This window comes from Pyrgilauda ruficollis, unplaced genomic scaffold (assembly GCF_017590135.1).
Source record: "Pyrgilauda ruficollis isolate IOZ18807 unplaced genomic scaffold, ASM1759013v1 scaffold37, whole genome shotgun sequence".
NCBI classification, from domain to species: domain Eukaryota; kingdom Metazoa; phylum Chordata; class Aves; order Passeriformes; family Passeridae; genus Pyrgilauda; species Pyrgilauda ruficollis.
Genome location: NW_024525156.1, coordinates 656,998 through 1,233,713, shown reverse-complemented (window position 1 = coordinate 1,233,713; position 576,716 = coordinate 656,998). Strand labels below are relative to the sequence as shown.

Genomic DNA, 576,716 nt, shown 5'->3' with positions numbered 1-576,716 from the left:
AGGGAGAAAGAGATGGAGGAAAGAAAAGAAGCATGGAAGAAAAGAGAAAAGAAAAAGTAAATGAAGTAAATGATACTATACATCACAGAGTTTCTCAGAAGCTTTCAGTTCAGAGTAGTCAGAGGTTCATTTAAAAATTATTACTGAAAACTGAAGAAAAGAGAAATGGCTCTGAAGAGCTGTTCCCATATGCAGGGGTAAAATGATGCTTGATAGTGTAATTTGTAAGTAGAACTGGTTTTAAACAGGAAATTGAGCTTGGTACTTTACTTGAAACCTAAATTAGGTACTACAGCATCACACAGATATAAACCTTCCTTACTTTTCTAAATATTTGCATCTTTACTTTGCAAGACAAGACAAAAGAGCAAACACCTTGTCTTGAAAGCAGTAACACCAACTCTGACTTTCAGGTGTCTTAGTTATTAGAATAAATTCTGCATTACTGAAGCAGGTTTAACACAGTTAGGAATGTCTGGATGCTTGGAGATTGCAAGACAAAGTCAAAGGTTTTAATCCAATGAACTTAATGCTTCACTACATTCTCAGTGTGGTGGGTCTAGTGTTGATTAAATGCCAGCGCACTCACTAAAATATACGTACTGATTTCTTGCTGTGAGATAGAATTAGAAGTAAAGTAAATAGGCTCAAAACTTAAAAAGGGTACACAGAAAAGTTTATTAACAGTAAAATAAAGAATAAGAACCATAATAAAATTTTAGAACACTTCTCCTCCCACTACTTTTTCTTTCCCACTACCAATGTGGAGAAACAATTCAGTCAGTTTATCACCTCTAGAACAGTCTTTCTTTAGTTCACTAAGGGAGAGGAGTTCCTCTTGACATTTTATGGAGACTTTTCCACAAGAAAACAGTTCTCTCATGGCTTTCCATTTCCATGAATAGCAGCCATCCAGGAATCTGCAATTGTGAAGTCCTTCTTTTCACAGCCTTCCCGCAGCTGTGTTTATGGGCCATGGCAACTTATGGGGTACTATTTTAAGGATGAGCTCTTCAAGAGCAAAGGTTCTCTTTATCTATTTTTGAGATCATCTTCATCTCTGGGAATAGAACTTTTCTTCGTCTTTCACTGGGGGCAAAAGGTCTTTATCACTCCTCTCTCTCTCTGTTCAAACTTCTCATGGGATCACAGCTACTTCAACATCTGCTTCTTTTAGCATAGATGACTTTGCTCATATCTACAAATTTGAACACTTCATCTCTGCATACTTTCAATGAGTTACAGGGAAAAAGAGTCTGATGTATCAATTGTATATTTTCTATAGCTTTACAAGATGATTTCAGACCAAGATTAAGGTATCTCCTCATTCTCTTCCCATCTGGGACTTGACTCCTTCTTTACTGACCTTTACTTCTATGAATAAATGAATATAATGTCCTTATGTCCATTTGCATGCCGCTGACCCCCTTGGTGGGGATCAAAGAGATTCTACTCTATTACAGCTTAAACTAAGACACTGAAGTACATATGCTGCCCAGATTGCACATAACACTTCTCACTACTAAATGAGTAAGAACTACAAAGTAAATTCAGTAACAACATTAACTCGATCTATACAAAAGCTGGTGGAGGAACAGAAGGCAAACAATTTCTACATTTCAGGTTCCCATTTCCAAGTTTTACACATGCGTTTAAAACCATACTGGTGCACTGACTTTGAATTTCTCAGCTATGCTGAAAGTTTCTTCTTTTTGAAATTTTTCAATGAAAAAATGTTTGTTTTAAAAATGAGGGGTTTTCTTACATATTCCACAATTATATCTCAGTTTTATCACAATCATGCAGAAAGATCAAACATTGAGAGCATTGGGCACATAAGCAACATGCTAACAATTAATTCAATATTTCTGATTTAAAAGCCAATTTTTTGATTTTTTAAAAGCAACATTTTCTTGAAATAGTAAGATTCACAGGCAATGTGGGCACCCAGTATGGCTTTGTGGAGAAACATCTTCTCACTATTATCTCTTCCTACCTACATGAAACAGAGAATACTGAGCTTTGCCTCTAATGTTTGCAATGTCTCCAATTCAGGAGCTGTGTATTAAAATTTCAATTTTAATACAGAGCCTTTCCATTCCTTTCATTTCCATTTCCTTTAATATTTCAAACTCAGAATTAAATGCAGCCCAGTACTAATATCACCTTTTTAGGCAGGACTACAAAAGTTAAGGTGAATAAGGCTAAAGATGTTAAATTGCAACCATCACAACATACTTCTAGAAATTCTGTACCTGCACCATCACAGCAATTTTAAAGGACAAGACACAGTTTTCTTTAAGACAGCAAATCACAAGAAAAGTCAACATCATGTCAGAGTAGAAAGAAGGAGAATTTAAGTCCTCTGAGTCAATGCCATGGTTTCACAAATTCTAAAGCTTTTTCTGAGAACAAATTTGCAACTAGTGCCAGTCCGAACAAAGTATACCTTATTTCAGAAAACCAAAGGCTTGTTATGAAAAGCAGGCTGCTCAAATATGAAAGCCTGAAATTCTGAGGGCCTAACAATGGGTACTATATTTACCATACAAAATAGGTTTTTTGCATACACAAAATATGCACACATCCATATGCATCTGGATGGGCAGGACATTTTGCAAAAAAAAAAAAAAAAAAAAAAGGAAAAAAAACAACCCCCAAAAAAAAAACTGCTTGCAAATATCTAAATGCTATCCTGAAAGATAAAACATACAGAGAGTAATCATGCCAAAACAATTTTCACAGACTCTTCTGAGTTGGAAGGGGCTCATCACAAGGATCATTGAGTGCAACTCAAGTGAATGTCCTACACAGGGATTGAACTCACAACCCTGGTGTTATTAGCACCATGCCCCAACCAACTAAGGTAATCTTAAATTCATTTGCTAGACAAGACCTATACAGTCATATATTCACAAATCAACAGTAAGACAGTCATTACATACTTCAACCAAAAAACGAAGTACACAGCAATTACTGCTAATGAATTTTGCTAATGAAATTACCTTATTAATAGTAAATGCATTTTACTTTGAAAACTTTTGTGACAATTTTAGGCATATTATCTGCTAGTGAAATATTATTTCCCTGAGGCTTTACTTTTCTATACACTTCTGTTTTTCTTTTGTTTCCTTCGGTTTTTATTTTACCTCTGAAAAGGCATGAGCTCTATGCAAAACTGAGTTTCATCATTTTGCTTAAACCATGCAAATACTGAGAAACCTATTTCCATTTAGAGAGAGCAGCCAAACACTATTGTATAATAATTCATTTCACATAGCTGGAGAGAAGGGACTTAATGCTAAATTCTGTTCAGTGATTGTCCTGTTGATCCACCTACATGGCATCAAGGTGTCTACTTTGAAGCCTTCAGCTAAAAACCACTTTCAAGAACTATCTCATTCATTACAACTGCAAGTAAAATTAGACCCTGAAATAAGTGTCCTACAGTTCAGCTATTAATACAACCAATTAAAACATCAATATTAACTGCAGTAACAGTAATGAAGTACCATATTCTTCATGTGTTTCTCACTAGGTGCTTATTTTTTCAGAAAAGCCTCCTGTCCCCTCAGAAAGTCTCTGTCACCCTGTAGCTACATTTATTGCCAATTAATTGGTAATTGGGTTGAAGAAATACTGCTTATGACTCACATACATAGAATATAGTAATCCAAAACTAAAACACAATTGGAAAAGTTTTAATTGCTCAATGTCCATTTTAATTAGGCTAAATCTTAGAAAATAAGGTGGATGCTCGACCAATAGATCCTTCTTGACCAATAGATTTCTCAGGAAATACTCTAGTTTCTTTTAGTCCTTTTTAAACAATAGTATTCCTGTGATTTATATTTCTCCTCTAAGAACACCTACTCTCTATTCAGCATTAAAAATATCTGTCACCTTGAAAACTAGCATCCAGCTTTTTGAGTAATCTCCAGTGAAAGTTTTTTTTTTTTTTTTGCTAACCCACAAGAAGTCACCTGCATGGATTTGTAGGCTTCTAGAAATAAGGATATGAAAATGAAAGAGTCTGTGTACTCAAAAAAGAAAAATTAAACTTCTGTATCTTCCTCAGTGGCAGATCTAGAGGCTGTAAACTGATGCCGTTCTTAAAGCTTACACCTATAGTTTCACAGCTCCATCAGCTCCTCTTGTATATATTCCAAAGTGGCCATATCTGTTGATTTGGAATTCCACATGTAGCAAGAGAATGAGCTATCTTAAAGAACCAAAGGGGTTACTGATGACATCTGCCTTCAAGGTGGCTGGTGTTGGCAACTTGGAATTACCTCTTGGACACAAATCTACAAAAGGAATATGTAGAAGTCTCCAGGATCTTTTGAAATGCTAAATACATAAATAGCAAAGCCAGGATGAACCAAAATTTCTACCTTTTGGCTGGAATCCATCCTGTCTGCCCAATGAATTAAACCTATGATTTCCGAATGGACAAGAAATAAGATCAACTCCCCATCTTTGTAGAAATGTTTTGCACTTTACAAATCTTTTGCTTAATGTTGTTTCTTCTTAAGAAGGAATATGAGGTGTCATCTAATTTCTTTTTCTTTTTTATTTTTCATGCAAGAAAGCATGAAAGCCAGAAAAATGTTCAAGCTACTGCATGCATTTTGCATGTAGGTACCCAATCTACATTTTGACATGTAAATAACATAATAAATTCAGAGAACGAATGCACCTTAATTTTTCTAGATACCTTACTCTAGTCGATGAAACACCTCTACTGAAGTCCTCCAAAGAAGAGTGTGGAAATCATTTACATTTTCAGAACACTGCATGTAACAGAAAAAAAGAATAAGCATTTCTCTTGTGAATTGGTTTGCAAATTCCAGATGAGTTCTGTTGCTTAATAATAAAATATTTCTCATCAAATAAAAAAAAAAAAAAAAGCTTTTAAATGCATGTCTTGATTGAACAATTCAAGATGCACTGGGTAAAAGTAAAAAACAATTATGATGACTATGATCAGGGATATCAAAATCACTGAATCATTGAGGTTAGAAAGTTACCTCCCAAAATTATATAGTCCTAACCTCCTGCTCAATGGGAGACAGCTTGGGTACATTGTCCAGAGCTTTATCCAACTGACTCCTGAGTATGTCCAAGATGGAGATTCCACAACCTCTCTGCACAACCTGTCAACTCTGCTGGACTCCCCTCACAGCAGCACAGTGTTCTCTTCTGTTCAGGTGAAACTTTGTATACGTGCATTTTTGCCCATTGCCTCTTGTCCCGTCACTGGCATTGATGAAATGAGACTGCCTCCATCTTCGTTCCCTCCCATCAGGTATTCATACATGCTAAATTCCCCCTGAGCCTTCTCAGGCTGAAGAGATGGGAAGGATCACCTCCCCTGACCTGCTTCTGGCCTTCTTTGCTACAAGGGAGCATTATGGGTTCAGCTCCTTGTCCATTAGGACTCAGAAACAACACATCAACACAGTCCCCATTCCCGGTCCCTCTGCATCACTGAGATGGAGGAGGTAGAGAAAATCAAGAATGAATCTTAGCCCAGCAGAAGGGAGAGGTGAGGTGAAGGTGTTTTATTTCTCATTACCCTTCTCTAATTTGATTGGCAATAAATTAAACTAATCTGCCCAAGCCCAGTCTGTTTTGCTCATGGTGTTAACAGGTGATTGATCTCTCCTGGTCCTTGTCTCAACCCATGGATCTTTGATTATATTTTCTCTCTCCTGTCCAGCTGAAGAAGGGAGAGAGAAAGCAACTTTGGTAGGCACCTGGCATCCAGCCAGGGAATCCCACCACACCTACTTAAAAGTGTAAATGGAAATCTTAACTTATTAATGTCTATATTTCCACAAATACAGATACGTTCTGCAGTACTACACAAGGGTTGCTTTAATGGGTTGCTCTCTCAAAAATATATGTCCTGAAAAAAATCATCAAGAATGTGCCTATCTTCATCCACAAATGGATATAACTCAGATCTTCCCATAATGCAATGAACATTCTTTTCCTAAATAATGAATATGAATATTCCCATGTTTTATACATTCATGACTACTGAGAAGTACAGTGGTCCCTCTGGAATGAGGAAGATTGACATTTTTCCACTGAATGAAATAACATGTTCATATTGCAGTGTTTCATCTCTGTCCCATAGGAACCTGGCACTTCTTAGTGGTCAGTTTGCATTGATTTGATGGAGATTAGAGGTTATGTACTGGATCCTTGCATCTAAATATTCTTAGAACCATTAAAATTAATTATTTATCCCTCTAGTGGCAGAAATTTTCTCCACCCTATAAAAATAAAGCCTTGTTCATGTTATGAAAAGTGACATATTTCTCTAAAACATATGCTCTTTATTTCTGGATCTTCCATAACCTCCTGTAACATAAGCACTTAAATATGGAGTATAAAAAAAAAAAGTTTAGAATTTCTAGGTAATCCATTTAATCAATGCCAAAACTAACCTGCACTTACATGTTAGGAAAAACAACCAAAATCATTCTTCTGTGAATCTACAGTTTCATGTTGTATTTTACTACTTAGAAGTAGACAAAGTTACATGAAGTGAGTACTAAGTTTGACTATATATACTTATTTAATATTGGAAGAGTTTTCATTATTATATCATGTACACGACTTTCACAAGTCAACAATATTTCAAAAAAGATCACAAAGTGGAAGTAAAGCCTTAAGAGAACTGTTATACTTGAATTGAAGAAATTAAGATGTTGAAAACTAAAGTGCTAGAAACATATAATTAGTGTCAAAATGTGTGCACATTTTTTTAACCTCATTAAGAGCAAAAAAACATTCTAGTTGTTGTTTTTCTGTTAATGAATAATTTGAAAGGAAATGGCCTATGAAGGAACTATTTGTGCTAGAAACTGAGTAAAGTCTAACTTAAGTTCATGGGTAATACTTGTGTAATTTTTTTATCTCCAACCTCAACAAAAACTAGCTAAAGGTAATTAAACAACTCTAAATTAAAGCCAACTCAGAGAAGGTTTTGACTCATACCTCTTTGCTGCTGAAAAGATATTTGAAACAGTATTTTCTTTCTCTATCTCTCTGGTAGTTTCATACAACTGAGTTTAGGGAAGTAGATGACAGAGAGAGACAGAAAGCACCTGCTCCTGAATAGATATCTGTGGAAATTAATAGCTATACTGAAAAATAAATGCTCTTTTTAAAATCTGAGGAAATGCTGTATTCTCCATCAGGCTAACATTTCTGCATCACACTTTTTTGTGCAGTATTCATAATCCCAGGAATAGATCAGAGGGGATTTTCAAAATCCAGAACATAAAAATTAAAAAAAAAAGAAAACTGAATCCTCAGAAGCAGTTTCTCTTATATCATACTGAAAGCTTACATGAAAATATGTAAGGCCATTAAAAAGATCTAGAGAATATAAGTAAGTTTTACAAATAAACCAGAGAATTTCTCTAAACAAGCAAGGAAGTACAAATCTCAATAATAATTACAGGAAGATATTGAATGCCAAGCAATATCACACAATGCTACACAATTAAGATGAAGAGCATCCTCACATCTGTTGAAAGAAATTTGCTTACTTACTAAATGTCATGTAGATTTTGCATATTTTTAGAATAAATACATAATTATGTACTATTTTTAAACAAAATACTGAATTTTTGACTATTTACTCCAATTGTTCTCTCTCAATCCTCCTTCCTCAGCCTTCGCTTCACAACCAAAAGAGAAGTGTCAAAAATTCCATGATTTCCTCTGATACTAATTTTCTTAATTTGTGTTCTGCTTAGTTGAACTTTGTGATATATGAAGCAGAACAATATTATGGCCTAAATGGCACTTGGTTTAGAACCACCTGGATTTCTCACCATAATAATTCTCCCCCTGAAATCTAGACTCCATAAAGTAAACCTGAAGTGACAATATTGAACATTATACCAAGAAATGTTATCCAAAGAATCTGTTCCAATGCTGTAATTGAGAAGCCAGTACAGCTTCACCAAGGGCAAGTCCTGCCTGACCAGTCCAGTGGCTTTCTGTAACAGTAACTACATCCATGGACTAGTGAACAGGGACAGCTGTCATTTACCTGAACTTCTATAACGCATTTGACATGGTCCCTCACAACATCTCTCTCCCTAAACTGAAGAGAAATGTGTTTGATGGATGGACTTTTAGATGGAGAAGAAAGTGGCTGGACAGTCATGTCCAGAAGGTAGTGGTCAATGGCTCAGAGTCCCATGGATAAGGACTCTTATCCAAGAGTCCTTATCCATGGATAAGGGTGACAAATGGTGTCCTTCAGGGGTCTGTATTGAGACCAATATTATTTAATCTCTTCATGATGTAGACATGATGATCTCTTCAAAGATGTAGACAAAGGGATTAAGTGCACCTCCAGAAAATCTGCAGATGACAGGAAGCTGAAGGGTATGGTTGTCACTCCTGTAGGATGGCATGCTATCCAGAGGGAATTGGACAAACTCAAAAAGTGAGCCAATAGGTATCTCATATGGTCTAACCAGACCAAGTTCAAGGTGCTGCACCTGGGTCAGAGCAATCCCCAGTATCAACACAGGCTGGGGGATGAACAGACAAAGAGCAGCCCAGAAGGCCTTGGGGGTGCTGGTGGTTGAGAGGCTGGACATGATCCAGCCATGGGCACTCACAACCCAGAAACCAAACATGTCCTGGGCTGCATCCAAAGCAGCAGGGCCAGGGAGGGGATTCTGTCCTTGTGCTCTGCTCTGGTGAGACCCCAACTGGAGTGCTGCATCCAGCTCTGGGGGCCCCAGCACAGGAAGGACATGGTTTTGTTTGAGCAAGCCCAGAGGAGACCACCAAGTGGGAGGGATGAAGCACCTGTCCTATGAGGAAAGGCTGAGAGAATTGGGTTCAGCCTGGAGAAGTGAAGGCGACCTAATTAGGTGACCTAATTGCAGCCTTCTGCTACCTAAAGAGATCCTAAAAGAAAGATCAAGAGGGACTGCTTACAAAGGCATGTAGTGACAGGACAAGGGGGACTGGTTTCAGTATGGAAAACAGTAGGTTTAGATCAGTTATCAGGAAAAAATTCTTTAGTCTGAGAGTGGTGAGACACTGGAACAGGTTGCCTGGAGAAGTTGTGGGTGCCTCATGCCTGGAAGTGCAGGATAGTGGCTGTCTACCATTGTTCATTGTCTCGGGGTCCATGGTGAGCATTTTTGCATGTGAATTACCCTCTCTTTTGTACACTTTTATTATTAATATTGTGGCTGTTACTGTCCCTTTCCTTATCTCATGGCTGTTTCCAGTGAAGTGTTCTTCTCTCAACCTGTAATCTTCACCATTTGTGCCTCCAATTCTCAAGTCCATTCCCCTGCAGTGGGAGGGAGAAAGGGAAGGCAGGGGTGAGGTGGTGTGAGATCAGTGTGTGGTTTGGGACACTCAGCAGGAGCACTGGATTTAGGGGTACCATTCCTAAACCACAACATGAAGATGGTATTTATTTGGTACATTAAAGTGCAGATCAGATAGACTTACATGGGAGATGTTCAACAACTGCCTGGAATTAAGCCAAAACCTTTAGTATCATACAATGAAGTGGGCACATAAGGAGACAGAAAAAATCTTGAGGCTGGAGGCAGAATACGAGTCACTCTCTTAAGTTACCTAACTGAACCAACTAAGTTAGGTAACTTAGTTACCTAGTATGGGAAACTACGTGAGGTGACCTAAGAAATTGGTGGACATAAATGGATAACATCAAGAAGCTTACATTCTCCTGAAAGCACATTAAGAGATAGATGGCTTCCACAGATGGTTGAAGGGGAAGATGTGCAAGGAATGCCTAAAATTTAGTTGCTAATTGAGAGAAAAGTAGGAGATCTTTTGGGAGACAGATCAGCATCTTTTCCAAGATCATCAGTGCCCAAATAACCCCATTAATAATGCCAGTGTTATGAGCTGAGTGAGAATACATGTGTGCATGTGTGTGTTCCATGAGCACACATGAAAATGAATTAGTTGAAGAGAAGATTCAGAAGAGGCCAGTAGATGTGTTCATGTTTTGTGGGGATGTCCCCAAATGTGATTTCTGCCTGTCTGTGTTAATCTCTGTACAAAAATTTGTTTGTATTGATTTGGGTGTGAACTGGAAGCACATTGTCTGCCTTACAGGATCTGGAAACTGCAGACAGAAAGGGGAGGAATTCCTTCAGGTCCTGAAGCCAAGGTATTTGGCTACTCTTAGCAATTTATATGGAAATTTGAGAGTGACAGAAAGAAAATTGTTTTCTGAGAAAGAAAAGAAGAATGTCAATAATAAACAGATGCTTGAAGTTCTTGGTTTATCAAATGACCTTTCCAATCGGTTATTGCCTGCTCTTATGATGCCACTTTCACAAAAAGGTACTGCTCACCAGTAAGTGATTTATGTCAATATAAAGTCAAAATTATCATCTTTTATGACACATTTTATTGGTACACATACTTGAATAAAGTTCTATTTTTTTTTCCTGCAATACTTTTATGAGCAGATTCATGCTGTTACATTACTTCGGGAAAACTTAATTTGCAAAAGCATCTGCAGTCATATTTTGGCAAGTGCATCCCCAATGCCTTCCACTTGGACAGCACAGATCTGACAAAAGCAAAAGGCAAGAATCTGATGAAATCTATTTGTCACTAAACCAAATAACCTCCCTTATATATAATAGAAAAGATTTATTAGTACTGAGCCCATAACTGCACATTGCTGGAAGCAAACATAATGTTTTCTAAAAATAAATGCATCACATTGATAACACTCCCTGATAATCCATTTCTTTTATCCAAAAGGACTTTCATTTCCAGAGGCATTGGGCTTTGTAATATTTAAGATCTGGGCAATCACACCTTTTGAAAACTGACACACTTCTCTTCAGAAGTATCTCAAAGAGCCTAAATTGGACAGTCAATCTTTTCCAGGGATTAGAAAATTACAGGATGATAAGAAAGGGAAATGTCAACACACTTTGCTTTTTTGGCTCCAGATATCAAGTTACAAAGTGTAAGCTGAGTCCTTATGCTTTCAAGTGCTCAGTAAACTAAATTATCTAACAACATTTTCTCAACTATTGGTGGAACAGTTATAAATGTTCAGAGACATTTTGTCATATAACCACAGTGTTGTTCTGGTCCTTAAGAAATAGCGAGTTTCAGTATGTTCGCATATTAGGTATCCACCCCTATGTTCTGTTTTCCCTTCTCACCATCCCTTTGCCCAACTTCCAAAACAAACTGGTTAAAACAAATAACACATTTAAACAAATAATTCTGGTCTACTACAAAAGGAGAAAAAATATCCTCAAAACTCAAAAAGTTACCAAGTAGAGAAAACTTACTCTGTTCTTTTTGAGATGGCAAAATTCCATCAGATGTGTTTAAACACTTAAGAGGTAAATTAGTGAATTTAAAGAGTGAATACACACACATTTTCTGCTTGTCTACACAGAGGATACCTGGAATACAGAAAAAAACATTGCTCAAACAGTCTAAATCAGCATGACAGAGTACTGGCCCTCAGGAGAGCTACCTGGAAGAAGTATTTCTGCACTCCTCTGAATAATGTCTCAGGAGAAAAATGTGATCAAATACAGTCAGGTACAGTTATTTACAAGGATGCCTTGAATGCTTTTTAAAGGGTTTGTAGATGCAGCTGTGGCACTGGGAAGAGTACTTTAAAAAAAAAGTCTTACAAGTAGTTAGAGAACACAAGTTGAACTTAGGAACAGAGGGCTAATAAATTCAAATATATAAAAATTAATATTACCTAAGGAGCAGTCCAGTTTAGTTCAGAATCATCACTAAAATGGCAGTGATGGTACCAGAACAGGTTGCCAAGAGAAGCACTGGATGCCCTATCCCTGGAAGTGTTCAAGGCCAAGTTGGAAAGGGCCCTGAGTAACTTACTCTAGTGGGTGGCACCTCTGCCTATGAAAGGGGGGTTGGAGCTAAATGATCATTAATGTCCCTTCCAACCCAAGCTATTCTATGAGTCTATGATTTTTCCACCATCAAAACAATTTTATTTCTTGAGGAAGGAGAAAAAGAACAAATAAACATAGGAAGAAAAACAAGAAACCAAACAAACTGTCACACACAAAGAAAAGCAAGGTGGATGCATTTTTGTCTCGAAATTTTAGGAAACAAGTATACATTACTGAAAACATCACAAAATTCTAAAGAAAACATTCAGAGAAGGCTGCAGTTTCTGTGTTTGCCAGGCACTGATTGAACTTTAAAGTTTGTTATTTAAAATGCACCCTAAAAAGCATTCAACTTCGACAGCTAAATTTAAAATGCTCAATGCAAGGCATACCAAAGAGAACAAGTCCTGTCCTTGGGCTGTGCAGAATGAAAAATTCTCCCAGAATTTCTGTTCACTTCTCCTAGATGATCATGAATCATCCTGGCATGAGAGTTTCTTTCTGAACTGAGCTTACAACTGCACGTGCTGCGGTAGCAGTGATGTTCCGCAGCCCTGTTGCATATCAGGGCAGGGCACTGAGGCAGCCACTGGGACTCAGTTGAGCTGGGAGAGCAAATGACACCTTCTGTAAACGCTCTGATGTGAATTTTATCTTTGGTTCCCAGCTTCACCCTATTCTGAACTGTGGCCTGCTTTAGAGCAGGGGGTAACGCTTACATCTGTTTGGAACAACTACATCCTGCAGAGAAAAAGGAGAAATCTTTCTTTTGTCACATTCTCTCATCATTGTAAGAGTTCACTTACTGCCACTGACAAGGGGATACAATTTATTTGCTGTGCCTGTCACAGGGGTAATTGGAGCAGTGCCATACCTGCAGACAATTATTACCTTGAGAAGAGTTTTTCCAAAACTATACTGATACCAATACTGCAAGGTGATAGAGAACAGTGCTTCTCACAGACAACTCCACAACAAGCTTTCCCCAAAGAAAGGCAGAAATTTCTTCTTCCTCTCCACCATAATGACCATTGCTCTCTCTAGCATGAGCTCAGTTATTCCTTATGGCCCCCAGCTCTCAGATACAAACAAAATTAATAAGGGAAAACAGATTTACTCTCCCTTTCTAGGAGCAGAGTTACCAATCCAAGTGATTTTTGATGTTTTAGAAGACTGTTCAAGATAGAAAACTATATGATGTTAAAACAGGATTCACAATCATGTCTATGGGTTGAAATATTTAAGGCAAGTAGAGATCATTGAAAACAGGGAAAGAAGAAGCTGTCTGAAACCTACAATGTCCAACACACTCACAGATTAAATACTCTATATATATTTAATGATGGACTAATGCAAAGATACAAAGATGTTCAGATTGTAGTTGAAATATGTTACAGCATTTCTAAATAAACTATCATGAAATTTCTGGGTTACACTGGAGTGTTTAACTGAGACATTTGGCAGCTCTGGTACAATACAAGCAGCTGCTGGATTTTTGCCTTTTTTTTTTTTTTTTTAATCCATGGATACAAATTAATAGAGAAGCACTGAATGGAAAAAAAACATTGCCTGGATGCATTGCCAGAAATACATTTTATAAGTAAACAGCCACTTTCCCTTAAGATTGTTCGGTACCTGTTCTTGCAGAAGACAGCTAGGTTACAGCTGTTTGGAAGAGTCAATGCAAACCATCCAACAAAGCTGTGGACCTTGGAAGAGAGCTTTTGTTCCAAGCAACAAAATATTACCTGGCATTTTTATTGTGTAATTCACAGAGATGTTGTCTGTTGTTATTTAGGAGCAATGTAGTAGCAAGTTGTGTAAAAACAACACTTGAAAATCCCAAAAGTCTTATGAATTTTTAGAATGAATGTTTGTTCATTCTCATTAGTAAGATAGTATAGCATTCCTCTTTTCTGCAAGAGACCAAATGACAACATAAGAACAAAAATAGCACAGAGAATCACAAAAAAATATCCCCAACATTAACTAAACCAGAGCATAATACTGATTCATGCATGTTATGTTGGAGCTATCTACCAATAACTGTACACACTGAAATCAAGGTATAGCTGCTAGAAAGACTATCTGTACCATGACATTTCACTGAGTGAAATGATTGAATTCATCCCAATCTGTCTTCACAAAACACAGAAACAGTGATCTGTTGTAAAATGTCATACAAGCCAGTCCTTTAAAGCACCTTCGCAGCTAAACTATACAGAAGATATAGAGTACACCCTACCAAAAACTCAGAAATACACACAAAAGATAATAATTTACCTGGCTTAAGGGGGTACAACCTTGACAGGAAACAACAAACAAACAAAACTCCCAACTTTAAATTCAGATGTTGCATATTCAATGACAAGTACATCTCAAAGGACCAGTGACTCAAGACAATGCTTCTAATTAACCCTCAAGTGTCGAACAGACTTAAGGTAAATCTTTTAGGTTAAAGTCCTAAGACACAAACTGTTCTTTCTAGTGAGAAAACAGGACAAGATTTATTCTTTGGAGGTGGTAGAGCAGAGTAATGAGATAGTGAAGAGCCAGACAACTATTTCATACCACATTCAGAAGGCAAGAAATATATCCGAGCTTTTCACAGAGCTGCCTTTCTTAAATACTGCATTTTCCTCCTACAAAAGTCAAAGAAATAATGGCACATAATAACGCAGAAAACAGGAAGAAAAAAAGGAAGATTTTTGTTTAAGTAATTTTGCCTATTGACTGGAACATCTCCAACGGTTATACCTATGAATACAACTGAGTCTGAAAAAAGGTAAAATTCACAAACACTATCTACAAGTTATTTTCATTCTTTCTCTGGTTTACCCACATAGCTCTATTTGTAAGTGTTGATTTTTCCCAAAAGGGTAGTAAGATCACCATTGGAATAACAGGTAAACCATTATTGCTGCCTCTAATCTCAAATTTGAAACATACATTTGACTATTTTTAAAGCCTCACTTAGTAAAATTCTGATTTTTATTTTTCATGTTCATTTGCTTTCTCTGAAAAACTGATCAGCCATACATGACTTCATTTTCCTAAGACCACAGGGCAGGTACTTAGGCAGGACTGTAAATCACAACTGCAACGATGTACTTTCACAACACTCCTTCCCCCTTGGCCACTTCCCAGCATACAGCCATTCAGGGTGAATTTAAGAGTGTTATATACCAAAAAAACTGCTTTCAGACTCATCAACTTGATCATCCTTGTAAAAAAAAAAAAAAATGTACATAAGGGGTCACAAATTAGGAGAAGCTGAAAACCACAGTTCCACATGTTACAAAACACTTAGCTACAGAGTTGGCAGTTAAATATAAATTTTCTTAGATTGGCTTATTATTCCACCTCTCCTTCCTGGATCAATCTATTATTTCAATGAAGATTTTTGAATTTGGGTTTGTTAAGTGTTCATGCATCATTTTGCAGACAAATTAGCATAAATGGAAGGCAGAACCAATATATTGCAGCAATAAGTAAGGAAACTCGAGATAGTCTTTTTAACTCCTGAAGAATGAGCTTAGCTCTTCTTTTCCTCCACAATCAAGTTACAATATGATCTGCTTCAAAAGAAAAACAATAGGACATCAGAGGATTTCTTATGCTTGATCATAATCAAACTAATAAATATATTCTAGTTTAATAATTCAGGAATGGCTCTGTCCAAGCATATTCACACACTAGAAATTATCTTTTATTTCTCAAAATCTTTCCCACCAACCTGACATATTTAACACAACAATAATCATTGCTACTCGGATTTCATATTTGAAAAATTGATCTCTCAGCAAGATATAGGTACACAAAAAAGAGAAGAATAATGAGTTATTGATCGCATGAAACAGGACCAACAATTTGAGCAGTAATGCTGAATTTGGGGAATGAGAACTCAGAAACTGAGAATACACAGAAACAAGTTCAAAGAAAAAAATAATGTTGAGATAAGTGGGATAAGTGGTATTACATTTTTATTGCTTATCATTTCATTAAAAAAAAAGAACAAAAAAACCCCCAGCACAATCAATCAAGTATCCATTTTATGACATTTAGACACAATAGAATGAAACAGTAAAGGATTTTTTCTTTCTGATGGAAAATGTGCCCATCTGATGGAAAACATCTCCCACTGAAAATTTACTTCTTTCTTCACTTGCAATTTTAAGTGACAAATAGTTTAGAGGACCAGTTAAACTTCACCATTAGTCTATTTATTTTTAACCCCTTTGTCCAAATCCCTTCCAAGGACAACAAGAACTGCTATTATTGATTCACTTAAGGGCTTCTGAAAAGTACCAGATGACATTGCTGTTGCAATGGTGGTACACCCAGAGTTCATATAACCACTAAAGAAGTGGTAATGCTCTGTCCAAAAAATAAACTGATAGAACTGGACAACATTATCCATAACCTTCCCTGGACTTTCCCTTGTAAGAAGGCTGGCTAAGACTGCAATTGTTGATGCCTTTTGAGTTAACCAGGAAGACTAATGGAATCAATATATCACAGACATGTGGCAAAGACAGCATAAGTATTCATGAAGCAGAAAACAAATTAATAAGAAAAGATTAGTTCACACTTAAAATTCTAGAAGACTATAACCACTATTTGCTTAATTCCCTTTAAGAAGAATAGCCTACACTACCACAGGCAATCTTTAAAGACCATGTTTGCTTACAGATTAGTTCAATTCCTCTTGTAGAGGAATTTTCCACCATGTTCCTAGCATATATGAAAAAAAATAGTATTTATACCAAAGATTGACAAGGGCATCCATGACATTCAGTTCTAATATAGCAGCATTTGCAGCAACTCAGGCTGCTGAGTAAGAAATTCATTTATTTATATCACATCTAATTCATAAACATTCCTCACTTCATTTACTCATGCTGTTTCTTTTCTTTACCTGGAAAAAAATGCTGAAATTTTAAGTAAATGTGTTTTGCCATGCTTCAGCAGTTACCTCTGTCAGCAAGCATAAATCCTCCTACTACACACCAGAATTGGATAGTCCAGAAACAAGGTTTCTCAAGCAGAAAAGTGACATTTCCAGGCTAAGCCTTCAAAACTTTTACTACACAAGTTATAAAGTTATGAAAGTAGAATTTTAACTTTTGGAGTGCTAGGGGAAAACTTACTGCATTAGGGAAAGAAGATAGAATAGGAAAGGATGGGATAAACTAGTCAAGTAATGCCTGTGAGCTCTGCCCATCTCTACAGCCAGCTGGACTTTCAAGATGCTGCCAAACAACTTCAAGCAGAAGGGACAGTAGCAACGTCACCACCTCTTTTCAGCCATACCAACCTGCTTTGGGAGACAGAGCACAGTGCTCACATTGTTCTAAGCCAAAACTCAGTTCTGCCTCTTGTGCCCAAAAAAAAAAGGAAGAAATGTCATCACAATCTTTCTACAGACCTCAGATCCATCTCTCAAGCAAATGTAATGGCCAGGTTTACAATTTTCCAGACTTGAACCTGAAGAACATGCACATATGTGTATGCCACAATCTTACACCTTATTTTTCATATTCACAGTGGATGGGATTTGCCACCTTCTTTCCCTTCCCAGACACTATCAAACACATCAAAAGCTACTTCTGCATCTTGGAATGAACCCAACCAGAAGGTACTCACACACTTGCATAAAAATCTGATTATAGCATGGGGATTTTGTGGGACTTTTTCTTTCCCTACACAGGTGACATACTCTCAGGCTCCCAAAAGCTGAAAGAAGAGGTTAGTACAGATGGGGGCAAAAGCAAGAAAAACAATCATCATCTGGTTTTAATACAATGCCTGTTGTATGTTTTTAGTGCAGTTATTCTGAAGACACAAAGTTCAGCAGATCAAAGATTAAGGGTTTTCTAATAAAAAAAAATTGCAGGCTGCCCACTGAACATCTTCCAGAACTAGCAGTAGCAGTAGCTAGAACACTTTATATTTAACCTGCTATTTGTAAATGGGTAGTTACTAACCACATTCTATAACTAATTGCATCCTACCACATTCAGAAGAAGAAGTCTTTAAAAACAAAAAATGCATCTACAGAAGTCTCTTTTAAAACATAAAATGATCTTTAAATCATTAGCTTTCTAGCCACTAGGGAATGTGTACAGACTGCAAAGTAAACTACCTTGACATAAGTAATAGTACCACTTTCTGAAGGTAATACAACATCATAACATAGTTCCCACAGTCATCCAATATAACTTTCCATAAAAATGTCAGCAGAAAATATACAGCTGTTCTGCCAATGAAACTGATGTGAAGGGCAGTAAGAAAACAGGTACATTATTGCATGTATGCTCTGGTCTAGACTCTGTTAAGTCCACACCTAAAAATTCTGCTCTATTTTCATGCATATGCTGCATCTACATATACTGGGATATGCTACATCCACTGTATTAGAATAAAGGGTGAATTAAAAAAAAATAATACTTTGGCTAGACCTTATCACTTGCTCTCTTGAAAGGAATTTTCATGTGAGAAGAAGGTGAAACCCTCAAGGATGCATTGGATCCTGTTGGGATCCTGCTTGGCTTTGCTGGACAGAAGTCCATGGGAAACAGTATTTAAAGCACTGGCAGTGCAAATCAGTCTCACTCATTAAAAGAATTTGCCTCTGTCATGGTTTAACCCCTGTGGGCAGCAAAACACCACCCTTGCTAATTCCCTCACTATGGTATGACAGAGAATCAGAAAGATAAAAATGCAGGAAGACATGGGCTGAGATAAAGACAGTTTAAAAGGTACAAAAGAACCATGCACGCAAGTAAAGCAAAGCAAATCATTTGTTCATCACTTCTCAAGGTCAGGCAGCTGTCCAGCCAGTCCCCAAAGGGCAGGGCTCCATCACATTTAGCAGCAATTTGGGAATACAAACACCATCACTCCCCTAATTAGTTACCCCCCTCCTCCTAATTTTCCAGTCTTCCTTCTTCCCCTTGTGCCCCCTGGTAACATTATACAACATTGGTCACTTGGGGTCTGCTGTCCTGGTTGTGTCCTCTCAGCTTCTTCTGTACTCCCAGCCTCCTCCACTGCTGGTGGAACAGTCTGGGAAACAGTGAAGACTGTGTAAGCACATCCAAAACATAGCAACATACAAACTGCTCTGAAGAAAATTAACTTTATCCCAGTCACAACCAATGGAGCCACATTGCTTAAATAGTCTGAGACAACTAAGTATCAGAAAGATAGATAAGGAAAGAATTTTTTATATATATATACAAGAGTGAAAGATCAGTCAAGCTTAGCCAAAACATAGATCATCCTGTCAAAACATTCAGAGCAGTGGCAAAGATACCACTCAGTTCAGCGGAGTTCACTCACTCTTTCAGAGGTAAAGGCAGCACACATAGCTTACAACTCTTAAGAAAAAGATGTCTGAAACAGACCTGCTCATGAAAGCATTTCTCTAGTCATTAATTTTGTCTTGGTCTGAATATTTATCTGGTACAACCCACTAAATATTCCTCAGAGAGGATACATTTATCAGCACATGTCTGAGTACAAACAAACTGAAAAGTTAAGTGCAGATTATTGAAGCAGACTAAGTCTCCTTCGAAGATAAAGATATTTTGATGAAAATGGAAAAAATTTCCTAAGATGCTACAGATTTTATCACTTCCACAGCATTCATTGAGACGCAATCCCACTTGTGACTATTGAACTGATTGATGACCACTTTCCAGGTATGATCTTGGTCCCTCTAGCCCACAGGCCTGTGTTGCCATGTCAGTCTCTTCACAAGATCACCACAGTGATGATGTAAAGCAGGATATACTGGTGTTGCAATGCTGCAATTGAAAAGGTTACTGTAGAAAGAGCTTTTAAAATTCATTTTAGAAGTTGGCATAGTTTCCTGGGACATCAAACTAGGATACCTGAACTTTAAAGGCTTTGTGGGTAAAAAGGGTTGGTAGGCAAGTAGAAGATTAGGATTTATAACAAAATGGTAATTGTTGCTTTAAGGAAGGTTTTTAAATACCCCTTGGGTTACAGCAGAAACCTCTGTACTGGAACTTCTGAAACTTCTTCAGGAAAAGAGAAAACTTTGTACAACACAGTGGGAGGATTTGTTTGGGGGTTTTATGTTTAAGGATTTGGAACACTGGGATCGTGCCCCTCACAGGAAACATACAAGAAGAAAGAAAGCAAAGATTAAAAAGAGCATTATACTACTCAACACAACCACACCCATACTGAATGTTGCAGATGCAGTAGAGCCCAGAGTTTGTGTCTGCATGAAGAATCAATGAGGAGGAACTGCTAATTTAATTTAATAAATAAAAACCCACAAGCAGAAAAGAAACCTTCAAAGCAGTCTCCAGAAACTGAATGCCCTACTGCATGATGAGATGAGAAGAAAAGGCTCATTGCAATCCAGGTTAATGGTTAATTAAAGAAGCCACCTGCACAGTGAAGCAAAAAAGTCCTTCCAGCATACTTGAAATTCCTATCAGAAATAAGTAGACATTACTGCTCTCTTCAAGGGAGTCAAGTGGCAAGAAACATCTTCAGTCAAAAACACCGAAGCATTCTCCTGTTAAAGACAAGGCCAATTTGCTGGCTGTTACTTGGTAACAACTGGGGAGAAATATGAAGCAACAGCGAAGAGAGAACCAAAAGAAAAGGGAAAAGAAGAGAGCCTAAAACCTTGGTCTTCAAAAAGCGTAGGGTTGAGTGTTTTTCAGTTAACTAAACTATCAAGTCAGACTCCTCACTTGTAGTAAAGCTCACAAATCCATTCAGTTGCTTTAGTCCCACTTGAATTCTTCCCAAGTTCATTAAATTCAGATATTCTTGTTTAAAAAAAATAAATTCAAAGCACAGGGCTGCTATTAACTTGCTTAGAAAAAAGGAACAACTAGTAACAGTGAGACTCCCTAAAACCAGAAGTACCAAATAAAAACACAAGGTTTAGTTTCAAATTTAATGTAAATGGAATAGTCCAGGATTGTACAGAAATGAATCAATATCATCTTAGTGGAGAGTGAGTAGAAGACAGTACAGCAAAAAGAAGTGCAAAAATAGTACCCCCTGCCACTAAGTACACCAAATATGAAATCCATTTCAATGAGTGTGTGAAAGATGTCAAAACATTATATGTAGTGTTGTTTATTTGGGCTTTGCCTGACTTTTTTTTCCAGCTTCAGTTTTGAGACACTGACACTTGTTGTACTTCTCAGAGCTTATTGAAAGATTCTTCTGTTACTGAGTTTTTCTTCCCTGTGAAAATATTTTTAGAATGATCTTAACCTTTTTACAGCAACCGCCACAGATGATGATAGTAAAGTGCTGCAGGCAACATAACTACACACGTACAAACTCAAAACATTAAGTATTTTCAATGTAAGAAGATCTCAAGAGTGTTTAGCTGTCAAAATCCTAAGGTTATGAAATATTTCTTAACTTCAGTTTCTGATTAAAATAAAAGTTTGACAGAACTTCTGAAATCCTAACCTATAGAATATAAACACATTCCTCTTGTGAGAATTTAGTTCACTTTCCAGTATTAAATAATGTAATGTCATTCAGATAGATATTCAGATATGACTTAGAACATTTTATTTTTTACCTGTTCTAAATAAATTTTGTTGTCTCCAGATTAGCAGCATCATAGTTTTCCATTTCCTATGCAGTGCTATATAACAAAGTCATCTATCTCTCTGTGTTTTTACCTGATTTGAATTTTGAGTCTTCTCTTTAAGTATCTTTATCTTCTTGTCCTTCATGTCACCCTCAGGGATCCCTCTACCACCTTTATTACTTCTCTGTAGAGTTTCACAATCATCCTGTATTACTCAAGATGCAGTTCAACATGTATTAAAAGTGTCACATTCCCACCTTCCACCTATGCGAATACATTGGTGTTCCTAAAATAAGTCTAAGTGCTCTAGATAAGCCCACTACATCTGCTTTGGAATTAAGAGAATTTATTGAGTTGGAAAAGGCAATTTGCTTAGGAATGTTCTTCTGGCAAAGGGATGCTGGTGAACCTCTTACTCTTATCACTGTTACACTACCACATACAGACATATCAGCTTCACATCCTGAACATCAGGTTACTCCCCACTCTCCTTACTCCCCGGTGTCTCCTTTCTCATAAAATTATGGTCTTTCATGAGAATTGTCACTAATATCCAGAAAAGTCCTGAGGAAACAGAGCAACCTTCCACCCCAGAAAAACCCATTGGAATGCAGAGCTCTGGGTTTCCAGCACCAGCCTTAATTAGGTTGGTAATGCTTTTGATCACCAGTGGAACTCCACTGAACTGTTAGAGTAGTTTTTCATTCAGAGCCTTCATTCTCCACATCCACTGAATTCTGAAATACTTCTAATGAATTTCCACTTAACTTGCATGTTAATTATTCACAACTACAGCAATTTGAAGGGCTATAACTCTAAGCACAAGAGTCTAATGACTATAAGTCAGGTTTTTTTACCAGCTACTGCCCTAGAGCAAAGGCAGGAATGTCAGTTAGAGGATTTTAGTGCCTGCTGGAACCCTAGGGTCTTGTGCTTGTTCAGGTCTGTGAATTATCCTGAAAACAAAGTGAGAGGTTCTCATATTAGAGAAATAGTAGCAACACATTTGACAGAAGACAAGACATTTCTAGTTCAACACTCCCAACACAATAAATGCTTTTGACGGTTTAAGAATACAACAAACTCTGAACATTCACAAGAGCAGCTTCAACTGCCCATTCTGTCAGCAATAACAAACTCCAAGACCCACAGTGCAGCTCGTACTTTTTATCTCAACTTGAATAAATGTTGTTCACTTTTTTATAATCCAGAGCAATCCAGCTAATCATTTCACTGAATAGTGTCAGATTACTGTGATTTTACATTGATGGCAATTTTCTACTTTGGAAATTTGGATCTAGGATGAACTGAGCTAAAAATTAGAAGAGTTAATATTTTCTGGAATATTATCTGGAATATGCACTGTGTGATCTGACAGCTGCATTGGGAGAGGGGATCCCTCTCTCTAGAATCATAACACGGGGTTAGGAAGTGCAGCTCTTCAAGTGACTGCAGATCACAAACCTAACAGTTATCTGCTCATCTGCTTCTTCATGACCCTTTACAGCAGTAAGAACAAATATCTGGAAGTGAAGAAAATTCTAAAAGCCTCATATAAGCCAATTCCAATTAAGGAAAAGTGATTTGAAGAAAACACTTGGTTCCACTTCTTACTGTACCAAAAATGCCAAGCATTGACCTAGGGACACTGGAAAATCACAATTTGTTTGTCCTGGAGAAAAGACAAAAAATTATTTCTACAAATAATTTTAGAGTAAGACAGAAAGAAAAGATTAGAAAAACAAAAGCAACAACAAAAAAGAAAAAATATGTAACCATGAAGAAAACACACATAGCTGAAGCACATTATTATTCTGCCCTGAAACAGTCTCATGTATGAAAGATTCTTCATAATGAAAGATTCTCTATGAGCTGTGCAGAGAGGAGGTACATACCTCAATTTAATAATCTAAATAGTAGATATATAAGCATGAACTAGATGCTGATTCTTCACTTTAAAATATATGGTTCAAACTACATTCCAAGTGATTTCTCAGTAAAACATCTTTTGAGACAAACAACTAAAACTATTAGCAAGAGAGAAGAGGGTTTGTGTAAAGGAATATAGTGGGACTAGGATTTTTCCTCATTTCACACACATCTCAAGAAAGAAAAAGAACAAAAGTTTTGTAAAGGAATATGCTTTGATCATTTGTTCCCAAATAAAAATCTCATAGAAACATACAACAGTTTGAGCTGGAAGGGATCTTAAACATCATCTAGACCAGTGTATTACAGGTCTTTTACTGTGCTTTAAGATGCCTAAAGAGAAACATGCTAAAATACCAGTGGAGATCATATTAATTTTTTATTATTTGCTGCCTTAGTATGGATACAAAAACAACTTGGACGTTTCTGAGGGTTCATATTATCCTGCACTGTGCTCTTAGGCTCACTGAATGCATTCACATTACTATGACAGCACTTCCTTAACTCTTTATGAGGAGACATCATAAAAAATTCAGTATTTCTAATATATTAAACAAGACACCACACACATGCATTCATAACAGATTCACTGGGAAGAAGAGACCACCATAAAGTTACTTCAAGTCTGCAGAAAAAACAAGTTGCAGAGTTGAATGTGAATTCCTACAGCAACACTAAGTATTCAGTTCCAATGCATATTTCAGCATGTTTTCAATAATTTTTCCTAAAATAACACTCCCATAGAAGTGCTCTTGTTGAATGACACAGAACTGTTTAAAGAAGCTTTTTTAATATTATTAGACGTGTAGTACTTAACAGTCCATTCCCATTTTATGTTATTAGACATGTAGTACTTAGCAATCCATTCCCATTTTGAAATAACAGTCTGCATTTGTTGCAGAGAAAATTTTCAGACATTTACATCTGTGTGTATTTTCAGGTATGGTTCATTACATGCAAGGGAAAAAAAATAAATTTGAGGACATTTCAGCTTTTAATTATGATTTTATAACCACAATAAAATAACACCTGTTTCACCAAACTAGAGAGACTACTAAAAAAATCAAGGTGAATTCTCTCACCATAATGGGACATAAGAAGTGTGTTTTCCTAGTTAGTTTAGACTTGTGTCAAACACAGCTGCCTGCACTATCCATAATCATAGTTTCAGCTATGATTTCAGTTGGGTGATATGCTGCTCTTGCTGCACAGAGCAAAGATATCCAAAGCAGAGGAATCCCCATCATTATTAACCTGACAGCAGAGATATTTTTCTTCATTTAAAAATATGGGGTGAGAGTGATAGAAACCTAAGAGACTTACTTGAATTTACTCCTACACAAATACAAAAGAAGGATCCTTGTTTGTCCTTCACACTCCTGCAGATGTCTGAGCACCAGAAGAAATGGAGGTTATGTAATGCCACAAGAAGAAATGTTCAAAAAACGTGTTCAGACCTACCCTTCATTCTCAAAATTCACTCCAGATCTGCCTCAAGTTGGTGATGTGAATCACCTCCATTAGGGAAAACAGTGAACAACAAAATAGGTTATTTCTACAGAGCAGGAAGCCCATCAAGGGAACAAGTGATGTTCCAGCTGTACAAAGACATCAGACCGCATATCAGGGAACTTGTGTGTTTTATTGTACAGTTGTACAATAAAACACGCCTTTCCAACCATCCAGGAGCCCCTCTGGCAGCCACACCTGTACCACCTGAGCTAGGATCAAGGCCCCTTTGTAGTTACATACCCCACACTCACATAATCTGACCAGGTTTCCCCACTGGCATTGCCCCTGATTTCCCATAGTAGTCTCGTCATCATTTTGATCCTTAAAATAATTCAATCATGGTGCAATAAAAAAAATAAATGTTCCCAAAGCTAACGTCTCGTTCCTATCCCAGCATCCAACAGTGCCCTCAGTAATTTCTCCCACTCTGCAGCCATACAGGGCACAAAGTGCAGCTGTCAGACAAGGTCTCTTGCTATGTGCAGCAGAGTTTCCAACTTTGCCCTTTCATTTTGCTCCTGATCTGAAAATTTCTGTAAGGAGACAACCAAATATTGTGAATGTTTTTGTAAAAAATCAACTAGAACTTGTGAATGTTTTTGTAAAATGGCATTCAGATTTTGTAGAAATTTGTCTCTCTCATTTTGCACTTTATCTAAACATTTTCATAAAGAGTCATAAATCTTTTTATTTATTCAGGCTGCATCAGCACAACACATAAGACACACTTCACTTAGGAAGACAAGTATGAGGCAAGTATTGTCCTCAAAGTGAAAGGGTTCAAGGCTTAGCATATCCTCTTCCTGCATGTTCCAGATCCAACCTATCTCCCATTCAGGGATGGAGAAAGCTGAGCCCATCCCAGCTAAAAATATCTAAGGGGCTGTTCAGTCCCTTTCAGTGTCCTGTCCACGGCACCAGTTTACTGTCACAGCTCCCACAACAAACTCCTCATAACTGCTGGCTCACAAGTCACAGTACACCAGTTCAAAGTTGTGATTCCTGACAGTCACAGCCATCACACTGATTTGAACAGGCTGACATACCCCAAATTTCAGCAGGATTAATCAGTATATCCCATTACTTTTTTTTTTTTATTTCTACTCTCTTGCTCCTTTTCCACTCTATTTAAGTCAGAGTAGTAAATAAATATGCTTAAATGTGTCCCATAGGCAAATAATGGACATAAAATGTATGTCAACACCACACAGAAGACAATGTTTTTCCATTGAACTTGTGTGGTTTTCAAGCTTTCAGTAAAATGGACACCTCTAGTAAGTCTCCGTCTTCACAGCCCCAGTCAGCTACTTCTTAAATTAGAAACAGATCATAGAATTCCTTGACAAGGATATAATTATATTAGAATTTTATACAAGTACAAGAAGAGAGTTGACATAATCACAAAAAAAAAAAAAAAACAATCAATTAACAGCAACATAATTGTGGAGAAATCACAGGTGGCTCTGAAATTCCTTGGAAATGACCAGTAAAAACTGGACAAGAATCAGGATTGTATTGTAGACACTTGCTGTGTTCTTTTATTCTTTGTAATGACAGTTGCCCTGTTCTTTTATTCTTAGCTTGTTTATTCCTCCCAGCCATTTATCAGAGATGAGGTAGGAATGCACAATGACTTGGTTTGACTAAGTACATATGCTCCTGTGGTGTAGTTTTTTTCAAGGCTTGGCATGGAAAAATCTTATTTCCTCATAATTGGCTGGTTCCAATAACTCAAACCTTTGTAATGGCTAATAATTAGACTTCCACATATCAGCATCAGCTCTTGGATAGTAAAGATATTAGCCCATAAAATCTGATATTCTAAAATAAATAGTGGCACTGCAATTCAGAGTTTAAAAAGCGCTGTTTTCTATTGCTTTAAGAGTACAGGTTATATTCTCAAGTAATCCAATAAATAAGTGCCTGAGAGAAAGGTTTTTTTCCCCTAAGACACTACCCCAAATGTTCCTGCCCACTTCATCTCAAATTAATGGAATTAAACTTGCACATCACTTCTCCAAACATACACCTGGCAGTTTCTGTTTTTCCTTCAGCTCTAATGATCACTGAAACTGATAACACGATCAGCTGTGGTTCACACGTTTTCTGCAGTAGTGTTTTGCTCAGTCTAAGCCCATTAGTAAGACACATCCCTAGCTTGTTTGCAAGTGAAAGTCACTCCAGACATATGATATTATGACTCTCTAATCCCTTCTGGGAACATAGCCTTTCTTTGACTTTATGCCTCTGAAATATAGCACCTACAACCAATATATTTGCACTGCTGTTGGAATCATAGAGACCTTTATGAACTCACCTGTGATAAATCTGTCCATCATTCCTAGCTACCCAATCAAGCAGGGCTGCTGGCAATACCTACTGTTGTGAGCTTTCTCGGGTTTCTGCTAAGCCTGAAAACACTGCCCTGTGGTTTGTCATTCCTGTCATTGCTATGAGGCCTCAAACTATCCTTGGACTGCTTGATCTTGAGGCAATATAGAGACAGAGATATAAACTGTACAGATATAGACATACTCCATCTAACTCAGACTGCAAAAACGTACCATTTTAAAGAAAATTACTCTTTAGGAAACTATGCTTTTCACATACATCAGAAATTAAAATGTACATGGACAACTAGGTTTATGTTCTAATTGTTCTCTAGTCTATCTTCACTGTTACCCCAAACAGCTTAAGAGCATTGGTTTGTTTGCATATCCCTTCCAAAATACAGACAAAACCAGTCAGGCCAGTTCAAAGCTCATTTCTGTGCACCTGATCAGATACCTCTAACCAAACGCAAGCACTCACCACAAAGAAATTTAACTACTTCAAAAATATCCTTTTTATTATTCAGTTTACTTTCAAAACATCCTTTAAAACTCATTCCCACCGAGTCTACTCCTACACTTTTGTGTTTAGAATTTCAATAGCCTGCAAGTTTCTCATCCTTGGAGAAGCGGAAAGACTAAAGCAAAAGCCAGGTGTTCTGAGGTGTGTTGGAAGACCATGGGAGCAAAGCTCAGTTTCAACAGGAAGATGCAGAGGGCAGGGGGGCAGCAGGAGAGGAACCCAGCTTCACAAGGAGCTGTCTGTTCTATGGAATGTGGGAAGAGGACCTGGAGACAACCCCCTGAGCCTGACCAGAGTCCTCTGAGGGAGCAGCACAGGGAACATGGGAGCAATGGATGCATGGGCAGCACCGCAGGCAGCCAGCTGTCCCAAGAACACCCTGCTGCCAGATACACTTGGCTATGGCCAAGGTTAGTAAATCTACAGTATCCCATAATTTAAATAAGGATAAGATCCTTTGGAAGGCAGGAAGGACAAGGATACTTCCCAGTCACAGCACTTAAATGCTAGCTTGCACTACAGAAGAGATGTTTCTTATAATGACATATATACATGGAAACCTGACTTTCAAGTTTGCTCAACAACATTGAAATTAAATAGAACTTTTTTTTTTTCTGTGGTAGAACAAACCAACATTTCCCAGATGGCTGAATAACAGACTTAGGAAAAAATCTGGGTTTCCTGTCATACAGCAAGAAGTATTTTTGGTCCTTTGCCTACGAAACTCAGAAGTGAGAAAAGCCAATAAATTATTTGTCCCTCTCTACCACACAGAGCTCAGGAAGTTTCTCTATCCACAGCAGGAAATACAAAATATGAGGTGGTTATCTACTATGTAATTCATCAGCCACATAAAATTTATGAGCCATGACAGTCCAGAAATACACTCTCACCACTCTGCAAGTCCATTTTCAAATGACTCGGTCTATATTACTCACAGTCTACACTTAGCTATGTTAAAACATTAAAAAAACCCCAAACTAAAAATGCAAAAATCGAGACTTTTTTTTTCTGTACACCAAGGAAAAAGTAAAGAACTATGGCAAAGACCTTGCTTAGAGTCACTCAGTGCTCAAGCTCTGTCATTCAAGCAGGAGTAATGTCCTAGAGGCAGAAATGTGGCATGTAGTTTGCAGATCTTTTTCCTCACATCTAATCAAGGTCAGTTGAAAATCTTGATACATGGAGTTGTCCACAGCTACCCACAAAATCAGATTTTTTTTGTCCGATTCAGTAATTTTTTATTTATATGCAATATTTAACTTGTTCTTCAGAAAAATCTTAACCAATAACCTTATTGAGAAGCACCATGAAATCTTGACTGCTGAGGAGAGCTTCAGGGAGCAGAAATCGATGAAAATTTTGGAATATTAATCTTGAGACAGAACCTCCACCTGTTTGACTAGGCAAGATGGAAATGTAGTGGAAGAAGGGACTTGCTAAAACCAGAACCCCAAAAATCTGTGTCAAGATGGTTTCCTGCCCATTTTTATGCTATTTTGCCATTACTGTCAAAACCATGTTTCATAAGGCCAAAACCTGTAGAAAACCAGACTTTATTCTTGTCACAAGGTAGCAGTTTGGTCTCATTTAAATGTTCATATTATTTCAGTTCAAGCATCACAAGAGCAAAGTAGAGCCTGAGGAAAGAATGATAATCTGCACTTATTCTACTGCTTTGGCTTGAAAAACTTGAAAAAACCCTCCACACATTGTTACTAAGAACACGAGAGAGGATGGGAGAAAATAAGGCTGAGAGAAACACAAGAGTGAAGGACTTGGTATTATAGTTCAATATATGGTGTTTTATTCTGTACAAAAATAAGGGCTGAAAAGATTAAGAAGAAATACAGGAAAGACCCTAGATTTGTTTTACTTTGAACCCCAAAGTTAAGTCTCCATGAATTTAAAAACTGAAGATTAAACTGAAAAGCAAGACCAGATGCATTCTCTTAAAAGCTGAGCACTACGTGTTACTTAAATAATAAATACATTTTACTCATAATTTATGCACATGCTGCTTCACTCCTGACATATGTGTGGGAATTCACATAAGCAGATGGAAAAAGGAGTTCAATTTCTTTCCTCAATATTCTGTATTGTAACATTTATCTGTAAATTAAAATCTGTTTATAACATTGTCACCAGTGACATATTGTGCTAACTACTGATAAATTACATGATTGCACAGAGAAGTGAAGGATGCAGAAATTAAACTGATCACTCTTTCATATTAAACACCTGACTTATTCATTGTATCTCCAGGGTACTATTGGATAACAATAACTTCATTCCAACTTTGTCTATTTCTTCCACTATTACTCTTTATTTGATATAAATATTTAACACAACTAAAGTAGGAAGAACCTGTCTCAGAACTGAAATAAAATTTAAAGCAGAGGAAGTTTGGAAACTGAAGCAAAATAGAAGAAAACATAGAAATGTAAAAGACTTGTTGGAAAGTTACCTCACATGTAAGCAGAGCCGATCCTTCTTAATGAAACTAGTCATTTTAAGTCCAAATGAGTCTCTAAATAAAGAATGTCTTCCATAAACAACAGGGAAAAAATTAAGCTACACTAGAGCTTTGAAAAGTACACAACTATTTTTAAAAACCTGGAAGCTGTGGGTTTTAAAACAAGAAGGTAGAAAAACTTCCTAATATTGAGTGGCCACTAAATGACCTTCCAGATTTCTGTTGAAATAGATTCTCTAAGATTCATTCCTGCTCTCCTTACACTCCCCAGCAGACCTTTGAGAACATTTTGGCAGTACATTTTCTAGAAAACAGAATCAGTGGTGTCCCAGCAGTTACCAACACAATACGTGAGCAAGCTGCAGTAACAATTAGTCCTCTGATCTCCTCCAGCTTTCTGAAAAGAATACATGAATTCTTTTTAGGACAAGCTGAGCGAGTCCAGAAATGCAACATTTTCTAGACAGACACACCACCCGCCCTCAATCATTGGAGAACAGCTTTAGACAGGTGACCTGCATGGTAGAAATAACCTGTTCTACAAGTCCTGTTTGGTGCTTAGCACCAAAAGCACATTTTTCATCCATGCAGCAGGCACTAGATGCAGAGGAGAGGCTTGGTCTGTTTGACCCTTACAGTTTGCTTTGCAAGGCAAATTGCCCAAGCATATGGTGCACAGGTGCAGATAAAGAGGACATAGGGAAAGACATCCCAGGTTTATAACTAACTGGAGTGGAAAGGGACTGCCTTCACAGTGAATCAGACAGAAAATGCACAGGAAGATCACAGAAAGATGAAACTACAAGAAATTAAATGGTTGTCAATGGATTTGAGTTACGCCCAAGTTACCTCTTCCCCTGGATACAACAATAGAACATACCAAGTACAACTGAAAACTACTAGGAAAAGGATTTAAGCAAAAAAAAAAAAAAAAAAAAAAAAAAAAAGAAAAAGAAAAAGTAAAATCACTTAATACAGTATCTTCTCTGGTCTTATTCACGGCAAAGGCATTCCATTGTCCAAAAATTATAATTGCATAAAGAAAAAAAAAAAAAAAAAAAAAAAAAGAAAAAGAAAAAGAAAAAGAAAAATCACTTAATACACAGTATCTTCTCTGGTCTTGTTCACGGCAAAGGCATTCCATTGTCTAAAAATTATAATTGCATAAAGAAACTCTTATCTCAAGCCCTAACTTGCACACACATAGTTTAAATTCTAGAATTAATATGGATGTATGAAAAGTTGTGCCCTTAATAAATGTGGATTTATTGTTGCTGCACACACACAAAATAATAGCACTAGACTTTTGAAGTGAAAGAAAATACTGAAATGAGACTATAAAAATAATGACATTAGCTGAAACGAACATGAAATGTCATTGATTGCATTTCCCTGTGCAATTCTTGTGCAAAATAATGTGCTAATTCATTACCACAGAGTAATGTCCAATATTCACATTAAATACATGATTATGCATTCATTCATGTAGAACCAACATAAAAAGCACCATGTTATACAGTCAGAGTTGGCAAAGTTTTGCATCTCCACAGATCTTTCCTCAGGTCATTAGTCTTTTACCATTAATTCAAAAATTGCTATATAATCAGAAATACAAGAACATGTATATAGTTCTGTAGAAGAAATAAATCTTCATTATGCAGCTTGTATTAATAAATATCTGTCATTGGGGGAAAAAGGAAATGTTAATCAAAAGATGTTACAGACTAATCAAGATGTCCTTGGCTGACTTATACAGCAGTATTTCATATAATGACGACCATGACAAAGTTTGTGTTCCAAAAAATTTTATGTCATGTTAACCTTCCCACCAGCACCAAGGTTAGTGCTAATCACTCCATCAAAGCCACTCACATTAAAAAGCTAAAACCTAAAAAAGGATGCTAATGAACTCAACAAAATGCCAGCAGTTAATACATAGACTTTTTAGCTGATTTTGTTACTTAGGTACTGCACAACACGTGTCTCAGTGTCACAGCAGCACCACAGGATGCTGCAGTCTGTACATGACACAACTGATTCACCTCTGAAACATCCCATGTGAAGCAAACTGTGGTAAACCACAAGAAAATTTCCATTCCTTCAAAACAGCAACAGTCTAGAGTGTCATAGGACACTAAATGAATGAAGGTAAATTATCTAATCTCTATTTACTCTTTAAGTGTCTATTCCCTAGTTCAACAGTTTCCAATACTTTTTTCATATATGCCTGTTGAGAATAAAGTAAAATAAATTTTAGCATGCACTCCCAACACATGCATAGTTTCTTGTTTAAAAAAATATGTACATGTACTACTCTTTTATTACATTATGCACATTTTAAAACAAACAAAAAAGTAAATTAAAATGAGTATTCAATAACCAATAATTTAATTACAATTTTACTTATTAACAGCATAAAAACCCCCTTTTTGCTTTCCCCTAAAAATAAAACTAATTTTTTCAATTTTTTTAGGGAGAGGTATGTGATTGAATATGGTCCATTATTTTTGCCAATTTGGTTCAACATTTTGTGATGCAGCAATTCAAAAGTCTGGTTCAAAGTTCAGTTGATTTCTATAATGACAATTTTTTTTTTTCCCAAGTTGTCAGATCTGATAAGGACATCATTGCTTTCACCTCATAATGCAGCTGACAGCCTCATCTATAACTAGAAATGTCATCTCTTCCATTTCCTTCTTGTTCACCTCTTCTCACATTATTAGCCTTACATTTGATCAACAAGCTCCTTTTCAGATACCTTTTTAAGATACTTGTCTATTTTATGAGGATTAGTTTAGCTAAAAGTAGATCATATAGTGATTAAATCCACTTAACCAGACACATATAAACTGTAACACATCACAAAATATTTCAAGGGAATGAACAAGTGACAGCACCATTGTCAATCTCTACATTTTGGAGCAGCCACTCTTCCCTGAGTAGACCTTGTGACCTTGATGTGGTCATCTGACATGTGGACCAAGTCAGAGCACCAGTGTCAAGCTGTATATTAAGTATTAGTAGAGTTATTTTTGGTTTGTTTTTTTTTAAGCTAAAATGTATGCATAAAGGTAGGCTCCAGTATTTTCTCCCACACCCCACCTTGCACATGCCTCACTTAGCAGACCACTGATCTGTCTCCCTCAAAACAAGATGCCATGTTCTATTTTTTTTAATATTTGAATAATAACATACCACCTAATATAACTACCTACTGTACCTGCTTGATGGGGATTGTAACTGCAAATTTATCTTTTTTTTCATTATTATTTTTTTTTCCTCACCATCACTATTTGGGAAAAGAAATCCAAGTTATTAAATAGGTAGGATTGTCCAAGTCATCCTTAGAAATATGTGTTTAATTCAAGTTCAAAGGACAACACTGCAATCCCAGTTAAATAATGCATATTTTCAGTCTCCAAAATGATTATGTTCTCTTTCAGTACCTGTTATGATCTAAGAAGTGAGAGATGTCTCTGCCCAAATTAAGGTGCAAACAATACCATATAACAAAGTCAGCAATACAGATTTATTTAATATTAAATGTGAGAGAGAGATATTAGATGGATAGATGGATGGAGCAGGAAGGGCAGAGAGAGAGATGAAGCAGGTGGCGGCCACCACCTGTGGATCCAGCAGCATTCCACTCACCCTTTTTCACCATGGAATTCTCAGCGGTGGTGGGGTCCCGAGACCGTTCCAAACTTATGTATTTATACATTTTTGTAAACAAAGGAATTATTGCTCATCAGCTGCACAGCTCTCTTATTCCATTGGTAAAATTATTTCCTTGCTTCTCGTGCTAATTAGTCCACAGTGTTTCTCTTCTTTTGAGTCAGTGGATTTCTTGGGTCAGTGGGTTGTGACTTGGTGGTCAGAGCTTCCCTCTGCTGAAATTAACTTTTACCAAGTAGGAGCTGCTTTCTGCACAGTTGCTGAGCTGACTTTCCTTGTGCCCCATAAATTCCACATTCTTTGTGTCCATTACATGTGATACATTCTTGTCTCCTGAGTTTGTTCATGTCTCCTAGGTCTGAGATAGGATAAAGATGGTATTAGGGTCTAGGTGTTATCTCAGGTTTCTGTCAGAGTGACTTGATTTACAGTCCAAGTTCTGGGTTCCCAGAGAGACATATTTGCAGCAAAGGGTCAGGGCAGAGACAGAGTATTCTGTGGTTGCAGATGCCATCTGTCCCATAACTTGGTGTGATCTTTCTTTGGACCTGTGGCATGACTGCGGGCAGTTGCTGCTTTACAGTGTGCTGCACTGGGAATTTTTGTTTGGATGCATCACTTAGAATGTGCTAACTAGATCTCGCCTCTGCCAGGCCTGGAGCTGATGCCATCCTATTGCTCCCTGCTGTGCTTATCTCATGGAAAAGTCCTTCTGCGGCTTTTAAAAGTGTTTGGAACAGGCAATTGTGCTTTTAAGTCCTCACAGTAACTCAAGTCACACAGGTCACCTGTTCCATAGAATAATGAGTAAGGTCTCAGAATTACAACTGCCTATATCTTCCAAACATCATTAAACAGAATACATCCTAACAGCAGAAACATATAGCCATCAGGCCCAAGAAGTGAGAAACTTGCTTGCTCAGTTAGTAAATAGAACTACTTTTTAATGGAACCCAAAATCCTCTCATTACAAGCAATAACTGAAAATTTAACAGCCATACCCTTGAAAAACATTCACAGAACAGAATAAAAAGGAAAAATGTCTAGACAGAAGCTTTTGATATTATCATTCATGGTCCACAGAGGCTGTCACCAAGATCCCTTTTTAGTAGTCTCTAATATTCACTGCTTTGTTCATTAGTATCTCTTGAGGTCTTTTCATAAGTTTTGTTCAGCAACATCACAGATTTCCTGTCCCTTGTGCTGCTGAACTCAAACTTTGCTCTACATAGACAATCTCCAAGCAAAATATGCTACTTCAGTATACAAATGAGTGAGACAATTTTCTTTTAATGTTTTATATTATCATGTGATCACTCCATCCTCACTTTTCATGACAGTAGAATAAAACTAGTGATGATCTGAGATTTATATATGCCACCACTTATAATCTTTTATTTCCAACTTCCAAAGAGGTGTTGTGGAAGTAGGAAATACATAATTTACATAAAGTCCTATGTATCTATTGAATATGCAAACTTTCTCCCTGACAAGAGAACCATGTTGGGTGCAAAAGTGCTCCATTTATATTACTGATAAAATTATTATATACAGGGCCATAGATTCTGAATATCAGAAAAGAGTAATCATCTCTTGGTTTTGGGGCAATCCACACATTTTTTACACCATCATTCTTTCAACAGTAAATGATACAAAATGCAAGTCATAAGATACATTTGATTGTTTCCAGTGTGGCTGGTTAGCATAAATAAAGATGGATGAAGCACAGAAAGAATTAAAACTGGTTTCTCCAGTTTTTCTTAAAAGCAGGAGGTCTAAGTTACAGCAAAGAGGTAGCTTCCTAAAAGCAGCGAACAATCAATTTGCAAATCCCATCTACCTACCAAGTCTGGTTTGAGGATAACAGTGATGTTTCTGCTGCAGCCAAAAGGCTCTAGGACTGCTCACAGAGTTACAAGAACAGGATAAAAAGTAGCTCCCAACCTGGAAGACAATTCCTCTCCTGCCTTTAACTTCTCTTTTGTAATCAACATTCCATGAAACATCCCTGAACCAACATCACTTTCCAGAGCCAAACAGTGCCTTGGAGAGATACTCCTACAGAGCTGCCACAGACCCAACCACAAAGTGCTCTTTGCTCATAGAGGTTTGTTCAAAAAGGCTTTTCCAAAGTGTTTTTGTACTCTCTATATATAGCTTATAAATAATCACTTTTAGAAATTGACCATTATACAAATGGCCAAGAATTAGTCATGATGAACAACTAACCAAGGATGCAATCACAAAAGAAAAGCTCCCTACTTTAGCAATCCTTGCTTTATGAAACAATAGGCAAAGTTCTAGGAATACCAGCCAGATGTTGGGGCTGGGGGAATGGGGAGGCTACAGGCATGAAGAGATCCCTCCTCACAAAATTTAAGCTACATAATATTATTATCCTTAAGTCTTAGACATTTAACCAGATTCTTGATGTTCAATTTGATAACTCAGGTTAGGCAGAGAGCACAGGAAAAACAATCCTATTAAATGTCACAAAAGCAAACTACAAATTCATTTATTCAGACATGTAAAGTACTCTTATAATTTCATAGCTAAATTGTTAGCCATTTGCAGACTAGTCAATTTAAAGCTATCACACATGTACATTACATATCTCTTAAGAGTATTAGAGTTAGAAAGAACTCGTGTCAAACTTTCAACTCAGCCCAGAACATAAAAATTCAGGAGTATAGTATGCAAGAGCACCATCTAAGTTAAACATTAACAAGTGCTGGGGATTCACATAAAATAACTGTCACAGCTTTGCAGAATATAAACTCACATGCATTTTTTTTCTGCTGTCACTAATGCATGTGATGCTGTTAAAATTAACTTCTGAATTTAACATTCTTACATTCATTTATTATTCATCTACACTGAACTCCACATTCCAGACATGCAGCAGGACTCTGAATTAACTAACATGAGGCAAATTCACTCTGCAAGACAAATTACCCTTTAAGTTAGAATCTGAGCCTTAGCTTTCAGACCATTTCTCCCAGTCTTTACAGAGTTTCTGTTCTCTTCCTACAATACCTGAAAACCGTCTTTGACCAGAATACAAAGGTTGTGTCAGGTTGGCATTGAAGACTGAACTTTTACTTTGTGCAGCAAAAGCTGTAAACTGTACAGGTACTTTGGCAACACACTGAGTGAATTGCTCTCTGCTTGCCTGAGCACTCTGCTATTTCAGTGCAAAGGAAAGCAAGTGATCTTCAGCATGGACTGAGAGGAGACAGCTACAAATCAATTCTTTGAAAATATACAGAAATCATCCGTAGTAGTTTAACAAAAACGTGATCTAGTTTACCAACCTATGACTCAGTGACAGCAAATCTGAAGCTTAACCAAATCAAATCTGTTTTCCTCAGTGCATTCTGTAGAATTAGCCATATCTATGTTCCTTTAATGCAAGAAATAGTCAGTACAGTTCATTATCAGACCAGGAAGAGTCAGTAAGCTCTACAGACTCTGGTCTCTGACATTTGAACAAGGCAACCTCTCAAGCTTTTAAACATCAGACACTCATTTTTGTTCTTCCAAGTGAATGCCCCAACTATTAGGCTACCAAATCAGCCTCACCATCAGCATCTTGAAGAGCTATGCATCCCAAACCATTATGATCCTTCTTTTCCAGTTCCAACTAGCCAGGCCACTCTACAGAGCAAGAGGAATACCTTCCTATCCAGACATACTTTGGTTTTGATAGGAAAGGGCTTCTATCATTTCTTCTTTTATCCACTGGGTCCATTCACAAAGTAATTATTATTCCTGGTGTCAGATCTATCTGGTAAGCCCCATTACCCTGCCCCCACAGGGGTTTCTCGGTGTAAGGGTTATTATTTAACTGAGGAAAGGAAAAAAGGAATCATTATTTCAGTTATAACATTTCCAGAGCGATTTTGAATGAACAGTATCTTCACAAAGTATTTGGGAAATAACTTTCTTAATTTTTAAGAAGAAAGGCAAGGAATTCTCTGTCCCTATTCTATTTTTCCCTCAAAATACCACTGAGTATGCTATAGAAATCACTGTTAGCAGACCACATCCTCTCACCTCTGCAGCCATCACATGTTCTATCGCCTCTAGCCAAGAACAGACTTTCCTACTACAAAGACAACTGTCAAGAAATGGCAACACAGAGAGTTACAGTAAAATGGATTCTGTATCAAGCCAGCTGAAAGGACTTCCAAAAGAGAGGTCAAAAAAAGGACATTCTCTAATGAAATTCCTTTATTAACAAACATAAAATCCCCCAACAATTACTTGATTACACTTATTCCATTTCCAGATATGTTAGTTTGGAGTCTTTGTAACAGCAAGAAGTTATTTGCTTTCTACATCAAATAATCTTTTAACCTTCATTTATCAACATCTTCCTCATGATTGACAACATTACCGTCCTGGCTTCTCCCAAGTAAGGTCATAGACAGCTCTTCCAGCCAGGCTTGATTCTGAACTCACCTCAGAGCTCCATCCAAAAGAACCTCTACTTTCAATACATTCAGCATAAATACACTACCTGCCCTGTCGCAGTCACAACAGCCACCACCACCCATACACTTTTACTCTAAACTAATCTAATCCCACATGTGCAAGCATCAAGACAGAGAGAATTTAGTGTTACACAGAGAGGAGCTCTCACCCTCTGGAAGAGCCAGCAGGCTGCATATTCCCATGCCTGCAGCTGCACAACACAGCAGAGATACAAACACTGAAGCAGTCTGATGATTTAGTTGTACCTTCTCCTTCAGCAAACCCATCCCTCAATCTCCACGGAAGACAAGTATAGTGTGTAAAGATGGCACCTGCTCACTGTGCAGACTTCACTTTCCACAAACATTTAGAATCATCTTTGCTGAATTGACTCATTGAAGAGTTTGATACTTCCAAACACTGCAAAGCCAACACAGCCACAGGAAAGGAAAGCATGGCTTGCTTGTTTGAATATATAAAGTCTGACACATTAGCACATTGCCTTGGTTTCACCTGCTGAGCCAAACTTCTCTCCATAAGCCCCAATCCCACTGAAGACAATTAAGTCCATCAGCGCAGACGCGCACTCATGATCACAGGTGTAACAGGGCACAATTAGAAAAGAGGTCGTTCCAGCCTGCCAGGCTTTCCCATGTGTGAACAGTTAACAGCTGCCCTTCACAGGGCGTCTTTTACAGAAAGAGACCACTGAGGTATTTTTAAGGCCTTAGTTGAAGCTCTAGCTCAAATAAATTATATTAAAATAAAAATTTCTTCTGTCTCCTCTGCACCCGCACAGGACATAATGTAGGTCATGGGAACTGAAGTCATCCACCTTGGTGCCCCACAATGAAAACCATAAGCCATTAGCACATTTTAACAACCCCCTAGCTGCATCCAAGATAGCCTTTCAGCAGTAATTTAAACCTGATAAGTACTTACAGCAGCTACTTAAGTAATAAGTCCCAGTTCAGGAATACAATGTGCATCCTTTTTGATCTCTTTCTTTGCTGAGGGCTCTAGGCAGCTAATTCTTTAAAATGTGAAAGGATAGCACACAGAATAAATAGATATCATGGATAAAGCCACTTATATCACACAGGTTTGGTTTTCATTTGTATAATCAGGGCTGTATAGGTGAGAGATACAGGATAGCCACATAACTTTGCCAGTGGAAATTTCTGGTGTTGGTAATGGTTCATAAATTAATGCACCAGTTTGACCTCGGGGTCCCAAAGGGAGTACTTGGGATGACTGATTCACACATTTCCTTTCTCTGTTTTAAAACTGAGCATGCTTTGTCTAAAATAAAACACAATAAATAAGGAAAGCATATTCTATTTTTTACTGCTGCCACTGCAAAGTTTCACTTTAAACCACTTTCTGTTTCTTGAAGTTCAGTCTAGTGCTTCGTCCATTAGCTAATGATTCCTGTCTAGAAATATTACTACTCTAGCTCATATTTATTGAAAAAGTACTCCCCTAGAACAGAAGATGCATATAAAGATGTACACAAACTCTGTATAATAAAGGCTGCTGTGAAGGAAGGGATGGAGGAAAGGAGGGTCACAATTTAAAAACTACTCTTTTATGAGCTTCCTACCAAGCCTTGTTTCTACCACCATCTGTGGATTCTGAAGCACTTAAAAGCATTATAATACTCTAACACTTAGGCTGGGGAAAACAAACAACATGCTGGCCTTATAAGAAAATGCACATTTACCAGGGTTTATGTTAAGAAAACAGTGAAGGAACTACACATTAATTGTGTCACCCTACTAATGGCTCAACTTATGCAATAATGACTAAACTCCATGATGAGATGGTTGTGTTGTCAAGGGTGTAATAAATTGTTTCAAAATCAGAAAAAAAGAAGGGATTACAAAATACACTAAAGGTGTCTGAGGGGAATGCTTTGTGACAGATACATGGCTGACACTAAGGTGCAATTGACCATCATCTTAATTATCCCTGGTAGCAATCAGGTGAAAGCCTAAGCTTCCTTAGGAAAGAATGGTTTACCCTTTCCCAAGATGCTCTCCAAGAGCAAAACTCAAATCTCCACTGGATTATGGTTTTGTCCACACATAGCATGGTATTTGGATGAGCTACTTTGGCTATTTTTTTCCAACAGGCTGTGTTCTCACAAAGAGAGAGCCCTAAGGAAATGCTGAATTGACAAGGATATCCACCAGTTTGTTGTGCCTTCAAGGACAGCCCTTGCTAGGACAACTGTGGCTTCTAGTACAATTGACAGATGCTAAATCCTCCCAAGAAAAGCTAAAGGACCTCAAATCCCCTCAAAGACCCACAGAACTGCTTGCCATTTTAAAGTGTTTTAGTCAGACTCTAATCTCTGGGCTGCTTCAGTCAGCAACAGAATCCCTATCCAGACTGCATAACCAAAACAGTCTGAAAATTATGAAGATCTGAGAGAATAGAAACCTAGAAAGAAAAAATGTCAGACACCTATATTCACAAGACTGCTTCCAAAATAGAGAACATTTTGCAATACAGGAAAAGAGGGATTTCACTCTCCCTGTGCTCCATCAGGCAAGGTTTCCCAAATGAAGCCTACTTTTTCATAAAGTTGATCATTTTGCACCTCTAGTTTAAGAATCCCTGGAAGATACGTTCTTAAGTTTTGAGCCCTTTCTCCCCTCCTGCAATCTGATGTTTCTGGTGTCATGTATCTGGGGCCAAAAACTCATGGCAATGGATCTTCCATTTAGGCTTTTTGGAATGAAGCAGTTACTGCCATTCCTGTGAGGGAAACAACTCTAAGTCACTGTAGAAGAAGAGCAAAACACACATAAATACACACACTGAAAAGGAAGGTTAAAGTCTTTCTAAAGGAGCTTGCATTAGAAGACCAGAAGCCAAATGCAGCATTTATGTCATCACTTCCTTAAGTAACTCCAGCAACTGATGGATTGTCTGTGATATTACTTTGAAACAGCTTTCTAAAGTTTCTCCTCACACCATTTTGCCCATATGTCCTTTTGTGATTTATAAATATGTGTGTGACAGAAGACATGATTACATTATGATTTCAGGTACTCACTGTACTGTATTCAGGTTAGGAGCAGGCCACCATCTGACAAGACAGACACTCTAAACTACTAACATTCTGCCTTTGACAAATTTATCCCTATCTCCCCTGCTAAAAGCTCAAAATCCTTTTTGAATTAATATTGAAGCAGGCTTACTGTGAAAGAAGTACAAGTTCCAGCCACCACTAATGACAGTGACAGTTTCAGATAGATTCAGAGATTCCAAACGCATAATTAAGAGTAGGTGCAAAGAAAATAATGACTTAGAACAGGGCAAACTGATTACAATCATCTACTTCACTACAAAAGAAACAAAAAAACATGAGGTTGTTTCCCCTGTAAAATGACAGCTTTTGTTCTGCCTATAATGTGCTTTTCTGCACTAGGCTGACAAAAAGTCTTTTCTCAGGTTTATATCTCCATTATTTCTCATTATTTCTTCTTAATATCAAAACAGTGCTGCAGTATCTCATACAATAGTGCATGCAAACTGCTACCTATTAGGGTTAGAAAGTATCTTGGGGTCTTCATCTGTGGCGATACAGTGGGAGATTGTTACTGGCACCACTACCATCTGCAGCAGTCCACAAAAAATCCCCATAACATCTGTAAACATAGGATAAGCATAAAAGTTTCCATGCCTGGGCCTATATTCTCATCAAGATCAATAATGCACTGTGACCTCATTTTAATTTTAAAATTAAAATGCATTTCTTATAACCCTGCAGTAAACGTAAGTAAAGTAAAATAAACAAATAAAATATATTTATTCTTCATGTTTTTCTCTTCCATTTTAAACTGATTGGCACTGCCTGCTTTAATGTTCTTTCAGAGCACCAACATACACCATCACCTTTAGCTCTCTCATTTCCCTGACTAATATTTCCTCCAGCCTCTGTGCTGAATTCCCTTCTGTTAGCCTACACATTTTTTATAGTTATACAGGACTCTTGCAAAATTTTATTTTAATTGACAGATTTTGGCATATTTACCATCCAGAAGCTGCAAGTTTGGTTTCCCAGAAAGACAAGTGTCCATTTTTTCTTAGTTTTGTTTCGTTTTTCCATCCTTTTATTTTTTCCACTTTTAATCTGTGAAATATAGACTTGACAAACACTCTCAAAATTCTCTGCCTTTTAGGATTTCAACCTTCTTATGGGGCAGGAGAATGACAGATTTTATGAGCTTGCTCAGAAACTACCATCACAGCAGTCCCAAGAATCTTACCCCTCCCTGTTGGTCTTCACCTTGTTATTTACTTCCTTTCTGCAAAGACACATTCTGAGTAGTCAGAACATCTCTGGTTAATTTTCCAATCAAAAGTCTCTAATAATAATATCCAGCAAGAAAGCCTCCATGGAATCACTGCCATGGCTCAGCAGAGAACAGAGCTCAAAGCAACATTTGTTGTGTCAGATATCCACTCAGGCAGTCAGCTGTGAAGCCACTGCAGTAGCAGGCTGGCTTCTGTGGGCTGCACTCCCTGCTATCCCTTCTTTTTAATTGCTCCATTTTAATCATTTCAGCTCAGCCCCAGTAGTTATCCAGAAGATTCCGACAGCAAACGAAAATCTCCAAAGTAAGATTCAAAAAACAATACCTCAGCACCATCTGTGGCAGAAACTTGTCTGCAAGAGACACCCCAGCAAAAATTACTGATGGGAGGGGGTGTTAAGGTAGCCACAAGGGTGTGTCTAACACAGAAAGCCACTACAGTTCAGATGTAGTGGAGCTGCTGTTGCTGTCTTTGCAGTATGTATGTGGAATGGTATCCTCAGTACCAGAAAGGACAGCTGTAATACAGCTTGAAGTCTGTTTGATACCCTTTACAAACTTCAATCTGCAGCTCATATGTAATAGAAGTTACATTATTTTCTCAAGCTGCATGCAAATCAAGCAAGTGTTGAGAAAGGCATATTAATCCGAGTGCTGCATACATGAGGAACCCTTCCGTTTAGCACTGATGATTCAAACTCTAAAAGGCACAAGGATGAGGAGTGTGCAGGAATGGTTTTGAGTTGCGTTTACAATCCTTGTCTTCAGTCAGCTACATGTGGCATTTCTTCATCTGTTTAAGGATACAGTCTCTGCTTTGGTTATTGCCATGACACTTGAAGCAACTGAACTTCTCAGGAAAAAAAGATAATAGGATTAAAGGTCTATACCAACAGCAGCAAAAACTGCAGTAGGCCTAAAATCCATTGCATTTTCAGTCCTTGGAGAGTCCCTATAGAACAGCATAATTTCTTTTCACTAAGCAAATCAGAATTTGACTAAGGTTGAGATCACAGCAAGTCCCCTTCTAGACAACCTACTCAACTGAAAAAAGGGGGAGATGCTAAAGCATACAACTTTACTTGGACACTAATTCAGCATAAATACATGAGTTTTAAGACACAGAATCATAATCTTAGGATGGTTTTGTTTGGAAGGGAACTTAGAGCAACACCTTTTGCACTAGACCAGGTTGTGCAGCACCCCTGGCCTTGAACATTTTGAGGGATGGGGCAGCAACAACTTCTCTGTAACCCCATCATAGAAGGCCACCAAATTTGTCAGACACCATTTGCTTAGTGAAACCATGATAGCTGTCACCAATCATCCTGATTTTCCATGTCCCTCAGCACAGTATCCAGGAGGATCTGCTCCATGATCTGTCCAGGCCCCAGGGTGAAACTAACTGGCCTGTAGCTCCCTTTTTAAAAATTAGGATTGTATCTCCTTTCCTAGTCAGGGGGAACTTCACTGAGCTGCCACGACTTCTCAAATATGGTTCATAGTGGCTTAGCCACTTTTTTCACCACTTTCCTCAGGATCCATGAATTTATTTCAACAGGTGCCTTGTGCACCTTCAGGTTCCTTAGGCGTCTCAAACCAAGGTTTTTTTCCTACGTGAGCTGGATCATTCTCCCTGTCCCTGCCTTTGCCTTTGGAAAGTAGCAGCAGAGTGTGGCTGGAGCACTTGCCACTGAAGACTGGTAAAAAAGTCATGGAGTACTTCAGCCTTCTCCATGTCCTGGGCAACCAAGTCACGCATTTCCTTTTAGAGACGGCCAACATTTTCTCTAGTCTTCATTTTATCACTATAAAAGCTTGTTGCCCTTGATGTCCCTGACCAGATATAATTTTATCAGTACTTTAGGTTAACTAACCTGATCCCTGGCTGCTCAGCCAATTTCTGTGTAGGCAGCCCTTGTAGGCTTCCTTTTTGAGATGGAGCTGCTTCAAGAGCTCCTTGTTCCTCCTGGCATTTTTGCCTGACTTCCTCTTTGTCAGAATGCATTGCTCAGGAGCTTTGAGAATATTTGATGCCTTTAAGTCACTGAACTATGTCCAATTTAATACAACTTTCTCTCTAAGGGAACCAGTAAACTGTGCAGCTGGTGTGTTGCCATAAATATTCATGAATTGCTAAGAAAGTTAATAGGATCAATAAGAGTGCAGCCTAAAAGACTACATCACTCTTGGTAAGTAAGGATCCAATTTTGTTGACAACCAAGTCAAGACAGCAGTTTGTCATTGCCTCCCAAAGAGTCAGGGTGGGGAATGAAATTGCACAGGACTACTCTGCAGCCTGTGTTGCGGTCTGCAAGGAGCACTCAGCTTGGGAACGACTTAGGAGTCACCACCAACAAATAGGCTTAATGAGAAAAAGTATCTAGCCATCTAAAAACTATAACAAAAATAATTTTTATGAAACTGCAGAAGGAAAACACAAGTATAGATTTGAGGAAAAGATTCATGTTCCCCCAATCCTTTTATTGCTGGCTGTTTCCTTTTCATTCCACAAGATCTTTGAACTGAAATGGCTGCATGCACAGTTCTCTACATAGTGCTTTACCTTCTGTCCCTCAGACTGCACCACTCCCGACCAAAGGCTCCCAAAGCTTCCCTTGTCATTCCCTCAGTTTCTGACATATCACGGGAATGTTCTCTGGACTATGGAAGAGACTCCTCCAGCTGTAGTGTCCAAGGACACCCCATTGGGCTCACCATCCCTCCAGTGATGAGCTGGCCAATGTTTGCTGCCAGTAGAGCAATGCCCCTATCCAGAGCCCTGCTATAGAACAGCCCATTCCATGGACCACGGAATATTCTCCAGATATTTGAGTTTGGCTCTTCTCAGTCCCAGTGGGGTACACTGGGGCAGGGGGTGGCTTTGTGCTGCCTTGTGCCCCTTGCAGTCAGCTGCAGATGTTTTTTTGGCTGATCAAACCCACTTCAGAACCTCCACCAGTCAGAGAGGCCAGCTAAGACACATGGACAGGAGCATGAGGAGAGACGGACCATGTGCTGGGGCCAGGGCAGCCCTGAGGGGCCACAGCCCAAACACAGTGGGCCTAGGGAAATCCCTTTCCTAATAGTCAGTCTAAACTTTCCCTGGCACAACTTGAAGCTGTTTCTTCTTGTCCAATTTCTTGTTAGTTGGGATAAGAGATCTACATTCCCCCTGGATGCAACCAAAGTGACACTGCTGGGATAGAGATGATTTTTAAGAAAGCATTGATCTGCATAACTTGGGGGATGGTCCCCTCACAAAAGCTGCCCTGCAGAAGCAAGATAACCTTGTCATCAATGATGGCTGAATCCTCTTGTTCCTCCAAAGGAGATATCCCTTTGCAGTGATAAAGTGTGGAATTTGTAATGCATGTGTAATGAAAATGCTGTAGTGTTCTAGGCTGAGAGTCTTGCACAGAGAAGGCCATAAAGTAATGCAAACCAGTATTATTATGTAGTCTAGTGTGTAAGAATAAAAGGTAATGGATAAAAATAAAAATAAAATAATGGATATTTATTCAAACTGTTATGACTTTGCAGGTTCTGTGTTTTTTAAGTAAGGTACATGAGGTAGTGGAGGTGGAATAGAGTAAGGAGCAAGAAGCAGCTGATAGAAACCATTATGCACTGATTCCAGCCTCCAGCACCACTTGTTGGCTCACAGAGAGAATTGAGAAGGAACTGAACATAACTCACTGTAAAAACAAGAGGAATTGAGAATAGAAAGGGAGGAGGAGAGGTACTGGACTGAAACAGAGCCTGGGGAAGTGGGAAGAAAGATGTTTCAATAAATATTTAATTGTTTATCTTCTTGGTTTTTTCAGTATCCAAATCAGTAAATTGAAGTTTGTTAATTGGCATTAAATTAAGTGAAACTCTTGAAATAAAGACTATCTCATCCACAGCAATGGTGTTCATCCCTCTGCACAATTCCTGCAATTCTGGGCTACAGGAAAAAGTGGAGCAAGAACTTCCTCCCCTCTCCAGATTTCAAGGAGTTAGCTCTGTTTCTCTTGTTTTCCTTTCAGCTGTCAGGACTGGAATGGTGCACTTCTAAACACAATTTCAGTTTTGTTTTGTAGGATTCCATTTTTGGGTTTGAATTGAATGGTCAAAGAGAAAAACAACCATATAAACAATTTTTTGTGCAGCTCTGGTGTAAAGGGCATGTTTTTCATTTCTGTAGAAACCCAGCTATATTTTTCAGTCTAAAGTTATAACACTAAATTTTCTCTTTGCACTTTCATTCAGATTGTTTCTGATGTTGGTTTTAGTACAGTTGAAGGAAGGTTGGTTTACTTGATATGTCAAAAACTCACAAGAGCAAGAACAATTGAAAGAGGGGCATCCAAACAGAATAAGTCTCTCAGAGAAGTGTTAAAAAAGTGGGGGGGCAAGAACACTGCTTATATAAAACAATGAGACCATAACATTGAGAGAGCACCACAATCAAAAGTACTGAAGGAACATAAGAACATAATAGGGAAATCAGTTATAAAAACATTTTCTGTTACAAAGAATTTGACTGCTGTAGTTAGAAACAGAAGATAACAACTGATATACTGAAAAACATACAGTCTTTGGGTTTAGGAAGATAAGTAAACCTTCTTGTGATAGCAAAAATCTGGTTAAAGTGTAAGAGACTCTCCCTCTTCTATTGATTTGATGCATCAAAGATAAACCAATCAGAGAGAGTCAAACCTCCCTTGCTTAGACTAATGGAAAGATTCTGGTCACCAGCAAGGATTCAGGCCTGAAACATTTCAGCAGGATGTAATAGAAAGCATTCAGGCACAACCAAATGAAGAATTGTGACCTCATACTCTGAACTATTCTGAAGACAGACCTTGAATAGTCTGTTCCAGCACTGGAAAGCTGAGTAGCTGGGCTTCCACTGCAAATAACCTGGGTAGGTTTAACTGGGTAGGGGCAGCAGCTTGAGAGGAATTCCTTGAGAGGAAGGAATCAGAAGCTTGCCTCTTTGCCAAGACTTGGTTGCTGAAACAGATTGGCCCCTTGGCTCCATTTGCCAGCACTGACAGAGATAGTGAAATGATTTTTCTGTCCTTCCTTAGGCAAGCTCCCAGTAAAATTGGTGAAGATTCATATCTTTAAAAATCTACTCTTTTCATGCCCTTTCTATGAGGCATATGAATATTATCTTGCTAATGGGTTTTGAATGCATCTCAGTAGGATATTAAATGTGGATTTGCATGGACAACTTTATTGGTTTTGAAATGACAGTTAATCTCAAGTAACCTCTCAGAATTCAGTTTAAGGGTCTGTGTGCATGTACATGGATCCCAGCAGCATCTTGGATTAGTCTCATCTGATAGTACTTTTAATTCTTTTAGGCCTTTTTTTTGCTTTCCTTTTCGATTGTCTTGTTTTGCTTATTGAAACAAATGCATACCGTTTCCCTCCTAAATATTTTTGTTTCTTGTATGTGCAGTAAAAAGGTCACTTTTCCCATTTCCTCTTCCCTGGTCCAGCACCAAAGAGATGTACCTAGACAGGAGATGTACATAATCTTCTAGCTCTAATACCAGTGGGAAAAGGGGGTCTCAAAACCCTCTGGCCAACATCCACTGATTTTAAGTGACGCCAGGGTGAACAGTCTTCTGACTGACAAGCTGTTCCACTTGCCATGATACAGTACTTTCATAAGGTTTTCAGTGGACAGAGAGAAAGAGAATTTTTGAATAATAGAGGCCAAGAGCTAAAATTCAATTATTATTTCTATGTGGTCTTGTTGGTAAGAAAACAGCAGGTCTTTGAAGGGCTCATAAAATCGCAGCTAACTCCTCAAAAGCCAATAGTTGCTTCCAGAACTCCAGGCTATGTGTCCATTCCCAAGCAGAATAAGCATTTTTTTTCTCTTAGGTGGTCCTCTAATTGTGTTAGAATTGATGTCACTCATAACTGAAGTCAATCTGGAAAAAACATAGAACTTTCCAGCAATGGGATGATTTGGAGTGACAACATAAAGCTCAGTTCTGTGACCTGCATACGGGTAGTTTGAGAGCAAAGAAAATATTTTTTTTTCCAGTTACCTTTCATTCAAGGCTGGCCATGGCCCTTTAATATTTTTGCTCCACTAGCCGTCCATAAAAGCAGACTTACTGCAATTTGTAATTAAAATCCCCCTCATTTAGAGAGTTTTCACAGCATTTCAAGATTCATGGATTTCATGTGCCAAGGTCAAGTCCAGAAAATGGGTGGACTGTGGAGGTTTTGTCCACAGTAACATCACAAATTTATACATTTCTAAATTTGGCATACTAAGACGGGATTAATTTCATTTTTTTGAACAAGCACTTAAGTATACTTGAAGTATGGATCTGTACAACAGAAACTTACCCACACCAACACAAGATTTAATGTAGCAGGAACCTCGTTTTGCGGTGTTGGATAGGGAAAATAGGTGCAGAGAGGAGAGGAAATACATTCAAAAAAAAAGCCTTGCAATGTTTGTTGGAGAGAAGAGGTGCAACTGCAAATGGAGCCTACAAAAACATTTAAAAAAAAAAAAAGAAAAAAAAGGAAGAAAAGGAAAGGAAAGAAAAGGTGCGGAGAGAAAGTTTGAAAACTACGGTAGAGAACTTCACAACAGACAACAGGTATATCTTGATGTTCTGAAGGCAAGTCCATCAAAAAGAATTTCTCAGTCTTTCTCCACATCACAGTAGAGCAGGAGTGACACCTCCCCCGGATTCTGATGGGGAACCACTGTAGGTCATTGTAATAAAATATATTATTTAATCCCATTCATAAACTGATTGAAGTCTCTCTAAAGGTTGTTGGTCCTTGTTTACACCATTCTCACTAAAAAATTATTCCAGAATGAACTATCCTTTAAAAATTGCTTTCACAGCTGGTTTACACCTCTTTCTCTTGTACCAAGATCACCTTTCTGACTATTTCACAGTTTACTCTTTCTACTGCTTGTTCTCCACTGAATGTATTGAGAGTATACTCATGTCTTCTTAACCTCCTGTTAGCCAGTGATTTCATGATTTTAAGCCTTGCCTGTAACTAAGAGTGTCCACTCTTCTGACTAGCATTTTATCTCTTCTCTAGCTTGTTTGGAATATATCTTTCCCAAGTGCAGTAACAAAATCAACACACATTACATCCCAAGGGTCACAGATGTCCTATATGTTACCAGTGGAAAAACATGTCTGGGTACATTTAAAATTGCATTCCAGAATCCGAATGATTTAATGAGCACAGACATGGCTTCTATTTAACGAATGCCTGCTGTATGGCAGAAATTCTTGTTTGTGACCTTGTATTATATCCCCTTTTTATGACTCTAAGTTCTTCTGGGTCATTTTAGCTCTTCTCTGTTTTAATCTCCTCTGTTTTGACAGTAACTTACAGCTTCATTTCAATTCATTAAGTATATATAATGCATATGCTACTTACTTTGAATGGAGAGCTGTCCCAGAATTAATCCTTGAAGATCTTCTTTATGGCTCAGGGATAGATTATATCTTGGAAATGTAATATGATAATTCACATAATGCAAAGCACAGTCAATAATACTTCGAATGCCCTCGCAGGGGGAGGGGGAAGGAGGGAAGGCTGACCTTTTGAATATTATATTTAATATGTACCACTTGTAGGTAGTTAATACACACCATATTGCCCATAAACCTACAATAAAGGTTGTCTAGTCTGATTATTGCAGAGACAAACTCACATGTTAGAAACTCGCCCTACAAGCCTCATACTGCATGCTACCAGTTAGACATCAGGGAAACAGGACACAGCTACAGAGCTCCCAGGTACCTTCTGCTTCCTAGGCAGGTGTGGTCTGGTTTGCTTTCTAGTCTACAATCCATGTAGCCATTTTCCCCATCTTGTTGAAACAAATAAGCTTGTAGTACAACCCCACTGGATTTCTCCATCTTTGCTAAGCTGCAGAATTCAGCAACATGCTCATGCAGAGGCACACAATAGCTGCACACCTGCAGCTTTAGTTAAAGTTTCAACTCCCTGTGTGAAATGTTGAATGCTTTCTTCAGTTTGTTTTGGTAAATTGGTGTAATCTAAATAGACTGAAAAATATATTGACTAAGGTTAAAAGGAAAAAGTAGCATATGTTCCTAACTGTGCCTTTATATTAGTCAAAGATTCTTCTTTGTTAGTTGAGAAAATGCCCTTTGTTGTTGAGCTGCTACAGTAAGAAGCAGATGGCTGTTTAAATCCCAGAATTCCCACCAGAAAATGTGAACAGATGTCTGTAAGCAGAAATAGAAAAAAAAAAATGCTTTCTGTAAGTCCATACACTGGGAACAGAGCTATTTATGAGATTTTACAAAAATCTGTCTGCTTCCAGAAGCCAATAAAACATTTTGTCTCCTTTTACCTTTTTCACTTCTTCCCCCTCACTTTAGAAGTGCACACCTGTGACATGGATGGGGCTTTGATAAAGCAGCCAAACTTTTATGAGTGGAGGAATAGTCTTAGTAACACACCTGGAGACTTTATGTGTCTGTCATCCTCAAAATGATAGCTTATTTTTCAGATTTGTTGACGTTACAGGCACCAGATCTGTCATGTACACAAGAGCTGTACTACAGAGCAAGATCCAAGGCAAAACAGACCAAATTTCAGAAGGCCTAGCCATTAAAAAAGTGCAGAGATGTAGGAGGCTGTGGTTGAATGTTCAGCAGAGATTTTGCTAACACAGCCTAAATCCTGTGTCTCTTTCAAACATTCATTTACCTTCCTTGTTTTTCAGAGTTTTGTATCCATTATACTAAAAAGGAAGACTGCTTACTCTTAATGGCAGCATTTCACCTCTAACAGCACATAAAATTTAATGCACGAACATGCAGTAAAAGATTGACAGCTGCCCATAGGCACCATTTATTGTCATGGATGCATAACAGAAGTTCAGAGTTTTGAGAGGGGGGAAAAAACCAAATGCAAAGTACAGACTTTATAATATGATGCCCCTTGGAGGTTACAGAATATAAAACCAGCTAAAGCTCAGTTCTTGTGCCCTTAAGCATTCCTCTCTGATTTTCTCCTACAGCTGACTTTCAGCCCTTAGAACAAAAGGAGCCACATCTGAGATTTCTCATGAAGTTGCTGAGAAATAAAGTATCTTTATGACAGTTTAAGCAACATGGGGAAAACAGTCCTATATTCACATATGGAACAATGGGTTTCCAGCCTTCAGCATGTGCTCTTGAGGTTACTATCAACTCACTGCTCAGTAGTGGTCAGAAAAGTAAATCAATGATAAGAATTACTAAGAAAGGACTAAATAACGAAATGGATGCTATAATTGTCAAATTGTGCATGATTGTGGGTGAACACCATATGCAATGCTGACCTTCCTTTTCCCTTCAGAGGGGGTTTGAAGAAGGTTTCAAAATATGCAATGGATTCTAAAAGAAAAAACAAACAAACAAACAAATCAAAATAAATTAAGATATGGCATATGTCTGTAAAATCTGTGTATAATGATAGGAATAGATAGATAGGAATCAATTGCTCCCTTCTCTTGCCAATGTGAGGGCTGCAGACCTTCAATAAAGTTACCATCTGCATAATTTAAACTATTCAGAAGGGCCTGATTCTCCACGTAGCAGGTAGTGAAGATATAGAATGCACTATGGTATGTGATAAATTGAAATGCTGCACCAAACATGACAAAATGACTGGGTAAGTTCATGGGTAAATCCACTGAGATTGTACAAATGCATAGAGATCCTGTGCTAAAAATGCTGGACTAGACCAGACTAGAAGAGACTGTTTCACTTGGAAGTGACCCAAAGTGATCATGTAATCCAACTGCCTAACCAGCTGAGGGCTGACCAGAAGTCAAAGCATATAATTAAGGGCATTGTCAGAATGTTTCCTAGACACTTACAGGCTTGGGATATCAATCACCTCTCTAAGAAGCCTTTTCCACTGTTAGATCTCCTGGCTGGTAATGTTTCATAACGCCCAAGCTAAGTCTTTCTCGGCACATCTTTGAATCGTTCCCATGCATCCTCCCCTGGAATACAAGGAGAGGAGTTCAGCATCTCCATCTCCACTTCCCCTCCTCAGATTGCTGCAGAGATCAATGAGGTTGCCCATCAGACTCCTTTCTCCAAACCAAACAAGACCAAAGGTGTTCCACATAGGACATTCCTTTCACCACCATTTTTTTTGCCCTCCTCTGGATGCATTCATGGACTTTCACATCCTTCCTAAATAATGGGGTCTAGAAAGGGACCAGCAGCAGGCTCAGCTTGAGAGAGCAGTGTGTGTGCCCTGGCAGCTCAGAGAACAATCCCCAGCCTGGGCTGCACCAAACACAGCATGACCACCAAAAGATGTGATCACCCTGCTGTGTTCAGTGTTGCTGCTTCTAAAACCCTTGAAGGCTGAGTTTGTTCTGCTCTTGTTCTCTGGCATTTTAGCACTGCCAGAGGAAGGATGCTGGACCAAACAAATCTTTGGTCTAGCTCAGGCTGGATCTCTGCTATGCTGTGCAGAGGTCCCCACAGCCTAGGCAGACATCTAATGCTAGACAGATGGACTGTACAAAAGATTAAGAGTTTCTGTTCTTCCATGCAGTGAGGAGCTACAGACATCTCCCTAATGTTGTAGAAAAGAAAAGATAATAGAACAATGGTAAATATCAAAGGTGTATGTAAATCATACAACATTTGCTAGGGAAATTCCGAAGATTATTGGGTTCCAAATGTATCCTATTGGGACTAATAAATATAGCTTTTAGATACACACATTTCATGTAGCATGCAGGAGAACTTTAGACAGCAACTGCATGCTTTCAGAGATAAAAAAAGAAACAGATGTGAAAACAGAATTTTTTCCAAAAGCACAGCTAGAAACAGCTACAGATTAGATGAGTATTCTTGACAATTTTAATAAAACTGGAGAAAATGTTGCAAAAAGAACAGGTATCAAGTTAAATCATGTTTCAAAGCTACTAAATTTCAAATAAAAAACATGCACCAAAGCACCTCTTCTTAGTTAATACTAAGCTAACATATTATCATGTTTGGCAAAGCTGATAATCTGAGCAGAAACCATTGTCATTGGCAAACCCTCAAAATATAATAATTTCAAGAATTTTAGCTTTGTGCTCTTGGTATCAGTCTTAGTTTGTGATGAAAAGCTGAAGTTGTGAACCACACAGATTAAGAGGTTTTTTTTCTGTATGATTAAATGAAGAAAATGAATTTATAAATCCATGCCACTGGTAATGAATCCACTATTCAGCTTAGAGCTATGAATTTCAGTGGGGTATCCTTTTTAAACAAATTTTTACCATATGCACCCACAGTTCCAGAGTAGCTCTATTCCTGGAAAAAAAAAACAAAAAAACAAAAAAACCTAGGAGGTACAGTCAAATGTCATGTTAATTCTGATTAGTTCATAATAAAATTTTCTATGCAACTCACCTGGCCTACTGGGGTTTTTTCAACTATAAACCTTTCTAGGTTTTGATTAAGAAGTACTTATTTAATACTTATTTTTGCAGAAACTATGTTCTTCATTTCTTGCCAGGGAAAAGAATGAAATCCCTAAAATGAAGGGGGTTTTTTGCACCTTTCCACGGCATTTTCCCCCAGGAATCTTTCAGTACTTAGAGACAGTTAGCTGCAGCAGCATTTACTTGGCATAGACCCATAATTTCTTTTACTCCACAATCAACAGACACCAGGATAATATTTAAAGGGATGCACTAATTTCAAGCAGACTTAGCATTTAATGCTTCTTCATGCAATTTCTTTGTAAAGCAAATTAACCACATGGAAAAGTATATACTGGATCTGTGAGTGGGAGGGAATTTCCCAGGCTTTCTAATACTGAAACTGTTTGAAATAACCAACAGCATCGTTTACTAAATTGATACTACTTTCTAAGGAGCTTCTGGGAGCTATCACATGTCTTTGTCAAAGGATCTAAAAGGCATTTACAGGAGTATAAGTAGTTCTTTATTACTAATTAGCCATGTGGTTGGCTTTGAGATCTTTCAGGAAGAGCTATTGCTTTCAGAATGCGGGTTAATGCGCAGAACCCAAATCTTCAGGGTTCACTGCAAGCCAGACATTCACTACGAAGAGATGTCATAGTAGGAACGTATATCAAGCTGTGGAAATCATAAAAGGGAACAAAAACAGGCAGTAATTTCAGCAAATCTAGCACTTGTGTTAAGCAGATGCTCTACAAAGTGTTCAGTTTTAATACTTCTGTAAAACTGAAACCAATAAAATCACAGCTATGTTGGTCCATAATCTGACCCTTGTTTCCATGGGGTCATGGGTAGAACTGCTATTTAGAACCCCAGAATTAAGATTTCTGTCTTTTCCATAAATGGTGAAACAGGTCTTCTGTAGCCACTCAATGAGCACTGGGTAAGAAAATAGAAAAAAATAAGCTGTTCACATCAATGAAATTTTATTTTTTAAATTTGAACAAACAAACAAAAATTTAACACCATGATGCTTGAAGGAACTATCCTGTTTATTCAACAACGTAGCATTGTTCAGCTTCATACAAAGTCCAAAATATCTGGGTATTTGCTTTCTGTGGAACCCAAAATAAAAAGTTCAATTATTCTTAGTCAGATTTTTACAGAATTAGTATAAAGCAGAGTATTTCCATTGAATTTGTGTCTAAATTCCATTAGACAAAGCATCCAAGCTAGTTGAAGGCTCATACTGCTTCCAGAGTTACAGATCAGAAAGACAGCTTGAAACATGAAGCACCGCTCCTTCAAATTTCTATTCCTTCCCCTGCCCTGACAATTAATTAAATGCAATTTACTCCTCTACACCCTCCTCCCACTCAATTCTCCCCATCCCCAAATCTTTTCTCCCCAGCCTTTATTTTCACTTGAATGAAAACAGGAGACTTTTCCTCCAGAGTATACCTGACAGGAGTCATACAAGGCAGCAGTTTGTTTCACAAACACAGATGCTGGGCACCAACACATGCCAAATACTACTTTGCCTACATGGAAAAATGACATGTACACCATGTGCACTTGCAGGAATTGAGACAGTATTGTGACCTTCCTTTCTTTCTGAAGACGCAGAAATTAGGCAAAGAAGATGGGGTTTTTTTGAGACAGAAAATAATGGAAGATGGGGTCCTGAGTACTTAGAAAGGCATGAGAGGAGTTTCCTTAGCTACTCCACCTTCCTGAAAAGAGGTACACAGAGAGTAAAATAGAAGAAGTCAACTGTTTCAAGAACTCCTATATTATTTTCAGAATGCAGTGTTTGTTGTTACAGATGCCTAAAAAAAAAAAAAAACAAATCTGTATGAAATGTATTTTTACTCTTAGCTTATGACCCATCTACATGTATCTCGAGATATTTTATGCTGGTAGGGGCAGTAATTTCTTCATCCATCAAACTGCTTCTTTAACCCACCATGAGGAATTCTAACTTCAGCCTCCCAGAAGTGAGTCCCTCTGGGTCACACATTCAGTATTTCCCACAAGAGCAAAGTTGCAAGTCATACTCGTGGGTAAAGTTAAAGAATGTGGCAGGGGACAAAATTTTTCAAAGAAAAAATATAAAATATTTCAAAATTTAGACTTGATTAGTTTTGTTTGGCTTTCTTGTTACCTTTTTTGTTTTTGGTCAGGATGTTGTTTTCTTTTTTCTTTTTTTTTTTTTTTTCCTCATTTTAACCATTGTGAGAGATTTTATTGTAGGAAACTTAGTGCTTAGGGACCAGGTTATTTTAAAAGAGCAACTATAACATGCAATATCTAGTCCCATTTCTCCTTTTTTTCATAATACAGTGTCCATCACGTACAGAAATTCACATCACTTAAGAAACTGGGCCACTGGCACTAAGTGTTTAATTTCTGCCACTGCTGTAATTTCCTGATGCCTGTCTTCCTGAACTGCTAGTTGGTTTACCATCTGCTTCCATGTGTGCAAATCTGCATCTCACTGACAATCTTATACAGGTTTGTCAAACTGCCCAGAGTTCTGTGGGTATCACCTGAACACAATATTAAACAGGCTGTCAAAAGAGCATTAAATATACAACATATACCTAGTATATAAGAGAATTTTTAAGCAGGCTTTTGCTTAGGTCCCTATTGCATAGACCAAGTCAGACTTTAAACAACAGAATTCAAGACTTCCCTTTTGTGTCTAAGACTGGAATGAAGAAACAATGTAAAAAAAAATTTGAAATAACATTTTAATTTTTCTTTAGATGAAATTACAGGTATGATCCCAGCCTTCAGCAGTATAATTTCTGTATAAACAAAGAGCTGTTTCACAGAGGTTGTGATGATATAATGCCCAAGCAATTTTTTACAACATAACTCTGAAGACCTGGGCAAAACAGAATTGAAACATAAAGCTGTCCCACAGCTGATTGTCAAAGGAGTTCTATGAAGCTATTCTATATGGCTTTAGACCAGCCATTAGGGTGCTCTAGAGTTTGCTCATGCCCATTTTGATTTGCATTTGAATTTAAAATTAGAGATAATAGTTTGAAATAAAAGAAGTAGTTCTCTGCATCCTACATGAGTCAGTCACATTCACACCCCTGGGCCAAGGCTGGAGATGGTAATAACGAGTCAGGTGCATGGGCAGTAACTGTCTGTGTAGGGATGGAATATTTAAGTTTCTTCTTGCTTCAGAAAGAGTCTTATTTAAAGTACATTTGGGGCACACTGGGATTCAGGAAGTAATGTAAAGTGTACCTACAGCTACAGCAAGCAATAAAACAAGGTGAATCAGGGCTGTCCTGGATGGATAATCATAAATGTTGTATTTCATAGTGGCTTTCTGACTACTTCAGATCCATATGCAGAAAAATACTGAGTCATCTAAAAATTAAACTTTGTCTTTGAGTCATAGTAAGTGCTCAGTTTATTCTCTTAGATGATGCTCTGCCAGGTATCTGCCACTTGCTACATCTTTGGTGCTTTAAAAGTATTTTCCATTTAGGCAATATGTTTTACATATTGAATGAAATGCATGAATGACAGGAAAAAAATAAGGGACACTAAAAAGCTCATGATAGGTTTTGCTCATGAAGGAATAAAATGTAACATTAATAAATGTTAGGCAAAGAAGTGGAAAGAGAATATGGAGTGATCTGCCCATATATTCTGGCTCATGCTTTTTTTTTTTTTTTTTGCTTTGAAATCACTCCAGTAACCAGAAGTTCCTAAGCATTAGATACACAATAAATATTACATTTGGTACTTCTTTAGCTTTACCATTATTTTTTATCCCAATCCTGCACAGCACTACAGCACATACATCACCACTTCAAACTCCTGTGCCAGAAATCAAAGTATAAACTGGCTATACTTTGCTGCTGTAGTGTGTTAATATTCTGGTTGCTAAGGCAATGCACTTACCGAGTTAACTCTTGACGAGTAGTTTGCCTGAATAACATGACAATGTGAGTCAGTGCAGAGCTCTGTACAGTGACAGCTAGATAACTCCTGATTTTTCAAGTTGAGTCCTTTAAAATTAGCATAGACATCCCCAACCTACACTGCATTTTGCAGTACACCTTATAGATATGCTTAATCTTCTATAGTGCCACCAAAATAAAACAGCTAAAAAAATCCCCTACACTCCAGAAAACAGAATTTCTTGCTGATTTTTTTTTTCCTCCCCCAAAATGACAGCAATATTATAACATTGTGGACTCTGCTTTAAAGGGAGAGGAAAACAAACATGGACACTTCTCTGTGGTCGCTGGGTATCTATGCATAACTGAATGATGTTAAAGCCTCAGTAAATAACACACAAATTTTGGATGCTTGAATCAGAATAAAGATGAAGGAACAGGAGACAGCCTTTTGGGGAAAACAAGCTGTTTGTCTCCTCCTGCCCCCATCTATCTGCACTTGTATCTTTACTCAGTCAGAAAACATTTCAGTGAACATCCCATCCTTGCAATTTGGAAAAAGCATTTAGTGATGCTATCATCTTCCTACTTTGTACTTCTAGCCACCTACAAGTGACATTGTGTTTCTGTAATAGGCCATTATGCTGTCTGCTTGAAAGCATCTGTTTGATACAACTCCTTGCAAAAGTTCTAGAACTCACATTTACTTCTATCTTTCTAAAATGTATTTCAGATGTTTAATGCTTTTTCTCTTTCTTTTTTTCCTTCTTTTTTCTTTTAATGATGCTACTTTCAAATGAAAGCAGCTCTCTACCTGTGACTTCAGATCTGCTCTCCCATATTATGGTTCACCCTTTATAACAGTCAGGAAGGCTGTGATTAAGTAATTTTTTTTAACACTCTCCACTCTCCCTGCATAACCACAAAAATGTTCAGATTTAGGAAGAAAATCCATCCATCTGTCACTATCCCCAGAGATATCTGGTTAATTCCTACTGAATGAAGGGGAGAAATTGCTAGGGGTCTGCTTTGAGAGCTGACAGCCTTTCAAGAACAGCTAGTAACCAGGTTCAACCATCCAGTAAGGACCAGTACAACCAGAAAAAAGCTGGAAGAGAGCAGTTCAGTACTGTCCTTAATTTGTAAACAGTTACAGTTTTTAGAAATAAGTTTTCTTATTCAATTATTTGTTGTTCTTAAAAATCAAAAGTGAAATCAACACTTCTGGGCATAACAGTTGCATACCCATGTTGAAAGCAGAGAGATCTTTCATTTTATAACCTTGTTTCATAGGCATTCTGCTTGGAGATTGCCTGAACATCACCCAGAGGAGCCGTGATGCAGACTGGGAACTGCAGACCACTCCAAGCATGTGACAGACAGCAGTTATCAAGGTGAACAGTTATAGATGCAAATGAGCTCTAATACTGAAAGATGTGAACAGCCAAAGTTCTGAGCTATCTGCATAAACAGAAGTCACTCTGTGCCAGTACTAGGTGACATTGATGATCACTGTGCATCAGTAACTAAAAAGTTGAGGGAAAATGGGGTTGTTTATTACTCTTCTGCCCCTCCTCATTCTAACATTCAACCTATAGGTGATTTTTCAAGGCAGAGCTATCCAAAACCTTCTTTTGTGTGTAGTGAGGAGTCTACTGAGCAAGAAACTACTCCCAACTTTTCCCTGCTGGTCTAAGACCTTACAAATATCACACAAACAGCATCTGTATAACATACTTGCATAGCCTTTTAACTCATGTACTTAGATCAAGGAACTCCTGGAAGACATGAATATCCCTTCCCTCCAGCCAGCACACTCCTGGTCTCCTGAAGGAAAAGAGAGAAGAAGAAATGTCAGGCAGATGTTCCTCACCCCTAGAAGAACTTCACACTGTGAAAACAGCCATGAGAAGTAGAATACCTTTGTTTCTCCATAAGATAAGGCCTTTCTAGATAGATTATGATGCTAGGGTCAAGTCAGCATCTTTATGCCCAGGTTGCAGGTTAAGTGATCTTTCTTTGGAAGTTTTCTATTTCTTGACAATCACCATTTCCAACAGTGAGTTGGTTTCATAATAATATCTCTTTGTGGCAGTCACCCCACACAGCTCCCCAAAATCCACACAGACCAAGCATGAAGCACGTCCATTTGCCTTGCCACTGCTGATAGTCTCTGCCCCAGGCAGACCTACTTTTCCAATGCTAATGCCAGCCCTATAATTGTACCTTTTTTTTCTTTTTTTTTAACTCCTTTAAATACTCTATCCCTTGAATATTTCTTAGGAAGGGATTCCAGAACTCTAAGACCCCTTGAAAGAAAAGGAAGAAATCCAGGGTCACTTTCCTGAGCTGCAGTGGTGGATTTCTGTCTCTGCCCAGCACTGTGCAGTATTTATTTCATCTTCTGGCTTTCTTATTCTTTGCTCTAAAGTAACAAGAGTTTCTTGATTGGCAAGAGCACTGATCAAACCAGTAATAATCTGCTTACATGCTTCATCAATGAAACAGAGCTAGGCTACAGCGGGCTTGTACTGCACATCATCACCATACCCACTGGGAATTAGGATGATTATAGCAGTGACCAAGGCCATGGGAAGGATTTTGTCCTGATCACACTTTTCCTGCTGACACATTATCTGAAGCAGCTATTTCCTTAGTCAGGTTGATGAAACTCTCTTTAGTTTGTGTTTTCTCATTTACAATGACAACTGCTATAAAAAAAGATAACCTCTCTGACCTCAGCCATTATCTCTCACTGTGATTTTTCATCACTGAATCTGATAATTGAAACTACAGAGTCAGAAGAGCAGCATTCTACATAGTTTAGTTCCTAATCATGTGAAACTTGAATCCCAGTGAGAAATTTATGTGTAACACTAATTATGACTGACATTCCCGGTTAGGGTGGGAGATAAAAAATCACATCACAGTGTAGCTGGAATGGTCTTGCAACCTCTCTACAGCTGGCTTAATGTTTCTATACAAATACCTTGACCTTTAGAAAAGAGAGAGTAGAGGAAAAGCAGGAGATGTTTTTAGCATTAAATGATTCCCATTTGTAACTCTATGAATGGCACATTTGGTCCAATTTCTAGTCTCTGGCATTTCTAAACTGCGATGTTACAAATAGGCAGCAGGCTATAAACTTTCTCCTTAGAGGGAAGGCAGGCAGTCAAGTCAGTACTCTAGCCAGCAGGTCTGTGATGCTGCTGTGTCAGAAATTCTGCACCCACAGACCAGTGCAAAGGCATAAAGGTGGTGGAAAATTTGGACTCATGGATTTGCTAAATTGGGGTTCTCATCAAGCTCAAATGAAATTTTTTGTTTATATTGGTTTTGCCATACTGTTTTTAATAAGAGCAGGAAATAACAAATTCAGACTTTTCAGCATCTGATAGTGAAGATGCTTACTTATAGTGAGCCTTGATAAAATTTGCATTCTAGTTCCCATTTGGCACCTTACAGCATACAAAAGCTACTATGCCTTTATCATAAAGTTTGGGAGTGGAAGAGATACAAGACTGTCTCACCCAGCAACCAGGAGGGTGCAAAAGAACCAGCCTGTGGATGGACAGCTTTAGTACTTTAGTGATGCTTGGCAGGCACGCACTGTATACCAAGGGTTGCTTTCTGAAATGTTCACATTTGTCACTGCTCCTAGCAGCATCCATTGTTCTCAAGACAACTGTGGAATCTCCCCTTTTATCCCCCCTGCCTTGGCACCAGTCATAAGCAGGATCTGAATTCAGTCTTACATTCACAATAAATTACTTACTGGCAGTTAGGGTGAAATCTGGGAAGTTCAGCAGATTTACAATTCTGTTAGACAGCGACACAAACATTTTCAGACTTTCAACATTTACAGGAGTGGATGATATTGTGCATTAGGTTCCTCTATCTGTGAAGAGAGTTTGTAATCTTGAAATTGCAAGGTGTGCAGACATACGCTTTAATTAGATTGCTGAACATTTAATCTGAGGAATCATGACAGCAGCAGGAGTATACATTTCTGTATATAACCTAAGGTATGCACCGTGCACCACCATGTGTGTCTGTCCTCAGTGCTAAGAATTAATGGCAAAGCAAATGAGTTCAGTCTGGTATACATGGAAACAGGCAGAGCAACAGAGAACGGGGGTGATGGGGGAACAGATATCACGTCGAGGGGCCCATACATGACATCTCCTCTCAAAAACCATTGTTAATGCAGGGGTGCAAACAATGCAGCTGAGTTGTGGGAAGATAGGTTGTGTGATGGAAGGGTGTTCTGGTTTCGGCCACAACAAAGGGTAATACCCATGCATGACAAGATTTGCTATGCCTCTGGCATCAGCTTGAATTTTTAGCTCTAGTGTTGTAAGGTAAAACCACAATCTCTCTGCTGTATGATCTGAAAAACAGGTAGCAAACAGTCATCTGCAAGGGAGCAGTATGAAACTTGTATCCGTAGCTGATGCTCAGAGGGGAAAGGAGTTATTAAATCAATGGCCAGAGAGAAAAAGAGACCTTAGATTAATGATCTCAATTTAGTGACCTTCCTGGGAAACAGAACACTCATTTACATCCTGAAGAGCAATCAGGAATTTTTTTCAGAAATTATTATAATGGCTTCAAAATTGTTTTAATTGGGAAAACTGATTGCATCACCTCTGCATCACTTCTACTAATTGAAGAGCCCCAGAGACAGAAAAGATACAGTCTCCCTCTCTGGTCTGTGTGTGTACCATTAGTCCCAGGTAATGCAAGATCCTGGAGCACAGTGGGATGGCCACTGCTGAGCACATATACCTGACTCCAGGCCTGGAGGGGTTCCTACAAGATGCCCAGACAGAAAGCTTAGAGCACATAACACAGGAGTGCTGATACAGTTGGTAACTCTCCCAGCCATGGTCAAGAGCCTGGAGTAAAATCTCAGGGGGCAAGCGGTGAAGGGAAACATGGCATAGCCCAGACTGCGGGCAGTGTCAGCGCTCCCTGCCCTTCCTGCACACCATGGTGGCCAGCAAGCCAAGTTCAATAAAAGTAACCTACAGCAGCGATTTGTCAGGCGGCAGCAAGAGGCTGAAGTCATTATTCTCACAGGAGGTGAAGTCCCCAATAACAGCATATGGCCCAGTGGGGCTGCAGACATCTGACTCCATCTGCTGCCCAGTGAGCCTGCCCAGTGTCTGCGTTGTAGGAGAGGCTTTAGGCAGTTGCTTGTCTTCCTTGTCAGATGGAGAATAAATGCCTACAACACACCACCGTCTGTGGCACTGTGTGTTTTTTAAGTTATTGTTGTTAGTTCTAAGTTCCCACATAGTTATATTCTGTTAGCTTGAAAAATGGTTTAGTCCTTGGTTCCCCCTATGTAACTCCCTCATGATGGTAGCTTCCAAGTTGTTTACCCCCTACTTTTCCCGCCACTGGCTTGCCCTTCAAAGTGAGTGATCCCTTGCTCCTCCCCTTATTTCCTTATATGGTTATGTCAATCCCCAAAGTGCTGCCTACTGTTACTGTCCATCATTGTAACCACCCCCCCCCCCATTTTTTCGGGAAACTTCTATATCAATCATCCCCTACACCCACTGTGATTTGTCCCAGAGGCTTCCTCCCTACCCTGTGTAATCTTTATTGGTTCTGTTGTTTCTTATAGTCCTCCCCTTGCTTTTATCTATTGGTAAAATTCCCTCACGTCTCCACCCACCTACACCCACTCCCTTTATAGGAGCTAGCCAGACTCCTTGTCCCTGCTCCTGCTGAGGCACTTGACTCCGGTCCTGTTGGGGAATAAAGCTTCCTTGGCTCGCATACAAATGTTCACTTTGTCACTCCTTTATTTTGGATCCTAGTGACTCACACCTGCCTGTGTCACCCACGCCGCAGACAACGCCACTACCCAGGTGTTCTGGGAAAGAGGGCCTGGGAATGGCCCGTCTTGTGACCCCCTCCGGTCACACCAGGAGCAACTGGCCGGCGCATCCCAGCTCTAGTGACCACAGTGTGGAGTCGCAGCCGTCCAAACATGGATACTGATGGATGCTATCTCGAGTGCAGCACCCCAGCTGATATTTTAAGAGCAGCTCTAGTGTTTCTCTGTTGTGCTGGGAAGGATAGCTCCATTTTTATATTCTGTTGGCCTGGGCACTGCAGGCAAGAACAACGAGCTGGCAGATACCTGCAAAATGCCTCTTCTCAGTATACTGTCTTTCCCCAGCGCCACACTATGTTCACAGCAGTAGCAACTGGAAACTAAGCTAGAGTTTGTTTGGTTCCTTCCTGACCTCGCTTTTCTGCCTTAAACATGTGAAATCTGGTCCCTGTTCCTTTGAGACTGCTGGAAGCTCCCAGGAATGAGTGATTGCTAGTCCTAGACAAATGCACATAATGTCTAAAGACAAACTACTCCTAGCAAAATATAAAGTGGAAATATTTACTGGTTATAAGAAAAATTGTTTTTTTAGATCCTGGGATGAGCACGTTTTCTGTGCACAAATTGGCATTAGCACTCCCAGCTGAAGTACTACACATGTAGTATATATTTAAAACATACTGAAATGCATGAAAAAGTAGTGTTTAAAAAATAATCACCAAGGACAGTTGAATCATGTGTGGTCTACAGAAAAGGCAGGAGAAGGAAGGAAAGAGCTGAAATTTGGTCTAAGCAGAAAACCCAGCAAAAACTACATGAAAACTTTTCAACAGCTCCCATCAGCCCAGGGTCCATGGTTCTTTAAGGAAAAGGGTCATCTTTCTTTGATCGCTTTAACTCCAAAGTACTCCTTGGCTGCTCAGTTTTTGCTAAGGGAATTAGATTTTCTGAATTCCTTCTTCTTTTCCCACTGTGGGGGAAGTTTAAACACTGTAAAGTCTTGCCCAGAGCTTTTTATATGACCAAGACAGTCTCATAAACCTGCTTGAACTTAGGCCCAGCTAAGAGTTTAAATTCAATATAGAATTATTTGGAATTTGTTTTAGAAAAAAGGAAGCAAGGCTTTCAGAGGAAGCCTTCTTCATTGCAGAAGCTCACTTTTTAAGAAAACTAAAAGAAGTATATGTATACATGGGTAAAATCACTCTCTATCCCCCCTAGGCACAGATATGTAATAGATTTGTTTTAAAAAAGTTCAGAGTGCACTGTTCCTGATACCTTTATCAAAGAGCAAAATAAAAACGAAGAAGTAATTCCACAGTTATTCCAATGGGGAAGGAAGAGGTGGAGGGAACAGAGAGATTGTCACTGAACAAGTGACAACCAGCAGGCACCCATCTATTCGGCTGAAGTAGATTGGTGCGCCAGAAGCACCACTAGAACATTTCACATTGTAGTGCCTCTTTTTGCCTTTTACTTCAGATTATTTTGCTCAAAACTGGCATGAGTTTCTTTCCTGGGACTAGTGGTCCCAGAAAACTTTAAACCATCTGACTGGCATAAGCTATCTCCACAAAACAGAAAATAAACACCTGAAAGACTCTGAATACTCACTCCTTTGGAAATCTGCTTGCTTCAGAACATTGTTTGTCCTGTTCACACCCTCTTCTATAGGGAAAACTTGGACATACTGGAATTTATGCCTGCAGGGACAATGCTCAGACCAAAGGTCTTTATGTTAGGATGAAGTACTATGTGCACTTGGCATATGTGGGGAACAATATCTGCAACAGGTGGCAGAAAAATGCCTCCTTGGAAGACAAGACAGAAGGCACTGATTGTTTTCAGCGTAAAGATAAAAATACAGACGTTTGCATGGTGTTACACATCACTAGTCAACTCTGCCATATCATTAGTCCTTCCACTGACTTCAGAGCAGAACAAATATCTTTCATGGAGAAGCATACTTTCATTAGTGCCATAGTGGGCAGGACTAATCCCTCCTCCCCCCCTCCCATCCTGTCATTCCCATTCCCCACTGAACAGGAAACTAAATCCCAAATCAGCTTTTCCTTCTTCTTGCACAGGTGCTCAAGAATAGCTGTTTAGGAAGCAGTGGGAGAGAGCAGACTTTGAAAACATAGAAGAACCCTACTGTGAGCATCTTTCTTGATGAATCCAGGGCTGTATTTACAACAAGGAAATTAAAATAATCCTGCAAAATAAAATGCTCCTTTTCAGTATCTCATCTCTTGGTCACATGTGGAACTTAAATAACTCTGCATGTGCTATAGTGTAATTACCAACTCCGTTACACTTAGTGCACAGCTTCTGCACTTGGTTTAAAGACTTACTTCAAGGATAAAGCCTACAGCATTCCAAACCTGATGACCCAAAAAGCAAGCACTGAGCAAAACAGTAATTTGTTATCTCCATGCATCCATACATGAGGCCACTTTAAATTATTTTACTAAGTTTGACAGACAGCAAGATTGGCTCCTGAGTCATATTTTCCCTTTTCCTTCTCACTTTAGCCCATTAGGAAATCCATTTTTCTTCTCAGCCAATACAGGGCAGGAAGCGGAAATGAAACGTGAAAGCAACAGTTTTGTACTTCTTCAAAAGCATTGGGAAGAGTGGGGTCTGGGATGCAGGAAAACAGGTAGCTTGTTTAGGCTGTCCAAAGCAACAAAACATCAATCTTCCCCATCTGTACTTACAAATACAGCATTTAACAAATGAAACAACATCCTGGTACTTTTGGCCTGACCTGGCAATTACTAAAAGCCCGTATTTCTTTCATTTAAATTCTACCTTTTAGAGGCAGGCTAGCTCAGTTCCAGTGGCACCACCTCTGCTTCTACAGAATGCTGAAGATTGTTTTGTAGGAAATACTTACTGGATTGAAATTACACCCCCAAGTCGTAAGAAAACAGGAGAACTAGAGACTGGAAACAACAAGGAAAGGAAAAAGGTTTTATTTGAAAAAGACAGGCAACATAACCTACCTTGTACACACACCTAAGGTTTGATAGCAGATCTCCCTGAAACTGTATTTGGATGTGTTTTAGACTTCAAATTACAGCTTTAGCGACTTCCTTTGTATAGCTATAACAGCCTCTAAGACAGTACTTAAATATTAATGAAAGAAAGAGCTATTCCAGCACTTAGGCTTCCCACATGAATGCTCACAGCGAGGTTTCCTAGACAGATTTCTACAGAATTTAGCCGACCTCTACCTCTGACCAAGAATCGATTTGATACAGAAAGGACCATTGGTAATCAGATCCCAAGCAGAAAGTAATTCAACAGGAAATGTGTTTGCACATTAGATCAGGAACAAGGGGACTTGCGGCCATATGAAAGAATCAGTATTTGCACTGGAGACAGGCTAGTTCAGACAAAATATTTAGTTGCTTTTTTGCTTGAACCTAAGAAAAAACTTTAAAAGTCAAGTTCAGAAAAAATAATTTAGCTTATATTAATGTTTCTCTTTTTCCTCTTAATTTCTTCAAATACAGGCACTATAAATGTATTTTACCAAATGTGCCACAAGTTTTACTCACAGATAGATCAGTTAAAGTTTTATCATCTGTTGGTATTTTTTGCTGACAATTGGCTCAATATAGTAATTGAACATAGACAGAAATTTACTGAACTTATTTATTTCATTTTTCCCAAATACAGTAAGTTGTCATGATATAACTGGGGGCCACAGGGATGTGAGGCCATGTGAGAGATAAGTGAAGGAAGATTACAGTTAAAGGCTTATTGCTTTAAGTACAATACTCTTTTTCTTAAAAGATTTAGGAGATTTTCAGGCTTTAGCAGCTAGCAGAATGATCTACGCAAGGGAATATTTCTATCATTTACCAACATTTCTAAGTATTAGGGCAAGGAAATACTATTAATACTTTATTTAGCTCTTGAAAGACTTGATTTTAGTAATAAAATACATACTAACACATGAATGATACGTCTTTAATGCACATCATAATGTAGTTTGCTATTAAAAGTTTGATTTTCTTTTTTTCCCACCCTCCAGGTTAAAAAACCAAAAGGAACATAGAAGAAAACCAATAATGGTGCTTGTCTCTACTGAGAAAAGTATAATAAAGTTACATTCTCCTTTATATATCAAGATTTTAGACAGGACTGGAAGTGCTCCAGGCCAGCTCTGACAGATCTAGTAAACACTATTTCAGACTTCATACAAAAACAGAAACCAGAATAATATATTCTTAAATAATGCAAAAGAATGCAGACACAATGGACTGACATGAACATTGAAGGAATAATTCATTTGTTTAGTGCTGACTATCAGATAATTTCAACTGCTTGGGGTAATAGTTTTGAAGGTGGTGAGGTGGTACTTTATAGCAAGCTTACCTTTTTGTTGTTTTCCTCCTGTTCTTCTACTGCAAAAATACCCTATACAATTGTTCATAACTGCTCTGCAGCAGGAATAAGTAGTACATATCCAAGTTTCCATAGGTGGCTCAAGTATCTAACTCAAATCAATAGCTGACAGTATTTTTGTAGAAGGCCCCATGTGGGAGAACCTTCCCCATCTCCATTTACTTTGGGCAGTGCTTTACAAGAAAACAGTTCAGGAAAACAGGTCATCCTCTGCTAATAGCCACTCCATGGTGAAAAATGCAGCAACAAACCAAATAGCAGTGGATGAAGAAATAAGAACCAGAGAATATCAGTTTTCATGGCTTGTCTTCTGCTACCTCATTCCTGCTCAGAATAGGGCAGACATCTCGTTCTTCTACAGCTATCTAACTTAGTGGAGGTTGGTGCAAATTTAACCATAGACTTCATGTTAATTCATACCATACCATATTCATAATTCATATGCAATTATAATAAAACATGAATTATAGCATACAGATTAATATATTATGTGCTATATATTATAATAATTCAGACAATAACCATATATTTCCTCTTAGTTTCATATTAATTCAAATCTGAATATTTTTATCTGAGATTTTTAATTAAAAATACTATACTGAGAACCCAGATACCCACATATGTTTAGGTACTTAATTCTTCTTGAAAGTGGTGTGGGATTTAAGCATTTTCATATTTCAGGGGCTCTTGAAAATAGTCATTATCTAATGAAACCCTACAGACTTCAGGGAAGACAAATATAAAGAAAGCAAATATTCAGGAGTCCTTCCAGTAGGAGATAGATAGAGCTTCTGTAGGCATCAGGCATGGCAAAAGATTGTTAGTCTGGATAATAATTGTATAATATCTAAAATACCACATTTGGCCAAAATCTATAAACTAAGAAGTTGTTCTTTTCTCCCAACAGCATCCCACTTTTCACTGCTGTTCAGAGCATCTACAATAGCTCTGTTCTCCATATTTATTATGGGTTTATTGTCCTAGGTCATCTGGCAGGGACATAGCACACAGAAATTCCCTCTTTTGCAGCAGTGACCTACTGAAGAGTTATTGTCAAAGAATCATAAAGGCATTTAATTTCATACACACTTCTTCAGAGCAGAGTGGTGACAAAGGACCCAGAGGATGGAACCTGTGGGTGATACCAGTGTCAGCTCTTTCCACCAATGCACACCAGTTCCCTGAGCCAAGCATTTCCAAGATTAGTTGTAATCACAGCAGTAGCCAGGGCACATACCTAAAGCCAGAGAAAAGCTCAATTATTTTCCAGAATTCATCTAATTGCATAGCAAATAAGTTTCACAGGGTGATATTTCAAAATGATTATGCCTACAGTGAGACTTAATTCCCACTGCACACCAAGCAGCTTTAAGACTCTGACAAGGAAACCTAAGAGAAGCCTAATTTTTAGCCACATGGATCAGCAGTTCTTCACAACAGGAGCAGAGCGGCCAGTCGGTGAAGAAAGACTTCTTTTACCCAAATTACCAGAGGATTCAGAGCCCAAACGTGTTCAATGTTTGCAGCTGAGCATCAGCTACCACAGCAGCATTGGTTCCTGGGATTTCTACACCCTCTGAGGATCCAGTACCAAGAAGGAAATACAGAACAGGTAGCCCACTGCCTCTCAGGTATATGAGAGCCTCTGCTTTCAGGGTTGGAGACTGCACCTTGACTCTAGTGCAAACCCAGGAGGTGCCAGAAAAAGTATTGCAGTGGTAATATAGAGGGGAAAAAAAAATCTATGCAGAGTTTGAATGCCCAAGTTTTTGGGAAAGGGAAAAGGGGGTTTTCCCAATATAGCCTTCTGCAGTAGACTAGCAGGGGAAGGCAACTAAGCCTGAGTTTTTTGCCTCAGGAGAGATAACAAAGGGCAGTTTCAATCATGCCTAGGTGCTTTTGCTACCTATTCACAAGCAGCACTCCTTATATCAGCCTGAGCAGGTAAGACTTGTGCTACAATTCTTAGTACTTATCTGAATGATCTAAGTATGTAAGTAAATTATGATTTTCACGCTTTTGTACACAAAATTAATATGAGAAGATTCCAAGCTTATTTTCTTATAAATATCCCATTTCCTACAAATCAGTTCTCTTTCAGGTAATTTGGAAACTTTAAGCATTTTCTGGCAAAGGAGAAAATTTAATCTAGATCTTTCTGTATTCTACGTCAGTGGTCTAGCTGCTGGTTTCCAGTCTGGTCCTGATCCACTGAAGCGCTTCATATTAGGTGATTTCTTGTGCTACCTTTACTCTGCTTCTGTTCCTACCCTCAAACCTGGAAACCCTTAAGCAGATACAGCTAATTTTATTCATATTACACAACAAAAAGTCTAACTCAGTATCAGAACGCCTCTAGCAGAGGACAGCAGAGTGAGAGACAAGAATTACCCTGAAGTCAGGCAAATTAAAGTGCTATCTCCATTGTACAGGCTAAGCAGCAGAGGGGGAGATTAGGCAAGTTGCCAGAGGTCGCAGGAAAAACCATCTGTGATAGCGTGAGGAGCTGAGACGCCTTGAACCCTTTTCAAAGCTGCAGATCATCACTTTCCTTTAGCCTGTAAGTAAAAGTTACTTCTGTGAGCCTGGAAGGCAAGTTGTTTCTCAGGTGTTATCAACTTTGAGAATAGTTTTGTTCATCTGCCTAGTGACATTTCCCACTGCTGCTGCATGCAAGGTCTCACACTGCAGCAGGGGAGAAGAGATTGCTGCTCACAAAGCTAGGAAATATGAAACCTTAAGGAATCACCAGAGGAGCTGAAAGGCAGACAGAGCATCCTAAACAAATTCAACTCATCCCTTAATCAATTGAATTGCTTTCCAGCTGATTGAGCCCTGTAGGCTTTCAAATCCCAGAATACAGACCAAGTATTAAAAACTACCTTTTGGTCTGCATTTGTAACTGTAGGATTCAAGGTCAATTCCAAATAGGAGATCTTCACACAAATCTTTATGATGACAAAAGAAAAAAAGAAAAGAAAAAGCCAGGAAGAAAATTAACCTCAGATGAAAGCTAGTAATAATCTTGACTCCTGACTCCTGATGCTCTCCACAGCAAAAGAGGGTTATTATTCCCTCCCTTCCCCTTAAAAGAGCAAATCCAGGCAAAAGCAAAAATATAAGAAATGGGTTTTTCTGAGACGACACTGCCACCTATTGTCACTACTATATTTTCTCACTTTTTAATTGAGCCTTTTACAGTCTATCAAATATCTGGTCAAAACCAAACCTTTCCCCTTCCTCCTCAATCAAAAACTGCTTGAATTAACCTCAGCTTTCATCTTCTCATCATCACCCCCCAGATATATCTTCAGAAACAACTCAGAATTTTGTCACTGGCCTTCCTGGCTACAACAAACAAGACAGAGAGGAAGGTCGTTTCTCAGTCCATGTCTTGCAACTTAGACTACTCTTCTTTTTCATTTGTTGACTCCTGTCCTTTCCAATTTCTAGCTTGCACAGTGAAAAAAATAACTGTTTGCTCTTACAATCCAATTCAAATATTTTTGCTAATATCTTTGTACATAATCACACATTTTTTTGTTCAGATCACAACTTTTAGGATAGGCCCAGAAAATACCCACGGGCACCAAATAGGCCCATGTAGACCCGCTTTCAGTAAAACTGTACATCATTGCACTCCCGAAGACTGGCTTCCTTAGAAAATCTAACAAGAAGGCTCATGCAGCCAACACCCTTCATATTTCTGCTCTGAAAATATTTGTGCATTAACTTAAATTTACACATGAGTAATTCCTAATTGAAAGGAAAATATTAGTATTGCTATCTGTAAGCTATGCCGTAGCTATTGCTGTGTGGAACCATTTCTTGCTTTCTTCAGTTCTTTTGGCACCTGGGTAATACTACATGGAATGGTGCTTAGAGATGGCAAAATAATCACAAATAAATTTAGATTAAAATGGAAGCATTGAGCTTAATATAACTGCTGCTGCAAAAAAAGAAGAAACGAGTATCAAATCCCAGCACTAAGCTAGAATTTTCCTTCTCAAAGTTAAGGTGTTCCTTGCCAAAATGCTAGAAAACTTTCAGAGTCATTTTAACCTGTGCAAAAACAGCAAAAGCAATCAGAATATGTTTGTCTTTTGAGGTATTTTCAAGTACCCCTGGGGAAGGATACCAGTGATGAGCAGGACTGTAATCCCTTTCTCAGGGCACCCCAGTGGGTTCCTGGTGACCTTCAGGGTCACAAACTGGGGTCAGAGCTCATCAGATGCTTCAGGTTTATCTGGAGGAAGAAAACCCAGGTGCTTCTTCCTTCTGTTACTCTTCTAGAATTAAGATGACTTGATTTAATTTTTTCTTGATCCATTCTTGGTTGCTTACAACCAAGGTGATGATTACCTCTCTGGCTGGATCCAGCCTCATCTTTTCCTTACAGGTGCTGAAAACATCTCCTCTTCCACCTTCAGTCCTTTACGACACAAGGTTTCTAGGTGTTATCCTTCCCCACCCATTAAAAAATAGGTTTTGGTTTTGATTCCTTCTGGAACTTTAATTCTTTCAGAAGAATATTAACAATTTTCCTCACAGCAAATTTGCTAGAAGCATTATTAGAAGAGCAGTTTTGAAGGGTGTGATCATTTCTTACAAGTTGCTTTTCAAATGTGTTTTATGTAAAAAAAAGTTCAGAGCCACAGGAAGTTCTTCACAAGAGGGAATCATTCAAGCACGAAAACTCATTTGAAAAATAATTACTTCAAGTTTAGCCAGTCCCATATATTTGCCAGAAGCTGTTAAATCCTCCAAGTTAACAAAATAATACATAAACAAATAAATCAGGAGGGAGAGGGAGCAATAAAAATAGAAGTATTTTAACAAAGATCCAATAGCAGAGTGTGGTAGGGAGCTGTTTCTGCACAATTGAATATAATGATATTGTAATATGGGACCTAGGGAACATTTTCCCCAGGTTCTGTGAGCAGTAGTGGCTTTAACTGTACTCTAAAGAAGAAAACACCAGATCAACAAGATATACAGCACACTGTTGCTCTGTGTATACATATTCTTTGGCAGGCGAAAATAATTTGGCTTCAAGTCTCAGCTTTTTCTGGATTCTTGCAAGAGAAAAAGTTATTGTAATTTAGAAAACTCTTGTGGCAGATTTCAGGCTGAATCTCGGTGGTTATAGGCAACATTTTTTGCATGCAAGAAAAAGCATTTGTACAAGCAGAATGCACCATATGGTTGAATTGTAAAGTCTTTATAAACACAAGCCCCTTGGAGCTCTTTTTCTTTGTTATATTCACTTCTGTTTATTTCTTTTTCCTATAATTCTGAATTCACACCCTTTGATGTGGCTGAGCTATCAGGGCTAGGAATCACACACACAGCCCTGGCAAATAAACAGGACCATGTAGGATGGAAGGACACAGGGCTGTGACAGGACCTAGAATGACTAGATGGCTGTGCCCATCACTGAACATCACCTGAAGCAAGCCACAGTCAAGGACACGGGCACTTCTCTGTACCTGGCAATAACTAAAACACAAAGGACATGGATTTTCATTGTATTTTTCTCTTAACCTTTCTTCAGTGCTTTTTGTCCCTTTTTGTATTGTTTGTTCAGGATTTGGCATAATTCCCTCCCAGACATCACCAATAATTCCTAATTATTCCCTCCATTTACGTAGGTTTTTCTAGCTTTTCCTACCAGAAGATCAAATTCCCTGCTGTTGTCCTTTTAAGTGTGAGTCCACTGAACAAAGTAACTATATACCTATATCTCCAAGTAAATCCATTATCTTCTAACAGGGTAACTAGTATTAAGCACAGCCTTATGTTATTGACTAGGCAGGAGTTTTTTTGTGGAGCATTGACTTCCAAGATCTCATTTCATAATTTTTTTTTCAGTCCCACCAGGATGATGGGAGCTGGCAATAGTACGTGCATAATCTGTGCTACAGATAACATGGAGGACTGATATTTGCTGCCTCTTATTGCCTTTATCTCAGTTTTAGGATTTTCTAATCTCTGAACTCGGGTATCCCCATGAAAAACTGAGTGAAAATAAATCTGATTAATCATAGTGTCACACAATACTCTTTTAATATTTAATAATGCCCTCTTGTGGAGATTCTAATACTAGATTTTCTTACTTTAAGGCTTAGTCAAAATCAGATGTTCTCACAGGGATGGGTCTTTTTTCCCTAGAGACCCATTTAAAATTCCCTGAAGCAGCACTGCCTGGCTTTCTCTCACACACTCCAGGGAACACCTGGTACCTCAGATAATGTAAAAGAGAAGAGATAGGGACACCACTGCTGATGAGTTGTGGGTTTGGGAAGGCCATGTAGCATAAAGGTGTAGTATTCCCCATCTGTGGTACATGGACCTGAGTGGTTTAGGCTACCCAAGCCTGCCTTGCAAGGCTTCAAACTGTGCCTTTTCGGATAAAAGCAGCAGAAAGGTCTGCTGGGATTGCAGCCTACCTCACACTCATGACCTTTCTATGAGTAAACTGGAATTTAGGACAAGTATACAACCATATCACAGTCAGATATAAGTGAAATATCCTTATCACGAATTTAGGTTTTCTCTCTAAGGTCCCATGGAATAAAAGGCTCCCCTCTTCTTTTCCACCAGCAGTGTAAGAGGTACAGCTATAATACTACAATCAGCTGTTTAGATTTGAATATTTTATCTTAGATTTTCACAGTTTGCATTTTGAATTTGCAACCTTGAATATTACCCAACATAATGCAAGAATGTATATATACAAAAAATCATCATTGTGCTAAAATTGAAAGTACAGGAAGAGGAAATCAGTAAGTATTTCAATCTTCCACTGCAATTCTACCTTTACTGCAAAGTGGGTATTTTCACATTTGAAAACCACTATTAAGGGAACAGAAATGCAAGCTGCTACAGTTTTTATTTGCTGAATATTTTGTATTTGCTGAAAATCCACTGTTACAGTTTCAAAGCTTTTTTTCCAGAATGAGTGATGGAGTTATTTTCCTACTCTTTTCTTTGAGAAATATGACATCACCTCTTCAGATCTTTCATTTAGAACCTAAAAATTTTCATTCTGTCCCTTAAGTAATTGAACTTGTCAAATGTGTTTCCACTCTTGATGGCCATATTAACTATGACTGACTTATTTTGATTAAACTGCTTGTGCCTAATAAAATTAAGAAATAGATGACATTTTTAGAAAAAATCCATATGTCAGAAGTTGGTTATACTTCCATTTTAGTTTTCCATTTGAGTTTTCAACTTTTTTTGCTCAATTTGGAAAAGTAAATCCCTAATCAAAAAAACACTGATGTCTTCAGTGTCCTCTTGACTTATTCACAACACCTAGCTCACAAGGTGATTTTAATTGCAGTGCTTTTCTCAGACTGGATTTTGTTTGTTTGTTTTTTATTGCTTTGGTTTTTTGTTTAGCCAGAAGCCAGCAGAAATATTGGCAGGGAAGGGAAGTATTATTTTCTTTTTAAATCCTGCATAGAGTATTTAATAAAAATGGAAACTTGTACAAAGTGTGTCTCAGACTAGTAGATCACAGCAAGTATTTTTACAAACATCATTTAATCTCAAAGCTGCAATTTGTCTCTGAAATTGAGTACTACTGAGTATTTTTGCATCATACCCTGCTTTCCAATTTATTTATTTTTCCTTTGACTACAGCAGCAAAGAGGTTGTTTTGCTGTAAAAGTAGTATCTGATTCCATTCAGCACTAAAAATACAGGCCAGTTCCTCTGTCCTTGTACCCTGACAATAAAATTACCACTGGTCTTTAAATGACATTCTGTCAAACTCAGGTTGGTGGTAACTAAAACAAAATTCTTAGAGGAATTCCCAAGGCCACCAAGGTTTTTCAGGGTTAGCATGGTAGTTTCCTTGTACTGTTCTGTGTAAATCCTTAACAATATGCTGTCAGCATCTGAAAGCCATGGTTCCAGCCCAGTGCATATTTACTATAGAAGTGCCTTTTATTGCTTTTTATTCCTCGTATTCAAAGCCAGAGATATGATGGTTACAAGGCATCAGTGAAAAGATGCCAGAGCTGCCACTACCATCTGCCTTTCTCCTTTTCCTTTGCAGAATCCTTGTCCTCCTGAGTTCTTTAAAGATCACCTTCCATCTGCAGATTACTTAATGGCTGCATGACTATACTGCTAAAGTGCAAAATATGTTTGACATGTTTCCAAATTAATTTGTAAATATTTTTAAAGCAAGCTTTAAAGCTTGGATCTGTAATAGGCTTCAATTTCTTCTGATTTCAAGTGTGTGGAAATATGGGATGGTAGCTTGTCCACATACAGAGAAAAACAACTATGAAATCTGTTTAGAAGCTCAGACCCCATCTAGTTACTTAGGAATAAAGGAGTTTCCATCCATTTCAGTGACGAATACTAACAGTATATTTTCAAATACACTTTTTAAATTGACAGTTTAAATCAGAACGTAAGTTTAAAAGTCTTAAGGAATCGTAAAAGACTATTAAGGACCCCTTGAAGTAAACACAATTGGAATATATATTTGACATTCATAATGTATTTTCACATATATTTCTGGATATATCCCACAAAAAGTTAACAATATATTTTCCTACCAAATAATATATTGACTTTATAAATTCATTTACTCATTTTAAATAGTCATTCATTTCCTTATGTTGTTTTAAAGACAAATAAGAGTCACCTTGATATGGTTTATTTTTTTCACATTTTCAGTTTCAGTCCTGTGGATTTGCCCCTTACACTACATAAATAATAATACTGCATTCACTTCAGTTATGGCTATGGCGTTATTTACCTCTTTTTCAGCTTCAAACTTGGTGCTGCAGGTGGCACTCTACACCTAGTAAAGAAATCAGTCACCTCCAACACAGTAAGGCCTCACTGGTTCCCTTTCTTCCAAGCACAGTAGCTGCATAAAGCTTGTGTTTGATCCATTAACTAGAAAATAATGATCCTTATCTGAAAAGAAGTTATCCTCTTGCATGCACTGCTACTCCGTGCATTTTACTAATGTGAAGTAACACAAATGAAAATCAGCCCTTGGTGTTGGACACCTCTTTTCTCCAGGTTAAGAAAACTGTATCTTCAATACTTAGGACTTGAACCTTGGAAGGCACCTTAAATCTTTAATATATTCTTCCCTATGTTTGGAAGGCAGAGGCACAAGCAGTTAGAATGAGGCTCCTTGGGAGGTCTGTCATGGGTAGACAGACTATTGCATTGTATGACTGTTACCTCAGGGTGCAAGAACTTCCCCTTACCCCCTCTGCCATGTTTCCCATGTTTGCTGAGCTCCAGAAAGACCATACGTTTCCTCTTTCCCCCCCATTTTGTGTCTATTTTAGCTTTTATATTGTAATCACTTGATTTGAGACGCTGTCATGCATATCTGGAAATAGCCTTACATCAGTGGGACCGCATTTCCCACTGACATCTTGGCATTATTATGAAACCAAGCATGAAAAAAGCTTATCAGTAACAACAAAACTGGGAAAGAAGATGTTTCCATAGATTTGCTTTTTTGCTGTTCTCAAAGATTAATACTTGATTCATAATTGAGTTCCTCTGAAGGTCTAAGTTACCATTCTACAGGTAAAACGAAATCTGAGAAAATCAAAATCAAGGTAAAAGAGATGTCATTCATATAACCTGTGATTCAGAATGCAGCTGGATGTTCAAATGTCACATGGAAAATAAGCACAAGGCCTACAGGATGCACAGCTACCTGATGACACAAACACAGATGCTGAATAAGAACATTGGTTAAGAATTAAGAAGCTTATCAGCTACACCTAAAGGCATGAAGTCCCTTTTCCCTTTCTGAAAGAGGCACATTTCCATGAAAAAAAGCTATACAACTAACAATGCCTAATAGCAAATATGTTATAGGGAAAGAATGTGAAGGGTTTTGCTGCTACTAATTTGATATGATGAAAACATTATCAAACAGGTAACCTGATTTGGACAGTACAAAAAAATTTAAAATGCAAGGGAGCTGATGTCTCTGAATTTACAGAAAAAGCAATGGGCCCAAAAGTGGCAGTGTGGAAGAATTTCCTAGATTAAACATACAGTCTCTGCATTACAACTTAAAAGAATAGCATCAGGTAACATTTTTTCAGTTGATTTTCAGGAAAAAGAAAAGCCATCAGCATAACTTAGCTTTCTTTCATAACCAGTATTTTACTCTGGGGAAGCCCAGAACCTTACCAGTGCCCCAAAGGTCCTAATAAGCAATAATTACCCCATCGTTCCTTAATGATTGCTAAGGCCGAAGACAAAGACAGATATTGGAAGAAACTCATGGGTCTTCTCCCAGTGTAAACTCCCCCCTGTCCTCATTTCACCATCCCCAAACTGTGTTCCCCCTTGAAGATATTGCAAAGCCACCTGAACATGGCCTATGCTCCTGAGCAAGGGGGTTTGACAAGATGACTGCCAAAGGTCCCTTTCAATCTCAGCTGTTCTATGGGTTTGTGAAACCATCAGTCAGGCAGACTGATTTCCACCCCATTTCTGCTTCACTCACAAAGAGAGCGAATGAAATCCTGTAACAATCTCTAGCACAACATGAGCTAAGATGGCTGGGTCACCTCCCCTCAACAGTCAGAGTCTTGCCTACGACAATAATATCCACATACCCACACCACAAGCTCCATTCTTTGTTCATTTCAGTTTCTACCACCAAAATATTCCAGCCCCTTCCCACATTCCTGTAGCCTGCTTGCCCAATTTCACCAGGCTCATACTCTTCTCATAAATAATGCCAGAAGAATTTTTGAGGGCCAGAAAGGACACATTTCCAGACATTTGCTATCAAAGGTAGCCCGGTTTAGCTTTCTAAGAAAACACATCTGCCAAACCAGGCCATTTTTATATGGAGCCTTTTCCCACTGCTGATCACATCAATCCAGTAACAAACTTCCTTGAGCACCCACAGTCTTTGCAAATCTATCTAGTTTTTCCAGGTTTCCCTGCTAAAGTCATATCACCCAGACCTTTTCCATCACCTGCCCAGATCACACACCCCAAATCCTTAGGTATAAGCAGCCAGAGTATTACATACGAGAGGTTTTTTTACTTTAACATATTTCAGCAGAAACTCTGTTGCCTCAGCAGCCGGCAGGGCAGAAGATTTGACCAGCACCTCCTTTTACAGCAAGCCTTCTTTCAATTCCTGGTCCTTCCAAATTGCTGCTGGTTTTCCTGAGGTGGTCTTGGACCTGACATTTTATTTCATCTCCTAGTGTTCAGTGGGGTCCTGATGAAGCCTGTAGGTCTCCTGTTCCCTGACTGTCCCTGCTCAAGGGCTGTGTTTCGTGGGTGAGACTCTTGTCTGTATTGTGGTCATCCTCATTTCCCAGCTTGTTTTTTCTCATAGAGTGCCCTTGCTCTTACTGTTGGTTGATACATCCCATTCTACATCAGAGTATCCCAGAGTAGTTTGGGTTGAAAGGAACCTTAAAGATCACCTAGTCCCAAACTACCTGTCATGGGCAGGGACACATTCCACTGGACCAGGTTGTTCCAAGCCCCACCCAAACTGGTCTTGAACACTTCCAGGGATGAGGCATCCAGAACTTCTCTAGGCAGCATGTGCTTGTGGCTCACAGTCATCTGAAAAAAGAATTTATTCTTAACAGCTAATTGAAATCTTCCCTCTTTCAGTTTAAAACCTTTCTCCCTTGTTATATCACTATGTGCCTGTGTAAAAAGTCCCTCTCCTTTTTTTATAAGTCTTCTTTAAGTACTGGAAAGCTGCTGTCATGCCTTTTTTTCACCATCTGACTTGCATGTGGGATTGTGGGTACAGGGATTTTCTGAGAGAGTTTGCCTCATGTACAGGACAGAGACAGAAAGGAATTATGGAAGCTGGCATTCTGGGAGGGATCTTCCGTGCATGAGTTAGTCCATGGTAGGTCAGCCTAGATGTGAGGCAAGTTCTCTGATAGCCTCTTCTCCCAAAATCATCAGGACATGTACTCTGAGGCTCGTGGTTGGCTCCCATCCTACAAGCACTGTGCGGGATGTGTTCTGCACCCCTTCACTGTGGGTGTTGAGGAGATTCTTCCAGCCCTGTGCTCAAAGAGACTTTCTGAAAGGCCCACTCCCCAGAGAGCAGCATAATGCTAATTACTCCTCCTCTGCAAGACTGGGATTTACATGACTGTGGAAGAGCCAAAGGCCAGACATCTGCCACTGCTTTTTCACATAACACAAGGAAATGAAGAGGTTTGCCTGTGGAAAGGCAGGGGATAAAATGTTAGGTGCAAACTGCAAATACCATGAGATATCCCACTTGGCTCGCAGCAGGGCTGTGGGAGGCTGCAGCTAAGAACATAAATGTGCAGTGCATGGGGCAGGAACTGGCTTATCATTTGATCATAACACTTATTTCTGGAAGATGTCAGTCAGAGAAAATGTTACAATGTTTTTTTTTTTTAATATATTACTGTAATTGGAAAATGTTGAGATGTGGAGTTGCTTGCTCCCACCCATGAAGAACAAAGATTTAAGAATAAAAAGGGGGGAGACTTAAAAGACAAGAAAAGCATAAGAATGTAAAAACTGAGCTTACATCAATATTTTAAAGTACGGAAAAAGGTAGTAAAGCAAATACTAGTTTTCTTCATTACATTCCTGGTGGTTTATGACTGTTAAGCTTAAGTTAATTAACATACCTAAGCAAAGATGTAATGTAAATACATTGTTAGAACTTTAGGTAACACATAGAAATCACAAACAAGAAAGTTGCTAATGTTTTTGTAACTAAGTTTATTTTACCCAAGACATTTACATATTTATTACAACCTTATACTCTGAGATCAGAGAATTCTCACATGTCTACTGACCAGCTACAAATGACATGAAATAAGTAATTTTCTGTCAGTGGCAATCTGGAACACTAAATTTATTAGTTAATGTTAGTGCCAGCATTTTAGTACCCTCTACCCCAAGTAATTAATTACAATGCTAACTTGACATAATAGCACAATTGCAAATGCTAGTCTGGATATTCCACACATTTTTCTTTCAGTATTCAAATTCTTGTGGCTTTTCTTCTGAATGTTCTGGAACAAACATTTGTGGCATGTCTAGACCAGCACTTAGTGTTGAATTCAGCTAACTCAAGTTAATTAGTAATCAATTAACTGGAGGTATAATAGGACCAAAACCTCTATTCTGAGGATATTGCAATCCATCTGACAAGTCCCGCAGCCTGACACTGCGTGATCTTCATCATTTCAATTTAAGTATAAGGTTCACTGAAAAATATTTACATATGAAAGTTGGTAGCTAAGAAGCAGTCCAGCAGCCTTCTGCGAGTGCAGAGTGTCTCTGAGGAGCAACTTTCTGCAGTTGCAGTGATCTCCAGGCTATGAAAGGGGAGCGTGGCAGAGATGTACGTGGGGCACAGCTGTAGGGGAGCGCATGGGATGGGATGTAGTGCTTGATGCTGGAAGTGATTCTTGGTGTCCTGACTGGAGGCTGTGATTCCCTGGCTGCGTGGGTATGGGAGCATCCGGCATGCTCGGCAGACACGGGAAAACATCACCCCGTCAGGTGGTTGCTGTTGGGGGCAGCTAGCCATAAACAAGGTTCAAAGATCTCGCTGGAAATAGATCTCAGTACTTGTGCTGCCAGTCTTTGTTTAATCAAGACCAGCTGAAAGCATTCTCCAGAACTGGAGGTCTCTGAGCAAGACCCCCAGCAGAGCAGCACATCCATTACCGTAACTGCACTGGTGTTTCCTTTTGTAACGCTGTATTCCTTTCTGGTGTTTTGTCACACGTTCTTCAGTGGGTCCTCTGGCATTCAGGACAAACAGTATTATTTTTCAACTGAGAAGTGACTGTACTGCAGTGGTATTTTTGTTTGTGCTTACAAAATATGCTGAAACACCAGATTCTTGTTTTCTCTCTTTGAAAATGAGGTGAGCTAATCCTATTGACAAGATCTGCGTGATGATCTTGTGAAAATTGATAATCCAAGGGCTGTATTTCCTTTAAGGGTAGTGGCACTGCTTACATAATATACACAGAAATGTACACAAATACAAGACCTCTGCAGACCCAGCACTATAAAATGATTTTTTTTTCAGGATTGTCAGTGGTCATTTCAGCAGAAGTGGAATAAATAGGCTGGTCAGAGTCTCCTCAATAACACTACAGCTGTATATACAGATCTGTCTACTTATGCTGCTGCAATTATCTTGTTTAAAAACCAAATGGTCACATGAAAGCATTTATGTGCATAATAATTCCATCTTTAGGGTTTAGAGACAACCTGATTTATTTTAATCACGAAAGTCTGCTCTCCAGTCACTTTTTCAGCTCCCTAACCAAACCAATGTTTACCAGGAAAGACAAAGAGATAGATCCAGGACTATAGAAACTCCATGTTTCCACTTTTGAGCTATGTACCGCGGTTACATTTGTATTGTTTGGTATCATAAACATGATCCAGCCACAAAAAGAAGTGTGTACAGCTCATTTTGCATTAGCTCTTTAGTGGCAAGCTTCAGCCAGGCATCATCCTTAGCGTTAAGTGGTAACACGGTGGTTCCTCACACTTCAGCTATTCGCCAAATCTCATTATATTATTTGCTAATTTGTTCAGCTTTGCCTTTCTCTCTGCAAGGAGAGAGCTGCAGTTGTCTTCCTGCTAATTTCCTGACCCACAGGATCCTTGAACTGCTTTTAGAATAACTGCTAGAGGTGCAATAGCAGTTTGTAATAGCTAAGGTTGTCAAGCCTGAGGTTAAGCTCAGAGAACTATATTTAGGCACATCAACAGGTGGCCTGATGCACAGAAGTGCTGAGCCTGCAAGCTCCTTCTCAGCTACTTAAATACTGAAATCCACAGACAGACCAGCTGAGAGAGGTCAGGACTCCTGAACATCCAGACATGCACTAAGTGCCTGAGTGTGTTCACAGGAACACAGTGCAGAGTGCTTCCTTTTAACTTGGCTTAGTGTATATATTGAGCTAGTAACAGTTTTATCGAGGTAATCATTATTTTCTTCATTGTTCCAGAAATGCTGATGCCTGACATTTGCCATCACAAGCATTGATTTAGGTTGGTGGCCAGATCCTACTGTTAATACCCAAGGGGCACTAGCTTATTTCACCTTTCCTTTAGAAAATAAATGAATAGTAAAATTCAGTGTTGGCTTCTTATCAGGCAGTGTTTAATGGCCAAAAGATAAATGATACCTTAGTTTCCCTTTATGCAAAATAATTACTGCCCTGTAGGGATGGCTTACAGCTCACTGCTCAGTTTCCTGGTTAATTATGATGTGTGAGCATCTTTCTGCTTACAGCGAGCTGAACACAAGTCTTTGGAACAATGTCACAGAATAAAATTTTCTCCAGACACACAAATTCTGATGATTAAAACCAATAATCTTTATCTTTTCAAAACCTTCCTATAGATGTGATAAAATACTCCATTTAAACTACTGTTACCACAGACACTTCTGCATGAAATATTTCCTTGTAACCAAAATGGTGTATTTTAATAACATAAATATTCTTCAGAGAAACAATAATCAAGATTCTCACAGAACTCCTGACTGTTTGAATGAATCTGATTTTAGTCTGTAATTGATTTCTTGTGAATGTTATTTTTAAAAATTCTTCTTGATACGCAATACAGCTGTTGAAAGTTTAGTGATCTTTTGGCATGTGTCAATTTAAGCCACTATACCTTGCAGACAGTTTGTAACTCCTAGACAAAAGTTAAATACTACATTATCCAAAGTTCTTAGATGTGGCCATTGCTTGGATCAGAAACTCCCTTGTTTGGTCTAGAGGTAGATCCGAATGGGGATCAATCCAGAGCAAAACGGTGCTGCCCAGATTCTGAAATCAAATGAACAACAGACTTTGCCTGTAGTGAATAATTAAACAAATGAGCCTTATGTTCCTGCCTGTGTTGATTTTGGCTTATTAATTGTGTGTGTGATCCCGTGACTCATATTTCACTGCAAAGAGTAACCCCCTCACTGGCAGTGTGTAGGGCTGCCTCCTGCTTTGTTCTCCACCACTGAGCAAACACACCATTCCTACTGTATTTAGTTTAACACCCCTATACAAGCAGGCTCAGGATTAGACCTTCTGTTTATAAGGCTAGGTTTAAAACAAGTTTGTTTTCTCTACTTAATCCAGATTAATAAGAGATTTGCATTCTATGTCATTCTTCATTAGCTATAAAGCCAATTAGGATATACTGCTTGCTGGATGACTGTACAATGCTACAACAACACTCTCTGTTCTTGAGCTCAGCTGTGAGTAAATTCTTTTTAATTAATTGCCATGGATCTTCTAATTGTTTTAATATGATGCCTCTGCTTTGTCATCCTTCTGAATTCACTTGACAGATTGGCTCTTGGCTTTCAGAGTCATTAGCTGCATTTAATCTACCTTGCTTTACTTTTAGAAACAGCAGATAGAGCAGATAGGGCAAGTGGAAAAACTTATCAATTACAAATCATAATTTCCAGTTTCAGAGGAAAAAAATTATTTCCATATGCTGGTATTTTTCTTGATGTTGCATCACTTTTACATGAATATTTTAGCTTTTGTTCTTTGCTTTGCTTGCACTTTATAACAAGGTAACTCTCCGCAGAATTTTGGAAGATCCTTTTTTTTGGTGGGCACTGAACTCTGCTGTCATGGAATCTGACTGCAGATCTCGTCTGAACATGGAGAAGAGATTACACCCTAAAAAAGGAAGACAAATCTATTACCTTTTCAACACCACAAAATAATTTTCAAGTTTGATTTGTTCTTTTTCGGGAGAAAGGTGACCAAATCAAGGAAAAGTATTCCAAACTGCTTTGGACTATTAAAACCCAAAATATCGACTACCTATTAAATTGAATATCACAGAAAAAAACCCAAAAACAGTGGTTAATGTTGCAGGTATGAGAGTCAGTCTCAAAATCAAGAAGGAAACAAACTATGTATTATTAGGAGGTTATAACTTTTTACCCCACAGATCTTTTGCAGTACTGTTCTTCATGGGTTTTGACTGTTGTTTCCATTTTTGCTATATAGCCAGTTTAGATGAGAACTGAAAGACAGGAAAGATGTCTGTGATAGCTCAACAAATTTTTTAATCAAAGAAAATCAGTATTAAGCAAATACCAAGATTCAGTGTCAGGAGCAAAAAAGAATGTCACTGTCCTGAATTCCAGAGTCCATGATCTGTCACTTGGCTGACCCAGTACTTTTTTCCAATCCAACATTCATAATAAATTCCTATTATATCTGTGTGTTGTGGATGTACTTCTTCATCTGGGTATATCCAAGGATGGCTCTATTGCAGCAGCGTGAGGTACTGAGAGTGCAGAGGTTGGGGTAGTTGTTTTGGCTAATGCAGTGCTGAAAATTAGCTGCTTCATGCTGACTGACAGACTGAGCCCATCAACCTAATTCCTGTATCCCACTAGGAATCAGGACTCTCACCACCTTTATTGAAGTCCTGGCTGAATGTCATAGCAGCTTTCCTATCCTCTCCAACAGGAAAGCTGTCTGTGATCCTCCTCAGCCATCTGTGCTTCATTCACAATCTTACATGTGGTTTATTCTAGGCGCAGCCTCATTAGCTTTCAGTATTTGGGTGCTTGAAGGGAGAGGTAGGGCAAGGTCATTTTCTCAATCTTGATTACAGGGGTTTGTAGGAGGTGCCCAGGCTGCTGTGCTTGAACACAGTGGCCTTAAGCAAAAATTCCATTCACTACTCCTTATCTCAGCAGAGATCTACAGGTTATTTGCACTATTCAGTAGTTAAGGGGAAAAAATCCTACAAACTAAAGAAAGTAAACCTCAAAGCTTTTCATACAGATAACATTGAGAAGTACCTTTCTACAGTAAAAAGAGTAACAAGAGGAAAGGGCATTGCTGATGCAAATGAGTTTCCAGAGGACATTTTCAATACTACTAATAAAATATTTTGTAAAATGAATGTCCCACAATAAAATAAGAAAATGCCCTCTGTTCACCTAAATCATTGTGCATCGTTTCTGCTCCTTGCCTCAGATGCTGGCAGATATGGGGTGAGGACTAGACCACCAGGATTACACATTGTGTGTTTGATTTGGTGGTGCTTTCTGAAGATGGAAAGGGGGAAAGGGTGTCACATTAAAATATAGGGTGTAGTGCCTTCTAATTCAACAGTTCAAGCAAGCAGGATATGCTGGTACCCAGAGCTTTAAGGATAGCACAAACTAAAGAAAATAAGTAGTTCCTGCAAGGAGTTCCTTTCTCTTGATTAAAAATACTGATAAAAAACAAATGATATTTTCAAAAAGTGAAATATTTGCCTGTGCATATAAAGTGCTCCAGGAGATTTTGCTATCACTCTTTTTTTTTAGGGGATGAATTTTGGCATCCTACAGACTTTTGACTGATCCTACAAAATTTGCCTCTGTGTTCTATTCAGCCTGACTTATCCACCAGGATAAAAAAACTTCTCACATGACTAGAATAATTCCAAGTTTTGGGCTCAGAGCACATCAAGAGCTTTCTAACATCTAGTCCCTGCCCAAGCCACATGCCCAACATGCAGACTGAGGGGTGGAGAGTCTGTTGGAGAAGAGCCTGGTGGTTGTGACTGCCTGGCACTGCCAGTGCTTCCAAGGAAACAGTTAGAGAGGTGTAATTGTTCTCCCTCTTAACCAAATAGAGTTCAAGGAGATAGACAAGCAATCTCTGTGCAGGTTTGTTGGACTTTTCCTTAGCAGAAATCCAAAAGACTGATTTGAAAAGTAATATCCAAAAAGGCAAACTCCTTAGCTGGCTAGTGTCAAGTGGCACAGGTCTGAGGATTAGCCAGCAGAACAGGTTAAATAAATAGGAATCCCTTCATGTTTTTTCAGGGAAAGGAAAATGGACATTTACTGAGTTGCAAATCACAACCTCAGAAAAGAGCCGAGGTAGAAGACATTTTAGAGTAGCAAACCAAAAAACAGCTCGCTGGCCCAGAGGCATCAGGCTTCTTGTGCCATTCAGCTCTCAAGCCGGAGACTCTAAATAAGAGTCCTAGTAGGGAATTATTTTGCAAGACTTCAACAAAGCCCACGTTCAAAATGGCCACCTGCAACTCAAGAAGGATGTTTAATTGCTCCCATAAGTAAGGGGCATGCAGGAGTTCTCTGTTTGCCTATGCATACAAATATTTATAACCAAATTTACAAGGAGATTGATGTACACAAGAGAGATGAGGTAAGACGAATCATTAGAACAAATTATTCAGAAAACTTAAAATATGCAATGTGTTTCTGCTGTACATTGGAAGAAGCAGTCTGTGTCTGGTACAAAGTCTTACTAGATTCTATAGTAACTGTGCCCATTCCAGGAAAATAGCATTGCTTTACTCTGAAAACAGAGATGAAACTCCTGCTCTACATACACCAGGGGCTGGAAAGATAAAAATTTAATAAATAAAACTATTTGGATGCATAAAGAATGGGATAGAAACTAATACAGAAAACATTACAATGGCTTTATGAAGATAGTTCTTTTTACTCTTACAATTCTCTGTCCAATTTTCAATTTTCCACTCCCCAAAATACAAGCCAAACATACAGCATGCTCAGAGACAGACTACAGAATAGCACAGGAATGTAAAATTTTCATTTGAAGAGAGGTAAAAAACATTAGGCATGTTTGTTTTACAAAGGAATTTAATTAAAAAAAAGTGAAAAAACTATTTAAAACAATGAATGCTGTAAAAGGAAAAGTATTAATATCTATGCAGCTGTCTAATAATGTAAGCTTTAAAGAAAATTGAAAATAGAGGAATTCCAAAATGATGAAGTGGAAGGATTAAAAAAAAAAAAAATCCATATTCAGCTTGTGGAACTTCTTAATGTGAAACTGCAATGAGGTCAAATATATGCCTGCATTCAAGAAAGGCGGGATTGGTTACATTTATGGGAACATATGAACCTAGAAAAGTGTCTGAAAGATGATTATTTGAAACCAAAACTGTTGTGGAATATACAAAGTCATGTGCCAAACAGTGTTTATCATTAAAAAGTACGTATAAACTATCTTGCAATTTCTTAATATGAAGTGTCCTGCTCCTCATCCTGCAGGAGGTGATATTGGTCACCAAGTCTAATATTCTCCTGCTTTAACTGTCCCCAGAAATTTGTTTGTGATCTTGTGTTTACAAAATCAGTCACAAGTAATTTTGCATTGAGGATGTTTGTATCAGCATAGGACTCTTTACGTCAAAATAAATAATGCTAGATTATCTACAGTCACTTCACTTGTTTATAAAAGTTGATATGAACACTCCCCTGTGTTTTCATCAAACCAAATATTTATTTTTGGTCCAGTCGTGGAATACACTTGTATGTGTACGCACTGACTAGGGAAAATATATTTTAAGTAGTATTTTAATTAGCAGCTAACTAACTTAAGGTGCAAGTGTTCAGCTATGAAGACAACTTGTAAAGCTGCAGAAGCTCATTTTGTTGACAAAAGGACTGATAAATTGTCAAGCACACCAAGTATTTGTGGGTTTTTTTCCATAAACACTTTCCCCTGTAAAATCTGTTTATTTTAACCTTCCCAGTTTCTAGATCAATTTTCATCAAAAGAACATCCACAATACAAAGTGGAAACTCAAAATGTAAAATGTGCAAAGTTTAGTTTATACAAGTCACCAAGGCAAAACAGCATTACTTTATAAGATAAAAGTAATGTGATAACAATTAATCACTGGATAAATGCTGTTGGTAACACACAAATTAAAGCAAATTTCGCATGCTCAGATTTCAAACCAAAATGTACTGGTTTTACTCAAGGAGATGCTATTTTTATCTTAGAGAATACTTTTAAAAATGAACTGGGTCTTGACAGTTTTTCAGTTGTGCTCGGTTATGGTCATGTGCCAGCAAATAGCCACTGCATTCCTGGCTGCTGTCTGTTAAATGTCTGCACTGCTTTTGTCTGGTGCTTGTTTCCATTGAGATGAAAATGCAAAAATGGCCACCACAGCTACAGCATGCCTGTAAGCAGGTTGCTTTATCCCTGTTTCCTTCTTCTTCTTAGTCATGCAATGATAGAGGCTTTCTGTACAAATGTGGATGAAACACGAGCTTTTCTCCTTTGGAAAAAAAAAGAATTAAAGGAGCAGTAACACAAATTACACATGAAAATATAATTCGTTTGCTAAGTAATATAATCTATGACAGTGTCTTCCCATTTTCCAAGAAGGACTGACTAACTGAGTTTTATGGTAAGATCTTATGGGTTTTTTTCAGTTCAGGCGTTCTTTTATAATGGAGAAAAAGGACTGTGCTTTATTCTTTATCCTGCTGAAAAGAATTTGCCATACTAGGACGGACAACTGGCCCTTTATAGTCTCACCTTGCTTCTGGAAATAGCCTTTTCCCCATATCCTCTCTCAAGGCAAAGCTCAGAAACCTTTGTCACCACTCTGGTGTTCTCCTTTAGTATACAGCATGCATCACAGAATGAGAAGAGAGATTAAGTGAGGCAAGCTCTATTGACCCCCTTCCCCAAAGTGAACTTTCCAAAGTGGATCAAATGGCTTTTCCATTCAAAAGCCAGATGTGTGAGTATATAGGCTAGTATATTTCCAGTAAAATCAAAGTGGGGAACCCAGAGCAGAAATAGAAAATGCTTGTAGCCAATTCCTCTTGCAATGCACTGGCAGAGTTAAGTCAGAGCTGGCTTCCAGTTCTCTTTTCAGGCATTTTATTAATTTTCAAAGTGGCAGCAAACTCTGTGCCTTCCCCTCTGCCTCCTAGCAGGTTTTCTTTCCAGTCCTTCTGTGCCCAAATCAGCAACCTCTCCATCTGAGCATTGTCTACAGGCCCTGTAGGTCCCTCCTGGGACTCTCACTCTCCACCTTGCCATATTGTTTAAGCTGTGCAACTTCCTCCCCTTCATCCTAGTTAGCCAATTCCCAGAAGGAGCAACATTAATGTCACCTGGAAGAATCTACACAGCCTCTGATTTTTTTAAAGAGTAATGAAAAATGGTCAGAAAATCTATAAAAGACCTAACTAGGTGACTAAATGAGTACTTTGATTTGAAGAATGTGTTTTTTTCTGATTTTGATTGTCAGCTCTAGAGAGTCAATCACCATTTCAAAAACCCATGTGTGATTACAGCCCTGCAACATTACAAATGTTAAAAGACCCCACAAGCAGAAGTAGCTCTTAACTGATGCTTGTTTTTCCTCATTGTTTCACACTTATGTCCTTATACACCTTAGACATGTTTGTGACCTCACTTATATCCATGGGACTTGAGAGCTTGAACAATTACAGTTATGTGGAATTTGATAAAGCATGGATGGTCCTTGGCTGGAGGTTTGATGTACAGTTATTAAGAGTAAACAGTAGTGAGAATTTTCTTTGGAATCTAAAAAACATTTCTGCACATGGATATACAGGCTTACACAGGTGCTGAATAAAGTATTTTCAGAACAAATCTTACTTTACAACTCCATAAGATATACATGTTCTTTATGAGAAAGAATCATGGCTGCGTGACAGAGAAGATTGTTTTCTGCAAGATCACTACCTCACTTGTTGAGTCACTTAAAGTGAATTAATCCAAAGGCTTGGACTCAGGTAAGGGTATTAAGCCCCACAATAAAGTCATGATTAAGCCCCATAAATTCTGCCATGGTAAAATTCCAGTGCATAGTTAAAATCACTCCCAGTAACTTTTTCAGAGTCTCACTGCATGTGTTTTCTCCTCCTCTGTGCAGGCGAGTCACTCTCAGCTGGGCTTTTCAAAGCATAATGTTTCTAGAAGTTTTGAAAACTGGTTTTAGGCAGCACAGAACTGAAGAGCCAACAGCAGTGGTTAGTTTTGACTTCATCCCCATTTTGTCTGGTAACACTCCAACCGTCAAAGGGGGGCAAAATGACCTTCTCTCTGCAGAGGAGTGACATGGAAATAAATTAATAAATAGATTGCAAAGCAATTGTCTATTTTAGTATGGAGTGCTGGAGCAAATCTGTTGTGGAAATTAGTTCTGTCATCAGAACAGGGTTTAAGTAGCGTGCAATGGATATGGCAGGAGGCCTTGAGCATCAAACGGTGAAGGTGAAGTAAAACACCTCCATGCATGAATCAACCCCCTGGTCATCATGCTGATAAAGGCAGGAGTCCTTTAGGAGACTAAACACGTGCTTGTGTAACCAAAGACTGCATTAAATGGCACTGAGAAGTGTGCACATCATAGAAACCTTGCTTTTTAGCCCTTTCAGCAATGATTACATCTTTAATACCTGGCTGCCTTAAGTGAAGACCTTGCACAGAAAGTGATCTGCAGGATCACCACCAGAACATCTAACAGATTATCTCTTGGGGTGGTATGATCCATGGATCCAGGGCTTGGTTTTTACAGATCTGTGCATTATCTTTGAATATTGAATGACTTTGGAATTGTGATCCTTGAGCTTCATCACCAGACTGCAGTATTAGCCAGTGTTAATAGCATACAGTATTACTTTACATAAAGTATTAGCCAGCCATCACACAAAAATAATTTTCAGTACTACTCAACAGAATTGGAATGTGTGATTCTGCAGTTCAAGCTTGATGAAAACCTCTGACAAACTTTGGGACTATTACAAGTCCTTAGCTACCAAAGAAAAAGTTTTTGTTACTATGGGCTTCTCTGTGGATGTTTTCTGTGAACCAGTCATATGACACCCAGTTTGGATTCCATTGCAATCAGTAAAAAAAAAATTAAAAATCAATCATATTAGTATTGTATCCTTGACCTGCAGCAGTTTCCCCATCTGCAGGTTGGCAATAAGCAGGCAACATTTAATGGTAGCTGAGCGCTTTGAGATCCTTGGATGGTGAAGGTCAAAATCCACAGTATTTTTTTTTTTGGTCCTGTGACAGACTGGATTTCACTTACACACTATTATTTTGAGAAGTATGTTAGGTTATTTGGCTGTCCATGCTGACAATGACAATAAATAACTCTCCACACCTCACTGAGAGAACGAAGCGCTATTTACAGATTATAGTGTGGATAAGGCAGGAATACTGTTCCCATCACTACACTAGAGGATCTGTCAGCACTTCCATTACCATACTTAAATTCCAGTGGTTTGCAATCCCATTTTGATTACCATTACCAAATAGACTGCTATTTTTCAGCTTTATTAATGTTAAGTGAATAAATCATGGGAGTTAAAATTGCTTTTGTTCTCCCATAACTAAAATTGGCTTTAAGTTCAAACAATGAAATTTGGAATGTAATTCAATTTGTCCAAAAGAAAAAAGAAAGAGATAATGTCAAAGGACTGGCCACTTCATATACTTAGAATTCAATCTCATCATCATGCATCTAGATCTGTACTGACATGATGATTTACCAGAAAAAATAATACTCCTGTGGAGCTCTTCCAATTGCTCTGATACCTCGTATCATTTTTTTAAAACTGCTTAAATACACATTTACATTGTGTCTGGGTGGTCTTTGGGTTAAAAAATATGCTTTCAATAACTTTCCTTCAAATACATATTTTTATTTTAATAAAAAAGAGGAAATTAAACACAAAAAAACCGATGTTATTTTAACATTGAGGTTTCAACAATAATGAAATTCAAATTTAAGATTGACACACCATCTTAACTCATTCAACAATGTATTCCTAAGAAATGCCAATAATGGGATGAGTTATGATGAATAAACCAGTCCTAAATAAAACCTCTTAAGTTATTTTTCATTCCTGATAAGTATGTGCACATGAAGGATTTTCCCCTCATGATTATGTGGGAAAAAAAAAAAACCAAACCCAAAAAAACTTGTGAGCTTGAAACTGAACTTTACTTGAGAGTGTGCAAGCTTTGTTTTCATGCAAAGGGTGTGCAAGATGCCCCTTGGGGACCCCAAGGTCAGCAGGTAACGCAGCCCATGTCAGGTGCCTCCTCCAGGAATGGGACTGGCTAGCCCATGATATCACTGAAGGCACAAGGAATGCAGCCTGACCTTTGCTGACGATTCCTCGGAGCTCCTGAGAGCTGATTTTGTTCAGCATGACTGAAGTAAATGCGCTCTCTCTCTGGAAAGGCCTTACCTTCCGTGATGGGGAATGGGATAAGGCCACCACTAGTGCTGTTCTTGTCATGTCTTGTCTTTCCAGATGCAATGCCCACAGTGCCTCATGCTACAGACTTCCAACAGGTCATATCTGACTGCTTGTTTGCATCTGACTGTGTGCTAAGGTCTTTTTTAAAAGCATCTCATTTGAAAGGTGTAGTGGGACAGTGAGAAGCAAAGTCAGGCTGCTTGCCTTGGTTTAGCTGCTGCATTGAATAAATTAAACCTGGAGAGAGAAGAGAGAGGAGAGAGGGCACTTTCCTGCAGTCTGCAAAAGCAGGCAGTGTGTGAGGAAAGGACTTTTCAAAGGTACAGCTTTGCAGCAGAAGCTTAAACTGGTGACTGGAAGATGAGGGAGCAAACTATGTACAGCCCTGGCTCAGACTGATGAGAAGAGACTACAGATTCAGAAAGCCTTTGAAAAATATGTAGAAAGGTGGGAAAACATTCAAATGTAGAATATAGGTGTATATCTCTCCCTCTACACTCACACTTAATGACCTTGTAATGTTATTCTGTTTTATCCAGCAGATTTTTTTACTTTCTACCTGTATAAATTTAATTAAATTTCAAGTAAAACCCAGATTTTGAAATCTATAGGATTATGGTGGTTTGGGGGTGTTTACAATTAAGAAATAATTGTAAAAAAGCTCTGGCTAACTTAGAATGCTTTCATGGTTGTAATTTGCCTTCCTTCCTGGTCATAAAATGTAAGGCCACTGGCTTTTATTTGAAAATCCAGTTGAAGAGCATAACATACAAGGTCTAATTCTTCCTTATGGGATTTAGAGTCTGTGGCTAGATGTTGAGCTTCAGAGTTATTCCATCTCTGTTAGCGCCAAGGATTGCAGCCATCCTTTGTTTTCATTTTCCAGTACTGGACAAAAGAGAAGCTGATGCTGTCACACAGATTCTATTCAAAATCTTGGCTTCCATGATTTATTTAAAATTGCCCTCCAAGTATTAACGCCTCTGCAATGAGGCAAGTGCCAGATTTTAATTTACAAAAAACTCAGGGTTAATCCAATGAATAGCAAGAATAGCAATCTTATGCCACCTCATATTAACCACTGATTAGCAGCAAATATAGAAATTTGCTTTACAAAAATGGTAGTTGAATGGCAATTTAATAAATTATGACTTAGAAAACCAAAACACCCTGTTTAACCTTCACTTCACATGGTGACAAAAATATATAACATAAATAAGCAGAAATATACAGCAGTACTGTTTTCTCTAGAAACTTACTTCCTGTTGCTAGAGGAGATGTGAAAACAGATTTCTTTGCAAAATAGGAATTTTAAATTAATTAGATGCAAAAATCGCAACCACATACAACTTCTCTTTTCTGGAAATATGCATAACTGCTGGCAAAACTGAACCATGACAAGTTAGTCCCAAGAATAACAGAAACAGAAGGACAGACCAAGTGTGGACAGAAATCCCCTTTTGTCTCAGTTCTGACAAATACTCCCAAGCCAGTAATCATTCTGGGAGGAAACTGTTGCTTCATGCAAACACTATGATCCAGAGGTCATACTTTCTTGCCTAAGACACATTTCTGTGGTAAATCCCCCAGTTCTCGCAGTGCTTCAGGTCTTGCCCCACAGAAGGCAAGAAGGATGAAAAGTCATAAACCATGGTTTTAAAGGATGTGGCATTCCCTTGGGCGCATACTCAGCCTGTGCAAATGCAGCCATTCCCACAGGTGACACCCTTCGTTCTCTGTATTTCACCTGTGAATTATTTCATGGCTCTTTTCCTGCACCCCATGCCCCCAAGAGTGAAGGCTAGGGTGTGCATCCTGAATCCCCGGCCACGAGGTTGCAGAGTGCAGATTCCCCTCCAAGAGCGAAGAGCACAGTGCTCTGCCCTGTGCCCACCCAGAGGCTTGGCACTTTGTCCCCATTTTCCCCTGAAAGAAAGAAAGAGCAGGCCTAAGGCAAGAGAGAGCCAAGATGCCAAGACAGGCAGTCCCCTGTCCGGGATGGGAAGCCTGCCCAGGCCCTATGCTCCGGGAAGTCAGACGAACCCCGGGTATGCATAATCCTAATGGCAGAAAGAGTTTTGTACAAATACAGAAAAACGATCTTGTGTCAAATACCCACATTTCAGGTCAGTTTCTAAAGAATACCCACTTGACAGGTCAGTTTCTAAAACTTTACAGGTCAGTTTCTAAAACTTTTTTTTTTTAATAAAAAAGCGGTTTTTTTTTTTTTTTTTTTTTTTTCCAGCTTTTATTTGGAACGGGGTAAATATTACACTGAAGATTCCGGACATCTGGCATGTTTGTGACAGCAACACCGAGCTCAGTACACGCGCCCTGCTGCCGGGAGCCAAGGGTGATGCGGCGGGCGCGGCCGGCGGGCCCGCTGGCCCCCGTCCTTCTCACCCTCTCGGTGCGTGCCTCCGTGCCGCGGGCCCGGCCGGCGGAGGCGGGGGATATCCCGGGAAGCGTTCTCCCTTCCCGCTGGCGCGGGGAGTTCTCCTGGGCTCGGGGGAGGCGGGGCGGCGGCGCGCGGCCGCGCGGGGGCGCTGCGGGCCCTGCGCGCGGCCTGGGGGTTGCGCGTGCCGGCCACGGCATTCCCGCTGCCCGCTCGGCGCGCAGCGGCCGGGAATGGGGGAGCTGCTGCCGCCGTCGCCGCTGCTGCTGCTGCTGCCGCTCTGCCCGCGCCCCGCGGCTCCGGCGCCGCCTCCTCCTTGCTCGGCCTGAAGCGCGGTCGCACTCGCGGATCCCGGCGGGGAAGGGGCCATGGGCCGCCTCCCCGAGGCGCGGTGGCTGTGAGGCGGCCGGCGCTCGCTCGGGGAGCCGGGGGCAGAGGCTGCCGGCGGCCGGCCAGGCTGCGCCGGGGAGGGGAGTGCCGCTCGCCGGCAGCACCTCGGTGCCGGCGACTTGGGGGTGCCGCTGCCCGCCCGCCCGGCCGCGGCGGTGGATGGATGCGCCATGGCCACGCTGGTGTGCCGGGTGCAGCTGCTGGATGACACCGACCCCTTCAACAGCACCAACTTCCCCGAGCCCACCCGGCCGCCGCTGTACACCTTCCGGGAGGACATCCCGCTCGCCACCCAGCTGGCCGGGGTGCACCGCCTCCTCCGCGCCCCGCAGAAGGTACCGGGGAGGGCAGGGGCGTGTGGGTGGGGGGGCACCGGGCGAAGGGCAGCGGCCTCTCCGCAAGCGCCCGGCAGCGCGGAGCAGAGGCGGGCGGGCGGCCCCGGCCCCTGCGGGGCGGCAGCCAGGGCTCCGCGCCCGGGGCTGCCCCGCCGGCTCCCGTGCCTCCGCCGGCGCTGTTTCTCGCCCCGGCAGTATCGGCATCTCTGTAAGTCCTGGGGAGAGGCCCCGGGGAACGGCGGAGGGGTTCCCTCTGCTGCTCTCCTGCGTTCCCAAACGCTCTCAAGGGCAGCTACCCCCTCTGCTTTAGGTGTGGCTGCCCCATTCTTTCCCTAGGAGAAGAAAAACCTCATCAAACCAGAGGCCAAGTTGGGTATCAGGTACTCGGTGCCTGTCCTTCGCTAGCGTTGTCTGGGTATCTGGGGATACTGCGGGATAAGGTGCTGTGTCGGGCCAGCCGGGCACGGTCGCGCCGGCAGGACCCGGGCTTTGCCTGGTGAGGTTTAATGAGCCAGGCAGTTCCAGCCGGGGCTTTGTAAAAATAGCAGCGTCTGCTGCCCTTGAAACAATCGGTGCTACTAGTCCCTCTTGCGAAGAACTGCAGCATGGCCCTTGTCAAGTCTTACCTATCTCTTCTTGCATGCTTTCTCTAATACATGTGCTGGCATTTGTAGCTCTGCCCTTGAAATCAGGCACCCGAGCATTATCCTTGAATTTTTAGTTTTCAAAGCAATGCCATTGATTGACATAATAATAATGTCCTTTCATTATTATCTTGTATCTGCACATTAGTTCTGCAGAGTGCACTGAAGAAGAAAGGAAAAAATGCCCACTTTTTTTCTACAAAGTAGAAGTTGTAAAACTTTTATTTGCTCTGTGATGAAGTGGGAGGAAAATACTCTCTTAACATCACTTGTTGTATTATGCTCATGGGAGCCTGTGGAAAGGTGACAAAGGGCTGTGTGTCCCCTTAGATTTAAGGATATCCAAAACCCCATAAAAGCATTTCAGAGAAAAGCTCATGGAGCAGACAGAAGTTTTGCATTTGTAGAACGGTTTCCTTGCATAATAGTTGCCAAGGATACAGCATCCACTGAACAGAGCTCTGCCTAAAGCACAAAAACTCTGGAAGCTCTTGGTGCGCTGGGTCAATTCTGTTTTCATGTGCTCAGTCGTCCCCAATTCAGAGAGTGGTCCCATTGTTTTCATGGGAGGCTTTTTTTTTTTTTTTTTTTTTTTTTTTTGGAGTTAGAGCTAATTAAAAGAAAGGCAAGATGGATTCTGACGCCTAATGAAGTAAATAAAGAGATAGTTTAAAATCTGGATTTAGAGTTAATTCGACTTCATTTTCAGAGACATTTCACTTTGTTATGTTTTGCTTTGGTTTGAATACTTCCCTGGGAATTTTTTATAACTTTTCATAGTAACACCACCACCAACTTGGTTTAGTGTCTTAGGAGCCAGCCAAAATCCATGGCCACTTGTATATGCTTCACTCCTGCCCAGTCTTTCTGTGTGCAGCATTTCTCAAGTTTAATTAATGTTTGGAAAGTGGACTTACATACTTGGGGTGGGAGATGGCCTGTGTCCCTAGAGGTGTGCTCTAAACCCGGCTATTGAAAGATCGCTGCTCTGCTAGAGGCAAGTTCTGGCCCAGTGAGTTGTTCATCTGAGGTTCTGGCTCTTCCAAATACTTTGTTTCCGTTGTGAGGGTGTAGGCAAGCTCATTGAAATCTGCTTACATGGTTACAGTTACCTTTGTGTTTGCAGAGCTGCCTGTTTCTGCCTTAATTATGTCTCTTGGCTATCTCTTGGCTTCTACAAGGTAAAAAAAAAGGGTTGGTTGATTAGACTTGTTTACCTTTATTCATCATAATGAAAGCATAGTTCCGTGTTTGCACTTGCAGTTAGAGCAGCATTTCTGTGTTCGGCATTACATCTTTGTACCTGTAATTCTGTAAAATAAACTGATTTGTGTTGCTTTCTTCTGTGGCTTTTTTTTTTTTTTTTTTTGCTTGTTTTGCTTTGTTTTTTTTTTTTTTTTTTTTTTTTTTGGGAGGTGGGCATATTCTTTCTGGAGCCTTTCCTCAAGACCATATTCAGTGGTCAACAGAAGATCACAACATTATTTGGCTAAGAAGAATTTTGCTCCATTTCACCCAGAGATCAGGGCAAATTCTGATCCCAGAGGAATGCAGCTGTCAAAGCAGAGCATAGGTTAAAATTCAGGTGTCGGTTTACATTGAGGCATCCAAGGTTTGATTGATTAATTACTTTGAAAATTAGTGAGCTAATGGATTGAGGGTCCATTTAGTATCATCACGGTGGCTAGAGCAGTATCTCTTGAAACAGACCTAGGAGTTTCTACCTCAAATGGTGTCCGTGCCCATGGCAGGAGTGTTGAAACTTTAAGGTCTCTTTCAACCCAAGCCTTTCTATGATGATGATAATGAAATGCATAGGAACACCAATGTTTAAATAATTTATGAAGTTTTATAAACTGGTGGTGTTTTTGCCAGCAGGTTTGAATGATCAGTGCTAGGCTTTTTTCCAGTAAGTTTTAAGTTGCCTTCTCTTGATTTGGGCAAACATTCACTTACTCTCTGAACAGAGTGGCCAGCTTGTTGCCTTCGCACCAGTGGATGATTTGCACATCTTTTAGATGATGTACCGCTGTGGGATGTACTTGATAGGATGAAGTCAATGTCAGGAATCCAGCTCACTTCAATGGGGTCAGATTTCGCCACTGCTGTCTTGAAATTAGTAATGATGACAGTGTAGTGACGGTGGTATTTTTGTAGTTAGTAAAACAACTTGTATACTGCAAGTCATTGTAAGTTAAACATTATAAACAATTATTAAGAAAACCATTTAAAAAGTAAACAAAAAATGCTTTGACATTTGGACCTGTCATAGTATGTCATTAGTAGCTTTTTTGTAACCAGCAGATGTTCTAGTTTGATTCCAAAGAGCAGGATTTCTTCACTCCAGTTCTTTGAAAGTACAACTCAGTTTTGCATGTTGGTTTTACAGCTTCTTTTCTTTAATCTCACACTTTTACTTGAGTTTGGATGCAAGTCTAGATCTATACACAGTCTTCTGAGCAGCAATGCTTTTAGGTCCTTATGCAGGTTCACTGGGACGTTAAGAAACTGAGTTCTGAGAATAATGTTTGGGATGGTCTTTGCTACCCTGAATAACATGCAGCACCTGAGCAGGTTGATAGGGAAAACTGGTAAGAGTCTCTGCGATCTTTCTTTCACTTGTATTTGGGTGCCTAATTGTATCCTCCTGCCTGTTTTTTCCCCTGCTTCTCTGTGTGCACATACTTTTCTCTACATCCATATCTCTGGATACAGCAGCTTGTTGTTCATTGGGTTGTGCTCAGTTCTGTCTGGCATTCACACTGAGCCTCATGGGGCAGGGCACTGACATCAGGAATGCTTGTTTCAGCTATCCCCCATGGTTACGAGTGATTTGGTCCTAGATGATAACACACCATCCTAGTTGATGATACAATGAAGCACTGCAAATTCTGTTACAGTATTTTTAGCCACATTTACAAATTCTTGCTTAGTAACTATGCCACGTTGCAGAGTTTTGTGGTTTGCCTGTATTGATTTGGCTGCCTAAGGTGCCATTTTGAATTTGGCTTTTATTGTTCATGAGGATTTTAGGTCACTCTTACTGTCTGTTGTATGAAATAGAATTGGATCTAGTTTGGACTCTGACTTCAGATGTCCCTTTTGCCCATTTCTGTGAACCTTGGGAAAATTCAGAATTGGGTCTAAATTTGTGGCTCAGGCCCTATGCCAATAACGCTCTTTGAATCTAATTCAGTACATTGGGTTTGTTGGTTTTGAATTGCTTTGAGTTACTTGATACTTATAACTTGCTGACATAGGGTCGCTCAGGAGAGTAGCTATATATACATGGCTCATGTCAAGTGGTGTGCTTTTTTTAGAGATCTTCTTCATTATAACCTATTCACATAATTACAGCATGCTGAGTATGTTGCCGTAGTCTGTTTTCACATGCCACAGTAGTGTTCAGTGTTGGGGCAGCTCTTTAAGAAATATATCTTTACAATTATATAGGACATCACACTGCCTAATTTATCAAGAAAACTTAATTGAAATACTTTGTGTAACAATGGAAAGCAACAAAAAATCCTTCCATGCATTTGGGGTACTGGTGGAGGTGGCGTAAAGGAGAGTTATAGTGCCATAAGGATAATTGTTTTGATCTCCTGTTCCCTCTGAGAAAACTGGAGACAACTTCTGTGTTTAATTGCCTTCCAAGAATTTGTAATTAGGAACAGTGTCATTCAGAAAACAGTGGTATAAGCAAATAAATGCAGAGCTCTAGAGGGATTTGGGAGTTTCATTCATAAAGAAACCATCCACGTTTCCGTCTTCAGCTGCTGTGATTTAGCCCTACATTTAAGCCAGGGCTCACTCTGAGGCATGGTGTGATGTAAACTGATAGCAGGAATAGTTCCACTGGTTGTGTCCTGGCATGGAGCTCAGCTCTGGCATTGAACTCAGTGCCAGGCTATACCCTGGCAGCAGCCTCAGGTTTTCTGAGAGCAGTAAGTCTACCAGCTGGCTCCTCTTCCATGGGTTTCTTTGGCATTAAGTAATAATGCATTGGTCCACAGACACTAAGCAGAAAAAGAAGAAAGTATGGTTTGAATCCTGATCCTGATGTAGGTACTGGTAAAGAGCAGCTGTTCTCTGAAGAGAGCATTTTTGGGTTAGTCATTATGTTGTTAATGGGAGCTGAAGAATAGAAGATGGAAACTGGAATATTGTCATGTTCCCAGGGAAAATGAACCCACACCTAAGGGAAGCTGGTTGGTATCTTCTGCAAGTGTTGCTGCTGAGGACTGGGAAATATTATAGTTGAGGGCTGTCAAGACCCATAGGTCTTTCATATTCTGCCTGAAGCAGGTGGACATCAGCCTTTTTTCATCCTTCGAGAGAAGAGGGGATTTAACACAAAGGTTTTTTTTCCAGAAGGTTTCCAAAGTATTCTGACTCTAGTCAAGTATTTCTGAAGCTGACAAATTCCTGTGCTTCAGGAGATTGACCCTGTAGCAGACGTGTGTTCTTGAATTTTATAGGGAATTATTTATGAGGGCAGAGCAGGGTAGGATACTGCTCTGTCTCCTGACTTGACAGCACAAGCTGCATCAGAGTCCTGTGTGAAGCACACTTTTCTGGGGGAGTATAAACACCTGCCCTAAAGCACAACTGTGAAAAGCTTCTCAGTCTCCACCAGCTGACTGTCTTCTGCATGTGGGCCTTCAAAGGAGAAGAAATAGCTGTAGAACAGATACAAAGTAATTGTCAAATGCCTGGCTTTACCTCTGGCAGTTTAAGGTAAGATGACTTTGAAGTTCTTGCAAGGTTCTTCTGACAAGTTACGGTTTGGACAAGTTGCAGTTCAGTTCAGTTGTTTGATCCAGGCTTAAAAGCTGTGTTGTAAAATCCCAGAGATTCAGTTCCTGACTTTGACACCTCTCTTGCAGGTCACTGAGTTTGGCTGATCATAGCTCAAGAGCCTTTGTAGAGCTCCATGTCTGGAATGATAGGACCGAGTGTACTGGTAGTTCTCAGGATTGAACTAAATTTTTAGATCACAGATTGGTCAGATGCAGCCTCTGGAAACTTGCATCACCCTGTGTTTCCTGGAGGTTCTTAGTCAAAGAAAGGAGATTATTAAAAAGAAGTCTGACCTTGATGTTATCCTACCACAAGTCTCATACTTGCAGTTCCAAATTTTGATAGTTGCACTTAAAACTGGTTTGTAGATACCTCATTTTATCCAAATTCTTCTTGTGTAAAGATTACTAGTGGATTACCTCATTTTATCCAAATTCTTCTTGTGTAAAGATTACTAGTGGATTAACTGAGCAAGAAACTAAGATGACTGCAGTTCATATCTATGTTGGTAAAGGAATAGTCAGTGATGTAGGACTTGGCATATTGCAATTTCCTCTTTTTTCCTGTGTTCTAAATAAGAGCAGAAGTTCTCACAATGTTTTAGAAGAGTTTTCACTTCCTGATGCATCCACCTAGCCATCCTACCTTGCCAGTAATTAGGGTCTAAATGAGAATCCCTTTTGTTTCTGTCTGATCTCACTCACTGGGTTGGGATGATGAGCCTTACAACCTTTGTGCAAATGTATGCAAGGCAGCCAGGCTGTAAATCACCCATCCATCACACTGTCACTGGTGACAACCCTACTTGGTTATATAGTTCATTTCTCTGGCTGGAATTCAGCCAGGACAGGTTGGTACCTCTACTCTTTCAAAGGGTGTTTTATTTTTTTGAGTGACACAAAGTGGTCTGGGCTGGGGCTATACAGCTCCTTGGGTAAAGGCTGCTTCAGTAGGCTGAACCCATGTGCTAAGATATTACTTCATTACCAGCTCAGAGGAAAGAGTGCCAGCTACTTACACCTCTGTCATCACTTTCCACACAACCTGGATTGCGTTATATTAATATTAACTTTATATTGTATTGAAGTTATTAATAAGACACAAGGAATGTTGTTACATATTTTTAGCAGTGGAACAAGTTGGGACAATAGTAGCAGTGAGCTCTCTAGTAGGCCCAGCTACCTAGAAACTTCTGCAACTGTCTGGCATATGAAACTATTGAAGACTTGGAAGTTCACTGTCCGCATCATCAGCTTAACACATATATACCACAAAAATGCATTGCAGTTTCCAATTTCCAAGTTAAAACTAAGTAATTCTGTCATTCCCAGCATTTTAAGGATGCTTTAAAAGAAAAAAAAACCCAAACGTTTTGACCTTTTCCTTTGCTTTCAGTATGACTACTTGACTTCAGTAGTCATACTTCTCAACTGACCCTCTATCTGTTTTGTGAGGAGGATATTTATTTATTTTATTCCACAGAATCCTGGAAAATTGTTAATTTTGGTCCTGCATGCCTAGTTGCTATTGTTAAATGTGGGCAGTACATTATTATTAATCTTTTGGTCATATTGGTCATCATTTAACATGGTAGTGATTGTTAGGCTGAACAGAAAGGATTGGGGTGACTGGAAAAGCAGCTTGGTCTTCTTTTAGTTGTAGTTCTAGAGGTGTTTATATGACAAAATATATATACTTGAAAAAATGAAACAGTGTTGTCTTTTACTGTGTTTACTAACAAATAAACTCTTGTGTTTACTAACAATTAAACTCTTAGTATCAGAATGATACGAAGACGCTGCATAAATAAACAAGTTGTAATACAAAGTAAAGCCAAATATGTGTGATTACATGAAGTAGTGGAGGGTTGTGTATGGCTTGAAGCTTTAAGTTCATCAGCCACAAAAGTAGTAAGCTGTATCTTGTGCAGTTGTATTGCTTTAACTCTAGTGATACAGATAAAGCAATGCACTCTTCCTCTTGTACACAGCATGCATGATTATATTGGAATAAAATGCACTTACACATAGCTTGTATTGCCCTATTTAGGAAAGAAAGTAGTTTACTTTCATCTTGGTTTCTGTGTTGTGTTCTCTTCTAGAAGCTACAGACTATGCCAGTTAAAAGGATAATTTTAAGTAAAATTGTTGGTTAAAAAATAAAAATGAGGGGCATTTCAGTGCTGTTCCTTGAAGCTAGTTGCTTCAGGTTTGCTAATGAGCTCTTCAACCTTTGTAAATGAAATTGAGAAAATCAGTATTTTCTTTAGAATTGTAAATATACTATTGCAGCCACAAGTAGCAGCATTGGAGGTAAAGTAGATACACCAACTGCTGGTGAGGTGCCTGCGGGTTTTGTGTTTAGGTTTTTTTTGGATGGCTTTGTTATTGACAAGGAGAAGATGAAGTCCCTGGACTCTCTCTGGTGGGCTTTCTCTGCATGTTCAATGTGAACCACCTGGCATGATTTGGGGGCTGGCAAAGAAGGCACTCGTAGCTCTCACAGATGTGCTAGCCAGGTTGCTTATCTGAGTGTCACATGCCAGGTAAAGCTAGTTGCAAAAGCACATTGTGTCTACTTTCTTGCTTCATTACTGCAAGGCTTGCAAGGAAAGAACATAATAGTGGAGTGTGCAATCAGGAAACCAACAGGACTCTCATCTGTGCTAGTGAAATGCCAAAAGGGGTCTTGTGCCTGTTTTTTCTCAGTGTGGAATTAAGGTTTTGAGTTTGCTCCAAGTGCCAGTGATAAACCCATTCTAGCTAGGGGGTAGACATTAATAGACTTGTAGTACTTGGAAAGGCTTGGCATTTTATGGGTAGTGAAGAAATCAGAAAAAACCACATATCTGCACTCTGTTTATTCCCTTACTGCAGCAGCTGGCCCTGGAGCATGACCTTTGACTCCACACACAAAGGGTTGTTATTTTCCACATCAGCTCTAGCATTGTGAGGGACTTGGCTTGTGAAAATCTTGAGTCCTCTGCCCTCTTTAAAGGAGGTCTTGGTGTCCCTGTTATGGAAGACCCTTCTAGGTTTGCTAGGCAGAGAATTAAGGATACCTGTTTCAGATTCCTAAAATTCTAAGATTTTTCTATGCTGCCCTGTCTCACAGGCAGGCAGGACCTCATTGTCTGACTATTGTCAATAAAAAGTAAGTGAATTTGCAGGATTTTCTTTGTGTTTTCGTTTGGGTTTACTTATTTTTGTTAAAGTTGGTCACCTTCAAAAAGGTGTAGGGACTGGGAAGCTTTATAGTGGTGAGTGCCAAGGAGATGCAAATTCATGTATGTCTCGTTATGAAACTGTGCCGGTCCTAAGGCTTTCGGAATTTCAGAAGTCCCCCTCATGAGGCACATTTCATCGGCATCTTTATAGGAAATTGTAATGTGATTTTGAAAGTAGGTGTTTTGTAAACAAAATGTGTTACTGAGGAAGAAAAGGTGCTGCTAAATTACAGTGTTTGTGCTTTTCAGTCTCTACATGTGTTATTTTAGTTTTTTCATCATTCTTTTTCAAGTCCTCTAACATGATACTAGTTGATTTGAGCTTCGGTTATAAATACAAGCAACCTGTAATCCCAGTGACTACAAGTAAGGCAGGCAGGCTTCATTCACAGGTGGAAGAGCAGTGTATTTTATTTCAGACAGACATGACCGATTTATCCTGTATGAGCATTCTAAATGATTAATGCATTGCAATGATCATTGCTGGTCACAGCTGAAGGACTCTCATCTTACTGTGAATTTTTTTGTTCTGATTTGATTATAATACATGAGGTGTTTTTGTCTGTGACTACACAAGGCAGAAAGAAATGCAGCCCTTCTGGGTTTAGTAGCCACAGTTGTGTTTGCCTGGGACCTGAGCACTCCTGTAGTGTCTCATATACAGCCTTCACTTTATACTGTAGTATTGCTCATTATTTTACTTGTTATGTCCCCTTATTTTTGCACAGAAATGAGCTTGAATAACTGCAATTAATGCACTTAGATTTGTTATACTTGCCTTGTAGACAGTAATGTGTTCTTGTTTAGATGCTGATTTCAATTTTTGCTTTTTTTTAGCTTACTTAAAAAGTCAATTTGTCTGCAGTATTGTTTCAGCTACTGTATGGTGGTATTACTGGAAGCTACTCTGCCTTATGTGTGCATTATGTTATGCTTCTTCTAGACTGAGCCTTGTCTGGGAAGAAAAATGACTCATTTTTCTGACAAAGCTGAGACTTGTGGGGGAAAGTGGTGGAAGAAAATCCTCATCTTTTAGAAGTTAAAGAAGTGTAGTTTCTGAGGCTTAAGATGGGTGTCTCAGTTCAGATGCTGCTGAATTATGCTTTTAGGTTTTTTTTGTCTTCTTAATGTTTTGGGGTTTTTTTGTTTAGTTTTGAAATGTGGATGAAAAAGCCACCAGTTATCAGTGTGAGTTTATGTTAAGCCTAGGGTGTGCCCATATCTTTGAGTTTCTGAATTTATTGTTTAGAGACTCTGAATCTGGATTTTGGTGCCTTCATTTTATCTTGCTAAAGAAAAGTGATCAGCACTCAAAAATGTGCCCTTTGGAGAAATGACCACCTGTAGTAATTTTGAAATCTGGGAGCTTGTTATAATGGAGAGAATTATCTCAAGATACAGAATTCTTTCTTTGCTAATTAGATGTGCCCATAATTTATATGTGTTTAGCTTGAAAGTCCTCAGAATAGGTATGTGTTCCTTTTATTATTTTTCTCTCTTTCATCAAGGTGTTTGAAGGAAGTGTTTCCTAATGGTCATTTGTGTAAAGATTAAGAGGACTAGGATACTGTTTGGGCTACTTTTCAGAGGCTATATCAAAAGAAATTATTGGTCCTGGGAAACTGGTAATGGAACACAGCCGTAAGCTTCCTCACATCATTGATTAGTATTCAGCCATAGTTTTAGTGTACAGAAGTCTTTACTGTGTGATGAATCATTTAACTATGTCCTAGAGAATAAGTGATTGCATTGTGGTGTCACCTGGTTTTGTTTTGATAGTTTCAAAGCATTAAGTCCTGTAGGTCCTAAGTCTGATCCTGTCAGTTACACAGCAAGGTTCATTTAAAAAAAAATTTTTAAAAATATATAGATATATATATATATATATAGTTGGATGGGAAAAGCCCAAAAATGTGACTCCTGAAGATTAAAAGCACAGCAAGAGTGCAACATTTTAAATTAAGAGTTAGCACTTGAATGTGTAAAAATATATTGGTCTGAAAAATCTTCATTTTTCTTTTCGGTGTTATGAAAGACAGCTATTTAAAAGCATCCTTGCAAATGTTGCAACTGCTACCTCAGCACAAGAGTTCAGGAGAGCCAGAATAAAGATGGAGTTGGCAGCGCTCTCAGGCAGGATTGAAGGAGGCTGCTCAGAGTTGGCAAAGCTACGAGCATCTGAATGTAGGTAGAAGGATATTGATTTTCAAGACTGCCAAAATGTTGTCTGTCTTTCATAAGCGGTAAATCATATTGAAAGGAATTGGGGTAAAACTGCCATTTGTTTTAATGTTTTCCTTTGTGGTCTGTTAACAAAGATGGGTGGGATGGGAGCGTGGGCTCTGCCAGTAAAGACATCAGCAATCACGGAGCAGCTGCCTGCCTGGTGCTGCTGCTCCCTACATTGACTCCAGTTTGCCACCACATTCTCTCAACATGTTTCAACATGTAATTGCATTGGCCTGTATACAGCAATGTGGCTGTCTTGGACTTCAATCCTTGCCATTGTAAGAGTGCTGATTGAATTGCAGACTAAAAATAGGCTGTACTCAGACATGCTGTGTGCTATCAGTTGCACTCTGCTTTGGCAGTCTGTTGGTAACATGACATAATTAAAAGTTGACAAAGGCCATAGGCAGAATGCTCTCCCATGATTTCTAGGATTTAATGCTTGAAGAAGGTATTTTCTTAACTTGATGAATTTGGCTCACGTGGTTATAGCTCAAATAAATGACCTACTGTATTATTCTTTAATAGTTCTGGTAGGTTGTTGAAAGAATGTCCTTGTCTTAAACCCATTCTTTAGATTGATGTTGCTTCTGTGGGAAAGCCACTGGTAATAGACCATAGCATTTGGAAATCATTACAGTTAGGTGTGATTTGAGTGACAAAAAGGAGATTAGAAATATTTTTCAGTGCACTGTAAGTTGAACTATATTTACTTCCTTTATGTTACTACGGTTTGTCACTGATATTCCAACAAATATTTCACAAAGATACATGCAGCTGAGAAGAGGGAAATAGCTTACTATCTTATGAGTAGTCATCAGCTAGTGTTATTTTAAGAAGTTTCAAGGGAGATTGATTAAAATTATGCTTTCATATTCTTCATCCACCAAATTAGATTTCTTGAAATAAAAACGAGTAATCTAAATCTGAGATAATTAAGCACCAATTCATAAATTATGGTTTGAAGAAATACTCAAAAAGAAAAAAAACCCAGCCTTTTTCCTCACTGAATTCTTCTGAAGGACCAACCATGGGATGAAGGCTGATGGGTACTCAATCTCTGTGTTTAATTGTTAAAATCAGGGAAGGGAAAGTAAGCTACAAATAATTACTGTAGAAAGATTACTTCCTTGGACATTTGTGTGTGTATGTAAATGCAGTCAAAGTAATATTAATCCTACCTTTGTTTTCTCACGTTGATTATTTGTCCATTTCTTCAAAATAAATCAAGACTGCAGTGTGTTCTGTAGGTGAGTCATAGGAGGTTATTATTGAAGCCATGCCCCTGTGGTGCTTTTTAACCAGCTGGATGTTTGACAGTTTAAATAAAGTGACTGATTTCCATGTATTTCCATGTGGCTACTAATAAGTTGTATGGTTCAAATTATTTCTGAAGGCAGATTTTTGAGATAACCAAAGACTGATGGAGTAGGGTGAGGGTACATGATAAGAAAGAAAAGAAAGTCTATAAAGCTTTCCTGGCCAAGAAACAAGAATACAACCATGAGCAGGTTGCTAGCCAAATTTGGTATCTCTTGTAGAGTGCACTTTGTCACTTGTAACTTGAATAGGTGTTATGTCAAGATATTTTGAAGGAGAATCTGTTCTAGCAAACCAAACCCCTTGATTATTTTTGGATATCTCTGTTAAATATGGATGGGATTTGTTGTGAGAAGTTCTAATTAGCTGCTTGGGCAAGTCTGAGTGATTTGGCTTGAATGTTCTTACCATAGCCTGTAACAGCATAGTTGTGTGAACTTGTGCCTGTCCTACCAGGGAATTTGGCTGATGTTTGCTGTTGCAGTGGAACCTGTGTTGGCTTGACTATAAAACTGTCACCACTGGGCAATGACCTGAGTGGTGCTCATATTAGTGTCTGCCTTTATGAGCTACTAATGGAAATGGAAAACCCTATTTACTTAATCAGAAGCTAATTACTGTGTTTAGTTTGTTAGTCTTGTGGAGAAGGGAGGTGAGTGCAAATCCCCGACCACAGAATGTTTATACAAACACATGGAGGTGTTTGGGCAATTACAAAGGCCTGTGTAGCAAAGCAGGCTATGTGGTTTGTGCCAAGTCTCATTCTTCCTATCCATCCCCTTTCTGTTTTTCAGTATTGCAGTCTGTGCTATATCAGAAGGTACAAGCTCAGCTTAATTCTGGTGTAGGTTTGTGGCTTGCTGCGAGTCCGCCTTCTCAAGGAGACAGATTTTGGTGATTGATGATAACTACTTTGTTCCTCTTCATGGGTGACACCATGGTGATGGGCATTTGGTTCATAGGACAGCTGTCTTGAGTAACCAGGGCTTGCTCCTTTCATGCACTACAGGTGAAAGAGGAAGGAAAGTCTGTTCTTTTTTAAGAAAAGGGTTATTTAAAAGCCAGAAATAGCATTGTAATTGCTTGATTCTCAGAAGCAATTTCTGGAGGGCCGTCTGTGAAAGGGGTGTGGCTGTAACCTCTAGTGCTAACAAAAGGATAAGCAAGTAAGGAAATTTCATTTGAACTATGCAGTACAACCTAATATTCAAAGCCTTGTTGTACTCCCCATATTCCTGATTTACATTTGGGAAATGCTTACTGTTTGTTGCAGACGTGCTTGCAGTGGGTCACATAAAGATGACTTGTTAATTTTTTGAGGACACTGAGTGAAGAGCTTCTGTTTGAAGTGGAGAAGAGATGAAGCTTTGAAGCACATCAGTATAGAAAGGCAGAACTGGTAGAGCTGCTGTGCTAGACCAAAAGGAAGAACCAAACCAAAAGCCTTGTAATGTAGAGAAAGTCTACCTCACCCCTGGATGCACATGTATGTTTGTGGTATAATGAGGAATGCAAAACAGATTTTCTTTCCTGTATCAAGTCTTATAAAATAGCCATTTCATCTTCCCAGAGAAACAAAAGGTTTTGAAGCATGGGTCATTGTCTCTCTGAGTGCAGGAGTGACTGGGGTGGTAGAGGAGAGCAGTGCCTGGGATTCCAGGAGAAGCATTTCAGCTGAATGGCTCCTAATGGCAAAATTGGCATGACATTTGAATAGCAACATTGCTGTTACAGAGTTAATGCAGATTACAGAGTTAATGTTTTGTTTATGCAGTTTTCCTTTGAGTGTTATATTGCAACCTTAGCATAATCTTCTAAAGTACAAAATAAAGTACTAAACTGATAAGCAATCTTTTATTGCACATTGTTTTGTTCTGGTTCAGGAGAAAAAAGGTTTGTACATAATCTGTTGTTTTATGGTTTGGAGGAAGGGGAATTATTTTGTTGTCTTTAAAGTCTTTCAAACTTTTTAAAGTGAAAATAAGCTGAAGAAATATATTTATTGCCAGGGAAAAATATATGAAGTCTATCCAACTTCCCTGAACTAACTGTTATACCTCAGCCAGCCCCTCAGAAAACTTTTAGAACTCATTTCACTTATGAGTTGGTATCTAGTTGTTTTATTTGTCCAGAGGAAAAATTATATTTATATCATGGTCTCATCAGTGTCAGAGCAGCAGGTGTCTAAAGTTGCTGTGAGGAAAACTGGCTTTTTACTGTGTATTGGGTGAAACATGTTTACGCCATGGTTTTAATATGCTAGTCCAATGTACTAGAAATGCCCAGTTAGTGCAATAAAACTGTATCTAGATGGACTGTTTTGTCTCAAATGTAAACCTCATGTGTTTAAAAGTAGTTGAATGCTTGTTGGAAAAAGTTTTTGGGATGAAAAGTTTAGCAGAATTTGTCAGGATAGTCATGTCCGTACCTGCTTAAGCAGTTGATTTTTGAACAGGGCTCTTACCAACATTCAGTTTCCTTTTCCCAAAGGAATCTGTATCCCTTTCTCATCTCTAAGGAGAGGGCTGTCACTGTTAAATGTGGATCATTACACAGTTGTATTAAAAATAGAAATCCAGCATACAAGACAGTGGTGATGTTTGACAATATGACCCATGGTGCAATCTGCAATCATGCTAGTTTTGGCATGTTGAATCCTATCATTCACACAGGAAAGGTGTCAATGAGACTTCCCTTTGGGATGTACTTCTTTTAATGGGCTTAAGAGTCTTCTATCATGTTTCCTGTGAGAATGTTACTGATATTTGAAATTATTATAATGAGTAAGAACTCTGTTTAAAAATTAGTATATATTTTTGCTATTAATTCGAGTAATTTAAACTGAAGAAAGAAGGAACATATAAATGGGAATTTAAATAAAAAATATCATATTAAATTAAACTTTGGATTTGAGAACAAGTTTTTTTGAGCTACCTTCTGTTTTAGGAGACACAGAAAATGAATGATGGGAAGATACTTGTTTACAAAATACTTGCTGTTGAAGGAATGCACCATGTTGGCATATGTGGAAAGACTCTCCAGACATGTAAGGTGCTCTCTGCACAAACGTATTTTAATGAATTTTAATCTTACTTAACAGATTGTAGCAGGACAGTTGTCAAAGGTGAGGATATTTTCTTTATGCTCTTGATGACACAGTGCTGGCTAGAACTTTGACTCCAGGTCTTGCACTAAGTACTTCTGGTATTTTCCTGTGTGTGTCTCCACAGTGCAGTGGTGTATGAGCCATTTTCCTACTTGCTTAGTAATCTCCACTGAGGTTTTCTAGATATGGGTCAGAGAAGACATTTTTCTTAAACATTTGAATCATCTTGAATTGGATGTGGTGGAGTAGTGGGCCATGAGTATGGCCTTAATATGCAGCTCAGCTGGATTCTCAAATGTTATTTTTCCAAGAGCTCTTTGTAGTGAAAAAATGGCTTAAACAGTAAGTTTCTGTGCACTATCCTTGTGTAAATTACAGTAATTGTTTTACTAGCCAAACTCCAGGTACTTTTTTGAAATATATTGTAGATGTCATTTGGCTACTGAATGAACATTTAGTGCTGGTATGCATTCCTTATTCTACTTTTTTTTTGTGATTATATACTTTTGTTGTCTGTTACCCCTTTGTTAGTGTTTTTCATCATGCTGTCAAATTATTCAGTATTTATAATATAAGAATAAGCAGCTTCTGGTTTGTACTTGTCTATTGAGTCAGATAGTTCTTCTGCTTCTTCTTTTTCCTGGAAAAATTAAATACCCTTATTTGCTATTACAATCATTGTTTTGTCACAAGCCATCATTTAGGCTTATAATAACAGTCATCCAAAAACTGCTATAGGCTTTGCATGAAATCTGTTGATTTTTTTATATTTTTTGCATTTTGCAAACCAATTAATTGCTACCAAGGAATACAGAAGTATGTGAAGCTGGACATGTTTAAGGGTAACTGAGCAGAGTGGTTTGTCAACCAAAAACCCTCCCAGCAGAAAATCAACCATAGCTAGTAATGATCTTGGATTCCTTTCTCTTCACATCCTGTTGAGATTTCAGCAACCACTATGTCTAATCAGGACAAAGCAGGGTCAGCTTGTCATCATGACACCGTTGTTTAGCAATCAGAGCTGATCTTTCTGGAGTAGAAATTGCTGAATGACTTGATTACACTCTTTGAAAGATGATCATAGTGTACCTGAAAGGTCTGTGACCTGGGAAAATAATCTCTTGAATGTTTTATGTGAAATATACCACTGTTCTCAAATTAACTTGTGTCACCTGAAGCTAAATTTGAACCAAGGCTGTAGTGGAAGGGAAGCATGGGTACCTGGGTTAGCCTTTGGCATGTTATGCATTTATATACTGAGGTTCTCTTACATGCATTTCTGCAGTGGGACCCTCTGTACTGTGGAAGCCTTGTTGTTGTTTTATGGAACCAGTTTTCTGGTTTGGTGTCTCATGAAGCTCTGTTTCTGTCACCTGTGCTTGAATGATTGCCTTTGCTTAGCAGGGAACCTTACTACCTTCACAGCTCACAGGGCCATTAAGCGATACAAGTATGAAAAAGTTACTGCATATGCTCAACAGATTAAATTTTTAATCCACTGTTTGTCAAAGCTAATGAGGGGAGCCTGATGCTGGGATTGAGATATCCAACAGAAGCTTAAATTGCAAAGTTTCACTTGCAGGATTTCTGTGTATCATGTATTTGCAACATTCTTGGCTTTTGTTTTCAATGATGGACATTGAGTTGTGATTCCCCTCCAGCATAAGGACAAAGTTGCCACTTACATAATAATTGCAGAGTATAGTAAAAATTGACTGCAGATCTATACCCTATGCTGTTTACATGCCCCCACCTCGATTACTTAATAAGTGGTTTCTAAAGGAGGACTATTTATTCACTAGTAATCAATATTTTCATATGGTTCTGGAAGGGCAGTCAGGACAAATGAATTGTGTTTATTAACTTTTCTGTTGGTTCATAGGGCTTGCAGTTACTCATCAGTGTAATTTCTTGTTATAAATGTAATGCAATTTCGTATCATAAACACTGTGTCCAGTTGGAAAAGGAGAGAAAACAAGAGAAATCTCCTTGATTTAATCTCTTACTAGAAGGGTTTTGTGCCCCAATGAATCAAGATTTAAAAATTTTTGCTAGTGCAGCTCAAGATACAGCTTTGTACATTAGGTCTTATAAAAAAATGTAAATCAGTTAAATATGATCTTCTCTCTGTGTGTTCAGGAAAACAGGTAACTGAGACAAGAAAAGACTGCCTTCAGAGCTCTAGCTCTGAAGATACTCTAAGCAAATCCTCGTAAGCTGTGTTGCCAGAGCTTTCTGCTTTGCTCTGAGAGTCAGGAGGTATTGAAGCTGATTCCATGGAGATTTATGGAAGAGCTGTGCTTATGGTGTGAATGAGAAGTTGGTGTATAACCACGAAAATGATAGAAACCCTACTCCTGTTCCACTGAGGAGAACATTTTTTTTGTTTGCTCCCAAAAAATCAGGACCTTCACCTCCTCCTGCTTGATATGTCTCAATATACTTTTGTGGCATTTAAGAAATCTGAGTGCAAAATCTGTCTGCTCCTACAGGTGGCCATGTAGAGTCTCATATCTTCTCTGGAATTGTGCCTGTATATCTATGAGGAGTAGGAGGTGCTGCTGCCAGAAAAATCCAACAAGAGTGCATTAAATAAACCTGCAAACCTGGTCTTGTATAGCGCTTCCCAAGAAGACAGCTGACATATTTCCTGTTTAAAAAAAAGCATGCGCTATTAATTTTTCTTTCCAGCATTGCTTGTTTAGAATTCTTGTGCCACTGTCTCAGGAAAAAAAGACAAAGCTGCCAAGAGAAGTAGGGTTCTTTTCTTAGATGGTGAGCCTTTCCTCAGGTCTGAAATAGAAGTAGGAACTCTGAGGCCTGAATGTCAGAGCACTCTGTGATAGATCATGTTAACATGACAAAAAAATTTGGGAGGGAAGATGGCTGATAACTGGGGTGCAGAGACAATGTTAGCAAAGATGGGGAGAAATGGCAGCAGTTGCTGCCTCCAAGACGTCCAAAAGTTACCTATCAATGAGGAAAAGCAGAATGAGATAGGAATTTTGGCTACTGAAATAACATGATCATCAAGGGTTCTGCATCTTAGTACCTAAAAGATAGGTCTACACATCATTAAAGCTACAAGACTGTCCAAAGTTTACAGAAATGAAAACCAGCCCTCATTTCAACCTAATTCATGTAATTATAAATAGAGATGATGTATTTTTTAATCAGATTCTTTCTGTCAAATTTTGCTTGCCATAGTATTCCAAACAAGGATACAAATGTGCAAAACACTTCTAAGAGGAAAGTACTAGGAAGGTTTAGTTGCTGCTCACTCTTTCAATTAATCCCAAATCCATCTGGTGCAATCTCCACCTATAGCCTGTGGATACACTTATAATAATCTTACAACTTGTTGGAAAGAACATATTCATGCCTGTGTTGAAAAAAAAAAAATAAGTTTTGACTTTTAGATATCTGAGACATCTGGAAGGGCCATGAATTTCCTGATGGAAAACCTTCTCAGTGAAACATCTGGGGCTTATTTCTCTGTCTAAAACCAAATAACCTGAAAACTGTTTGAAGCATGTATTTAAACATAATAACTACCAGGATGTTTGCTCTACCAGTGAAGAGCAATGAAATGCTTCAGAAAATAAGGACTCAAAAAGCCCAATCTGAAATGCCTCTGCTGCAGAAATTAAAGTATCATTTTCAAAATAAAGGAAGAGTAGGAAGGTCTTGGGCTCACAGTTGCTTTTTGCACTGAGCTGACACTTAGTGAAAATGTTTTCTGATTTTTTTTTGGTTGATTTTTTTGTGGGCTTTTTTTTTGGTTTATTTGTTTGTTTTTTTTTTATGGAGGGAAAACCTATATTTCTAATTTCTTACTTTGAGCCTTCTTCATGCATGACAAAAAGGTTCATTCCTCTCCTGTTTTAGGATGACTGAGTTATCTGTTCCTTGCCTGGCCAAGCTGAGCAACCATAGCTGTTGTTTTCTTTTTAATTGGGCTTCACAATGGCTTTCGGATCATCAGAAACTTCCTGCTACTTAGGTTGTCAGCATTTTTCCAATGTTGTGGATCTTAGTTTGTTGGCTTGTACTTTGTTTGGTTTTTTTCCTTTGGATCACTGCCACAATGGGCTTGAATGTTGCCTCATGCCTTTGCCTTTTTTTCTTTTTTTTTAAATATTTTTAAATTTATTTATTTATTTTTTGCTCTGGAAGTAAAAAGTCATCCAGAAGTACTGCAGGCAGGAAAAGAGTATGCATGGCCACAGGAATGCTCCTGGGTGCCCAGGGTTTCCATGGCCGTGTACCAATCAACTACAACAGCAAAGCACCTGTGGAGAATTTCAAAACTGTCTCCTCTTTCACAGACTGCCTTTTGAATGCACCCCCAGTATTCAGTCCTTGTTTTGCCCCTTGTAAATAGAGAAGGACTAATGTTTCAAGAGGGGACTGTGTGTGCACTGAAAAAATAATGGGTAAACTGTGTGGGTCGTAGAGTCCAGAGAGTGGTGGTGAATGGAGTTACAAACCAGTCGGCGGCCAGTTACTAGTGGAGTTCCCCAGGGCTCATGTTTAATATCTTTATTGATGATAAATGGTCATCAATAAATAAATAATAATAAATGAGTGGTCATGTGTACCCTAAGTAAGTTCAAAGACAACACCAAGTTGGGCAGGATTGTTGATCTGCTGGAGGCTAGGAAGGCTTTGTAGAGGGATCTGGACCAGCTGTATCGAGGGGCCCGGGCCATCTGCATGAGATTCAGCAAAGGCAAGTGTCAGGTCCTGCCCTTGAGTCACAACAACCCCAGGCAGCACTACAGGCTGGGGACAGAGTGACTAGAAAATTGTCCACTGGAAAAGGACCTGTGGATGCTGGTTGACAGCAGTTGGACTTGAGCCATTGTGTGCCCAGGTGGCCAAGAATGCCCATGGCACCTGGCTTGTATCAGTAACAGTGTGGCCAGCAGGACCAGAGCAGTGATTGTCCCTCTGTACTAGGCTCTGGAGGAGCCACATTGACCTTCTATGTTCAATTTTGGGTCCCTCACTGCAAAAAAGACATTGAGGTGCTGGAAGGTGTCCAGAGAAGGGCAGTGGAGCTAGTGAAGGATCTGGAGCACGAGCCTCATGAGGAGCAGCTGAAGGAGCTGGTGCTGTTTAGCCTGGAGGAAATGAGGCTCAGGGGAGACCTTATCACTCTGTACAGCTCCCAGAAAGGGGGCTATAGGGAGGTGGGAATCAGTCTCTTCTCCCAGCTAACTGGACAAGAGTATATTGGCCACAAGTTGCATTAGGGAGGTTTAGATTGGATATTAAAAAAAAAAATTCTTTATGGAAAGGGTGGTCAGACACTGGAACAGGGTGCCCAGGGAAGTGGTAGAGTCATGATTCCTGCAGGTGTTTAAAAGATGTATAAATGTGGCATTTGGGGACATGGTTTAGGGGTCCATTTGGCAGTGCTACAGTTAATGGTTAGCTTGGTTATCTTAAAGGTCTTTTGCAACCTAAATTATTTTATGATTCTATGAAAGCCACAAAAAAGGATTGGGTCTTCTTGCTTATTGAAAGAACCAGTTTCTTATTTCACTTACAAGCTCTTGGAGAAGATGACATCATCTCTGCAAAGCTGATAAAGTTACACTGGTGTATACATTGTGAGTGTAGAATGGCACCAAAGGCTCTGATGCTTTGCAAAGTGCAGTTGTTTACATGTTAATTTTTAAAATTATATAGGGGTTTTGCCTCTGTGATTTTACTGTGTAGTCTAAGAGGGCAGCTTAACCAAGCCATGCTTCTCTTCCCACTGTAAAAATTGCTTTCAAATTAATTGGCAAACAAAAGCACCATAAATAAAACAGAGCTTTGTGCTTCGTATTTCAGAGTTTTGATTGTAGCTAGCTCCCACTAGAGAGTGTGAGCTATGTGAGACATTTGCCTGTAGTGAATGAAACTGGAAGGATGAATAGCAACAGCTCTAAGGTAAAGTTCTGTTATGTTATTGCGGTATAATAGTGGTTAAACTCACTGTAATAATAAATTAGTTCTTGTTGTAATTCATAGTAAAATCAATTCTGAAGAGAGACACTAATGGCTATTTTTTTTTCTTGAATGTGTTGTTTACTTGTTTTTGTGTTTTATCGCTGTGCTACTGTTTTTTTTAAGTCAGTGAAAGGTATGGTGATTATTGAGGGAATATATGACGTGAGAGACAGGTATGTATTCCTACTAGTTGCTCGAAATGAGTGCTTTTTTATCGGAGGGGAGAGTTTGCTATTTTACTTAAGCCATATCCTTCATAATGAGGTTAAAGCAGCTTTATGGAAGGGAAACCTATTTTATTTATCATTACTAGTTAACATGATGCTTTTTTTTTTAGTGTAAGGTAGTATAGAATTAATTCTCATGTCAGAAGTAAGCCTATACTTTTGTTTTGAGACTTTCGGGTCTCAAAACAAGTACCAAAAGGCCATGTTTGGAAAGAGGGGATGAGCTTGAGATGAATGCCTTGATCTAAGGCTTGGGAGAACATTTGCTCTTTCTGGATGTGCCAGAAGCTTGCTGTGTGACTGTGGGTTAACCATCTTAGGGTTGCCTCTGCTGTGGGAAGTGTGATTCTTCCCACTGTTTTAAATTTGCTCCTAGCTTTGTTCCAAACTTCAAGCATTGGGCATGTTTCTCCATGTGAAAACATTAAAAGTCTTTTCAACTTTTGAAGGTGTCTACATGCAGCTGAGTTCCCTTCATAAACCACATCCACATTCCCATTTAACTAAAAATCGTAAATCAGTGTATTTAGTATGCTTATTGAGGATTTTTTTTTATTTATCTCCTTTTTTTTTTTTCCCCTTTTATTTATTTATTTATTTATTTATTTAAAGAGAAGTCCTGCCTCACAAAGTTAGGGAGTCCCTAGATTTTGTAAGGTGCAAGTATGGTGTTCTTGCACCTTCCAGGAAATATTAGACCGGGTAATCCAAATGGCCTCAGGGCTTATTATGTATATAATAGGGTATTCCAAGTTACTTTGTTACAGGAAGCAGCAAGGAGCATCTACGCTCTCAACCACATGGGTATGAAGGCTTATCTGTGGTACAAAATATCACATAAATTAATTTGGTTATGGAGAACTGTGTGTGGTCGTGCCCAGCTCGTATGAGTGCATCCCTAAGGATCAGATCTGCACAATTGCCCCGGACATCTGTGAAATAATTTTGACAGTTTAATTTTCAAAATTGCATCTTCCCCTTCCTTGCTTGTTCTCAGCTCTCTAAAGGAGAGTTCTTCCATGATGCATGGGTTTGTTTGCAAATCTGCATCAGACACTTCCATACAGCTGTTCCAGGGGTATTTTGACAGCTTGATGCCCAATTGCATTGCAAGGAAACCCAACCATTTGTTGTGAGGTAGATTGTCAAAATGATCTGTGTTACAAATTGCGACAGCTGGGCAGGGGCTGGAGTGCACACATGAGACTTGTTTGCTCTGAAGCTGACAAAGTTCCAGCTTGCCTGATGATGACACAGTTACATAAAGGTGCCATGTACATATGTAGGTGTTGTACGGGTCTGCGACCATTTCCAGTATCTTTTTTGCAGGCAAATACACTTCAAATCAATTAGATAGACTTCCATAAGGCCAGTCAAGTACTGCAGAAAGCCATGTGCAGTCTTAGTGGGTTTGACCCATTTCACTTATCAGAACTGTTCTTTATGCTTTATTTTGGTCATTCAGCTTTGGTTCTTTGGGGTTTTTTTTTAATGTTGGCAGCAAGCACTGAAAACAAGGGCTCCAGGTGGGTTGTTTTATAGGAACTTCTTTGCTTATAGCAAAATACAGGTACTTGGTTATTCTTTTGTGCATTAAAGAAAGTGATAACTGATGTCATTGATCTAGAGTAGCTCATGCCAGGTGGTTCAGAGGATTGCTGAGGTGATGCAGGCATGTTCCACAGCAGAATAGGAGATCACAGCATGTAGGGGGGTTTCTTGTGATGGGGAAATCCCAGGGAAGTGCCAAGACCTGCCAGGAGCTGGCCACTTGTATGAGACATGGTGGGATGGATCCTATGACTAGAATGGATGGATACAGGCTCCTTAGGAAGGACAGGGAGAGGGGACACAAGGAGGGGATGTTGTCCAGTAGTCAATTACCAGCTGGAGTGCATGGAGCTCTTTCTAGGGGTGAGTGAAGACACAACACAGAATTCAAGGGTCAAGATTAAAGGGAAGACATAGTAGTGGGTACAGATGTCTGGTACAAGCTGCCTAAGCAGGGAGACCAAGTAGGTGAGGCCCTCTGTAGACAGATAGGAGAAGACTCATGTTCAGTCTCTTGTCCTCAAAGGGGTATTTGACCATCCCATTATCTGTTGGAGGGACAACACAGGGGGGCAGAAGCACTCCAGAAGGTTTTTGGAATATGTTGATGATAACTTCTTTCTCCAAGTGATGGAGGAGTCATTGAGGAGGAGTGCTATGACGAAATTTATTCTAACCAAGAAGGAGGGGCTGGTGGGGAATGTGAAGCTCAAGGGCAGCTGCAGCTGCAGTGGCCAGGAACTGGTAGAGTTCAAGATCCTTGGGGCAGCCAGGTGGGTGCACATCAAGCTCTCTGCCCTAGACTTCAGAAGAGCAGTCTGGACTCTTCAAGGAGCTGCTTGTTAGATTACCATGGAATGAAGCCTTGGAGAAAAGGGGAGCTGGTTAATATTGAAGGTTCACCTTCTTCAATCTCAGGAGTGAAGCATCCCCATAAAAAGGACGTCAGTCAAAACCACCAGGAGGTCTTAGTGGATGAACAAGAAATATCTGGACAAATTCAAACTCAAAAAAGAAGCATACAGAAGGTGAAAGCAAGGACGGTAGACTGGGAGGAATACAAGGAAATCGTCCAAGCAGCCAGGAATTGGGTTAGAAAAACTAAAGCCCTGACAGAATTAAAACTGGCTGGGAATGTCAAGGGCAGCAAAAGTTTCAGCCGGTATGTCAGTGATGAAAGAAAGATTAGGGAAATGTTTGCCTTCTACAGAAGGAGACATGAGACCTGGAGACCCAAAATATGGAAAAGACTGAGGTACTCAATGACTTTTTTACTTTGGTCTTAAATGACAAATGCTTGATCCATGCCACCCAGGGTGCAGAAGGCAAAGGCAGGTACTGCGAGAATGAAGAGCTGCCTATTGTAGGAGATCAGGTTTAAGACCATCTAAAGAACCAGAAAGTGCACAAATCCATGGGACCTGATGAGATACATTCATGAGTCCTGATGGAACTGGTGATAATGTTGCTAAACCGCTGTCCATTGTATCTGAGAAGCTGTGGCATTCTGGTGAAGGTTCACTGTTTGAAAAAGGGAAACATAACCCAGGGAACTACATATCGGTCAGTCTTACCTTGGTGCCCAGCAAGATCATGGAGCACATCTTCCTGGAAATTATGCAGAGGCACATGAGGGCATTGGTGACAGCCAACATGGCTTCACTAAGGGCAAATAGTGCCTGACAAATTTGGTAGCCTTCTGTGATGGGGTCTGGTGTTTGTGAGTGAGGGAAGAGCATCTGCCATCACCTACCCATAACTGTGCAAAGCATTCAACAAAGTAACATACAAAGTCCTATTCTCTAAACTGGAGAGACATGGCTTTCAAGAACAGACCACTTAGTGGATGAGAAATTGTCTGGGTGGTGTTGCTCAAAGAGTTGCAATCAATGATTCTGTGCCCAAGTGGAGACCAGTGGTGAGTGATGTTCCTCAGATGTTGGTAATGGGACCAGCACTGTTCAGCATCTTTGTTGGTGGCATTAACAATGAGATCGAATGCACCCTCAGCAAGTTCACTGATGACACCCAGCGGTGTCATGTGGAGGGAAGGGATGCCACAGAGAGACACTGCTGCCATGAGACCTCACTTGGAGTACTGTGTTCAGCTCTGGGCCCACTGGCATAAGAAAGGCATGGATGTGTTGGAGAGAATCCAGAGGAGGTCCACAAAGATGCTTAGAGGGCTGGAGCATCTTTCCTTTGTAGACAGGCTATGATAGTTGGGGTTGTTCAGGCTGGGGAAGAGAGGCCTGCAGGGAGACCATATAGCACCTTCCAGTACTTATATGGGCTGTAAGAGACCTGGACAGGGACTTTCTCCAAGGTCCTGTAGTGATAGGACAAGGCAGAATGGCTTTAAACTGAGTAAGTTTAGATTGGATATTAGAAGAAATTCTTTACAGTGAAGGTGGTGAGGCAGTGGCATAGGTTGCCCAGAGAAGCTGTGGATATGCCATCCCTGGAAGTGTTTAAGGCCATGTTGGATGTGGGTTTGGGCAGCCTTGTGCAGTGGAAGGTGTCCCTGCCCATGGCAGGGGGGTGGAACTAGATGATGTTTAAGATCCTATTCAGTGCAAACCATCCTATGAATCTGTAACATATAGTGAGTACCACCCTAGTGAACCAATTTGAATAAGAGATGTTGGATGGCTGATGTGTTATGTGTAAAACATAGGTGTTTTATTTGCTCTTAAGTATAAAAAAATTAATCTTCCTATTCCTAAAAGTATTTAACTATATTTGATGTCTAAGCTTTACTCTAATTATGAGCTTTATTGACACATTATGTAATGTTTTGAATGTTCACTTTTAAACAGTTTTTCATTTCCATCAGGCTAAAAGCATAATTAACTTTCTTTTTGTTGGTATTCTTGAGTACCATGATCCTCACTTGCTATTTCTCCAAGCTATTCCAGTCTTTTTTTTCCTCTAAGGGCATCAGCTAGTCCTCCGTGGTATTTTTTAGAGTCTGTCCACTTTAAAGGAAAACAGATCAGGAATTTATTATTCAAGCCTTTTTTTTTTTTTTTTTACTTATTTTCCTGATGAACTTCAAAATAGGGTGATCAGAGTGTAAGCAAGGAATGAGTATTGTTGAGATATGGCTGGTAGTGTTGCATTCATTCTTTCCCCACAAATCTATTATTTTACTTGTAACTGCATTGAACAGTGTGGTTTTTCGTTTTAGTGTTATTCAGATGTTATCCTCATGAATTCAGAGGGTTTTTTTTTTGTTTGTCTGTTCTAGTCCAGACAACTGTTTTAAAGCTGAGTGGTGAAATTTCTTGGCAGCTAATCAAACAAGGAAGAAATGACTGATTAAAAAAAAAAAAAAAAAGAAGCAGAAGTGCCAAATAAATCCTGCTTAAGGGTAGAAAATGTGACTTGAGATCCTTTGTGCTTTTCTACAATCTTGAACGGAGAGTCTGCAGGATACATGTATTTTCCCCACTTTTCGGTGTTCTTATATTGAGTTTCATTCTCATAAACTTTTATCTTGCTCTTTTAATGACATCCCCATTGATGTTTGGTTTAGAAACCGCAAAGCCTTTAAGAGGCAGTCTAAGTATTAGGAAGAGTTGATGATGGTACTCATTATAATATTGTTAGTAGAGCAGATCTTTCATTTAGACCTCCAAGGTTCAGGCTATGTCTGAAAAATGATTCTGTTGACAAATGTATGATGTTCTCTTTGGTAGTGTTGCCATACTTTATTTTCTTTTGTATTTCATGCAAACCCTGTGTGTGAATATGTTTAGTGCATTTTCTTCTATCTAAACCTATAGGTTTGTGCTAGTTTTTTATTATTGTTGGGTTTTTTAGCTTTTAGACACTTTTTTTGATCAGAAGCTTCTGAGTCAAAGTTTGATTACAAGACACTTTCTCCTGGGATTCTTATATCTTTTACTGGCTCAGTCTCTGACTCTCATTAACTCCCCATCTCTTTTGGCCCTCAAAGATTTGTGAATTTTACTAGAACTGCTCTTGTTCCAGAACTGTTCCCTACTCCTCTTTCTCTGAAGCTGTCTTCTTTCCCCCAGGACCTTCCTGCTCTAGGTTTTCAAATGGCCTGGTATCTTGCCCTTACCTTTCTCATTTTTCCTTAGTTTTGATTTTTCATAGAGAAGTGCTCATGGATACAAATAACCTCTTCTATCAAAAGATTATTGCAAGTACATTTTATTGCAGGACTGACATTTCAGCTGCACCATTTTTAAAAGCCTGCTGATGTGGGTCATATGGGTCATATAGATGGAAATTCCATCTACATCTACTATATGGTGTTATTTCTTCTTTTTTTTTTTTTTTGTGGTATATTGTCTAGTAGGTATTCAGCCAGTTATGGCAATGAAACCACCACAGCCGAAGATGGGTAATTGCTTACTCTGTGCATTCTTGCTTATCTGTAAATTGTGTGGGTGGTTCTGAAGTAGTATTTTAGTACTTAGTATTTAGTTTTGTGATAGAATAGTGAGCTACCTGCAGTGTCCCAAATGCAGTGAGAATAGCAATGGTATAATCCTTGCGTGCAAGATGGAGGATATCAAGAGAAAGCTTTTACTCAGGGTTATGTATTAAGAATAAGAGGCTGAAATTTATACATTCATTCTCCTACATGACTACAAAAAACCTTTTTCAAACATGAAATACTTCAGTTTTCAGTTTAATAAGAGATGCACAAAAGACAGGTGAAATTATCATGAAGTAGTTATCATTTTTGCCTTCCTGGACTACTACTTACTTTTAAACTAATGATTTCTGAGATTTTAACTCAGTACTTTTCCTACACACAGATACACAAACTCTGAACAAAAGATTCCTTGGATGATAAACTTCATTGAACCTAATTCTTTCTCTCCTCTTCCTCCTCTCACTTTTCTTGACCTATCTCCTTCTTTGAGATTATTTCCATTTCCTTGGATACCTTCACAGTAATTCCAGCCAAATGTCAATGAGAGCTTGTCAGCTGTAGGCATCCCCTGTGTATCAGCCAAAAAGCTGTATGTACTTTCAAATAAAGAATCTTGGTTTTATGGCCTCTCTCCTTTCCGTTATGTCCTTAATCATGAAGATTAGGAGAGCTAGCTCTTCGTCTTAGTTAGGAAAAGCTGAACACAGATGAGGAAAGTTATTTGAAAAATCTAGATGCTAAAAAATTTGAATAGATGCAGAGGTTAAATTATTCTCATGCTATGGGTTTGTTATGTTTACTGTGAGAGAAATGTGGGTTTTTTTTGAGTTAAAGAGACGTAGCTTTTTAGTCTAAATTTGACTTTGCTGAATTATGTTCCGTTTGGTTTGTGTGTCATCTCAAATTTAAGTAACTTAAAATGGTAGAATTAGGTGTGTTAGTTCCCGATTCCATATGCTATTATCAGGGTTTTTTTTATGCAGAAATGCAATTATTTTACATTTTTCATTTACTTTTTTTTAGTTAACAGTAAACATTGCACTAAACACTAAATGAATTTGGCTATCTTGTTTCATGGCTATTGGCATTTTGAGCAATCATACACTTTCTAACAATGCCTATATGGCTGCTGTTAGAAGCTGTAGTGTCACACTTGGATGCAGATACTGTAATAAATTCTGAATTGGTCCCTGGGGAACACTGTGCTAAACGGAATCACAAAGCAAAAGGTCTGAGAGTCGGTGACAAAGCTGCCCAAGAATAGCAACAGGTAGGCATGCACTCATTACGTGTTTGCTGTGGTGTTGTCTGTATTTGAGACCTCTGAAATAGCAGTTCCAGAATTTTGAACTCTGAACTTCCTTTTGTTATTCTTAAGTCAAACCCATAATATTAATATAACAGCTTTCTGTTTTTGTTTTCAATGTCTTTGTTATTTCAGCAGAATATTTTTATTGGCAGTGTATTTTTCCAGTGGCTCTTGAGGATCTAATGTGGCATTTATGTTTCACTTCATGCCCTGTATTACCTGACCCCAGGAGTATTTTGTGGCGTCTACCAGACCAGAGATAAAAGCTTCTGTTTCAGACTAGGAGTGCAGGCTATGTTCAAAATACCACCATTTCCATATCAGAGTAGCAGTTCCTTTTAAAGTGATTGTGCTCCTGTGTCCCTATGCCCAGTTGTGCAAACCTTTGGATTATCCTTTGTGTGAAGGTATGGTTCGGTCAATGTGACTGCACATAAACTCTGCAAAGTGAGCGTAGTTGATGAAGTATTTTGACAATGGCCATTACTGTGCTAAAAATAAATCACATGAGCATTAGCATTAATAACTACTCCTACAAGATATGCTAATCACTCCTAAAGGACTGAAAAATTTGGGACACTTATGCATATGCTGGATTACTTCTTATAATGTAAAGTTTAAGATCTAGGAAGTTATTAGGGGTTTTTCCATCAACCTCTAAATGAGTATGGAAGAGTTTGGTGGAGTTCAGCAGCCTCCTGACTTGTGAGCATGGATGACTGAATGTGGCATAGTTGCCATCACCAAAAATGACCTTCTGTATAGCCCCTGTGCCTGACCTTACTTTTAAAACTCTGACCTCACAGAATTATTGGTTTAGTTGGAATTTTAAAGGATAGGTTTTTTGGTTTGTTTTTAGAAGATACTTTGAGTTACAAAATTAGCTTTAAAAAGGAGAAGGGTATGGGGGAAAGAGTATAGCTTTGTTTCAAGTAATTGCAGTGAAGCTGCTTGGCACACAGGGCTTTTAGATCAAGATAGTGATGGTGTGTGGGGTTGCTGTCATAGTTGAAAATGAGAGTAGTTTTGAGTGCCCACTGTTAATTTTGGGCACTAACATGTGGCTTACCTACAGATTATTTGCTTTCCTTTTATCTCATGAATGTCAAGCTTTTTACTCAAGAGAGGTTGGGTGGCATCAGTCCTGGCCTAGGTGCTTTGTTCTTTTCTCCATCTTATTGCCCAAAGTGATGATGACGTGACACAGACCAGGTAGCACCTACTCACATGAGAAGGGAGACACAAGAAAGCAGCTGGTTGTAACTGAAGCCAGATAAATAATTCTTGCATTTGCTGTGATCTATGGGATGCAACTAGACCATTCCTATTTTTTCTTAATCTGTGACAATTAACAGTGACAGCAACCATGTTATGTTTTAAAGTGCCACCAAAGGACCACTGTGTGCAGGTACAGAAAACCTGAATCTGCTAATCTGCAATAAAATTTGGAAAACATTAAAATATGGCACATTCTGAACACAGCATGGTCGTTCTCATGTGAAGCTTGGTCTTGGATGGCACAGTATTAAATATTCATTTCTGCCAATCAATTTGTATTACTTTGATTAGAAGTAGGGAATACCTCTGTGCTGGTGAGTAGGAAGAGCTGCTTTATCTGCTTTTTTTCTGAGGAGTAATTGGTTTTATTAAAGAAGAGAGGATATAGGAATGCAAAGGGAATACGGAGTCTTGATGGCCCTGGTAACAGGATTCCCATTATGCTGGAAACAGCTGAACCAGAAGGGAGAGTGTTTAAGAACTGCATAGCTTGAGTGTGTGAATGTGTCAGACTCGTGATGTGTAAAGCCAAACAAGGCTTTAGATTTAGAAAGGGAAAACTGAGCGTAAAGAAACTTTGCTTTTCATCAACCCTACACTGCAGAACATGCTGTAGGTGAATAAGGAGCGCACCACCACTAATAAGAGCAATTGTAACCCAATCATGAAAGATGAGCTAAGACATTTGAGTAAGATAAGGATTTTCAGAGGCTGTGCCAAAGGCTAGAATTGAAGAGGGATTTTTATTTCCACAGTTTGATACTGGATTACTCTAATCTCTCCCTCTCTTGTTCCCTTTCTCTGTAAATTTTGGAAACAACCAAATGAGCAAAGTAATCTCTCCAGTGTGTCTAGCTCAAATTACTGGAAATCTGGTGAGAGCTGGCTGTGATTCCAGTGAGTGACTGCAAAGTTGAGTGGTTTTGGCGATTTGTACTAACACCAGTAAACAAGAGTACCCTCATATCATACTGTAGGGCTCTTTGTCCTATGAATGGAATCCTTGATCAATGTTTGAACTGCATTTTTGAGGCGTGCCTACTTTTATTTAAATAGAAGGTAATGTAAAGAGAATACTTGGCTAAATCTTGGAACCCACTGGCTGCCAACTTGGTAACACTTTGTTCGCATTTATTATCAATCTGTTTGGGTTAGAAGGGATATTAAAGATCATTTAGTTCCAACCTCTTGCCAGAGGCAGCGATGCCACCCACTAGATCAGATTGCTTAAGGCCATCCAACCTGGCCTTGAACATTTTGATTGATGGCGCATCTACAGCTTCTCTAGGAAACCTGTTAGAGTGCCTCACTACTCATGAATAAAGAATTTCTTTCTAATATCTAATTTAAATATTTTCTCATGGTTAGAACCGTTCCCCCTTGTCCTTTTACTATCTACTCATAAAAAAAGCTGCTTTTCTTTTTAGTTATAAGCACTCTTTAAGTACTGTGAGGCCTCAGGGAGGTCTCCCTGAAGCTTCCTCTTCTCCAGGCTGAACAAGTCCAGCTGCCTCAGCCTTTCTTCACAGGAGAGGTGCTCCTTCTGGCCATCTTCATGGTCTTCCTCTGGAGCCCTTTGATAGGTCCACATCTTAGGCTGAGTACTACAGAACTGGATGTAGTACTCCAGCTGGAGTCTCAGGCACAGTGGAGAATCACTTCAATCTACTGGTCATGCCGTTTAGAGAGATTTGTTCAAAAGATGTTCTTCTGAATAGATTCTCAGGGCAGGGAGTTGGGGGTGAGAAAAGAGCATTTCTCATGATTGTTTGTTGAAAAAGTACAACTCTGTGGTCTTTGAATAAACAGGGAAGAGGAGAAGGGCTTGTGGGTCTGCTGTGCCTTTTTCAAATGGGTGCATCTGCCATTTCCCTGCCTTAACCTCTGCCAACCTACTGCTGCCATGGGACAGAGACATTAAAACCAAGGAACGTCCTCTTGGATGTACACTTGTGCCAATCAAAGCCTTCTGAAGGAAAACAGATTTGTGTGAGTTTCTTTTGGCATAGTAAAGTATGTGCTGACTTTGTACTGAATTATGTGCCCAGTGGGCTTCTTGAGTGAGGAGACTGATGTGTACACGGAGCCTTGCAAGGGTGTGTGAGGAGGAGCACGCCACAGTCCTCAATCTGTGTGTGGACATAGGAATTGCTCTGTTCTCTTCTCATACCCCTCGTGCTTGGTTTCTTGGTATTTCTCTTGGATTGTAGGAAGCTAAAGGCAGTAGATGAAAACAATGACTGAATGCACATTTATATATTATTTAATTTACTTTAATTTCCATTACTTAACTAGTGAAAGTGGCAGCAGTCATTTATCAGCACCAGGTAACTGGCTGATTCAACAACTTTTCTTGCTGCTCTACTTTTTTTCCCCTGCTATTCTTTGCTCCTTTTGGTGATGTACTTCAACTTTGAAATTAAAAAAAAAAAAAAAAAAGAGCTTTCCTGTTGCACAGCAATAGCAATAAGGACTTCCTTTTGAAGAAAAATGGCTGTTACCTCTTCCTGTGGGTCAGTGCTTGAAATGAGAAAAAAAAAATAGTCATCATTGGTATACTACTATTGATCTATTTTGAGTTTTCTTAAGCTTGATATACTTGTAATATGAACTATTTTGGCCCCACACAATGAGGAACTAGCCACTACTAGCCAGATATGGTTACCTGAGACAGAAGATGACAAACTGATCTTCTGCCCTATGTTCTTGACTTACTGGTAGCCCATAAGGAACACTTACATGAGTGGATTGCTCCAGCCTGTATGTGTTCAATTTTGCAAATGGGTGTGTTGCTGCTGAGGGCTCTCCATGTGCTGGTGAGGTGGGGGCGACCCTTGATTTAGGGCCTGGATCAAGCTCTGCAGCTCTGGCCTTGTTATGCTTGTTCCTGCTAATAATTGAAGCCAGGATGCCCCTATCCTTTTGCGGGGTACAGTTTCACTCCGTAATGGGGGAAATGGCAAAATATGAAGGAGTATGAAGCTCTGCTTTTAAATATTCTCATATTTTAACCTTTTAATCAAATGCTTTTGCATAATGAATTGTGCTCAACTAAGTGAAACTTTAACCAGTGTAGGTATAAATATATAACAATCTAAATTCTGTTTGTAATCTTATGATCTTTTTATGTACTTCCTCTTCACCTGTTTTAGATGCGTCTCTCAAATTCAGGCAATTGTTACTTTTTTTTTTTTAACTGTAGGGAAAACAATCTAAAATACATGCATAATTTATATCCATTTTTATATATGCAACTGTTTGGATGGTGGTGTTTAGGTTTGTGTGCATGGTGCTTTCATGGTTTTCCATTTGTGCCAGTTTTGGTTGCAGCATAGGTACTGTAGTGTGTGTGGTGTGGATCAGTTACCACTGTGTGGACACCAGATACTATCTGAAAAAGTTCAAACTTCTCTCTGTTCTTCTTCTAAAACTTTTATTACAGAAAGGGTGGTTTGATTTAGTTGCTCTACTTACATGTCAGGCTGTTGTACACAAGCATCTGATTGTCTCACTGTTTCTATGTTTCTGGTCAGTTATGGAAAATCAGTGAGTAGCTAGTGAGGTCAGTGCTGCTTAAGTAGCCTTTTCCAGGTTCTCCTCTTGTTCAAAAAGACAGCTATAAATCAGTGAATCAGCACCTAAGCAACTGCTACTTCTTGATACGGGTCTTGTCATGACAGAGTACAGATCTTACCATTTCAGGATGAAACTGAAGATGATAATTAGTACATCAGTTACATTTTTAATGAGGATGACCAGCGTACAGACAGTCTTAATTTCTTTGATTCCTTCCTGTAAACCCAGTGCGCAGGTCTGACTATCCACAGCTGGTGAGTCTGACTAAAGCACTTATTTTTTTGACTGTTTTTCTTTTGCATGTGTTTTTGTTTCCTCACTTGTGTGAATGAGACTACTCCTAGGTAGTCCCACTCTTTGTTGAGATTTCAAAAATTTCCATACGGATTCAAAAATATACCATGGATGTTTTCCAAAGAAACTGTTCATTTGCAAAGATGAGGATGTAATTGAAATGAACACATAGTTTTTTTTATGGCTTTTTGATACCATTTGATGCTTATACTAAAATCAAAAACCTTGAAATCTTGCAGAAGATTGATTATTGAGTAACCCTGTGTTTGACTCACAGAAGTAGCATTACTTTTGTCCCATTTGATGGTGCTTATTTCTGTTTATGGTTCCATGATACTGATAGTATTCTTTTAATGTGATTATAGGAAAGTTTGGAAAAGACTACAGGATGAGTTCTATTTAAACTTGTATCAACCTTTTGGGTCTTCTTGGCAGTACAGTAAAGTGTCATGCAAAAAATGATGAACAATTTGGAGGGATGGGTTAGAGACTTTTAGAACAAATGGTTTTGTAAGATTTTGAAAAGGTCTTGGAGAATTTCACCTTTTGGCAGTAGTATAAATTAATTATGCAGTTTAATAACAAAATGAGGACCAGAATTTTGAGACTAGTAAGGAATGTTTAAAGAAAATTATGAATAAAAAGGCTAAATTAAATGATTTCTCAAAAGCTGAATAGAAGTCTCATTCATGGTGATGTAAAACAGCTCAGTTAAATATTCTTTAAAAGATTGTTTGTAGGAATTCTGCCTATTGATTTTCCTAAAAGAAGATGTTTTTTAATAAGGATTTCAATGTGAATTATGCTCAGTGGGAGAAGCATGTAATCAATGAGCTAGATGGGGCTATTTGTGACAGTCTGTAGAGACAGGAGAAGTGATGTATAGCAGATAAACATGGAATTAATGTTGGGCAGAAGGAAGGGATCAACGCCCTGAATTGTTATTAATAAGCACTAATGAGAGAACATCAGCCATCCTTTGTGTTGAAAAATGCAGTCAATTTACTAATTAAAAATAATTCATGAAGTGGCTTCTCTTTTTGTATTCTGCCTGTAATATATGTGTACAAGTGAAGCTGGAGGCAGAGTAGCAAAGTAATCCTATATAAGGAAGATTTTAAGAGTTCATTGCCTTAATACTTACCTTAACTTCTAAAGTTAGTGTTGTTTTGATCACTTCCATCTTTGTGTGTACACATGAAAGAGAATAAAAAACACCCAACTTTTTGGCAAGACTCAGAATTAAGTAAGGGAAATAAAAGATATTGCCATTTCTCTCATTACCGTAACTCCTGCTAACAAATACAGCATGCAATGTACAGTGCCTTAAAGCCTGAATGAATACCATGTTCAGCTGAAACTATGAAAATGAGATGAACATAGGTACAATGTACTATTCTTACTTATTTTGTCAATGAAAGACTTCCTGTTCCCATAGTGCTTTTTGTACACTAAAGTCACAAGATATTAGTAAGGCACAACTTCTTTTCTCTAATTATGCAGTATAAATGGAAATTGTGGGCAAATCTCCTAATCTCCATAGAGACAGCACAACATTTATCTAATTAGTAGTTTGCCTTTTGGCATTGCTTTGAATAAATTAGCATTTCATTACATACCCTGAACTACTTGGAAAAAGTTTCCCAGAGTAGTATTTAGTCTTTCTTTTCTGAAGAGTGTATTTTGAATTAGCATAGGTTAATAATCTCCTTTGTAACTGGAAAGAGACAGAGTAGCACTGCTATTGTATTTTTAATATTAGATGGTTGCACTTGCAGGTTCTTTGCTTTCTTTAATCCCTAGGAATCAGAGTAAAATCTTATGTCACCTTATTTAATGGCTTACTCCTTCACCAGGGAAAAATCCAAAAAAGAAAAGCAATAAAAAAAAAAATGGAAAAAGTTTGAAATACAACTTGACCTCCTCTATCTTTTCTCCTGAGGTTGAACTTTTCTTTCAAATTGCAAAAGTCGCACTCTATCACTAATTGTAAATGAGCTTTTCTATAGTATTTCCAATGCAGCTAATCCAGAATACACTATTTGTCTTCCTTTCTTGTATCTAAATCAGTGCCAGGAAAGAGAGTGACTAAGTTTAGGTATTGACTGCCAGATAAGGCGAGTGGCTGCTTATTATGCTTTTCCTGATCAGGTACTGAGAATCAAAGCTTGGATGGGAAATTAAAAGAGGTAATTCATCAAGGATAGACTTTAATTGATTTTCTTTCTAAGTATTAAAAAGAGCAGAAAGAAAAATCTACGGAAGTGATAAAGGGTAGTAATTTCCTTTCCTTGAGTCACTGGCTGTTTCAGACCCCTGCTTACTCATTCAGAGAGTCATTGGCTGCCACCTGTGGCAGAAGATGGGCATTAAGTATGGTGTTAAATATTTAACTCTTCTCAAAGTGGCCTTTGCAGCAGGGATGTATAGTTACACCACCATTGCCATGGTTGCCTTTTGATAGACGGAGGCATGCAATGAATCTGTGAGTTTGTTTTTGCTAAATCCATAGGTATGAAACCATCTTCATTTTGGGTTCGTTGATTGTCTTGGTTTGGTGTCTGCTAGGGAAGGTTCATATTCTCCATTCTCCCTTGAAATGGAGAATATGAACCCCCTCCCTCCGAATTATTATAATTTTGGAAATTAAGGGGCTCTCAGGCAAAAAGATATGGGAATAGGAATAACAGTTCTTTACTGGTGTGTATAATAAGCAAACAACAACAACTACAGCATTAACAACAAACAGAACCAGAAAACCCAGTCCCAGCCTTTCGGCTGCAGCACTTTCCCCTCTGGTGCAGTTACAGCTTTAAACAAGATTTGGAGGGGTGAGGGGATAAAATCACGATTGCTGAAGACAGACCTGGAGGCAGCATGCCACCGTTTGAGAGACAGTCTGCTAATGAGGTCCTTTGGTCTGCTGTCTTGTTAGTGGTAGGGGGTAGAGATCCATGCAGCAGCAAGGATTATTGATGTGCTAGAAACTGCAGAAGCACTTGGGAATGCTCATGCAGGAATTGGAGCTTCTTCCCATGAAAAGGCAGTGGGATTTATCACCCAAATGAAGTGCATCTACACATACGCATGCAGCATGGGCAACCAGCAGGAGGAAGTGGAACCCATTGTGCCATGACACAGGGGGTTGGAAGTAGGTGATTAAGGTTCCTTCCAACCCAAACCATTCTATGATTCTGTGACTAGAGGAAATGGCCTCAAGTTACACCTGTAGAGGTTTAAATTGGATATTAGAAAAAATTTCTTCACTGAAAGAGTGACCAGGTGTTGGAACAGGCTCTCCAGTGAAGTGGTGGAATTGCCATCCCTGCAGTGTTCAAAAGACATGTGGCTGTGGCATGGAGGAACATGCTTTGGTGGTTAACATGTGCTGGGTTAACAGTGAGACTCAATGATCATAGAGGTCTTCTCCAGCCTTAATGGCTCTCTGTTCTGTTTGGCTGCCAGACTGGATTTTGTATCTAGCAGTACAACACATCTGGAGCTTACAGTATTTGTGATCTTGGAAGCAGTTACAAAAGGACCCCCAGTGCAGTGCTGGACATGACGGTCCCAGCAGCGCATTCACCTGGACTCACAGATGTCCATTTCTGTACTTCTGGGCTGGATTCTCTGAGCAGATGGTCACTTAACCCTAGTGCTGAGGCAGGACAGCCCTGCCCCTTGGTAAATGTTGTCCTGTTCTCCTGCCCTGGGAAGGTTTTTTTCCTCATTATTTGTTATTTGACACTGAGTTATGTCATGGTGAGAAAGGAGCTCATGTTCCTTTCTAGCTCTTCTCCCAGCTTCTTTAGTTTTCCCTCTTGATCAGTAACTATTTTGTGTTCCTGGTCAAAGAGTTAGCCAGAGTTTTGGGATGATTGATCCTAGGTCTTCTATTGTGATGAGCACCATGCAAATAAAACCCCAGAAAATTTATTTTCTAGCTTTGGTCAAATATGGCTCTTTTTAACAGCTGGAACAATTAATGGAAAACTTGAAGATGAGGAAAAACAGAAAAGAAATAAAGACAGTTTATTAATCCCTCCCTCATAAGCCCAATTGTGGGCAGATTTTTGCTTTCAGGTCTGGTCCTTGATTACCTCAGTACCTTTGTAGGAAGCTGGCACAGGTTTCCAGTCCACCTCCAGCCAGTGCCTAGGAATGTTGTTCCTGTACCCTCTGAGGCTGGTTAGTGCCTGGCCCTAAAAGCAAAATGCCAGAAAAATCTGTGACTTGGTTGACTGTACTCACCCTTACTGTAAGACTCCAGCTCTTGGCTGCCACACTTTGCGTTGTCTCTTGGATATATCTCTTCTCACAGGGGTCATTCAGTGGCTCACAAAACAGCTCTTTCTTCCTTCTGTCTTCATCCAGGAGCTCAGAAACTCTACTTACAACTGTATTGTAAGAACAGAGAACAGTAATTTATATCCTAGACATACATTGAAATGAACTTTTCTTTCTGTATTACATTTTAAAGTCTCTGTGCTAAAGCCCTCTAATCTTCTTCTGTATGTTCTAATAAATTTTACTGTGTTTGTTAGTTGTGTTGATATTGTTGTTAGCAATCATGGTCTGGGGAACTTGGGTTTGGTATTGAGTAAATCACCAAAGAATTCTTCTTACCTGCTCCCACATATTGTTTGTTTTAGGGAGATCTTGTATGGGGATGTGGTAAATGGGAGGGCAATGTTAGAGGTCTGTTAGAGAGAAAGACTGCTGTAATATAATGGTCTGAATTTTGTTCTACAGCTTGATGACTGCACCCTGCAATTGTCTCATAATGGTACCTATCTGGATCTAGAATCCACCCTAGCAGAGCAAAGAGATGAACTAGAAGGCTTCCAGGAGGATGCTGGGTAAGTAAAGGTTTACTAAATTTTTATAAATAAGCATGTGGTTAACTTCATTTGTTCAGGTCAGCATAGGAAGAGAAAAGATAAAAATCTTTCCCTTGTATGCCTGTATGTCTGTCCCTTTGTATGATTAAGAATTTTATGACTTCTCTCTCTACATTCACTCTTACAGTTTCTCTAAAACATGGCATACCTTAAATAAATATATGAATATTAATATCTTGATTAGCCTAGTAAGATTTTATAGTTTTTTAAAACTTGATCAATGAGGGTGGTTTGTTTGGAGAACTCTGAGAACTTTCTTATGATATTAGTCATGTAGAGGATTATACTGGGATGGTGTTCCTGAAGTTAGAAACTCAATTTATTTTGCCTTGATAAGTTAAGTCCTCCATTTATGTAAGAAAATACCTGTATTGGTTTCTTTTTTTACTCCTGGGATTGATTGAGCCGGTCCAAGGGATGGGAATGCATGGGTTTGTTGTTTTTAATATTCTCCTCTCTTGCTTTTTTCTCTTATTTAGTTATTGCTTGCACACATGCATTGCTATGACACAGTTTCCTTAATCATCTCTTTGAGAACTGAAAGTGAAAGCAGAAGTTAGCATCAGTGTGTGTTTGTGTAAATGCACATAGGAGATTTGGTTTTTTTGAAGAATTTTCCTTTTCTGGATCTTTCAGGTGATTGTCTTACTTAAGATGTAGAATGAACAGAAAGTCTAGATCTATTTTTGTCTTTCTGGTTACTATATTGGACTGGATAGTTGTGATTATTTTATGGGTGTGTTTAATTGAATTTTAAATTGGTCAGAGTTTGTTAACAGTAGGAGATACAGCCCTTTTACTTATACTTCTTCTCCACTTCTGGTAGCTGATTTGCCTTTGATGAATATGCCTTATAAATCTGAACTGTGCCTCTGAAGATTATTTTTTGTGGAGAAGAATTTTAAATAACATTTTCCAGATATTCATGTGTGTGCATTTGTGTATGTCTTATTTACACATACCAGTTTGGGGCATGTTTTATAACCATTACAATATAAAAAACTGTTCTGTTAGAAACCATTTAGAAGAGAGTCTGTTGAAAGACAGAGTAGCCAATACAAGCTGAACTGAGCCTCCTTTCCTATGCAATAGGAGTGTTGAGAAATTGATATAGTCTTCAGTTTTGTGCATAGGTGATAAAAGTCACTGCAAAGAACAGCAAGTTCATATTTCCAACTAACTTTATAATGAGCTGAATGCAAGTAATTGAAAGGATTTTCTTTGGTCACATTTTTTCCCTTCCATTGGTGTCTCTGTGTCAATTCTGATAATTTTAACTTCACTACTTTTAACACTCCACAGTAGTAATTTGGCACTGCCAAACCATCTGGCAAGTGAGAGACCACATGGTGCTTTTCCTGCCAGACTTTGCTCTTGAAATGGCAAGCTACTGTCCACCTTGTTTTATTTTTATGCTTCTTTTTGGCATGTAAAATCAATTATATGATTTGTTCCTGAAACATAATTATAATTTTCTCTGTGGTGGCTATTCCAGGGGCAAAAAAACCTAACAAAACAAAAAACATGGAACTGCTGCTTGAAATTTTGTACTGGTGAGGATTCAGATGGATTTCTGCATTTCATTTTTTGTACATGTTTTGTGAGAGAAGAAAAGATAAGCAAGAACCATCAGAGCTTTGGGAAGTATGTGGGATAAGCTTCTCGTAGGACTTAACCTTGTTACTTCACGGTAAATGCAGTCTATGTGGTGTTATTCAGAAAAACGGAATATTCTAGACATAATGTAGCAAATGCAGTCAGTAATGTCTTCCTTTGTCCTGTATTTCTAGCAGATTAAACTCCATTTTTGGGCCTTGCAGTTCTGAGACCAGAACACTGAGCTGGAGTGCTCCTTAGCTGGACCTTCTGGCTGCAGACCTTGGGAGCTTAACAGCAGCTTGCTGTCTGGGAGGGAATGGCTGCAGAAACCATTTAGTCTCTCTCTTTTTCTGTCTGGGTCATTTCAAGGTCCTGCTCTTAATCTTCAAAGCTTTTAATTTTCTGAGATTAGGCTACCTCATGTCCTGCCTTTCTGCCATGCCAAAGCTGCTGTGCTCATCAGGGTCACTGAAGCTTGGTGAACTCTGAGTGAAGGCTTTAGTAGCTGGATATTCATGGAATTTTTAAAATTTTAGAACCTTAGCTGTGGAAACTCCTACTCAAAGTGGCCAGAATGTCCTGTAATCTGGCTGTTTACAGTATGTTTTTGCCAAAAGTTCCTGTTCATCCAGGGAAAAACGATGAAGATTTTCTTTTTAAACACTGTTGAAAGGAGACTTATAAATAAAAGAAAACAAGCAGAAAGCAAAGTCTTAAAAATTTTGATTGGTTTGAGAGGTTCTAGGTATTTACTTTCTCTGTGAGAGACTGGATTGGCATAGTGGAAACATGAAGGATTTTTCTTCAAAAGGAAAGAAGAGGATGGTGGCAGTTGCTGGAGATTTGAAATGTCTATCTGTAAATAGCCTGTATAAGAAACATCTGCACTTATGCAATTTCAAATGAATGCTGTTCTGTTACTGAATATAGTGAAAAGAGGCTTTTGGTAGTTGCTGTCCACTCCAGCAGAACAGAAATTTCTATCTAGTGAAGGAGAAAAGCCAACACACGTGGCCTTCTACTGCAGAGGGCTTACTAAAACATGGGTGGGGGTTGGATGGCTTTCTAGTCTCCACAACTTTACCTGCTGCCATTTGCACCCTTGAGAATTGCTTTGGGATTCAGGAGAATTAGACTGGGGGGGCTGGTTTTGGAAGAGACAGGATGAACATTTGGCCATGTAATGAGGCTGGCCCTGCAGAAGGTGTTGCAACCAGCAAAAGGGTCATTAGGAGCATGTAGGAAAACAACCTTTCTTTTCGAGTCCGGATTGTGTCCATGGTTCACTTGCTTGTTGGGTTCCTCAGCTATTTGGCTTTTTTCTCTTGCTTCCAACACAGGTTACTTGGTGGATGCTTCATTGTGTAGGGTAGTGCACAATGGAGGTTGTTTAGGCAGGCTGGCTGCTTTAAGGTGTTGGTGACAGATAAAGCTCCTTTCTTTGGCTTTCTTGAGGTTTTACAGAGAAAGCAATAATTGTCAAGAAGCTGATGTGTTTAAATTACCATATAATTGCTCAAGCTCTGTGGATGTGTTTTAACAGGCCCTCATGGTAGCCCACAAGGTAACACTGTCCTAAAATGCAGAGCAAGAGTTTCTTCAGGCAGTATACTATGAGCAATGAAAATTTCTTCAGGGAATATGTTTTCAAGACATCTGTTCAGCAGCGATTCTTTTAAAGTACTTCTGATAAATGGCTTCAGTGCTAATGTTGTTGCATTCCTTGTAGACACCCTATCTCAAGCCATTTTGGCTGGGTGAGTCCCATGACAGACCTTTTCCCTCTTGATTGTGCTGTTCATTCTGGTCTTGATTCAGAATCTGTTGGAGACTGTGGAGTCTGGCAAGGATCTCTAACATTCTTTTCCTGCTTATGTACTGTATTTTTTCCCACTTAGACTTTGCAAATAGCACAGTTGTGAGAATGAAAACTTTCTGTCACTTGTTTGCATAGGGATGTTGGGGATGCATTTGAAAGTTAATTTAGTTTTTGTCTTACAAAAATGGTATGGCTTATTTCTTGAAAACGTACTAAAATCTAGCAGATTCTGTGCTGATTTTGTATTAGATTAAACAGAATGTATTTGTGTTTGTTCATGAGTGGAAAATGCTCTCAACTTCTGATAGCTTTCTCTCCATGTTTTGTCTTGATGTCATTTCTAAAGGGAGGTACCAGGGAAAGATTGTCATTGTTTTGTTACGAACAGGAGACTGTGACTACTTATTGACATTATTTACTCATGTTGTGCACCCAAATATTTTGATTTCTGTTTTAGCTACTAGGTCTGATGAAAATCTGAATCTGAAAAATGGAATTGATGGTCACAATTAAAAGCATGCAACAAAGCAAGAAAAAAACCCAACAAAACCACAAGAAAAGCAGCTCCCTAGAAACATCAAACTAAAAAGTTGTGGTAATTTTTGGAAGGTGTAAGAATTTCTACAGGGTAGTAATATTCCATTCTAAAATGTATCAGATTGAGATGTTGAGCCACATTTTGAAGTGGATGTTTGGCTAAAACATTACTGTTGCGGAATAAATGGTGATTCAGATGAAAATTTCATATTCCTAAAGAAATACATTGTTTTTTATGGATGAGTAAGTTGATGCTGTTCTTAATTACCTCACAAAGATTGAGGGTAATAACTATTACCACCTGTATTTCCAAAACTTTATGCAGCTTTTTGCTTCTTAATCCTGATAAAATTTCATTTTTTATATTAAAAAAAAATAGGTAAAATATGGAAATTAATCTTTAGATGGAACTGTAGTAATTAATTTTCATAGTTATCTTGCAATAACCATTGACAGCAAAATGAAATAAAATTACTGGTCCCATATGGTTTCCCTGTTTAGAACAATTGGCAAGGCATCTCTGAGCATTCCTGCTTCCAGAGTGTGTAATCAAAATAATTACACAAATGTGGATATATTTTGTAGGCCTGACAAAAGAGACATGTGACTTTGAGGGATGTACTCTGTAAGCAGGATGGAGACAATTAACAGTTGAAGTTTCACCATGAAAATTATTCACCAGTTATGAGATTTCTTGTCAGTGGATCTCCTTGACACAGTATCTTGTGAAGAAATGATTGACAAACAAGGGTTCCTACTAATAGTAAAATATTACTGCTTTTGTAGTTAAGAAATGAATACTGATTTATGAATATAAAATGTATTTAGAAACCAAGCATCTTCAAAATAATAACAAACTTGAATGAATTTTACTGCAGGCCAAGGCTTGTTTTCTTACATACAGTTTCTTACATACAACAGTTTTCATACAGTTTCAGCTTTAAAGCTGGCTTGATGGTAAAAAAGTAAATCTCTTCTGCATATATTGAGATCAGAGACTGCAAGCCTCTTTGCTTGCACCAAAAGACACAAAATGCAAAGTCTATACAAGCTTTTGAAAAGAACGTGTGCTGCTCTTTTTTAGTGTGTGCTGTCTAGGAGGGGTCTGGAGTGTGACAGTAAGCACAGAAATTACAGGGATCACAACTTACTGTGTGTAGCAGATGTCTGGGGATGTCACATGGGGGTGCAGTCTGTGCACCCTACAGCTTCTTTCCAGTCGAGAAGGAGAACTTTCAGGAAAGTAGCCTACAAAAACAAAGTTGCAATACTGGATAGTGTTAACTTTCACTGATGTGCTGAACATGTCCTTCAAAGGGAAGCAGAGCTGGTTTTGCTCTTCTCCAAGTGCCCCACTCTTGGAAAATGTACTGCATCCTTCCGATTGTGAAGGAGCCAGCATCCATAGTAGTGGGTCCCCTGGCTTGGACAAGGAGGCTTCATGAGCTTTCTACCCTCTGTGTGATTTTGATTTGAGGTTTTTTTTTTTTTTTTTGAGGGTGTTTAAATGTTGGGGTGTTTAAGAGCTTTAAGGCTCATTATTTCACAGCTTTTGTTTCCCAGTACTGCAGCAGCTGTGTCTCTTTCTCTCCCACTTTGCCCCAGAGTTTACTCAGTTGTTAAGGGAAAAAATCTACATCTATACCAAGGTACCTGTGGAAAAATTTGAAGGTTTTCTGGTTTTGAATTTAGTGATTACTGCTGGCAAATGAATGCAATAAGAGTGCTTTTATTGAAAAATAATTTCCACTGCAAAATGTATTGCAAAAATACTGTTGTGTTTAGCTCTCTCCTAGCCCGTTACATACCAAATAAAGTGCCAAACCAAAAAGCGTGTGAATAATTCTTACAGTTTTTGCTAGGACAACTTTTTTTAAAGATAGCCTAATCTGGCATTCAGATTTACATGTGAAAATAGCTGAGAAGTCCAGTATTTTTTGGTGGAAACTTAAATAAAAAACAGCTTATGGAAACAGCTGATGCCAGATGTTCTGTTTAAAACCATTTAATTTTATTAACATTGAAGCTGCTTAATGGCTGTGTTTGCACTCTGCCCTCCTCCTCAATGACGAGGCTGTAAGTTAAGTGAACGGCTCTCGAGGCTTGGAAATGTGTTTCCCTTCAACTTGTGAGGAGGAAATCCCTTCCTCTCTCCATAAACAGATCATCTGCAGGGCTTCAGGTAAGGCTGCCAGAAAGTGCTGCAGGGCTGCTCTGAACTCCTGTTGTGAGTAGAACCACTGGTTTAGAATCCAAACCTGGAACAGTACCAGCACCGTGGGCACTCACTGTCTGCCCAGGCAAACCAATGAAGTATTGCCCAGAGTGTGTGGGCAGCCAAGGGAGTTTGTGCTGGGTAATTAGTAAAAGCTGTGAGTTAGCTACACTTCCTATTCCATGGCAACTGTTCCTGTATATGCTCCTACCCAGCGGTAAACGCAAAGGTTTGTGTAAGCAAGCTCATACTCGCTTTTCTCCCATGGAAATCCATTTGTCTGTGTGCTCGGTGTGTGGTGTGTGTTTATTTGGTTTACCCCTGACTAAGGTAAGGTGGTAATCTGCTTCTGATAAAAATAAGTGTCTCCAATTTAGCCTCCAGTTGTGAGCTAACAGCTTAAACCGCTGCAAATCTGTGACTAGCCCAGGATCTCCGGTAATGAAGCCATGAAAATTAGTGAATGCTGCCAGGGTTAAGACCACAGCAGTACAGCAAAACAGTAATTTATTTCACATTTACTGCTCAGTAATTGTGCTCATTAGCAAAAGCATTGATGGCCCAGCAATAAATATAAAGCCCATTTTCAAACTGGAATTAATATGGAGAAATAAGTGGCCTGGGAACAGTGTTTTATTATTTAAAAATTTGTATGTCAAGTTAGGAAGAAGCCCTTGCCAAATATGATGCTAATGGAAAATTTCCAAAAGAAGAAAGAGACACAAAGTAGTATGTTGATCAGTGCAAAGTAGACTTTATTTTTATGTACTTACATAATCATATGCATGTTCTTCTGCAAGGTAGGACAGCTTTTAAATAGTTCTTGCTGAGTCTGGTTAAAATGGTCACATTCTGATAAAGTGTGAATGACCAATTAAGTGAGTAGGGCATTGCTCTGAAATGTGTTGTGTTGCTTTGGATATCTTCTTCACTTTGTTATCTTTTTAGTATCATCAGTTACATTGGAAAACCATACAAGATTAGGGTTTTTCCCTTAAGGTAGTAGAGAATGATTTCTAGTAAAAGGAAAATGTTTATGAAAAGTTCTTAAAACTATTTTTTACAAATGGAGTCAAGTTTTTCTTTTTTTTTTTTAATTATAAAAAAATTAGCTGCCTCTTTTGGAACTCTTAGATTAATGTCAGGTATCAGGGGCTTTTGTGAGAAAGAAAATTATTATTCAGGTACTGTTTGTTTCTGTTCTGAAACTGTGGAACTTCATTAGAAGTTGGTGACAAAATCACCAAATGGGTCAGGTTGGAAGGGACCACAGTGGGACTGCTGGTCCAAAATCCCTGCTCAAGCAGGGTCATCCCAGACCCCATTGCACAGGATTGTGTCCAGCTGGTTCTTGAATATCTTCAAGGAAAGAGACTCCATATCCTCTCTGGGCAACCTGTTCCACTACTCGGTAACGTGCACAGTAAAGAAATTCTTTCTTATATCCGGAGGAAATTTCCTGTATATGAGTTTCTGCCCATTCCCTCTTGTCCTAATGCTTGGCAGCACTGAGCAGAGCCCGGATCCAACCTCTTTGACACCTTTCCTTCAGATACTGACATACTCTGATGAGATCCTCTCTCAGTTGTCTCCTCTGGAAGCTGAACAGGCTCAGCACCCTCAGCCTTTCCCCATAAGAGAGATGCTTCAATCCCTTAATCATCTTTGTAGCCCTCTATTCTGTGCGCTCCAGGAGCTTTGTGTCTCTCTTGTCCTGAGGAGCCCAGAACTGGACACAGCGCTCCAGATGTGGCCTCACTAGGGCTGAGTAGAAGGGCAGAATCACCTCCCTTGACCTGCTGCAATGTTCTTGCTAATGCACCCAGACCACTCCTAATGGTCTGGAACCAAAACTGTGGGTCCCATAGTGTGATGGGAGCACTGGAAGGACTCTTTGCCTGAAGATGTGGAAACATCAAGTGACTCAGCTGTTGGAGGTTAATTTATTTTACTTTCCTCCTTGCCTTGTCCTGTAGGTTACCAGTTCTTCAAACATTTTTCCCCAAAATTCCAGTTATTTCAAAGGCATCTGTTTCTCCATGTGTGAAGAGGTTTTAAACTAAAATCCTCATGTAATGTGAACTTCAAGTACAAGTGATGACAAAACCATATGACCAGAAATTACCTGGTGTAAAGATTTCTGGGAGGAATGTGCAGCCAAAGCTTTACAGTTACTGACAGCAGTGGGAAATACATAACCTGGGAACTGGAAAGCATTGGTCAGGTGATGTGTCATCTCTGAAGAAGAACATGATGCAAGGTTGACAAGAAGTGTGGAAACAATGCTTTTGGTTTTGTGTTTTACCCAGAAACAATATTATTGTTAAAATAGCTCTTCTAATGCAATTCTCTTCACCATTTTCCAACTCATGAAGTTTGTGTTTTCTTAATACAAAAATATAAGGTGGAAATTTAATTGAAAATGCTATCAATGTTTCACAAAATGAAAGGATAAACATCCCACTCAAAACAATTGTATGAGTTGAGCTTTTGGGTTGGGAAGGCACAGAGTTTCATTCATGAATGACAGCTCTTGAAAAATGGTCATTTTCTGACTCTGAAGGCAGCAGTCAGCCCACAAATATTTGAGGGGCTGTTGGAAGGTTTTTGTTTTAATGTGTGGAAATTGAGCCATTAACAACTGAAAAAGAGCCAGCATGATGATTCAAAAAGTACAGGGAGGAAGTGGGGAGGGAATTCTCACTTTCCAGCTTCTGAAGTTTGCTTGCACGTAAACTACTAAAAAGAACAAATGGAACAAATGTTTCCCCTATTTTGAACTCATTACCTTTTAGAGAGTGTAAAAGTGATTCATTATCTTTTGGCAAAAATTATTACCTTGTGGTGAGGTAGGCAGAAGACTGCACCTTTTACCAACATTAGTAATAAATAATTTGGTGATATTCATGTGGCTTATAATGCATACTTGGTGAATCCCTTGATTGTTTCACTCCACACTTTTGAGTTTCTCATTTTCTTCCCCCTTCGCCTTCTATGCCATTTTGTTTCCATTTAAAAACGGGGAAAAAAAAAAAAAAAGAAAAATTGCATCCCTGCCTAGTAAAGGTACTTGTGAAGAGTTAGGGTGATGTAAAAACCCAGCACCTTGTAGTGTCAGTCTGTGGGTAGTCCTTATTTGCACAGTTGTACAGACAATGGTGTGCCAGCCAGGATGCTCTTCCTCTCACTGGCAGTCAGAGGGTGGTGGTTTATAGATTTTTAGTAGGAATGAGGCAGTTATTTGTTAGAATCATGTTGACAAACACAGAATGCAATTTTAGAATAATCTGCAAGGAAAAACCATACAAATCTAAGCATTCTTTGTTCCTGTGTATAGTGTTTCTTGCTCTAATAATTGGCGAGATTTTGCCGTCCCAGTTTTTGCTTAGGGAATATGCTGGGACTGTGTCTACTTGTATTAGTAAAGTTTTAATTACTTTTATGTTTTGGTATTTTTCAATGCAGAGTGAACAGACATGAATGGTTGCTATCTGTTAACTTATTTTTGTCCACTCTTGTCAAATGATTGTTACTGTAGTAAACTTGTCATGATTCAGGAAAGCTCTGAATAAAACCAGCCTGCAGAATAATTAAATGACTTGCAAGTGTATTACGTGAACAGGATGCAGACACATTCTGACTTCACACTAATTTTTTAGATGGAAAAAATGAGGTAAGAAAGAAAAACCCACTGACTTCCTATGAGGATGAGTGAGTGTGTTTGCCTCGTACAGCCTTTCATGTACCAGAATAAGTTGCTAGTGCTGTCATACATTTGAAGGGTATTAGCATGTAAAAGACTTCTTTCTAATTATTGATATTATTTGCTGAGCTCCTCTGCTTCCATTATTCAATGGCAATAACCTGAGCTTGAACATGACAGTTGGATCTTTGGATAATAATCACCTAATAACTTCAAAAACAATATTTGTTTGGATAAGATTTTCAGATGAGTTTCAGGGAGATTCTTAATTCTACTCTCCATGCACATGTGCACTCTCTCACTTTAAAAAGACTTGGCTTTTATGCAACATTTTTTTTGAAGTGTCAGAATTTTTTTTCAATCTCTTGAATCTGCAGTTGACTGGAGAAGCATATCATAGTGAAATGGCAGTCAAACTGTATCTTAACAGCTTTGAAATCAAAGCCTAGGATTTATGCTATCTGATTAATAGCAGGTTAAAAAACACTTTCCTTATTGCGTGTGTGTGTGTGCTGGCTTGCAGATCTTTTTCAGGGAAAGCCTGATAGACTCAAGTGCTTGAACTCTGGCAAAAATTTCATCCTTTATACATTCAAGAAGGAACAGTTTGTTTTCCATTGCTGCTGTGAAGCATGTGTGAGGCAATACCCCATTGCAGAAGCATTTTCCACTCCCTAAAAGGTGTGTGCAAGTGAAGATGGAAATGGATGGGTTCTAAAATGAAAAAGCAGAAGCCGTTTGCAAAAGTAATGCACTCTGGAGCAAGTCTGTTGCCATGTGTTTGCTTCTGGTGGCATACTGTAGTATAGGTTTTTTTTGTGGGAGTCAGTGATTCTTTGCTGAGCTCAGGAGTTGCTGGATGCTGTTCTCATTAAGCTACTTCTGTTGGAATACATGGATGTGATTATTGGAGATGGCTAATGGCCCACGAAAAAACCTGAGTGCTCTGAGAAGCTGTAACAAAATGTGAAGCATGTGTTGTGCATGTGTATTTTGAAAGCAGCATCTGTGCTAGATAGGTTTTCATAATGGTTAGATTGTTACATCAGGCAGAATTTGCTGCAAAATTGTTATAGGGTAAGTTGTCAGGTTAGGCTGATGTTAAATGCTGTCCGAGTCTGGAAATAGTTTCAGTGTTACCAGGTTGAAGTTAGTTTTCATCCAACCTCTGCCCTCTTTGGAATAAACAGGCTACAGCTCATGGTGTTGGTTTAGCTGGGTTCAGTAACCCATTGTGTTTGCTTTGGTAGTGGTTCTGAAGGATATTGAAAAAATCATCTGGTTATTTCAAGAGAGCCTTGGTGTCAGGTTGTGTGCCTGGATCATCTGATTCCCTCTGGTTCAGAGTTGGCCGTGGTGTGAGTGATTGACTGATACTGCACTTCATAGCAGTGTGAAAAACTAAATACGGGGAGAGCTGGAGGCTAGGGGAGCAGCAAACCTTCCCATCTAATAGCAACTACGTAATGAAAATACAAGGTACCTGTACTGTTTGCCAATATATGATTTTATTTTCCTTTATTTTCCTTGATTTGATGAAACTTAGGAGGGCAAACCTGTAAGTTTTTGTTTAGTTCTACAAGTTAAAAGCAGGCTGCAGCTGGGAACCACTTGCGCTTTACAGCACTCCTCTAAGGTAGGATGAGGAAGGGCCTCAGCTGTGCTCTTAGCCCGGTGCAGGGGAAAAGGTAAGGTCCATCCTCTGGACTCCCATTCTTACAATCCCTTTACTGCTATTGTGTGTTTGAATTGAAATTTCTAGTATTCATTTTCCACTACATCTAGGCTATATTTCCAGAATCTTGGCTGATATATGAGGGAAGGGATACACATTAGCTTGAATAGCCAAACTTCTAAGTGCACAAACAAACTACTTTGTAGTTTTCAAAGGTTTTGCATAATTGTACTTTCTAGCACATCAAATGATTTTTCTCTCTGAGTTATTCTCAAGAATTATCTCTGTCTACAACTGACTGATAACACTAATCTTAACAGATTAAATCCCTGCTTGGAAAAGAGTACAATGAAAGTCATAGGAAGATGCTACTTGAAAACTGTTCTGAGGGTAGGATATAGTTGCCTATTATAATCTATTTATTTATTTTAAAAAAGTCCTCAAAAAAAGAGTCACCCCAAGAAGATGCATTACTCTTAGTTGCTGTGTTGCCATGTGAATGTGTGTAGCACAGCATGAAAGACTGAAATCCAAGTTTGCTTTTATGGGGTAACCTTTTTTTATATACTTTAAATATTTCTGAAATAGATGTGTGTACAGACCCTGGCTAAGAGCAGAGCTTAGACACTCTCTTATCTACATTAACTGAAAAGATCCAAATTGTTGGTGAGCTAAAATCATGGCTTCTCACAGCATTGGACTCAGGTTGTGCTTATGATGGCTTTTTCATGATTCAGATGTCTGCGACAGATTTTATTTTTTGAGCAAATGCAATGAAGAATAGTAAGTTTGCTTATCTGTGAGACTATAGTGTTATTGAAACCATTGCAATTGTCTGCTGCTGTGCTATAAAACTGTAGCTTTTTCCATGGTTGTCAAGTATTGTGTAGAAAACGGAACAGGAGGAGCTCAGAAGGACATAGCATGGCCTTTTGTAGAATTAACACCTTTAATCTAATGAATTTTGTTTATTGAGTTATTAAGCAATCATTAAGAAAGTTAGAGAAGTGATTTTCTACTTCGGTTTCAAATGATAAAATAATGTGTTCAGAATCAGGATATTGTTTCAAGCTAAATGTATTGAATTGAAATATGTAGCCATTTGGAAGAATATTAGAAAGTCTGAATAGTTGCTTTCTGAAAGAAAGTAAACATTGAAATAGAAATTGTATGTTAATTGATGCATTCTCCTATTTTAAAAATATGAGCTTTGTCAAGGAAATAATTGTGGTCTATCTTGCTAATAACGTTAATTAATCTTAATTACATATTTACGTAAAAGTCCAATTTTTGATACCAGCAGGTCTTTAGTGTAGGTCCGAGAAGAAAGATGTCATGTCTTAATAAAATAAACTCTCTTAAAATTTCCTTTCAAAGTTTCCTTGAAACATTAAGACTGTGTGTGGGTTTCTTTTAATGTGTGGTTTTGGCGTTAAATGATTTTTATTTTGTTTGTTAATGCTTTTTCCCCTCTGTATTCCTAACAACATTCTTGGTATTTTTCCCCTGGTCAAGGGATTGCTTAGCTCAGACAAAGGCTTTGCTTCAAAACAAGTAACTGTTTAAGACAGTCAATTGAGGTACTATTTTCAAAATGTCACTTAAATCAAGGCTTGAAAATGTATAATTGAGGGAAACTATTTGTAATGTGGTACATAAACAATGACAAAATAAAGCATTTATATTCCATAAGACAGGCACTCAGTGAGCTGTTGGAATGTGCTTGTTTTCTTTAATTTATTAGAGAAATTGAATATAGAAAAAGTTTTGTGTCTTGGTAACTACAAAGACTAGAAGTTAATCTTACAGCAATAACGATTCTGATCTCAACACAGATCAACAGAATGCTATTTGAGGAAAATATGTGAAATTTACCTACTCTTCTACTGCTAAATTTCAGCTATTAAATTGACTCTGTTAAATACTTACTGAATTTTTTTAATAAACAGTAGCCAGCTGTACTCACTGAAACTTTTTTTTTTAAAAAAAAAAAGTCATATCCATAAAAATATAAACCTTAGTTAAGAGTAGATTACAAACTTTGTTACATGTCTAGATTTTGTTTTAATAAATGAACCTGTTTGTTGGAAATAGTATTTTCTTCTGTGTATTTTTGAACCTGCTTTGTTTTTAATGCAAATGGCCTGTCTGTCCTGTGGTACCCCCCTTCCCTGTCCTGATATCATGGCAAGCTTGACTACAAGCATGCTTGTTAATACTATTTGGCCAGTAGTTCATGAGTCTGTGAAATCACTCGTGGATCTCAAGTTACCCTTTTTTGTGGAATTTTTTATTGTAATATGCTTTCCAGGAAACTGGTATGTGTAGAATCAGGGATGCAGTAATTTTCAGAGGTGATCTTCATTTTGCAAAAGTGTTATTCATGTTGCATGATAGTCAAAAGTATTCATCGGGAAATTGCGTCATTTTTAATATTTTACATGTGACTGGTCGTATTATAATTAGCTGCCGTGTGGTAAATCTAGTATGCCTAAACCACACAAAATGCCTCTACAGTGATGATCATGGTGTGGCCTGGGGGGAAGTGGGGGAAATGCACCATCATCAGTGAGTCTTCATCTTTGTAATTTCTGGGGCTTGAATCATATTGATTTTGGTAGGCTGGAAAAATTGCCAGTGCAACCAGTGGGACATAAAAATTAATGTTTGTGTGTGTGACCTTTTTCTGTCTTGGGAGGTATTACAGTTGCAATGATAGTGTAGAACAGAGCCTGTAGAAGAGAGCTTGCTCTAGGTTTTGCTTTAAGTTTTCAAGGGTGTTTGTAAGGAGGTGAGGTTGAGGAGGAAGTAGCACCACTGCTGAAACTTGGAGAACTACCAAAAATAAGGCCATGTTTATACTGAGAAACATTGTGCATTGGATTTTTAGAAAAGAAGGAAAAATTCTGTTAAATTGTAATGGGCTTGAATCTCTACAGACCTTAAAATGGTGCTGGTTTCACAGGTCCTTATGTTTAGTCTCTCTCAGATGGCTGGGCACCTGCTGTCTGTTCTTTCAGCAAATGACCACAGATTTCAGCAGAACACTGGTGAAGTCAGTGTACCCTACAGACTGCTAAAATACTAGAGAGTTCTATGATAGTAATGTTCATTATTTGTTAAAATAGCAGTCTCTTTTAGTTGATCAGTTTTTCAGGATGGGAAGAATAATAAGTCTGATTATATAGACTTCCTTTTTCTTTGCTAATTCTGGGCTATCCTTTTACAATTCTGAAATAAACAATCTTGACTCAGTTCTTCCATTTTCTGATTTATCTTGGAGGATTTATGTATGTCAGGTGTATCAACAAGTCCATCAAGGAAGGGAGATGAAGAGAATCAGTTTCTGTACAGAATCAGATGTTTTGAAGGGCAAGAGGTTTGGTCAAAAATTCTTTACTAACTTGGCAAATTCAATATTCTGGAATATTGAATCCTGGCACTCCTGTGAGGAGGGGCAGATGTTAAAAATCTGCAGAATATGAACACAGGCAAAGACTGTGTCCTACCAGAACAACAGGAGGCATTTAGATGGACAGAGAGTCAGTCCTAAACCTGGAACTGCTGTAGGGAATTTCACAGTTTCCACACTACAGCCTGCTTTTGTGGGGGCAATAGCATGTGCTGCTTGGCACTTCAAGTTATGAAGAGAAGGGTGACACTTTGCCCACTAATGATGTCCAAGTGGATCCTTTAAAGAGTAATTTTGATTAAAGATTTTTTGTTTTGCTATTTTTTTTAAAAAACCCTCTGTTTAACTTTTTAAAAGAATCTATAGAGAAATAGATTACTGATACTGAAACTATGTCCTCTATTAGCAGTTACACGGGTCAACATTAACCACTTTTTTTCAGGTCCTTACTTTTCTTTGCTTTCCTTTATATTTCCTAAGGACAATAGTTTTCTGAAAATACCTGTCACTACTTGCCTTCCTTTCTTCCCATGCAGATCTTTCTGAGAAGTAATATAAAACGTTTTGCTTATTTTTTGCATGAAAATAATAAAAAATATTTTTGTTCTGCAAAATAACTGTAAGCAGAAAAACATAAGGTGGGAAAGAACTTCTGTTGTTACTAGAAAACTGTTTTAAGTTACAGCCAGCATAAGATTCTGCTGGGTGTCTGTGTAAAGGATTTGGGCCTGAATCCTCTCAGCAGAGTTGCAAAATATGTAACTGAGAAAGGTTGTGCCGGTTTGTGCTCTAACTTGTATGTTGATGTGGGTCTATGGTTCGCATGACACAAATTAAGGTGCATCTGATTGTGTTCTAAAAACAGTGCGCCCTCATGAGTGTTTTCCCACAATAAATTCACTGAATCACTGAATGGCTGAGTAGGAAGGGACCTCTGGAGTTCCTCTAGGCCACCTAGAGCCACTTGTTCAGGAACTGCCCTTTTAGTTTCAGAAAAAAATGGGAGAATACACTGCTGTACAAGTGTAAAAGACATTTGTCTTTTCTTACCCTCCCACCTTCCAACAGGTGAGCAGGTTTGGGCGCAGAGACAAGGTGTTGTTGGTGCCCTCGTGCCGGTTTGCAGGTGTAGCACTAGAAATCAAGAACTGTGCTCTTGTCCAAGTTGAAGAAATGCAGCTAAAAGTAATTTGGCTGAAACCCAAATGAGGTATTTAGCAGCTAATTAAAATAGTCATTCAATTTAAGCCCAGTATGGAACTGAGAGTCAGGAAGGACCTCATTTTTGTCTCTTTGCATGAAAACCAACTACTTTTGTGCTTTAAAGACCCATTAGGCTACATAACCAGGCAGAGCTGTGAAAGTGTCAACAACCTCTTGTTTAACCTTGGATTTTCTTTTACCTAGCATTAAAGTATTTCTGTGAAAAGTAAAATGTGCAGTCATAACTTCTCTAATACAGTTTTCATTGTGGTGGGCTGTCCTTGGCAAGTGTCCAGATGCCTATCCAGCCGCTCTCTTGCTCCCTGTCCTCAGAAAAGGGAGGGGAAATAGGATAAAAAAAGCTTGTTGTTTGAGATAAAGATGGAGAGATCACTTAACCATTGCTATCATAGAGAAAACAGTCTTGATGAGGAAAATTAATTTATTGCAAATTAAAATGGAAATGGATTATGAGAAACAAAGACAAAATTTCTAATGTTTTCCCTTCCCTCCCACCCTTTTTTTCCTAGGCTCAACTTGACTTGTTTATTTCCAGTTCCTCTTCTTCCTCACTATACCTTTATATACTTTTCTTCTCTTTTTAGGAGAGGCAAGAAGCACAGCATAATTCTGAGGACCCAGTTGTCAGTGAGAGTCCATGCCTGCATTGGTAAGTTAAGTTCCACGTGTCTGAAAGAGAACAAATAAACAGAATCAATTTCCAGGAAGCAAATCTGGGGAGAATGAATCAGACTTGGCTGTGTTCCAAATTGACAGTAATGGCCAATAAACTGATTTCATTATTTTGTTTGTTGCATGCTGAAATTAGGTTGTATTAGCTACACTACCTTTAAAGCATGTTAAATATCACAGGGAAGTATAGCATTTGACAGTGAAGTCAGATGGTTGGGTGGTTCTTTGAAGAATCTTCAATTATCTGTCTTGTCACAGCCTTTGTGTGCACCTGAAAAAGACTGTGTTCTAGCTGAGGAGTGGGATCTAAAGAATTGTTGGCTGACAGCTAACTGCTATATTTTAATAGCATATAAGGTTTATTACTTCACATCTTGCAGAACGTGGTTGCATATATTTGTCATTATCACAGTGTCAGTGTCTTAAAAACCCTGGTTAAACAAAGCTATCACAAGGAAAAGTGTAATGAAAGCTATAATGTATGTGTCAAAAGAGCTTTGAGTTTGCATGAAAGGAATCTGATGGTCTGGGATGGCATTAATATGTTCTCCAAACTTCTACAGAGCAGAATGTTTGAGTGTCAGTGGCAAAACTAATGCTCATGTCCTGGTGACAGTATGACATTCTATGTGTGGCTGGTTTAAAACAAAAAATAAAAAATCCTGTATGTCTGTGCCACAGTTGTTTTCAGGTTCTCTGTAGTATATTCAACAGTGTAATATGTTTAACTTATTGGTCTTGCTTCAAGATACCATAGATAAAGCCTTGAAATATAGGTATCTTCCTTAAAAGGAAGAGGAGGATTTCAAAGTTTTGTGTCATTTCTACAGTAACTTTTGGAGGATTCAGGCTTTAAATACAGCTAAACGTTTTCCCCTGCCCCCAGGATATGTTGTGAAATGGCATTTCTGAGAATTTGAACTGAGTATAAGCAACCTACAGAATTCCACAAATACCTCTCATTGAGAACAATGTCTAGGCTGCCTTGTGCAGGAACAGTTTCTCCTCTACTACCATTGACTTGAGGAAGAAAAGTAGAGCAATCATACGTGTTTAAGTGTTAGAGAAGGAACAGAGATGATGCAAAACCTAAACTGATTTTATAAATGTGAGTGAAATTAAGAACAGCTTGGAGAAGATTGTTCTTGTTAGGTCTGGAAGTATATTTGGCAAAACAGACCAGTACAGCAAGACAAGATTTGATAAGTTTCCCGGATTGAGGTTTTATAAAAAGAATTTTCATGTAATTTTTTTTTCTCCAGAGTGCAGCCATCGAGGAATTGGAGCACATAAGGTTCTGAGTGTCGACATGTGGTTGCATTGTTGTTATCTGTTTTCATTCAAGCTTACTGTGGGCAATTAGCCATATTACTGTGCATGTATCTTAATTGTTCCTGTATGAAAGTGTAGTCCCTTGTCAGGTGCTGTTGCTCTCTGGCGGCAGTGATGCATTCAGCAGTGAGTACAGAGGAAGCCAGGCTGCAAAACTTGAGTCCAGATTTCAAACTCCTAGAGAAGAGGTGTGTTTGGATATGGGCTTTTGGCTTGGTTCATTATAGTCAGAAAAGCCAAATGCAAGTTCTGGTTCTAATTTCCATCCCCCCTGCTATAGTTTAGATTTTTGGGGTAAGTTTTTGTTTCAGCCCCTAGCTGGATGTAATGTAGTTTCTTTTCTCTTATTTTCTTTTTCACTTCTTTTCATATCAAGTTTTTTTTTTTTTTTTTGTATGGGATAGTTTGAAAGAGTTGGGGAATATTTTGTTTTTCATACTACTGGAAGTGTTTGCAGAGCTGTGCCTGGCAGTCAAACCTGTCACAGAATAAGAGGGTTATTTCACTGGCACAGTGGGTGCTGCTGGTGGATGTGTATGTACACATCAGCTGCCTTTTGAAAAGCAAGCATTAGGTTTAGATGTTAAAAGATATGTTACATATTTGGAGTAGAAGCCAGGAGATAGAGGAATCTGAGATGGTGTTACGTGGAGTAAAACTGTCATGCTTTGGGTGTTTTCTTTCAGTCTTCACAGTCGCCATGGAAAGCATTGTGGTTAGCAATGTTACTGATTCTGCAAAGTCCCCAACAGGTAGCTAGGGCTGCTTTCTGAGAAGGTGTGGTTTGTTGTGTTGTGACCTTTCTGCAGAACCTCCTGTCATCTTTGTATTCAGAGTTTTACTTTGTTCTGAAGAGCTGATAGGTGTAAAGAAATAGCTCTCCTGCATAAAGAAATAAACTCTCCCATTTTGAAGCTGGATCAGTATTTTTTTCCTTCTTCCTAATTCACTGTACTTTTAAATTGTGGGAAATAACAGAAGTGTTTATGTTCAGATGTCCAGATAAAGTTTTCCATCGTTAGTGACTTCAAATCTCTGGAGAATTCATTGGGCTTCAGTGTCAGAGCATGTATTGACTACATCTACAACTACTGATATTTTTGAGACCCGGGAAGAATTAGCAAGTCTCATGTCAAGTGGGGTAGGGTTTTTGCAGGGAAAAGAGCAGGGAATGAATAATACTTAACTTGAGTGTAGAAGTTGTGGTATTTTCTACCCTGTTAAATACAAGTCCCTCTTAACTACCTTAATTTAATGCATTACTACTTTCTATTCTCTTTTTTTTTTTTTTTTCCAACTCTCAATTTGAGTTCTTTTCTTATGTGCATACTAAGAACTTTCAGCATAAAGGAATAAATTTTCTTTTAAATATTATTCTATTCTCCCATTTTGGCTTAATCCTGATTAAATTATCAGGATTAATTAATAGCTAATATTTTTAAGTGGTTTTAATACAAACTTCAATATTTAGAATGTTTCTTTAAATCAAAGGAACATTGCTGAAACCAGTTCTGTTCAGAGAACATAACTAATTGAAAATTATAGATGTATTTTTGTACTTGTTGATGTCCAAAGACTTTAGTGGAGGAATCATAGAATCAAAGAATAGAGAGGATTGGAAGGAATCTAAAAACCATTTAGTTCTAACCTAATGACTAAAAGTCAATTAGTTCTAACCCCCTGCCATGGGCAGTGATGCCACCCACTAGAACAGCTTGCTCAGGGCCTCATCCAAGCTGGCCTCCAACACTTCCAGTGATGGGGCATCTGCAGTTTCTCTGGACATCCTGTTCCCATCTCTCACCACTCTCACAGTAAAGAATTTCTTCCTAACTTCTAATTTAAATCTGCCCTCAGTTAAAAACTATTGCCTTTTGTCCTATCCATATATAAAGTCGCTCTTCTTTTTTAAAAGACTCCTTTTATTACTGCAAGGCTGCTATAAGGTCTCCTTGAAGCCTTGTCTTCTCCAGGCTGAAGAGTCCCAGTTCTCTCAGCCTTCACAGGACAGGTGACCAGAGGGCTGGAGCATCTTCATGCCCTTCAGACCTCTTCTACCAGGTCCATGTTCTTCCTGTGCTGGGGACCCCAGAGCTGGATGCAGAGCTCCAGTTGAGGTCTCAAAAGGGCAGAATAGAGGGGCAGAAGCCCCTCACACACCCTTCTGGCCACACTTTTGATGCAGCCTAGAACATGATTGGCCTACTGGACTCTGAGTGCTCCTTAAATCAGATAGTGTCGACTGTAGCTTTTCTTCCCACAAGCTTTCAAATTTGACCTTTTATTCAAATCACATTTATTATGAGTTACTACCCTTGTGGGAAAAGTACTTTTAGTATTTTTGGCAGCCATATGACTTTGTATTTAGTTGTGTCTTAACATTATTTTAGTTTGTATATATTTAACAATTACAGGGCTCAGCTGAAGCCTTGATAAAGTCTAATGTAAATGGGAATGTAACTATAGAGAAAGAACACCAACAATGTCAAAAGTTTTAGCCCCCTGAAACTAAATGGAAGGCTGTAGTCAGAGCAATATTATGACAGTGAAGTTTTAAAGATCTTTACCAGCTCCACTTTTCCCGCAGAAGGACTCGGTTTAACCATTCGGTCCTTGGTTGGCCAGCTCCTGCTTCATTTGTTTGTTCATTGCTTCATGGCTTTTTTTCTCAAAATCTGGTGTGATCTCTGAGAGAAAAGGCACCATTTGCTCTCGTATATCTGGATGCTTTATTTAGCCCAAGAGAGCCCCCATGTCCTCTTCTAAAATGCTTATTCCTGTGATGTTAAATCAGGAGGGTTGCAATCAATGCTGAGAATGATGTTTGGACAGGGATCCATGACAATGACTTAGAATGATTCTGCCAAAAGAAGTTTGGTATAAGCTTCAGTTGTTAATACAATGTAATACAAGAAGAATGCAAATAACAAAAGTTGATGTGATTCTGAGTGAATGTATTGACCTGGGATTACTTAGAGTACTGTGGTTTGGAAGGTTAGCAAATGTTGCAAGGAGTATTTTAAATTTTATTACCTTTTTGTGTCAGTTTATTATTAAAAAATCCCCCCCAAACCCCAAGCCAAATAAACAAACAAAACCAACCAAAACAGACACCCAGGACCTGCAGCTGGTTATTTAAATGCTTTTTCTCTATAAAATTACAGTTTTTTTATAGTTAGATCTCTGTCCTGTATTTGTGCAAAATTTTCTTTTATCTGCCAATAGATTAAAAATAATTTGCATATATATTTGTATATATTGCATTTCATAGCTTGATCCAGTGAGGGCCCTAACAGAGTGCAAGCATATTATTGCAAGAGTCTTGCAAAATGTATAATACAGCTTTGGTATAAGTTGTTATAACCATTTTATAATCCTCTTCTATTGGCTCTTGCATGTGAGCAGATGCAGAGTTCCCTCCACAGTGGATTATTCCCAACTCTGGGACACCAGTGCTGCCGTGCTGCAGAGCAGCTCTTTCTAGTCCCTACTATCAGGGCATCTGTGTTAACCAGCAGCGTTAGCACCAATAACTCAGCCTTTCCACAGAGCTCTTGGGATTATCTTTTTGATATCCCCTTGCTCTTTATATCATTTATGAAATGTAGCCATAAATATTTTCTTGAGCCTGTATTGTTCTGGAATACCTGAGGGAAGCTGTAAGCTGGTTGTAACCAGGGGGCTAGTAGAAGCCAGCTGTTTTTATTTGTCCTGTAATAGCTGAGCTATGCACCTAGTCCTTTTTTCCATGTACAGTTTTCCCTTCTGTTATCCATTATGTGGACTTGTTGCATGTGTTAGAGAAGATATGATTAGATTCTACAACTATTTCTGCATCTATTGAACCTTCTGGTAGGACTTGCACCTCAAGCATGTGTAGGGACAAGTTCCTCCCGAGTGGAACCACTGTGCTTTCACAAAGACGAAATCTTGTCTTGAGTCTGTAACTTTATCTGGCCATTTGTTGCAGAGAAGTTGAGATACACAGACTGAAAGGGGGAAAAAACCCATGGTTTTTCCTCGTAAGAGCACTGAAGTATTGAAAAGTCAGTGCTCTTATGGTTAAGGAAATGTGAAACCATGTTGCATTTCATTATCTGAGAGCAAAGTTAAGCTTGAGCCTACAACCCATGTTCTTGGTACTGTCTCACATGAGATGCTTCTCCCTGCAAATATCATTACCCCATTTCATCTTTCTGGAATTTGTGCATTTGCTGAGTGCTGGAGTAGGTTTTTCATGGCCATGGACAATGTGAAGTTCCTCTAGCTCACACTTTAAAATCCTGGTGCTTTTTTTTAAATGGAAATAACTTAATGGATTTTAAAATAAACAGCTTTCTTTTGATAAGGGAGTTTCTGAACACACTAAGAAAAGGAGTCTTACTAAATAGCTTTCCTAAAGGAAGCTTAATTGTGGGACAATGAGCTGTTCATTTGGTCAAGTAGTGATACATTCCAAAGAAAGAGAGGAACTTGGGATTGTTTGAAGGACATTTTACAGTTTTATGTTCAGTGCTAGGCATTCCTAATAGAAAACATTTTCAGTCTGAGAGAGGGAACATGTGGAGAGCATTAGCAGTTCAGTAAAACGTGCAACCAATTCGGATTTAATTTAAAGGGAACAAAAGAGGTGCCTTGAGAATTTGTCGGAAGCGCTGTGGTTTTGCCTTCTTTGCACTGATGGTAACAGGAGAGAGAGAGAGAGGTGAGTTGAAATTGCTTTATCGAATATCTTCTTAGCATAATTGGGACCAAAAAGACTGTGATTAATGGATTTAGTGGTGCTACACAGGGATCTTGCATGCATTATGGATTTGTAATCGTGATACGCTTCCTATGACTCTTGCTGTAACTTGGTAAAAGTCCTGACTTAAATGAAGATAATAAACAACATACTTATTAGACGTAAACTGACATCACACAAATTGAAAAAACCTGAGAAGGAATGCCAGAACTCAGGGAGAGTTTTTTAAGGGCTAGGCTTTTTTAATAGAATAATTTGAGTTCTAGTTAAGGCAGTGCACACAGTACTTACTGGGGCCTGCATCCAGATGTGATTTGAGATATCTGGTTCAGCTCTCTTTGAGTGAAATGTAAAATAGCTGCAAAGGCTGTGATAAAAATACCTTTTTTGGCTTTTAGGATGATTTAAATTTTCTTTCCTGAGTATGTGGAACACAGATGCTCTAAGTAAAATCCCCTGGTTCCCAGATCAGATTACTTTGTGACAAATCTATCCATATAAATAACTTGTGGTTTTGCTTTAAAAATGTACACTTCTTTAAATTGAAATGTTAGATTTCTGTTGTACTCCTTGTGCACGTGTTTGGTCAGCCTCTTTTGTGGGCATGAACCACAGTACTTCCCCATAACCTCTGATTTGCCTTCCGTTATCTCAGTGAGAAAGCTCTGGGCCAGTCCTGTAGGATCTCAGAAGCTGTTTGAGACAAGGGTACATTTCCAAGATTTGCCCTGCATATTTGTTTTAAATTATGATACTTAAACAGACTTTGTAGCAAGAAGAACCAAGAGGCTTTAGAGCAGGTAACGGCTCCATTAGCAGTGGCATTTTTGTATTGAAGTGGTAGATTCTTGCATCAGATGGCCTTGTTCCAGATTTGAAGGGACATCTGTGGGGCATGCTAGGAGGATGCTTTTCTTGTCTTGGGAGGCATTGTTTTAAAATGTGAAAGCTTAACTGACTCAACCCACACTGGGAAGTGCTGCAGAAATTGAGTGAAATGTATTTGAATTCAGATATCCTCTTTCTGACTTTTTTTTTCCTGACAACTTTCCTCTTTTTTTATTTTTTCTTTTTTTTCCCATATGTAAAAATCTGCAAGGAAGATTAAATCTACTTTTGACTCTGAATAGCGAGATTTAAAACAAGTCCTATTTCTAAACAAAATAAAAACAACAAGACTTTCTCAATCATCTTCAATGGTACTATAAAGGAAACTATCTCCTCATAAAGCCAGGAAGGCAAATTAGTATGATACTTTGCTTCCCACTGCCCAACAGAAGTCCATTTAGACTAGTTTCAGTTTTTTTTTCTTTAAGTAATTACAATGTATCATATTATTATTGATAGTGGAATTTTTGTAAGTGGTTTCCACTGCAGTCTAAACATATCTTCTTCTAGATTAAAAACAATTCTGTACAAAAATTCAGCAGTTTATAGCTGCTTATAATGGACTCCTTTGAAAAAAACTGGTAACAACAGTTGTATCTATGTTAATGAGATCAGTGCTATTGATAGCACATCATGAGCTGTTCATAGTTTTCATATAGTTTCTCTTTTTGGCTATTTGCACTTCCCACATACATTATAGATATTTGTATTGACAGACAAAGCAGTTCTTCCTCTTATGGTTGGTATTCAGACTGTTGAACTTATTTTGCTGTAGACTGAAGTACAGCATGTTCAAACCCTTAATTAGGGAGAAAAAAAGTTCATATGAAATATCTTCAAATTAATTAGCATTACACTTGGAAAAGAATTGAATTATTTGTTTCCTGCCTCCATGTAAACCTGTTCTATACATAAGATATAAACCAAACAAGTGAATTGGATTCAGATTGGTTCTCTTGAAACAGTCCAGCACACTCTCATGTTTTAAGCTTTACCTTGCTGAACAGTAAAACAAAATAAAGGACATAAACTATGGAAGCAAAATTAGAAGCTGTCACTTAAAAGCTGTGGGTTTGTAATAGAAAATGTTGGTATTTCCATGTGATGTTGTTTTCAGCCCAGCTTCTGATTTAGCTTTTTTTGTAAGGAAGGCCGAGGATTGCTGATTTTGCTGAAGTGGAATTAGGCTAAATGTAGTTCCATCCTCTCTGAGGTGTTGCAAGATGCATGACCTGCACATGTAGTGTAATAAAAGGGAAGAAAGGTGTTAGTTCATAAAACAGGGAACCGTGTTGTAGTATGGAAAGTAAGCTTCTCTTCTCTTCAAATTAAGCATTACATTTAAGCTTTTGACACCTTATGATGGTTTATTTCATATTAGCTTAAAAAAGAAAAGGTGTGCATGTCACTGAAATGCAAGGTCTGGAGATACATGTTTGAACATTGTCAGACTGATTATCTTTAAAAATGACATACTCAAAATGTGCAAACTCATGGTCAATGATGCTTCAAACAAATGCCACTTGCCAACTTTTCGTGAATTTGCTGCAAGTACACGTATACAAGTATCATAGTTAAGACCAGAGCTATGTTGTTTCAGTTGTTATACTTACTGTAAGGAAAGTTAACTTTTATTACCATTTGAAGATCTCACTGTGGAAGATGATATCAAATACATGTGGTTTCATAATGCTGTTCAGCTGATTTTTCGTATGGTTTAATAACTTTTCTTCCCACAATGATATGTAATGATAAATGCACTATCTCATAATTCAGCAGTCAAGAAATAGTTGCTCTCTGTTGTTGATTTTCATTATGACATTCAGGTAGTGTGTACTGTTCCTTCCTTGCCTTCAGCTATTCTATTTCTATTTCATTTATATTCTTTTCATCTTTTTCATGTGCAGCTGCTTTTATTTCTGTAGAAATTAAGATTATTTAATTTGTAAATTGTGTGCTTCTCAATTTATTCCTTTCATGAAAGAAATACTTCAAAGATTGAGAAGCTTTATTTAAATACGTGACAGAGCACCCAAATATAATATATGTTGTTTTCTCTAAGACTCTCAAGTGAGATACACCAAATCGATCCAGTTTAAAGAATAAAGTGTTTACTATAATGAAAAATATTGTGACAGTACGTCTGGAAGCATTTAGATGAAATTCTTGTCTTGGGCTCAGAACATGCCATGGTCAGATGTGGTCATGAATGGTGGAAGAAGCACCACTCATTTTCATTATGGTTTTTGTACTTGCATGAGCTTGGTGAAATTGAGGAAATCATGGTATCTGTGTATGGAAAAGGGGAAGAGAGAGTGATAGCAGTATTTCATTTGGAATATTATGCAGTGTGGAAAATTAGCTTTATTCACAACTTTTCATGCCTTCAAGTGTTTTTAAGTATAAGCTGATCTTTTTGTGGGTGTGGGTATTTTGTTTGGAGGGGAGGGGAGAGTTTGTTTGGTTTTGGTGTTGTTTTTGGTTGGCTGGTTGATTGGTTTTCTTGTGATTTTATGTGCAGCATCTGTATTTTAATAATGATAACAGCTTCTTTAAGGCTTTTTTCCCCCGCTTATGACTCAACAAGGCACATAAAAATTTAAGCTACAAAGAGATAAAGTTACAACCTCTTTATTTAGAACCCCAGCAGTTACTGTGGCTGAGCAGCATGCTATTGTAAGATGTAGGATGTCATAAGCTATGTTAATTCATATTTAGCAGTTTGAGATAAGTCTGGTATGTATGAAGTTATATATCAGGTTTCTTTTAACCTTTCAGGCATTAAATATTTAGCTCTGGTCTTAGTATTAAAACATGAAGAGGAGTATGTTGGTAAACTCTTTGCTTAATAAAGACCCTGTCTCTGCAGGTTTATTTTTCCCTGTGGCTATACATAAGGTTTACACATCAGCTTTAATGGCCAGAAGGTCTAAAAACTGGCATATCCAGTTAACTTGTTTCTGTACTAGGGAGTGAAATATACATGTTTGATGTCTTCCTTACTTCTTCCCATAATACGAAATTCAATTCAATGGACACTTAAAAGCCTATTCAGAATCAAATGCCTGTGGAGACATTTGCTTTCTCCTTGACTTGGTGTGAAATAAAGAAAGCTGAGAGTGTGGAAGGGTTCTCATCAGGTTGGGCATGGGAGGAGGCTTGGGGCTGATCTCACCTGTGCCCAGGGGCTTGGGCTTTCTTTAGCCCTTTCAACAGTAGGGCTTATTCTGTGATGTGTGGGGGCTGCATATGCTGTTTTGGGCAGGGAGGGTGGTGATGATGCTGGAAGGATGGCAGCCACCTGTGACTGCCTTTCTGCTTCTTGCTTCTCAGAGCATGCATGACTGGTTCCTTGTAACTGCGTGAGAAATACATCAGGAGGCTTCCTCTTCCTTATTTTTTTTTTTTTCCCCTGCTGTGCTGTTACATTGAAATGCTTGGTGTTGCACTCAGGAAAAACTTGCTGTAGAAAATGTGAATATGTTTGCATGAAAGGTCTAGCAGCATAAGTACTAACCAGAAAAACTTTGCCAAATCCCTCACAAAAAAGTTCTGCTATATTATTCTCTTCAAAAACAGTATATTACAGTATATTTTATTAATACAAATATGTTGAAATTCACAGTACATTAAAAATATTTTGGAACCAGAAAGAGTGGGTGAGCAAATAAAATCCGCCCCTATATCTTTGCTGGGATAGCCAGGTACTACTGCAGTTCTCAAGGGTAGTGTAACCTGGGAAAAGGGTGCTACAGGGTTACTGTGAACAGCTCTTTAAAACCCTGGCTGTGAGCACATGCTGTGCTTTTGACACAAGGTGAGTACAAGTGATGAATAACAAGCATCTTGTAGCTACCCTAGGCAGCACACTCCGGTAGCAGTGACTGAGTCTCCTGGATTTTCTGAGGTTAGTGATCTGCACATTGCTGTCACCATGGTATTCCTTTTTATATTGTGTACTGCTGCTGTTGTGTGTGGCCTTCCCTTCTGTACAGTGCATGTTTCAGGCTGACATTCAGTCATTTGCAGATCTTTACTAGGACTTTGGGAGGAGGTTTTCTAACCCAACAGCTGTGAGATTGAATCTTTTTGCTTTAAGCCACTAAAATGCATATAATTTGGTACCAACTAGCAGGACCATCTGTGAGTTGGCAGTACCTGCCTGACTAGCTGCCTGTTACCTTGTGGTGCTGGGTACTGTTTCCAGCTGGCCCTTAGGGATGTTTATTGGGAAGGCAGGAAGTGGGAGCAATTCAAACACAGAAATTGCCAGTTTCTAAATTTCTCAATAGGAAAAGACAAAACAAAAAGCTAAACAGGAAAACCGCAGGTGCTATGCAGAAAAAGCATTTTTGCAATTGTATCTGTTTTGTGAAGACTGAGAACCTTTTGCCTTACTCTTAAAAAGAAAACCAAAAACCCATAAAAAATGATCATCCAGGCCTCAAGAGAATCCTCCAATTCAGAAAACCCTCCAAAGGAAACAAGGAAACAGCATGGATTTAGTTCTTCCCTCATTTCTTTGAGGCAGGAAAGTAGTAAGACCCTTGCAAGTCTTTTTTTTCAGCTGCCAGGTTGCTTCAAGTTATCAGGCAAAGTTATTCTTTCTCATAATGCTTAAATTGGTTTTTACTATGTCGGAGAAACCTCTTTCTTGGTGAAGGTTTACTGCTGCAGCACTGCCAGGGTTTCTCTTGTTGTCAGCCTCCCAGTGATGCCAGGCATGCTGCTTGGCCGCTGCATCAGCCACTGGGCCTCCTCTGTCATGGGGAGCAGAACCAGCCCAGAGGGCACACCAGAGCATCTCAGTCAGTGTCCTGCCCTGAATTGCTCTTGCTCCATTGACCATAAAGGGAACAGATTTGGGAGACGAATTGCAGAGGTATGCATATGTTCCATTGCCCATTTCTGCTTTCTGTATTCAGAGTTCTGATAGTCTCAAATGATGGCAGCTTTTTATTGAAGTTTGGTTCCTTGCCAAGCTCTGAATATAGTTCTCGGGGTTTTCTCTCTGGTCGAGAGATGATCCTGAGGTGTGTTAAAAGTCTCTCTTCCCCAACCCAGCTGTCTGAGAAGAAATCAGAAGTCTTTGGCTGTCGTTCTCAAGGTTGTTTATTATTTTTTATCTAAAACATTTTCTTTCTGGCCTGCCAAGGTCTGTTCTGCAAGTTGGTCTGAGGCACACTGCCCACCCATGGGGCTGGTGTTGTGTTTTATACTACAAACTACGTATTTGATATTTGCAGTTATTTTCCAATACCTATGTTAGACAGTGACTTTCTATTCTAAACCAATCCCAAAGTGCCACCATCACCAAGAAGATGGAGGCAAGGAAGAAGGACAGGACAACGCCATTATCCTTCCATCTTGTCCCTAGACCCCTATAGTAAAATTCTTCAAAATTCCACCTTTCACCCTGTGACAACTACTGTTATGCTACTTAAACTTTTGTGACTTGTAATTCTTCATATAAAGTTGGTAATTTGTTCCATGGGTTGAACTCAAAGCCACAGGGGTCTTTGGCTGCATGCCAGGTTCTCCGACCCCCCTGCCAGGGCTTTGAGCCATCCAGGGCATCCAGAGGGATGCCTGGGTTCTGACATATAGTTGCACTGATTTCTTTTTCCTAGTTCCTGTCAGGATCTAATACATAATTTTTGTATATAAATTTGGAATAACTTGCTGGAATAACTCCTGCAAAGTTTCACTGGAAAGAAAGTAAGAATAGGATTCAGGGATTCAGGCTATGAGTTACCTCCACTGGCTGTAAGGCCCATCATATGGAATCAAATGGAGATGGAGTCTGTTCTGCACATGTAGTGCAGAAAGCTTTGCTAAGACTGAGACAGAAATTATCAATGTTCGTGCACAAGACTTTCTGAGCAAACCCTTGCCCCAAAAGGTGTTTTGGTGTGACAGTGGGTCCATTCTACCCTTATGAAAAAGCATTTGTACTCAGTTGAGATGGTGCTTTTTGATAACTTGTACCAGCCAGTTTCAGGGATCAGATGTGCAGGTACATGCCTTCGCAGGAGAAGAGGAAAGTTAAAGAGTTTTACTCTGATCTTTCTGACATGATTGTCCTCAGAGGAATCAAGGAGCTTCCTGTGTTGCAGAGCTTGCCATGTTATGTGCCAAGCTGTGGATACTTAAAAAGGGGATTTATTTTCATTTTGTGTCTCTCCTACTGCTGCTAAAGAGTAACTTTTTGGCATTGCCTGCTGCTCTTATGAGCCTGATGCCCTGCAGCTGGCAGTTTCCAGAGGCGGCTGCCTGCCCGTTCCTCCTGCTGACAGATGGTTCGGTGTCAGGCGGTCAGGCAGCCCCGGCAGCGCACATGGCCTGCTGCCTGTCCTGCCTGTGAGGGTCGACTCAGCTGTACTTCAGCATTCACACCCAGCTGGAAAGATCTTTTCTGTGTTCCCAAAGAATAATACGGAGGAGAGAGTAATTTTGTGGGCTGTAGCTATACCTGCCTTCTCCTCACTGAAAAAAACAAGGGATCTGTTTTCAGGGCAGCTGAATGTCCTGGGCATCTAAATAACATACCTTATCAGAGATGGATGTGGCACATGTCAGCATTCACCCTTTTTACCCTGTCTTGTTGGTAGATAGTGAAATTGTGACTTACACTTGTCAATTCTGCCTTCTTGATACGACAGCCAGCATTACAGCGACGCAGCTATGTCCCGGTGACCTCTTCAGATCTGTCTGTACTCTTGCTGTTCATTTGCTGGCATATGCATGACAACACTGTTTTTAATTTTTCTTTTTTTGTTACCTCATTGATAGTACATGAAATGTATTACAGCCTCAGTACTTCTTATCAGGGTTAGCTTGTTTTTTTCAGGAAGAAAAACAGTAGCACAGTTTGGACGGAGAACCCAAATTCCTCTCTGCCTACCCTTTCTTTTCATGAATACTTTGGGGTTAAGTAATATCAGAATTATGCACGGAACCTCTTATATTTACTTACATCAACCTCTCATTTCAGAATAAAAGTAGCTGTTATGGATGGAGCATTTGCTTGCAGATGTGTGTTTGTCATTTTGAGCACCATATCCAATTTGGAAGTTGAGTTTTACAAGGAAGTTTCTTGGCTGGTGTAAATTGGCATGGATCCCCACCTTCAGAATTCACCCTTGCCTTTGTCTGTCCAAAGCAGTAGTCTAAGCTGCTGGGTCCGTCTCTTTCTGTTGGTTTAGTGCTTTTTCAGTAATCCCATGGTCCTCATGGGGTAGTGGGAAGTGTGTGTGCAACTGAGAACTTGAACCTGAGGCTCCCGATGTGCTGCCTCATGCCTGAAAAAGCAGGCAGCTTGCTTGTGGCTTTCAGGGGTTTTAATCAGCCTGAACAAAACACATGCTGGGGACAAGGTGATGTTCATGTTCTGTGGATTTCTCACATGTGCCCATGTGACTGGATTAATTTTTCCCTTATGAGGTAATTAGGATTATGTTTCTCAGGCTCACTTCTTTGACAGTCTTGGTCAAATATAAGGAGATTGAATTTCTTGGAAAAATGGGTTTTCCTGAGAATGGGTATTTCTTTTCTGTTTTGATTCGTCAGTCTTTCATTAAAGATGTGTTAGTGAATAGCCCAGTTTTCTCCATCTTTTGTTTATTGTTCCACGTTCTCTTGATTTTTGTAGCTGCCTGGTACTTTGGCTGCTCTGAACTGCATGAGTAGGAAGTGCTCATATTGTGCTGCTTATGTTCACAGAAAATGAATGAACACCTCTGGACAGCTGCAAAAAAAATGCTGGTTAGAGACACTTGGTTCTCTGCTTTCAGTTCTGGAAAATTCCACCCTGTATTTTTTTTTTTTTTAAGGTGCCACCTTTCTTTAAGTGTACTTTTTCTCTGATCATCTCCTGAAACCTGAATACTGTTCCCTTTAGCAGCTGAATTACATGTGCAGTAGGAAAAATTTTAGTGTCTCTTGCCTGGGGGCAGCTGTGCAGGTAGAAAACAGATAGTCTACAGGCAGGATCTCTAGGAGCATTCCTTGCTAGCAAGTGAGGTAAAAGCATAAAAACTTATTCTGTTTTCTAAAGGGAAACCACTTTGTAATCCCTAGGAACCAAGTAGAAAGAATAATAATGTATCCACTCCTTGCAACACGGGTTTGCATGCTTGGAAAACTAAGCAGGCAATACTGTAGTGGTAAATAACTCCAGCATCTTCAGGAAGCAGTTATTTGTAGGAAGATTGTGAATACTTGGGCTTTCTGTTGTGCTTTGATGAAGTAAAATAGGCTTGCAAGCACATACAGTGCACAGGTATAGTGCAAGTAAGTACAGAACTGACTTATTTTATACTGAATGGTCGAAGGAAACTATGAAGGTGATTATTTTATTTTGTACATGATTATTTTACGACAGTAGTTGGGTTATTCACAATGGATATCTTCCGATTGATTTTCATCTTCCCTCTTAAAAAGGGTCGGCAAGCATGAAGTGATTCACAAATGGGCTGTGTTAGAAAATGGCCTTTGCTGGATCAGATCAAAGGTTCATCTAGTCCAGTTCCCCAGTTCTGCTTATCTGTGCAACAGCTAGTTTGAGTTGTTGAAGTGAAGAATATAAATAAGAGTGACAGTGTTTCACCAGAGTGTTCTCCATCCTCTGGCAGTTTTGTGCTTCAGGGACTCAAAGGTGGTATCTTCAAGATGCTGTTTATGAAGTTTGTCATCCTCTGTAGATTTTCCTTCTGGGAACCTGCCCAGCTACATTTGAGACACCCTTCAAACTTTCAGTGTATATAAAATATCAGAAACATGAGTTCAAACAATTCAACTACAGCCCTGCAGCTGGGTGAGGGAGAGGTTTTTTGTTTTGTTTTGTTTTGTTTTTTTCTTTTTTTGTTTTTCTTTTTTTTTTTTTGTTGGGTTTTTGTTCTGGAGTTTTTTGTTTGTTTGTTTGTTTGTTTTTTGGTAATTGGAACTTTAATTTTATTCCCTGTAGCTGTATTGGAAAAGGAGTTTGCTGTTCACCTTCAGCCTTCTGCTGAGAGCTCGGTAGCTATCTCTCTCAGTTATTCTCCTGCACTCTCACCAGATCATCTCTTTAAGGAGTGGAAATCCCCATAAAGGACGGGAAGGGCCTGTAAAGTATTTAGGAATGGTTAGGTGTCCAGTGCAATACGCTCCAGTGCAAACTGGACTGTTTTTGCTGTGTTATGCTTCCTTAAAATATTTCAGCTGTTATCTGCTGTGACAAAGTTGACTAATGGCAAAAATGGAAGAGCGAGAGCTTTATGTGTAATGTTTGAGACTCAGGGTCTCACTTGTAATTGCTATTGAAAATGTGGGTACACCATTTCTTTAAATAGTACTTTAATGATTCTTTCTTCTTTGTGTTTCTTTTAAAATAAGTCCAAATATCATTTGGCTCTGGAGAAGCTAAAAAGCAATGTTGCTACAGAACAGTATCATCTGAGCAGCTTCTGAGTGATAAAATTCAATTCAAGGCCATCACTGTATGGAGGGTTTGTGTGATTTTAAAACCCCACTAAAATGCCCACAAATCCCTCAGCCAAACAACCCAAAATCAAAAAAAACACACACCAAATATGTAACACTGCTGTGCATTGAATTTCATCTCTCCCTTCTATTACCCAGTAAGTATGGGGTGTTCCTTTGTCATTTCTTCACAGCTGAAACTCTTACCTACTTTGTTCATTCTACTCACATGTTTCTCCCTTTCCATGTAACATTTTTGTTCACATTTTTATGATCATGGTAATCAGCACAGGGCCTGTTCATCAGATCAGTTCACTAGACCCTATATTAAAATTTTGTGAGTATAAACGGGATATAATTTTAGCTCTGGACTTTCTGAGTAGTTAACAAAGATCTGAGCTTGCCCTAATATATCTCTTCTGATATGAATATGAAGGTGTACCCTGATGCATGTTTAGGTGTATTAAAGGAGCCAGAACTAACCCTTCTGTTCATTGTTCCAGGATGGGCTTGTCTTAACTTGAATGTGATTAATCACCACACATCTGTTTTTCATTTTAATCAAAATGTAACTAATACCTCTCTTTGCTTGCTCATCACTGATTTTTCATGAGTCCATAACAGACTCAAGAAAAAGGTTTGCTGTGTTTGGCTGAAATTTGAGATCATTTGAGCAAAATTACTTGAATATTACCAGTAAATTTCAATTAATGTTATTTAGTAAGAATAATAACTATAATGTAACAGAAGACAGGTCTTTGCTTTATGAGCTCATTACTTTATCAGAAATAACACCACTCCTCTGCCACTGTAGTTCCCCCTCTACTTGTTGAACTGCCAAAGGTACAGTGCTTGTAGAGGTATTTTTCTCTTCTCCTTCATGATGGTACTTTCATAAGGTTTGAATGCAAGAATTTTCTGCAGACATTTGCTGTGGAAGTTTTCCTATTTGGAAAGGTTCTGCAATTTGTTGAGCCTATTGATGATTTCTAATAATTAGGGTTTAAGAAGGGTCAGTGTGGTGTCCCAGCCACTGATGTCATGCCTTGTGTGCACATGGAAAGCAAAATTAAATACTGTAATAGCTTTCCTCCTCCTGGTCAGTTTGGTGATCTGGCGGAGCTGGAGGACTCTGTGTGTATTGAGGATTAACTAAGTTCAGGTTGTGGTTTCCAAGGGGGAGTTTGCTGCCTCCTGCCCCTCCACCACATTTTGCCATCCTCTCAGTCCCACAAGTGCTTCTGCTAGACTGTGTTCCTTGCTGGATCCACCAGAATTTAGTGGGATTCCTGGGAATAATCATGGTCTGTGTCCTGGCACAAGAGGGGGATGGACTACAAACACAGTGCTAAATGATGCATGCCTCAATTTTAATCAAAAAATATGAGCATCCTGTTTTAAAAATAGAATGTTTTTCAGGTAGGTGCTACATTTCAGAGGATTAAGAAAAAGCAATCTGCATCACCTGTGCAAACTGGGAATGCATTATCCAAACCAGTAAAAATGTTCTGTTGAGGAAACTTGTTCCTTGTCCTGCTTTAAAACATCTAACATATTTTAAATCTCCTGATCTCCTTGTCCTGCGGTTATCTTCACTCTCTGAACAGATTTTCCCCATTTCAAGCCAGAAACAGTTGCATTAATTTCTGCTGAAGCACTGGGACATTAGCTTATCTTGAAATAAGTCCCTTTATTTGGCAAGTACTCATTATTTTATGATCTCTTTTAGTTTGTTTTTTTTTTTGCTTCCCTTTCTGCTTTGCAGTGTCTTGGAGTTGTGCACTTCAGTCACTGGTACTTGTTTACCAGCAGGAAATGTGTTGATGACTTCATTTTTATTACTTGGTTGCTCAGTCGTTGTGAATTTCCATTCGATATGGGTTGAAAGTTGAAGTTTTGCAGTCCGTTTTCATGTGTAAATCTGACCCACAGTGGCAAAGTATGGGGGTTCTGAGGGCAATTACTGCTGAGCAAGGAGGGCAGCTGATACACCCTGTGTACAGAGGAGATTAGTTTACCATGGAAACTCACAAAATGTCTCTGCAAATCTGCTATCTGCACATCAGAAATATAAAGCCACTCATGAGGTAAAAGCTTTGCTTTCCACAACGAAAAAAAGAATCCTCTGCAGCCTTAGTTTTTATGCAGAAGGGTGTTTATGGATGTTAATTTGAAAATTTGTGCATGCTTTCAAAACTGTGTGCTATAAAGAATGTGCTTTGGGAAATCACTGCTATTTTGCACTGTTCTGTATTAAAGTTGGTTTACTACATCACATCTAGTAAAAATCACTTTAGACAAGTTTGGTTTTTTTGCTAGTCTCTATGAAGGGATTTAAGACTGGCAAGGGCATCCTCTGAGAGCAGTACTCTGCTATCCCACATTTCTTAATCTCCTCTATAAAATTCCTACGTAATATACACGGACATTGCAACAACCACTCTTTTTGCTTTCAGTTGCATCTACAGATTTCTAAGTTCACCCTGTAGATCTGGGATAAAAGTGAAGTTCTACTAGGCCTGCAGCCCATGATTTTATTACTGCTGATCTGACTTGGCATCCAAAGTTTGGGAACAGCTGAGTGTGCTGAATCAGATCTTCAGCCTGTTCAAACTAACTGTTTTGTAAGTCAGCTGAGAAGTTGGTACAGCCTGTATGTCATTTCTGTCATGTATAGATGTGAAATACTTAGGCTGACCTTTGTTGTTGCTCTGTAGATTTTGGGTTCAAAGCAGCAAGGAGCTTCCAAGGTGGAATCTGAGAGTGGAATAAAATTAAGATAAACACAGTTGGGATAGAGATCAGCAGTCAAAGATTAATTAAGGTCTTATGCTTAAATTTCAGATTGAACATTTCTGTATGGCAGCATTTCTCCTTTAGGGATTCTGTAGAATTAGTTTTATGCTGAGTATATTTTCATTGCATTTATTTTAATCAACAGAGTGTTGTATGTGGCATGTGTTCATTGAATATTGACAGCTTAGAAGCACTGGACAAATGTCTAGAGTGGTGGGAAGGAAGAGACTATGAGTTTGTCCATGAGTCTTGAATTTCTGAATCCAAGCAATTTATCTTGAGCAAATTATGACACAGATTGGTGCTGGATGCTGCTGTGTTACATGTCCTGCAGATTTCCAAAGGAGCAGCTGTGAAGGCAGTTAAAGCCACTGAACTTTCTCTGGGATTACAGTAAGTTATTTTGCTCCAAAAAGGAAATTTGAGAATATAGAAATACTGTTGAAGCTTCTAAGCTAACTCAAGGGGATAAAACCCTGACCAAATCACCCTTCCCTCCCTTCCTGAGGGAATGCCAGCTTCTGAGGATGAGGAATGTCTAAGTGGTGTATATTTACGTTACAGCGGTCTTGGTCACCTTCATATCCAAATGGAACACTTGAATTTCCTTATTGCTTGAGGAAAAAAAATGATAGGGTTACTGGGGAAGTTTTCAGTGCTGCTGTGAACAGATACCTAGGTTGAAATGAAGCTGGGTTAAATCAATACAGGCTCACTCCTAGAGGACAGGTCAGTTGAGCAGAGGTAAATACTGCTGTAACAGACAGAGAGAACTGCTTGGGAAAGAGATTGAAACAGAGTAAGGTAATTAGGGCAGGAGACAAATGTATTGCATGACACTAGGTACATGACTAGGGCTATAATCAACAACCACCTTCCTGGAGGTCTTTGGCTGTAACACCAAAAGGAAGGAGTATAGAAGTGGAAACAAAGCATTATTTCTATGATGATTTCTTTTATATGCTTACATGCAAGGTACTTTCCAAATACTTGAAAAGGATAATCTCTGCTTCAAAGCATTCATTTTTTGACTACAGAAATGTAGAAAGGTATATGTAGTTTAAATGCCTAATTTCCCATCCAGAAAATACTTAAAACAATTAAGGTTAAGAGTTAAACTTTCAAAAGTTAGGAACTGTGGAATTACAGTAGATTTCAAAGCTTTTATTATGAACTTTTTATCTGTGTATCATTTCTTGGCCATTCATGTTGTAGAAGAAGAAAAGGCTGAATGGGGATAATTGCTTATGGAATTTAGCTTCTGCTGTTTCAGACAGCTGTGTTTATTAGATGTTGGGTGAGAAGGACCTTTGCAGCAAATACCATAGGTCGTGGCACACCTCTCACCATCCTGCAGGCAATTCAAGGTCAGAGTGAAGTACTGACAGATGAATCACAGCCTAGAAGTGATGGTGGGTAGTGCATTTCCCAGATGTGATTTGTTCCTTAATTAAGCATGGCATAGAAGTCTTAGAGTTCAGCTTCCAGAAAGGCTCTTGTCAAAGTCTGTGTGGCATCCAAGGCTGAGTGCAAAGTTTCTGGGGAGACTTAGGTGAATCTGTGTCGTGGACTCGTTGGCACAGCTGGAACCACCCTAATGGATGGCATGGGAAGGTTGAGGTTGTCTGTGGGAATTCATATTTTGCCAGTGGTTTTCTCAGTTATTTGCAGGCATCAAAAGTATGTTGACATTGAAAAACTCAGATTTAACTTCAGTTGCTGGAGGGAGTATGTGTTAGAAACCACCAAGTTTTTCTGTTTCGGTAGCTAGATTTTCTAGCTACTGGTAGAGGAGAAAAGAACTGAGTAAAGTTTTTTTCTTCCATGACTGAATCATTTTTCCCTTTCTTATCTTTCCTTGACTGCCTCTCTGCCTCCCAGGAAGGAGAGAAGAGGACACAGTAGAAGACCAGATGGCTAAAGTTTGGCTAAAAAAAATAAACAGTGAAGAGTAGGGTCTTATAAAAACAAGCATTAGGTGATATTAACAAGTGGCAAAGCTTACCAAACTCACTTGTAGCTAACCTACTGATGATGCTCTGGAACAGAAGTGTCACTCACAGGATGCTAAGGATGACTGATAAAACAGCTGCTTCTTCCATCAACATATAGGGCAAGGGAAAAAAATTTCATAAAGTAACAATTTAACAAGTGTAATTTTAACTGTAACTGAAAAGAAGATGGTTGGCACAGTGCCCTGTTGAACCCTTCCCCTCCTGTCTTTTATATTTAAGACAGTAGTTACCAAAAGCTGTAAATTATCCCACTGAGTATAAAGACTGTGCAAGAAAACCTTTAGCATGAGCATAGACATTTGAGTTTTCTCTGAGCCGACCTCCAAACCATATCCAACTGTTTGAATATCTTTCCAAAAGGAGGTTACTGCCAAGGACGTCTTGTGGAGGTAAACCATGTGTGACTGCCAGTACCTCCAGCAAACACTTTATTGCAGGAAAAGTGCCACATCAAAACATAAGTCCCTTGGTTGCCAAGCATTGGATTGTGCATTTTCTTGTTCTGTTTGCAGCTCTAGGTGGCCATTGTATAGGTTATGTGTTATCTTAGAGGTTCAATTCAAGTTAAACTTGTTTATTTTCTTTTCCTTCTCCATTCCCTGTCACTTCTCCCCTGTTAGATTCACAGTTTACAGGATTATAGAAATCTGTTTCTTCTTTGTATTGATACACAAAAAATTGACCGTCAAAATAAACAGTTCATCAAAATATATGAACAAACAAATAAATATATTGTCTCCAGTATAGCAAACCAGGCAGGAGTGGCGATACAGTTTATTTAAAATATAATTTCTGTGTTTCTTTATGAGCTTTTCTAGACATGGCTACAGTGTTGGGAAGGTGAGAGGCTTTATTATACTTAAAAATGAGTGAAATTTTGTATGTCATCCTAGAATTAAATGTAAATGGATAATATTGCTAAGGATTTTGCAACCTAAATTTTATTTAGTTGTATCACTTCAGTATTTTTTATCGCATGATGACTTAATATATTCAGATATTAGCAGCTCACTGGATCTTTGTATCTCATTGTATCTCTTCACTATTACCCCTTTTCAGGAGATGTACACAGCCATGTGTATTCTATTTTAATTTGAGGCTCATAGAGCCTTTCAAAGAACTGGTTTCTGTGGAAGTCTTAACTAAGAGGCTAAGAAAAATGCAAAATAGTGTGTTGTAAACTGATGGTTACAGGCATTACAAGGACCACTTAGTCCTCCAAAGCTTGATTTTCAGTGTTAAAGCCAACTTTTTGTGGCTGTCCTGCCATTTCTGTTTTCTGCAGTCTCCTTTAGACTGGCTCCTTGCTTCTGCCATGGGCTGAATGGAAAGTGCTCTGGAAGAGCAGTTATCCTCCAGGGGCTGGGGTGAGTAAAGACTTTTTAAAGAGCTGGGCTGGTGCTTTGAAACGTTGCTGTGACCAGAGTGGCAGCCTGTAGGAGATTGGTTTTGTGTATGGCAGGTAGTGTGTGTCCTGCTGTGTGCTGAGCTGCCACTTACTCCCCCTCCTCCTCCTTGGAGTCAGTATGCCAGAGGCAGTGTTTGTTACACCACATTACTCAGTGTTCTCTTGGACCACCTGGACAGCACGAGTCCAATCAATCTGGCTGGCACACAAGTTTCTGCTGTTGTCTCCAAGCAGCTATGTTTTCCTGCCCATGCTATTTCTGTCTTAAGAGCTTAAAGAAAAACAAATAAAAATTCAAGCTCCACAGGACAGGGGATCCCCATGCTCTATTTATAAAAGCTTCTTCCTCAATTTCACATTACTCTGTGGCAGCTGCATGGTGAAGCTGCTATGCTAAATACACTTTGACTACAGTATTATAAATTCATTTCCTTTGGCTGTAGGATACAATGGTGTTGGATCATGTTTTGGGGATCAGATAGAAAATACAAAGTCATTGAGGTAGTGTTTTTGTTAATCCACCTTCAAGAAGGATTGTAATATTTAAAAAGAGATCACCTGTTAAAAAGAGAGACCTGTAGGTGTGTGTACATACACAGTTATGTGTACATCCATGTTCAGCATTATGAGAAGTACTGTACTCCTGTTTGCAGAAGGGGACAGCAATGAAAGAAGTTAGTAAGGGAGTTCATCAATTAAATCTCAGTATTTGAAGGAGAAAGGGTTCTTGCCTTTTTTTTTTTTTATTGTTCTCCGAAAGCAAGGGACACTTGAGATTTTTCTCTTGAGATGAGCAAGTTCAACTACTTGAGAGGTTCTTCTAGAAGAAATAGAAAGGCAGTGACATTACAGTTTGATTTTACTGCTCTGTTTTTTTAGGTTGTTTATTTTTAAAAGCTTAATGCATATAAATTTAAAATGCCCATTTTTTTTACTATAAGAGAATCTGATAGCTGAAACTAAGGAATAAGTAACTTCTTTGTTATAAAATCTGCATTGCTACTTATCAACTCTGATTATCTTGTACATATTTTAAAAAAATCTGTTTATTGGTTTCCTAACTCTGACAAATTCTATGATAGATCACTAGACCCTTATGCCAGGTAAAGATTTATCTTCATTTTCTGAAATAGTTTGTACTTTTTTAAAGAGACCAAAGATCTTGTTGCTCATTCAAAATCGATGAGTTTCTGAATTTGCAGAGGCTGTATACTGGTATGCCACAGCAATGCAACAGTTCTGTAAATATTCAACAAATAAATTCTGTAAAGTTTTGTGGAAATACTTCTTTTTGATCCACACATCAGACACCCTATTTATCTGCTAATTCTATTATTAAATTTCAACTGAATCCTGTTACAGCTAAATTACTTCTTCCTTTACTAGCTTTTCAGATTAGTGAAATACATCCTGGGTTAGAGTGAGCAGAAATATATAGTTAAATTAATATTACATTTTTTTCCTTTGAAACCCTTTTACTTTCTTAGAGTTTGGATAGCAAATGTAGGTAATTAGATTTTGTTCCTTGCTGAAGCAGTTAGATGGGTACTAGTGGGCTGATGTGTCTGTCAAAGGAAATCAAGATCTCTGAGTAAATAGAGCCAGGTTAAGATGGAGGAGAGTTCAATTACAATTAAAGTTGGATGCAGCAGTGGTGTTGTCTTATATTTTCTTTTCTAATAGGTTTGTTCTTTGTCACCACTCACAAGCTTATACATAGAACAGCTGCCATGAGGGTTAACAGATTGTACAGGTGGTCAGTATACAAAAGGGAATTATTTTCTTCCTTGGTGTTAACAGTCCCTGAAACCCATCAGGTATGACTTCTCTCAAAGCTCAAAGGGATATGGAATATCCGATAAGAGAGCTTGTACTTCAGCAGTCGTAACTAAAATAATTGAGTAAAGAAAGAAGATTTAAAACCCAGCATCAACATCTGTCCTTGCCTTCCTGAGCTGAAGTCAGCACAGCCCTGTAGTGTCCCAGTGCTTCATTTTCAGGAGCAGAGCTCTGCCCAGATTTCACTTTTGAATGTCACGTCATCCTTTGGAGCAAAGAGACTTTCAAGTGTTGCCAGTGATGGATGAAAGCAGACTGCGTGGTGGCTGAGATTGTTCATAGGCTATTGGGAATGGTGGGGACGGTCTGCATCCCTAGATCTCCCTCTGTCCTGTGGCTCAGGCTTTGTGCAGGAGGTGTGCAGGCTGAAATCCGTCTGTGGGGATGAAGTGAGGTCAGTAGGTCTGAAAGGCTTTTTTCAAGTAGGAAGAAGGGATGAATCTTGTTTACTGATGCACAGTGGGATAGTGACAGGGAAAGGTCCCACTCCTGGTGGGTTGACAAGCACTTGTCTACCAGCATCTTCTGGCTGGGCACAGGAGGTATGGGTAGCCCTCAACAACAGGAGCTTTTCTCATTTAGTTTTCTTTCTTTAAGTCAATATGTTGGGCTGTGTCCTTCGTTGTTAATTGCGTACCGAAGTGTTGAGAATATTTATTTCCTGTAGTGTCAGCATTTCACTTAGTTACATTGCTTATTCCATAACACATATTTTGATTTTTGTCTTCATAGTATTAGTAACTAACTTAGTAACTAAGTAATAAAATGTAGCTTAAATTTTAAGCTATTACTGAATGCTAGAGTTTTGTCAGAGGGGTAGCATTGTCATTACATCTCTCAGTAGTATATAGTACAGAACTGGCCTTGCTGAGATGTGTTCTCCCTGTAGCAGAGAATGATCTTTCTTGGGTTGGGTCTCCTCTGGTTGCACTGCTGAAAATGGGAACAGGCATAGCATTCTGTGGTATGGGGAAACATGTAGTCCATGCTGCTTAAGTTCTGAGTCCTAGAGAGGTCTGGCAAAAAAAGGCATCTGTAGGCTTTCTGCAGTACAACTTTGTAATCCTCTGTTGTTTAGAGATTATTGAGCTTGTGCACATTATTGAAACATTTATATTTATTCACTAATACTATCCCTGACCATTGTTTGTAATGACTATTTTGTCAGCTGCTAATTTTACTGTATAGGAAACTGTCATATTCATAAAATGATAGCAGAGTTTGGACAATGGATTTTTTTTTTTTCTGCATACTGCAATAGAATGAGTTTTGATTTGTCATGTAACTGGTGTGAGAGTAGATTCTTTCATTGATTCTGATGGTACTAGTTGTTTGTTAGATTTATTTAAAATGCTAGTTCATGATTTTGTAAACCTTGAGGCAAAGTTTGGCATACTGTATTTTGAGATCTGTCAATAATTCTGGAGAGTATCTAAGCAGGAGATTTTACTTACAGTATGTATGTGTTAAGATTTTTTTAAAAAAAGCTGGATTTTTTTAGTCCTGACTCCTACTTGATCCTAATGGATCTCTAGAATCAAGATTCTAGTCATGTGCAAATCAATGTGTAATTTGGTGAGGTATGATCAAATGTGGACACTGATATGATTGGTGTTGGAGGCCTCTAATTCCGTACTATATATACAACTCAGAGTCTTCAAATTGCATTTAGTTGGCCCCTGGATGCTCTCACCCTAGTTTGTGTCACTCACAGCTGTATAAAAGACCAGTCATTGATTTGGACTTTCACTTTGTCCTTAGGAGTTAGAACGTATTTGTTGTGTGTCTGGATCATGACTTCCGGTAATTTATGTCCTAAAGAAGGAATATGTTAGCATACACCAAAACTGCTCTGTAAACCAGAGCAATGAACGATTAGTGGGAGCAAGCTGGAGTTTTTTCCTTTCAAAACAACTCCAGCTGCTATCAAAGGCAAATTTAGCTGTCAAGAGAGGTTCCAGAAAATCAACTGATGGAAATGCTTTGCTGTAGTTCTCCATCTATCCTGTCACATCTAGCAGTGTCACTTATGGAGCAAATTTAAAAGAAATGCTGTTCAACAAAGTCCTGCCATTGATGTCTTTCCTCCTGGGGGTATGGCAATGATTGACCATCAGCCAGAAAATGTTCTATGGCTTTTTTCAAGGTGGTACTATTGGTTCAGTGAAATAGAGAAGTCTTGCTCATTTACATTTCTGGCTACAGCTGTTGTCAGGCCTTGGGCCAAGAGGGGATCCTACACTTTTCCATGTCAGGCTGTTATTTCTAGTGATTGTGGCAGTGGGTTGTGTTTGCTGGTGGGGGGGTTAGGCAGCATGACTGGAAATGCAAGTAAGTGAACTGGAGAGTTATTTCAGAACTGGTGTTTCCCAAGTGTGTAATGCATTATGTAAAAGCAACCTGGTTGTATATAGGCACTCACCCTTTACAATAAGATTTTCAAACCCTTTCTTTGTTAAATTTTCATGTAGAGTGTGTATATACGTGTGTATATGTATATATATATATATAAAGCGATATGTATATTTTTCTGTATGAATATGAGAGTTGCAGCAGAAAACTCTTAAAATAGCACAAAATTTATTTTATAAGTTTCTATTTTCACATCAACTTCATTAATAAAGCATTAAAAAATTGGAGCAAGATGCAAGATACTTGTTTTCAGTTTAACGTCAGAAGACAAAAGTGGATGTTAGTTAATTATAGTGAACATGCCCAAAAGTTTCTATGTTCCAAGTGAACTAGTTGTCATCATTTCACTGTATAATTACCCAGAGAGATTGGAAGTGGTCTGTGTTGTGAGTCTAATCCCCAGGGTGTCGGTGCATATAAATAACCCTAAGCGCATGAGCAGACTTCAGCAGTTGTGCTCAGTGCACTCTTTTGCTGCAGTTGCTGTTCTTTGGATGAGGGTCTAAGTGGAGTTGACATGCCACCAAACTGCAGTAATTTTGCACCTTTGAAGAGAGAATTGCTGCTTTGTAGGATTGAAAAATACCTAAACCTGAATGGTGTATAGCATACTTCTTCATGCAGAAGAATGCAGTCTTCATAGTTCTGTTTTCTTCCTTCTTTTGGTAGTAATTTGTGTTACATATTATTATTGGAAACATTTATTAAATGTTTCCAATATGTGCATGAGAATGCTTACTGTACTACCCATTCAACTCTTAATTATGCTGTGGCTCTTTGTCTTGAGAAACTTGAGAGAACAAAGGATTTGTACTTGATTCCATGGAATTTCTCTTTACACAGTGTGCAACAATACAAAGAGGTTTAGGGCTTTATTGAGTTAAGCACTCCTGTAATTTCAACTGAGTATGTGTAATGTGAAGGTGGAGTCTGTCATATGGGAAAAACATGTACCAGCTATTTCACAACTACTGTGTCTTTTATGCTGAAAAATGCCACTATCGCATCTCTTCAGTGTCTTAATTTTTAGGTTGTGTGATTTGCATTGTCTATAAACGTGCAACTGTAAATTGTATTGAAATTAGTTAGATGTTGCGACCAAAAGGACTACACCCCTAAATTCTGGACCTGCTTTGTTCTTGCACACTTCAATTTTAATTTTACTGGGATAGGGTGGGTGGCTTGTTGTTTAATTTTTCTGGATTGTGTTTGGGCTTTTTTGGTGACTAAAAACACAGAGTGAATTCAGATTTACATTGAGTATTCCTGTCAGGAATATACACAAACTGTGATGCCTAGGCAGAATGTCAGGGTCTTTGAAATTCTAATTTTTAGTTAGTTTACTTGAAGCTTTAAAATACTGTTTTAAAGCATTGCCTTGACCGTGCTAATATGATGACCAGGTCCAGCAATCTAGAAGCTGTTAGAAAGCTGGAAGCTAAAATGTGATGCAAAATAGATAAACACAGAAAACCCTTAGTCAACCCACATTTGCTTCATTCAAGCTGAATAAATGATATATAGTGGTCTTTTCAAAGTCTTGGCTGAGGAAACTTATATATAATCCATGACAATGCTGAAATTCAGGGTGAGGGAAAAACAAACCACCTGAGTTTATGACTAACTTATGAATTTAAAACAGGAATCCTTTGTGCATTCTTCTTACAACAGTCTTCAGTTACTATCCATAACTATCACCTGGATTGTGAAAATTGCTTTGGGAAGATATCAAGCTGTTCACCAAATGAGTACAGATCCTTTTGTGATGTTGCAATAAGTATTTAGAAATGCGGACATGGAGTGTGGTTTGTAAGGAGGCAAGATTAGCTGGTAAGGGCGAATCTAGGCAAGCTACTTGTTAGCCCTTTTCATGAGTGTTGTGAAGTAAAAATATCCGATTTATTTCTTTGACTAATGTATTTCTTGTGAGGAGATCGGAGGCCATTGCATCAATTCCATGGTGAGGTTTTATCAATCACTTTATATCTAGTTCTGTATGTTTCTAATGTGTTCAGATTCTCCTCAGCTCTCTGTGTATCTTTATTCTTACCAGTACCACTGAGATGAAAACAACATTTTTTCTCTCAAGATGTGCAGGAAGCAAGGAAGAAATGGGTTCTTTGAAAGCTGTTCAGTGTTTAAGCTTAAGAAATTGGTCACATTTTGTTTTGCCATCTGATTTTGACATTAATATTACTTACTAGCATGTCATGTTCTGTTCAGTGACTGAAAAAGAATAAAGAGGATATGAAAGTAACAATTGAATTTACAAATAAGGCACATAAAAAAATAGACGTACTTTAAAGTGTGGAAAATGAGAAAGCTCTTTTTCCATTAGATACTATGGTAGGTAGGATCCGTTCATGCATGCTATTTCTGCTCCCACCATTCTTTCTCTTTCATACTCGTATTTTCCACAAGTTTTTTCCAGCTTTCAAAGTTTAGTTAACTTAGATTCTTTCCTATGTATTTCTGTATTTCTGAAGGTAGTAGTAATTATAATATTTAATAATCATTTAACATATTGATATCATTATTTAACAACCTGATAGGAAGAGCTTTAATTTACAAACAAGGATCAGCTGGTGCTCTCCTGGTTAAAGTCACGGGAACACATTTCTGTATTTTGAAAGTGTCCGAATATTACTCAACTTTTATTTCAGTAATGGTTAAATTTTCAGCCTCCAGTTTGAAATAATTGGGTTTAGATGGTCATATTAAACTGGAGAGGAAAAATGCATTTTGATTTTGGGTGTGTTTATAATAAAAGCGATATAATAATTGTTTGGGTTGAAGATAAGACTAGAAACTCTAAAAACCTTGTAAGCTACCTGTAGGATGACTTAGGGGTCTGTGAAGGTACATTGCTTTACAGAGCTTGATTTCCACTGAAAGTGGTCGGAAAATACTAGCATATGAAGCTGGACTGAATCAAGAAGCAATAGGAGCCTGAAATTCAGACGTGAATTTTATCATTTGTGTTGGGTCTCTAAATAAAATGGAAATGATGGAATTATTGAGTGTGGAATGGAAATGATGGAATTATCGTGTGCTTGCATATTAGAAGATAAAAGTTAAGTTTTTAAGATACTCTGTTGTTATGCTTGAAAAGGAGAATTGTAGCCTGAAGTACCTTTCTCTAATTCCCCTCAGTTGCTTTCTTTAAGTCCTTCACATAACCTCAAGGGTGATTTTTTTTTTTGTGCACAGCAGTGCCAGCATCCTGAAGAGATGCAGGGATGCTGCTCTGGGAGCAGAGCTCCTCTGGGAACTGCTGCCTTTATTTTCCCTCCTTGAGGTGGGATTGAAAGATCTTTGATGCCATTTGCATGTCAAACGGCAGCTGGGAGTCCCAGGGCACCCCCTGAAAGGCCTTTGCCACTCCTGGCACAGGGGGCTGTGGGAAAGCAGCGAGAGCAGTCAGGGCTTTGTGCTGCTGGCTTTGTTCAAGCCCAAGCCCCATGAGCAGTCACCTAACTGCACCATGGACAAAAGGCAGCAACCTGAGAAATACTGCACTTGGATCAGCATGCAGGCTGCATTTCTCCATGCTGAAGTTACACCATCACTGAAAACATGTGAATGTAAAGTTGGTTGAAAGTAGAATAGTATGAATGTTTCCTTGAAGCTCATATGGGTTATTAATGGTGGGTTTTATAACAATTTCTGTTTGCAAGTGGACTATTGCTCTTTTGTGAGCTTACCTGTGGATATTGTAGAGATGAGCCCATTAATGCTTCAGTTATTTTGAAATGGAGACAGAAAAACAACAGGCAAGGACATAATTTCATAAGTCTTCCTTGTTCATCACTTTGGTGTTAGCACTGAACAAAAATGAATAAAGAGTAACAAGTATTCACAACTCCCTCTGATAAAAGATTAGTAAGAAGATGTTTCTTGGGAATACAGTTCCTGCTGGTGTTTGGTTATTTTTGTCTAAATTTTTTGCATGAAGGAAGGGGATCAATGGTGTCATATTTAAAGCTGTGTGTGGTGGGATAAAGTCTAAGTGTTATACCTCTTGATTTCTTTGGATGGAGTCAAAGACCAGTTTAGCCCATGCTTTTTTAAAGAGTATTTTTCTTAGCTGCAGGTGGAAAAATCCTTAAGATGAATATTTCTGTAGGCTGTAGCAACTTAAATGAGGTTTTGGCAATACTACTGTCTTGTAATAATATATTTCTGACATGTTGCTTTTCACCATTTGATGCTTAAGAGCATAGTTTGTAATTCTTCAGAAAAGGTGGAAGAAATTTAACTTTGTCAGTGGTTTTAAATATTTTCCTCTCTATGTTTTAAGACCTTACCTTGCCTTCAATTACTATGAGTTTTGACTTCTGCATAACTCTCTTTTAAATTAATATTTTTTTGTGGGGGGTGGGTTCTGTTTGTGTGTTTTTGTTTCTTTTTTTTTTTTTTTTGGGGTTTTTTTTTTAAGAAGTAATAGTATTGGGAGATGCTTGCCAAGGAAGAAAAGCAAAGGAGTAAAGGAAAAAAGAATATATTTTATATTTCTGAATGTTTTAAAAATCAAAGGAAGGACAGAACTGATTACAAGTTTTATCTTAAGGTCTTCTTAGATTGCATCATTTTGATCAGTAAGATTATACTTGCATCTTATGGTGTTTTTTGTATTTAATGAAAAACCTAATGAAGAATAGCTCTTCCAGCTGCAGAACCCACTCCACAGGCTGCTGAACTTAGTTGGAGTCTTTCCACTTGCTTCCCTGAGCATTGGATCAGCTCCTTGAAAATCAGCTTTGGGAAAGACTAAACCTGAGAAAGCTTTGAAATTCAAGAAGTTGCATTTCTGAGTCCTTTAAGAAATTGTCAAGGCGACCATGCTGTCAGAGGAGAAAGCTTTTTCTGAGCCCTTTGTCAGCAGTGGATCGAATCCAGCCCTGAGATGAGATCTCACATCTTGGATGCCCAGTTTAAGATTTCATAGTAAATTGTGTATAAAAGGTACATAAGCCTGCTCAGGCATTTTCCATAGGAGCTGGATGATTGGTATTTTGCACATGATCAGAAGTAGATAACACATTTTCAGTCTCCCAGCTTCAGGAGCTGAGGTGATTTTATTTGCTTATTTTATTTCATTTAATTTAATTTATAATGGTAAAATTCATATACAGTTTCTTGATTGCAGGAACTGAAACTTCAAGGAAATAACATTCTCTCGAAAGTGAAGTACTGTTCAAATGGGTTGTAATGTTGTGAAGTTAGTTTTAACTACATTGTGATCTTGCCTAAAGGCTGCAGTGGTTTGTATGGAAAAACTTACCTATTTCTGATTCCAAATTTTTTGGTTTTGGTAATTGTGGGTTCCCAACATATTTTCTAATGCATCTATGTTATCTTATGCTAAATTCATAAATTTATTTTATTTCATAATTAGTGTGTGTGTGTATATATATATATATATATATATATATATATATAATCTAGTCTTAGCAGGATTGCCTGCAAAGCACATGACATCATTGTTAATGAGGAATCGGCCATGCCACAACCACGTGCACAGGGTTCATTCTCCATGGATGCTCAGAGCCCAGAGCAGCAATCTGCTCAATGACTTAATGACTTAAAGCTTGTCAGTAGCCTTGCTTTTCTTAACTGTTTTTTGTGTACCCTTTTCAAATGGTCCATGTACCAAGGCTTGAAAATGGACAGTAAAATGTGGGAAAAGATGATAAAGACCCTATGTATATATATATATATTTCCACCTCAGAGCAGAGCCCTTGCAGTGGGCTGTAGATATACAAGGGAGTGTAGCAGAGCTATGCTGTCCCTGGTGAGTGCTTGCTGGAGCTGGGTGAGGTAGAGCCAGCGTTGTACAGTGTAACGTGGAGACGCGCTGCGGATGCTAGTGGTGACGAAGTTTGGTTTCTATTTACGGCTGCCTATTGTATAGTCTGCATTCCTGCCCAAATCCCTCCATTTCGCTGGCGTGCTGATCTTGGGTTGAAGTCATTAGAGAACTGCTTGAAGAGTTCACTTGTACATTCTCTATATAATTTTAGCAGCCTGCTCACAGGCTTAGTTATGCCAGGCATGATACTGAAGAGCATTTATTATCTTTGGAAACCGTTGACATGACAAAAACACATGGGCTGGAAGTTGTTCTGTAAGCTCATATTGTAACCAGTTGAAGTCAGCTTTAGATAAAAGCGTTCTCACTGTTTTCTTAGTAGTCTTATTTCATTGATAAGTATCATGACACCATTGTACATTCAGAGGGAAAAATGGAAGAAAATTAAATCATACATCTACTTCATTTCCATTAGATTAATAATTGGTAATTAAAACAAAAAAAAAAAATTGCAACAGTTTGTAGGTGTTAGCCCTGGAATATTACTTGCTGCTTTTAGTTCCCAGTTCTCTGTTGAACCTCATTTTGCAAATATTGTCCCATTTGCCCTAAAGTTCAGTAACAATGAAAAACATTATTTGTTCTGAATGTTGCTGACCAGTATTGGTCATTTAAGTTGACTATGAAGCTGAAGTCATGGTGATGCTAAAGGTAGGAATATTTGAAGTTCTATATCTTAGTCAGAAAGGAGTTAATTGTCTTTAGTTCCCAGAAAAAAATAAAATCTCCTTAGGTGATTTCCAGCTGAAATCATGACCTTTTTGGATGCCAGTGTAAAATTAGTATCGGTCAGATAAGGGTGGGGATTGAAATGTTAGGTCATGAGCATTATTTGATTGAGTAGCAGCAGGTTTGACTTCACAATTTAAGAAATGTCTGAATTCCCAGATCAGTCTGTTACTCCTTTATTTGACAAACTTAAGTAGGATGTACAAAAAAAAGGGAGATATGTGTATGGATGGATGTACTCATATTTAATATGTGTATAAATCTGTTAAAGACAATGAAAAAGCCAGAGTCTTGGAAAGATTAAATATGTATTTCAGTGTAGTGTTGAAAGAAGAAGCTATTAGAATTACAATACCAAATGGGATTTGAAAATGCCTTTCTTGCCAGAAACAAGAATGAATTCCATTTTATTTTTCTTTTCTTATTTCAATAAGAAGGATTTCTTCTCATTCCTATGGGAATGGTCATGCTTTTGAGCAGATTGGTCTCTCTTTAATTAAGATCTTGGACATACCACTAACCAAATTTCCATGTAATAAATTCTTCTTACAAAAATGCTGATGCTGTTTATGTGTTTTTATTTTACTCTGAGCTTTTGAGAGAAGGTTTCAGTGAAGACACAAGGTCAGTGATGAAGCATAGGATGTAGTTTGTGTTTGTAGGATGGGAAAGATATTGAAATAAGTAATTTTAGATCTCTTTATGCATCTTGGTTTAATTTATGTTTTCCTTTTCAGAAATGCATGATCAGGTCTGTTCTTCAGAGCTTCTAGTCTTCCAAGGGGTTTTATACAAAGAGGTTTTGAAGTTACACAGATGCTTAATGAAAAAAAAACCATCTATTTTCATGGTTCCATTAGCTGGTAGAATACAGACTGCGTATTACAGTCATTTTTCATGTATGACAAGCACCACTCAAGTCTCTGGTCCTATATGCATAACCTTCATAGTATTTTCATATAGGTCTTTTTATTTTCCTCTTATCATTCTTGCTTAAAAAAATCCAACAGCAGCAACAACAAGAAAACAGCCCAGACCTTGGAAGTTTTTTTGTATAATAACATATAATAAACATTAGTGGTAGGTATATTGCCTAAGGCTTGTACACAAGCATGGAGTTTTGTTGCTGCTGACTTGTTCCAATAACCCATGCAATAGTGCTTGTGTTGACAAAAGGGAATTGTCTTTGCCCTACTTGTCTGCCATGGCTGCCATGATGTGTGAGTTTCAGGTTGTCTCTAAGTAGCTTTCATGTATTCCTACTTTGCATGGGTTGGAGCCCTTTACAGAGCACATCTGGCTTTTGGGTCAGCATCATGTGTGCATGTTTCTGCAAAATGATGACTGGAATGTTTCCAAACAGACTTTTTCAGGAATTGATTGTCCTTGGTAGTACTGCACATGTGGGACACTTCTTCTGTAGAATCCTGCTTCAGAGGTTAGGGAGGTTGTATCTCCATGGTAATACAGTGCTTGCCAGGGTGAAACTTAATATTTAAAATCTCAGTCTGACATATCACAAACCTTTTCAGAGAAACTGAGAAAAATCTATCTCCTCATTTTTCTTAGTGTTGGATGAAGTCAGACCCTGACAGAGGCCCATGGTTATATGCTTGTTACATTCTAGTAAATGCATGGCTTGTCTGTATATTTAGCTTTGACAATTACATATCTAGTATAACCTTCTCTGAGTCCATGCCTTTAACATTTCTAAAGGTAAATTTTAAGCGGGTAATGAGTGTTTTGTCGCATGGTTTCTATCCATGTTGTTAACAGACCTTCAGAGTCTAGCCAGCCTAATCAGTACAGTGTCCTGGTAGTGTTCTCCAGAGGTGTTAGCTATGATGCCAGGGGTAGGCTCCTGAAATGGCCCATGAATTTCTATGATGAGAAGTTCACGAGCAGAAGACTGTCTTTACTTGCTGGAAGCTGCATTGTGATGGCATCCTCTGGCATGTGCTATTTCCCAAGTCAGAATTGTTGCTGAGATTTTGCAATGAACAGTGAACAGAGCTCATCTTTCTTCACCCTGGAGCTAGTACAAAGCTCTAACCCTTTTCTAAATTCAAGGATCACAGTGTTGTTTCAGAGAGCATCTCATGCCCAGTTCCTGTTTATACATTTGCCTGACTTCACTTGGTCACCTTGAGAGCTGGAGCCATAACCCGATTGTGAATGAGAAACCTCTCTCTGTGTGATGGGTGGTTGTTCTATGAATGCGACCCAACTTTGATCTAGTTTTCCATAGTCTGGGCTTTTATGTTATTAAGAAGTTACAATAAAATGCTAATAATATTTTGTGCTGGTTTGCATCTGGATTCCTCCTCTTTTGGAGGCCATGAGATCCTAAGTATATTAAGAATATTTGAATATAATAGCCTATTTTGGTTGGAAGAGACTAGCCCTTTGTGAACCCATGTTGACTGCGCCTGATAATTGCATTATTCTCTAAATGCTTTTCAAAGATTTTCAGAATATATTTAAGAACATTTGCGTGAAGGAGCAGAAGTTTTGCTGTTGTGAATATCCAGAAAGAAAACGTGACAATCTGGGTAAAGATTTTGTCTCTTTGAAACACTATTAGATGTATACCATCTCTCTTCCCAGTCATGTTACTTGCAATTAATGCAAGGTGTTGCAACAGGAGCTGTGTTTCGATATTCCTCTGGTCCCTTCCAACTATCTGTAGAGGATATTATATGATTCTTTGAACACTTAAAAACTTTCCTCCAAAATGCAGTTTAAAATGTTCTTCAAGCTGGCAGTCTGTTGTTTGCTCTGTGTGTAATTATACCATCTGCAGGATAAACAAAAAGTTGGGGAAGTGCCTGTCAAACCTTTGAATGGGCTGTGTAACCTTTTAGTAAGATAGCACATGGAACATTTAAGTGGCCATTTCTTTTCTTGGTCTGTTTACAGATAGCAAAGGGTTGCTTAAAGGACTTCTGAAATGTGGTGCTTAGGCTTACTTGTGCAAAGAGTTTTGGTGGAGTCTTTTGTTTGCTTGTTTGTTTTCAGACTTAATTTTATTTATTTATTTATTTAGTGTGAATGCCAGGAACAGTTATTCTTTGGTTTGCAAGAAGGTTTCTGGGAAGATAATTAGATATTTCTGCCTCAGGTGTCCTTTTAGTTCTCCTGCTTTAGTTGAAAGAGAAATAACCTTGACCAATTTGTTTTTTCTTTTTTGAATATGTTGTTAGCTGCTAGGAATTAAGTAGGAAAGTACTGAAACTTCATATTCCTGGGGAAAAATATCTTTTGTTCTCAGTAGTTTGGCTTTATCCTCTATTCTTATTGAACATTTTGCTGTCTCCTGTTTATCAGAAGGTCCTTATGGTAGGCAAAATTCCAAGGGTGGTTAGAGGCAGAGACTAGTCAGTAATGATCCTGCAGTGATCGTCGTGAACCTTCAATGGGCCTCAAGTGCAGTTTTATCCACTTGGCTTCTCACATTTTGTAAGTGCATTTTTGAAAAGAGGAAGGGGTTTATGTTTAATAATAAAAAGTCAGTTTGTTCACATGCAGTGACTTAGTCAAAGCTTGGAAGTCTTTTCTCCCTTTATTTCTGTGGTGCCAGAAACTTAGAATACTCACTTTGTTAGCTGATCGTGGCATCTTCCTGACTGCAGTAATTCTGTGTGGGAACAGGAACAGTTTTAAGTGTGCTCATCCAACTGGACTTGTAGAAATTGCAGTGTCTACTTGTCATGCAGAAAGAAAGATGCAAATCCTAACAAAGATAAAACAATAGTAACAATAGGGGTGTTTTACAATTTCAAACAGTTCTGGAAAATGAAATAGTGTGTGCCGGGATTTGACACATCATAACTCTGCCACTATTGTTCTCTCTCACTGGCAAGGAGAGGAATGAAATGGGTAATGTGATTAACCTGCCATATAGCTGATGAGAAATACTGTGAAAGCAGAGAGAATAAAAGGAATTTAGGAGAAGAATTCGGCATCATTGCTGGTGTGTCCTTTCCCCTCTGCATGGCTGCATATCAAGGAGGTTGATAAGTGTTTGCACCTCTCTTTTCACTATAAAGAAATGTGTATTGAGAAATCCTGCTTATGTTGAATCTGCTACTGCTTAAAGAGAACTGATCAGAAAAAAAATTGTCCTCTGAAAAACCTGATGCATAGCTGGAATTTATAATCTATTACAGATGAACCACTTCTGGAATGACATTTTTAAACAGCAGCCCTGCTATACTGTAGTGCTCTAACATCTTTCTAGAGACTAGAGGACAAAACAAACACACTATCTAATCAAGAGATTTTTAGTGAGCAACTTGTGTTACTCACTAAAACAAGTATGAGAGAGAGAGAGAGAGAATGAGCACGTCTGATTTAGCATCTGTTGTAGTGTACTTAAGAAATTGGGTAATATTTTGAGCTTCTTCCTAGTATTTCTCTAACAGCAGATAGTTACAAGGAGAAGGAAGGAGCTGCTGTACACAAGCTGGATGTTCATTCATCCCCATTAGTGATGTGCTGGTGTGGAAGCATTTAGGTGGACTGGCACAGCTCAGGTCTGAACTTTGTGTCCAGGCTGACTGTTGCCATGATTAAGTGTTTTGAGAATCATGGGCTGACATCAATTTGACAACAACTTGAAGTGAAGAGAATAATTTAATGAGCAAATCATAATGCTTTCAAGACTTTGCCTTTGGACCAGCTCACCTTTCTTGCTGATGCATTTGAAGCCACCCTTCCATGGAAAGCATGTGAATTTTGCAAGATTCATTCTCTGTGGAAGGATCCTTTCCAGGATCCTTTTTGTATTTCTTGAAAAAGTCTTTAACTATTCCACATCAGCCAACTTTGCTTCAACTTTCTGTGGATTCAGCATGCTCTCGATGCAGCTGGCTTTCCAGTGGTCTGCAGAAATGTCCCTGCCATCTGCAACAAATCCTTTTGTCTTTCCTATGTCTCCCTTTTGCTGGAAAGACAAATAATCATGTTGGTTTTCCATGAGTCTGTCTGAGGCTGATAAAGGAGCCCTTAGCCTGGCCCTTACATTGGTATCAGTGAAAAAGTAGGTTTACCGGAAGGTTTCCGCTTGTGCCAGGTCCACATACCCCTGCTGGACAGCCTGTCTGTACCTCTCCTTCCAAATGTTTGTGCAGGGTCCTAAAGAAACATATATGCCATCCTTTGGCTGTGCTCGTGTTCATGGAAAGAGGCTTGGGGCCTAACCGTGTAGTTTGCTCTTGTTCTTTGTTATTTGAAACACATGACTATAATTCAGTTTAAGGCTTTGTGGTAGCACTTTCCATGCCTCTTATGCTAACATAAATGTGCTGGTTTGAAACATGACTTTTGCATCTGTATAAAACCAGGAAAGGCAAGGGGCAAGAGGGATGGGATTGAAGGGGAGGAAATGAGGCACAAAGAGAGCAGGTGGAATACGTTTTTGTCTACTTTGTTAGATAACCTTGAAAAATAACAAGGGTTTTAGGGGGTTTATTGGCTGAGTGCCTGCTGTGAATGGAGATGTATTTCTATAACCTGAAGGTGAGTTATGTGCCTTGCCCCAGAGCTGTTCATGTTCCTAGGATAAGACTTGTATTTCTTTTTTCCTAATTGTTTCCTCCCTTCCCCTGATGCTTGCTTGAATTGAGGTGGTCTCACAGGGCTAGAATTTGCTTTCATAAAGTGTTTTGTGCTTTACTGTTGCTGTGATATACTGAGCCCTTTTTTTTCTTCCTCTTTTTCTTTTTTTTATACTGAGGAGAGAGAGGTTTGGTTTGTTGATTTATGCTGTTCTGGTTTTTTGGGTTTTTTTTCCCTCTGGGGACATTTATTTCTTCTGATTTCTCCCTCACTCAAGTGCCAAGACATCATGGGTTAAATATATAAAAAGCTTTTCTGCTAAAATCAAACAGCAATACTATGTGGTAAAATTTGAACATTTGTGCAATTTTTTTTTTAATATTATGGGTTTATAGCTTTGTCCAATTCACTGGTGATTTAAATTATTTTTAAGGGCCTTAAAATGACAAAACTGTGATACAGAGTTAAAAAGAGAAAAATAAAACACAGAAGAATCAAAACAGCCCAAAACTTTTAAAATTTTCTTATTCTGTTGAGGGCACATTATGGCATATGTTCAGAGCTACTTCAACAGCATTGAGAAAGAAAAATGGGAAAGTGGTGGGACTGTTTACTGAGATGAGTCTTTCTGCTTGGATCTTGCTTGTAACATAACACCCTGTGTTAGAATTCTGAATGAATTTTTCCTTGGTCTTCCTTACTTTGATGGGTACTGGACTCCATCACCATTTAAATTTCTTTAATTTTATCCTTTGCCAAAAAAATTCCATGATTTTACAAAAGAGTTTAGCTACTCCAAAGTAAGGGCGAGCCTTTCACTGCTGGTGCTTAGCTATTGCCTAAAGAACAGAGCAAAAGACATCTAAACCAAATCCCAGGCCACTGATATATATTTCATTATTGTATTCATGGTGTTAATTTACAACAAAAAGAAATAGCATGTTGGTCCATAACAAAAACTTTAAAATAAAAGAATTTGGGGTTTTTTTTCTGTTCATCCTTCCTCTTTCCCTCCCTTTCAAAAAGACATTGTAATAACTTCTGAGAAACTAGTACAGAAATGCCTTATTCTCTTTGTAACTTCACCCAGCAAAACCAGGACAGTATGTGTCCCTGACTGACATTTTCTCCTGTAAGAGGCAGGACAGCCTGTGCAGCTGGAATTTGACGAGGTAAAGCATTTGGCACAGGACAGCAGTGTAAATCAGGTGCCTGCTGTATTAACTGTCCTTGGTAATGCTGCTTCTGGATATAGGCTGCAAGAGAAATTTCTGTGATGGGTTAGTTTCAAATTTATCAGTGATAAGTTCTCCCAAATCATACTTGTTTAAATTTGTGCTTTCATTAAATTTTTTAATGAGGTCTTTGAGAGTTTTCACTGGGAGTCTGTGCAGTATTGATGGATCATATTGCCACTTAGAGAAAAACTGAAAAATAAATTCTAACCTTTTTACCACTATAAAACTTAAGTAATTTTTCCTAAAGAAATCTTTTTTTCTAAGTACTTAAGCCAAATTTATGAAAATAATTGCAGAATGGACATCTAGACCATGCTGTTATTTTGCTAAACACACCTATCAGTTAATTTCTTTTGCATACAAGCACAAAAGGAGTACTTTGAGTGGCTGGTCTCTGAGTTTTCCCTGAGCTCAGCCTAGAAAGCAAACAGGCAGTCTATGATGTGTCTTCATCTGTGAGAATGATTTAACCCCAAAAAATGTCAGTATTAGCAGAGGAGCAAGTGAATATAGAGCAAATGTATGCTAAATGCCTCCAGCGAAACTATTTGTGAGAATTCAATGGAATGTTCAGAACACTTAAATAAAGAAAATATAAAGGAAGCCGGTTGTGTCAGCACTGTGATTTTGTCTGTTTTCTACCCTGCTCCCTCAAGTTTTAAGAAAACCAACTTTCTTGACTTTCAAAGTGAGATACTGTTCTGCTGTGTGTTTGAGAAAACTCAGGTTGGTTGTAAACCAGTAGCCTCTGGGCAGCCCTGACATGTGCAGCAAATAGTGTGAGCAAGTGTTAAAAAGACTTTTGTGTGCTGCTTCCTGTGTGCTATTGTATTTGTTTGCTGCTCAGTGAATAGTAGTAAGGCATAAAGAAGAGTAAGCTGAAGTAATGAACAGCAGAGACATCCCAAAGAAATTGATTAACATCTTAAGTTGCTGAATGGCTCAAAAAATGCAGGCTTGCTATTGTCAGTTTTAATTTTCTGTGGGTCTATTTCACATGTTACTTGCATCAGTCATCGTACAGAATAGGTACTGGGTGTGCCTTAATTCTTTGTGACAGTGCTATTTCTACTTCTGTTTATTCTTTGTACTTTTACTTATTTGTATTCTGAGGTCCAGGCAACAAAGATGCCCAACCTCATCACAGTTTAAGAAATGTCATGATTCAGATCCTTTCTTTGCACTTTATTTAAATTAAATAAATCATTAAACTTTTTGCATGATCCAGGTTATGGACTTTGGTTCTTCTTTGGTCAAACTTGCTGTGATGAGTTCTTGGGTGTTCAGTGATAAACACATAGAGACGAAAGTCTTGATAGAACAGTTTTTTTAATTTTGATATTTAAATAAAGGTGTCCAAACTTTTGCATGCCTACACAGCACCCAAATCCTATTGCGGCATCTTTGGAGCTGGGCTGTAGTTATTTTCATAACTAATAATAAACTTATCTCTGTATTATGAAACTTTGTTTCTCCTCTGACTTGTGTCTGAGTACTTGTGTCTGTTTCTGGCTGAGACTACTGAAAACCTGATGGTACATCTTGAATCTTGTACTTGAGATAGTTTCAGATAGTCACAAACCCCAGGAAATCATGGTATTTTGAGAAACAGGGAAGATGCAGTGTGAATGTTCGCTCTTGGTGTCAGTGCCGTCAGTGGTACCAGTATTGGTCTGGAATGGGGAAGGGGCTTTCCTAAGTCTTCTGTTACAGGAATTATTAGCAGGCAGCTAGTTTGAGTTGTACCATGGCTGAGCTGTTCACCTTGAAGTGTTCTCTATTTAATTTGGTGAACATATGTCAAGTTTTTTGTGATTCAGGTCTGAAGGAAATACAGAATCTGTAACTGATAGTCAACAGTTTAAAGTTTAATAGTATCAACAAAACTCACCTAGGGATAACTGAGTTTTGATGTATTGAGAAAAACATACTGTAGAATAATGGGATTTTAAAAAGTAGGAGTATATTTGTAAGAAATAAACCATATAGTAGAAGAACTTCTACCTTACCATTAAAACACCAAGTGGTTAATTAGGTTTAATACCCTTATGCTGGGGCTGACCTGTAGGCTGCAGGCTGCAGTAACTTCTGGTGGATAAAGTTGACTTCATGAGCCTGCAGCAGTGGACACACAAAACTTAAGACTCAAAAATTCACTGTGTACAACAAATGCAGAGAGTTTTATCAATGCATACTGCATTTTATGCAGTTCAGTATCTCTGTAAAGTCATCGCCATGTATTCTACTGACCACATTTTGCTAATTACTGCTGAAGTGATGTAGGGGATCTAAGACATACTGTAGAGTGCCGTGTTAGGGACTCTTGCCTTGATTTTAGTTCATCAATTAAAATGTTAAGCTGGAAGGTTTCTCATGAGAGGCTCAGATTTTCCTTGTTTCCAGATATCTCCAGTGCCATCAAACTGCTGAGCATTATAAAGTAATTTTGTAATGTTGTTTATCAAATTAAACTTGAAGCAGTTACTCTCAAGCTGTTTATCTTGGAAGTTTGTTACTTCTATTTTAGGCCTGAAAAAACATTTGAATTTCCTTTGTGTTTCCTTCCATCTCCTAATTGAGTCCATTGCTGGGCTGTCATACCCTATAAACTTTGGTTTGAACAGTATCCTCCATTTAAAGGAAAAGTAATAGCAAACCCACTATAATTGAGTGGATCAGAAATGTCTCAAAATAACAGGTATTTGATTTTAAGAAAATTTAAATATTTTGCTTTTGAAAGCTAGATTCCAGTGCGAGTTGTCCTTAAAACTGAGGTGCCTAAAATTTCACTTGATCTTCCATCTCTGTGAAGTGTAGGCCAGTTGAAACAAGCTTTAAAATGAAAAATAAAATACATTTGTATTTTATTCACACAAAGTGAACACCAGTCTAGCATTAGACATCCAAGGTGATTGATCTCAACAACCTTCTGGATGTACCTGCCTTGCCCATTATGTGTGTAGGAGACATCCATAAGGACAAATATTTGAGTCAGGAATTTAAAGACCCCCACAGTACGCCCATGTAAGTGCCTAAATGTGGTAAAACCTTGCCAAATGTTTCCACAGTTTTATTGCAATAATGCCATCCTGTACCAGTAATGACTCCTTACTGAAATGGAATGAAGCAGTCCAGCCTCAGTCTCTGTGTCACTAATGTGACTGTACCTATGGTGTGAGAGCTGTAACAAAAGAGCCTTTTACTGATTTAAGACAAAAACTGAAACAAACAAAGAGTCTAGATACACCACCCATTCAAAAATGAAGTCTTGAGAAATACCTTGGATATAAGAATTTGAATTTCAGACAAAAGGCTTCAAATGTCATTCTAATCCTCTGAATAAGGGTTGAGCTTTAATTTTTAAGTAACAAAAACCAAAGAAGCCTGAAGAATCCCTATGTGATATCTTATAGCCTGGATACAGATCACTGTCTTCATTGTTATCTAGCAATTCAGTTTTCATTTCTCTGTGCTAATGAGTCCTCAACTCAGTTTTGAGCTTTCTAGTTATTTTTTATCTTTTATTGGTGCTGAACATGCTTTTCTGCCAGGGTTTTCTTAGTACACTAATAAATCTTCTCGCAAGAATTTATTTAATAAGAAAGTTCACTCTGCAAGAAATCTGAAATTTTAAAAATTGTATCAATCTTCAGTTATTATGGGAAGGGTCTGCATAATTCTTGTAGGTAGTGCTTGCTCTCCAGCTTGTTTGTGAGAAATCTATTACAAAGAGCAGTATTTCAAATCCCAAGCTGTGTTGTTGACCTCTATTATAAAGCCCATGGATTAGGTGGTACTCTGATCTGTTCCTCAAAGTAAGAGCCACAAGATTAAAGTGCATTTATAGTGTAAATATTTGTATTTACTCTCAAAACTCTCCCTGCAGAAGCTCTCAAAATAATACTTAATGTGCATTTTTTCAGAAAATCCTACAAAAATCTTCACTAGCAGCTCTATGCAACCCAACTGATGAAAAATCATCTTTCTTAAAGTTGTCTGAATAAACGTCCTCCACCATAATCATTTAGGATTTTAAACTCAGCATACCTGTTTTCAGTATTATTTTAAATGTTTGATGCTTCAAAAATTATTGGTTCTGGGTTTAATCTTTATCTAAAGAACAGCTAATTAAAAAAAAAAAAAACAGGCATTTTTACTTGTTGAAATCAAATTGCAGACTTTGAAAGATGGCTAAAACATGGAGAATTTTCCAGTGGTGTTTATGGAACAATTCAACAGAAGCTCTAGGAAGCATTCAGTACAACTGCCCGGTCAATGACATCACCAGTGTTATTTTAACTTAAGGCTCACCAAGATTTTGTCAAAGATAGCTTCGTTTACACAGGATTTACAAATGTCGCTAGAACAAGGAAATTATTCATTCAGTTTCCCTTTAACCACCTCCAGGCTAAAGATCAGGAGGAAAATAGTAGTTGACCTGCAGTCATCCTCCACTGTAGATGCTGTTGGCATGCAACTCTCTCTCCTAAGAATATCTTGAACTGTGCTTTTCTTCCCCAAACAGATGATTCCTCATTGTTACAATAGATGAAAGCCTGAACATCAAAGAGAAGCAGATACCTAAGGAAGAATAAGGAAACCCAGCTATCTAAGGAACCCTGTATGGATAAGCAGCAGCAAGCATAGGTGCTTGGCTGAGAGTGAGCAGGCTTTTGGTTTTGAGGGAGTGCAATGGCAGCAGAGCCTCACTGCCATTCGTGTGTTAAGTGGAGATCATGGCAGCAGGATGTGCTACAAGCGAGACCGAGGCTGTGTGGTTTCTTTGGACATCTGTGCATGGGCACACATGTGCTTACACTCAGCCCTGAGGAGTGTTTGAAACCAGATGGAAGGTCTGGGTAATGTTCACATCACCTCATAGCATTTCACATGTGGCTTCTTCAAAGCAGGCAATAGTAGCAGTGCAGTGCAGGCAAAGACCTTAGCTCAGCCACAGCCATAGCTTTATTACCTGAACCGCATGGTGCAGATGCCTTCTGTCAGTAAATACATGACAGTGTCACACCATGTAGGATTTGCTGTATTTGCAATAGCAGTGCCATAAATGATTTACATCCAACAAATCTGAAGGACAAAGAAATATGGTGTCTATTTCTGCATGTATAAATAGGAGCAATTTTACCTATTATGGGCAATAAGGCTTAATTAAGATCATATTGGAGAGGGAGGGCAGGGAATAGGGGCAAACTATAGTTTAAGTACTTTTCAGAGAAAAGTTTAAGTACTTTTCAGAGAACCTTCGTATAGAGCCTTTTGTGATGTGTACATCAGTTTAAAGGGAGACTAGCTTAACTGTTTGGCATATATAGCTGTACCTAAATCAGAATGGACTTTTTCTCTACCCTGCCAGCCACTGAGACCTGAGGAACCCAAGAATAACTATTTCATTCCCAGAGTCTGGTTCCATTGTTGTGAGAAAATTCCTAGTGTGGACTCGACATCAGCTGCAAGAGCCTGGCACAGAGTCTGAAAGCTGATTTTTCCTACTCTATGGGATGTATGTTTAGTGGTATCTAGGAATTTGTTTTCAAATGGAGATTCTAGAAATCCCACCTGTTTTGAACCCACTGACTTCATGCATATGCACACAGACACACGTAACTGAAAATACACAACATCTGGAAGATGGCTGTAAATGCCATTGGCTTTTCTGAATGGCAAAAAGATTGGATAATGTTTTATGTGAGCTTCTGATAATATCACTTCTAAGGAATATTATGCACATCTGAATCATCCATTTGTTTTCATGCTGTTCTCTGTCACTGCAGCTACTTCAGGACTTTCTCACATGATCTGCCAAAGATTAGTCACTGTCCTGGTGACATTGCGTGCAACCTCCTCTTCTCCAAAGGGCCAAGGGTTTTATTCCAGTTGTATTGTGGTGGTAGTTTGGGTCAGTGCTTTTGTTGTGGCTCTTTGGAGATGGGCCTCTGATTTTGGCTGCTGTTTGCTTTAGGAATTGTGAGGGTATGAAAAGATCCCATTGTGGTAAAACAGCAGAAACATCTGCTGAAGAGTGGGAGGAGGAGGAGGCTGCTAACCAAATGCAGCAGCAGGGAGCTTGCAGTTCCTCCTCGTCTGCTCTCACCGCTAGATGTGAACCTGCTGTAATAAAAGGGCTGGCACCACAACACAGGCTCCAGGCGAAAACAGGTCTCAGGTCAGCCAGCTAGAGAAACCTCAAAAGAAAACATTAAAACTGAATAAACATTGGAAATAGTTTTGGTAGATTAATTCACTCCATTCTGTCCCTAATGCTGTTCGGAAGTTGTGTGTAAACTCCAGGGAGAGAGAAAGCAAGTCAAACTTGTGCAGTCCACTGCTTCTGAAGGTAATGGCAGTCTTTACACATACACATGAAACTTTTGATTTTTATTGAAAAGGAGAGAAATAGGTGGAAATCACATCACTAGAAGTAGGTTTCAAATCATACTCTGCCGTAACCACTCTATGCTTGTGTACTTCTTGTCTGCTGCAAATGAGTGTGTGCAGCCTGTCCTCTGTTTGGCTGGCTTGAGCAGTGAGAACAGCTTGCAGTTCTTTTATATGCAGCATGCAGAATGTTTCATCATCCTCTCAAAAGCAAGCTGCTGATAAAATTACTGGTGATTTCCTGCTTTTATTAGGATCAGAAGGCACAAAGTTCTGGGAAGCAGTAAAGAAAATAGGGAGGTAAGTTTCTTGTGAAATAGAGACAGAATTATAATATCAGGAGTGGTGGTTGTGAGTTTCCTAAGAGAACTAAACAAATGCACACTAGAAAGTTTGTAAGCAAATACTAGATCATACTGAGAAGATGTGAAAAATTAGGTGAAAGCTTTAAGGTACTGCCATCTAACTTAGAGTTCAAATTGTTGGCTTTCATAGCTTTACCACATCCTTTTAACTTACTGATTTAATCAGTTTTCACACTGTCAGGACAAGGTGTGAAGAGCCAGCACAGAAATGAAATAGCAGTCTGTGTGTTTGATCTTTGCTCTGAAAACCATGTTTGCCCCTAGACATGGAGAGCTCTCTGCTTCAATTTTTTTCATATGGGACTGAAAGATGATGAGATGGGTGGGATTGAAAGAGAGCAGTTGTTCTACCCATCTCACCTGCTACTGCTCTGTGTTGGGCGTAGGGGAGTTAGGAGGAATGGAGCAGTGTCAGGGCAATGAGTGCCATGTGCCTCAAGTGAGAGCAGCCCCTGTCCTATGGGATGTCTGGCTTAGAGGTGGCAGCGCCCTTGCCCAATTATCCCCAGCCTGCAGAGGCAAGGTCAGGATTTTCAAATAGGTTTTCAAGCCATTTTTTATCTCATCTTTCTAACTGCTGCTGCTGTCCAGGGATCAAGGACAATGGTGTTTGGCTCTGACACTTTGCTAAGCTTGGACATACCCAAGAGAGACTGCTTGCAGTGTTTATACACCAGCAGATACAGTGAGGCATCTACCAAAGACATGTTTGTATTCTAAATATGTGTGGATAACGCTTGAGATTGAAAATGCTGGTATTCTGGAGGGCTCCACAGAACAAACCTCGGAGTGACTGATTTCTGCCTTTATTCAGAAAGCACTGTCCTTCCATGTAGTCTTGATGCTGTCAAGGAAAGATGTGGTCGTGTCTTATGGGAAAAGCTGTTGTGAGGATCAGTGTCTTAAGTCTATGATTTGTAATAAGATAAACATTTGCAGTAATGGGTAGTTACACTTTATTCATGTCTTGTAAGTTTTTTATACAGCCCGGTTGTATACATTTTGGATCAAAAATGGCTTTCAGTCTTTCATGTTGCCAGTCAAAATAGCACACCAGTTTATTTTAAGGATTCCCACACCAGATTGCTAGCAGATATGGATTTGGTAAGTTTTTTCTTTAAATTATGCATATAGGGAACTTATAATTGAGTGATACCGTGTTTCTTGGTAGCATCTCAGTAACTGGGCCCATGTTTGGAGCAAAGCAGAAAGCATCCATACCTGTCATGACTGGAGTTTTGTTGAACTCAGCTTTGATGGACAGGAAGCAGAAGGGTCATCCTTCGTCTCTGGTGATTAATTTGTGTGCCAGAGGAGGGCAATGGGCATGTCAGCATGGTAGCCTTTTGGGTTTTTAGTATATTAAAGGTCATGGGAAGAGGGTTTGTATGGAACTTCTCTTATTGTCACTGTGTATATTTCTTTGTAAAACGTCCTTGCTTTTTAGAATAGAAGTGAATCCAGTCTGGATGGCAAAGGATCTTACTGGTCATATATTTCTTCCCATGTATCAGTTGGCATTCTTTCTCTTTGCTTTAAAAAAAAAAACAAAAAAACAACACAGAAAACATGTGGTTTAACTTCACTTTTAAACCAGTTGAAATTACAGGCTATCTTTTTATAGGTTTATGAAGGCATTGTTCAGTTTGAAAAGGGAAGAATAGGAACAGTAATTTGTGACCTAGGTCAATCAAGCACTCTTGCATCTTGAAAACTCAGTTCCTCTAATTTCCTGACAAGTTTGGTTGCAATTTTGCTTTATGTTTTCTGGTGGGGATTTTTTTTTGTTTGTTTTTTTGGTGGTTTGTTTTGTTTTGTTTTGTTTTTTTGGGTTTTTTAAGCTTTAAAAGCTTCCTTTCTCCTTTTTCTTGTCATTCAGTCAGAAATGTTGAGGAACTGAAGTTTCTACAACTTCAGCTCCTGGAATTGTGGGTTCCTATCAGAGATCTCAGCTTTGGGTGGGAGTGTAAGTTCATATATTGCTTTTTGTTTGTTTTTTTAAATAAGCAGCTTCAAGTTTTAATCTGCCTAAACTGAGCAAGTATCTTAAAAAACCCCCGAAATAATCCACTGTGCTGCTTATGCAGTGTGAAAATTGTTAGTAATTTAGCTTGAGTTTTAATGTGACTTTTGTTTCCTTTAACACACAACCTTATTGATTTTTTAATTTTGTGCAGACATAGGTGCTGACTCATGATATTTCCCCCAGTCATTATGAAACACTGTTCAGTACTTTCTGGAGCATCAATCCTTCCTTTCTCGTCTCATGTCATGAGGTAAAAGTCCATTTCCTTTTGCAGACTTCTGGCACCTATACCCAAACCATTGGTGATGGATGTTCATCCGTGATGACTATTCTCCTCAAAGCTTTCTAGCAATAAAAACTGAACTTCTTTAGATGGCTGGCTAAAAATTCCATCTGAAGTCCAACTGGGTCAGAAAATGTTGCACTTTTAAGCTAATGCTACAGGATGTTTTCACTTGGATTGTTTTCATTTTTGGTTATGGTTTGTACTGTGTTGGCACTGCAGTGCAAGACCACTCTGTGTGGACTAGTGTGACGTGGATAATTTTTGATGGTGACTCAAAAGGGCAGTTCAGCCTTTTACTGGTTCCTGGTCACTCAAAGAGGAGATAATATAAAGAATGTGAGAACACATTGGTAAAACACCAAGCTTTTTATTTGGTTGTTTTCATGGTTATTCTTTTATGATAGCCTGTAAAGTAGAGGAACAAACTAATTCTCTGGAACTGAGCAACATTAGGCAAACTAGTTGTATTTAATCATTGTAAATGTACCTGGTGTTAAACAATGTTTTATTTTGCTAGCTGGTGGTCTTCTATGAACACACGGTGCTTTCAAAGTCCTATCACCCAGCACCCGCCGCCAGGCCTGTCAGCACTTTCATCTGAGCTGTCCTTAGTCTTTCCTGCTGTGAGAAAGGATGACAGCTCATTTTATCTGCCTTGCAAGCAAACACAAAGGCTGGATTTCCTGCATGTTTTTTAATTCTCCTCCATGGGGATGAAGTCTTGTGTATGAAGTGACCTTGATTAATGCCAGCTGTTTGATTTGCAGCTGAGGATGGGTCCCAGCTGAAACACTAGAGACATTTGTCACTACGAGAACCAGTGCCCAGTTCAGAGACTGAAAACTGTTTCCCTTCAATAGGCTTTTCCAAGCACCATAGACATAAAGATGGTAAATCTAGATCTTAATCTTGAGACTTTGTTTTATGAATCTGTGTTATCTAATTTGTGTTCTGTACCTAATCTTTTTAAGGGTTATTAAGCCATTATAACACTCAGTAGTAAAGTGTTTGGTGAAGGTTTTGAAAAAAGGAAGGGCTATGCAGCTGGAGGTCTGAGAATATAGATGCTTGCTGAACAAATGGCTGATATCAAATTTCTTATACAAGACCTGAATGGAAGTTTTTACTGGGGAATTTTGCACCAGGGCCGTTTCCCCCTTCTGCTCCCTTTTATTTCTGCCCCTTGTAATTTTACTCCATCTCATCCCACTGCTTTCTAAAAGAATCTGTGACCAGTTTGTAAAAAAGGAACAAAATCTTGGTGGTAGAATTGATTTTTAAGAAGCTGTTATGAGCAGGGCATCATTGTAGGCAAACCTGACGTATTTTACATATCCTTTCCCTGAAGGGTAATGGACTCTGAAGAGTGCACTAAAATTGGTTTATAAACTTGTTACTATGGGAAGGTCAGGATAGAGGAGGCAGATTAGGGGCAGGGGAAAGAGGATTAAATGTCCAACAAATATTTGTATAATAGCAAAGCCTATCAAATCTAGATTGAACCTACTGGGATATATCTGTTTATGTGCTTTTCTTTGGGGTTTTTCATAATTTGTATTCTAGAAATTTTCATGGCATATGTATGTTGCTTAGAGCATGGAATTCTTTCTCCAGCCTTGCTGACAGGTATTTATTGGTATTTGCATGGATTACTGCCACGTGCTGTACGCCAGAAACAGGGAACCAGCTTCTTCACAAGGGGTCATTGAAGCCTTTTGGACACCCTTCTGCAGGACACCCTTCTTTGTAGTAACACAAAGCTTTGTAGTATTTGGTGATAGCATACAGAAAATCAGGCATTGGTCATATGAAATTAAGTGTAGACTGTATCCTAAATGCTGGCTTCTGACTCCTGTCTTTTTAATTTATGTTCTGTCTTAATTTGGTACAAGAAGTTTGGCTCAGTGCTGTATGATTCTTATGGTACACTAAAATTTACAGTGTACTCTTTGTCCTTTCAGCCTGGTTCTGCACCATAAACTGCTTTCTACAAAGAAAGAAAACCTTTTCATGTTTGTATCGATTTCTGTGTTTCTGGTATAGTTGAGGATGCTGGGTTTTAACTAGCAGGAGAGGAAACTGGAGCGTTAATTTGTGCTGTATGGGTTTGGTTCTCCACCTCCAGATGACTGCATTTGGGACTTTCTAAAGACCTGTCCATGCTAAAAGCAAATGGATCATGGTCAGGTTTGCATACTGTCATTGAATATTATGATTGCTTTTCCTGTAAGTTTGACTTAAGGCACTTTTATGTTTCCTTCATTGAAAGAAAGAGTCCCCTTTCATTTTTTGCTGTAACATTTGACATTCATGTGGCATGTATTTTGAATTCCACAAGATAATACTTCTTGCAATGATACTTTTAACTTATTTTCTTGAGAATCCCATGCTGCTCTTTCTGCTTTCCAATAGCAACTTGGCAAACTTCACAAAGAAGTTGAGTATTGTTAAGAAAAATGTATTTTGCAATGTGGCAATTACAGCTGGCATGGAAGTGGCTCAGAATTATTGGTTGTATGGATAGCTTGTTTGGTCTGACTTTTTTTTCTTTTAAGAGAAACTCTGATTACTCTTTATTTTTACACATGATGTTTACTGTGATCTATAATTTTCTTTCATTCAGATGCTAAGCCAGCTGGAATCATGTTTCAAAACAAATTGCCGCCTCTTCTTATTTTAAAACTTTTTTTAAAATCCTGCTCTTTTTAGAAATCTTATTACTTGGCAGGCACTTCTGATTTAATAAAACTCTCTTTTTCTGGGGGGGGGGGGGGGGGGGTGTTGTGGCCATTTTTTTTTTCTCTGTGCAAATAGAATGCATTTTTAAATTTTATTTTTCATTGTGTGCCTTATTTAGCTGATGAATTTTGCCAAGTTTATTTCCTAGAGAAATTTCTCAAGGATGATCCTGTTGTGTGAGCAGCTGCATACTTTGTGCAACTACCTGTTTTTGTGTTGCTCTTGCCCATTGTTTGACTTTCTTTTACATCTTTCTCTGTGAATCTGCTCTTCTTTTCCCTTTCTGTATAAGTCCCTGCAGCCAGTTCCATAGCAGATGAAGATTTTTCAGCAATGTTTTTCTGCTTTCTGATATAACATAGAGCCTTGCAGTTGAAGTGGTCTATTTCTATTTCATACAGAGCTTGTTCATGGCAGCCTCTGCAGAATGAGGATAGAGGCTGGGGCAGAGGAATGGTAACTAAGTTATCAAGAGCTGGAAAAGATGTAGTGTAAATGAATACACCATAGGCTTAGAGTGATTTATAAAACTTGTAGATATGTTCCTCTTTGAAAGCATAACTGAGCCTCTAAATCACTGATATCAGTCTGTGCTGGTTTTAGGGACTCAAGAAACCTTTATATCAGAGTGTAAGGGAAGGGTGGCAGGAGAGTGCTGAAGATTGTATGGATGAGGATGAGGTGAAACAAGGAACCACACAAGAGCTGTTAAGGGGCCACGTGGTGATGGTCTGCCCATGTCAGGAAGCCAAAGCTGTTACCAATTGGCTGCACACTTTGGCATGGCCTGGCTCTCGGTGCTTCTCAGGCACTTCCCTCAGTGCCTGGGCAGTGGCAGTGGCAGCAAGCTCCATAGCCAGGAGAGGATCAGGAATAGAGAAGGCAAGGGACAGCAAATACAGAATAGGCAAAGAAAAAGCATTAGTAAATACTAAAGCAGTGCATTGATGTTGCTGAGTTGTCATGCATTTATACATGTTGATGTTGGCTTTCCTAGTTTGTTAGAAGGATCTGATACTGTTTGTAAAAGAATTTGAAGAGGAAAAATGAATTTCCTGAGCTGTATTGATGCAATCATTCCAGGCAAAGCTCGAGACTGGAGCAAATGAGGTGACTGCAATTGAGTTGCTTCTTATGTTTATATAAACCAGCATCTCTGGCGTATTCATAACTAAGAGGTCTTACAATAATTTCACTCAAAGACCATTTTATCTGATCTTTTTTCTTTCAGTCGTACTCAGATGAAATAATGTGCTTGTGTAAGTAACCTTCCCCAATAAGAGGCCAAAAAGAAATATCTGCTGCATTCAGTTTCTGTATGACCTTTGGCAAAATGTAAGGTTAAGGTTAAAAATGAAAGAGATAGATCCGATGGACATTGGATCCAGAACTGCACGCAATGGCAGACTTTCTGAATTGCTTATAAAATTGTAGCAATAGATAACTTTTAAGGTGCTATAGAACCCAAAAATACTTTTTGCTTGATTTGGGGGAGTTCAGGATTCTCTAAAGGAAAATAAGGTATCCAGCAAAATACCTGAGAAAGAAAATAGCTAGATATTTGGATAAAGCTATTCTAATTAATATTATGTATTATTGATAATTGTTTTGTTCCACAAAGCAGAAATAACTATTACTGTGTTTGCAAGGTGAGACTGAGAAAGAAGCTTGATGCCCCCTCCCATCTGATTTTAGTTTGAGGGAAATTTTGTAAAATATCTGATTCAAGGTTGTTTTCAGTTTCCATGAGTGATGACTGAATGCTTGAAAAAATATGTATCATGGCATAGATGTTGTTTTGGGTCCCTGTCTCTGCTCTGATCTTTGGTATCAGGTTTGGCAGTCCCTTGTGGTGGTAGTACAGCCAGCTCCCTGGGACCCTTCCAGTCTGCCTTACAGCAGATTTATTTTGGAGAACATGTTTTTTAGGGCAGTTGCCTCCAAGAGAAATGAATAGTCTTTGGCGTTCTCTGGTAAGTGTAAATGTTGGCCTGACTTAGGTTCCTTGAGGAAGAAGAGAGTTGAGTTCTGATTGGCATTGTAAAGTAGCATCTTTTGTGTGGGAGGCCCTTGGCGCCTCTGCAAGCGTCTTGTCTTTGGAGAGGCTCTGCCCAGTCAGTCAGAGGTTGCTGCCAGCCCAAATAGTTCCAGCAAGGAGTCAATGAGTGCTCTGTTGCATTGCCCTTGTCTGGCCACATTTTAACAAAGTGCCTGTGTTGGCGGGGTGGTGGAAATGCCATGCCTTGCCACAATAACCTGAGTGGGGGCTACATGAAAAGTTTCCAATTTTAGCTTTTCTTAACATAATGACAGGGATTGTCTGGAGCAATGTTGATATGAAAGGAAACTTTGAACTATTGAGTAAATAAAACCACTGAATGTATGTGATTTGAAATTTTGAAGAAGCCACTGTGAAATGGTTGACTTGTTTCTAAGCAGAGCGAGAAGTGAAGACAACTTGGAAAAAAAAAAATCTTGTCTTTGGCATTAAAAATAAAGTAACATTGCACCTGACATCCAGGAACCAAAGCTTGTGTAAGGGCAGCTAAAATGCTGCAGAGTGAGTAATTGGGAAGTTTGGCCTTCCAGGTGAACAACAGGCTCCAGGCTGCCATGGCTCACAAGCCCCTGGCCTCCAACTCTGCCTGGCTGGAGCCTCCAATCAGCTCCTGGGGCTCCCACCCTGCTCCAGCCTACAGCTGCTGCCTGTGCCACCTTCTTGCAGCTCTCCTGGGGTGACAGGCAGGGGGAGGTGAGCTCTCTGCAGCCCCTGGCTTCACTTGTGTCAAGGCAGCACTTGTGCTCTGTGTGTCCCTGAGGCAGGAACTTCCCAAGCGATGGGAAATGAGGGATGAGAAACCTTTCGTTGGCCCCAATTACTTTAATTTTTGGCAGATTTAGGCTGTTTATAGTAGCAATTTCCTGACATTACAAAATGTGGGAGCTGGGGAAATTTGCAACCTGGAGAAGGCTAATAAATATTTTATTTGATATTTCCTTGCAAAAGCTTTTTCTCTTCCTGGAATGAGCCAAGTATGTGGGTCAGAATGCCATTTAATGAAAATCCTCAGCATTTGGTAGTTGTTTTGGGATTTTTTGAGGTTATGGTTTTGTTTGTTTTTGTGGGGATTTTTAGTATATATATAAAGCTATGATAGTGTACAAAAAGTTGTTTTCCTAGCAGACTTAAATTTTCATTTAAATAATATGAAGCAGATATTTCTTTGACCTTTTTTTAGTTGTCTTTTTGTAGAGCTAATGTATATTAAATTAGTATAGATTACAGAGAAATAACTGTGTCAGGTTGACTTGTAGTGGAAAGCATTGATGTCTCAGCTAAAGCAGATAGATCAGTGGTCACCATTGGCCTGTTTCCCACTATGGCATGGAGGTCAGTAAGAAAGAATGGGAACAAAAGAAGCAAAGAGAACACAGCATATTTAAACCAGGGGGAAATTGTTTTTTCACTGAAATCAGATAAATTTGGAATACTTTTTTCTTGAAGACAAAACTGATGGTATTCATAGTGCATTGTTTTATTTTTGCAGTTTTTGATAGAGATTACTTCTTTATGTCTTCCTGAATATTTACTTGCAAGCATGTTATATAGTATTTATGGGCTTATTATTTTGGGGTATTTATGAGCTCCATGTCATGCAGATCAGTGTTTGTTTCCATATTCTTCCCTCTTTAGTTGTAAAAATCGTCCCTGTCCTTCAACTTCCACTGTCTGCTGCTGTCTGACAGCCTTCTTGTCATATTCCCCTTTCATTTGAGCATATTTTTTGTTTTCATGTTGTATGGATAGATGTGTGAAGGAGTGCTAAACTGCCACTTCTGCACAGTGGCTGGTAGAGCCAGAAGCCCAGTGGCAGCTGTCAGTCAGGCTGTTAATCCACTTGGGAAGACTTTCCTTACATATGGCAATTTTACGACTGCTGTGCATCAAAATATTGTGGTTTCTGTTCTTGGTTTTTGGCTTGGTTTTCTTTGTTTTCTTTGTGTTGTGCATGTATATTCTTCACATATCATGATTTATTTTGGGATGTGTTGGAGCTTATTTTTGGCTGTGTGGTACCTGGTTTTCACTCTCACTGTTCACTGTAGTGGGTAGCTTTTGCATCTCGACCAGCTGCTAAAGATGGGTATTTTTGTGCTGTTGTTTAAAACTCAGTTTTGCATTCAGAAGTCTCTTATGTCATTGGCTAAGTAGTCAAGACACCTAGAGCAAGATTTGCTGCCATTTCTTCTGGAGTAATTAACCAGAATTTGCACTGACTTTATTCACACCAGACTTTCAAGGGAGTGAGTGAAATGTAAATCTATCTTGTCTTTTTCAGCGTTCTAAATTTTCTGGAAATACCAGTAAACAGAAGAAGTAACTTCACAGAGCTTATTTATTTAAACTCTGCAAAATTATGTCTTGATTATCTGACTTGGTTTTAGGAACTGTTCCTGTTTTGAAGTTTTATTGATGAAAGAAAATCAGGACAGAGTCCTTGTTTTGGCCCAAGAGCATTCGTGTGTACCTGGGATTGCCCCCATTCATTTGCCATGGTCCAGGAACAAGTGACAGAAATCTCCTGCTTTGGGGAGGACAGGGAGCTGTGGTTCCACCACCACACTGAGTAAGGATTGCCCTTCATTCCTTGGAATACAAGTAGCTTTATATAATATAGACTATGTAATGCTGTTAGAAAGTACTTTCTGCTACAGATGATTTCTCTCTGTCTCAGTAGCATGGAAATGTGCTGAATAAAATTTAGCATAACACATGGAAAATAAGACAACTATCAGGGGCAACCAACTCACTTTTGGCACTTTTTGCCCTTCTTTTTTGCATTCTTTTTTTTTATTATTATTTTCTTCCCTCAGGCTGTGCTTTGTGGGGGAAGCTTATTGCTAAGGAACAAAAATGCTGCTAAAATATTGAAGAGCAGTACAAAACTCAACACTAAAGCTGCTCAACTAGTTGTGAAGTCTCAGGAGCATTCAGTACTTCCAATTAAATAAGCCCTTTCACACTTGATTGCAATTTCTTAAGACTTGTTGCCCTTTCACTAGTGGAAGTATTTTTAATGATCAATAAAGTAGTTAAACTCCATACTTGAGACCCTAAATCAACCTGATGTGCATTCAAACCAAGAGGAAGAGCTGGTAGAATTTCAAGTGTTGCATGACTGCCACAGACGTTGCCCCTTTCCCTCTGGAGCTGTGCTGCTCCCAGCTTGAGGTAGTGTGGGAGACCAGGCATGCCTGGGATCTGGCTGACACCCAAATCCTTTCATTATTTTACAAAATCAGTCTCACAAGCAAATTGATTGGGTGAAAATTTGGGGTAAATTTTTATTAGAAGAAAATCCTTGACTTCAGAGTCTTGGAAGGTCACATGAAAATGTTTGTGCATGTCTCCTTAGACTTGAAATTAAATGAGAAGTAAAATAATCTCAAATTTAATAATTTTAAGAAGATTCAATCTTAAAAAAAAAAAAAAAAAAACCAAAAAAATCTTAAGATTTCTAACCAGCAGAATTTGGCAGCATTGGATACTGGCAAGATTTGAAAATGTTAAATACTTTCACTGTCGTGTATTTGTAAGAGTAAGAGGCTGCAGCCCATGGTGGGTCCCAGAGCATAGAACCAGAGAGAAAGCAGGGTCTGTTTATGTGGGAATGTTCTTCTGACAATTTGGTGTTGTGTGGTTGAGCCACAGCAAATACAGATCTAGCAGCAGCTTTATTAATCTATCATAAATCTTATGCTCCCTTGAGTCTAGACAGGCAGAAAGCTCTGAACTGTATAGTGTAGGTTTGGGGCAGTATTATTCTTCTGCTGAAGTTAATCACTCACTGTGCAGCTGTTGGTGTTGCTCTGCATTTGATGTTCATGAAGACAAAGATGGAAAAGGGAGGAGTGTTTTTTGTCACTCTCAGATTTATGTTACGATTTTGTCAGACGCTTTTCTTCTGCTGTTGCAATCTAGGACCAACTTAAAGTGAATCTGTTATTTCTCATATTTCAAAGCAGAAAATTTGATTCAACTTCCAGGGGTCAAATCAATCCCTGCAACTTCTTTCTAACTACATTTCAGAGTTGTCTTTTTTTCTCCCCACGACTGAGATCCAGCCAAGACAGTCTCTTCTTCATTCCTACCATTCAACATCTTACTGAATTTTGACTGCAATAAAACTAAAATTTATCTCTGAGTTTGCCTTCAAGCCTGTTCCTTAGTTCAGTTTCATTTGTGTCCAGATATTGTCTTCTGAAACTAATATACTTGAATTGCTTAAGTGGCAGAAATAATGTTCAATGATGCATGTTTTCTCTTGGACTTGCTGCCTTTCGGGATTTAATATAGCCTTAGAAAACAAGGAAGGCAACCATATCAAAGGCTCATATAGATGCCAGAAAGTATTAAAAAAAAATCTCCTATCTGTTTAGTATTGAAAATATTTCCAACACACTGGGAGTATTTTCTGTTGATTTGTGCGGGATGCTCAACATTTCCACCAAGTCTCCTGAGGCAGGAGCAAGTGAAGAAGTGTAGGGACTGGTGTTGACACTTGGCTGTCAAAAACCAACTGGTTTTGCAATCCAACTGCATATAAAGGAAAATGCAGTTAAGAAATCAAAAGAAAATGAACAAATAAAGCTGTGTAAAACTGGTGAATTATAAGGGTCTAATGATGGTATAAAGGAACTGCCAGTTCCCCTCAGAAATTTCATGCAACTCCACTTCTGAGTCAGAGGAATAAAAGAAAAAAATCCAGTTCCCTTTTTGGTATGGGGGGGCAAAATAGCTGGCAGGAATGGAAAATGGAAGGAAAAAGATACGTTAAGGTTTAGTATTTGAGGAGTGTACAGGCAGGCCAGGTGAGCAATCCAGGAGAGTCTGAGGTTGTTGGCAGTGTGCCAGAAGGCTGCCAGGCATTTTGGAAGGGGCCAGGAGAGTGACAGGAGACAGAAGGAAATATTGGAGGTCTGTGAGTTTGGGAAAACCTTAGAGGGGTCTCAGATTAGTTTTCATTTTTTCATTTTTTTTTTAAATCAGCCTAGGATTGAATCCAAGTTTCTAGTCAAGTGTCAAACCTGCAGATAAAGACCTACGCAGAAACCTGGCTTGTAGCTGTTCTTTCCATTTGAGCATGTATAGGTGACATGCTTCAGCCATTTCATTGACCTTTTCTGGTCTAGAACTGAAAAACTAACACTGCAAATCTCCTAAATGTTACTGTGTACCTTAAAAGAGCAAAAGTACAGCCAGACACAGGGGTTGGTCTGGGTGGAAAGCACTGATCCTCCAACTCCGCAGCTGCAGTCACAGGGGCTGTGAAACATGACCTTTATGCCAGGTATCACAAGTTAATTTTTGTCTTAGTTAATGTAAGTGGAAAGAAATTTAGGTTGCTCTAATATCACTGAGTGTCAAGTCTAGACCAAAGTTTTGTTAGTGATATTCCAGCAGCCACAGCCATATTGATTCCCCCATGACTGTTGGGTTTGCAGGGCAGGAAAATGTTATGGAGCTAACCAGACTTACCCAGCAGTCACCACTGTTACTGGTATCACAAGATTGACCTCGACCATTGATCTTCTCAGACCAAAGAGCCTTTACACCTCTGGTATCAAACATAGAAGCCAGAGAAATATTTTTTTCTTAACCATGTGAGGGGTGAGGTGACTGAGATATTTGTCCAGTAGTGGTAACAAAAGTTTACGTAATGCAGAGTGGAATTCTGTTCTGCAATTGCCTTAATCTGCATTCCTCAGTACTCTCCTGACCACAGCCAGCCACATACCAGTGCCACAGTAACACACTCTGATTATAGTAGTGCACCTGTGCTGGGTAGGTTTCTTAGCCAACTTTTTGTTAGGATTTTCCAGTGATTTTATCTTTAGACTGTAATGATTTTATTATTTGCAAAGATTTTCAAGCAAGTTAACAGGTTTCTTTTGGAAAATTACTTTATCTAGGTCTATTCAAAACTAATCTCTTTCTAAAACCCCCTTGCTGTTAGTCAGTTTAAGTCCCTCCTAAGAAGTTTGATTAGGTAGAGAAAGGTGTCTGGAAAAACAGTACTTTCAATTTTCATGGTTGTAGTATTATCATTAAGAAATAATAAAGGAAACAAAATTGCTAAACAAACAAGTTATCAAAATGTGTGCTGGTGTTCTGACCGCAAACCACCCATTCTGCTGCTTAAATGCATTTTATGTTGTGAGGACTTTGAAATGCAAGCAGTAAAAAAAGCACATTTTATTGAAGAATATATGTAAGGTCTTCTAAAAATAAAGCCAAATTCTTACTGCTAGAATTGCAGTGGAACTGGATGTAATATCTTGTGTCTTAATAAAGGAATAATGTGTATGTTGGAAAATAAATGTGAAATTGTTCTTGTTCACCTTTATTTTTAATGCTTTTTATCAATGTGTGTGTTTTAAATCATAAATATGCTTGCAGAAACTGGTGTAGGTTTCATTCATAATTTGTTAATCATTACAGCTTTCTACTTCAGCTCCTTCTGAGTGAACTCAGCTCTTGAGTGGAGCCAAACTGTTCATACTTGTCATTGATTTTTAATGTATGGTGGCCTAAGGGTCTGGTAGCAGATGAATAAGCTTTTTAAGAGTAGTTGGAGTAAATGGTCTGATACTACACAAGAGCTTTTACTATTTTATTTTACTTTCATTTGGTAAACAGATGTATTTAATTTTGCTGCTACTCTGCAAATAATTATACTACAACAGAAAGCCAAACTTAGGAATTGTTTGGCAAAAACAACAAAAAAATCCATTAATTCCCATTAATGTTTGAGTCCTTCTGAAGTGGAGCACACACCTGGTTTCAGGCTACAGTAGATGCTGTTTGCACAGGTCTTTCTGCAGTACACATACCTGCTGCGTTTGGCATGTGAAGACTACTTTCTACTTGTAATGTTACCTGCCTTGTAGAGAGTCAAGCAAACACCATCCTTTTCCATACATGGTACAGCAGTTTAATTCAGAAAACTAAGGGGTTTCTTAAGCCTGTCACTTATGGACAGCCTGGTGGTGTTGGTTCACTTTGTTTTGGTCAAGCTTTCTGTTTTAAATTTGGTGATAGGGATCTCAAAGTTACACTATACAGAATCACAGAATCACTAGGTTAGAAGAGACCTTCAAGATCATCAAGTCCAGCCCAGCCCTAACACCTCAACTAAACCATGGCACTGTGTGCCACATGCAGTCTTCTTTTAAACACATCCAGGGATGGTTTAAAAACCACCACTCCCCTGGGCAGACCATTCCAGTACTTTATCACCCTTTATGTAAAAAACTTTTTCCTAATACCCAATCTATATTTCCCTTAGCCCAGCTTAAGCCTGTGTCCTCTGGTTCTGAGGTTGCTGCCTGGTGAAAGGGACCAACCCTCACCTGACTACAGCCACTTTTCAGGAAGTTGTAGAGAGTGATAAGGTCACCTCTGAGCCTCCTTTTCTCCAGGCTAAACAACCCCAGCTCCCTCAGTCGTTCCTCACAGGGCTTGTGTTCCAAGCCCTTCACCAGCCTTGTTGCCTCCTCTGGAGACATTTCATTTTTGTTCTTGTGAAGTCTTTCTGTGTTTGACCTTTCTTCACACTTTCTCTACACTTAAAAATCATGGATAATGATTTTTGTAAGTAATAGATTTCTATGTGTAGATTAAGCCTGAAGAACCACACAAATCAGAAATTCTGGCTAAAACTGAAAGAACTGATGTGGTTGTACCGCCACGGGCTCCAAAAAGCATCTCCTCATTGAATGAGACATTGAATTTTACTGCCTGTGGAAATTCCCCACAGCACAGTTGGCCTAGCTAATTATTTATGTATTGATATTTAAGTGTTGTAAGTAAGTGTAGTCACATGCTCGATCTTTACCAAAATCTGAATCCTGCTTACTACCCTAGGCATTCAAAAAAAAAAAAAAAAAAAAAAAAGATTCATTAACTCCAGTATTCCAGTATATGGAAAAAAAAAGCTTCTTGAATAAAGGGCTAGAGAATAATATGGAGCTTAAGCATAGACCACCAGCTGCACAGAGCAAAGGTTTATTTTGCAGGAATAGCAAAATTATATAATAACATTATATATATTATACAAATAATATTATGTAATAACAGCAAAATTGTAAGAAGCCATCAAAATGTGCTTTAAAGCTATACAGATGTACAGGTTGGTGTGAAAAAGGTGAGTAACATCAATTATGTCTTTAAGCCATCAGAAATTTTACTGAATTGAATGAATTTCTCAGAAAGAGATACTGAAATTGATACCATAATGAGATATATTACAAGACCTGCAAAATAAGGACTTTCTTAAAGACAGTATTTGAAATATTGTGACATATTTTCATCTTTTGTTCCATGTTTGACCAGGTGATACACTTCTTAGAAATTCAGGACTTTTTTCCCTTTTTGTTATAGGCTGATAAGATCATCTTCATCTTTCTTGTTCACAGATTTACACAGATGTACATAGTATTCTTAGATCACCGTTCTGCTGCTTAGACAACATGCTTACAGTTCAGGAACAAAACCAAAAAACAGTAAAATACGAGTAGCTGGCAAATTCCAGTAGAAATTATATTTGCCTTAAAGCACTTACGCTGAGAAGAAGACAGAGTTTATGTCCCATTAGGGAATCTCATTTTGTTTGCGTAGTTAAGTATATATTATACAGAGTTTTTAGAGATTACTTTTAATATTGTGAAGGGATTTACTGGTGTGGTGTTTTATGTGGTTTATTCTGTATGAGGTATTTCATTCCTGGCTATTCCCATCATGACAATGTGCAATATACTGCTATCTCGTTTAAAAATCAGAAGCAACCAACCAGCTGCCTTTAAAAACATCAAACCAGCATCTCCACAGACACACACATATAAATTTCTTTTACTCTAAAATACATGTGATTTGTACATGATCCTAACAAAATGTGTGTGCATGCACATATATACATGAGTAGACCACACCCTACATAATTGCATATACATGTGCACAGAAGCACATGCATTTCATAGCACATTAAGCAATTGCACTGAGGTAAATCCTGTATATAAATTATGTTTTAGTAGCAGCCACTCTGTTTTTGTCTGATTTCTGGAGCTGTTTGTTAGGTATCACTGAAGAACCTATCACTTGGTAAGTGAAACTATCATTATTTATAACACAAACATACACCGTTACCTTTGTGGTCTTTTGGCATATGTTACTTGGAAGATTGAACTTGTAGATAGGAGATGGCTCAAATAAAACCGTTTCTGTAACACCTTTTAAATCTTAACTTACAGCATTCTCAGAGCTTGGTAAGTGTTGAATTTATCATCATTTGTTAACGAGTAGGTACCCAAAATTGAGGATTCATGTATTTTAGAGCACTGTTGTGTATTTGCAGTGTAAAAATCTAATGCCCCTCTGGAAAGTTGGTATTAATAAAACTTTCCAGAAAGGAGGACCATTTGGCTAGAAATAAAATGTACTTGTAAGTCATATGGGATATGAGCTATACATAATTTTTTTGTCTTCCTCCAGCCAGTCTCTCTCTTCTGAGTCCCTTACTTTTGTGTCACTGAATTCTTAACTTTCAATTTTTTGTATACAGTGCTCTTAGGATCCTGGTGAGGATTCAGTGGAAGTAACTAATAAAACTTGTGTGTCAAATATTTATTTATACCATGTTTATGTGCAGTGAATGAGTTCATAAAGGGAGCTATATTTGATCATCTGACTCTTATGGGTGCTGACAGATTTCCAGCAGTGTAAATGCTACGAGCTGAAACATCAACACATAGCACTGCAGAAAAGAGACTGGGACACTGGCCTCAGTGGTGTTATGGAAAAGACCTTGGTAGGAATGCAGCCCTTAATTACTAATTCAAGGAACCACGAAGTCCTTTCATTGTCGTCCTATAACATAAATGGTGAGAAGGAGGTTGATAATGATTAAGATACAATGCGTAATCTCTGGAACTAATGTCTTTTTTAAACCTATGAAAATATCCAGGATGATAATCATTACATGCTTAAGAAAGGGATTTATTTTTTTATCTCTTTGGACTAATATATGTAACTTGTAGATAGCATTTCAGACTTGGAGAAAGAATTACGTATTGCTTGTCTCCAGGAGAACCAAATACATAAAAGACTACAGGAGAACCAAATGCATAAAAGTAGCATGCGCTTGAGACTTGCATTTTGTGCATCGACTGAACTACCTTCCTGAAGTCTGGGATTGGGATGTTTCATTTTTGTATTTAGGATGGCTGAAGATATCCTGCAGATCCTTTCAGGTGGAGAAAAAGAAGTTTCATTTTGCAGTAGGCTTCGTTTCAATGGCTTCAGTATGACAATTCACTTGCTTTTGTGCACTTATTTATTACCCTGAATAAAATAACTCTGTATATGAAAATTAATTTTTGCTTTGGTGCTTGGTCCCAGACTGGGGGAACAAGGGGACCATGTTTGGCTTATTCCTATCCTAAGAGTCACCAAAATAAATTTGAATAAATAGTTAAAATTCAAGCCAGTAATATGCTGAATCACTGGAGACAAAGCTTTTTTCACAGATGAATGGTACACCTGGGTTATTCAGATTTTTTTATCTGGCAACAGTTATGCTTCCTGAACTGACCTGAGAAAGACCTTACAGCTCTGTTTTGGAGGAGACAGTAGTAAAATGTTTATGTGCAAAACCCACAAACCAACCAACAAAAAAATACAACCAACCAAAACAACTTGTGTGATTTAGTTCCATTCAGTGAATTTCCTGTGATGTTTGAAGGCAGAGTTATAGCTGTCAAGTTTTATTTCATCAAACCAAATTTTGCTTTTTCCTGTAGGACCCCTTAAAGAAGATAGTGAATTTGCAGTAAAACAGCTCTAAATAGCTCTGACTTAAGAATTTCAGAAGATTAAGTTAGTTAAAATGAGGAACTCAGAGCCATTCCAGTTATCATATCATTTAAGAAATTCCTATTTATTTTCTAGTATTATGGTTTACTTTGATAGTATATTTGTTAATTTTGAACACTAGAAAGGACTCTAATGCACTTCAGTGTTTTGAAATAAATCACTATACATTTGTTTGCTAAGATAATGACCTAGCTGAAAAGAGAAGCCTCAGCTTTGTCCAGGAATTAAAAAACATTTGAAAGTCTTATTGTCACTCATTATTTTCTAAAAAAGCTAAAAGCCCTAAAGAAGAGCCACAAATTTCTTAGAGATTTACTGATAGTTATCAAAAAATCGTGAAGGTCTGCTTGTATCATGACTGCCCTTTTATTTGATCTTGATGCTTATTGGCACAGACCCCAGATACTGACTGAAACTCTGCATGTGAAACCAAATAATTACTCCTGATAGGGATAATATATCAGCATTAGGACACTGATAGTGATAATTTTCCATGTCATTTAGATAGTAGATAACAGCACCACAGTGACTATAAATGATTAGCTTAAGTCATGAAATGAGGCCACATGTGTGTTTTCCTAGTTAGGAATGTGAGAATTGCATTTAATTTTTATTTATGCAGGCATGTAATGTAGACAATGATTTCAGATAATGGATTTAGCAAGACAGGAGGAGGAGAATGTTTTTTTCATCTCAGTGTTGAGACACCCTTCATTTTCCTTCATTTTTTCAGAGCATGTGGAGAGAAGAGGAAAACTGTATAGGTCCTAAAGATATGTCCCAGAGTAAGACAGTAGTGCATGCTCTCTCCTTAATCTGCAGTAAATTTCCAGACATCCTCATATTCATAGGATGCTTTCTCTTCTTATGCTCCATCTAGATCTGAATTGGAGGGGAGGGGGAAGGAAATGCCTGGCTTTCCTTTGTGCTTTTGCTAAGCTTTTGGACATATTAATATACCAAAGGAATGGGATTAGAGCTCTCCCCTGTCTGTGAATCCTCCTCATTTGCCTGTAAATCTGTGTCTGGTTACTGTTCATGAAGATATAGTAAACCATTATCTGTCATAATCCAATTTCTTATCTGTTGGAGATCAAGATGTGCCTCAGGATGCTGGCTGACTATCCCACATCTGTCTGTGATGGAGGTCTTACAGCTGTCTCTCGAGCAGCTGGGCTGTACAGCTGTCAAGAGCCAGTACCTCCACTCTGATTTAATATGGCAATTCCTGTCTTCCTCAGTTTCAGTTTTGACTTCTATTGTGAATCGATTTTCACTTTTTTTTTTCTGAAATTATAAGCAAAATAATGTATAAAATATTCATCATGCTTTCCTTACTGCAGCCAGATGTACTTAATGAAAACAATGAGCCAGACATAATGAATTTGTTAACAAAATAGAAAATAAGTCTTTCACCACACAAATCACCTACTTGCCATGCACTTTGAGCATGGAACCTAAATATTTTGAATGCTTTTTGCTCTCTGTTAAATTATTTGTTTTGCTGATAGTCACTGATTTTTTGCTGTGGATTTGAATGGGTTTATATGGAGAGAGTGGTAAAAAGCACATGATATAAGTTGGAATTGAGCCATGAATATATGTTGTTAGCAGGGTTTTTACCTTCATCCCACTTTTTGATATATATTTTCTTCTAAAGTTTGGCTGGTCAGGCTTTAGCAATGCAGTCTGAAAGTCTGTCCTAGTTTGATGAAAAACAGAATATCCTGTAAGATGTACAAAAATTGCAATGAAAGAAGCAATGTGGAGGAAAAAGCAGATTCAAACAATTCTTTCAGCCACCCACGCCGTCACAGCAAAGCTTCTGAAGGGAAAGATGTGCTGGATAGAATGCAGTTTTGCTCAGACCATGGAAAAAACCATATAAGTTATATTTTAAGGGTTGTATAGATGCCTGTGGGCCTAACAGTGATGGCCTTTTCCTGCGCTGAGTGGTTCCTTTCTCCCCCCTTAAATGACTGGAACTGCTTCAGCAGTGCAGCATACCTGACTGCATTCATGAGTATTAAAGTTGTAATTTTGGCTGCAGAGGTGGGTTTTGGCAGGCATGCTGCTTTTTGAACAATTAGGGGAGAGACATGTAAAAATGGTGCACTTCGTCCAAGCCACCGAAAAGTGTTGTTAGAGCCGAAGCAGGGATGAGCAGTCAGAATAGACTGTATGATCCTTCCTTACACATCTTTTGGCTGCTGGAAATGTAGTCTGTCGCCATAAATCCTGCTTTATATAAAGACAGTAAGTAGGACTCATTACAGCTTTTTGGCTGTTTATGTTTTGCTGCTGGCTATCGATACGTGACAAGGCAATATTAATCTTGTCTCTCTGGGAGCCAGAAGAAGCAGACTGCACATGGGCATCCAGCGGCTGCAGAGGAAGCACAGAAATACACACACTGGAAAAGGTGGAAAGGTCAAGTTTAGTATTCAATCCCTGCTCATGACTAACTTAAAATATTACCCTTCAGCTGCAAAAAGACTGGATTTCAGCAGCAAATTTGACCAGACAGACCACACAATGAAGTCATCAGTGCTGAGACCCACCAGCTTGAAAAAACAACAACCCCTGGTGTTAAGACAAATGCTTTGAAGAGTGGATGATATTAATCAGGTGGTGCTACTGGTTTGGAGTTCTTAGTCATTCTGTATGAATAAAAATGCTGATAAAGGACACAGTAACAGTGCAGAGCCAAGGCAATTTTGTAACACAAGAAGCCACAGATCTGAAATCTACTTAGGGAGAATTGGTTAGGGTCCATTTCAAAATTCCTTAAGCCAAACTCATCTCTGGGCTAACTCCTTTGAAGTCACTGGGGTTACACAAGGAATTAATTTGGCCCTTCGGCTCTGTACATTAGCAGTGATCCTGCTCACCGTGTTGGAGGTTTACTGTTTCAGTGTGGTTTCCTCAGAGGAACTTCTAAGACAACCCATTGTGTTCTCACTGTGGGCAGCCCTCATCTTCCCCACCCTTCCTTCCCATCTGTTTCTTACTTTCTGTAGCAGTTGAAGAGTATTTTAATTTTTTAATTATCACATACTATGAAAATACCTTCTTTTTTTTTTTTTTTTGTATCGAATATTTTCTTACAGGTGTATTTGGTAACCTGAAAGCAGTTTCTAATATGCCAGAACTGGATATGGCCTTGGATCACTGAGAGAAGTTAAAATTTGTTGTGCCTGGCTGTGCTTGAACTACAGGTACAGCTGAATCCTGGTAATGTGTGGTTGGATCCAGAATTTCTTCAGTGTAATAGAAATGCAGTGTCTGTCTCTGTCCTCCTCTTCCTCTCAGCAAACAGTATTTGTCCAGCTACATGGTGAGCTAGGCCAGGGAGCCAAGTTGATTGAAAATTAATCCAGAAAATCCGTGTTCAGCTAAACCTGCCCCTTAGCAGAAGATGTGAGAGCAGAAGTGGATGGCTCAGAATTGGCTAGAGGTGACTGACTGTGCTAAGTCCCACTTTGGGGATCTATATCCCTTAAGCAGCATTTGACTAATAGCTACCCAGAGTACACATCCATGCCCACGGATGCACAACACTGACCCCTGCCAAGGCTCTCCAGCTGCACGAATGTACATGAGCCCATGTCCCCCCTGAAATGTTAGCAGAGCTCGAGTCTAGCACCCTTGTCCCTGGGCAATGTGTGGGATGTCTGTCATGAGCAAGTGTCTTTAATCATCTACACAATTTTTCTTTGTGAGGAAGAGAGATGTGAACTGGAAAGAGTATAGTACCAGTATCTAGCATTTCTGTTCAAATCCTCCTAGAGATTCAAAACATGCAAAATATGTAGCAGCATAATTTTTCCTCTGCTGAATGTTGCATACAACCACAGGGGAAAAATAAAAAGTTTTATGAAGGTGTATTTCTAAAATGAGGACAAGCATTTATGAATACTGTATTAAATAATTTTTCATGTTTTCTCTCTAGCTGTCTCTCTTTCCCTTCTTCTGTTTTGTGGAGAAGGTCGTCACTCAGTGCCCAGGTCAATGAATCTGACATCCCTCTGCTGAGGGACTGCTTTCGTAAAACTAGACCTAAAGTCTGGCCTGTAAATTACTCCCATATTTAATATGACAGGCTGGGTGGTTGGGTTGTCTGAGAGTATGATAATATGATACTTTGAGGAGCTGAAATATCCACGACATTGCAAGTTAGAAGTTGGAAGTTTGTTGTTTTGTTGTGGTTTCTTTCCTTGTAGCAGAACATTTTAAAATATTACAGACTGCTACACAAATATTATTTCTCAAAATATGTTTTGTTGTGTTACACTTGCTTCTGAAAAAGGATACTTTGCATTACAGTCTTTGTGCTGTTTGAGGCTGCCCCTGAGAAGTCTGTGTGTTTTCCCCTGAAGAAAATATGACCAGGTTTTTCAGGACAGCAAGCAATGATGCTTGAAAATGTAACTTCTCTTCTTAAGAAATAAGCAGACAACAACTGTCCATAGCATCACAGGGAATTATGGAATGAAAATCCACTCTTCAATCAAAAATTCATAGTAAAAATGTTAATATCTTATTTCAGTTATAAATTTGATTTCAATCTGTTTTTCACTGGACTATGGCAAATAGATACCTGCTTTGAATTATTTTTTTTAAGATGTATTAATGTGTATCATTCAAATAAAATTGATGAAAGAAATGTGAAGCTGAAAAAGTGAAGTCCATCAGACCTTTCTGGAACAGATAACATAACCTGTTCCTGTTATTGAATCAACAGGTCCCTTTTTTCCATTTTGTTTTTTTCTCCAGAAGAAATTGGTTGGGCTCAATCACCCATTGATGTGGATATACTGATAGCAGGAAGGCATGCTTCCACTTGCATGCTGTAGCACCATGGAATAAAAGAGACAACCTGGTTTATGAGTGTTGAAGGGACAAGGCAGTGTGATTAGGAGATGGTCAGTTTTAGGTTTCTTTCACAATGACACTGACTTTTCTCACAATGAAGCTGCTCCTCAGTCCCTGAGGCCTCTCATGGAAGAGGCTGCTTGTTGCCCTGCCTAACAGCAGCTGGCACACTGCAGGCCATCTCCTCTGCAGGACAGCCCTGGTCCCATGCCTGGAAATGGGGACCTTCTGGCTTGATGTCTTAAAATTACAGTTTAATTAATGCATCTGCATCCTAGATTTCCATATTCTAATCTTCCAGCTTCACAGCGTATGTGATATGCTTGACACAAAGCTGAAAAACATTTTCAACCCCACTGCTGCCCAGTCATTACTGCTCAGTCAATGCTTTTAGCATTTCTACCATATTGCAGAGGGTAGCAGGTAGTTTTCTCTTCCAAGTTTTAACATTCAGATAATGTGAGTTTTTTTAAAGCAGAGTACACTTCTAGGATGTCTAAATAGCACAGCAGATATTACTGGAGTATTGTGAAAGTAAAGAACAGCCACTAAAAGATGAGATAAAATGCCTGTTTTCCAGAGTGTCTCAGGATAATAGCTCAGTTATCACAGTTGACAAATGGCTTCTTGCAGCACCTGGCTTTTGGAGCTTGTTCTACCAGCTTGTACTGTTCAGAGCCTGGACCACATGGATGTCTTCTCAAAGGAGCTGAGCTGGCTCTGGTTCAGTGACTGCTGCCCACTGCATTCAGAGCACTTGAAACCACAGCCATTGTTGACTGCACCAGTACTTGCTGAGGTTTCAGTGTGTGTTGGGGTCAAAAATTTATATACATGCCAAGGCATGGGCTCTGCAGACTTCGCTTTCCAGTTCGGATCTGGTGTCCCCCCATTCATACGTAAACTATGCAGACAGTAGCATTCCTTACATTGTATTAGGCATTAGTGCACTCTGTCTTACAGCTCCGGGATAAATACATACCCCAGATTCAAGTTACAGCAGGTATTAAAAAAATTAAGTAAGGTCCCAGAAATCATAATTATTAAGCCCATTTGCACGTAGTTAAGTTAAAGACTCCCATCCTCTGATTTTTTTAAATAAGAAAAGACAAAGGGAAGTGAAAATTAGTCTTACATTCCCATCTCTGATTTTAGTGTTCCTAGTATGGTTTGTCAAGTTCTTTGTGGAAATTACACTAACTTGTTTTATTTTGCATCCATGTTCTCCAGAATGTTTTTACTTTATATTTTATTAGACAAATGATGGAAGGAACTTGTATGTAAAATAAACATACATGCATTAGTATAACATTCACCAGAGCAGAGTAATGGTGAAGAGAAAATCATTGTTATTACCTCAGATAGACAGGCATAGAAGTGTAATTTAGTGGAACTGATGTATGTAAACCTGTGGGTATTGGACTGAGACTCAGTGGACCTGGATTAACATTCATGAAATACTTTCCTCACTGGGTCTCATTTCAGACCATACAGGAACAAAGTCTTTCCCTGAGAAGCGTTTTAATATATGCTGCTTTCTTTCCTGGGTAACAATTATTTTTCTTTTTAGCCAGTCAGAATTTGTACTTGAGAAAACAGAAGCAGTCAAAGCAATAACAGCTGAATTAACAAATGATTACTTACTTTTCCATAGAAGCCAAAGCTGGAGATGCCCAGGGGGATGCAGCCTCTGTGCACTCCCTGCCAGGACACCTTGTCAGTGTATGAAACTCCATTTGCAGAATTGCAAGGTTAAATCCAGTTTTCAAAATCTTATCTTATTTATGTATGGTGTCTTGATGCAAAAGCGTCTTCAAATGTGGACTATTCCATTTTTCTGAAATCACCCTTTGTTCACAAAACATTTAGAAATTGATTTAGCAAAGCATTTTGCCCATATCCTGCTCTCGCTTTAGATGGCCCTTTTGCAACTATATGCTAGATTGAAATCTTAGACTAAGCTTTGGTTGTAACCAAAAAGCAATAGCTTCTTATCTTTTCTGGAAATGACATTCTGTTCTGTAGCTTATTATGTAGTTTTTTGGAGAAGCTGTTAATCTTTCTGTGCTCTTTTTATTTTTTCTCCACACTTGCACAGTGGCTTTTCCTGGTTCCAGTCTCAAGTTCAGCTGCTGACGCACAATCCCTGCCTTCTTCATTGAGAGTTTTTCAAGACCAAACAGGGTGTTAAACATTAAAAGCTCTTTGTTTCTTTGCTATTGTTTTTACAGGTTTTTTACAGTCATTTTCTTACTGTAGAACTGAGAAACTTTTTCTTATAATTTATTTTTCTGCTTTAATAAAATTTTTAACTGTCTGACACAAGCCAAATCTTAAAGAAGGATGGTAAGGATTGTCTTTTAAGAGGGTAATAGTTACAAAACTGTGCTATAGCATAGTATGCTCTAAAATATAAAAATATGTTATAGTATGCTATAGCACAGTATATTTCCTTTAGTTGTTAAAACCTAATGCTAATACAGAGTAAATGGCATAGTAACCGTTGTAGCAATTAAAAACAGGAGAAAACATGTTGAAGTAATCAGCTGATTTTGCAACCCTCTACACCAGAATGACCAGGTTTTGTATTCAGTAGATAATTTGATTAAATTATCATTCCTAAATAATTCTAGCTGGGTGGTTCAGGTCTTGCTTTGGTGATTTAAGTATGTTCTCTAAATGAGGATGACATTTAAGATGCAGCTAAATCTTGTGACATGTTTTAATAATTTTTTTCAAGTTCCTGTTATCATTAGGCTTATCTACTGAAAGATAAAATTTCGGAAGATTTAATTTTCTGTCATTATGAGATAAAACCTTGTGCAACTTTAACTTACCTGAATGGGAGACACTTCCATCCCAGCTGGGGTCCTAAAAAAAGTTTATTTTTGCAAATTCTGAGTGCAGCTTGTCCCTCCTAAATAAAATTTTTCTTTTCAATATGGTACTGCTTTTCCTCTCACTTTTATTTTCTTCCCCTCCTCACTAGAAATTGAAATTCCTTTTGAGGGTTGTTGCCACAGCAATTTTGAAGTAATTTCATTCAAGGTGGCTTTTGCACCTGCCAAAATCTCCTAACAAAACTCAGTGTTTTAATTTCTATGCCTTCTGAAGCCCTTATTCATATTGTCAGTAGGTATCCACCATCTTCCATGGTCTTTTTGGAGCCTGCTCCAGACCGTGGCCAAATTGGTGAAATTTGTCCTTGTACTAAAAAAGTAAACAAGAAAACAAACAAACAAAAAACCAACCCAAAACTCCTTTGATGTAAAGACAAATGTTAGAAAGACAGAAATAATTCTGATGTTCTGAGATGATCCCATCTCAGTTGCCTTCTATCCTTCCCATATGGCAACACATGCATGGAATACAGCCACATGAAGCATGAGAACTGGGTGCCAAGCAGATGCTCCTGTGAGAGACAGCTCCAGTGCTGCCAACGGCTTCTCAATTTCTTTAGTGATTTAAGCAGTGGACACTGGTGCTGTTTCTTTCCTTACCCTTTGTCATTTGCATGCTTTTGTGTTGTCATCTCGCTGAGGATCCCTGCTGCAAACAGTGTGCTGCCCATCAGTAGAAGGGAAATATGGAAGGAGTGTTTGGGAGGCTACGCTTGGTGGGTTGGGCTCATCCCCAGTCAGCCCCACAGTGTGATGATCTGTCAGATGGATGCTGATGTGGGGTCAGGACCCGAGGACATGCCAGCTTCCCCTGCCCCTGCCTCTGCAGTGTCACTGCATCCTCTGTGGCTGTTTTCATCTGGCGCTGGTTTTGTCTCAAGAGGAAGGGAGATGCTTACAAGAAAGGCTTTCTAGGACTAAGACAGAAAACCACTCAGTTCCTTTCACATCAGGCTGAAAAAAGTAGGATCCTGAAGTATCTTTTAGTTTTCTGAAAATGAATGTGTTTCACAGGTGTTACAAACCCCCTTCCTCTGGCAAATACTCACACTGGGTGTTTGCAGAAGCCAGTGCCTTGGCCCTAATTAACTGGACCCAGTCCACAGTCTTCACGTCACTTGGCCGTATTAAATGTTTATATACATCTGTGAAAATTCCCCATATTAATTCCTCATTCAATCCATTATCTGAAGTATTTCAGACAGAACAAATAATAAATGAAGCTGGGGAACCAGTACTGACTAACAAGATAAGGATTAGATTGCCTCTGCTTGGTGATGAGTGAATTACAATTCACAGAATGGTGTGGCTGGCTAGTTGGTGAAAAATGAAATTACTGCTAAGTGAAAAGAAAAAACAAAACAAAACACCAAACCAAAAAACAAAACAAAACAAAACAAAAAAACCAAACAAACAAACAAAAAAAAAACAACAAAAAAAAAACCTTTAAAAGACTCTTGTAATCAGTGCCCAAACAACTTTCATATTTAAAGACTTTTTCTACTTATCATGCTGCAAAACAAGATCTATGTAAATATCTGTATTTGTCCAGAAAGAGTTTAGAGAAGAAAAACTCAGTCAGTAGAGCAGAAGATAAGTTCAATGAACTTTCAGGTGATAGTTTTTTTTTTCCATTACCTTCAGTGTTAACAGTTGGTCCTCTCAAAACTGAATCCCACCCCTGCCTTGATGACTCTCACTCCTAAATGTGTGCATTTTGAACATTCACCTCAAATTGGTTAATTACCTATGCTGCTCTCCAGTCTCTTTTAAATTTAAGTGGTAATCTGTTACATTTAAGACATATCAGTGTGACATAAACCTTAGAGCTGCATGCATTTTCTTTATTTGGCCACATTCATACAAGGTTCTGTATTTTTTGTTGCCAAAGTATTGAAGGTTTTTGAAGACTGAGATAAAGGGTGAAGTTAAATATTTGCAGCTTTAAAGAAGGTGGATGTTTATATTTATTTGGAAATAAAAAGATATTTTTAATGGCCACAGACAGATACTTTGCTTTCTTTACATTTTATTTGCAAGGTCACAGAAAGTTTTAGGTTGTGTTCCCATTTTGCCTCAGAGGAAAGTGTGGGCAACTCATACTTTAAAAAAGTTTACTCGTTTCTCTCTTGGGTACCTAAATACCCCTTAGCTGTGTCTCAGCCATGACTATGCCAGACATCCCAATGCATTTTTTTTTCTTTATTTTAACTTTTTTTTTTTTCCCCTGTGTGAGGAGAGGATCAGGAGGAGGTACTCAAGGATTTCTGTTTTCAAAAATAGGACTAAGGTGACTATGAGAGGAACTGAAAAAACATCACTACAGGGGTCTGTCTGTGCTCACTGCATTCTGTATAAATTCAGATCACAAGGTCTTTTGTATCTAGATGTTTTCTTGAAAATTTATGTTGAGGTGGAGATCAGACAGAAACAAAACTGTTCTGTGGAGAAAGACTTGTTAAATCCTGAATAAAGTGAACATATAATTTTGTGATGCCTCTGTTCACACTTTCACAACTCCAGGTGTGAAAGAGTGGCCAGCTGAAATGACGGCTCCAGTGTGGGTCTGAGTGCAGCCTTCTCCAAGGTGCAGCCTGCATGAGTCAGGTCCAGAGCCCAGAGTCAGGCACCATCACATTTTCTCTCTCTCTGTGCCTTTAAAAAATTTCTTCTCTGGAGCAAGAACTCGGAAACTTCTTGCAAGATAAATGAACTGCGATGGTGAAGGGAAGCTGAATGCTTTCCAGGATTTAAGAGATACAGTATTTCAGATTTAAACAACACTTTCTGAGTGAGAAAAAAGTGTGTGTCTTGAAAGGTTGTTGACTAAAAGACTTCATGTGTGTTGTTGCTATATTGCCTAAAGTGCAGTTAGAAGGTTTCTGTTTAATTTGCAGAGGAAACCAGCAGTGTTTTAATGTGGAACTCCGCAGAGGCGGAGTTTGCAGTGTACAGCCTAGAGTGATAGGTCAACAGAGGTTATTTGAAGGATGGGAACAACCAGATAGATCAATTAAAAATGTTTTCTAACCCTGTAATACTGAGTGACAGGGTGGAAAAATCCCATTGGCCTTCATTTGGAAAGCACCACTTAAAAAGTCTGCTTGCTATCTGGTTGTGGTGGTAAAACCCATGCCCTTGGAAATGCATCCCTCAATGTCCTCAGGCTTTTCTCTGTGATCTGTAACTGCTGCACTCCTGACTATGATGGTGTCCTTCTGATGCTTTGCCAACTTGCAAAATTCTTTGCTTCCTGTGATTTGCAAAGGAACCTGAGTTCTGAAATTGTGCTGATGTAGTGTTTTTTCTCAAAATTTACTGCAAGAGCACAGTAGGCCAAACAGGACAGCATCCAGGTTACCTTGTGCTGCTTCCAAAAGCAATGCTTTTAGAAAAGCTGAGGGAAGCAACTCTGTGAACTGGAAAAGGACAATGGGAATGTGAAAAAAATTGATTAAATCCAAAAATAAGACTATATTAAAAAAAAAATTGCTTTGTTTATTTTTAGCACACATGGTAGCACACAGTCTTTATGCTCAAAGCAGCAGCAGAATAGATGGTAACCCTTAAGCTGAATGACTTCTTTCTGGCTTTCTTTGCCCTTCTCAAAGGCAAAGCATCTGACAGAATGGGGAACCAAACTGAGGGTTGATGCCTGTTCTACCTAAATCACCATCTCCCTTTTCTCAAATCTGCTCCCTGCCTCATCCCACCCTCCTGATACCTACTTGCTTGTGTTCAAGTAGATGATGCTGCATCTCATTTCTTCGTGTGAGCTGTTAATGGACTCTGTGGCTGGTGCTTGTGTACTGATTTAGACAAATAAAGTATTTCTCATTGTTTTAGCAGAAGCAGCTTTAATCATCTGGCTGGCTTTCATTTAGAAGTCCTTAATTCAATCATCAGGAATTTTGCTGTCAGAAAAATCAGGTCTGGCTGACCATGGCAAAACAGAAGTCTGATTCTGCCAGATCTCTTTGGGAAAGGAGAAAGGAGGACAGCAAGAGCTGTTTGCCTCAGTGAATTGCTGATTCATTAGAAGGATGAAAAGGGATATACTGGATTCATTAAACTGGTGCTGAATTAACTATTTTTCCTTTTCCTAGTACTGAAAAAAATATTGTACAAAATTATCATGTTCATTAAAAAACGTGGTAGTATTAGTGTGTGCAGATGAAATATGAGACCTATAACAAATTATTTTCTGCAATATGAGGGACCTGAGAGCATAAAAGTGAGCCTAGAACTGTTAGATCATGTTTAGTTGAAATTTCACAATAGCATTCTTTTGTTTCTATTTACCATTTTATGTCATTGAATGTTTGAGGGTTGTTGTTTGGTTTTTTTTTTTTTTTTTTGTTGTTGTTTTTTTTTTATTTTTTATTGTAAACTTCTAAAAATTGGAAGAAGCAAGCTAACAAAATTAGGACAAAAAATTAATAAACTAAAACCACTGAAGTGAATATGCATTGTGTGACAGAGGTTCACTGATAAACCAGAATAAGAGACTGTGAATCCAAACAGATTGTTACTGCAAATAGTAATATGCAACATATGGCTGTGGTTAACAGAATGGCTTAGATGCCATGGGAGGTTGTGGAAAATGTTTACTCTAAAGAAGGCAGTCATTGCTAGTATGAACATAAAATTTCTGACCATATCAGAAACTTTCTAAATGCTGAACTTAGAAACACAAGATAATACTTGGGAGAATTCATTTTTAAATCTGGTCTAAAGTGGATAAGGATGATCTTTCATTTCCCACATCACATCCTTATCTGCAAATTGGAGAGACATATATTTGAAGGGTAGATTACGTAGTTCATAGGGACTCAGCTGGATGGACACAGCTGGACAGTTGTGGTCAGTGGCTCTATGTCCAGGCTGAGGCCAGTGCTACTGAGTGTTGTCCTTCAGTGCTCTGTCTTGAGACAGTTTTTCTTCAGTATCGTTATCAATGATGCAGACAGAGGGATCGAATGCAATGCCACAAGATTGCAGATGGCAGGAAGCTGAGTGGGGCAACTGGCACAGCACAAGGATAGGATGCCATCCAGAGGGACCTGGACAAACATGAGAAGTCGGCCTTCAGGAACTTCATGAGGTTCAATAAGTCCAAAAGCAAGGTGCTGCACATGGGTCAGGGTAATCCCAGACATGAGCACAGACTGGGGGAAGAACTCATTGACAGTCCTTCCCTGTGAAGAAGGACTTGGGTGTTCTTGTGGGTGAAGGGCTGGTCATGAGCCAGCAATGTGCACTAGTAGGCCAGAAAGCCAAAAGTATTCTAGGCTCCATCCAAAGCAGTGTGGCCAGCAGGGTGAGGAAGGGATTCTGCCCCTCTGCTCTGCCCCACCTGGAGTGCTGCATCCAGCTCTGGGGTCCCCAGCACAGAAAGGACACTGACCTGATGGAGCAGGTGCAGAGGAGGGACACCAAAATAGTCAGAGGGATGGAGAACCTCTCCTGGGAAGACAGGCTGAGAGAGCTGGGGTTCATCCTGGAGAAGAGAAGGCTCTGGGGAGACATCATTTGTGGACAGATGGAATGTAGGAGAATAGAGATAGTGGTGAAGGTAATCTCACCCCTATGGAGTTACAGCTGCACTAATTATCAAGCATTAGGAGCAGGCCTGCCCTTAACAGGCCACAGCTAGGTCCAGTTAGGATGGGTGTTGTAAAAGAGTAGGTTGGCTAGTCAATAAATTAGATGGAGTTTGTTGCCTGTGCTGTGAGGAAGAAAGAGTCAGTACTGTGGAGGAGTTGCCCCTGAGAAATCACCAAGAAGGTGGGGAGCTTTTGCAATAAGATGACAACACTCATTGAAACCTTCTAGTCCCTAAAGGGAGCTTATAAAAAAGTAGCAGTGAGTTTTTACACAGGCACATAATGGTAGAGCAGAAGGGAATAATTTTAAACTAAAAGAAGTGAGTTTTAGATTGCATGTTAGGAAGAAATTCTTTAGAGGGAGGGTGGTTCTAGTGAGGCACTAGAACAGATTGCCCAGAGAAGTTGTGGATGCCCTATCCCTGGAAGTGTTGAAGGGCAGGTTGAATGGCATTCTGAGCAATCTGGTTTAGTGGAAGGTGTCCCTGCCCATGGTGGAGTGATTGGAACTGGATGATTTTTACAATCCCATTGCATGAGTCCATTATTCACCTGGAAATCTTCTGACCTGATGAGCCATCTCATGATACTCTGTGATTGTTTCATGATTTGACCTCCTACATGTAGCCATTCTTTGTTAGCTTTTATTGTACGTTTTTCAGACAAAAGATGGTGGCACATTCTACATCATGGTGAACTTTGTGTGTTCTTGGCCATGAAAAACCATCTTCCCATTCTTTACTGTTTCTTGCTCCTACTACAGAGATAATGGAAGCTGAATCTATTTATTTTGTGATGTATTCTCTATCCATTCCTTGGAAATATGAAATTATTTTAATTATTTTAATAATTTTATAATAACATAATTATTTTAATAATAATTATTTTAATTATTTTAATTATTTAATTTAGAAATTTTTGAGACTATTTTTTTGGAAGCAGCTGCTGAACAGATGGTAGAATATTAATATATTTTACCATACAGTTATCTTCTCTGGGTTTTTGTTGTTTAGCACTTTTGAGGTATTTTGTTTAAAGGATTTATATTGACTTCCAGTCTGACAGCTTTTGTAGTGCTAGTGTTTGTTAAATGATGCACTGTTTTCTTATAAGCTTTTTGTTCATGTGATTTAACCTGTTTTTTAAAGAGAAAATATACTGTGTTTGATGTTTTAGATGTAGTAAGCATAAAGCCTCAAAAATATCTTACCAGATGAGGAGTTTGCATTGTAGTATCATAGGAAAAAGGTTTAAAAATCATTCTTATTAATCAGTTTGTTGTAAGATACAGTCCTGTGTTCAGAAAAATGGATGCCTCATTGTGTCCTGCTGACAAAGAGCAGGCAGAGAAGTTTGAAGATGTGGTTTTGGTGTTTTGTGAGCAGTAAATGTTTTGTTGCATATGACAGCATTCTGACAGCATTCTTACTGTGCAGCAACTTTCTTAAATGAGTTGGAAAAGTTCAAAGCCTTTGCAACTCCAGTAGAATAACATCTGCATTTAACCATGCCTCTTTGCGTAAACCCAGTCTTGGATGATGATGTCTGTCCATGGCTCAGAAAAGCTGTGTTTTGGGATCTCCATTACAGTCTCAACTGCATCTGGTTCCAAATAGTTTGATGTTTTTGCTGGAGAATGAGAAATCATGGTGGAAACCACAAAGCTGGTTGGGATACAAGAAGTAGGATGTGTCAAGTTTTGGAATTTAGTTTCCTCTGAGTCAGTCTTTTGAGGTTAATAAGCATTCATGCTGCTTTCTGTGGGATAGCTTTCTAATCCTTCCTTCTGTACTGTTTGTTGACCACAGGGAAACATTGCCTGGAATTAAAGGGAAAAAGGAATTTTATTATTAGTTAATTGTAGACTTAGGATACAGCTAAGGATACAGTAGCTGGTTATGTTGATACTATTTTCATAATTGATACATTATTTTTTCATTATTAATTTATTTATCTAAGAATCATGCTAAGTAGTCTGGGTTTTTTTATTATTAGACTGGTGTAGTTTTCAAAAATGTTTCAAATTCAGAGATTTGCACTTATATGGGCATGAAATGTATAAATTCATAAAAATAAGTACAGATCATTGTTATATTAGATGAATGATTTAACCATTTTAAAAAAGAAAGCAATATTTTTGTTCAGAAGGGACTGTTTAAGACTACCATAAGTGCGGTAGTCTAGGAATTGAAGGGACCTATCTCTTTTAACAAAAGATGGGTTTAAAAAGCCAACATTGCAGAAAACAAATTAAAATCAAGGACAATTTTAACATCAAAAGCAAATTTTCATCTTTTGGTAATTTGACATTGGCAGAATAGAAGTGCTTTCAGAAAGTGTGATGGCCCTTTTTGCTTCTAAAAGCAAAACTACCCTCACTGAACTTTTCTGGTTTTGGGTTTGTGATGAATTTGCTGATCATCAGAATCTGTCACAAGACAGCTGCCACACCGCTTCTTTGATTAGATTTATGTTAGTATATTACATTAGGAAGAGGAGAAAACTAAAAGTCATTGCGAGGTCTTTCAAAGACAAATTCAGGAAGCAAGGTGCAGTTTTGCGCCTTAAATGCACATGAAGAAGAAAGCCAATCCAGATTAAGACTTCCTAAAAGAGAGGACACTTGAGAAGTTGCAGAAGGCATGGCTAAGTCTAATGTATGGGCAGTAGGATTAGATTTATAGACCGCAAGGAAACAGTAATAGATGTTCGTGTTTAAGTTGCAATTTGAGATTTTTCTGCTTATTTTCTTTAGGGTGCTGGCAAATACTTGGCTCAAATTGTTTTACTTACTCTCCTGTGGGTCTCAGAGTAGATACTTGAATTGAGCAAACTATTTGGCCCCTAAAGCTATTGTATGACAGACTGCTAACATATCTGCTAATCTGAAATACAGTAAGCATATAACTAAAGTGTTTATTGCCATTACAAATATGGTCTTGAATCTTTCTTTGGAAAGAATAACCCTTGAGTGATTGCAGTCTTTGTTTCTTTAAAGTTTTTGCTTTGCTTTTCTCTTCCGTTCCCCATCCCCTCAATTTACATTACAGTAAGGAAAAGAAAGAACATGAGTTCTTCCTTTGGTAGCAACTTGCCAGTGGTTCATCTTCACAGAATTGTACAGACACAGCAAAAAAAAAAAATCATTCAGCTCCTACTGCGAAGGTTTGCAAGAAAACTTTTGATCCTGGGTTGCTCTTGAACCCCTTCAGAGGAGATAACAGAATGTCTTGCGCAGGGCCAGGAGCTGGACTCAATGATCCTAATGGGTCCCTTCCAACTCAGCATATTCTGTGGTTCTATAATCTTCTGTGTGCCATGGGTGGGAGCCTCACTGTGCTGAAGCCATGGCCTCATTGCTGCACACAGCCTTTGGGGAATTTACCTGATACAGCATGTGCAACAGGGTTTGCTATTGAGAGAGCATTATGCTTCAACTTCCTAAGGTAACTGTTGTCTTGGCTGGTTGGGACATTGTTTCTATGTTGAGCTTTTGGTCACCTCAGGGCATGGATCCTTCAGCTCTTCATTAATGGACTGTGGCTGTTCAGCTGCTGAACTCTGCAGCTCTGTGTTGCTTCAACAGGCTGGGCTTTGGCTCAGTGATTCCAATCTTGTATTTCTTGGTGGTTGAAATAGAAGTGCCCAACAAGCATCTTTTATAGCACAAGAGGATAGTTGGTGTGCCAGGTTTTTGCAGTAAGTGTACATTGATACAAGTTTTGTGGTGTGCTTTTAGTAAGCCTTGTAAACTCCAACTTTCATAATTTCTCATTACTCTACTCATGTCTCAGCCCCCACTCACCATTTGCATCAGCCTTGCATCAGCCAGTTCTTAACTGGAGTTCCCTTAGTCTGAATCACAGTATTAATTGTTATACATTTTAGGTCGTTTTCTTTTTGTTTCACAAAGTCTGCCTTATATCCTCTTTCACATGAGAACAACTGTGGTCTACTACATTAATTTTTACATTGTAAGGGAATTATATTAACTCTTTCACTTTGGACTGGGCCCCAGTCCAAGCTTGGGAAATGAAGCCTTGTACCAAAGCATCAGCGCTTGCTTCTGTTTTCATCCATGTATTCGCAGTCTAGGTCTTAGATTGGAATTACACTCAGTGACTGCATTTCTGGTGCTTAGTCTTCATCTGCCATTGTCTTAATTTTGGCAGGAAGCTAACCATCAATGTGGCTGGAAGGATATACATAGAATACACAGGGAAATGCAAATGATAGGACTACAGAATGGGTAAGATTACAGAATTGGAAGGGACCACTGTAGGTCACCTGTTCTCACCCCTTGCTTAAACAGGGACACTTAGAGTCTATTCTCCAGGATTCTGCCCAAAAGGCCTTTGAGCATCTCCGGGGATGAGGATGCCATAGCCTCTCTGGGCAATCTGTGCCAGTGCTTGGTCACACTCAGAGGTTCCTGATGTTCAGATGGAGCCTCCTTTATTTCCATTTGTGCCCATTGCCTCTTGTCCTGTCACTGAAAATAACCTGGCTAAAGGAGACTAATTATTCTTCATGTATTCCATGACTCTTGAATTGCTTTCCATCATTCCTTCAAATGCTATGCAGTTATCAGCTTCCTCCTGTTACAGCTCAAAATGCTGTTTTCTGTCTTTACAGTCCTGGGCCACACAAGGGTTCAGGTTTCTTTTAGTTTTCCTGTCTGGTATCAGTGCTGAAGCCACCCTTAAATATGACGAGTATTCGGAGGGGTATCTGGAAAATGCTGATGTCAGCATAGCTACTCCTCCATCAGAGCCTGAGCAATCAAGCCATGAGTATGTCATGAAAAGTGGGGAATACAAGGAGCTTCATTCCTCTCTCCTTGTGGTGGCTGAAATAGATTTTAGAGAGTACATTTGCCAAGCATGGCCTGCAAAAATGCCATCATGAGCTGTGCTGCTGTAAGTCAGCTTAGTCTTGATTAAAATTTCACATAGCTTTCATCTGAGGTATTTAATCAGCCATTGAAATATGAAAGAAGCATTGATGTTGTTTTGTCGCACACTAAGGTCTGTGAGTCTGTGTCTCAAAGCAAATATGACAACACTGTACAAAAGGGAAAAGAGATTTTTACCATGTTCATCTCTAAAGAGAAGTATTACTAAATGATAATATTTCTGTTAATGTGAAGCAACAGTGGAGAAGGGAGGTGAGGAAATAAACTGCCTGTTCTTATTTACTAAAAGAGTTTATTGAATACTGTGGAAAAAGAAAATCCTGAAGGTGGACAGCATATCAAAATAAGACTATCCTCTTAGGCTTAATTTTCTTTTTAAGTGAGAATTTCCCACTCAGGTCAAGACCTGAGTTGAGATCAAGAGATGTCACCCTTACTGCTCCTGTTTGCAAGTCAGTGGGTATTGTAGCTTTTTGTAAGCTAAGCAGCATTCCTTGAATAAGTTCAGTTCTCTACAATTTTCTGTAAGTATTGTTTTTCTTTAAAGATTCAAGTGCCATAAAATTAGTTTAACAATAGCTGAAACTCAATTAGAAAATACACAGACATGTTCTTCACCTCCTCACTTCCTTGTATGGTCTTTTTGCAGAACATCTGTACTCATCTTACTCGACGTGGAAGTAAAATGATTTTTTTGTTTTTAACGCTAAATGTAAGTCAATGGGCTGAGTCTTTCTAAGGAATATTGGAAACCAGTGCTTTGTGAGTTCCAGAGGTAGAAATTACAGACATATCCTATATTTTGTTTTCTCATTGTTACAATTGATGTTTGTTTGGCAAAATACTGTGTGTCATACATCTTAGGTTCTCTTCTTATTCTTAATCTCAATATCTTCAGGTTCTTGTATTTACATGTATTGCAGCCATGTCTGATTTTTTTTCAGAGTAGGAGTTTTTTCAAGTGTTGGTGTTGTTAGAAAATAATTTGCTAACTGGAATTAACTGCAATCTCCTCAAGTTGGCATTTCCTGTGGGAATGGAGCAGCCCAGGTCTCCACATCAAGCTAAGGTCTGGGAAGTCCTGTCTCTTAGCTGAGGGGCTGCTGCTCCAGCAACCCAGTGTATGAGTGTGTGTGTTTGTGTGTAGAGTGAAAAAGATGAGATGTACCAATCATTTTTAAGGTTTGCTATTCACATCTTTACTTTGGAAGGACATCTTTCCTTGAATTTTAAAGTGCAGGAGTTTTAGGCACATTCCTTGCTTTCTTCAGTGTTTGTTTGAAAACTACCTTGACTACCTTGTCTTGTTAGAGACAAACAAGAAAGAGATAAACCTTGTTATTCAAGAATATTTTGATATTATTCTGTAGTCTTTGTGGCTATATGTTCACGCCGTTTTAGTGAAACTGGATCATAATTGCAAAGCATAACTGAAATGATTAATGATTATTTTAGTTAAAATGTATTTAGTTAAAGTATTTTATTATATTTTGGGAGGCTTTTTGTTTGTCATTTTTACTTTCATATAGTAGTAACCTGTCTAAACTGTTTTTTTTTTCTGTATGGTATTGCTTTTTTTCACCCCTGATTGCAATGTACCTTTCTATCTCCACCCTGAGTCTTTCATATGGACCTTTATAGCTTCTGGGTAGGGCTGTGTCTACCATGTCTGTCTTCTTACTAATCTGTCATAAAGATTCGGCTTTTCTGTTTTTTGATTGTTTTATCTCCATCTGTGCTGCATAATTGTCTGTGGAATTTAATGCATATATGTTTTTCCTTGAAAAACTTGTTATTGTTTGTTTCAACTGCATAGTGTAACTGAAGAAGCATTTTCTAAACCAGGAACGCACAAAAGCGTGAGTTTGGAAAGCATACTGTCCAGTCATGGGGACTGATAGTGTCTCTGGAGCACAGCACGATTGTACTGGAGGTCTCATGTCCAGCAGGAAGGAATGTGGAAGCTTATTCCAGGGGCTGGGTCCAGATTCAGCCTAATTTGAGCAAGGGATGTGTTGAATGTATGTGCTTTTCTCTCACCTCTGACAACTCAATCAAAGCATCAATGAATTTGTGACAGATTCCTGTCTGAAAGCAGTGAAGTTCCATGAATTCAAGAGTCTTCAGTTCCTCTTGCAGACGTGCCCAAAGCTGGTGTCCACAAGCTGGGCAAGGGCAGTGGTGCGTGAGTAGATGTTGTGTGGCTCAGCAGGTCCAGCTCTGCCCTGGGAGCAGGAGTGCATAGCACCTGGCGAGAGGTGTCAGCTCCAGGAACTGACTCAGCTTCTGCTGACTTCCTATCAGCATGCTCTGCCACTGGCTTGGAAAAGAAAAATTACCTGTTTCATACTGCCACTTAAGCATTTATGGTCCGTATCCCAGATCACTTTTTCAGAACTTGACCCTGGCTGTTAAGTCACTTCACTGCTTTTGAAAGTTGTCCTAAAGCCTACAGCCAGTTTTTATTATACCACTTGGCTTTGGTAAATCCTGAAAATTACAAGTCCACTGTCAGTTTTCCTTTTATTATGTGAGAGAAACAAGTAGGAGTTTGATAAGTACATGGTTAAGATGTTTATACCTGCTTGAGCTTTTTACTCATTTGTTGACAAAAAACTGGTCAGTGTATAGGGAATTTATAAAGGAAAATCTGTCTGAAAATTGGAATCACTTGTAATATTTATCGATTTGTTGGCTCAAATGAATGACGTGTTTGTCCCCAGAATATTGAATGCTTTGTATCAGGAGGAATCAGGATTCCCCACGACATCCTAGCAGCAGGGTTCTGTGGCCAGCTTTTAGCTCAAGAGGTGGCTATTGGCCCTTGCTGTAGGGCTTCTAATGCTCCATGGGCACTGCAACTTCCTTTACCTGTGCTCTGAGGGCACTAACCACTGGGTACTTCTTGTCACTTGTGGCAGTTATTTGGTTGGTTACATGTTAGATCTGTAAAATAGCCTGTCCCCCTCAGCCCTTCACAGTCTGTGCTGGAGTTGCACAGATAACTCTTCTACCTTGTGGCCTTCTGGTTAACACAACTCCTTGTTCTTTTTGATTAAGTTTAGCTCAATGTATTGTTAATCTTAGAACTGAAAAAGGTGTGGGAATGCTGAGTTGAAAATATTTGTATTTTTCTTAATCCCCCCACCCTCAGAGCCTGCCTTGGCTGTGTTCTCCTTTTACATTTTGACAACACTGGAGGAACAACACTTCAGCTACCAGTTTGAAGTTTTTTTCTCAGGCTGTGCAAAACCTCTTTTCATAATTTATAGCCTTGAGATAAAACTTTTCAGTGCATTCTCATATTTTACTAAATAAGACAGATGCCTGTTTTTTATTTCCATACCTGAAGAACACAGGAATATGATCACATGGATCATATCTTGAGATACCTAGCCACTTTACTGGTACGCATATTTCCATGAATGTTTCAGGCTGATGGCTTTTGCTCTTATTCAGATGTTATGTTTTAGTGGTGGCTGGAAGATGGGTTTCTCCCAACAGCAAGCCAATTGTAGGAGCAGCTTTCCGCAGGCCCTCTTCCAGGGAAGGCAGCTGAACTGTGCATGGGTTTTGTTCTGCTGCAGGCAGTGGAGAAGACAAAAGGCTGTGTGTAACTGAGGGCTGAAAGGAACAAGTCAGGAATAAGGGGAAGATTGATGACCTTCCAGTAGAGTTTTGTGCCTGGATAGTTTCCCAGTATTTTTTTTGTCAGTCTCTTGCATATGAGACCCCATTTCAGACCCTATTTCAAACCTAAGGCCACTTGCAGATACATGGTGATTTTAGAGAAGACTATAAATAAAAACTGGATCTGATGCAACAGGCAACTCTTGAAGCTTAAAAGATGATGAGAACAAATGTTATGCTTAGCCCTGCTGCTGTGGAATTTCTCTTAATATAGAATAAGCCACGGTGAAAGAAGTAACACAAATATGTTTGGTGCAATTTCATATTGAGTCTTCAGGCTGCAATTCTAGATCAAACTATTAAAAAATTTTTAAAAAGTCAAACTCTATCCAGGATATTTGCCCAAAAAGATAGCGTTACACCCACAATATATTTTGCCTGTTTGGACAGATTAGTACGTGTAGAAAAGCTCGGTGTGTGATCAGAAGTAACTTTTTATGGGACATAGAAAGTGCTGCCAACTGCTAAGCTATTTGTGGTACTGTGTTATGGCTAGCAGAGGAGAGCAGGTTTGCATTAAGGCTCTCAACAGTCCTAGAAATATGTCCTTAGGGGTGTGTGCTGAATGCTGACTGGCATTAGCAGAGCTTCAGGCGTGAAAACTGCAGGCAGCCTTGCTCACATACAGACGCAGTTACTCAGAGATCAGCAGAAGTGCAGGGGCAGATGCAATGCCTGCCTCAGCATTGCTGACAAGAGCTGAACTACCTGAAACCTCTGTAAGACATTCACAGCTTGCTAAGGAGATGCAGTTTATCTCCTCAGCTATAAGATGCCCATGCAGCAGCTCTCTGGTTTCCAAGGGAAGAACTGGGGCAGAGAGGAAGTTTAAATATTTGTGATAACTTAGGTTTGGGGAGCTACACCCTTCAATCTGAATAATTGTTCTAATTGCTGAGACTTTTGAAGACATTTTTCAAAATGGGTTCTAATTTCTCTGTATTAACTGTGTATTTATCATTGCTATGGAAGCTGAAAGAACTCAGCATGGGAGAAGTTGAAATAATTCAAATGTACTGGATAGAGAATTCAACTATAAGAAAAAAACAAAGGCTTTTGTAGTTATAAGATTTTATACAGGATTAGAACATGTATTAAACAGCTTCAGCTGTTGAGTGTGCACAAGAAATTTCAGAGTTGGGAAAGTTGTAATCCCAAATTGTGTTGCATTTATGGCAGTAATATGGCAATAATTATAACTTTACATTAAGAACTGGAATCAAAAGTGTTGTCCTGGTAAGCCATTGCATGTTAATCTTGGTAACTCACTTATTGGAATATTTTATTTACATGTTTGAATAAAAAAAATTAGGGTTGAAGGATTTCAGATTCTCAGGAAACATGAGAATTTCATAGACAAATTTTTATCAGTGGAGTTGCAGGTATCTATCAGTTTGACTTTGTAAAAGCTTGATTGTGGATAACTTCTGATGTGAGATGAGAATTATTGTCATAAAATAATGTTATTTTATGACATTAAATCTTAACTACTTAAATAGAAAAGATGTCATAAATGTAACAGGTAATGATATGTTCAAGGTTTTAAATTCAAATGTTTTACTTCAGCATGACTATTTAGTTTTTGGGTTTTTTTAACCTTTAACATGGATCCAGACAATCCTACCAAGAGAGTTTCTCAGAGGAATCAAAAAGTTTCTTCATGGATTACTCAGTTAAATGACATCCTTCCTTACTGAAAAGGGGAAGTATCAGCTTCATGATGGGACTGATGGTTATTTATAAAAATCCAACTGCAGACAGTCATATTTCTTCTCTTGTCTGTCCAAACTGCAACCTCATTGTGGGACACTTGATCTCCTTGTATGCCCTGAGGAGACCTTTTAAAAGTGGCCATTTTAAATGCGTGACATTTTAAACAATACCTAAATAGCAGCATTTTATTTCAGTGCTTAATTATAGCTGGATGTACACTTTCACCAAAGGTGTTGCTGAAGTATTTGTGGTTTCTCTTCATCTGTTGGTGCTGAGGTTCCAATGTGATGTGATAACATTTACTATTTCATTCTCTGCAGGATCGCTGGGTTATTTTTGCTGCACTGGCAGCTGTTTGATGGGGCTAAATCTGAGTGGCCAGAGGCTTATTTTCTGTGAGGAATTGCACAATTGGCATTTTGGGTTTATGTGTGAAATATCCTGCCCTTCTGGCTGGAGACCACAGGGTCCATAATCAGAACAGCTGGACATGTGCATTTCTGTTTTGGTTCCAGCCCATGTAATTTCTGGTTGGAAGTCACCCTCCACCCCTTCGTGCCAGGATATATTCCCTGTGGGAAAGCAGCCCTTAGCTGAAAGTGTGTTGCTTCATTACAGCAAACACTTGAATGCTGAGAAAGATATCAGAAAATAAGTCTAGGCTGTGGGAGAGTACACTAGTTCTGTACTCTACGCAGTTTAACTGAGGGATACCTTAGGAAAGCAGCTGTACTGGGAAATGGCTAAGTCTGGTTGGTGTAATAAGCAACGTGTATAGATTAATTTCTTTAAAGCTGTTTTGGCATCAAAAAAGCTGTATGCTTAATGCATTAATTGGCATTACAGTAATGAAATATCTACCAATTCAGGCAGAACTCAAATACTCTTGGAAGACCCAGAGAGGAGAACACTAAAGCAAAAAAAGTGTTTAAAGCAAATCAGATAGGCAGACCAGTAAAGGAACCAGATAGTCATGGCCACATGCAACTTCTTGGAGAAAACAGGAAGCTATCCACTGCTTTTTAGTAAAAGTAGGATTATATCACTTGTTCTGCCATTTGCTCACACATGACATGTTTTCAGAGGGCCTGCATAGAGAGCTTCAAATGTGAATTGAATAAACTTTGCAAACTGTTGGAGATACTCACTTGACATACCAATGTGAGCAAGTCCCTGAAGTCCCTACATTTTATATATAGTATGAGAAGTGCTGCCTTTTTAACTCATGCAGTGAGAGAGACAGAGAGATGGGATGAAGGTCATTTATCTCTAAAGCACCCCTGTCTTTTAGTATTTATTCAAGTGCTTTCCAAAATTACAATCATTATTAATGTTTTGCTCTTTTTTCTTCTTTTTTTCCCACACATTGTCTACATTAGTTTTATCATTTGCAAAAATTTATTTCTAATTCCATTCAGGTCAGCTTTCTTTTTCAGCTCAAGTGTATGTATTTTTTTATCTCTCATGTTTAAATTTGGGCTCCCTTTTAACCACCCTGTAGAGTCTCATCCTTTGCTTCTGAGTAGCCAGACAGCTATTTCGGTGTAGGAGCCTAAGCAATTTTAACAGCTGCAAATTCTTGGATGTAGCTGATGTCTTTGGTTAGAAAAAAACAGCCATTTAAATGATATGTCCCTTGCATTTGAGAACATTCAGTGGAAGAAAGCTGATCTGATTGTTTTCTTTAGGAAGATGGCAACTTCACAACTACATGTAGCCAACTATGGTCCCACAGAAGGGAAAGCTGGAACTGGATGTCTTGACATTTTCTTGTTTTATTGCATGCAGTGCAGCAGGTAGCTCATACCTCAGTTTTTGAAGCCCTGCTTTGGGTGGGTGGTTGGTTGGACCAGGTGTCCTTGACTTCACTTGCAGCCTAAACTATTTTTGACTCTGTAACTTTACACTTTTTTTTTTTTTTTGCTGAGTTTGTTGTAGAAGTGTGTTTGTGCCCTGGTTGCTGCTAGCAGGTATGGCAAATTGAAACCATGGCACTTTGTAATTAAGGTAGTTCAAGATTTCCGCCAAGGGTGGATGATTCCATGGTGATGATGAAAGGAGCTCTTGGTTGACACAGTCAACAGTGAGTTGATTTGCTGTTATAAGAGAAAGTCCACTCCTCTCTGTGTAGCATAAATGGAGATCTGCTGCTCCCATGTTTTCCTCTGCCCTTCAGCAGGACCTGCTGTTTTTGCATCTCTAGCAGCACAGAACAAATGCAAGACAGACCTCTGTGAAGGACTGAGCTCTGGTTTCCTGGCTCTCAGTGCATGTAGACAGCTTGAAGTCATCTTGTGACATATACAAACCGAGACATATGTCAGAGCTGTTTCAGTTCAATGTTCGTGTTGCGTATTCATGGGCTAACATGAGAGTAGGTTCTCCAAACTAATAGCTGTGAGCATCCTGCACAGCAATGTAGCTAGTGTTGCTCTTAATTACTTTGCAACAGGGTTAGATCAAGGAGCAGGAATCTTCTTTTTGTATACCGAGTGCAGTGTTTTGTACATCTTGAGTTCCACACCTCCTGTGTGGGTACTGTGAATTTGGAGGCTGTAAGAATCTGTTTGGGGGACACAGCTGCGGCAGTGAGCCTTGGTAAGAGGGGTGGGGGGCAGATATCTTAAGTAATTTAAGAAACTGTGAAATCTGAATTGTTTTGATTCATTGATGGAAAAATGAATTCTATTATGCTTTCTCCTTTACAGTGATTGTGCCCTGTAGATACATACAGCAGATAATTTGAGGACTTCCTTATTCTTTTTTGTATGTTAGGCTTCCTCTATTTTTGTGTGGCTGTAGAGCAGAACACTGGCTATTTGTAAGGGCGTTTTACACAAACATAAGTTTACTGCTGTCAAGAGTTGTAAGTTTACTAATAAATAAAAACTATGTTTTGGTAGGATTGACTCCTATCACTACCAAAGCAAGAAAAATAAGCTAGTGGTGAATTTAAGTTGAGGAAAAAAAATTCATCAGAGAACGAGTGAATGAGTGACACAGTGGATGCTCTCCAGAACTGATTTAGAAAGCTGTTACTTCATTTTAAATCAGTCTACTTCAACCATCTTCTATGAGTCAAGACTGTTGCTTTATATGTATTTGTTTCCACAAAACTAAACAATGACCAGAAAAAAATTAAATTTCATGGGTTTTCAAACAGACCTAGGGAAAAAAAGAAAAGATTGTGGATCCTGCCATCCACTCAGAACTTCCACTGATTTTAAAGAAAGTTGTCCCACTTAGAGTGATTGAACAGTATGGCCCATCCTACACTTAAATACAGCACAGCAGCCAGTTGTGGCTATAGCAAGCTTTGGAGCTGCTTTATGTTTGCAGTGCCTTTGTATTGAGCTATCTGGCCCTTTCACTTGTCAAGAAGGTATGTCCCTCCATATTTGGAAGTTGCCTGGAGATGCTTTCATCTTATTTAGGTATCTGAGTAAGTCTAAAAAGCTGACATCTGCCTATAAATATTTTTTGTGAAAAAAATTATCTTGGGTTTGTTATAAGGAAACTAACCAGATTGCATTACCACTTGGAGATCCCTACTTTGTGCAGGCTGGCTTCAGTCAAGTGGGATGCAGTAGCTCAGGCACCAGACATTGCTGTCTTTTCTGGTCATCTTGACACTGAACACATTGGTGACTGCAGCACAAAGCTTGTCTGAGTTTGACTCTCTGAGACAGAACTTGGAAAGTAGCAATATTAGCCATACTTGTTCTTTAGCAAGAAATTCAGCATCTCCCTCATTCCACACGAGGACAACTAAAGGAGAGCTGGCCCCAGGAAAATGTGTTAATTAAACCCAAATTCCCAACTTCTGAGCTCTAAAATCCTCCCCTAAACCTATATACTAATAATGTTTGTGTTTAGTGCGTGTGATTTCCATGTGATTTGTACTCTTTAAATGTTTTTTAATGGTGTTTGAAATGTCACAGTTTGTGGGTTTGAAAGGGTGGTGTTTTGGGTTTAAGTTAGGGGAAAGAAATACTGCAGAATCACTGTGAAAGTGTCTGGTTTTGATGAAAGACAGGCCTTGATAAAGAAGGGTAGTTGATCAGTCATCAGTAATTTTATTATGCATTATGGGAGACATTTATCCAAGAGTTAATGAGACATTCCAAGGTATATGATACACTGAAGACCAGACAAAAGATTTGTGATATCCTCCTGAACATCTCTTCTTCTCTTAAAGATGTTCTGGTAGTGCCCACAGGAGAGCAGTGTTCTCTTCACTGGTATTTGTAACCAGTCCAGGCTCAGAGTGCTTATGCTCCAAGAAGATAAATGATGGGAGAAAACTGAAAAGATTATTAAAAAATCCTTATTCAGTCAAAACACGTTGTTCAGAATGTAACCTCCAAACCTGGACAGTATTAGTGAGCTAACTATTTTAGGCACCATAGCACAGTAGGGTTTTGGTGAGAGCGTCATTCCTTAGCTAGAAATATAATATAAGTCTTTAAAGAATTTCTAGTCTGAGTAACAAAATGAGATCCATTTTCGTCACAGAGGGACACAAGGTGAAAAGTTCAGGTCTGGATCCACTTTGGGTTTGGTCTATTTATATGGATAAATCTGATAAAATGCAGCTGCGAGCTTCAGATTCATGTTTTTCTAATGTTTTGGAGAACTTGGAGTCAGTTGGGTTTTGCACCTTCTGCTGTTTCCAAGTGTCTGCTGCTAGGGAAGGAGCGGTGCCACTGAACAACAGAGCTCGACTTCTCACGCTGGACTTATGTGGGAATCATGCTGTTTCAAAAGCAGATTGAAATCCTAGATCATAGCCACTGGAGCTAAAGCATCTTGACAACTCCCCCTGCACCCCCCTTGCTACTCTAAAATTATTTTCAAGTCTAAAATCTGCTGAGTAATAAAGCAAGATGCCATTCAGGTCTCTGATGAGGGTCTGAGCAGCGAGCAAATTGCTGGCCGTGCAGCTAAGTGAAGTTCCAAGTGCAACAAAATTTATGAAGGCATTTGGCTCCACTGCCCAGCCATTTGAAAACCCAGGTGTAAGAGATGCATAGCAGTGAATCTCATGCCTCTTGGGCTGGAGATTGGCATTTTACATAGCTGTGTGTGATGTGTCAGCTTTGCCTCTGCTCCCTTTAAAGTAAAACTAATCTGTTCTGAATGTAACAAATGTTTGCCGCCATCCTGCACTCATTAAGAAATCTATTTATGTCTGACTTGTCCTTACAAATAAATCTGTCATGAAACAACTTAAAGCAGCCTGCTCCAAAGGCATATCTGAATTTCTGTTAAGTATGAAAATACTATTCTGCCCATTTTAAATATGAGAAAATACTCAAAAAATACCTAAGCAAAGGCTAATATTTAATCTTTGCACACAAATGGTACTTTTTGCTTTGGGGATTCACTCACAATTGCAAGTGCTGAGGAATTTAGTAGTCAATAGATAGTCTGCTCGCAGGGATATGACTTTGTTAGGGTTGTCGAAGTATACCTCAGTTCTTCACCTCCCAGATCACTTTCTTTGTAATTAATTCTGGTCAAGGGGAAAGGATTGTGAAGATGCTTGTAGTATAAATGTAAGAGTCAGTGAGGCAGTAGCTGATATGTAAGGAGAAATGCATGTGTGCAGCCAGATGCATCTCCTACTTCTCTCACTTGAGAGCTGCGCCAAGGGCTTACCTTGATGGGATTAGCTTGCAGCTGGCAGAATCTATCAGCTGGAATACTTAATAGGAAGGTCCCAATGAGACTTAACAAGCTCTTTAGTGTGAAATGAAAACTTATCCAGAGTTCACTGGCATGCTTGGGAGTTGGCACAGCCACAGCTGCCGTCTTTCATGCAGTGTTGTTTTGTCATGCGAAGCACAAGTTGTGCCAGAATGAAGAAAAATGTTCAAATGTAAATGCTCTATGCTCCCATCTTTCCAGCACAAGGAGTGCTGTCTAGGTAGCTGTGATTAAATTTACTACCAGTACAATGATACGAAACACAGCATTGAGCTTATAGCCCCAGAAGTTCTTTGCATGACATGAAGAGAAGGGGGTACTGGAGAAGATAGACCTTTGATGCTGCTCATCAGTCTAAGGGCAGTCAGTGCCAGTGAATTCACCCTACTAAAAACCTTGAGTTGCCCCTAAAATCATTCAACATTCATCTTCAGAAAAGTTCACGTCTTCTGAGGAAGTCCGCTAAGAAAGAGTTATCCCTCTACATAGTTCTTTGCAAAGTTGCCTTTTCTTGTCCACTTGGGCTGGGGAGGGCAAGGACAGACGGTGGAAAGGTGCCCTTGCATGTTACCTGTTGCCCTGTGCAGGAGGGACTTTGAGACTTAACACGGGTGTTTGCTCTCACCTGATCCCCAGTGTGCTGCAGAGCCTTGTGGAGCCCTGCCAACATGCAGATCCCAAACACCCTAATCTTTAGGACAGGCAGGAGCTGTCCTGTTTGTGTCTCGCGTTAGATAGAGCTTGGATCCTGAAGTAGATGGGCAGGAGACCCAGCAGGTTGTGCATGCTGCAGTACAGCAAAATGGACCAGGCGTCTAGTTTGTTACCTAATGTTTCATTAAAAAAAAAAAAAGACACAACAGCTTTTTTATCTGATTTTGTAACACCCTAGTTATTTGTAGAAAAGATCTTGGATTTTATCAGGTAATTTTATCTACTTATATTGTTCCTTATGAATATACTGCAGTAGGCCATGCCGAGCATGAAATCAGCCTTGTAAAGAAAACAGCTTGTTCCCATTATGACAGTATATGAACACTAAAAATGGGCTTTGTTAGTTACAACAGCTGAATCCCAGCATCCCCTGAAGTTATATTCAGATAATAATGCAAGATTTCACATTTCTGCTTGGCCTAAGAAATAAATGTGCAATTGGATGTCAGAACTGCAGAGCTTGCAGTAATAGGTGATGTTTATAAAATCTATTTTCTTGGAAGGAATCTCCTCAAGATTTTGTTGTAATAATGCCAGATCCCACACAGCATCATATACTAGTCTTCTTTGTAAATTACATCACCAGAAAAGTTTCACGTGTGATACCCATCCTCATCTGATAGATGAAATCTGTGCCTCCATCAGCATAGGATAATCAGATTCTAATGTGCATGGATGTCTAATACAAGTTTATTGAGGATGTCTTGGTCTCAGCTGATGAGTAATTCTGTTCCAGTTAATGCACTGATGTTTGTGTGAGTTACTAATTTAAAGCCTTACTTGCAATTTCAGGGAAATGCTTAGTCTGTAAATTGTACCCATAATTTTCAAATAACCTAACATTTATACTGGCACTAACAGGCCTTAGTTGTAATAATGATTATGGATGGAGCTCATAGAAGATTGAATACCCCATCACTGGGTTCAGTACAGATGAAAGCAAAACTGATGGTCAGAATGGAGGGGTTTGGTGTCAGTGAAAGGCAGTCAGTGAATCAGTCCAATAAACAGTACTAAACCAGAGGAAAACAAACAAAACTAAGTAGATGGCAGGAAGCAATTCACACTTTGAGTTTTGCCAGCCAGGGCCAGGTAGCAATGACCTAAATGTATCGGTGAGTCATTTTCAGGATATTTTTTTCTTGTCTCAGAAGCCCTTTTCTAGCTATATAGAGTAATCTACTGAGGTTATCAGTTGTGTTGAATGACAGAGGTGTTTGCACTGTCTCCAGAGATATGCAAAATAAAAGGAAAATTCTGTTTTCTAAAATATATAAAAAATAGTAAAAGACTGTGAAGGTGTCATCTTAGATCCTGCAATTGCATTTAGTGCTAAGAAAGCCTCATATTTGTTTCTCAGCAAGATCTATAACCATCCACTCACTTTTCAGTTGGACAAATGAGAATCCTGAAAAAAGCCAGTGTTTTAGAGACTCATTTTTATGACCACCATATGGGGAAGGAGTCTACATTTTAATATTTGTGCACATCTAATCCCACCACTGTCAATGGGATTTAAAATGCCTACTAATCAATGTGATACATATGGTAGATGTCATGGAGTGATTAATGCAGTGTAATGCAGTAGCCACTGTATACAGGGAAGCCTCCCATGTGGCTGTAAACATCTGCTTTTGTTATCAATTGCTCTGGAATCATCATAGTTGGCAAAGGGGAAAAACAAAACAAAGAGAGGATTGCAAAAGAGACTTTCAGCTTTCCTCTGTGTAGGGGCCCTTAAAGTGAAGGGCCCTTTTGGGAGCAAATGGAGCTATGGATGTCCTCTCTCTCTAGGTATGAAGGAGATCCCTCTGCCCCCACCTAATGGTTATTCTTAGTTGAAGGGTCCCAGCTTCGGCACAGAAATAATTTTGTTGAACATACAATGAATTGGGTTTGTTTTAAACTAATGCTTCTGCCCCTTCTGATGATGTTCTTTATTGCTGGCCCAAAAAACCAGGGCCAAGGCTGTAGAAAGTGGTGGGTATGTGTGGTGTGGATCATTAAGATTCCAGCTCCAAGGGAGAGGCTTCTAATGTTGTTTGGCATGTTGCAATGTAACCCAGAGCACTGTCTTTTCCAGGAGGGAGGTGTCAGGGTATTGATTTCAGCATTACATGGGTGTGTGTCTTTACAGTTCTCACTTCTCATCTCAAATCTGCAATGCCTGTGTCCCAAAGGTGAACCAACTTACCTCTGAGATTTGATGAAATGCCATTTTCAAGCACAGTGTGTGTACTGTGGCACTGTGGAGACGTTTCCAAAACAGCAGGTGACATTTTCATCATTTTTGATTTGCAAAGTGAGTCTTCCAGAGGTAAGGTGGCTCTCTCCAGCTGTTTTGTATTGTTCCATGCAGTCCCAGGAGGGAGGGACAGAAATGAGCCCATGTTGATTTACTTCCTGATAGCATTTTTGTGGGGACGGGCATAGGAAGACACCGCTGTTGTGCGTGATCACACTGCCTTCAGCAGTTGGGACAGTAAGAGGAGAGAATCTAGGCTCTGGGAACTTGACAGTTCCCCAAAGCCTGTGCCTGGAAGCCTGTCAGATGTTTTAAACTAATGCTGCAGTCAAAATATTCACCTGTCATAAACTCCATTGGCAAACTGAGGCACAGGCACAATTGTGGCAATGATTTGCCCCTGTAATCTTCATCTGCTTCACTTCTGTTTAAAATTAGGCTTTCTATTATTTTAATAATACATGCTGACAAGAGTTTTGTCGGTGTGATATTTTAATGTTTGCTGCTTCCCAATGCTTAAACAGCAAAATCACTCTGAATCCATTGCAATGGAGTATATAGATTAAAAGAATGATCTAAACGTTAACCACTTTATTGACATTTTTATTCATTTACCCTATGGATCCTGTTATTCCAAGTTAGTTTATAGATGCACGGGATGCCTCATTTGAACACAGACCCTTTTTGAGTGTTTTTCCCCATTACTAGCTCAAGTAACTCTTCTCATTTTTATGATACTGCACTGATAGCATAATGCAGTCAGAAAGCTCTTTAAAAATACTTTCCATAGAAATGGTTACAGCTGCAAATGGATACAACATTCTTCAGTATCTTTTTGTTGTTTGTTTTTAATTTTTAACTACACCATTACCCTTTTCCCCCTGCTTCCCCTGAACACGTGTGCATACATGTTCTCTTCCTCGTCTTCATTTCTGTTGGATGTACTTCTTTCCGGGTAAATCCTGTCTCTTGTGAGCTTTTTTTGATATATAGGCTCTTTGTTTTAAGACAGCTGTAGTGTCAGGCCCACCCACACTGTGCTGTCCCCATTGCTTTGAAGCCAATATTTCAAACATAAAATAGCCGTCAAGTCTTTGCTTTGGTTCCGCTTGCTGGGGATGGCATGAAAACAAAAGTTTTTGTGTTTTGGGCTTTCATGTAAGTGAGCCAAATGAGTAAAAGTTTCAAGGATTTCAACCAAGGACTTGTCATGAAAGCTGCTTTTGACTAAAACTAAAAAGTTTATCAAAAGGGAGGAAAGCGCAAGCCAAATGTGTGCATACCATATCTCTTTAGCTTATTGGCGATTTTTTTTGTGCTTTTCTTGTAGGAGAAAAAAGAAGTTCATTTTTGCTATCACTTAATCTCTTCTGATTTAGGCAGAACCGTGTCTGTGGATTCTGCAAGTTTGGTCTCTTGGGAGGGAGAGCTGTTTGTCTCCAGACAGAACAAACTGGTGTGACTTGGTTTGTGCTGCTGGACCACCACTCTCCTGTCTCATCAGGGTGGTATAGAAATGCTGCTGTGTGAAGTCATTCCCATGCCAAAGCACTTACACAATTCTGTTCACAGTCTTTTGCTTTGTCCTTCGGGAGGCAGTCCGAGAGGAAACGAAAACATGACCAAGGGACATGCAAACATGTTTATCTAGTGCCAAAAGTCTTTGGTGAGTAGGTAGTGCAGTGATGTATTGAAAGCTGTAGCCTGCAAAGTAATTTCCATCCACCTGCAAAAGATTTCTTTTAGTTAGGATTTTCATAGGACAATGTCACAAAAAGAGAAGGAAAAGGAAACATGCCTGGCAGTGTACTGATTCAATGAAGTTTAATGCTAAGGAAGCAACTGCCAGGGAAAATTGAATGTAGATACTAGGCATTTAGGATTCCCAACTGATTTAACCTGCCCCCGACAGCACATGTAGCATGGCCAGAGTGCTCCAGCTTCAGGAATGTTGATTTCTTTAGGCAAATTCTGATGTAATGATAGAAAAATGATGCCTAATTTTTTTTTTTTTTTGGTAACAAATTGGGTAGCAGACATTTTTATGGATAGCACCTCTGAAGCTAGTCCCTTTCCCTCTGAATTTCTGCCTGGATCAGTAGCAAGTCAGATTTGTTTCTCACTGGAAGAAATATGTGTTTTGTAAGGAGCAAGTCCTACAGCCCGCCATGGGCAGCAGGATGCATGAGGGGCAAGGACAGGAAGAGGGCAGGCATCTTACACGGGACTGCATCCTCTCTGAAATACCGGCCTCTGTGTGGAGGATGCTGAAGTGTCTGCCCATGGCTGATGTCCATGCTTTGCAAACAGAGCCAGAAAAGCAAGCAACTTTTGCGGGCCTTCATCCATCTGAACTGTTGGGGGGTTGTTCCGACCAAAATTAAAACTGCCTTATCCTTGCAAGATGGGGAGAGACCTCCTAACTGTCATCTCAGTTGTTTCTCCTATAAAAATTTCCTGGATGCTGTTATGCCACTGGAAAAGGCAGTTTCTCTGTGTGATTTATTTAATTTGATTAGCTGTTATCTCTGTTAATTAGTTGTGAAATACTACAAGACTTGTGCTTTCTGACCCTCCAAGACATGTATGACAAAGTGAAAGGAAAAATAGCTGTCCTGTACTGACTCATGGTCTCTGAAAGAATAGAGAAGATGTAAATAATACAGATATGCTTTATAAAGACAGAAGTCAGAGTAAGCCAAAGTTGCCTCCCATATTTTTCTTTAATTGTGTTATAGGAAATGGTTTTGAATTGTTTTATTTCCTAATAGTCACATCCTTATTAGCCTTGTGTTTTTCCTTCCCTTACCCCTCCTGTGAAATGTGTTGTACGTGGGAATTTCTAGCCTGTAAAACTTAAAAACCCATGACAGAAGAAGAATTTATAATTTACAGAATCGTTGGTCTGTGTTCTTGCCTGCTCGTCTACGTGCACATGCTGAACTATCCCGTGTTTTACTGTTGATGTGGACAACATTAGGATTATGCAGACTTTTTAACTGCATATTTATGATTTTATTGGTCTTCATAAATTAAATGTCGCTTTTATTTTAGGAAGGACTTGTCAAAATGGCAGAATGAAGGGATTGAGGGGGAAACTCCATTGTTCCCTTCAAATGCAAATTCTTTTCTTCCTCTTTCTCCTCTGCACTTCATGGGGTGATTGGCACAGCACAGCTTGCCTAAAGTTTCAGCTCCCTGGTTGCAGGGAAGCCTGTGACATTAACTTTGTACTTAAATGTGCAAATTCCTTCTTTTTCTTTTTGCTGTTTTCAGAAACCGATGTAATCATAGCTGATTTTTCTCTCTTGAACCCTGGTTTAAGTTTTTGAAAAAGACCTCTACTGCTTTTTATTCTTTCTTTCTTTCTCCACAACTGTATACATTTTCAGTTAAAAGCTATCATCTGTGTGCATTCAGAGGTTATTTGTATTCATTTTGTTTTCCCATTTTTATTGGTTTGATTCCTAAATGTTATCAGTGAGTTAGAGCTGAGCTCTTTTAATTCAAATGGCATAATGCCCAATCCTCTGAGATTAGCTGGCAAGTGATTCTGGGCATGGTGCCACCTGGCATTTCTCAGAAAGGGGCTGCTAATGAAACACCGGAAAAAAATAAGATTGTTCCAGACATGCAAAACCCTGAAGTTGCAGGGAGTGAGGAGTGACAGAGCTTTCACAAACACACCCAATATTCTGTGGCACGACTCGGAAACTACTCAGGAAATGCCATCCTAATACCTCTGCATAAAATTGATATTGAAGTGAACAAGTCTGAGTACAAATGAATTTTTCTTTTCTGAAGTTTGTGACTGATTTTTGGCACTTGCACTCAAGATTGGGTTGTCTGCAGTGCAGCTTTTTAGGACTTGCACTTTTGTTCTCCTCTGATTTGCCTCATCATGGTGCAGCACCACAGTTTCCCACAGCACCAATCTTAAGGCTGGAGATCATGTCCTTTCTGGGTCCTCAGTTACAATGAATATAGACAGACTTCTCTGGGATCCTGTCTTGGATCTAAAGAAAGTTTGTTGGCTACAAGAGACTTTGAATGCAGTATTTCCAATTTAGTGACTGACATTTTCTGATTATAAACTTTTGTTTCATCAGAAAACCTCCAAAAAAGCTCAGTGCCTGGATAAATAGGTCCCACGACATTTAGGGCTTTATAGGTCTAGACTAACATCTTAAAACTAGCAGGTTGCCCAAGCAGATTATGTATCATGGATTTAATATGTTCATGAACTAAAGTGCCACTTAACAAACAAGTTGCCAAATTCTACAGCTAAGTTTTCTGTACACACTTGAGAGGTTGTTTAATCTACAGCATATGACAGTAGGCTGTAGGGCACTTATTTGCATAAAAAGCCTTGCCAAGAGCAAGGAAAAAAAAGTATACAGTAAGAAAGTGTTCCTCAGTCAAAAGAATAAGGATATTGTTGGTTTTTTTCTTCAAATCTTTGGCCTCTTCAGCTTCATTGCCTGCTTTCTGTATGAAAGATTAGTAGTGATTGCAGACCAGAAAGATCACTGAGGCAACCTTGAGCAACTGGTTATTTCTTCATGGTTTTCCTTCTCTAGCTGACAGTAATAATATATCCTACATTTCTTCTAAGAAGCCACACTTTCCTGTTTTCTGAATGTAATAGAATATAATCAGATGTGCAAACCCTATTGTTTTCTTGCTGGAGCTGTCTTCTGTACTCATCCCTTGTCATCATCCTTATTTTCCAGTGTCTCTGTATAGGCTTTAGAAATAATAATAGGGTGGGAGTTGAGGGAGACAACTGTTCCATACTAGCCCTTGGAACATAGTGATTCTCAAAGGCAATGGCACAACACCATTGACTTAAGAGAAGCAGAGATTTTTCATTCTCGGTTTACTGTCCCAGCTTTTACCTTGGCTTCACACTCCCAGGACACATCTGATTCCTGAAGTGAGAAAGGACAGGGACTTACTTATTTACTCTGATGTCTGCACTAACCAGCCTCTGCTGTCGAGTGAAAGTGTGATGATGTAGTTCATAATGTTTTTTTATACAGTTGTCCAAAGGGGAAAAAAGTAACATATGAGGCAGCCAAACCGTGTCGCAAACAGTTGAGGGTTTGTCAGGAACAGTGAACAGATCTTGAATTCCTGCAGCACATACAACACTTTGAACCATGGTTTTTTGAGTGTAGGAAGCCTAGATAGAAGACAGGATTTGGTCCTTTTAATGTTCTTGCAGGTCTTAGCTGTTAACTTGCTTCTAGTTTCATAGTTACAGACTTGTGTCAGTGTGATTAATGAGCAATGGAAAGTATGTAAAAAAAAAAAAAAAAGGGGAACAGTGAAAAATCTTCCTTCTGCAAGAGGCAAGAAGTAAAAAGGTAATAAATACAGTGCTTGTGATCAGTAATCACAGAAAGAACAGTTTTTACTGTCCAGTTTCAGGATCTCATTCAAAGCTCCATTGGCTCGCTGTGCTTATACTAAGTGGATTTGTGAATTCATGGATTTTATGCTGCTATGTTTTTCCTAAAACTGGGAATTAAAAAAAAATTCACATTAAGTAGCTAAATGTGTGTAAAGTGTGCTGCAGTGTGTGCATTTTGCCTGGGGGAGCGCTTTGCACAGCAGCTGGCTGTGTTTATGGTACAAATGACAATTCAACCCATGTAGCAATTTTCTTATCACATGGAGCCTCTTAAAAAGAAGCTATTGTATTTATATGTGTAGAATATGTATATCATATATGTGGGCATACATTGTGTGTTAATATATATTGTATACATGTGTATATAGATATTCTTCTGATTAATTAGGTAAGTAGAGAGAGAGGTAGAGCTCTTTACAGCCAGTGACTGAGTTAATAACAAACAGAGAGATTTAGTATAGCTGAATGCTTTCGTGTGGCTTTGGTCAAATTACTTAGAGGTGGAAATAATCAGTGGTTGAATTAAGCGAGAGGCCTGATACACACTGGAAAACCTCCATCGTGTGTCAGATGTTTTACAACTGTGATGAATGAGTTTGGATAAATGACGCAAACATGTGTTAAACAAGTTCAGGCTGGGTTCCGCATGGTATGGTAAACAGAAATTGTGCTTGTGGAATGTTTGAAAATGTAAATGTCTGGTAGGGTGATATGGTTGGAGCGCTGTGAGGATAGTCTTTCTTTTTATGCTGCAAACTTGCCTGGAAGCTGTCCTGATCCAGCAGAGGATGGGGCCATATGGAAAGGAATGCCATAGCCTGAGTGACTTTTTGTTTAAATTATTTGTTGTGAAAACTGTTGATGTGGAGATGTTGAGGGGGAAACTTAGGCAGGAAATCATTTCAAGTGAGGCTAAGACTGCTCCAAGGTTTTTCTTGCCTCTGTCTCTGCAGACAGAGAGAGAGGTGAAGAGCTGATGCCCCAATGGGCAGCACACTATTGCTTGGAGAGGCATCACCCAGCTTTTGTTTCAGAAGGGAAAATGTGTTGCCAGAGCAGTGGGTGGATTTATATACCAGCTTCTCTCCGGCTGCAAATGCACTTAACTGAACTCACTGATTTTCAAACAGAACTCAGAGAAGCATCTGGCATAGAGGTGTATAGTTGTGGTGTTTGTTAATGGGGGTGAAGTGTGAAATGATTGTTCTGATATTGGTTTGGTATTCTCTCTCAAAGATCCAATCACACTGTTCTGGACCCTACAAGCATCGTGCATCTTGTTTCTGGAAAATCTAGAATATTTTTCAGCTATGAAAATGGGTGAGAATTTCTAAAAGGGAAATTTCTACCTGATGAACATGGTCTTTTATCAGTAATTTCCTGCATTTAATATATGTAGCTTTGGACACCTCTCTTCCCCCTAATCATGGAACTTAGAAATGGAAAGTGGAGATGTGGAGATACACTACTTTTACATAATTTTTATGTGGATGTGAGACACCAAAGTACTTCTGTTGTTAAATCTTTGCAGTCTGATGTGCAGGTCCTTAAGAGAGTACAAAGGTGTCTCCACTTCTGAAAAAGCCTTTGTATTTCTAACAGTCTGAGTGATAATAAAAGATAGTAACTGAAGGACAAAGAGATTGCTCTGGAGTACAGGACAGCAGCAGTTCTCTCTTGCAGAGCTGCTGTGTGCAGCATGTGAAGCTCGAGACTCTTGGCTGCCCCAGGGTGTCACCTTCCTTCCTCCTGTGTTAAGCTGCTCAGGGTGCCTGTGCACGTTCCTGGGATGCCTGTTCCTGTTGCTGCTGCTGTAAGACATGGGACAGCAGATGGAGCATTGATGTGCCAGCCACCTGCACCCTCCGTGTGCCAGTGTGACCCAGGAGATGACAAGGCACAGGGTGTAGCACCAGTAGCAATGCTGGGAAATGAGTTGTCCAGCAGGTAACAGGGATCTCCAAGCCTCCTCAGCCTACTGAAGGAGGACTGGCCATGTGCTTGATCTGGCATCTGCATCAGATGAGAGTCATGCATTGGCATGGATTTAGCCTGAGATCGTAGTGGTTCTGTTCCAGTTTATTTGTGGGGTTTGCTTTTCAGTTGCCAAAATGGTGTGTTTTTCATATGTCCCAGCAATTTCAGAATGATGGGAAACTTGCTGACCCTGAATTACTTTGACATCTGCTAAAAGTATTTGTGCTGCAGTCTTTCCTTCTGCACATCTGATATTTCTTCATTCTCCCTCTGTTGCAAATCCATCTCTGTAAATTTAATTTCTGTTAATTTAACTATATCCTTCAAGTATTCTAAAGAAGCATCCTTCCAAAAAAACTCTAAAATGCATCAAGATGCATGGGAAAAGGCAGTTTAAGTTATTAGAACAAAGCTGGTTAACGAGCTTATTGTTTTTGACTGAGATCACGTCTGCTAGAAACGATGAGACTATTACTGAAGGGATTGTTTTTTGTTGTGTGACTGTAACACTAAAACAAAACCAAATCTTTGTCTGTTGAAATGCTCTTTCTCCTCTATACTCAAAATCAGTAAAGGCTTAGTTTTATTGCTGTGTCTGGGTTTACACATTTAAAGATGTGAATTGATTAGAGGATGTGCACAAGAACAGGAAGGTGTAGAAAAGATAAGCTACAAATGAAGTTCTTAACATAAGGAAGAGGCTGTTATATTGAGATATTGCAAGAGTTTCAGACTGAGGAGGTGTGTATATTGAATTTAAATTATAAAAAAATTGTTTTAGAAATCAAAATTATCATCACTAAATGTGATGAAAATTTGAAATAAATATCCTGAAGATGCTATGGCATTTACATTGGCATTCTTTGCTTATTCTCTTTTCAAATTAATTTTGGGATAAAAAAATTGTGAAGATGAAGCCCCACTGGATGCAGGTGTCACCTCTAGAAGCTTTCCAGAAGGAATCTTTGTGATTGTGTGGATGATGTTTCTGGGGGTTGCTGAAGTACAATTAAATACTAATCCTTATATTGAAAGTGTGTCACAATCACAGGCACATCTACTGGTTTTTGTGTTTCAGGATTTTGTGGCGGATTTTTGGTCTTGGCCATTTCAAATGGTCAAAAAAACCCCTAACACTGAGATGGAACCACTGAGTTGTCTCCAGCAGCATGGCTGTGAGACTGGAAGTCTCACATGCACATAGGCAATGCAGGCTCAGGTATTTTAAAATGCCCACACTTTTTTAATTGCTAGCAATCTGAGGAGAAGCAGCTTTATCGGGTTTTCAACATTAACTGCTGCTGCTGCTCCTCTTTTGCCTGTTGCGTTGCTGTCAGATGAATGATTTCATCCTTGCTTTCCAAATTTCACAACAAATTGATGCTTCAATGCAGGCAGTTAATTAGGAGGCTGCATCCTCTGAAGTGAAAGGAATAATTAAGTTCTGATGCACTTGTTGAGGCTGGACTTAGGATCACTGCAACGACTTGGTCTTGGAGATAGCATCTGATATATTTTGTCATGTATTATGCAACAGAAAAACTTGATATGAGCTTTAAGCTCAGGAGCTCCTTCAGGTTTTTGGCACAAAGGTACGATGTAATTGCGCTCAGACATTTTGCCTTTTGCCAAGCTGTCAGCACAGGTAAGGCATCCATAATTCAAGGAATAGTGCCCAAGTGCCTAGAGGGTGTGCCTAAATTTTTTTTATCTTTTTTTGGTGATGGGTTGCTATAATTTTCTTGTTGCTCTTTGTTTACTAATACTGATTGAACATGCAGAGCAACATGTTGGCACTGTGTTTAAAATGGAATAAAACCAGAAAACTCAAATCACGACTAGCGTATTCTTATTAAATATTTCTAATCCAGGAGGCACTGGCTAATGTGCTTGTTCAAGCACAAACACACAGGTCAGCAACTCAGAGACTGAGTTGTAAACTGAAACAAACATTAAAGGTTGGTCTCCACATACTTTTTAAAATTATGGTTTAACCTCAGTTTTGCTACAGTAATCTCTAAAGAAGCAGTAAGTTCTTCTATATTATTTTCTTTTCTAGCAATTTTCTCCAGCCCCATTCTCCTAAATTATGTAACCTATATTTTAGCATAACAACTACTTTCCTGCTGTATTACTCTCTAGGGAACAATTTTGCATTAGCAGGGGGATGAACAAGATGACCTCTCAAGTCTTTTCCATCACCACTTGCACTAATATGGTGCTGTAGTATTTGACCTTGTTACCCAGCCTTTTCCCTTTTGTAACTCTTTGACTTTTACAGAAGAGAAGTCATAGCATTTTTTGGACAGGCAGAAGTGCTCTCCTTTGAAGCTGTCAACTCAAACTACTGTTTCCTGCACTTCAGAACTAAAGAGCATATTCGTGCCTTTTGCATTCAAGTAGAGAGGACCTATATCAATAAATCATTGTAGGGAAGTACACTGTAGTGCCTGTTCCATGGCTGGAATAAGTAGGCTGAAGAGGCAGAGGCTCTTTATTTTGTTAATATGTTGGAAAGGCTGTAACTTTTGAATATGGCTTTTTATTTCAAGGAAGGAAGGAAGACTGAGCTGATGGAGCAGTTTGTTCTGTGTTGATAGACCTCCATAGTGTCCCCGTGGGTTCAAAGTTATCAGTAGGCATCAGACTCACTGGGAAATGTAACTGTAAAGAGGAATTCTGTATTCTAGCTTACAAAATCAGAAAGGATACATGAGACAACTAATTTGGAACTGGAAATTAAAGCTGTGGTGATAACCAGATGGGAAGCAGATTAACAGCTGACTTGCTGTCCCAGTCACAGTTTTTGGCTCGTAGAGGGCCGGAAAACTTTTTGTCGCACTGGCCTGCAATATTTTTCCCAGCCAGACCCTGAAAGCCACTTCTAAAAAAGATCTTTTGGCAATGAACACCCCATGCATTTTCTTTATCTCTCCAGCTACAGCTAATTTTAAAAGCCTGGGGATCTTAATCATGGAAATTTGCAAACTATTCGAGTTTCTTGGGATCTGTTGCTTTCTGTTTAAGCAAAGTGATTCTTTGTTGACACTGAGTTTTAATGTCCCACTCTGATTTTTACTTCATACATTAGGTAGAACCTGCTGTTGGGCTTTCTTACTGCTTATGTCCTTTTTTCCACAGCAGCAGTCAAAGACAACTGACACAGGTTTCTGCAGTAGAGAATTGGGAAAACAGTAGTGAGCAAAGACATATAAAACTAAGAAGAAAAGTACAAGCCATTTTTGTGAGGCAGCTTCACCCTGCTCTCAGCCCACATTGCCTTATGTATCCTTTCTTTTGATTATGACCAAGCAGGGCCTTAATATGCTAATTTAGAAATGGAAGCAGTAAGAGGAAGTTTTGACGCCATCAGTTTTTAGGATGTCTAGCATAATGCGGTGCAGCATACAGAGAGAGCCCCATCTTCCACAGCTTTAAATGCCTGGATCCAGCAGATGAAGACTAAGGTTTCCTTTTGCACTTAACTGTATAAACACTTGCTGCATTTTAACATCTCTCTTTAGTGTAAATCACTGTCATTTGTTTGCCATAATGTGTGCAGATAGCACAACAAATCTTCTTCCTATTTCCACGTGGATGGTTCTGTAGAACTAAAAGCATAGTAATTTATAGCTATGTCAAGGGGAAACTCTGGCTAATGGTTTATCCATGACATGTAGTTTGCTTGAAACCAAGCAGAATATGCAGAAGTTTGGTAGAAATGGTTGAGAAGAGATCACTATATTCCTTTTATGCTACTAGATGGGTTTTGGCTGAGGTAGAGTTCATTTTCTTCATTGTACCTAGTTTGGGAGAGACTTTTCGACTGTTTCAGATTTCTGCTGAAGACACTGCTGGTAATCCAGGGATGTGTTTGTTACTGCTGAGCAGCACTTACACAGAGTCAAGGCCTTTTCTGGTTCTTGTACCACCCCATCAGTGAGGGGGCTGGGGATGCACAAGAACTGACCCCAGCATACCAAAAAGGGACATTCCATGTCATATGGCATCATGCTCAGCATATAAAGCTGGGAAAAGAAGGAGGAAGGGGGGAACATTGGGAATTAAGGTATTTGTCTTCCCAAGCCACTGTTAGGTGTGATGGAGGCCTGCTTTCCTGGAGATGGCTGAACACCTGCCTGCCTGTCAGAAGTGGTGAATGAATTCTTTGTTTGGTTTTGCTTGTGTGGGTAGCTTTTTCTTTACTATTAAACTATCTTTATCTCACCCACGGGTTTTGTCACTGTTACACTTCCCATTCTCTCCCTCATCTCGCTTGTGGGAGAGTGAGTGTCTGCCTGGGGCTTGGCCACCAGCTGGGGTTAAATCATGACAGTGGAGTATGATAAAGACTGGAAAGTCCCTTCTGCCAGATATCTGCATAAAACCCTCCTTCTTTTAAATCTCATGGAATTATTTAGATGCTACTGTAGTTTATGCTGAACCTCCAGCACTGACAACACCTAGAACCAAGGGTAGGGGAGTCACCAGGACTGTTATGTTCAGAATGAAAAAGACCTGTTGTTGCATGTCTCTGATTCCTCATCCTCAAGGTCATTGTGCTTCTTCTTGATCTTCTGAATGAACTTTTCTTATATATTACTCATTTCCCAACTGATTGGGTCTCATTTCATCTCTTAAAAATACAGGAGTAAGAAGTGAGGAACGACATTTGCACCTGCTGAAACAGTTACTTTTTTCAGTGGATTTAAATGTATAATCATTCTTGTCCTGACAGTCTTATGTTGATTCCCTTGTGACAGAAGTTAAGACATTTGGCATTTTAGAGAAATTGTCAAAAAATATTAGCTCCAGTCCATCTTCCTAGAGTGGGAGTTTGCCATGTGTACTCTCCCTGTGGAAATCCAGGGACTCTTCCGCTGAGTACTTTTTGCAGTGTCAGGAAAGCAAACTTCTACTTTCAAAGAGGCAGAAAATCCCATGCATGAGTGTATACAATTGCTCTTAAGTGGTGACCGAATTGGGTATTTTTCATTCCCAGGGGAGATCCTGCCCTGGAGTTCTCCCTGCTTGTCAGTCCAAACCCACAGGCTCCCTGGGGTTTGCAGGTGGCTCTTTGCACTCTTTACTTTGAGCCTCTGCCAACATGGCTTTAGGGTATGGGATAGGAAAGGGTGTCCAAGACTATTTTGTCTTTCCCTCCTCCCACTCCCCACCTGCAGGTCCTTTACAGAGAAAGGGAATAAGGATGCAGGCTTGAAGCTGAGCTCTTCTCATATGCAGGCGTAATAGGATCCTTTCCCGACAAAGGATCCCCCTCTCCCAGTGGGGGCAAAAGACCCTGCTCGCTGAGGGGACCCACTGTCCCAGATAATTAGCTAAGCAGCTGCTGTGTGTCTGAATGAAAAGGAGAGCAGGGAGGTTTTTTCTCTGCCGGGGAGCTGGGGCAGCATTCCTTGGAGGCAGCCTGCACATTCCTCCAAAGCAGTCGGTGCTGACAGTGATGTGGGCTCAGCTTCCCAAAATTTGTCCGTAGCCACTTGCTTTGCCTAAGGTCCTTTCTTGTGAGAAAGTTCCTTTTCTGTGCTAAGTGCTAACCATCAATCCTTGGATCAGTGGGAGAATATGTAGCTTGAGTTCAGATGTGACATATTCCACTAATTACTGCATAACCATTTATCCAGACAAAATAAGATTGAATTCAGAGGGAAAGAAAGGAAATTTGTAATATGCAAAACAAAGTAATCTCAGCAGAAGCAGCAATTGTGTTAATGTAATAGTGGGCAATATGCCTGTGAATGAATCCCTTCTTCGTGCATTTTCTAGGGGGTCTGGGAAGAAAAGGAGAGCGCCTTGTCTGGCCAACACATTTATGACTAGCTTTCGTGGACAAAAGCTAAACTAAGAGCCTATCTTGGCACAGGACCAGGTCTTTTCTTAGAGAACTGCTTTAATTTGTTTGACATAAAGTGAAAGACTGGCACACTGCGCTAATTAGTTTTATATACAGTTGTTTTATAGATCTGCAGCACTGTATGTGCCCGTGGGCCTACTCAAGTGAAGTCTGCCTGGCTGGTTCCTGATGCATGTTTGCAGAAGTGGACCCATTTGCCTGACTTGTTGCTGTATTGCTCAAATTTTTAGTTCTACAATTGTATACATTCATTCTGATAAAATAACATGCATTTAAAATGGGAATAGTTCAGTAATAAATTTAGAAGTGTGGCATGGGCATTCACAGAAGGAATGAATGACAAAATTTCTCACCATTAAAAACACTTTTTATTCTTTCAAGTTTTTTTCCTCATCAGTGCTGCTGGAAAGGTAGGCAGTTCATTTAAAATTGAAAAGCCTTTTAATTTTATTAACACTTCTTCCTCGTGAGCATCTTAAATAATATTTTATTCCTTGTTGCAGGGAGAGGAATTAATTTTTTTAGTTTCTAAGTACTTGCTAATTGGCTAGTGGCTACTGGAAGCCAGAGAATGTTGCTACTTCTGTCCAATGCCAGGTAAAAATGAAAGGCAGGAAATGTTTCAAATGTCATTTAAGTGGATCTGCACCGGGTATCCTGCTAATGTAATCAAATGTGGAGTTAATCTCCCTTTTATGTTTTTGTAAGGAAAGGAGCTTCATCTTGAAATTATAGTTTAAAGAAAAGAAGCATGGATGGGAGACATGGAGGTCATTCAGGCAGCAGCAAGTGAAGCAGAGCAACTCCCATTTGTGCTCAGCCAGATGTTCACAAGCCTTTGCCAACAGCTCAAAAGGCTGATGCTGTATAAATTACTATATCCCAGGGACTAATTCAATGGGTGTGATGGAAGAGGAAGGGAGGAGGATGGTACTCTGTCGGTCAGAGGTCAGGTGTAACACATGGGACTGAACCAAGCAATGTTCAACCAGTTCCACTTTTTCTTTTATTACTGTGGATTGAGAACACTTTTTTTTTTTCTTTTTTCCTCATACAAGACAAGAAAAGGCAGTACTTTATTTAAGAATATAAGGACAAATTACTATTTTCTTTAAAAAGTCCCTTTTCCCATGTAATCAAAAGAGATGAAAACCACAGAAATTTAGAAATTTGCACCTCTGACAATTATCTTTGAAAATATAGAATCCATTTGAAAGCTGCAAGTTGTCTGATAAAACATCTTTAAAGGCTTCTCTTCCTTTCTGAAAACATGTTGATTTCAAACCAAACTGCCTTCCCTCCACTGCTACATTTGTACCAAATTCACCTATATGAATCCCTTTTCACTTAGCCCAAGTTATTTTCCACAAAACTAAAAACAAGCAAGAAATACAGAGTAACAAATAATATTTTTCTTTTAGAGCATAATGGCTTCTCTTAACCAAAGTTCTGCTGTTTCAGGTTGCAACAGCAACCAAAATAGCCAGTTGCAGGTTGCTACCTGTCACGCCTGTCTGGCTCTACCAAAAGTCTGGTTATCTGTGATTCTCTGCCTGTAGAAATAAGTGCTGAGCCAAGGAAATCTGACTGTCTTTCAAGGATATACACCTCCCTGATATGATGTGAAGGATAATTTAATAAATGTGATTGATTCTTAGTTCTTGCAGTAAATAAAACTCAGGCCCATACCAGTACCTGGATTTCTATCAGTTTCAAAAGAGTTGACTCTGATTTTGAATGTTTGAGATTGGCAGAGCTGACGCTTTTCAGTTTCTTTGGATATCTTACAGTCTACAGATTAAAAAATTAAAAACAGGGTTTCAAGTTTACTGGTGTACCAGCTCTGTATCCCAAGTTTGCTCTATCAGTGGGAAGCCCATGGAGGGGCAGAGTGACTTTTCTTTCATAAAATAAGGAAATAAGCAGTGCCCTCTAGTGTTAGTTAACGTCAGAGGGAACCGCAAGGAGAATTTTCTGTCATCTGTGTATGTGCAATTAAAAGTATTTCACAGCTGCGGATGCAGCTCTTTGTTTCTTGAAGAAAAGTCGTAAAAGTGGCTGCAATAGTGTCACTTATCAGGACACGGCTGCCAAAGCCACCATCATTAATAGGCAGATGAAGTCTGTGTGTCAGATATCACAAAATCCCTGACCTACGAGCTCACTGATCTGTTTTATCTTACCTTGAAGTATATGAATATACAATGTCTCCAGCCTACACCTGGCCTGGAGAAGGACAGGAAATGTGGCCAGAGAAGTTTCAGGGAGAGGTGTTGCAGCACATGTTCCTGCTTGAAATGCAGAAGTTTGTTTGCTGGTGTGAAGCAGTCTTGGTGTACATATTCAAGCTTATCTGACACCTAATAACAAAGCAGTGAACCTGTGAGTCTTTTGGACTGTCCTTGGAGCACCTCAGAATTTTCTGGGTTTGGTGATAGTAGCAGGCTAGGCTCCTATTTCAAGGCTGTAGGAATCATTTCTTTCCATTACAGACAGCTCTGCCAGGGAGGTACTATGGGAATTAGTCACCTCTGTGCTTTAACATGGAAAGTTATTTCTCAGTCTGCTTCATAGGGCAACACTTTAAACTGCTTATGTCAAACAAGCATTAAAAAGCATTTGCTGTCTAGTTTCTGAATCATCTGCAGTGTGAAAACTTTGTAAGCACATGTGACTTTTCCTCTCTTTCTCATTTTTTTTTTTTAATTTTGTTTTTCTACCATAGCAAAAGAGCTCGGAACTGATTTTTGCCTTTCAGTTTCTTCTGATGCATTTTTATAGCCTCACTAGCCATCTAGAGCTTTTAGGATGAGCCTGAGGTCCCTGGGGTGCTAAAGTTACTGTTAGCAAGTGGAAATTCTCTAAGGCCTTGAGAACATCTTAGCAAGCGTCCCCCGGCTGTAGTCCGAAAAACAGAATAAAAGTACAAGCTTTTTTAAGGATCTGTGCAGTACCTTGCCTTACACAAGCTTTTCCTGCCCTGAGTGAGGTTAATCCTGGACTGAGGTTTTCTAAACCAAAACATCTTCTGATGTAGCATTGCCACCTCACTTTCCTCCTTGGGTTATGGTCAGTGAAGGTTTCTGGTGGCTGCCAACGCTGTTATAAGTGGGTGTCAAGACTTAGGCAGAGAGTGTGTCACCCATGTGTAAGAGCAACAGGTGAAGATGCTGTGGACTTGTATCTTTGAGGTGATTGAACAAGATCAGCTCTGTGTGAGGAGGTACCTGCGAGTGTACATTGTCTCTGGAAGAAGATGTCAGAAGTGAGATGATTTAACTGGACTGTCACTCCTCAGATGGATTTGCAACCCACCTCAAACATTTGTGACATGTGCCACAACTGTTGTCAAACTTCATACTTGCAGTAGTTGTTGATTCTTAGCTCTAATGATAGAGCCCTTTTTGAGCTGCAGTCAGTAACTTCTGTCCTCCTTGCTACAGACAAGCGGGGAGAGCATTGTTTGTGCTGACTGCCAAGGATGAGGTTATGCTCTGTGAAAACACCAAGGGGAAAAAATGTTCAGCATTGTTCCTCTGAGATGTACCAAAAATCTTCACGCACCAGTGAAACAGCCAGCGTTATGGTATCATAACAATGGTTTGTTAGGACTTCACCCCAGGCTGGGATGATGATTTCTGTTTAAGACCAAGACCAACAGATGGCATTTGTTAGGACATTGATATTTATGTACAAAGTTGCCAGGACTTTAAAAATTGGTGCCTCTCTTAATTAAGATGATAATGCACTGCCTTGTTTGGAGACTTTCTGCTCATAATGATGCTGGTGAATTATGAATAGTGGGAAATTAGTAATAACAAATGCCAGATGGAGGTAACTTTCAAAAATAAATATTTTCTGTAATGTGGCATGTAAAGTTGACAGACCGGGTCTTAGAAGATCTTTATTATTCTTTAGGCTTTCCTGACAAAATTACTCTTTATCCTGCCAAGAAATGTGGTCCCACATGCCAGTGCGTTTTAAAGTGAGAGTAATTAAAGTGTGCCTCTAAGTTTATGGCTTGAAGTGAAATCCGTTCCTCCAATGTTTTGTCAAGAATCTATAAAAGTGCAAGAAAGGAGACAACTTATAAAAACAAGAGTTTTGCCAGTTCTGTACATTCTGCCTTTGAAATCAGAGGCAATTAGGGATGAACAAAACTACTTTCAAAGTTTAAAAAAAATAGTGTTAGTTCTGCTGACACTTTGGTATTTTTCCTTTGATTGAAGATGACTGTTGGAATAAGAAATGGTTTTTTTTTCTAAAATTAACTCTGCCTTCCTTGACTGAAGTAAAAAATTATCACTGAGTTATAAATGCATTGAATCCTCAAATACTACTCTCTCTTTTGCAACTTCCTGGCAGGGAAATAAAATTTAATTTGGTTTTCTAGTGTAAAGTAGTAATTGAAAGAGAAATGGACAAGGGAAAGTAAGATATAAAATGTTGGGGATATTTAATTTTCCTGTAAGATTATTAGCATTCCATGGGCATTCCAGCTTTGATCTCAGGACCTGCTGGCCACTACAGGCCACTACTCTGCCGATTGCAGAGAGGATGCTTTCATGATGATTTGTGGTTGAGGCAAGTGTGTCATCTGAGGTGACCATGAAGATTTGATTTTCCTTTGTCATTGCTCTTGGCTTACAGTAGTGTAATTAAATTTAGGACTGTAGATGTTTTGCAAAAAGCCTCTTTCTATCAAATGCACCAAGTGTAATAGACCAGGAAGTTTTGAAGAGTTCACCTTCTGCTCTATCCCTGCACAGTCACAAATTTCCAACAACAGACTTGAGAGGCACGGTCCCAGACTTCTTCCAAAGGCACAAACATTGTAGCAGGGTTCAGAAGGACAGCAGAGTTGCTTTTGTCTTTAAATTATTTCTGTGAGAATGCATTAGTAGGGGAATAAATGAAGTAATACATTTCAGTATTGGATGATGAAAAGAAGGCTTCTGGTTCATTTAGAAAAAGGTCAAGATCAGTTTTCAGGAGAATAAAACACTGTTTTGAATTATGCTAAGAACAGACTGTCCGACTATTTCTGGTATTAACGTTCATTGCTATTGGAGAAAGGATTTAACAATAGAAAGATGAGAACATGAGAAAAGAATGTCTAGAGGGAAGGCAGTCAAAGATGGGATTCAGTGGCTCTAGCTTTGATAACAAAGGCAAAGAGTGGTCTCAGACAAGTCTTTTGAGATTAATCTGGTACTTTCAGTAAACCCTAAATTTACCTAATACAGAAAGAATATTTCTAAGCATTTAAAAAACTCCAGAGACAATTGTTTCTCACTGATCTTGTTGAAGATATTGTGAATTTACCTGAAAGATGCCATCTTAAGTTATAAACAACTAAATCCTGGTTTACATGCACATTTAATGAATAAGTCCTAACTTTTTAAAAAGCTAACTTTTTTAAGAGAAGTCTGCCTAATGGGAAATGGGTGCTGTGATTCTTTCAAAAGCTGTACTGCATTCTTGCTATGTTGTCAGTTTTGTTTATGCTGAAGTTTTTTCTGTTGTCTTATTTTGTTTTCCCAGAAAAACTTTACAATTCCAGTGGACGGGAACTGAGACGGGCACTTTTTTCCTTGAAACAAATATTTCAGGTGAGCAAATAATAGCTGTCTATTCTGTGATTTGAACATGAATTTAATTTCTTTCTTTTCAAAAAAATTTAATTTAGAGAATAACTTGCAGTTTCTGGCAAAAGAGATTTTTAGGATTCATTTGTAATTTAGAATTGGCCAATTCCTTTTTAGAGTCTTTTATTTTTGTGATCTGCATGTTTCTTCAGTCTGTCAGAAGGATGAGATGTGGCATAATGGCAGAGTGAGGAGTGTAAACCTGCCAGGAAAGGAGACAAGAAAATTGAAACTCTTAGGTGGAAATTTAGACTTCTCTTTAGACAGTGGCATATCTTGGTATTGGGAAGAATAGTAGGGGAACTTGAAAAGGTGAGCCAGGGAAACCATGAGTTAGGGTGATGGCCTGGTGTTGGTCTGATAATGGACAAATAGTCTGGGTTTAAGCCATATCAAAACCTGAAAAGACTTGTGGGAGACATACAACTATTCTGATGAGGAACCAAAATGTACTGGGAGATGTCTGAATGTGTTTGAATTTAGACTCAGTTTAGAGGAAAAGATTTACTGATAAGCCAGACAGATGCTGCATAGAGCTGAGGAGGAAATGGTAGTGACTGATCGTTTTAAGGAAAGTCATGGATTTGAATGTGAATGTTGATTATGGAGGAAATCTGAAATCTGAAGGATTTGGGGTCCTTTGGAGAAGTAAACAGTGTGATAGACAAGTGGTGTGGTGCCACTTCATTTGCTTGAATTAAAATCTTGGATTTCAGATTGGTTTCACTGGATAAGGAGAAGGCTTGGGAAAACTGCAGGACTGCGAGGAAACTTGTTGGAGAGAAGAGGTCAGGAAAAGTGAAAAAAAAATCCCATCTGTGTGAATTAGAGCATGCTCTCAATGCAATTCTAAAATGGAATTCATTTGAGACATTCCATTTTCAGTAAATATAAGTGAGAACAATAAGAGGAGCACTTCTTTACTAATGGATCCAAATGGAGAATGAAAACCTATAATCCTTTTTTTAGCTAGGATAGGTGGAAAGATTTTAAACTCTTAGTTTAACATTTTTGCCTTGTTTTAAATAGACATTTATTCTAAGAAGAATGAAAACATTTAAGAAATCTGCAAGACTTCAGAACTGCAAATTTTCTAAACATATAACCCTTTTTATCAGTTTCAAATTTAGAATTTAGAGAATGCCAGAATTAAAATTTTCTAAACAATAGGAGTGAGTGGTGAAGGGTGGACCATTTAATGTTAAATTTTGATAGTTGAAGATGTGTTCTGGGTCAGAAAAATGTCCCTGATTTTTGAAATTTTTGGACAAAGAAAGGAGTTCCAGCTCAAAACAGTCTGGTCATCTCATGAGTGAAGATTGGGAAAATCACTGTCTTCAAGAAACAGTCCCGCATTCCCAGAGGGAGACTGCTTGAGAGTCACAGGGATGCAAGTTGGGTTTCCAAGGTGGAAACCCGGTGAGGTTGCCAAGCATGTGGCCTGTGTGCTCACAGGAAATCAGGCAGGTTTCCAAGAGTCTTCTCTGGTTTCTTCTCTTTTTGTGCACCTCAGCTGCTTCTGGGAAATGTTTGTATTTCTCTGAATTTGTGTTACACAGATAATTTGGGCACTCACACATATTTAGCAATGAGACACTAAGCCTTTCTTCCCATCCATCCTGCACCTCCCATCATGAATTCCCTTCCACCATCCATGCCCTTCCATCATGAATTCTCCCAGTTTGGGTATTCATAAATGCCCTCTTCCCTATAGGTTATCTGAAGTCTAATAGGTATTTCTGAGCGCAAGTGCTCAGTGCTTTCAGAGAACACACCAGTAAGATCTCTCACTTCCAGCTAATCAGTTGTTCTAATGAAAATGCTGTTTAAATATGTATTCTAGTTAATTTAAGGGGTTGACTGTGTTGAAGAGTAACAAGAAAGAAGGGAAAAGCGATGCAGAAACCCATATCTGTGTATGAATTGAGTTCTGAGTGAAACCTGTCTGACTGTTTCAGGACATAATTTTCCTTGAAGAATTTAATTTCTTGTTTTCTGATGAATGTGATAAGGAAAGGAATTTAGAAGTTCTGAGTTATCACATAAAGAAGCTCTTTCCAGTGGAACTGTGGCTAACTGTTGAGCAAACATACCCTTAAAAAATCTACATATACTCTTAAAATACAGGTTCTCTTAGGAGGGACTTGAAAAGTGTTCCTTGGCCTGGAGAGTATTCATAGAATATGCACAAGTATTTGAGGTAGAAGACTTTCAATTGGAAAACAAGCCCCTGCCAACGCAGGTTTACCTGCCAGCTTTGCTGTCCTTAACAACAGCATTGCTAAGGGCATCCTTTGAGTGTGATTTTGGTTTATCTCATAGTGAATCATGAGAGAGAATGTAAAGTAATTTTGTATCAGTTTTAGAAAGAAAAGCTGTTCCAGTTCTTTACTGAGGAAAAATGCAAGTAAATATAATGAGGTTATATTATAAATGAAACATTCTTGTCAAAAATGTTTGGTTTTGTTTTTGGTTTTTTTTTTTGTATATGACATGAAAGTATGTCAGCATTAGAAATTTATCATTATGGTAATAGTTTTTTTAAAGTGTGTTTTTCAACATGAATATATTTTTTAATTTTGTATGCCCTTAAAAGAGAGTATTTTAAATTCCTTGAGAGTGTAACATTTTGGAAATAAGATGTTGATTTAAAAAGAGTGTTTTCATAATAACAAGGTTTCCAAGTGTTATGGAGACGTCATCATGTCTTTAAGTGCCAGGACAGTTCATAACACCATTTTTTTTATAATTTCATCATTGCTGACTTAATTTGGCACAGTTCTACATCAGGATCATTTTTAATTTAAAGACATTCAAGTAGTGTGCAGTGTCTCATTTGCATTAATTGGGAATAAGCCCAAGTTTTCCATTGAATTTGAATTCCAAATAGTCAGAGCTCTTGATTTTTCACGTGAGGCCTCAGCAAAGCTTAAAAATGTTTGGCAAGAGCAATGTCTTTGTTTCAAAATTTAGATGAAAGATTCATTTGGCAAGTCCACACTTGGAATTTCTCTTTGATTTCTTCTGGTGGGCTGGTTTTGGCAAAATGATGAAGGTTATGTGGAGCGTTTTTCTTTGATAGTGCTGCCATTCTGTTCCAGTCATTCATTCTCAAGGGGTGAGAGAGCCACAGTCATCATCTTTTTCTGGATTGTACTGAAGTTTTCTTCCTCTGTTTACCAGTATGCTTTTTGACAAACAAACTTACAGAGTAAGATAGGATTGACAACCAGTACAGTTTCTCTCCTTTTGAATGAATTTTCTGACAGACTTCCGAATTGCCTGGTTCTTGTATTTATCAAAACCTCATGACTTTTGTGCAAAGTGCTAAAACTTCCAAAGGCATTGAGCAGAATCATGGCAAACATGATCAAACGTGAGCAAACATGGCACTTAGAAAATCAGGATCAAAAAATGCTCTTCATTTCATAAGAGAGCTAAAAATACATCTGCGTAAAACATTTAATGCAATATCACTCTTAAAAGCAAAAAAATCGAGCAAAACCACAAAAATTAATATAAATAGTGCTGTGAGATTTAAGTGATACTAAAAAAGTTTATGTAGTGTGGCCTGTGATACAACAGGATGCAATATAAAGCAGGCATGCTTTAGAACCTGTAAGCAAGTGTACCTTGTAGTTACAAAGCACAGTTTCAAATCATGCTGATTGCATCATTTCAAAATAGGAAATAAGATAAGAATATGATGCTGTAAGAAAAATAAGAAAGCCATAAAGCACATTTCAAGTCTGTTGAAACATTGTGGAAATCTGCTTATTAAAATTTTGAAAAATATTTTTAATCAATATCAATCAATGCACTAGGTTTTCTGATAAGCAGACCTCAAAGGTATATTTTAAAGTCTTCAGGAAAGAAAGACAGTTCTTTTTTAGGATTGTTTTGCCTGCAAGTGTCATTTGACAGGGACAGGGGCAGGTGATCTCCCATTCGTTTTCTTAAGGAGCCTAGATTCCTGTTTTGTGTTGTGACCAGACTATCAAGGGACACAGTTACAAAATTCTCTTACAGAATTTTCATCTGTTGTTGAGAAATTCATTAATCATTGAACAATTGAGCTTTGTGTTAAAAAATGTCACAAGAACAGCTATGTGGGGGCCCTGGAAACATTAACTAGAAGGTGTTTGGAAGACACAATCTTATCAGTGAGTGAAATCAAATGTCACACACTTCAGCTGCTAAGAAGTCATCAATCATCCTTAGGAGTGCAGAAGGAGTATTCTGTGTTTGCCTCATTGATCTCAAGGAAGGAGGCTGCTCCTTCCCCTCCTGCAAGCATGACTGATGACTCCTTAGGGTTTGAAGCTGTGTGACACTTGATTTAGGGGCTGCTGTCATCACTTGTGAGGAGGCTGCCTGCCACTCTCCCCTTTAAGAGCCTCTTGGAAGTGTTCTTGTTTAAGTCATGAAAAAGCGAAACCTTCATTTCCTTCACAAATCAAATTCATCAGAGTTCTATGTAGCAGTTTACAGATCTGTTTAATCCTATTTTACAAAGGAGATGTCTCATTACTGTTTAGAGATTATAAATAAAATAGATATGACATTAAATGCCAAAATTAGTTTCTCAGTTTCATTAGCAAGTAGAGTGCCTTTTTCATGTCTAGACAATGTTACAGGCCAAGATCTAAACAGTGCTTAATGAGAGTAAAAAATGTGAACTGCATACACCATAAAGATAGCCTAAAACTTGGGAACCCACCAGTATTCCTTCTCTAATCACTGTGAATGCTTGAATTGTAACAGGAAATATTGTTTAGTATGATGCCCCTGTCTACTTCAGCTTCCTCAGGTATGTAATACAATGCCTGGATGTTGCTTGATCTGTTGCTTGTCTGCCATGAAGAATATAAGTGGAAGGGTCTGGTCTAGGTGACTTTTCTAGGAATTTTTAGTTCTGCTATAACTGGGAGGACAAACACTTGTTGATGTATCTGCTGTCTACGAAAGGTGAAAAAAAAATGAAGTTCTGTCCCCATCAAGTCAGTGGCATAAAATGTCTTTAGTTTCGCTGTTCTTTTAATCTTTATCTCCCTATATAAGTGTATATAGGGAGATAGACTGTGGTAAACAGATAGGTACAGCAGGACTGGTTTTTGTTCATTTTCTGCTAAAAATGCCATTATAAAGGGGAGGCAACCAAAGATGTTCTGCCTAATAATTGAGTAGCTTAATGTGAGACTGAGGTGTGACTTTTTTTTTGCTTGCTTGCTTCTTGCACTCAGAGGGGGGAAAAAAATGTATATGGGGACAAAAGATCTTGTAATTATCTGAGCATTATTAACTGAATGAAATAAAATATTGAAAGCAGAAAAGTGCTTGCAAATAGGAGCACAGTTTCTTTTCTGTGTTCTTTCTTTCAGCCTATTTTAAGAATTGTAGCACAGCTTATTGTTCTGCACAACCCAAAAAAGGCAACCCAACATTTTTAGTAGTAGAACTTGATGGTAACTCTGGAATTTTTCTCAAGTGAGCATGGTATTCATCCCAGGTACAAAGTTAAGTTCAGTGGGAGCACTAGAAATAAGCCTTGTATCATCACAGTAGGATGGCTTTCTTACCTGCAGCTCCCTCATCAGATGCAGGAATCAGGCAGGTTATGTAAAAATAGTGAAGTTACAGTTGAAGTAAAGGGGAAGTAGGACGTTTTTGAAGAAGATAGTGGTGAAGATGAGGGAGGATCACAATAATTCAGTCTTGGTAATTGAAGAAAGCAAACTTAATGAACATAAGCATGACATGAGAGCAACTACATTGTGCAGGCTGAGGACCCTTTCCTCTCTAAATATTGTCTTTAATTAACTTAAGACAGCAGTAATTTTTTGGGGTTTTCAGTTACATCCACTGAAGGAATCTTTGTTTTTGTCTTAGTTGTGCAAATCTCTATTTCCTTCCCTTCATGTTAGGTGCCAATACGAGTCTTTTACTGACTTGTTATCATCAGAAAAATGTAAACATGAAAGACTGTAGGCTGATTTTTCTCCTTGGTCTAACCTAAATTTCCCCTCTTTCAGTTTGTACCCATTACTCCTCGTCTTAGCACTACAGTTCTTGATGAAGGGTCCCTCTCTGACTTCACTGTAGGCTCTCTTCAGATACTGGGAGGCTACTATGAGGTCTCCATGGAGCCTTCTCTTCTCCAGGCTGACCAGCCCCAAGTCTTTTGGCCTGGTTCTGTAGGAGTAGTGCTCCAGTCCTCTAATCCACTTTATGGCCCTCCTCTGCACTTGCTCCAACAGTTCCATGTGCTTCTTACGTTGGGGACACCAGAACTGTGCACAGCAGTCCAGGTGGGGTGTCAGCAGAGCAGAGGGGCGGAATCCCCTCCCACACCCTGCTGGCCACACTACTTTGGATGCAGCCCAGGATACAACTGGCTTTCTGGGCTGCTGGTGCACATTTCTGGCTCATGTTGATTTTTTCATCAACCCAAGTTTCCCCCACATTTGTTCCTCCAAGTTTTCTCCACAGGGCTGCTATCAATTGCTTCTCTGCTCCACCTGTAAATGTGTCTGCAATTGCCATTACCCAGGTCACTTTGAACTCCATGAGGTTTGCATTGGCCTACCTCTCAATCCTGTCAAGGTCCTTCTGGATGGCATTCCTTCCCTCCAACAATAGAACTGGGGATAAATTTTCATTGTTGTCATCACCAGAAGCCATTGCAGATTGGCTAAGTATATTGCCTTACTGAAAGTAGTGGGGGATGGTAATTTCTGTGTACGCTATTGTTGTAAAATGTTGCTCCATGTAAATAGATGAAAGAATAGGAAAAAAGGGAACAATGTAAAAATACTGATGTCTTTGTGTCATGTTATGTCCATGCTTCTAGACAGATGTTCATGAAATGAGTTGGGAAGGTGTAAAGACTGGTGAACAGAAGAAAATGAGGAGTGGAACCACAGCATGAAGGAGTGTAGGGAAAAGTTTAGAGGGAAGAGGAATAGAAGCTTGGCAAAGCTGGTGAGGTCTGTAAAGTGGGTGAAGTGCATTTGCGATCAACAAGTAGAGCTAGGAGAAGGAGCTTCCATTGAGATACAAACCAGCTGCTTGGTCCTTGCAGACCCTTTACCACTAAAATGCTTCTTCTAGCAGCTGAACAGTTTTGGGACATCCCTGTCCAGGGCATCTTGTTCTCAATGAGCTGTTCTTCTAGGTGTGCTGGTGGGAATTTGACCGGAGAAAAACAGCAAGTGAACCTGCCAAGCACCTATCTTGGGGTAGTTTCTGGGTTACCAATTATCACAGAGTGGAAATACATGTCTGAGAGAAATTAATTATTTGTCACAGCAGAGGACTCTCAGATCTGTGTTTGATTCATCTTCTAGGAGTAATGCCCTGACACAAAATAGAGCTGAGGCTTCGTATTTAGTACAAGACCTGCCTACTTAACCACTGGCTCATCTAGTCCATACATAGAATTGTTTTGTAGCTTCGTAAATAATTGAGGTTGAAATGGGAACACAGTCTTGAGAGACTCGTAGGACTTCAGTTTATGTATGGATGTGTGTAGATATTGTATGGATATGTGTGTATATGTGCGTGTGTGCATGTTTTTGGAATGATTTCTTTCCAGATTTGTTTGCAATAGATAACTTGGCTTTTAAAATGGACTGAAATAAACAGTGACAATTGAATTAGATAATATCAGGCACTTCTGGATTGGCAATCTAGTATTTTAATTATATCAATAATTTTGGAGTCCAAAGGACAGAACTACAGTTTGAAGTGTGGGAAAGCAACTATAAATTATATCTTGGCAATCTGTGCTCCTTCAATCACTTCCTGACTATGTTTACTCATTTTCAAGCCAGAGTGAGTTTTTCTAATGGCAAACGTTGCAAGCCAATCTTGATCTCCACAATGCAACCTGTCGCTTAGCCAACAAAAAAGCTGGACCATGTAAAATCTTTGGGATTTCTGTTTCTAATAAAGCATGACATAACTTTTATTACTACATAATTTTAGTCTTGTCAGTGGGAGTAATTATCTTGCTGGTAACTTCAGCAGATGTGATGCATACTGAAGGCAGGTAGCAAGAGTTAAAAACATTATTGTGGAGGCTGAGTTGTGATATATTTCTAATGCAGTCACTGAGGTTGCAGAGGTAGGCAGCTGAAAGAGTGGCTGAGAGGAATTGCATGTTAATTTTCCATTGCTGCTGGGATGGGGAATCATATGAGCATTTCAAATTTTACAGGGAGCCTGTGGATACGAAGGCTCTCAGGTCATCGAGGTACGTTCTGGTCTGTGCTGCTGCCACATGGCTGCTGCTGCCCAGGGCAGTCAAATTAAGAGCAAAGTATGGGGTTGGTTTGGGATTTTTTCCAGTGTGTGTGAGGATCTTCCAGATCCACAGGAATGCTTAGGAAAAAAAGATATGTTTCTATTCCACTTGTACTATTAGGTATAGGAAGGATGGAACAAGTACCTACTCATTGTTGATGCTATTGCTATAGAAACCCAGATTTTATCATTCTGACTTTATGCACTCAGTAACAGAGAAAGGTTTTGAAGTATATTGGGCAATATCCCTTTATTTTACTTTCTTGTGGTGGAGTGCCAGATACATTGTCATTTGAGATTTATGCCAGCGAAAGCCTGCAGTCGTGCATGGTTTGCTCTTTGACCTGCATCCTCCTTCCTCCCTTTCCTCACCAGTCAGCTGCTGTCCCTCTGCCGCTAATTTACATCCCCAAATGAATGAAGCTTAATCCCTAAACCTTAATCCTCCTAAAACCAGCTGAACTTTGTGATCCTATCTTGACTTTGCAGGAGATTAAAAATAAAAAAGAGGGGGGGAGATGAGGGCTGTTTGAAAAAATGTGCTTTAACTTCTAAAGAGTGCAGCCATCTTTTATGTTTTTCAGACTGCTAAAGTGTACCGGCATTTTATTGATCAATGTATTTTTCCTTGGGTTTTTTTGTTTTTTTTGGTTTTTTTTTTTTTTTTTCCCCACATTATGCTTAATCATTTGGGGTTTCTGTTTCAGTTCTGTTTTCTTGGTGTGCAGTGTGAACTCTTGGCAGGGAATCTGAGGAAGAGAGCTTTCCAAGGAGACCTTGCTCTGACATAATAATGTGGACTAGGGACAGTGCACTCTGCCATGATACTGTTTCATAGATGAACATAGGAATGAACAAAATTTCATTAGCTCTCCCTCTTGAAAAGTAGGGATATTTACTTCAGGAGCCAGGCCAGGTAGTATCTGAATGAGCTGTGCCCTTTCTGCTCGTAGGATTCTGTATTGATATGCTGCCATCATCTTGTCCCAAAAGATTTCAGGCAGCAGAGGAGGTTTCTCCTCCTCTTTAAGTCGGTATAAATTTTTCTCATATGCATGGTGCCCAGTGAATTGACAATATTCATCTTATCTTTTGTCTAGGTGAATTATCACAGTGTCGGACTGTGAATGCAGTATATCTTTGTGAAGCTACAATTTTTGGTCTACAGACAAAACCAGAGCTGACCTGATAATCAGAGTTTAAATCTCTCTTAATAGGGATGCTGTTGAATGACAGAGCGAAGAGGGAAGCTTTTCCTCTAGCAGTGAAATGCATCAACCACTGGTTCTTGCAAACCCACAGGCAAAGCTTAGCGAGGAGATTCTCCTGTCTGTGAATCTCTGTCTGCCTGTGCTGCTCTCACTTTTAGGCTGGATTGCAGCAACTTTTGCATTTTGGAAGGTCTGGTCAGTACAGAATGTGATTGCTGGCTCTCTCAGTAATCTCAGTGTCATGTGGAGAGCACAGACCGGGGAACCTGGAAACCATGGGAAATGAATGGTTTTCCTTATTTAAAGAAATGAACATTATAAAATGTGCAGTCTTTAACTCTGTAACGGAAACAGGAGAGAATTCTACAAGATAGAATTAAATATGGGAAGGCTTAAGCACACAGAGACAATGGGTTCACTTATTAAAGGAAGGGGGGGAAGCTCAAAACATAAAAATGAGATTCTTCTTGGTGAAAATCTTATAGACAAGCAACTTGTTTTGTTTTATGATTCCTTGGAAAGACAGTATTCTGCACAGCTGTTAGCCACGTAAGAAAGAAATACATATGTGCATATCCAAGTGTGAATATTCACTTTCGAATCCAGTTTTTCCAAATACTTGGAATGAAGCTTTCAACAGTGCTTGTTAGATTAAAAAAAAAAAATACCCTCAAGAAACTATATTCCAAGACCTCAGTTCTTATTAGGAAATGAAGCAACTTTCTTGTGGCATAAAAATAATGACACTTTGGGTAAAAGCTTTCAACCATATGGCCCACAGAAATAGCAGGCTTCAGAAAAAGTTATCTTTAACAGTACATAAACAATTTATCTTTGCACGTGGAAGCTGCACATCAGATAAAACATGTTCTTGCAAAGTGCTGTTCCTTAGAAAAACATCTTCAGTCCCCATCTTCAGGTAAGACCCTGCAAAACTGCATTAGAAAATATCTCAAATGGTACAAATGTGTGGGAAGGAAGACAATGTCCCCCACTACTTCTGCCAGTGGCACAGGAGCCCATAGTAAAGACCGCTTGATCACAGCATTTGTGGGGTCTTTTTAGTTGCTAGGCTGAGTTATAGAGGTAAAAAAAGTACGGTTTGTGCACTTTGTCAACCACATAAGCAAGTTTTAAAGTCACCACTTTGAGTATATTTAGTGTCTTTTCTATTATACTTTAGATGAAAATAGACGTCTATTGCAGACATACATTATCTTCTTTGAGAAGCCTAAAAAAGGAAGAGACATGATCTAATTGAAGTCAGTAAATAAATGAGCAAAATCTGCTCATCTGATGAGGCCAATGGTACCTTTCCATAAAGACTTTAAGTAGCCAGCCTTTGTGTCACTGCACAATGTTTATGGTTGCAGGAGCTTAGAGAGCTTTGCCTGTTTTGCTGCTTTTCTCATCAGTGCCTTAATGCCTGCTGATTAAGGGCTCATAAATCTTTGCAATATTAGCAGAGGAGTCCATTTCCATAGCAAATGGCAACATTTCCCGGCCTCCTTCTAGCTGCTGTCACACATGTGTGGCATGTACTTGTAGGTATCATTGTCACGCTCATGCCATATATTCTGAACATTGAATGCTCTTTTCCTGGTAACCTGAACCTCTTAACCACTGCTAGAGAGTAGCCTTTACTCTTGAGGTCACCTAACTTGGCAAGTCAGTGAGTTAATAGGCCTGAAAAGATTATCCTAGACCAAAATTGATGTAAACATTCTCCTTTCAATGTGGAACGTATGGGCTTGCATGCCTTTCATCTTTCTCTGCACATTCCAGATGTTTGCTTCTTTCCTCTCATCGTATATACATGATGGGATAGATAATGTACTGAGTTGAGATTTATGTCTAAGGCATGATGTGTTTGTACTCTACGTCATTACACCTTCTTTTTCCCTTTTATTTGGGAAAGGAGAAGTACCTTAAAAGCCTTTTTTAAAATTCAGATTTGATTTGTTTATTCAGCGCTTTCCAAAAGCAGTCTGGTCGGAGTTCCTCATCCCCTCTATTTCCTCTGCTGTTCCCCTGCAATATATCTCCTTCCAGTTTAGGGTAACTCTATGACTTGGTCGCTTTGAAAAAGTCCCAGAAGACAGACCTCAAAATTTGCTTTGGAAAGGTCCATATAAAAAAAAATTAAATAACTAATTAGACAAATAAATAAATACCTTCAACATAAACACCAGATTTTTAGCTTGCTTTATTTTGACAATCAAATGTTAATTTCTAATTTTCCTCAGGTGATGCACTGAAATGTATTCACTATTTAAGATTATGGGAAAACATCCTAAAGTTACAGTGGGTGTCTAAGTGTTGATCTTTCAGTGAATGTCAGCAGCCCTTAATTGCTAGATGGTATTAAAAATTTTATTTTGTTTTTGGGGTTCAATCTGGAAGACTCTAAGACTGAAGTATTGTCAACTTCTCTGCTACATGGACTTTTTTTTTTTTTCCATTCATCCAAATATCCTTTATTTTTCCCAAACAGACATTTTAGGTCTATTAATAAAAGTAAGAATCTGCAGACTACAGTTATTCCTACATTTTCCTGTTTTTCCAATGTTCTTTATTTCACTATGTGTCAAGGCAGAATAGATTCCTTTTTTTCCTCAATTCAAGGACTATGCAAACACACTTAATGCAAAATCAAAATTTATGCTCAAGTATCAAGAAAAGACATTATAAGAAAAAGGAAATGTTTTTGAACTAGGATAACATTACTATCTGGAAAAAAAATTGTGATTGTTTCACTCAATAATTATATTTGTTATATATATATTTTCTCTTAAATTAGACAACATGTTACCATGACACATAGCCTTAGTTTACCTGAAACCTTAATATATTTAACATTAAGATAGTCAGGAGATTGTATGGATATGTTTCCTCTCTTGAGTTTTAAAAGAAACAGGTTTGAAAATTATTTCAGAAGAAGAAATTATTCAGGTATCTTTGTGTTAAAAAACACTGTATAATAAAGGGATACAGGGGAGGGACCACTCACCTAGTGGTGAAAATTAATAGAGGAAATTTGTCTTCATAAAATTGTGGGCTTGCATCTGTAGTGCCTCTGTCTGACATGAGAGTTTGTAATCTTCTTAGCTTTCCAGAAAACACTATTAAGGCTTCTATCTAGTTACGGAAAAAAAAAAAAATAGCACTCCTAAAAGATAAACAATTGAGACTAAGAAATAAGAAGAATTTCTAGCTCAAAGGTGCATATGCTGGGGTGAATTTTATCTTTTATATTTTGGGCTTTTATTATATCCTTTCACCAGGATGTGGGGTATGATTGCATGCTTCCACTTTGTGTACTTTCATACTTTATTTAAAGGATAAATCACCTTTATCATGTGATAAATTTGTGTATCTGTACTGTATAATATTTTTCAAATTGCTTTAACAAATTGGACCAGCTAAAACATGAAATGCATTATTTTTCTCATAATTTCTAAACTTCTCACAAACTGATAGGTCATCTTCCAATTATTAATATCCCCTTTGGTCAGACTATCAGAATTATGTAAATTATCTCTGGTGAAAGAAGGAAATTCGTAATAAACCATCCAGCTGAAAGAAACTTGCAGTAAGTGAAATGTCTCACTAAAAGGGACTTGGTTATTTGATTTCTCTTGGCAGTTTGCTAAGCATTTGCCATTAATTCAAAAATCACTCTCAAAAAATTTACTGTATGGATCTTGGGTTCTTGGAACTGCACTATTGGAAAGCTGGAATTTATGTCTGTTACACTGTTGTGTATGAAAGCATAAATTAAGATTGTTTAAAAGAAGGCAGTTGGCAACTGGGATTGTCTGCAGAGTTATTCTCTCCCATTAATATCTTTAATTGGTCTTGTGCCTAATTTGCATGGCTGATTCATTAAGGGCTGTTTAATCCAGCTCTTAGTAGCTTCTTACTTGTCTTACTTGCATGAGCCTTCTGTAAGAGCAGACAGGCTTTAGATGTGGTGCTCCATAGTCCCTTGGCACAGTAGTTATGCATGTAAGGCCCAGGACACCCCTCCACTCCCTGGTGTCACTGTATCATTGGGATCATTCTGCTACCCTGAGGAAAGGAATGATGATGAAAAAACAGGGAGCCACTTTAGCAAGTGTATTTGCTGTTTTCCATCTCAGTGTGGGTGTATTGTCTACTAGTGCTCTTATCTTTAACACTTTACTTTCCCATTCTAAATATAATGAATTAATATTATGTTAAGGTAATAAATATAATGTTACATTGCAATAAAACCAGTTATAATAGTTTGCTGTACACAGGTAAAATACTGAAATTGGAATTATGCTAAGGAATAGAGATGGTGTTCTCTTGTTGATCCTGACACTAGACTTTTAGGATATTTGTTTATGTGGTATGAGAGATTTAATATTGTGGACAGTGTCTGCAAGCTTTCAATGAAAAAAAAAGACTGAAAGGTTGAAGTTTTGGGTTTTTTTGGGTTTTTTTTTGGTTTTTTTTTTTGTGGTTTTTTTTTTTTTTGTTTTGTTTTTTTTTTGCTTTGCACTGATGTATTTCATTCTGATTTTAAAACTCAAAATTCTGTTTTTGGTCCTCTGTATAACAACTTTCATATCAACTTATCAACTTGTTTACAACTTGTGAAACATAAAATCAGTGTTGCAGGAATGCATTTGTTTTTTACATTATGATATCTTCTGTTTCTTTGTCTTTTAAAAATCTAATTCAGCTTTTCTTTCTCCTGTGACAGGATGACAAGGACTTGGTTCATGAGTTTGTTGTTGCTGAAGGTCTGACTTGCTTAATCAAAGTGGGAGCAGAAGCTGACCAGAATTATCAGAATTACATCCTGAGAGGTAAAGGAAATGCATCCAAAAGTTGTTTTTATTGCTTGGAAGCTCTCACAGGTCTGCAGCAACTTGCTGTGTAAAGTGTCTTTGAACTTGCTTCTAAGTTTGGTCCCAATTCTTTCATTTTATGCAAGAAAATTAAGGGAAGATTAATACTCGCCACTGAGCAGAATAAGTTTTAATATTTGGAATTGTGATATTCTCCCTGTTGTTCACCTTTTCTTGTAGATTACACTGCAAATCTCTAATTGTAAGAAAGAAAAGGCATTCTAAAGCCTTTACTGGATATCTGTGTCAGAGGGCACAGAACAAAGTAACTTCTTGGAGTGTGGTCATATTTTACAAAGCAGCTGCTGGGACAGGTTGAACAGGAGGAGTAGCTCTGGGAGCTGTGTTTTCTCTGGGAGCTGTGTTTCTCTCCTTTCTTGCAGTGATGGAGGGTTTTCTCCATGCTGCTTAGACAATTGAAAAGTACCAGGGAAACAGGCAGGGGCAGCACCCAGCCTGCTCCATCACCCTGTTGGGAGATGTGTTTTCTTATTTTCTTATTTCTTTTCTTTCCATCGTGGTGCAGCAGAATGCAGTATCATTGGTATCTGTGGATATCATGCAGTCTTTATGGAATAAACCAGGAGAAAGTAATAACTTAAGGGGTCACTTAAGGGGCTGGAAACAATTTTAAGCTATCTGGAATTTTGGAGTTAAACAGGTAATGAGAGGTTAATGTTCTGTTCTTTGCACTTAAAAGATAACTAGCAAAGGTAGGGCTTGGAGAGGGATTTGGAAAAGGTGTGCTCTGTGATTAGAAAGCTGATTTCCTCTATTGTGGGCCAAATGGATGCCTGTGTTTTTCATCTAGCCAGGGAACCTAGGCTGTAAGTTTGGAGAGTTTCTTCAGTATTTTGAGGGGAGAACAGTCACTCCAAGGGATCTTTGCTGCTGCATGATCTCATAGTAAATGAAGGCTGCTTACGAATGCATAGTTGTGGTAGATTGCTCATTTGAGTTTTCTTAGACTGACATATATAGCTGTATTTAAAAATGTCACTTTGATGTATTTAACTGCTAAAACTCAAGCTACGCATTGAGGGGCAAAAAAAAACCCCAAACAAACAACAACAAAAATAAGTAGAAGGATTTTGTAAGAACCAGAAATGCTGAATTATGGAAAGCAAGAAATCAAATAGTAAGTGGGGCTTCATGCGAAGACATTGAAGACCAGGTTTGGACATGTAAAAAAAACAAACTAAAAAGAAACTAACTACAGGAATTATGCTCTATGTCAGTAGCTGTACAGTCACATAAAAGTACTTAAATAGAAGACAAGGACACAGAAACATGTAATTAAAAGTTGCTGGGAGAAAACTGGCCATAGATGATCTCAGAAAATTCAGACTGGAAGGAAAATAAAAGTGCTGTATGGGACAGTCTGGCCCTCAGTCTTGCAGCCTTCCCATTGTCCTTCCCTTCCCATACCCTAATTAATCCAGCATTCAAGGAGATGAAATGGTCTCTTTCTTGTGGTGGCTTTCAAGAGCTTGGTTTCCGTGATCTAAAATTAGAAATTTTCATGAGAATTCAATGAATGATAAAACAGGGACTTAGTGTCAATGTCCATGGCATCATACAAGTGCAACGGCAAACTCATCTTGTTGCATTGTTATTGACAAGTGATTACAGCTTGTTCAAAATGAATATAACAAAGCAACAAAACAACATTAACAATAACAAAAACTAACTATGTAGAAGTATGCCATAAGGGTAAAAACATTCTTTTAGGAAGGTGCTTTTAGGGATTGATAACTTCAGAAATAAGGTGTTTTTTTCCCCTATACTGCTGCTGTGTGAAGCTGAAGTTTCTCTCTGGGTAATGTATCCTAGTATCCTTTACAATAATACCATTTTTTCTGTGTGACGTGGGCTTCATTTCAGTTTTGGTCTTGATTGTGTTTCAGGAATTTCAAAGCTTGTTACAACTCCAAAATTATGTCTGTTGGTTTGCAGTTCCAGGAGGCAGCATGTACTTTCTGAATAGGTCTGCATGTGCAATGAGATAAAGATAGATTTGGAAGTACGGTATAGCCTGACAATCTTATCTGAATACATTGAGGAGGGTGCTGAAAAGAAGCGTCAATTACATCATGTAAGAATGTTTCTGGTATATTATTTTTGGAAGATCAAAGTGATTGGTTAGGTTGTTTTGTTGTTTTTTGGTTGTGGGTTTTTGGGGTTTTTTTGTGGCAATTGTGTGTACCTATTGCAGTGCTGCATTTTACTAAACCCGGTAAATAGGTGAATAAATTTTACTGAAGGAACATCACAGTTAGCACAGAGGTGGGTCCTGTAAGCTCTAAGATTAGTATTAAATAGTGGAGATTTGAGAAGTAAAAAGTAGTCTTTTTTTAGAGATTTTGTGCCTTCCTGCTCTGGTGTCCTTGTTCTACAGATCCTTTTGGAGTGGAATATTCTCCTTATTTTCATTGCATTTTACCTAAATCATAAATAGATGGGATTTCTCCTAAGTTTCATATTCTGGCATTTCTCCAGCACCTTTGGAGTCATTCACTCTTTCCACTCAGCTTGCAGGGCTTATGACAGTAAGTGGCAGCCTTAGGCACGGCACTGCCTCCTTTGCTTTGCGGACTCGCCTACATGAAACTGTCCATCATCTTTACTGAGCAATTTCCCAGTGTTTTGTATCAACTTGGTTGCCTGTGCTCATAAAGAAATAGCTTTGTACTTTGGAGGAAAAATAGGCTGGAAATACATGTATGTTTAAGAGCTGTAGGTGCTTCAGTGAGTTCCAGGTACAAGTCATTTCTTGAGGATATTATTTTCCTTTTTCCAAAAGTCTGCATTGTTTCACTCTAATGTTTCCTAGTTATGAATTTCTGCTTAGGGGTTTTGACGTGTTTCAAGTCAGACTGAGCTGCCAAAAAATTATTAAACATAAGTAATGAAAATTTTAGTTAATTTAATGGGTAAGTGAAGAGAAGGTAAGTGTGGCTTTTACATACAATGCTGAGAAATCCAGAGAATTTATTGTTGAGTGCTAAGGAATGACTGTTTATTTCTACTCAGGTCCCCTGAACTAGGGCTGTTTGACTGTACCTTTCCCAAAGTGTTCCCTTGTGTCAGCATATAACCTATGGACTGGAAGCTAACAGTAGCCAGGGCTTCTCTCAAGGGTTACTTTTTAAAAAGACTAGCTTAGAAAAGAGCTTTTGATCCTCCTTATTTAACAGCTCTTAAAACTAAATTTATTCTCCAGTGTTCCTTTTAATTATTATGGACATCTAAAGAAACTGTGTTTGAGGGACTTTCCCCCTCACCCCCCACTGTGGAAACAGGCTTGTTTTCCTTTTCTTCTTTCTTCCCTCTTCCTTTTTTTCCACAAGGATCCACAAGGATGAAGAACTTCACTGGATAACACTGAAGTTAAAATTTTCTGTCTCAGTTACAAGACTGCGGTATGCTGGATGTTACCTAAATACTCAAAACCAGATAGGAGTGGGTTAAAGGCAACAAAAATATCCATAACTGATGAGGATTAATATAAATATTATTGTAATTTTGAAAATTCTTTGGATATAATTTTGAGATCATCTGTTCTTTGCACAGAATGAGAAAGCAACACATGAAATGCCATGGTAGCCTTCATGTTTTCTGATAATTTAGCCAGTGCTGTCGGGAAGGTGAGGGGGAAAAAAGCAGCTTGTTTAGACCAAGGCTTAATTATTTTAAAGATATAATGAATAAGTAGGCTATGAGGTTCAGGGATGACTTTGCTGGCCCTCTGGTATGAGGAGTTCTGCCTGGTGGGGTCCTGTGCTGTCTGTCCCTGAGATCAAATGAGAAGGTTGTCAGAAGGTCATGCAGCCTCGTTTGTAGAGTCTAATTGTGTACTTGGATCCATATTTGGCTGCTTATGGATTCAGATCAGTATTTAGAGGTTTCCATAATTAGATGAAAGCTAGATATTGTTCTTGTGGTCTGAAAGCACAGGCCAAGTGTTCAGTCTGAGCAGGCAAAGGCCTTGACCTTGCTGCAAGGTCTAAGGAGCTAAGGCTGAGAAAAAAAAGTAGGACAGAAGTCATACTAGACTAGTCATATGGTGCTCTTACTAGACTATGCTTGAATCAAATTCAGCTTTTGGATGCAGCACTCTGATTTAGTGAGAGCTGTGTGCTTATATGGAGAATAAGAATTTGAGTGTCAAGTCTGGATGAGAGATGTTTTCAATTTTGTTTGGCAGTTTTGAATTTCTAGTATAGGGTTTTTTTAAAAAGAAGAAATAGAAGGAAGTACTTGGAGGAGCCTAGGAGTTATGACTTGAGGTAATATTTGTGCTTTAAGTTAACCACACTCCCGTAAATCCTTAAACCATTACTATAATCTAAAATTAAAGATAATTAGAATCCTAAAAGCATTTAGGTTGAAACAGGCCCTTAATGTCATCGAGTTCAACCATTAACCTAACACTGCCAAATTCACCATGAAACCATGGCCCTAAGCACCATGTTTGCACATCCTTTAAGTACCTCCAAGGACAGTATAGTCAAAACTTCAATAATTCAATAGACTTAATTCAATAACCTGGGCAGAACACTAGGTTGCAGTAGACCATTTTTCTGTCACAGACCCTCTGCACTTCTGATAAGTGCTGAAGTCCTGTGTGTTTCAACAGATATTGGTGCAAGCGGAGAAGATAATGGCAATGATCCTGGGTAAGGGATATGACATACTCTGAGGGACAGTGACATACCATTTAAAAGGATTAAAGGTTGATAAATTCATGCACAGAGTCAACAGCATCTTCAGTCTGATAGAACAGCACCTCTATTATTATGCCCTACAATTTTTTCCTTAAAAATAGTAAATGTAGTTTGTTTTGGAATTGCATTTGTACAAGCCTTCTTTTATCTTCATGAAGATAGAATGAGTATATAATAATGCGCTTTTTTGAGTTTTGCAAGACTTCTAATTTTATGAGGGGCTTTTACCAGAAAAGTTCTATATGAGTCCTAAAATGTAAAAAAAAAAAAAAAGAACTGAGTGTCTTAAAACACTAAAATCACATGTGAAACATAACTCCAAGGCACATTTTGATCTTTGTTACATGCTTAAATTATGAGGGATCCATCAAAACGATTTCCTTCAGTTTTCCTGATAGCTGCAATTTGCACAGATGTGAACTGCCAGTGATGGAGAAGTTCCCAAGAGGAGCAGTGACTTCCCAAGGTAGAGCAATGAGAACTGAGGAGCCTGAAACTTTCCAGTCCCCCACTGAGGCGTAAGAATGGTGCAATATTTTGATTCCTCACCTGTCTACCTGGTAAATGGGAGCCAACCTTTGCAAAGAGATGGATGAAGAGAGAAAGAGTATAGCTGTATCTGAGTGGCTACCCTTTTAGTAGCCTCAGCTCCCTGCTGCAGCAAGGTGATTCTAAATCTGTATTTTGCATATGCTTTTAATTATACAGTACAGTGTAGCTGACAACAATAAAAAATGGAAATTACTGTAAGAGCTACTAGGTTGTAAAGCAGAAAGTGGCTTTGCTGTTGGAATTAGGAGATGCTGAACTCTTTGAAAGGGTGGTTGGACATGCAGAGGAGCCACCAGAGTCAGTCAGAACTACAGGCGAATGCCCAGGCAGGGGGTCAGGTTTTCCAAACTAACAGGCAAACAGCTCAAACACTGACATGTTCCAAAGCCACCAACAATCATGCCTATTTTTAAAGCCAGAGGCATGCAATCCCACCTGCATGCCAAGTTTGGAACCAAGGGCTGTGCTGCATATTCTGGGAAATCAGATTAAATTCCTGAAGCGAGTCAGTGCTGGATGGTAAAAGACATCTGGTTACTGTCTGTCACCAGGACACCATGTGTGCCTGAAGATGTCAAGGAGCTAGAGGAAGTAAAAGGTGAAGATGAGGTTTTGCAAGCAGGCAGTAGAAACTGCTGCTGATAACCCTTTCATTCTGAAAGCCAGGCATGAAGTTATCAGCAAGCTGGTGGCATTTCTGCATTGAGCCAGCTGCTACTAGGAATGCTTGGGGTTTGTAAGTGTGCTCTCTGTAACACAGGGATGATCTGCTTCCAGGAATTGCCTGGCTGTTTTTATCAAAAAGACCCCTCGTTATTTACAAGGGCATGGATGTTTCCAGTGCTCTTGAACTTTCCTCCCTCAGCCTGATAAATTGGGTGGCTTTGGGCCTTTGCATTAAAGGTCAGGTATTACAAAGCATTTAGCATAGAGAAGCATGTTCTTCTGCAGTAAATGTCTATATGGGAGGCAGGGGTTGTGTAAATTAAAAAAAAAATACAAAAATAAAGAAATAAAGTCTGTGAGAGGCTATTTCTGTCCTAAATAGACGTGTCTTGCTGATTGGTACCGCAATCAGTAAAACAGATGGTAGTAATGTAAGTTTAGTAGGGAAAAGGGAGCTAATACTGATTATTCCATATCTTTGCAATATTCCTGTTTTAGTGTGAACTAGAGAACTGTTTAAAGTTTTTCAGCTGTAGAAAAGTATCCCAGCCCCATGTAAATAGGAATAGAAGCACTTGATTAGGCTTACCTTTGTATTTCTTTCTTTTATTTTAGCCTTCAGTTGAAGGTATCCATATGCAACTGTGAAGTTCCTATTTATGTCTCTACATATTCAAGCTGTCTTCTTATGTGCAGTACTTTAAAAGGATATAAACTTCTCACTCCATGTCAAAGTACCTGCCATAACAGCCTGAACTTTAAAGACAAACTGAGTGTCTGTAGCTTGAATTACTTGGGAGTGTTTCTTCTGAGAGATTTGCTGGCACAGTCTCCCAGTAAATTCAGTTCTTTGGCCTTCCAGAAATCTTACCAGAATTGGACACTTGTCCTGTGGGCATTTCAAAATTCATGTCCTTCAATTTTATGCTGGACATCAGACCACAGTTTCTGTGAAACCATACCAACAGATGGCAACTCCACCTGGAATTGGTATGCCCACATAGTACAGGGCAGCTCCACATGGAGATACAACCTAGGTTTCTTACCACCGCTACAAAAAAATTCCACAAAATAAAACACACCAAACCAAGCCCACAGCTGTGTGAGGTTAGTAGCAGATTAGTGTAGCTGAGCTAACAAGACCTGTTAATGAGCAGTGCTGCTGAGCTGAGGTACAGCCTGGCAAGCTTGCAGCCATACCATCTCCCTTGGTGAAATGGACTACACTGCCAGTTTTCCATCAGCAAACATTAGCAGTACCACTTGTAGTTCAGACAAAAAGTAGCAGTCCCAGAAAAATCAGACCCATATATCTGATGGATGAGTATTTCTTTCTGTTACATGTGCAGAAACCTCAACATGTGCCTCCTCTTGAAAAGCCATGAAATGAAAAAAATACAAATGGATTTGGCATCTGGATTCCTGAACCCTTTAGACTAGAAAAAATGATGTTAAGATGCTCTTTGTTATACCAGAAGAAAAGGGCACATTATACTATCTCCATGAATAATAATATAAGCACTAAACCTCCTTGTTCCAGTAGGTGAATCCTCTTTCACTTCTGCAAATATCTCTTTAAGACTAAATGCATTTGTTTATGTGTACAGAGGTAGTTATGAGAGCTTGACATTGGATGCCATGTAGTTTAAAAGGAGGGAAAACATCGTCTCTCCTTTCCACTCTACACTTCTAGCATTTCCTTTCTTCATTTCTCATCTGCATATTTTAAAATTATATTTATTAAACTTGTTCTATGCATGCATTACATTGAGTTCCGTACTGAATACAACCTTAGGCATTCCCTTAGTTGTTGGAGCAAGAACTGCACTCTCCTTTGTCTTCCTCCTCCCTCCCTTCTCTCAGGATGTGATTGTGATGCATGATCCATCTGGAAAAAGAGCCAGATAGTCCTCACACAGACCATACAGTACAAGTCCTCCCAGTCTGGGATGGGAATTAGCATCAAAGCAAATTTGAGTTCGAAAGTTTAACCACCCTATAGTAATTTACGCATCTACAAAAAAACTGAGCTGTTCCTTGCACTGTGCATTATATGAAATGGCCTTTTATGCTGGGACTGTTTGTGAGGAGGATGTAGGGTCTACGTGGAATTCAGTAATAACACCACCATAGAATTATGGATTTCCCTTGTTTTTAAAGCTGACAGAGGCTGGGAGCCTTTGGGTTGCTTTCCATCTCTATGAAAATGAATCTTCAGGTTCTGAGTAATTTTTTTTATGCTTTGTGAAATTCCCATGCAATGTGACACCTCAGGCTATGCAGACTCCATGTAAAATGAGGAACTGCATATGAAAAATGCACATCCTGAAATGAACTACTGAGCAAAGACTAAGTACTTGGGAAGTACTCCCAGAGGCCTTTAAAGCCATTGTGGGTATTTTATGCTTTAACTACTCAGACTTCATGAACAAGCCTTGAAAACAATGTAGCGATCCCAACTGGTTATGAGCATATTACAGAGTGTTTCTGCCTTTTTGTAGTAATATTGTAGCCCAAAAGTAGAGAAGGCGAAAATATGTAGAAAAGTAAAGACATTCATAAGCCAGCACAAGCATGAATAATTACACAAAGTATATGGCTGCTGGTAATTTCACTATAAATTATTTACATTGAATGTATGCACATAAAACATGTTAAAATATCATTGGGAAATAGAGGTTGATTATTCTCATTTCAAGCTCAGAGACTTTCACAGCTATTTGAGATGGTAGTTGCTAGAGTGCCACACGGCGTACTCCATCCTGATACATAATTAGGGAAAATAAAGACTTTCAATGAGAATTGGAAGAGGTGGAGTCAAATGTGTAAGGTAATTGAGAGGTTCTGGCTGCTACTCCATGAAGGTGATTATTGTGTGATATAAGGATGTGACAAAAATGAGGTTCTTGAGGTATCTTCAGAGTTAATTTCCATATCCAGATACATTATTTTAAGTCACATATTAGTTCTGTGTGTCTGGAATCCTTGCAAATGTGCATGCGTGTGGATTTCTAGCAATCATGTTCTCATAGGTGCAATCAGGAAGCTGGACCAGTGAACTGTAAGCTCTTAAAATACTTTTTTTCATTACTGTTAGGCAGTGACCTGCTTTTAGGTCTATGATTACTACTGTATCAAATACTAAGAAACTGTAGATGATTGAAGAACTTAAAAGCTAAGCCATGGGACTTGCATGTATTAGCATGGTATTAATTATTAACTGCTCATAAGTGCTGTGTTCATACATATGTGTCTTAGAAAAACTGTAGAATGCTTGTAGGCTGATGACAGTGAAGGATGATCTTAATGAACACATGGGACTAATAATGTTTCTGTTTCTGCTGTGGAGGGTTTCTGCTTGCCTGTTGTTCTCTGCAGCCCAAAGAAGCATCAATGGAGCAGCACATGCCCCTCAGGAAAGCAGAACTAGCAAATAAATACATGGGTTGAATGAGAAAGAGTGAAACTTTTTGCTGCTTTGTAATGAAGTATAAGGACCAGCTTGCCTTCTACCAACCTTCTACTTCCTATCCTCCTCCTCCTCTGATGTCTCCACCTCCTTCCATACACAGGACTGGAGACACTGAGGATGGCGTTAGAGTGAGGAGAGTAGAGTGGGGGCTGGCATCCCCATGTGTGTGTGAAGGCTGTCACTGGATGCACAGGCAGAGGCTGAGCAGACTGGGTAAGGCAGGAAATTCAAGGTGCTGTGTAAAGGCAGACAGGATATTGTCTTCCCTTTGCAAGCCAGAGGGAGAGGAGTTGTTCTTGGGGCTCCCTGCCTGCAGTGGGGAGAAGAAGAGGTTTATCCCCTTCCTACCATTTTACAAAAAGTGGGGTTTTGTACACTATTAATTGTGACATGGTTTCTTTCTCTGTATTGCCTGACAATAAGGAATTTTTTTTTCTCTTTTCAGTGTGTGAGGCATTTCCAGCTTTTTCCATTTAAATTCTTGGCACTAAAGCTGGTGGTGTCATGCCAGAAGTGAAGGCTATGCCTACCTCCTGCACTCAAGCAATACAGGATCACTGGCCTGCACTACCTCCTAAAAATGCAGTACCTCTGTTGTTTAGGGTGTGTCTTTCAATAATTTATCACTTTGAGGTTTCTTCCCAGTCAATTTAGTGAGGAGAGTTTACTGATGTAGGTGCTATATAAAATAAGCCTTTTTTTTTTTCCTTTGCCTCTTTAATTTGTTTACAGTTAGAAAACAAATATTCTTCTGTCCTCTGACCTTATAAGTGCTTTGGGTTCCATGAAGTTGGAAACACTAAAAATACTGTTGTGTGCTGTGAGGAGTGCCATCAAATGGCTCTGTTACGGCACTTTGGCTTGAGTCACTGAAGTGCTACTCAGGATATACTGTGCCTATTGTGTGTTTTAAGTAGATTTATTTAAATGACAGGTGGGGTCTTGAAGAACTTCTGCCAATACTGGGCAATATCCTGTTTCCTCTTACTTAACCTTCCTCCTTCTGTATGTTATCACCAGCATAGACAAGGCTCTCAACTCCCTCTTGCTTTCTCTGTTCCTTCCCCTTCCCCCTGCAATTCCCTTCTTCAGAGACACCTCTGTGATTTATAAACTTATGCCCCAAATTGGCTTTGGGTACAGCAGGGTTGCACAGCACTTATTCCTGGTGAGCATCAAGTGTCTGTAGTGACAAGGGTCCCTCCCTATCGGCATACTTACATCCCAGGTGTTCCTCATCTCAGTACCCTTCCCCCAGCATGCAGGGAGCAGTCTTAGGAGCAGATACTGTTTTTCACTCAGGCAAAATCCACTCACTGGGCAGAAATTCTGGTTTTAAATCTGCAACTTCTAAACACGGTTTCCACATTCCCAGAATTCGGTAGTTAGTCACCATAAGATTGCTTTAGTTTTGGGTCAATATCAATAATGGAAACATTGACTGTAATGTATATAAACTATATATATTGGTTGCTAAGGATATTCTTTTATATTTGCTTGTGATAAATGTTTTTGGGTTTTTTTTTTCCCCTAAGATGATTGTACACAAATGCACTAATACTGTTAAGGTTGATAAACAAAACTCTTGAAAATGAAAAATTCCTGTCTGAGCTTTCTTTGCAGACACGCTTGCCCCCTTTGTCTGGCAGTTGATTCAGCCTTTGATGGCACAGTGGTTCAGCTTTTCCCCTCAGCTGCTGTGCTTTAGCCAGTGAGCACCATCACACCTGTGCACTTACTGAACACCTTTTAAATAGCTGCTCTTATCAGCAGTCCTTCCCCCGGCTTTGCGATTATTTCATGCTATGCAAACTCTGTTATAAAACGCTTGTTTTCCTCATGCATGATTCTGTGTTTTGTCACTAGATGTTATCCAAGAGTTCAAAGGGCAGCATTGTTTAGCAGATAAGGAAATGAGGCACTTCAAAACACATTCTGATTTTAGAAAGATTCAGTAACTCTGACTTCTGGTTTGGAGCTTGTCCTTGGGCTGGTTTTACAAGTTGATATAGTATTTTCTGTTTCTTTCTTTTTTAATTGTTACTCTTAGCACTTCTTTTCGTATTCTGACTCTTGTCCAGTCTGTCCTAATTTTCTTCCTTGGATCTGTTTCTATTTCATGCTTTTCACATCAACTTCCTTTGACCTCCTATCAGTTTATTTACATCATCAATCCATTCAACAATATTCATAAATTAATTTACATTATTTTCTTGACCAGTTTAGGCTGTCTTAAATGTCTTAAATCACATCTTTCCACCTCTGCACTGTCTGTCCTGGGTTCTGACACCTCAGCTGTTTGTGTGATGGTGTAATGAACTTGACAAAGGAACGTCGTCTGAAAAATGGGTGTGAAACGGTTGCTATTTTGCTATTGTTTTGCTTTTGGTTTGTTTTTGTTCATCTGAAAAATGGGTGTGAAACGGTTGCTATTTTGCTATTGTTTTGCTTTTGGTTTGTTTTTTTTTTAATAGTACTGTTGAGTTACTTGTTACACTTCTTAATGTTGGCTCACAAACTCCTGTGTCAGAAAAACCCTGATTTTCATCTGAGTCAAACAAATAAGGGAGAGTGTTGCAGTGCCATTATCAAGGATCCAGTCAAGCTTTGGTATCTTATCTTCTGTACATTTCTTTCCTCAGCGTCACTCACATCAGCTCTAATCTGTGTGTTTCCTCCAGCCAAATAGCTGTTAGTCTTTCCCATGATTTCCATCATTTATCCCAGTCACTTCATCTCTTTTCATAACTCTTGGACCCTCATCAGGTATTCTGTCAGAATTTTTCCCTCTTTCATTTCCTTGAACATCTATAGGTTTGTATTTTGCTTCCTTCTGCATTCAGATGAGAATTCCTCTTATCACCATCTGAGTAAGAAGGTAGTTCTTTAAAACAAAACCAAAAACTCTCACAAGCTGCTGCTCTTTCTTTGAATGCCTTGGTGTTCCTGGGAGGGCAGCAGCTGGGAGCCTTATGGGGATATTTTGAGCTTCAAGAATCAAGTATACAGAGATTTCAGCTGATTGTATACGTTCAGTAGAAGCTGTTACAAGTGTCAAACAATAGCTATTTCAAAACCTTGTAGTCACACAAAGTTTGGGCACATTTTAATGTTTTCCGTATGAACTTTGTCACTGACATGAGGTTATAACTTTGCTGAGTATTCCAAAGAGCTCAAATTCCCAAAATAGTCATCTTTCTGAAAATATTCTCAGCAATATTTTCAATTCTAGTGAATAGTTCTCTTCCTCCTTTTTCTTCCTGCCTTTTAGAAACCCACCCCAAATATAATAAGTGTTGGAAATTTTCCATGAAAACAAGAAAGTGTTGTAATTCAAACACCACAGGGAAAGTTTCAGTTCAAACCTAAAACTTGAGGCAATTATGGACAACTAAAACCTGGAGTGTTTTCATGGGAAATAACAGGCTATTTTAGAAGCAAGCAGACTGTCCCATAGGAAGGGTGCCTTCAATTTCTGTGTTATGAGGCTGATGTCTCACTTTAAATGTTGAAAATACATAGGGTACTAGTGCCTTATTGGCTACAAGGGTGAAATGGCTTGTGTTGCTTTACTCTGGTCTTTAGCTGTAGTAATGTGATTTGGTGGGGTGACTACTGAATTAGCTACACTGATAGTGTAATTGTTTTAATTTTGCCTACAAAGAACTTTTTTTTTATTTAGTGTTTTAATGTTGAGTTCTTGTGTAATACCTTCATCGTTAATTAGTAGAGCAAGACCTGGTGGAGAAGTAAATATTTATCAGAAATGTGTGTTGGAATCTTGCCTTTATATCAATCCTTTGAAATATATAATGAAATTTAAAGATGCAGGAAGTATAAAATAATCCCTTTTAGTTAGATTACAGGATAGAATTCATGTCACCTAATTCCAGTTACCTTGTCTCAAGTAGTTAGGTGGACTCCTTGAGCAGGAAAGAACTCAGTACACACTTGTGACTGAACACGATTTGCTCCTTGGTTAGTAGTTTCTTTCATGTCTCCTGTTATCTTTTGTTTCTCAGGTTTTTTTCATATGAAGTCATGAGTCTGAACTTATAATTTAACATGGAAGGTCTTGAGTATTTGATGCAATTTGTTTCGTTTTAATTGGAATTATTCCTCAAGTCAGTTGAGGGAACTCAGCAAAAACCACTTTGGATCTGTAGGCTCCCTCAGTTCTGACAGGAAACCTATTGGTGATGGAGAGTCTCAGTGAATATCAGTGGTCATTTCCCTCAAACAATGAGTCTCATCTGTCTCTCCTTGAAGAAGTTGAATAAGCTGGTATGTAGTTACCTTTAAGAAAAGTATTTGTCCTTCAGTGACCTCCATTGCATCTGGTATGTATTTGGAGATCGGATGAAATGAGGAAAGAGACACAAAGTCCTGTCTTCTGCTTTTGAGCTCAAAAATCAGAGCATAAACACCTGGACTTCACATTTTCAGGCTTTAGAAATTCTGATGATGTGACATGATTATTGTTGTAATCGATAGGCATAGACAGTGCTATAGTCAAAAACTGTGGCACCATTATGGGTTTAGTGGGTGTAATAGTTCCCTGGATCACCTAATAAAAGGGCTAGACTATCCCTATGATTTTAAGGGCTCAGGAAGACTGAGCTCCTGTCTTTGGTGTCCAAAATCATATACTGTGAATGTCACCTTTCCCTAGGTCTCTCTAGGCAAGTAGGAGCTGCAAGATGTGAAAGAACATAAAATTAGGAGCCTGCTTTATAATATTTAATACTAATTGGACACACACTGCAGAAACAACCACCCCTGTGTAATACATATCTTTAGCCATGCTGATTCTGAAAGAACAAGTTGGGAAGGATCTGGAAGAACAAGTTGGGAAAGACATTTGGACCACCTGCAGAATTGGAGATCTCCTGGATCTCTGATGAGTACATGCAACTGTTCTTGCATACTTGGGACTATCCGACCAGTCAGGACAGGGATCTGCCTGCCCCACAGGACTCAGTCAAAAAAAGTCCTGTGTTCTGCACTGTGTTCCACTGGAACTGAATGATACCCAAAGCCATGCATTGTCAAAGGCTGGGCTGGCTTGCTTTCCCTGACTGGCATTCACAGATGGCAGAATTGTTACTTCAAGGGGGTTTTAGCCTCATTGCCTCCGTTAAAGGAAGACCTGAGTAGGTCTTTCAGAAGAGCAAGCCTGAATCCTATTCACTAGACTGTGCCAGCAAAGCCAGCTTTTTGCCAACAAAATCATAGTGTATGTCTTCCAAACCCGCCGACCAGAGTGGCTGGATGTGCCACCTAAACCCAAAATCATTGCACACAGTGACCTGTGTTGGGCCGGAGCTCGTTCTTTGGGTACCATGGACAGGGGCAGCTCAGCCGCAGCCTGACCAAGACTTGGGGCTTAACAGCCTTGTTGGAAAACACCATTGTAACCCTGCACAGTTGGTGCCAAATCAGTTATTACTGAGTGCATGTAAAACAGCTAAACCCTCCTGAGCTTTTTCTCACAGGCATTACAAATTTAGTCCTCCTGTGTAATTGTGTTTGGTTCAGAACTATTCAATGTTCTTAAAATGCTGATAGATTAGAAAAACTTACTCCTTCCTGTAGATTTGAGAAAGTACTACAGGTGTTCATGGAGTCCTCTCTTGTTTTTGTTTTTGTTTTTTTGGTTTGTTTTTTTTTTTTTTTCCCAGATGGTGCTGAGAATGCCTATGTGAGTGAATTTCAGCAAGTTACAGCCTGCACTACTTATGTGATACTTCATTTGACCACAGTGATCAAACACTGACCTTAAACATCTGTCCTCAGTGGCATTAGGACTTCATGTGAGCTAACTTGTAGTGGAAGTATTGACAGACTTCTTCCAGATGTCTATCAGAATATATTGCTTGGTTACAATTTGACAAATGTTTGTCTGTGGTTCCCTGCAGAGGGCTGTTCTTAGATGCATCCCCTTGAAAGGGTTGTGGCAGAAAAAAAAATATGTTGGGGCTTTTCTTTGAGCTTTTTTTATCCTAAAATATTTCACTACTTGCATTTGGCATCATGGGTTTGTTTTAGACAGAACCAGGTACAAGATGGATGGATGGATGTGTATGATATATTTGGGCCAGGAAAGCAGTCTGAACTTGAGACATTGAAGCTCCTTATTCCTCATAAGCTGTAAGGATAAAATATGAAATGCTCAAGTACTGCATGAGTACTTGAAGAATATCTAATGGTTACTCTCAAGAATCTGAAACTTCTTGATATGTGGTCAATGCAAATAAGGCAACACATATTCTTTCTTTGATTTATGGGTTCTTCCTCTGTTCTGCACTTGCAATTGCCAGGGAAACAGTGTTATGACTACTCTAGCCTTTGTGTGTAACTGAGGGAGAGCATGGTGAACACCAATGCTTTTAAGTTGTAAGATAAGCTTACATAATACTGAATTTAAGAAATAAAATGTACTGGATTCTCTGCGTTTTCAGAATTATTTCTGCATGGAAGAGGTATAGTATTTCTAAGTTTTACTCAGCAGTCAAAAGACCAAGAAGCATGGAGGAGATTGTCTGCTAATGACATCACTCCAAAGCTGATCTTGTAGTTAAAACATTGGTTGCTGTGGAGTTAAAACATAGACAGGTGGCTGCTCCTTATTAGGTGATGGTGCAAGAAATATTCTTTCTTCTGATTGCAAATGGCCCTTGGAAGAGCTGCTTTAGCATATAGGCACAAGGTATGTGCATCATGACCAAGTTCTATAGTTCTGCCTTTAAATGTTGTAAACCAGGATGGTTCTCACCAGTAGTAACTTACAAAGTTTTATTTCAAACTAGATTAAGATCTGATGGGCTTGACTGTGCTTTTGTTTATTGTACTGACATGAATAAGAGTTAACTCTTGACATGTGTGTAAAACGCAAATTTGGTCCAGAATCTTAAATAATTAAAAATAAGAGTCTTCCAAGTCTTCCATATTTATTTGCCTGTCACTTGTAATGTTCAAGCCAATAAAAACACAGCAATCTTGATAAATATGTTCATATTGAAAAAGTAATCTTTATTTTCCCTGCATGTTGTATTGACATTTACTGGCCATTTTTCTTTTCAAAAGAAACCATGAAACACAAGAGCTTTTTTTTTTTTTTTAATGTAGGTTCTCTGAAGTTTGTTAAAAATAATCAGCATAATCCAGTGCTGATTATTTAATCTTTAGATTAAAACATCAGATTTCTGGGTTATCCTGTGAGAACACAAACACGTTACTATACATAATGAAATTCCAGTAGATGTCTTATTCTATGCTTTATATACAATACATAGGACTAATGTTTCTCTAAATAGAGTGATTGATTTTTTTGGTTTGGCATTTCTGGTTTTCTCCCAACACTTGTGTTCATGACAAGAACCACATTGTGTTTGAGGTCTTTTTTATATATGCTAGCTAATAACTTGAAAGAATTTTAAATCTATATTCTTCTTATATTCTGCTGCTAATGAAGAACATAGCATGCTATATTTTTGGATTTTTTTGCTGTCTTATTTTTCCAGTCAAATGAAAGTCAGAGAGCTTTTAGTCAAAGACAAGAAAAATTCAGTTTTTCATTTCCTCTTCTTGATGATTCACATCTTCTTTACATCACCATTACTGCAAGCAGATAAGATCCAGCACATCAAAATCGTAGAGACAGCTTTGCTTTTGCAAAGCAATATTTCCACTGCAACAGGCATTAAGCTTTCCTTTGGCATCTCTTTGCAACAGTGGAGGCTATTATATATGTCTGTCAGTGAAAAGACAGCCTCTGCTGCCTCTACTCCAGCCTGAGGAACATAGGGAAAGCATTAGTTCGCTTTCCAAAAAAGCAGAACAAAATGTTATTCCCTCCCTGTCATTCTGCGCTATTGCTGTCTGTTGCCATATTCTACACCACCCACTCCACTGGTCTAGAATGTGTTAAATTCACTGGTTTCCTATTAATTTGTTGGGTCTGAAATTCTTTCAGTTCTTGATCCATTTATTCATGGGCATGCATAAACAGCTGCAGCAGTACAAATGTAAGTGGCTCCCTTCAGTGGAAGAGGGAAAACATCTTCCAGTGATGGCATTGGGTGTTTCAGAGAGCAAGTAGAATTATTGCTCCAGTGACTTGACCGAGACAACTTTGGTTTCCTTCTGCTGTTACTGGCTTGGGGTTTGATTTCAAGTAAGGCACTTTTGACTCTAACTGCTTCAATCTGACCATCTGTAAAACCTTGTGCTAATATATTCCTTTTTCTATTTTTTTTTTAAGTTTGTAGGCAAAATTATATAGTCACAGTATTCTGTGAAACATGCATAGCAAACACACTCAACATGACCTGGCAATGTGTGCTTGCAGCCCAGAAAGCCAACCATGTCCTGGTCTGCATCAAAAGGAGCGTGGCCAAAAAGTCAACAGAGATGGTTTTTCCTTCTACTCTGCACTCATGAGACCTCACCTGGAATGCTGCATCCAGTTCTGGAGCCCCCAGCTCTAGAAAGAGGTTGACCTGGTGAAGTGAGTTCAAACTAGGGCCATGAAGATGCTCATAGGGCTGGAACACCTCTCCTATGCAGACAGTGTGAGAGAGGTTGGGTTGTTCAGTCTGGAGAAGAGAAGGCTCTGAGGACACCTTAGAGCGCCTTCCATAACCTACCCAGGGCCTACAAGAGAGCTCGAGAGGGATTTTTTTATATGGGGACATGTAGTGATAGGACAAGGGGGGAATTGCTCCAAACTGAAAGAGGGTATATTTAGATTAGATATCAGGAAGACATTCTTTAATGACAATGGTGAGGCACTGGAACAAGTTTCCCAGAGAAATTGTGGATGTCCCATCCCTAGAAGTGTTGATGGCCAGGTTAGATGGGGCTTTGAGTAACCTGGTTTAGTGAAAGGTGTCCCTGCCCATGCCAGTGGGATTGGAAGATGATTTTTTTAAAGTCCTTTCCAACCCAAACCATTCAGTATTTCTAACACTTCACGCTTCTCTTCATTGTGATCAGAACTGGTTTATGCTGCTTGAGGGCAGAAGCATCAGGGCTTTCTGCTGCTGAATGAGGAGGAGGAGACTGCAGATAGGAAGGACCTGGAGAACTCTCTCTGCTGCAAAAGAGATGGAGCAGAGCAGCAGTTGGTTGCCACAGCTCTAGCATGTCTCCAAGTGATAAGTACCACCCTTTCAGCTTTGTCTCTTTATTTTGTTGCCACAGTCTAACCCAGCCTGTGTTTTTCAGTAAAGGGAAGCAATACTCTGGCTGTTTGAGTCCTCTACTAGTCTGCTGCCTTAGGGAGATGCTCATATCAAAGTTGTGTGGGCTGTCACTGTGTTCCTGGAGTTATTTCTCAGAAGATGCCACAGGTTTTATTAGAGACTGGGTAGAGAAAGGGAAGAATGTCTTAGCCAATATTTGTCTTCTCTTCTTTGGGAAAAAACGTGCTTTTCAACACTGCCCTTAACTAAATGAAGAAGGTAAGTTCCCTAGGGCCACTGGGTGACTGATAGACTGCTCAAGAAAATCTTGAAGAGGAAATCCCAGTTTTTATTCCTATGTTTCAGGAGAGTAGCCAGAGAATCACTTAGATACCTAAAGCCAGCTGATACTTTGAGAGATGATTGCTGGGAAGAAAGTGTAAAATTCATCTAAAGCAAGCCAATGAACTTGTGAACTTGTAAACATTATTTTGAACTTGTAAATTTCAAAATAATGACACGGTTCATAATAATAGGCATAATATTTGTACAGGAGTGCATCAGAAAGGAGGGTGGTAGATATCCTCAGGAATTCATATACCTTTTTCTAAGTACTCATATGTGAAGCTGGATTAAGTTTGTTACAGGTTTGCTTTCCATTATCAGATTTAGTTATTCCTGGTGTGAGACACAGATTACAGCTAGGTTCCCTTTTATTTGACATCTAAGTCTTTCAGGAGTAATAGTATTGAATGAAATCTTACTGCTCAAGGCAAAGGAAAATTGACACCCATTCTTTTGAATCCAGTTCTACTCAGGATTTTGAAATGCAAAATCCAAGGAGAGTGAAGCTCTCTAGTGCATTACAAATGTCCTACAAACTAGGAAACAAGGCAAAATGCCCTTCTTGCCATCCTTATTATCATGGCTAACCCATTCTGCCCCTTGGGGTTTGAACTGCTTTGAGTTTTTCCTCCTAAGAATCAGGAGGTATTGTTGTCCTGTGTGTATTCCTAATACATAGGAAAGTCCATTGGTCCCTACCTTCTTTCAGAGTGGTTTTGTTTCATAGCCCAGTGCAGCTAGCATTGCTCTGGCTGGAGAGTTGTGGACTACCTGTCCAGGGTTATATGTATGGTTGGTGTTTTCTGTGTCAGCATTGCTTAATTTTTGGTCTCAAAATAAAGCTCTTGTCTATCAGTCTTGAGTTCCCTTAAGCAAAAAGTGACTTGTAAAAATGACAGTTGATTTTCTACCTCAGACCTTTCTATTGCACATTAAAAAAGCATCGCAGACTGAATGACCATGGAATTAAAATTGTGTTATTAGTGCTGTGTTCATGATACTGTCTGTTCTGCCAGGCTTCCTACTTGGAATGAGACAGGTCACATAACACAAAATCCTGCTTTCCAGTGCTGATAAGTCATGCAGACTTCAGCAAGCAACCATTACTTGGTATCTCATGTAATCTCATTTAGGCCTCTTCAAAGTGAGAAATTGCAGGTGTTGCTCACGTCTTTTCATATGCCTTCATTAGGTTTTAGAAACTTCTTGTGGCAATTCACCGTCTTTTTTTTTACTTTCTAAGAGTCACATTATTTATGACTTTGATTGGATTGACATTTTGCTGTTCAAAATTCAGGTTATAAAGATACCTTGCATGGCAACTTTGAAAATGAAAGCAGCAGAAGCACTGTTCTTTCACTAAATACTGCGAAATTGTTGTAAGGAGTGAGTGATTTCAAATTTAACCTTGATAAACTTTTTCTTCCCCCTTTGTCAAAGAGAAAAATATTTATACTTCATTGAGGGGATGCTACATTTGGGAATTTTCTTATGCTTTTTGGGTTCTCCCTCTGCAGACACTGAAATGATATTCTAGTAGGAACTGGTGGTGAAAGTGGTGTGAAACTTCTCCTTTTCTTTCCACATACATCATTATCTTGGACCTTAAACAAGGCAATGCTATCTGTTGTTTGTAGCATGCATTTTGTTGTAAAAATAGAATTCTGAAACCACTACGAAGATTTGGATTTTTTAAACATTATTTGAAAGTTTTTGTACAAATAAACTATAATTCTTTTAAAAACTAATTATACACATATGAAAGCATTTATCATGAAGTGACCAATTTTTTACAATACTGTAAAAAGTTTGAGAGAGAGATATGTGAATTTGGATACATACTGTTAAATAGTTTTATCTGCAGATATGCATCTGTAAACATGTTGTATATTTAAAAGCAAGGATATGTGCACCAAAATACCCAAACGTGTTAATGCACAATTCAGGGAGAATAAAAAGCATTGCTGAACTGTAGAAGTGGCCTGGTAGAAGTAACTTACACTGCAATAATGCATTTAATCTGCATTTGAATACTTCCTGATCTTCCAGATTTCTGAAATTTATTTGCTCAATCACAATTGTATGTGCTAATGTAGGTGAGTTTGGAAAACCAAAGGGAAAATATTACCCTATTTGGAAGGCACAATTCCTTATATGGGTCCTGACTGGTCTTGCTAGATCTGGCGTTTGTGACTGGTTGTGCAAAGAAAAAACACAGTACAAAAGCTAGAACAGGAAAGCACCATGGCAGCTCTACCAACAGACTATATTACATAGTAAGTCTTTGAGTTCTTCCTTCCATAAGCTCCATATTCTTCATGTCAATTAGATGAGGAATGTGTATGGTGTGTGATGCATATAGAAGGCTTGTTAAAGTTGGCAGTCTAGATTTAAGAAAAAAAGGTGGTGAAAGAAGACAGGAGGTAAATGCAGCCGTATCTGATTTCAGCTTTATAGCTCTTGAGGGCTCTGAGGGCAAGCAAGCTCAGTGTGACCTTGGAAATCCACCTGGGACTCTGGTGCATTGCTCTGTCTCTGGTTTACATTTTACTCTCCCGCTATATGAAATGTCATGTAATTAAACCCTCAGAGAAATGAAAGGAGAGCGTTGAATCTCATGAGTTTAGAACTTTTTTTTCCTTCTCCTCGAGTTTCACTTTAGTGAAAAATAATAGACCGATAGAACAACAGATAGACGGATGGATGAAGAGGATCTACGGCTTTTCCACGTGCATTGGTGAATGAGGATTGTTAAGGAGATAGTAAACACACCTCAGGTTGAGCAGTTAGCTCTACAGGTGCTGATTCCATGAAGTGTCCACTTTTCATGGAGCATGTGAAGTGCAGGGAAAGGTTTTACATGTTTTGTTAGTTGGATCATTTCCCTCAAGTGTGTTCTTAAAGCCTTTTGACTAATGAGAAAACTAAAAAGTGTTTCTTTTGGCATCAGATAAATAAAATATTGTGCTGGAAGTCATCCCAAGAAAATAAGGCATTCTCAATGTTCAAGAAAATCCCATCTCTCACCTTTTGAAAATTTCTGTTCAGATGAGTGAAAATACTTCCTTCAAGAAGGTGAGGGAAGGAAGGGAGGAGAGTAAAGTGAGAGGGGAATATGCATGTGGTCAACCCAAAATTAATTGCTTTGCTAATGCTACCATTCCTCTGGTTGACCTTTCCAAGGTGTTACCATGTTTACATTATTAGCTGGACCAGCTGTCTGAAATGGGTTATGTGGTGGTAAATGGTATTGCCTCCCTTTGACCCTGCTCAGGAATTCAGTAAGGGAATAAGGGAATTAACTGGGTCTTTCTCAGAGGCAGCCTCAGCAGCAGTGTGGGGTACCCAGTTGCTGTAGAGTTCACTTTAGGTTTGGGGGCTTGTTTCCATTTCTATTTCATTTGTGAAACATATTGCAAGGAAGGAGATTCATTCTTCTAAGGAAAGATGTGGTAGGAAAAGATTGGTCAAAGATTTGGTGAGAAAAGATAGCTCTCTAGTAGTTTTTCCTGCTGGAAAGCACCATTAGGAAGAATTGCAAGGTTTTATGGGGACAGGACCATATAGTAAGGAGAGTTTGCCTAGAGATTTATGTAGTTTGGATAAGGATTCTGGCTCTGAGCCTTTCTGTATGTTAAACTTGAAATGAAATTAGGGGAGGCGGAAAAGAATAGCCTTTATTTTTTTAGTGCTTGTACCAGCAATGTTGATTCTTTCTCTCACCACTTCATATTTTATTTCTTTTTGTAAGGTCACTTGGATTGGATGCATTATAGGCAACTTATTTATGTAACCAAATTAGAAGCATTTTCCCAAGTTGATATGCAAAAATGGAGCTCTCAAAAGTTCACACAGAGTGGTATTTTGGCGTCTGAATACTTTATTGTGAAGATATGAAACAGTTTAATGAGATTTGTTACGTAGAGGTTGTAAAATAATTTTTTACAGGTTTATATCAGCTATAGTACTGCAGTGTTGATTTTGTAAAGCTCTGAAATTTTCTTTCATGGTAGCAAGCAGCAGTCCTCATTTAGCTGGTAACTATTGTTTACTTTTACTTTTTCTTCTATTTGTCTGCAAAATGGGAATTACTGGCTTTCAAGCTTTTCTGTTGTTTTTACACGTTGTGCTAACATAAATTTCTGTAGATCAAGCAGTGAATCAAAATGAGCATGTTTTAGTTCCACTTTATATTCTACACCAATAAAGCAACTCAGGTGTTTTATTTACTTTTTAACTTTTGCATTATTTGTACTGTGTAAAAAGTGAAAAACTGTCTGTATGTTCTATATGCTATGATAAAAAATCATCCTTAGGCCTTGAGCAGTCAGAAGGGATGAGATTAATTAAAACTAATTCCCAGTTGCGACTATGAAATAAAAGTAACAATTCTAGAGAAAGTAGGCATCATTTTATGAAGAGGAAGAAGACTGAAGACAGCATACACCCATTTCATTTCACAAGCAAGTAATTGACCTGATTTTTTTAACAATCTTTTGTTAAACAGAGGTGGTTCTGGGTGGCAGCAGTGATCAAATTTTTAGCAGCATTCTCCCAGATATATGGATACCAGCCCCAAAAGAAGGTGAGCTGTATTTTGAACTGATGCTTGGAGCTAAAGATGCCCATCCAGGACAAGTGGGAGGCCACAGAGCAGTAGCCTTGAGGAACAGTGGCTTAAAGCAGATCAGAGGTCTGTTGTCTCTCCCTATCTCATAATCTCCACTTGCCAGAATTTGTGTGTAGAGCACCAGAATGGTCATCATTCTCTTAGGATTCAGTAGGGTAATGAGAAAGTTTTGGCATTTTGTGACATTTTATCAGTCTTGCTGTTGAGAAACATGGATAAAGAGAGAAGGTGTCCCAAATCCAGAGAATAGATTGGAGGATGACAAAGCTGTGCATGATGGATGATGGGTGGTGTGTTGTCAAAGTTCAGGGGTATCAAAGATGATCAGCCAAGTTCCTCTAGATATGTCACTTGAGTTGCTGTCCATCTGAAATAACTCTTGCTTCTTCAAGCTCCAAGTAGTGTTGCAATGATGTCCTGAACCTTTTAAATCATATCTGGTGAAGCAAATTCTGCCAATGTGACTTCTATCATAAACCAGAAATAGCTTGTAGATTTGTTTGTTTCTTTAGGGTGTGTAAAAAGTTAATGGGAAAAGTACTTGTTCTGTTAAATTAAATGGCAAAACCCAGTGTGATGAACCTCACAGTTTCATTCCACTTACGCATGATGAGCATGATGAGGGATTCTTCTATACACACACCTTTTTTTTTTTTTTTTCTCAAAACCAAAACAAACCAATCTAACAAAAAAGCAGATTACAAAGAATATTCTGAGTTGGAAGGGACCCACAAGGATCATTGAGTCCAACTCTTAAAGGATTAGAATGTTTATAAACCAAATTTTCCAGACATTGGAAATAAGGCTGCCTGTCCTCAAAGTTCAAGGAGAGAAAAGCCATGTTGGTGCTACACATTTTAAAGTTCCTGATGTAGCAGGAGAGAGGTTTTAACTGAACCTCTGCCACAGTGTTAGTATGTATTGTACTTCCTAGGCAAGTAATTTCAGTTCAACTTGTCAGAAACTATCTTTATGTTCCCTGTCAAGGTGTGTTTATTGTTTTCTGGGGGGCCAATCTGAGACCGTACTGTGCAGAGTTTAACCTAAACTCAAAGTACTATTATAACAAAAGATATTCTCAAATACAAATGAGATTATCAGCTGTCTCAGATGTGACATCCAGAGCTAGTGGAAGCCCCAACTTCCCTCCAGAACAGAATAGTTTCTTTACCTCATCAATATGCTATGCAGAAAAAGTATTCAGACCCGTGAAGCACTCACTGTATTGAGGAACATCATCCTGCAGGAAATGAAATTTTCTCTCTCCACAGCAGGTTTGCACTAAAAAATTCCTAGGACCACACAGTGAGAGAGTGCAGTACTGTGAGTGAGGAAGTGCTCCAAAGCTCAGTAATCATGTTTCTTGAAATTTATTTTGACATAGTTAAGTTTGTGCACAGAGTAGGCTGAACAAAGTTTTCTGCGGGAATCTTAACTCCGGCATTTCTTGAAGTTTCAAGTGCTTGATTTTTTGTGTACCTAATATTCTTTTAACTTCTTTCTAAGTACCCAGAAACAACTAATTGCCCATGATGGATTTGTCTTGTTTGTGGACTAATTATTCCATAGATGCGTAGCCTTCTACGCCACTTATGCACAGATGGTTTGGGTTCAGGCCACATCACTTACTGCAGAAGTGTTGTGCAGAAGTGTCTGTGATACTTCCAGGACTGGTGTGGGTCTGGAAGTAATTTAGCTGCTTCTATGTGGAGCCTGATGTCATTGGTCGTACAGCAGAGCTCAGCAATCTTGCTCCAAACTAACACAAGGAGCTGTAAAACACTCCTGTCTCCAAATTGTCTCTGCACCATCTTCTTCAGTGTTGTTATCCTGGGATCCTACAACCATACAGTCCTATTTAACTCCTGCTAAGGGAGTGCTGACCAATCATACAGTCATAGAAACATGCTTGGTTTCTATGAGGATTACCAATAATGCTGTGATCACTGAATTATAGGATAATGATCAAAAGGAATCAAATCACTTAAAAATATTCTCTAGAAATAAAATATGGTTATTCAACTGCATTTCTCATTTACAGGGTTACTGATAAACAAGAAATGTAGATGATCAAACCTGAATAAAGCCACCACCTTCATCTTCAGCTATTACATGCTTTTCTCTCCCTGATTACATGCTTCTCTCTCCCTGCCACCACATAGATGACAACTGGTTACCAATGACAGACCTTACATTCTTTGGTCAAAGGAAGCTTATGCCCCCAAATACATTTTTTTTTTATTCTTGAGTCAATTTTATTCATTTTTTATATGCTAAGGAAATAAATTTCAAAGCAGAGAGTCTCTATTCTGTCTTTCTTTCAATCAGTAATTAGAATTAAAATTTTTTTGTAAATGTCAACTGCGAATTTTGAGAAGGCGAAAAAACAGAACCAGTGTGCATTGTGTGTAGCTGTCCACCTACTGAGTCAGAGAGTAGAAATGTCTGAGCATGCCACTGATTATTTCGTTATGTTTCTCTTTAAGAATTGCTGTAATAAGGTGGGATTCAGAATTTGAAGGGGTTCTCACTATCACCGTGCTGAAGAGGAAAAAAAAAAGAATAGAGGGATTAGAAGAGAATTACAGTTAATTTGGAAGGAATCTTTGCTCATTATCTGAGATGAATGAGCAGAGACACAAAACAGCATTTTTAGTCAATATTTTGGGAGAGTGTGAGCTCTGTACTTAAAGGGATTTGTAATTATGTCTCTTCTCTGCACCTTTCTCATGAGAGGTCCACTTCAAATGGGAGATATGAACTTGTGGCTTGAGCACATTCTTTACTGTGAGATTTGAAAGGAGACTGTATAACCCTAAATTTCACATAGCAGCAGACATACTTGAAACAAAAAGAAATAAAAAGCACATTTAATGAAGTGTTGTATTGGTTTGCTTTCTAGTGCTGACTTTGGCTTTGTTTAGCCAGTACTTAAAGAATAGAGTCTTTCATTAATTTGCCCTAACAAGCATAAATTCAAGAGATGAAAGTGAATTCTTTAATGGCATGCACGTTACTGCAGGGTAGAGTCTATCTGAAACATTAGAGACAGACCGAGAGTGCTGAAGAGCAATAAATATCTGAAAAGTATATCAGGAATTTAGTTTCAGCATCTGTCATGGTATAATTACAATAAAGGAAATTAGAAAGATACACTCACTATTAGTTTTAAGACAGATAAATGAATAAAAAGTGACAGATGCTTTCTTTTTCATAAAATCACTGGATTTTGGGATCTATTCCTCAGTAGATAAAAGACACAGATCTTGCTGCAAATAGCTTTTATTTTCAGGACATTGGGTTTTATTCATTTTTAGTCAACAGAGTATGCTGAGGAGGCTGGGATGCTGTGTGGAAACCTTACTTCCAGTCTTGTCTCTGCTTTGAGCAGACATTTTTTTTTCTCCCACTTTGCTTAGGAACTATTTTAATTTCGTTGCTGAATTTAAAGCATAGTGAACTCTTGTTTATCCTACTGATTTCTGCCTTTAAGTCAGCTCTTCTTGAGCAGGGAAGGAAACTTTTATTCAAGGATTTTGGATGGTCTGGAATACAGTTAATAAAAATATTACTTTTTGTGCTTCTCTACAGTGCTCTTTAAATCAGTTGGTTTCAAGATTATAAAATCACTGAAGAAGTCTCAAGTTTATATTAAAAAGCATAATTTTAAAAAGCAGAGTTTCTTTATCTTTTTTGACACTAACATTTCAAACACTACTCAAGTACGCTGGAATAATCTTAATATGTTTGTGCTGTATGTTCACTTGTTGCATTCTTGTCTGCTGAGATGATAAAAACCAATGGATCCTTTTAGAGGAACTTCTGGATTTGTCTAAAATCATGTACCTGTTGTCACTTAAGCAACAAGAAACTGCAAAAGTGATTCTACATAACGGTTTTTGTAGTGCTTCTTAAAATAATCATTCTTTTATTGTGCTTTTCACATGTACCTCACATTGGAAGAAGAGGGAGCTGTGTTTGGAATGCATTTCCTGGTGAAGGAACTATGTGAGAATTAAGAAAACAGCTTTATATTGAAGTAAATAGCTGCAGAATTTTACTTGTATTTTTTTCTCAGCACATCTCTACCCTGGTATTCCCTAAACATGCATTATTCTAATGGCTAGAATAAAAAGTGTTTGAATTTCACTCAAAATTGGATGGCTTTCTGAGAGTCACTTTTGGCAGCATGCTTTGTTTCCTGCAAAACACTCTGTGAGAAGTGATGTAAAACACAAGTGATAGGATTACTGTTTTCAGTGCTTTTCATTCCTCTTTCACAGCTTTTCTGTTCTTCAGGAATATAGTTTGTATCATTTTTTAGAGGTCCAGGTTTTTTGAATGAATGCACAATACATGAATTTTGGAGACTAGCTGTTGGCATGGGAGTAGCAGAGATAAATTTACCTGCCCCTGGAAATCATTGCAACTCTCTGTAAGCCTTTCTGCCAAACACTGGTTTAAGTGTATTTAGCCACCATGCTGATTGCAACACTGTTATCCCAGGATGCCAAACTGAGCCCATGTTTACCTGCCAGGGCTGGACCTCAGAGAATGAAGCTGAGCTTAGTAAACAAAGAACTGCTATCTAGGGGAACACTAGCTCTCATGACAGTGCTAACTTGTCGCTGCATGACAGCAAGAAATCATTGATCAATGTTATGCTTTACAAAGACCACGGTGATGGAGCTGGGCAATGTTTGAAATTTTGACTGGCACAGTTGTTTATCTTATTTTTTATTATTCTAGTCCTCTAATAAGAAGAATACAATACAATAATATATTCCTCTAATAAAAATTGTATGGAAATATGAATATTATAAATTATTAAATTATAGGAATGTAGTAAGATACTCCTCTAGTAACAGGAATACGGTAATGCTTGGAATTGTTGATTTTCCCCCCTTTTGCTTCCCTGAGAATCATCTTTATTTTTAGGAAAAAAAAAAATTTGGAAATGTGGCTTCTCCCCTAAGAGAAACAGGGGGAAAAAGCTGTCAGTAAGAATTTATCACTTGCTCACTTCGAAACCACAGGTTTCATTTTGGAAGGTTTACAGTTTTACTAAGAAGAAATACTGTTGATGACTAAAAATGTTTGGTATGTGAACACTTTTACCCTACCATATGTCCTTTTTCTGCTCTAGTGTTAGCCCATTTGTTAAATAGCCCAGCTGTGCCACACTTCTTTACTTGCCAGAGAAGGCAGGAACCCCAAGACAGTGTTCTTTTTTCTATAGTCACTGGCAGCCTACTTGTAGTGAGCAAAGATCCTGCTGATGTATAATAGAAAAAAAAAAAATTCCATATATCCTCTCATACTTTTCCTTGCCCCAGGTGCAACCACACACAGAGTCCAACAATCAAAATAACCTGTGCTTTTTGCTGAGACGGAGTCCTGATTGCATTTCCTTCCAAACCCACTTCTGACTCTACAGTGTTTCCCAGTCCAAAAGCTGAGTTCATTCTCAAAGCTTAGGTTTTCGGCATGTAAAGCAGATGCTGGAATTCCAAACTGATGTGCTGTATGTAATTGATAATGATTGATAAAAGACAGCTTGCACCTGCAGGACCTTTTCTTTGTGCAGGGTAAATAGGTGTCTGAGGAGCTCAAGAAAGGGACCTGCAGAAATTATCTTTTCCATTCTGCAAAGGTTGGTTTGTGTTTCCTTCTTTGTACCTTCAAAGTCAGGATTAGTATTGTTTACACAGACAGAAGGCTTATGTTCATGATGATTAATGGAGAGGGAAAGGCCTTGAAATCCATCACATCTAGCACATTGCCAGACTAAATTACTCAATCAGCTCCTAAATAGAAGTGCTAAGGTATCACTTCTTAACTTGGGAGGCTCACTAAATTTCCTTAGTTTAATCCTAAATTAAAGTTACTACTGCTAGCTTAATGTGTAGTTTTGGTTTCTTGACTGTGTATTAATCTTCAGTTTGAATTCAGTTTAATTAAATTTCAGTGTTCTGAAACGGTTATGATGTTGTGTTATGATTGGGAGAGTAAGAACAGAGCAAGATTTCAGAGATGCACAATAAAAGACAAGAGGCCTGCCATAGGCTCTAGCTAAAATACAGGAAATTTGATTTAAACTTAAAAAAATAATTAAAAATCCTGTGAGGGTGTCTGAGCACTGGCACAGGTTGCCCAAAGAGCCTGAGCAGCTACCTGGAGCTATATTCAACACCCAGATGTACAGTCATTAATAACCTGCTCTGGATTTCCCTACTTTGAGTGACAGATTGGGCTAGGCAGCCTCTAGCATGATAAATCCACTATAAAAGTTTAAAATACATTTAAAGATAAGAAGAGATACCTAATCCTGAAACAGATTCTAATTTCTGTCATGAAATGAAGCCATTTCTCAGTGGCTGCAGCAGTATTCAGTGCAGGAGTCCATAGCTAGGAGATGAGGTGAGTCCATTGGAAATAAGTCTTCAGTATTTGCATGGGCAATGTCCTGCTCTGTTATGGTGCTTTTGCAGAATAGCTGACCTTCACAAGAAAAACTGGCAATCTCGTCATTATGTCCTGCTCCCTCAGAATTTAAGTTCTGAGGGCCAATGAGGAAGTCCCCTCGGAAAATGATTTAAAACTAAAAAAATCTCAATTCTTAAGAAAAATACTTAATATTGGATGAACATTATTTAGTGTTACAGCCAGCATTGAGAAAAATACTTAATATTGGATTAACATTATTCAGTGTTACAGCCAGCATTGACTCCATTAAGAAGCAGCTGCCTTAATTCAGCTCTAAATCTGCATATATGTCATCTTAATTACAGGCTACCAGGCACCTCTTTTTCCAAATGCGTTTTGCTTTATGAAGCACTGAGGATGAATAAGTATCTTTTAAAACCATCTAGTCAACCTTTCATTTTCCTTCTTTTCTTTTGTCTTTTTTTCTCTTCTTCCATCTTCTTCCTTCCTTAATTCTTCCTTTTGTCGTGTTTCTTTCTTTCTTTCCTTTTCTTTCTTTTTCTTTTCATTCTTCCATGCTTCTAGTCAGCTTGCAAAATAGCAGTCCAATTCTCAGCTGTATTTACTCACTTATTAATAAGGTATTTTAATTAGACATTTCTTTTTCATGAGGAAATGTTTTTACCTATTGCTATATAAGCAGTACCCAGTTTACTTTATATTGCTGTATTATTAATCTTGTAAAACATGCTGGAACATAGTGCATTTAAAGCTTGAGTGCTGCACCATTAAATAATGATTAAAACAATTATGACTAATAATGCAAACCTTTATAATGCATATATGTAAGCCAGGTTTTAATTCATATAAAAAGGCCTTCAGTAGTTTAACTACTGGGAGAGTCTAGAGAGAGTCCATTATTTCTTTGCACTCAAGTAAATTTTCTAAAATAGCACAAAGGATTTCCTAGAAGAGAAACTGCTTTGGCTCTGGTGGGGGGGGGGGGGCCTGTGCACTGCCACAGGTGTTTCATGGTGTGTATAAAGGATCAGCTTTTGATGAAACATGTCAGCTGAATAAAGGGGCTGTGTCCCCTTTGACTTTGCTGTGTCCTGTTTTAAAGGCACAAACACCGGAGGAAAAGGGTGGCAGAGGAAACATGGAGAGGAGAACATTCCTCTGTAGAGTGTTTCTGTTGTGGTGGACTTGTGGTGTCTCTATGTATTTTCTGTAACATAGAGTTAAAAATTAAGATTGAGTTTCATCTGGAAACTCCCTGTCTCTGCAAAATATTTGAACTTTGAATAATACTTTAGGTCTGAAACTAGCTTGCAGAAGTTTCCAAAGTGCAGAACACAAAAAGTTCAAGTTTAAAGTAGTGTTGACCAGCATAAGAACTTCTGAAGTATAACTGCAACTTAATGCATTGACATCTGTTCAGAACTGGTTTTGCATCTTTGGTTCATAGCATTATTTCTTCAGTGTGATTTTTCTGAGATAGTTCAGTTCTTGTGTAATAGAAGTTCAGCCCATGGTTAATATGGAAGTTCTGAAAATTAATTCCTTAGCCTGTTTCAACCATGATGTGTGTTACAATAGAAAGAACAAATGAACAGAGGGCAAAAATGCAAAATTAAAAGAGTTGGGATTTAAAAATATTTGATAGCAAACAAAATATTCATGTACTTGTGGCCAGGAACAAGATTGTTTTTGGCTTCTGGATGACATTACATATAGGGTCAACAATAGTAAAGAAATGGGAATAGCTCTATAAATAGCAGATTTTTCACCGAAGCTAAAACCAACCCATACAAATAGTAACAGGAAAAAACCAAAACCAACCCCCAAACATACAAATTGTAGGTGGTTCTAGTGATGTGGACTGAGTGTCAGTCATTAGGTTTGCCACAGTGTTGCTTTGTAAGATCATTTTCAGAAGCAGTGGAGAGTCTGGGTCATCTGTTTTATCTGATGTCCTCTCTTAGAAGAAGGAGAGCTCTGATGTGATTTTGCTGATTTTCAAGTAGCTGGATGGTACAGAAGTTGTATTTAATAATGATTTATCATCAGGAAAATTAAGTATCCTTGGATTTTATAGAGGCAATAAGCTCTGATCGGAGGGTGTGCATGCAAGCATGATAGGGTGCTACAAGCAAAAGTAGCAGCTTCTGACATCCAGCATATGGAAGCTGAGCTGAGTTGGAGATTTTGTGTTCAAGATGGTGCCACTTGGTAGCTGGGATCTTGCCTCTCTCTAATGAGGAAACACCAAGAAAGAAGTTTGAAGTATGGTTGTTTTCTTCAGAATTACTACCAAGTAGTAGTGGTATAGTAGTAGCTTTGTAGTAGTATATTAGGTAACTGTATTATCTCCTTCCTGGGATCCCTCACTAGACATAGATGGAGTTTTGCTTCATCAGGATGTTTGCTTTGATGGAGTAGGCCTTTTTGGTGCCCAGGATAGCATACCCAAACTAGCAGTCAGTTTTCAAATGGAATTAATGCAATCACACAGACCCTTGATTTCTCACTGATGATGATAAGATTTTAGCTAGCAATGAAAATATGAATTTTAGCAGCTGGTTCTTCTTCCCCATTAATTTCATCACCCTTCTGTCTGTTGTGCACACCTGCCTGTAGTAGTATGCAGCACATGACATGCACCACAGCTGCTGGGTATGAACTGCCTGACGAACTTGGGCCAGAAGCTTTCTTGGGAACTGAAACCTGCACTGACAAGGTCTGTCTTTGGCCTGCTTCACGCTGTACATTTGCTTGTTCTGATGGAAACAGCTGCAATCACAAGATGCATCCCTGCTGTAATTCTGGACATGATGAGTAGGGGTTTCACTCTTGGGAAATTGTAAAAAAACATGTTTTCTGTTTGTTCAGTGATTTTGTTTTCTCTGTCAGTCTTGTGGTAAAATGGAAGCAGAGCACAGTAGAGAAGCAGGTGCGTATGTGGCCAAGGAGCAGCTTTGAAACTTTTTCCCGTCTGGGTGGGATAAAGAGACTTTAAGTTAAGGTGATGTTCATTGTGATGATGTTTTTTGCAAGAGCTTTTCCTCTTTGGTCCTGTAAACATTATATCCCAGGAGAGTATCAGTGCCAATATTGGCAAGTTTTTAGAGGCTTTCTTAAACCTCTTATTTCACAGAAATCTCTGAGTTTTCTGGCTGCTCTGTCCTTTTCTAGCCTAAGCCTTTCCTAAGAAATCCAGCAACTTTCCACTCAAAAATAGCTATGGGTAAAGTCACACACTACTTTCAAAGATTAAGGGTTTGACAAGGGTAGGAACAAAGAAACTCCAAATTAGGTCTGCTTCGTATTTAAACTCCCCTCTCCCAGCCCCTTGTTGCACAATAGTAAACTTTCCTAATACAAGTAGGTTGTTGATATACTTCCAAGAAGAATTCCAGTTAGCTGAGGGATGAGATTAAATGGATTAAATATCCTCCTCATCTTTTGGTAAAGAGAAAATAAAAAAAAAAAGTTTGGTTAATGGCACATGAAAATGTGAATTTAAATTATTTTGGACTAGATTGGCCTTCCAAACTGCCTTGCAGATCAGGCTGCCCTCCCTTGTCGGGGCCCTGGATGTTGGTGGCGGATGTGTGGGCATGCTTGGTGCATGGAGCTTGCACTTCAGCCGTAGTCATTTCAGCAGAGTACGGTTGTGGGCTGGGAGGTGAGATAGCAGTTGGGTAGAAAAGCTTCAAAGAATGTAAAATATCCTCTGTCAGTCTCCATTTAGTGCCAAACTGCTGTGTTTTACTCAGCCAGACCCAAGGTCTGGGAGGGCCCAATGACCTCTAGCCTGCTCCTACACTGTTTTTTTTGGTGGTGTCTTCCATTTTGGCTGTGTGGTGTGGTTATGGTAAAGGAAATACATTTTCTTGCTCAGCACAGAAACTTGATGGGGTATGAAAACCATCATTCTCCTCCTTTTAGGTCTTCTGGCCTTCTTTTCCTAAGAAGTTATGGGGCTTCAGCTTTGTACAAAGTATACAGATTTTCCTTATCTTAGTCTGCCTCTTAATGAAAACAGATTTCTCCTCAACCATACCCATCTTGTCTCATTTTGCTGACCCCTGAGGACAGGAAATAGCAATATGAACGTCTACACCGAGGTTTGTCAGCAGCTGAGAGCTTCATGTGTAGCAGATAACTACTGGAGATGTGATGTGGACACATAACTCTACATCTTGGTTGTTTCATGACGTTGTTTGTAATTCCTTATGAAACTTGTGAAACTTATTGGCCACTAGTTCAAGCAGCTATGGGAGTGTTTTTTTTCTTGTGTTTTCAAGAATACCTAAAACGTTTTTTTGGCTTCTTTCTAAAGTCTACTAATTTGCCTTAACATATTGCTGTTAAGAAGAGTTACATCTAAGAGGCTGAATACAAATGCATGCCAGATCTCACTTAGCCATCCTGTCTAATTAGTCTTAAGTATAAGCTGTGAAGTCATTTTGTATTGTGTACATGTTTTTTAAAGCAAACTTTTTGCTGTCTTTGATTTCTATATTAATTTGGAAAACATGCTTCAAGACTTTAATTTGTTTCACATTTGTTTCAAATTCAATTAAAGCACTTCATCCCCAACCAAAGAATTTTCAAGAGGGGAAAAAATGGATTTGTTGACCTTATCATGACTGGATCTCATCCTGATCCAGTGCCAAATCTTTTTAGCATTGAAAGGAAGTAAAAACAAGAATTAAGAACTTTCTCTGATTACTGCTGGGATAGTAGCATTTCCTCTACCTGCAACAAAATGCTTCAAAGCAGCCATTTATTCAGGCAGTGTCATTCGTATCTCTTTTTACTGGCTGACTTACATCTTCTATTTTACCATAACACTTGGGCCTGTGTCCCTCCCACCTGATTTTATTCACCTGAGAGACATGTCTTCAGAGGGTGCTGACTGATTGCTTCCTGGAGAGGAGGAGCAGAGAGTGCCTGGCATGCCCCAGTGGCAGTGCCTGCCTAGGCGATGTGTTATCTCTGTGCCAGAGCTCTCTTGCTTGCTTTTTCTCAGTCTTCATCGATTGTGTGGCATTCACTGAGTGTGGCTTTCCTTCTAGCTTTGCATGACAATTTAGATAAAGAATGTAAAAATAGTACCTCAAGTTTTTAACCATAAATTAGCCAACTAGACCAAAGGGAAAAGGAGGAGACGGTGCAAAAATTACTGTTAGCTATTTCGCTATAGGGATACATAAGTGCTTGCCTAGCATTCATGTCTTTGAAAATCTGCCCTCAGGGTAAATGACACTGCACACAACCTGTGTAAAAGTTAGCAAACGTTCAGAATGTGTTTGGAAGATTAATAGTGTCATAATTTTTCTCACCCTCTGAGTGTTTTTTTTTTCTTTTTTTCCCCCATAAAGCAGTGTACTAGGGGCTCATCAGGCTGTGCATTAAATAATTGAGGTTTTATGCCAACAGGCTGTGCTAAAAGGTGTTACATCAGTGATTTCTTTTTCATCCCACAGTGCTTTGATCTCCTGCTATACAGCAGAAGATCTAACAGTGGAAACTTTTGAAGATGATAGATGAATTGAACTAATTCACTTTTCATAATCCTTACAAAAAATGTCTGTCCTTATCAGTCAGAAAAGATTTAATAGCTGTTGTCTCTTGAAAGTCTCATATTATCACAATTGCAAACTATGCAATTACTGTTATGAAATATTTTACTAGTATATTTTGTAATGCTGTTGTAAAAGCTTTAGGATAAATTAATAAAGACACTTGTAACCATGCTTCAGTTTTTTTGTATTTTCTCAGTAAAACGTAAAACTTTTTCAAGAGAGCACTGTGCGTTAGTGAATAGTCTTTATTGATGTTAATTGTCCAGCTTTAATTTCATATCACTGGTATTCACTGAAACTGTCAATCCAAATATACTAATTCTGAACGTTATATATGGTGCTGAAACAAATGGTGAAAGTCTTGGCTCGCAATAAATAAAGCTCTGTAGCTGTGTACATTGTGACAGTAAGCAGTGTGTAGAGTACTGTTTGCAGATTTGGGGAGCATAAAATATGGCATCTTCTAGGAAAGAACGAGTGTTTGGGCTTGTCTCAGGATGAAATTCACAGATATATTTTCAGATTAAGTCAGTAAAGTCAGTGCAGTTTCCCAGGATTTTATTCAGCACAATCTTGCCCAATATATCTTTCATTAGTTGAGTTCCGCACATCTCTGGTAACCCTTGCTCAGCGAAAATTGTCAGCAATGCTTAGAATTATAAAAAGTGTTCACCAGCTCTAATTACATTTTCTCTCTTTTCTTTGCAATAGCTTTGGGCCAGATAATGCTTTATGTCGATGGCATGAATGGAGTGATAAATCATAATGAAACCATCCAATGGCTGTACACACTTATTGGCTCAAAGGTAAGACTCTCAAATATTCTCATCTTATATGGTTTTGGTGTTCTTTTAATGCATTTTTTTTATGCTTTTAGGGTATAAATAGACTGTGTGTTAGGCTCTAAAACATTCCATAATATTCTGCGTGGAAACCAGATCACACCGAGCTGTTACTTCTTTTCTACTCTTTTTATACTCTTTTGTCAGCACATACTCTGCTCTTAAAAGCAAAGATGTCCTCATTACTGTCTGTGCTGCCATTGCATTTGACCGTGGAGAAAATTTATTGGTTCTGTAGTTGCAGTTCCCAAGGCATTCTTTGGAACCGTTCTACTCACCATTCTGCACTGCTCAGCTCTGCTGAGCACTGGGAGAGGACAGTTCAGAGTGACTCCTTCTTAAACTAGAATACACTAGTTCAGTTGGAAGTTACCTACAGCAATCATCTAGGCCAAATGCCCAACACCTTCACTCTATGAAGGTCATTGTCCAAATACTTCTGAAACACTGACAGGTTTGGGACTTTGCCCACCTCTCCAGTAAGCCTCTTCCAGTGTTTTTCCACCCTCTCAGCAAAGAAATGTTTCCTAATTTCAAGTCTTCTTTTGCCTGGAGAGCCCTGGAAGGCAAAGTCTGGTACCTGCCTGCAAGGTATTCTTTGTTGGTCCCCACATATTGAGACAAAAGCTGAAAGCTGGAATATGTGCGGCTTGGAGAGGTCTTCTCCAGTAGAATAGTGATTTACATAGTGCACAGTCTACCTTTAAGGCCATCTTTGCTGGAATTTGAAAAGCAAGCAGAACACAGATTCTACTGACATGCCATCTTGAGAGGCCATAGGATAGGTAAACCCACAAATATACCATTCTCCAGCCTGTTGGCTCTTAAGAAGCTTTAGGAAGCTTATTACGGCCTGCCAGGGGCTGCTCCTGCTCTTACCATGCAGACCTGTACATAGGTAGCTATGTATGACACAATAGCTAGAACAGAGTATGGTAGTTGTTTACAACTCAAAAGTTGCTGTAATTGGTGGAGCTGAATCTGTAGCTATAGTTACTAAGAAATTTCTGGGAATGTTTCAAGTGTCTGAGTCACACAAAGTTGCTGTTGGGTACTGTAGTGACATGGAGCAGCTGCTGTTCTCCTCTTTAACTCTGATAACTCTCATAACACAAGGAGGAAGAGCTTGGTGTCCCAAGGGTCCTTTTTTAACTACAGTTTTTTTCTACAATGTGCAAACTTCACTGCTGCAGCAGATTGTCAGGTCAAAGAACAGGTGCTGCAGTATTGAAAGAACTGATTTATCTTGGGTCAACATAGTAGATAAGTAAAAGTAAGTTAATTATGGTCATCAAATCTCAGGCTTAAAGGGCAGGTTTCATGATTGGGAAAAGATAAGGAGAAACTCTTCCTTCACTGTAAAATGTTCCACTGTTGTCTAGGCATTACTCTGAGCCATTTTTCCTTCTGAAACAGGGGATGTTGCCACAGCTGGAAAAGCAGTGTGAGATGAGAGAGAAACCATTTGCTTCATAGAGATCTACATTTTCTATGGAACAGATAAAAGAGCAAAAAAGGAACAAAAATACTTCTATGTCTGTGACTATTTTAATTCTCTAAAGCACATAATGGGAGTGGAATGGGAGAGAAACATGACTGTATTGCTACCTTGCAGATTAAATTCTTTCTAGATTTTCTTGCTCTGAGTACTTCAGCTCTTGGGTCCTTAAGCTCCTTTCTCCCTCCCCCACTGCCAGCCTGAATGATTATCTCCATGTCCTGGCTCAGTGCCTGCAGCTGAGGAATGCAGGCAATGTGCTTTGAATAGTTTGGTTTCAGGTAGCATCAAAGTTGCTTTTTCATTATTCTTCAACTGTCTTGGAGGAGATCTAAGTCCCTGTCTGTGTGCCAGAAGTTAACCAAAGGTATGGCAGGCTTACTGTCAGTGTGGTGGGACAGCTGCTTTATTCACTTAAAGGTGGTTTTGACTTTCTGTGAAAAATGAAGCCCTGGAATTTCCAATGCACCTACAGTCTGATTTTCAGCCCTGCTTTGCTGGTGCCTTTTTCACAGCAATGATGAAAAATACGCTAACATTGCTGAGCAAAAAAGGAATAGTGAAACTGCCAATTAAGTCTTGGGACAAATCCCTCTAATAGGATGCAGGAGCAATATAGCTATTCAGCTGCCACAGCTGTGACACATGGTTTCTTGCCTTCTCAAGAGCTCTGACTGCGTTTAATATACTTAGCAGTGGAGTTTGTTGAATCTGTTCCAATGATATTTCTTTTTTTTTTATCAAAATGTGTAGTGGTTTTGCTCCTTCACTGTTGCTTCTGTTGCTTGCCCTGCTCTGTTTGGAGGGGGCTGCTGGCTCTGTCACCCTTGCTCACTTTGAGCAGTGGATTGTTGCATCACACGGGCTTCAGCAGAGCACCTCGGGGGCTGGCATGCTCAGCACTGCAACAGCTGTGATTTTGGTACCCAGCTCCAAGATCACTTTATGCACCCAGCTATACTTCTGTATAGGGATGGGAAAAAGATTTGGGAAATAAAAGTTTAAATTTGTGTGAAAGAAGGACTCTAAGCAATTTACTGAAAGCCTCCCCAGATTTTTGCCATTGTATTCCTTACTATTGCTAATTCTGCTGCGGTTTTACCCCGCTGAACATCAGTGAATGTTACATTGATAGGTTATCAGAAGTTGTTGATAATTTTAGTGCTGTTATTTAAGTTTGCTCTGAATAAAGTTATTAGGGAGGCAGTTAGAATTCCAGTGGTGTGACTGCACTGGCACTGTTGTCATTGTACCAGTTCAGAGGCACCAGCTGTGTCAGGGTGAAGAACTGAAAAGCAGGAAGAAAGTCAATCTTAGCTGGCTTGTTTTCTGTGGCACAGAAAGAGCCTTTTGTTGCAGACTGGTATTATATAGGCACTAGATTGGAAGTGTGATGTAGCAGTACCATTCTTTAATGATATTATGTGGAGATAAGAGCATTACTGGCACATGCCAGTAGGCCCACTTAGGCCCACTGCTGGTTCTCTGCAAGTTGTGTCCACCCATAAGTGACCGCACCAGTGTGTGGCAGTGGGCATTCACAGGCTGCCTGTAGACTGCTTTCCAATCATCAGTGGCTCATACATCCCTGGCATAAAACATTGGCAGCATAATCCCAATGTAAATGTACATTACTACTATTTCATCATTAGTTATACGGACAATTCATCAGTGGTTCCCTGTTTGACAAAGCATTCAAGTATGTACTCAATTATGGGTGTATGGTTACATGCTGTTGGCTTCCAGATAGCTTTAATACATAACTGAGGTCAGCAGTGAGCTGCTGCAGGCATGCAAAAGAGGGCTATGGCAGGGCCAAGGCTCTAACCGTCTTATATAAGCTACAAATTATGTAAATAGGAAATATTGGTGTCAACCAAGTTGTCTTTTAGCATTTGGTGCTAGCATGGGGCATTCATGAAAGAGGGTTTGGTTCTTAGAAGACAAAACTAGAAGTCAGTTGAATGTTAGTTAACAATGCTTTCAGAATTGCTCCTTAATTTATTTTTTTTTTTAACTAACCTGTCAAGGATGATGCCTTAACTGACTCAACAGTTAAGCCATGTTAAGGATGATGCCTTAACAGTATTTATGTTTCAACTTCACGGTGCCTGGGAGATGATGTTTTACCGCTTTCTCAGTGTTTCTGCCATCTATACGTTACTACTCCTGCAGGTGGAATTAAGTTTTTGTGTTGTATTGCAAATATATTTAGGCTGGTTTTAAATGGACTTGTTTGTGCTGGCAGCTGGCACTGGAGCTCTTTGGTGGATCACTGGCAGGTAAATGGTGATAGCTCTTAGAAAATTTCTCTTTACCCACAAGAAGGGACACCAAGTTAAACAGATGTATATATTAAGCCTTAAGTCCATATAATGTATTTCTGATCTGTAGGCATGTATAAGTTTATATATATGCATATAAAATCTTTCATATGTGTTTGTAATTCCTCTGACCTAGTAAGAGAAGTGGTACAATACTTCTAGTGTATCAGTGCTTTAAATCCTCCGGGACTAGCTATTGACTGTTTACAAAAAGTACGTTTCTGGACCACACATCTTGAAAAAACATACGAGCTTCTCTATATCGAGGGAAGCAAACGTTGCTTTGCATCACAAACCCATAAGCTTTTGCCAATCCATCTTGGTTTTCAAAGCCACTTCTAAGGCATAAAGTGGTCCAAAATCTGAGTTTAGTTTCACCTTTTCTTTCCCCCTGTTTTTTACTGCTCCTGATAATGATTATTTTTTCCCATTTGATGATCCAGGCTGTTCTAATTTCCCCCAGGGGAGCTAAAGCCCCTTTTTGGCATTGTTTTCAGTGGAAAATAATCCATTTTCAAAGTGGTGCTGGGTAACCTCAGAAGACGGGGTGGAATGCTGGGCCCAGGCTGATACAACGAGGTTGATTAAAGATTCCTATCTCACATATTGTTTTAATTTTTTTCCTACTTTGCTTCTGTCTGAGTCCTAGATTGCAAAGTTAACTTCAAACTTTAACTATCAAGTTGTTCTCTGTGCCTTGTGTGAACCTTTTGCTTGTTTTGGTATTGAAGAAATGACTTTCTGAATGTTTAAAAATGTAATTCTGTCAGAAAGAAGCAAAAAATCTATTTCAAAGGAAAAACAAAACCCAACACATTCAGACAGAACAATGTAGTTTTAGTGGGTAAATTTGTTGAGTGCAAAAGCAAAGTCATAGAATCATAGAACCATAGAATTGATTTGCATTGGGAGGGTTCATAAAGATAATTTAATTCCAGGCTCCCCTTGCCACATGCAGGGACACCTTCCACTAGACCAGGTTTCTCAGGGCCCTTATCAACCTGGCTTCAAACAAGTCCATTAGGGGCTGCTTTTTCTGCATGGTGCCAGGTGCAGGTTAAAGCATGCACATGGTTGGTAGTCATTTCGTGAGAATTTTGGGAGAAATAATATTCACAAAAAGAATTTTATTTTTTTTTTTACACAAATGAATATTTTAAGGTATATAGAGGTAGATACTCAGGTGGAAAAGCTTGACTAAATTAGTATCCATTTCACAAGTCATTTATACATGTGCTACACTGAAGACAGAAGCAAAGTTGAGAATACCGTAACTTGATCTTTTTCTCAAGAAATTTCTCACCTAATCTTATGCAACTGGATTTTAAAGTTGGTCTCCAAATAAATATCAAAAATTGGTTTGTAGTAATGGAGAAGGTTGCAATTCTAAGGGTCTTAACAGATATTAATAAAATCAAAAGCAGTAGTACTAGTACTACCTAGCCCCAAAGCATGATGAATGAAATCACTGCCAACCTGGATGGTATACCCTCTTGTTGAGAATCTTGAAAATACTAAGTACTTGGATCTCATTCAATTTTATGACCATATATTTTGAAAAATAATTGTGTGTATAGATGATCTATTCATGTGCCCAATTTTTGTGAGCAGGAGATTGTGCTGTAGAACTGCAGCAAGTGTAACTGTAAGTGCAACTGTAGTTCTTTATTGCTTTATTCTCAACGTGTTTGGAAGGTGATCTAGGAACTCTGTCTAGCTAAAAGAATTAAGAACCCAGGAAAAATCACACAGCTTGGGGACCTCCTGTGATCAGTTTTGCATTTTTTCTTCCCAATCTGCTGCCCTGATGATTAACAAACCTTCCTGCAGCTTCTGACAAATGAGATGCCCCGTACAACTTAAGCACAGGCTATTTGGATTGCATCATTGCTTTCTCACCTCCAGCCACAACTCTGGCAAGCTCTAGTTTTGTTCTGTTTTCAGGCCTAGACCAGGTAAAAATGTTAGCTGGGTATCAGTCTTAACAGGCTTTCTGGCTCCTTTGCTTCCTGGAAGTGTTCAAAGCAAAACTGAGATCTCCCTTCAAAGCCTAAAATTATTGCAGTCTCACCCATGGGCTGCCCTGCACTTGAGATGTTGGGCTGTGGTGAACAGGTACAACTGCTTTGAGTTCACTGAAACCCTGAACATTCATCTCAGCTTAGCAGCTGCCTCTTATAGTTAATCTACTGTGCATTTGGCCACTGAGCTGTTGTTATGAAAATAGCTATGGGAGGGAGAAACGAAATCCTGGCTTTACAGGAATTTCCCTATTTCCTACTTCTTGAGGTCTTGAGCCTATGCTCACCCATGCCATCAGAGGCTTTCTTCTTCTTTCACTCAGAAACTGGATCAGTTCTGTTGCATGAACTGAGTTTATTTTGAATTGTATTTAATTAGTGCTTTGAAGATAAGGATCAGGATGTTGCAATAAACTTGGAATAGAATACACTAGCCAGCACAGACTGTGTTAAGCACTTGCTTTGGTCTCTCCAACTCAGCAGACAGACTGCTATGAGTGCTGCTGCTCTTTTCCAAACATATTTGTAGGTAGATTTCTAAGTCCCTCCATCAAATATAAAAGTAGTTAAGACCTGCAGCACTAACTATTCCTGTTCCTCCATCTGTTGCATTCATTTATGAGTATTTTGAAGGGATGAATACACATTCTTCTGTGGTGAAAATGAACTCTTGTAGATTAAGGAGATACTAGAAAACACACAGTTCCCTCACAAGACATCAGAGATCTGATTTCAATGCGTTTGAAGTGGGGAATGAGAAAATGTAATGATTAACTGCCAACAATGTGGCCAATGCTTAGACACAACTTTTCACTCAGTCTCATCTGTTCAAAACTGTTTAAGAAAGTGTTGGGTTAGAGGTGAGTAAAATATGTCCAGTTATTCCCAGAAAATACCATGCTTCTATGCAGATGTGCAAATTTCTGGTTGTGAAGGAAAGGCAAGAAGAGAGAAAAAAAGCAAGAGTTACACTAGAATTAGGCAGGGTAAAAACTGAAAAACAACCCTAAAGTCAGTGCTAGCTTTTAGAATTGCCTTGGTCTCCCTCACTACAGTAGTTCAGTGTCACAGGCCTGTTACCATTCACATGTGTGAGCAAAGTGCTGTGCTTCATGCCCTAGCTATTAATATATATATTAATTTGATAATATATCTATTAATTACTATTATAATAATATCTATATCTGCTATTAGCTCCTAGTGTGTTCTAACAAGCATTATGTTCAGCACTGCAGTGAAAGGAGAAGGTGCAGTTGGAAAGTTTGTCTGTACTGGGGACTGAGACTAAAGAAAATGGCCAGCATGCTTGAAGCCGTCAGTGGGATATGTCTTTGACAATAAAATAAATTGCCTAACCAAAAGAGAGAGAAAATAAGTTGTCAGGTGAAACAGAATGAATAAATATAAGAGAGTTGCTCAAAGGATAAAAAGATGCTAGTTATAATCCAGATTTATGTTATAGTATAGACATGAAATTTTTATGCATATCTGAATGCAGAAATCAACTTGGCCAGTATAAAGCACATTGTGGTCATTATGACAAACCTTTTGGGACAGCTGTGTTATCATTTTTCAGGGTAGAAATATCAGCAATCCTAACTCAGCAGTTTAATAAGCTGCATTTTCAGGAGTGTTTAAAAATTAAAATAAGCAGCTGTGTCTGCACCTTTTCTGGGAACATTATTTTGTGAACTCTGGTGCATAATGCTTCAATTTCCAGGGTTGTCCATTTTCTGGTCTTGTTGCTCTTAGGTGTTAAACTGATGTATCTTTTATGACAGTGGCTGTGGTGTTTGGCAGAAGGCATTAGAAAGTGGGCTATTAGAAAGTTTGGCTGGAGCAGCAGGGAAATCTCTTCTGGTGCAGAGTCATTGAAATGTCCCAAATGTACCAAACTCAAATTTGTTAGCTTAGACCTTTAGTGAAGGTCAAGTGATAGAGTTTTCTTAATCTATTTAATAGTTGCAATAAGCATTCACAAAACGTGCTGTAATGCTGGCAAATACCATCTGTGCTCTGTCATTCCTTCTTGCCTTCACTGACAGGACCATGTCAGTGGCATGTGTGATACAGGAGATAGATCACTATCACTATGAAACATAAGAAAACGCCCTGAGAGTGGCTCAGTTGGTTACAGCACAGTTCTAACAGCACCAAGGTTGTGGGCTCCATCCTTGAATGGGCCATTCGTTTAATAGAGGGACCTCATGATCCTGCTGGTCCCTTCCATTTCAGACTATCCTGTGATTCTGTGGTTCTGTGAAAATGCATCATAGTGAATGGATATATTTGCACAACGTACCAGTACCTCATCTGAACTGTGTGGTGAGACCAGTGTAAGAAACAAACCTGGCATCCAGATCTCCTGAGACTTAATTGTCTTGAATTTCTGACAGAACTTTTTGGTTATTCTGACAGTAGAAAGCAGCATATGGGAGTGGAGCACTGCAGTGGTGGTGCTGAGAAGACTCCTGCACTCCTATAGAAGAAAGGAGGTGGCCAACATTTTGCATTCTTGAGTAGGTGTTAATATTCTGGGATTTTATGACTGTTAAAGAAAGGGCATTATGGTTAATTCCATCAGATTTGAAGAATGCAGGTATTCTGTCCTTATTTAACAGAGCTTTGGGCTCAGTTTACGTATTTATCTGAATGCACTATGATATTTATTCTGGTACAAGCAGAGTTCAATTAATTCATAGGATGTGGGTAGGATGTTTTTGTTAATCACTTAATTTCTTAAACTGTTTGTAGTAAACTTTGTAACTTCATTACCAAGTTACTTCTTCCTCTCACCTCTATTTTGATGTTTGTTGAATTGTTATTAAAGATTTTTGAGAACTGTACAATAGGTGTGAATGCTTTTTATAGGTTTTTGAAGAAATGCAAGGAGAGTTTGCATGGAAGTAGCAGAAATTCCACACAAAGTCTCTTCAAATGTTTGTCTGTGCAAGAATCTCTTAACTTCTCCAAAAGTATGACTTGCTGTGTACTCTGCAGCTGCTGCTATGAGATGTATAGGATCTTTTTTTGCAGAATTGTTCTGCTTAATTTTCTCTCTGTTATTTTCCTGAATGTTCCTCTTTTTGAACAGAAACTAAATTACTACATACTTCATTGACTTTATTTTTCCTCTTGAATTCATCCTAGTTTTCTTCTTAAATCAGTATCTGTCCTCGTTCCCATATATATAGTGCGGTAGTGGAATTCTGCCTGCAGGAAAGGTGGTATCCAACATTTTTTGCAGCGTCATGTAAACCAGATCCGAGACAGTTCAGCCAACACAGCAGTTAATATACCAGTGTTTTGCTTGTAGCTTAGCCTGGAAGAATGGCCCAGATAGGGAGAGACTTTTTACACTGGGAGACCCAGGCTGAATCCAGCTTCCAGGCACATTCTTGAACCAGTTTTCAAATCCCTTTTTGTCTTGGTCCCTCATCTGGAAAATTTGTGTTTGGATTTTAGAGGCCTGGAGGAAGAACATAAGGGAGTACAAGGACAGATTATATGTGAAGACAGATACATAGGTAAAAGTTGGACCTGATACTAATTGTTACCATATCTGTTCTTTTGGCATCGCTCAAAAATGTTTGTCATTCTTTTCTTTAGAATAATTGTTTTTTAAAGCAAAGGCTACTAGCTGAATATACTTGGATAACAGAAAAAATACACTGTGTCAAAAATGGAAACTACCAAAACACACATGATGGCTCTATATTCAGCATGTAGTGCACCCCAAGGAACCTCTGAATTGCAAGCAGCTCAGGTCCCTCACCAGGGTATCGTCGTGGCTACCTCACAGATTTTATGTTCATCTCCTCAGTTACAGGACATGTCCTTAGGAAGAAAAAGGTCTGGTAAGATGTGTGGACCTCAACAACTTTTCATAAAATCAAGATCAAAAGGAAGGCTCTTTGATAGGTTTTCTTTCTACCTTTTTTTTTTTTTTTTTTTTTTTTCTGATCCACAGTTCTCTAAGAGTAGTTTATACCATATAAAGACTTTTCAGAATAATTTCCAGCATACCAGCAGGTTTTCTAGCTGGCTCCCATGATACACTGAAATGAGCCTCATGTGGGCATGCTGTGTACTCTCTTCCCATATTCTGACCCTCTTTGATCACAGCAATTGAACAAGGAGTTCAGATGCTTCCTGGTTTGCCCCCCTCTATCTCTCCACTATTTTCCCTTTTTGAAGACCACATTAATAAAAAACAAGAATGTGATGTTCAATATAAAACATACTGTTAATACCTCAGCCAGCATGGAATTTTTGTAGATTGGTCCCTTCTATTTTTGAATTTCCTCTTCTTATTAGAAGACACACAACTGTAGTAAATGTGTGTTTTTGTCTTTTTCATTTCCAGCGGTGTGTAACTGCTTCCTTCTTTAGCTCGGTAATAAAATTAAATTAAACCTCTCAGAAGCCCTTTTTCTCCACTGCACTTTAAATGTCAGTGTGGTTGTCTAAGCATCTTATTGTTGTGATTTTGGAGGGAAATGTAATACTTTTCTAACTTACAGTTTGAATGCTTCTGCTTCCCGAATTAAGCTTTTGCTATGACACAGGCTTTCTTATAGTAAAGAAAGAGTAAAGAGGGACAAGAGACTACCACAGCTATGAATGTATGGAGTAACTTGAAAACTGTTAATCCCTGGGGACTGTGTTCTAGTTTCACTGTGTTTTCCTGAAGATACTAAATATATTAAAACTATATTAAATATATAATATATATTATGTGTATTAAATTTAGTAAAATGTTTTACTCTATTTATTAAGTAGATAAGATAGAATTTCTCTTCATAATTTTGGCTCCTTTGTGTCATTCCCACTCTGTGTGGTTTGCAGTTCTTTCTGTTCAGATAATTTTTTCTTTTTCCCTTTCTCATCTGCAGTCTAGCTTCCACAAATATGCACTCTTCTCATGTTTGGTGTTTCTTGGGCCACCCTTCCAGGCTCACAGGAACTGTAGCACCTTTTGCAGTAAGGACTGTGCATGGCTGTAGGGGGAAAGACATGATAGACCACTTGAAAGTAGGTTTGCTTCCAGATCTGCACTACTCAGATGGATGTCTATAATAGCTGTGGATGTAACAGAGAGATTTGAGGCACACTTCCTTAGAATCATGATATACTTCAACTTTTGTCACTGGTCTGCAAAATTTTCCCTTCTTGTTCCTTCTCATCCCCTTCTGATGAAGAGTTGCAACGTGAATGCCCAAGTTCTGCCTCTGGCAGTGGAAGATCATTCATAGCAGAGCATCAGACAAAAAATGTCAATTCACTACACAGAAATTGAAGGCTGTATTAAAGACACATTGCCGTGTCTTTTGTATAGGAACAGCAGGGGCTCCGAGGGTGTCCCAAGGCATTGGGCCATGGGACAGAATCTGAAAACTGAGCACAAGATTTTCCTGATGTCATGATATGATGTAGTACTACAGTTACTCATCTTGGAGGTTGTTTTGTTTTATTTCCCTCCTGCTCAGAAGGGTGGGTTAGGATTATTCATCATCTTTGGCTAAACTGACATGAAGTTATGTGGAACAGATGGACCAGACTTTACCTACAGGTCTGAATAGTTCAATCCCAGTCTGCACCATTTATGATTCTGTGGATGTTATAGCACTGATAGCATCCTGCCACTTGAGTTATTGGTTAGTTACAGAAAAAAAATGAAGCCTAAACCAGCATCCTTCTCATTAGCATCCTTTTCAAAGGGTGTCTTCCAAGTTTTTGCAGTGGGTTGCTTTTCATCATAGAAGTAAGTTGCAGTCTGAGAGGGAAAAAAGGAGGCATTTCACTTGTTGGACCTCTGGGAAATTTTAGTCTTTCCCTTTTCTTTGAAACCATACTTTTGTTTTGTGTATCTAAATTAATTTAAAATCCTTCTTTGTCAATGAAAATAGTTAGTTTAAATGGCCAATATCTTTAGAAGCAAAGACAAATTAAAATTTTGAAAATTTTAGACTGGATAGTAATACCTCCTGCCTCCATCCGAGGCTCCAGCTTTCCTGCATGTATACGTGCAGATGAAAGCTGATACACTTATTTTCCCTGATTGCTCTGGAGAAGCAGCATCCTCAGTGGTGGCCACCACGTGCTTGACAAGAGACCTGACAGGACACATCCTGTACAGCCAAGATACAGAAAACACCCCAGCTGTTCTTGTGTAGAAGGAAAAAAAAAAATATCAGTGAGAGGAATGAAAAAAGCAACTTGCTTTTTCTGCCTTAGAAAAACCATCCCACAGCACCACCTAGCAGGCACAGATGGATATGAATAAACAGTGTGAGGACAGAACTGGAGGAAAATACTCCTGGGAGAATACAATGTTGAGCAGGACTACGTGCTTTAAAACACCTATTCCATCTAATACCTAGCACAGGTTATTGATAAAAAATTAGTTGTGCTCTCTTTCCCTCAGGCAGCTGGTATCCTTTAGTTTTGGATGTTTGTAGCTTCATACAGCTAATGAATCTCTCTGCATGTCTAATGAAATGCATCCTCAGTTTTGGGGTATTTTTTGTGATCTGGAGTTTTTCTCTTTAACTCCATGTATTTCTAATGCACCTAGTTTAATCAAAGTGATGGCATTACTTATCGTGGAGTTTTATGTTTTTGTCTGTAATCAGTCCGAGGTGCTGGGGAGGAATTACCCAGCTGCCTGCTGAGGAATACTGCTGGAGCACAGATTGAGAAGAGGCCAGCAAGCACATCCTTATCCCACTCCCATGGCAGGGAAAGACGTATTATAAAATAGTTAAGCTGCAGCTGCTAGATGTCTCTGTTTCCAAAAGCAGTTGTTTTACATGTTTGTTTTTCTAGGGGACCCAGAACATGGAGCTTGCTTTTGAGCTGCAAATGTGAAGTATTTATTTGTGATTCTATGGCAGCCTACTGCCTCTACTTTGATTAATTTTGTTCATCTCCATAGCTTACGCAGCCTTTTAGCCTTCAGCGTGTCATCCTAAACAGGCAGGAATGAAAGGCTCTGGCAATACCCACTTATGGGAAGCTGTCTAGGAGATTGACGGAAAAAGTCAGGGCTGCAATTAAAGTCATGCTTTCAGAGCATGAGTTGTAGCTGGTTATGCTGAGCCAGAGCAGCACTGTTTCTCCTATGAATTGTGCTGTGAATATATGGGTTCAACAAAACATGATTCAGTAATCAGGGACGAGGAGTAGGACCTCCAGCTTGCAAAGATTTTTAGTTTGGCATTATGCATTTAGGCTGATCTGCTGTATTACTCAGTGGCAGTACAGAGGCATCTCTGGCAGCAAGGCTGAAGTCCACTCCTTTCCAGCTTCTGAGATCTTATTTTCCTGGTTAAAGCAGGTGACTGTCTATCAAGACTCTTAATTTGCTCTGTAGCATTGGCAAAACTGTTGTTGTTATTATTATTAATAGGAAGAAGAATATTCAAGAAATGTGCAACTACATCCCTATGTGGAAACTTAAAATAATTCTTTCAGATATTGTGAGGCATTTTGCTCTTATAAAAGGAGATGTGCTCATATAGTAACTTGGGGAGGGGGAATGGAAACACCACCAGAAAAACACAAATTTTTTTCTGGTGTTTCCATGGTTATTTGGTAATATCTTTCATGCTATTCTCATGGTTGCTCCATGTGAGAGCCTACCATGGAAAACTTTCTAAAAGCAAGCAAAATTACACCAAAAGTAAGAGTTCAGTGTGATTTTAGTACTCTCAATAAGCTCACCTTCTCAGAACCTGTACTCCACTGCATTGAAAGGGGCAAATCTCAATTACATTCAATTTTGGCTAAATCTATAGGAACTATTCCCATCAGACATTACACAGCTACCACAGTGCATTTCAGTTGAGCTTTCTTGGATACAAAGGATCATGTTCTGGAACAGTTTACTGCTTTTGTTAACTGCTGCCCCTCATTAGGGCATCACTGTATTTACTGATTTTGTCTGCAGTTGCTCTTGAGTTCAGAAGAAAGTGGAAGTAATCTGTTGTGGTTAGTTCAAGAACAAGAAAGGGTTGGGGTTTTTTGGTGTTCCCCTGCCCCGCTGTCTCCTCTCTATCCCTCTGTACTGCTCCCAAAGAACTGAAACAACAGCTCAAAATTGATCTATGATGCAAGTCAAATCACTGTTGATTATGATCTCATGCTTCTATGGGTTCAGCTCTTTGAATGACCCTGGCAATTACTTGGCTAAAAAATTATCCAAGTCCCAGATGATGAATTATTCTTAAATTCTACATCTAAAATAGGTTTCATTCTGACGAAACAAAAACTGAAGTACATGTGAAACAATGCCTCAAATAAAGGTACATCTTACTGTGCAGTAGCTTAGTCAAATGTGCTTTGTCAAAAGTCTTTAGGTCCATAAGAGTGCACTAAGCGTCAGATGAAGAGAAGCACAGACTCTGGAATCTGATCCCTTGTCTTCCAGACTGCTGCTGCAAACCTACCTAGAGCTAGGTAGCTACAGCCTGTTAGGAATGTACAGGCACAGGTGCTTGACTTCAGTTATCACATTGCTGTTTGGTGTTTGTAGTCATATCTCAGGTGATTTCAGATGATGCTCTGTTGCATTTCTGAGGCTCTTTTAACCTTACTTGGGAGATAGGAGCCTAGTCCAGTCTTGTCTTTGAGCTGCACATCCAGATTTCTAGAAAAATAGGCTGCAGGGAGACTACACATGCAGATGGGTTAGTTCAGAGACCCTGCTGGACCTATCAGTTCTGACCATGAGTTGTCAAGCCTTGAATACTTTCCACAGCCATGTTCCAATTCTGCTGTATAGAAAACATGTTTCTATCCTTTTCTGTCTGCTGTCAAACTAGAACCAAAGTGAGCATTACTGTTACTGTGGTGCTGCTGAGGAACTGAGACACAAAACCTGTGAGTCTTTGGAGGTACCCGAGCAAACCATTCAGTATTCTTTTAAATGATTGAGAAAATGTAATTTGTTTAATGTGCAATATCACTGATTTTTACTGTACTCCCAGACCACACCTGGTGTCCAGAAAAGTACTTGGATATCATTGCATAAAAAGTCTTGTCTTCATATGATAGGTGAACTGAGAACTACATTTTGGGCACATGTATGGACATTTGAATCTTAACATACGTGGAACTGCTTTGTTATAGTGAAATTATGTAATCTCTGTGATCTGGTGAAAATAAGTGTTAGGGATTTTTTGTCTCTTTCAATATATGTGTGTTTTGGAGATGGTATGGGTGTGTGAAAGAGAGGCAGAAAATTGCAAGTGCCGTGCTTTGAAAAATAAAGAATAGTTTAAAATATATAAGAATCACCATTTTTTAAATTCATGTTTTGTATATATCTTAATTTTTAGCCACGTTTAATAAATTAGACACCATCCTGGACAACTAAGTGGCTTTACAGAGAGCTGGACAAGGTGGCCTCCAGAGAGATCCCTTCCAACCTCAACTCTTAAGTGAATCACCCAAACTTCCTCCTCCTTTTCCTGCTGTAGTGGTACCCACATCCATTTGCTTTATGCTTTGAGGAAAACTGTAAAAGCCAGATCTTTTTTATGAGTTGTAACAAAGGCGTTTGCTTTTGTCAAACTACAATTGGGATCTGGACATGGAGGCTAGTGAAGCTGAAGTTAACTTCATCTAATCTGCAGACCTTTGGAACTCAATTGAACATGAGTGTGATTAGATTCAAGCCCGTATTGGTAAGCCTTTGCTACATCACCATAAGTGCTGTATGGCAACAATTCCATTTCTCTTATCCAAGCAGGAATCTGAGGAGTCTTTTTCCACCTCTTTCACCTTTCTGGGATTCAAAACCTACCATACATATTTCAATTTATTTATTTGTTTGATTTGCCATAAAATTGGGGGTGGATGTGATGAGTTTGGTTGATAAAACTTAGAGGAAGGAGGTAGCATGAGACGGAAGAATTACATTATTTCTTTGAACACTGAGCTTTGTAACTCTGAAAAAATAGTTATCACTGTAATGTGATAACTTTACATCAACAGAGCCCTGTTGAGAGAAGCCTACAATAATATAATATATAGTTGCAGTTGTCTAGCTGTATGCAGAAGTTGCACACTTGCTAGCATTTATGAAAATCAAAATTGAGAATATCTCCATTTCTTTCCTCTTCTGGCAAAGGAGGGAGTTAGAATAATGTGACATTGCTACATTGTAATTACAATGTAATTAAGCAGTGCCTTAGCCAATATGCAGTGATTTTGTCCCCATAATCAGGTTTCTAGATGGCTCCATGAAATATTCTGCCACTCACTTCAGAAACCTACCATGTGGATAGCTGGAAATATGTCTGGTCTGTTACATTTTTGTTTTCATCATGAAGTTTTTTGGATTTACAAAAAAAGTGTCTGGACTAGATTGATGATGAGAACTGGATTTGAGGATAGCAGCCTCTTCCAGATTTGGGACAGATGATTGCTGGAGAAATATGACCACTTCTGTTATGTTCACATCCCCCAGAAAGTATCTTTATTTGTTAACTTTATTTGGCAAGTTGTCCAAAGATAAATAAGTGTGTCTGGTTTTGCAGTCAAAGCTCTGCTTCTGAATTACTTTTTATGCCTGATAATATTCAGAAGTTTGAGAAAAGAGAAGTAGAGAAAAATCTTCAGTCTATACATTCAATGAAATAATAGTGCTTTTATCATTATAGTAATAAATGGAATATATATATATATATATATATATATATATATATATATCCTTTCTCTAGTTTTACTTTATTGCATAGTCTTTCAAGAAGAGTTTGTGGTGGGTTTGTCCCATGGATTGATGTGTGATGTTTGTTCTTTCAACAGTTTTATCATTTCAGTAGTTCAAACCACTAACATTTTCTTTTAAGGATGCTTAAAAAGAATAACCTTAACATTGAATTGCCTAAGAAAGATGTTGAAATAGGTAATATTTTATAATTTGGAGTCTTTGTTGACATACTATCTTCAACCATTTCCACACACTGTATTCATAGGTTATTATGATTTTGTGTTTTGGCTGTTGAAATGTTGTCTATAAGATTGTGCAGTGTCAGGAAAGGACTGCTAACTATATCATTAAACTTACAATTGTTTTCAGACAAAGTTATTTAAACACAAGCATAGTTTGGGTATTTAATACAAGTACATTTTAATGAAACTGTTGAAAGAACAAATTTCACGTGCATAAAACCACAGAATAATAATAGAGTAGTTTTCCACTGTACTTGCAAACTCAAATACTTTTCTCCCCTAGGGTCCTCGAACTCAACCTTGATATTATTTAAACAGGACATTTTCAAGGCCACTAAATCTAGCAAGTTGTTTCATAAGCAGTAGAACTAATGAAGCAATTTGTTATCTTTGTTTTTCTTCTTCCTTGCTTTTTCCTTGCCGTCCCACATGCTCTTGGTGGCTCAGTCCTGCTGTGTGTCCCATGCCTGCTGTCTTTCGTGAGAATGGCAGCCTGCAGCATGGCTGGTGGAAGGCTGAGGACTAATTTTCTAGCTGTCCCCCTTTCAAAATGACTGGAAACTTCCTTTTCTCTTATGAGATTGCCAACTTGGGGTCTTTCGTAATGCCTTTTTCAACTTGAGTAGGAACATATCTCCATTACTGTCAAGTATGACAGGGCAGTGGGGAGATAGATCCCATAGTTACAGAAAAGAGTCCAGAAGTCCAATCCCATAGTACAGGAAAGGCAGTGGGAGGGACAGCATAGCTGCCTAAGGAAACAAGGGAGAATGCTGTGCGCCTCATGGCTGTTGTGTTTCAGTAGGTTTAATTTTTTAAGAGAGTCCAAGAGAAGGTACTCTAATGGTTCTGTTATTTCTCTGTTTTCCTCTGGCTTTGACTGTAATTCATTCATTTTATTGGTGATGGCTTTCACAATCAGGGACAGGGTGACCTCTGTGCTCTACTTGAACAACTCTGCATTGGCCAGGAGGAAAAATTAACATCCCGAAAACATTACAGTTTTGATATTCTGCTTTGTACACAATTCCCATATCAAACATACTGAAGCTTGTGAAGCCCTCTCTGCTGCTGAGGAAATTTCTGGTCACCAGCTATATAAATCAGATGATAGGGAGTGGGTCTTGGAAGAAAGTAGTTTGCTATGGAAAATTGATGTGGAGCAAGTGAACTTCCTTCTACATAATTTCTAGTTACTCAAGAAAATGATACAGTAGTAATTTGGTCTTAAATTTAAAGACTTAATTCGGAATTTAAAATATCTCTGAAAACACACATTAGTCAAATATTTACTTGGAGGCTTAAAAAAAGAAATAAGATGCAATGTTAGATCTTCTGTTTGCCTTTTAAATGTACAGTACTTCAGTTTTTCTGTACATAAAATTTGATCAAACACAGCGTGCATCACAGAGCTGTTGCATGACTTGATTAATTGTAGATGACTTTCAGATCCTTACATGCTTTGCATGAGATACCTTAGTAATAGGTTATTGAATCCCTTATTTCTTTAAAATTAATTGCCTTTTGTCTTGAGTAAGGTGACTTTGTATTACATTAGATGTTTTTTTCAAACCAAGATGTCACTCAGCAGTATAACAAAAGCTGAAGGAGTGTGATATGAGAGGGATTTCAGAGCAGGGAACGAAGATAAAGTCCTATCTGCAATTAAGTTCATAAAAACTCTTTTCCTCTCCCATTTTTTTTGTAACACAGTTAAGGAAATATCAACTTGGCCCTGCCCAAGGAAAAGAAGTTGCTGAAACTGCCAATCTCTCAAACCTTTCCGGTTGCCAGAGGTTCAGCCCAATGACCATCTGTTGAGGACAGCACAGTTCAAGGCTAAAATCATACATCAATTTAGGGGGCTGGTGGGAAAGCTCTGCATGTAACTCCTCGGTCATAAGGAAAATAAAAATTAAAAAAAAAGACATGCCAAATGGCCTTAATCATATTTCTGCTATGCAGGCACACAAACCCCATTCGTGTGATCCATTTCAGTTTCCAAACTCATTTCTAATATCGAATTCTGATGCTGCATGGCTTCAAATCTTGTTGCTTATTATCTACTTACCTTACTGTTACCAAAACATTAAATCTCTTTATTGTATCCATTGCTGAACAGATCATCAGGGTAGTGTTCAAGAGAAACAAGCTTATTTTTAATTTCTTCTGCTGATCAGAAGCACACATTTTATTTAATACACATGTGACTAATTCCTAAAGACTTGTCATGTTTGACTGTGACTTACAGACTTTAGGGTCATGAATTTGCAGGAACTACCAAAAAATGGCCTAGTCAGGCAGTATGTTTCCAGATGCTAAGTTGTGTTAGAATGACATTATGCATATAATAATATATTGTTGTTGTTGCTTTTGCATAAGGCTAGTTTAGTATGTACCCACCCGAGATTTTGCTATCTAATGGAAGGTGCAGACTTTACTAGACAACCTTACTCTACGATCCATAACAGGAAAATGCTAAAAAACTGGGGCTAGACATAAATAAGGTACATGTTTGTAGAAGACAAAAAGAGAATAAAGAGGTCTGTTCCTTATCATGTTTGATAGCACATTACACACAAGCTTGAGTTTAACCAGAAATTGGTTCTCATGTTACTGTGGTTTCTCTCAAGCTAAGTGTTTTATACCTTATTTAAGATAATTCAATCACAATCTTTATCCAGACAGAGAAGACAGTGCTAGAGGTACTGATAGTGTTTATTTTCCTGGAGTCCTAAAAGATACCAGTGTTTAGGAATGGTTAATAAAAGAATCAACAGATGATACAATGAAACTGCACTATTTGAAGAGAGAAAGAAAATTAAATTTGAGCATAAATTTTTACAAGCTAAGCATAATTCCTAGTCTGGACACAGGCTGATGGCAAATTTCCAGTGAAATATTTTTGGTTTGTGTTTTGCAATGGAAAAAACTAAAACTTTAATTGAAACCAAACCATTTTGTTTCAGCAATATCTGAAAAAGCCAAATAGAAAGGCATTTAAAGCTGTGTAACACCTAATAGGCCTGTGGTTGGGCCCCTGACAAAGGTGTAAGGACACCAGCTCAGAAGTCACCTGAGGGTAAAGAAGTTTAATCCTTTTATGTCCTATAATCTCCAAGTCCTACCCTGTCCTCCTTTCTAGCTCAATAATTACATGTGGTTTTTACACAATGAACAGTTCTTGTGGGAGACACTGGGGGGATTGGTCTGGTTGTAGGGGGGAAAAGCACAATGAGATGAGATTGCTCTCATTTTGTGTGTTGTCCTGGAGAGCTGTAAATTGTCTTTCATTTATCCGGTAAAAAAAAAAAAAAAAAAAAAAGTCATTTTAGACTACTTTATGGAAGCAGAAAATCACTTCCCCACCTCTTCAATATTGTCATTGATATTCCAAAAGGAGTAGAGGGGAATGCTCAAAAAAGCCCTGTAGCATCTCATTACTTTTTCCAAACACTGCAGCTTCAAGTTTATTCAAACAATGTCTGTCTGATGTGGCAATTGCTGCAAGAGAAATGCAGTACATCGGCAGTTCATTAGAAGTGACTTAAGACAGTGATTTCTACCCCAAACATATTCTTTCAAAGCTCCCATCATAACTACATGTATTCATCTGAGTGTCACTTTGACTTGCAGTAGGCTTTGATTTGCTGTATGAGTTGCCTGCTTCTGTGTGCAGATGTTTTATCGTATTTCCCCCTTCTTCTTCTGGACCATGATTGATGGTGTACATAGTAATTTCCAGGCATGAGCCTTTTTTTTCTTGTTGACCATTCACTAATCGCTATTTGCTCATCCCTGTGTTTTGTTAGTAGGCCAGATGAATTTCTGTTTAATGACCTTCTTTCTCTTCATGTCAGAAGTCTCACCACAGATAAATAACAGACACGCTCCACATATGTAACAGTGCACAGAACTTACCCAGTACGTTTGCAAAGTTCCGAGAAATTTCATTTTCAGAATAGTAAATGCATGTATTTCTCTGCCATTCCTAGCATTACACATTCTGTGGAGGAAAAAAAAAACTTAAAGGAACATTCAGAACAAAATGACTGTTGTTTAACTGACGATTTTGGAGCATCTTGCATCTAAGCTTATAAGGGTTTTCAACTCAATCTAATTCCTTTCACAGCTTCCTGAGCTTGCAAAGCCCTTAGCAACAGTTCATTTATCTTATTTAAGCATCCCTCTTTGAAGATTTGAGCAAAAATGGCTGAATATTAAAATGCAATCTGGCATTGTTTTAATATAAATCTGGCATTGTTTTAATATAAAACTTATAAAAATTGCTTAAAAATATAGATATGGCATCACATGCATTCTTATCTGTTCTATTGGTACACCAGCCCACAGAAACAGAGATTGTTTAATAATTAAATCCCTAATGATATGAAATGCCTAGTTGTTCACAGTATTCAGTACCTAGAATGGGGGTTGTTCACAAGCTTTGTGCACACTGTATTTAACTGCTGCCTCCAAGCTTTGTGATCCTCCCTGTGCCATGCACAGTCTGTGACTTGGGCAGATGCTGCATCTCTGAAAAGAAAGTGGAGGAATTGGCAGTATTCACTGTGGTCCATCAGGCAGCTTTTAGGACCCCAGCACATATGAATTCTTTCTTCCTTCTGGTAAAGGAAGGTTACACTCATTTACAATGAGTTTTCATTGGTATTCTGTAGGTCATTTGAATTTCTAAATTTTCCATCTTTAAAGATGCTGCTTTAAAGTTCTGATGGAAATTAAGGCTGATTGGAAGTTCTTGGCATAGGTGACACAGAAGGATCTCATTCTTGTGATCATTCCTGCCTTCAGGAACTACGAATAAAAAGGAACTGAATTACTAAATAGACTTGTCACCTAGTTTTGAACTGAAATAACTGACCTCAAATGTCAGTTTTGGACAAGAGAGAGACTAGAAAGAATTTGGGTTGTGTCTATGTTTTGTAAGGCATTTGCAAATCCTAGTATTAGGGAGCTTCAAATGTTTTACCCCCTAATGTCCTTCCCCTTGCTTATTTGGCACCTCAAGCCCCAATTTTGTCTGGGCTTTGCAAGCAGTCGTATTTCCAAAGCTCTTGCTGTAGGTGTTAAGATACTTTCTGATGTTTAGCCAGCCCTGAATGCTTCTGAGACAGCTGATCTTCAGTCACCACAGCAGAGGTGGCTCTTCCTGCTTGTGCACTCAGTGCTGGAGCTCTTGGTTGGCTTTCTGCAGTGCAGATGTGGGAAAGGTTCACTAAGATATTGGATGCAGTGGAGACATTCTTCTACATAAATACAGGTGGACAGTGTAGGAGATACTGAAATGACATTGTTGTAAAGATTTCAGAAAATTTAATATTAATTAAAAAAATAGTGAGATGTCATAGAATCACACAATAGAATGGTTTGGGTTGGAAGCAGCCTTAAAGATCACACAGTTCCAACCCCTCTGCCACTGGGTTTACTTCCATTAGACTAGTTTATTCAAATCCCCATCAAACCTGGCCCTGAAAACTTCCAGGAATGGAGCATCCACAACCTCTCTGGGCAACCTCTTTCAGTACCTCACTACCCTCGCAGGGAAAATTTCTTCCTAACATATAAGTATGCTCTCTTTCAGTTTAAAGCCACTACCCCTTCACTACTTAAAATCTGGAAAATTACAGGTGTTTCTTTTAGCATCACACCATTTGATTCTGTCTACTTATTCTAAGAGAATATGAATTGGAACAGGCATTAATAGCATGCCTTTGTGTGAAAGTAGGTCAAACACATCTCAAGCTGGGCTGGTGGGAGCATAGCCACCAAGTTGAAGGAAGCAAGTGCAGTGATGATGATGGTGAGATGGGGTAAAGCATGTGCTTTATGAGGAAAGGAACAGCATTTTTTCACCTAAGAAGGAAAATCTATCAGGGCCATTCCAACTTAAACTATTACTCTGAGATTCTGTGAAGCTCACTATTTATATTTCCTTTTTTTTGATTATTACCAAGGAAAACAATACATTATAATATTGTATATTATAATATTACCATACAGTATTAATATTTATTTTATATATTTGTTGCTTTTTATAATAAATACTGGCTTTATATAGATACACTGTATATATATATATATATAAAATTTATATATATATATATATATATATATATTTAAATATATATATAGAAAACCTTCTATTCCAGGAAGATCTTTCCTCCTTTTGTGAACAGAAGGTGATTTTATTCCCTTGCGAAACATGAAATTGAGTCAAATTGCAGATGCTGGTGGGATGCCAATGAGCTCTTCCTGCAGCACTAGATCTGAAGCTGGGGGCATCTTTGCATCCCATGAGAGAGAGGAGTTCCAGCTTCCCTGTCACCTCTCCCAGGCAGGCTGAACACTGGTTGCACTGGGTGTTTCTTTAGCTGCAGCTCTGCCTGGCTGTATCATACAAAAAAGGATGAGTACCTGACCTACAGTAAATCCAAGTCTTCACCTGGATTAGGTTTCAGAGGATTTGGCAGTAGTAAATCTTTATTTAAAAATTCAATGCCTATTTCTCCTTTAAATTTGAAGAGCATAAATCCAAAGTAGCTACATCTCCCCAAGTAAAATATTTTTATTCAATTTCCTTTTTACTTTCTTCCTTTTTAAAAGGAAGAAAGTAAAATAACTGAAAGGAAAAAAGGAAAAGAAAAAAAAGGGGGAAAAAAAAAACAACTGAATCCTGAATGTTTCAATCTGAACTCTACAAATATTGCTTTGGTCTCTAAGTCAATGAACTTTATGACAACATTCCTTGTAAAGGTTAAAGCCTTTCCAGACAAGTGATTAACAACTGCGATAAGCCCTTCCATGAGACATGAATTTTGCAGCCTGTTGTGTGGTATCCCTGTCTGAGTCTGTAATTGTCTAAATATAAAGAGATAAAAGGGAAAGGGATTGCCAAACTGCACTGTATAAGGTAAAGCAAGTCAGAGGGAAATAGTTTATAATTTTTCTTCTTCCTTTTACATTGCTGGCTTGTTCTTATCTTTAGCCAGGAGATGCTAACATCATTTCCTCTCTATAAATTGGCTTGCACATGATACAAAAACACAACATGAACTTTATTTTCTAGCTTAATAGAAGTTCCGATGCTTCAGTGTTTGGATATTCAAGAATCCTGATTTAATCTCAGAACTGTTAAAAAATTATTTTACCAAGCCAGTGAGTATGCATATTGCCTCAATGAGCCTTCCTTTTTAACTAAGCAGCAATATTTAAATGAAAATTTGGATTTAATTAGATCAATCAATGTTTGCAAAGTGATAATAACAGGACTTTTTTTGAACTAGAATGTCTACTTCTTTTGTTGCCTTTCTAGTCCTGTTTGAAGTAGAAGTGTGATTGGCCCATGGGTTTTAACAAAACTGTGACTATTCAAGCAGATTCAGAAAGCAGTTGTTCCCCTCTTCAATAGTAAATGAGTACCAGGAAAAAGTCCCACAAACAGTCTTAAAATTTTCATTAAGTTTTTAACAGTCATTCAGATTATTTGTGATTCACCTGCTTGTGAATGAGATATGAAACTTGTTTCTATTGCTCCCATTGCTGTGCCATCTGGATAAATAATGTGAAATAAAACAATAGTGACTGGCAAAAAGTCCCATGACTTCGCAAAAGGAAGCAAGAAAATCGATGAATTGCTGCTGTTTTTTCCTGTATAGCAATCTTCCAATTTTGAGATTTAGTTTTATTTGCAATCTAGCTATATACTTAATTGAAAAAGTATGTCCTGCAAACACATTTTAGAACTCACACAGGAAGCTGTGAGGATCTCTCACTTTGGCAGTCAAATAGTTACTCACAAATGGGAACTTCAGGCCCACAGGTGGTCACAAAGGGAATATTTAACAGATTGGACATCATATGGGAGGCCACATTAAAAAAAATTCCCTGTGCTTTACATGGGCCCTGCCGCCAGGTATCCCTAAACAAACCTTTCAGAGACTGCTTGGTGCCACAGCGGATAATTAGATCTGATTTTAGTGTGAGTATGTCAGGCTCTGGACTGTTGTTGTGTCTGGGTGTGACAGGCTATCAGATGTCTCAGAGGGCCTTTGGCTGGCTGAAGACTTCAGTTTCCTAGGGGGAGTGCAGCTGCGCAATGATTGCCTGCTCCTGTCAAGAAGCACCGCTAATGCAGTTTAGAAAAGCACTGCAGGATGAGCACAAAGATTGTGTGCGTCATGGGTAGTTAGGTAAGTCCTCAGTATAGGTATTGTACAGCTTAGTCTAGAACTGCAGTGTTTTGCTTTTGTCCTTGCCCGAAGTGTCCAGAACAGCAGGCAGGCTTAAAAGTGCCCACAGGAGTCCCAAATGCCATTTTCTATTAAGCAGGAAACAGCATTGTTTTAAGTGCAGGTTTTCTGAAAGCTAATGTTTGTGCTGGTGCAAGAAGAAAACAGCCATGGTATGCACCTTCAGTGGAAAGCACATCGACTTCCAGGGCTCATTAAATCTTTTGTGAGGAGCTGGATAAGTCCTGAAAATTTGCAGATTGATGTACTTAGAGTGTCCTTCTAAGACCTAAATGGCAAGCAAAACATAGTTTTCCTAATCACTCCTGTTCTCCAGGACTGCTTCTGAGTGGCATTTATTCCTTACAAAACCATCTATTAGCTTGTTAAGCATGGAAGGTAAGATAAGAGGAAGCTGATACCTGCAGATGGCACCTGAAATCAGCTGGCTTCAGCCTTGGTCTGGTGCAGGTGCAGAGGGACCAGCTCCTTATTGCAGCAGCTGCCATGACCAGCAGGGAACAATCTGAGCAAAGGTATTGCCAAAGGTTCTTCTTCCTGGAAGAAGAAGATTTGCAAAAACACACTTAAGCCTGGTGTGTCCCCCACTGATTGCTGTCAAATGGAGACATATGGGAGCTTTGCCATACAGCACTTTCATGAGAATTCATCCCATTGTCACCACATGACTGAGACTTGAAGCTTTAAGAACCATCAAAAGAAATATATAAGCTTTCCTTTTTAAGGAAAAAAGAACCCTAATCGTATTAGTAGGTAGTATGTAAATGGTTATCTGGGAAGTATCTTAATTTTAGAATTATTTATAGTAATCTGGTATAACTCCTGTTTACAAAGTAACTTTACAAAAAAATTGAGACATTTTGGAAATTCTTTCAGTGTGTTTAGTAAACAATTGAACTTGATTCCTAAGAGAAATGTCACTGCAGACCAGCAACACCGTGGTATTGGCCTGACAGGCAAATACATGGATGTACAACGCAAATGTGAGGAAGTGATTTTTTGTGTTATCAGGTTTCAATTTCCTATTATTTGACTACCTCATGTATTTGTGAAGTATCCTGCAAATTAGACTAACCGAGGGTCTTAATGGACCTGGTCAGCTTTGTCACTGGGATTTCCTAGCTGCCAGCCCTGAAATGCAACAATTTGACAACAAATAAAACTGGAAAAAACTCTAGATTCAACGGCAGAATATTTTGCATTGCTGGTAGTACCATTGCGGGCATTAAGCTCAATTCTGCATGAGTGGGTAAACCCCAAGAAACTAGGGAAATAGCTGGGATCACTGTTGACACTGAGCTGTGTGTTAACTGCAGCAAGCTGCATTTTAGCTCATTACCTTCAAGTGAGCTCCAGTACATCTCTATGAGCGGCTGTGTGAGCCCAGCAGCTTGCATCTATGCCTGTTGCACTTGTAGTCTTTTTTAGAATATAGACACAGTCAATGCCTTGCAACCATGTGTACATCTATGAAATTATTATTAATGATTTTTTGCTTCTTATGAGAGTTGTGTTGAGAGGACTTGAAAAAAATTTGGAAATGGGAATTAGTCAATATTGACAGAAACCGTATAATAATCCATTATTTAGATTGAAAGTATAGCAAATTTGAGCCAGTATCAATTCCCCCAGTAAAAGCCCTCTCAACATGCAGAGCCCTGCCTATTAAAAAATCCTCCCCTCAATTAAAGAGCTGGTTTTTCACATACCTGATCATACCAAGTAATCATACTTGATCATTCCTAAAAATTCTTACTCAGCTCTTTTAGTCAAATGATCCTCTCTGGAAATGGGAGCTCTGAGGAGAAATTGGTAGGGTTTGGCTAGATCCATTTTACCAATGCCGAGTCTTTGATGATGTACTCCTAAGGATGTACAAAAACCTGAATTTGAAAACTTGCAGGCAGAATGCTCAGTTCCAGTAAATCACACATTTTGTGACAGGGTGGGATAGTTGGATATTAAACACACTTCCTCCCAAGTTGTGTTTAATAGTGAAGATCAATCTAATAATTTAGGGATTAAACAATAGCATTACAAGAAGAGAAGAAAGCATAAGGAGGAAATCATCCCATCATACAGCATTTTGACAGGATTAAAGTCTCAGAGCAGAGGGAGAAAATACATGTGTTGAGAAATAAAGAACTATATGCTTTGTTAGCTCAGTGGGTTCTGTGTGCATCAAGCTTTGGGCAGCAATGCTGGGAATTTGCAGAGGTGGGATGTTCACCCTTTTGTTACTTGCAACAGTATTAAGCTTTCATTTTCACTCATTGACTACTGGGGATTCCCTAGGAGAGTACTGTCCAGTGAATGAAATTCTCAGCCAGCTGTTTACCTTCCATTTTTTCAGTGTTGTCACAGCTTAATCTCTTCTGTTTGTGTGTTACTACCAGATGTGGACTGCTGGGCTTGCCTCTTGCCCAATGTTATTTCCTGCATCTGGGAATGCTGTGGTTTGGAGAATGACAAGTCACACTCTTTTCTTCCAGTTTCGCCTGGTGGTAAAGACAGCACTGAAGCTGCTGCTGGTGTTTGTGGAGTACACAGAATCCAACGCACCGCTTTTGATCCAGGCAGTATCGACCGTGGATGAAAAGAGAGGTGAGTAGTCTTACCAAGGGGTTGCAGCATCCCAGCACCGCTGAGATCAAGGTAGCATTTCGTCACTGCTTTCAGTGGTCCTAGAGTTGCTGTCATTGATGCCTGCTTTGTCCAACACACCCTTCATTTCTTAAAAGCATTTTTTAAGTATTTGTATCATCTGAGGTTGTTTGAAGAATTAATTATAATGGGAAAGTGAAGAGTGAAAACTGAGGAACTCCATTACCTCCCGGAGTACCAAAGTCACTGCCCTTTCCCTGCACCCACATGCTAAGTAAACCCCATCCCTGCCGTATCTTCTGACTCAGAGGTTCCTTTGGGCAAGACCATCTTTCCACTTCCTTCTGGGAAGCAGCAGTCTGATTTAGAAGAGAAAATTATATCTAATCAGTGTAATCCCCTTGAAGAGAAAGACGAGGTCAGTAATAGTACAGGCTTTATAGAAAAAGCAAAACCATCTGTTGTTACATTAAAATAAAGCCCTTGAGCAGATATTATACTATGAAATCTGTTGCCCTTCCAGCTCATGAAAAATACTTGAATATGTATACTGTATTTTTTACAAATAAATAGAACAAAAATGATTCTTTCTTGTTCTTCCCACAAAGCCATCACTAAGCTCCTGGGGCATTCTCTCTTGATGCAAAACATTCCTTTGCCTCAAGGAGAGTTTTTGAGGTTAGGAGATCCATTGTTGTGGTCTCAAACATGGAGGTTGAAAGCGAGCTTCCCTCTGTGGAGCAATTGCCTCCATATTCTACTTGTCTGAGAGACTTGATATTATAAAAATGAAGAAAGAAAGTGTTGGGGGCTGGGGAGAAAGGTGGTGCCAGAAATAGGAAAAAGGAGCCAGATTTTGCTTTCAGTTATCAGAATGGGTTGAAAAGAAAAAACCCAAATTATCTCTTACAGCATGGAAGCAGGCAGGGGCAATTCAAAATAGCAAATTCTGCAGGTTGGATTTCTGTTTTGAATTAAAAGCAGTAAACCTTACAATGCCATAAACATAAATATGATTATAATATTAATGTACCTGTGAGCACTGTGACTCCTTTTTTCAGTCATTCTTAATATTTCATCAGCTTTCTGAACTCACTGGTATTCTCAATGAATTCAAAATGCCCTATATCTAACATGCAAGTAAAGTCATTAAAGAAAAAGGAGAAACAAAGTATTCCCTTCTCTATCTGTAGAGCAGTCTTAGGCAATCATTTACATGCCCCAAATTAATAAAACAACTTAAGTAACAACACAAGACTTGAAAAAACTGATGCATGTAGTTAGATGAGCATACGTTAAGAGCATAATGAGAGGTTTTACAGGAATTTTCATACCTGTGCTTTGGTAGATTATTTTATGAAGTCTTGCAAATACCTTAGCCCAAATACCCAGTTTTTCCTTCTTCCTATTTTTTTAAAATATTTTCACTAAGCAGTTGTACTTAGCTCCTTAAGAGATTTTTTTTTTCTGGTTTTATATTTAGTTCCCTTTTTAGGTCATCATTATAACAGAGTCACAGAGTAATTTTGGTTGGAAAAGACTTTTAAGACCATTGAGTCAAACCATTAACACAGCACTGCCAAGTTCATCACTAAACCATGTCCCTCAGTACTACAACTGCATGTCTTTTAAATACCTCTGGAGATGGTGACTTCACCACATCCCTGGGCAGCCTGTTCCAAAACCTGATAACCCTTCTGGTGAAAAAAATTCTTCCTAATATCCAACTAAACCTCCCTTGATGCAAGTTGGGGTAATTTCCTCTCACTCTGTCATTTGTTAACCAGGAAGAGGACAACCCCCACCTGTCTACAGCTTCCCTTCAGGAGTTGTAGAGACAAGTAAGGTTCCCTTGAGCCTCCTTTTCTCCAGGCTAAAGATCCCCAGCTTCTTCAGTCACTCCTCATAAAGCTTGTGCTCCAGACCTTCACCATCTTCATTGCCCTTCTCTGGACAGGCTCCAGCACCTCAATGTCTTTCTTGCAGTGAGGGGCCCAAAACCGCACACAGGATTCAAGACGAGGCCTCACCTCAAGAACAAAGAGACAATAACGTCCCTGGTGCTGCTGTCCACACTATCCCTGATACAGGCTAGGATACCATTGGCATTCTTGGCCACCTGGGCACATGCTGGCTCATGCTCAGCTGCTGTTGGCCAGCACTCCCAGGTCCTTTTCTGACAGGCTGCTTTCCAGCTGCTCTGCCCCCAGCACAGCATAGGGCTGTTGTGACCCAAGTACAAGGACCTTGTTGATTGTCATACAACTGGCCTTGTCCCATTGATCCTCTCTGTCCAGATTCCTCTGAAGAGATTTGTTGCCTTTCAGCAGATCAACATTCCCATCTAACTTGGTGTCACCTGCAGACTGACTGAGGCTGCCCTCAGTCCCCTCATGCCGGTCATTGATAATGATATTAAACAGGAGTGGCTCTAACACTGAGCCCTGGGGAACCCTAAGAGTGATCATCTGCCAGCTGAACTGAACTCCAGGCACTATCACTCTGTAGGCCAACCATCCAGTCCATTTTCTACCCAGTGAACAGTGCACCCACCCCATGAGCAGCTAGTTTCTCCAGAAGAATGTTGTGGGATACAATGGCAAAGCGCTTCACTTTTAAATGTGGATATACTATGTTTTAATTTATAATTTTAAATTAGTGGTCTATAAATGAGAAGTACCTGCCTTTAATGACTGATGAAACAAAACAGAAAAAGAGAAAAAAGCAGTATGCCTTTTCTTGAGCCATTGTCATAAATCTTGCAGGTGTGTAATTAAGTTCAGCACTGCTTTGATAAAAGTTTGATGTTTCGTGTACATACAAGGTGATGAGATATGACATAATTCTCCAACATGTGTAGCACACATGATTAACTTACAAAACCTCATATTAACTCAACCTGGTTTCAAAGCGATCCCAGCTGTGGTTTCTGTGTGTGAATACATCCATATGCAAACTGGAGTGCAGAGACCATGGAAGTACCGGCTTTACTCTGAGGTGCCAGCACACCATGAATGAATAACTGCATGGCCGCATCATGTAGGAATTAGCTTCTACTTGCACTTCCCCTTAGCTCCTCCCTTCTCCCATGCTTTTTGTTTCAGAACTCCAGAGGAATTTGTTCTCTTTTCAGTTTAAGCATACTGGATTGCAAAGGCTCTGGGAAGTGGAGCTGGCATTGCACTCTGCTGTCTAGGGCTTCTTTATCACAATCATATTTTAGGACAGAGATTAAAGCCAAATGGCCCTCATTGTCTGTTCTTTGCTTTTCCTGAAATTTCATTCATAGTTAGATTTCACTAAATTAACTCACACACTGTAGGTATGATGGAAAGATTCATTCAAATATAAATAGCCAGAAGTACGAGATGTCAAGGTCTTTTTAAAAGTATCACTACCTTTCCAGCCTATAGCTGCTGGAGACAGACAGTCTCTCAGCTGGTGGCAGTTCTCATGCAAGGTTCTGCCCTTGTGCAAGATATTTCATGCTTTATGCAAATTGTGCAGCTGTTTTGTAGTTTTAGTGTCAAGGTTCTGTGTATGACATGAACAAAAGCATTCAAATAAATATGTAAAAACATTTAAAGAGGAAACTGAGAAAAGACTGGGACTTAAAACAATGGGCAATGTCATTCAGAAAATAGACTGTATTAATTTAATATTTGCTTAATTGTTGCAGTGTCATTGTTCTTTGTCTGTACACCGTTCATGGTTATTCATAACACTGCAAGTAGCATCAGAGTTGAGACTGCAGCCTCCCAGTCAGAATAGCTGTGATAAAGAGCTCTTCCAAGTGACAAGCCCCTAAAGGGCAGTCAAGCAGTTCTCATTTTACCCATTAGGAGGCAGGAAAACACAAAACTCAATCTCTGGTGCTTCACTTCACTGAACCTGTTTCATCACTCCCATTGATTTTTCCACAAAGTCTTTCATAAAAGTCATAACTTTATGGAAACATCCCCATCTGTTCCCAGGAAAATCACTGGGATGCTATATCATCAATCTTCTATATCACCATTTTTCTACATCAGGATCTGGTGAAGGAAGAAATTCACCCATTCCTTAACTAGAATCAAGAGGAGGCAGTACTATCAATGACTTTGGAAGAGCTACTCCAATATGTACAAGATGAAACCTTTATTTTCAAATGCAATTTTCCTCATTATGAACTTAATCTGAACAGGTCTCTTTTCACTTTAAGCATGCTGGACTGCACAAGCTCTGGAAGGGGAAGCTCTGAAAGGGGGGAGCTGAGCTGGATGTGTGTATATGTCCCATGCTATATGGATCATGGGTTGGAAACTACAGATTCTCATTATATATATGCAAGGACAGCAAAGCACTAAGCTCATGGTGCAACTTCCACAGCAGCACTGCCTTATCCTGGGTGGGTAGTAGATGGCCTTACAGCTATTTCCACGTTCACTTCTTGGCTGTTCAGACTGAGATCAAAACTGGGAAAATAGCATTTGAAAGAAAGGTTTAAGAAGGGTTTAACCTAGTTCAAATTGGAATAGCTCTGTCAAAGTTATTGATAGTACTGCCTCCTCTTAACTGTAGTCAGGGAATAGATGAAGAATTTGGAATTTAAGCCTAGATTTAGTAGCAGAAGCATAAAGAAAGCCTTCGAAAGATAGATGAGCTGTTACAGGGCTGCCTTACTAGCAGGTGTGTCCAATCAACAATATTTTTTAAAAATTGTATTCTGAAATAAAATAGCAGCATTTCTAGAAAAATAGTATATATCATCCTTGCAGGAAAACAGCAAGGTGACCATGAAATTATTATTTTATTATAATGAAGAATTATTGAGAGATTCAGGGAACAAAAATAACGCACATGGATGCTGCCCAAAAAACAAACCGGGGTTGTTCTAATAAGAGTAGAACCTGCCTGCAATAACAAAGGAATAATCCACTGAATAATTCAGTGGATTAAATAATTATGTTTTTATGTTGTTATCAACTCACTGTTTTTCCAAATTGCATTATTGTGAGTCAGACTTGCATGGTTTCCCCATTTTGTTTCTCTTTCCTATTTCCTTCCATTTTTCATTTTTTTCACTGAAAACCACAGGAAAACATTTTTATAGTGAGAATATCATTCCTGCTGATCATATATCATTTGCAAGCTGAGTGAATTTGTTCCACATGACTTTTGAACATATACTGCACAAAATGTCTGGCAATATAGAGAATCTGGTAAAGAGGTGTCTAGTGTATTTTCATTATAGACATATATTTGAATTAGTATTTAATTAGGAATGCATATAGATACATCTGGAGAGCTGAGAGTGAATCCCCTTCCTCCTTTGATTTTGCTTAAGATAAAAAAGCCCTGGCTAAGTAGTAAAGATCAGAGACTGTCTGAGGGGAGAGGAAAAAAAAGGGGAAATATTGCTGTCTGCTCATTCACTTTTAGACAGGTTTTTCCACCCAGTGAACTGCCATTGCCTTGACAATGCAGATCCTTGGTTAGCAGAGATTTTATGTCTGTGTAGCAGGGTGCATATATAATATCTTTAATAAGCAAAGGCTGTAACAGGGTAATACAGAGTTTAGACCTTGGGGTGACTGATCAGTCAGCGACAGGTAGCTGTGATGGCATATTTGCATTTTTCTGCCTCATTACACTCAAACTCTTATCATCTGTATAGTGTTCAGGGGATGTGGACTGTTGAATACTCTGCATATTTTGCTCTGAAACTGAAAGACTGTCACAGTTATGTTGTGTAGTTCAATTGAGTGTATCTCAAGGCTAAAGTTAGCTCTCTGCTTAGTCCTCCTCACATTTAACTTTACTCCAAACACAACACTGAATTGCAGTCTTTTGTTATTTATTTCAGTTTTCCTAGATAAAATTTGGTACATACAGCCATCTTGCCATTCAGTCAAGTGAGATAGGACAGTTTTACAAGCTACCTTCCACACAAGAGGCTGAGTCTGGGTGGTGTGTTGCTTGCCTGATGTTTTTAGCTCAATAACTCACTAAACCATTAGGGTTTAGGTATCAGAGAAATACGCAAATTCAAATCAATGTGCAAATCAAGCAAATAACTAAAAACACAAATTTTGACCTTTCTTAGTGGAAAATGAGAGAATCATATCTGAAAGTTCTGTAGGTAGGTTTCCTATTAAAGTATTTTGACAACGAGCCATGGCAAAAATCTTTTCCCTCATTGATCATTTCTTTTCCCCAAGACATATAGCCTGTTATTTGAGAAAACTGTTTCTCTGCCACAATGTTTTGTTAACCTGCCTTACCTTAATGCAGCACAACTCAGCAATAGCGCTAGAAATAGGAGGAGCAGGCACACTGAAAGCACAGCATGTAGGTCTCTGCTGAAGATTTATCAAAGCCTATGTGAACCTATGGTAGGCTGGGTAAAATTCCTGTCACCTGATTTTTAGAATTTTGTTGTCAGTCACACTGTGCTAACAAAACTTCCTTCATCATAAGGGAGAGAAGCTGGTACCTTTGTAGAGAGTCCACCTGCCATATTTTATACCCCTGCAATAGGCTGGACTGTAGTTTTCACTGTTTACATTAACTTCACTCTCAGGGGAGCAGGAGAAACTGTAGACAAAGCGGGATCCTTCTGCTTGAGTTTTCAGCTGCCCACATATTCCAATTGGTGCTACTTCTTGGATAAGTAGAAGCTTTTTATGTAGCTTTCCATTTTGATCACTGTAACCAATAGTTTCTGCTTTTCCTCTAGGAGCCAAGCCATGGTCCAACATCATGGAGATACTGGAGGAGAAGGATGGGGTTGATACGGAACTACTGGTTTATGCAATGACCTTGGTTAACAAGGTTTGTTTACTTTGTTGGCATGACTGGTGCAGATAATATTAGTTTTCAGTTGTGTAATGAACTTCCCTGTTGAGAGTATGTGATGGAAGAGACCTGTCACCGAGAAGTTGCAGGACAAGCTGTAATCAATCAGCAAACTCCTGTTACTTGTGCTGCAGCCACTCAGAGGCAGCAGCCGGGAGCAGAGGTGTTATTTTGGTAGATGTTGTGTGGAATTGTGGTCTGACAACACTCCTCTCCCAGCGCTGACAATGCAGTGCTAAAGGGAAACACGACAAAATAACTCAACAGATTATCTGAGGGAAGAAGGAAAGTAAGTGCTGGTGAAAAGATCACATGCTAACAAAGGCTTGTGTCATGCACAGTTTTCTAGTCCATATAGTTTAATTTTTATTTTCTTTTTGCTGTCATATAAATGTGATTAATTTAACAGGTCTGAGTGCTAGTAAGGGTGCTTCTGCTTAAAAAAGTAAGGTTACATTTTTTTCCAATTTCCTGCTATTTTTTGGTGACCAGATTTACAAGTCATAGTTTTGCAGTCAAATCAAATATTTTCTGAAATATTGGCTTATGCTGTTGGGAGGGAGAAAATGGAAAGTTCTCAAAAGTTAAAAATTTATAATTGTAAATTCCTTAAAAATCAGCATCTAGTCATAGACAAATTGTAGGGGGAGGGGGTACTAAAATTAAAGATTAATTTTTTTAAAGAACACAGAAAGCCAGCATACTGTTGGCAAACAAAATAATTGTGTGGTTTATGGTTATACTTAATAGGGCAGAGTATTAGGAAATATTATTATTACTCATTGTATTCACTTGAAGGTGCTGAGTTTGTTTGTGGGGGTTATACACCTAGCTGCCAGCTAATTGGGTTCTTGACTACATGATTGGAATTGTAGGTTGCTTTTTTTGTTGGGTTTTTGTTAGCTTTTGGAGGTTTTTTTATAAAATAATTTCTTAATGGCAGATATTTTCCAGCAAATATGTCTAAGAGAGACTAACCTCTCCTGGTGATACTACTGATCTTACTGTACTTATGCTTAGAGTCACCCTTACTCTAGATTCCACAGTAGTAAGGTTCCTCTTGAGTTTAAAAGACTACCTTACCTTACTGCTGTATTCTTTCTAAAAAGCATCACCAGTTATATATGCTTCTGTCTGTAGCTGCTATTAAAGCCAAGGTGACTAGTCATTCATGTCTCTGCTTTACCCCTTGTGTACTGATTCCTCGTTCTGAGATAGTTCTCTTCATCATTTGCACAGTTGTAACCTACCTGGCGTTTGGCTTCCTCAGAGGTTTTCCTTGCTCATGCTTTTATTATCCTGCAGTTGATTCCTTTAGTCTGAGTTTTTCAGTACATTTAAAGCTATTTTTAGGAGGAGGTAGTTCTTTAAAAACATACAAAAAGAAAAAGCATGTCACAGTCAAAGGAGCAAGGCAGTTTTGAAGATCAAGGAAGAGAGGAATCCCACAAATCCACACTTATAATTATGATCTGGCTTATGGGCAGCTTTATGATGTTTTTAATGGGATATTTTTCATGATTATAGAGAAAACAGCAAGCAGCATGTAACAGTTGTAATTTTTTACCCCACAGAGAATACAAAGAAGGCTCAGATGGTTTCAGTTCTCTAGACAAGGAAATGTCAAAGTTTTCAGTGAGGACACAGTCCTCATGAAGGATTTGTCTTAAGGAGGCATGCTTTTACTCTTTTTCCTTACATATCCATTTACAGACTGTGCTCCTTCCTGTTCCAGAGCAGAAAACATATCTGCCCAGACACAAGAATTGCTCCAGTCCTTTTATCTTCTCCCTCTCTTTTGTTGATGCTCTTTTGTTATGCATGGTTCCAGTATAACCTGTGTTATTTTTCTTGGAGTAGTTAGAAATTGAATTTGATATGCTTTAGGCTCTGAAAGTGGATCTGTGAGTTTAATGACAAACCGCAAAGGAAAAATATTTCTATACTTGAGAGTTCAGTTGTCCAGTTCTGGTCAACAACATGCAGTGAAAATTGGATTTACACTACTATGTGATTTAAAATTATAATAACCAATAAAAGGCTGCTGACAGCAACAGTTGCCAGTAAATACTACCTTATGCTGCTGCTTTTCCAGTCTACAGCTTGCCTTACCTTGGATTTTAAAAAAGCTGTACTTGAAGGTGGGTGATCTGCATAGCAACATTAAGATAATTTCCTGTTACTTTATGAAGTAAATGCTCAGAAGATCTGACTGTTCCTCCATAGTTTTACAGATAAAACATCACATCCTACTGTGCATGAAGGCATTTGGGTCAGAATAGTTGCTGTCCATGTCTTTCATTTGCAACTGAAAGCCTCATAATTGAACACTTTTCTGTGATAATATTTCCGCATCCAAGTTATTGTTCCGCTGAATATGCAGTGTGAGAACTTCATTTGCTGAATCCTCAGATTTTTACTCAATGTTGGGTGTCAGTTTAGGAAGGAACAAAATAAATGTGGTACCTATTTTCAGCACTGTTCAGAATGTTTTGTAGTCTTCAGTGGGTTCTAAACAGAGGCTTAAATGCTGTTCTGGAAAGAGACAAATTCTTAATTAAAGCCTGAACGTATAATCTTAACACATAATTGAGCTTTCTGCTAAGAATTCCTGTTGTGGTGGATTTCACCAGTTAATAATCCTGTAATGACTGAAGAAGAAAATGTTGCTGTGTTGTGTTTAATTAGAAAAAATTAAATTAAAATGTACATTGTTGATGCACATATTTCAGTGGCTTACATCACAAGAAAGATGTGCTTTAACAAGACATCTATGTCAGCTGCCTGTTTCTCTCTCATTAGTCATGTAATCCAGACCCATTTTTCTGAATGTAAAGCTTCTTGGTGTAGGGGGGCAGCCCAGAGGGGCTCCTGTTTTCTGCTCTCTGCTGCTCAGAGCCACCTTGGAAAAGATGGGCTCCAGAAAAACAGCATTCACAGAGCACAGTTCATCCCAGGCATGAGAAGATGTAACTCTCCTTGGAGAGGGCCTGGGCTTTGCATCTCTTTCCCTTGCTCTTTCTCTCCTCTGCTGGGAATATAGATAAATTACTTAGCTAATTGAATGGGAGAGAGGAAACTTCTCTCTGGTGAGCTAATCCAGAAAAACTGTGTTGCCTCCAGCCTGAGGTCTCAGGTGTTTTGCAGCAACAGCTCTGCATAGACTGGTTCCTGTGGCAAGGGATGTCCTTGCCTTGCAGGTAGACGGCATGGAACGCTCAGTAGTTTCTGCTCAACATGTGCAGGATTAAACTAGTCTTTCTGCGACATGCACAAGGAGTAGTAAAAAATCAGCACAAACTGATTAAGAATCAGTAGCAAGCTGGAATAGGAATTAAGGAGTCAGTGTAGCTTTAATAAGACTTCTTAATTTGAAAGGGAGCAGATGAGTTGCTATCTCTGTAATACAAACCAATTTGTGCTCATGGAAGATGACTCTTGCTGCAGGTGTGGAGGACAGTAGGCACATGGTGCAGGATATTTCCTGCTATCCTGACATCACACATCTGTGCATTGGACTTTTTCTTCTTAAAGCTAAACTTAAAAGAATCAGTAGGAACTGAGCTTTACTCTTTTTAGCTAAGCATTTTGGGGTTTTTTTTCTCCCTCTTTGCTTTTATCCCTGTGTTTGATGGTTTAACATTCTCTGTTCTTTAAGTCTGCACTTGAATGCAGCCAGAAAAAAATCCAACCGTGTGTTTTAAAGACCTACATTTTCCATACTTTTTTGTAGAAAATAACAACATTGATTTGTTTTGCCAATTATTCATTTTTCTACACAGTGCAGAGAGTTGTTTGTTAAAAGCTGTGCCACTTGTTTTTTATTTTCTATCGGTGTCTCTAATCCCACATCATGGGTTTTACTTTATTGAAATCATACATAGCACCACTTGCCACCCACTTTTAAAATCCTTTGTTTAATTCTTTTCAAAACAAACAGATTTAAATGTTTTTCCTTTGATTCTCAGACGCTGTCAGGATTGCCAGATCAAGACTCTTTCTACGATGTGGTGGACTGTCTGGAAGAGCTAGGCATTGAAGCTATTTCACAGAGACACTTGAACAAGAAAGGAACAGACTTGGACTTAGTTGAGCAATTTAACATTTATGAGGTAACATAACATGCCCTGTTTTATGCATCTTACAGCTTGTGCAAACTTCAAAGCTGAGAGGAGGTGGGGAATGTAACCTAGGTGAAATTTGGTTATCTCTCCTATTTTAAAAGGAAAACATCTGGTTGCTGTAAGTATTGTACACATTTGTATATGTGACCTGCTATGGCACATAGCTGCCTTTAATGCAAAAGCATTTTGTATTAAGGCTGGGGCATAGTCCAAGGCTAGCCAGCACATTTACTAGCTTCCTTTCTGCAAATGCTAGTTGCACATGCTGAAGCAAGTAGAAGTTCTTCCCACGTGCAAAAGTATTCAGCTCATCAAAAAGGTTCGGCTGAGCTCAACTTCACAAGTACCACTTGTTCTGCAACTGAATATCCAGCAAGTCCATGTTTAAGAGTTTACACTGGATCAGATCCTATGCAGTTTGCAGCAATGAGTAATGAGTGACTGCACATTTACCACCTAGTTATAAAATAACTACTTCTGAAGCATTTATATGTAGGGGTAGGAAATCCAGTTTCTTAATAAAATTAGGATTTTTTCAGATTTTGGGAAGTGTTGGAGCTAGGAGGTTTAGGCTGAAGTTGTAATGTAAATGTGAATTAGTGTTCTCATATGACAAAAATAAATTACTTCATCGCTGCCTAAGTCCAGTAAAGGATTTAATAGATTTGATTCTCCATTTTATCCATCAATTCTACTCGCATGCCACTTCACTGAATAGCAGAGTTAAGTTTCATATACAGCAATTTCTAGGAAGAACAAGAGAATGAGAGGCTCAGTAATGTTCTTTCTTTTTCTATCATCAGAAGCATCATCTTATAAAACCCTTTTTAAAACATAGTGATTAATCTTAAAAGGATAGGGTTTTTTTGTGCATGCTGCACTTACTGAAAGGCTTACTTACAGAATTGGCAGTTGACTTAGTTGGGTGCCAGCTTTTTCTTGATGACCAAATTAAATTTAAACACATCTATGCAGGTTCTTCCTTTTATCTGCCAATCCTGTCTTTTACCCAAAAAATCTGTTTTTCCTCACAGAAACAGATTTTACACCCCAAGCAGAGATCTCATTTCCCCCTTTGTTTTATTTTTTTTTTTTTTAACTTCTGGTAAGAATTACCAGATTAACAAGACTAATAGAAACAAGAAGATAGGCATTGTTTTGATGGCACACATCGCCCTTTCTGTACCTCTGCCCATTTGAGTGAATCTTCCTCATACAGTGATTATTTAGATGTTAGACTGCATTTCAGATGAGAGCCACTAGATACTACATTGCTTCTGCCAGGGATCTCTCTCCTCATGTGCCATAACTTTGTTTCTATTAGAGGTAGTTCACATTGGCACATCTGGGGCATGCAGCAGTTTGAGATATTTGGCATTGCACCTGTGTTTTAGTCCTCTGCTAATTCCAGGACACTCTAGATGGTAACTTCCACTTAATCACTACAAGTGTCATGTCTGAACATGAGGAAATGTTGAATCAGTCAATGCATGGAGTTTTTTCCTGTTAACTTCACTAAAACGAAGTCTTCTCCTAAGTATTGTGGAATGATATAAAGAGAACTAGTTGTCTAAGACTGCTCAGCTTCCTTGAAAGTTTGGTTCCACATTAAAAAGAAAACACACAGATTAGGAGGTACATAAATGTGTTATTGCAGGTCCTATAGTGTTGCATGCAAGGCATCGGTATATAATTCCGTTGTTAGAGCTGCCACACTGCACTATTGGATAGACAGTGACTTTTAGGGATAGCTGTAGAAACGGTGATGCTAATTGGAGTTAATCATGTTGAGACCAGGAAATTTTTAAGCCTAGATGTGAAGACCTGTGGTAGCTGAAGGGAATGTGTCGACCTTCTTCCTTTCTTTCTCAGGTGACACTGAGGCATGAAGATGGAGATGAGAGTGCTGAGCCCCCTCCCAGCGGGCGCAAGGATCGGAGGAGGGCCAGCCTTGGTGCTGGGGAGCGCAGGGGGCTGGAGCGCCGGCGGAGCCGCAGGCACTCGGCACAGAATGTCAAGAGTACTTTATCAGCCCCTGCCAGCCCCTGCGGGCAGTCCAGCTTCGTGCTGAGCCACGGGCAGCGCGTGGAAGAGCTCAGTGAGAGGTAAGGGCAGGAGCTGAGGGGTACTCCTTTCTTCTCCCGTCCTGTTCTGCTCATTGCACTTTATTACTATGATAGGTTTTTCTTTATCTTCCTCTTTTCATTGAAATAAAGATGAAAAAAGCAAAAACATATTCAGAGTTAAAACACCAGCACAAAAAAGAAATGGATTTGTAGGTGACTTACTTGCATAGCTAAGTTCTTTGGCACCATCCATCCTAAGTAGACCCAAACCACACGACACAGAGCATTTGGTATGAGAACTAACTCAGCTTAATTTCATCCATTGACAGATTTTATATTCACTGTGTTCACATAACGGAAGATTGTAACAAGACTGTGGTAACGTTAATTCACAGCTATTTGTCCTGTGTATGTTATGGTTCATTCTTATTTTATTTCCTCCTCTTCATTCCAGCATAAATATTTGCCTTTGAGGCTACAGCAGAGTAGTGAATATATCTAATGTTTTATAATTAGCAAAAGAGAGGCGGTAATGGCTAGCTGAGCAGTAGTCTGCAACAGTGGAGTCAGTCGAAGATGGTGTCTTTGCCAGTCCTATGATGGTTGGTTTAGGCTGTGTGTGCTTAGGAAAAAAAGGACCTGCAGATCCTCAGTGTGTTTGACTGCTGCACAAGAGGGCTGGAAGTAATTCACCACAGTAACATGTCTGATCAGCGCTCCTGTCTTTGATGTCAGCCAAGTGCAGCAAGCAGCAGTGGGCCTTCAGTTATCTAATGTGTTCTACACGCCTGAAATTTCAACCAAGATGAATCAAGCTCTGAGACTGGCTGTTGATTCTAAAGGGAACCTGGTTGACTAGCTCAGGTGGTGATTCATAATAGATGCAGACAGCCAAACTTGGACGTTGTCATCTCACTGCTGAAGATGCAGTTTGAAAAGCGTGGTCTGTACAAGAGCATATCTCATATTAATTATAACTTTTGGGAAATTATTTGAAGTTTTCTCTTGGTTAGCAGGGGATGTAAACTTAGAGCCTTAAAATTCTATGTTGCATGTAAAGCAGTCCTTGCAAAGAGAGCTGGGTTGACTGAAGTTTAATGGGTTCGGGCAATATGAAAAATGTAAGACTCTAGATAACTAAAACAGTAGTTGAAATTTGTATGCCACATAAATAGCACTTTATTTTCTTTTTTTTTTTTTTTTCCTTTTGGCATTTGACAACAAATTAACGCTTGTTTTCCATTTTTCCATCACCTTCCATGGCCTGGTCTTTAGTGGGCTGACAGCTGAGAGCCCCACAGTCTTACAGGCTGATGACAAGAATGAGAGTGCATTTGAGGCTGAGTTTAAAGCATCTTCAGTGTGAGTACAGCTGGGAGCTTCAGCTGCTCTGCATGGGATGCCTTGTGCATGACCTTGGGCCCTGCTTCAGGACTTAACAATGTGACTGGGAATCTGTAGCCATGAATGTGGAACAGACATTTATGGTTATATGATTGATATGATTTTTTTGTTAAACTGATGAATTTGGATTAGAAATGAGGAGATGCTTCTACTCTGCAGAAATGGTTTATTCCCTTACTGTTAATTAAACAAATAGAAGCCATCCAGGACAACAACTTCTACCAATATGTTTTCTCACTATTATCGTGTGTGCTTGCTAGCTTTATTTTGCACCCTTCAGTAACTTCTAATAAATTTGTGTTTGAGCTAATTTTTAGTGGGAATAGAATAGAGAGAATAAAACCACAACAGATTAGTTCCAGAAGCTCTTTGAAATATTTTTAACCAACGTAACATAATTTTAATAATCATGCTATTTTTATGAAAGAAAAAATTATCTAGTTCTGCTCCACATACTCTTTGACAGTGACATATTTTAAAGCATAAAATTAAAGTTTAAATACAATAAATAAGTCTTTATCTAAGCAGTGAATTTTAATTTTGTGTTGCAGTTATCTTCTGTAGGACAATAATGAAATTCTCTTCAATTCCATTTGGAATGTCCAACTTGCTCACCTGGCTTTGTAAGGAAACAGGCATTCAATTATGAATGCATATGATTCTGATCTTTATTTTGCATATTAGTTAAATGAAAATACTGCCTCAGTCCCCACTCCCATTCTCCAGTCCTGTTAGCAAATAAAGGCAGGGAATTATTTATAACTGGCAAATCAGATTTTTTCCTATGGGACATTACAGACTACAAAGTATGTTCAGGATTTGAGGATGCAAGTTCTATGCTGTGTGAAATTGTTTAAGTTACCATAAAAAGAAGTCAACTGTTGGATCTTCTATAATTCTCACTTTTCTGGTAAAGTGTTTCTGGTAAACAAGCTTTTCAGATAAGCAGATTCTGTCCTTCACATTTTTAGATTGATTATCTGCCTGAATCTGTAGTTCTGATAGGAAGAGGAAAAACAGCCTTCCTGCTTTATCTTATTCCAGTAAGTCTCAACTTCCAGTGAAATAGTCCAGATGTGTGCAACAGTATCTCTACACCTGATAGCTAAACTGCGACCAAAAAAAAAAATAAAAAAAGCCTTATGAGCCTTATGGCTTCTATTCATTAATGTTTAGGCAGACAAATAGTGAAGTTGAATGTGTCCTTTAAGGTTTTTACACATTTATACAGTTTGAATTAGACTTAAATGGAAAGAAATTTTCTGTAATCAAATTCTCAAATTTGAGCATATAGTCTTCAATGCAAGATATTTAAATTTTAAAATCCTGTGTTACAATATGATGCAGGCATCACTTGATTTTGTCAAAAGAAATGCTCATTATGACCCTGTTGCTTCCATTGTTAATGTTGTAGAGAGGAATCTATACAAATGGATAAAAATCACTTATTACCTCTGTAAATTGAAAGTGACTTCTATTCAGCCATGAAATAACAGTCTCCTGCTAATGACTTTTTGGTGGTTCCTCTTGAGAAAAGAAAAAAATTGGTCGTGAGTTTTTGCAGTGCACTATTTCCCAAAAATAGTTACAAAATGGATTTCAGTCTTTATTCCTTCACTACATTTTCTTTCCCAGTAGGAATTGTAACAGTACTAATGATAATCTTCCTGTGTTGCTCCTGCTGAAAGCTCTACAATTTGTGTGTGGCTGCAGATGTCTTATGTCTGGTTTTACAGTGGATTAGACCCAGTGGAATTGCTTCTGATGAACACGGTTAGAGATTGAAGTCGCAGTTATACACTGTACTAAATTTTATTTTGGGAAATATTCTAGGTTATTTTTGGACTTCTGTTCCAAAATCAGGAGAAGGTTCAAGTTCTTTCCCATCATTCTCCTTCCCACAATGTTCATGTTTCTTTTTGTTTTAGCTCATCAGCTGTTTTGGCAATGGCTTTGCTTTTGTTTACCACATCAAACAGGTTGTCCACAGTCATCTGCTTTGTGTCAACCGATAAGTCTTCCAAAAAGAGAGAAATTTGTGGTGCCGGTAAAACAACAAAAAAAAGGACAATATTGGCCAAATTCTGTTCTGTCTCATAATGCCATATATCCAGAAAAGTTGTCTGAAGTCAATGGAGTTGGTCTGATCTACACCAGGCTAATTGAGAGCAGACTTTGGGTTTTGAGTTGGGAAAAGTTGACAGTAAATGCTAAGGGCGACCAAAAGGAAAACTTGCAGGCCTTTTTCATCCACTTGGCAGCCTTTTTCCAAACTAAATGTATTGTTTTTTCGCCTGTGGTTCAAAACAAATAAGGATCCAAATCTGCTTTGTGTTAAAATAGTTTTCATGGAGAGCAAAGCCCAGCCTGATGTGCCTGTTACTAAATAAGTAAGTAAAGAAGCAGATAACAGCTACTAAGTAAGAAAGGCTGAAGGTTGATTTAAAGGTCTGTACCTACTGCAGCGCATTTTAAGATGCCTGCCCTGACCAGCAGCAGGTCTGCTTTGCTAAAACTTCTTTCTCTTACCATGATGGCATTGGCTTATTCCACCAATAAGTGGAATTCCACCAATTCCACCAATAAGTGGAATAAGCCAATGCCATCATGGTAAGAGAAATAAGACACTTCAGTCCTATTTAACATGATGTTTTAATGCTGTTCTGGAGCTACCTCCTAAGGTTTTCTGCCGTGGTCCAAACTGAGAGCTCTCAGCCTGTGGTCTAGCATGCTGCTTCTTATGCAGTAGACTTTTAAACTAATTCTTCATGGGTTGTGTTTATTTGTTCTCTTTTTAAAGTAAAGCTAGCTTTTTCCAGCCACACCATGGATAGAGTCAGAAAAATGCAAGGAAGTGGCATGGGATTTGCACTAGATTTATGTTGTTACTGTATGCAGTGATTTCTGGCTAAACAAGCATTAAAAGGCAAATTTCTGTCTCTCTGTCTTTTAATCTCATCCTGACTGGGTTTCAGAGAGTAAAAGGCAGCCTGCTCAGAAGTTCTCAGTGCTGACTTGAGCACAGCACAGCTTCTCTGAGTTCTGTACATCCAAATCAGAAACAAGTGCTCCTTCCAGTTTTTCAAATTAATGTTTCACGTTTTGTTGTGCATTTCCCTTTTTTAAGTGCTGCACAGAGACCGCATTCATCTCTCGCCCTGGGTGTCCCATCAGAGCTGTGTCAGCCAGACCTTAGCAAACATGTTCAAGTAAGCTTCTGGGAGATTTACACTGACACCTCTTACCAGCATTTGAATGAACAGCTCCATCGCTATGGAATTAGTTACAGGTCAGACACTGAGGTTTATGAAGTTGTAAATAGCTAGGATTAGCTATTTTCCTCTCTTTACTAGCGTCTGCTTTTTATTTCCATAACTTTGATTTGTTTTATATTTTCAAAAATCACCAAAGAATTGCTAAGATTGATCTTACAACACTAAATACATTCAGGTAGAGATAACCTAGCCATGGTTAGAAATTTCTTTTCAGTATTCCTGTGTTTGACACCTAACAAATGAAAGAACTGACTGCCATCTTAAGAACTTAACAGAGAGCAGCCTGCATTCTGCATCAGTGACCAAAGCTGGCTTTAGTAAGCTTTCTCTTAGTAGGTCTACTAAGCTTCATGGTCATGAAGCTAAATACATATGAAGAAGACCAACAATCCAGGTCCACCTGAGGCTTCCAGATTTTTAAATTTGAAGAAAGCTGGCCTTCAGGAGAGCTATATTGATAAAAACAACAGAGAAGCCAACAGGGTATTATGTATCTGTGAACTTTGCTTTTTTTAGGGTCCTGCCTGGAAGCCTGTTAGGACTCTTCCTATGAGCAAAGAGTAGCACAGGGAATTCCAAAGTTGCCCACAAATTCCTAGGCCAGCTGGACACAGCTCGATTGCACAGTGCACCCTAGACTCAAGGTCTTTAACACCCTTTATGGTCCTAGAAAAAAGCAGGGAAATAGTTGTCTAAATAAAGGAAAGCTGTGCTGAGAAGTTGTAAGGTCCTGTTTGTTAGAAAATGCATGTTTCTGATGTTTGAGGATTGCCAACATGCAGGCAGAGATCGTGATGCTATTTTGGTTTTACCAGAAAACAATGAATACAGCTGAGCCTCTGATGCTAAGCATTTTTTCGGCTCAACTTTGGATTCCTGGTGAGTTTCTAACCAACAGCACAGACCTTAGTTTGCTTATTAGGCCTCATTAACTGATTGTTCAAATTGCTTCATGTAGAGCCAGGGCTGCAGGGTTGGTTTGCCCAAGATACAGCTAAGACTTGTTTTTATTATTATCGTGATTTTCCATGTTTTCAGACATCCCAAACCATAACTAATTTTTTCTTTTTCTCTAGTATTTACTATGGAAAAGTTCTAGTTTTTGTCATGATGTTTCAGTTCTGGTGACTTTCCACAACCCTATAAGAAAAGATTTGATTGTATAAATACTTAATAGGTATAGATCAAAGATACAGTTGTGGGTGGGGTTTATTTTATTTAGGAACTCTTAGAGTTGCTGTCTGTGTCAAATATGATGAGTGGTATATAGGTATGAAACAGCAAAGTGGGGAGGCTCAACATCATCATTTGATGTAAGACTCAGGTTGTGATATAGATTACTAAAGGCCCACATGAGAGAAGAAGTTAATTTCTTTTTTATTGCTGCAATACAAAGAAACACATTGGGGTTTTTTTTCCTTGATGTTTATCTCTGGTTCCTAGTTTTGGATATTTAAAACAACTGAGGCATGAAATTAGAGAAAGAAAACATCTCCAGGATAAACACGCAGGCACATATCTTTGGATGTGAATCTCTTTAATACATGTATGTACACACAGACATACACATATACATGAGCTGAGCCACCTAGCATTTGGGTGTGCTTTGACATTGAATGGCATATGATCAGTTAAGAGAGAGATAATAACTTTTCACAGTTTGGTTGGTATGGGTGAAAATGAAAATGGGATATAAAAAAGAAGAGGTTTTGGAAAGATTTATCTAGGAAATGAAATGGCTTGGTAAGGTAGCCAAGGTAGTGTCTGTTTGTAGCATCAGATCTTTATTAGTCTTTGACAACAATACCATGTAAAAATCCAACCTGCTATTTTAGGTTTGGAGCAGGATAACACATTAATTTCTCCAGTGCAGGTAGGATTTGAAGCATTAAGGCAAGCAGATTCTAAAGGAGAACCCTAAAAGTGTGAAATTTGCAATCTTACTCTTTGTAAGAATATCTTGGAAGCTCCCATAAAGAATGCAGTAGAGGAAAATACATAAGATAGGTTAAGAAAAAAATTTTTTGAAGCCATACCATAAAAAAGGACAGCACTGATGTATAGATAGGGATTGACCCACTATTGACCCAGTAAATAATAATAACAAAAAAAATTAAAATTTACAACTTGATGAGTATCTCAGGTCCAGGTCCAATTACTATTTCAAGTTGATATCAGCTTTTTTTTTAATATGAATTAAAACATCTCTGTAGGTGTGTCAGGTTTTCTAGTCGGGATACTCTTTTCTGGCTGCATGTCTTGCTGAAGGAAGTGTTTTATGCTTGGTATACATGCAGAGTCCAGTTAACAGCAGTGCACTTTGCTGTAAAGGCAATGGTAGATTTTCCTATTTGGACTTGAGGAGAAATCAAGAAAGCACAGAAGTTTAAATGGATTATACCTGCATGGCAAATGAAATCACAGCATGACTTAGCCTAAATATTTTACTTTGGTTTTTTCCACTGTGTGTTTGGCTTTCATGAGCTACCTGAGGAAATGCAATGCCAGACCAGGGTGTGAATGCATTTTTTTGGATCATTATGGTAGTGTCTTATGCACTGGAGTGTACATGCCTTAGAGAGTTCACCTCTTCAGTGTGTTCCCAGTGTTTGTAAACATGATCCTCTGAGAACAGGAAAGGCTTTTTACACACAGGATGCAAGGGCCGGGGGTGGGGGGAGGTGGGATGTAGGAAAGACAGTAGCTTGGTAGGATTTGGTAGGATGCCATTTCCCTTTGAAGGGTGAATAACAGTGGCCTTCAACTGTTAACCAACGTGTTCTTCCAAGCTCTGAAAATAACATTTCTTCTCTCTTTCTGTGTATGTTTCAGTATATATTGCTCCAAAAGTCTGTCTGCATTGTTATTCTGTTTCTTTACCTCTCTGCTCTTAGAAATGTAAAACAGCAATGCTGTTCAATGATCAGAATGTTGTGACTCTTGAAGTCTTTGCAAAGCCTTGCCAGTATCTTAAGCAATGCTCTGCTGTCTTGCTCTGCTTTGATGTGTCCTATATAAACTAACTGCAGCATTAAACAAGTCTGGAGGCATTGCCTAGGTATTATTTAGATGTGAAAATCTGTTGCTGATCATAATTTAGGGATAAAAAAGTAACAGGAAGCTAAAGATAAAGGACAGATATGAAAGCATAATGAGTGCATGTACTTCACAGCCTTTGACATTGCCTCACCTTTTTTCTGAACTGTTTTCTTTATTTAGGGCAGAAATACCAGGATCATTTTCCTTTTGACCTTTGTAATTAGTCACCTTAGTCTTCCTGTATGCAAAAAGTCAAATTTTGAGGCTTTGTAAGTACATTGTTATCCATATAATTTAATGTAATTTCATCTTCACATAATTGTACCAACTGCAGTGGAATAGAAATAGGTAGTGGGGCTAATAGGTGGTTTCTTTAGTTTTATTTTAATGGAGGAGGAAAGTGTATTGCTGTATCTTTATACAGACTTATAAATGTTGAATTTGAATTATTACCACTTTTAGCTTTCACCTAAAGGACTAGTTGAATCTGTTTTGGCAGCTAGGATAGAAGAAAAGAAGAAGCAACAGAAATGTACTAAAGCATTTGTTTATTTTACAAGGATTTAAGAATTTGGTTATGAATTGTGCCATCTAAGCTATGAAGTGGAATTGAACTCATAAATTGAAGAAAATGGCAAGCAATGGCATGAGAAAATAAAATGGCATCTGCTGTGACTTATATCTTTCCTTGATGGAACATTTTTCAGGTGTTTTTTTTTTTGTTCACTTGAAGTTCAGGGATGCTGCTGTGCACGAGGTAAAAGAAGTCAGAGGTTTTCAGGAGAGAGGGTGGAAAGGAAAAGGAAAGCTTATGAGATCAGCTGTAGTATGCAATTTAAAATTATATTGTGAAATGGGTAATGGCAGTCTTATTTCACTGAATGTGGCTTGTAGTCCTGGTCATAGAATCATAGAATGGTTGGTGTTGGAAGGGACCTAAAGATCATCTACTAGTTCTCATGAGTTAGCTTCTATATGCATTGTATGTGCTGACCAAAGCCTTGGTAGCCTAATTGTGGCAAGATGATAGTTTTTTCAATTGTTTTATATTCTGTTCATTACTGGTTAAATCCATCATGAATTAAAATTATTTGAAGCATATCTTACCTTTTCAGCATTTTCTTTGATGTGGAGCAAAGCAGAATGTTTCTGTGGTCATGCTTATTTTGTTGGTATGGATTTTTGTTTGGTTTGGTTGGGATTGTTTGCTTGTTTTGGGGCATTTTTTGTTCCTTCAGGACAGCCTTTGATTTTTCTTTTAGCTCTAACTTTATGATTTTTTTGGAAGCGAGTAGTGAGAAACCTGTGTTTCTGGGCTACAAAGTGGAAAGAAATCCTGAGTTCTTTCAAGCTGCCTTCATCAAAACTCTGCAAGGAGATTGGGGAGAGCCTGGAGAAGACAGAGACTACACAAAACCTTGTACACATTGCTCAGCTCCAGCGTCCAGTGGAATAGAGAGCAAGTTTTGGTGCTTTGAGTTCTTGTGGACTAAGAGCCGTTGTCTTCAGAGTGCTCTTACTTTTAAAATCATCCAGCTTTTACTATGTTAGATGTGTGTGAGGTGCAAGGCCTGGCATCACAAGGACTCTGTCCCTGCCTTCAGCTAAACTTGTAGAAGAGTACGTTTCTTATAATTTCTTTTCATCAGTCTGTATTTATTAATGCTTTTCTCTTTGCAGCTTTGAATAGCTATTTAATATCAGCTGGGCAAGTTTTCATTCTGAAAAGGAGAGAAGTTAATCCTTTAATTCTAAACCCTTTGTCATCATTTTGTTTTGCTGTCTGGTGGTTCTCTCTCCATAAACTGCGCTTTCATAGTCTTTTTTAATATGCACAATATTTTAAGGGGCTATAAATACTTGAATGTCAAATTTTAATTGAAACAACTAAGCAAAACCTATGCCTTAGAAGATGTTTATTAGTCACCATGACCAATGACACACTTTATAAAGATTAGTGGGGGGGGTGGGGGTGGAGTTTTGTTTATTTTAGTTTTTTTAGCCTGGAGCAGTAGTGCATTTTAAAGATGAAAATAAACAGAGTGATTGTTTTGAAATTTTTTTCAGTGCTATAAAGCTTTTGTTTAAATATTTCTAACCTGATGCTTTTATCATGGAACTGAAGTAACCCAGGAATAGCCTTAAGGTTAGCTGAATGTATCTGATCCTTCAACATTAGCTGAAGGCCTTCCTCCCTGCCACTGGAGATAAATATTTGCCTTTTGTAAATGGGACAGTTTCCTTTGCTACTAAAAACCATGCTGGCTTCTGCAACCTCATTTAATTGGAAACCTCCCTATGAGTCCTTTTCTCTTCATTGAATTCCACTATTGCATTGACTACAAATTTGCATCTGTATGTGAGAGGGACAATGAGGTTTTCCACACCATCCCTTCTCCACTGCATACAAAAATGAACACATAACTCTGAGCCTTTCACATGAGTTCACAAACCTGTCTGCTGTTGTGTTTGAGCATCTGACTCTAGTTAGTGTTTTCCCATTTTGATAAGTATTCACAAGGAAATGTTTCTTTTCTACCTTTTAGGGATGATTCAGTTAGCAGGTACTACCTGTTTTGTTGGACAGAATATCTGTCCTCTGACAAGACTGAAATGACTGCCACTGTTTCTTTGTTTAAAAGAAGAGCACACATAATTTCTGCCTGTGAGCTTACCCCTCTCCTCTGATCTGTATCTGAGCCCTCTTCTGGGGATACTCAAGGACTCTGAAACTGTGAGTTTCGTTGCTAAAAGAGTGCTGAGCATCTCCCCTATGCACTCACTTATTTCCTTTGTGCAAGTTTCTCTTGACCACATTGGTTCCCCTGGTTGGAGGGTGTGCCTGCCTCTGTGCACACCAATCATCTCTGCTACCAAGTCACACAGAGCCAGATCCTTCCTCTGGCTTTTCCAACCACTTGTCATGTAGTTGCTGCCATCCTACACTTAATATTAGCAAAGGAAAAGAGCTTTCCAATCAAAGCTTCTTCTGAGATTTTGACCTAGAAATCAAGGACCCTTTGAGGAAGGAGTCATTGGCGTGACAGAAGAATTATCACTCTGAAATCTCTAAATTTTTTTTCAGCTTCTTTCTCCGTGCTGTGTAAACTCCTGTTGTTTTAGCCATGCCCTCATAAAGTGGAATAAATTCTCAAAGAACTCTTTCAAATTTATGAGATCCACCATATCAAATGAGTATTTCACAAATGATGTTTGGTATTTTGAGACAATTGAGGAGAGAAGAAATTTTGACATCATCAATGTGGAATCCTGGTGGGAGCTTTAAACAAAGCAATAATGGGGACACTCTTGTTCATATAAGCAGTAGCTGTGCTGCCAGCATTACAGGATGCATTGTGCTCTAAACAGATAACCATGCTCCTACAGAGCTTCATGAGCTATTTCTTAAATCTGAGTGCTGTAGGACAAGAAGATACAGAAGTTTCCCTTCACAGGAAATAGCAGAGCTTGAGCTAGTAAGAAGGGATTATATGAATGCTCCCTGGTTCAACTCTTTCTTTTCTTTTTTCCAGTAAATGAGTAAATGTGTGAAAGTTGAGAGGTGTCTGTGTAAGGGAGGTATGTATTTGTGGGCAGGACAGGGAGATGATGAGATGACAACTGAGATGGTTATGTCACTAAGGCACCTTAGGAATGGTTGAAAGAGTTTACTCTGTAAATGTTTGCCAGAATATTGGAAGAGTTCCAGGTGCTGCCATTTGCCTGGTTATTCTGTGACTAACTCCACATAAATGCAACAGATTTTGGATTGACCCTTTGCATTGCACTCAATGAGTTCATGATCTCACACTGTAAATATTCATTATTTTTATAACATGGACGCTAATTCTCAATGGAAAAAGCCATAGAGCATCCCTTCAGAATCAGAGGAAAGAAAACAAGCTATCAGGAAAATGCAAGGAATATAAGTGCCTTACAAACTTCATTACTGATTGTATGTTTTTCTTTTTGTATGGAGCATAACCTAATGCTGTATACGTCATTAAATCAAGTGGAGACCTGTATCAACTGGAAATGCATCTTCTGTGGGTCTGTTGCTTTGGGAAGGTGAAAAGTATAGATATGATGGATAGGAGGCAGATAGGAGGTGTAGATTTTTCATTATGTTTAATATAGTTTTCCTATTTTACTTGTGTGGTTTGTAGGTTGTGGAGGCTTTATGCATCACTTACACTTCTCTCCTGCCAGAATTACTGCTGAACTGAAGCCTGCTTTGACCATAGTAATGACTTTACTGAAATAATTAATGTACTGGCATCTGATAACTTAAATATTGCTATTTGCTAATAGTCCTGAACTGATTTGGTCTCTGTTATTTCTAACTCAGTGGTTCACCCTGTTCTGTTTTCCAGTTGAGCTATTGGTTACTTAGCAGGAATGTTTTATTTGGGTTAATTTAGGAAGAGTGATGTCCAGTGCCAGCTGTCCCATGCCAGCACAGCGTGTACTGTCCTTTAGGCCAAAAAGACACAACTTAATGACTAATGAGTTGAACATTGCTATTGTCATGAATGCTTTCCATTAATGCCTCTGCAGCTAGGGCAGCTGCAAATGGAAGGTAAAGCTCATGAAAAACCAATAGCAGCTTTGAATCTTCAAATAATAGTAAAAAATGTAAATAGGGGAGAGGATGGCAGTTTTATATCGGTAGCTACCCTTGCGCAAACACATACTTAGCAGGAAGTTTTAGGTGGCTAACATAAGAGGCCCGTAACTCCCTCTTCATCAGTCTCTTCCTTCCATTTCTAACTTCATTGCATTTCTTTTCCTGGGGACTCATGTTGTTTCTCTTTCACTTTCTTTCTTTCCATCCCACTGCATGCCTCTTTCCTTGGTCTGACCTCAGAGAGGACGAGTATGAAGAGGAAGAAGAAGAACAGCCAGTCACAGAGCCCAATACTGAGGATGAGGGGGAGGAAGAGGCCGATAGGCAGGTCAAAGCCAGGTACCAGGATTCAGAATTGTCCCTCCACCTTTTCTTCAGGCTCTGGCATGAACTCACAAGCACAGTGTGCAGTGGCATCCACCTTTTCACTCACATTCCTTGATCACCTGTTAAAGCCACCCCCCACAGAAATATTTTTGCATTTAAAAGCTTTGGGGAAGGGGCTGGGGAGTGGCAGTGCTAATGGAAACACTCAATTATATAGGTTCAGTGCACTATGAACTGTCTGCACTCACTCCCTTTAGGTGAGGCTCACAAATCCTAAAAGCTTTATTGAAAAGCATAACTTTAAGCATGGTTTGATTTAACTTTCTAGTTAAGGCAATGATGAAACACTACAATGCTTAGCTGAGGATGTTGCTTGGTTTCTTAGGTTTTCATCCCTATCTTCACAATACTACTTTATTAGGAATATCTGTTGCTATGCAGTAAATTGACAATTTTTGAATGCTGCCTTAGATTCCATGTAAGTTTCGTTCATGTTTTAACAGCAAAGAATTACTTTGAGGCAAAACTGATATACATGTGTATATAATATATACCAATATACATACATATGTATATATAAAATATTATAAATGTCTGCTCATCTGAGTATATACAGATATAAGTAAATCACCAATCAATATTCTTCATCACATATCAATACTCTTGTGTAAAAATTTTCCACTTATTTCTGAGATATATATATATATATATATGATTTTGGCATTTGGCAACTTGATCCTAATAAACTGGAAGCAAGAAAATACGTTCTTTGTTCCAGACAGTCGTTTGATTTAGGTTAAATTATTTGGCTTTGCAACTCGGCAAATGAGATTGGAATTTATTTTTTTAAATAAACCACATTCATGCAGATGCTGTACAGCACAGAAGGAAGAAAGGAAACTGTTTAATGTGTGAATTCCAAAGAAAATACTGTACTTTTGTTATTATTATCTTCCAGTCTGCAAATCTTGCCAATGGCTGCCTGAAACTTCAAAATTAAGTGATAATTTCCGCAAATCTGATTCTTAAAAGTCAAAGCTAAGACACAAGTTACTGGTAAATCTCATGAGTGTAGTAAAATACTGCTTTAAAAAGTGAGGAAGAGCCTCACTAAGAAATGGGAAGAGCATAATGTGTTTTTAGGTCATTGGTCTTTTTAAGATAATTATCTCTTTAAGGTAACTGGGTGATATTCCCATGACTTTCCTAAGTACCTTCTTTCACTGTCTCTGTAGCATAAAAAAAAATATCTGTAATGTGGCTATTTGTGTTAGATGCTGACAGGTAGGACTGGAATGGCTTCAGTGTCTCCTGTCAAGCACAGCAGGTGCGGTAGATGAAGGTTTCCAGATTTTCCATTGTGAGAACAATTACCTGATGATTAACTGCCTAAGTTCCCAACATATCTAACACAAATTGTGTTTTTGTTGCCTATGCTGCGCCAAGTCTACAGTTCTCAAATAAGGACTGTGCCTTCCATGCCAGCTGGGGGATTGCAGAAGTGGTCTTGGGAGAATGAAATCAGCCACGTCAATGATCCAGACCAAAGCCCATGCACAGTGTTTGTGCTGGAGTTTCTAGTGAAAACAGACACCTGGCAGTGCACATCCCATGGCTTTTCACCTGCTTTGTGCCTTCTGTCACTCACCATCATCTCCCTTCAGTACAGCAAAGCAGATGTGTTTTCTGTTTTCTTTGATGCAAAGTCTGCAAGTTTCTATGAAAGACCAGCATGGAATGCTGACACTCAGAGAAACCAGAAATTAGTGCCTTCATACCTAGAAAAATATCTGTTAAGGTGTTGCTTTTGAGATCATTCTAAACTTGAATTTTTACAGAAGAGTGCTAATTGAGTACTTTTTTATTTTCATCTTTGTTGGATTAACATTTTTAGTAAATATATCAGATTCCCAAGGAGGATGATAGTCAGATATCAGAGAGTCAAGATATCTACATGAGCTCTCTGGACTTGGAGAAGCAGTCCTGCAGACTGTATCTTGAAGCATCTGTACTCCATGGAGTATTTTCTAGTGTGCTCAGTCTGCTTTGTACTGCTCTGACAACATTTACAACCTAACTTGAAATATGTGAAAATTGTTCCAAAAATAGGTGTAAAAAGGCTTGTGAAAATTAGTTCTGAAGCCTATAGGTTAAATCCCCTCTTTTCCTTTAGAATAAGTTGCTTCTTTCCCCCAGTCTTTCCAACTGCACGAAGAATCCCACTGGGATACAAAGATGTGAGTTCTCTTTATTTAAAAAGATGTGATGATTGTCTAAATTTTGGAAGTTTTTGTTTGTCTGACTCTTCTTCTTTTTTTTCCCCAGCAAGTGATACTATCTGTGATCTCCCTTCACCCCATTTTTCTCTCCGCTTCCCTTTCTAATGATTTTTTCCTCCTGCAGTGAGGTTCCAGATGTGCATGAGACTGTGAAGGAAAGCTTTTCACAGTGTTCTGACTCTTCAGCTGTCTCCAGTGCCATTTCTCCAGTTGAGAGGCCTCTCACCTGCTCTAGAGCAAAGAGCTTTTCTAGCAACTCCTCTTCTGTGCCTGACTCATCTGTCTCTCATCATAATTCTGTCCTTTCATCACCGTCTTCACCTGCAACAGCATTGCTGAGCTCTCCCCAAAATTCCTCAGCATCCATTACTCCAAAGGCATCTCCAACAGTGGAGAAATTACCTTATGTACCACACACTCCTTTTCATCTCTTCTCATATGACTTTGAAGACTCTCCAGCATCTGTGAAAGAGAAGGAAGCAGAAATGATGAGGGAAAACAGGTAGATTTTATATAGCTAACAATAATTTTCAGATAAATGAATAAAACCTTTCAAGAATTTTACAGTGTTAATAATGCTACTCTATGTGTTCTATTACTTCCAGAACATGCTGTACTAATTTTAGCCCTGTAAGCCAGTATTTTGATTTGCTGACATCATTACTCTTCTTCCAGGTCTGTAGTTAATAAATATCCTGGCCTCCTCTGTAAAGCAGTGGGTAAATAACCCATGGTTTGGGAGATCACAGAAAGGAGCACCATTTTGCTATCATTTACAACAGTGTAATTTGCAGACATGTTTTCATGAAAATTAATGGGGCTCTTCTGTTATAAAATCAAGAGAGGTCAGATCAGCTTGAAATTCAGGGGTGAAGTCCTGGCTTCAAAGGCTGAACTGCCAAATCCTAAATTTGTTGTTTGATTACAGTGCATGTCCATCTCATGTGCAATTTCAGCTCATGCTTGCAATAAGAGATCTATAAAGATAACAAAGCACTCAGAATAGACAGTTTTATCTCCACAACATCTGTGGAATTTACTTGTTCCTCATGCATTTATCTTAGTTTTTTACTTTAATTTCCCCATCCCATCCCTCTAAAATAAAACAAAAAAAATATTGTATTGTCTCATCTGTTTTCAAGTAAAAGAAATAGACAGTAAGTAGCACTAAAAACAATGACAGAGAATCACCTTGGAAAGAGGTTGATGATTTTTTGCTGTCTCTTACAGTTGTTAGTGTTGTCTGAATTAAGTGCTGAAAATGTACATTTATATTGCATGCGTATTTATTTCTTCCTCTCTCCAGCAGTCCTTCTGAGTTTCTGCATGTGAACAAATGTTTTGATTCTTTTGATCCTTTTAATTTTTGATCTTTCTCTCCTAATAGGTGGGTGTGTTTTGTCCCTTTTTCATTTTTGTGAAAAGTCTGTAAATCCAAGTATTTGTTGACAAGTGACTTAGTTCACATATTTTTCCTTTACCTGCAACTTGAACACTGGAATTCCTCTAAATTTACATTTTCCTTGATAGGTGCACTTTTCCCTTAGACCTCTCACACTCGTTTATTGGTCTCCCATTGCTGCTGCTGTTATACTTTAGAGAGTAGATTCCTAAATACCTCCTGTTCCTCCAATATTTAGTATTTCTGCAGTGTTTTGTTTTTTCCTCTAACCATCTTTTCCGCTTCCATTTAGGACAGAGGTTCAGGGGTGGGGGTGGGGATGGAGATTCTTCCAGGTTTATCTGGAGAAAAAGGAGGGCAAAGTCTGCACAATTTATTCAATAATATGCCCATAAAAGAGGAAAATGTCTTGAGGGTGAATGCTGCTGGATAAGACTATTGCATCTATACTGGTATATGAGACAAGAAGGGAAAATGGAAGCAATAGTCAGTACCAGAGGAAGTTTAGAAAGATAAACTTTGTGTACAGCATACAGACTTAGCCTGGTATTCTAGTCTTGCCTTGCTCCTATTACAGCAACTCAGTGTTCCTCTAAATTTGGTAGGATGTGGTGTCCGGACCAGTCCCTCTGAATTTAATTTTTTTAATCGTTGTCGGTCTGACTCCATAGGAGGTGAATTCCCTCCATTTCATGAGAGTTATCTTTGGACTAATTGAAAACCCTTGGTATGAAAAAGGGTTCTGCTCTGTGTCAGCTTTTTCATGGGGCACAGGAGAAGAAAAGCACATGTAATGGTTGATAAGAAGGTCTCTTTGCAGTCAATCAAAATGGAAATGGAGGTTTCTGTGTCAGGAACATACCAAATGAGTTCTGAGTTCTTATCAGGACAGTGGAGTTTACTCATCTGTAACTCAGTACAGGCACAGTCAGAACATTTCCTGGGCTGAACCTGTCGGAGAGAAGACCCAAGCTAGGTCTGTGCTACCAGGGAAGCTCCACACTGTCCAGTTACACAGCCTCCAGTGGACCACTGTCTCCAGTTTCTAGTTAGTTTTCTTGTAGGGCAAGAAGGCTCAGACAGCAATTATTTCCTGCAAAATTCCTTTAGTGGCTCAGAAACATGCATGTTGGAATTTTTTTCCAAGATTATTTCCCTGTTACTGGTCAGTATAGTGTCTCAAAAAACAGATGAGGGATGGGAGGTGTTTTCTAAAGCATTTACCTGAAACTGCTGTTCCAGAGGACATGTTCTCTAAAGCATGATCCCTTCCATTGTAAAAGCACCTCTCTGAAATCTACTCTGATTTTAACATGGGCCTTGGCAGGCAGCAATGCTGTTGAACCCTAAGGAAAAACGTGAAACTTTGAATGAAATTTTGCATGGCTAGATGAGTGTGCTAAATGGAGCTGAAGGAAACCAACCAGCCTTTTCAAATAAAATTTCTGAGTGAAATTACTGAGTGCTGATGTGTGTGAGGGAAGAAGCAGCAGAGAAAAGATATGGTGAAAGAGGATATATTATATCTTGTGAAGTATAATAAGGACAATGATGTTGCTCTATTTCCTGAAATGAATTTTGCAATTTGGATGAGTTGACCCTGCTGAGTACTGATCTTCAGAGCACCATATGCTTTCCATGTGGGAAAATGGCATTGTCTGTGAACTGTATTAAAGAGAGAAATATTAGCATTTTCCCAAATCAAGAATCTTTTCTTGACATGCTGTTTAAGTACAATGGTTAAAAGGCACAGCAAAGCAACACAACTGAATTTTCTATTCAGTACAGGAGCCAGGATGAAAACATTGATAGAAAGGACTCTGGGGAGGTGGCCATTCCAGGAGTCCTGGAAACAATTTCTCTTTGATCAGCAAGCTCACATTGAAGTGAAGTGAGTTTATAGGGTTTTTTAATGGAGAGAAGGGCTGATAGAAATTTCTAAAGCCATGCTTCCGGAGACATGTCTTTTTAACCATGGTGATGATTTTTTACAGGCATGGTAAGAAATGGCACATAAGCTCTTACTTATGTTGGGGGAGGGGAAAGAAAATACTTCTGGCTTTAATTGAAAAGAATGTGGTTGCTTTTCCATTTAAAATGCAAACATTTGCAAGGCATGGATCCCATGTTCAGATCATGTCTCAGGAGTGCTGCCATTTTCCTTAATTTTAGTAGACATGGATACTGCTGTCTTGGGCTGGTTTGATCCCTTTTCTAATGGTTGGATATCACTCACAAAACAGCTAATAATTCTGAGTAACTGAGCAGTATTCAAGTATTCCTGTTCTGAGTTGTCAACTGGGAGGACCATTCAAACCTCTCATTATTTTCCTTACCAGTAGCTCACTGATACATCATGTATGTTGATGCCATGGTTGATATTAAGAGTACGATTGGTTGCATATTTGGAAATAGAGCAACATTTTCAGAAGGTCAGTGTTTGAAAAATTCTGGGGTATGGAGTCATTATCCCCTCGTAAACAAGAGGATTTACTATTGCATGCCTGTTTGCTGACCGTTTTTTTCTGTCTCTCCCTTTCTCCTTCTTTTCTTCCCATTTCTTCAGATACAATAGCTATGGCAGCAGCTCTTACTCTTCTCCACGACCTTACGCTGGTGTGAGTGCCCCTACAACACCCACTACTCGTTATGGGACAACTCTGTCACCACCTCAGGAGACCAAATCTGACAGGTTTGTAAATTAATCAGTGTTTTCACAACAGTTCCTTTGCAGACAGAATGAAGGAGATAAATGTAAGCTGTTCTGAATGAGTACTGGAAATAACTTCTGACCGGATTTTTTCTAACACTGGGGGGAAAATGGAAAAAAATCTAAATGTGTTGATTTCCCGCTCAATCTCAAGCCTTTCTGTCTGACTTGGTGTTAAAGGTTGGGTGTATTTCCATCCCATTTCTGTTTCTTCCACTTAAATGGATAAAGCAGAGTTGCTGTTATAAGTATTAAAAGGTGAATTAAAATTTTCTTTCTTTCCATTCTTAAAAATGAATTCAGATAGATCTATTTTCACTTCTATCCTCTTAAATCAACTGCAAAATCTTGGAAATGTGCTTAGCTCAGAATTTCCTAGGCCAATGTTGTCCTTTCTTGAAAATACATGATATATCTCATTCTATTTCATCAAAAGCAAAACATTTATTGCTATAGCTAAAGCAAACTCCTAATAACCAACCAGTTATCAGCTTGCTTTAAGAAAAAAATTTAAAGGGGAAAAAAACCCAAACCAGAAAAAAAAATTGTTTTGAACAATCAAAATACTCTTTTGAATTATGTAAGGCACTAGGGGAAGACAAAAGATAGGAAAATGTTATGGATACTTGAATGAAATGCTTGCCAATAGGTTTGGACCACCAGAAATTAACTATCTGTTACAACCTGAGAGTAAATGACAGCTTCAAAGGATATCATGCTGATTTTAAGAAGGAAAGGTAAAAGTTTGTAATTAATTTAATTTAATAATATGATGCAATAATGTATATAATATCCAATTAGGCCAGATGGGGTTTGGATTGTTTGTTTTCAAATTGGCCTCTAATATGCAGTTTCATAAAAACTGCATATTCCACCCTGTTTTCTGAACTTCAGGGTTTTTACAGGACCCTTTTTCTGTATTCCAGTTAATTTTTTCTAATGACTCTTTGGTGTATTTCTGTATATGTATGTATGTTTGTGTGTGTGTGTGTGTATATATGTTGGAACCTTCCTAATGCCTCACATCCTTTTCAGACTGCTACTCAGAATGGTTCAAGTTAGATTCTTCCAGCATACATGTATTTGTAGCCATGAGGTATTGATTTAATCTTTTTTTTCAAGTGAGTAATTAAATTAAGTTTCTCTTTGGAGAAAAGCATTGTTTTTCATTTGCTCATCTTCCTGGAGTACCTTGCCTCGATTTGTCTTTCCTGATCTCAATTAAATTATTGCCAAGTGTAACCACAATAAAAAAACTCGACACCGGCATACTCATCCCTGTTTATCTCAGCAAAATTGATGCAAGATAAGCAAGAGTTAAAAGTATCCCACTGCTTTGGAAGTTTAAGATTTTCAAGCTCCTGCTATTGTAAGCTTCTTATTGCTACTGTGGCAAAGAAACCCCAAAGTGGTCAAACACTGAGATGGCTAAAGATGGTTGGGCTTGTCCTGCAAGAGGCTGATGATGCTGGCCCTGCTCCAGTGAGGAAAGCCAGCTTTCATTTCGGCATCTGCATAAGTGCCTTGCTGGTTTGGAGCCAAAATGCCTCGGCCCCACAGGATGAAGCTGTAAAATTTGCAGATTCATGGAGAGTCAGGCCAGAGGGGAGCTCTGCAGTCATCTGTTGTGACCTATAATGGGTCTCACAGAAGCTAAATGAAAGACCCCTGTACTCTCACGTGTTTTCAAGTGGCAGCACATGATTTCTCCTGAAAATATTCCAGTATTTATAATCACTGCTAGGAAAATATTCTATATTTTGAAGCCGGTTTTTCTAGCAGCATCTTTCAGCCGACACACCTCATCTTTCTTTTTTCTGTGAAACTGTAAAGTGCTCTACCTTCAACCATCAAATCTGTCTTGCATGTTGTGACTGAACACAGTGCTCAGCATTGCATCTCTGTCTTTCCTTCAGGTTATGTTTGCTGCTTTCCACCTCACTTGATAAAAATCTCTGTACTCCTGTTTAAATTTGCAGATTGCTGTTCATGGTAGTTCATGAACTCACCAGGGTTTCTGCATTTTTATATTTGAGTGATGTTACAGCCTGATACTTCCTGTATATGAGTCTTTGAAAATCTGTGTACACCACTGCTGCATGTTGTCTGCAGAATAGATGCAGTTATTTCTTTAAACATAATTAAGTTTACAGTTTCAGATGCCATTTTGCATTTTCTTGTTCTTTTTGAGAGTGCTGCCACTGCAGATATATACTTCTGCAAGCTTTAAAGAACTGACTGCTTTGAAGAAGGCAGAAGCCTCCCTTAATTTCTTTGTCTTGAAAGATATGCACTGAAGAAATGTCCATGTAGAGACTGACACATGGAATTTGCTTATTGGAGAGTAAGCATGACGCAATGCTTGGCACTAATTAGTAAATGGAAAGTATTGTGGAGGTTTTCACAGTTTTCTATGAATGGTGTTTGCCTCAGATTATGTAAACATTATTTCCTACCTCCTGATGGTAAAAATTTACATGGATTCAAACACCCAAAAAAAGTTAAAAGATTGCGGTGGGGGGGAGAGGAAAACTTTTGATAAGAAGCAGATGTGTATCTAAGGTTAGCTCTAAGGTGTGTTTTCTGGTTTCAGCTTATGCTACAGTTATGCAAAGCCTTCCCAGAAAGATTCTGTCTTTTATCAGGCTGAGAAAAGCTTCAGATGCAGGTCCTGGTACCGTTTATCTGACCTTCGAGAATGAGGAAGAAGGAAGAAGGAGCATTTAGAGCAGTGCCCAGCACAGTGATTCATGCTCCATTCAGTTGCCCTGACAGGCCTTTCAAACCCTTGGCTGCATATTGCTTATGTAAACAAGAGCTACAACTTAGGTGGGAAGAAGCAGTGTGGTTGACATTTTGACATTCATACTTTTAAAACCCTCTTTGGCTGAGATCAGTAGGGAATCATAAGAGCAGTATGTCAGTGCAAAAGTAGCTGGATTTTGTTCTTTGAAATCCACATCATCTGTATATTTCTGATTGTACAGCAGAAGAAAAGGCTTACTTTACCATTTCTAAATACAGCTGCAGCCTTTTGGCAACTTCTTGCAAAGCTGTTGTTCTCTCTTATTTCCCTGGGTCCCCTGTGGAGAGCCATGTTCGTGTAGTGTATATTGCAGCCATGGGTATCCTGCTGAAGGAGGGCAAATTGCAGGGCACTTTCTGTTCAACCCTTCACTGGGAGAGAAGAAGAAGTGCATCAGTTCTCTTGTATTTCTCTGCTTGTGAAAGTCACTCCTAATGCATAAGAAGTATAACCCAGTCTGCCTGTTTTCTTTCTTTTATTCTCCATGAATACACTGCTCCCACTCTTCACAACTTAAATCACCAATTAACTCTTTCTCCCCAGTTAATAAAAAAAATTTAAAAATCACTCTCATAACCTCATAAATTTTAATAACAAAGAGGAAGAGCAGTGCATGACTGAGACACATCAGGGGGAAAAGCATTTCTCTGTCCCTCCAAGTTGGCCCCTTGCCTGGGGGCAGAAGGTGTTGTAGGGCTAGTCTGTATTTCCATGCCTTATGCTCACACCTACGATATTTCTGTCTAGCCAGACTGCTTTGTCAGACTCGGAATCTAAGACAGTCACTCAAATTGAAACTGCAGCCTGGAGTCTGCCACAGGACATCAAACTCGTTACTTGCAAAGCTTCACACCCCCTCATAGTGTCCTTTTGGTGGTGGTGTTTGCATTGTTGATCATGGCTATCCTTCGAGGAGATCATGAAGGAGTGTAACTTCTCAGGCATGAGCTCCTAAATTCAGCACCAGCTTTAATTCATTCCACTACCAAAAAAAATATCCTGCTGGTGTGTTTTCCAGGGTGGGTTTCTTCTGATGCATTTGCCAGGAGGTGGTTCCCCCTGGGCTGGACAGTCCAGCAGTAGTACAGTCAGCCTAGCTCAGCAAGCCTTCTTGGGGCACTGTGTGCCAAAGGAGCAGGAGTTCATGGTCTCACCTCTATCTGTTAAATCAAGTGCCAGAAAGTTCAGCTCGCAAACCTCCACTTCTTCAGGCTCTTGGCCAGTCAGTGTGAACTTAGTCTCCACCTCTGGCTGGTCCCTCAGAAGTTCTTCCAAATCTCCAAGCCTGGTAAAGACCTGCTATGGTGTTTGCAGATTATTCCTGTTTGAAGCATCTCCAGCTTTTCCAGAACGTTAGAAAATAGGCTTAAGAAATATTAAATATATTTCACATTCTTTAATATGTTTTCCATCTCACTTGCTTTGTGATCTACAGCAGTACGTTACCTTGGGCTCCCATGATGCAGGACCTTGAATATTGAATGTTCATTTCCATGTTCTTCTATATGTTTTAAAGGAAATGCACCTTCAAACGTTTATTTCTAAAACAGGTCACAGACAGTGAGATTAGCATGCCTAGATTATAGGTGTTTTTTTTTTCTCCTCTTGACACTTAAACACCATACCTGAAGCATAAGCATAAAGTGCAGCAAAAATCTGCAGATACTCTTCTTTTGAGTTTTATTCCCTTTCCAGGTGCCTGAAATAGTGATCTGCTGGAAATCTGGTGCTTTTGTTCAAATTTCTCTCTTTAAAGCAAAAACAAACTTTTGAGAATGCCAAACAGCTTTCCAGTTAGATTTTCTGCTAAAATTAAAGGTCTCAATAATTGACAACACCAGGAAGATGCTGCTGGATGAAGCTTCTTGGCAGGTTCTTTTTTTTTTTTTTTTGGTTTTTTTTTTTTTGTTCTTCTGGTTTTTTGTTGGTTTTTTTTGTTTGTTTGTTGGTTTGGTTTTTTGTTGTTGTTTTTTGGGGGTTTTTTTTGTTTTGGTTTTTTGGGGTTTGTTTTTTTGTTAGCCATTTATCATTAGTTTGTGCTCTGCAGTTCCCTTATTACAGCTGTTAAGCACTAAGGTAAAACAAAAACCTACGAAACACAACCTGCTATACAGCCTACAAAGCTGCTGCTCTCCCAAGAACTGCTCCTCTTTGCTTAGCTTTCTGTTCTTTCTGTGTGCACTTCTGGGCTCTCAGACCAGAGATCATGATGATTTTTCCTTGTGGTAGCTGCCAAGCACATCTCTCACTGAGTAACATAATGAGGAATGGATAGATTGGTAGCTGATAATAGTGGCCCAGGGCAAAAGCCTCAACTTTATTGCTGAGAGTTTAAGAGGAAAAATGACCTTAGGAATTACTTGATGATTTACAGTTTGGGAAGCAGTGGTGGCTTGCACTGGCCTAGCTGCTTGTCGAACTACTGTGTAAGCAATATTCTTGATTGCAGCTTTGTGGACTTCATCATAGGGCATATGTTTAAACAGAAGCATGAACTGATTCTGGTTTCAGACTGCAGTGTTGCAGGCTGAGCATGCCATGTGCAGTGCTCACCCACCTTGCCTTGATCTACACCTGGGCTCTGCAATTGACTTCCAGGCAAGGTGTAACTCACATGAGAATGAGAAGCTGCAGGTTGAAGACAGAAGCACAGTGTAAAAGCTGTACAGTTCAGCTGGAAGAGGAGAGTGTATATAGAAAGTCCTTGTGCATTGCTTAGGCTTTGTGTGCAGTTCTGTCCTGCTGTAGTTCTAATTTGGGTAATCCCCTGTATCACTTAAAAGTCTAACATTAATCAGTTCTTCTCTTAGTCATTCTCAAATTTCTTTCTTAAAGGAAGCATTAGTAGTTTTAGCTCTCAATTTTATGTTTATTTTTGAGAGAAGTTTTATAAAGATTCCTTAAGTAATGTTTAGTCTGTTTGCAAAGTCTTATATCAACATGCTTTTGAATTTGCCATGTCATGTAAGGAGACATAACACACAGGGAGTTTCTTTAACTGTGAAAAGCAATATGGCTCTTGGCAGCTTTGCCTCCCCTTTTGTCTCTTTCTAAGCTGTAAAATGGATTTATTTTGTTAAAGCCAAGAGACCTTTAGAGTTACTTAAGGCCAAGTAGGAGCTGCTGACTGTTGTACCCTCACTGTAGCCTTCCCATGGCTGCTGGAAAAGGAGCACTTTGCAAAATTAGGTAATTAGTGCTTCCATATTAAAGTTATTAATTTTTCTGCCCCATATGGTATTAAAGACAATCCTGAATATTAACCTTATGACCTAAAGGGATTTCCTCTCATGAGAAAGTCATCTGGGTTTTTTTTTAGCTCATAAAAATATACATTTGTATTTTGTATTCTTCCTGTAGATAACCATTTCTATTTAGCAAATTTTAAAAACTCAACTAAACAGAGGGAAAGGCAGCCACAAAATAGTATCTCAGAGCTTACATGAATGAAGAATGTTTGAAGTTCAGAGTTTCAGTTTTGCTTTCATTAAAACAGAAATATTTTCTTCGGTTTGCAACAAGATTAGAGTAATTCAGGGCACATAATCCCCTTCACAATGTATAGTCCGTGATGGAGTATTTTCAGAAAACTTCAAGAACTTGCAAAAAAGTGTGAGAGGTCTTACGTCTACATCAATTTGTGTTTATAATAATGATTACTGATTCACTGCTGTGTTAAATGCTGTAGGTCAGGCTAGCTGAATTTTTATTCAGAAGAGCTTTGGCCTACAGTCAAACTTCTGGCTTTGTATCCTATGCTCTGTGTATGTTTTACCTTCTTTTCTTCCCCCCCCCCCCAATTCTTTCCTTCTCCTATCTCTTCTTCCAGTAAGATAAGTTACTAATGACCTCTTTGGCCCTGTGTCCTGATTCCATGGTGAGGAGCTCTATTCACAAATCCACAGACCTAGATGCTTTCTGGTTGTGTATTTTCTTTCTGGAATGAGAAAGTAATAACATCACTTGTTTAGCTTTTACTGGTTTTAACAGCAGGCATAAGAAAGCTTTTCTTAACATTTTTTATATTAACAGTCCATTCTTAATAGCCTTGCATTCTCTACAAGACTAAAAATAGTAGTCAGAGTAAGCATCCTTCTGGATTGTATTTGTGGAGCTGAACAAATGGTTGTTATTACCAGCTGGTAACATATGACACCAGCACTAAAATACTGGCATATATTAGATGTAACCCCATTTTGCAAGTGATCACTCTATTATGCTTTCACTGAGCATTCACATTCTCTTTACTGTTAAAATCTCTTATCACCTTTGATTCAATGCCAGAAGTTTTTTAGCCTTTTTCTTGCTTATCCATTTTTAAAATGCAGCCTGCAGCAATAAGACGTAAAAATTTATGAGGCCTGAAGGCACTGTCACCCTTCAAACAGCATCAAAACAACAAAATTACCCAATGGCTGAGCCCTAGCCTTCCCACCAGCCGGTTTGGTCAGTCATGCTGCCATTTGCAATTCAAGTATGCGCTCACTGAAAGGGAATATTTACTTTAAGTGTTATTGCCAGGGAAATACAGAAACAAAAATCAGATTTTGTTGACAAACTGTACATTGCCAAATCCCTTTTCAAGTTGTTTAGAATGTGTGAGGAATACCTCTTAATGCTCGCTTTTCCTCTGGCTGCTTAACGGGTTTGTACCCCCTGAAAGTAACCTGCTTACCCAGGTTGTTATGCACATGTAGAAAATTACTGATAAGTTTACTAAATACTAAAACCATGCATTTGCAGTTGCAGTTCACATTAAAAAGAGTATTGGTGCACCCAGACACCAATTGAGCCACGATGTTTGATATCTACAGTGAAGCTGTGAGTTCATGAGGCTTCATAAGGCAGCTGGTCTCAGCGTTTGGTGTGAGTTGTGTCCCTGCCCAGGGCACGTGTGTTGTTGAGTGGGTGTAACCACTAAGCGAGCACTAACTCAGCTACAGCAGTGCTGTTTCTTTGCCAGCCCTTTTCTAAATGTGACTGAAGACCCAAAACCTTGACTATTTGTGCTTTAAGAAGTCAGTGTCACACAAGGGGTCAGCTGACCGTGTTCCTATCTGTTTAATTATGGCCTCTATGTAGAGAACCTTCTGGCACCTTGGAATGTTAGATTTGACCATTTCATGCAAGAAAGTGTTGTACACATTATGGCTGTGTTTGGGACAAAGGAATTGAAATGAGTATGTGTGTTCACAGCTTGTAATTCAGCTCAAGTACACACTCATAACGAGTGAGAAATACAGAAATTCCAAGTTTTGACAAATTGCTGTTGGTTTTATTAGTTTTGAAGAGATGGCCAGCTAACATTTTTAGTTCTTTAGACACTGGCTTTTCTTCTGGACGTATGGCTGTGGATCTTCTATTTAAATTGTGATGCTGCTCTTCATACATCTGCAAATTTTATCCCAGTGAGCAATGCTAGCCAAACTATGCTGGATCAAACCTCCAAACAAGGTGTGGAGGTATTTTACTACCAGGGTTAGCTTAGAATCCCATCTGCAGGACAAAGCTGTGCATCTCCATGTGATTTCCCTGTAATCCCCTGCATAAGAATGTGCATTTATTGTAGGGCCTCAAAGAGCTCAGTCAGGCCTGAAGGCTGCTAGATGATGTGCAGATCTACAATCACTCTTTTGGTCTCTCAGCATCACCCCATTCTTCCCCTTAATTTTCCTTCAGTCTTCTTTTAAGCCATACCATCCTTTGACATTAAATGGAGTTTTCAGACTTCATGGCAGCTGGGCAGGGTGGGATATCAAGCAGAACACACAAAACAGAGAAAAACAAAGACTTGATAGGGACCCTCTTTTGCCATCTCTCCTAGTTAATTTACATATATCTTCACATGGAGGCACTGTTCGCTTTTCCCCTTCCAAAAGTATTTTCTGATATTATATCCAACCATATAGCCATAGTTTTTTGTGCTACTACAGGGATGGAGCTCTAGCTTTTGAATTTTAGTACACTGGTGCTACTGTTTCTGCTAAGAGCTTTCTCTTGAAACATGCACTAAGAGGTCAAAAGTTAAAATAAATTTAAAATATGCTCAAGGGAAAATTCACCACACGTACTTGACTGTCAGGGTTTGAGGATTTTTTTCTCCCTTTTCTTAGTGCTGAAGCATATTAGAGATTTTTATGGTTTTGAGTGTGATCCAGCATTGATACTGTAGCTTTGGAGGAATGCCAGCAGGGACTCTTACAGAATATCAAGTTTTATACCATCTTATGTAATGTTTATGCGGGTGGGATATGACATATTGAAATTCAATTTATTGAAATTATTGACATTATATTCATGCTGCCCTGTTGCCAGTGGGGCTGAAATGGCTATGTTTTGTGGTGTTCCTGCTTATACAGACATAGACTCTTGGGGAAGATAGGTTTGCATTAATATTTTTATCTTCTTTTGCACCTATGTTCACTAGTGAATTGGTGCCATTATGCTAAATGCCTACACTGTGCAGCCATAGGCAAGTAAATGAATAAGGGACAGGGTCTGAGTTCTTAAAAATAAGAAAAATTTATTCAGGTTTGCAATACTGGTTAAGGAACCTTCCTCTAGGCAGGCAGGGTTTAGTTTCTTTTTACACAAAAGTCAGTATCTATTTCTCTCATTAATCCTTTCATTGCAAAACTCATGTTACAACAATGCACAGAAACCTCTCTACATGAGTTATGTCTTTTTGATTTTATCAGCCTAATTCAATCAGTGTGCATCTGTATAAAGCTACCCTGTACAATACAGGATTTTTCCTGTCTAAGAGACAGAAAGAAAGACACGATGTGTTTACTCTGAGGTTGCCATGTCAGAGGTTGGTGGTACCAATACCATCATGTTGGGGGAAGGTTGTGTAAGAGGACCCACTCTCCCAGACAAAGTACTACTTAGAGTAAAGCCAAAAAAAAATCTATGTCAGCACCAAACTATAAGTGAATGTAAAAGTAGCTTTATGTTTTGTAAAGTTTTTACTGTAGAGGCCATCATTTCTGTTAGTTTTTAAAAATGGTTTGAGAACACTGTCCCTGTGTGTTTTATTGATATGTTCTAATATGAGATTGATCTTGCTCTTACAGCAGCACATGCAGTAAGAAAATCATGATAATCAAATTTATTAATGTATAAAGGAAAAATATGTCTGATACTTAAGAGAGCATTTGAATTCTCTAGGGCACTTCTGATGTCTTCCTTTACTTTTGTTTTTCTATATAGATTCTCGGGTGTTTGTGACACATCTGCCACAAACATCATTGCATAACAGTTTTTTCCTTTAAAATTTCAAAAATTCTTTACAGGATTCAGCTTTTCTATTAACAGGATTATAAAATTAAAAAAATATTTAGATAATATTGCAGTTGAAACAGACTGGAGAATTTTTACACACACTTTATTTGTGCTTTAGAAATTTTGCTATTTAGGAAGCCTACCCTAATTGTTTTTCTTCAGCTCATCGCAGAATCTATAATCAATTTAGCAAGAAGATGCTTAGCCAATGCTTTGAAAGATCCATACATAAATATTGCCATGTCATTCTGCTGGTCGGGATTATGTTACTTGCTGCATGATTGCTACTCATTTTTTGCCAGTATAATCAATAAAAGTGACACTGAGAAATCTGATCTTCCTTTTCTGCAGGCCAGCTTTGGGTGGTCTCCTTACATCATCTTTTCGGCAGCACCAGGAGTCCTTGGCAGCAGAAAGAGAAAGACGGCGTCAGGAGAGAGAAGAAAGGTTGCAAAGGATAGAACGTGAAGAAAGAAACAAATTCAAGTAGGACCCAAATTTGCTCTCAGTCTCTTGCTTTAATGTGTGATAGACTGATCAATCATTGAGACATTCAACTGCAAAATAATTGAATTGATTAATAGTTTGTCTCTTTAGATACTTTTCTTGATCTAAGTATCTTAAAAACTGATAGATTGAATGCATCACGAATTTTGGTATTTAATAAAAAAGCTATTTTTTTAAGGCAGCCAATTACACTGCCTGGGTATGTACAGAGGCTCAATTTTATTAGCTAATATTCTCACCAAATTACAGTCTCAGTGAGGCATAGGATTTGAAGGTGAAACAGTGGGACAAAAGTATCAAGAAGGGAGGAAGGGACAGCACTGAAACATATTTTTGCTTTTAAGTTATGCAAAGTAAAAATGTCTTGCTGTATGATAGTGATTTTTAACTACTTTTTCCTGGGTTTCTGAACACGTGTCTCTTCCTCCGGGAGTCAACAACTGACAGAAGGTAATGACCAAAATAACTGTTCAAACCTTGGCCAGACAAATGTCATAGCTAAATGTGGGACTTCGCATTTTCACATCTGAGAAAATGTTATATGATGTGGAATCCCAGGGTGTGCTGCCTGAGGGTAGTAAGAGACAAGCCCCCTCAACCTCTTCAGTCCATGCCTAGAAATCCCAGCTGAGACTTTAAAAAAGACTGCGGTGGGCTAAGGATAGATATGGAATCTATACCTGAAATTGTTTGCCTTCAGTCTGAAGAGTGTACGCTAAGAAATCAATGTTTCTTCGTAGACAGGATTGAAAAGCTGACCTATTTTTAGTAGTTAGAAGACATAATGTAATAACTTAAAGAATGGTAATATAAATGTTTTGTAGCCTTAGAATTGGTAGTTACAGAAAAGATGGCACAGGGTTTCATGTTAGCTTGTCTATTAGTATGCAGGATTGTTTTCACTATAATCATCCCTTTAGTATGAAGTGGAAACAGGCTGTGATTCTTTGAATTTGGAAAGAGGAATAACTTAGGAGTGGTTGACTGATATTCTCCTGGCTTCAGAAGATAGCTAGTTTAGAAGGAAATGAGAGGCAGAGGGAAGGTGGAAGAGCACCATAATAGAATCTTTGGCAGCCAGCAGCTGCCCAAGTCCTCCTGAAACAGAAACAATAAGGTTGCAGTCTTCCAGCCTCTTCCAAAAACTCTCCCTCTAAGTGGTATCATCAGACTGCAGCAGGCTGCCATGGACAGCGAACATCATCTTTCAGAAAGGAAACTCCCAGACCGAAAAAGCCAACAGGGCATTTGGCAGATTGACCTATTTGAATAACAGATCTGCACATTTCAGTAGAGGTTGGCTACACTGGTTGTTCTGTCACTAAAAGAGGATTCTTAAAATCAGAAAAAAATTTCAACACATACATTTTCATCCCTTTATTTGAGAATCAGAAACTGATTAACTAAATCTCATGATTGTACTACATATTTAAGATTATTTTTCAATGCCCAGTGTTTTCATCTTTTGGATTTGAGTTTTGTGATCACTCAAAAGTTATAACTTTTGTTTGAGCAGAGGGGTCTCCAAAGCCACCAGACTTCACAAACAGACAGCATCCCACAGTTGATTAAACAGTCTGGCAGGAGGAAGACAAAGTCACAGCAAGCAGTCATAGACAGTTTCATAAGAGTTCCTGGGATTTCATTATCATATCATCAGTCTGGCTAGAAACCCAGTCTCTGAAGATGTATTTTTGATTAAAAATAGCACTTGCAATTCAGTCTTTAAACTCGTGAGCTGTACTGGATTTGCCATCATGACTCATTTGTTATCTCATTCTTTCCAACTCTGCCTCAAGAACATTGCACTAGGTTCTGGCACCATTGTTGACAAACTGAGGATAATTTAAAGGAGAGCATCACTAGTTGTGAAAGAGCTGGAGGATAGGAAAGCTGGAGGATTAGGAGAGGAGCTACAAAGCTTCATAAGCTATTGCTAACTAAAGAAATGCTTTGCAGAATGAACATTTTTCTCCGTAGAAGCATTACTGTACCCATTGCATATGTAGAACAATATGTCCTAAAATAAAGTGGTTATTTTTCAGCTGTAGAGAAGAGTGAAAGTTGTCAGAGGGGAAAGAGTAATGTTAAAATTTACGTGCTCAAAATTTCCTGGAATACTTTTACAATATTGTGAAAGTATAACCAGTTCAGAATTCAAAGCCTGTGGAGATGGCCTGAAACAGTAATGTGTGTTCCCTGTTAGAGGACTTTTGAAGACCACTTGCACGCAGATGTTTGATAGCTACTAGTATACTACTGATAAGTAATTCTTTTAATGACACAATATAAAGAGGAAAAAAAAAGGGGTTATTAATAAAAGGAGTAGTTCTGAAAATCTTTCTGGTACTCACAGGTTGCACTGTGAAAGAATCTAGCAGATAAGGTGAAGATCACATCAGTTCTGTCTACCAAATATTAAAAATATATTGTAAGGAACCATCTCGCTGTGATAGTGAGACAGGGTAGACATTTTCTGGGTTCTGCCGTGCTCCAAGTTAAATTTGCATCCATGTTTGTGGATGTGGCAGGCCTGTCCAAAATCATAGTACTCAAGCATCCAGCAAACTTGACTTGGCAAAAGTTAAATATATGGCTTACTTGAGGAGCTGTGGGAGTGGCAGCTGACATAAAAGGAGTTTGTATCTCAAACTCCGGGTGAAAAATAAGGAAGTGAAAGGTTATCTGTCCAATGATGCTGCACACACCCTCTTGGAATGCAGAATTGTAGTAAAGTACAGTCCCCTCTACTTTAGTAAAGCCAGTCCCCTGTTCTGTTTCCAGCTGTGGCAACTAAAACTCACTAAGGAGAGGTTCCTTAGAAAGAAAGCTAATAGGTTTGCTCACTGTCTCAGTCTGTCCTGCCAGGGGCTGCAGTCACTGTCTTGGGGCATTCTGAGATGGAGCAAATCAGGGATGGTTAAATAGCCACTCATGTGCCTGCTCCCTATGGATAAGTGCAGTTCATTGAATCTCATTTCAGATACCAGGTTGCAAAGCATGCTTCAAGTTCTTCACTTTTTTGCAGGTATTTTTAGAATTCCTTTTAATGACCTTCCAAACTACATATTTGGTGGTATATATATGGATAAGTGTACACTTTTCAGCAATTTTTGCAAAAACAAACATTTTTTTTTGAAAACAGCCTTCATTGTCTCCAGTTTGTGTGTACCACTCTCGGTTTCTCCTGCTGTACTTATATTTCTATTACTTACCTTTTTCTTCTGGTTTCTGCTGCAATTTACTGTAATTCTCTTTCTAGCCGTGATTATTTAGACAAAAGAGAAGAACTAAGACAAGCAAGAGAAGAGAGGTTTGTATGTCATGCATCCATCCTTCCCTATCCTTCCCTCTGCCTGTTTGCACTTCCTATATTCTTTACTGTGGAGCTGTCACATGTTTACATTTTTAACTCTGCTTGCATAAAACACTTTTATTCCAAAAGACTTCTATAAGAAAGAAGTTGCTGAAGAGCAGAATGAAGTCCAGCTGTAAGCACGGCAATAAATGAAGAGCAATGAGAATGCTTAAGAATGATTGATATCTTTTATGTATTTGTGTGGGAAATAAGCTTACCCCATTTGCCTCAGAAATTTGCCCAAATTTAGGAGAGTTATAAATTGAATAAGCCTTTTTCACCCAGTGGGTCCCAAGCTTTCTGGAGGGTCAGAAAAGGCAAGTGAGGATAAAGGAAATTGGGGTCACAAGCATTGCAAAACCACAGTAACTGGCTGATGAAAATGGTTCTGACCCAATCTCAGCATATTTTTATCTTTCAGAGCCAAGTTTTCTTTGCCGATCTCTTTAAACATCAGCAAGTAAATTACAAAGCTTAGCAGTGTTTATCATTGGGGCATTGTTTTAGTTTTATTTAAATAGCATATTTGAAGGGATGGAGAGTTTGGGTTTTATTTTTCCTCTTTTTTTTTAATTCAATGAACAAGTTTAGAAACTCTGGGCTAGGCTGGGAGGTATGTGCTTATAAAAGCATATTTTTCAAGGAATGCTCAACTGAGGACTTTTGTCTCTCAGTAGCTTCATCTCTGCTCCTGCTAGTAATTGCATCCTGGAGAGAGTGCTTGTTTTTACCTGGAAAATATGCAAGTTACTGTACAAATAGATGAAAAATCATCCAGAGTGCTTCAGTTCTGCTTTTATGGTCCTCTAGAGATTACTCACTGGAGATACTTTTGGATTGTCAAGAATTGGAGTTAGATTATCAAAATATGAGAGCAGCCATCTCAGAAATCTTTGTGGTTTTGGGTTTGTTTTTTTTTTCACAAAATCATCATACAGGGGACAGTTTTTTTCTGCAGAATGAAGCTTTATCTGTTGAGGCTGAAGTAGCTGATGTTAAAAAAATTATTTTAACATCTCTAAGAAAAGGTGGATGGGCTTTCCATTGTGCTTGCAGTCCCAAAACAATTAGAAATAGTTTAAAGCATTTTCTGAAATGAAGTGCATCTGAGCACATAAGCATCATAGGCTGATTTGAGCTGAGTAAAACCTTTCTTCAGTGGGCATGCTCATCTTCAGGTTTTGAAACAAATTAGAAGTGAGTTCTTCAGAACTTTCAAGTTGTAAGGGGAAATGCCAACTGGAGTATTTTTGGGGAAGTGTTCACCATCACTGCTGCACAATCTGAGACTATTTCACCATTCATTAATAACGTTTTCTTATCCTTAGGTCTCTTTTGAACTGAGATAACAAATTATCAGTTCCTACTCATAAAGCGGAAAGACGTGTCTGCTTTGACAGCAGATAAATATTGGAGAAAACTTCCGCAAATGAAGTCTTGCACCAGTAGTCCATTACATTGACATTCTGTAACTACTTTTTACAGACACTTTTGCACAAATGAAGTTTTATTTCCTATGGGAAGTTGTATGATAACTTCTTTTAGTAGAGTGCATAGACTGTAAGAAAATCCTATAGTCAAGGTGCTTAAAATACTAGTTAAAAACTGATTTGTATGTTTCCTCCATATCAATTCTTGCTGTTCAATGATTTGAGGCCTTTTCCCTTTGCTTGGTTGGATGTTTTCCAGTGGTAATTTTAGAATAAAACCGAGAAAGGTGAGCTCCCAAGCCCTCTCTGGTGTGAGGTGTGCTCTGCACTCCCATGATTTTTTTGGTACCTTAACATTTTAAGTTGCCCTCAGGGCATTACTCAGATGCCTAGAGAGCTCAAAATGACAATTTCTTCTACTTGAAATGATAAATCCAGTGTTATGTTCATGAGGAATACCAAATTGATAGCCGCAGACTTTTGGCTGGTTGTCTATAGAGAAGAGTCAGCATAGCTGAGATGATGTCTGCAGGTTTCCATGATTTAAAAGAGTATAGCAGCATATACAGGGGCAATTTGTCAATCCTGTAATGGAGGTATGGTAGCTCATCCTTTCAACCCCTTCAGATTTTGGTCTACATGACCTTGCATATCTGCTGCTGGCATTTATTCAATATGAAGATATTTGTCAGTAACAAAAAATAACCTAAATAATGTCATTTATCAAGTGTGAAGTGTTAATAACTGATTCTTTAATTATTTTTTAATTCTCAGTTATACCTATTTACTAAGCTTCCCATTTGGTAACTATTTCTGCTGATGTGCTGCCATTGGAATTGCTGTTCTGGTGCCCTTTTTTGTTTCAGTATAATAATCAGATACATTTCGAAAAGTCGCCTCTTGATGATAGTCTCTGCTTTGCTGGTTGGCAGTGCAGCACACAGCTACAGAAAATGTTAAAGCACCTGAAAAAGAGCTGAGGACAATAAAACATTGTAACTCCCCACATCATATAAGGATCCATCCAGATCTTTGTTGTAGTCTGTTGGCAAACTGAAAAACCCCCTTGGCAGCAGGCAGCTGGGCTGTACCTGTTAGTGCCAAGTGATCAATCTGAATGGCTCTTTATGAGTCTGGAGTCCCATCTGCTCTGCTTGTGAGAAGGTGGAAGGCACTGTACATAAGTGACCAACATTCAAAGAAAGAGTGGCTTCATGAACTGTAACAAAACATTATGCTGATGCCAGAGAAATGCTTTCCCCTCTATTGAAAAGGCAAGATTCAGTCTTGAGAATTGGCTTCATGTTAGAACTGTAAACAGTTCCTATTTTATAACCATGCAAGTATGTAGCTTGTTATATTTTCATCCCGAGTCTGTAGGGGTTCTTTTTCTTGCAGAATTTGTTCAAAGCCTGTGCATACCTCTGGAGGAATAAAAGAAAATGAGTTTGTTCTTCATTATTGCTGTTTGCAGTAAGGCAAATTGCCTCTGAAAACACAAGGACTGCTCTTCAAAGACACATTTCTGTCCTCTATATGAATGTTTGCAAATGTGCATGCATGTGTGGCTACCATATGTACTAAGCATGTTTTTTGCCACATATGGCTGACTTCTTTACCCTGCCTGCTTTTAGTGCACCCTCTTACACTAATTTGGGCTGTCAGTGATGCAGAAGGGGGGAGGAGAGGTGTTCAATGTTATGAAGTGTTTACAACAGTCTGTTATAGGGAATGACCAGAGTGTTTCAGGGACATAAGAAGTAGTCCTGATTAACCTGTTTAACAGCTCACTTGTGGATAAGGCAAACAGTCTAAAGCCCAATCCAGCTGTATTCATGAATTTATTCCTCAGCAAATAATGGTGGATAAAATTAGCAGACATCTGGAACAGGCACATATTTAAAAGTTATTTTGGTCGAAATGTATAAAGCATACTATGAAGAATATGATTGGTAGCTGGTCTTAATAAACAGTTAGTGAGTTCTGCCTGCCTAAAATGCAAAACAGATGTATCTTTGTTCTTTTAAAGTGACTTTGATGAATAAACTACATGTGACGTCAGGTACAAGCTATTGGATGTCTGAGTCCGGCAGAGAAATTTTTCAGAATAAAAAAAAAAAACTTTCCATTGTAGGCTCTGGAGAGAACAAAGTGAATTCCACTGCATTGCTCTCAGAGCAAATAGAAGCAGGTTCAGAATCTTTAGATAGTCAATTCAGACGTTTATTATTGGTGTTCTTTTCAGGAAGATCTGGTTTTGTCTGCTGCATTTTCGTCTCTTTACAGCAAGTCTGAGATTTTGGCAATTTGCACCAGTATTAAGGGGCTCTGGGTTTGGAGGGTTTTTTTTTTTTCTTTTTTTTCTTTTTTTTTTTTTTCCTCTCCCAGGTGAGTTTTGGGAGAGGGAGGGCTGAGAGGAGGAGGAGGAAGAGGAGGAGGAGGTGAAGGAGGAGGGTGAAAAGGAGGACAGACAAATGCTTCCAAAAAGGAGGACTGTGCAGACAAAATACAATAGCTAAAGGTTCTTTAACTCTGCTGGGTTTTACTTTTGTATTGTAATGAGCAATTTAACATTTTTCAGGGCAGTAGTCTTTGCTTTAGTGTGCACTTTTTGGCAGATTGAGCAAGCAGGCAGTTCAGTGCTACGCTCCTTGTGTCAGGAAGTCAGCTCATTCTCTGCAGGTGTTTCATCCATAAACAAGCATCAGCCACAGGCTTCTTTTTCTTTACGGAAACCTTCTGGAATTTAACTTTCAGATACAAATACTTGGAGAAGTTGGCAGCAGAGGAGTATGAGAAGGAGCTGAAGAGTCGGAGTGTCAGCCGAGGCAGAAGTGAGCTGTCCTTGAACCTGAGATCTCCTTCAGCTCCATCCTCACCTGTACCCAAGTGCGTCAGCCCAGCATCCATAGAGTCCCAGGAAGAGCTGAAGACCCCTTCCATCCCATGTGGAACTCCTCAGCCCTCAGAAGGTAAGTGAAAAGGAGGGTAGGGGAAACAATGCTGGGTTTATCAGTTTCTCCTGGGATGGTGATTTTTGATGCATGAGTGCAAGAATACAATCTATATGGTGCCACAGTAAAGGGTCTACATTGTTTCATCCTGTCTTCCTAAATTGCCTAGTTTTTTGCATTGATTTGGATATCATGTAATCTGTTCAATAATAAGATACATGGCAAATTGTAGCTATGATTCATACTGTCATTGTCTGTTGCTCTTCAAATGGGATAATTAGAAAATAGAGAATACACAGGGTCTTAATTTTAGTGTCATGCTCTTTATATACGAGGAGTTACTGAATACTAGACAAACAGTATTCCTGCCAACAGATTTTGCCTATGTGGATTCTCTGAAAGAAATGCAACAGATGAATGCCAAGATTATAATAACCTTCCAGTAGAGCACAGGCTGAATGTGACCAACTGAAAAGTTCTTGAATTGAAGGCAGGGGGAGTGTGTTGATTATTTTTAATACCAAGAAAAAACTCTTAAAATTGTAGCACAAGTCATAAAGGACTTAAAAGAGACCACAGACAATTAGTAAAAAGGAAAGTATAACTAGTGTTTGCACGGTTGGTTTCCTGTCATATAATTTATTGGTGTACAGAGCAATGCTTTCTGTGTATGTTTGTATGTCATTCTGCCACTTGCATCATGTACCTCTCCTTCAGTCCTCAAAACAACACATGCCATACAGATTTATATTTGCACCACATGATGTTGTATTAACGTTGGGAGCTAGAATGCATGTTGAGGGCAAATTATCGCCATCACTCATTTTTATTTTATTTGATTTCCTGCTACATGCTATTGGTGATTAATGCATTTGTAACTTGCACTGCTTGGTTTTATGGAGTGTTATGGCTGGTAGCATGCTATAAAGCAAGGCAATTTAAGAAAAACGTTACAAATACTGAATGCTGCATATGTTTGTCCTCACTGTACTAAGTAGGTGAAGTTTATTTTATTTTGTTTTATATATTTTCCCAATTATATTCCCCAGTTTTCTTGTTTGGAACCTTAAGAGTCTCAGTGGAATTGTTTGAACTTAGAAACCACAGATATTTTCCTTCAATACTGGTAGTCAGAAATATCCAAACACCCATTTTGTTTAGTGCTATATTGCTTTTAGAGCAAATAAGCTGGATTTTTCCACCATTAGGATTTCAGAGCTGGGTAGGGAGCAAGTATCTCTTGTGATGATTATTTTAACATATTTCTCCTGCAAGCATTAAAAAAAAATTGCAGCATGAAATGGAGCAGCACAAACCATTTGGAGAATACATTTAGAGCAGGTGTACAGGGCAGCTTCAGACAGCCAGAATGTGGCAAAGCTATCAACCTGCGGGTAGACAGGACATCTCTACTAAAACTCCTGGCAGTATAATAGGCATTGGAGGGCAGCACCTGGAAGCCTGGCAAATGGACCACAAGGAGAGGCTATATGGATGGGGCAGGGTAGCCTTCCAGCCAAGGGCAGCTGCAGGCAGATGGCCAGGACAGAACCTCAACAGAGGCCTGAAATCTGTGGGATCTGGGCATGGGGAATATTTTTTCAGACCTATCAAAAGTACTGGAAAGGTCATAGGAAGTCATGAGCATGTGGGCAGGACACACCATCTGGAAGTGCCCATATTATTGGATATCTGCCAGGGGGGAACAGGCTTAATGTAGACACTGTGACATGGTCTCTATACTATTATTTGACTTCCTTATCCTCCATACTGAATTAAAATCTCAATTTTACTGGTTTTAGGAAGGGTTATGAGTCCCACTTAATAGGTAGAGAAAATGAAGCATTAACTTGCTCAAGTCAGTTGTAAGAAAAGCTGAAACAGAGCCATGGACAGAACTCAAATTACTTGCACCCCAAGCAGTTGCTTTTAATATGGGGTTCACCATCTTCCCAAGCAGGAATGAAACTGCAGAAGGAAAACAGTTCCTTGGTTCTGTGCATACAATGCTCTAACGACTCTGCAAGAATGGTGTTAACAGATGTGTGATATTCATCTGCAGAATTCAGGACCTGAGGTCAAAGGCAAATAGTGTTCATCTACTAGCAAAACAATAAGGGATTTTTGAAGTCAGATTTCTTTTATTCCTTTTGTGCTGAAATATCCTTTGGCCATCCAGTATCTACTAGTATTAAGAAGGAAACAGATTCTGTCTGTGGAACTTTGTCTCACACTGTGAAATATGTCAGTACCATTACCCAATATAAAAATCTAGGCTTACTCAGCTGCAGTGTTTTCTCATATAAAACAATTGGTTCCACTGAAGTAATCAAGTCTTGTAGGACTTATTCTTGTAAAACTTGTGTTATGGCATTCAGAGGAAATGAAGGCAGTCCTGTAACTGCAAAAAGGAACTTAGGTTTTTTTCAGATCAGCTACTTACTCTTTTGTAATTTCATTGGAGAATATTTTGTGAAGTGCAAGTATGCAGTAAAGGAGGAACAACAATAACTGAGACATCTCTGAAGTCAATCTACAAAGGAATTTCAGGTGAGCCCTTCTCTGAAAGAAGCAGCTTTTTTAGCACTTGAGAAAGTAAACAGGCCAACCCAAGTGCACACTGTGGACAGTAGGAGACCTTCTGAACATAGTGGTAGTTGAGTAGGGTTTAAGTGCTGCCCAAAACATGGCTGATAAGAGCATCTCAGCAGCTGGGGAAGCACCAGGGCATGAGCATGCAATGAGGCCAATGCAGCTCCTGTTGCAGAGCCAAAGGAACCATGATACAGAAAGTCTGAGGAGGAACTGGGGTGGGAGGACAAAAAAAAAAATCATTTCTGACTGCACGAAGAAAGAGCCACTTTAGTCTGCACCTGTTCTTACCAACACAAGGTATGGGAGGAAAAGATTGGAGTGGGAGTGGGGAGAGATAAGGAGTCCCTGCAGAATTCAGAGGAAGAGGAATCCTGTGCTGGAGTAGCTGAAGGGAGATAAGATTCAAGACTTTAGGCAGTGCCTGAACAATTGAACCAAGAGGTCTTGGGCAGGCATAGACATTTTCAGACTTACTGTATGCATCCACAAGAGACACTCAGCATATCTATCTCACACCTCCAAGTGGAAGGCAGAGAAAATAGATGGGGATGTGGTTGGCTAATCAATTAGGTGACAGGGGATTAGATGTGAGCCCAGAGGGATACGTCTTCTCTCTGAGGGCTTATAGGACTGGAGGGTTGAGTTCTTATCAGCAGGATATAGCATCTTGTGTCTGCTTCAAAGTTGATTTATAGTTGAGTATTAAAGAAAATGTCCATATTCCTCTACTGCATTATAAGTTCATAGGCTTGCTTTTCAGAAGGGATCAGCTTATAAAGGTATCATGCTCCTTAACATCTCAGGCACACCTTCGTTGCTGTTGATGGTTTTTGATTTGACCAGGCTTGCTTTCCTGAGTCTCTACAGTCTCCACCAGCAAGAAGTCTGAAGACAAGGAACAGAGCCTGGTCTGTTATTTATTTCTCTTGCCACCTGTGAGGTTGCCACTTAGAGCAGTGTTTTGTCTGATATGAAAATGGATCCAGTAGGTGTGGGACTGAAAGTTTGAGCTCATTTCAAAGAGGCCACTACCAAGCATTCACTGAGAATTTTATTTTTTAACATCTTCAGAAGTTCTCACTAATGTCAATGCAGTGGATTACATGATGGAAATGCAAGTGATGGATGCATGTCTAGCTTACTGGCTTTGTTCTCTTGAGAGTGTTTCCTGGCAGATTTGATTTTTGTACTGTTTCTTAAGGGAAGTGCTGCTGGACTTAGCTCACTATTTTCAAGTGATTTTAGCTACAGGTGGATTGTTTGATATTATCCCTATATATAGAGAGAGAGGCTATCAAAATGAGTGTCAGCATATCCTTGTTTTTTTCCAGTACTTGGATTTTGTTATTCCTGGAACTCAAAAGAGCAGACTATGTCAGTATAGTGCTCTTTACTCTTTGTTATGCATTAGATTTTGCTAAGTTGCTGCGTATTTCTGGTATGTGTGGAATATTTCTTGTAAGGAGAGTATCTGGAATTCTTTTGAGCATTCAAATTTTCTCAAGCATTTCTTACATCTCCCCTGACTTTCTTCTGTTGCATCTTCAGTGTGGCTTCATGATGAGAAAGTTGCAGTAAGCGCAGGAATCCTGGCCATGTTTTAATCAGCTTCTCTCTCCATCTGAGCTGTTAGAGTTTACTTTTTTGGTTATTGCATGACAGTTGGTTTGTTTTTTAGGTTTTTTTATTCATGGATTAATTTGTGACATTTGTATATGTGGACTATTGAACCATGGCAAGCCAAGAATCTTTCTTGCTAAAGTACCACATTAGTTCCAGGAACTCCTGAAGATTTCCTAAGCTTTCATCTCAGTTGTATTCAAATCTTGGCTTGACTTTAAAATGTTCTTATTCTATACCTACACACTGACAGCTGTGGTGAGAAACACATCGCTGGGATTTGCAGCGTCTGCCAACTTCTTGGCAGCCCTCTATAGTTTTGACTCTCTCCTAGGCAGTGTCCAGGATCCAGTCATCGGTAAGGTACATTTGGAGAAACAAGGCATGGGCAGAGGTGCTTGCATATCTAATTTTAGACATTAAGGTGCTCTCAATGGAGTAGAATGTGATCTTCATTATTTTGGCTTATATTTACTTAGTATAAATCTACTTAGCTGCTCACTAGAGGACTGAAATATTTGGATTGCATTCCAGTATTTCAGTGTGATTTTTTTTTCCTTCAAAGGTTGATGTCATACCTGAAGAAATTCTTGTTGTGTTTTGTGTAATCCAAAGATAATGAGAAATCCAGAAGACTCTTTTGCAATTTTGTAATGGAAAATAGTTAACTGAGGGACAAAACAAGTAAGATTTGGTCTTTATAGTTCAGCCACCCAGAAGATTTAGTACAGAGGGAATTTGGGAGGTATGCAGAGCTAACATGCATGTCCATTTTTGCCACACTTTGCATGGCCGTTTCAGGTTTTACAGAACTGTGAGCTTCTTGATGCGATTATGTGTGGGTGCTCTTCAGTTTCTTTGCAGCATGCAGGGAATATTTGCATGTGAAAATCTGCTGTTACTACTAAAAACCCTAAAGGTGAATGAATTATTTTTATTGGGAAAGCAGGGAAGAAGAAACCAAGTGTACTATCAACAATGTTTGCTGTGTGCCAACTGATAAAAAAGCTCATTGTGTGCCATATGCCAGCCAACTGGAAACTAAATATGTGCCATATGACAGGCAGTTGGAAACTTTGCTGAATTTTGATGTGGCTATTCTGAAGTAAATGTGCATGAAACAACATATGGTTTTTGTCAGCCAAATGTGTGACAGTGCCATTTCGAGACTGTGCCATTCAAGTGTGTTATTAAAACTAATATTTGTATTTTTTTTGTTGAAGTGTTCCTCATCAGGTGAAAAAAGAACTCTTCCAGAACCCAAAGAAAATTCAACCAAAAGCCACAATCACCCTCCTTTTTGTTTGATTTTTTTTTTTTAATCTCTTCTTTCCTGGCTCTGTCTAGGCACTGAGTTGTCAATGCTCAGGTGAGATGCCCAATTTCTGCTGGTTCGTTCAAATCCTTGTGTGGGTCCAACACTGCAGCTGTGGAAGTATGTATAAAAACAGTGGGCTGGCTCCAGACAGTGAGTGAGGGGGCCTGCCAGGCCACTCTCACGTGCAATGCTGTCGTCTCACAACATCCATCAGTCTGCTGCTCCTAATGTTCCTGAGCACACCGTGGACTTGCTTTATTTTATTTTCTTTCCATAAGGCACTTGTACAACTCTCACTTCGCTCTCGTTTTGAGGGGTGAACCTGAGACGGCTCTGTTGATAAGTGAATCTCTTTCTCCCATTGTTCTCTCCACCAGTGAGTGCCAGTGAACCCGAACCAGAGACAGAGACAGAACCAGAACCAGAGCAGGAGGCTGAGGCTGAGGCCAAGCAGGGAACGGAGACACCCAAGGAAATAGAGGCTGCAGAGGTGGGACCAGAGAGTGAGGTGGAGCAAGGACCAGAGAGAGAGCCAGAAGAAAGTGCAATACTCAGTGAAAAGGAGAGGCAGAATGAGGAAGTGAATGAAAAAGACAACTGTTCTGCATCCAGTATATCCTCAGCAAGCAGCACTTTAGAGAGGGAAGAGAGAGAGGACAAGTTAACCAGTGACAATGAAACTGGTAAAGTGAAGCTTTTTCAATAATGAAGGTTTTCTGGTGGAAAAAAAAGTGTTCAATTAGCAGTTCTGATATTATGTTAATTAGCTAACAAACCCTTTGCACCTATCTAAGCCTTTCTTCACTATGGCCAAGTCTTGTCTACTCTCTGCTTGGACATCCATACTTTATTGGGGTTACTATGTTTGGGGGACAGTAGGGCCTTGATGAAATAAAGTTTCATTTGATTTGAGATATTTTTCTTCCCCTAAGATTAATATATTAACTACTGAATCAGCATGTGCATAGACTTGGATCTCTAGCTCCTGGAGAATTTATTTGGATTTTCTGTACATAAGTCAGTGAGACAAAGGGCTGTGCTGACACAATTCGTCACGAATTTTCAGATGCCTTTTCTCATCATTTTGGTGGAAAAGGAAGAGCAGTGAGGGCTGAGATGTTTGTTCCTTCCCATCAGTACTTCTGTCTTGGACAGGCTTCAGACAGCAGAGAGAGATACATAGGAGCTGCTGAAGATAGGTCTGGGCCGTGGCCTTCTTTAGTTCATGTGGAGGAGGCACATGAAATACACCTTGTCTGGAAAAGACCAGTTTCATGGTGCTGAGGGATTCTATCTAGTCAAATAGGCCACGAGGTACCAGCCTGGAAAGGCTCACCCTGGGAAACACTTCAAGTACCAAGTTTCTGCCCAGATAGATAATAATAACCAGAGTTTGTCTTTCAGTCTAGGCGGGGAGGGAATAAAAGACAGATTTTGACTTTGTTGATTACTCTTTCCCCTTTTTTATAGGGAGGTAAAGAAATGTAATGTAATTAGGGCATTTGATTCCCAAGTCTTCTTTAGTCTGAACCATGGAATGAATTGTCCTATATTTTCTAAATTCTAAATAAGAAAATGAGGTGTGCTTCACAGTGTGAAATAGTCCTGCTCTGTCCCGAATGAAGAGGGATAGCTCTAAATCCCAACAATTACCTCATAGACATAAACTGTCAGATTGAATTGTTCAAGCTTAAATCTGTCACTTTTTTTTCTGGGAAGCATTACACGAATTACATCCTAAATTTTAGAGCTAATTTCTTTTCAGTCAGTACCACGATTGAGTTACTTAGAATGCTATTGTACTCATAAAGAATGTAGATGGATATATCTGCAGGAAAGGCTGGGAAGATGAAGGATGTTGTTACACTGTGGTATAGTCCAAGTGCAAAAAAAGAGCAATTGCAAGTCTTGTCTCATTGCCTTGTCTGTTACCGACCTGTTACCACTCTAATTTAAAGTCCATATATACTTTTGTTAAAAGCTAAGAAATGTATTATTGCTAAAATCAACATCTTAAAATTCTCCTACACTACCAGTAGACCAAAGATTTATTTGGTAGTGATGAATAGGACTCATGTGGTGAGTTGTTTGCTGTCTAGTAGATGTGGAGTTCTGGAAAGCAAACAAGCACTTCCTCTAGCAGTTTTGACATTCCCAAGAAGCATTTTGCCATTTATGAGATGGCTCGTTGGCTCTGCCCAGGTGCATTGAGGACAAAGGCTTGCCCTTGGTGCAAGCTTCTTCATTAGCCATCCTGCCAAATTTGGCTTCCAAGAGGTCTTGTTTCTCCAATGGTATTTCAAAGCTTTACCTGTGGAGAGGGGAGCAGAAGAGACCACCAAGATAGCAAGAGTCTTCACAGATATGATCTTTGATCATCTTGGACAGTTGAGGGTGGAATTGGGGAATGCAAATTAGAGATTGTGTCTGGGCAGATTCTGATGAGTACTTTTGCAAAGGATTAAACACTGGAGGTTCCCATCTGGTGAAACTGAGAGGGGGTAGATCATGTGGGGTTTGTGGGATGGATCTTGGGAGCCATCTTGAACATCTTTGAAGGAAAGGCTTAGAGTAGGGGGAAATCCTATGCAAGGGCACAGCTGGGTAGAATCTATGGTGTGGGGAAGAATCTAAGTTGTGGTGTTGTCTAATGAAGCTACCTCATAGAGAAATCAAAGAGACTACCTCAGGTGAACAAGTATTGGTAAGAAGGCAATCCCATGGATCAAGTCTGAGGAAAAATGATCAGATAATGGAAGCAGTCAGTCCACCAGCAAGAAAGTAGGTTGTATCTGTTTCTGAAAAAAAAAGGCTTTCTTTTATCTGGGGTTAAACCTCTGGACTGATTTTAAAACATGGTTTAGAGCTTGATCTAAATAGAGACAGGAGTCACTGCTGTCTATACACTTTGTGCTGCAAGTGTTGTTTTAAGGGAGGGGAGAGGCAGGGAGTTGTGGGGCCCTGGATGTAGATCTCACCAAGAGGACACCTTCTCAGAGCACAGGACTAGATGATATGCTAAGAAAGCAACTCCATTAACAGAGAAAGCTGTAAAAGATACTTAAAACTCCAAAGTATTGAAAAAGGTGGTAGCATAAGTGAAGACACCAAGATAAAATGGGAGTTTAAGAAAAATGGCAACCTACAGGTATAAAAGAAAATCTTTAACCAGAAGGACCCCCCAAAAAGGCAGGCTAGCAATCAATGATTAAATAAAAGAAGCAGAGTTTATGAAAAATGTGTAAGGACTATGGGGAACAGAAGGAATTCCATACAGGAAATATAGTAAGTGTGAAGAATTATCATTGTTGCATGTTTAATCATTTCATCTGATGCCCACTGGAAAAAGGAGCACCATAATTGTTAGACACATTATCCACATTGGTTAGTAGTATTAAATTCAGAGAAATGGAGTCACAGAGACGCTTACATCATATATTTTTCAAGTTTGACCACTATAATTTCTTATTTATGGTGCTGTCTCAGACATGGTATTTTGCTTATTATTTGTGAGAAAAGCAGTAGTCAGAAAGATTAAGCTTCATTACAGTGAAATGTTAAATGATTGTAATGTGGGAAGGCCAATAGTCATTCAACACTGACATATAACAGGGAGGTTAACAGTGGTTGATGAGCAGCATGTTCAGAATTATTTTATAAAGGTTCTCATATCATAAACAACTTTTAAAACCTTGCTTATGCTTACACTCTTTGCCCTGAGAATTGCCCTGAGAGCTGTACGCTGGATGTGCAGCCTACTTTGGAATTCCAATAATCTGTGTTGTGGAGGTGGCCCAGGTACCCAGCCAGGGGGTTCTGAGGGCCTGAAAGCTGCCCTTCCCTAGCCAGCGGGGTGGGAGGAGGAGAAGTAAACAGCTACAGGTCAGCCTTGACATCAGGCAAGGAAGATCTCTTTCATATGATAATATTTTCCTGAGGTTGTTCTAGTACATGGCCAGGTGAAGAGTATGATGATAACCTGTTTTGTGTCATTGTCATGATATTTAAGCCCCATTTTGAAATACCAAAGGTTATGAGAATTTATGCACTGTATAAAATGAGCTGAGGTAGTATGTACAAAATGAAACCTGATTTCAGGTTTCAGGTGACAGATTTCAGGTTTCAGGAGAAACCTGAGCATTCAAATCCTGAAAGTTATATCCCTACCAAACTACATGTTATTCTCTAGTTCCCTTCCTTTTTTGAGAATTACTCCTAACCCATCAAGATCAGGCCATATCAGCACTGCATTTCAAAGTAACTGTTTTCACAGTAACTGTTTACCTAGTTTAAGAGTAGTTGTACATGCATCCCTCGCATGGTTTTTTTTTGTTGGTTGAAGAGTGTTCTTGGTGCTCTGACTTCCTTCCCTTGACTCTTCCCATCTCTGTGTGTGTGATTGCAGGTCCATGGTCACAGACCATTCAGGATGCTGGTGTGAATGAGCAGTGCAGCAACATCCTCAACAACAAGCGGTTTATGCTGGACATGTTGTATGCGCATAACAAAAAGCCCAAAGATGAAGAGGAGAAGGAGCTGGAGGCGAAGGAGGAAAAGAAGGAGACGGAGGAAAGCGAGGAGTCACTCACTAGCCTAGCCAGCAGGATCTCTATTCTTCAGGCCACAAAGCAGGCCAAAGATGAAAGTGTCAAAAAGATGGAGATCGGAAATCTGGACAACCAAGGCAGTGTGAAAGCCTTTGCAGAAAAATTTAACAGTGGTGAGCTGGCTAAAGGGACAGCAGTGGCTGAAGATGAAATCAGTGAACAGGTCCCTGAGAAAACACCAGCACAGACGAAGAAGGAATCTGATTACATCTGGGATCAGCTCATGGCTAATCCTCGAGAACTTAAAATTAAGGACATGGATTTTACAGACTTGGGGGAGGAGGATGATGTAGATGTGTTGGACATGGATATGGGTCCTGGGGACTCCCTTGCTCCCCCTCCTCCACCTCCACCTTCTTTTCTGGGTTTGCCTCCTCCACCACCTCCCCCCTTGTTTGGATGTCCGCCTCCACCACCGCCCTCTGCTAATTTATTGGCTCCTCCTCCACTGTTCAGCACTCCTCAGGGTTTAGGGTCACCCCAGGTTTCTAGGGGTCAGCCAGCATTTATAAAGAAGAAGAAAACCATCCGTCTGTTTTGGAATGAGGTACGGCCATTTGAGTGGCAGTGTAAAAACAACAAACGCTGCAGAGAATTCCTGTGGTCGAAACTGGAACCCATTAAGGTAGACACTTCCAAACTGGAGCATCTCTTTGAGTCTAAATCCAAAGAACTGCCTGTCACAAAGGTACAGCTTGTATTCAGTTTGCTATTTTTCTGCTATTGTATTGGTATTCACTCTGAATTAGATCTAGGTGATTTATGTTGTTTATATCAAACCAGTGGAAATTACTGGATGTGTTTCTAACTTGGCCTCTGACAGAAGATATTCCATGCCCTGACGCTAGAGATGAGCCTAGGGTGGTGTATGTACCAGGTTGCCCTCCTGTCTCAGGTCTGCCAGTTGTGGGATATCACTCCAGGTGGCGAATACCAACAAATTTTACATTAGATTGTCCATAGCTGAGTGCCAAACTAGATACTGGAGTCTGAAATATTTTGTGTTGCATTCATAAAAAGGTCACAGCGTGGTGATTCATATCTGTATTTGACAGTTCTTCACTTGGTAATATTTTCCTAATCATTATGTGGAAAGCTTAGAATATCAGACTGGATCCGCTGCAAAGAGTCTACACATGTGCTTTGTTCTGAAGGATGGAATTATCAGCTGGACCACGTTTACAGCTGAACTCTGCAGGGGTGTTGGGTTTTTGTTTTATACTGGTGAACAGGCCTATTCAAAATCTTTAATTTATACAATGTGGCAATTTTAGGATAGAAGCTGGCAGAGGAAATACCTCCATAGCTAGGATTCCCTCATCCTTAGTATTGTTATAAAATAAACTCACAAAGGCTCATGACATGGCTGTTTAACATTAGAATCAACAACAAAACAAAGCTTTTTATAGTTACACTTAGGAGGAACTTGAAGTAGCGTTATAAAAGTTATTAGCCTGAACATTTGTTTTTCATGGCTACATAAATTCTTTTTCTTCTAAGCAGCATAATTGGTGTCAGGGAAACAATATTTTTTTCCAGTTAAAATGATAGTAAAAAAATGTCTATCTCTCTTAAAATAAATTAATGGCTTGTGTGTTTTCTCTGCATGCCTATATGTCTTATAGTGATATAAAAACAGTCAGCACCTTGAATGTATTACTTCTCTTTAGCTAGAGAAAGCTGTTACATCTATTTTGTATTGTAGATATTGTTGTTTGCTCCTACTCTGAGGAATCTGGATGTCTCACAGTAAAGGTTCTCTGTATCACTTGTCCAGTTTATTAATTCAAAATTTTCTAATAGTCATTCTTGATCATCTTGACAAAGTGGAAACATTGGAATTTCTATAATCAAGCCCCCAAGTGCCTAGCAAGCAGCAGGTACATAAAGAGATAGCTCATGTAGATCCTGCCATCACTGCTCTTAGCTGGATTTTTTTGTAACACAGATGCATGCAAATCTGAAACGTATGGTGTAGCACCTTTAAAAACACATTCAGATGATTGTTCATCTGGCCAAGGTCGAACTTAATTTCTCTCTCTGATTCTTTTTCTGCTGAGGAAGGAATGCTGGTTACATCGTGGCGTGCTACTCCTCATCTCTCTCCCCGTAAATACAAATCTGACACAGATGGTTCATAGATGGAAGGAATGAGAGCATTTTCTTAGATCCATAAAATATTTAATTCCTTGAATTTAATGTGGAATGATAACATATTTGCCATTTCCAAAATTTAGCTTTGTGTTAAATGCCAGCATTGTAATGGAGTACTCTGGCTGATTCCTAATTTTTTATTCTTATATGAAATTTTGATAAAATTTTAAGTTGTTGGAGTTATGACTTGTTTACTTTTCCAGTCAATCATCGTGCATGTTTCCAAACTACCCTTGGCCATTTTCCCTCTCTTACACTTGCTTCTCAAACCTGCCTGATGCTTTGGCAGAGCTTTTGGCTTCTGGCTGGAAGATGAGTGAGCAGGTTTCTTTGAAATTAGTGCAAGTCTGAGGAATGATTTAGGTGCTTTCCCCTTGGCGACCGATAACTGCTCTCTGCATGAGACATTGTACTTTTGGCTCTCTTTCCACCCTGTCCCATAACACAGACATAGAAGTCTCATTGTCTCATTGCAGAGAAGACAATGGGGACTGAGGAGTACCATAGTAGAGCTCTGTGCAGGTTTTTGAAACTCTTGCCTGGTTTTTGTGAACACCAGCAAATCTTCCAGAGCAGGAGATGGTCCTTAGCTCAAGTGAGAGTGGGAATAATTAAGCAGGCCACCAAATCCGTAAAACACTTGAGGTTTGGTACAAAGATTACACTCAAATTAGGACAGCTCTCGATTTTTCCAGACTGCTTGGTTTATTTCCAGAGAGCACATTCCCCGTTGTGTCTAGTTTCTCCTGTCCAATGGCTGCAATCCAAAACAGGTTTATTCTATAATGTCGTAAAGTCTGACTCACAGCTCAGTTGGTTCAGCTGAAAAAAGAGAGTGCAGAGCAACAAATCAGAAGTCAAATCTCTAAATTTCACATTCAGAGATGGAAATAGGTGCATGGAAAAGGAACAGTCCAGAAGGATGAGCAGAAAAGCAAAGTCAGGGTGCATAAAGGGGGGGCTTGGCTCTATCTTGTGCTTATGCTCTCTCATACAGCTGTAACCAATTTTACTCCAGTTTCTAATCCTTCACTGTGATTTCCACAACACACAGCTATAAACAGCTACTTCCTGGCTCATGAGAAGTTTTTCATTAAACACAATACACTGTAATAAAATAAAGTGGATTTAAAATTGTAGGATATAATACAGGATTTTGGGGGCTGGAACTGAGAGAGGAGATTCTTGATTTTAGGAAAACTATGACACACTGAGAAATTTGCACACTGATATTATTTAGCAGAGCACCTTTAGTTGCAGATGGTTTATTTTTTAGAATAGAGCACCCTGCATTATATTTGCCAATAGAAGAAGTGATCAGGTATCCCCTCCAAACCAGCGTAGTATTTCCTTCCTTCTCACTCCACTGAACAAAGCAGATATTTTGGCAAAGTACTTCAAAGTGTTTGCTTTTCTGTGAAGAGAAGTGAAAACATGCAGGCACGCCTCAATCAAATGCTGTTGTTCATCCCTATTACCATCCACTTGGTTTTGCATGAAAGTATTATTTTGCTGATTCATGTATACCCCGTGGAATATAGTGATCCATCATGTGCCCACAGACATAAAAATTAGTAGGAGAGAAAAAGGAAGGAATCTGTTTTCATGTACACATGCTTAGACACATATTCCTTTTGAAAGGAGTTGTTGCAATTTCAGTGAATGCCAAAACAAGTCATAAATGTGGACCAGAATTTCTGAAAAAGATTACATACAAATATCCTGGAAAAAGTCAGTGGCAGCTGAGTGATTCCATTTTAAATCTCTTGTATTAAATCCTTGGTAATTGAGATAGAAATAAAATAAAGTTTAAACAAAAAAATTAAAAAGCCATCTCACTATTAAGGTAGATTTTTCTGCACTACTGATGTAGACTTTTGCAACTTTAAAGGCAGAAGATATTTCTGAATTGATGCTTATAATATAATTGTTTATTTCAATGACCACTTGAAAAGTTATTTATGTTTTTTCTGCTTCCCATATTAATTACAGCAAAGAGGCATGTTTAGGACTATGTTCTCATTAGACTGCAAAACACTTTCTGTGGGATGGTTTTAAATAATCCATCTGGGCTACCCAGTCTTCACCAGAGGCAAGAGAATGTGGCCAGTTAGGTCTTGTGAAGGCCTAAATTCACTATAATTGTTAATAAATTGCAGAAGTGTTTGTTTTCCAATATACTACCTGATATGTTTGTATGTTAGAATTTGTAATTACACATAATGATATAGTATATATAATATTCAGAAGTTCAGGGATTACACTTCATACTGACACATTAAAATATAAAATCAAGTGCACTAGTTCACTGTTCCCTCAAGCATTTTAACTCACTCTCTGTTAATGAATTCATAAAGCACAGAGTGAAGTCACCAAATATTGTAGTAGAAATTAGTAGTTGTAGGTTATTTTAACAGTCAGACACTTCCACCTGTGCAATTTAATTGCAGACAAAAAGCAATTCTTTTCCTAGTGCTAAGGTAGTAAAGTTCATAGTCGTAAAATCTGTCTCTTTTCTTCGTCCTTTTATTTATTTGGAAAGGATTTCTTTGGAACTCAGACATCATCCCAAGAATGGATTTGAAATCTCTTCAGCCCCTGTTTTTGAAAAGTGTTACCGCCCCAACATTTTATACCCCATATGCAGTTCTAGCTCTGGAAAATACCTCCATGCCCTCATGCCCTGTGCAGCTCATCTGTCTTTCATAACTCATTTCTAGGGAGTGTGTGCACTGTAGGGATCACAATGATCCCGGCTGTGGGCATCCTGCATCCCCCAAATGAATATGTCTCTCTTGTCAGACTTGGGAGCCTAAAAACAGAGCTGAAGATTTGAGGCTTACTTACCCATACCACATGTGGGAAGCCTAAATTTAACTCCTTTCCTCTGGCCTTTTCCCTTCTGCATAAATTCTTTGTAGCTGTGTAATTCTGTGCTCCAAAGGAGGTAAAAAGTGGTGGTTTAAAAAAGGCTTAGTGCAATGCAAACTCAAGAGGAAGCAGTCTCTGGTGAACCCTCTTTGGTTTTAACGTGGTCTTGGCCACTAACTGTGGTCCTGAGAATGTGATTAGTGGCTCAGGAAGTAAAAGTTACTGCATTAAAGGAGAAGCTGCATCTCACATCCTGCAGGTAGCTCCTCAAGAAAAAGAGGAGTCTATTATTTTAAAAAGGGAAAATTCAACAAGGCTTTGGGGATACTTTTAAGCTGTTAAGAAGAGATCCGTTCTGACAGAACTGATAGAAAAACATGGAAAATAAATGTTATCTTTGCTCTCCTAAAATTTATTCTGTTTACTGCAAAATTGTTGTTTCTTTTTGAGTTTAAAAAAGCAAACCTCTTTTTACTTTCTCAGATCATGCATATATGGTTTTCCCTAATTCCTGTAAAGAAACCTACCTTCAGTCCCATGTGCACACAAAAGTTGCATCATACCACGTTAGTTGTTCTGGTATGATGAAAGGACTGTGGTATCATACAGGTGCTGGGCAAGCTGCAGAAAGCAGTGGGCAAACCTCTTCCTGTGGAAGCAAGGTTCTGAGCTATGCCAGAAAAAGGTATCTTTTTAATGATACAGCTGCATTCCCCATTATGGGCTGTCCACAGCTGGAGGTGCTTTGATGAAATCATATTTACTAACTTCCAATTCAAAAACAGCACTTAGGCCTGGCAGTGGGGTATTTTGTGTCTCGGTGGCTGTGGTGCAGACCCAAAGAGGCATGTTTAAAAAAGTGAGGACAAAGTTCAGTAGTCTAAAAAACAATCCTGAACACAGATTGAGACTCGAGTAGTAAGTCTCCTCCTGGGCTTTCCCCAAATTCACAAGAGATGAAAGACTGATCCATCAGTGTGCAGGACTTCTCCCTATACTCCTGTGCTTGACAGCATTCCTCAGTCTGTCTCTGATAGGGATAAGGCAGAAGAACCACAGAAAACATGTTTACAGTGTTCACGCATATGCAGAGGGAGGAAAAAACCTGAGTATGAGGAGCAGAGTCCTCTCACCTTTCAGCTACCCAGCATGACATACGTAGTTACCAAAGAGACACCTTCTAGCATGGGATGATGAGAGAGAGAAAGACAGCCATGCTGAGGTGTAAAAGCAAAGACCACATTCAGCACTACATTATGCCATATAAGTGGATTTTGAGTCACCTTGCATAGTTGGTTCACATTTTGCCACTGTAAGGATGGGGAGAAAGAGAAAAAAATTCCTTGGGTCTACCCTAGAACAGAATTTAAAGCATATGTTGCCAATCCTTCGTGATTTATTATTATTTGTACGGGAGATAAGATTCAAGGATATGGATAGTCTCAAATACAACTTTGTAAAAAGCACAAGGGTTGTCATTTTTCTGCATCTACGAAGGACTTGACAGACATATAATGAGCAGCAAGGTCATATAACTTTCCCCTGGCAGCCAAAGGTCAGAAAAGCAAGCCAGTGTCTCCAGAGAGGCACCTACAGCTCTTTTGCCAGTGTACAAGGTGGATTTGTAACACAGTAGAAAGATGGCAGGCAGGTGTGAACTACTATGTTTCCCAGCCAGCCACACAAGAGAGAGAGGGACCGGACTGGTGTATCCAACAGGGAATTGAGCCCTGGAGCGCCTTGGCTGCCCAGCTGCTGCCCCAGCAAGCCTGTGCTGGCCAGTCCTGCTGCATAGCAGAGCTCTGGGCTGGCAGAGGCAGTTTCAGGTATTTTTCAGACTGGCTTCTGACCCAAAGTGCCCTTTTGAGGACTGTGTCAGACTGGCTCTGCTTTGCCCAGCAGTGTTCAGATCTCTGATTGAATCCTGGCGGCTCATGTTGATAGGATAAGGATGTGCTACAAGAATTCAGCTTGTTTTGATGCCTAAAAATAAATTAGGTTTACACTCAGTGTCCGCTTTCTTGAGTGGGGGAAGTCATTAGTGAAAGGACTGAGTTTTCCTTTATAAAACAGATCAGAAGAATAATGACCTTGTTCCATTCTTTACCAAGAAAACTGCTGCAGATGGGAAGCGACAGGAGATCATTGTGTTGGACTCAAAGCGAAGCAACGCCATTAATATTGGCTTGACTGTGCTGCCCCCTCCCCGCACCATCAAGACTGCTATTTTGAACTTTGATGAATATGCCTTAAACAAGGAAGGAATAGAGGTAAGAAAGAATGGTTGATGTCTTCAAGTCTGCATTGTCAATACTTTTTTTCCTCATGTTGCATATGGTACAGGCCAGATTGGTCATGGAAGAAGGAGAAGGGGTTATATTATGTCATGTCTGAGTCTTGAAATTTGTGAAACCAGTGCAGTGGACTCAGAAGCAGAAGGTTGAGGTTGGGCATGCTCGGTGCTCATGGATTATCTGCTTGCTTTGAGTAGCAATGGTGTTAATTCCTGCCAGGTTTTTCAGAGTATTATTTGAAGCTTGACTGAAATACTGTGAGCAGCAAAAATATGCAGTGTGTTACTGGGGCTGATGCAACTGGTACAGGGTTTAATAAATTTCATGCCCAGCTAGCTGTTGGAGTCATTCTAGATTGTATATCTAATGGAAAACAAATACGGCAACTAGTTCTGCCCAGAATAGCATTTCTGTGTTACTGTTGTTTGAAGAAAAGCAGTTGGTATAAAGATTACAGATGATGTAATTTTTACCACTACATGTTTGACTTTGCAGATATTCTTACCGAGATCCAAGATGAGCTCTGTTTATTATTTTTTTTATCAAAACATTTTTCTTCTTGAAGTGTAAAAGAAGCCTGTGGCTCCACTGTTTTTTTTTAATTATGGTCGTATTCATTTCAATTTTTTTTTTTTTTTTCAGTAAGCCTGTATCATCTAGTAAGAGTAATCTGCATAACTACAAATCTCAACCAGTTGCTCTCAGAGGTCATATATTAATTCACAGTCACCTTTTAGTGGTTTGGTGCTGTGTTTCATAATTTCCCCCTTTCCACCTCCACCTTGCTGACTACAAAAGAAAATGAGAAACACTTCCTGGAATGAAAATGGTATTGCCAACAGATGCATGCAAAAGAAATGCTTAAGGCAAAAGATCCTTCTAGCTAGAAGGCAGCTGCTGATTTATCCCTACTAGAACATCATATCTTCCCCAGGCTGTATTACTTTTTGCTGTATGCATATTTTACTTGTATTATGAAGGTGCCAGATCACTCCAAAACCAGTAATTCTTTTATGATCCAGCCCATGTACTCACCACTGCAGTCTGCAGTACTAAGCTTTAAAATGTTGGATAGAAGTGCCCCTCCAGCCAAGCCCAACTCACAGCTAGTTACATCTCAGTGCTGTAGGCAGTGTTTCCATACAAAGTCCAACATAAAATGGCTGACAAAGGAGAACAAGTCTTCATTAACTTGTGGGCATCATCTCTTTAGAATCGTGTCCTTCTCTGGCTTCAGGTGCTCTGCACAGCTCACCTTTTCCGCTGCCAACATTTGTCACTGGACTGCCCATCTGCCAACCACCTGTTGTGGTGTCCACAGCTGTGCTTTGTACCACCACACCCTCCTTTGGGCGGCCTTTCCATTAGCTGCCAGGAACCCGTAATTTCATTTAAAATATATATGAAGGTGGATTTCAATTTGAGGAATTCAAGAAACCAGGAAATTGTACACTGTTAATATACTTTCCCAGTGCTAAAGAAAGGGTCTGTGAGGTCTGTCCCCACAGCTTGAAGCTAAGGATGTGAGTAATCCTCATGTCATCATTCAGGTATTTGAAATCAAGAGAAAGGGTAAGTGCAGCAGAGCCCAGATACTTTGCACTTTGAGGAATGAAGTCTTGGTTGGTTGAGAAGGATTATGTCCATGGAGAAAAGAGGTTTTATTACCTCAGTTATATATATTTATTTACTTCTTATCAGGTAAAACCCTATGCTGAATTCAGATTTCCTTTGCAATCCCAAATTTCATATTTTTCTTACAGCATGCTACAGAGTCAGACCTTTGTAGTGATAGAGAGGACTGGATTAAGCAATTCAGAATTGGCCAGATAGCACACAGGTTGATACAAAAATGCTTTATTGTGAGCCCCACTGTTTTCAGCAGATCCATGCCTCAGTTCTCCATACTGCCCCTTTGGTCTACAATGTAGGCAAGCTTTGCTACCTGTGTCTCTTCTCTTTATCTGTCTGTTCATTTGCTTTAGCCTTTGAGTTAGCATAGACGGAAGAGAGGTTGTTGTTTCAGTCTAGATTTTTAGAAGTTTTCTGGTTCATTTCTATCTAAATATAAGGAAATAATTGGTAGCGTCTTTGAATCAGTAATAGTGTAAGAAACAGCTTCATATATTAAAAAAACCCACAGATAATACAGCAATTTGCTATATAATGCAATTGATAGTTTATCTGTGGGTTGATTGAGGCAGGACTGGTATGGAAAAAAATATGCAATTTGCCTAATTAAAAAATTGTACCACAGTGGATACTCAAAAGCCTTTCTGCACTATAATTGTCTAGAAGAGATGTCACATCCAGTAAGCAGAAGAGAGATGTAAAGACAACAGGAAAAGAGATGTGTGCAGTGGCAACATAACATTCACTGCTAATATTTCAGAGAAGCTACAATTTAGGCTCATCTTCAGCTTTTGTCAGATCCAACAAAGAGCAGAGCACCTACAGTGTAAAAAGTCACCTTAAACATCCTTTGCCTTGGCAGTGAGCTCTGTGTTGTGTCCTTTGCTGAGGAGCGTTGTCACTGTCATGTGAGGGTGTGTGTGGCTTTAGTTCTGCACCTCAGTGGATTAAATGGTGCCTTAAAACTGACCTTAACAATTCCTTTAAGGACAGTGGACTAAAGCAGTGCTGGCATTAGTGCTAGCAACAACCAGAGATGCAGTGGGCTGCAGGCCCAACTTCAGCATAGCCCAATTCATCATCTGCTCAGTCCATAGAGCACTAGGTCCAATAGAGCCTCCGCTGCTACCCTACATCCTGCTGTATGCTGCTTTGCTTTTTGACATGGAATTCTTGTCAGTAATCCATACTTTACTTTTTAACTTTAAATATATAACTAAGTGGAAAAAATGCTTCACTTATTTTAAAGCCCTCTATTCCTAAGTATGTTGCCTATTTTTAGGTCTAAAGCAGTTAGGTACCCCTGAGCTGTGAAATAAAGCAGAAAGTGGGGCCATGACACTAGAAAGGCAGATGTAGTCCATTTAGTATGCAAAGCAGGCACTGTTTGAAATGTATTTTCAGAGGAATGCACATCATGCGTTTGCAAGCGTGAGCCAGTCCAGCTAAAAAAAAAATTTTGCCACCTTACATTTGCCAAAGTGTTTATGTTTTCCTTTCTTTCAAAGCTTGGCATTCATTGTGTTCAAACAACTTGGAGCCCACTGCAGAATAAAGAACTGCCTCCTTACAATGGATGAGGTCTTGCTGTGAGTTAAGCAAAAGAGGCAAGCCTAAAATCCTGGCACCTAATTTGTATGTATCAGAGGCAACTGCAAGAAGGGAGTCCAATAAACAAGTCCTTGGTGCTTGTCTTTAGAGAAGGAAATGAGTGGATCCCTCGATAAAGGGCTGCTCATTAAGGAAATGTGGACCAAAATCAGTTAATACCAAAGACTACGGTTAATTTAGCAGACTGAAATTAGGGTAATGCTTTGAGGAAATTAGCATGGTTTCTCCTTTACAATGTGGCTTTGTGATGCTACACAATGTTGATTGCATTAGTAGGTATAGTTTTTTTAATAAATCTTTGAAGTGAAAAAAAAAATCTCTCCAGGTGTGCTGTACCCTCCATACCCAGGTGTGCTACACCCTGCATACCCATAATAAATAGCTTGAAGTATTGGTGTCTGGAGTGGCTAGATAGCCCTGAGATGTAAAAAGGGGTAAGAAATGAGATCTTGTTGTTAAAAATCCGGATAATGATATGTATAAACAAAAATCAAAATTTGATTTTTGGAAACAAGTAAGGTATTTACATTTTTATTGTGATCATTGGCATCAACATTTGCAGTTTCCAGTTTGTTTGTCTAATGCTTTGTAAGAGCATGATGGGATGTTTCAAATGATGCTAGCTCGTGTGACCTGAAAGAACACCTTTTTTCACAAGTCTAGACAGAAGAAAGAATGGCCTCAGTGGTGCCTTGCTGACCCACAGTCAGCATATCACAGCCCTAATCTGTTTCAGACTTTAGTAAAAAAAAAAAAAAAAAGAAAAAAAAGCCACACTTGCTCTCCTTGAAGCAGACCAAAACATAATCTTCAGTTTCTGTGATCAGCAATGACATGTTCATGTATTTTTGTAGAGAGCTGAGGAAGAGGAATGGTCTGACTGAGGCAATGGTATCAGTTCCTGATTTACAGAGATGGTCATCAGCATTTTAGATGTAATTCTTTCTAGAATTGGATCATTTTTGAAAGAGTTATAATAAAATTAGTGCAGGCAGCTTCCCTTACAGTGAAGTTCTGACTTTCATATGCTGTTACATTTTGTTCAAATTTCAACAGGTAATGTGAAGCAGCAATGGGTCTTGTTAACAGCTGCCTGGGAAACTGAAATGTGAGAGAGCCTTTCAGGAGTTGGATTGTCTTCTGAGGCCTGTCAAATATCTGGTGAAATACTCACTAACGTGTACTTGGTGATGCAGCTTATGTATTTGTGGTCCTCAAGCCACAGAAAGCTTTGGACGCAACAACAACAAACAGATATTTGAGTTACTAATTTTTTTCAGGCTGTTGTTCACCTGGTAAGATCAGGTGAAACCGAACACCGAAGATGAGACACCCCTGCAACCTCATAGTCACTGAGAAGCCCCAGTATCTCATGAAAGAGAAAACTTAAGCACCTAATTTTCTCAGAGGCACTGGGCTATTCGCCATCACTGCTTAGATGCTTCCTTACATCCCACACTGAGGTCCATCACCCTCAGCCATATGTTGCTTTTGTAAGTCTTCCCTCTCAGAAACTTTTGGAGATTATACCTCAGGATGGCAGAGTCCAGGAAATAATCAGTCTGATCCCTTAGCTGAAAGTTCAAGCAGGTGGCTGAGTCCAGCAGCAGAATAATTGGGGTCCATTATCTCATGCAAAAATTGCTTATTTTCCTCGATTATTTGCACACATGTTTTCCTCAAAACATAAGGCTCTGGCCCAAACAGTTGTGTGAGAGCACATGAAGGTGAAATACATGTGTCACATGTACTAGAGAATATGAGCATAGGGTTTACTGATAACCAGTTCTTCTTACATTGACCTGATGGTTGCTGACACCACCTCAGTTACAAGACTGAGGGAGCCTGGGAGAGAGCAAACTGAGAGTATCAATGTATTTAAGTATCTGAAGGGAAGGTGTCAAGAGGATTCATCCAGGCTCTTCTCAATAGTTCCCAGCAACAGGACAAGAGCAATGGACAGAAACTGATGCACAGGAAGTTCCACCTCAGTATGAGGAAGAACTTCTTTACTGTGCAGGTGACTGAGCACTGGAACAGGGTGCCCAGAGAGGCTGTGGAGTCTCCCTCACTGAAGATACTCATAAACCATCTGGTTGCAATCCTGTGCCATGTGCTCTGGGATGGCCCTGCTTGAGCAGGGAGCTTGGATCAGTAATCCCACTGTGGTCCCTTCCAACATAACCCACTCTGGGATTCTGTGTACTAGGAAGAGCAGTATGAACTAATGATTGGACTCTAAGCTGTTTGTGATTTAATGGTCACATCAGGTGCCAGTAAACTTCCGCCCTGCTGTGATTTTATGCTACTTTTACTGTTAGGGTTTTTTTCAAAAAATAATAGAAATAAAAACTAAGATAATAATCAAGTGGCAGATGGTATACTCATCAGTTTCCAGCACTGAACAAATGGCTCAAATTAGTCATAGAGTGGAAATCAAGAAGAGGAGCATTTCACTACTTGCTCAGGGGCACACCAAGGATGATGACCAGCAGGATCAAAATCATTTGCCCAAGCAGGTCAGGAGTGCTGGCGTAGATTGTTGTTGTGGGGGCACTTGCATCCCGGATGGTGTGAGACCTGCCAGCAGCTCTGGCCCCACCAAGGCATGGCTTTCAGCAGCAGGACTGATCCTCAGCAGCTGGCACCACAAGCACAGGCTCTTTTGTTTGGCATCCTCTGTTTCACATAGTATGGTATGCAGCACAGCAGTCTTGCAGAACTTGGACTTGAATGCTTTTTGTCAGCTCCATCTATCTTGTGATGTTTATATAAAGCTCGAGGAGGAGAGTCCCTTTCGAAATAAAGCTTACTGTTTCTTTGCTCTCTTTAAAATGCCCCAAAGCGGTGTAAAATCTGCAGTGAAGGCATTGCCCCACCACAAAATACTTGTGGGATCTCTGGGTAGCTGCCAAAAGTCCTGGTTATTTGTAGGAGGCAGTTGAGAATACTGCTGCAGTGTTAGCCTTCAAAAATGCATCAGAAGCATTTTTACACCCATCACATGACTGCTGCTAAACTCTCCATGTATGGATGTACAATATGATCCTATCTGCAAGCTGCCCTGTCTCAGCTGAGGGTATGTCTTCCTCTTGTTGTGGAAGAGAGGAGTAGGCACTAAGATGCCTGACTCCTTCAAGGGACACTGCAAAACATCTTTATTTATCAGTTTCAGTCTCAGTCTGGGGTTTTTTTTGCAGACATTTTTAGATGAGTATTGATTCAGCACTGAGACCATGAAGCAGCTACTTAGAAATCTAGTTTTATGTTAGATATGACCTAAGTTACAGATTTCAGTTGTCTGGGTGGATGGATGGATGGATGGCAGGCACATCTCAAAATCAATACACAAATGCTGTCAGTTGAAACACGTGTACATCAGAATATTTTCCAAGCAATCCTTTTCAAGCTAAGGAAAAGCAGAAAGGAGGCTGTTTTTTGGTTTTCATCTTTGTTTATAATAAAGAGTAAGAGAGAGAGACAACATTAACAGCAAAAATGCTTCTTTATTAAAGTTTATGGAAGTCAACAGAAGAAAATGCACAGCAGTAGAAATACTGTGGCTGAAATTAAATAAGTCCCAGAGCAACAAATTGAACATAATTTGCCTGCTAACTCTTGTTCTTTGCCTGATCAGAAGTCCCTTGCTCTCTATCCATGCTTAGCTCCAGTACTTTACAAACAGCCAGGGAAACTATCGGTACTGGAAGGGGGCAGTTGTGCTGCTTTGATGAATTGGCTATATCCAGTGTTGGAACAAGGCTGTAGTTTGGATTGGCAGGTCTGATAGCTCTTTGGCTGTATTTTTATTATTCTCTCCTCCCCTTCAAAACAGCCTCTGTCATTATAGATGGCTACAGCAAAAACATATAATTCCTGAGATGAATACATATAAGTTGTGTTAAAAATCTGCTTTGCTTTAAGGAGGCATTGATCAGTAGGGTAGAGACCTCAACTTATCTGATGCCTTTATGTTGTTTTGCTTTTCTTTTTTATTTTGAAGTGCATTTATTGTGTTAAAAACCGATTAAGAAGCAATACCTTGGAGAGCAATACTTTCAGAAGGAAAGCTGCCACATTTAAACAAGCCTGTAAAATGCATGACTTAAAGGGAAAATTTAAATATTTTGTGCCACACTGACAGCAGAAACTGAAAATACTGAGATCCTTTTTCAGATAAAAAGAAAAAAAGGCCGTATGTCATGCAATGCATAATTCTGCTTTAAATTCAGTGTGTGTTCCTTGGGAAGTTGTCGATTAGGATAGAATCTTTAGGAGTGACCTAGTAAGCTGCAATAGTTTCCATGTTCCATAAGAAAAACAAAACAGACTAAACAAAAAAGTAAGAAATTATGGGGACAGCAAGGGACAGGAGTCTTCAAGTTATTCCTGTATACTTACAAGTGTGCTAGAAGATTTGTAGGTATTGCAGCTAAAAGGGTCCTTAAAATCTGGTCTGACTTGCTGTAAATCACAGGCCACAAAACTGTGTTCCTTCTACTCTTACTTCCATATGTAATTTAAAGAAAGATGTTAAGTTCTGGCTTAAACATATGAAAGTTGCTGAGATCAGTCCTAACCATTTTCCTTTCATGCCCTTCAGTGTTTCATCCCATGATTAGCTACTTACTATCTACTGAATACAGATTTCAAAAAAATAAGAATTTCAATCCAGATACATTTTTAAACAAACAGCGGGTGAGTGAGATATCACTCCTTGTTTTGCTTCCTTGTGCAGTGGATTGGTTCTTGGTTGCTACTGTGCTGTCCTAATTTAACAGCCAAGGACTTGAGGACTTTTACTGTGGCTGCTGTGGGGTCACAGAGCAACCAGCCCTCACCCTCCTCTCAGCCCCACCACTGATTCTTGCCTTTTGGCTCCCTATACAGAAAATCCTGACCATGATCCCTACCGAGGAGGAAAAGCAGAAGATCCAGGAGGCACAGCTGGCGAATCCCGATGTCCCTCTGGGCAGCGCTGAGCAGTTCCTTCTCACCCTCTCCTCCATCAGCGAACTCTCTGCCAGGCTCCAGCTCTGGGCTTTCAAGATGGACTATGAGATAGTGGAAAAGGTGAGGGGAAAGCACAGGGATGGGTGGAGACTCTTCCGAGGCTTTGCTTAATCTTTCCCTGACCTTGGTATTTAATGGACATTTTGAGGAAATGGTAAATGGGTCGCTTTTGTTTTGGTGGCCAAGCAGGAAACAGCTAAACTGATCCTTCATAATCTCTTCCTTCTATAAAATAAAATTAAGAGATTATGTCTTCCTTCCTTTAATTAGTCACTAATGATATCGAAACAAAGAAGAGGGCTAAATCTCTGCCACATCTTCTCCAGATGTTGTTATTCAGGAAATTACTTCAGAGCAATGAGAATTTTTCTTTCGTAAAGATTGAGTGAGGACTACTGTACTCAGTCTTATATCATGAGAATATTGATCTTACATCCATTTGAACTAAGGAAAACACCATCCATTAAGGTTTCTTTGTTTATAGCTCTCAAAATCCTAAACAAAAGATAAGACAGTTCACTCAGTCACACACAGTTGTTGCCACCTTCTCTGTGGCTGGCATTCATTCAAAGAACACTGTAGTTGGGGTGTCTGTCAAGAATGATGAATCATGGGCAAAAATTTTTAAAAAGAGGATAAAATTCTGGTGCATAGATAAGACAGAATGAAACTGTGTAGGGGATTTCAGATACTGGCTGCCTTTCACAAGGTCTTTCAGGAATCGCTGCACAGGAGCTTCCTTTTGGCTGCACTTCTGGTGTATACACCTGGCATTGCTGTTAAAGCAGCTGTCTCCTCTACGTACTGGTTTTGTATATGTATCTGTGCACATAGGTTTGTATTGAAAAGTCAGTATAACTGTGTGATGTGAATTCTAAAAAGTGAAATGTGAAAAAAGTTTCACATGCTTGTGAAAATGCCTTGTTTACCCAGCAATGGTTATTTAATGAGTTGTGCAACAGTGGATTGATTTGCAGGTGATACTGTCAGGACTACTCCATCTTTATTTAATTTTCTTAGATGTTAGGACATGCAGTCACACCAATACTCAGGATTTTTATTGGAATGTTTTAGCATTATCCATTTATATTTCTGACTTGTATAGCAAAATACTTGTATCTGGCATGAACATTTTTTGCCAGTTTGTTTTGTTTTGTTTTCACTCTGGTACAGCTATTTATTCTGCTTCAAAGTTACCACAAGGCTAAATTGTACCTTTCATGTAAGATGAGTTAGCAGTAGTTGTTAATCTCTGCATATATCTAGAATTTCTAGTGTCCTCTCAATCAAAAAGCAACGTTTGAAGTACTGCTAAAAGCTAAAGAAATTCTGAGAGTTTCCTTTTGCCATAAAGTTAATTTATTGCCAGCTAAAATCCCATGTAGAATGGATGCTAGTACAAAATGTCTCAAATACTTAAATTACTCAGAGAAGCAACAGCTGTAAGGAAGACAAACCCAAAATTTTTATCCCTGTTTGAAGGTCGATAGGACTAAGCACAGCACTTACCATGAAATGGTAGAGAAAGTAACATGATAACTGTGATATAGTATGAGGAGCACATGATAAGCCTAGCAGACAAGGATAGATAGGACAGACAGCTTGGGTCTTGGGCGAGGACAGACAGGATCAGACATCAGGAGTGCAAGGCAGGCCAAGCACCTGGGCGTCTCCAGTTAAAAAAGCTTAAGGTCAGAGTTCCAGGTAATCTGTAAATGTACATGTTATTTAGACTGAAATAAGATACTGTAATATTCAGTTTTTAAAAAATGAAGTAATTTGCATTAGTGGTTATGATGATAAAAGAGACCCTTGAGCTGCTAACATTCTTCTATTCTTGAAACTATGTTTTTGGAGAAGATCTATCTGCAAAAGGGCAAACGCTTCATGAAACATAGGTCCCAAAATGACTTAGCTCCACGGCTTTGCCTTTCGATTTTTTCCGGCATTTGCTTGATCTTTTCTTTTTTAATCTTATTTTGTAATAAGGAAAACTCATAGCCATTCAGAATTAGCACAATTAGTTCAGCACTCATATTGTTTACCAATTCACACATACATTTTATGTAAGATATGAGTGCTATTATTTCCATGAGGCTGGAAGTTTTCAATGGTCCCTGTTGCCAGCAGTGTGAAATACCTGAGTTATTGCTAAGACCAGGGTTCTCATACATGAGACTCTTCTGCTAACCTCCAAGAACAGAGTTCTGCCTAAGTAGGTTTTAGCTTCATCTCTGACAACGTGAAAGAAACAAATATGAATTGTTCAAGAAATGGGTTAAGTGATACATTGTTTATGTTCATGTTCATTAAAAGCTTTTCAGGCATAATAAGAGAAATCATCTTTCTTAGCTTGAATTTAATTAACTGAAGCAAGTCAGGGTACATTTGTGGGGAACATCCTCAGCCTATGAGGAGCTGAACTGGATGAATAAATATTCACTCTTTGCTCTCTATAGAAAATTTAAAATGAAAGAAAAATGAATGAATGTTAACATAAATGCTTACTGAAAGTCATTAGTGGAACAATAATTTCCCTCTCCATCCTTTTGTTATCCTAATTTAAATGCACAGACAAAAGAGGTTAAAAAAATTGCACTGTGTTGCTACTCATTCCTCGTATGGAATTACTTATGATGCAGATATTGTCAAATTCTATTATCTCAAAGGAGCTGTAAAGGTCTTAAAAAAGCAATAGAAACTTTGATTTCTTTTTTATTAAGATCACTGCAGACAAATATATCCTTTTTGCTGACAACTTAAAAGATCACAAAATTAATAAAAGCAGGTGTAGAAATGAAAAAAATACAATGAGTTGAGTTCATTTGTACATGTCCATCAAACATTGAATCAGGCATTATGAGGTGTCTTTCAGACAGAAGTTCTGGACCAATCCTCGCATTTCATTCAAACATAATTTTTAGCTGAAAAATAAAAATATCTTTCAAGGATATGAGGTAGCTCTGCCTTATCTATCTGCCCTCTTTAGGTAGAAGGTGAGTTTTATAGGAAGCAAGAGTGGGTAAATTTGAAAAAAAATCAGAAATTTGTCTGATTGTTCAGTATCTTGCACAGTCTTTTTTATTGTTTTTTAATCCTACAATAAAATAAGAAATAAAGAGTAATTATAAATGTGTACTGTATGCAAAAAGTCTAAGATCAGATAACTTGTCTGAGTAGCTAAATGAAGGGCTCAGTATGGCCTGGTTTAGGCTGGAAGCCTCTTATGCCTCCTTCTTATTCATCTGGAGAATGTTTTAAGTTAGCCTTAGTCTTTTGGGAATGTTTTTTTGACAGGTTGAAAATTGATCTAAATTAAATAATTCAGAAGCCCATGTTTACCACAGATTCAGAGCAGTTTGAGTCATCCCATAATGCAACAAAACAAACTAAATCAACTCTGACTTTAAAGCAACTCAAAGAATATTGTGCAGCAGGATCATTTAAATTCACTTTAATAAAGCCTTGGATTATTTAGCACCTCTCTTCTGATGTATAAACTACTTAGATCACTGTCTTATCTCTTAATTTGTCTTGAATTTTCCACATTCTTTCCAAGAGACAAATTGTTCTGTAGGGACTAGAAATGTATTTCATTCATCTTTTATGGATGTTCTTGAAGAAACCATTGTGTATCTCCAAGAAAGTTAAATTCTCAATTACTTTGCCTCTTGGTCTAAAATAGCAGCTTAATTTTGGTTTCTTGGCTCATAAAGAGCCAATTATAACAATTTGGGAAATTGGGAAAAAAATTCTGCCTTCCCATGGCACAGGAGTTGAAACTAGATGATCCTCAGGTCTTTTCCAATAGAAACCATTCTATGATTCTGTGAAGAAAATTCTGCTCACAGATGCTTAGAATGGCATTTGAAGATAGAAACAATGTGAACTGTTAGTGTGCATACAAAATAAATAACCCCGGGCCTCACACAGAGACATAGAAATAAGTTCTGTCAACTCAATTATCCTCACTCTCTTCCTTTGAACTCTCTGGTGTAGTTCGCTTCCTGAGGTAATGGAACAGAATTTATGATTTCAGACCTTACCAGTATGCACATCTATACTCAGATAACATGAGTAGGTGGAAGATGCATTAAATTAAAATATTGAAATGAGACTAATTGTAAAGCTTGATGTTTACAGCAGATTTTTTTTCCAGTTTTAAATTCTCACAAGCACAAAACCATATCTAAAACACAGAAATGGCTATCGTTTGAAGAAATCTGTAGAGTCAAGCTACAAATTTTAAGTCAGCAAAGTTTCTAACTTTTTAAATTTGTTGTTCAAAGATTAGGAAAATACTTTTAAGAAGCTTTTTTATAAGTTGGGGCTTGGGGTGTTCATGGATTTAGCTGAAATGCAGCAGCATTCTCCTGTTTGGAATCACAGGATAGTCCCCAGGACAAGTAAGGCAGTTGCATACATAAAGGAACAACAGTAGGAAAATATTTTATGAACTTTTTTGCTGTCTTTGCATGTGATTTATTAGCTGGAACATGGAAGAAAGCCAGCACACATGGCCAGTTTACACTCTGCAAGACGCCAGTTCAGGAACTTTATGCAGTAATTAATCTAAACCATAGAATTAAAAACTAACCTTCACTTTCTTGTTTCTGTTCTTATGGTAGGAAGTTGCAGAACCGCTGCTAGACCTGAAGGAGGGAATGGACCAACTGGAGCACAACAAAACTTTGGGATTTATCCTTTCTACTCTGCTAGCCATTGGGAACTTTCTGAATGGAACCAATGTAAGCCTGAGTCCAAGCATTTCCCCTGCAGCTTTTCTCCTTCAAAAAACAGTAGTCAAAACCATTGTAAAAATTGCAACCCACTATTTATTTTGTGCCAGAAAAATAATTTGGGGAATATAATATGCTTTTATTCTGTGTTAGGGTGTTCTGTGTTGTGTGCTGCCTCTTTCAGCATAATCTGAAGGAAAGTGGAGCTAAGCACTCTTCTTGTGTAACTCCCTTAAGTGTAGTGTTGATGCTTTGCACTCAAAGTGTGAGAACTGTGTCATGAGTCATTTCACTGTAAATTGACTGATTTTAGGCCTAGTCTTCAGCAAGTTAAAAATTAATAAAAGCAATGAGTTTCCTCTCCTGTAGGATTCTTCTTTCCCCTCTGCCCCTTACTGGTTATCATTTTTATCTACTAATCTGCATGGGAAGGAGTAAGCATTTTTATTTTTAATTTCTTTTTTTAATGTCTTTATTTTGAATGTCCTTTTATTTTTAATGTCTTTTTTTCCATTACAGGCCAAAGCTTTTGAGTTGAGCTACCTCGAGAAGGTTCCAGAAGTCAAGGACACAGTGCACAAACAGTCCCTCCTGCACCATGTCTGCACTATGGTGGTAGAAAAGTTCCCAGACAGCACTGATCTTTATTCAGAGATCGGGGCCATCACTAGGTCAGCCAAGGTATGTCCAGTAGGTAAATACATCTATATGTACATTTTTATAACACCTCTCTGAAGAGAAATATTTAAGATTTTTTTTTCTATTCTCTTCTTTGATTTTTTGATCCTCTGTGGTTGCAGCACTATTTATAAATGTGTGTTCCTTGTGTCATTTGCACTGAGCTCCAAAGACACCAGTACTCCCTCTTCTGAACTTTATTTCTGTCTGTCACAAGGTTCCCTCATCAGTGCACTCTTAGGCAGCCATTGGTTAAGACAGCCATGTTAATGTTATGTACATTATTAATGTATACAAATATTAGGAACTATTTTCAGGTCAAAACTTCATTTGACCAGTATCTTCAAACATATTTATTCTGTGGCTTGGGGGAATCTCTTTTATAAGGCAGATGACTGATTGTATTTTAAATCGAATGGAAGGAATTAATTTTTTACTAATAAAATTTGTCTCCAGAATTAAAGAGTCTTTGAAATACTTGGTTTAACTCACAGAACCACAGAATTGCTGGGGTTGGACAGGACATCAGCATATGACTTAGTCCAGCCTCCTTCTAAAGCAGGTTCATCTAAAGCAGGTTGCAGAAGGAAAGTCCAGGTGGGTTTTGAGCATCTCCAGAGATAGCAGCCATAAAAATTCTCTTTAGGAGTCATGTCTCATGGAAATGGTAATAATTACAGCCGATAATTGTAGCGTTCTTCTAGTCCAGTGTCTTGATTCAGACAGTGGCCAATACCAGCTGCTTGACAAAAGAGGACAAGTTTCTAAGGGAATGAAAGATTTCTCCTACAAAAATGTTATTTCATGAGCCATAATTCTAATTATGTACATCAAATAGAGGAATGATTACTTTTCCAAAGGCCACCTTATTTGGATGTTTTGAGAGGAGCTGGAAACTGGGGGCAAACAACTCTGTTTGCCCTCACAATCCAGGACATTTGTGTAATACAATACTTTTTTTTTTTTAAACTGCAAAAATGAAATCTTATTTTGGCTCCTAGTGCAGTTCTTGCAACAATGAATTCATAATCTATTTTTTTTCTGCTGTTCAATTTGCTGGTTTCAGGAATTACTGTCTGAACATACTGAGCAGTAAAAATACTTTTTCTTTCTAATTAACAGAATAACTTAGGTTGGAAAGGATCTGAAGGTCATATGATCCATCACCCTTTTCAGTGCGAGACCAGATAAACCAGGCTGCTCAGATGCTTGTCTAAGTCTTAAATGATCCTTTTATATCTTTTGTTTATAAGACCATTTCCACACTTTTCCTTCATCTTACTTTTTTAGAATGTATTAAACAGTAGTAAGTACAGTACCCCAGCCTCTCCTTATCAATGTATATCAATGTATGTTTGTACATTGTGCTACATTTTGTTAGATGTTCTGAGGTTTTCTCTGTGTTCTTTGACTGCTGCTACCCTTTGCCTTTGGACACCCATTGTCCCAGGGCAGTTCCCAAGGACATCCAGGCAGTCTCCTGAGCTGACAGAGCATTCAGAACTCTCAACAGAGTCGGATGCTGCTGTGCACTGTGCACTTCATTGCAGTCTACAGCAGTGACCATGATCTGCTGAAGAAGATTTACGGTTTATCTCTCAAACCCCTAATAATCTTCAGTCAGGATTAATCTAAATAATTTCCTGCCATCTGTAGGTTTTACCATCTGGATGTGCTTCCTCGTTTCCAGATAATTTTGAAATACAAAGTACAAACCATGAGACGCCTGCTGTTAGCCCTGTCAACAAATGAGAATCAAGGTGTATTCCTTCTCTTCTTTTGCTCTCTTAGCCTCACAATTCATAGGTGGCCTCCCATGAGTCCCTTGAAAAGATTTTGAAATTTAATTTTCTTTACTTAGTCTTATCTATTTCCTATTTTATAAGCATTCAGAACATAGTGGTTATTTTTATGTATTAAGTTTCCTGTCACTCATCATTTCAGCCAAGTTACCAGATAAAGTAATGAAACCTAGACCTCTGCATCAACTTTGCTACTTTTCTAGGGATAGCCAAACTTTTGCTATCCTCTGATTCTCCAAGTTACCAAGTACATTTTCATACTCATTTTAACCAGTGGCTCAATTTCTTTATTTTGATGTTAGAATTACTGTATTCTATTTGTTTACTGCTTTGTAAGATACCATCTCTCTCCAACATTTGTTTCTGCTAGTAAGGTTTCAAAACTGCTATTAGTTCTCATCTCTTAAAAATATAATACAGAAAAAGGAAAGGAGCACCAAAGTAGGTTTTTCTCCAACATCCTCTGTGGTGAAGTCGGATGAAATACTTCCTCTTTAGATCCCATCTCTTTTCTCCTAGTTTTCCTCTTGTACAGCATATGTTTAGGCTCTGGTTTATTGCCTTCAGTGAGTTTGGTTTCTCATGTTTGGAAGATTTTAACTTTCTATTCTGTTTTTGGTTTTTATTTGAGTGATTCTTAGTTTTTTAACATTTAGGTATATTGGTTTCTCATTTCCTGGTTCTTCTCTTTGCTAAGAAGTTATTTCCCTTTTTTCTTAGATTGAGATCAAGTTAATCGCTATGAAGAAAAATTACCACAAAGGAGAAGAGCCTTTGTTTTCCAAAATTCTCACCACCATGTATGATATTCTCCCAAGTGGTTCTTCTGTTTTTCAGTCATAGAAAGTGGAAGAAAGCTTAACCTACTGCTGTCACTTAAAAAGAAAAAAAATTAGGTCTAAGAGCATGCAAAATTGAGCACAGTCTTTCAGTCTGTGGTTTGCTGATCCAGTGGCCCTGCCCAAAGTGGACAAAAATCTAAAAAGGCCAGACAAAATCACATTAAGAGAAATTATAGCCTTAACCTTCCCCATGTCGCCCAAAGTCTCCCTCCTTGGGATGTTCCTGCATGTGTTAAACCACTGATGGATTACTGTAACAAGCTCTATTCCCACTTGATCATAGCTGCCACAAATCAGAGAGTTAGGATGTGGAAGCCATCCAAGCTGCCCTCTTCAAGGGAATGTTCGCAGACAAGGCGAAATCTTGGTTTAGGAAAGCTGACAGGAAAGGAGAACTAATATATCACTGTGGATTAGGCTGTATTTTGAGCTCTGTTTTGCCTACAAACATCTTTCAGAAACCACAAAGGCTAAACAATTTCCATCCTGTAGATAAACAGCGATGCCCCTTCCCCTGTAATGCGCATCATATAAGAATTTCCTGAGCATTAGTTCATGAAAAAAACTCAAAAACATAAAGAAAAACAGGCTGCCCCACCAAAAAGGAGCTAGAAAGTCCAGAAACAAAATGGTATAGTTATTGCAAAATTTGTGGCTTTTTACTGAAGGACTGAAGTCATAAATGGCACCAAAAAAACAGACACAAGTGAAAAAATTAGAGAAAAAATACAATTCTAGATAAATAAAAGCATTTATAAATTCATGCACAGCACTGGTTATTTAGCATCACATTATTAAAATCACTTGCCCTTTTTATTTTCTTGATATTTCAAGTTGTTTTTTTCATTGAAGTTTTACCAAAACTGATGAACCTAATACTGAAGCAGACCCACAGATTTCTGCAGTTAAGATCGAATGTTGTTCCTAGAAATTTCCTTGGGAAGTGGTTGTCTCAACCCCAATATCTCCTCTGTTAGTGAATAAAAAATGTGTCCTTATTAAAAATGTTCATCTTCTCTCTCTAACCCATAAATATTTCCCCTGTGAATCTGAAAACTGGCCAGCTCTATAGATTAACTATAATTGTCATTTTCTTCCCCTGATTTTAATTGACTTACAAGATCAAGTCCAACTTCTGTCTGGTTTTTAACCCCTGCAGCAAGACACTTGGGCACAGGACACTCACAGCTACTAAGCAGTGGAGAAGCAGGCAGCTTTTAAAAGTAAGAAACAGGAAATGTTAGCAACACAGGAGGGGACAAGGATTGCTGAAAGGAAAGAACTTAAGATGAGCCTAAGGCATACACAGGGGAGAAGGAAGCCTGCAGCAGCCTGCCCTCCGAGCAGGGAGGCATAAGGAGGCAGGAGCTGGCTGGAACAGAAGTGATATTTGACATGCTGTAGCTTCTGCCTGATACAGTGGAAAGGAGAGAAAGGATGAAAAAAAAAAAATTTAAAAACAAATGTTAGGGAAAATCATGTTGCCTCCTGTACTCTTTCCGTGGGGTTTCTTGTGTCTCACTTGACAGAAGGTATCTGTGTGCAGTTATCATTCAAGTATGTTTTCCCTACATTATTTCAAACAAAAATAAATGCCAAAAGTCAAATTATTTTCCATGGAAAAAATGTCCAGGAATGCAAGGTTTCTTGCAGTCATTCCTTGTGATGCCAGCAGCTGCCTCGGATTATGGCATGGGCTAGCAGAAGCAGAGGTGAAAGCAGAGCAGGGAAAGGCAGATCCTGTTGGCTGCAGAGCATACTGGGGCAAGGGGGAAGGAGCTTACATGGCAAATGATACTTTGAGGTTGTGTCTCAAAGAGAGCAGATGAAGTTTAGCACATGTGCCTGATGGCACTGTGGTGTTTCAATAACATTCCAGGTGATACGACTGCCGGAATTGTTGCAGGTGACATAACACTACCTGAATGGACCTACGTCACCACTGTGTGGTATGGGTCCCCTTTGTCCCAGATTGTGGGAACAGCCATACAGCATCTGCAAAAAGATCCCATGTAGTTAGGATATTGTTTAATGAAGTAAAATGCAGTAGAGATCTGTGTACAATTGGACAGACTCATCTGGTCATACCTCACTAAGCGCCTCTGCCACCTCTGTCCTGTAATTTTTCATTAGTGGGTTGATTCAGGTGCTCTCATTCCCAAAATTATTTTCTCAGGACGCCACCTCATACACTAAAATTAGAAATGTCTGGGCAGAGCCTTCTTTACGTATTGCTTGCTTTAGGGAGCTGGCATCTGTCTCACTTAAAATGCATGCCCACAGTGTGCAAGTCAGACTAACAAGGGTCTTGAGGTAATTCTTGTGACACTTGGTGAAGGAAACCAGCCTGGAAATATTAGAGGAGACAAAATTTTGAACATACGCCACAGAAGGTCACTGCTCTCAGATGACAGTATGTTTGCAAGGAGCAATTCTCAGAATTTCCTTTGGCACTGCACCAACTCAGGAAAAGAGGAAGATTTCATGTTCCCTGCCAGAACGCATCCCTGTAATAATGTGAGAATGAACGGTCTGACCCTAAATTATAAACAGCTCAGACTAGACTGTGGTCTGCTGAAGAAACTATCTTGAACTTTGAAAAGAGAAAGCTTGTGTGTGGTTATGTATATCTTTCTATGAGGTACAATAAAATAGTTGTCATTTTATTGTGCATTTAAGACAACATGTCATTGTGAAAGCATCCATCTTCTCTAAAATGCACCTTGTGACTAAGAAAAAAATGCAGAGATCCAGGTCTTCCTTAGAAAATAACTGGATTTTATATGTTCACGACTGAAAGAAGGAAGCTATACCAATAAATAATAGAGTATCAAACAGCAGAAATCTTACACAAGCATGCTGAGGCTATGTAGTAAGTTATTCACTGGCCTTCAGAACCAAACTTTAGATACAGTGATTTTGAAAATAAGTGCTTCATCATTTTCCATTCATTGACTTGTTTTGGGTTTTTTTGCTTCAATCCACGCGTGTCATCTTTGACCCTGTTGAAGAGCTGAATGTTAACACAGGAGGCAGGAAACATGAGTGTATTTAGGTGCAGCAGCTTTGACTTTAGGATGGTTTTGTATTTGCAGCAGTGGGGGAGCTTAGCCCAAAGACTAGAGGAGATTTAGCTGGAAGAGGAAACGTGTTTGTAAAGCACATTCCAGCTAAGGGAAAGCTGAAGAAAAATGACCTCTTATCTCACAGTGGCTCTAGTTGATGGCAGTGCATGGCAGAGCATACCTGGAGTTGTATATGCTTCCCTGGGGAATATATAGTGGAAGGCATTTCAGGTTTGAACTGCTGCATTTAATTCCCAAAGCAGCCATTCCTCTCTGTCCCAACAAATAATAAAGTGTGCAATTCCTGTGTTGCCATGAGGTATTTGTGGCCACACAGAGGAATAACACTCCAACCCAAAGACCAGAAAGGCTCCCTGATCCCTGTCCTGCCTGAATGATTGGAGCATGGTATAGTATTTCATGAATGAGAAAGTTTTAAACTTTTATACATGGCATATGGTATTGAATGGAGTTGAACTTGAAAAAAATAGGCCTAGTAAGGACCAAAGTTCAGGGAACCAGAACAAGCAGGGAAGTAAATGATGAGCCATTTGATGGTGGTGGCAGTTTTTGAGTCAGGTGAAAAACAGTGAGAAGAGAAGCTGTTTGTTCTGGTGTGTTCTGGTGTGTTTGTTTGTAGGTCTGTCACGAGGTACTGAATTCTCAGCCCAGTGGAATGAGAAACTTGGTAGAATTCTTTTTATTTTTGTTGTTTATGGCAAAGTCATCTGCTTCTATGGTAGCAAGCAGTAAATAATGATATAAAGTGATTAAAGTGACTGCTGCTGTTTCTGGCATGTGGTTGGAGGGTTTTATTCTTTGTTCTGAGTCATCTGTGCAAAATATGGTGCTGTGTTAAATTGAAAAATAGATTTTTAATTCTAAAGTTGCCCATTAGTGAGTTTAGGGCAGTGGTTTACTGAGGCTTACTCTGAGGGGCTTTTGTCACATAAGCTGGCCTTTACATCCTGTTTGCATATACTGTCTCTGGCTACTCCCCTCTGATCAAACAGTGCCGACTAAGGCACTTCTCAGAAGACTGAACAGTGGGCCTGGCAAGAAATTTCACATATACCAATAGTTCTGAATATTTTTTATCCAGTGTGATTGTGAATGGAGAGGAACCTGGCCAGAGAAATGACGAACATATCAAATATGTCCCAGAACCATTTAGAAAGTTGCTGTTTCTAAATTAGTTAACAAATTAAAATAAACATTTCATAGTGTTTGAAAGAAAGGACTTTCCTATTTTGCATAACAGCCTAAGACCACTCATTCTTTTTCTTGCAGAAAAGAACATGTATTAATTTTAAAAATTTTAGCAGAAGGTAACTATTCAGGCAGCAAGCTGCATGTCTTTTGCACCCATATGTACTGAGCAGGAAGAAGAATCTATGTTTCCACCTTCCCCCAAATCCTTGGGGCAGGTACAATATCTATACACTACTGTCTGGGAAGAAAGCTGTAATGACTATTTCAGATTACTGCTTTCTTTTACTCAGTGGAGCATAGTTATAAAATAATGCCATAGCAATTCTTGTCTGAGTACCTCCTATGCTGAGCTCTCCTGGAGCCACAACTCCCCTGAGTTCCTTCTTAGTCCCAGCATGACCATCCACCTGCAGGCAAGAATTGGTGCATCTTTTGTTCCAAGAAAGGAAGAACAAAAAAGAGGATTCATATTTCTCTACTATTATACATCAGTAATTCCTTTAGTAAAGTGTTGGAAATAAGCACATAAATCGGAAGGTGCAATCCATGCTCCCTTAGCAATGCTGTGTGAACTGGTAAAGAGGTAGAATGGTATTAGAAATGCCTTTTTATGTTTTCTTTATGCATAATATATTGAATATTTGGAATTATTACTCCACACAAGTTTTTGTTCTCCTTATCATATGAACACATGATTGAGGATCTCTTGTAGTTGGGATTTCTCATCACTCTTGCTGTTATATTTGTATGTAATATCCTAAGCAGAACCACAGACCTGGAGCAGACTGAAATGTCATGGATTCTGCATCTATACACAAAATTGGCACTGGTGAAATAGCATTTCTTAAAGTATCAGATGGGGTACCTGATTGAATCCAAGAAAAACTGGAACTTTAATATTTCACATGAGGATGTTTTTCTGCAAGTATATTCCTTTCTGTCCACAAGCAATTGACCAAACACTAGAGAGCTGGCGGACACAGATTCCATGAAGGTTTGGCACATTCTTTCAGGCACTGTACATTTGCCTACATTGTCCTGTATTGGAGTTCCTATGTTACTCCTTCCAGGAGTTTACAGCTTCTGCTTGAGCACACCTGTGCTCCACAGAGGTTTGTTCCAGGAGAGTTCAGGTGGTCTTTTTCTTACTGCAGTCTCCTTAGGACTTGCACAGAAGACTGAATTTTTGTTTATGCTCGAAAAATTCATGAGTGTCCCTTAGCCCAACCTGCCAGCTGCTGTCCCTGCTGGAACTTCCCACTCTTGTGAATGTGCTGACTGTTGGCAGATTTCAAGGGGCCAGGAATTCACCACGTTCCCCCCAGATTTGTTGTCCTCCAAATATGTTTCTTGAACCCCTACAGGCCTGAACCTCAGAGCTTTTTGATACATTAAAACTCAGTCTGCCATAAAATGTCTTGAGTTTAAATTTCTCAGCTACAGAGGCTGAGATGCTTCCTCAGCCAGGTTGGATAATGAGAAGACCTAAACCTTGGAATTTTTTTTTTTCCTTAACAGGAATGCTAGTATTTTTCTCCATGTGTGTTTTAGATACACCATCTGTGGAGAGCAGCAATGTGTTTATCATCAGCAGTGAAAATACTGACCTGGAAAGGACTTCTTTTTTTTTTAACATATGCATTGATATGGATATAAGGAAAGCAAATACCCCACAGCTGCTCCGCCTGCAGGGCTTTTCTGAATAGCAGAGTGGATCAAAGGATGTTTCTATTTCCTTGGGAAGAGGAAAAATTCATCACTTTATAAATCACAGCATAAACAAATCAAATCAATACCAGGAGCTTTTTAATAATAATGCATTTCTTATGGCTATTCTCAGTATAGGTCTCAGCAGTGGATGCTGCACACAGCTAAGAAGAATGAAATAAAACCTACCCCTGACACTGGTTTTCATTTAGCATTAAGGAATTAACTTACAGTCTATGAGACTGTAACATCCCAAGCACTGATGTGTTTAGAAGCTGAGAGCTAAGTCTGTACTTTATAGCTTGAGTTCATCTGAACTGTGAAGTGGTATTATAAAATCTTTTTTTCCTTTCTTCAGAGTTCAGAACATGTTGGGTAGTTTTATTTTTCTCATCTGTTGTGTGCTGTGGCTGGGCCGTTGATACACTTTGTTGAGTTGTTAGCAACACGTCCTGAGTGTCTCCTGTAAGAGTATTGCGATTTGAACACCTTTTTTGGTTGATGAATAAAGAAGAAACTCTCCCTCACTTTCTGTGGAATGTGTTGGCTTCTATCCTGATGAATGTTACTGTAAGGTGCAATCATTTTTTTAACTGTGTTGAGAGACTTTCAGAGTCGTTACATGATCTCATTATAAGCCAGTAAATTCGTATTGTATATCAAGGGATGAAAGTTAGTGCTGAGATCACTAAATAACACATACTTTCAATAGAGCTTTAAAAAATTCTGGCCCGTGAATTTTGTGATTAGAACTAGATCATCTATTAACAAGTCAGTGCATGACCAGGGAATAGATCCAAGTACTTCCTAAAATGGAGAATTGTTGGCGGGGTACAGCAGCAAGCAGTAAACAGGGTATAAAAAGCTTTGAGTAGTAGAGAAAAGGATTTAGAAAAAGAGAAAGTTTTGTATTACCTCAGAAAGAACTGAGTCATGCAGTTGCTTGGTGCAACCATGAAGTTATTAGCAAGGGAGAAAACATATCACAATATTTTTTTGCCCCTTTTTTAGATGTTAGGCCTCCAGGAATAAAACCAAATATATGTGTATGGATATTTCTTTGTTTTCAGTTTTCCTTACTAACATTACATGCCTAGACATAGTGTGATAGAGAAAGCTATTTTTTATTGTTTTACTAATAATTAATAATGTTAATTGATGTTGTGCTCCTACTACCTTGACTCTTTCATACACACAGATGGCATTGTTTGGATATCCAAGTATACAACCGCAGTGTTTTCACTTCAAGTGTTACCTTTTCTTTTCCTTTCTCTTTTCAGGTTGACTTTGAACAACTCCAGGAAAACTTGTGTCAGATGGAAAGACGGTGCAAAGCATCATGGGATCACCTTAAGGCTATAGCAAAGCATGAAATGAAGCCAAGTCTAAAGCAAAAAATGTCTGAGTTCCTTAAAGACTGTGCAGAACGAATCATAATCCTGAAGATTGTTCATAGAAGAATAATTAACAGGTACAGAATTATATTGGTGACAGCAATACCTTGATAGTAAATGACTTGGTAAAATTATAACATGTTATTAAAATTATAACAGTTATGACATCATAGATATGTGTTTTGTAAGTGTTTAATGCCTGTTCCTGCAGGGAATGTTGCTGGGTTGTATGTGGTGCATATTTTGTTATAGTCTCCATTGAAGAAACTCTACTCCAAGCCCCACTCCAGAAATTTCTATATTTTTGACTAATAAAAACAATCATCCAGGCAGTCATTTATTCCCAAGGTGCAATAACTGTCTTTTGCCTCCTAGTCCCCAAAAACTAACAGGTTTGTAGTTAAGTTGATACATTTTCTGTTCAATCCTGGATTATTTTTTAAGGAGGATTGGCTTACTGTCTGATAAAAAAGAAGAGACTGTAGCAAAAAATGAAGTTTTGTTGACAAATTCATCATATGCAGAAGCTGAAACCAGTCTTGTACGATGAGCTCTTTTGTAGGCAGAACCACTCCTATTTGCAAGATCTTTGACTATGTGTTTTATGCTAATACCAGCTGAAGGCAGATTTAAGATTCCTCTCCTTAGGATCTGCAGTTGGGTTTAATGAAATTGTGAGATTTTCCGACTTCTGGATAATTTCTAAATTGCTGTGGTCAAAATTAAGAACTGATTCCAAATGATCCCAAATTTGTGGGTATACTCTTGAGAAGTTGATTCAGTTCTTCTTTCGTTTTTGTAATGACTTAGGGTTTATGCCACAAGTAAGCAGAAATCCCAGTTGCAGTGGAAGGGAAGTGAATTCATTAGTTTCCTATTGTGTTTATCATAGGCATTGTGAAGTAAAAGAAATATCAACTTTCTCCTCTGATATCCTGCAACTGCTGTGATAGTTTTTAAAAATGTTTTGCTATACTTGCATCTTTCTAAGATTGGGAAAACTTCTTGTCCTCAAGTTGCAGTTAAAAGGAATTCTCATATATTTTTACACATTTGGTGTACTGCTGTAAATCATGCAGTATAGAAGCAATAGTAAAAATTGCAAATAGTGCTAAAGTTCTGAATGCCACAGAAGCAGTAAAACTGTGAATTGAGAGTGTCCCAAACTAATGTACTTGGTAGATAATATAATTTTACGGTCAGTGTTGTGAACCAGAAATTCTTTCCTTCTTGTGTTTGCTAGCCTGTAAATCTGCATTCTTCTTGTCTAGACTTTGCCCAAAGTCCTAAGAGCCTCTTTGAAGTTGCTTAATACAAATAAATAGAATTGAAACTTAATAAATATTTTTTTTCTATAACAGAAATTAAATTGGTCATTCACGTGCCAAATTAGTCATATAAAGTGATGGAGTTCCATAAATATTTTATCTCCTGCATCAGCCTGGGAAAGTAGACTAGGATGAAGTTATCATAGGCTAGACTTTCATGGTTTTAATTATAAAACATACCAATGTTATGCAAAGCATCCATGAAAATTCTGTAGCACAAAGGAAATTATGGGAGCTAGTAAAGTAATAAATGGATTCAGTGAAATATAGGGTTGTTGTTTTTTTTCCAAGAGACCATCAATAAGGATTTTTTCCCTTTACATTTATAACTCATTTTTTTCCAGGTTTCACTCATTTTTGTTATTTATGGGCCATCCTCCCTACGCGATACGTGAAGTCAACATCAATAAGTTCTGCAAGATTATTAGTGAATTTGCTCTGGAATACCGCACCACCAGGGAACGAGTTCTGCAGCAAAAACAGAAACGAGCTAACCACAGGGAAAGAAACAAGACCAGAGGGAAGATGATAACAGATGTAAGTGGCAAATTGTATCTCCCATAGTGTGGATTTTTAAAACTTTCTTTCAGTGCATGTGGTATATGAAATGTTGCTACTCTATTTTTAATTTTAGAGGTCCTTGTGCTGTAAGTACAAGTCCTCTATTAGAAGACAAGACTTGCAAGTCCTTGATTGTGTATAACTTCTGCTTCATAAAATTGTATAGGAGAAGAACAAACTGAAATTAATTATCCAAAAAGTGCTTCTCTGTGTGCTGCACAGACAGCTTCCAGAATATCTAGAAGACATCAGAAGCCATCAGTGTGTATCTGACCAGCCAAGAACATGAAAAAGAAAAAAATCCTAGAAATCAGAGTTCAAACTGAGGACATAATTTAGATGATAAATCATTGTAGCTATATAAGTGATTGCAGCGAAATTTTAAAGGATTTTTTTCTCCATCTTTAAATAGTCTAGTAGTCTTGAACCTTGATATTTTTTTTTTATGTCTGTGTATATAAATATGCATATATACATGTATTTCATGTGCATTTTTTTCTTAACTTCAGAGCACAGACCAGCCAATTTTATGGCAACAGACTACTTTGGGATTCTGAAAGGATGGACAAATTTATGTCCACATAACGTTACTGTGTAAACTTTTTGACTGTAAGATTGCATACTCATAGAATAAATTAAAGTAAGATTAGTTTTCTCAGCATAATAGGTTTTAAAATCCCCTTTTTATAATTTTTTTCTAACTTTTTTTTTTTTTTTAAAGTTGATGTAGTTTGACTCAATCCAAATAGTGTTTTAAGAAGTGCCAGTACTTAATAAAAGTTTCCAGCTGTCTCAAAATCCAGATCTGGAGTCTCGATTAAATGCAAGTGTTTCATTGCACATGAAGCTACCCCTGCCTTTGGCATGAAAAACCCAAAGCTGATTACAGTTTTATGGCTCAGGCAACATGGGTCAATATAAATATATAAATACATATATATGTATTGGGACTGACATGAATTGAGATTTTATTTAAGTCATTGACTCACAATCATTTGTAGATCTTTCCTGGCAATATCCTCTTTACATTTGGAAATCTGCCCCGTCTAGAGAAAATGTTAAACCTGCATTATAATCAAAGGATTTTTTCTTTTGGTGTAGTCTCAGGTTAAGGAAGAGGCTCTGATTTTATACAAAGGGTATAATACAGTCATACAAATTTACAAAACTACCACTAGAGAAGTGAAATCACTTTCTGCAATTGCTTCTTCGTTTTCCTGATGTGTTCTAAAGGAGCCAAAAGACAGCATTAACCAAAGCACTTTGTAAATTAAAATTTTCCTTCCCTCACATAGCTTTGACACTTTTTACTAGCTTGAGACTGAGATGCAAAGGAGTTACTGTTTTCCTACTATGTTCCTACTATATAATGTAGTGTTTCGGTATTATCTGTCCAGAATAACTGCTGTGCCAGGACAAAAAGCTTGTCTATATCCTGCCTGCAGAAAATGTAAGAGTGAAAGGAGTTCTGGTCACTGGCAGCTGGGTTGAGGAAGCAGAGAAATGGGACCCTTTCAAACCACAAAAAGTCTCAGGCTTGACAGTGAGTCAGCAAGGGACAGAACAAGGGACAATGGCCTGAAAATGGAGGGAAGGAGGCATCAAGGCCTTTCTCAGAACAAAAGTAGTATTGGAGGAAGATCCCATGTTAAGCTCAGGATGCTGTTGAGATTTGGCAAGAATTAAATGCCATCTGACAGTGTTACACCAAAAAATATCTTGCAGATCTTAAAAAAGGGAGTATATTTTGCCTATCACTAATTTATAATTATAGAACAGTCCTATTAGCTTGAAACCAAAAACCCTGCATGAGTAAAAACCAACAGTCTTTAAAACTGCCCTTACAGGAATATTCTTTAAGGGAGTTATTAATGTGGCCACATAGTTATTTCAGAACTTATCTAAATCTCTTTGACCATAGCCCAGTAATACGGCCTCATTTACCTTTTATTTGAACTGCAGTATATGGTAAAACTGAGTTGAAGTTGCATCAGACTATTTGTCACGGCTTCCTCTGACAACTTCAAAGCTATATCTACCTCAGAATAAGTTTCCAAGTCAGCAGGATGGAAGATATTTATGTGTGAAGAATTATGAAAACGTGGAATTTTATTGTAGTTTTGTTTTGGCTGTGGTTTGTATCTGGTCTTGATTTTCTTGGTGTTTTATATTTGAAGGCTTGGAAAGGGGTGATGGGTCAGTAATGCATTGACAGTGATTCACTAGTTACAAAATACTGATAGAAGAAAGTTGAGATCTTCACATTGGAAAGAAATTCTTTGTAGAAAGTGATTATAATATGCAATACTCATATGGAATTTTACTTTCTGCTTTTGGTGACCTAAAAGTATTGTGCAGTAATTTGAAAATTTACCTCCCTGTCCTTTTGAAAGTTTCCTCAGGGTCTCATTTTGATCACCTCGCAGTACACTGCTTTTGGGCAGATGAGGAGGGATTGTGACAAAAGCAGGAAAGAAATAAGCCAGAACCAGCCCAGTTCTTAAGGAGAAGGCCTGTATCTCTTCAACCTTGTCCCCCCTGCAGACTTGGAAGGCAGAGGGGCCCTGGCTTGTTGCATGGAGAGTCTGCTGGCTCTTTACATGGAGAACTTGCATCAGCTTCAACTACTCACACAGAGTAGGGCTCAGGAGCACAATGGGGAACATTTCCAGTCTTTCTTTCAGCCTTTTACCACAGATACCTTTGTGTTTATATGTTCTTTAATAGCTGAAGTGGACTGGGCACTGTCAGTTTAAATCGTGGTGAATGTTGTCTGGAGGGGAGGGGTAAGGAAAAAAAAAATAACATTTTTTTTGCCACAGTTTCACAGGGAAAATTACCTAGTCTCTGTAACCTTATATCTGGCTTTAGCCAATGATGGCACTCATTTCAGGGAGCAAGCAAAATAGGGAAGAAATGCAATTACAGGTACAAGTCTGAGCTTTTAAATGATTTTTAATAATAGTAGGTAATATAAGCATCTGTCTCCCAGATTTATGAAGCTCTGCTTTTCTTGATACTTAAGAGTTTCAATTTCAAAATTGCTATGTAATAAACATAATGTTTTGAAACAGCAAATCTGTTGCACAGAAATGCTACCCTAAAGGAAAAATGTGAGGGCAGGAGGAAGAGAAGGAGAGAGATCTCAAACTGTCCTGCAACATCCAATATTGAATGACAGAAGAATCAAATGGCCTTTTTTCCTTCAAATTAGCATCTTGTGTCTGCAAGTGGTATTCAGCATACCAATATTCTTTCACTGCTTTTTGATAATATTACATGTTAAAAAATTCTTAATTTGTTGCTATTTCTCAGTGGTTTTTATAATGACAAAATAAAGAAGTAAATACAAGACAGAATATACACACCAGGATGAGAGCAGATTCCCTTGTGAAACATAAGGTTGATTTATTTATTTTGCTGCTTTTACTACTGCTGTCAGTATTTGCTAGAAGCAAATGCCTCTTCAGACACGGAAATATGAAGAGAGTGGTGAACTATTCTTCCTGTGCACTGCAGTAGCTTTGTGTGTAGGACAGTGGTTCTAGGAGTGAGTGCTCTCCATGTAGAGCAGGAGGGACAGAAATGGTAATGCCCACGTACTGGAGATGAGCAAAGTCAAGCAAAGTGCCCTTAAAGTGAGTCCACAGCAAATCACTGCTGGCTAGATAAAATGGGCTGGAAGGTCAGCAGCTGGTCCTTTACCCTGTAAAAAGCTAGCTTGATACAAAGTAATACTATAGTACACTTTTGTTTAGAGCACAGTCTTGGTAGTGTGTGTTCTCTACTATTTTATCTTGCCCTGACTGCCTTTTTGTATTGTTTAGCTTAATTTACTCTCCTGCTGCCCTTTACTTATTAGCTGAATGTACAGAATGATGCATTAGATTAGACAGATAGATAGATGATAGATAGATAGATAGATAGAATTAGAATACAAGACTGTTTATGATAGATAGATAGAATTAGAATACTAGACTGTTTATATTTCCTATTCTTTCTGTTTCTTACTCATGGCAAAAAGTGAACAGTGGTCCTCTTTAGAAGAATTGCTTTATAGTGACTCCCTGCCCCCCAGGGGGACAGAAAAAAGACAGACAATTTTAATGCAAAGGGAACATACCTGCCATGGTCCCTCTGCAAAACACACTGCCTGAGTTTCTGTCAGTATCACTGTGTCCAAATTAGAATAAGCATCTCACTCTTTGCATAAAACATACCCTTAAAAAGTAATGTTAATGTGCTGCTCAGCAGTCACAGCTAATCTTCTTATGGAGATTGTGCTGAAACTAAACTGAGGGCCAAAGTAAATCAGACTTTCATTTTTAATGATGAATGTTTCTGGAACAGAATGTATCAATCCCAGACAGAAATCAGAGCTGAGATGGAGATAAGGTCAAAAATGTGTATTAGTAACATGAGGGAGAGGAATACTATTGGTGGAATGCTTCTTCTATAAAAAACAAAACAAAACCCACAAATAAAGAAGTGCATAAAATTTCTGGACTATGTTTGCACTTTATAAACAATCAAACTGCAAATTATGGAAACAGGGAGCCCAGATACTTGAGAAGCCATGTTTTACTTTGAGAAACTTCTATGTGGGGTATCTTCTAACCCAGTGAAGAATTCCCAAGGCACTTGGGAATACAGATATAAATTGTTCACTAATTCCCTATAAACCCCCAAATTTAAGAATACTCCATATCCCACAATATTTTTGTATGTGCATTTAATGTAGTGCAACCATCAAGATAGTTTTAGATGCCTGCTGTCACAGAGGGCGAAGGCCTTGAATAACAATGGATAATTGCATCCCTCTGATTTCCAGGATCAGGTATCAGGCAGCTACTGGAGAACTTTAAGCATTTATTGAAAGACTACCCAGCATTTGATTTGAGTGCTCTGTTGAATTGGAAGTTGAAAAACCCCAGCTTAAAAAAGGAATTAAAACAAACACTTAAGTGTAGAGAAAAGGAATTGCCAAGAAGTTGACCTCTGCACTGAGAGGAACAGCAGCCAGGACCTCCCTGTGCTGCACAGAGCTGGAAGAAGGAGAAGGAGCCCTACTTAGTGTTGTCAGCTTCCATGGGGCAAACAACTGCAGGACTCAAGGGAGAGAAATAGGATGGGTTAGGGGTAGTTTCAGTTCGCCATTTCTGTGAGGAAAATCAGGAAATTTCTACATACCCCACTGACAGTCTGCTCTACGTACAATCAGCTTAAAAAAAAAAAAAAAAAAAAAAAAAAAAAAAAAAAAAAAGCAAGCTGGCTGTCTAAGGCATGAAAATTAATTCCTTATATGTCTTCTGTTTTTATGTCCTCCTATTGCATAAACAGTACCATGGTTACCTCTTACTCTGTCACGGTTTGATGGTGCTGTCTTTCTTAAATCTTGCTGTTTGTCCTTCTCCACCTTGTCCTTTGTTTCCAGTGGCAGACCGATGAAGAAGAGGATGTTGAGGTATGGTTCTCTGAAAAAGCATGTCATCTCATGTCTCCTGTGTGCTGTGCCATCTAATTTCTAACTCAGATAGTATGGACTGCTCAACTCCATCTGCTCAACTGGAACTATGAACCATGACATACTTCTCATACCTTTTTGTCTTAATCATAAGAATGCATTTTTACAGTCAGCTTTAACTGTATGCATTCCTGTCCTCTTGAATAAGGATATCCTTATCTGAGGGCTTAATAATTTTAAGTTTCCTCATTTCTTTTCCTTACTGTCTGTAATGTACTGCAAACTATCCCCATTACCCAAAACATCAGTGATCTAAATGTTATGGATATCATAAGTTACCCTGGGCTATGGATTACCAGGATAATTTCATACTCCTTAAGCTGTGTAACCCCACATGGTATTATTTTATAAAGTTTTCAAAATCATCAGTATATAGGGACGTTAAGCAAACCCTATCTGTTTGCCTTGCTGTATAAATAGAGAATGAGACACTTCATTGATCATCGAGATGAGCCATGGAGTAGTTCATGTATCTATCATAAAGTGCTCCTGAAGGTGATGTTCTAGCTATATTCATAAGAAATGTTTATTGATTTGAGGAGCATCTTTTTTGCAATGCATTTTTTGTTCAGTAGTAGCGCTTTCTTCAATTTGCTGAACATAAGCAATGTGGCTTAATGCTCACTGTTTCATAGTGGTGGTCATTTTCTCACCAGGCTGGGGTTTGGCCAGCAATTTATGGCAACATCTGAAAATAAAGGAAATTAAATAGAACTTGGCTCTAGAGCTTTAGCCCCCAGTCACGGTTTGTGCTGTAGAGGTTAGGGCATGGAAACAAAATTACATTAATTTGCCTGTTTATGCCAACATGTAACTAACCTGTGTGAACAGGAACTAACAGTTGTGTGGAGGCTTTATCCTTTGGAATTTTTTGGAAATTGAATTGATTACTGAACAACCCACTTTGTATAAGAGGGTAGTCTTAATGCAAAAACAGCATGTCCTTTCATAGGAGTTTTTCTCTAATATTTTTCTGTCTCTTAATTTCACATGTGAAACTCTAGCACTTGCATATTTTTCACATCAAAATGTAACAAGCTAATCTTTTAACAAGAAAACAAACTTCTAGCTATCAAAATATGTCTTTTACTGGTATATTTAGCTCAGTTCCTTTTAGGGATTATTGTTTTGCTACTCAGTTAACTTGCTATCTTACCCCAAAAAGTCACTATGTTAAAACAGAATCATCTTATCATTGGTTTCCAGATTAAACTTTTTCAATTTGCAGTCTTCAGATGAAGACTTGATCAAAGCTCTGAAAGTAGGGCCCAGTCTTTTCTTTCAATCTACCATTCTCTGACAAAGGGCTTTGCAGGTTTGCATCCCTTTAACTGACTGGCTTGATATGATCAAGTGAATAATTAATGTTGTTTATTATGCAAAGGAAGAAGAGAATGCAGCACTTGTCCTTTCATCTGTGCTGAATTAGAGTAAGAAAGATTAAAAGGAATAACAAAACATACTTCGGTGTCTGATGCTGGGCTGATATGAGTGAGAGTACCGAGGTTTATTGTTATCTGTTGATGCCTGTTTGCTGTCAACAAGGTCGGTATTTCCTGCAGTCAGGGCTGTATTTTCAGTGTGCTTTGTCCTTTCTGTAGATAAAAGCACAGTGGCGAATACCAGCATCCAAGCCCTTTGGAGGCAGAGTCTGGGAAGGGACAGCCGCCCAGCAATGCAAGCCCTTCTCCTTAGAAAGTACCCACTTCTGCTGCTCCCACCCATTCCTAGGTGGTTGTTTTGGTCACTAGAGGGGCTGCTGCATACCCACACTGTGCATGCCATGCTGGTGTAGCTGCTGTTGTTCACATAGTCATGGTGACAGGGAAGCAGAGGGTAGACTCCTCTATCTCTTGTAAGGTTTTGTTTGTTCTTCTGACTGCAATTCTGTGTGTTTCATAAATAATTTGTCTGGATGTTTTGGGACCAGGGACTTATTAAGCATTAGTGGCAATGTGTATTAAAGTTACTTGTAGATAACTGTGTTTTAGAGCAGATTGAGAGTTTTCTGAGCAGCAAGTCAGAGGGAAAGGTGTCTCTTCCTAGACCACTGTCCCCATTTTGCCTTGCTAGTGAAAGTTGATTGTACAGGAAAAAAAAGCAATTCTTTTTTTCTCTTGGATCTCATGCTGTTCCTCTCAGCATTATGCCTGACCCCAGATCAGACCCAGTCTGGATCGAAGGTTTCAAAGCAAGTCCTTGCTTTGTACCTTTTACTCTCAGACATAAGGTCAAAATTACAAAGCTCGAGCTAATGCATCTGTTCTTCCTCTGACTATGTCTGCTCCCTGCTGTCACCCAGTTTCAGGTTTATTTCTGGTCAGAGTGAATGCTCTGGAGAGGACCAACTGTTGCTCAACTCTTTTGGGAATAGCTCTGCTGCAAACCAAGTCTGGGACGACACTTCTTTCCTTGCAATTCACAGTGGAGCCCCTGGCCTATTGTCCATGCTGTTCTCAGTTGACACAACAAATGCTTTTCCTCCCACAGTCTGGCAAGTTCTCCAGCAGCTCCCCGCCCTGCCAGAGCCAGCCCCAGGGCCTGCAGTACGCCGAGGATGCTGCTGAGCACGAGAACATGAAGGCTGTGCTGAAGACCTGCTCCGTGGGGGGGGACAGCACCATGGCACTCGGCGTCCGCACTCGGAGCCGGGCCAGCCGAGGTAAGCGCCAGAATTTCCTCATGGCCACATTTCTTGTGCTGTGGTAGCCACACAGTGGCCCAAACATGGGTCTTGTCCCCCTTGCATAGCACTTGCAGCTGAAAAGGTGGAAGGGGAAGGAGAACATCCCAGTGGTGTTTTCATGATAGACGTGATTTGAGGCAAGGGGGTGAAGAAGAATTTTCCTGACATTTCAAAACATAGATCACAGCCAGAGTAGGGGTATCAGGAGTCCAAGCCTGCAGAAATTTTCAATTCTCCCTGCATGATGATGGTGACTGCCCACTAACACACCAGTTCTTGTTCTCATCATGAAAGCAAAATGGGCCATCTGGAGAATCCAGGATGTGGTTTTCTCTTTATTTTCAATAGAAGCAAGTAGAAAGTAGCAATTCAAATTCAAGTGAAAAAACCTTGCAGTATTTTATGAATGACTGGGGAGAAACTGGAGAGAAAATGGGTAAGAAAAAGGTGATGTGTCTTTTAACCACCTCCCTGCTAAAGCTAAACTGCAAAGGTAATGGGTACTTGCTTTTGTGTTCCCCTCATCCCTCCCATACTTGCAATACATGGAAGATGGTTTTGGGGTAAAGATGATGCACCAAAATTCAAGTCCTCATTTTCTTCTCTGGTATTTCTTCTCCTTCATATCTGGATCTCTTACACTTTCTTGATAATTTTTTTTATACAACTGATAGCACATCCAGCTCTGTGTGTGTGTAGTTTACTAAGGCTTAAAATCATGATCCTGGCTAATTCAGAAGTTTCACAGCCCCAGTGTAAGAAGCCAGTCAACTAACTAAAGTATGAAGATTAAATAATTCAAGCTGCATTGCAACAAGCTGAACAGCTGAAGTAATCCTCTGAATGCTGATGAGGGGAGTGTCCTGATTGTGAGAGTCAGCTTGTGTTCCCCAGAAAAAACAGCAGAGGCAGAAGATGGGTGAGCCAGACAAAAGCTTGTCAGGAGCACTGTTATAGTAGAACTGCTCCTGAAAAAACAAGAAGACAAGGCAGCTGAGTAAAGGCCTAATCAAAGCTGTTTATGGAACTTCAGAGATGTGGTATAAAATGGCCTTGCTGGTGATTTCTTAGCTGCTTGCAATTGTACCACATCCACTCCTGCAAAGCTCACTGTCAGTGTTCACACTGCACACTAACCTTTTAGAAACAAAATGCACACAGAACAGTAGCCAGTAGTGGAGGAACCCAAAGATGTGTTACACAATGCTCTGTGGGGTGAGGAGTGCCAGGACCTTGGATTTGGAAATATGGCTCACTTGTTTGTGTGTGATTTTAACGAAAATTTCTTTCAACTTTTCATCTTGCCAACAACTCTTCCACTCGCAACAGAGCACACACAGTCACGCCAGGACACATACAGCTCTTTGACAGGAAGGTGAATTCTTCATTGTGAAGGGGATGATACATGTCAAACCACACTTTAGGCCCTTTTCTTGTCTCCTTTGCACTAGGTTGTGATGCAGATGCTCAGAAATTGTTGTGTCTTTCTTTCTTTCAGTACAAAAGGACCTGTGTTTCTGATTTGCATCAATCTCTAAGATGCGCCATGTCTTCTAGTGTCTTTGTAATAGGAGCAGAGAGAAACATGGTCACACAATACAATCCATCCTTGGCTTATAGGCAGCCTCTAGCAGGCATTTGCCAGTTGTGTGCTCAAGACCAAGACACCGCAGCTTAAAGGAACAGAAAATGTGTATATAAACATATATATACATATATATATACATATATATATATTATAATTGTGTTTGAGCTCTTGGCTCTCTCCTGGTGCAGCAAAGAGTCCAGGCAATTATTTAGAAATATTCTCCATTAGGCAGCTGCTTCTTTTTTGGTCAAATTGAAGTCAGGATGACTGAGCTGCCTGCTGTAATTTCCCAAAAAACCCAAAAACCAAAGTGATGCAAGAGACTTCCTCGCTTCTTTTCCCTGAATTCATTTGCTGGACTTTTCCAGGCCGTATCGGTTCATGGAATGCTGGCAACGATGATTCACCGAACGCAACAGATGACGCCGCGGATGAGATCATGGATCGCATCGTCAAATCCGCCACCCAAGTGCCAAGCCAGCGAGCGGTGCCTAGAGAGAGGAAGAGGTCGCGAGCAAATAGGAAGTCATGTGAGTATAAGGCTGTTAAATTGCCCAAAGTAAGGGAACATGCAAATATCTATGTATATCGGTGTAGGAACCAGGCCTTTGGTAGGCAGACATGCACTGGGAGTGGTTGAGTGTGTGCTGATGATTGGTTTATGTTCCTCTTACTATAATTTAATCAGTGTTGTATGCAGTGGGTGACTCTGTCTTCTACAGAACTTGAAATGTCCTCATCAGAATAAGAAAAATGGTTTATGGTGATTTATGACAGTGCTTATGCATAACTAGAGAGTTCAGATCAGGACCTCAAATGGAGACTGCTTAAAATGCTGTAACCTACTGTGAACTGGCATAAAGATTAATAGTTATGTCTGTAACTGAACTTATTCATAAAGCAAAAAATAATTTGAGATATTTTGCCTTTTAAAATCTTTCTCTCTCGTGCTGTATGCTATCTTTCCGCAGCCCTGAAAACAAAATGCCTACTGCTGCTTGGCTGCAAAGTGGTTATAGAGGAGTTTAACTTCCACTGGGAAGAAAAGGTAGCACGTTTATAAGGTGGTCTTTCAATGGTGTAGTGTGGCCTTGGGAATGAGCTGCGACACCCAAATTTGAGGAGTTTGGTTTCATGGTTTAGTAAATCCAATATTTAAGAGGTGATGAACTTTCTGGGTTTGTTTTTTTTTTTCCTCTTGTGCAGAAACTAGTGCAAATACTATGAGAAGGATAACTACCCAAAGTGTTTTAGTGTTTAATGTCATTAACCATATGTGGCTTTTTGACTACCTTTCCATCCATTTTTTTAGCATTTCTGGGAAGTTAGGACAAAGAGGAGACAACAACAGTGAGTGAAAAATGACACAGATTTTCTTTCTTGTGGAGTTGTTCTAACATAATGGATGATCAAAAACATTTGGTATTTGCTATAAATTAGCATGTGCTGAAAGCATATTCACTTTCCCCAACATGCTAAAAAAGGAACTCATGCATGTGGCAAGAGCAGAGGCAAAGTGGACACTCTGGTTAGATGAGCCAGTCTCTAAACAAAGAAAATGAGCTGACACTGGATTGTCTGTCTTACTTTCTGTCATACACTGTGCCTTACCTCTTTCAGGCATCACCTGCTGCTACCCACTTCCCCACACAGTTCTGGCATTCTGCACGTGCTGACTGCTGCAGTTGGCTTGTGCAAATCAAATAAATCTCCTGTATGTTTGCCTATTTCCATGCTTTATCCCTATTTCCATGGTTTATCCCATCTTAAAGTATCTCCTCTGTTGGCAACACTGTCTTCATACACACATATACCAAAACCTCTTATTCCTAATTTTTCCCAGATACTTTTTTTCCCTAGGAAGCACTTGCTGCAGAAACAACAAAACAGGATAATGATAATAAAAATACTATATTATTTTTCAATTGAACTGTCTTTTATACTCAGTAAAAGCATTAACAGAGATTAAACATTCAGTTAATGTTTAGGCTGGGACTGATTTCCATTGTAATTAATCATGATAGAATCCAGCTCTTGTGCTTGTTTGTTCTTCAAGATCTGGATGAGACTCTTAAGTGGATTAAAAGACAGTTTCAAAACAAACATAAAGTTCAGTAGTTTAATGTCCCTTTTAGCTGACATGTGCAAAAGCATGGAAGGAGAACATCCTAACTGAACTGTTTCACTCTGATAGATAGTCAATATACTTGGATGATGAATTAATTAAGTAGTTTATCTTTAAAATACACTCAGCTGGACTGATAATATGACATCTCCAGGAAATGAAGAGAGATCAGCCCTTGCTAATGCATGATGTGAGTTAAATGAGCAGAAGATATTCCAGTTAGAAACACATAAACATGTAAGAAAGCAGATTTTTAGGCATATCTCAATGATTTAGATTAGTAGACACTACAATATTTATTACCTGTAGAGCAAAGAGACCCTATTATCTGATAGGTTTGATTCATCACCTTCAGTCTTCAGACTCCCATACACTTTTGGCTTTTGCCATGAGCTTGGTATTCAGTCTTTTCAGGAACATCAAAGAGAAACTCACTTGAAAGGAATTATTTTCCCTGTGCATCATGTTGCATACGTCTCATTGCTTTCAGTGCACAACTGGAAAACTTGTCAGGCTTACTTAGCATTCAGCAAAGATTTTAGTGAGTAGTGAGCATGAACTGAGACACATGGTTTTTAGCAAAATCAGAAACCCAAAATATTTATATGCAGTTGCACTATAAACGTTTGCTGTGGTTCCAGCAGAAGGTTCTCATGGGCAAGGGGTTTTTTCCCATAAAAAAGACAGTGAAATATGAAGCAAAAAAAAAAGAAAAAAAAACCAAACTAATTAATCAAGTTCTTTATAGCTAGGGGAAAGCAAAAATAGGTTTATGGAAAATGTTATGTTAAATTAATGTTAAATTGTTGCAATGGGAAAATGAGACATCTTGATAGCATTTGAAGCATTTTACCTTTTGTGGTTGTTGACCAGTGTGACTGTGTCTGGTATGGAGAGAGCTTAGGGCATAATGATGTAGAAGAGTTTGAAAGCTCAGGGTAATCATCAGAACTATAAAATTGGAGGAGGAATAAGGCAGGGAGTCGTCCAGCAAAAGACAGATGGAAATATCTGTATCTGTTGGTTGAAGATAGAAAGGGTCACTGATAAATCACGATATGACTAGTAGGAAGGAATTTGTTGAGTGGGAGCTGAAGTGAATTACAGAAATCTAAGGTACATGATAAGTGCATGACAACTGAGTTCCTGTAATGATCTGGAGAGATTCTGTGCTAGACCTTTACACAGTGGAAGATTCTCAGGATAAAATTTGTCATTTAGAAGTACAGTAATCAACTGGAAGTCACTGCCTTACAACAGGTGTTCAGTGACCTGCCTACCAGATACTCTAGAGTGGCATTATATCTGAGTAAATAACATTGCAGTTGTATTTGTTCATCAGAAAGCCACAGGATTGAATGAGCCACAGAAGCTGAAATGCTCTGTTACTCCCTCTAGGTAATCACTCAAACACAGCTTCAAAGGAAGTTGCCATGGGAAGCTTCTGCTGTGTTGTTTTTGGGGTTTTTTTCTCTTATATTTATATTCTGTGTGTAAAAAATTAGGCTCCAGCCACCAGAGATGTCAGTTCAGCATGTTTTAAAAGCATAAAAATTAAGATGAAAATATATTGTTTCTGTTCTTGCAGTCTGAGGGCAGCTTTCTGTGAGAAGGATTTCTATAACACTGCAGGGACACATTCAACTTAGCAATAAAATAAAGGTAATATAATTAGGATTGTTTGGTTCTCTGGTAAGTTCAGGAAAACCTTCACAAATGATGCCATAACAAACAATGAGTGCAAGGCAAAGCTGGGATAAGAAAGTTTTAGGAATCAGTCTACTTGATATTCCAAAGTTCATAAAGACTAGCAGTATCATCCATAAGATACAATGTTTTACTTATATATATTTAAGTAAAAAGCCTCCCCAAAACTCCATAATAGCAAGTAGGAAGATACTACTGTTTTCTTTTCTGTCCACACTGTCTATTTAAATATAGACCCCTTAAGGGAAAATCAGTCTTCTCAGGATTAGGCTCTTGCTGTGGTGCCATCTCTGTGTTGGTCTTATTGAACTGGATGGATCTGTCTCAGGAGAATGATACAATTCCTACGAGTCAGCATCAGGAAAAATCACTCCAGTTTATTAAACATGAATAAGCATATGGAAGATATTTGCACTAATTCTAGCATATGCTGGGCAACACTTGTCCATGCTTAGAAATTGTGAGCAACACTTGTGAATTCCTTAGAAAAAAGTAGCCAAACAGGGCTATTTATTTATAGGAAAATAGCCCTTTAAAGATGGCTTTAGTGTGCAGCACTGTTTGGATCTAGATCTTCATCTGATCCTGGATGCTGAACTATAATGTAGGGTTGGGTGTGATTGGTATTTGATGATGAGTAGCACAGTGATGGTTTTATCAGATGCTGCTGGAGACACTGTGTGGGGACGGGGCAGAGTGAGAGCTTCTTTCCCCACACACTGTTTTATCTCAGAGTGTCTCTGTGTGTGTGCACACACTCCTATTACTCTTAGATTTTATTAAAATTTAAAATCTGCTTTAGATATGTGTTAGAAAATAGACTCTGGAACACATAATAATTGAATCACAATTTAATGTAATATTTGAGTGAGGTAACTCGATCAAACTGATTTGTAATGTTTAAAAAAGAGAGACATGATAATGCCTTATTCTTTTATCAGGCTTTGAAATCATGTGCTAGCCTAATAATGACAGCCCCTTGAGGTATGGAAACATCTCATAAGGATTTATGATTTATTTGTGTAATGGCATGCAGGGAGTAACAAATACTTACAAATCATTATGCAGAAATGGGTCTGAGGCACCACTCGAGTAGGTGGAGATAGGAATTGAGTCAAATTTACTTGAATCCTAGACAAGTAAACTCAGGGCTGGTGGATTAAATTTAAACTACAGAACATCCTAGGTCAGGTGTTTCATATTTCATACTGTAAAAGTGAAATAGGAATCAGCCTGGTGTCATAAGGTGCTAAAATGTGGGAAAGAGCTGTGCCAAAGGACCAGGCATGGATACCAGCTTTAGACAAGTTTTAGCGGTGCTTTGGAATAAACATGTTGTAGCAAACAAAGTACTACATGGGACACTATTTGAATCCAAAGGTGCATATATTTTTGTTGAGCATTCGTAGGGTGCATTATTTAACTTTTTTCGTCATATTTTCTTTATGATATTCATTATTTTTCAGTTTCATGTCTCTTCACTTACTTTTTCTGGCTTTGAAAATGTACAGAAGTGCCAAAATACCAGGAGGGAGACTGTTCTTCTGGTATTTATAGCCTGACTAAAAGCGGGAGTTAATGGAAATTATACTTTAAAAAAAATGAAAACCTTGCAAGAAGAAGAACTATATAAAATGCTTTAAAGGCAAACAACATCACTTTGAATTTGCAATTAATTATTTAGGATTTGAGTAGCTGGATCCTATCAGGAGTTAGAGTATGGGGCAGAGTAATCTAGTTAGTGATGAATATTTATGAGCCATTCTTTGCATTTAGAAAAAGTAAATGTATGACTGATGGCATTCAGTATCAAAGTCTGTTTGTCCCTGCACAAAGTACTGAGCCTTCAAAATGCCAGTACATGGTTTAAAAAAAGTAATTATTGAATAAAAATAGAATGTGAGATAAAGCACTTTGAGCTCTGGCAGCTGGAAGGTTATCTCCATTAGATGCCAAGACAGCTTGACTCTTGGATGCCTTTTACGTAATACATTCTTCCATCCTTAAGATGGCAAGATCTTTGCAAAAGTAGGAGAATAAAACTCCACGATCTACAATAAATAAAAACAAAACCAATGAATTTAAATTATTAATAGCACCTCATGGATTAATAATAAATGCAGTTGAGTGCAGTAAGCTCTAGAAATTGATGTGTCTGATTAGGGTGAGGTCTCTGTAGTCCCCTATCTCATCTATGCCAGAGGCCAACATCAACAGCTGTAGAACAAACAGGAGAGGTAGAATCATAGAAGCACAGAATCATTCAGGTCGGAAGAGACCTCCAAGTTCATCAAGTCCAGCCTTTGCCTAAGTACCACCATATCTGCCGTTCTGTTGCACAACCATTAGCCATTAGTTCCATAGCCCATAGGACTTGCCATGGGTTTTGATAGTTATAAATTTATTTAACTCTTGAGGCTGAATAGCTGGTTCCATGTTTTCAGTTTTGTCCCTTGTAATTGATGGTATACATATTGTGATTGTTGATGTCAATACCATTTCTAAGTTGGCACACATTTATTTATAAGCGTTCAGCTTCTGCATTACAGTGTGTGTTACGGGGTTTTTCAATAGCTTTCTTTTAAGATATCTGATTTTGACAGATAGGGGTAGACATTCTACTTTTTGCATGTTCAAATGTATAGTACCTATATATTTTGTTGGCAGTCTCCATGAGTTTCAGACCATATCTCTCATATCTCTTGAACATACCTCAGGGTTTGTTCAAGAATGTTTGCCTGATCCTAGCACTGTAGAGGGAGTCTGCAATCATCCTGTACAGTTCTGCATCATGTAGCCTTCAAAACAAAAGGGTTTTTGAAAGGCTGGTTTAAATATCTATTTAAAAAATGGCTTGTAAAGGGGCTTAAATTCATTTTCCAATCACTATTTTAGGGGAATCTGTGAGTCATTTCTAAAATGAGTATTATTCCGATAGAAATTATTTATTTTGGAGCTCCTAGCCTCAAACTTTCTGATTGAAACAGCTTTTTTTTTTTTTTTTGCTTTTTTTTTTTTTTTTTAATAGAGGTTACATAACAAATTATCCTAATATTTACATTCCTTAACTTTGTGTTGGATTCCTGTATCACTATTAGAGATTTTGTGGATTGTAGTATTTGCTTAAAACGGGGCAGCATTGTTGTAATACCTCACCTGAAAAAGGGGCGAGAAGTCATTGCATTGATGTGGGAAGCCAGAATTCAATATGCAATGCTTACAAAAACCACATATCTTTTCTCCCTGTTTATTTCACTTCACAGGGAGAAGAGAGATACAAACACTACACAGACATTCACGTGCACATGTACATTACAACCCAAGCACAGAGGGTGTGATGTAGGAACAAGGAGAAAACTGCTGCTATGATGAGTGGTCCCAGGTGATTTTAGAGTAGCTGTCACCTCATGGGTCTAAGTGTCTGTCCAGGTGAAGCCAGTGTCCCCCCAGGATCTGACAGCATAGGCAGACCATCCTTGTGCTGTGTCTCCAGCATTGGGAGAACCAAATGCAACTTCCCATGGGCTTCCAGACAAGGACTTACAAGTGCTGGAATCTCTCTTCTTAGCCAAGTGGCACTTCTTTAATTTCAGGAGAGAGCAAGCTGAAGGTAATGCAGGGAAAACTGGCAGGAGATGAGCAGCTGATAAAGAGCAAGTGCTATCAGTATTATATCTAGGAAAAAAAAGCTATTCCTGTTCGCTGATCACAGCATATTGGCAATGACATTTTCTATATAAATACCATTATGCTACACAGTTTTGCTACTTTTTCTACTGTAGTTCTGTAGGAAGAAGAAATAACTTTACTCCATTTGTTTGCATCTTACAGGACATACAAATTGTTTTCACTTTTGCCAGTTTGCCATTCATTGCATCAGTGAATTTGTCTATATTGTCCTCTGATTTCATTTTAATTGATGTCTTTTACAGGTAAAGGGTTTTGAATTCTTGTCACAGGATTCATTTCCAAAAGTAGGATACCTAAGTTTTAAGTATCTAAAAAAAAAATGGGGATAGTTGATTTGCACACCATTAATCCAAAGTCTATAGGACATGTATTTTGTTTTTTTTCTCTCGGTATTAAAGTAAGCTGCAAATCTTTCTCCAGTCAGTAATTTATTCCTTATTTTCATCATCCTTCCTTCCTGAAAGATTGTGTCTATCAGCATTCTAGTAAGAATTCGGCAGCAGTGAGTTGCTGGCTGACAAAATCACTGAGTTCTTCTGGAAAGCACCTTATCTGAGAACGAGAGAAGGCAAAGAGGTGCAAGGCAGCTTTCATGCTGCCTTTCTAAAGAGGTGCAGCAAACAAACACCATCTCCTGCGTGGCTTTCCCGAGCAGGCGCTGCCGCAGCTGCCAAAGGGAGCCCTCTACTGCCACCAAGGAGATTAGCAGGAGGAGCTGGGAAGGCAGGGATTTGCTTGGACACGAGCGTCAGAAGAGTTTGGAGGGAAGTCTTCTTTAGAAGATGAAAAAAAAAAATGTTTCACAAACAGCTATTTTGCACTTATCTTGCCCTAGCACTGTGGTCAAGAAATATATATGGCTTTCTCTAGGCAGAATAACACCATCTGATTAGTGAATTTAATTTACAAGATTGTTTTGATCACAGTTATTTTTCATCTGATGGGCTTATAGAGAGGATTTTACAGCCTTTTACTATTTTATTCCCCAGCGTGGATTCCTAATGGGAATAATTAATTTGCATTCTGCACAGTCCAGGTGCTCAAGCTTGGTCACACTCCTCTGCTAAGTCACTCTCCAAGAGACATCTCTGTGTTCAGAGGTGATAAATACCCTTAGTGGGTCATCTTAAAATTCCAAATGAAAGGTAAAGGCTGCCGGCCTTAAACACTTACAGTAGATTACTTACTTTCTGTATCCCATCTCGTGTCTTTTTCCAAGCTGTGCATTTTTAATGCATAATCTGGTCTTGAAAATAGTGTATGGTGACTCAGTCATGCCTCAATATATACTCAGTCATGCAGCCTTGGTTGCTGGTGAGCTTTATACTCTTGATGCTTTACCTATTATTAGTGGAATCACTTCTGACTGGTGAAGTTAAGTGGGAGAAATTATGAAAGAGGTGGCAGCAGGATTGCTTTTAGTAGTAACTCTTCAAAGTGAAATTCATGTAAATTAAGGGGATTTTGTCACAGAAGGCTTTCAAGGAAGGAGTTAAATCTTCTTTTCTGCCCTACTGTTGGGACTGTGTAAATGATGATCTGTGAAATACATAAAGTTGGAAACTTTAATAGTTTCAACTACATGTTAAATGTTACTTTGAAAACACATATGCTCTTCATATGCAGCCCAGGTTCTCTAAAGCAATGCTACTTTTTGTTCCCTATAATATAAGCCACCTGGAGATGAAAAAAGCAAATTGAGCTTTCCTTATAAAGTGCCAGTTTCTCCTTTCCCACTGCTAGACTCCTCTTTATGTCACAGCCACCGTAAGTAACACCCAAAGGTGGTTGTGACCTACTAGATTTCTTGTTAGGAGAGAGTTGTGCCATCTATGAAGTGTTGACAGGACTCAAAGCAAAGCTTCAGAATAATAATGCATAATAATGTGTTGGTTCTGAGAGCTTTCTATGTGTCTGACCCAGACAAAGAACACATTCCATTTGTCTGTACTTCTTCAGAGAAGGGTGTGAAATACTCCAAAAATTCACGTACAAATCTCTGTAAGAAAATCGCTGCACGTAATGTTACACATTTCTATTAAGCATTTAGGCATACTCGTATTAAGCAATGATATATTCATAATTAAACATAAGTTATATAGACAGTGGCATAAAAATATGATAAGGATTAAAATAAGAAAATATGAGCAAGGCTGTATGAATTGAACTTTTGAGTTGCAAATTGCCATTGCTGGACTCACTGTAATAAAGTCCAAGACAATATGTTAAATGTAAATATATGAAAACATAGACTTACGTGTGCAAGCTGGATGTGGATAGGTAGCAGAAAAGAAACCCTAAGATACATTAAATTAAATGAGATGATGGAGCTGGCCTGTATTGTCTCTTATAATCTGCCCTTTTTGCTGTCCTCGCTGTGTAATTTACACCACGTGGAATTTTCTTCATTCCAAATCAGCAACTTGCTGCTTTACCTTTGTAGCTGGGACCGAAGGAAAGTTCTGTGGCTGCCACATCTTTGTAGCAGGAATGGCACTCATTCTGTGACTGCCTGAGCAGGAGAATTGTGACAGATATTCTGCCTTACAAGTGACTCACACAAATGTAGACACACATGCCATTGCAAATGCAAGAATATATGGTGCCAGCCAGACTGATTTTTACTCTTTGTCAAATCTTAAAAAAAAAAAAAAAAAGTGTGGAGAGAGGAAATTAGAAGTGCTATGTGCTCTTTAAAGAAAAAACCAAACCCTAGATAATTATGATCTCTAACTAAGAGAGAAGCTATGCTTCAGGTATTACTCTTTTTAAAAACTTTTCCAGCATAATGTGAAGGCTGTGTATCTCTGTAGATTTTGACCCAACAGGCAGAGTCAAATTCATTGAATTCATCCTAAGCACTCTGCATTCTGCCAGAATATCAAATAGAATTCTAGATTTCATGATTAATAAAGAATATCATACCCTCTAACCCCAGAAAAACAACATTTAGTTTCTTGTTTATGGGATCTCAGCAGGCTTTACTTGTGACAAGGGTAAAAGTTATTTTCTCTCTATGTTACGTTTCTTTAGCAAATGTTTTAAAAATTGCTCAGAGAACCTAAAAGGTCATTTGAAAGTCTTATTTTTATTGTCACTGCCTCCAAAATGCATTCCATAACTCAGTTTAATGTGATCTGCAGAAGGCCAAGAGTTTTACAAGCCAAAATATTATGTCTAGTCCAGTTAGAAATATGACAAGGTTCAGTGAAGCAGGGAGAGTGAAGACTTAGGTTGAGAAATATAATTTTGCATTGTCTATAAAACATGGAAGGAAAATATCTCCCTGCATTCAGTTTTGATGACAGAACATGTTCATGACCTAAGGTAGAGGAATCCTACCAAGCTTTATGAGGAAATAGACAAATGACTGAGGACATCTGTGTAACAGAATGACAAGACAAGGTTCACCCACCTCCCACAGCAGGTTTTGCTCTTGTAGATAACTCAGCCTTCTCCTGGTTTCATCACACACAAGCCTTTATATTCAACAAATCAGTGCAGAAAATAGTGGGGCTGGAAATTGTGTTACTATGTATGTTGCACCCATCCACTGTATCTTCGCATGGGGAAATGTACTGTAATTTCTGCATAGTAGATACAATTTTTATACAAAGAGACCCTTTATTAAACTACTTTCATCTCCCTAAGTACATAATACTTCAAACACAAAGTGGCTTCGTTTGTGTCATACTGGCCTGTTACATTATAGGGTTAAGAATTCCCTCATTTGAGTCTGGACTATGGTTCTGTCAGCTGTTATCCTTCCAGTTGCCTGTTGATGGTGGATAGCTTTAATCTTGCCAGTAGCCACAGTATATTGCAGTATTTGGCCCCACATCCTTAGTTTATACAAGTCAGCTGCCATAAGTTTTTATGGGAATCATTCTGTCACTGAAAATATTCTTCACATCTTGCTTTTTATTATTTTCTTGACAATCTCGTTATGACCCCCAAAATTCTGCATTGTTTGGAGCTCTTTTTTTTTTTCCTCTTTTTTTTTTCTTTTTTCCTGCTGGAAATTTCCTGCTTAATACCTTAAGTCGTTGTAATATTTTAAACCCAAGTTATCATTCTCTGTATTAAAGGAGAGCTAAGTTAGAAGCTGGGGTTGTTTTGTTTAATTACAGCTGCGTATGTCCCAGCAATTCATTGAATATTGCCATTCCTAGTTGTTTTGCAGTGGCACCAAAAATACAAGTGTGGGGTTGGCCTTCAGACTCTTGTGTGAATCAGACAGCAAACCCAGAACATGGCACTCGCCTTTACCAACTGCTGCATACAGGATTTCTTTCCTTCAGTCATAAAAGGGTTAAAACAAAAGCATGTCAGTCTAATACTTTAGTATGTTTGATAGGTAGGCATCTGGAGATTCAGAGACTTATATTGTTTAACATAAAGAAGACTACTTGCTTTTCCATGAAGATGATTTTTACCATGGTATTTTAACTCCTAATTATGGTTTCTGAATATAAACTCCTGTAGTTTACTTCAAAGAAACCTATATATTATTGTAGATCCATTTGGCTTTTCCTAGTAAACTAGTAATTCTCTTACTCATGCTGATGGAGGAATTTAGCAATTGTGTTCTGCTTGGTAGAATTTACAGAGGCCCTCATTCTCCTTTAGATAGAGTCTCAGCTCAATTATTCATGCAGTAGCAATTGTACTGACCTAAAGAAGCTTGCTCCAGATTTATCTTATCATAAATAAAAGAAGAATTTAGCTTAGTCCAATACCTAACCAGTGTTAGCAGAGTACATCAGTTCCTGTGAAATGTTTACAAACAGGAATAACAATTTGTTCTCTTCCAGTCTGACAAGAAAAAAATAGCTTTGTTTTACAGTAGTTACTGTGCTCAGTTTGAAAATGTGAGTGAGTGAGTGAGTGAGTGAGTGAGTGAGTGAGTTAGTGACTGTGGTCTGAGAGAGCTGGAGATATGTGTGAGAGCAGTCCTGAATACATTTGGTTTGACACTTCCACAGAAGTGTCTAAAACATGGAAATTCGTTCCACATTTGGTTTTCCGGTTCACTTTTACATCAGCAGGAAGTAGAAATGTCATCTAGCCTGCCACCCTGGGCAAGCTGGGTCCCCTGTATTTTTTAGCATGACACTATTGTCTGGTGGCCAAACAAGCTATGGTCCATGTTTGGCTTCTGATGTTACAGAGGGTAAAGAAAAAAAGCATTCAGGGGAGAGGCAGTGTAGACAGCTAAGCAAGTGAAATACACAGGGAAATCTTTAGGTTTAATATGACAGAAATGTTTCTACTGCAGCTTTCTTGGATTTTTTTTCTTCCATTCCACTCCTCATACAGTTCATTTTGATATAGAAATAAGCATTGGGTGATTCACTGAGACCTTAAGATCCTAAGGTATTCCACAGCATATGTCAAGAAATTACACTTGTCACCATGGACACTATGGATATCAAATCTGAGAAGCCAGAAAGAGTGCCAGTGATAAAAACTGAATCAAAAGTCCTGTTGGCTATTCTTTACCAAGGAGACCAGAGCATTTTCTGATGTTTACTTCTTTCCTGGTAGTATTTTTTTTGGTCTTTCTTAAACTTAGCTTTGTCAGTTTCATTTAACCTTGTAGTGCTTAAAGCTAAGTACTGGTAAACTTGGGAGATGTTGCTGATCAGTACTGTAAGAAAAGCTGGGTATCCTAAAAGGCTGTCATGCAGACCCTGGTGGTGTTTAATAATAGAAATAAACTAGGAGAAAGGAGTGAGTTTTGGAAAAAAGTTTTCAAGTAAGGGTTTGATAATGGAGGAACTAGAAATGTGGCATTCCCAGCTCATTTGATTAACGTCAGTATCTGATGAAAGTGGTTTGACAATAAAAAATAGATTGCATTCATTCAACCTGCATGTTATCAAATGTTCAGATATGCCATATTCTTCCTTTATCTTATCCCCTTGTTTTCTATGCCAATCCATTCCCTTCTCTTACTCCTGCTCAACCCTTGAGTGTGACCACCCAGTTTCAGTTACATGGACTGAATATCTCACTAAATGAGATACCTTAATTGTGCTAAATGATGCAAGAACTCCTTGACCACTCTTTGCAATTGGTTTCTCTAAGATTAGTTTCCTCTAGAGTTCATTGTTTTTAGGCTCCAAATATATTCTGTTCAATATTAAGTCACTGTGTATGCTTTGCATGAAGCTTGGACTTCTCAATGTGCATTTTGTACTTGAGGAACATTAAAGAGTGAACACCCCACTTTTGTCTTGAATTAAAGTCCATCCACCTGGAAATCAAAGCACCAGTAAAATTAGGAGGACACTGATGCTCAATTTGTGCAGTCACACAGTCACTTGTTTCTGAATAAAAAAGGCAAGCACAAATTTTAAAACTCTTGTCGGGGCTAGTGTTCAGAACGCTCTATGGAAAATTAAGAAACAAGATTTTGGCTTACATTGATCATTTAAATTCAGCTAAAATGCTGCAGAGTATCAAAGCAAAGATGACACAAATGGCACTAGGATGGGGGAACATTACAAAAGAAAGGGAAGCATGTATGAAAACAGTCATTTTAATGATTTTAATCAACTACAGTTATTTTTATAGTCTTTTAACTCTGTGGGGAGAGAGTTTTACAAATTAAAAGATTCTCAAATGATTTAATAGTGATAAATTCAATAGATCCCTATAAAGATCCCAAAGCTCTTTTAAAAAATTCTTATGAAATTATAAAATAATGGGGCAGATGATACTTGCTATGGACTGAAAATCAACTGACACGATTTCAGAGAAAAAAAAATCTTAAAAAGCTGGGGTATTTTTTCTTAAAACTTTTTGCTGACTAAATGTCAAATGACAAATGTATTTTTGCCTGTTTGGAGTTGCTGTTGATGCTCCCATGAGTTTGGCATAGGGCATTACTCAGTGTTTCTGAACTTGAGGCCCTAAATAGATAGCAACTATTGATTTGATTGAGCTTGCATGTTAACAGGGGATTTGCAGCTGAAAGCCTTGTGTAATTACTGATTCTAATTGTTTGCATTTTCTTTGTTGTTTTTTGCTTTGTTTTGTTTTGTTTGGGTTTTTTTGGTTTTGTCTGCTTTTGGAATTCACGACTGTGCAGTGAGAAGGACACTAAAGAGTGGGCTAACACCAGAAGAAGCCAAAGCACTGGGCCTCATCAGCACTTCTGAGATGCAGGTTTGACATCCCAGAGGTGGCCACAAGAAGAGCCGTTCATCTGAAGCACACAGGCTGGCAGCCTTCAGCGTGGCATTGAACTGCCAGCCTCCTCTGCTGCTCCCAACATCCCATCCTCTGTTAGTTCAATTTTAACAAGCAACAAAAAGCAAAACCCCACATCCAGGGCAGAAGAAGGGTGTGCCACAGCTCAGCATGGTGTCCAGATGGTAACTGAGGAAGCATTTGTGTTCCTAAGTGAAAGCACATGGCTTCTTCTTCTCATGGTGTGTTGATGTGGGTAGGAGGGGGCTCTCTAAGTTATCTGTCATTATATGAGCTGTGTTTACGTTGGCTTTCCTTGTGCCCTGTTTTAGTCATTGTAAATGTATGGCGTTTTGTCAATGCAAGGAACAGTCCTTAAAGAGGCAAAATAACTCCTGTTACAGCAACCCAAATTTTCCTCAAGTAGATTCATTAAGCAAAGATGCACGGTCTGTGCAACCCTGTGGTTTGTTGGGTATTTTATTATTTTGCCTCCAAAGAATGTAAAAATGTGTGTGTACCTTTGTATATGTACAGAATGAATGTGTGGACATGTGTGCATGTATCTGTACATATGCAGTCATGGTGCGAAATCATGCTTTTGCTGAAGCCAGCTGGACCATGATTTTCACTGTGGAGCCTTACTGTTCCACCTGGACAGGAGGAAAAGAATGTCTTGTTTGCAGGAACTCAGTGTTGTTCAGTGTGATTCACCCTGTGGGGCAGGCCATGGCCTGCAGTACAAGTGGAGAGTTTGGTATCCTGATTTCATGTGCGTTAATGCACACCCATACTGTACATAGCAGCATGCACATAGAGGAGAGAACACAATTCCCCCCTCTTGTTGAGCTGTGGTTGTACTCTGCATTTGTACAGTTTCAGAGAGATCTACGTCAACAATTTTACATACTCTATAAATGCATTTGGATGCTAAGATCAAGAAGTTTTGTTCACTTGCCTGTGCCCTTCATGCTGCTTTTCTCTGCTGCAAGATAATGTGGTGGTGATTTTATTTCAATTTAATGAATCTGAATATGAAATAGCCCTGCTAAAAAGCCTGCTGTGTTTTTGCTGTTCTTTACTGGTTTTTTGTGATTATCCTTGATACCATTGGAGTGGGTACCACAGTAAACAACTCCAATATATTTGCCCTTATCTCACAGTTTTATAACTGACTTTTATAACTGCCCTCAGCATGTTTGAAGAACCTTTAGTCAACTCATCTGCCTTTAAGTGGAGGACATTTACAGCAGTGAAGATGAATTGAACAGTCACCCCAGCCAGTGCTGAAGTATTTTAAAGAGAACTGCAAACAACAATAACATAAAGGGAACTTTTTAAGCCAAAGTCTGTATATGTCCAATAGATCCTCAATGATGCACACGATTGTGTCTTTCCATTGCCTTAGCCTCTAAGATTAAGGGTATGTTTGCGCAGCAGTAGCAACTGAGACTTTCTTCAAGCTGGTTAACTGAGGAACTGCAGCAGTTTAGTCGTGGTAACATGGTAACATTTTGGCTGCAAAACACACTTGGAAAATAGAGTTAAATAATAGTCTATGCTGGGGTCCTAATGCCATAGCGATGTTGCTTCTGGCACCCAGGCTTGGTCAGGTACTTCAAGTTATTCTACTCTGCTCTCTTTAAGGACAGGATAATCACTGGAGATTGTTCAAGAGAGCTGAACCAAACACAATGAACCTCTGAAACCATGGTCATTCATCACATTTCATTGAGCACAGCATCCAAGTGATGACAGAGCCAGGTAGCTGGCAACACTGCAGGGAGACCTGTGGCTGAACATCCTACCTATGCTGCCCACCCTCTTGATTGTAACATTTCATTTTTTATCTGCCCATGACTTGAATCTCCCATGGAATCAAAAGTCACTAATGAGAAATGGTTCTTAAGAACAGCATTGAGTTTGATGTGGTTTTCCCCTCAATTTGTTAAAAAGCAAATTTTACAAGTAGACAGAAGGCAGTAGTTGGGTAACCAATACAATATGTTGTGTATTTGAAGGCTGTGGAAAGGAAGAAGCTGGTTAGGAAACAGAAGTGGCATATAATTAATTTCACTGTAAAATAGGCAAGACCTATAAGCATCTGGATTTTAAAGTGGATCTTTATGTGCTGCTCACTGCCATGTAGTTTTAAAATCTTGCTTAAGGATGCTTAGAACAAAGAACTGAAGGTAATGGGGGTTCGTGGAGGTGTTTGAAGTCTGAAACAAGAGGAAGACACCCTGAATGTAAATGGTCATGTTGAACTGTGCTACTTGCTAAGTGATAAAAAAAGCAAAACACAACAAAGTACATTTATGCTGTCAGAGATCCTATATTTGATTGGAGGGAGAAAATCAAACAAGTCTTTGAAAATTAATATTTTAATTAAAATATGCTGAATGTGCAAAATTGGTGACCACTTGGCTGTTGGTGGCCACTTTCTAACAGGGAACAAATTTGTGTTTCATTTAAGCATAGTACAGTGTCTGTCTCTGAAACACACCATAGCTGGTGAATTACTAATAGTTGGGCAGATGTATTTTCCAAATTGTGCAAAAATTGTGCAAAACTTTATATGCTCTGTATCAAGGAGAACATTAAATATGGGGAATAGTATAGGTTGGGATAGGTTCAGGAGGAAAAAAGAAAGGTGGTTTCTTTGAGATTCTCTGGATGTATCTTATATGTGAGGCAGATTCTTTCGTTTCTGTTCTTCCATGGCATTTGTTTTTCTGTTTGTGCTCTCTATCTGTAAAACTGATAGCAACTTTTCTGAGGAATAACTTGGTCTTGTTTATGCACCAGTATACAGTCAGATAAATTCCACTGTCCTCACCATTTATTGCAACAAGATCATCAGACACAGTGTAGCACAGTAACTACAGGTGAGATTTCCATTTTGGTTCCTGATAAAAAAAGACCGACTAATCTGTAAGGGGGCAGTATTTCCTCCAGAGTGCCCTAACTGTGGGAATAACATTTGTTCCGCTTCATCTAGCTACTGGATTCCAGATGAAGTGGAGGAATTCATTATATCTGTATGCCTCTCTCTGTCTAGTGAGATTATAACCTTCAGGTTTTGAGCTGCTGCCTGCCCTTCCATCACTGGAAGAGCCCACCATAAGGATGTAATACTTGTTTTAAGACAAGTTTTGTGTGAGATATGGATTGGTTCCTGACAAATATAAAAATCTTGAATACACAATGTAATAACACGTTCCCATTTCTCACTCAGAGATCCATGAAGGCTGTTTTTAAACACTTCCAGCCATAATAACTACCTCTCTTCCCTTTCCGATAGATACAGTCAGCTGCAGATGCAGTGCCCAGAGCACTGTGTCTGCTTGACTGCCACCATAATGCCTTCCTGATCTGGATGCTGAGATAAGCTTTAGCACATGAAATAACCTCCAAAGGGAAGCTATCCTAATTTTCTTTCATCTCACTTGATGTTTAAAAGCAGACTGCATGCAAATACTTTCTATAATCTCACTCCCAAGTGGAGATAATGCTCAGTAGCAGTTGCGGTGAAGAAACCCCCAGGGAATGCTTGTGTGCCACGCTCGAGAGTAAAAGATCCCTCGCAAAAGTTAAATTCATCACTCTTCACTTTTCAGTCAGGCCAGGCACCAGGCTCATGGATTCCAGATGTTTTATAGCCCCTTGGCTGCTATGTATGACCTTTCTGTTTGATAGCTCCTTGTCCATAATCCAAAATCAACAAAAAAAAAAAAGGTGGTTTAATGAGGGTCTTTCTTTCTCCTTTCAATACTGGAAGCAGCTTCAAACATGGTTTCAAAAATACATGTCTTTTTCTCTTTTTTCTTTCTCACCCCTTTTTAGTGAATCCTTGCTGTGGTTGATTCTGTCAGCAAAATAACACATCAGTTTTGTAGACAGACAAGACTTTAGCTTTAGCATAATAGATACTTACATGTGAATATCAAGGTATGAGTTATTATCCCAATTTAACAGAAATTTTGAGCCAGTCATGATGTGAGTGAACAGCAAGGGCCTCCTGTAAAGTTCTGCAGGACAGCACCTTAAATCCCTGGAGTTCTGTGTTCTAAATGTATCCTGGCCAACACTAAAAGCTATTAAGAAATTACATTTGAGGACTTCAAAAACCACCACAACCCCCAGGGGCACAATGCCATTGTAGTTGCAGCAAATGGTTCCTTTTGTCAGGCATCTGCCCTGCAGCAGTCTCCCGGGGATGTAACCACAGCAAGTGGCTGTCCAAAATGTGTGGCTGATGGCAGTAGTCTGTGTTCACATTCTCTGTGCAGCTGTGGCTATTGCAATGCTTTGATTTCACAGAGATGAAATGGGAACAAGGTACCAGCCCACCAGTTTCACATCCTTCATCCTTCATCCTTCCACTGCAGCTCATGGACAGGCACATGCACTGCCTGCCTCTATCCGAAGGATGCATGGGGGCAGGGTGTTAGGCAGAAGCAGGAGCATATTCCTCTCTCCTTTTCACTCCTGTAGCTCACTGCACATGGTCCAATCCTCCCGTTACCTTCAAGGCAGGCTCAGTGTGCACTGTGGGCAGCCTGACCCTGGGACACAGTTGGATGGTGGCTCTGTGCTTGCAGCACCAGGATGCAAGAAATACTTGTTTAAGCTGGAAGGGATACAAATGTTGATGTTCCTCTGGAGGAAAAATTGCCGGGTACTTACAGGCTCTGAAAGAAAATAAACTGAAGTGGTTTTGAATCAGAAAATGTTTGGTTGTAGGCAACCTGTTGAAAACCATTCACAAAACCATTCACATTTGAACAGCATTTAAGGCCCACCTTCCTTTGCTTCAACTGGGGCAGCAACTGGCTCAATTGGCATTTCAGATGTGACCCCAAGAAGTTTTTGGCAAGCAGTTCAATAGTAACATAGCAAGGAGTTTCAGAGATGTATAGTTTGATCTTTATGCCAAAAAAAAAAAAAAATTCTAATTAGCCCCATTCACATTGAGTGGCAGATAGAGATATATTTTGTTTAATCACTATCTAATACAGAGGCTTCTGTGAAAGAAGAGGTTTATTTGTAGCATTGGATACATTTCTCCTTTTTAAAGACTGTCTTTGCGCATATAGTGTCCTTTTTTGTGAGCTGGGAATTGTAAAAAAAATGTAAAGTAGAAGAGGACGTGTTTCTTAGACGAAGGAGAAATACTGTAAAATTGTGTAAATGTCACTACTCATGTTTTTCCATGTTCTGTGTAGCATAGTGTAAAATAGGCTCTCCAGCAGTGTTATTCTGTGAATTGTAATTTAAAAAACAAGCCATGCATGGTCAGAGATATTATCTACAGGTCCTTTAGGTTGAGTTTTTGGTTTTGTTTGTTATTTTCTCATTTTAGGTGAATTCATTCTATGTTAAATTCAATTGTCCATGAAAATGCATTTTTGTTTCTGTTCTATTTTATAAAGAACTTGAATTACTCTTTTAAGATTTTATTACACACCAAGCTCACCTACCATTTGTGTTGATCCTTCAGAAGCTGTGTCACATTTAGTGTAAACTACGGGGGATTTTATTTTTATCTCCTCTTCTCCCCCCACTCTTCCCACTTTACTGTCTGGAAAGATCCAATCACACCCTATTTTTTTTTTTTCTGTGCCATGCAGGGTCAATATGGAAAACTGACCGCAGACCAGTGTCCAAAAGTTCTTGATATAAGTAGTTAAAAAGCTCACCTCTACAGCGTTATGTAAACACATCTTGCAATAAAGCTTTATAAAGCAGTGACTGGGCTGGTTCTGGTTTTGTTGATGAAGCCAATCATGGGAGCTTGGGTGGAAAATGGATGGGAAAGGGCATAATGAATTATTTTTCCTCATATCCTCCATGTACCTGCAATGCCATCATGTGGGCATCAAAACCGCTGCCAATAAGCCATCTGAGTGGCCTGATCATAAAAAGCTGATCTTTCACACCTAGTTCCACAGTTTGAGCCTAATTCCTAATCTTGAGTGAGGAAAGTGAAAATGTGTCTCTGGTTCTCCAGGCTTTCAGTACTCCAGCCCTACAAATCCTCGCTTAAACATACATGGGACTGCCATCAGCTTGGAGTTGGTTCCTGCCTAAAAAATACTCTGTGCAGAGTGCACAGCATAGAGGTATGGGATTTACAGAAGCAAACATCAATAAGATGAAAGACAACCTCTGTGTGGGGAAGCTTTTCACATTGCCTCTGCATCAAGATCTGAAACACTGACCCTGGCAGAGCTTCAGAGCTGTAAAGGTGGTCTGTAAACAAGACTTGCCTTCAGCTTGGCTGAAATACTTTTCATGTATCATTGTGGAATGTATTTTTCTGGTGGCTGCCTATGAGCATGCCTGGAGAGGCAGTAGTCTTGCAGTTTTCTCTCTTTGCTGGTCTCTGAGGCTTTCTTTTACTGCTATTTCCCAGCACTGGAGAGAGGCTGAGTTGACAAAAGTGGCATCCCTGCCCCTACAGAAGTTGAGCTGAGCTCTGCCTGAGGGTTCAATGATTATGGTGACAAGGGGGTCAAAGTGACTTGTAGGAACTGAAAATGCTCAGACTTCCACTGCTAGTCCTGGGAAAAAGCAGCTCACAATTGCTCTTTTGAGTTGCACATGTAATGAGGTCAAAACATATTATTCAAAGACAGCTGCACAGGTTCATAGCAGCACACTGGAAAGTAAAGTAGGTTGACAGAGAGTCTGAGAGAGAATTCTCACCTGTGGTTTCTGAGATTGTAGGAGCTGATATACAAGGCTAGGTATGTAAGCCTTCCTCCTTTTTAATTAGTTTTTAAAGTTATTTCAAATTAAAAGGTGCTTTTTGGGATGTGGCTGCATCCCTGAAAGAACTGCTTAGCATTCCAGATGCACTGGTGTAAAGTCTAGAGGATGAAAGGCTACTAGCCAGAAATGTGGTAATGCTTTTTAAAATAAATATATAAACCAAGTTTATTGGCCAGACACTTTTCTTTTCTATCACAGCATATCCATTAGCAGTTCTAAATTCCAGATGTGCAGTGACAATGCATACATATATTTTTCAGACCTGGTGCCCAGTCAGAACTCATTTGTTGTCACAGAGAAGCCTCTGGCCTGTAGTCAGGGAATGAGTAAGTATGCAGATTATCCATTGCAAAGCTGCATGCCCTGGTTTATAAACCCTTCAAAACAGTTTGAGAACACACAGCTAAAGAAAAAAGAAAAACCAAACAATTTTTTCCTATCATAGCTTCTCCAAGTTTTCTGATGGGAATGCAGTTTGGAAAGGGGAGAGGGCTGTTCTCAAAGCTTCACCTCTTGCAAGTTTATTTGCAGGAAATGAAGAATGATGCCTGTATTGGCATCTCTCTGATAAGATGGAGCTCTGCTGGGAAATCCCAAAAGGAACACAGCCTACACGGAGTGTCATGCCAGTGAGGGCCTCTCCACAGTCACACCTCTCCTGAGTGAATTTTGAGTAGGAGCAGGACTCACCCATCTGAAGAGATATTCTGCTCAAAAATACCAATTGTCAGTTTCCAAGATTCAGAGTCCAGTTCTCTCTGACACCAACCTCTGTCCCACAGCTGCACCAAGCCTGCTGTCTTGCTTGAGCTAGTTCCAGAGCCTGTAATTTGTTATGTAGCTGCAAAACACCATGGAGCATGTCACTGTACAGAAGATGTGTACTAGCACTGGGGAGGCTGAGACTCTTTCAGTGTCCCAGGACACATCCATGGGCATATCCTGCTCTCTAATTGGTGTTATAATGAGCATAAGTGCTTTAAGCATGTGCCAAAATCTTGCAAAGAGGTTTGTAGCCCTCTCTTGGTGAGTGTTCAAATCTTTCTGCCTAGAAAACAGACATAATGACTAGTCTTGACTTCTGTATGTCTTCTCCTTTCTTTGTTCCATATTTACTACAAGAAGAACAGGAGTTAATGAGCAACAAAGGAAATTAACTGTCAGTGAAATCCACTGCACTTAAAACTGGACAAACTTGAAGGCAAAGGTGAGTCAAAGCCGTGTCATAGCCTCCAGTAAATATTCTACTCGTTCCATCTGAAGGCAGCATTAGCCAAGCCTGTCTTGGAAGAGCTCTGCATTTGCTTTACAGCAGTGGTTTGAAATCTTATCCCTGGTACAGGGAGCACAGAGCTCTGCCAGAGCCTGGCACGGCTCAGGTGAGGGGCCAGCAGGTGGCAAAGGGTCTGGCATAGATCCACCTCTGGAATATATCCATCACGGTAAAGGCATGCACCATGACTGCCTGTTGGATGTAAATATCTACACTATGGACCTTGGAGTAACCTGTGAAAACACATTTCTCCCAGGAATCGGAAAGCTACAGCAGGGTAAAATTTCTCCTTTTTAATAAAGCAATGGAATACTGAGACTCTTGAATGAGATCTCCATCATTGTCCAGGCCTCCTATAAATATGCACTGGGAGGCTTAAATAATCTTGGCAAGATATAGCAAAGGAAAATTATTGTTAAAAAGAGGCCCTGGATATTGTTTCAACAAACTTTTTCCTCACATAAACTTATGGAAAATTATTGACCTCATGGTGAAGTCAAGAAAGAAAGAAAGAAACTCTTCTTGTAAAATGGCAAGATACCTGTTTGAATGTGGACTAGACTGCCTTCACAGAGGTCTGTCTGGAACACCTGCCAGATGTACTGCACTAATTATGAGGAGCAACAGCTGTGCAGGTTAATAAAAAAAATCTAAATAATCCCTGTATCAACAGTTCTGATCTAAATAAAACTAGCTGTGAGTGTAATGATAAAGTGTATTGAAAATCAGGCAGCAGTGACCAAAGCCAAATGAAAATTTGATGATATTGGCTCTGTGAGCAGTGGAAAGAGCCTGATGGACATCAGCAAGCCTGAATCAAACCCCCAAAGATAACTATTAGAACATTAAACTAGATGGAAAATGGAATTTCTTCTCTGGCAAAAAAGGCCCTAAATAACTTTAACCTCGCCAGTTACACTGGGGAATTCTTTTTCAAGAATGGACAGCACACCATAGCCTGAAAATAAAGAGTGAATCCTTGTTTCCAGAGAAATTATCTCAAATGTGTTCAGATTACAAGCAAGTGGGACAAAACACAGTTAGCATCCAAAATTATATGGTCTGGAAATTCTACATCTTTCTGGAAGCCAAAACAATATAAAATCTGAAAAAAAAAAAAACAAAAAACAAAACAGCTGCTCCCACACAGTCAAAACAATATAAAATCTGAAAAAAACAAAAAAAAAAAAAAAAAAAAAAAAAAAAAAAACCTGATGCAGCCAGTTGGGTTTTTTTTTAAATTTTTTTTTTTTTTTTGGTAGTGGCAGGGAGTTGGGGTTTTTTTGGTTTGATTTGGTTTGTGTTTTTGTTTGCTTGTTTGTTTTTACTATGGAATGTGACACCTATTAAATTTCCTCATAGGAAAACAAAATTTCAGTAGAAGCTCTATTACTGTTACAAAATTTTTACTATTTCTTTACAAAAAGACACTGGTAGACAGTTTCATAGAAACTAACAAGTTTAAGTTTAAGGCTGGTCTTAAGAACTCTAAGAAGTTTGTTGCCAACTAATTTTGCTTAATGTAAATAGTTACTTCTCCAAATCTGTATCCTCCATGCAAAGCCAACTTCCACCATCTTTATGTTTTCTTGCTTTTCTATGATAGGAATGGCTTAGTTGGCACACATAATGATGAGCAAATAGCTTATTATTTGATAACATCCTATAAATCTTTCTAGAGGTAATCAGGGTATTCATAAAGTTGTGATTACTTGATATTAGTTAATCTGAGAGTGGACCTTATGTTATGGTATATAATAGATAAATAGCCTTTTTTTCAAATATCTCTCAACAGCATTGTATAATTTATGCTTCTGTTACAACTCAAGGGAATTTTTGAATATGCAAGTGGATTCCATAATCTGGTAACTTCTTACTTTGACTTCAGAGCATGTTTTTTTTTTTCAGGGTGAGAATAAAATGAGACGGTAATATGTGTGGTTTAATTTTGGAGATTATTTATTGGTAGAGGGGATTTACACTATTAGAAAGTAGCAGGGTTTACTGCTCTTTGTATCTTTCAGAGCATGGCTCTCCAAACAATGAGGCTGGAGATCTAATACACTGGGATATGGATTTCCTGAAGCATGATCAGCACCTATTTCTTACACATTCTTAGTGTTCTCTTCTCCAGTCACAACTTCTTCTGTGTTTAGACATCAGAAGCTCACACAGTCCCAGTACAGGGGAACACTGAGGTGCATATGAAAATTCAGACTCCATCAAAGAGCACTCCCCACGGCAGAAAGGATACTGGGAAAGAAGGCATTTGGGTAACAGAAAGGAAATCCCAAATTGACAGTATAGAGTAAAAATAAACAAAGGCAAGGGCAAGATTCTTATTTTGATATACTGGCAAACCCAACAAAGAAAAGTGCAGAGATCATTTTAGCAGCAACTCTTCAAGCATTGGACTAAATGAAGCCCAAATGCAGCAGTGAGCTGGAAGGCTGGGAAGGGGACATTTAGCTTAATGTGCAAGGTAGAAAGGCTTACTTGTAGAGAAATTTTGTGTTAAACTACATGAAAAGAAGAAGGGGATTGATTATGACCTCTGTCACTATAAGGAGGGAGGGACAGTTTGTATGTACAAAGAGAGAAGATAAGAAAGGGGACATCACACAGGCTGTTAAGTGAATTTGCCTTAAGCAGACTATCTAATCTGTTTTACGAATCTGATAATTTCCTCAAAAAAGGCTTCTTTTTTGAGGTGAGCAAAAATTTAAGTGCAACATAAATGAGGCACGGCTCATATAAAGGAGCTGCTCTGGGCCTTGCTGCCTTCAGATAATCACAAATTCTGTGTGTGGCAGTGAGGGCATCACCTCTTGGGCTGTAATAAAATCCTAACTTGAGTATATGGGATAATCTGTGGTTCTGCTGGTGTTGCACCTCTGTGGCAGGAATTTGTATTCCCCAGGCTCTGAGCAGCTGGACTCTGCTCAGCATCATCAGCTTTCTGGCTTGTGACTCCCATTCTCATTATCTATATTGAAGCAGCAGTGGATGCAGAAAAAGCCAGAAATTCTCCCTGATAACAGATGCTTTCTTCTCTTTTCCTTATATCAAGTAGCCTCAGGGTTCCTTCAGGTAACATTTTGTACCCTTAGGATGGCTTAAAAAGGATACAGTGCTACTGGAAGTGGTGAGAACAAGTTGGAGGCTGTAAACAAGATGCCAAAGAGTACTCTGGCCCCAGCAAGAGAGCACAGAGAGCCCTCTTATCTTAGGTGGGGGCTGAATATTGTGGAGATCACTGCAGTGTGCTTTAAATTGGACTAGATCTTGATAAGAAGTATTTCAGAACACAGCTAGAAGGATTTAGCAAATGTAGCAAATTTAGCTCCCTTAAGCAAGCAGAAATTAGAGTGGGATTATGTTAGTGGTTCTGGATTCTCAGGGAAATGTGCTGTTGGTCACTCCCCTTGTAGCCAGGAATCTCACTAACAGAACCTTCAGTCGAACCTGGGGTTGTTGTCTTTGTCAGTCACTCTTTATTCACCCTGGAGAAGTTATTCTCTCTTACTAAAGCATTTGGGTCAGCAGATACAGGCAAAGTTTAATGCAATTCATCCCCAGCTGCCAAATCTGATCAGAAGAAATAGGAAGATGACAGTCAAAAAGCTCTGTGGTCTCCCTAGTCAGACTGGTAGCAGCTTAATTTTTACATTGGCAGTTAAAAGGGTGTAATTGTGGAGAAAAAGCAGGCTTGCTTGTAGAAAATATGTATGTTTTCTGCATATAAGGACCACAATTTGCAGGAAACTCTTAAAAAGTCTTCACTGAAGGTATATTGTTTCTGACAACATTGCCATCTCTGCAGCATTTAGGGGTAGTTTTCTTACAAAGTCAGAGTACAAAGAGAATAAGTCCTTGAGAAATGTTTCTAAGTCCAGGTAGGAAATGGTTGGCTTTCTCTTTCATCAGCTTGAAAGTTCCAATTACTCATCATCATATGTTACTGCTTCTGACAATTTTTTTTTTTTTTCTTTTTTTTGACACTAGGTTCCAGGAATGTATTGCAAGTGATCTATAAGTTTCCTTGTGTGGTCCCTGACACCAGAGTGCTGACCCAAGAGTGCAAGACTAAGAAGAGGCTCCAGCGCAGAACCCTGACCACATCCCATTTGCCAACTAATATCACTGTCTCCTATTCTGTGTTTCCTTCCTGGGGTCCAGAAACAAGTAACCACAGGGTGAAATACTCATTTTCTAATGTCATCTTCATATCTACTAGAGAAGCTACTGCTAGAAAGTGGGGGAGACAAATAAGCTCATGCTCTCCTCTAGCTCATGCCAAAATTTTTCTGCCTTTATTATTATTTTCTGCCTATGATTAGTGGCACAGACAAATGTAGAGGCTTTGAAAAGGAGAAGTTCAATGTCAAAGTTATAGGAAAACTCATAAAGTCAAAGGGAAGGAGGTAAAATTTGTAGTGATGGACAGGACATGATGATGCACATACAATGACAGATTATAGAATCCGGTCTGCAAAATCAAAGTAACTAGAATGGAGTTGGAATTTCTTGATGAGGAAAATCAAACCAGCAGTTTTTGTGTAGGTAATTAGTCTTGGTGAACCTCCTGAAAAAAAAAAAAAAAAAAAAAAAAAAAAAAAAAAAAAAAAGAAGGGAAATCAACTTTTTTTAAGATATAGAGGTAATAGATGGGAAGGTTAAGGAAGGCTTGATATAAGGAATAGAATTTGCTTGTGTAAAGGAATAATTACTTATTATCTACAGTTTGCTTATTGTAATATCTTCATGGGGAATTTGAGACCTAGGAAACTGAAGATGGAAAAATAAAAGTCAAATAGATAAGTCTGTGAGCCTTACTAGAGTGAGGCTTTTGAAATCCAGTAGCAAAAATCAAGACAATATGGAAGATTATATAAAACACTTGTACTTCAGAAAGATTATAAGATGCTACTGCTAATATCAATACTCATGGTAAGAGTTCAGTAATGCTCAGTAAAAGGGAGTTTAAAACAAATTCTTTGATGTGATGGTTTTGGACTGTAAATGGATGTATGATTTTTGAGTAGGTGGTGGATTAAATTTTGTAGGCAATTATGTATACTCATCTCTGTGGACTTGGCAGATAGAAAACAGAACTTGAATTTGGTACTTCTTTATTCTTATATGATTATATTGTCTTACTTCTATGAGCTACAGGTGTAAGTTTGACCTCACAGTACAAACTGAAGGAGACTTTGTTCCTTTTACTTTGAACATTAGACATCTTTGCAACTTGGAGCTGTAAATGCATTTCAGAGTAGACTGCATTACCATTAGATACAGAATTGTTTCTGTAATACTTAGGGTTGCTTACCAAGAGTTTGATGTTGAACCAGACCAAAGGATGCTTGTGTTCAGAACGGCTACAGGATAAAAGAGCGCTTTGTCACAGCCACAAGGAACAGAGAAAATCTTTCCTTGTTCCCATTATAAAACATGAATGCAATCGTGAGTGCACTCACTGAAAATACTTGGCTGTCAGTAGAGCCCGTGTTATTCTTAAGTGGATTTTCAACTACAGATACTTCTTCTGAGATGCTCTTTGTTGCACATGATAGCAAATGACTTCTTGAATAATACGTAAGCCTTAAGAGCAGCCCTGTCAACATTTTAAATGTTGCAACCAGTGAATACAAGACTCAACTAAGAGGACTATGATTGCAGGATAACTGCCTTGTAGCAATTTGTGTTTTCAGTCTTTACTTGTACTTGGCAGAAATTGCATTATCCACAGTTTTGAAAAGAACTTTTGGCTGAAGTTACTGGCTGTGATAAACCTTGTGCATATAGTTATGCCCAAAGTACAATTGGCATTGATGTAGACCACAAGTTCTTGGAGAGATTTTTTTTTTTTTTTTAATGATGATAGTATTCTCTCTGTGTCACCTCTGAAGTTTTAAAGTTGGTGTATGAGGCTACAAAATATCACTGCCATCTAAAGTATGTGTCTTTTACATTATAATGGACTGATTCATGCTGACCTGTCAGGTGGAGTAGTTGCAACTCCCACGATTTCATTGTGTGTAAACAAGGGGTTTAGAATTTATTTATAGTCCAGTTGCATCTCCATACAGTGTGCCAATGGCAGTTTGCCCAGATGTTCACACAGTGGAGCAGAAATGGAAAAAGGAAACAAAAAACAAAACAAAGAACCAAACCCAACCCAGCCTGACCAAACCCAGTAATTCTAGAAGGTGATCCTAAAAACTTCCCCAGGGACTTTGTGTGGGGGACTTCCCACTGCAGTATACTGCACATTTGATTAGCTTCTCATCAAGGAGGCGTCTGAAATGCAGAGCTGATGCCACCTCTCACACAGGTGGCAGGACAGCTCAAGTCACCCAGACATCACCTGGAGCAGCACCTGCTAGAGATGTGCACAAGCACTTAGATGAGGTTTTATGAAGCTGAAAAGCATCTTTCATTCAATGTGAGGTGCTCTCTCTGTCCATGCTGCAGATCGTATCTTGGCCAGGACAAGCAGGGAACCAAATTTGGCTGTGCTTTTATTTTAGTAGCTCTCAAAAATCTGAGGAAAGCAAAGAATGTATCTGAAGAAAGTCCTTAACTAGTGCTTTTAGAGAATGAAAAGTCCAGTTCAGAACAGATAATCATCACCTAGCATAAGTGAGTATTGTTATTTTCACCTCCTCAACCTCTAACATATAGCAGATGATCTTCATGCATAAAACCACCCTTGTAAACAGGCATCAACCATGTGGGGCTTGTTTAAATGCACTTATTTCCTACAAATGTACTTAACTCCTACAACACACATTAATTATATCACTGTCCTTGAATATCTCCAGCTGGGGCAATACCATATAAATTTTTCCATTTAGTTTCTGGGGGATTAGTAGAAGCCTGCTGTAGTCCTGTGGGTTAAGCCCCTCATCCTCCCTGACTCCTGCACAGTTTGGATTCCTGCTGGTATTCAGAGTATTATAAAAAGTTTATTGCCCTGGACTAAAGATCCTCCAGCAAAAAAATTCAGAACTTTAGCATTCAAGATATTCAGGATTTTTCCTAGTTTCTCTTCACTGAGTGTCTCTTAGCAAAGTGGTTATAAGCTTACTTTTCTCTTATGATTATCTTGTTCTGTTTCTTTTCAAATGCAGAACAGAAATATTAGTGTCAGAAATATTAGTGACAGAAATATTAGTGCCATATTAGTGACAGAAAAGACTTCTGTCTTTTCTCCATCAACATTCCCACATAAGCAGCCTCTCTATTACACAAATTAATGACTAGTATATTCAGATTCCTTCTTAACATTCATTGCCCTGCCAGACATGATTTCTGTTTCTACCATCATGTCATTTTTCATTTGACATTTGTCACCTTACAGATTTCACTTTACCATTTAAAAAATTATGAGATTTTAGCCAAAGTTATCTTCTCTCTTCATTGGATAATCAGGAAACTCAATTATCTAATCAGTAGCTCTCATACAATTATTTAAGTTTTCATTCACAGTTTTTTCTCTAAATTTTCCATTTCCTTTTATTTCTCTTCCACATTTTTTAGACTTAAATACCAAAAATACTCTTACATGGAGTGTTCTCCCTGCATATATAAGCTGGTAGTGATCACACGGATTTCATATATTTTTATCTACCATTAAAAGCTTCAAAAGATAGAAGCAAAAATTAGAAATTGTTAGAGTGTTTTAGAGGCAAACAGATTCAGTTACAGCGAACATTCAAAAAAAATTGCAGCTGTAAACAATGAACATGGCAGTGTCCTTGAACAAATTCATGCAGGTGTCCTCTGTGAGATTTGTTGGGCAAAATTTAAATGGTAAAAATGTCAGTAATCAAAGTGCACTTTTTCTGAATAAGGCTCCACATAAATACTGTGTGTCATAAACACTGTAAATGCCCTTTTTAAAGTTCAGTCAATTTGCAAGCCTGCCAGTTATATTCATGTATTTTGTTACCCTATTGCCTTGGGGAGAAGGTGAATTAGCTTAAAACATACGTGGAGTATCAGTGTGTCCTCACAGAACAGGAGAATTGTCTTTATTGGTCCTTACTTGCTAACAGAAGGCATGGTCAAAATCATGCTGAAAGCTATTTCTGTGTGCCAGAGCTGCACGTGTGGATGGAACCAGTGAAAGCTTGATGCTCTTGCCTTCACTTGAAAATGCCTCTGAGAGGAGACCACTCATCACCAAGGTGAAACTTTTGCTCCTGTGCTCTGAGTGAGAGAGCTCCTTGTTGGACCCAGCCTGCTGGGTATGGCCCAGGTTTGTCCATGCAGAAATTCACATGTGCTAGGGAAGGAGATTCTCATTCCTCTGCCCGGGGGCCTTCAGACAGGCTAAAGGTCTCATGTTGGAGCTCTGTACCTACTTGATGCAAATCCTGGAGTTTAACTTTGATTTTTTCAGCCAAAATGCTTTTATTTTTATCACTTGTTCTTAATAGTAACTTCAATACAACTTGTCATTAGTATTCCTATTGATAACCCCTTTAATTTTAAATCGCAAAAAGGGATGAAAAAGGCTTTTGGAAGTTTTCTTCTCATGATGTGGATATCTAGCAATTTTGGATAGGTTAGGCATCTCAGGAGATAGATGCTCCAGAAGGCTCAAGACAGGAGAAATGTCCACACAGAATGAATAGTGTTTCCAATCTGTGACAGAGCTTTGAGATATTCTTTTGCTGTTGCATGAATATTGCCTTAATTTTACTGAAATATTAACTAGTTAAGTAGCTCTGCCTCTTAGAACATTTAGCCATGGCCAAGGGTGGATTCTCATTCACTCTTTTGCTCTGAATGAAGGTGACAAGTGAAGCAGAAGGTTGCTCTGTTTTGCCTTCCTCACTCTCTTTCTCTCTTTGTTATCTTGGATGTCTTGCAAGAACAACACACTGTGACCTGAACTAAAGAGTGTCACTGTAAGTGGTGTCATCCTGTCTCTTCTCATTTTAGCACTTCCCAGTGCACTGTTGTCTGATGTTTGTGTTCTGAGGGGGTCCTTGGCCAAGGATATTCCTGTCTAGTGTATGGAATGAAGCTTGAACCTTCTGTATCTGCAAGCCTTGAGTATTTGAGGAAATAGCCTTTCATCTCAAAAGCTAGAGAGACTAAATAAACTTCTTTAAGCCACTTAATCAGCAGAGAGGGGATGTGGGGGATTAATGGGGCTACACAGAACTGTGTCTTATTTGGAAGGAGTGGTTTTAGGACAGGAGTGAGTAATATTAGTGCACTCAGGAACTGATGTTGAAACCAGACTCAGTGAAGTTGATCTCCAGGGTATTCTTCCTGATCCTTTTTATTACTTTGTTGTTGAAGTTGTTTTCTAATATTATTTATTGTCTCAAATATCACATTCCCATCTCTTAAAGAAAAAGGGTTGCCCAGTCTTTCATCTTCTTCTGGTTATATTTCTTTGCCTCATTACACATTTGTTTTTATGAAGGATTTGATCATATTTTCCAAAAATTATTTAAGCTTTGTGTGTCTTTCTAAAAGATTTTTTTTTTTTTTACTTCAGCCAAGATTCTTTGGGCCTAAGGCCCATCTCTACAATGACAGAAATCTCTCAGGTTAACTGTTGTGAAGGATGTTGAGTGGGCCATAAAAATGCATAAAAACTCTGATGGCCTTATTACAGGGTAGACACTGTAAGAGTACATTGATTCAGTCTAAAAAGAGGCTGTAAAGAAACAATGACTCAAGATAAGCCATTCCACAGGAATAGGATAATAGGAGACCAACTGGCTCTGACAGCACTGGCTGTGATTTCCTGCTGAGACTATTGGACTGGTTTTGCCTAGAGGGGCAGCAGCCCAAGAACTGACAAAAACAAAAGGAGTCCCTCTTTCCAGAGAGGTGCTGGCTATTGGAAAGGGAAATGATGCTGATTTCAAGACCCACAAGGCCCCATATGTAGAAGGCAGCAGATGGCAAGGTCAACATAAACATGGCATAAAATGTTTAAAGTTAATAACATACACTTGTTGCTGATTTTAAAACAATTTGTGAGATTTCTTTTTATTCTGTCATAGCTAAGGGAGCATTATACAGGTCTCTAATTTGCTGTGATAAATAAGAAAATTCTTTGGTTTTATATAATTTTTTATCCCCACCTTTAACATATTTTGCATGCAATGGATTTCCTGGGGATATTATCTGCAGTACACCAGCAAATAGAAGGAGTTTCTGGAACAGCAGAGCTGGGATGTGACTCCCATGTGGTGATTTGTGGATGCACTCCCTCTCCTGTCACTGAAGAAGGTATTTCCTGAGAAAATTTTCACCTCTCTTTCATGATTGCATAGATATGCAAACTTGAAATTGTTTACATACAACAACTTGCAAACTCATATTTATCAAGTATTAGGAAACTTAGCCCCCAAGGACCATGTGTTTCTGAACTGCCATTGTCTCTTGTGTATCTTTGCATCAACATTTAGTGGCATAACGACTTTGAGTTTGGAAAAAGTTCTGTTGTTGTAATTCATTTTTAGCTGTGCAGCCTGGAAGCTGTCACCTCAACCTCCTGCTAAACTCCAGATAAAAGACAATCTATTTCTTCATATAAGATAAAAATGTGCAAGTTCAAATATTTTAGCTGGTACCTCATTTTGTAAGATAATTCCTCCGTCAAGTTGCTCTAGTTGCCACCAAAAGTTACCCCAGTAGCACAAGTATTTAAATACACTTTTGCTGTCAGTTATATATGCTATAATGACATTTTGGGCTTATGTTGCATTAATGCTCCTTGCATTAATGTTTGACTCTGATAGTCTCCCCTACACGTGTGCGCATGGTTGGTGTTTACCTCATTACAAGCTGTGGGGGAGGCATCATCATGCTCCTGAGGACGTCTGAGGGGTCCTGAAGGCAAAAGTACAGGCTGCAATTGCTTCTTTGTCAAGCTTTGATCAGGCTCAAAATCTGGATTCTTCTTTTGCCCGTTGCCAGGAGAAAGCCCAACTGCTGATCCCTGAGCTACACCATGCTCATATTCCAGACTTACCTCAATTTTCACATCAGTGATCTTCCCTGCATTACAGTGCACTCATTCCTGTAGAATGGAATCCAGCCAGCATGGTTTAAGGCAGATCCTGCCTGACCAATCTGATCTCCATTTATGACCAGATTCTACACCTGGTGGATAAGGGAAAGGTTGTGGATGTGTCAACCTGGACTTCAGCAAAACCTTTGACAACATCGCCCACAGCACTCTCCTGGAAAAGCTGGCAGCTCACAGCTTGTACAGGTGGGATCTTTGCTGAGTTAAGAACTGGCTGGATGGCCAGACCCAGAGAGTGCTGGTGAGCAGTGCTGCATCCAGCAGGTGGCTGTTCCCCATTGGTGTCCTCCAGGGATCTGTTTTGGGCCCAGTGCTGTTTGATGCTTTTTTATTGATGATCTGGAAGTGGGGATCGAGTCCACTATTTGGAAATTTGAAGATGACACCAAATAGTGGGGAGTGTTGATCTGCTGGAGGGTAGAAGGGCTCTGCAGAGGGACCTGGACAGGCTGGACTGATGGGCCAAATCCAATAACGTGAGGTTCAGCAAGACCAAGTGCCGGTACACTTTGGATACAACAACTCCCTGCAGTGCTGCAGGCTAGGGACAGAGCAGCTAGAAATCTTCCCAGCAGAAAGGGACCTGGGGGTACTAATTGATGGCACACTGAACATGAGCCAGCAGTGTGCCCAGGTGGCCAAGAAGGCCAACAACATCCTGGCATGTATCAGGAATAGCGTGGCCAGCAGGAGCAGGGCAGTGATTGTCTTCCTGTACCTGGCACTGGTGAGACCACACCTTGAGTGCTGTATCCGGTTCTGGGCCCCTCAGTTTGGGAAGGATGTTGAGATGCTGGAACTTGCCCAGATGAGGGAACAAGGCTGGTGAGGGTTCTAGAACACAAGACCTATGAGAAGTTGCTGAGGGAGCTGGGATTATCTAGTCTGGAGAAGAGGAGGCTCAGGAAAATCTTTATCAGTCCCTACAGCGGCCTGGAAGGAGGGTGTAGCCAGGTAGTCTGTCAATCAGATAGCTCCAGTATTCAGAGAACAGACTTTTGTTTAGAGCAGGTGCTAAAGTACGTGTGTAGACACAAATGTACACACACACTTCAGTGTTATCATCCTGCAGTATCATTCCAGTGAGATAAATATTATGGGAATTTTACTGCCAGAATTCTTTCCCATTTCTGGCATCCAAACCATGACGAAATCCAACCTTAAAGACATTCTGTGAGACAGACATTACACTGTGCCTGTTACTAAGATGAAGGTTACTCTGCGGCATTTTTAGGCTGTCCCAAGGAAAACCATAAATCCATGTTTCTGCATAGCTGATATCATGTCCTGTTGTCTAACTCTTCTACAAGGTCCCCATCTGAAGCAAATTTTTTCCCTTTCCATATTTGTGTTCTATTCTAAAGCCTTCTTGCATGCAAAGGAACCTTGCTATAGGTTTTGGGGGTTTTTTTCCTCAGATAATGTAGAAATTAGTGTCTCATATCACCAAACATATTCATCAAATATCTTTCCAGAATATGACATTTTCCCTTTTACTCAATGCCTGGGTCTTGCAAAGATCTAGGAAAAACTGATCAGACACTCACACACACACACACACACACACCATACACAGAGTCTGACTGTGGTGCTCAAGAATTGCCATCTATACACCTGCAGTATGGAGAAACAGGCTCTGTAGCCAGCCCTTTCAGCCTATGCCAGGATGTGCTAGGTACATAGCCAAGAATTCCTAGGAGCAAAAGTTTGTTAAAGTTTGTGTAGACCAAAGTTTTTCTGGGCTCCCCTTGAATTCCTACACTAAGATTTCCTACTGCAATGTATTTTCCCCCTCAGTTCTCCTGCAGGTTCATCTTGGTGGAAAAGAGGTGTTTCATCAGGTGTGTGGTTTTCATGGTTGCCTTGTAAATTCGTGAACAAGAAACTTCAGCCAGGCTGACTTTGCCGGCTGGAGTCAATCCCCCTATCCTTACTTTTAAAACATAGATGTAGTAGAAACTTGTTATAAGACATACTGAATTGGGACGCATTGTTGTTCATCATCCCACCACAAAGACAGTATCTTTCTCTGAATGGTTTCTAGATATTGTTGCAGTAATGTCCCTGAACAATCTGAGTTCATGACCATCCTTTGGACCTTTCCCTTAAAAGTAGTTTCTTCAACTCACTGACAACTTCATTGATAGAAGATACTTCTGTCCAGTTGACTTAGTTATCCTCTGCAGATTTCTCAATTTCATTTTCTAGCATATGATCAACATTTTCTGTGCCTTTTTAGATGCTATGGATATTTCTTTTTATTACAGATGCACTTTGAAATATCAGATTGACAACAAAAATCTAAAGAAAAATAAATTAAAATAAGAGGGGAAATATAATTGCAGCAAACAAATGCATTTTCCTAACACACTGTGATAACACATAAATTGTCAAGCTTAGGTATTCTTGGCTTAATCTGGTGAATACTTTTTGTTTCTGAAAAATTATCTCTCTCTTTGACTACTTCTTTCAGACTTTCATTTTCTACAAAACCCTTCTCAATTTTATATGAGGCCTCATTGCTCTTAACTTTTTTGTAATTACTGATAAAACCAGTAATTTACTTTGAACAAGAACAGATAACAGTGTTCAGGTAACTTGCATGTCTTCAATATTTTTTTTGTTAGGATTTGATCAAAAATATGTTGTTCTGCGTGGTACAAAATGTATCAAAGTTGTTTTTACAAAATTGAGAGAATCATAAAAATATATAGAAACACAGAAAGGCTTGGGTAGGGAGGGACCTTATAAATCACCTAGTTCCAGCCCTCCTGACATGGGCTGGGACATGTCTCACTAAACCTGATTGTTCAAAGCTCTATCCAGCCTAGCCTTGAACACTCCAAGGAATGGGACATCCACAGCTTCTCTGGGAAAACTTTTCCAATGTCTTACCTTGCTCCCAGTGAAGAATTTCTTCAGTTTAAAGCCATCATCCCTTATCCTGTCACTATTTGCCTGTATAAAGTCACTCTCCCTTTTTTGTATATGCCCCAGTACTGGAAGATGCTATAAAGTCTCCCTAAAGCCTTCTCTTCCCCACCTCTCTCAGCCTGTCTTCCCAGGAGAGGTTCTCCATCCCTCTGACCATCTTGGTGTCCCTTCTCTGCACTTGCTCTATCTGGTCCATGTCATTCCTATGCTGGGGGCCCCAGAGCTGGATGCAGCACTCCAGGTGAGGCAGAGCAGAGGGGTGGAATCCCCTCCTCACCCTGCTGGCCACACTGCTTTGGATGGAACCCAGAATACTTTTGGCTTTCAGTGCACGTTGCTGGCTCATAACCAGTCCTTCATCCATGAGAGCACCCAAGTCCTTCTGCACAGGGAAAGACTGCCAATGAGTTCTTCCCCCAGTCTGTGCTCATGTCTGGGATTACCCTGACCCCGGTGCAGCACCTTGCCTTTGGACTTGTACTTCATGAGTTTCTCATGGTCCCACTTCTCACGTTTGCCCAGGTCCCTCTGGATGGCATCCCATCCTTGTGTTGTGCCCACTGCCCTGCTCAGCTTCCTTGCTGAGGGTGCACTTGATCCTTTTGTCTGTGTTGTTGATGAAAATATTGAAGAACACTGATGGCAAGACAGCCCTGAGGGATAACTCCTGTCACTGACCTCAGCCTGGAGGTAGAGCCATTGACCACAACTCTCTGGCTTTTTTTGTTCAGCTAATTCCTTAGCCACCAAATAGTGCACCCCTTGAACCCATGTCTCTCCCATTTGGAGTTAAGGATGTTGTGTGGGACACTGTTGAAGGCCTTACAGAAGTCTAGGGAGATGACATTTCTTGGTCTTCCCATGGTGATAGTTGCAGAATGAATGTTGCAGGCAGATATTTCCGGAATCACAGGAGAGTTTTCATGGATTAATCAGTTCCATATTGACAGTAGCCAGCACATTATGAAAGGAGTCTCCATAGTGTATTTAAAGCAATTAGCATGCATACACGCTTTTATATGACTGCTAATGGATACTATGCTGTAAATGTTATTTTTTCTGTTAGAAGACAATAGTAAGAGGATAGTTAAAGTCAGATTCCATGCCTATCAATATGTTTTTGTGGCTTAAAAAGAAAGGAATACATCTACCTGTAATTTTACTATATGGGTTGCAGAACATCTGGTGAACAGCTGCTTTCTAAAGACAAATTCATTCAGATAATCTCACTAAATAGCTTTAGGTTCTGTCTAGCAACAAATGGCAGAAACAATCTTACTAAGGCTCATACCCAACAACAGCCAACGTTTCTTCTTTTTCTTGGTTTTTTTTTTGTAAGTACTTAACACCCAAAACTATGTGGTGGGCATGTTTCCTGGGCATCCTCACAGCATTAGCACTTGCAGTCCTGCTGCCTCTTAAAGCCACTCTGAGATACATTTGCAAAAGGGATTGTTTCTTATTAAGGGCCTACATTCCCTTTGGTTGCTTGCCATGAAGGGAAACAGTGGGTCACAAGTTATGTGCAAAACTGGTGATAAGCCCATGCAAAGGAAATAAATACACTGCAGCATGCTGTTTCTGGAACATTGCTCAGCACTTACATATCATGTCTTCAGAGCTCTGAGGAAAAAGCATTGGGTGAGGGATGCTCAAGAGCACAACGGCACACTTGTTCTGTCATTTGCACCATTTCCTTAAAATGAATGAAAATCTGAAGAATACTCTCAAAAAATTTGAACCTCCTGTGTGCTTTATCCTGACTTTGAAGACAGACAAGAGTTCTCTTCTCTAGAAAACTTTGGTATAGCAGACACAAACACTTGGCAACCTCTCGCCTCATTGATGCTTTATGAGAGCAGCAGGAATATGATAGTTGAAATGGGGAGAAAAAAAGACAGAGGTGTAGTTTAAATTGCACCTGAAGCACTGTTTATAGAACAAAGATACCACACGAGCAGTTGATTAACAAAACAAATTTGTCAAGTTTCATCTCAATATTTTGTGTGTGTGTGTGTACCCTGTTCCAGGCTGGTAGCATGAACTAAATCAAGACACAGGAAAAGTAACTCAGATATTTTTATGTTGCCACACAAAAAAATTGATTCGTTTTTTGGAAGCATGAGACAAAATATTACAAAATAGGAAGAAAACCTCCAGAATGATCCCATCTAGCCCTCTACCCCACAGCATGAATCTTTCCTGAACCATGGCAGAACTGTATCTAGCCTGTTGACACAACTCCCAGAGATGCTGCAGCCTTCCAAACATGTCTTTAGAAAGATTTGTTGTTGAATGGAATTGTGCAATGACCACCCAACACTTTTATATTTTTATTTACTGTAGAGATGCAAACAGTGCATACCTCTAAGCATTTGAAGACCACTGTCCTTAGAATAAGAAACCCCAATTATTTTCTCTTGGGCCATGCCATCAAGGAAAAACACACAAGAAACCTCACTGGTGGAAGCTCTGGAAAGCTATACTTCACTAAATAAGACCTGCTATTTTGTAAATCAGCCATATGCTGCACTTGATGATGTGAAGACTTATGTAAAGTCTGTTTCACGTACAATCTGGCATGTATTGGCTCTGAATGTAAACATTTCTTTAAACAGGTTCATATCCTAATATACAGATGATCCATAGGTCTACTGTAGTTTCTCTTAGAATATGTTAAAAAATGGGCAGAGTTTGTCTTATGAAGTAGGAAATTAAAAAAGTACATATGGCTCTGTATGTGCCAGACCTCCAAAGGTAGGGAAGTGCTATAAATAATTTGTGGACTCTGTGACAGATTCTTGTGTTGACTCTTCCCATGAGTAGCAACATGATGACACGGCCAAAATAACTTCAGATTCGGTTATTTTAAAACTTTGTTCTTTTGAATGTTACCTTAAGAAATTAAGGCAATCAGAAGAAACAATCAATTAATAGAAAGACCACAAAATGCACAGACAAAAATTACAGTCCATTTTTATTAACTTCTAGACAGTACTTCAGTCAAGGAGTTATTGTAAGCTCCTTCATTCTAAAGTATGAACTGCATGAGGAATGATGATCACTTCCACAGAAGGCTATTAATGTCATATGACAGTCAAAATTTTCCTTATTTCTTTTGATACTCTTTTGGCTGAATAACTAAAGTAAGGTATCACGTCCATTTTTTCTCATTTGTCCTAGGAATCAGACTCCATAGTTACACAACAAATGTTTTAGGTTTTAATTCCCTTTTACCTCTCTGGTGAAAGAATTATTGAGAATTAACAGATGTCAATGTGCGAGTGACATAGATAAATAAGTCTTCAGTTCTGTAGCAGAGGCTGTAGCTGAAGAGGTTTGAAGAAAAATGGCATGAGATGTTATGAGGGAAATATTTCCTTCTTTACTGTAATTCCGAGTGGATGTAACATCAAAATATTGTCTGAGATGGACTACATTTTTCTTTTTATTTTACTTTTGTCTAAAATAAATAGGGGATATGGATCAGAACTAGGAACAACCTTAATAGGCTACTAGACTAAAAAGAAGAAAGGTCCTCCTGACTTTCAGCTTGGCCTTGGAGACTCAAACTTAACTTAGTATTAAATAAGATTGCACAGCAGATAAATATTTTCACTCTACTGAAGGGAAGCTTTTCGAGCACATTAGCCTGCTTGAGGACTCAGCTGTTTGTATGCACTGTCTCCTCTGCCATCCCACTAACAGCAGAGCTAGAACGACAACATTTTGAGTTCACAGCTACATATTTTTTGTTGCTGTGACAAGTCCCATTTGGAAAGTCAGCTGCGCAGCAAAACATAACAAAGGAAGTATTTGCAAAAAGTGTTCATCCAGAAGACAACTCATTTCAGAGCTGCTTTGATGAAATTTTGGGCCATGGGGCTGTTCCACTTTCTTTGCTGCTTTTGGTAAGGGCCATCATGGGCCAGCAGGTAAGGAGTCTCATTTTAAAAGTGCTAAAAAATCCATCTGCAAATCCTGATTTTTATGTGTTAAGAATAACAGGAAGAGAGAAAGAGTATTTGTTAAGTCTCATAAGCAATTAAGTTAGCATCAATAAAGACTCATGCTCCTCAAGTGACCCTGGTCACTTCTGTCCCTATATAGAAGATGGCTCAGATGCTCCGCACCACTCCATTGCATTGTGTTAACTTTAATAAAAATGTGCGGTGATGGGAATCATCCTACTTCTATTTTGTTGACATCATTCTTGCAGCAGTAAAACAAATCTTCTTTAAGGTCTTATTTTCTTTGGGAAAATATGTTTTCTTCTGTCATTATTTAGTGCATTTTAAAAGACTGTATAGCCTTCCTTTGTATGAGTGAAAAAGGGGTGAAAACCAGCAGCAGCAACCACCAAAACCTGACAGACCTGAAAAGACTAGTATGACATAAGGAACAAGTCTCCATACTTAGCTGATTTAGGGATGTTTTAATAATTTTTTAAGTCTTCAAACTTTTGAAGTTCAGTTTGTAAAGCCCTGACTGTACTGAAGGAGGAGAAAGGCTTGCACCAGACCAGCGGTAGGGCTCTCATTTTCATCTCCGTGCCTCCCTTCTCTGAGTATGTTTTGAAGGGGCTGCTTTAACCTGATGTCAACAGTATATTGTAGCTGGATCACCTTTCTTGGCAGTCTCCTCCCCGTGGCCTCTCGGCTCTTCACGTGGAGGAGAATGCACAGCTGAAGAGCAGATCACACGCGTGACATTCCTTTACAGGATTTACACAACCAGCTTCATTGCAACAGAGATGCAGACAGATGTCTGCAGGAGGAAATGTCTACTCAGGTGCAATACAGATTTGGATGCCAGAAAGCTTGGGCCAAGGAAAAAGATAGATAGGCTTCATCTTGAAATGTGTTGAGGAGTGCAAATCTCACATATTGGAAGTTGCCCATCCCAAGGACATTCAGGTGGGGACAATAAATTTTTGACTGAAGTATTCCAGAGAAGTGCTGAATTAGAAAATGTTTGACATACTAAACGAATCATTCAGTTAAAAAAAAAAAAAAAAAAAAAAAAAAAATCTTTCCCTGCTACAGCTGCAAGCTGGCCCTAGGCTAAGGAGGGAAATGAAAGAGCACTGTTGTACTTACAATGTGGGAGTTTTTTGCAGGTGACCTTTTTTCAGGTGACCTTTTCCAGACACCCTGATCTAGTTTGAGTATTGGCGAAGCCTAAAACTGGGATTCAAATGAATGTAGTAAACAGACTTTGTAATCACATGGTGTAGTCCCTGTACTGAACATGGCATCTGTCATGAAATGGGTGTTTTCTGGGGTACCTCAACTTTATTTTCTTAAATGATATGCAGCTGAATTCATACTGTTGCTAGGAGGACAATATAAATGTTTCATTTGTTCTGTTTAGACCCATACTTTTTGTCCAGAGCAGACAAAATTCTGGCATTTTGCCTGTGGTTAAAACATAAAACTTTTCCTATTACATCTTTGATAACATATCAAGAAAACAATTCTTGTTACAAGGAATTCAGAGTTGTGACTTATACAAAACAAATGAAACCCTCAAAACTGCAAAACTGAAAATTATAAAACCACAGAGAACAAAGCAAAAATTCCATGAAACATGAATTTTCCGTAGGGACAGACACCCAGAGGGATAGGGATTACTCATGTAGAATGTGCATATGTATATTAAAAGATGCTTATACCTTAACATGAGGAAGCAAGTGAGATTTATAGTTGTTAGGTTGCTGGGCTTTTTTACATTTAGCATTAATCTTCCTCATTCATTTTCACCATAGGAAAACTTCTGGATCAATCAGCTTTATTTTACATTGCTGTTTTCAGCATTTTTAAGCCCACCACCTCTCTCTCTGAAGACTTCAGAGAGAGAAGGGGGAAAAAATGGAACTGGAAAGTAGTTGTCTTTATTTCAAACATGGTTTTGTTCCTCCCTGGCAGAAACAGGTTCAAAATACAGGAGATGCCTCCATTCCCTGAATCCATTGAGTAGATGTATCTTTAGCAATTCCTCTTTCTCATCTGAAAGAGATGAATTTGCAGGTTGGGGGTAGGCCTGGTCCAATGTGCTACTCTGACCTTCCAGGCTCTGTAACTTCTGTCCTTCATCAGCACAGGAGAGGACCCTCACACCCACCCTGTGCCAAGGGACCTGCTTCAGCACTGCAGCTGACAGGAAGGCTGCAGGCTATCTCTGTTTGGAGCCATGTAATGATGTGGATAACCTTTGGGTTCAGTTGAAGTTCAGTATCACTTTTTCAGGCTGTTTCTCTGCTCTTCATTTTCTCAATGGGTGATTTTTTTGTCCCTGCATATCCCACCATAATGGTACAGAGAAATATTTATCCTATTTTTCAAATCACAGTCAGAAAGTATGAAGTGAATTTGCTCCCTGTAACACATCACATTGGTGACAGAGGCAAGCTCTGAATGCACAACCCCAGGGTTACCTTTAATTTATGTTTCTTTGTTGTGCTTGGAAAGAGACCACAGACTGATGCCATCTCTGCTGCAGAATCACTGGGAATTACAGGCACCTTTATCATAGGAAGTCATAACTTCACCCTGAAATTAAATGTGCCATAGAATACGAAATGTCACATGGAGAATTGTTTTTTCTGCCATAATTCTATTCTATATTGGTTCATTGAATTAGAAATAGATGAAAATTGATATTAATATTTCATGTTTGTAATATACATGCTTATTATTCCTGTGATGATAAGATGTTCCCTCTCTTTACTAGAAGGTATGACTGTAAAAGATGAAAGTCAAGAATTCCAGGAGTCCCTTAAAATATTTTTTTTTTATTGCAGTAACCCTATAACTATTCAATATTACATCATGCTCATTTCATTGCTAAAGCTGAGAACAATACTGCAATATGATTTTCTATTTCCCCTTCTTCCCCTCCCCGCTCTGAGGCATTTCAGGATCATTTGAGACAAACATATATATATATATATATATATATATATATATATATTTCTCCTCCCCAGGCATTTCATATAGTCTTTGCAATAAAAGCCATAATAAACTTACAAAATATTACACCAAAAGACATTTTTGGAAAAAAAAGTTGACTTATGTCCCATATTATATACACTCACAATATTCAGCAGAGAGAAACAAATCTTTGATCATACTTCCAGATGAAATATTTTTGTTACTCTTTTTTTTTACCATATAAAGTATTAATTGAAGAATGATGCTGTAAAACTGTGCATATGGAGACAGTTAGATCCACCCATGTTATTGTAAAGCAACTTGTTTGATGTTCCATATTGTTCAGCAGAAGAACATCATTAGAATATCCTGTCTGGCAAGAAAGGCTATCATGTTGAAAAGGAACCTTGGCCTCAGATTTCTTCTTTTTTAATTTTCTCTTTATTTTCAGTCTGAATCTGAAATTCCCCAAATATACTGCTGAACTGGGCATCAGGCTGGATTCTGAAATCTCTGCAGCTCCACAGGGACCAGACTGTCTCTGCCCAGAGGGCATTTCAGGCCCTACTGCCCCTTTTCCCTGCATCCTGCCCATGGCCAGGTCAGCCCCCATGGCCCCAGCTCTTGCCCCAGTGATGCTGCAGCAAGCAGGGCTGGTCCTCAGCATCCCACAGCCCTGCTACTCTTCCTCAGAGCAGATCACTTTATACAGATGCTTTGAATGCCTTCCTGACAGCAAGAAACTACTACTCTGTTGGCTTCTTAGCTGATTTGCCTCACACTGGAAAAAGCAATAAAATTTTTTTGCTGTAAAGTTTTAATTGTTCTGTTGGGGTTTTTTTCCCCATTACTCGATGTAATTTAGAATAGATGTTTTACCTCATCTACACCATGTGTTTATTAACCATTTTTTACCTGCAATGAACTCTTTGCTGGGTGAGTGTGTTATGCCAGTATTTTGGCAGAAGTCTTGTGGAAGCATACAGAGGAGGCATTAATGAACACAGCACTATGCCCCATCTACAGATGAGCTCCCATTAGCTTGCTGGGAACCCCACCCTGAATACGGAAAATATACCATGACTTGTTATTCAAATGTGGAATCTCCAACTGAAATTTTTAAAGACATTTATTGTCATGTTGTAATCATTTTTGCAAAACAGGAAGAGGAGGGGGATAGACACGTGGGAGGTTGAAGCCTACATTGCAGCTTTTCCAAAGATATTTATGGGTTTTGGTGGTTATCTGCCATTATAATTACTGCACTTGAGAAGGCTATCTTGGCTACTACTTACATAAATCAAATCATTCAGTTTAATAAATGATGAGGGTAGTTACTGAGATGGCTGAGCAACATACTCACCAATGGTGTTTGACAGACATCTCAATACTTATCCAGTTCCCTTAAAGGGCTCCTAATTTGGAGAAAGCAATACAGACTTGCTATGCTGAGCTAGGTTATATACGGTTTTGCTTGTCAGCAGCTGAAATAACAACTGATGGTTAGTAACAGCTCACAGAATTTTTATTGTTGATGATGAATAGAAATGCTTGAATGTCATCTTTATCACTGGGCTTGTGCAGCTCTGTGTCTGCACCATCTTGATGGCCACCGTGAGGCTTAACTTGAGGCCAGGCTGTGCGACAAAACAAGGAAAATGCCTGTTTGTCAGGGGAAATGGATGGTAACTGGCACTGAATAGTTCTCTTGTTACTGGGTTTGTGACAGACCTATTTCCTCTTTAAATGGAGGGCGTTGACTGGGAAGCTATATTTCATGGTTGTTGGTTAGAGGGTTGGTTAGAGCTTTAAGGAAGCAAATGGAAAGTATCTGAATCAGAAGGAAATGAAGGGCAATAAAAAAGAAATCCCACCACACCTTTCATTTGGGTAGTTGCTCACACTACAACTGTACATGAAGGAGACTCTCTTCCAAGTGAAAAATCCAGTCTATTTATTTCATAAAACCGCCAGTCCTTAATAAGTCCTTACCCTGGCCTTCTTCAGTGCAGGAATAGATACAGAGGTATAAATAGCAGCTAAAACAAACCATCTGGTGAAAAGGAGGCACACTGCCTTGAAAGACAGCAATGGCATTTTCTTTTGAAGGCAAACAAGATTGCCAGTTTGCCAAAAAGACCACATATCCTTCACATAAGCAGTAGCTTTTGTCTCATTCAGCCACACATGAAAGGCCAAAAGGGCTTATGTTTTTTAAGCTGTAAGCAATGCTTTATAGCCTAGAAACAGATTATTTAGCCCTACAAATCACTTAGATTCCTAAGTCATCATTATTACAATGGCACTGCTACTACAGCAGGGTAACAAACTTAAAACTCCTGCTGTTTTTAAACAAGAAATTAGGAGCCAGCTCTTCACCCATCAGTTTAATAATTTACCTTTTTTTTTTCCTTTAAGGTTTTTAATATAACTTTAGAATTGAAGAGATCACTTTCTAATAAGTTGGTCGGTGACTGCACCTCTTGAGAGACATTGATGTTAACATGAATTATGTGCCTAAATGTTTTACCTACCATTCTGTAAACTTATCGCAAATCTTGGAATGCTTCCTAGCTGCAGCCTAGATAATGCAATGATGATGGACTTTTTCCCTTTGTAAAGATAGATTTCCCAATAAAAGTGGTGTTTTCTCCTTTTTTATATTGGTCTTTAAAAACATGCTTTGATGCAAAATCTGGTAGACACTACACATCCTTTCAGTATATGGTTCTTGTTCTGAGACTTCTTTGAAGACTCTCAGTGGCCTCTTCTGATATTAAGTATGCTACTGGGAATATTAAATTACTGTCCCACCTGTTTCCTATACTGTGTTATGTACTCTAAAATCTCTGCCAGAAACATAAACAGAGTTATTGTACTATCAATAAAAGACCTTGAAATTATATTGCATTGTATACACAGATATTGTTCTGATATGTTTACAGATGACTTTTTCTAGGCTATTATTAGAGATTTTTTGTTTGGTTAAGAAGAAAGGTAGTATAGCTGTATATATTTGTGTGTTACAAGCAGTGAAACTACACATGGGTAAAATTTACAGCGCTTCTCTATAGCCCATTCTTTGTTCTAGGTGAATGCCAAGCCTTCTCAGTATGGAAGGGCAGCTTCCTACAGTCATCATGGCCAAATTGTTTTCATCAACATCATTTCTGGGGCTAATGATTATTCTCTGGGTTAACCACCAAGTTCTACCAAGTAGTATCTGGTGTTTCCCAATTTGCTTTGTCAGACTTCTGAACATTCATGAGTTCTAATCCACAAAGCAGTGAATATGATAACATCTAATCATGATACCAAAGAGTATTTTCAATCAAATACTCATAAACTGCTTTATATTCTGCAAAGAAGAGAGAGCCAATACAAGCTTTACTTTTACTGAGATAAACCTATTTTCTGGAAAAACTAAAGAACTTTTTCTTTTTAGCACTCTGGTGCTGCTAATTTCAGAAAGCTTCATCTTCTTCAGAGATTTTCCTAATATATTTTAGACAAGCCAGGTTTTACTACTGATCACATTATGCAATCCTTCAGCTGAGAATAAGCTTGTACCTCTCTAAATATGAACATAATCTGTCCCAATGATTAATTTTTATTGTTATTAACAAGGCAAAATGGAGGATAAAACCCCCAAATAACCCATCCAAAATGCTGTCAGCTATTAATGTCTGAATGTCAAATGGAACCAGAATAACTACTGCTATTGCTATAGTAACACATTAACTGTAAAAAAAATGTCTAGCCCTCTAAAAGCTTAAGTACATCCATATGCAAGAGCTCACACATACTTACATGATTTAAAGAATTCTTGGTCTTTTCCCTGGTAAAATTATATGTCTCCAATTGGAGGTCTTTTAGTATCTCTTAGTTTCACTAATGAAAAGCAAACATGCCTGGAAATGGCAAATAACTTGCCTTCACCACATTATACCACTAAGAAGAGTATAACTAAGTACTAATTTAGGTCATGTAAGGTAAAAGGGAGACAGAAGTGATGTCTATTCAGCTTTCCTGCAAATATTTTGACTAGAGCAAAGAGAGCATGTGAAAATCTGTGTGGTAAGCATGTAAGATATTGTAGCAGATAAAACTTGCCAGGATCAAGAGCTTAGAGTGTGAACAATTATCTCCAGAGAAAGCTGGAGAGAGGATAACTCTTAATCAGAAACCAAGGATGGGAGATAGAGCAAGAAGATAAAAACCACACAGTACTCTCTGATCTAACATGCTTGCTGGTCCTTCCAAGTCATCTTTCAGACAATCCAACAAAGGAGCTAATCTACCTGGGACCTTTTCCAAAGGCAGAATGGCAGTGGCTCATATACAACCACTCATGTTTGCTATGAGGGTATCTAATATTTGAGTAACTGAAAAAGGAGGTTACCAAGAGAATAAAACTTTTTTTCCCCACAAAGTAAATACATACTGTAAAAGCTCTGTTCCACAGGAAGCTCTATTCTTGGTCCAACACGACTATTTTCTATACTTAGTCTTCTCTGGGTCAGGAGTAGATTCTTTGAACTTTTCTATAGCTGAAAATAAATGGCAGTAGATGCTACTTTCATTTTCTCATAAATTTCAAAATGCCTGATGCTTTGTGGTTCTCATTACCCTACTCAAGTCCTTCCCACTCAGTTCAGAATGGCCTGTCTGTGAGCCTGGATTCACTTAATGGTAACTACACAAGTGGTTGGGATGCTCAGTGAGGACAAATAGGCAGCAGGCTTGTGGCAACCTGGAGGCGTGTGGCATATGGAAAAGCAGACTTGGCAAACAGTGCCACAGCAGGCACTCCAATGTTGTGGAGATGGATAAAAAGCATCCACGTCTGCAATAGGATGTGATTATATGCCACCTGCCCACATTATCATCATATGCTCTATTTGGTGTGCTCTGCAGCATATTTATCTCTCATCTCTGTCCCATCTGTTATTCTCTCCTTTGCTACAAAATTTCTGCTCAGTAGATTTCTTCTTTCCGTCACTGTTTTTACATATGCTGTGTCTTCATCCTTCTTCCATTCACTCCTCATCTGCTCCCTTCTGCGCTTCTCAGCCTTGTACTCAACCCGCTGTGGAGGGGACTAGCCCAGAGCAAGGTGAACACAGCTCAGCTGGTACCAAACCTGTTTGGCCCAAAACGCTGTTGGCTGCTCCTCAGGACCCGTGCTCTGTAAACAGCTCCCTTTCAAACAGCACTTCCTGAGAGTATTGTTTTCCAAAGCTGCCCATAGATATAGATTTTAAAGTCCATCTCTTATATTACTGTGAACTGGATGTATTGAACTTGAAAAAAAAAAAAAGAACTTTATTAACTAGTTCTTCATTTGTGGAAGAGCTTTCAAAGGTATATAAACACAGTATCATGCAAATTCTCGTGTATATCTTCCAACGAGTATTTTGGCATGGGTTTTCCTCCTTCTTGTACTGGACAAAGTCTTTGTACACCTTGGCCTTTTGCCTGTCTGTGTGTGTGTGATGATGCTGTGGTGTGATTGGATGCCCATTCACAGGTAAACTGCACAAGTTCATGGAATTACAAGTCTGATGCCGACTTACTGGCTGTAAATTTTTTCATTACTCGGGGACCTGCAAATTGTTGTTGATTATTCTCTTCTCTGTTCTCTTACCTAAAAGAGTGTCCACACTGACAGATAATAATCAGAGCTTCTCCCTTCTCCCTGCCATGCAGCAATGGCATTGCTGGGAGGGACTGAACTAAAGACAGTGAAAAGGGAGTAACACATTTAAATCTATCAGAATTCCAGACAGGACGTTGCAATTAGTAATGACACAGTGCCTGGGATCATCTGTAGAGAAAGGCTTGCTTTGTCACTTTATTAAAAAGTTTGTCCTAATGGAAGTCTGATGGATCATAACTACCTGACAAGGGTTTGAAGCTGGTGGTGAATGATCAAAGTTCCTGTTGCCTCTCTCATCCCACATAAACGGCCCCTCTCATAGGACCACACAGCAGTGAGGATAGCACAAAAAAATTGCAATGCCTGAACCCACTTTATCCAGGTTGTTCTTGTACAACTCGGCACATGGAGGGAGGGAGGACACAACTCAGACTCCTCCCAGCCTTTCCTAGCAGCTCCCTCAACCTGATGCTGCAGTACCTGCTGCTTGCCCAAGAAATCACTGCTACAGCACTCCTCTAGCTACTTTGAAATACATCGGCTTGAAATGACAATATTTGAGATGAGAAAATGTAGTCCAAGATTAGAACAGTTTTGTTCTCCTGTAAATTCTCACCAGACCTGTATGTAAGAGGAAAAGAATTTACAGTCATGAAATACCCTTGAGCTTTGACTTTGGAAGCAAACCACTCTGCCCTGAGTCACCTGGCCTTGCCTGTTTTGATGCTTTCCTTCAAGCTCCTTGGACCAAAAATGAGAGACTTCATTATGGAAGAGGGTATTTGTAGAGGGTTGGTGTGTTTTTAATAGCTGCATTAGAGGAAAAAAGGAAAAATCCAGCCTGGAGATGATATGGGTTTATTTAATGTTTTCAGAATAGTTTTAAGACTCTTTGGTCAAGATATTTTTTTATTTTTTCTTTCTAGCTGTGCAAGTGTCTGATGAATTTTGGCAGGTGTTCTGGGCTTGTTCTTTAGCACAAACTCTGGACAATAAGTGTGTGAGTTCAGAAGCATTTGCTTGTCTTAGCTGGGATCTCTGGCTTGCACCTCACTCCAGCACTGGTTTTGGTGCCATACAGAACTGGCTGGCTAGTTTGAAATGATGACACAGAAAACATTGTGTGCTTAGAGGAGAGTCATTCCAAGTGTCCAGGCAAGAAAATTAGGCTGAAAAACTGATAGAATCAGATCTAACCTGCGGCTAAACGCTCAGGGCCAGATCCTCGGGTAGACTAAATCATCATTAGGTCATTCATGTTAATGGAAGAATGTGCTGATTGACCTCCACTGAAGATTTTAGCTGGCCTGTGTATGTGCCTGTTGAAATTAAGAGGACTTTCCAAGGAGTGATGTGATTTTGAGTCATTTGTTTGGTACATTTTTTTTTTATTCCATTTTATTGTCTGTCTTTCACCTGCCAGGGGACAGTTGCCCTCATCACTGGCCCACTCGAGGATTATAACATTCCCCTTTCCAAGTCTTGGATAACCAATTATTAGACAGTTACTGATACCAGAAAAGTACACGTATTATTTAGAATCAAAAAGCAACTGTTTCTGGTGCATCTCTTAGCACTGCTGTGCAAACAATGTGAAGTTTAGGTCCCTTTGTCCCAGCCACTGTCTGGGCAGTTTAAGATCTTAAATTGCACAAGGTTTCAGATACAGAAAACAACCAAACACATTACTGCTATTCAGGATATTTGCTTTGGCTTCTCTTTGCAAAACAAGGCCAGAGATAAAAGAGCTCCAGTAGGTAATTCTTACAAACCATTCAGAAAATAATGAATGCTCCCTGTGCATTGGAGGCCCCCAGCTTTCTTCTTTGTCATGGAGAGAAGGTAAAGGAAGGCTCTGAATGGCAGAGCAACCTTGACAAAAACCACATCTTCTTCACAATGCCTGATTAACGTCTGAAAGTTACTGCCATAAGATACTACTGAGTCTACAGGAATAGAATGGCTTCAGTATTGCAACCAGACAGAATGAAAATACCGTTTAGTACCCTGTACTTCAGTGGAGCATTGAGCAGGCTTTTCTGCCTGCTGCATTTGAAATGTATTTCTGTCTAAAGTATTTGGTAGGAGCCTTCTCAAGAAATTAGTTTCATGGTCTGATTCAGCCTGCCATAGAAATTTTTATATTTCTATATTTTGACACACTTATATAATGTACCTTTGCCAACTAAGTAGCAGAACAGTATTCAGTCTTTATGTAAGACTTTTTATTCATATAACAAAATACTTTCCACATAAAATTTATGGATATAGAAACTAAAACTAAAAGGAACAACTCAATTTCTTGGTGTTACAGATCACAAATAAAATACATGTTTCTTAAATTAATCTAATTACTTTTTTAATATGTCATGCTTAAAGATTGCATAATTCATGTGTATTCTTAATTAACTTTGCTTTGAAAAATCAAACTCAATTTAAGACTGAAGGAGTCTAACTAATATTCTTACATACTGCTAATGGTAATTAATACATTATTACATAACTGGAATGTCTTTTGGAAACCTGAATAGTTCCAATGCAAAATTCTGGTGGTGTAATAAGAAGCCTCTTTGGGAAAATTGTATGGTAGACTAACAGCATTTTTTTAAGAGAGGTCATAGGGATATTAGAGGGTAAAACCAGGGGTTAGCAGGCTTCTGGGACTGCATAGACTATTAGTAATGAAGCCACAAGCTGTAACTAAGAACAAAAAGTCAGTCATGGATTGTTTTTGCTCTACTACAAATGCATAAGGACTGGAAATCAAACACGACTGAAAGGTACTGCTCTAAGCAGATAGCATGTCCCTGCTTCACAACAGGCACAGAACCCAGGAGAGCCCTGACTTCAAAATCCAAATACTGGTTGCCAAAGGCTCTATGAGTTGAAAATATAAGTGAAAAAATTTGTGTCAGAAGATCCCTTGAAAGGCATACAGTAGAAAGGAAGAGGCAGGCAGCTGTAAACCCGTGGAGACAGAGAATGTGTGCTGACAAATAACACTGTGTGGTTGTCTCGTCCTTGTGCTCCTTTCTCTAGGCATCCCCTGGAAGCCAATGCCACGGATGCATACTGGAAGGGAAAGATTTCTGATCTGCCCTGGTAGAGCTGTTCTTACATTACCTGCCTTCACAGATGGGTACCACCAGGGTAGAGTCTTACTGCACAAGGAAGTTGGATCACCAGTTGCAGGCTCTGTCTTCTATGCTGGATTCTGCTTTTCTTTTTTGTAACACTGTATCCTGCCCCATTTATTCAGATTGGAGAAACAGTCAATATTTTCTGTTTGTGGATCAGTAGCATCTTTTTGACTTTGTAAATTTCAGAGTACTGAAAAGTGGAATAGAAGCAACATTTCGGGTGAAGTGATTTCAAATCATTCTGCATGCCATGATCACCAAACTGGGAAAACTGGCTGTAGTCCCTCAGAGAAATTTACTTGACATTACAGTACATGAATGGCCTCTGAGAAGAAAAATCTCATGGTGATGACAACCGACTTGCTCATCTGAGGTAACCCTTTTTGTCACTGAAGCCGTTCCTCCACATTGGGCAATAAGTCAGAAAGCCACTTTTTCTGGATGGCTTGCTGAGCTTTAGTCTAGACTTAGAATCAAAAGTCTCTGGTGTCTGTGCAGCTCTCGTAAAAGTCATTTCCTAGAACAATAAATAACTAGACCAGGGTCTCAGATACTTTAAAAGCTACATTTATAGTAACAGTTCAACAAATACCGCACATTTTTAATGTAAGTAACCCTATAAAGTTTTAAATGGTGCACCGGTCAATCTCACACTCCTTTTATATTTGTTTCTTTGGAAACATAAAAGTGATGGAGTTCTAACAGCACTTACGTTTGTGGGAACAAATTTTTGAGGTCATATATACCAACACATTAGTATTCATGAACACTAGACTTCATATGTATCTACTCAGATCAGAAGGGCCTTTGGTTCACATCCCTACTCCAACTCCACATTTGTTTGTACATCCCAACCATACCCAGAATTGCGAAAGTCTTGTGTTACCCACGGTATACATAACCACCCATTAAGAACTTCAAAGACTTAGGAAATTTCAAAAAATACCTTTTAGGTTCAGGTCATGAAAGGACTTAGGCGTAATAAGATTGGCTAAGACACTTAAGTCTGAAATTCAGATTCTAAAAATCCTCAGTAGGTGTGTATGTGTTAAAGTCTCTGTGCTCAGACTTCTATATAAAGCATCACAGGTGCCCACCTGCTGAATTAATAACTTGTCTCTGAAAAAACAGAGTGACTCTCCTCTGTTCTTCTGAAGTCTTAAGTGTGTCTTCGCACTCCAGTCTTCAAGAGACCAGAGTTAATACAGAGCTCAAAATAGAAAGAAACAGCCCATCAAAAGAAGAACATAAGCTTGCTCCTGTCTAGCTGCCTTTTAATTGATGTTTTATTATTTTCTTCACCTGAAGCTCCGAAGTCTGTGCCATATGTGAAGAGTCCCTCCATCTAGCTTGAGTGACAGGTTCTGCTTTCGGATATTCTTGTATCCCATGCCACAGCCTTCATGTTCTTTCTGGGCTTGAATCTCTGTGCATCTTCGGAAGCCAAGTGCCTATGTGCATATGACAATTCTGCAAAGTGTCTTTCTGAATCTTTAAGCACCTCATTATCTTAGAAAATAAGATTTACAGTCTTGCTTATATTTGATACCCACAAATAGATCTAAGGGATCATCTCATACCTCACAGGGTTCTTTCATTTTTTCATTATTTTTACAAAGCACTAAATTACATTTCTGATGAGAAGAGGAGGTCAGCTGATAAATATTGGACTGAACAGATATATAATGTACTGCAGAAAAAATAAAATTATATTATGCTGATCAGATACATTTGTTATAAACCATTCCTCAATTATTCCCTGTTGATAAATGCACAAGTGCATGGTCTCTCTGTAATTCCCATCCTGCCTATCGAATGCTTTAGCACAATATTAACTGAAGCAAAGAGGATAAGATTACAAGCCAGTGATGAAATATCTCAAGTAAAGACTTGCATTGGCATTAATTAAGCTGTGTTTTTCCCTTCCAGACTTAAATCTTGATTTTTTTTTAGTGTCTTGGCTTAAATACAGGATTCAAAAATTTTTGATTGAAAGGGCATCAAAATGAAAAGGTATAATGGCTATGCTGTTTGCAGGGTCCTATGAAGACATTTCAAGAGCAAAGTGAATTTGGCACAGACATGAACAGCAATGGGAGTAAGGATCAAAGTGCAGTTTTTGTAAGGTTTTCTAAATGTGCTGCAGACATTCTTGGCTGCCTGCAAACATCAGATAAGAGCCTACATAAGGATGGTGAAAAGAAGAATAATTGCCACATTTATGGGATTTGCACACCAGATTAATAACTTGTGGCTGAGAGTTGATCTGTAAGCAAGCAATATTTAGTAGGTGTGAGAAAAAAATTCCAATCATGTCTTGAACTGGAATCCATGAAAAGAAATCCATGACTCAGTACCATCAGCTTAGAAATTAAACTCAATGAAGAACTGAAGTTCAAAGAAATATTCAGGCCATATTGAAGAGATCAGGCAGAGCCAGAAATAGGAAATAAAGCCTTGAAGGAACTTCATTGTAAACAGGTGAGCCACAGCTATCATCTGACATTGTGAAGATATGACAGTAAAGAAGCAGACATTCTCTCCAAAGTGAGAATAAATGTATGTTTTGCTCAATTTGAAATTGCACTTGGCTCCATAAACAAATAACATCAAACTCTAATAGATGATAAAAGTAGATACAGTTGGATTTACCATATGCAACTTTTCAGAATACCTATAGCAAAATGACTGCTGACAGGAAGAAAAATCATCATCATTAAAGCCAAGATAATTATCAGATGTGTCACAATAATAGAAAGACTGTACAGTTCTTGTTAACCACGTGGGGACATCTACTACTTAAACTTGCAAAAGACTTGTAAAATAAATAAATTAAGCATTATTATTTCCATTCAGCTGATGTATAAACTCAGGCACAGGTGGGTTTGTTAAGTTCCTTTCATCAGTAATGGGGTCTCTCCATACCCTTGGCTTATCACAGACTCAGTGAAACAGGTTTTTTTGTGGGAGTTCGTTTGTAAATTACTAGCAGGAAAACACTGATTTGACACTGGTTATTCAATGGTTATCACAAACCATGAACAGTTTTGGGATATGCAAGCTAATATTATCTTCCCTAATTTTATTTGGCCTCAGCATTAGGCACCTCAGCCAACAGCTATTGTTTTCTGTCAGAAGAGATTGACCAAGATGAAAAATTGCAAATAAAGTTTACAGATTTTTCCTTTTAAACAGGACCAAGCGAAGCACTGTGGGGAGATTTCCCCTTTGGTCTATTGAAATAGTCACTGGAAATAAAAACCACAATACTCCAAAGTGAACATCTTGCTTCAAGCCTCCATAACAATGTGAGAGAGATAGTGGCAAAAATTGTTTGCTCCTGTAAAACAGCATTCAAAGAGTGAAATCCTGACAATATTTGTTTACATTTGTTAGTAGAAATCTGATTTGCTAAAAACTCCACTGCAGAAGAAGAGGCCTTAGTAATTAAAAATTTAGGCTTGGATTCATTTAATTATTTCTCCTGGCCTCCAGATGCCATTTTAAATTACCTCCATTCCTTATATATTTAAGTAATTTCTAGGAATATTTTACAATCCTATTCATTTAACTGGTTGGGGTAAGGCAAAAAGAAAGTTACACAGGGCAATGAAACTAAGTTTGCTAACTGATTTTCTGCAAATGAATTGGTTTCCAAGCTCTTTAGTCCACACTGAAGTTAGCTGACTGAATGCAAGCTTGATCAAAACCAGACTGGGAGACAACTGGCAAGAAGCAGGAGAGGGGTAGATGAGAAATAAATGGCACGGAGTTGGTAAGGTTGCACTTGTACAAAGTGCAGTCTGGATTAAAGGCAGCCTCACCTGGGAATACTCAGGAGTATAGGAGGAGGTGCCTTCATGCTCACAGGGACACACCCCTCCACGTATGGACAAAAGTCAGTTTTCACAGTGCAGCCCACTGGCATTCAGCTCTGATAGCAACTGCGTAAAGCAAACTTCAGACTTCTCCTCACAGGGCTTGCAAATCGTTTGCAGGACCTCATTAAAGAGAACTTTGTTAAGTACAGAATGCTAAGAAAGCATTGCCACTAGATGAGAGAACGATAGAGCTACAGAGAGCCATTAGAGTCAGGTATCACTTTTTCCATGTGCAATGCAAGATTTTCCAAGTCAGTGTCTGGAATTCAAACCCAAATACGTCTGAATCTCAGATGAGGCTTTTATCTGGAGGAAAAATACTCCCAAGAAGAAAGTCTTCAAACTAAGAAGGGGGTAGACATAAAAATCAGGAATGATTTATTTTCAGTCTCATGTCCATATTGACTTGTTTGCCAGGATGGCAGAACCTCCAATGCATCAGTGCAAGCACTCCCCAACAATGAAAAATGAAAAAAATACCCTGAAAATATTGAACACACAAGATATTTTTAGCACCTGTGCCTGTTCTTTTGCAGCTTTCTGTGGTTGAATTCCATAAAGAACTGTTGGTCCTAATCATCGTAAGCCCCAGAGCCTGACAGCTGACTGGCATTGTTACAGTACCTCAGCGCTTGGAAGATGATCAGCAGAGCACAGAATGCATGCTAGAGTTCAACTTGCTAAAACAGACTTTAAGGGCTTGAGAGAGTTTCCCAGAGAGGGACTGCAGCATGGAAAACTCTTGCACAGGGGCCTTAGGCAATTGTTCAGGAGATATTAGGGAGCAAGTACTGGATTCCCTAGTCTCCCTGTAAGTTTGCTGCAAGGTTTTTTGTGGAAACAACAATGACTGCAAATGTTCTGCTGAGCCTTTCCAGCATTTCCCCTTTTCCACAATAAATTGAAAAGAGATGCCTCAAAATGAAAAGTGTTCTTTTCTCCACTACAAACCTGTAAAAAGACTACATGGACAATGGCAAAGTCCAAAGTCATCAGAAGCCCTTGGTAGAATGAGCTGAAAAGTGATTCCCAAATTCCAACTGCAATGTGAAACTGTAAAACACCTCAAGCTCCTGTTTTCTTGATGTTTGAGGTCTTGTAGATAAGAGTTAGGATAACAGCTTAGTTCAGCAGGGCAAAGCTCCTTCATGTTCTCTGGTGTTTGAGGGAAACGGGGAGAGACTTCTTGTCGGAGCCAGTTACTGGTGCCAGACAGCAGGGCTCATCCTCTGGCACCCATTCAGACTGTGTCAACCAATCAGTTCAAAAAAGGGAAAATTTTAATGCTGTCTTCCAGAGGACAAAAAGCAGTTCTTAGAAACACAGCAAGGAAGAGGCCGTCTAGGGCACCACAAACAGACCCAGTTGCATTATTGTTCCCCAGTCTCCAAGAGATAAATCATTCTTGGCTATAATCACACCTCCCTGCTTTAGGGATGTCAGATGCCAAAATTAGTAGTCTAGGGACTTTCTAGGTGTCTATATTGATGAGGACAGAGAGGCTCCCAGAGGGCATAAAAGGAGCTTCTCCTCTGCTGTCTTTCTCCAGAAGACCTTTCACCTTTCTCTGCTCACTATGAAAGGATCATAGATGATGAGTGGATTGACTTCTTCTTTTAAGCTTGGACTTGCTCCTCTTCTCCTGCTGCTCTGTGCAATGAAGACCAAAAGAAATTCCAACAGAGAGAGAATGAAATGAATATGCTGTTTCATAAACATTTCCACACACTTAACACCTTCTTCCTTCCCCATTCCTCAATTTCCCAAGGGAAAAATTTTTTTTTTTTTTTTTTTAAGGAAAGCTTATAAATTTTATCTTCCATTAGACTGTCCTGACTTAACACCTTTTTTTTTTTTTTTTGCAGGCCTTGGGGTGGAAAATGCAGAGATTTCTCAAAATGTCACTTTTTCTGCCTGAAGAGCTTTTGCTCACAGCTGAGCACAGCTGTTGCCCACAGAACTGCTGTTTATGAGATTCTGTAAACAATTCCAGGTTGCCGTAAACTGTAGGGCTTATTATTTGATAAATTGCTTCAAAACATGTAATGCATAGCTTTACTTAAATGTGCAAGTACAAGGGTTGGAATTAAAGCATCATTTTCAATCTTTGTTCTGCATTTTCTGTCTGCTTAACAGTTTTTTGCTTTGCTTTAGAGTTCATTTTCTTTAGAATAGAAAGTAGTTCATTTTCTTTAGAATACAAAGTATTATATCCTGCTTTTTAGCCCCAAATTCGTAGCTAATATCTTTTTCTCTCCAGATCACTTAAAAATGCCATCAGATAGTTTAAAACCAAAAGACTTTAGGAAAACCCAAACCAATCACATTACCCTTTTATCTGCCTTCTTAATTTCCAAGCACTTAATCAGCCTTTCCCAGTTGGAAAGGTGGCAAATTTTCAAGCATGTTCCATGCTGGCTGTATTCTCAGGTGTCTTGGGTGTTGGCCTCCAGAAAGACCCAGCAAGCACAGGCTGATGGGTAGGAATATAGTGAGGCAAAGAAAAAGAGTTTCTAGGATGCCGTGGACTAAATGTTGGCTAGAAACACATTCTACATGTTTCATATGTCAAAGTATAAATCTAACTTTCTGAAAGCTGTTACAAACTTAGGACAACATGAGACTTTTTGTGATCAGTATTTTTTCGTCTTGAAAAAGGGGAAAACATATTTCAAAACCAAAGGGTTGCTGAGGGAATTTGATAGCAAATCTATCTGAAGCTTGATTTTTATTTTTTTTTTTACAGTTCCCTGCTTGGTGAGATGAATAAGGACTAATAACATTACTGTCACCTCTTGTTAGGTCATTTAGGCATCAAAGAATGTTCTCTAATACATCCTGGAAACAGGCAAAGAGTATTGATGATTATTTGGCATCCTTTTTATGCGCTGTGTGTCTCATTTCTGAAGATGAAACTGTTGGATGCTTCACCCAAATTCACTGGCTGATCTTCAGCAATCTGGTACAGAACATACACAGGTAGAGACTCATAGAAGACCCTGGTTGGCAAGAACAGCTGCAAGTGTAAGTGAATTTCATCCCTAGATTTTAGAGACTTCTATTAATCCCTTCACTACTCAGTGTATTTGAAAACTCAGCCCCTTTGACGCATATCAAGGCAAGTTGGTAGCAGCTTGTATATAGGGTTGAAAAGCAATCAGACATTTGGCAGTGCAATGCTCAGAGCCCCGGGGCATGGGTCTTATAAACCTTTACTAGGAGAATGCTTTTTTGGGTGAGACTGAATGGGAAGAATACAGCTCGTTCTCTCCAATCTTGCAACAGATGTCTACAAGGCATTCCCAAGATTTAGAAAGACAGCCTAAGATAATACGAAAGTAAGTAAAAATGTGTTCTTTTAAGAAAGTTAACATTCTCATTTCTTCACCTTTCTTTTCAACAACCGGTATTTTCAAACTCTCAGAAGTTTTACTGTCATGGACCTGACTGCATCTCCTTGCTCCTGGGGGTTTGGCACCCTGGGCTCAGGGCCAATTTTGATAACATAGATGTTCAGACTTAAGCCAGGGCTGTGAGAAGCTGTGGTGGGGGCCTGCCCCTCCTTCACCTGGTACTTGTAAAATGGCTCAGGCTCTTGATCTCTCTCTGAGCTACATTGCTGGTTCACCAGTGCCCACCCTTTTACTTCCCTGATTTTGGCCCTGATCCTTACACACTGACTTGACTTTCTGGCTTGACTTTGAAGCTGTCCCATCCCTATGGACTTTCCTGGCAATTTGGGCTATTAGCTGAGGCTGGCTGTCATTGCAGGCCTGCTCTGTGAGATGAGAGAAGATGAGCTAGAGCCAAGATTCACACCAAGGCATTGACAGTACCCACACAGGTGCAGATCCAGAGAAGTGAAGCAGAAGGAACAGAGCAGGTCCAGTGTTGGCAAGATTGCTACTCAACATCTATTTGTATTTCAAATACAACCATCATTGCCTTCTGGCTTCCTCTAGGGCTAGTGAAATAGAAACTCTAAAGGATGATGCTGATCAAAACAGGGGACTTGTCTCAAGTAAAATCTCATCTGTATCCAGCTCTGGTCCTTAGATAAGGTTGCTGCACAGACTTTTGACCTGCTGGACTCCTTTAACTATCATGTGAGAACAAGTCTTGTGGAGAGACAAAAGTAATGGTGATAATTTAGAAGAGCCAGACATTGCATCATCTCCTACTGGGGTCAGAACCAGCCATAATGATTCATGGTTACTATGAAAACGTAGAAATCCAGGAAGACCCATATGCTATATGAGATATGGCAGCCAACTTGGTAGCAGGACAGACTGCTTGGAAAATTTCATATTACTGCTTTCTCCCACACGGAGTCCCCAGATATTGAGGATGTCTGTCCTAAGCACATAAAACTTTCTATCAAGTGAGATGCAGATGCTTCAGGTGCTATTTCTCTTGGTATGACTACCAGTTTCCAAGGTAGTAGTGTTCCCCTGGAATTATAAAGCCATTTGTCTTGTGACAGAGAGCAGAAAGTGCATGCTGAAGCTACTTTCTGAAGTTTATTCCCATAAAGAAGAAAAAGAGATCTTCACTCTGGTTATCTGACTTCACTTTGGACACTTGGAAAACATTGGAGCACTCTTTTTGCACTCTCAGTTGGGACTGGGACCAATAACAGACAGTGTTCCACTGGGATGAAGCAATTATTTGTTTTCCCAATACAAGACTTTGTACGGAATGGCCAAAATTACCCTCTGTCATTAGAAGAACATGTGGGGATGTTCTGTAGTACCCTATAGTGCTCCTTCTGAGCCTCAGAATAATATTGGAGAATATCATTGAGCTGATCCTTAGAAGAACTTTATAAAAAGATGTATCATGAGGACAGCATTTCCCTACTCCATTTATTTTTTAACTGAATGTTTTATGATCCACCCAGGACAAAGAATTGCATTTCCACGCTAAATACAAACAATTTTTTTGGCATTCTCTGGCTTCCATACACCTTTTGGTCTAGACAGCATGTTTTTCTTTTGCCGAATGAAAAGAACAACCTAAAATGTCAACTTGATGAGCACACTGAAGGAGATTGTTACCCAAGTAATTTTGACATATCTATGTCTGCTAAGTTAGCTCTGGTAGACCAAAACACAATTTTGCTATTGGTGTATCACCATTTTCCTGTCTGCAGCATGTGCAGGATTGAGTATTTTTCTAAAAAACAGAAAGAGTCAGAAAAGCTGTAGCAGTCTTTGACCATCGATGTTATTTCATTATTAACTTGGCCCTCTGATCTTTACAGCCATAGTGTTGAGCTTAATTCTTTTGTCATCCTTCTTTATTTACTTGTCCAAGAGTAGTTACTCATTGCCAGAAATTACATATGCTGGGCAGATGTAGAATCCAGATATTATTGTAAGTTTTATTTCTCTGGGACTGGTATCTGATTTTACCTTTTGCTCCTCTCCTTGTTTGTTTGAAAGCCCTTTTAATACCCTTCTTTGCTGGTATTGTGGCTTTGCAACAGCAGTTTCACATGCACTGCCAGCTTCTGGGGGCAGCCAAAAAGAATCTGAATGCTGTGTCACAAGCCCATGTCTGAAAAAACAGCTGAACTCTCTGGTCAGATGCTTCAGGAACAGCTATTTTTGGACCTGCTCTTGTTCACACTACAATTAAGAGAATTTTGCTGTTAATTTTTGGGAAGCAAGATGATCACTGTACAGTCTTGTTTAAAAACTTGGGAAAAGAGTTTATTTTCTGATTTAAATAAAATTCAGAGGAGAGTCATTATGAAGGATAGACATAGAAGAACTTCACCAAAAATCTTAGTAATTTCCAATTCTGTTCTTTCTTTTATGGGCTCTGAAACAGCATGACACATCAATATTCTGTCACACAGCATTCATGTATGTATTGCATGGCCATCATTACTGTAAAACAAATTAACACCTCATATTACATTCTGGAGGGCATCTGAGGCAATAAATCATCTTATTTAGATTTACATGTGCTTGTGAATAACTTACTTGCTGTTACTACACAGTACTGATTACTTATTAGTTGATAATACTTCCTCCCAAGTAATAAGTACTGGTACAGCAGGCTTATACTTTGATATTATTTGTTCCATTTCTCCTCCTTTCTGAGTTCTGATGACACAGATACAAGGTGCATCCATGCTTTTCCAGAGTAAGAGCAATTCTGCAATGATCTTTGAGTCCCAAAGATTCTGACAGAGCTATTGATACTTATGCTGTGCACATGCCTATCTTGCAAAATTAATACTCTAAGTCACTACTTTAATCTGTTGTTTCCTCTTATTCTTGCATAAAAATATAAATCCTCTTCAATCTCATATTACAGCATAATTTTTAAAACACAGACATCTGGGAACTCTTCTATCATGATTTTAATGTGAAGTAATTCAGTGACTGGAGTACTATGCAATTATCCTACGCAGTTAATAGGTTTGCTCTGTGGGTATGACAACCTGTGTATTACTCTGTACTAACTTCACTGCTGCTGAGTGACTGCCATAAATCATTCATCTCCACCACTGTCCAAATGATAAACAATCTCCATCTCATCTCCGAGATAATATTCTGAAGCAGGAGTGAGAAGCTGCAATTCCTCATTACGTTCCAGGTGTATCTGGAAAAAGTAACAGCAAGGAACACCTGGAAGGGGTTGCAGAGAGAGGCGTGAGGAATGACTAATGAAACTATTGCATTGCCTAATCCTTCTAATGCAACCTGATAAGAATGCATAAAGTATTTGAACAAGAATGCCTTGAAAATTGTTGTTATTATTAATGACATATACATAATGTTGGCAAAACAATAAGAATGTAATTTTGAATTTTACAGATTTGCTTTAGCACAGTAAAGGGTGTAACCACAGGTAAGTCCTACTGAACTTGTCTTACAATGAGTGAACCCAATATACAGAGGGGGCAGCTTGTACTCAAAAGCAGTGTTAGTTTTCCCAATTCCTAGTACAATCACTAAATATTGAAACAGATCCTCTGTGTTATCAAGAGGGGCTCAAAGCAAAATAATGTGTGCCTAGGGGAGCACCTGGTTAGAAATCTTCTGATTCCTAAGAGGATGACCACTTCTGAATGTTTTACCTTTCAGTAGTCAAATTTTGCCTTGTTACAGTGGAAAATACCTTATCCCAAAATTAAACTCTTACAATTTATTTTAGTTTACATAAATTAATTAAGATAGTTAGATGATGTACATCTTTGGTTTGGGTTCTGGTAGCTCTCTCTAGTGAGACTGAGTCATCACCAGCAGAACCAAGAACAAGGCTATCAAACTTTTCATAAAACAATCTTTTTTTAATAAAAAATGTGGTTTTTTTTTTTTTTTTTGTTTTCTCCTAATCTTCAGAGAACTAAACTTGGTTTTAATTTCTCTCCTTTCCCCTGTGTTTTCCCCATCTTTTTGTTCATATAAGAAATTGTTATCTACCGTCTTCCCTCTATTCCTTTATTTTTAGATTCTCTTCTTTGTGCCAGAAATTTTTCAGCAGTTCCATACCTTTGAAAAAATATCTGAGATATGATCTGATAACTGCTTCAGAATTGGAGCAATTTTGAATAGTTGTAGAATAGCAAAGATGAAAAGTAGTTGGGGGGAAAAAAAACAACCCAAAGTAAACCTTGAAACTTGTTCTTTTTTACACTCAAAGGAAAAAAGTGGGAACAGGAAAAAATAACAGTTTGAATAGTCTCTTCTGAAAGGTCACAAACATGTGGGTGGAAAAAAAATCTCAACTTTTAAGCCTTTAGAAACAAAGAAATTTCAGAATGACAGTACACTTCACAAAATTATTTTTCCATTATTTGAACCAGGTCAGGACTAAATGTTCAGTTCTGGGCAAAACTCATGTCAACCACTGTAGCAGTGTTCAAGGGTTAGAGAACTTGTATGAGTAATACTATGATTTATACCTCATTATGTGTAGACAAGTTAATAGGATGGCGGGGCAACTGTCAGGCAACTGGTGCAGTGTCTTTTGTATCAGGATTTTAGCATTTGGGTGGCGTGTTAAAACACTCTTACTTAAAATCACAGAGGTCTTATCTGTATAGTCACTATAAAATAAAAAAAGTTGCCCAAACAAACACAAATGCAAAATTAGTATTGTTTGTATTCAGTCCCAAAATGTCTTTTTTTTAAATAAGCACAGGTTCATGCAAGATGGGCAATCATTAAATCTGGGATTTAGATTTTCTCAAATTTTGCAGTGTTTGAAATCCAGAACCAGATCTGAATTGCACAGTTCAATCCTAATAAAACAAACACAGGTGAAGTCTATGAAACTTACAGGGATCAGTGGAAGTTTTATTATGTGCTTGAGAGGAGAAAGGATTTCACTCCAAGATGCACTTGGAATCAGAGAGCTTTATTATATTAAAGTTATGCAGAAATATAACTATGCATGACTGGTAATTTGTCCACAGTCAGAGAAATGGATGAAGCATGAAAAGTCCTACTATCTTTGTCATTAAAATCCAAAGAATATGTGTGTAGGCTATAGTTGTTACACTCAGCTTTTCTAGATGAAAGAACACCAGGATTAAATCAAGCTAAATTTCAGAAAGCTACCAGTATATGTGATGGCAGAAATGTCTCTAATCATGCATTTTCATTGCCAAAACAATTTTGGAGTTCTACCATTTCAGAAGCGTCACCAGGTAGTAGCACTCCATAAGGATGGAACAAATAGGACAAACTCAAACCCCATAAAAATAAATTATAATAATACATTAGCAGTTATCTATCATTATTTCTGTTAGAAATTTACAGAAAAAATTATTACAGTGTATAACACAAAAGAAAAAAAAATCCAGGGAAAAATGTGAACAAAACAGTCTAGAAATCAAAACAAGCTGAGTTTGGCTTTTGGTGCAAATAACTTTGTCTGAAATCTTCTTTCTGTCTTGCAAATAATAAACCTATTTCTATCACTTGCAGGATTTGGATTCCTGTTGATAGAGAGCTATAACAGCAAGCCATGTGTGACTCCAGTGAGACATGATAATATTCTGTCAGATCATCAGTTGGACCTTTACACTGGAAATACCTGGCTCTGTCACTACGTGAGAAGTGATGCCAAGGCATGAAAATAATGTGATTCTTTTAAAGAGAAGAGTTGTTTAAAATACCCTATCCTGATTTATAGGCCAACCATCCAAAAATAATTATAATACTTCAGAGCTATTGGAAGACAGAAAAACTGAAAGCATATCAATTTTGAAATGTTATAATATATAAAAAACATTACACATATCACTGACTTTGATAAATTCCAGTTTATTTTGAGTAATGCCTTCTGCAAATTGCTTTGTAAATGCTGATCAATGTGATGTTTTGAAATCAATCAGAGCTGGTGAACCCGGCAGACAGCTTCAAACTGTCTTGAGGGTCCATCTAACAACATTTCGTGACAAGACATTTTGTGCCAGAACAGTTTTTGGGAACACAGTGATTCATCCCATTTACCTAGCTCAGTGTAATACAACCCACAGTACCACCGTACAGAACTGCAGCTGTTGTGAGCAGCATGTGACAGAACCCTGATTGTGACAGAGTGGAGCTGTGTCACTGCCCCATCCCAGCTCTAACCCACTGGACAATTCTGGTTTGCACAGGAAAATTAAGACGTGAGAGACTGACATATTAAAGGTTAATGATTCAAACACTCAGCCATTTGCAAAAGCAGAGGGTGCATTCCCTGAGGCAGGTTTGCACCCTCAAACTGAAGGGGAGGAGGAGAGTTTTTGGGTGAGTGGTAGAAAACTCTCTGATCTCCATAAGGACAACCCTGGTGCAGAGTGGATGTGAACCCTCCACCAGAGGCTGATCACTGCAAACAAACAAGTTGGTTTTTGAGCCAGAGAAAGGGAAAGGCAGATCCTTCAAAGCTGTACAATGCTTTTTAGCATGCCAATGCCCTCCGTCCTGATAAGGCTCAGGCATCAAACTTCCTCCTGGAGGAGGTATAGGGACATTCACTCCTATGTCTGAAGGTGTTCATCCCTTCTGATGGGGCATGACTGACCCAGCTGCGCTGGCATGAGAGGCAGCTGTCATGTCATTAAGATGTGTCATAAACCATCAAAGCACTGCCAGACTCATTTCTGGGCCCTCACACCAGAGGACTGTGCATGATCCACAGTGTTGCATAAGAGAGTGTTAAACTCCCCCTCCAGGTGAGGTCCCTGGGTGTTCCCACCTGAACCTGAGCTTTTATTAACCCACTGAATTTTGTGTTCCACAAGCTTTCCCTGGCTCCCCAATAGATCAAGTCTGTGACCATCAATTCAACCATCAGACATGGAAATCAAGCAATCAAGCCTTGCTGCTGGATCCATGCATGGTGATAGCTTTCCTTTCCCCTATCTACTCATCCTTTCTTTCTCTTTCTGGCTTTTCCTTATATATTTGCTTAAGTGATATTCTTATACTTTAAATAGCTATATTTCTATAGATAATACCCACAAATGCTACATACCTGCTTTCCATTGCAACTAAATTCTTCTAAAATGAATCTGCCATATGTGTACATATAAATATAAATATAAATATGAATAATATAAACTGTGAAATATGAAATATGAAATAGAAATATATAAACATTAGTCATTCTGTGTAGCTTCACTCCATTCTGTCTCAAGGGATGAACAGAATTGCAGTTACCCCACCACAGGGGTGGGTCATAACACAGGGAAGCATAGTTATCACTTGGGGAGACCCTACCTGAAAGCACTGCTGGGAGAATCAAATAGTGCAGAATTTTATTTTCTTCTTACCATCAAAGAAACACTGGCTGCAAGACATCGCTCTAAAAACTCTCTGCTCTTTCACACTCATGGAAATGAATTCCTTTTTGGTTGTGGGAATGGAGAAATAAGAATTCATTTGTATACTAAAAACACAGTGGGCTAAATCCAGCTTTCCTTGTACAGTAAGGCATGAAATAAATAAGACAATTCACATAAGCAACCTTAGCAGGATCTGGCACTCAGTCTTTTATGCATGTAAAACCAAATTCACATATGAGTAATGTGGTTCAGCAAAATAGATTCTGCAACTACCCTATGCACGTCTGCCTTTGACAAAGATGGGATGTATTCCCTGAAATTAGAGCACATAATAGAAATTTTCCTCCATGAAAGGTGGTTCTTTTTCACTTCTGTGTAGTCTCACCAAAATGAATGAAGATTGCAGGAGTAAATTATAGAATACTTTGACTACACCACCACAAGGAGGAATATTTTGTGATTGAGAGAGAAAGAGGATTAACTCTCACAGTCAAAACACAGTAATTTAAAACAGCTACAATTTTTAAAGTATGTTAAAACTTTGTGGTTTTTTCCACTTGACATTTCTCCTCACTTGATTTTCTAGACAAACAAGGAGCTAAGGGTATTTACAAGAACAATTACTCAACATCATTACCCAATTATTGATTTTTGGCTGAGAGCTAATGCAGAATTTGTTTCCGAAGAAAAAGAAGATACTCCTGCAAAAGGTCTTTGTGTCACACTTTGATCCATTCAGGTATGTAAAGTCTTAGGGTCAAGGACAGGATATATCTCTCACATTGACAAGTCTGAAACAGCAGTAGTGCACAATCTGTTCTTCAGGTTTCAAGATGACAGATATATCCTGTAGTGTACATCATACCAATTCTGAGTACTATGAGCAGCAATAGAGGAGCAATTGAGAGCATCTAAAATGATGCTCTTATTCAGAAATGAACTACACGCCTTGGTAATGTTGCCATTGGTTATTTTTTTAACAGAAGAGGCCATATTCTGAAGGGTTAAATAACTGTAGTTGTTAAGGGAGTGACTTATTTAAAATTACTTAGGTTCTCGAGTGTAAATGAATTGCAATTAGTCTTCCAGGTGGTTTGTGCAATGTGAGTTATTTATGTTACAGAGGTTTAGTACCATTTTAGTTTTTATGACAAAAATTGCTGTACCAGATTCATTTAGGCCAGGATTTGCTAGCCTTGAAAAGTGATGACAGAGTGGTGATAACAGAATTCAGTGAGTCAAAGGAGAAAGAGAGAGAATGAGTAGGAAGTCTTTACTTATGGTTCATTGTAATACAGAAAATAGGAGGGTTTAACTAAAGTTATCAGCAACTCAAAAAGGAAGTAAGTTTTAACAGAGTAAAATTAAACTCTGAAATTAATTGTTACAAGATAATTGTGAGCATCAAAGTAAAATTGGATTTAAAAAAGAATTAGAAAAATTCAAGGAGAAAATCCATTGAACACAATGATATAACTTTAGACAAGAAATATTTTGTTAATGAAATGGTATTTGCACATCGTCTTTTAACTAATATAACTAATAACTAATACACTAATACATTTAAAGTAAAAATATTTTCTATTTGTGACTAGATTATAGTTGTTCCTAAAATTGTTTCACATCAGATACTGATATTTTTGAATCATACATTTATATATATAACTATTTTTTAATATCTAATAGAAAATATTTCTTAAAATTGCCTTTTTGGGACAGCTTTTTTCCTTTCTTCCTTCTTTTTTTTTTCATTTTTGCTACTGAATGTAAAGACAAAAATACTTCTGCATCCTGATTTTTATTCCCTGCTTTCCTAGTTCTGCTTTGGTTTAAATTTTTTGAGGCTGTCTTTTTGGCAATTGTTTTTGTTTACTTGTTTGTTTGGGTTTTTGTTTGTTTTGGTTTGGGGTTTTTTCATAAAAAATTCCAACTGGGTAAGAGCTACCACAACCAAGGAAACAGGGGTGGGTTGGCTCTTTTTTCAGAACTGATGTCAGGGGAAAACCCTAGAGGATCATTCCTAACTTCAGCTGGAAGAGAGGTGCCCAAATCATAACTCAGTCAGTTGTTGACAGAAGAGAGGAGAGACAGACACTGTCAAAAAAGAATGCCCAGAGAAGATGATAAAAGTCTGTGGCTTGTCAGGGTGCTGATCTCAGCCTCTCAGCCTTTAAACCTTTCACAGTGAAACTCTCATTAGTAAACAGATTGCTCAGAAGAGGCAGAGAAGGAACAGGACAAGAACAGGGCTGTGGTAGCCAGAAACATCATGATTAATGATGTTCTGCAGACATGCAAAAACAAACGCATTCCGTGTTCACGGCATCAAACTCGGCTACAGTCTAGCAGTGATTCCTTAATTGTTCTCTTGGCATGCAGCACATGGCTCTTCTTCTGAAAATCATTTTGTATTAAAATTCCTGGTAAACCTTTTATCCAGACCAGAGTGAACTACGCAGTGAAGCTTGTGTTGGGGAGAGAAAGAAATAGCTTTGAACAAAATGGTTGGAGAAGTGGTGGAGGAGAAGTCTCTGTAACAAAGAGCAAATACCATGCTGTAGCCAACTGCACCATGTGAATTGCTTGGGTAAAGGGAAAGAAAAGTGAACTTCACACAGTTCTGTCTAAGGAGGCCAGGGAGAATCTAGAGCAAAGCTATCTCCTGAGGCAAGTGTGAAGTTACAAGGCTGGAAGGGCAGGACCTGAGGTGCTCTCCCAATGCCCAGCCAGTAGACCTGCTCCTCTGATCCCGAACCACAACCCCGCTGCACTGCTAGGCAGAAGGAAGGTCTGGTTTGTTGCCCCATGGTTGCTGGAAAGAATAAAAAAGGTTTAGCTTTATATTTGTACTTAGTCCAAAACATAAACATTTTAAAAAAAAAATTTTGCTGTTCTTTTCAGCAGTCACTTGCCACCAAGTCTGCTGACAGGTGGTGTTCATGGCAGAAAAGGAACTTTGCTATTTACTAGTCATGATCTCTGCTAACATGGCTATCTCACTGCAGTTTTATGGTATCTGGGTGGTTCCTTTTGGAAGAACAAACTGATAGCCTTATCACACAGCCTTCAAATTAGGCTTTTACCTTTCAGTTTTCAAATCAAACTTTTACCTTTCACTAGCCTACCTGTTGAAGACTAATTGTAAGCAAAAAATTACAACCTACAAATCAGTATTAGCATAGCAAAGTTAAACACCAACCAGTCCTGCTATAGCCATCAACTTTCTATCCAGCACTCCTTAATGAAAATAAAATCCAGTGGCTACATCTAACTTATCAAATGATATATGGGAGCTGCAGTCAGGGGTTCTATCTGGGTAACACTTGGTAGCACACAAAGCATTCAGCTGAGATGTATCATCAGATCATCAGAACATCTCATTTACCATACACACACACACACACACACACACACACACACACATAGAAACACACACACATACTCACAGAGTAAAAAACATTTGTTAAAAAAACAAGAGTAGAAATAGGAAGATGTATTCTGGAGACTGTTGAAAGCCTACCAGGAAAGCAGATTTTATTCTTATCAGCTGGGAAAAAAATTGCAAAATAATAATCTTGTTTTGCCTGGCTTGTATTTTGCTCTTTTTCTTTTCATTTTTAAGATGATACTAGTTCTGTGCAACTTTTTTCATTTGTTTCAAACTCTACTTTTTCCCCAGAAATTCTTTCACTGGCAGCTACCTTTATGTCACTTTTAATTCTAAAGTTGACGTTTAAAATCTGTTTTGTGGCACTGATACAGTTAGTGGCATGCTGACTGTTGTTTCTTCTGGTTTCTTGTGCTCTATCAGATAAATTTTACAGTCCAAACAGAAAATATGAAACTAAGTGGACCTTTGTACAGCAGACTGGAAGAAATATATAGCTAGCAATTTTACTGTGACAATACATATACTGTAATATTAAGGCTACCTTTTAAACTGATATTTGTTTACCATCAGGACCAAAGGTAAATGTAAAAAAATTAGTGGATTTTAGTTGCATGTAATTTGAACCTCTGGAAAGTCTTTCTTAAATTATGCACAATGCAATAGCAAAATAGAAAATACAGCCACTCAAATCAATAAGGGACTATTTAAAAAGATGTGTCCTACTCCCTTGGCAAGTACATCAGCAAAAGCCAAAGCAGGACCCAGAGTACCTGAATGTGCAGTTCATTGTGCTGCAGTGTTCACAGCACCAGGTGTCTATCCACATCCAGATCAGATAATAATCTTGAGTGTAGGGAAAGCTCCAGCAACACTGGTTGAATTCCATTTTACCTTAAATCCGGTGGGCAAGGACATCTGTCTAAGCTCACCAGTGGCTGCACGCTGATACCAGTGAGAGAGGCCTGGGCCATGCAAGCTGGAGGTGAATGCAAACACGGCTATAGGACTGCTTTACACTGATGGTGCCTTGTTGAGGTCACTGATGGTATACTGGTACAGCATAAGAAAGATGAGAATCACCTTTGCTTTAGACAAGAAACTCAGATCATGAGTTTACAAGTTTAAAAAAGGGAGGAAAAAGGACTAGAGACCACAGTCTGGCCTTGCCATGCTGGGAATGAATTAAAATTTCACTTACAGTGTGAGTGTTCCGCACTCTGACACAAGATATTTGTGGCAAAGTACCCTTTTCATTTTTTTACCAACGCTCAAAGCATACTAACACTGAAATCATTTGGCTATGCATCTGAACATCACACAGATCTGCAAAATTTCCATCCTTTTTTGACTGTTATCTAATTCCTGTGTGTTAGGGTGAAAACAGACCTTCAAGTCATGTTTCAGTACTTGAGTGATTCCCAGTCAAAGCAGTAAATTGGTCTTTGGCTGGTAAACTTTCTGCTCTATAAGGTCAAAGTTTGAGGATAGAGAGGGCAGGAGTGATTTTCTGCTATTTTTCATGCTGAATGGGAAATGACCCCTAAGAATTTTTAGCTGGCCCTTTTAAGCCTTGAGACTTAAACACAGGTGGAGAATGGAAAGGAAAAAATGCCATGATGGCTGAAGCAAAGACAGACACAGCAAAATAAGCACTGGCAATTTGGCAGCCATGCAATGAATCCTGGGAGAAATGCCTGCAGTGAAATTATGTTCTTGCCATACAGGTACAGCAGAAGTTAACTCAGGACAATTGTCTATGCTGTGTGGTTAGCTGTGCACACAGCAAACTTCAGATTAAAAACAAACAAAACACAAGTTTGTCATGGGGAGGGTGGGATTTTGGGCAATATTCATTACAAATCATATACTAATTGGAAGTAATCATTGACTTGGGGTGAGCAAAATTTCTTGATGATATCACATGAAGTCTGTTGGCATAGTCCTGGTACCTTACAAGACCAATGGAACTGACAGAACTCCAGCTCCTTCCTTATAAAAGCAGCACTTAAGGCAGTTCTGGCAACCAATGCCTCCCTGTCCTGCAAAGTTCTTCTGACTCCTTTTCATATTCATGATGCCCAGACAACTTTTGTGAGCTTTATGGAATGTACAGGGTGGGAAGATATGCTGAAAATAGAGTCTATTGAGTACAAGCAAAACAATATCTCTATCAGCATGAAATTATTTGATTTATGTCATTAATTTTTATGTTTTGCAAACAATATCACTCTAAAGTATTGTTTCATGTTATAAGGATACATATTTATTTGCAGGAAATCTCATCTACCTGTGCCATGAGGACAGTGTTCAAACATACAACTGACCATCCTTCTTTCTTAAAATCCTTTGAGTGATTCCTAGGTCACAGTTGGGTTATTTCATTCATTTATGCATGAAACAACAGTGACTTTGATCACAACTAAATAGGTCTGATTGAACATACCAGGCAGTATCCAAGAACTATACAATGAGGAATTGCTTCTACATTATTTATATATGCTTTTTTTTTAATCTCAGCTCTGAACAGATGCAGGATGATGATTAGTTCTGAATGCTGATGATTGGTGCCATCATTACATGTAAGCTGAAAATGTCAGGAACTGCTAAATTGCTAAATTTACATCACTGACGTAAAGTTTCCCTTGGGGGACATCCTTCTGCCATTTCCTGCCTGAGCCAAAGTGTGTTACTGTGGCTGGGTGATAGCAGAAGTGATTTTTTGTTGTTTGTGAAGTGCAGAAGTTGTTGTGAAGTACACAAGTTTACTTCAGGCATTTCAAAGTAGTGGAGTTACTTTCTGCAAAGAACAACATCTTGGATGTAACTTTACAGTCTGAATCAAGCATGTAACACCTACCCCGTGATCATACAGAAGAATTCTACAGACCATAGCACTGATATGAACAGTTTATTGAATCTGTACATTTTCTTTGAGGGGTGTTAAAAAATTAATTTCTGCCTATACAGTGAAACTTAGTGAAGGAATTCTAGTACCTAATGGTTACATAAAAAGTTCCTTACTTAAAAGGACTATGCAGGTCTTGGATTTCTTCCACTCTGATTTTCAAGCAGTGTTTGATAACCCATCTTGAAGATAAGAATGTATTATATCACACTTTTTATTTTCAGCACTGTAGAATACTGTTATTTTTGGGTATCCACTGTAAGGGTAACACAGTAGGGTGCAAGAATTCAGAAAATTTATGGAATTTAGACGCAATTGTTTAATACAGCTTGTATCAAGCACTGGAGGTGCCTCTGCTGGATTCCTTACTCATAGTAGTGGTGTAACATGTGATCTTGGCTGGGATTACCATGAGAGGATAGGGATTAGTATCGCTTCAAGACTGGTAAGAATGGGGAAACCATGGGCTACCTGCTAGTCAGCCTAACCTCAGTCTCCAGGAAGTTTAGGGAGCAAATACTCCTGGAAAATGCATCCAGGAACATGAAGACCTAGTAGACAGCATCCCACAGTATCTTTCTAGGGAGTCAGTGAGATATAGGCTGGCTACTGGGTGGTGAAAAAAGGAATTTTGTGATCAATGGTATAAAACGAATTCAACTGATGTTCAGTCACTGGCTGTGCCCCACTAGAGGTACCTGAGGTCAAAACCAGGATCAAAATGGTTAATGCCTGTGAATGACCTGTTGAAGGAAACAGCATATACCCCCAGCAAGCTTGCAGTTAACAACACACTGATGGCTGGATAGTGAGGAGGGGGAAAGCACTCCATGGACTCCATGCACTGGTGGATAGGGCAGCCATTTGGATGCCACAAATATCAAGAATCTCTAGAGAGAAAAGTGCAGAGTCCTGGGACTCTGCAATGCAGGTGCTGTGGACCACTGGGGCTGTGGAGCACTGGCTGAGGAGAAGCTCTGCAGGACAGGACTTTTTGAGTCCTAGAGGCAGACAGTGGAACAGGCATGAACAGTGAGGATGGAAGAGCATCCCATACTTGCAGTATTAATGCACCATGGCCAGGCCAAGGGAAGGGCCCTCTGCTTGGCACTTGTGAGATCATGCTTGGATCTGTCTGGCTCTGTGTCCCACAGCAGCAAGAGAAAAGGAAAAAAAACTCTGTGAGTTTCACAAAGGTACACCAGGATTAATAAGATGAGATACAGAGACAAAGGACCTATCTTTCTTTGCCTTGATGAGAAGAAGGCTACAGAAGGATCTGATTTCACTCTTCAGTTAGAGAAGGCGGCTCCATGCTCTTTTGGATGTGCACAGGGAGAGGCTGAGAGGTTATAAATGAGCTGGAGTTAAAATAAGCACATAGGAATGAAACTGTATCTGCTATTTCTAAACCACTAGTGACACCTAGTTTCCAAGAAAAATACCAGTAGCTACATTAACACTGCAACTTGGAAAAATGCATTTGATTGCACTTGCAACACTATAGGGCTTGGTGATTCCAAAGCTCTGCACAGCATTACCCCAGACAAATAGACTGTGACAGTAAAAATATGTGCATTAAATCTGTGCTTCAATAAGGGACACAGAGCTTGCAGGTCTGGCCTCTCAGTGAAAGGCAGTGATGCTATAACGTATCAGACATTTTGCCACGTCTGTGTCTGTGCTGTCTGGCTACATCATTGGTTTTTCATTGAGGACCGATGCCCTGATTGTCCACACACTGTAAATATTGATGTGCACTCAGAAAAGCTCTGGGGTGATACCATCTGGCTCCTCAGGTGTGAACCTTGAACTTGTGGAAGCACCTTACTCGCATCTAAGTCTTATGCTCACAAGCAGTAGAGATGCAATTGAGTCAGGTCCGGTGAGACCTGCCCTCCTCACAGTACTCTGAGAACACCGGAGCACTGGGAAGGCCATGAGCCTCCTTTCCCTCACACTGTGCCCAGTTCAAGTTAAAACAAAAGCAAGGCAAATGGCCACTCTGAGTGCTGGAGGACTGCACAGGAAAAAATCAGATTCTCTTTCCTGGGACAACAGCAAACACCTCGCAAACATGTTCATTTGAAAATCATGCTTTTTGGGGACATAAAGTTGTAGTGACAGCTGGAGGAGGGGAAACATCAGACAATGACTGTGGGCAGCCACATTTTCCCAGTGCTCTCAGCTACAGCATCTGTATTCACCTTCCAAACTTTCCTGTCCCCTGCTCTCCATTTGCCAAGAGGAATAAGAATCTAATTTCCATAGAAATGAGGGGCTTTTACTCTAATTAGGCAGCAGTGCCAGATGTGACAGGTTAGGAGAGACACCTAGCAAAAAAGCATATGGTGGCCTTGGACCACTACCAGACAGTGACAGCGTGTCTGGTCACCACTTTATAAACCGCAGATGTCTGAAGAAACATGGATTTTTCCATTGTATTTACAGCTGACTCCTGCACACAGCTGCTTATCCATCACCAGCTCTGACTTGGTTTTGAGTCAGATATGGCAAGACAATGGCACAGAGACCAAGTACCATGTCATTAATAATGACTGGAAAAATTACTGTGCCTGAGTCATGTTCCTGAAGGTGTTGCAAGAGCAAACTAAGAGCTCCTACTGCCTGCACAATCTTTCTTTCTTCATAAGCTCACTTTGCTTATTGCTCTTTCCTCAAAAACTGGGCTCAAAAATATAGTTTTAGGGTGAACAAATAAACCTCCATTGGGAACAGCCACCAGCACTCTGGCAATGCTCAGGTGTCTTTTCAGTTTAAGGAAGAGAAAAGAGCAAGTATGCATGAAAAAAATACATGGCTTTTATATATGGATCCCTGTACATTTGAGAAAACTATGCCTACTTAAGTAATCAATGTTTTTGACAACATAACTGATGGCTAACATGTAGAACATATGGCTGATGGCTGTGTAGTAACAATTTTAATGGCAGACCTTTCCATCCTACTCTGCCTGCTCACTGAGCAGCAGGAGTTTGCGGGTAAGCACACTCCAGAAGACAACAAGCACCCTCTGTACTGAAGGGTGACACTGACATTCAAGTTAACCTGTGGTTAGGCTCTGCATAACAGGACAGTAACGCTGTGCAGCTGCACAGCCTGTTGCACTATGTGGATCCAACTGATGGAAGCCCATCAAGCTTGAACTTGAACTTGTACAAGTACAAACCAAGCTGTACAAGTCTGCCACAAATGTGAATAGTGTGCTGTACAGACATAACCTGGAGCATTACTCCACCATCCTCCTGCTCAAAGCAGGTACCACCACATGATCAGACCACAGTGGTAAGAATTTTAGCCAGTCTAGTCTTGAAAACACTCAAGGACGCAAAACTTTTTTAGGCAACCTGTTCCATTGTCCGACTGTCCCTATGGTGAAAGAACTTTTTCCTTCTATCTAGCTGGAACTTCCATTTCAGTTTCTCACCATTGTTTGTCAGCCTCTCATCATGCATGTCCATGAATCACTCCATTTTCTCAGTTTACCTCCTTGTAGGTACTGGAAAGCTGCCATTAGGTTGCACCAAACCCTTCATTTCTCTAGGGTAAAATGAGCCAAATTTCCACATTCTCCCTGTCTGGTTTCTGTGTTCCAACCATCTGACCATCTTGGTGGCCTTCGGCTGAACTTACTCAAGCTTATAAATATTTTTCCAAAACTAGGGAAGGCCAAAACTGAATGCACTATTCCAGATGTGATTGAATGAGTGTGGAGTAGAGGTGAATAAGTGCTTTCCTGAGCCCTCAGGCTGTGCTTGTGGTAGTACAGCTCAGTATGCTGCTAGCAATCACCTCCACTACCATGAGCTGAGTACACAGTAACAAAACCACAGTGTCTGCTTCCTACAGCTAAATGGCTTCTGGAACGTGGGGTCCTCTACTGGATCACAAAGGTTAATCAACCCATCTCCTATGATTTAAAGTCAAATTTAAATTTGCATTTTTTGTAATTTCGGGTTGGTTCTTCACACACAGTATGTCAATATATTGCAGTGTTTTCCTTTTCCTTGAAAGATAACATTATTTATTGTGAAGAATGTTCTTTTTTTTTTTTTACTTTTATGCTGTTACTAAGAGCTATATGCACTCTAGGGCACATATTAATGATCCATTAATATATTGTTCCGATATTTAAAATTACTCAGTCTAATGTTTTGTGCCTTTCTGGACACCTGAGTTAATACATACCCTGGAGTGCTTTCCTGCTTGGTTACAGCACTCTCTACTACAAAAAACTGTGACTTGATTGCATCCATATATTAATCACAGTGGATGTTTACATAGTATGACTTCACTTAATTGCGTAATGATGAAGAAGCCGGATGTACATAACTGTCTGGCGGAATGCCTGACTTAGGGAAAAAGGAAGGCTTCCAACAAACATTTTTACGTTTCCACAGAGGGCCAAAGAAATCACAGAAATGCTGGACATATTTTTTTAGATTGTTCAATCTATCTTTCCCCACAATATATGGGAATGCTTTGCTGGATCACATATCTCAGAGAGTGGTTTCTGTTAATCTCCTAAATAGCAAATGATTTCTGTCTTTAATGAATTACATTAAAAGGTGAAGTGCTTAGTGGCAGGAACTCATGTAAAAGCACGATTAATCACCCTGGGGTTTTTGGCTCCAGTAGGTAGCTCCTTTAAGCTACTTCAGAGGGCTTCCTCCCTCCATTTAAGCTTTCTTTTGTTCTCCTCCTGCAGGACTTCTCAATGTTTGTTTTTGGGTGGTTCTGTTTTTTGTTTTTTTGGTTTTTTTTTTTAATAAATTGATGTATTTATTTTTAATTTCTGTCAGGGATATGTCCTCTTGCTATTCAGGTAAAAAAATGGGGTTTAGTGTTTCTGAATAAATTACACAGATGAATTACCGTCACTCAGTCAAGAAACACTTTACAGCTATACTTCAGGGTTTTCTTTCTGCATATCTCCATTATTCATGTTCTTATTCGGGTAAGGAAGTAGGAACATTTATGCAGAACTGGGCTGTAAGATGCACAAACATATCATGAAAGATGGAAAAATATTTTTAAGTATAGAACTTCAGAAATGGCTACATTTGATGGACCAGACACTTGGAAGATTAAAAAATAACTGCTCTGCCAGTGTTATATTTTTGAGATCCAGGTAGCGATTGCTGTGCTGACTCATATAAATTCTCAGACAGGAAACATGACTAGAGAAATCTCAGTTTTTCCTTTAGTATTATTGTATCTCCCAGGTGAGACTATTTGAGAAAGAGATACAAAACAAAGTTTAAAATGAGAAAATGCCAGACTCATACAGAGAAAGATCTGATCTGTTCTGGTGCAAGAAATGGTTTTAACTCAAATCCCACATGGCTGATGAGATTGTTTTACTGCTCTATGTAATAGTGTAAAATAAGGGTTCCTAAAGAAGTCCAGTGAAGTATAGAATAATTCTAAGGATAAGAAACAAAAAACCTGGATGTAAAATAAGAGTGCTGTACGACCTGTTGGTGGCTATAATTAAGCCTTTGAACTACCTAGAGCGTCCCAGTACCATGTTCTACAAAAACATCAAACGAGTAATTTATTCACAGTTATTGTCTTACACTTGCATGTGGCTCCTTTCTCCCGGAACGGGAGAATACAGCGGACTATCCCAGCAGAAGGGAAGCAGTACAGAACTTTGTTCTTAGGAATTCAGGGGGAAGATGCTATTGCAGCTTGAACACAGGAATGGGCGGAAGAAAACTTGACATCTGTTGACAGCTCCGCCCCTGTGGGTGTGGGTGAAATTTTAAAGGCAGGTGAATAATGTATGACTTGTTTCTGAAAGAAAGCTGAGGTTTTCCAAGCTCTGCAACAAATGAACCTTCCATTGTGCATGCTTCCTGTCTGAGAGTCACTTTGCTTTGAGGAAGTCTCATGGCAAATTTCTATTCACTGACTGGATAAAGCATAGCTTTTAAATTAGATTTACTGATGTAAACACTTATTATTACAAATTTAAAATGTGTTACAAAAATGTATGGGAAAAGTGAAATCTCTATTTTGCAGCGTAGTTTATTGTACAGTAAATAACACGGAAGATATATCTCTCATATTCAAATACATTTATTCAAAAAATACCAATCTCAGAAGATTTTTTTTTTTTAATGTTCTGATAATCTGGGAAGATGCAGAGGAAGGAGTAATAAACATTTTCACAAATATTACGAAAATTCTCTACCAATTTCCTTCTTTTCTTCCTTTTTAAATTGGATTTACCATGTAAATTTTACTGTTTGTTGCTGCATACTATCTAGTCTTGGTTGTTAAAGAAATAGTTCTTCTTCCATAGTTGCTCAAAAAGTTTCTTCTGCTAACATCAGAATATATATGACTTCAACAAATGCTACTTGGGTGGTGGTTACTAGATTACCACTCATATTTCATTTTTCTAATGGGTGCATCCATGTTTGCTAGCTCTGTCTTAATTTTACTTCACTGGTCAGTTCCATTTAATGCCAGAGTGTCCTCTGCTGTACACAGCAAAAATAGCACTATGTTACAGGTTCTTTCATTCATGGTGATCAAAAGGCAGTGAATAAGAAACTCTGTAGGGATCTGTGCAACTTATTTAAATTTCCCTCACCAAAATTTTATGTTTAAAGGGAAGATTTCACTGAGAACAAATATTAAGAAAATTGCCCAAAAACAATTCACTGGGACACCTTCTCTGAACATCAGATATGAAATAGGGATAAACCTTTATGAAATTTAAAAAAAGCTGTAATGAGTGGCCAATACCTCAGAGTGCTGTGCAGCTCTTCAGAAGGACCTCAACAGGAGAGATGGGCAGAGAGGAACATTCTGAAATTCAACAAAGGCAAGTGCCAGGTCCTGCACCTCGGGAGGAATAACCCCAGGCACCAGGACAGGCTGGGGGCTGAGCTACTGGAAAACCACTCTGTGGAGAAGGACCTGGGGGTTCTGGCAGACAACAAGCTGTCCATGAGCCAGCAGTGCTCTTGTAGCCAAGAGGCCAGTGGGGTCCTGGGGTGCATTAGGAAGAGCATTGGCAGCGGGAGGAGAGAGGTGATCCTGCCCCTCTACTCAGCCCTGGCGAGGCCACATCTGGAGTGCTGTGTCCAGTTCTGGGCTCCTCAGTACCAGAGAGACACGGAGCTCCTGGAGCAGGTCCAGCAGAGGACAACAAAGGTAATAAATGGACTGGAACATCTCTCTTATGAGGAAAGGCAGAGGGAACTTGGCCTTTTCAGCCTCAAGAAGAGACAACTGAGAGGGTACCCCATCAATATCTGTAGGTATCCAAAGGGAGGGTGCCAAAAAGGTGGATTCAGGCTCTGCTCAGTGGTGCTGACCTACAGAACAAGAGCAAACCGGCAGAAACTGATGCCCAGAAAGTTACACCTGGATATGAGGAAGAACTTTACTGTACAGGTGACCAAGCACTGAACAGAGTGCCCAAAGAGGGTGTGCGGTCTGCCTCAGTGGAGATACTCAAGAAGTGTCCAGACACAATCCTGTGTCATGTTTCTGGGGTGACCCTGCTTGAGCAGGGAGGCTAGTCCAGATGATCCACTGTGGTGCCTTCAGCCTGGCCCACTCTGTGATTCTTTAAAATACTCTACAAATATTTTTGTTCATAACTAGCATTCTGCTCTTTGATGAGGACAAACTGGGTGTGTAAAAGGTTATATGAATGTTCCATTTTAAGGATGGATAGTTAGCCATTGTCAGTATGTCCTAAGAGTAAGGTATATGCATATTTTTCTAATTAATACATATGCAATTTTATAGAAAAATTAAAAATACTGATAACTGCAGTCATAATTATTAGCTACAGAAATAGGATTCAGGATAGACCTGTAGGAGTTACGGCAGATAGCTCTCTGAAATTGTCAGCCACTTGGTAATGTTTAAAGTAACAAATTATGTCAAGTGTTTTTCAGATGGACAGCAGGGAAGGCTAGAAATTCTCACATCAAGATCAGGAATGCTACTTATGTTAAGTAGCACAGAGTACCTTCCGTGTTCGGAGGATCCTTGGAAAATGACTGAAGATGACAAAATCTAGAAAAGAATATAAAGGTAAGCAGACAGTTATTTTTATTCACTATAGCCAAAGTAGCAGAAGTAGCAAGAATGCAATGAAGTTTTAAGGATTAAAAACAAAGACGAAGCATTTTCGCACACAATCTTGTCTGTGAACAATAGAATTCCGTCACGATACTGTTAGTGTCAGAAATCAAAAATAAAAGAGACAGCTTTCAGAAATGAGGCCAAACACCTTTGTGGAGTATGTGTCTACCTGCAAATGCAAAATACCATACACCCAGTGTCACAGTAAGTGCCTGGGGAGGAAGAACCCCAAGTGCCAGCACTGGAGAGCAGCTCTGCTGGGAAGGCCCTGGGAGTCTTGGTGGACGACAGGCTGGCCATAAGCCAGCACCAGAGGGCCAGTGGGATCCTGGGGTGCACTGGGAAGAGCACTGCCAGCAGCTGGAGGGAGGTGATCCTGCCCCTCTAGCTGGCCCTAGTGAGGGCCCAACATCTGGAGTGCTGTGTCCAGTTCTGGGCTCCTCAGCACAAGGAAGATGAGGGGCTGGAGATGGTCCAGCACAAAGATGATTTGGGTCTGGAGCATCTCTCTTACGAAGAGAGACTGAGGCAGCTGTGGACGTTTAGTCTGAACAAAAGAAGACTGAAAGGGGATCTCATCAATACAGACAAATATCTCAAAAGCAGGTACCAAGAGGAAGGTCTCAAACTGTTTTCAGTGTCACCTAGCGACAGGACAAGGAGCAATGACCATAAGCTAAAATACAAGAAGTTCCATCCCAACCTGAGGAAGAACTGCTTTATGGTGAGGGTGGCAGAGCACTGGAACAAGGCTGCCCAGGAGGATTATAGAGTCTCCCTTTCTGGAGACATTCCAAAGTCACCAGGACACCTTCCGGTCTAACTTGCTCCAGGTGACCCTGCCTCGGCAGGGGGTTGGACTGGATGATCTCCAGAGCTCCCTTCCAACCCTAAAAATTCTGTTATTAGTAACCTGCAGGGTGAAAGAAACCGTTAGGCCCGGCTTGCCTTCTGGGGGCAAATTTACATTTGCGTTTTTATGTTATTTTCCAGGGCAGGACTCTGACGGACTGTTCCCGTCCCCGAAGGATCCCGCCCCTGCGCGAGCTCGCGCTCGGCCGGAAGTGAGGGCAGGCGGGGGAGGGGGCGGGGCCGCGCGGCTCCCCACGGGTCTCGGCCGCCGCCATTTTGTTGGCGCCGGGCGCTGCCGGCGGGGCGGGAAGGGTTGGGAGTTGTCCGTCGGCTCCTCCCTCCTCGGGGCCGAGAGGCGGGGACTGAGCGCGGCCCGGCGGGGACGGAACGGAACGGAGCGGCGGGGCCCGACGCCGTGCAGCGATGTCGGCATTCTCGGAGGCGGCGCTGGAGCGGAAGCTGTCGGAGCTGAGCAACTCGCAGCAGAGCGTGCAAACGCTGAGCCTGTGGCTCATCCACCACCGCAAGCACTCGGCGCTCATCGTCAGCGTGTGGGAGCGGGAGCTGCGCAAAGGTGAGCCGGGGGCCGGGCAGGGCCCGCCGGAGGCGCCCCGGGGCGGCGGGGCCGGGCAGGAGGCGGAGGCGGCGGCCGCCGCTCCGGAGTGCGGCTGCCCCGGGGAGGGAGGGAGGAGGGCGGCGGGGCTGCGCGGCCTGCGGAGCCGGGGGAGCGGGCGGGGAGAGAGGGAGGGTAGGCCTGAGCGCCCGGGGAGAGCGGGACTGTTGGGGCCGGCGTTAAACGTCGGGTCTCCGTTAGTCGATGACCGTGGGCTGGCAGGTGCTTCTCCCTTTTTTTTTTTCTTCCGCTTCTCTCGCTCCTTTCTTCCCAGTTTCCCATCTCCCTATGAAGAGATGTCCCTGAGGACGCTGCCCCTTGTGTTCTCTCTCCCGTTTTTTAAGGAGAAAGGAAAGTGGGAAACCGGAAGGAATCTGGCGAGCCGGGGTTTTAGGGCTTTTTGTTGTTAATATTAATTACAGCTCTTTCAAGACGGAGCCTTTTTGCTTATTATTTTTCATCGTCTGTAGTGATGGTTAGCTGTAATACTATTTGAATTCCAAGTCTGCTCAGGTTTTCATGCCAGAAACTGTTCTTAAAGGGCAGATGAGGATGGGAATGCACTGAGGGAAGAGCAGTGTAATGTATCCAAAGTGGTTTTTACTTCCTAGTTTTGCTAGATGGTTAATACCAATGTTAACGTAATATAAACGTGAGTTTCTTTAGCTGTGATCATTGTGCAGACTTAAATGCTAATGTGGCTTTCCGTTTAACAGGAAAGAACTTGCAGCTTTAGACAGTGGTTCAGGGAGTGAAAGGGAGAAATGGCATATGAAGGTTTATTTGGCCTGACTGGATGATAACTTGATCTTAATTGATTCTTCTAAGTAAAAGAAAACTCACTTACTGGAACTCTGCTTTGATCTACCAAATGATGCTGTTTTACAGTAGCTTCCCTTGGAGCCTTTCTAATATGTGGATCTTTAATGGGAAAAACATAAGTCTCAATCTTTCAGACTGAGCAGAAAAACAGTACTAAGCCATTACAGGACTTAGGAAAGAGGAAGAAACCACTGAGTTTCGTGTAATATGCCTACTGTGGTTTTGTTCAAAATATTCTTTTTCTGGGATTTGTTATCTTTCGAACTTTGAGGCATGAGTTGAATTCTTTTTTGTATTGACTGAAGAAAGACTAACTTGGTGGCAATATTCCATCTTAGGACATAAACACATTTTCATTGTGTTGGTTGCAGGCTTGCTTTTTTTTTTTTTTTTGTTCCAGGAGCAATTGAATGGATCTCCCACCTGTGTCTGAAGCATTTCACATTTCTGGGCCTTCTAATCAAACAGCATGAATGTTAGGGGTTTTGAATGATGCCAGGAAGGTATCTTAAACTAATTGAAATGGACACAGAGTTTTGGTTGCTCATCTTAATTATCATGCACAATATTAGTTCATAGTAATCTGTAATATTAATGGGCAGTCCTTAATTTTCCTCTTGTGCTGGTTGACTAGGAGAGAAATGAAATGAAATCTTTGAAACCTGGGCTACGTGTCTGAAAGTGGCATTGAGAGGCAAGGATAACAACCTTCTTTGGAGCTTTTGGTGAGAATAGCTGCCATAATTGGGTTTGTTTTGTTAATTGAAGTTGTTGTCCTGCTTTTGCTGCTTCAAAGTAAAATTTTGCTGTGACCTCTCTTCGGATGTCAACCTTCAAGGGTCTGTGGAAAGCATGTGAAACTCTCCCTGTGCTAGGAGTAGCTTAGCTGCTTTCAAGGTCCTGACCCTTTGGGCTTTTAGGCCTATGTGAAGTGCTTCATTTTGGAAGATAGGAAGCTTCATTTGGAGCTGTCATAGTTAATATACACAGGATGTATTTTAATTTTCCATCTCTTACAGTATCTGAACTTCGTAAATATTAGCTTGCATTTACCTGATACTAACTTCTGGCTAATTGCTGCACAGATTTGTAAGATGGTGCCCAATCCCCAAAGGTGGAAGTAGTCATCTAAGCAGACAGCATGGGAAGGATGAGAGGAAAACAACTGTTCTGTGGTGTAGTGAGTGCATAAAACACCACAAAGTAGGATATTGGCAATGAGGCCATAACTAGAGTAAGTTTAAGGCTCCTGACTTGCCTGTCATTCAAGCCGTAGAAACATGATTTCTCTCCTACCTGAGAGGAAAATTACCTCTATTTGGGGAATATGGATATCAAAATTATTGACACTGTTAGCTGGTTTTGCTAGCCAGTAGGGTCCTGGAACTGAAAATTGAGCCTTGCCTTTTTAGATTTTATTTAATTTCATTGTATCCCCTTTTTTATTGTCACCCCCCTCTCCAGATCTTCCTTCCAGCCTGCTGCTTTTCAGGAACGTTGTATAACTAGTTGGGTTGAACACAGTACAATGATACAACATTTTTTTCTGGATGCTTTCAGTTTTGGTAAAAGATCATTCATGTCAGATGAGCTTTCATGAGCCTTTGAACATGTCTCTAGCTAATCATAAAGACAAGTCCTAAGATCAGAGCTCTTTCCTTCCTAGATGTTTAGTTCTGAATCTTTTATATTTAAAATAACCTTTTTCTTTGTGCCACATTATAGTATAGGTGAAAAGATAGCTTTTCAAATCTGCATTTAATTTAGACAGCATAAAATATTTAGTGCCTTTCTGTTTACTTGGATTAATTGGCAGTGGTCAGGTACCATATTCTGGCATCCCTGTGGATCATCAGTTCAGTATGCCTTCATGTACAGGTTTTCTTGAAAAGTGTGTACTGAGGGAAATGGTGCTGCTTCAGCTAGATTTCAGAGGTATGAAATGTAACTCTCAAAGTTAAGTAGTTAATTACTCGGGAGTCATAAGCTTATTCAGTATTTAAGTAGTTAAGTAGTACTAATTAATTAACTTGTGATTACCTCAGTCATTTTAAAGAGGGATCTGATGGGCCCATTTAAACCTGTGTAGTTTTGTGTATCCATAAAGGGACTGACTTACAGTGTTTCTTTTTAAACTGGGTAGTGGCATAACATACAAATTTCTTGTGTGAGCCTGCAGTCACTGGATGGCTGCTGGGAAACCCTTTAGGAAGAAACACCTTTGAATAGGTTCTTCTGAGATGGAGTCTCTTGAGAATTATTTTTTGTTATTTGCAAGTCGGGTATGTTCTCAAGCATGCATCTCTTGCTCCCTGGTTTCAGGATGCTCTGCAGCTGTAGAGGTTTGCTACCTGTTTGTTCATTTTTTGAAATGAAAAATTTCAGTTCTGTAATTCAAAGCATCTGCCTTCAAGAGTGAACAGTAACTGCTTGTTCAGTAGGCTCAATCTGCAATTTGTGGTACTTGGTTAAAAGGTGTTCTTTTTCAAAGGAAAAAACCCAAAATTGCTAAACCTTTGTAATATTGGACTTGTTATTTTGAGTTCCAGTTAGTTGTCTGTAAGAATCTTTTCCTGTCATTTCATTTTCTGTTAGCTTTTCCAGGTTCAGCTCTGTCACTTGTTTTTATTTCTTAGTGATATTTTAGTAAGCACAGAATATTGAGTTGGAAGGGGCCCACAGGGATCATCGTGTCCAAGTCTTGGCTCTTCACGGGATACTGTTGTGTTGCATCTTTAAACCTAATTTCAGATTCAAGTATCTGTTTCTTCAGAGCCCAACACGGCATCTCAGTGATAAGTCAGTAACAGAAACTGATGGTGATCATCCTCCATCCTCCTTCATCGCTTGACCTCTTGTTTAGGCTGTCATCTGTCACCCCACCTGTGTCACACTGATCACTGTCTTCCCTGCACAGCCACAGCTTATCTAGGTCAGTAGAGCCATTGTGGATTGCCTTTAGGAGGGCCACAGTTGTGCAGGTACATCTGGGCTGCTACAGGGAGATGTATTTTTGTTTTGTTTTTTCCTGGGGTTGAAGTCTTTTAGTGGTATAATATGCTAAGTCTTTTTTTCTTATTTATGGTTTGTCTACAGCTTCTGCCACTGGGACATATGCTGGTGCTTGGGTACTCATCCAGTATAACTGTTGGCATTGATGAAATATATTTTTCTGAGGGTACTGGCTGTTGTGGCAGCTGCTGCAATTTGGAAGATAGCAGATTTTAGTAAGTAAATTGAGAAGGCCTAGCAACACTTAAAGCAGATTTGAAAGTTGTACTCTAACACTGAGGTGTTTTGGAGCACAATTACAGCCAGAAGTGGTTGCAATATAGTGCTTTGCAGATGGGAAGTGGCTCACAGGAAGCAAGTGCCCAGTTTAAAGCAATTATTTTCTGTACCATGTAGTGTAGTTTTTTCTGCCAGGAGAAGGATTCTTTCTTTTCTGGTGATTGTAAGATTATTTTACTTAGTGGTGGTATAGTGTCATTGTCCAGTGTGAGAGAACAAATAATTTTGGTTTCTTTTATTTAAGAGAAGCAAAACTATGGCTTTTGGACTTCATTTTTTAGATTTCGTTTTTTGGTTATGCCCATATCAATCTTCCCATCCACGCCAAAAGGTTTGGAGAGCAACAAACAGGCAAAACTTCAGATGAATGGGCGTTGTTGAGTCTAGTTAGGAAAACTTATTTGCTGTGTACATGATTTACAAAATGATCTGCAGTTAGGCGCATCAGAGTGGCAATATAAGAGCCTTTTATTTAAAACAACTGTATTTGGGTTGTGTAGTGTCAAACCTGCATGTCTTTCACCTTTCTGGTTCTGAATACTTAAGTGTAGGGTCTTTTTACTATCCTGAAGCTGTTGCGGTTGATGCATATCCATCTTGGCATTTTACCTGCCAGGTGAGACAATGAAAGGAATTGGTTTGTGTCATGTGTTCAGGTAGTTCAGGATGCACTAAGTGCAGTGGGAAGCTTCTGCAGTGTAATTATGTTGGAATGGTTTCCTTGGTCTGTGACCAGCTTTCTGGCATCCTGTGGTAATTTGATGCTAATGGCCTTATTCTCAGCAGTGGCTGTATGTTGTGTTCCCTTTGTTACTAGTCTCCAAACGCAGTCAAAATACTTGGACACTCAAACCTTGAACACATTCAATGGGAGGTCCCATTTCCCTCGTTGAAAAGAAAACACAGCAATTATCAAACCTTGGTAAAATTCACCAGGTGACTGCACGAGGTGGAACGCTTAGTTTAACCTTTGCTTAGTAGAAGGTTGAATTTTAAGGTTAAGGGCTTGTTGTACAACATGCCTTTTATGGATTATGTTGTCTTTAAATTGTCTTTTCGGGTGGCAGCCTCTCATGTAGCTTTTTAGAGTCATATTACCAAAGATTCTCTGCTTAATCAGCTTGCATAAAAACCCAGGTTAGCTCTCTGCAGTGTGAAGGATCAGTGATCTTGCACTCAAGTTTCAGTGCTGCTTGACTTAACAATGTTTGGTCTCGTAATAAAAAGCTTGAAAGCTTGTCAGGTATTTACAGAGATGTCATGAGCTCCTCTTGCAAAGGTGTGAAGCATGCTGTGAGAAAGTGTCCCAGAGATTTTGGGAGAAGTGGTGGCACTCATAAACTGTCCTGCATGTGTATAGACTAAAGTAATTCAAAAGCAATTTAGCGAAGTCTTTATTTGAATCCATGCTAGAGAACTTAGGTATGCTAATGAAATGTTTAGGGCTGCTGTTATCTGCAAATCTGACTGTTGTGAGATTTTAACATACTGATGCTTATTGTCTCAAACCCTTTTGTTAGGAGGTATTTTCTTTCAAGCAGAGCTGACCTGTAGAAAGCGACAGCCTGGTGTAACATTTTCATATGGTTCAGTCAGTCTATACACTTGTAGTGGGATGTAAGTGAAATCTCCTATGCTTGTGTGTTTTTCTGTAGTCTTCTAGTATATCTATGACAGCAAAAATCTCTTGGCTCTAGGTGTAAAACAGCATGAAACTAATGGGGATGTTTCTAGCAATCTTCATGGGAGCTCAATTTCAAATGCAGGAGGAGAAGACAAATACAGGTGATTATACTGACTTTGATTGCCAGGGCTAACCTCGGTGAAAATGACTGATTTATTGCCTTTCAGGGTAAAATACTGGTTACTTGCACTAAAGTGGTGGCTTGTCAGTGTTAAGAGTTCTCTAAGTCATATGGATTAAAGCAAATAATGTCAGGCATTGATACTGAACTGTTAGAGAACCAGGCATACTCAGGCAGGCCTAACATGAATGCGTTCCTGACAAGAATGGATTGCCAAAAACTAAGACTTGATAATGCTGTCTCCACTGCAGATATCTCAGTATGCTAATTGTTTGTGAAATATCATTATCATCTGAAGAATATTCATTGGCATTTAAACATGTCAGATACATTTTTGATACAGACATAGTTTCATTTGCAAGGTGCCAATCCCATGCAGTCTCATTGAAGATGCATTAAGAGTAATATGCATAATATGGCTCTTATACCAACCAGCACTGTTGACATATTAAATACTTCAGAATCCAGTACTTCAGGGAGCTGCTTTGGTGGCTGAATGGTGAATCTAGCTGCAACAAGCAGAGGAGTTATGTGAACACTGCACAGAGCTTCTGAAAAGATGACTCAATCCAACACAGATGATTTCTTGGCAGTTTTGTGTTTGCAGAGGGTACTGTTGGTACAGAGATGGCTACTTCTAACACTGTACATTCTGGCAGTGTGTGCCTTTCAGCTCCTTCTTCAACCTAGGTTCTTGCAGGTTTTCTCCCTTCATTTTCTTCTGACAGGAAGAATGCTTTTCCTATTAGCCTTTGCCATGTGTTGAAAACCTTGAAAAATTGTCTGTTTGATCTATTTTGATGTTCTGAGGTTTATCAATGCTCCGGGCTGGAAAGTTAGCTTCACTGCTACTGGAGATGCTTTAAACACAGTTCTCTCTCCAAAACAGATCTGTTTGATCTTGAATTTAATTTGTGTTTCAGACATCACTAGTCAATTTATAGTCATACTAGCAATAGAATGTTTTCAGCTCAAGTGTCAGTCTTGCCAGAGGTGACGTTGCGCTTCAGTCTCACATGTAAGGCAGAGTGCCAATAGACCAGTATGGAAGTCTTGAAGATTTGTGAAGGGAGAGGGAGCACTTCTCAAGACTATGCATAATTTTTACCTTTGGAATTTTGTGCAGCACATTCTTACAGCAAGAGGAGTTAAATTTTACTTCACAATTTTCCTTGTGAATAATAAGGGTAGAACAGTAAAATTTTCAACCAAAGGCACAGATAGCTTAATAGTGAGTCTAGGATTTTTGTTCATTCTGCACAGCTTTGTTTATGTTGAATTGTAGTAGGAAGCTGAAAAGGTAATACTCGGGGAAGTAAGCCTGAAAGTGACTTTCTGTGATTTAGGATGCTTTTATCCAATATGATACATCAGTCTTTTACTGTAGATAAAGTCTAAGCTTTGTGAGAGTCGGCATTACCTGACTTCATGTCACTGTGTATCCATCTCATGTCTTTGCCAGCCCAATTGATTTGGCTGTTTATTGGAAAGAAGGAAGTTAGGGTCTCTCACAAATGGGTTACATCACTGAGGATTAAAAAATGAGGGTTTTTTTCCTGGTGGAATGGATAGACAAGGGCCTATCCTGCATGCAGTTCCAGAGGATATAGGATGGGGAACAGTCTGCTTCATTAGATTTTGAATCCTAATTCTGGGCTTATTTAAGAACTGAGAGAGGGGTCAGGGCAGTTACTTGTTGATTATGCCTATGAGACAACATCTGTTTTCTGGCATTCTCTCTTTGAATAATTCAAAACTTGCTAGGTGTCAGAAGTCTGATTAATGTGGAACATGGGAGGTGTGTTGTTTTATCATCAGTCAGGTTTAAATACAGAAATTGAGCAGCACAAGTTTATAAAACCTACATTATAGGTTAGCCAGATTTTGACCAAAATAGATTAATTTCTTGGGTGCTTGCATGTGGTGACTTCACTGTCTAGAGCAGATTCTAAATAGCGTCCACCTTGTGTCCAGCACTTCCAAGCTTTTTTTTTTTTTTTTTTTGTTTCCTATTCTTTAGTTTACCTTGACTGTAAGCAAAGTGCATTTTTACATTTAACAGAGGGTTTTCCCCCAGTCAGTCCAGAACTCCCAACTTGTTAGATATGTCTGTTCAAGAGACTGGAAAGAATTCAGAACTTCAAGGAGAAATCCTTGAGAGGAGTCTTTCTGTAGTGCAAAATATATTCTCAAAAGCATTTCCCTAGAGGGAAAGCATATTAACATTGAATTTTCTCTTTATATGTGAGGGTCGTAGTTATGCGTTTTTGAGAGGATGGAGTAGAAAGTAACAAAATCAAATCATATTTGCTTGCATAAATTATAAGAAGTCCTGGATTGTCATTACCACAGTGCTGCTTTCCTTGAGACAGTAGAAAAAACTTTTCTTTCAGGAGCAACCTCTTTTTAAAATCAGAGTGTACATATTGAGGTTATGTGGTGGTAATGGTATTCCAGTGTTAACCAAGGGTAGAAATGTTACAATAAGAGTTTCAGCTCCAATACATTACTCTACAAGTAATGAAAATTAGGTGAAGTGTAAATGAAAATACCGAGGTAGGAGCACTTAGAAAACAGAGTAGATTTTGAGAAGCAACTTGTAAATTGGAAGCTTGTAGTGTATTGCACATTTAGAGAAGTGGGATAAGATGTTTAAGGTGCTTGGAGAAGGGATACACCACAGGAGCTTGAAAGTGGTTTTTGAAAACATTTTTGTGCTATTACAGCTGCTGGCACATGAGTGTTTTAACATTTCAGAGGTGAGGAAGGGGAGTATCACTGTGATCAGTGATACAGGGACACTGACTAGGGGATTGACTGTTCAGTTTGCTTAAGTGTGAGAATGTTATGTAAGACTGAGTAAAATTCAGACTGAAAAGGAGGAGTTTCTTCAAATGAGTGATTGTGGATCTGTGAAGTGCCTCATCACAAGACTTCATGAGTGTAAGAAATTTAAGCAGGTTTAGAAGAAAGCTGAAGTACTTGGAAGAAATCCATGAAGCCGCCAAACAGGAATCATAAAAGGCTCAGGAAGACACCTGAAAATAGTTTGGGGATGGAGAACACTTTGGAATATCTGGGGATTTTTTTCTGTTTGTTTTTTGCACTAAATGGAAGTTGTGTCATACTATGAAGGAAGAAGAACTTGAACAAAGAGAGCAGAAAGGAGAGAAAACCCAATGAGTGACTGAAGTCTTTCAGAAAATACTGAAAATGTATAATGGTGTAAGCAGTAATGAAAACGGGAAAAACACACTTGATTTCAGGGTGTGGAGGAGTGGGTGTTTGTATTCTATATGAGCCTGGATACATAGGTATTAGTTGAAGGAAATAAAATGTCTAATTATTTTAATTTTTCTTTTTATTAGCAAAACCGAATAGGAAGCTGACATTCCTGTACTTGGCCAATGATGTCATACAGAACAGCAAAAGGAAAGGACCAGAATTTACAAAAGATTTTGCTCCAGTAATAGTGGAGGCTTTTAAGCATGTTTCAAGGTACAGTAAACTTGTGTGTGCAGTGTCCTTCACACTGCATTTGAGGGGCATTTAGAGAAGTCATCACTTGATGTCTTCTGGCCCATCTAGTTCTTCATGTGCTGTTTCTGTACTTGAAATCTTGTTAATTTCATTTATTCAGTGTTCTTGTGAACTTGGATAGTCTTACTACGGTTGGATAAAGTTTGATAGTAAATTCGTCAGCATTCAGTCCCTTTTTGCCTTGGAAGGCTGTTAACCTTCCAAGAAGAAAGAAACTAAGACTTGCTTACTGTCTGTGTTTATGTGCTACAACAGTTTGACATTTTTCATTACTGAGTGTTGCATGTTTTGTTTTTCCCCAGCAGCCTCTAATGTCATTGCATGAGGAAGCTAGAGTCTTGATACAGGATTATCTTCACAGTGATACACAGCTGTTGAAGCAACATAAACCTATTTGTAGCGTTTCCAGATTTAATTAATTAAAAAAAAAAAGATTAGGGTGTAGGCCCTTTTTTTTTTCATCTCCTTGCTAGGGCACATTGAACTGGTCTTTGCTAAAATGTGAATTTGTTATTTTCTGAGGTTATTTGACTTCTGATGCTTGGATATTGCTAAGATCTGTGAAGGTCTTTCTGTGAAAAGTAATTATAAAGCAGTCCTATACTTCTACCTATTGCTGATACTTGATTTTTTTCCTTGTAACAGTGAGTCTGATGAGAGTTGTAAGAAACACCTTGGCCGAGTGCTATCTATCTGGGAAGAAAGGTCTGTTTATGAAAATGATGTATTAGAACAACTTAGGCAAGCTTTGTGTAAGTATTTTGTGAGTGTATGAAGGTTCTGCCTCCTGTTTGAAATAGTACTTCCCTGACTGCTGTGTTTGTTTCCATTTAGATGGAGACAGAAAGGTGAGGAAGCGCACATATGAGCAGATCAAAGTTGATGAAAATAACTGTTCACCTCGAAGCTCTCCCACTGATCCTCCTCAGGTAAAAAGCATGTTTATAAAATTCTCTACTTACGTATGGTTTCATATAGAATTTTTCAGTTACTCTTTCTTTTTTTAATTTTTCAGTGAGGAACTGTTTCTGGGCAAGGGTGGCTACACCTGAGACTTAATAGTTTTTCAGCAGGGTATGCTGTAACTTTACGTATTTGACACTAAATCCAGATGTATGAACTGTATGTCCAGCTTTGTTCATGTCAGGATTTCAGCAGTAGTTTCTGCAATGCATTGAGTTCTCATTCAGTTTTCAGGGTAGTAGTAAAACATGTATTAGAATATAAGATTGTTATGGATTTATAAATAAAATATTTCCCGAAGTTTCACTCACAATGGCTGTGAAGAATTCTTGTCTGCCTAGAACTGTTACAGCTCTTCTAATTCTTGTGGGGTTTTGTTGTGGTATTGCCCTATCTCGAAAGGATTTTTGTTACAGCAAAGAACGACTGTTCTCAAGTCATCACAATTTAGTATGTTTCTCTGTAGCAGATATCTGTTCTGTGAACATCAGCCCTGCTTCCAGAAGAAGTGCACTGATACAGTCTTTTGCAGTAGTGAAGCAAAACAACAGGAAAAGTAATTTTAAAAAATGTATAATAAAATGAAAGGTACTGTAAAATAATCACTACTGTCAAGAAAGGTTTATAAGTATTCCTATACCAAGAATTTAAATGAAAAAGCTCTTGCAGAAAGCTGACCTTTAAAACTAGAAACACTGCAATGTTGTGCTGAGATTAAAGGTTTGGTTTTATTTTGTTTGACTCTAAAGGTGATACTGTAAATGCTGCTAAAATTACCATCAAATCAATACTACAAGCTTGTTGTACAATACTTCTGTTTTATTCTAGAATCTGTTTATTTAAACTAGTTCTCAATCTTGCATGCTTTTTTCAGACCACAGATCTCATTAGAGCATTACAAGAACTAGAAAATGCTGCCTCTGGGGATGCAGCAGTTCACCAGAGAATAGCTTCCTTGCCTATAGAGGTCCAGGATGTGTCCCTGTTAGACAGAATAACAGGTGAGGGTTGGGGGGCTGGTAACCAAAATGCTCTTCTAAGAACTTAATGGTACATAGTGGAATCACACTTTACCTGTTTTTCTCTGCTTGCTTTTTAGATAAGGAATCTGGAGAGCAACTTTCCAAAATGGTAGATGATGCATGTATGTTGCTGGCGGATTACAATGGCAGGTTGGCAGCTGAAATAGATGATAGAAAACAGCTAACTCGAATGTTATCAGACTTTCTCCGATGTCAAAAAGAGTTCCTTGCAGAGAAAGAACATAAGCTGGAAGTGCGTAATGTTTTGTTTTAGTCTCTTCTTCACTAAAGTTTGTTCTTGCAAATGTTTTTAGTTAGCCTGAACAACTTTTCTCTCCAAAGATAAATATTTTATTGCCACTGTTGTGTCTTTGCTTCCAGCATGTTAGTAACACATTGTTTGATTCTTATGTTCTAAACCTACTAAACCAGCTCTTTCTGCTTTTCAATCTTGGTTATACCTACGGACTTAGTTTTAGTAGTGCAGATAGGAGGTCTTATCCCTGGTGTTACAAACTTAATTCTTCATAGTGTCATTTTCTTTCCATGCTCTTTTAATTCATTTTTGTAAGTCTTAGTTATGTATTTGCTAAAGGATAAGAATTTTATTCCAGGTAACTGCAGCATATGGTCCCAACATTAATTACTCTTCAGGTTTCATCATATATGCCTGTCAAGAACATTTGCTTTCCCTAGTGGTTTATTTACCTTTATCTTCATAACTTGGATTCAGATTTTGTTGTGCTTTTTTTTCCTCGAAAATGCTGTTCATAATGTATTTGAAGTCATCATTCAGATCAGTTGTGTCATTCCTAGCCTACTCTTATTTCCTGACTTCCTTCCTTTCCTCTATGCCTCACAGAAAAGCAATTGATGAAGGTTCTTCCTGTCAACCTTACTGTGTTAATCCTGTGGGAAGAATATCAACCAGCTTCATGTAAGATAGATGGTATGCACAGTAGTGCTGATTTCAATAGCAACTGATCCAGCTGCATAATGGAACCTGGAAGATAAAAGAACAGGAAGCCTTAAGCTTTTCATCACATGCCCTACCTTCCCTGTGCCTGTGTAATGGGTTTGAAGGACAAGTTCCCACAATTTCATTGAAGGGCTGGTTGTCTAGAGGCACTGACTTGTTTATGTAGCTCATTACTAGCAGTTGCATCCTGTGTAGTTATGGTAGACTGCTGGGTTAGTGAGTTAGTGACAGTAAGGCAGTGACTTAGTCCTTCAGACAGATTTACTCTTCTGTAAAACAGGAGAGTTTAGTTTAAAAGAATATTAAATAGTAGCACAGCTGTGAACATATTCTACCCTTGTTGGTTGTTTTCAACAAATACAAACCAGTGTAATTTCCCAATATTGCTAGATCAGAGAATTAATAATTCTGAGAGAAAGCAATTGCATATTACTGGGCTGTTATGGTCTTTCACATGGTTTCTTGGCTGAATTATTTAGACTGCTAAAGAATTTAATTCTAATGTAGTATAATTTTCATTTTTGGACTAGTTTGAGATCTTTCTTTAAAAAGTAAGAGAGAGTCCTCAGTGTCTGTAGCAGCTTGTTTAAAACTGGTGAAGTCCTAGGATGTTGAACTACACTGTAAGAATGTTTTTAGGCTGATTAGTATGGCATAAATATGATTTCCTAATGCAGATCTACAAGCTAGGATGGTGTTAACCCAGTTACTAATAAAGGCCTTTGAGCCAAGAGATTTCAAAAAACAAGAACCTTAAAATGAAGTTTCTAAACTAGTGATGAGTGAAGTGACTTCATGCTCACTATCAGTAGTGCTTTTTTGTTTGGGAAGTAAAGTCTGATAAACATTCTGAAGTTCTGAAATGTAAGATTAGGATGTCTTAGTGGTGTTGTCTGTAGGGCTTGCTGACTTAGCACATGTAGGATTTATTTTGGTGATTAAGAAATGGAGATGAAGCAAGGACTCCCTGTTTTTAGCGATTTGGGAAATTCCATGGCTCAAATTGAACCTTGCTTCTTGGCTTCTCATTATAAATAGCACTGGGAGAGGGCCTGTCACGTATTCTTTGAGAATGTATTTCCCTGAACTAGCTGTCCCTAGGTTTTGCTTTTCAAGTTTCATTTCTGGTGAAATTAATTTGTTCCAGACAAGCTTGTTTCTTGTGTTCGACTTCTGGCTATTGATACTTTCCTGAGTATAACATAACCTCTCAGTTGTAACAGAAAGTCTTTATTTCTTCCTGAATTACTGTCACCAATCTGTGAGTATAATGCTGAGATCCTACCTTACTGATGCCTTACCCTACCAAACAGGTATAGTAAGGAACAAGTGGATGTATTCTTAGTTGAATCTAGAAATGTTACCTGATGTTAACTTTATTTAACAATTTGAATTGGCATTCCCAAAGAGTTGTCAGTAGCTTTTAGCATTAGGTAGAAGCTTTAGACCTAAATTTGCAGATCTTTTATCTTCTAAAGATAATTTACAGGTAAGTAATTTTGCATAACCAGTCTTTCCATCTTTCTTAATTTTGTAAGAATAAGAGTCTCTCTAATAGTTATTTCTGAAACAGAAGTGCGTGATTCCCATCAAATCAAGGTAATGTATGTGCTAAATCTTGACAGGAAATTTTGATAACAAGTAAATAATGTTATGTCTGCATCAAAAGCTAACTGTACTGCTCAGTAGGTGACTTTCTTAAGTATGTTTGGGGTAAGTAGTGGCATCTTTAACTCTTAAATTGTTTTCTTTAACTTCTGTCTAGCTTCTGTTGCAGGTGGTGGACATGGACCTATCTTCTAATGATCACCATCCATTAGTAAACACATCCTGCTAAAAATAAATTTAAGAATCAAAATCTTGCATTGTCTGTTGTTTTTGAAAACGTGAGGAGGAAGAACTCTGTAACTACTCATACCAAATCTCTGCTATTTTCATCTATATTCTCACAAGCATTACTGAGTTTATGCCTGAGACGGATAAGTATTTATCCAGTGTCATTTCTTTTTCCTGAAGACTAAAGTTTTCACATGGTTGTTCCTAAAACTCTCACATTCTTTCAGTGAAATAATTCAAAATTCCCAAGGCAGAAGTTGGGGGATTGCTTGCAGTGAAGCTGCCATTTCCAAAAGAAGAAAGCTGTGAAAACAAGACTTTTCAGCCTTTTGCTTTTTAACTTACACTGTTGGGTTTACATGATCAGAAATGAGAAGTGATGAATGTAGGACTTTTCCTTTACAAGCACAATAGAAAAACTTTCACTTGATTAGGTAACAGAGAAGGTGTGCTTTATAGTTGCACTTAGGCCCCTTTAGAACCCCCTTCAAATTTAGGATCGTACTAAGGAGTCTGTTCCCTTCACTTTTTGTAGTTTTAAAGCCGTATAAATATTTAAGGTTCAGTGTACTGTGGCTCCAGCTGGGATTTCTATCTAAGTAGCATTCTGTCTGTTAGAGAAAATGGAAATTTTACAGAAATATTTTTGTGGAACACTTTTTTTCTGAAGCCTTTGATGACTAATACCGTTCCTGTTTTCTACTACTTTGGTTGACTTTTCCCCTCTTTCCCTCTGTGTTGTTTATCCCTCCTATCTACCTGCCCATCCCCTAGTTTTTGAACAAAAATACTGGTTGGTCTCTTGGTGTCACTGAAGGATAAAATGAGATTTTTATGTTCTACAGGAACAAGGAATTGGGTACATAAATTGTTACCCATATCTGGGTTATCAGTTTGGCTCATGTCCTTTTGATTAGGCTGTCCTGTTATTTTAGAATTAATATGGCCTTAAAAGTGACATGAACAAGTACTTGATTTATTGTTCTCTCATGTTTCTTTGTGTTGACCTCTCCCTCCCACAGTCTCCTGGATTATAGAGTGATTAGTCTCTTACTAAATTTCAAATAAAAGTTTTGATAGTTGGACATCTTACGTGACTTATGAACAGGTGTGAGTAGGGGATCACAAGACACCATCTCACCTTCATTTTGACCTTACGGAAAGATGTAGTATTGTTACACTTAGCATATAGTGGATATACAGTTTCTTGCATGCTTCTATCAGTTTACCACTTTAAATTTGGTAATATCTTGTCACTAGATTCAAAGTTTTGTGAGGGAAGTGCTACTCGTGGAAGCCTGCTCTCATTTAGCAGTTTACATTTAATTAAAACACTTAATGGTGCTGTCTTGCATTTCTGATTTTCTGCAGCTCTGTAAGCAGTATTCATATTCTTACACTTACACATCTAGTTTTAATTATGATTGCTTAGCATATTGAGAGAATATGGTATGTTCAATGCACATTTATTTCATGATTCATCTTTTATGGCTCCATATAGCTTGACTTATCTTCCTAAAGGTTTTAATTTTGTCTTGGAATTTTATAGATACACAGCAAGCAGTTACCCTTGACTTTAGCTCTGGATTTCAATGACTTTTTTTTTTTTCCTGCTCAGTCACACTTAATGGTTTCAAATGTAGACAAAAATATTAAGCAAACCGTTTAGGGCTGGCAGTGATATAACAGGCCTCTTATCCTTAAGTTTTGTTTTACAATACCAAACTGGGTTGGTACTATTGTCTACTGTTGCCCTTCACCATAGCCTTCATGTTATCACAGGGTGTAGTGCTTTCCTTACTGGCTTTTTTTTTCCTTTAAACCCCTTGTTCATCCTTAGTATGTTAGTATGTCAGCTTTTTTTTGCTCAGTGACAGAGTGCTTAGGGTAATATATTCCATTATGCTTTGTATTTTTCAAGTCCACTTCTGGTGATTGGGATTAATTTCTTCATAACCTTGCAGTTGAGCACCTAAATTATTTTACTGAGCTTTGCTTGAAGGTTGGTTTGTAGGATGAGCCCTACATTCCCTTTTGTTATGGGGTGGAATTTGCAGCAGTGAAGGTGATCTACAACTCCATAAATGTGGCAGCAGCACAGTAACTCAAGTTGTTTTGGATTTGGAGCTGAGGAATTAACAGTTCAGTGATTACAGAACTGGTAACTGGAAGGTATCAGGAAGTGGTCAATAAGGTTCATCCAAACCCACTAGGACTGTTATAAGATCTTCTGATACATACTTGGTAACAGAAATAGTACCTGATAGTGGTACAAACAGATTCTGTTGTGTGATCTCTTGACATGATGAAGCATTGTATTCATTTTTCAAGATGGCAGCTTCAAAAATTGAAGCTGACTTGGCAGAGCTTCCAGTTCAGGTACTATATGACTTCTGCTGAAGGAAATCTTTTGAGTTGAGGCGCATATTCTTTCTTGGGCTGAGGAGAACATGACTTGGGATCTCTTCTTTTTATAACAAAGGGGGGAGAGCCTTCACTGAAATGACTTTCTTTCTCTAGTGGCCCAGTTCCAAGTAAGTTGCACTGCTTTTCAGATAAATGTATGTAGCTCTTCACCATCAGGAAAGAAATGTAGGGTAAAGATCTCTAATGGGTGTATTCTTTATGTTCTAGCTCTCCCTATCCTGCTGTATACGAAATGAAATGTAATTCAGAAACAGGCTGCTATGCTTAGATATTTGTGTACATTGGTTGAAATCCCTTGCTTATAGGTTGGCCATTTGAATGGGCACTTGAGAGAGTTTGTGTGGTGTAAATGCTTTATTAGAGTTTCACAGTGCAAATCTTTTACTGAATACCAGCACTGGGGTTGTGTTTTGTAAAAACCAAAACTAAATTTCGGTAAGATCAGTAGTTTGGATTATCTACCCAAAGGTGACTGGGGAGAATTAAGTGATCACTGAAATAGTAATTTCTCCTTAAGGTTTATTTAGTTAGAAGTTAAGGTGAGGGGATGTTTAAAATAAGACATAGGGTTGCATCTCTTACCTGCAGTGGTAGTAGGCTTGCTAAGTGTTTTTCCAGGTTGCTGACCTCTCTTTCAGATGTGGTTTCTTACCTTCCGTAAGCACTTTTTTCAGTGACGGAAGATAAACTTGTAGAGTTTTGTAGAAGTAATTTGCAAGACTAGTGTAGAACAGCAGCCCTTATGTTCTTAACATAAGCAAAGTGAAATGGTCAGTGCATTTTGTTCCCTTGTGTTATAGCCATTCTGTAAGAATAATGCTAATTTGACCTGCTTTCATAACAAACTTATAACCTCTCTGTACTTGAGCAATAAATATACTTCTTTCATGAAGTGACTTACTGACTGCAGCCTCAGATATCATAGTATAGAGCTACTCAGTTTGTACCTCAAAGATTAGACTTCACAGCTCAATGTTGTCATTCAGAGCAGCAGAAACACTTGAAGGCTTCCTCCTTTTAAATTGACTTGCCACATATTTGCATATAAATCCTGGCTTGCCTAGGTAGAACTTGCTGTTTGTTTGTGAGACTTCTAGCCAGAATGTTCCTGGCTATTGCCAGCCAAAAACTTCATACTGTTAACCAAAATGAATGGATCTATTTGTGTCATCCTCAGAAGAACAAGTTTTGCAGGTATGTAAAACCTTGTGCAAACATCTGAGATGATGGGAAATTGTAAAGAGAATAATCAGTGCTCTAACTTAAGTTTTTTGAAGGATAGCTGTAGATTAGCAAGTGACTTTTCTGTAGTGTATTCTGCAGTAGATATTTCCTTTGCTTTGATCAGGAGTTTGCTGGACTAAAAAGAAAACCTGGATATAAGAAAATTATGTAGGAAATACTGATACAGTAGTGCCTGTTTATGTCGGTAGTAGCAGTGAGATTTTTCAAGTTCAAACTACCTTTTCTGCAAGCCTTAATTTCCAACAGTAATGCTGTTGTTTAAATATTTTTGTTAAAAATGTGATGTTTGTGTTGCTGAACTTAATACATTTAAAGATTTTTAAATCTGTATTCTGAATACAAAGTAGAAGTGTAAACCCTGGTTGTATCCCTCCCACAATTAGAAGCTTTTGAAGTTATTTGTTGAAGCAGCTATAAACTCTAAATAGGTACATAAGACCATACTGAATCGTAGGTAGTCATTCTAGGCAGACTAAACATTAGTCTTTCTGCATTGGAGTTACTAAGGAAATATTCATAATCTAGTTTCAAAAAACCCTTAATGTTAAGGATGAAAAGGGAGACGGAAGGGAGCGTGTTGGAAAGCTCTGCTTCACAGTTTGAGATGACTTGTATGAAAAAGCTGAATCAAAATATGTTGCTTTAGCTAATGTCTTCTTGTAGTTTCATTTAATATTAAAATAAGCCCATGTGAATTTGAAGATAATTGCAGTTGACTCAACAGCAGTGTTCCTTAGAGTTCTCTGTAAATAGTGTCCACATTAAGGCCTGTGTTGTTGGGTTAATACTCAAAAGTTGTTTTACAACTTTTAGAGTTTAATTTTTTTAATTTATTTTAATTTTTCTGTTATCACTAAGATCTAGAAACTTATAAATAAGGGGGTTTTTGGCTAACAAGCTTCTATGTGAAGTTAAAAGGAAGCACCATGCTCAAGTTATACTTTGCTATGACCTATAACGGTAGTTACATTCATTTGCTGCATTTTTGATAATTTGCTTGGTTGATTGGAAGGGCTGTGAGAACTGCTTGTAGAAATCTCTGACAGAATAAAGAAAAAAAATGGCTAGAACATCAGCCTGCTTTTTCTCAGCCTTGCTGAAACAGCGCAAAACAGATTTTATTCCACAGCCAACTTCTGATGTTTTCACTCAAAACCACTCCAGTGTTACATAGACTAAGAAATTTGTGTAATATCCAGTGTAGAACATAGTGGCACTCATGCTGTTGTAAACAGAGCTGATACCTTTTTGGGAATTTGAATGTACACAACAAGGAAAGTCTTCAGGTGGACACCGAGTAGCTGTGAGGTGGCATTTAAAGAAAATATGCATCCAGTTACTGTGGATTTTTGACAGAGTGGTGATATCTCACTGTTCCCACATTTACATAGGAAAATAATGAATCATCTTACATAGTGGTCTGAGGTAGCAAATACTGTCAGAGCCTATTAGTGAAATAATGTATGGCCTTTTATGTTGTATTTAAAGTCGGCATAAGGGAAAGTAAGAAATGTTAACTTGCACAAAGTGATTAGGAAGTATAGGTGCCATCTTCACGACTAAAACCTGTTTGTGTTTGAAAAAGCATTAATGAGAGTGAAATATTCCTAGTTTTCAATCGACATTTGGTAGTGTATGAGAACAGTGCACTTTTCCATGTGGGTTTTTTGTTTGTTTGGCTTTTGTTGTTGCTTTTTGGGTTTTGTTATGGGTTTTTTATTTTTTTTCTTTAAGCCCAGAGCTTTAATTGAAATTTGTCTACTACTAAGCCCATCAGTTATGGGTAAAACGTCACTGGAAATAAGAACATTCAAGAATACATACGAATTTTTCATCAGATCAGAATAATTTTTAGTTTTCATAATTTTGTTGTCAAAATTGAGCTAATGAATCAAAATGAAGAAGTTAGTAGTTGAACTGCTTTAATTGGGAACCAAAGCTATTCTGTTTTCTTAAATTAATTATGATCTTCTGTAATGATGGTACTAAACTAGTCACAGGGTTTATTGTGATGTTGCTGACAACATCCATCTCTTCAGCTAAGGCTAAATGTAGAGGGTGGGAATACTCTTCAGTAGGACTCACAGTGAAACTGAATTTTACAAATCAAAACCACCAAAGCACCACAGTTACACTAATGTCTTCATATAGTAAACCTGGGGAATTCAACCTTCAATATATCCAGACTTTTAAAATAAAACTAGTTAATCCTTATTCCTAAAAAACTTAGAGAATAGTAGGCCACTTCATGGTGCAGTAGGTCAAGAGAGAAGCTGAAGACTCTTAGGTAACTCTGTATCTTTCTGTTAAAGCTCATTGATGAAATACAGAACTTTGGGTAATGTTTCCTTTCAGGTAGTAGCAACTGTAGTTTAGTTTTTCCCTTGGCACCTTATTTCAAAATGTGTTAGGAAGTTGGGTTACTTTTTTCATACCTGGATTCCTCTCATTGGTTGGGATATGGTACATGTGTCTGCAGAGTGGAGAGAACAACTTGGAAAGTGAGTTGAGGCCGAGGACAACATGTTGAAACGCCAGCTCTCTTTGACTGTCATTTGGAGCTGTATGAGTAGTTATTCTGGGCAGTGTGATGTAAGAGCAGTTGATGCAGTTTTAGCAGCAGTGAGAAAACAATGTATCCCACAGCTGTTGTTGCTGAGAATATTTCTTGGCCAGGAAGAAATGGAAGTTTCAGGGAGTACTCACCACCACACCTGTTAAGTGTGTAAAGTGGTTCTTACACTTGCCTTAAAACTTTATTGTAAACTAAAGGGATAGTCGGAGTACATTGACTTTTGCATTTGACTGAAGCAGTTGTGATGTTTTTCAGTTCTGCCAAAAGTAAAGAATATTGTATTAATCTAATATGTAGTAGGTAAAGTTTTTCCACTGCCAAACTGTAAAGTTTGAAATGCTGTGGACTAAAATTGGTTGAAATATGGAGGAGCAGAATGCAGAGAAACAACTCAGGATGATCTATAAATCCCATAAATTAACTCCATGTTGTCTTGGAATTCCATTTTATTTGTATAGAATGAAGATGTATCTCTGACATAAAAAGTGCATAAAGTTGACTTTATTAGAGAGGGCAGAATGTTTTTGTAGTATTTCTCAGTTACTGCTGGCACTGATTGGCAGAAGAGGAAAGAGTGAGTTGCAGTTACATAAGGCTTACGGGTATTGTCCAATTTCCTGTGAGACTTGACTGTTGCAGTTATGCTGCCAGTCATATAAATTCTTTCCTTTGGCAGGGAAACAATCCTAATTATTTAGCTCTTAAAAGTTTGAAGAAATTACTTCTGTGAATATGTAAAGAGAAGAGTGGCCCAGAGGAATGTTTCAGTAACTCTTCTCCCCTCAGTCTACCCTAGTCAGCCTATGGAACATGGAACCAGCTGTAACTTCCACTGCTCTTTGCCACGACAGTAGGTGATGTAGAAGACATCAAGGAATATTGGGGTGGAAAGGGGAGAGTTGGAGGATGCACACTGACTGGGAGCTACTGTGGGATTGAACTAACTGGGATGAAGCTAGAACATTTGGCACTACTATGGATGTAAAATAATTGTCTGAAATAGTAGCATTGAAACAATGTTTCTCTGAAAGTAACTAATCTAAGGAGCCAGTATTTGAGGTGTTCTTTCCCAATACCACTAGCTGTTTTATTTTCTTGCCTGATCCAGTATTACATTTCTTTTTTTTCACAAAAGCATCTTTATTTAATTTCTTTCATCTGTGAAACTGGCATCACAGCAGATTCTTATATTCTGACTGGGTAGGTAATTTAGAAATATATTATGAATTCAAATTGATTATGAAACCCCCTAATCTTATGCACACTATGATGATAACCCTATGATGATAACCCTATTATCTACTAGAGTACACCCCTTCATCACAAAAAGAAGAAAAAACTGCTGTTTACAACTTTTTGAATTTGAATAAGTTGTTCGGAATTTGAAGTGAGATGGTGCATACTTAAGTGAAAACATTTGGAACATTTTGTTAGTATCAAAAAGGAATTTTGGTTTCTTCTTTTTCTGCACTTCTACATTACCAAACTGGAACGGATGCACTTTAAGTCAGTGTAGTGAGGATGGTATTTTTGAGGGCCATGGGTAGGAGAGGAATACACTGCAAAGTTTTAGGCAGAGACAAATTTGTTACATTTTGTTTAGTGGAGGAAATCAGGACTGATGAGATAAAGGACTGTTAAGAACATTATCTACCCCAGGCCTTCTCTCCCTGAATCAGGCTTGTTTCTCAGTGCAGAAGAGATGCTCTCTCTCCATAGTTAATGTTCCATAGTATACACATAATTTTTAAATTAGGGTGAGAGAAGTAGGAGAAATGCCACATGCTTTTTAAAATAATTGTAGACCTTACCATAGCTGTGCACCAAGGTGCTGGGATATTCATCGGTATTTCATTGGATTATCTAGCACAAATCCTGAAGTATTCAAAACTATTTTGTGAGTCTCTGATTTAAGTGTAGCCTGATGTAAACAAGTAGATAGAAATCACTGTAAAATTTAACTTTTGAACTTCCCAAAAGTTAGACATTTCCTTCTGTGTTTTGGCGTTTTTTGGGTTTTTTTTTTGATCCTTCCTCCTGTGCATCCAAACGAGAGTTTTTGTTGCCCTGTAGCTGTGTGGAGAATTGGTTTTTGTAGTCAGCATATGCAACAGTTTTAAAGCTCAGCTGCAAGCAGAATTTAGGGTAGAAAATGTATAGTGGCTGCTTAGTACATTGAAAGACAGTCAGATTTGAAGAACAGAATTGAAAATTGGAGATAGCATTCAGCCTTGAGTTCCACCCTTCAAAAGACCATTATTTTAAGGTCAGTTTCGAAAATAGAGCTTGAAGAACATGTCAAAAGTAGCAATAAAATGTGAAGAGGCCTGGAGAACCAAGATTGACATCTGACTGTGATCCTACATGTTAAGTTAGCTTATTGGGCTTTATTTCCTCAATGTTAGGTTGTCATGACCATTTCCCATTCCTAATTATGTACTTCTTCCTTTGTTTTTCATCAGTCAGTATCAGAGGTTCATTTTACTCCAGCTCAAATAGTTCATTGGACAGCAAAGGAAGTAGAGGGATGTCATTGTTTGTTTTTACCACAGTTATTTATGCCTTTAAACAGTTCTCAGATTTTATGTGGAACACTGAGCTCCTTACAACTTCTTTATACCAAGCCTTAGAACCATCATGTTCTCAGTAAATGTGAGCCCTTTGATCCCGAAGAAGGTAGAAGGCAGGAGACAGCAGATGGTGTAACTCCCCCGAGTGTTACACTTGGCAGTGTTTCAAAAATACAAAGTTTTGATGTAATTTATTTCTAGGTTGCTAGTAGCTACCAGAGTAGGAGGAATGATTCTGCAAAGGCAGTAGATATGAAATCAGTAATTTTCTGCATCACATCCCTATTTGCTAGTTGTAATGACCCATCACTTTATTTTTTTCTTTTGTGCACTGTCATTTATTCTGCATTCTCAAACCATGGGCACCAAACCAGAGACCACTGAGAACACTGCATTTATAGAGAATCTCCTTTTTCTCTGCATCCCTCCGCCTTGTCTTTGCTGTCCTACACATCCAGACTCAACATTGAAAGCTGGAGCTCTTCATTGCCCAAGATTTCAGAGTATAAAGGCGAAGCCAAGGTTAAATTCTAAATGTGTTTTAGAAACATAAAATTTCTCATACTAAGTTACCTGTTTTCTGGTGGAGATAATTGACATCCTTCAGCTATAGTGAACCATGGGCAAAAGGTGGCAGCTGTAGCTCAAAAGGCCAGCATATTTGATAGATAAATTTGGTGAGCTGTGCCATCGTCAACTTTATTTTGGCATATTTGTCATCCAGAGGAAATCAGGGTTTTTGTTAAACTGTTACTCAGCACATAGCTTCCAGACATATCTGTTTAGTCTTACTCATCTATGATTCCATAATAACCAGTGTGAGAGAGATGCTGGATGAGTGCCAGTAGATCATGGTTTCCTCTTTCCTCAATTTCTGTCTTCCACTGACACAACTTCTGTTGTGACAAATTTTTTGTTGCTGCTGTTTTGTTTGTTTGTTATTTTTTTAATGGTGGTACATTAAACAGTCGTTAGTTTTACATGGTTTGAATCTAGGAGATGTACCACTGTAATTAGTATTTTATATGCTGATTGTTTAAACAAAACAATTTAGCATGCCATCGTGAAAGCCAGACATTTCTTCTGTTTGATGTCACAGGTCATGTAGTGAATGGAGTGCCCTTTCCAGTAGAGAAATGTGTCATAGGATGATATTAGATGCAGCTTCTGTAGAGGGCATTAAATTCTGTGTGTGTGTATACCTGTTGTTTGCTTTCTCGGTGATAACACAACACCTACACTTAGCTTATCTGAAAATGTAGGAATGGAAGGTCCCTATTTATAATATTATTATGTGTGGAAGAAATCAAGCATTCTTGCTCAAGCAGTGTTATCAAGCATTCTTGCTCAAGCAGTGTTATCTCACAGATGTTTTATACTCAGGCTGAAAGATTGTGGAATAAAGCAATGATGCAGGTGCAAACCCAAAGCAGAAAGTACAGTCACTACACATAGGTTTGGTTTTGAGAACCTGCCTGAGCTTCTTCAGGCAACACATTCTATTCCTGGTTTTCTGGATTCCTTCTTGTACAATAATGCTGTCTTAGAACACAGAAGCAAGAAATTTAAAATGGCTAGGCTATCCTCCAGACAGTAGTGTTTAAAACACGACTCCTTTGGTTTCCTAGCTAGCTTCTCACCTGTAATTTATATGGATTGTTAATGCATTCCCTTACTTATTAGTGCCTGTAAGGGGAAGTCATCCATACCATCATTGAAAATGTAATCTGCAGCTGTTTTGTACCCATGTTCTCAGCATTTCTAGAAAAGAGCACCTCGAAAATTTTTTACCTTGTGGCTGATTAGTGTCTTCTGCTTTATGCAAAGAGAAGAATAGAGTTTTCCGGAACACCAGGGTCTTCCTTTTTTTTCCCAACCCCACACACCAGTAGAGTTGTTGAGCTTTGTGCTTAGTCCTTGAGTATCAGAAGGATGTTGCTTTATTATTTGGCTAATCACTGTTGTTAATATTGGATCATGCAACTGCTTTTAAGCCAGTTGAAAATGGTTGTGTTGATCCGTATGTAAATCACAAAATTATTAGCATAACTTTTTTCAACTCTAACAGTTTAAGATAGAGAAGATTCCTGTCACTGCTGACTAGGAGCATCTCACATATTCTGTTAGTGTCCTCTGCGCTCTGTGTGTGCATACGCAAGTCAGCAACTATCCTAGCCCCAAGTCCTTGAAGCCATGCTCAATAGCAGCTGCTGTAGTTAGTGGAAAATTGATGTTCTTATGCAGCATGATCAGAAAAATTTTACATGCTCAATGGCAGCCATAGGTTTCTACCTTGTGTTTCTGTTAAATAGTAAGCAATAATTCTTAAGTTTCTGAGGGTAAATCCGTATGTGGCTGTAGAGTAATCATGGTCACTTGAACTTTGGGTTGGGATTTACCTGAAAGTATTCATTGTCTTCTGAAGACTGAATAGCTAACATCCAGTTAGGTACATAACTAAAATAGCAAGAGACTTTACAGAAACTACTCTTAAATATATCAAGAGTAATAAAGACTGATGTTCATAATGTAGGTTTTACAATCTTCAGTTATAAAATGGTGAGTGCAAAACAGATTTGCATCTTTCAATGTAATTTATAAAGGCTTACCATTTAAGAATATATACTTTTAATTTAAGAAGTCATAAATTTATTACGAGATTTAAGACTTACAACATATTTATTTTCTTCATGCCAGCCAGTGCCCAAATTTCAGTAGGAGGAGGTTGCTGGAAAATACTGAATTTCATTAGAGCTCTAGTGAAAACAAAGCTACTGGTGGAAAACAAACATGTACATACAAACTGTTGTGAGGGTCTGCAGGCAGGCTCTTAGTGCTGCAGTGGGAGGGAGGAATACTGCGCAATTCTGAGAATGCTGCAAGGTCCAGAGTCTCACTGAAATAATTTCCTCAGGAGACACATTCTTCATGTTCCTCAAAATGTTTAATGGCAGACAAGCTTTCAGGAGAGACATTCTTCATGTTCCATTCTTCATGTTCAAAATGTTTAATGGCAGACAAGCTTTCTCTTCTGCTGCTGCATACAGATGTACTTGTTAAAGCATGTTGCTCACTTTTTCATGGCACATGTGTGATTAACAGTGCTTTTTCTTCCAACATTGCAGTACCTAGCATGCTTTTATGTAATGTCACGCAGCTTTTGCCATGTTGCACAATGAACTTTCTCCTCCAAACTTGTTAATTTGGAAACATAATGAAATATGTCCTACACAGTTGCAGCTTTACACCTACACATGAATTATTGTGGGGAGAGTTTTTATTTGATCCTGTGGTGTTGACTCTTCTTGATAAGGTAGCTATGAGCAAGTCACTTTGCCTGAACAGTGGCAAAAAGATGATTTTGGTTTCTGGTTTTTTTTAGCTGTGGAAGTGGGGGACAAATGTGTCCTTTCTGTTCTAACAGCAGGTACTTGCCCTTTCAGCAGGGGTTCCTCTTGCTATTTTGCACCATCAAAAACCAGCTAGAGATGGCTGGGGGTCACTGAGGGACTCATTTGGGCCATTGAGCCCTTCAGCCTGTGGTGCCTGGCTAGCCTGTGTTTGAGGGGTGTCAGTAGAGAAACTACCTTTTACTTTATAAGGCAAGCCCTTTAAAATTTTTTTAAAAATTTGAAATGCATTGTGACTTGTATGGTTACTCTTTAAGATGGTATCTTGTGTGCAAATCTTTACATTTTATTTTAAGTCATGGCCAAATAGTAAATAATTCTGTTATGTTTCCCACCCTACATGAAGAAATGTTGCCTTTTCCCTTGACATTGCACTGCAGAGTAACAGAAAAGTGGCACACCAAGGCCTAATACTCAATCCCTGTACCTCATAGCAGGGTGGAAACATATACCCAGATGGCATTTGTGTAGCTCTTAATAAACACACACTCCAGCCTGCCACAGATCATGTCCAGCACACCAGAAATCTTAAACAGGTCTTGCTTGACAGGCAGATTTTGCTGTGCCAGCCAGTCAGTCCAGCTCTTGCCTGAACAGAAGCTGCAGGTTCAGACCTGCTGGTTTTGTTTCCCTAGTCATCAGATGCTGGGTGTACTTTATTTTTCTTTCAGACTTCACATTTCCAAGAGATCTGGAAACATGAGTTTCCTTTAAGGCTGTGGAGAGACCAGCCTTAAAGGTTTTAAGAGCAAGTGGGGCTAGACAATTAATAAAAAAGTTCTTAAATTGCTATACTAGCCGTATATACTGGATTTGTATTCAATTCAGTTTGCCACCATGGTAGGCCGTTTTCTGCAGCAAGAATGCTGTTTCCATTGCTACTTCAGGTCTTGTTTTCTGAGGGAATTTGAAGCAGCTTACCAGTGAAATGAGACAGATGTCATTACTTTGGACGTTAATTTGTACAGCAAATCTGCTAAAACCCTGTTTCTAAGACATTGTCAGGAAAACCGACTTTTTAAAAGAGAGGTTGTACAAGTTCTTATTTTAGGCTGTGCAACTGGAAGTAGAGCCTGAGGTTTTATTTAGAACACTTTGTGCAAATTTAAAGCAGTATCAAGTTTGTGAGAGCAGATTTAGTGTGAATAAGAGAGAAGATTGAAGTGTCTGTCATGTAAGAAACCCAGGGTAATGAACTTGGTGAAAATATACCTAAGTGATTTGCGTTTTGACATGCAAGAAGCACATGGCAAAAAAGGGAATTTAAGTGATTTACTACTTTGTATAATTCTGTTTCTTTTGACACTGTGTAAACATGAAGACCTAAGGAATTCCTTGCATCATTTGCTTTTTTTCCCCCCAGTAACAAGTTCACTGAATTACTCATGATTTTGTTTGCAAATAGCTTAGTAGTAAATTACTGTAACAGCATTTAACTTACTATGTTTGCCTCTTGACCTGATCTTCCAAGGTCATTTTTCCACAACTGGATGGGAATACAGACATACAGACAGACATACAGGATGGAAACCCCCACAGATACTCCTAGAGTTCCATATAAACCAGGATAATGATTTTAAAGATCATTTTAGTGAACTGTAGGTGGCTTGAATGAAAGAAAGGTGCTTTAAAAAGCTAAGATATTTTATATTGAAATGATGTTGCAGCACTAAGCCTGACGAGTTCAATAAATGTTTGGACAATGCTCTCAGGCACAATGGTGTGACTCTTGGGGATGGTCCTGGGTAGGAGTTGGACTCAGTGATCCCTGTGAGTCCCTCCCAACTCAGCAGATTCTGTAATTCTGTGATTGCTAACCTCTGATACATGTTTTATCAGTAGATCAGAGAAAGATGTGCATTAGTCAGGTTATTGCAATCTGTAGGCTTTTGGGAGCAATATAGTTCATAATGGGAAAGAAGAGTTGCAAAAACCACTATAAATATATTTCCTTGTTCTTTTTAATGTTGTTTACTTGTTCTGTGTTCTGCTCTCTCTCTAGGCCTTTTTTTTCCTCTGATTTCTCATAATTTCTTCCCTGACAACTTCTTTTTACATCTTTTTATTATAAGATAAAACCAGCTATTTGAGCAATTTGGAATTGAGTAAAAAACATAAAAAAACATGTAGGTGTGCCAAATTTGCTGCCTGAAATTGGTTGATTGATAAGGGACTTTTTCATTGTGAATTTTTCTTGGAATTGTTCTGTGCTCTCTATTGGCATCACTTTTCTAAGGCAGTTTTTTCTAGTCATAATATTTTAATACTAAAGCTTGATGGTAAGCATTTCTTTAAAACCACTTTTTTTCTACAGTTCTTTAAATTATAGTTCTTGTATCTATGTGCATTTTTGGAAAATTTAAATTATGATTCTTATTGGTCGTGGAAGAGGTGCAGTTGTTGTCTTGCTTCACACATGGTAGAATTTTCACTGGAGATACTCCCACAGGGTGTTTGAGGGGCAGGTAAATCAGAATATCTATTGCTGTTGTGTAGTTCTCCTTTCCAGCTTTATCTTTCTTATGTTCCCATCTCCATTGCTCAACACAGCATCTGAAATATCTATTTCACACAAAATGACAGAAAAACACAGAAATCACCATGCAGCATTTCAAGAATTTGTCTTACAGAATTGCTCTAATTAGTCATGTAAACTATAGTTTCAGTTATCAGTTGATACTGAGCATATTCAGCTGCCATTAGACAAATCAGGCCTGGGAATGCTTATCTTTGAGCTGTAACTTAACGCTCCTCTTGAGAATCCATGTATATAAAATGGATGGTTCAACCTACTTAATGAAGGTGTGAGAATGAGTTGACAAGTGTAATATGAAACTGTCTAGCTGATAAAATTCATTAGAATGTTGGAAACAAACACATATTGGATGACCTGTAGCATTTCTTGACTTCCTTTGAGAACTATCCATTAAAAATCACATGTTGTTAAAGTAAGACTGTTTTGATATTTAGGGTGGCTGTCTTTCACAGCTCTTTGTTTGGGTTGGATTGGCATAATTTATGAACTTGAAAAAGATTGACATGAATTATTAAAAAATAAAAGGTATTTGGAAGAACTTCTTCAAAATGTCCAAGACCAGTTTTGCACAGATAGACCCTACACTGATAGATTATTTAAGTGAACAAGGTCACCATTGTGGGCTCACTTGTAGCAGAAATTTGAGGTCCTCTATCTTCACTGCCTTTATTTATTTCACCCTAAATAGAGCTAATACCCAGTCTCAGGTCACTAGAATGCTTTCTCATGTTCTTTCTTGCCCACAGATTAACACGGAGCTATATGTGTTACCCTGTTTTAAGTTCTGTGCTGCTTGGATTAGATGCTACTAGTGCTTAGCCTTGCTACAATAAAACTAGGTTTTATGCTTCTACATTACGTATATCTGTCTTTGACAAAGATCTGAGAGAGTTGTGACCTGGCTAGCAATAGATAAATCCCTGCCTAGTGACCTGCAGGTACTAGTGACCTGCAGGTAACCCAGTGTTATCTTTCATTCTCAGATTTACTTTCATCTTCAAAATAAATGCACGTAGTCTTAGCTTTACAGTGGTTTCATACTTTAAGAACTTTAAGTTTATACTTTAGCACACATTTGTGTGTGCATTTGTAGTGATAACTACACAGTCCACATTTTTGTGGTTCAACAGTTACAGCTTTAGGTTGATAGAATTGCACATGTGAAATCTCAAGTTGGAACTGAGACTGTTGTAATGACCTACAGACAAGGGATGCATGAAGTGAGGAATGTGCATCTGACACATCCAAATTTTTACAGTTCATCTGTTAGGTGTAGCAAATATTTGAGCCTGAAGACTGCACAACTGTTCGCAAATGCATTGTTCAAGGCATGCTTTTCTAATAGACCATCAAAATTCTTCACTCATTTTAAATTCTTCTAAAATTAAACACTGATACCCTTTAATTTGGATTTCATGTAGATCTTCCATGAATAGGTGAAACTTCAAGAAGCTATCTATAAGCCTTCAGCCATTTAATTTTTTTTCTTATTTTCAAAACTGTTCTGCTTTCTTCTTTGTGTGCCTGTGCAGAGTAGCAACTTGAGTATTTGAGCAAAATTGCTCAGAATTGTTCTGAAGTACTTGATTGCTTATCATCAGAAGTTCTCCAAAGCTTCATTCTGTCATCCAGTGTTTGAAACTTAAGAATTCAGTATAATTTAAGCATCTTTTGGAAGTATGTAGCTTTGAGTTTATTATAATGGCTAAATAAATGCTGTATCAGATAATAAAACGCAAGTAGACCAAGTGTAACCTCAGGCAGGCATCCTTCATTTCAGCTGCTGCTCATATCTGCCGTCCTGGAATGCTTTAAATTAAATCATAGTCCCATAGAGATTGACTAATTAAATCAATGTCTTTATATAGTAATACATTTTATAAATTAATATTCATCACCCTGGACCTTTTGTGATTGAGGGGCGATAAATATAAACTAAGCCAGCCTAGTAATATTGCTGCTAATTAAGTTTACTCATTGGATCATCAAGATTGGAAGAGACCTTCAAGCCAATCCAGCCCAACTGTCCACCCAGCTCTACCACTGTAATCCCTAAACCACATCACCCACTACCAGATCCAAGTGCATCTTGAACACTTCCAGGCATGGTGACTCCACCACCTCCCTGAAGGATTGCAAATCCTGTTTTGTTTTCTTCTACTTTTTCAAACATTGAACAACTTTTTGGCAATCTTCAACAGAAAGGCTAAAGACAAGTTTATAATAAAAGTCTTAAAAATTAGCTTTGAGTTAAGTAATTTATGTTTTTTCTCAAATTATTATGAAATGGAGAAATTCTTTTTTGTAAGGGGACATGCATTTTAATATACTAGTGAAAATTAACTTGAATCTAATGAAATTACAAGCCTTTGGAAAAAAATCTTACTTTTATTATGCTCATCAGAGATTATTTAAAACATTACTAACTTCTGTGAAGATCTCTGCCAGAGAGTTTTCCAGCCTTGGATAAAGAAGACTTCTGCAATTGCAACCATGTACAGTTGTTCTCTGTGCTGGCCATGTGCTGCTTGGCCACTTGCTCTCCATGGTGTGAGAACTTCTTCCATGTGTGGGTTGTCAGTGGCTCCCATGAGTCTAAATAATGGGGAGATGGGAGCCAATGGGTTTGAATGCAAAATTTGGATAAGTTCATACGGAACTTGGCACCAGAGGCTGTGAAGATTAAGAAGGGATCCAGGACTAGACATTACAGTAAAGATTGGAATAGGAGATTAGCTGGCTGAGAAGGGAGTGACCAGCCGGAAGGGTGTAATACCATGTAGGACTGAAATCAACTGGAATTCATTTGGACTAAGACTGTGGAAGCAAAAACTGATGTGAGGTAATAGATCTGATTGAGATATTATTAGGTGGAGAATAGGGACAGGCTGAGTATAGGACTGGGAAGATATAGCTATAACGAACCAGAACTATAGAGAGACTGGTAAATGGAGACCAGGATTGAAGAGGGAGAAATTTAGATCAGAATCAGAAAAGCTAGAAATGGGAAGAGATAGGCAAGAACTAGTTGTGAGTGTTTGTATTGTGTATGAATAGAGCTGTGATAGGAGTCTGAGAGGCATTGAACATCCTTCCTGGACAAAGGTTGGTTCTAGGAGCAATGTTCCAGGAATGGAGATGGAGACCAGGAGTCAAGGCTGAATGATATTTGACAATGTTTTAGGCTGGAAGGAGCTGGACAAAAATTGCATTTTCAATAAATAGGAAGAATAATTTGTGGCCACTGAGAAGACTTTGCATTTGTGATAGTCACACTTCAGATGGGTAATGTCCTGATAAAATGCTTTGTTTCTGTCTGCTACTGTTCCAGACAGGAATTCATGGTTTGAAGGTCTGCATTGTGTTCCAGTCTGTACCACAGCATAGCAGTTGATGATAGTCAAAGTCACATAATCAAGCTTTCCCCATATGGTCACTAATTTAGTTTATGGATCTCAAACTTCTGAGTTGATTGCTTTCTATTGCTTCATTTGCTGTCAAGCTGAGGAGTCTCTAATACTTTAACTTAGAAAATTTCTTCGAAGTGTTAATTTCTTGGAAATTTTAACTACTAAGAAAAATGGGATACCTGGAATTAGAAGATGCATTTCATTTTCATCCGCCAGCTCAAAGAAGGTTTCTGAAGAATAAATTGTGTGTTGTGATGGTGAAGCTTGCCATTAGAAAGCCTGAGAATATTAGTAAATCTATGCACAGAATAATGTGTACAGTAAGTAATGCATGGGGCAGTGCATAGGACAAAACAAAGTAAACAAAGCTGTCAAACAAAGCTCATTGCTTCAGTGCTATTTACTTAGTTCAAAACCTGGCAAGACCAAATGCAAAACAGTTAGATATTAACATATTTAAAAAGTTGAAGCTTGCTTCCAGAAATACCTTTTCTAGGAAGTAGGCAATGTGCAATGGAAGGTTAGCCAAGTCCATCCTTTCCTAAGCTTGTCTTAACTGTCCTTAGTTCTTCTCCCTCATGTCTGAAGTTTATGGATATTATTAGTTCAGTCTCTTGAAGTTATTTCAGGGTTTCATTTATCCTAAACACTGGTAGATAGGTTGAGCTTTTAATTGTACTGCTGAGAAATGTTAGCCATGCCAAATTTTTAAAGGCAGCACAAAATTTAACCCTGCTCATCTGTTTTCCAAGGTGATAGTGAGGCTTACCTGAGTACTCTAAGTCTAGTTGTCAGTCTTCCTTACAGAAAAATACCCAAACTGGGTGAGGTAGAGTCTAGTAAGGTAAGAGTCTATAATAATGTGATTCTGAACTTCAGAATCTAGATATCAGGCTATCACATGACATTTGCTTTCATCTGAACCTTTGAAGAATTCTAGTAGTTTCTGCACCATTGGACGCAGTACAGGAGAAGCCTTTGCTCTGTGACACAGCTCTGACATCTGCACCTGAAACTGAAGGTTGGAATGGACCTAGAAGGTCAGAGATCACAATTTTAAATACTGTGTTCATACAGGCCATGGATGCTGTTGTACACACATGCCCTCCACACCGTAAAAGCCTTTTAAATCTCTGGGTTTTGTTTTCTGTCCACCTTACCTTTCTGTAGCTAATGAGGGATTAAACACTTCTTTTTCCTGCAAAGCTTGTATTCTTGCTTTGCTATACATATTCTACCATATGGTATTTTGTTGCATTCCATAGCCTCAGTAATCAGATGAAGGTTCAAAGTCATATCAATGTTATAAAGCAAAAGCATATCCATGAAGTTTTTTATCTGTACCACCTTCCTACTGCAGGACATCTTTATAAAGATCTATTTTATTTGGAAGGGAATATATTCTCTGCAGTGCACAGCTTGTTTGACCTGCTCACATTTTTATTATTTATGATGTCTGTAATGTCTAATCAAAAATTATTTGGCTTTTTTGCCCGGTACTTTTTGACAGAGAATCACTATTAATCTAGATTCTGAATCCATATGTTATTAGCATTGCTTTCACAAAATATCCGTATACACTGTCAATGGATATTTTAATAACTGGTGGGACTCTAATGAGCAAAATAAGTTCTAATTACCTCATGAACCTGCTTTTATGACTGGAAGTAGGAACAAATATTGCCTGAAAGTAGTGTTAGCTTAAGCTACTGGAGAAATTGAAGAGACCTTAATTCCAAACATCAGGTTGCCCATATATCCCAAAATTAAGGTTCTCCATAGGTAGGAAGAAATGCAAATTAAGCTCAGTGTAACAAAGCATCATACTTCTGCCTGTCCTTGACTCTGAAGTACATATCTCAAATCTTGCCTCATTTATACAGGGGTAATTTGAAGTTTATCTTAATATCAGCATAGTGACAATCAAATTGAAATTCTCCATGAGGATTTCCACAGTTAAAAGTGTCAAAAATAGGGTTAAATTGTTACTTGGTTGTATAACATCCAGCATTTCTAATGGAGCAACGATACTAGAAATAACACCTAGATATCCCAGTTCCCACTTCTCTTCTTTCATTGTCAAACTCTCAACATACACATACTGAGGGAAAAGGTTGTAGGTACATGTGCATGCTATTGTGAAACAGTAAAGACTGTACATGCAGGGAGTGTTGCTGATAATGAGTACTTAATACTTGTATTCCAGTAGTCCAGGACTACTCAGGTCATGCCAGGACTATAATAACAGCTGTAAAAATACACAAGCGAACCTTTCAGAAGAGACTAGTGGTTTTAAATAGAATCAAACTGTGAACAGCAGCTGCCTTGAAAATACCTCTAAACTGCTGAGTCACTGTACTTGAAAATCAGTCCTCTTTTGGACTTGTTTACCAGTCATAAAAACTGGACATCTCCAGTGATTTCTAGAATAGTTTCAGGAGTGTCATGGGAAATTAGGTGCTCTGGGTAGGTGAATAATTTTTCTCTTTGTGGTGGAGGATTGCTGTGAACATCTAACCTGGAGTTTCAGATCTCACATATGCTTTGGATTACCAAAATTGGATTAAAATTGCATTCTGTAATTTATACTGCATCAGTAATATAATCAACTATAAAACCATACTTAGGGTTTTTTTGGGGTTTTTTGGTGGTTTTTTTTTTTACTCTAGTTTTTCAGTAAAAACTTGGAGCAAATTTTCTCCGTTTCATATTTCTGAGAAGGCTTAAAGAGCAAATTTTGTCTCCCTGGAGTGCCTTATGCCAGAGATGTTGGTGAGAGGAAGATGACTGTGTTATGTGGGACACAATTTATGAGAACATTTTCCTTAGGAAAAGGAACCTACTGTTAGTAGTATTGATCAAGCTGATAGTCACTAGGCAACAAGTCCCAGGCAGATTTATATGGAAAATGCTGGATGTCAGAAATGCAATGTTGTTATGGAAATGATTTATTATCAGCTAAAAGGGAACTTTAAGGGAGTCAAGGAACTGATAATCTAATATAAGGCACATTTCAGGTTTTGGAGTAAAGTCTAGCATGAATATAGCTGCTGAGTCTGTTGCTAAGTGACTGTGTCTATTTGCCTCACTTCAGGCTTCAAGCTTGTGAAGGGATACCAATTTGTTGCTTTACATACCTTATTGGCAGAATAAACTTGGGCAAGATTCAGCTCTTTACAAGAATTAACTGCAGGAGGGATTTTATAGTTAATATATTTTATGATTTTTAGGCCTCTTGAGTGTATTGATTCTGCTTACAGTTCTGCTCATCGTCTTCTGTATAGCAGTACATCTTTCACACTGGAGGCCAGATCACCTGGCTTCCTCAAAATCTTTGTCACCCAGTGAGCAATCTCCAGGCATCCTGCTTCTGAAAATGGGGATTCTAGTTGACTAGTATTTTGTATAGTAGCAAAATGGTTGTTTTAGTAAGCAGTGAAGCCTGAAGCTGATCTTGTCCTCTGGCTTTAAAACTTATTCCCTAAAATAATAGTCAGGAGTCTCTGCATCCTGGACGGAAATGCATAGTGAGAATGCCTGAGGTTGGCCTTTAACATGCTGGAAAAAGACTACGTGTCTTGCACAGAGTGCAAGTGAGTCTGCTCAGTGAGGCCTCTGGATGCTGCTGTAAAATCAGGTATGAAACAGTGAAGTATTTGTGGCCTTAGGGCATTAGATACAGTGTCAGGATACAGACCTTCATTTCCACAGCCGTGTCCTGAAGTCACTTGCACTGAAGAGATCATTTTGGACAACTGTGAGCAAGTTTACATAAGACCAAGGTACTCAGCATTGTAAGACTTCTTTGGCCACCTGTATCCTAAAATAGATGCTGCTTTTCCCTGTGTACTGTTACCAAGTGTTTACAGTTCCACTGAGTGGGCATCTGTAGTATTTTTACTGTGTTTAGTATCTCATAAGAATCTGCATATAATATTTGATTTTGAAATATAAATGTTACCAAGGAATTGATGATCCTAATTCAGGGACACTTTTTCTTTTTCCTGTGTAAAAATTTGATAATTTTTTTAGCTACCCATTATGATTCTTAGTAAGAATTTAAGGTATCTCATGGTTCTCTTACTGCCCTTGATAAGAAGGTCATGTAGTTGGAAACTTTTTTAATTTGTGTTGTACCTTGTCCAATAATCTTGATTATGTCCCAGTTATCTAACATTCTTTACTGCATTTTTCTACTGCATTGGGTTCTACTACCAAAAGGTCTTTTCATTCATTCTTGCTCTGTGTTATTAACAATATAGTAACATATTTAAAATTATGTTTAGAGCTTGTAAAGAAACAGCCCGATTGTTACCTTTTATAGACATTTGCACAGTGTTTTCATACTTGTTGGAACTATCAAGTCTTTAGATTTGTTACTGTTGGTGGATCATGTAGAATGGTCCCCCACTGTTATTTAAAAGTGGTTGTAGTCATGAAATCTTGGTTTTCCATGGGCTGATTAGCCAAGATGTGGATTACCTATGTGTTTTTACTTCCAGGCATTCTCAGGCTGCAGCAAAACCTGCAGCCACACTAGAAAGCATCTGTATTTGATGTATTGTCAATTGTGGTTTTTTTTCGTGAAGCACTGCTTTGTCTCTTAGTGCTTAGTTTCTTCTTCTTTCCACAGTTGCCAAGTATTTGAAATTCAAATATTCCTGTGAATTATATGTTAATCTTCTTATATTTTGGAATAACCTTTCATTTTATAAAAGCTGGTATTCTTCTCCATTAAGTCTCGTGTTCTTAAGAGGTGACCACTGACTATATTCTAGTGCACTGATTTACAATGTTGAACTTTATTTACACAATGTTGTTTCAAGTGAAAAGGGTCTCATAATCATTAAATACATCAATTGTTCATGGTTTGACCTGTATTCCAACACAGTATGAAATCTTCAGTTCCCAGTTCAAAAAGCTTATGAAAACCCAGGGTTAAATCCATAAATGTACTTGTTTTTTATTATAAAAGTTACAAAAGTTACAAAATACTTGTCATTTATCAGCTTGGTGGAACCTGTTAGACCTAGTTAGGGGGTATTTGGTTGGTTTTTATTATTTCAGCAGTATGAGATGAAAGTAACTTCTTTGACATCAGTAAGTTTATCCCAGCCTCTGTTATTGATAGTAGAATATGTGTAACGACTATCCTTAATTAAGTTTTTAGAATAATCCTGTTCTCCTAGTTACATGGAGAAAAGCCTGTGGCTGTGTTAGCTGGGATTGTCTTCCTTTTTTATCATTTATGTTCTTAGAATTTAAAGCAAAATAATCCCATGGCTATACTTTTGAAGTCCATTGCTGGGAAAATGCTAGAGCTGATACCTCTGCCACCTAAATACCCAAAAGTCTGGGTTCTCACCTATTAAAAGCGGTTTACCTAACTTGCAGAAGGAATACTTAGTTTGGAAAATCACAGGTGCAGTAAGCAATAGGGATGGTAATAGCAATAAAACCTCATATTGAATTCTTCTGCGTTACAGGAGTACAAACGCAAGTTAGCCAGAGTGTCCCAAGTACGGAAAGAGCTCAGGTCACGCATCCAGAACCTGCCTGATCTCTCTCGACTTCCCAACGTCACGGGCAGCCACGTACACTTACCGTTTGCAGGAGACATCTACAGCGATGATTGATTACCAAACATCCCCCCAAAACCTCTGCTTTTCTGTGAAATGAGGGGTAGGCCAGACCAATCGGTACTCTTGTAGTATTATTTTTGTATATTGTTGCAGAGTGTCAGTAAAAATACTTTAATAATTTATAAAAAATGGTTTAAAAAGTTGATTTGTTTACTATTTTATTGGTGAGTGAACATAAGGGTACATTTATAAAAGTGGCATCTCTGTCTGTTACATGGAAGAATGAAAAATTATCTTTTGTAAAGATTTTAGTTGGGTGCCCTGTAAAAAAACATGCTAAGATTTTTCTTATGTACCCTGTATTTAATGTAGATCAATATATAATGAAAACACAATTCTAACTTGAGACATTTCCGTTGCTAGTGAGAGAGTGAAATGTGGAAATCACAGGCTTATGTTTGCAAGAAGGCTGATGCAATTTAATGCAAAGTTAAAAGTTAAAAATGATTTTACTGTCCATTACATTTAAATTACCCACTCCCAAAACAATGTGTGTTTTTTTAAGTAAATGCTAACAACCAATTTTCTATTGAAAATATTAATCATGTTACACTGAGCAGATCTTCAAACGACTCAAAATACTGCAATATTTTTGTATCATTTAGAAGTCAGCATGTAGAAACTATAAAATTGACCAGTTTAATTATGTTTTGAAATTGTAGCTTTTTACAGCTGCTTAGTTTCTAAATCGAGGGACCATTCATTTGCAATCTAATCCCTTTCTGGAACATCTGTTTCCATCTAAAAAGGTTAATCCCAGAAATGTGAAGCCATTTTACAGTTTTAATTAAATTGAAAGGTCATTCTCTAAACTGTCGCAGTTGCTAAGTGCCCATTATTAAAATTTGACAATGTACCATCCATACATGCAACAAAATGGTGATACAGCTGTACTGTACATCCTCTTCCACTGAGAAAACCTGGAGGCCAGCATGGACTACCACCTCCCCACCTTTAACTGCTCCGGCAAATATTTCTAAATCTCGATTGTCTTTTTCTCACACAACAGGAGGAGACTGTTCAGGCCTGTGTATAACTCAAACAGCAGAAAACTATTGCCCAGTTAAAAAACTTTGTTGCATGGCATAAATGTGGTATTTGTCTGGGAACAGCTGAATTTGTGAAGAATCCTTGCTTCCATACTATGTCATCAGCTTTTAAGTTCACTTAAAAACTTAAAGACACAGATAGGCATTTAGCACATTGCCAGAAAGTTACAACTTTTCAATTCATCGGAATGAGCCATGAAATCATTGAGTGATCTTAAAAACACCTACCTGTACCTTTGGCATTTTGATGACCTAAAAAACCTGGGCTGCAAGTGTTTTGAGTTGGATATATCATAGGACTGTTTTATGATTGCATTTTGTTCATGGTTTTGCACTTGTCAGGCATTGTTTTGTAGTTAAGTTCACAAGTTTAATACACCTCACATGAAAGCAAATTTTTTTTACAAAAAGCTGTTCTTTCTTTTCAAAACCCAAAACAATTCAAAATAGTCCTGGAGTGAAATTGTTCAAGGTAGTTATCTGTCACTTGTTATTGGCTTCTACAGGGCTAATCACTAGAATACTTGTAGGATGTGAATGGAGAATAACCACTCTCTTTAAAATAGATACACTTGGACATAGGCATCTCAGTCCAGTTTCCTTTTTTCATGGAAGTTGCCATGAATTACACCTCAGTTAAGTAGGGAAAAAGCCTGAAAAGATAGAAATACAAGCTGTTGACATAGCAGTCCATAGCATGCAATGTAGAATACTGATTTTCTAAAAAATTCTGACTGATAAATAGGAGTGCACAAAATAGTTATCAGGGCTCACTACAGGTCCAAAAATTTCAAGGTTTTGCGTGGCAATTTTCCATTCCATAGGAAAAAGAAAAGCTGACTATATTGAATCCAGAGGATTAGTTTCTTTAGTTTAAGTGTAATATGCAAAATTGAATAACATTTACTGATGTCTTTTCAGTGTAGATTGTTGATAAGAAAATGTTCTGATACAATTTTAATGTTTTAAATATTTCTGTTCTAGTATGTTAAACTCATCACATAAATTCTTACACACATGTATGTGCATTGCAGTTGCAGTTAAAGCTCAGTTTTGCTAAAGAATAGCACCAAATTTGTGGTAAATATGAAACTAGCTTAATCTATTAGGAATTCTAAAACAAGAGGCATAAATAGTGAGTTCATGGTTGAATTCCATCCATAGAAAACTTAATTTGTGCCCAGAGGTGATTATAAGTGCAGTGACAAGGCTTATTAGATTGCGCTGAAAGATCTATATTGGATACTCACAATCGTAGGGAATTAAGCTTAAACAATCTTTTGCTGCCTGAATTGATTATAGTTATAATAATAAAGTTGACTGCTGAATTTTCTTGATCTCTCAAAGGTTTCAAAAAAACCATGACACTAACTTCACTGGATTTGTTTTTCCTATTCATAACTCCTAGTGATAACATTGCTTATCTATAGGTAATGTAGAACTGATAAAAGTGTGAGGAAAAAGCCTCAACTTCTTCTTGCTGTACATAAGTTTTAATTTTGAGAGAGTGTTATTTTCTAGATATATTTTTCCTTATTTTACTGTGAAATTGTTTACTTCAAGGAGTTTTTCATAGCTGGGTTTTTTGGAAATGATCCCTCAATATTTGTTTGGAAGAGAGGGCTTGTGAAAGGCTAAGGTCACTCTTAGAGCAAGTGTCATATATTAGTGGCTGAATGGTACGCTGGGGTTTTTTTATTTATATGGGAAAGGCATTGGGTATCAAGTAGTTAGGAGATTTATACTGTAACTGTAATAGTATAGCAGGAGTTAGCATGGTACAGTGCAGATGCAGCCCTGTAGTGTCAAAAAATACCTCCAGATTCTCAGGTTCAAAGCTTAATGTACGTACTTCTGACATCTCAGGAAGAAAAGAGGCTGGGTGGGGAAGGGTAGGGTGCCGAGGAGACAAAAGGGAGAACATGCCTGGGTGGAAAGGTAAAGCAAACCACATGTCAGCTTCTGTCAAAACAGAAATAACGGTGAGACTGGGCAGCACAATGTTTTATCTGTAGGTGGGGTTGTACCACAGAACTGCTTTGGGGTGTTGCCATCCTGGGAAAGAAAATGTATGGGCATGCCCTGCCTACCTCTTCTATTGTGGTCTGGCTCTAGGCAATGCAGAATGCCTGCCCTACAAAAGGCACAATTATAAAATATCTGAATATTTTTCATCTAATAATAAAGGCATAATAATTAGATTATTTGCTTCACTATATTGCACTTTTATTAAGCATTCTCTGAAAAAAAGCAAAGATATTCCTGCAACACCTTGCCATATGAGAATGCTTACCTTGGAGGTCACTGGGACTGCTTGTATGTATATTCTAGTGTTTGCAGGCTCAAACTGTGTTTTTTGCAGAATGTTTTGAAAGATATCAGGAATACTACCCCACTTTTGTGGTTTTAAAAATAAATGTGAAGTCCTTAGTTGCAAAAATTGCCATTCTTAGAAATTATGTTTCATGACTTCTTTTGGAAATTAGACTACAGCCTGCAGTAATACCAGCTTGTCTGATTCACTCTGTTAATGTTTGTATTAATATATTAAAGCACCTCTGTTAATCCCTAGCAACACAACCCAAACCACATGCTTATTATGTATTTTATCCGAGTAGTCTTCTGAGTGTCAAACTGAGAGCTTTCATTATGATGAAATTACATTCCTGCTTACCTGAAGTTTTAAAAAAACCATTGTGTTAAAACTTGCACAGACTAGTTCTGCTCTCACATCTCAGTGGTAACTCAGTCTGGTACTTCAAAGATGACCCTGAACACATAGGTGGGATGTATATATGTAGGATACAGTAGCCAGCAGTGCAGATGAACCATGGAGGACGTGGAAATCATACATAGGCTTGGTTGGCCCTCTGCAGAAGAGCCTTTTGAAATGTAAGGAAATAGATCTGTGGGTGTGGGTTTTTTTCAGTGGGAAAATCAGTGAAAACCAGCACGTCTAAAATTTGATGGTTAGATTTACAAATATTTAGGCCAGTTTATCTGCTCATTACATTTAATCACAGTGATTATTCCTGCAAGTAAAGAAAGCAGACTCAAACATAGTGTCTGAAGTGGAATTTTTTCCTAATGAATGACCAATTTTGTCTCGGCTCCTATTTCAGTGTGTCATTTATCTTGATTAAGTAGTAAATCTCTTCCATCGTGTTATTTAGGAATCTAATTCTGACTTCATATTTACTATAGTTGAAGTATCCTACTAAGCATGATGTTTTTGTGGGAATTTGCAAAAGTTCAATAGCACTCATTACTTGTTTGCAAAAGAAATAGACTTATTTGTTAAAAGCTAACAAGAAGGGTTTGAAATGTAATGTTTCATTATTGTGCTTTTCTGACAGAACCTGTAATCCTTGTGTAATTTATGTCCTCAGAATTACACCTGTATGTACGCTCTTTCATATTTAATAAAACATTGTTGTAAAAACATCTTTGAAAATTATTGTTCCCTGCTTGCCTTCTCAGTCTCATGGTGGGAAATGGCTTTAATGTCAACTGCTCCCTGTACTCAGGAGGCAGCCAAGATCTCATCTCAGTGGTGATGCCGAGGAAATGCTTGATACTAATTTCAAGGTTTATTATTCCCTGTATTTTGTGTGACAGTTTTCAGTGAGAAATCAGTGTATTAAAGGGTCTGAGGTTCTATCTCTAGAACCGTAAATTTAGTTGAGCTGGTTATTTTAAAACACATTTTGTAACATTTTCAGTGTGGTACAAGTACTGCCAGTGATATACATACCATTGCCCAGTAGAATTTGTGTGAGCTGGGAAATAACTCCCAGTCTCTAATCAAATGCCTCTTTGCAGGGCTGTATGCTTAATGAAGACCTTGCTCTTACTTTACAAAGTCACTCTGAAATCAGTGAAGGCATTTCCTCTCTTGAGTTGTTCTTCCAGCTCTTCAAACACAAGCCAGTAATGTGGCCTGGCAGTGTCTTGGAGGGGAGCTCAGCAAGTCTCTCACAGCCACAGCCTTCAGTGTTTCAGCAAGTACAGGAAGGTAATATGTC

At 38.8% G+C, this 576,716-nt stretch overlaps 2 protein-coding genes across 7 annotated transcripts; both read left to right on the top strand.

Moving 5' to 3' along the window:
* The first annotated feature begins 96,149 nt into the window (after nucleotides 1–96,149).
* On the top strand, nucleotides 96,150–470,960 carry FHOD3 (formin homology 2 domain containing 3). 3 transcript variants are annotated; one of them, XM_041475888.1, is made up of 30 exons: nucleotides 96,150–96,656; nucleotides 135,389–135,495; nucleotides 152,306–152,370; nucleotides 268,608–268,675; nucleotides 282,959–283,064; nucleotides 319,415–319,509; nucleotides 347,110–347,221; nucleotides 353,940–354,034; nucleotides 358,027–358,170; nucleotides 360,055–360,287; nucleotides 361,524–361,610; nucleotides 364,628–364,630; nucleotides 372,834–372,932; nucleotides 375,324–375,701; nucleotides 379,168–379,293; nucleotides 389,753–389,887; nucleotides 393,171–393,221; nucleotides 397,454–397,668; nucleotides 403,561–403,866; nucleotides 407,589–408,478; nucleotides 414,927–415,085; nucleotides 423,243–423,425; nucleotides 427,994–428,113; nucleotides 428,624–428,785; nucleotides 438,691–438,881; nucleotides 440,477–440,669; nucleotides 446,128–446,157; nucleotides 448,708–448,879; nucleotides 450,860–451,021; nucleotides 465,110–470,960. In XM_041475888.1, exons 1-30 carry the CDS (start codon nucleotides 96,492–96,494, stop codon nucleotides 465,190–465,192), a joined length of 4,935 nt encoding a protein of 1,644 aa, XP_041331822.1. In that variant the 5' UTR covers nucleotides 96,150–96,491; the 3' UTR covers nucleotides 465,193–470,960. The 3 variants fall into 3 exon arrangements, with proteins under 3 accessions (XP_041331822.1, XP_041331819.1, XP_041331821.1); XM_041475885.1 differs by lacking the exons at nucleotides 361,524–361,610; nucleotides 364,628–364,630; nucleotides 372,834–372,932; nucleotides 375,324–375,701; XM_041475887.1 differs by lacking the exons at nucleotides 361,524–361,610; nucleotides 364,628–364,630; nucleotides 372,834–372,932; nucleotides 375,324–375,701; nucleotides 446,128–446,157.
* A 62,233-nt stretch (nucleotides 470,961–533,193) lies between these two features.
* Nucleotides 533,194–576,126, top strand: RPRD1A (regulation of nuclear pre-mRNA domain containing 1A). 4 transcript variants are annotated; one of them, XM_041475870.1, is made up of 7 exons: nucleotides 533,194–533,530; nucleotides 542,856–542,985; nucleotides 543,673–543,779; nucleotides 543,862–543,956; nucleotides 544,865–544,991; nucleotides 545,090–545,265; nucleotides 571,487–576,126. In XM_041475870.1, exons 1-7 carry the CDS (start codon nucleotides 533,380–533,382, stop codon nucleotides 571,634–571,636), a joined length of 936 nt encoding a protein of 311 aa, XP_041331804.1. In that variant the 5' UTR covers nucleotides 533,194–533,379; the 3' UTR covers nucleotides 571,637–576,126. The 4 variants fall into 4 exon arrangements, with proteins under 4 accessions (XP_041331804.1, XP_041331807.1, XP_041331805.1 ...); XM_041475871.1 differs by lacking the exon at nucleotides 571,487–576,126 and adding an exon at nucleotides 547,757–547,849 and having other exon boundaries at nucleotides 533,213–533,530; XM_041475872.1 differs by lacking the exon at nucleotides 571,487–576,126 and adding an exon at nucleotides 545,875–547,849 and having other exon boundaries at nucleotides 533,214–533,530.
* Nucleotides 576,127–576,716: the final 590 nt, after the last annotated feature.

Excerpts from the sequence above, each read along its gene's own strand:
- RPRD1A (XM_041475870.1), top strand. The coding sequence starts at position 533,380 with ATGTCGGCATTCTCGGAGGCGGCGCTGGAGCGGAAGCTGTCGGAGCTG. Across the intron at positions 543,957-544,864 it reads CTCCCACTGATCCTCCTCAG|ACCACAGATCTCATTAGAGC; the intron begins GTAAAAAGCATG and ends TGCTTTTTTCAG. Across the intron at positions 545,266-571,486 it reads AGAAAGAACATAAGCTGGAA|GAGTACAAACGCAAGTTAGC; the intron begins GTGCGTAATGTT and ends TCTGCGTTACAG.
- FHOD3 (XM_041475888.1), top strand. The coding sequence starts at position 96,492 with ATGGCCACGCTGGTGTGCCGGGTGCAGCTGCTGGATGACACCGACCCC. Across the intron at positions 268,676-282,958 it reads CCTTGAAACAAATATTTCAG|GATGACAAGGACTTGGTTCA; the intron begins GTGAGCAAATAA and ends CTCCTGTGACAG. Across the intron at positions 319,510-347,109 it reads ACACACTTATTGGCTCAAAG|TTTCGCCTGGTGGTAAAGAC; the intron begins GTAAGACTCTCA and ends CTTTTCTTCCAG.